At 40.0% G+C, this 576716-nt stretch overlaps 7 protein-coding genes and 1 long non-coding RNA gene across 46 annotated transcripts; 5 read left to right on the top strand and 3 right to left on the bottom strand.

Annotated features, from left to right (window-relative positions):
- Nucleotides 1-3889: 3889 nt before the first annotated feature.
- ATP6V1A (ATPase H+ transporting V1 subunit A) lies at nucleotides 3890-65020 on the bottom strand. Of its 5 annotated transcripts, none has more exons than XM_004761426.3 (16): nucleotides 64764-65020; nucleotides 64362-64409; nucleotides 37989-38083; nucleotides 35381-35509; nucleotides 31347-31561; nucleotides 30927-31064; nucleotides 28027-28178; nucleotides 24139-24301; nucleotides 23502-23610; nucleotides 17933-18055; nucleotides 17725-17839; nucleotides 16680-16743; nucleotides 14877-15080; nucleotides 11151-11245; nucleotides 9659-9830; nucleotides 3890-6246 (listed from the first exon to the last, which is right to left on the bottom strand). In XM_004761426.3, exons 3-16 carry the CDS (start codon nucleotides 38071-38073, stop codon nucleotides 6154-6156), a joined length of 1857 nt encoding a protein of 618 aa, XP_004761483.1. In that variant the 5' UTR covers nucleotides 38074-38083; nucleotides 64362-64409; nucleotides 64764-65020; the 3' UTR covers nucleotides 3890-6153. The 5 variants fall into 5 exon arrangements, with proteins under 5 accessions (XP_004761483.1, XP_012916370.1, XP_012916368.1 ...); XM_013060916.2 differs by lacking the exon at nucleotides 64362-64409 and adding an exon at nucleotides 40014-40143; XM_013060914.2 differs by lacking the exon at nucleotides 64362-64409 and having other exon boundaries at nucleotides 64764-65019.
- Nucleotides 65021-65604: 584 nt separating this feature from the next.
- NAA50 (N-alpha-acetyltransferase 50, NatE catalytic subunit) lies at nucleotides 65605-103209 on the top strand. 2 transcript variants are annotated; one of them, XM_004761428.3, is made up of 5 exons: nucleotides 65605-65927; nucleotides 97997-98130; nucleotides 98543-98662; nucleotides 99113-99179; nucleotides 100228-103209. In XM_004761428.3, exons 1-5 carry the CDS (start codon nucleotides 65920-65922, stop codon nucleotides 100403-100405), a joined length of 507 nt encoding a protein of 168 aa, XP_004761485.1. In that variant the 5' UTR covers nucleotides 65605-65919; the 3' UTR covers nucleotides 100406-103209. The 2 variants fall into 2 exon arrangements, with proteins under 2 accessions (XP_004761485.1, XP_004761484.1); XM_004761427.3 differs by having other exon boundaries at nucleotides 65606-65927; nucleotides 97994-98130.
- Nucleotides 103210-119601: 16392 nt separating this feature from the next.
- USF3 (upstream transcription factor family member 3) lies at nucleotides 119602-170212 on the top strand. Of its 4 annotated transcripts, none has more exons than XM_045088391.1 (7): nucleotides 119602-119899; nucleotides 146225-146340; nucleotides 147984-148048; nucleotides 149178-149206; nucleotides 150423-150505; nucleotides 155486-155582; nucleotides 158045-170212. In XM_045088391.1, exons 3-7 carry the CDS (start codon nucleotides 148002-148004, stop codon nucleotides 164515-164517), a joined length of 6729 nt encoding a protein of 2242 aa, XP_044944326.1. In that variant the 5' UTR covers nucleotides 119602-119899; nucleotides 146225-146340; nucleotides 147984-148001; the 3' UTR covers nucleotides 164518-170212. The 4 variants fall into 4 exon arrangements, with proteins under 4 accessions (XP_044944326.1, XP_044944325.1, XP_044944328.1 ...); XM_045088390.1 differs by having other exon boundaries at nucleotides 146225-146349; XM_045088392.1 differs by lacking the exon at nucleotides 119602-119899 and adding an exon at nucleotides 129039-130656 and having other exon boundaries at nucleotides 146225-146349.
- Nucleotides 170213-179347: 9135 nt separating this feature from the next.
- SIDT1 (SID1 transmembrane family member 1) lies at nucleotides 179348-277170 on the bottom strand. Of its 11 annotated transcripts, XM_045088398.1 has the most exons (27): nucleotides 276897-277156; nucleotides 276775-276811; nucleotides 276238-276569; nucleotides 245684-245805; nucleotides 244362-244532; nucleotides 233579-233624; nucleotides 230216-230317; nucleotides 228562-228645; nucleotides 226743-226848; nucleotides 225734-225805; nucleotides 225216-225309; nucleotides 215047-215090; nucleotides 203946-204017; nucleotides 202470-202615; nucleotides 201542-201615; nucleotides 200342-200408; nucleotides 199020-199093; nucleotides 197907-198030; nucleotides 197580-197697; nucleotides 195218-195354; nucleotides 194475-194583; nucleotides 190497-190573; nucleotides 187780-187826; nucleotides 184367-184472; nucleotides 184158-184268; nucleotides 183114-183227; nucleotides 179348-181248 (listed from the first exon to the last, which is right to left on the bottom strand). In XM_045088398.1, the coding sequence occupies exons 3-27, from the start codon at nucleotides 276445-276447 to the stop codon at nucleotides 181186-181188; spliced, it is 2490 nt and encodes an 829-aa protein (XP_044944333.1). In that variant the 5' UTR covers nucleotides 276448-276569; nucleotides 276775-276811; nucleotides 276897-277156; the 3' UTR covers nucleotides 179348-181185. The 11 variants fall into 11 exon arrangements, 10 of the variants coding, with proteins under 10 accessions (XP_044944333.1, XP_012916384.1, XP_044944331.1 ...); XM_013060930.2 differs by having other exon boundaries at nucleotides 276238-276811; XM_045088396.1 differs by having other exon boundaries at nucleotides 276238-276801.
- Nucleotides 265132-274509, top strand: LOC123394383. Its single transcript, XR_006609097.1, has 3 exons — nucleotides 265132-265312; nucleotides 270115-270283; nucleotides 274334-274509. It is a non-coding gene; the product is annotated as an uncharacterized LOC123394383 (long non-coding RNA).
- Nucleotides 275789-341086, top strand: SPICE1 (spindle and centriole associated protein 1). Of its 8 annotated transcripts, none has more exons than XM_045088395.1 (20): nucleotides 275789-276196; nucleotides 278260-278401; nucleotides 286921-287107; nucleotides 296374-296472; nucleotides 299410-299457; nucleotides 303437-303580; nucleotides 308427-308508; nucleotides 309313-309419; nucleotides 312610-312722; nucleotides 319296-319432; nucleotides 319626-319763; nucleotides 320123-320388; nucleotides 321841-321972; nucleotides 324448-324595; nucleotides 325488-325712; nucleotides 332480-332970; nucleotides 335054-335237; nucleotides 337811-337913; nucleotides 338890-338977; nucleotides 340355-341086. In XM_045088395.1, exons 3-20 carry the CDS (start codon nucleotides 287066-287068, stop codon nucleotides 340406-340408), a joined length of 2601 nt encoding a protein of 866 aa, XP_044944330.1. In that variant the 5' UTR covers nucleotides 275789-276196; nucleotides 278260-278401; nucleotides 286921-287065; the 3' UTR covers nucleotides 340409-341086. The 8 variants fall into 8 exon arrangements, 7 of the variants coding, with proteins under 7 accessions (XP_044944330.1, XP_044944329.1, XP_004761490.1 ...); XM_045088394.1 differs by having other exon boundaries at nucleotides 275790-276196; nucleotides 308406-308508; XR_006609095.1 differs by lacking the exons at nucleotides 338890-338977; nucleotides 340355-341086 and adding an exon at nucleotides 337537-337606 and having other exon boundaries at nucleotides 308406-308508; nucleotides 337811-337919.
- Nucleotides 341087-346789: 5703 nt separating this feature from the next.
- Nucleotides 346790-499284, top strand: CFAP44 (cilia and flagella associated protein 44). Of its 10 annotated transcripts, none has more exons than XM_045088385.1 (35): nucleotides 346790-346883; nucleotides 354457-354561; nucleotides 356592-356729; nucleotides 357255-357414; nucleotides 361459-361621; nucleotides 365927-366029; nucleotides 367188-367404; nucleotides 369338-369452; nucleotides 373155-373319; nucleotides 383020-383175; nucleotides 383556-383603; nucleotides 384358-384457; nucleotides 384996-385090; nucleotides 388319-388390; nucleotides 389023-389133; nucleotides 394268-394429; nucleotides 400092-400328; nucleotides 409549-409694; nucleotides 410402-410672; nucleotides 413127-413182; nucleotides 413341-413503; nucleotides 414917-415047; nucleotides 431089-431285; nucleotides 432848-433022; nucleotides 458620-458797; nucleotides 471304-471804; nucleotides 474562-474765; nucleotides 475709-475904; nucleotides 485470-485580; nucleotides 486834-486964; nucleotides 489375-489491; nucleotides 490506-490707; nucleotides 494758-494918; nucleotides 496059-496193; nucleotides 498774-499284. In XM_045088385.1, exons 2-35 carry the CDS (start codon nucleotides 354462-354464, stop codon nucleotides 498960-498962), a joined length of 5406 nt encoding a protein of 1801 aa, XP_044944320.1. In that variant the 5' UTR covers nucleotides 346790-346883; nucleotides 354457-354461; the 3' UTR covers nucleotides 498963-499284. The 10 variants fall into 10 exon arrangements, 7 of the variants coding, with proteins under 7 accessions (XP_044944320.1, XP_004761501.1, XP_004761502.1 ...); XM_004761444.3 differs by having other exon boundaries at nucleotides 388181-388390; XM_045088384.1 differs by lacking the exon at nucleotides 346790-346883 and adding an exon at nucleotides 346890-347030 and having other exon boundaries at nucleotides 388181-388390.
- A 3521-nt stretch (nucleotides 499285-502805) lies between these two features.
- BOC (BOC cell adhesion associated, oncogene regulated) lies at nucleotides 502806-570360 on the bottom strand. Of its 5 annotated transcripts, XM_045088388.1 has the most exons (22): nucleotides 569869-570360; nucleotides 565655-565746; nucleotides 564139-564184; nucleotides 563497-563573; nucleotides 536383-536558; nucleotides 535156-535434; nucleotides 521117-521263; nucleotides 519126-519269; nucleotides 517379-517672; nucleotides 516737-517009; nucleotides 514982-515289; nucleotides 511547-511709; nucleotides 511043-511153; nucleotides 510329-510535; nucleotides 509785-509966; nucleotides 509248-509353; nucleotides 508816-508938; nucleotides 506508-506729; nucleotides 505590-505825; nucleotides 505304-505380; nucleotides 504611-504804; nucleotides 502806-503562 (listed from the first exon to the last, which is right to left on the bottom strand). In XM_045088388.1, exons 5-22 carry the CDS (start codon nucleotides 536462-536464, stop codon nucleotides 503375-503377), a joined length of 3336 nt encoding a protein of 1111 aa, XP_044944323.1. In that variant the 5' UTR covers nucleotides 536465-536558; nucleotides 563497-563573; nucleotides 564139-564184; nucleotides 565655-565746; nucleotides 569869-570360; the 3' UTR covers nucleotides 502806-503374. The 5 variants fall into 5 exon arrangements, with proteins under 5 accessions (XP_044944323.1, XP_004761500.1, XP_012916381.1 ...); XM_004761443.3 differs by lacking the exon at nucleotides 563497-563573 and having other exon boundaries at nucleotides 564139-564211; XM_013060927.2 differs by lacking the exon at nucleotides 563497-563573.
- Between the last annotated feature and the right edge of the window lie 6356 nt (nucleotides 570361-576716).

Here is a 576716-nt window from a genome sequence, read left to right as displayed (position 1 = left end):
GGGCTCAAGCCCCACATTAGGGTCTCTGCTCAGCAGGGAGCCTGCTTCCCTTTCTCTCTGCCTGCCTTTCTGCCTACTTGTGATCTCTGTCTGTCAAATAAATAAAGTCTTAAAAACAAACAAACAAAAAATCAAACATTTTTATAGTCATCCATTGCTACTTGGAGGACTGCTATGTATTCATGGACATCTGAATATACACTTGTTTGTGACTGGCTCTAGCATGTCTGTGTGGTTTCATTAGCTTCACTGGTCTAAGAACAGACTATTTCCCAAATCCTGGTCACCTGTTTGACAAAGTAAATTATTTTGAGAAATTACTTTGAGAACTGTGAAGAAATTACTTTGGAACTGAGAGTTCCTGAATTGAAAAATTCAAATTTATCACTTCTAGAAAAGTGCAAGTTTAAAAATCAAACAAAAACATGATTTTATTATTAGGTAGAACTTAGAAGCATTTTAAAGCCACCACTAAACATTTCTTAGTGAAAAACTACTTATATATTTATTATTATTATTATTATTATTACTTTTTTAAAGTAAGCCCCCCTCCCCAAAGCTAATTTAAATAAATAGAAATCCTTCGGTGTAAGATTTTTTTCTCTTGGTAAACTTAAGTAGGACATATGTGCAGAAATGTGCTTGAAAAAAAAAATGTGCTTGAATCATGTGGGTGAATTCTTACAAAATGAACACACCCATGTAAGCAGGGCCTACAAGAATCAGAACATCAACACCCCAGAAATCCCCCATATGCTAGCCAATTGTTGTAATATCCCCTTACCCACCATGTGTGACCGCTATCCTGACTTCAAACACCATGTATTAGTGTTGTGGTTTTTGAATTCTGTATTAATGGAATCATACAGTGTGTATTCTCTTGTTTGGCTTCCTTAACCATTCTATTTGTGAGATTCATACATCATGTTGCGTTAACTCTCATTTCTATATATTATTTCATTATGTGAACAGGCAGTTTGCTTATCTATTCTTTCAAACTACCATTTAGATGGTTTTCAGTTTGGGGCTATTGCAAATAGCGCTGCTATGAACATTGTGGCGCATGTCTTTTGGTGAACATATATGTATTCATCTCTGTTGTAATACCTAATAACCTGGAATGGTATTCCTAGGAATTGGAATGGAATAACCTAGGAATTAGGTATTACTAATTCAACCTTGTAGACACTACCAGAATAGTTCTCCAAACTGATTGTACAAGTTTAATATTTATATTTGTATTCCCACATGTATGACAATTCTGGTTAGTCCACATCCTCACCAACACTGTTCTTCCCATTTTAGTCCTTCTAGTAGGTATGAAATGGTATCACATTGTAATTTTAATTCGCATTTCCCTGGTGACTAGAAGCTAAGAATCTTTTTCATATATTAATGGGCCATTTTGTGGGGTGCCTCTTCAAGTCTTTTACCCATTTATCTATTAAGATTTCTCTCCCTGTGTGTGTGTGAGAGAGAGAGAGAGAGAGAGAGAGAAACTTGTAGTTCTTTATGAATTCTGGCTGGATACAAGTCCTTTTAAGATATTTGTCATGAATTGTTTATGTTCTCATTCCTCTACATTTTGATGACTTGTAGTTTTGACAAAAAGTGTTATTTATTTCCAGACCCACCTCCCTAAACTGGCTCAAACTGGCTCCCAGCTACATTTTCCTTCTTTAAGTGAGTCATCACACTGTCTATGACCACCTTGTTCAGCCAGTCAGTCCGCCCTACTTTTCTTCTGGTTTATCTATCTTTGTATGTCACATTTATTCAAACCAACTTCCTGGTTGTAAGGAAAGTACATACATAAGGAAAAAGTATATGGTATGATTTACTACAGAGAGACACCAGAAATCAGGAGGGTTGAGTGCTGGTATTAAGTGGCAGTGTGACATAGGGCAAATCAGTTAACCTCTCTGGAGTTCAATTTCGTCTTCTGTGTTAATGAGGTTGGAATAAATAACCGAAATTCTCATTCATCTAAGAAACTGTTTTATTTCAGGAGTATTAAACCTCACATCTGCCTGTTGATAACCATAATAGGTGTTCTTTGTCTTTAAAGAACATCTTCCCTTTGAAAAAAATCTTTCCAGGCCTGCCTGGGTGGCTCAGTCAGTTAAGCAACTGCCCTCAGTTCAGGTCAAGATCCTCCAGTCATAGGATCAAGCCCTGCATCGGGCTCACTGTTCAGCAGGGAGCCTGCTTCAGCCACTCCCCCTATGTGTGTGTTCTCCCTCTCCCACTCTCTCTCTCTCAAATAAATGAACTAAAACCAACAACAACAAAAACCCAACAACAAACTCTTTCCAAATACAGAGGCAGGATGTAGTGTGGTGATTGAGAGTACACTCTTTGGCATCAGGCTGCCTGGGTTCCAAAGACTTTCCTTTCTTTTACAAGGTGGTTCCTTATTTTTAGAACAGCATAGAACAGTGGCTTTTTAGTTACTGATCAATTAATCTTTTTTTCCTGGGCTCTTAAGAAGTCTGAAGCAGTTGCTAGAGGAGTGTCCCACCTAAAGCTCCTGGGCCATGCCTACCATTTCGCTGCACAACAGCCCAATCTCCCAACTACCTGCACCCAAATCTCTTTGTGGGGTTTTCTGCAGCTACCAGTGCCCTATCTACCTGTGTGCAAGTGCTGGGCACTGAGTCCCCCAGTCTTTGTGGGAACAGTCTTCACTGGATGACTGACAGGAGCTGGCTGTCAATCAATGACTGACACAAGTATCCCACTTCTCTTGCACCACAGGTGGGATAACGGAGGTGCTTATTCTTCAGTTGTTCCCAGAACTCCGTAGCAGCATTGTGCTAAATAGTCCCAAGTGTTAACTTACTTGATAATGAATTTTTACTGGCTTCGTACAATTCTGTCTGAATTCTTTACTCCCCTACTGGTGTGTCCTGAGATCACATCCTGAATAAACCCCTGTACTCAACTACTTGTCTGAGTTCACTTCCAGGGTAACCCAAACTAAGAGGAGGCTCTTAGAACAACTTCAGTGGCATTTTATCACAGCCCACTTGAGAAAGTTACTTTCCTTCTCTGTGCTCTTATATTGTAGCAATACATTAAAAGAATAACCTAAAGATATTGGGATACTATTACCAAGTAGACTAAAAATTACCCAAACATTGTATAATGAATAAGCTTTCCTATGAATTTTTAAGCATTTCTCTATAAAAACATGGCACTTGATATTAATATACTAATATAGAGTGGTTCATTTCACACTCCTCTTTACTTCCTTGGAAGTTGTTAGAAATACATTTAAAAAAATAAAATGTGTCCTAAGTAACATGTTGTTACATTGGATCTTAAATGATTTGGCTTGTAAAATCATGAATTACAAGGTTTAGTTCATTTGTCAAAAATAGAAATGAGTACCACTGCTCTCCTTAATTCTTTTTTTTATTTTTTTTTTAAAGATTTGTATTTATTTATTTGACAGAGAGAGATCACAAGTAGGCAGAGAGGCAGGCAGAGAGAGAGAGGAGGAAGCAGGCTCCCTGCTGAGCAGAGAGCCCGATGCGGGACTTGATCCCAGGACCCTGAGATCATGACCCGAGCGGAGGGCAGCGGCTTAACCCACTGAGCCACCCAGGCGCCCCTTCTCCTTTAATTTTTAAGTGGACTTTTAGAAACCATTCACTTTTCAAATCTGAAGTAATGTTCAGGATGGCATGAGATTCTGTGTACTAACTACACTTCCAAATCATACGGGTATATGATTATAGGACTTTTTGCATTCTATCGCAAGGGCTCAGACTCAATTTCATGATCTTAATAATCCATAAAGAGAGGGAGGAACAAAAAATTTTAAAGGTCATACTGAAAACAAAATAGATGGCATGTTTTGTAGCAAACACACACACGCAAAATGTTAATTTAAATCCACTTTTTATTCTTTCATAGATTTTAACAATTATACACAACTTTGAACATAAAGATAGTGAAATCTCAAGGATAAGGAGGCAATATATATGGCCTCTTCTATTCGTTCTTCAAGATGGAAGGAAATTTCCAAAGGGTACAATGTGTGAGGTTTAACACTGGAAAAATACATATGAAACTTGTTTAACTGGCTCCACTCAGGACCAGGCATAGCACAATAAATATAGAACTGCATCATCTTTTTAAAAGATTGTTGTAATTTTAACACATTCTTACCAAAGAAATATGATCAGTGACCAATTTGAAATTCTACAACACAAAGGTGGAGGGACACTTACAAAGAATATCAGAGCATCTTCTCTAGCATCTTCACTCCCATACAACAACATTCTTAGAAGGGAGTAGGAATTACATCGTAAATTCAGAACGACAAAAAACAAACTTGGTCAAACTTTCTTCATCATACCATTCATTACTATCACAATCCTAGTTTGCTGGTAGGTTTAAGGTAGGAATAGAACATTTCTGAAATCCTTTTCATTTCCATTGGTCTTCGGGCCTCTGGGTAGGAGGCCACATTGGAAGCAAACTGATAAAGCAGCACCATTAAGTCTGCATCTCAACAAATCACCGCATAATTTTTATCTTCCAGTATTTGGAAAGGTTAAAAAAAAAAGAGAGAGAACTGCATGGAAGAATATCTATCCTGAAGAACAAGCCACTGTCAAAACATGCAATCCGCAAGGATTTCAACACACTATCGCTGAACTGTCTACTCACGGCATCTTTCCTTAACGGACCAAAAGAAACACGTTACCTAAAAATTAAATAATAATATGCTGAGGCATAAAATAAATACTTTATTTATGCTATTATGTTTGGGTATTTGAGATTGTTAGACATGTTCACATACCCTTTCCTCTCCCCAAAGAGGAAACAATGGTGCCAGCACTATTGGTCAGAAAGAGTTAATGAGAAACAGTTGCTCTCAGAGCTGTTCTGCAGTGTGCCTTACACAGACACAGAAATTATTTAAAAACATATACTGAAAAGACAGGATGAAATTATCTTTTTTTCACATGACCCAGATTCTGTCATCAGCAGATGTAAGAATTAATCTCATCCCTATTAAATAGAATGGAAACTGTTATGCTGCTATTGCTACAGATATTCTGGGAAAACTCTTGAGCCGGTAAACTGGTAAACTGGTTGTTCAAAAGTTCACGAAACAAACAAACATGCAAACACGTGACACATATCATTACCTTGTAAAAATGCAATGCCATTCTGGCCCCAAGCATCACTACAGTCCAGCTGGTCCTTAATGGTGCGAACAGCCTTTAACCACACTGAACCCCTTCTCGGTGGCATTTTACCCACCCCCCCATGAGATTCTCAGAAGCTCAGGCTTCTAAGACATTTGAGAAAAAGAAAAGGGTGTGATGTGATTCAAGTTCCCAGTGATTGTTTTAAATGTGATTTTAAGAAGAATTTCCCGGTAATGCAGTAGTATAGTCCTTGATACTGAACTTTTCACACTGAAATACAATATGCTTTAACAAGAGGATGTTTAAGTTTGACCACCTGGCTCCTTTACCACTTTTTTGGAGGGTACTGATTCATAAACTGTGCTGAGTCCCACAAACGCCTGTTTCAAAAACAGTAGAGTTTCCAACAGTTTCCTATAAACATTCCTGATTTATACTGGGGGAAGCAATGCATAATTGGAACATTAATCATTCACGTTTTAAAAAAAGCAGTTATATCCTGCAAAGCAGTTACTTAGCAAAACGCTAAGCTGCGAATAACCTTACCACACAGATATTGAGTCATTTCACAAAGTTACCTGTCAAAATGTATAGAAATCTGGCCTTCCATTCCAAATCTATTGCAAAGAGAGTACATGCAGTAGTCCTGTTTACAATTTAATGGCAATGAGGAAAGGGTAAACCTAGGACAAGGAGAGATGTCACCCTACAGACAAGTTTACAGTAGTGTAGCCATTATATATCATATTTACTACATTCACCACTTCGGAGAAAGGATCACGGAGGCCCTTCAAACACTGGAAGAAAGGAATGTTTGTTTTATATAAGACCTACCAGGTAAACAGGGAAACAAATGGTAACACACACAGGCACTAGCCTCGAAGCTGCACAATAAGGAAGCAAAGGGTTTGGCGATGAGAAATTTAGGAAAATGTACACATACGAGACGAGCTTGCTCAGGAAAAGAAGGAAAGAAATCACAGTTCTAATCTTCAAGGCTACGAAATGCGTTCTGCATATCTTCAAGAAGTTGTGCATAGTCGGCCTTGATCTTTGCCTCACCATCTTTCACTGGATCCTGAAAAAAGACAGGACAGAACTCAATTTGCCTTTGGAAAATAATTTTCAGGACAGGTAGTTAAGTTACTTATATTGAACATATTTTCAGTATTAGGTAAATGAGGTATACTGGCAAAACATAGGAAGGAGTCAAAATTATCCTTATTTTCCTTTAAAGTAAAAATGTATGGAAGGAGGAATACCCCAATCTGTCAGAAAGAAGACAAAATTTTGATTCCCCTGAAACTAATAATACACTATATGTTACCTAAATTGCATTTAAATACAAAACTTAAAAAAAAAAAAAAAGATAAAATTCTGCTTTTGTATATGGCTTGCTAACTGTATTCAGTGACCAATGGATTTATCCTCAACAATATGCAATGTAAGAGGGAATTATACAGTATCACATATTAGATTCATTCTACTGCATGTACATGATAGTTGGAATTAATTTAGCCAAAACATAATTTATTGTTCAAGGTCTTATAGTATTACATTGGCACAGGAAATAAAATTTCTAAAATAATCTTAAAAGGCAACACATTTTAAATCCCTATGGAAAACAACTTAATTGAGCAGTATGTGTAAAAGAAACTTTAAAATATTTAAACTCTCTGACTGAATCGGTCTCCTTCTGGGAACCTAATAATAGAAAAATACATAAAACCAACTATATAAATAAAGGGGTCCATAGCAACAACTGGAAATTTCTTAAATACTTAACAATAGGAAAATATCACTCTCCAGCCACAAATAATGCTACAGAATATTCAATGACAAAAAAAAAAAAAAGAGTGGCGCCTGGGTGACTCAGTCAGTTAAGCGGCCAACTCTTTATTTCTGCTCAAGTCATGATCTCAGGGTCCTGGGATTGAGTCCTGTCTGGCTCCGCACTTGGTAAGGAGTCTGCTTGAGTATTCTCTCTCCCTCTGCCCCTTCCTCACTTGCGCTCTTGCTCTCTCAAATAAAGAAAGAAATTTTTAAAAACAAAACAAGAGCTTAAAAAAAAAAAAAAACCAAGTTGTCAATCTGATATACTGTACATGTAAACAGGAAAAAGATTCCACCTCGAATCACACTACCAGAAATCATCACTACATTACTATTGAAAATATATATTATAGTATATATTATATATATTATTACTATTGTAATAGTAATAATACTATATTGTATACATAGTACATATTACTAGAATAATATATAATAATATACTATATATTATGCTATATTACTGTTGAATATATTTATATTATATAAATATATAAATATGATATATATTCATATAGTCAAATATTCATTCATGTATTCAATATACATTCAATATGTATTTATTTTAAAAGAGAGGTTTTCCCCTTAGTTCAGAAAAAGAGGAGGAGGTCCACTCTCACCACTTTTTAGAAATATTTATTTATTTGAGATAGAGAATGAGAGCAAGTGAGCATGAGCTGGGGACAGAGGGAGAGGAAGAAGCAGGTTACTCACTGAGCAGAGAGCCCGATGTGGGGCTCCATCCCAGGACCCTGGGATCAAGACCAGAGCCAAAGGCAGACACTTAACTGACTGAGCCACCCAGGCCCCCTGATTGCATATATTTTATATCATCTTCCTATGAATGTATAATTTTATTTTAGTATAATTAATATATAGTATTGCATTAGTTTGGGGTATATAATATAGAGATTTTTAAAATCTTTTTTAAAGATTTTATTTATTCATTTGTCAGAAAGAGAGAAAGAGCACAAGCAGCAGGAACAGTAGGCACAGAGAGAAGCAGGCTACCTGCTGCTCAAGGAGCCTAATGACCTGAGCCAAAAACAGATGCTTAACTGACTGGGCTGCCCAGGCGTCCCATAATAGTGTACCTCTTAATCCTTTTCACCTGTTTCACTCATTCCCTCAGCCATCTCCCCTCTGGCAACTACGAGATTGTTCTCTATATAAAAGAGTCTGTTTTTTGGTTTGTTTCTTTTTTCCCTTGTTTGTTTTGTTTCTTAAACTCTGTAGGAGTGAAATCATATGGTATTTGCCTTCCTCTAACCAACTTATCTCACTTAGTATTATACTCTCTAGATCTATCCATGTTGCAAGCGGCAAGATTCTACTCTTTTGTATGGTTGAGTAATATTCCACAGTATGTATGTGTGTATCATATTTTCTTTACCAATATGAATGTGTAATTTTTAAAAAATAAAATTTGGATCAAATTACAATACAGAATTTTTTGCAACCTGGTATTTTTCATTCATTATACCAGAAGCATTTCCCCATTACCTTTGGATTTTCTTTGAAAAAATATTAATGTCTTTATAATATTCTTGCTAGAATTGTACATGCCATAATTGACCCTGTTCACTTCTGAATGACATTTAAGAAGTTTCATGAACAATCTTTTATATATTCACATAAAAAATCTCTGATTATTGTGCGTCAACTGTACTTCCAACTAAAAAAAAAAAATCTGATTATTTCCTTGGGTTATATGTTCTGAATTAGAATGACCGGACTCAAAGAGTGTGAATATTTTCAAATTCCTGATACACTGAGTGTCTACTTGTACAGATTTATTTTCAACCTATAGTGCAAAACAAATACTATATATATAACACATGGTCAGAAAATCGTTCTCAATTTCTCAACAGGTCATTAGTAAATATTCTTGTATGTCATGACTTAGAAATAAGTAAATACAACCCAATTGATCAACTATTTTAAAAACAATCTTACACATTCAAACTTCTACTGATAATTTCATTTAAGTATTTATGTTGTATACTTAAAAAAAAAAAAGAACTCACCCAGAAGTTAAAAACAGTGTGTAATAGGGGGGAAAAATGATGTGTAATAGGATACTTAGAAGTAAACAGCATAAGTCATTTCAGATGAGCATGGAGATAAGATGGTAATTGGTACCTGAGGAAAAGTAATTGCTCTTCAGCCATGATTTTAGCTCTAAATTGGCTGGCAGTTCAGACAAAAGGGAAAATATGTCAGCATTTATTTTAGACATGACATACTATAATTTTTATCTCTAGAATTCTTATTTGAATGTAAATTTGCGGTCTCTTCTGATTTTACATAACCTGAGCCATGTGTGAAAATGATAAAGGCAAATCCCACACACCAGGTTTGTGAATAAATAGGTTGTCTGTAAAGAGTTAAAAAAATAAAAAGAGGGGCGCCTGGGTGGCTCAGTGGGTTAAGCCGCTGCCTTCGGCTCGGGTCATGATCTCAGGGTCCTGGGATCGAGTCCCGCATCGGGCTCTCTGCTCAGCAGGGAGCCTGCTTCCTCCTCTCTCTCTGCCTGCCTCTCTGCCTGCTTGTGATCTCTCTCTGTCAAATAAATAAATAAAATCTTTAAAAAAAAATAAAATAAAATAAAAAGAAACATTTCCTACTTAAAGAAGTTCAGTAGAAACAAAATATACCTTGAATTTCATGGAGGAAAGTTTATAGAGGATCTCTCCCATGTGCTCACGGATAATGGACCACGTGATTTTATTGTCACTCTGTGCAGTGGTCTCAACAGCTCTACGGGCCATATCATAAAATGCGATCATGTTGGACAGCATCCCGACCGTCTTGTAGAATGGGCAGAACCTAAGGTTTAAGTGAAAATCAAAGTAATTAATAAAAATAAAATCCAAAGTACGTTCATACTTCATCCATAAAATAATGGAGCACTAGCTTCTTTATTTAAATATGCAGACTACTTATATTTATCAGATGATAATAATGAATGAAAAAGAAAAGTGGAAAAGAATTACAATAACTTGAGCAGAGCTTTTGGGTAGAGATGGAAAATGGGGTGGATGGATAGATAGAGTATTTATTTAAAGAGAGAGGTTTATTTTTATCTATTAAAATAATCAAACAGGAAGAACAATCAAACAGTACTGCTATAATCGAACAACTCTCTGAAGGTTTGTTTTTATATAGTGCGGTTAAAAGAATAAGCCAGATGGTAAAATAACAATGTTGCAAAGACTCCTTGTGATAGTGGGGTTAAGGTTAGTAAGTAATAGAAAAGCAGAAAACTGAAATTTCCTAAAGTGAATAGTAGTTCCTTCTCCCATTAACGTATTCATTTTCAGTTACCCACACCTTTAATAATGAGGACACACAAGTTAATATTCAACTTGGATCACATGCATGCTTGTCAACTTTCTGACACATTTAAACACACTTGCATACAAATTTTATGCACATTCTATATTACACTTTCCGAACAATTTTCCTTTGGTTGAGTTATCTTTGTATGGATGGCTGGAGGTTCTTAAGTTACTGATACAGATTTTTGAGGCTTACTGATTATATTGCCATATTTTCTGCTTGTCCTACATTCTAGTAATTTTCCCATGTGTCAGTTCCCTCTTCAGTCCAAATAAGATCTGAGGGAGAAAAGCTAGCCTATGATGAAACGGCTTAATTTATCGAAGTTTAAAGAAACAGAGACTTTAAATAAGTCACAGGAGTAGCAGATGCAAGTGGGACATCTAACAGAGACTATGGCAGAAAGAAAGAGACTAGGACTATTGGGAAACAGAGTAGAAAAGTAGGACACAATTACTTAGGAAAAGAACAGAAGTGGCAGTTCTTACAACAGGCAGTTGTAAGAGGTAGTGAGAAAAGCACCTGAGGAAGGCAATAATCTACATACTACACCACAATCTAATCTAATTAAAGATGGCTGGATAATAAGTGAAAACACTGTCATAACTACACAAATGAATAAAATCAAAGATAAGGGGACATATTCAGTCATTAGATATTTGCTATGAAAACACAAAATAAACCTATATATTGAGTCAGAGTTGTGTCTGTATGAGGGAAAAAAAAGATTTTTAATGTGGAGGCAGCTCTTTCTTCAAAACTCAACAGAATATCCTCAAATAACAAAAGAGAATCAGGATAGGTTACCTGTCATAAGGAGTATATCCATTTTGTTGTAAGAAATCATCTTTGATAAGTTTTGCTACCTCCAGAGTGATTTTATCTGTTTCGGCTAGAGAAGCCTAAGGGGGAAAAAAAATTTTTAAAGAAATTTACTTCTATAATATGGAACTAGTGATTATAATCAATTAAGCAAGCAAAAACTGTATAATGAACACACAATCATCTATCATTAACAAATTCACTTCATAAATGCCTGTTGATTTTATTGTGGTAAAAACATGTAACAAGCTTTCATCTTAACCATTTTTAAGTGTAGTTCAATAGTGCTCAGTATATTTGCATTGCTGTGAAACAGATTTCTCGAACTGGTCATCTTGCAAAGTGGAAACTGTATACCCATTAAACAGAAATTCTCCTTTTCCTCCTCTCCTAGAACCTGGTAACTACCATCCCACTTTCTGTTCCTATGTGACTACTTTAGATGGAATCATACTGTATTTGTCTTTTTGTGACTGTTTTATATCACTTAACATAATGTCCTCAAGGTTCATCCATGTTGTAGCATGTGTTAGAAGTCTCCTTCCAGGGGCCCCTGGATGGCTCAGTGAGTGGGTTAAAGCCTCTGCCTTCAGCTCGGGTCCTGGGATCCCTGCATTGGGCTCTCTGCTCAGCGGGGAGTCTCCTTCCTCCTCTCTGCCTGCCTCTCTGCTTACTCTCTGTCAAATAAATAAAATCTAAATAAATAAATAAATAAATAAATAAGTCTCCTTCCTTTCTAAGGCTGGATAATATCCCATTACATATATACATACCACATTTTGTTTATCCATTCAGTAATCAAAAGATAGTTGGGTTGCTTCTATCTCTTAGCTATTGTGAATAAGTGCTGCTAGAAACATGGGAATACAAATAAATTAATCTTTTTTTGAAACACTTTGTTCACATCCTGTCTTGCTAGCCTAACTATTCAAATTCTGAGTCTTGAGTTTGTTTCAAAAACACCTTCACATTCCATAAACAGTTATTTTTTAATTTTTCTTAAAGATTTTATTTATTTATTTGACAAAGCAGAGACACAGTAAGAGAGGGAATACAAGCAGGGGGAGAAGCAGAGGGAGAAGGAGAATCAGGCTTCCCACTGAGCAGGGAGCCCGACACAGGGCTTGATCCCAGGATGCTGGGATCATGACCTGAGCCTAAGGCAGATGCCTAAAAGCTGAGCCACCCAGGTGGCCCTAAACTATTCCTATAAAAAAAACTACATGGTGTTTATAACTATGTAAATACATGGGGTGCCTGGCTGGATTAGTCAGTGGAATGTGCAACTCTTGATCTTGGGGTTTTGAGTTTGACCTCCACAGTGGGGGGAAAGATTACTTAAAAATAAAATCTTAAAAAAAAAAGAAACTATGTAAATGCAAAGTATAGTAAGCATGTACTCATCTATGCCTGAGTGTTGTTAGAGCTTCTTTAACTATCACTGCCTCAAAAGCTTTAACTTTGGCAATCATTCTAATCAGCCTAGCCAGTAAAGATTTGTTGGAAATGGTGGCAAAGGAACAAGCCGAGTAAGTGAACTGCAGTCTTTTGTCATCTATGTGCAACTAAGCTTCTTAGAGGTAAGGATCAGGTCTTTCTTTTCTTTCTCCTGTTTTTTTTTTTTTAATCCCTTTTATACATTATCCCCTCTTCAACCGTAAGTATTAAATTGTGTATCCTTTTATGTGCATAAATTCATTTTGTATTAGTATTTTAAATTATGTAGAGCAGTCACGTTTGTGTCTGACACTTTTTCAGAACCATCCATGTTGCCGTGTGCCACACAGTTTGCTTCTAGGTCTTTCAGACCTCATTCTCCATGGCATGCAATTTCCCTATTTTTTTTTTTCTTTTTTGAGAGACAGCATGTGAAGTGAGGGGGAGCAGAGGGAGAGAGACAATTCCAAGCAGGCTCCACACCTGGCGCAGAGCCCAGTGCAGGGCTTGATCCCATGACCCTGAGATCAGGACTCAAGTTGAAATCAAGAGTCAGATGGGCAATGGGTGGCTCAGTCGGTTAGGTGTCTGACTCTTGATTTTGGCTCGGGTCAGATCTCAAGGTTGTAGGATTGGGCCCTGTGTTGGGCTCTGCTCTGACAACGGAGCGTGCTTGGGATTTTCTCTTTCCTTCTCCCTCTGTCTCTCTCCCACTCGCTCTTGCTCTTTCTCTGTAAAAAAAAGTAAACAATTATAAATAAAAGTAATGAATTTCAAATACTTCTTCCACATTGGTTAAGATGTCCTTTTTCCATTACATTGGTAAGTTACAATAATCATATTTGCATTACTGAGATAAACTTTACTAGTTTATTTATTTATTTAGTTATTTACTAGTTACTTACTATTTTATTTAGTTTCAGTTTATTTATTTAATTATTTACTATTTACCAGTTGTTTATTTAGTTAGTTTTATTATTTATTTAGTTGAATCATATTTGCATTCCTGAGATAAACTTTACTAGTTGATTTATTTACTAGTTACTTACTATTTTATTTAGTTTTAGTTTATTTATTTAGTTATTTACTATTTATCAGTTATTTAGTTAGTTAGTTAGTTTTATTATTTATTTAGTTGAATCATATTTGCATTTCTGAGATAAACTTTACTTGCTCATACTGTATTATTTTACTCTTTTTAATACCCTGCAGAATCTAGGATTTTGATACCAACATTCATAAAGAAAATTAGCTTGAGCTGTTTTTGGTCTTATATTGTCTTTTCTGGTTCTGGAGGTCTTTGTTTCTACTTCCTCATACTTAGGGCCACAGTACTCATTTATAAATAATGAGTACTTAATATGTGCTAGCTATGTAATAATACTATCATTTGTAGAAAAAGAAATTAGGAGGTGGCTTTATAAATCCTTCTGATTCCTAGCCCTGGTGCTCCTGCAAAAATACAACAGATCCAAACCACACTACCTCTAATTTGGTTGGTGATGGGTACACTGTATTTTAAGAAATAAAAGTAAATCAAGTGTTTTTCTCATCTAAAGTATTAACGAGGACTATACCAAGTGCTACTAAGGATCAAAAAGAATACAAAGGCCTGAACAACTTAAGTTACCCCTCTTGATAGACAATTTTGAAGTACAAGCCCCTCTTCTTGAATCTGGGCAAGATCTGTGGCTATGACCAGAACATAAGACTGAAGTGATATACCAGTTTTGAGACCAAGGCTTAAGAGGCTATTGGATTCTACTTCCTCTCTTTTCAATCAACTCTCTCGGAGAGCCCTAAACTGTCATAAGGAGATACTACATAGAGAGAAAAATGCCCAGCCAACCCTTAGCTATTCCAGCCATCTCAGCCCAAGCACTACATATATGAGGGAACAACCTTTCACATGATCCCAGCCCTCAGTCACCATATGACTGTAACTGTATGAGGGGCCCAAGCAAGAATTCTAATGGTCCATCAACCCCAAAACTACAAGCAGTAAAACACTGTTCAGACTTCTAAGTATTAGGAGTGGTTTGTTACTCAGCAATAGATAACCAAAACAATAATCATTTTTCTGCCTTCCATAACACAAATAGGACCTGCAAATATTTGCCGGATAAAGGATAAGCCAAACTTCTATTAGTTCAAAAAATATTTAATAAGTACTCATTTTGCTAGGCAAGAAGCTGCATATCCAATGTTCTATCTATCCTTGCAACAGACCAGTATAACTCACAGACCTGTCCTCCATGGGACCTAACCACTCACCTTTCCCACAAGCTGTACAATTTCTGCCAGGTCTTCTTCCTCCTGCAGAATCTCCTTAGCTTTAGTCCTCAGAGGAACAAATTCTGTGAAGTGTTTGTCATAGTACTCGTCCAAGGCACGCATGTACTTGCTGTAGCTGATTAACCAGTTGACAGAGGGGAAATGCTTACGTTGAGCTAGTTTCTTATCTAAGCCCCAGAATACCTGATTTAAAAACAAAACAGACAAATACAGTGAAATTTCTTAAAAAATTTTATTCTAAAGTCAGAGTATACACCTTTGTCCAAAATATGCAATTCTATGATATTTTGGTCAAATCATCAATCTTTTTAGTATATCCCACATATAGTTGAAACAGAATACAACTTACAATTAAAAAAATATATTCCTTTTAGTTTCAGGATGGATATCATTTACAAATCAAACTCAAATTGTATCTTAATTTCCTTAGCAGTGTGGCAAATCTGATAGAAGAAAAATGAATGGACTCTATTGAAAACTCATTACGGTCCCATATAAACAGAGAAACCAGAAAGTTCTTACTGAGAGAATAGATTCTTCACTTTGATTAAACATCTTGAAACATTCTGGCTAAATTCAATTCCCCATTAAAGGCCAATCCAGGGCGCGTGGGTGGCTCAGTGGGTTAAGCCACTGCCTTCAGCTCAGGTCATGATCCCAGGGTCCTGGGATTGAGTCCCGCATGGGGCTCTCTGCTCAGCGGGGAGCCTGTTTCCCCCCCTCTCTCTCTGCCTGCCTCTCTGCCTGCTTGTGATCTCTCTCTCTGTCAAATAAGTAAATAAAATCTTTAATTAAAAAAAAAAAGGCCAATCCAGCAAGATCTAACAGTCATTTTTCTAAGGCCAAATGTTCACATATATTTTATGCATTCTTAACTTTGCTCGCCCTTTCCCTGAAATTGAAACTCAAAATGTTAGCAAAATGTTAGTAAACACCTTGAGAGTTATAAATACAGCCTCTGCCATTTCTTTTATCAGATACTGACAGAAACATAAGCAAATATTCTCTTTCCCCACTAACAATACACATACTTACAAATATATCAACATTTATTTTCTTTACAATAGCCCTGAATTGTATACATCTTTCATTTTGGCTTCTTTTGATAGCCAGGTTGACTAGCTATCCACAATTCATGCCTTGTCACTGGAAAAAGCTGCGCAGCAGAAACTATATTTTCCAGCTTGGCTTTTTCATCTGGGTGTGGCCAACTAGAAAGAGTGGGGTGACTGCCTCTGAGCCCAGAGTTCACAGTGTGGGTGTGCCTTCTCCACCGTTTCCCCCATGCCAACCCGATGCAGGAAGTTACCAGGCTGGGTGACAGTGAAGTCCCAAGCTGGAAGGAACCGTGCTCTCTGAATTACTAGTGAGTGGAAAAGAGCCACCCTGCCCTCTAATACAATCATCTGCTTTAGACCATACCATGAGAAAAAAGAAACTTCCACTGAGTTTTTGCCATTATGCATTTTTTAGGCCTATTTGTTTCTACAATTAGGGTTACTCTCACTTAAAGGCTAGTATTATTCTAACTCTAATAAAACTCTGCTATTCTGGATGTATTTTCCACTTAAAGAAATTTAGCTTGTTATAAATCTTGGGCAAAGAGCTAAGAAAGAATGGACAGTATCGAAAATTCTCAGTGACAAAATATTTCTAAAACAGACTTTCCTACTGCTTACTCTTCAGTGAGTAAATTAAATACTTCACGATGATTTAGATAATGACATTAGAGCAGAGTCAGAGTGTAAAACTTCAGAAGTTTACTATGCTAGCAAGACATACCTGAACAATACCAAGAGTAGCAGATGTAACTGGATCAGAAAAATCACCACCAGGCGGAGAAACCCTGTATTTAAAGGGGAAAAAAAGTCATTAGAGATGTTTAAGAAAAGTAACTGGCATATGAAAATAAAACCTGTTTGAAAGTCAGTATTAATGTAAATAACTTTAGAACTAACCTTTATTTTCTTTTTAAGATTTTATTTACTTATTAGAGAGAGAGAGCCACAGAGCACAAGTGGTCCCTGGTGGGGGATGGAGAGTGTGGGTGTAGAACAGCAGATCCCAGAACCTTGGCATCATGACCTGAGCTGAAGGCAGACACTAAACCAACTGAGACACCCAGGTAACCCTAGAACTAACCTTTAGAACTAAATTTTAGAATAAGAGAAACTTACATACAAACATTAATAGAAATCAGTACTAAGTTGCAAATAACAATGGTAACTACTGAACACCTTCCAGTACTAGAAATGAGAGAGATAATCAGTTTCATGATTCTAAACAAAAGATGAAACAGGAAGGAAGAAAAAATTCTAAAAACAAAGTATGGCTTTATGTAGTGATCATAATCTCCACTTTTTTATCCTGATGCAATGTTACCTTAACAGGTCTATAATTTTCTAAGTTATTAAGACATTGTGACTTAAATATGATAAATCAGTTAAGTTGAATAACCAGAACAGGCAGAGAGAACCTAAACATGTACATTGTAAAGAACTCTTTGGGTGACCCTGGAGTGCAATCTTGGTTAAGAACCACTACCCCCAGGGACACCTGGATGACTCAGTGGGTTAAAGCCTCTGCCTTTGGCTCAGGTCATGAGGGGGTCCTGGGATCAAGCCCCACATTGGGCTCTCTGCTCCACAGGGAGCCTGCTTCTCCCTCTCTCTGCCTGCCTCTCTGTCAAAAAAACAAAACAAAACAAAACAAAAAACCAAAAAACAAAAAAAACAACCACTACCCTCAAGAGGAAGCTGAACCTTTTCTCTTTAAAATAAATGAATTTTAATTTTTCTTCTGAAAAGTTAGTGATTGAGATGCTTACGCTCCTACAATGCTGACACTTCCTTCCCTTTCAGGATTTCCCAGACATTTCACCCTGCCGGCTCGCTCATAGAAAGAGGCCAGACGGGCACCAAGATATGCAGGATATCCACTATCTGAAAAATCAAAAAAGAAATTTAAGAGAGGTTCAAAGCCAATCCTAAAAATCCTATCAACCTTCTTACATGATAAGCAATACAAAGACTTACCTGCAGGCATTTCAGCTAAGCGGCCCGAGATTTCTCTAAGGGCCTCTGCCCATCTAGAGGTAGAGTCAGCCATCATACTGACGTGATAACCCATGTCACGGAAATATTCTGACAGCGTAATTCCTAAATTGGGAAGAATATTGCAAATTATAGTTTTACAACGTAGAATCCTGATTTTGTCACCCTTAAGAAAACTTTACAACAACAAGGACATGAGATAGATTGCTAGGTGTTCACCAAAATCTATTCCCCTCTTCTTTTGATTTTGTCACCCTTAAGAAAACTTAACAACAACAACAAGGACATGAGATAGATTGCTAGGTGTTCACCAAAATCTATTCCCCTCTTCTTTTATGCACACAGTTGAATTGTGTTTCCTGGCCTCCTTAATATTTAGATATGACCATGTAGGAGCACCTGGGTGGCTCAGTGGGTTAGAGCCTCTGCCTTCGGTTCAGGTCATGATCCCAGGGTCCTGGGATCCAGCCCCGCATCCGGCTCTCTGCTCGGCAGGAAGCCTGCTTCCTCCTCTCTCTGCCTGCCTCTCTGCCTACTTGTGATCTCTTTTCTGTCAAATAAATAAATAAAATCTATTAAAAAAAAAAAAAAGATATGACCATGTAACTGACCTCGAGCTAACAGAATGAAAGTCAAAGTAATGAGTTCCATCATCAAGCAAGCCACATATCCTTCCATGCTCTTTATTCCTTCTCACTTACTGATATAGAGAGGACTCCCAGGAGCCCTGGAAGTCGTGAGTTAAAAATGAAAGAGTACATTTCAGCCTAGGTCCCAGTCCAGAATGACAGTATGAAAGAAGAGTGAGTCCCCTGACCACTTGAAGAAAACATGTTTTATTGAGCAATGACAAGTTTGGGTTTATTTGTTACCATAACCTAATCTAATACAATACACATTTTAAAAAGTAGGAAAAGACTTTTTCCTTATTCCTTGTTGAGATAATTAAGCCTGAAATTAATTTCCAACCCCCCAAATAATTAGCTTGTTTGGTTATTTTTCAAAAGTTGAAAATGTTATTAACCTGAATAATATTTAATTATCCAGATCATTCTGCTGTGCATTATCAGGTTCCATTTTATTAAATTACTTATAGTAAACCATTTAGAAGAGCCTAACATACAGAAAGAAGTCCCAGGTTCTAGTTTTTGTTCTGTCATCAAATGAAGCTAGCTTCATTTCCCAGTATGGTTTCCTAATCTGTTAAAATGGAGTAGGGGCGCCTTGGTGGCTCAGTGGTTTGGGCTGCTGCCTTCGGCTCGGGTCATGATCTCAGGGTCCTGGGATCGAGCCCCGCATCGGGCTCTCTGCTCCGCGGGAAGCCTGCTTCCCTCTTTCTCTCTCTCTCTCTCTGCCTGCCTCTCTGCCTACTTGGGATCTCTGTCTGTCAAATAAATAAATAAAATCTTAAAAAAGAAAAAAATGGAGTAACTCTTGCTCTATCTGTATAAATCAGATGAGATGATACATATAAACATCCTCTGAAAAGTACAATATATTATACAATTAAGATACTAGAAAATTATAGTTGTTACTACACTGTAAGAGTCCCAAAATCTAATGCCCTGATTCATTTTATCAGTAAAGAAACAGAGGCATATATAAGTAAAACAAAATGCACTAAAAAAGTTCAGCACTTTACTATTTATCATATTATATCTTTCAGAATAAGAAATACTGATATCTAAGTCTTCTAAAAAGATGATTCCATGGTCAAAATCTTAAAAAAAAAAAAAAAACTTCTCATTATTGAGGCTTAAAAAAACCACATTGGGGCGCCTGGGTGGCTCAGTGGGTTAAGCCGCTGCCTTCGGCTCGGGTCATGATCCCAGAGTCCTGGGATCGAGTCCCGCATCGGGCTCTCTGCTCAGCAGGGAGCCTGCTTCCCTCTCTCTCTCTCTCTGCCTGCCTCTCTGTCTACTAGTAATCTCTGTCTGTCAAATAAACAAACAAAAAAAAAAACAACAAAAAAAAACCCCACATCTGTCATCAAATATTCCAATGTGATGATAGGATCAGGTCCTTTCTTACACCAGCATGGCTACATTTTCAGTCTCTGTGATGATGCTCATTAATGCTTGTATTAGAAAGACTTAATGGAAGAGACAGAGACCAATGAGTAAACTTCAAAGGAGTTTCACAGACCTAACGATATCAGTTCCTAACAGTTAAAAAAACAACACCTCAGACAAAATCAAAAGATGAACAAACTGGGAAAACACTGGCAACTCATGACAGATAAAACGCTAATTTCAAAGCTTTTATAAATCAGTAAGAAAAAGGAGTCCTATCCAAAAGGAACATGGACAGAAAACAGTTTTCAAATGGTTAATACAGAGAGGAAAAACGCTAGCTCAGGAAAGAAATACAGACTGAACAGGTACCTAATATAAAGCAGGGATAGTAAAATGCAAATTGACAAATCTAGGTACTGAGAAAATCAGCGTTCACTGCAATATTCCTTCAAATGTCTATGTGTCTGATAATTATTGGTAAAGATATGGAGAAACAGAACTCTTTTTTGCTGTTAACCCTTTTGAAGGGCTATCAAAATAAAAAATCTACATTAGCTGTTGTATGCTTGGCAATTTTACTTCTACAAATTTACCTTACAAAAATGGGCAAAGAAATGTGCATAAAACATGAAAAGAACTATAAAAAAACACACATAAAGATGTTTTAGTGATACAAGGTTTGTGATAGCAAAAAAAGATCAATAATCCAAGTGTCTACAGAAAGATGCTGGTTAAATCAGTTATGATGTAGCCATACAGCTGGGATACTGTGCAGCTATTTAAAAGAAGAACTCCTGTCTTAAGATAGATGAATCTGTCACTTTCTCCTTCTCACACAAGTTAATCACCAAACAAGGAGAACAAGAAATATAAATATAAAATTATTGGGCACTTAGGTGGCTCAGTGGGTTAAGCCTCTGCCTTCAGCTCAGGTCATGATCTCAGGGTCCTGGGATCAAGTCCCGCATCGAGCTCTTTGCTCGGCATGGAGCCTGCTTCCTCCTCTCTCTCTCTGCCTCTCTTTTTTTTTTTTTTTTAAAGATTTTATTTATTCATTTGAGAGAGAGACAGTGAGAGAGAGAGCATGAGCGAGGAGAAGGTCAGAGGAAGAAGCAGACTCCCCATGGAACTGGGAGCCCGATGCGGGACTCGATCCCAGGACTCCGGGATCATGACCTGAGCCGAAGGCAGTTGTCCAACCAACTGAGCCACCCAGGCATCCCTCTGCCTGCCTCTCTGCCTACTTGTAATCTCTCTGTGTCAAATAAATAAGTAAAATCTTAAAAAAACAAAAACAAAAAAAAACAAAACTCTATTACTAAAAACAAGGGGATACGTTTAGTCCCAAAACACAATCATGAGGAAAGCCACCTAAATGAGGTAAAACCCAAACAAGAATTCACAAGAAGCTGGACATCTCAGATTAAGTCTCTGCAAAACAGGGGCAAAACCAAGAATCCTTTGTCTGGAACACTGCACAAGGGATACAGATTCCTTGGATCCAGTCTGACATCAAGCAGCAGGGAGATGGTGACAAACAAAATACATGTAGGCACTCCTCTACAGTAAGGAAGAGTAGATGAGGCAGGGTAGAAGAAGGAATTCACTGTTAAGTGACTTTGCAGCCGTAGATTTCTGTGGTAGAAGAGAGGAGCAAAATCACTTACTTACACAACTCCATGCCATTACAAACTTCACAGATTCCCATGAAGGAATCCTGCCATGCCCTCCCATCTTTAAGGTAATAGTTAACAATACACATCAGCACAGGAACTACACAAAAATATAGAAGAAAAAAGACAGAAGAGCAAATGCAATGATGGTCAAAGAACCGATGATAGCTGTGGCCATGCTTAATTAATGAAAGAAAATATTAATAATGCATCCTACCACAAAATAAAATCTCAAGAAATATACAGTAAGCTCAGAAAAGAGGTTTCATGAGAAAGCAAAACTCAACAAAGAGCTGGAAGAAAAAATAAAGCCATTACAGAAATGAAGGTTTCATTAGAAGCAAAGCAAATAATAAACCCTGATTATCCTGTGAACAAAATGGACAAAAGGCTAAATAAAAAGGATCAGAGAGAAAAGATATGCGTGGAAAATAGACAAAGGAGACCAGTATGTCTAGATAACCATAAGAGAAGAGAAAAAATTTCAGAAACAATTCTTGAAATCTTCCCCCACTGCCAAAACAGACATATTCATTGGTTGAAAAGGTAAGTATGTTTCAGGGAAAATTCACCAAAACTATCAATACTAGCATATATCCTAATAAAGTTATAAAACTTAAAAGAGAAATTCCTTTGGGCAAAAGAAAAATCAGTAATAGAAAAAAAAAAAGTTCAGTTTCAAATCTTTACCTGGCATTTAAAAAAAAAAAAAAGATTTATTTATTTTGAGAGAGAGAGAGCTCACATGAGTGAGCACACCAGGAGAGGCAGAGGAAAAGGGAGAGAGAATCCCTAGCAGGCTCTGCACTGAGTGTGGAGCCTGATGTGGGGCTCAATCCCACAACCCTGAGAAATTAATCTGAGTCAAAACCAAGAATCCAAGGTCAACTGACTGTACCACCCAGATGCCCCCCTCTCCCTAGCTCTTAATGCTAGAATAAGAGGTCTCAAGGAAACAGATATTGATACAAAATACTTATACCCAGCCAAACTATTATTAAAATTTAAAGGCAGTGGAGAGGGATCTGACTGGCTCAGCTGGAAGAGTGTGCAAGTCTTGATCTTGGGGTCATTAGTTCAAGCCCCAAATTGGGTGTAGAGATTATTTAAAGAGAAAGGGAAAAAAGAAAGACAATTTAAAGGCAGTGGAAAAAAAAAACTTATGAAGAAAAAAGAATCTATGGAATATATTTTTCCTGAGCCTTTCTTGAAGGAACTTCGTAAAATCAGATTTTAGCCAACCATGAAACGAATGGAGAAACTATAGCCAAAGGACTGCTGTGGAAACTAACTCCATTTTATTCTAGGTTTAAGGCTAATACAAATATTGTATGTAGGGTTACACAACAGAATGTGAATACTATAAATCCTGAAAATGTAGAAATAAGAGTACCAAAATCTGGGACAGAAGTGGGAGCAAAAAGTAATACATAAACAAATGGATTTTCTTATCTTTTATATCCAGCCATCAAGATATAATTCAAAACTGATAATTCAAGTTATAGAGATTCAGATATATTTGGAGTTAGAGCAATGGTAAAACATGTAATAAAAAAAACAATAGTAGATGTGTCATTTATGGTCATGCTAGCTTTAAACTTATGAACAGATATAAACTGCCTTTTTTTTCTTTAAAGATTTACTTTAGAGAGAGAAACAAGAGGGTGAGTGAGTGGGGGGAGGGGCACAGAGAGGAGAAGAATCCCAAGCTGACTCCCCACCAAGCACAGAGCCCAGCATAAGGCTTGATCCTAGGACCTGAAATCATGACCTGAGCCAAAATCAAGAGCTAGACTCTTAACCAACTGTATCACCCAAGTGCTCCCAGATGTAAACTGCTTTTATTCCAATTCATATACTCACCAGTATAAATAGAAGCTTCTCTAGCAGCAACAGGCATATTGGAGGTATTGGCTACCAAAGCTGTCCTCTTCATAATTGATTCCACCTTACCATCAACTTCCATTGTGAGCTAGAGACAAACAATCTATTTTGATCCTCTAATTTCCAAATAGAATATTTTAGTCCCCCATTTTTTTTTTTTACAATTTACCCATACTTAATTCATTTTATAATCAGTTTTCCTGAAGTAATATTTCCCATCACTCCAACCCTTTCTCCCTACCTCACTGTGCTGTAAGAAGACAGACATTATTTCTATTTTATAAATGAAATCTATTATTTTATGGAAGAAGGAATATTAGTTTAGCAACCTAATAGATCATATAAAACTGATATAAAGTTCCCATCCATAAATACTTTGTCTATTTTCTCTCCACAACACCGTGAAAAGAAACTTTAAAGTATCTGACTGAAAAAGTCAAATTCCTTTCCTTGAATATAAAAATTGAATCACAAATATAATTAGAAAATTCCTTAAGAGATCCTTGACAAATGAGAGCCTTGCTCCAGATCCCACACAAAGCTTTATTAATTGCCACTGAAAGTTGATTAGTGGTATTTTCTCTAGAGTAACATTTGAAGCTTTATATATACAAACCTCTGGAAAGTCGCGGAGGACTTCAGACATCTCATTTCCTCGTTCACCACATCCTACATAGATGATCACATCACTGTTGGAATACTTGGATAGGGACTGTGATATCACTGTCTTCCCGCAGCCAAAAGCCCCCGGGATTGCAGTAGTTCCTCCCTGTACACATCTAAGCAAAGAAGACAAAGTGGATAACTTTACTTGGTAATAAATACTAACAAATAAAGTAGGTAAGTGACACAGAAATACAAGTTAAGGGAAAAAAAGCACTTTGAAATACTTTCATCTGTATCAATATCTATTTATAACTATATACACAAAGATAGATACACAGCTACAGATACAAAAATTGCTTCCCCAACTGATAGCTATAACTGCATTTTTTTTATTATCATTAACCATCTCTACCATCTTTAATAGTTAGAAAGTAAGAATATAAGCCAAAACGTACCTGGGGAAAAGGAATACAAAAATAAATAAAACAGTATTAATGATCTTTGGAATGCTTATATAAATAAGTTTATGAAAGTACAATATAGGAATTAAAGCTAAAAGACAAATTTAAACTAATTTACTAAGTAGTCTTCTGATGCAAAAAATAAGACCTAAGAAAATCATATCCTGCCGTAAAGGTTAATGAACAAGGACTTGTATTAAGGTGTCATTGTCAATCCCTCTTTATGCATTGCGTAACTATTTATGAAGTACTTCCCAGGCATTAAACTCTGCTTGGAGATACTGGAGAGACACCAGCAAATAAGATAGCCACGTTTCTGTCTGCACAAAGCCCACATTCCAGCAGGGTAAAATGAAGAGGCAGCTGGTGATTACAGTGCCATTTAGCAGCTACGTTCGAACTTTCCCTATGCAGTGGTACCAGAGAGTGAATCACCCTTAGGGGCAAAGGAAAGTACATGTTGTGGTGTGTATCTGTGTCTGTGTCCGTGTATGTGTGTGTCCGTGTGTGTGTATGCAGGTACAGCAGGAGGGTGTGGGAAAAAGAAATGAAATGTAATGCTAAGGAAAATGTCTTTGTAATATTGTGTTCTACTATAAAATTCACAGAAACACCATAGCCTTAATAATAATGATAGACTGGGACGCCTGGGTGGCTCAGTTGGTTAAGCAGCTGCCTTCGGCTCAGGTCATGATCCCAGCGTGCTGGGATCGAGTCCCACATCAGGCTCCTTGCTCGGCGGGGAGCCTGCTTCTCCCTCTGCCACTGCCTGTCATTCTGTCTGCCTGTGCTCGCTCTCTCCCCCTCTCTCTCTCTGATAAATAAATAAAATCTTTAAAAAAAAATAATAATGATAGACTTCTTCAATATAAAACTAATATGCATTAGAAAGTTTTTTCCCCTTCAAACTTTTCAATGACTTCAATCAACTGAGTCCATCTCTCAAATCACTTTTAACTTGGGCGGGGAGGCAGGGCTGGGTGTGACCCAGTTTGGAAATTCAACAATTCAGTGTGAAAAGTGCTAGCACAGAGAACATCCAAGGTGCTATGGGAGAACACAGCAAGGGATACAAAGTGCGACACTGGATTGGAGTGTGATTAGGAGATCCTTCCGACAGTAGCTAAGACCTGAAGGGAAACAGAAATTAGCCAGATGAAAAGAAATAATGTTCCAAGCAGAGGAAACAGCATATCCAAAGGCCCAAAGGCAAGAAGGAGCACTGCTTGAGGAACTAAAAGTCCCTCAGGATACCTGGCAGATGATATATATGGTGCTAGGGCAGTCAAGTGGCTGAGATACTGGAAAGTTAAGTGACAGCCAGATCACAGCTGGTTTTGTAAGGAGTTATGGAGTATTTGTTTGAAAAGCAGTGAAGTGCACTTAGAGGTTTCAAGCAAAACAGTGCAGGACCAGATATGTTTTAGATGGGTCATTACATAATATGGACAATACTTAGAAAGAAGGCAAGACTGAAGAGAAGTATGATTAAAATGTGATTATTGCAAGAATTAGGGTAGAATCCTTTATAAAAATCATGGAGTAGGGATGAAAGATATAGATTTTTAAATGTCCAGGTAATAGACTAAAAGCACTTTTCAATAATTAGGTGTGGGCAGGTAAGAATGATCATTGAGAGGAGTCACAGATTTCACATTTGGCATTTTACCAGATGGATGACAGTGACATTGGTTCCAAGAGACAACAAAAAAAGATGAGCAACTTTCAAAGAGTGGTGATTAAGATAATGATTTTAGCTATGAACATACTGACTCTGAGGCACCTCTAAGGCATTCAAAAAGAGAGGTATGAATAGAAGTGAATATTTGAGTGTGGAACTCAGGTGAGATCTGGGAGGAAGATACAGATTTGGAAGTCATCATGTTAATATTTAATATTTAATCATGAGTGTGAAAAAACTCTTAATATCAAAATTAAGGGAGAAGGGACCTGAAATAGAGAATAAGAACTTGTGGACAGAAGCTAATAGGAAAAACAAAGAAAGAGGATATTTCAAGGAGAAAGGAGTAGAAAGCAATATCTGAAGTTACAGGAATCAAGGAAATACTAAAGCTTATTTATTGAATTATCAGTACAGGAGTGAATGATATTAGGGAGAGTAGTTTCAACTAGGTGGGCAACATGAATTAGAGTGGGAAAAGTGGAGATGGCCAATTTATTTTTTCAAGAGGTCTCGCTATGAAGATGAGGAGACAAGCAGTGGAAGGTAGAAAGGAGTAAGGGGTGGAAGGTAGACATTTTTTTCATTAGATGGGAAATAAAGGGAAGATAAGCTTGAAGCTTATATAAAGGGAGATAGCCTAAAGTGAGGTCTCTGAGGAGACATGAGGTAGGATATACTCCAGAAAGAGGAAAGGAAGAAGGAATCAATGGAAGTGCACATTAACTGAAGGAGTTTCAAATGTGATGGCCTCTAAGTTCTCTGTGAAGGCTCTAGCATGATCACTTTTTGCCAAACAAAGAAGGAAGAATGGAGCTGAGGCTTTGACACAGGTGTAGAGGTCTGAAACAGCTGCCGAGTAGAGGAGGAGAATGGTAAAGAGGGAAATGCTGGACGTGACCCAGCAGTGATGTACTAACTTGCACTGGTTATCTGATTTTCTCAGCAGCCTGTGTGTAGACCTGAGGGAAGGGGATAGCTGGACGGATTCACAGCTGGGAAGCTGCCGGGAGGGATGTTGCTAGGTGTAACAAAAACAAAAGAACAAGAAAATTCAGTATCCCGGCAAATATGCAGAAAATTGACAGACTAGTAAGCTTAAGCTAGATACTGAAGGATATGGAAACAGGAGGTACTGACTAATAAGAAGCCACAGGATCGAAGATTTTAATGAGAAATAGCGAGAATAACTCAAAGTAGGTTTCAAGGGTCAGTGGGATGTATGCGGGTTAGTGATCAAGGTTAAAGGAGTTACTGTACAATGGCTTCAGTCATTCCTGGGGATTAAATGATAAAGTCATTTGTTGAAAGTAAAGCAGGGTATGGTGAAGCCTGAGAATTAAAAGAGATTTTTAAACAGTCGAAGAAAATGGCAAAGTGCAGACGTGAGCAGCATGTAGAGCTCGGTTGATTTTAGAAACCATTGACTTATAGTGAATGATACCAACCTACTCATTCTAGGATAACTTAATAAAGATAGTCATATCTTTGGGCACAGATTTTCTTCTGGAAATTTTATTTTTTCAGAAACTTTCAGGAAAAAAAAACCTTTCCTTTTGCAACTGTGAAACAATAAATCTTCAATGATTTGACTCTATAACAAGCACTGGCAATATATGAATATATTTAACTAGTTCACTATTATTTCTCTAGATACATTTATTAATGAATTAGCACAGGAAACCTTTCATCTATAAACCAGTGAAACAATAAACATATATAATCCTGAGGGAAAAAAAACACAGCTCACACTTACGGAAAAAGGGCATCAAGAACCCTTTGGCCAGTCAACAAGGGATGATTAGCTGGCAGCTTCTCAGTGACTGGCCGAACTTGACGTACAGGCCATACTTGTACCATGCTAAACTTTTCCTTTACGCCTTCAAATTCAAGCTCCAAGACAACATCCTATAAAAATAGGGCAGGATGTTAAGTACAGTCAAATATATGAACATTCCTTCCTCTAAAATCAAAGTAATTCCAGATTCCTCTTGGGGGTGGAGAGGTGGTATGTGGAAGTAGAGAAGGAGATCTGTATTTCTTAATGCTCATCGTTATATACAGAGTTCTCATTTTTTTAACCAGGTGCACTTATTACTGTTTCAAGAATTAAAAAACAGGAGTTTTGAGAAAGAGGTATTTCAAGTAACAGAGGAATAGTTAAATTATATGAATATGCACAGCGACAAGTCTTTAAAGATACAGATGACACTCTTGGGACTGGGGAGAAATGAAAACTTTCAGAATTTACTTTGTATGCTTTGTGTGCTTACTCTATTACAATGTTCTTATACTGATTTAATTAAAAATGCTTACCTATTAAGAACCCTAACATATTTAATAAAGTTAAATATTAAATATTTACAAAAGCAAAACGATGAGTAATACTCTAACATTTATGAACACTGGGATGGTTTCAACTATTCAAAAACAATCCCAACATCCAGACTTATAGGTATCAGTAATTCTGTTGATAAGTGAATTTGAATTATCTACCTCAGAGTATTTCATTCCGTGTAGGAGTGTATGAGTCTCAAAGCTAGTGAGTCAGGTTGGCTGATGGCCCAGATTCCCAATCATTACTTAACTCTTTTGTTCTAAATATTTTGTAGAGAACAGACTTATTCTCGTGGAATGATTAGAAAAATATTCTTTTATCACATTTTGTTGGGAACAGATTATTTGTTATAATGTTCTCCTTAATAAAGTTATCTTCATACCCATAAAGACTATTGTTTGTTTACTGTATTTGATATGATATGACTATCAATAACATTCAAGGACTAAGTTTTAAATAGCTCATCCAGAGTCAGAATTCATATAATCTGTCATACAGTTTACTGTATAAATATATACTGACAGTTAAAAGCAAAGTAAGTCTATTCTATATCTAAAAGATCAGGTTTTAAGTAATGTAGCATAAGTTAAGAAATGTTACACTACATATTGCTTTTCCTTAAAAAAAAAAAACAAAAAACCGGGGCGCCTGGGTGGTTCAGTGGGTTAAGCCACTGCCTTTGGCTCAGGTCATGACCTCAGGGTCCTGGGATCGAGTCCCACATGGGGCTCCTTCCTCAGCAGGGAGCTTGCTTCCCTCTCTCTCTCTGCCTGCCTCTCTGTCTACCTGTGATCTCTCTCTGTCAAATAAATAAATAAAATCTTAAAAAAAAAAAACAAACAAAAAACAAAACCACAAAACTAAGTATGTTCTGCTTTTTGTATTCCCAAGCCCAAGTTTAAAAATAAAATCATAAAAAAATCTTTAAAAATTATAGGAATTATTTACAGGGAACATCAGGTGTTGGCAAGGATGTAGAGAAAGGGGAGCCCTCTTGCCCTGTTAGTGGGTATGTAAATTTGTGGTGCAGCTATGCTGGAACCACATTTTGAGGAAAACAGGTTCCTCAAAAAGTTAAAAATATAACTACCCTACAACTCAGCAATTTCACTGTAGGTAATTACCCAAAAGATACAGAAATATGATTCAAAGGGATACATGCACCCCAATGTTTATGGCAGCATTATCAACAATAGTCAAACCATGAAAAGAGCCCAAATACCCATCCATTCATCAGTAGATGGATATTTGGGCTCTTTTGATATATATATATATATTTTTTATATATATACATGTATGTATGGAGGAATATTACTCAGCCATAGATAAAGAATGAAATCTTGCCATCTGCAACAATGTGGATGGACCTAGAGAGTATTATGCTAAAAGTGAAATAAGTCAGTCAAAGACAAATAGCACAGGATTTCACTTGTATGTGGAATTTAAGAAAAATAGATGAACACGGGGCGGGGAAGAGAGGCAACCATAAAACAGACTTTTAACTGTAGAGGCAAACTGAGAGTTACTGGGTTGGGGAGAGGGTTGGGCTAAATGGATGATGGGTATTAAAGAGGCCCCTTGCAGGGGCACCTGGGTGACTCAGTCCTTAAGGGTCTGCCTTTAGCTCAGGTCATGATCCCAGAGCCCTGGGACTGAGCCCCGTATCAGGCTCCCCACTCGGTGGGAAGCCTGCTTCTCCCTTTCTCACTCCCCCTGCTTGTGTTCCCTCCATTGCTGTCTCTCTTCTCTGTCAAATAAATAAATAAAATCTTAAAAAAAAAAAAAAAAAAAAAAAAGAGGCCACCTGTTGTGATGAGCACTGGATGTTATATGTAACTGATGAATCACTAAATTCTACACCTGCAACTACTATTATTACATTGTATGTTAACAGGAATTTGAATTAAAACTTGGAAAAAAAAATGAGTAAGTGAATCTAATATATAACATGATGACTGTAGTTCACTGTATTGTATTACATACTTAAAAGCTGCTAACAGAGTAGATCTTAAATGTTCTCACCACACCCACACACACACATTAAGCACCCAAAGTGCTCTGATGAAGTACTAACTAACCCTATTGTGGTAATCATTTTGCAATGATAAGGGTACCAAATCATCATGGTTAAAAAAAAAAAAAAAATATGGGAGCTATTTAAAACCTACACATTAAGTATACATTAAGTATCAATTCTATGACTATTTAGGACACTAAAATGGGACAATTATCAGGTAGCGCCACACTTTACATAATAAAGTTTAGATCAAGTTTACATAATAAAGATAAAGTTTATTTAAAGTTTACATAATACTTACTGAGGTATCGTAATTTCCAGGTGGAGCAATGTAAGTTACAGTTCCTCTGTTTCGTGGGGGTAACATGATTTTGTGTTTGATGAGTGAGTTCTCATTGACAATTCCATAAATATCTCCACCAGTGATGTGACTACCAACCTAGAGAGCAAGTACATTTGCTGTTTAATGTTCAAATAAACATCAAGCTGTTTAATGTTTAAATAAATGCCAAGTAGATTCATCCTTGCTGCCATTATTTAAATCATCTGCCTCACTTATCAATAAAACACATTAGTTCTATAATTCTTCTAGCAGATTTAAAGAAAAATTTAAACTATGCTTCTGTGGTCTATTTTTATTTGATAAAGTACAAAATAGTTCACTAAACATCTATTTCACATTCTTTCACCAACTTTAGAAATCTTGGTTAAAAAGACATACCCGTAGGTTTTTGCAAGGTGTAAAATCCCATTTGACATCTCTGCTGAGAGCAGACACATTTACTCCTCTGGGAATGTAGATACTTTGAGTCTGACTGCTGATATCTGACAAAGGTCTCTGAATACCATCAAAAATAGCTCCCATGATGCCAGGCCCAAGTTCTACTGAGAGGGGTTTACCAGTGCGGAGTACAGGATCTCCAACAGATACACCAGCTAGAAACAGTAGTTGAGGAAAACTCACTATGAAAGTTTAGAAACCCTATAAGAAGGAAATACCACAGTTGGAAGAGGAGATGATACTTAAGGAGCTAAAACAGAAATTCTCAAACTTCCTTAATTTGCAACATCCTCGGTGTTTCAGTAACTTTTTCACAGCAGCCTATGACAAAATATATATTTAATAATTCCATTTATTAAATAGTTCTATCCAACCAACTTAACAAATATGTATGTCCTAACAACTGAGTGTCACTTTAAGAGAAAAATATATAGAGATTGAAAGAAAAAAATGGCATTTTAATTTCATTTTTAAATAACATCACTTCTTCAAATGTACTGTAAAATTTTCAAACATTAGAATCAGACAAATACCTGTTCCACATTCATTTTTGTATGATACCTGCTTTTCAGCATAACAATCACCACTCAGTTTTGCAAAGATATGACATCATTGACAAGAATATAGTATAGTAGAATAATGAAAGTGTCTATTAACTGAAGTTACTGGTTCACATGATGTCTGACAGTATGTCTAATATTCTGATGTTAACCTCAAAAATTTTAAATATCCTGGCACGTCACCTGAGTTTGCAGCAGCTGCTCAGTGTGCCTTCTGCACAGTTTGGGAACCACAGAGCTAAGCACAGAAGCAATACATAGTGAATACATTGTTTCAACTATACTACTAAGGAATATCAGTCCCACAGAAAGGATATTAGTACCTGAGCAAAATCTTAAAATCTTAAAAATTAATAAGTGATTTTGAAAAGGAAAAGAATAAAACCTGCAAATAAGCACACCGAAACCATGTTGTTCACATACTTGTTGATTGATAGAGGAGTAAAATCAGTACAACTTTTACTGACAGCAACTCACCAAAATCTATCAAAATTTAAAACACATAACCTTGACCCAGGGGCACCTGGGTGTCTCAGTAGGTTAAGCCTCTGCCTTTGGCTCAGGTCATGATCTCGGGGTCGTGGGATCGAGCCCCGCATTGGGCTCTCTGCTCATCAAGGAGCCTGTTTCCACCCCCTTCCCTTCCACTGCCTGCCTCTGCCTACTTGTGATCTCTGTCAAAAAAAAAAAAACAAAACTTTAAAAAAAAAAAACAAACCTTGACCCAAGAATCAAACTCCCATGAATTTGTACTATAATTACACTATAACACTGTTTATAACATATGTAGACTAGACACAACCAAAATTTTTATCATTAAAGAGATTAATAAATAATGGTATATTCATATGATGGAACTCTATGTAGCTTTTAAAACAAAATAGAGGATTTTCAATTAATTGCTCTAGAAAGATCTCCAAAATGTATTTTTTTTTAAAGATTTTATTTATTTATTTGTCAGAGAGAGAGAAAGAGAGAGAGAGCGAGCGAGCACGAACAAGTGGGCAGAGTGGCAGGCAGAGGCGGAGAGAAGCAGGCTCCCTGCTGAGCAGGGAGCCCGATGCAGGACTTGATCCCAGGACCCTGGGATCATGACCTGAGCCGAAGGCAGTGGCTTAACTGACTGAGCCACCCAGGCATCCCTGCAAAATGTATTTTCATTTCCAGTATGAAACTTTTCCTTTTTTTTCTTTTTTAAAGATTTTATTTATTTATTTGAGAGAGAGTGAGAGTGGGAGAGAGAGCATGAGTGGGATGAAAGGCAGAGGGAAAAGCAGACTCCCTGCCAAGCAGGGAACCCAATGTGGGGCTCAATTCTGGAACTCTGGGATCATGACTTGAGCCAAAGGCAGAACCTCAACTGACTGAGCTACCCAGGCGCCCCCAATACGAAACTTTTCAAACCTAGAGCAAAGTTGAAAGAATTTTACAGTGAATTCTTTTATCTACCAGTTAGATCTTACCATTAACATTTTCCTATACTTTATCACATCCCTATCCATCTTCCATAATAGATGTATTTTTAAGTAAAAAAAGCAAAGTGTAGAACGGCATATGATATGTGGTCTTTTGGGGAAAAAAGGTTAGAAAAAAACACATTTATATTGGTTCATATATGCAATTAACAAACTAGAAGGATATACAATAAAAGGAATTGATAAAAATGGCTGCATGCGTGTATGGAAAACTGGTCAGATATAGGATGACAAAGGTGGAAAGGGCTGTCACTGTATACATGTTCATTTGTTTTTAAGTCTTCAAACCACATAAAAGATTGAAATATAAAGCTAACATTAGATTAAAAAAAACCTTTAAAAATTTCTTTTAATTAGTCATGATTTCATAGCTACAAAGACCTCTAATTTTATTTAAATTTTCAGATAATTTTATTTTGATTTAGCACCCCACCACTCACACAGCAAGAACAGCTACCTGAAAAAACGTATTTTAGTATGGCAAAAAAGTTCTATCAAGTAAAGCTTAATTAAATAGCCAAAGAACCAATGCCGCCCCTGTATTTATAGCAACATTATTTACAACAGCCAAGATAGGTAAGTATCCTAAGTGTCCACAGATAGATTAATGGATATAAATGATGTGTGTTTGTGTGTATAAAGAATATTATGGCATGTGTATACAGAGAGAATACAGAGATGTGGAGATGTGTATATAGAGAGAATATATTGTGTATTATGTTTCATTTTGTGTGTATGTATACACACACACACACACTCTATATTACACAATAAAATATTACTCAGCCACAAAAAAATAATGAAATCTTGCCATTTGCGACATGGGTGGACCTAGAAGGTCCATGAAGTTAAGTCAGAGAAAAATGAAGTAAGACAGAGAAAAATGAAGTAAAACATGAAGTAAGACAGAGAAAAATAGAGAAAAACAAATACAATATAATTTAACTTATGTGTGGAATCTAGAAAACAAAACAAATGAAAACACAGAAACAGAAACAGAGACAGATTCATTAAATACGGAGAACAACCTAGTGGTTGCCAGAGATGAGAAGGTTGGGTAGATGGGCAAAATAGGTGAAGGATATTAAGAGGTACAAACTTCCAGTTATAAAATAATCATGAGGATAAAAAGGTACAGCATGGGGAATATAGCCAATAATATTATAATAACTTTGTCCAGTAACAGATGAGAACTACACTTATCATGGTAAGCATTTCATAAAGAATGTTAACTGTCAAATCCCTATGTTATACACCTGAAACTAGTATTATATTGTATGCCAACTCTACTTCAATAAAAAAAAAAATTTCAAATAATAGTAATAAATAAGAATTAACGCTGATCCTGAAAATCAATTTAAGTAAAATATGTAAGTGAAGTTAAAAAAAAGCGGTTCCTCTTCACAAAGCCTAACACGTTATCTCTTTTTCATAGAAAACTAAAAATAAATACTTTGTTTAAAAGCCAAAAGTATGATAATCAAACAAGTAGTAAAAATTCCCTAGTGCTAAAGTTATAATGCAACATGTCATCCAGCATTTATTAGGATAAGATAGAGTAGTGACTTATTCATAAAATTTTCTATTTTAAACAGAAATCATGATCAGAGAATTTTAACCATAAAAATAGATGTTGTTATTGTTTATGCTTTCCTCTACAGTATGTTACTCTTAAGAAAAACTGTAATTGGTTTCCCGTAAAGTTTGTGAACTACCAAAATATAAAGGGCAATAAAAGTTCAGAAGACAATACTAACTGCTTAAAATAAGATCAGTAATTCCTAGTACCTTTCCTCAAATTCTTGTATAAATCAGGTTTCTTTACAACACCAAGATTTCATGCTTTTGATGTGACTGCTTGTTGCTGCTTCCACCTTTGCCATAAATCCTTAAATTCGGACTTGTAGAAAGTGACAAGAAATTGAACCAAAAAGGATACAAGTTTCTTCATACACCTGAATAGTAGCCATGTCACCCTCCAATCGGATAATCTCTCCAACCAGCTCACTGTGGCCCACTCTCACCAGCTCATACATGGCCGCACCTGCCATGTCACAGGCTGTGACCACTGAAAAGAACAAATGAGTATTTGGTAACTTAAGATTCTGTGAACAGTTACAGGTAACTGAAATATCTGATCAATCCAGTAACACACCTCTCTCACACATTAAGAAAAATAAAACACCTGCTATGAAACATACATACAGTTTCACAAAAATATGCATTTTTAGCAGATGATATACAGGTAAACAAAAGAAATCTGTTAGGCTAAAGCTTATTCATTTCATTTACATAATACACATGAAAATTATTTTCAAAAATTCTGAAGTTCTATATGGCAAACCCTTACCTAGCAGCACTGAGACAAAATTTTGACCAACTGAAGTTGCTATAAAGCAAGAAATGATGGATTTGGGAACAATAAAAAAATTTTTAAACCAAAGTTAGAACAAGAACTTTAGCAAGTAGCATGGTAAAATGCAACACAATTATCAGTTCGCTGTGTTGTCACCATTCCTTTGAGAAACAATATATAAAATAACATCTTTATTTTCATTTCTAACACTTCATATTACTGGTTCTTAAAACTCTTCTGGGACAAGGACACCTTTGATAAACTAATGACAGCTCTACCTAGAAAAACTCACATATGCATCAAAAAAATTTTTTTCAGGGGCACCGAGCTGGCTCAGTTGGCACAGCATGCAACTCCTGATGTCAGGATTGTGAGTTCAAGCCCCACAATGGGTGTAGAGATTATCTAAGATATAAAATCTTTAAAAAATAATAATATTTTTCATAGATCTTTCATCCCTTCAAAGGATGTTTATAATTAGTCATCACCAGTGGGTGAAGTTTCAATTAATAAGTATAACTGTATTTTTAGTATTTAGTCTTCTGATGCAATTAATTAGAACTATGTATTAGCTAATATTCAAGTGGAAAGCGTTAAAGTATTAATACTTAATTAACTTGGATTAGAACAATAAAGATTTGTTAATTTCATAATATTTAACTCTATACTACTGTGTAAGAATAATTAGGATGAACTGAAATGATAGAGACAATTAAAATGTTATTTTATTATTCGTTTAAGGAGGGAGGGGAGAGGAAGAGAGAGAATCTTAAGCAGGCTCCAGAACCAGCATGAAGCCCAACTCTGTGGGCTTGATCTCACAACCCTGAGATCGTGACCTCAGCCGAAATCAGAGTCTGACCCTTAACCAACTGAGCCACCCTGGTGCCCCTAAAATTTTAAATCGTATTTCATAAACCCCAAAGTATGCCATTTCTCTACCATTTTATTTAGTACTTAAGAATAATAAAGAGGTTCCAGGAGTAGTTTACTCTAAGTTTCAGAAAAGTATTTTGACCTAAACTCTTTTGTTGGTATTCTTTTTTCTCCCCTCACCCCAAGATTTTAGTATATTTGACAGAGAGAGAGAGAGAGAACACAAGCAGGGGGAGTGGGAGAGGGAGAAGCAGCCCGATGAGGGGCTCAATCTCAGGACCCTGAGATCATGACCTGATCCAAAGGTAGACACTTAACGACTGAGACACCCAGGCGCCCCTGATGGTGTTCTTTTTTTGTCTCTTCCCTAAAGGTTCTTGAGTGTTGCCTGACTTTCCCAAAGACCCTTCTGATCATGAAGAGGAAACCTGTTGGCAAGAGACTGAAGACAGTGAAAAGTATTTTTGCCGATGAGTTCACGCTCAAGACACCGTGTTCTAAGCTGTAGAAGCTTCATAGGAAGAAATAAACACTGTGACTGACTGACTTCATGTGCACAAAAACTAAAAAGGGGTCATCACCTCTACTGTGATTAAAACAAAAAAGCCTATAGCATGAGGTTTATAAAAAGACATAAGGAAAAATATTCATGGCACTAAGGACTATAAATCAATGAGTGGTTTACCTATGGAAAACCAGTGAATCATATTTTGTAGTTGAAGTAAAATGAATATTAGAATGAGATTTATCTTTTAAAATGCAGTACCCCAAGTTCTGGGAGAATAAACAAAGTTTTTAAACTGCTTTCTATTTTTTTCACATCATAAAACCTCTTTCCCACAGATAGCTAGTTATGCAATATCTGACATAAATGTTCAGAAGGATTCATATATGCAAGGAGCCAAGGATATTGTTGAGAAAAGCTCTGAAAAAAATTATTTAAGTTCAAACCACATAAACATATATTTACTGAATGCCTATTATCTGCAAGGTATTACATACTAAAAGCTATATAGACCACAGATTCAACAAAAAAACAGACATATCTAAAACTCTGAACTTCAATTATACACTTACATAATAAATAGGATATTACAAATTAGCATCCAAAAATTATCAAATTAAGATAGCGAATGCAAGAGAAGCTCTTATGATGGAGGCATTAACTCAGTCTTATAGCAACTATGAAATCTTTTAGGGACAAAAAGACATATGGGTGAACAGAAACCTATATATTTTACCTAATACACCTCAAAAAGACATTAATTGAAGTTAGGAATCTTCTTTACTATTGAGATTATGACATATTACTTACCAGGTCCTGAGACCCCGTGCACATAACCAAACGTGCTTTCTTTATCTTCATCAAGTATTTTGGGTAGCTTGGAGAAATCCATCATGTTAATTTACCTATGGTTAAAAAAAAAAAAAAAAGTTATAACCACAAACCCTAAAGCAAAAGAATTGACATAAGTAGTCAACTCTAAACTATTACCACTTCTTTAGAGTAAAATATAAAATTCTAAAATAGTTAAAAGTACCTCATTCCTGAATGGTCTACAGTTATTAAAATTCAAAATTACATATTCTTATGCAATGTATCCCATAGAAAATACCAAGGAACATAATAAACCATGTGAAGTCTTTCCAATGGTTTATCCAGCCCTACATCCTGTCCTCCCTACCATTACCATTCTAACCACCTCTCCAGCTATTCTTCTCCATAATCATTCTGCATACACATACTGAACTCTTTGTCAATTCTCAAAGACACGTTCATTCTGCCCCAGGATCTTTGTACTTGTCCCCATGCCTGGAGTACTCTTCTCCTAGATAGCCACCCCCATCTCTCTTTCATGTCTTTGCTTAATGTCCCCTTCTCTGAGGTGCTTCTCTGGCCATTTATATTGCAACACACCTCTCTTCTTTCCTGCTTTACTTTCACCATCTGACAAATTAAATCTTACCATGAATGTATTTTAATGTATTACCTGTCTTTATAACTTTTCTGACAAACTATATCTTACAATAAAAAATTTTTAATGTATTATCTTTATTTTTTTTCTGAAAGCAATTTCCCTTTTCCTTCCTCTTTTTTTTAAAAGCAGATCACAGAACAGTTTAAGAAATTCAGTTCAACTTCTTTACTTTGTAGGTGTGCAATCTCAAAAACCCAAAGAATGAACTGTTCAAGAACAAACAGAAAACTGATTGCAGATCCCAAAGCATAAAGTTTATTTTTGATTGCTGGTATAACTTAATAATTACTGTCAATTTAATAAGGGAGATAAAATACATGTACATATAAAAAGCTCATAATGCCCCAAACAACCATAAAGGGTAAAAGATCAATAAATATTTGAGTACCAAATAATACACACTTATTTACTAAAATTACAAAGATTAGAATGTTTAGGGAAGAATTCTTGAAGGTCAGACAGAATTAGCACAAACTAAGAAAAGGAGGACAGCAAAGGCATTCCAAGTGGGGTAAATAACAAGAACAAAACAACAGAAATAAATTTCTTTTAAGATTTTATTTATTTATTTGACAGAGATCACAAGTAGGCAGAGAGGCAGGTAGAGAGAGAGGAGGAAGCAGGCTCCCCGCTGAGCGGAGAGCCCAATGCAGGGCTCCATCCCAGGACCATGGGATCATGACCTGAGCTGAAGGCAAAGGCTTTAACCCAATGAGCCACCCAGGTGCCCCAAGAATGGAAATAAAATTTGCAGGAACAGTTAACAGACCAGTTTGACTGGAATAAAAGGTTTATATTACAGTAGAAGTGAAAAATAAGGATGCAAAGGTAGAGATTAATATGCGGGTCTTGAAATGAATGCCAAGTGGACTTTAGCCTATATACAATAGGAAACAACCAAGTGGGAACTGTTATGAGAAGGATGATGTTTAATTCAACTAACAGATTACAGTAGGGGAAGGAATGCAGGCAAGATGAGAAGCTGAAAAGCTCTGGAAAGTTATGGCTTGAGTGTCAATGGAATTCAATTTATTAAATGTTTATTGAGCTCCTATTTGAAAAGGCACGGTGTTAAACTTAGGGAATAAGGACTATGAATAAAAGGAGCTTTCATTGGCTTTAAACAAATGTACTATAAAGCAAAATGACTTTAGTGTTCAAAATCACAACACACTGGGCATTGGTAGTATAGTGGTGAGCACAGCTGCCTTCCAAAATGACCACACACTGGAAGCAGAGAAGAAATTGATTCAGATGTGGGAAATGTACAAACCAATATGGATGAGGTAAGGGGAACAGATAGGTGAAAATAAGTTTAGTCCAGATAGAAAAAATACAGAACAGAAAAAGCAAAAACAAACCTGAGATTGGGGATTAATTCAGGCAGGGTTGAGTAGTGTTTTGGTCTTTCTGGAGCCACTGAAGGATCACTAGGGAACCACATACTCCATGGGGCACAATTTGTAATCCATTAACCAAGATAGTGAAGAACTGGGGAGGAGAGTGTAACAATGAAGTCGTTAACAGTGGAGTTCTGGCTTGATACACTCTTCAGAAGGGAAATGCTGGATAAAGTTAATAAGGAAATGCTGGATAAAGTTAATAAAGAAGAACCAACTGATTAAAGAAACAAGTATGAGTGAAAACAAAGATGAAAACCACATGGAGAACCAGGAGACTGTTTCTCCATGTGGTTTCTCTAACAGTCAAGAAAAGTATCAAGAACTTAAAGATGACATTGGTGATAAGGTAGAGACTATCAAGGCTGGTTATTTATTGATAAACGGTAGGGTATACTTATGCCCACTGGAAATAATGGAATTGAATTAGAAAGAAAAAAATAAACCAGATAACCATAGTCCAAGTGTCACAATAAGAGAGATAAAGATTTTTGTGTTCTCAGTAGGAAAATTAAATTGGAAGAAGGGAGGGAGGAAGAGGAGGAAGGAAGTAAAGAAAAGGGGAATCTGGTTTACTAGGATTTTCCAGCTTCCTCAAGATGCAGAAGGGCCTATTAAGTTAGCAGCTAAGGAACTGCAAAAGACTGGAATACAAAAAGAACAAATTTTTCTGGAGACCACTTAGATAATAAGAAAAAAAACCAAAGTTTAAAGACAGACTTTTTTTTTTTTGAAGATTTTGAGAGAGAGAGATCACAAGTAGGCAGAGAGGCAGACAGAAAGAGAGGGAGAAGCAGGCTCCCTGCTGAGCAGAGGGCCTGATTTCAGCTGGATCCCAGGACCCTGAGATCATGACCTGAGCCAAAGGTAGAGGCTTATTAACCCGCTGAGCCACCCAGGTGCCCTAGAGACAGACTTGTATTTGGGAAATGTGCTAGACAAGTCTTCAAAGAAGTAGTGAACAAACAAATGAGGTCTAATTTTAATCTTCAGAAAAAAATTTTCAGAGTCAGAAGACAACGTGACAATCACAGTCTAACTTTTCCTCAAATACGGTATTTCCTACATAGCATGCATGATACATGGTCACCTGCCTATCAAGTGGAAAGAGCATGAAATTTTGAGTCAGCCTACTTTGGAGACCCTGGTTCTACCAGTGATATGCTGCAGGAGGATCTGGACAAATCAAAATCTCTTTGTACCTTCATTTGAAAAGTAGGAATAATGCTAATATCTATGCCACAGTTGTGGCTGAATTATAACTGTGAATGTTCCTTGTGAAATATAAAACGCTTTTAAGAATTTCATCAGTAATACCACTATTTAAGCAAGGCTTCAATGTTGAAAAAGCAATTCTTTTTTTTAAATCTCCTCTTAGTGCCTTATATCCCACAAAAATCTACTTCCCCATTGCTTCTACCCTCTGGCCCTATTTCTTCCAACTGCTATAGCCACAAAGAGGATGTCCATCTTCCAAGGAAATTCTCTGTAGTGCCTTTAACTTTCAAAAATTTTTTCAGATCTCTCCCAAGACTACTCTTTTCTGGAGGATTTCATAATATCAAAGTTTGTTTTATTTATTTATTTTTGAAGATTTTATTTATTTGAGAGAGACAGTACATGAATGTGGGGAAGGGGAGTGGTGAGTAGTAGGAGAGGGACAAGCAGACTGGGCATGGAGTCCAATCCCATGACCCAACCTGGAAGATCATAACATGAGCCAAAATCAAGAGTCAGAGGCTCAACCAACTGAGCTACCCAGGTGTCCCTCAATGTTTCTTCTAAAGGGGAGCAAATAAAATAAAAAACAGTATTCTAAACATTATACAAGTGAGAACTGATGAGTACCATTTCATTTGTCCTGTTCTTTTTATTGAAACAGAGACTAAGGCTTTGAGTCAGACAGAACTGAGTTGAATTTACAAATTATATCCTCAGGCAAATCAAATTCTTTCAAACTTTTGAACCTCAGTTTCATCTGTAAAATCTAATGAGGTTGTTGCATGGGACCAAAAGTAAGCCTAACAGAAAAGTAATAGTGATGACTACTAACTGTATTCTGTTATTACAAGCTAATCTTGGCTAGTATCTAAAAGGCACCTAGTATATTTCTACCTTCTTGCTACCTGAACCAATCTAGTCCCTTGGCTAGTTTTTTTCTTAGCTATTAAGTGTATTTAACCATAACTTTATCTGTTAAAACTAAACAGATTTTTAAGCATCAAGGATGTGCCAGGTGCTGTGTATTACAGAATGAAAATATAAAATATAAGGGAGTAGTAAGACACAATCTCTCCCCCATGGAATTCCTGGCGTGGTGGGATATAAAGGCAAATATGTAGTAACAACAAGTGACACATGTGCTCCTTTAGGAGCTGTCAGGCTGATTTGGAAGAGCATAAAGCAAAGGCATCAAACCTGGACTTGGGCAGGACAGGAATGACTTAGAAAAGAGTAAGCAGAATCTTGAAGGATGAACAAGAAGACATTTAGTAGAGCTTCCTCACAGATGATCAAATCTTCCTCACAGATGATTCAAATGAAGGTATTCATGAGGAGAAAGTTCATGAGGCAATACAGGTATCTGTTCTCATTTTTAAAAATAAGTATTTATATACATTCCCTTTAAAACAACAGTGAGAACCTCCAAATGTATGAGCAATGATTAGCGGAAATCAAAGGGCTTATTCATGATTCAGCTACCTTGTGGGTTTATCACGCAGCTGACTAATCCTAGCCACCATGGAAACTAATCATTCTGTAGTTTTTAACTGTATTATTTTTAGGCATGTATTATTTATGCCAAAGACAGCAGACATTAGAAATAGTGGTATCAAACTAGTAAGAGAATTAAGAGCCTAAATAATAATTCTATAAATTTAGATATGCATTCACCAGATCCACAAACTTGCATTCATCTGGTTAATATTCTTACACAGCAAATCAAGATGATTTTATTTTTTAAAGTCAATGTTAAGAGGAGAAATACCTGATAATGATTATGCATAACTTAAGCTTTTTCTATTCCACTGTATTACAGGCAGAGAAATGGTTGCAAATACATCCCCAAACCAGCTCTTAATCTATCTCTCAGGACAGAATAAGAAAGTCATGAAAACATGAGTTTTCAAAATATAAAATACAGGCATTCCCTGGACTTTTGTCCATTTCTGATACTTTAACACAGTTAAATTTTAATCTTGGCTCCAGCAACTCAGACGTTTCCGCTTGCTGTGCTCCTGCCTGGAAAGTGTTTCCTCACTCCCATGAATAATCCCCCTGGTCCCACTGTCATCCTCAATGCTCTTACCCTGCTTTTCTTCATACCACTTACAATTAACTACCTGAAAGAATATAATTTTTCTTTTTAACTCACTTTTTTATTACGTGGGTCACTCCCTACAGTGCAAGTTTCACGAGGGCAAAGAAAACAGTGCCTCGGCAAAGAAAATAAGCACTCAGTGAAGAGTTACTTAATAACTTCATACCCACTAATGCCATTGCTATTTTATAAATGAAAAGCCCAAGGAATGGAGACTTAAGTAACTTTGCCCAAGTTCACAAAATTGGCAAGCTTTACAGGTGGGATTTGAACCTCAGCAGTCTGACTCCAATGCCCAGGCTTATTAAGACCCTGCACTCTCTGCCTCAATTAACTAGGCTGATTTCTACAGTTTGCTTCTAAACAATCCTCTGTGGCAGGAAGGACAATAGTCTCTGCCTCCAGGCAACAGTGTTATCAAATGAGACAGGGAGATGAAGCATCCAGATTCCCCTTCAAGAAAGGACAGGGAGTGTCGCCAGTGGATAGCCAGTAGCTATCACTCCTTCAGGGTTGGCCTCAGATGCAGAGAGCTGCCTGGCCCACAATCACAGCCTTTGCTGGCCACCTGCACTTGGTGATCGAGCACACTGGAGGTATAAAAATCCAGCCATGTCAACCGGATGTGGAATACTCTCATAAGACTCACTCCAGATCTCGCCACAGGGTCAGCTAAGAACTTTTCCAGGCTTGAACGGCATTTCAACTTCTCTGCCCAATTCGGCATCTGCCCTCTTTGTTTCACATGTGTTGATCCCTAATGAACATCTTAAACAACTCTTTCTTGGTATCTGATTCCAGAGAACCCCAAGTGCTCAAATAATGAATAAAGTGAATAATTACTCCCTGTTAAACTAAAACTGAGACTCACACTTGAACCACAATGATCTTTGGCCTGTTTTCTTAGTTATCCTGTAACTAGTTATTCTGCAAAGGAGGAAAGAAATACAAAAGTGGCTTTAGAGGGGCACCTGGGTGGCTCAGTGAGTTAAAGCCTCTGCCTTCGACTCAGGTCATGATCTCAGGGTCCTGGGATGGAGTCCGGCATCGGGCTCTCTGCTCAGTGGGGAGCCTGCTTCCTCCTCTCTCTCTGTCTGCCTCCCTGCCTACTTGTGATCTCTGTCTGTCAAATAAATAAATAAACAAAATCTTTTTTTTTAAAAAAAAAAAGTGGCTTTAGAAAGTTAGGGCAATTAGGACAATACTTGGGCTAAGTCAAGCAACTGACATAGAGGTCAGGTCCCCATACAACCAAAGCCTTAGTTTCTTCCAGGAACTTGCTTTTGTCTTCAACATAAAACTCAGAACCCATCATCAGTAGCTCTAGGAACAGAGTCCCAATTAAGAGTTTATTTAACTCCTAAAGTACTTTCTCTGACAGAGTTGGAAAATAAGTTTTCCAGGTCTGAAAGTTTTTGGATCTAACTTATACACTTTGAGAAACTTCCATGAACTGGTCCAAGGTAATGAGCTTTTTTGAACATTAAATTTTCAATTCCCACAGCACTACGGGTTCCCATTGTACTTCTAAAGCTTTTTCACCAAAGCACCCCAATACGAGATAAACAAGTAAACAGTGAATAAATACCCCTCTATTTTCTCCCAATCTTCCTGACAGAGAACAGGATGTTATACCAGTCTACTGTAAGCTGGTAAATTTCTTTTTTTTTCTAGAAAGAGAGAGAATGCATGTGGTTGAGTGAGCAGGAGGCAGGGGAGGAGTGCAGAGAGAGGGAAAGAGAGAATCTTAAGCAGGCTCCATATTCAGCACTGAGCCCAATGCAGAGCTCTATCTTAAGACCCTGAGATCATGACCTGAACAAAATCAAGAGTTGGGCCCTTAACCAACTGAGACACCCAGGCAACCCCAGGAAAATTTCTTTGTATGCTCTTGTATATTCTCTTAATCTAAGCAAACTTTGTACTCCATTATATACAATATCTGTTTTATAAGATAAATCTGAACTTGCTTCCTTCCCACAGCAAACAAAATAAAAATTATTCATTAGATAGACTTATATTGACTTAATCACTGAATAGGGCTAAGCATTTGGCAGTTTGATATATATGGTCATACAACATAATATTTTGTATCCATTAATCACCCCTTTATTGTTATCTATGAAAATAGTGAAAATAAAAATAGTCCAAACTAAAATCTTTTGTTTCACTACTTAATGCTTTTTCACATAGAGGCATCCCACAACATCTTAACTTGAAATAAGCAAATTATATTGCAAGTTACAGTACACTGAAAATTAATCCTATCTCAAATTTCCATAATATCCAAGATAACATGATTTCATGCTACATTAGGTTTTGTATGTTATTTAATAACTCCTTCCTATTACAACATACACCTATTCTTGTTGCTTCCCATCATTTAAAAAAAAAAAGCACGATACCTACTTTAAAAACAATTGCTTACTTTAAAATAATGTGGCATATATAGTTGTACTCATAGAGAAATCAACTTAATGATTACATAAAAATTTTGCCTTTATGTGCTTGATTCCTACTTCGAGGATAAAAAGTAAATGTAACTTACAACCAAGATTCCTATAGTCATAGACTGTAGGGTTTTCCACCATATTTATAAAGAGTTAAAAACAAAACAAAATCCTGCTGTATAAGGGTAAAAACTCCAAGCATAGGCAACCATCTGATCTATGAGTCATCACTCCCTCCACCTTGCAGAACACTGCAGTGACAAATCACGACATCGGAGGCCCAGTTCTGTTTCTTTCATTTCACAAGGTCCTCTCTAAATTGCTACTGGTTAATACACTGTATAGTAATTTCGTCATTCCAGAAAGAAGAGGGTCTGCTGGGGGAAAGTATGAGGTGTTATGTAAGAGCTACATACCAAGATTCCAGGACAATATTATTTACATATAAAATCCTGGGGCACTTCATACTTCATTTTGTACACAGTTTACCTTCTTAGAAAAAGGTATCATAAATCTGTTTGACATTCTTATAGTTAGTCAAAAAGTTATAAAATACGTAGAATTCCAGCTAATAACATTACCTTGTATTCTAGTACAGTACCACATCATTTTGTGAAACACATTCCTATTCATTTTATTTAATCTACCCACCCAGCAACTCCATTAGAAAAGTTTATGTAGCAGATGACTATGCTTAGCTAGTTTCTATTTTTATCTTGCCAACAAAACCCTAAGTTGGCTCCAATTTTGGTAAGCCATCAAGGTAATTCTAGTTTCTTTGAGAATAACTGGTTTGGAAATGAGCATATAATGATGTTCTGACCAATAAAGGAAAGGCAAAGTCTGTTGGAAAGCCTGTGGAAATAATCTCCTTGCTTTTTAAAAAGATACAGGCCATGAGAAACACTTTTTTCCCCTTGGGATGTGTTCATCTGCATGGGATGTGAACCCAACTTGGGACCTCATGGGGAGCTAATCTAAGCAGACAGGCCACTTCGCATCTGGGTCCTTGTTGCTTTTACTGGTCTACTAAATTAACCAATCTAAGAAGAAAGGAAAGAGTTTCAAGAATAAACACTTTTAGGGCACCTGGGTGGCTCAGCCATTAAGCGGCTGCCCTCGGCTCAGGTCATGATCCCAGAGTCCTGGGATCAAGGCCCACATCGGGCTCCCCTGCTTGCGGGAAGCCTGCTTCTTCCTCCCCCATTCCCTCTGCTTGTGTTCTGTGTCTCTCTGTCAAATAAATAAATAAAATCTTAAAAAAAAAAAAAAAAAGAAATAGTAACTATAAAAGTTAGGTGAACGCTTAAGTGGGGAACGGAATTCAAACTATCAGCTACATATGCTTTAGATTTATTGACAGTCTTGCCCACAATTTTTACAGTATTTCTAGAAAAAAGCAATTAAGATTCCTTTTACTTCAAATTTTTATAAATAAAATCGTACTATAGTATGGAATAACCCAAAGTTTTAGCTAAGAACCCCAAATACTTGATTTACTGTGTAAGTTCTATGGTATATGAATTTATAGGCTAGAAGCCTATGATCAATGATAAACCATTATATGAATATACTTGTGTATCCCTGCTTTCAGGGAGCATGTTTATTATTTTCTGGCCCCTCCTCCCACACAGCACAGTGCCTTGCACAGCAGTAACTTGATAAAAATGTCTGAAAATGAAAATAGATAATATCAACTACTATTCATTACGCACATATTACACTTTAGGCATTATATTAAAAAATGGGCACATATCATTTAACACTTAACAGTCTTATGACATTGGTGGTGTTTGATTAGGTGACAGGTTTTGAGACTTAAGCCACCTTCTTGAGACAACAGAGCTATACAGTGGTGAAGCCCAGGTTTACTCTTGTTTTAACGCGTAGGCATTTTACCATAAATAATTCAAAACACCTTATTTCAGCCAACAGCTCTATTACTTTTTCTTTTTTAAAGTCAAGGGTGCCTGTTTTTCATTAGTAACTGAATCTATATTAAAATTACAAAGGTTGGGGCACCTTGGGTGGCTCAGGTCATGATCCCAGGGTCCTGGGATGGAGCCCTGCATCAGCCTCCTTGCTCGGTGGGAAGCCTGTTTCTCCCTCTCCCACTCCTCCTGCTTATTGTGTTCCCTCTCTCACTGTGTCTCTCCGTGTCAAATAAATAAACAAAATCTTTAAAAAAAAAATTACAAAGGTTAATATGCAGGTAAAGGGAGATGAAAAAAAGGTGAGAGATCATTCACAAACTAAAGAATAAGAACAACAACCAGGAATTGACTGCTCCTAAAATACCCATCTCCTAAAAAAATTGAGATTCTTAAAAAAAAAAAAAAAGAAAGAAAGAAAGAAAGACTTATCTATTTATCTGACGGACAGGGGGGCGGTTTAGGGAAGGGTGGAGGGAGAGAACTCCTCACAGAGCATAGCATGTAGCCGGACGCAGGGCTTGACCCCACCATCCTGAGACCACGACCTGAGCCAGAATCAACAGTTGGATGCTTAACCAAATGAGACACCCAAGTATCACCTAAAACTAAAATTCTCAAAGAACAGTGCAAATGCCATATTTTATTAGTGCCTAGCTTTATAATACAAACCTAACCAATTTATTATAATAGGAAGGAAGGAGGGAAAGAAAGAAGGAAGGAGGGAAGTAAGGAGAAAGGAAGGAAGGATGGACAGACAGTCAATGAAGTACAAAATGAATGGGCATATCTAAGTGGAAAATAAATATCTTTGGAGCAAATAAGAATATTAATGAAAACGGACCGAATTCTGTTACTGGTTTTGCTTCTGGTTTTTTGTTTTTTTTTTTAAGATTTTATTTATTTGAGAGAGAGAGAGAGAGCATGTAAGGGGTGAGGGGTGGAGGGAGAAGCCGGCTCCCTGATGAGCAGAGGGCCTGATGTGGGACTCGATCCTGGGACTCCAAGATCATGACCTGAGCCGAAGGCAGTTGCCACCCAGGTGCCCTCTGTTACTGTTAATAACAGGGAACAGTAGTGGAAACTTGCTGGTTAATAGACTGTCATAAATTTGGAACAATGAAGCTACATAAATAGTACCCAAGCGAGAAATTCCTCTTATTTTTCTTACTTCTTGGATAAAACTTAAACTGGAGTGTAAAAAAGTTCTAGTGAAGCTAATATTACTATCCCATTAGACTTTTTGTGACTTTTTAGAACATTTTCTCGATTTCAGGTTGAAAAAAATTGTATCCCTGAAGAAAGTCTCTTGATTAATTTCCTAACTTACCTATGATGTAAAAAGCCAAGAGAGCCAAATGATATAAATAATAAAGAAAAAAAGCATGTATTACATAATTTTTAAAGTTTATTTTCAAAAGCAATATGCTTACAATTTTAAAAATACTCAAAAGTCTCATCACTTAAATGTTGACCTATTTCCTCACAATTTTTGACATTCTTGTAATCAATACTGTAATATATTCTCACCTATTGTGAGAATTCTCACATGAGTATTATCTTAAACTGTGTAGTATTTGATTAAAGGAATGCCATAGCTTACCTAACAATTCTCCTTGCTGGGTAATGAGACAGCTTCCCACTTTTTGATTTTTATTTTTTACACTTTGCTAGTGTATTTTTATTTATTTTAACTTACTAACTAGGGGAGCCAAGGTAAGGCAACAAACTAAGGATCCATAAGGATACTCTTTATGCTGATGTCTCATAAGAGCAGTTCTTACAAACACACACACACACAAACACACCCCTACCTGGATGTAATACCGTATTTCATCTAATCTAAGATACCATCAACTGTAACATACTCTTCAATTATACTCCAGAAATTTTAGGACATTAATTTCACAGTTGTTAAAATGTCGGGGCGGGGGATGTATTTCTTAGAAATAATAATACACAGTATTAGAACTGAATACAGTATAATATTTATACAGAAGGTCAGACTTGTCAACTGTCATTAGAATCAAGACTAAGAAATAGAAAACAGATTTCTAAACTGCTTAAGATGACTGTCTTTATGTTTCTACAGTTTCAAGAGACCTTCGTATAATCTTGACTCAATTTATGCACATTAAAAAATATTACCTAATATTTTAGATCACTGCAGATTTAAAGTAACAAAATACTAAATTATTAGAGGGCTACACTCCAAGAATAAATAAAGTAGATAATGAAAGAGACTATATGAATTATAGGTAATTCATAAGAATTACCTATAACCATCAAGGAAACCGTTTGATTATAAATTGTACCTCTGGGAATCTATTTAACATGCAGATAAGGATTTATTTACATATGTGTTTAACAATACAAAAATTAAAAACTTGAAAGATCTTTAAGATCTAATAACAAAATGAAGTATTAATTTATTTGAAATCCTACAGTCTTCCCCTAACCCTCAGGGTATTTAATAATAATAATGAAATTTCTTGTGTTAAACAGCCTGCAAGTCCAAGTTCACAGTACCAAGCACTGTCCTCAGCAAATTCTCTTCTTAGAGGACCCTTAACCTTCATGGCCTCTGAGCACCGCAAAAGTTGTGTAGCTTTTGTACAGGTTGTTTCAGGTAAACTGCAGCTGAAGTGACCATGCCAATTAAAAAAAATGTCAGCGGTCATTATCCCCTTTAAAAGTAATCAACCTAGAAATTTTTCAACCACTGCTCAAAACACTAAGAAACTTCTCCTGAAAACTGCCCATGATTACTATGTCACTCTTTTCAACTGTTAATTAAGGAGAAACTTTCTGGAATGTTTTCCCAGTAAACATATCCCAAACAGCCAATCTGGCCAAATACAAGTAATACACATATCTGAGAACAATGTACATAGGAGAGTCAGCACCAACAGTGTTGCAGTGAAAATGCTATTACACTTGTATTATAAAGTGTTATTTATGTATTCAAATGATCTGTCTTGTCACTTATTTCATGGATGGAATAGAAGAGATAAAAGGTTTATAAAGTGTACAAAGACACATTAGCCTAATGTTAAAAGAAACATCACCATAAACAGGTTCTCCTTTAACTCAGGAATTCATCAAATCTCTGCAATGAAAATATGACCTAAAGGACAAAGTGTGCACAGAGGTGGGAAAGAATGGTGCCTAGTATAGGTGAGAAAACATTTCACAACATGGACTTAAAGGTATGACTTTAGTCAAAAGTTCACCAACATTTCCAATTCAGAGGGCAAGAAGTTGCATTTCTAATGGTTTGCCGAGTAGTCCATGATTAATAACAACCAGGGTTTATTTATTTAACTAAAGTAGCTGTGGGGAGAGAAGGATTTAATTACAGATAGAGGTTTTCAATAGTATGATGTGCTAAGGAATTTACTTCCAGTTCCTCTGGGTATGTGTTCAGTCTTCAATATTGCTCCTTTGTCATACTTGCTACTACTGTAAGTAAAAATCTGTGAACAGAGTTGTTCAATGTCTGTCTCCACTGCCAGACTGCAAATGTTAGGGAAACAGGGGCTAGACCTGTCTCATTCGCTGAGTACCCCAATTACATAGTAAAGCACCCTGACACACAGTAGACAATTACTAAATAGTGAATACTGGCAAAGGTTATGTGGGAAATAAGCATGCTCATTCACTGAGTGAAAACTGATACAACTCTGAAGTGCACTAAATACACATCTTGACCTAATGCCTAATGGCCAAGATAAAAATAAAAATAAAAATAAAAATAAAAATAAAAATAAAAAACAACAGTATTTAGGTGAGGCCAAAGGAAAACCAAATACCATCATCATAGAATGATCTTCTAATATAAAACCTTTTGTTAGAAACTGAAAATCCTGAAATCTTAATGGTTATTTTGCCTATTATGAATGTCAAAAAAACAAATCATTCTACAAAGAATACATAAAATATTGTTCTGCCTGGTATGATGATTTTAAATTCTACAAACATTTATATAGCTCAATATGGCTATATAAACAGATATAAGTGGACAACTGACTTGACAAAAGTGCAAAGGCAATTCAGTGGAGAAAGTCTTTTAATAAGTGGTAGAACAAGTCTATATGCAAATACAAAAAAAAGGTACTTCAATCCATACCCTATAGCATATACAAAAATAAACTAAAAATGAATGGTAGACCTAAATGTAAAACCTAAAAACCATAAACTTCCTTTGTGATCTTGGACTAGGTAGATTTATTAGATAAAATACTCAAAACACAATCCATAAAAGAACAACTGATATATTATACTTCATGAAAATCACAAGCTTTTGCTCTTCAAAATACTGTTAGAACAAAAAGCCAAGTTCCAGACTGGGCAAAAATATTTGCAAAGCGTAAATGTAATAAAGGACATATCTAGAATATACTTTAAAGTTCCCAAAACTGGGTATAAAAAAACACAGTTAATATGACAAGCAAAGTATTTGAAAAATATTTCAGGGGCGCCTGGGTGGCTTAGTGCGTTAAAGCCGCTGCCTTTGGCTCAGGTCAAGGTCTCAGGGTCCTGGGATCGAGTCCCACATCAGGCTCTCTGCTCGGCAGGCAGCCTGCTTCCCCTCTCTCTCTCTCTGCCTACCTGTGATCTCTGTCTGTCAAATAAATAAATAAAATCTTAAAAAAAAAAACTTAAAAAAAAAAAGAAAAATATTTCACTAAGGAAAATATATGGATGGTAAATAACTACATGAAAGATGCTTAACATCATTAAGAGGCACATTAAAAGCAAAATAAAATGCTACTCCATACCTAATAGAATAGCTAAAATTTAAAAAAAAATAGAAAATGTTGGTAAGGATATAGAACTAGAACTATCATAAACTGGTGGCAGGAATGTAAAATGATACAAGCATTTTAGAAAACAACTTGGCAGTTTCTGAAAAAGCTAAACATACACCTACATAGGATCCAGCCATACTCCTTGGTATTTATCCTTAAGAAATGAAAGCTTATGGGACACCTGGCTGGCTCAGTCGGTAAAGCATGACTTGTGATCTTGCGGTTTTTAGTTTGAGCCCCACACTGGGTATAGAGATTACTTAAAAATAAGATTAAAAAAAAAACAACAACAATTTAAAAAAGAAATGAAAGCTTATGTGCAAAGACGTTCATATGGATGTTTATAGCAGCTTTATTTATAACAGCCAAAAGGTGGAAAGACAACCCTAATATCTATCAATGGATAAACAGATAAACAAATCTTGGTATAGTTATACAATGAAATAATACTCAGCAATGAAAAAAATGAAACACTGAAATGCTTAACAACCTGGAAGGATTCCAAATAATTATGCTAACTAAAAGGCAGACACAGAAAAAGAAAAAAAAAGGTTCTATTTAATTAAATTCTAGAAAACGCTAACTAACCTACAATGACAGAAAAAAGATCAATGGTTGCTTAGAAATGCGTAGTGGGGAGATACAGAAGTAAGGGATTACAAGGAAGAATGAGAAAAAACCTTTTGGAGGTAATGACATGTTCACTATATTGCTTGCAGTGATGGTTTCACAGGTGTATACATGTATCAAAACATCAAACACTTTAAATATGTGCAAGTATGTCAATTATACCTCAGTAAAACTATTTTTTCCAAAAGCACAAAGCACTAGCAATATGACTTCTACAGGTTATAAACATTTACACAGTATATACTACATTCATTTTGTCAATTAATAGTTGTAAAAGAAAACGTGGCTTATGAAACTCAGAAGAGAATCTTAACCTCAGGAGCATCACAGGAGGAATTGGCAAAAACAGCCTAAAAGGTTTTTGTCTGTTTAGAATGAATTTATGTGGCTCCCGATAAGGCTGTATGAGTATACTTCAATATCCTCAAATTCAGCAAATCCTGGGAATACTTAACAGCTCAGGAGTACCAAACTCAGATATGCCTTTAAAGTACTTAATTATCTATGTTTTCAGAACAGGACTTAATGGCAATATCTTGGATGAGGATTTCGGAAAAATCTTAACCTTATCTCAAATGAATTTCTGAAATATGAGGTATAGAAAGGTTTGTCTTCCAAGTCACAGGCAAAGCTCTGATATTTTGGACATCAAAGTTGCTATGGTTCAATGACTCATTTAGAGGATAAAAGTAGAGGAAGAGTTATTGTCTATTGTTTTATACTGCTCTAGTTAGAAGTAGAAATAGTTCACAATAAAGAATTGATAGTCTGTTTATCTCTGCCTCATTACAGGTATTTCCCCCACCCTCCCTATCCAACAATATCTTCGGGTGAGGATGAGATCATATTTAAAACACACACCCATGGCAGAACAATAGCAAGTACTGTAAATCTGCATTCAAGTACTGTAGGCACATTTGAGCACTGTAGGTACACTAAGTTGGGACCTGAGCAGATTCTGTATTTTAAGTGTCTGTTTAGGATCACATTAAAGAATTTGGTGTCAATCAGCCTGCTTTTTTGAATTAAAGATAATTTTTTGCCTTTCTTGAAACAAATGAGACAGAGGACACTGAGCAGAAGTATATTTGAAACAATTTGCGGATGCTATTACTCAGCTGAATAAAACCCCCCACTGCCCAATTCTGTGCTACCTAAGACCAGGACTTACAGGTAATCGAAAACCCATTTTTCACAAGAAAATACATAATTATTTGTACATTTAGCTATGTACAAATGGTCTTATTAATTGGCAATCTGATTTCCTATTTATTTATTTGAAAGCACTTACATAATTGTTTTGGTACATACATTTCAATGCATAAATCACATAAGCAATACTTCAAATCATAATGAGAATACTTACCATTATTTGAAAGTACCAAAAAGTCCAAATGTTCTACTTTGTTCTTATACTGACATTGTTACACCAAGTAGATATGATAGCTAGCCTATGTGATCACAAGATGGTAGATCACTCATAATTCAGGGATGCTAGAAATGTTCAAGGCATTTCACTACTCAGGTTCCCAAAGACTCAAGCTAAATGATTTGGCAGATTTCAGCATGAGATTGAGGACAAATCTGTACTTTTGTGCATTGCTAAATTCTAGAGTGATTTAGCCATTTCCACCAAATGTCAAAAGGTACAGATCCTTTGATCCAGTTCTTCTATTTCCAGGAATTTCCTTAATGTGTACAAAATGTCCTGTTATCAAAATATAATAGTCTGTTTCTTATATCAAAAGTTTGAAAATGTCCATTACTATGGAGACTAGTTAAATAACTTGTCATAGTATAAGCAGCTGTAATACTCAGCAGTATTAAGATAAACTCTGCAAAGAGATGCCCTGGATTCAAATCCTGAGTTGTATTATGAGCTGTGTGACACTGCTGGACATTTAACCACCCCATGCCCAATTTGCTTCATTTATTAAATGGGGATAAATACAGCACCTATTTCATAAGGTGTCTGTGAGGCTTCCATGAATGAATACAACTAAAACATTACAAAAAAGTGCCTGGATCAGTAGTGAACACTCAATAAATGTTACATATGATGATGATGACACATTAGTACAACTGAATACTAGACTATTATTTAAAAGAATGATGTCGCCTCAACTGTACAAATGTAAAAGGATCTCCAAGATAACATTGCTAAGTGAAAAATGTAATGTCCAGAACAATGTGAAAAGGTACTACCTTTGAGGTGGGGGGGGGGGAAGGATTGGGAGAGGAGAAAACACACACCTATAAGTACATAATTTTTACTGTATTTGTACATGTATTATCCATTCAACCTGATTAAAAATATTACTGAATGATTCAGCAAGTGCTAAAACGATTAAGCCAAGTAATAAAATTACTGTATATACCTAACTGAACAAAGAGCATAGTAACTAAACAATAATGACAAATATTTATATAGATCTTATTATGTGTCAATAGATTTAATCACTTTCCTTATATAATTCATTTAATCCTCACAACACTTACTTTTACTATCTGTATTTTAAAGCTGAGAAAAATGCAGACAGATAAAAACAACTTCCTCCCAAGTCACATTGCTACGAAGTAGTAGAGCCAGGATGTGACCCAGTCGGTTGGTGCTCATACCCTTAACCTCCTTGCTATGTTGCCTCTCAACGCTACTTGAAAATTATTGGCTATTTACATATATCCCAATTGTTTTCAAAAAGAAATCTGTATGTGTTGCAATAAAGAACATATATACCATCAAGTTAGTAATACTGGTAATGAAAAGAGGAAAACAAAAAAGATGAACATGAGAAACAAATACAGATGTTTACAGATGTTTTAAACATGCAACAAATCCAACTCTAAAGCATCTGCCATTTTTTTTTTAAAGATTTGTGTGTGTGTGTGTGTGTGTGTGTGTGTGTGTCAGGAAGAGAGCACAAGCAAGGGGAACAGAAGAGGGAGAGGCTGAGGCAGATTCCCCACTGAGAAGGGAGCCTGATGTGGAGTTTGATCCCTGGACCCTGGGATCATGACCTGAGCTGAAGGCAGATGCTTAATCAACTGAGCCACCCAGGTACCCTGCCATTTTCTATTAGAGCCTTGAACGATGTATTAACTTCAGCCTCTTATAAGGACTGAAGTAAAGTATTAAATAATTGTCAATACTTTTAATTTTGCCTCTTTAAAGACATTCTTATTTGAGGGGCACCTGGCCTGGCTCAGTGGGTACAGCATTTAACTCTTAATCTCAGAGTTACGAGTTCAAGCCCACATTGGACATACAGCTTACTTAAAAAAAAGAAAGAAAGGAAAAAAGACATTCTTACTTAAAGCTTTCCTAAGGAGAGTTACTCATTGTATCTGTTTTTTTTTTAATTATTAACTAAAACCCAAATGTAGACTTTTCCTTATTCTGATTTTGTCATGTGATTAAGTCAGGGGATACACCCCATATTTGTGCAATATTCTCTATCTCCCAGGCATAAAGAGTTTCTGGAAAACTTAATATCGACACCAAAAATAAAAGGTACATTTGCAACCCAATCTGGTAATGCCTAGCATTTCCCTGCATGTTTTTTTTTTTTTTAAGATTTTATTTATTTATTTGACACAGAGAGAGAGATCACTAGTAAGCAGAGAAGCAGGCAGAGAGAGAGGGGGAAGCAGGCTCCCTGACGAGCAAAAAGCCCGATGTGGGTCTTGATCCTGGGACCCTGAGATCATGACCTGAGCTGAAGGCAGAGGCTTAACCCACTGAGCCACCCAGGTGCCCCTAAGTCCTATTTTTTAATAACTTCAAAAATATTCCAGGACATGCCTGTGCCATGATTTATATAATGGTACTCCTGACAGACATTCCCTGTGTTCCCAGGTTTTTGCTACTATAAAACATTGCTGCAATCAACATTCACATAAATGCTTGACTGTCTTTCTTTTTTCTTTTTTAAAAGATTGTATTTATTTGAGAGAGAGAGTGAGAGAGCACATGAGCAGGAGGAAGGGCAGAGGAAGAGGGAGAAGCAGGCTCCCCATTGAGCAGTGAGCCTGACAAAGGGCTCAACTCCAGGAACCCAAGATCATGACCTGAGCCCAAGGCTGACACTTAACTGACTGATCCATTCAGGCACCTGTCTTCATTTCTAAGAAAAAGTTGCCACGGAGTGGGACTGCTGGATGGAAGAATATATATTTTCAGTATTAACAGATACTAATTTTACTAAAAACACTGTTAACAATCCACATCTCCACTAGCATCCTGTGAGCAAGTCTTCTACCTCAGATCCCTACTAGCAGTAGGTTTACCACTTAATTTTGCCGGTCAGAAAAGACTATTTCATTGTCAGCATATCGATTGCTAGTGAAGTTTTATGTCTTTTTTTCACATTTGTTGAATAGATTTCTACCAAGTTCTGGTCACATGTTTATCTATGTTTCTATTGTATGGACTTTTACTTAATATGTAATAGTTCTTACAAATGTTAACTCTTTAACTGTTATACATACTTCAAACACTTTTTTTCGAATTTGCTTTTTGTTGTTTATCTTTGCCATTGAAAGTTACTACGTCTAGAATGTATGTACAATGAAAATTCAGGGGATTAATATTTTAAATATTTTATTGTTTACATTTAAGCTTTTAATCCCTCTGAAATTATTTTGTGCCTGTGCTGCAAAGCAACAGCTCCACTTTATTTTCCTCTAGGCAGACAAGTTGTGTCAGTTACTTTTACTATATATGTGCCATTTTCTCCCACTGGATTGAAACAGAGCTTTGTCATGTATTAAAATTCCCTTATATGCAGGAATTTACTTCGGCTTTTAAAATTTTGCTGTGCTTATATATGCCTAAAAATATATCTGCACTGATAAAATTAAGTAATTTATTTAGTTATCTGGATAAACTGAAACATTTTCACTTAAGATATTCAGATAATTAAGATGAAATCCTTATTTAAATGCCTTAATTCTCCATATCAAATTTTTAAAAAATTTGCTGCCCAAAGCAATGACTATTGATTGTAGAAATTCACATGCACAAAAGGAAGAGTAATAAATTCTAAATCTTTCTTTAATCTCCTAGTCTAGAGATAATAACTTATTTTGATGCATTTCCTTCCAATTTTCCAATCTGTATATATAATCACCACTACATAGTTTTTATCATGCTCTTCCTTCAATTTTACAAATATTTTCCAAATTAATTAGTCTTCTCCATTCTACTTTTAAATAAACACTCCTTTTTTAAAAACTAAAGAAATAACTAAAACAAAATATGAAGTCTGGTGGTTTTTCATTGCTCAAACACATCTAGAGCTCTTCTGTATCATACCAAGCATTATCCATTTTATTTTCAACAAAGTATGCTTAACTGCTTTTCAGAAAAGAAACAAAACATGACATGTTATAGGTATAATTTTAAAAAAGATTTATCACCAAAAGAACAAGTTTTTATAGAGAGCATTAAGAGTCGAAACTGAAAATTTTTTGATACCATAAAAGTAGCCAGGTTAATCTGAAAATACCTATGAATACCAATTTTTATTTTTTAATTTTTTAAATAAAATTTTAAAATAAATTTTATTTATTTATTTGACAGAGAGAGACAGAGAGAGAGGGAACATGAGCAGGGGAAGTGGAGAGAGAGAAGTAGGCTTCCTGCTGAGCAGGGAGCTCTATTTGGGGCTCAATCCCAGGACCCTGGGATCATGACCTAAGCCGAAGGCAGACAGATGCTTAACAACTGTGCAGCTCAGGTACCCTGAATACTAATTTTTAAGAAAGTCTAATTATGGTTATAAAATTTATTAAACAGAGCTAACAACAAACAAATATAAAGGGGAGTTTTAAATAAGTTAGTCATAGATAATTTTATCACAGTAGTTAGCTAATTTTAAAAGTAGCTTTGATAGTTTCAAGTAAAAAGAAGAACCTATACTGGGAATATATACACCCATTCCAGCTCTCTTTATAAACACATACTCAAAAAATGTATTTACTATATATACAATATGTATATACTATATGCATAAAAGAAAACACTTATAGGAACCAGAGTCACTTTCATTTCACAATAGGAAAAAAAAAAGAATTTTACAACTTTTAAAGTCTCTACAGAAGGAAATTAAAGAAATTAAATGGAAAACACTTACCACAATTTATTTCACCAAAATATAGAGATTAACATTAAATTCAATAATCTCTAGATAAAATTTTTCCTTAGAACAAATGAGTAATAAATTTTTCAGGATTAAGGTGAAACATAAACTCATGATAACTATTTTTCAATTATTATCTAATTTACTGGTATTTTTCCAGTATAAAACCATTAATCTTTGTGAATCATGAATTTAGAAGAATTTTTTTACTCTAGTTCATGTCCCTGTTATATTCTCTACATACCCCTACTTCATCTGAGGACAAAAATGAAATATAAAGACATGTAAAATAAAAGGTAAAATTTTTAAACATAAGCATAAATTCAAAAGTCCCTTCTCTATAGCGCTGTACAATTTTAATGTATTTCTATAATGCAGTGTAGAGATAAAAATTTAGGAAAAGAAGAAATACCTCCTTAAATTGATTCCACATATTAATAATCATGAGCTTTGGAAAATCTATATAAAAACATGAAGTCACTGAAGTTGCCAAAATAATGGGACTCATGTTGATATTTCTCAGTTTCTATTGATAAATCCGTTTTAGAATCTTTGCTGTAAATACATTTTTCTAGTCCTCTATTTTTTGGTAATAGCCTCATTTCAAATTATATTCATTTCTCTTCATCCCAAACTTGCTCAATTTTAAAGGATGCCTTAAGTGTCCTTTAAAAATTCAGTATATAGAAGGCGCCTGCGTAGCTCCATTGGTTAAGTGGCTGCCTTTAGCTCAGGTCATGATCCCAGGACACTGGGATGGAGCCCCACATTCCCCTCCCTGCTCAGCGAGGTGCCTGCTTTTGCCCCTCCTCCCTGCTCATGCCTGCTCATGTGCACGTACCGGCAGTGCTTTCTGTCTTAAATAAATAACATCTTAAAAAAAAAAAAGTTCAGTATATAAAACCAAACCAGGTAAGAGTACAGTTAACAAAAATTTACAAAGCATGTACTAGGCTCCCTGTATTCATGATCTAATTCAATAGCACCTATGGGATAAACTTAAATATGAGAAAATTTAAGCTTAGATTAAATAAATTGTCCAAGATCATACAGCCTAAATAAGTGGTAGGGCCAGAACCTGAACCCAGGTCGGTATGACTGGGAAGTCTACATTCATGAAGTCTACACTATCTTGCTTTACATTTAAATACCAGTTAGTTTTTGGGATGCCTGGGTGGCTCAGTCGTTGAGTACTTGCCTTCAGCTCAGGTCATGATCCCAGGGTCCTGGGATCCAGTCCCACATCAGGCTTCCTGCTCAGCAGGAAGCCTTCTTCTCCCCCTATTCCACTCCCCCTGTTTGTGTTCCCTCTCTGTCTCTCTCACTCTCTGTCAAATAAACAAATAAAATCTTAAAATAAAATAAATACCACTTAGTTTTTAAAATACTTTCATATAAAGGCAACCCTCCTACGCTGTTAGTGGGAATGCAAACTGGTGCAACCACTCTGGAAAACAGCATGGAGGTTCCTCAAAAAGTTGAAAATAGAGCTACCCTACGACCCAGCAATTGAGAATCTGGGTATTTACCCTAAAGATACAAACATAGTGATCCAAAGGGGCACGTGCACTTGAATGTTTATAGCAGCAATGTCCACAACAGCCAAACTATGGAAAGAACCTAGATGTCCATCAACAGATGAATGGATAAAGAGATGGTGTATATATACACAATGGAATACTATGCAGCAGAATATGAAATCTTGTCATTTGCAATGACGTGGATTGAACTAGATATGCTTAGCATATAGTATTATGTACTATAGTATTATGCTTAGTATTATGCTTAGCAAAATAAATCAATCAGAGAAAGACAACTATCATATGATATCCCTGATATGAGGAAGTGGAGATGTGACATAGGGGTTCTGGAGGGTAGGAAAAGAATAAATGAAACAAGATGGGATCGGGAGGGAGACAAACCATAAGAGATTCTTAAACTCACAAAACAAACTGAGGGTTGCTGGGGGAGGGGGTTAGGGAGAAGGTGGTGGGTTATGGACATTGGGGAGGGTATGTGCTATGGTGAGTGCTATGAAGTGTGTAAACCTGGTGATTCACAGACCTGTACCCCTGCGGCTAATAAGACATTATATATTTACAAAAAAATAAAAAAATATATTAAAAAAATACTGTCATATAGATTATGTAGGGTTTCTCTCACTTGAACTCACAATACCCTCAAGAGGAGGTATTAAATTAGTATCAAATCCTAAGCCTCCACTCTCAACTTTACTTTAAAAAGCATATAACTAAAGTGGGAAGGTTAAACGATCATCCCCTGATTTTCACTCTAGTGCTGTATCACTTGTAGCCTATACAGAGCCACATTTTTAAGGACAGCTCACTCTTCTTCCCTTCCATACATGGACAATAACCATACCTACTAGTAAACATATATGCTGTGAAAATACGTTGATCACAGCATTAATAAAATCTGTGTTTCTGTCTATTCTTCTGACCATGATTTGGATGGTTATTATTACCAAATTATATCTGAAAACTAATACTTAGTATACAACCATAGAAGGACCTATAATTTTTAAGAGATTTAAAACTAGCTTAACCTTCCTGTCAAACATTCATTCAGTAAATAAGTAAAATTTACTAAAGACTCATCAGGTACTTCAGCATCCTGGTTCTGAAGACACAATAGTAGAGTCACTATCCTTGAACTCCTAGGAGCTTTATGGTTTACTAAGGAACAGCCCAACCAACAGTAATCAAATACAATGTGCTAGAAGTGAAAACAGAAGAACAGAAAACAGTGTAAGTGCTGTAGGACTGAGGGGCTAGTTCTGCCAATAGGGGGACAAAGCATTCTTGGTGGTGCTGATAATCTACAAAGGCAGAGAAATATTAAGACCTCAGACACTGCCTACAAGCAATGTCAGGGATTTTAATACAAAAACTCCTGTGGATCATTTACTGTTGGGACGATAGCACAATTCCCTAATGAAGTTAAGGTTTCTCCTTGTAATACTCATAAAACTGGTAAAAAAGCTAGCTTCAGGGGTGACTGGATGGCTCAGGTGGTTAAGCACTGGACCCTTGATTTTGCCTGGGGTCATGATCTCAGGGTTGTGGTATCAAGCCCCAAGCCTCCCACCCTGCGCTCAAGGGTAGAGTCTGCTTAGCCCTCTCCCTCTGCTCCTACCCTAGCTCTCTCTAAAATAAATAAATGAAGTCTTAATTTAAAAAAAAAAAAAGAAAGTTAGTTTCAGAAATGGCTTCCTAGCTTCAAATCATTTGTTTGTGTATGAATTACACATAATGTTAAAGCTCTTTTTCACACTCAACTTTAATAGCAATTTAGTCACCAATTCCTGCAGCTAATCTCATTAGTGGTCTAAACTACTGCTTTCAGAGTTCCCTAAAATTGGGGAAATTATGAAGTAAAACTGCAGACTCATTCACAACCTCTTTCATACTGACATTTTCCCCTCTAGTACTTAATGCTCTTTAGCTGGTTTTTCTCTTTCCTGCTTTGGTCTCACCCAGACAGGACTGGTTTGGACTTCCAGAGCTTTTAAAAAAATGAGGCTTATTTGCTGGAATGTCACCTGGCCAATGAAGCAACACTGCTTATGTTTTTCTCTCCTCTAGAGATTAGAGAGCCTCACTCTGGAGCAAACTGATGGATGAAACTGTATTTATTTTTGGTAGCATACGTGGCTACCTAAACATACCAGTAGACAGGACAACAGCACAAAATGCTAAAACTGTAAATTCAGGATAGAGGTCTTGTTTATTACTGAGGGAAAGCAAGGCCATTTTTAAAGTTATGGTTTTTTGGCAAGGAGCATCAATCGGTGGGTTATTCTATTTTGAACTTACTATAAAAAATGTTTTGTTAAATTAATATCACACTAGCATTTTAACCTTTTGTTCCCCTTAACAGAATCAGTTTATTGTAGAGAATTTGGATGATACAGAAAACCAAAAACAAATCAATCACATCCACTACTCAAAGATAAAGAATTCCATCTTCCTCACTTCTCAGCCCACTAACGATTATTTTATTACATTGGCTAGGAAACTACAAGGTATAGCAGAGAACATGACTTTTCAAATTTTAAAAAAGTTTAATTTAAATTTTAAAAATCAAATTTGTAACTTCTGTAAGGCCTTTCAATTTAAAAGAAGCAGGGGACTTTCTGAGTTTGCAGTATAAATAAAAGAGTTTAACCCCAAACTGGAAAACACTCTTCCCTAAATTAAAGCACATTGTTTAGGGTCAAAACATTGGTTATACATTACATATGACGTGGGTACTGAGTACACTGGGTTGGGCAAGAACCTAAGCAAAATAATTTCTGTATTTTCACAAAACACTATTCACCAGAATCTGAAGTAGTCACTTGGAGTTACACAAATAGGGAAGGCTAAGAAGGAATTAAGTGTTACTTAATATAAATTTACCCACTGGTCAAGAAATTGATTGGGAAGCGCGATTAGGTAGGATTTCAGATAGAAAGGACGAAAGAGAATGTCAAAGGCAGAAAATATAAAGTAAGTGATATCTTGACTTAACCTTCTTACGTCTAAGTTTAAGGTCAAATACATTTGGTTTCATTATATTTCCAGCCCAATCAGTTTCTGAAGAATTACTTCCCTGTCGGGGAAACCCAGTCAGTTTTCCATAAGCTAGTCTGGGTCTCCTGCAGAGCACGAAACCGCAACACCATCATCTTTCAACGCCTCCCCATTCAATTGAGACTGGCGCATTACCAACACCTCTTGTTTTGAAGCTAGTACATCTTTATTCTTTCAAATGTTTTCTCCCTTCCTGCATCATAAAATCAGAGAAAGGTAAAAGGCCTGCTTTTACCCTTCCAAGGCCAACCAAATTATGTGAATACCCACAGAACGTCTCATACAGGGCTGTCAGATTAAAAACTCCGAATTATTGAGAAAGCACATTCGGAGCAAGCTTTACAGTGACTCCGCAGTGAGGCCACATCAGTGACATTCTCTCCCAAGCCCGTCTCACCGGAGACGCCTCTGCCTCCAGGGTTTTTCCTACCTCCCAGCTTCCCAGCTCAAGGCTGAAGATAAAGACGGAGCAGGGCCTCTGCAAAAGAATGGGTTTTGGGGAATAAGACCCGGAGACTACTGCGGACCCCGAGAAAGGGCTGAACCAAACCCATTATCCGAAGCCCCAAAGACTCCGAATAGGGAGCCATAATGGCCGCACTCACCCCCAACCCCGGGAAAGGTGGACGTCTCACCCCTAAGTGGCGGGGGCAACCACAGGGGGGGAAGCGAGGGTCAGGAAAACTGGAGAAAAGAGCTCTTAGCCAGTGCAGGATGACAGCGAGGAGAAAGCCCCGGACAACGGAGGCTGGCCGTTCACACTTGCTCTTCTCTTCCTCTTCCCACCCCTTCTCCTCTTCCCACCAGTCGCCGGTTACCGGTCGCCGCTCACCTGCCGGGGCGCGAGGTGCAGAAACAGTACCGATCACGGACCAGAGGCTCTGTCACTGCGGGCGGGGAAGTCTTCAGCTGCAGAGGGGGGCGGGCCCAGATATTCACGTGACCTCGAGCTCCGCCCTGCCGCCCCCAGGCGGGCGTGCTGCATTTCGGGGACCTGTATTTTTTGCGAATCGTTTGACCATTTATTTTCTTGCGATAAAACCAGAGAAAAAAACAAAAAATTTCCCAAAGACTGTGTCGTAAAGTGTAATGTAGAGGGCGTGCGTGAAATGGGTTAAAGTGCATTGCTAAGGAAGTGACGTTTACGCTATGATCTAGGGACCGGAAATGGCGACGGCATTCTGTACCACAGTGGCCCGCCGCTGAAATCCCAGGTTTAAACCCAGGCAATCACGTGACCTCAAAACTTGGCTCGTGCTGGACGGAAGCCAAGTTATCCGGCCGATTGTTAATTACGTTAGTCTTCAAAACATCTCATTTGTTTGGGTCTTCCACAGATTTCTTTTACATTTAGAAGAACCATTATAAAATCCTATTAGGAGACAGCGTTTGAAGGTCATTCCGGAGACTACCAACTGGAAGAACAGGACTGGGCCGGGGAAGATAGATCTTGCTAAAATTGGAGAAGAGAGGGAGGGGTGGAAAAATCCGGATTTTACCGCCAGGGCCTACCGGGCAAGCCCCACGAGTAATGTCGCAAGGGATGGGAGGAGAAAGATGACGCCAGAGGCCACAGCCCAGTAGGAAAATGGAGGTCCTGAAATGGAGGGGGAAGGGTGCGCGGAGGCCAGCAGTGCGGCTGCGCGCAAGGCGGCCGGCGCGCCGGCGCGCAGAGGGGGCGGGGTGAAAGGTCAGAGCGCGGCGGCGGGTCTGGCTGGCGGCGGCGGCGGGCGAGAGTGGATAGCCCGGTGTGCACGTGTGGAGAAGCGGCGGCACAGCGCGGCGGCGGGAGACACCCCCGCCCCCTCCGGAGACGCAGGACTGCGCTTGACTCTCGCGGCCTCCGTCACCCGCTCCGCTCCCTGCCCTAGGCGGGGAGGCCGGCTTGTGGGGGTTGAGTGGCCCGAGCTGAGGGCGCGGAGAGCTCAGGGCGGCGACGACAACGGCGTTGATATCGGTGGTAACAACGGCCTCAGCAGGCGGGGAAGATGAAAGGGTGAGGAAGGGCAGCCGGGCAGGGCCGGGCCGGCGGGGTAGAGGGGCTGCAAAGACGGGGAGAGATTCCGGGCGAAGACCCGACGGAGGGAGATTTCTGGGCTTCTCTCTGCTCAGCGGAGGGGGCGGATGCTTGGCGCGGGGCTGTTGGCGGGCTGAAGGGCCAGCAGAGGCAAGACCCCCGGAACCCAGGATTTCGGCCCGGAGGATGAGTGTGGGTTGAACGGAGACCATCAGCCGAGTAGGGCAACAGGGAAAAGCTCTTGTGAGGCGCCTTGGGCCTCCCACCCGGGGGCGGACGTAGGAGCCACCCCCGGCCCGCCACTCCAAGTGCAGTAGTGTAGTTGTCCTCTTCAGATCCAGGCTCAGCCTTGGGACCCGCGGTCTTTGACACCTTTCAGGCTTACTCACACTTGAGAGCTCTGCAGAACCTTCTGGAGGGAGAAGGAATTGGAATAAAGAGCATGGAGAGGAGTATTAAGAGCTAGTGACTCAACTGGATTTGGGTTGGGTCAGAGCGAGTGGAGGAGGGGGAGAGAGCGTGAGCTCTTGTATTCTTGGGGTGCCAAAATGTTTAAGGAAGTATTGCCGATCAGTAGGTGGAGCTATTGCTACAGTAGTTTGCTGTTGCCCCTATGCTGGGGGGGAGGGACGGTGAGGGGCAGTCCTTGGATACTGCAACGAAGCTTTTCTGAGGTGATTAGCAAAATTAATATCTTCCAGTTTTTCTTTTGAATAAAATTAGGGATTATTTTGGCTCAACTATTTCCATTTGGATATCACTTCACTATTAAATTACATACTATTAAAATATTAACGACATAACACGGTGTTTTAAAATATTTCCTAAATTAGCCGTTTTGGAGCTCTCCTTTTATCAATGTTAGAAGCTTTCTGAGATGCCTGGATTTTTTTTTTGTATTATAGCAAGTCAGTTAATATATGTTGAGTTAGTGAAGTCTTTCAAACTGTTCAGCCTTCTGAGGATGAAATAAAAGTCAGTCTTCGAAAAATCCCATGCTGCGTGAAACAAGGCATGTATATGTATCGGTGTGTATATGTGATTGGGGTCGAAGAGGTCCAAGAAGTCCAAGAAGGGGGTTAATTGACCTTGGGTCTGTACATGGTTCCTTACTCCGATATTGCTTTAAACAATGGAAATTAATTCTAATGTTGAATTGTTTTTCCATTAAACTTCAGAAATGATGAAATTTTCATAGTACCTTCATATTAAACATCAAGTTCTAAAGAGTTCCGATCAGAATACTAATTGGGTATGGAAACTATTTGCAGCGCTTGAATCATGATCTATGAAGTTTGGTTGTTTTATATATGATCCAGTATAATTTAGTGAGGTTTTTCTTCTTTTTTACCCCCTTTCTCTTACTCGTTTTTATTACCTTTTTTTTTTTTTTTTTTGTAACATTTTATTTATTTGACAGAGAGCAGGAGCAGGGGAAAGAGGGAGAAGCAGACTCCCTGTGAAGCAGGGAACCCTAGGGGGCTGAATCCCAGGAGGACCATGACCCCAGAGGAATGCGGACTCTTAACTGACTGAGCACTCTTCGTCTTTTATTCTTATCTTTTTTTCTCAGTACACAATACTTCTCATCTTGTTCTGTTAGAGTACTAAAAATGAGGCTGAATAGTTCCCACAGTTGAGACTGCATGGATTTATAAAGGAAGGTTTCCAAGAGAAGTTCTATTCTGGGTGTTTAGATCCAAAATCTTTGGTCTAGCTCAGTCTTGCTAGGGTGTAATGTTCTTTCTGATGCCTAACTTGGCAATAGAAATGGGGTCAAACAGTGGTATTATTCACAGTCTACCTTCAGTTACCTTGAGTGTTGAAGGCAATTTTTTTTTTTTTTTAACTTAAAAGGGTGATTTATGTATAATAACATGATGGTGGCAAATGCCCAGAAATGAGTAACTGGCCAAATTTAGAGGAAATTTATAGTTACTGAATTTGTACTGCCAGCCAGCAGCTAGCCCTCAAATGAAGAGTCTTTAAGTGTAGTTCCTATCACTATGATTGGAAACTTAAAGTTGTGTTCCTAATGGTAAACTTTTAAGATGATTTCACAGGAATAGTCCCTTTAACTTCCCAGGTGAATAACTACCACGTAAGATGGGACTTAAAAATTTTTTTCATTTCTAAATCTTGTATTTAAGACACAGAAAAAATGAAGACAATAGACATTTAAAAGATTCTAAGCTCCTTTAGTTCGAAGAATTGTATCACCATGCACAATGTAGTTAGTGTTATAGTCCTGACTCTTGGTTTGGAAAGGCCTGTGAAAATGAAACCATGGTCCTGATTATATATTTTTGTAGGAAATTTTATTTGCTAAGAGTTTTATTGTATATTGAGCTAACTGAACTGTAAGTTGAATAGAAATATCTAAAATTGGAAACATGAAGAACTTCTAACTCTAAATCAATCTACTATTTAAATATTTTATGTCATCTGTGTTGCCTATCATTTTCAAACTTTTAAGACTATTTTATCTGATTTTTCTTCATACTTACAGTTTGTTTTTATTAGTAGTAGCAGTAGGACATTCCATTGTATTGGCGTGTATTTTTGCCTTTTCTCCAAAGTAGATAAATTTTCAGTTTTTAATTATTGCATGTATTTATATACATGGTCTAGAAACTTGAGGGTATATTACAAGATGTTATTTCCTTTGTACTGAAGCTGCTTATTTTTATAGACCCAGGGATGTCGGTTGAATTTGTGGATGGCAGGCTGATAATTTTTATCTATTATTACTCTCTAGGGAAGATGATATTCGAGCAAGAAGTCACAGCCATGACTGAGATGGCAATATAACTAGTCAGTATAATAGAAAGTAAAATACTGTATTAGAATCCATTTACCTTTAAATTTTGGCAAAGAGGTATAAATTAGTTCTAATAAAAATGTGTTTGGGGCGCCTGGGTGGCTCAATCTGTTGAGCTTTTGGCTCTGGATCTCAGCTTGGGTCTTGATCTCCTGGTGGGGAGTTTGGCATCATATTGGGATCTACACACTGGGGAGGAGTTTACTTTAAAAAAAAAAAAAGGGACGCCTGGGTGGCTCAGTTGGTTAAGCAGCTACCTTCGGCTCAGGTCATGATCCCAGTGTCCTGGGATTGAGTCCCACATCGGGCTCCTTGCTCGGCAGGGAGCCTGCTTCTCCCTCTGCCTCTGCCTCGGCCTGCCATTCTGTCTGCCTATGCTCACTCTCCCCCTCTCTCTCTCTGATAAATAAATAAAACCTTAAAAAAAAAAAGTGTTTAACAAGGTATGAATACATGCAAAGTAAAGATGGGGAAGTAGGTAAGAATAGTATAATACAGTATATAGAACAGTGTAGTTCTCAAAGTAGCAGATTCTGCTGTCCAAAGAATCTATGTTGAAGTACAGTTAGTTACCTCTGACAGCATATGGACTGGGAAGAATAAAAGAGTTTTCTGAAGTGCTGGAAATATTCTCTATCTTTACTTTGGCTATTGATTGCATAGATACATATGTTAAGTCAATGAGCTGTGAACAAGATTTGTGCTCTTTACCATACAAATTCTATTCTTAAGTAAAACAGATTTGTTTGTTTTTTAAGGTTGTATTGCTGTTTTTTGTAGGGGGACAGGCAGTGAGGCTGAAGGAGAATTCAGGAACTTTTATAAACCTCCAGTTCATACTCTTGCTTCTTCTATGAATCCAATCATTTATGGGATGTGGATTGAGATACTGTATTTTAAAATACTTTGTAATATTCCCTTGCTTTGTCGAGATGAATTAACATAAAATATAACCTACCTGTGCCACAATTTCTTTATAATCAATATAATGGTGTAACCGATATAAGAGAGAAGTGAAAGTAAACTATAATGTTTTTATTTCAATATGTAAGTGATCAGGTACAACTATACCATAGATCATAAGATCTATGTTTGCATCTGTCTGTAAATAAAATCATATGATTTAGAAAGTAGATCTGCCAATACAGATGTGTGCATTGTTGACTAATGCTATGTTGCCATCAGTGTTTGGTGATTTTTTTCCAGTGATTGTGGACAACTGGTGGTAAAGTTTTGAACAAAGAATAATCATGAATTTCAGGGTTGAAAAAGGATTTTTAAAGGTTATCTATACAAAGCATTAGCTTTCAAAGCCAGTGCTTTGCCAGACCAAACTAATACCTATATTAAATTTCACTTTACTTACATTACCATTTTAGCCTGTGGAAATCCTTTTGAATTTTGATTTTCTCTTACACATATTAGGTATGACTTCCAGCTTTATGCCATATGAAAAGATAAATCTTTTCAATTATTTAAATAGTTGTCTTTATTTTTTTTTTTAAAGATTTTATTTATCAGAGAGAGAGAGAGGGAGAGCAAGTGAGCACAGGCAGACAGAATGGCAGGCAGAGGCAGAGGGAGAAGCAGGCTCCCTGCTGAGCAAGGAGCCTGATGTGGGACTCGATCCCCCAAGACCCTGAGACCATGACCTGAGCCGAAGGCAGCTGCTTAACCAACTGAGCCACCCAGATGTCCCGTCTTTATTTTTTTTAAGGACAGCCTACAGAAACCATTAAAGTACCAGTTGTAACCAATAGAAACTTCTTTTCATCACAGAAATGAAAATTGTATGTATTATAGTTTATAAAAACTATATATTTGTCTTATGGCAAATACTGCTTTTTCTTGATTTGATCTCTTCCATTGGTTCCTATATACATTCATTGCCTGACTTATTGGAAGAATGTTAGTCCTGTCCTGTGCAATACAGGAATGGCTAGCTACAGTAAGTAGGCTGTTAAACAGATGAAATGTGGCTTGTGTTATTGAGGAACTGAATTTTAATTACAATTTTATTTTTTATTTTTATTTTTTGAAAGATTTTATTTACTTATTTGACAGAGAGCACAAGCAGGGGGAGTGGGAGAGGGAGAAGCAGGCTCCCCACTGAGCAGGGAACCCTGTGCAGGACTCTGTCCCAGGACCCTGGGATCATGACCTGAGCAGAATGCAGACGCTTAACCAGCTAAACCACCTAGGCGCCATGAATTTAAATTAAAATTTTAGTTTTAAAAACTGATACTCAAAGTCAGTTGTTGGATAATTTTCAAGTATGTTTGGAACAACCTGGATTGGTGAATCTATAGTTTGTGAAATGTAAATATAGATCAAGTGTTTCCAAGGAAAATTAGCATCTGAATTGAGATTTGCTCTGTACTACACACTGGATTTTAAAAAGACTTGGTATGGGGGTGCCTAACTGACTCAGTCACATGTCTGGGTAACTCTTGATCTCGGGGTTGTGAGTTTAGGCCCCATGTTGGATTTAGAGATACCAAAAATAAGCAAATAAACTTTAAAGACTTAGTATGAAAAAAAAATTCTTAAAGAAGTGAAATTAATTTTTATTTTGATTGCATGTTGAAATGATTTCATCTGTTTCTTTTTGCCTTGTTAACGTAGATACTAGAAATTTTTAAATTACATATGTAACTCAAATTGTATTTGTTTTGGATAGTGCTGTGCTAGATCCAAAAAAAAAAAAAAAAATTCGTGTAAAACATGATCTCTTTTTTTAGCATCCAATTTTAGATGGTTGTTTTTTTTTTTTTTTGGTCAGAGAGAGAGCGAGCGAGAGCAAGCACAGGCAGACAGAGTGGAAGGCAGAGTCAGAGGGAGAAGCAGGCTCCCTGCGGAGCAAGGAGCCCAATGTGTGGGACTCGATCCCAGGACGCTGGGATCATGACCTGAGCCGAAGGCAGCTGCTTAACCAACTGAGCCACCCAGGCGTCCCTTACATGGTGTTTCTAAACAGTAAATGTGTAGCTTGTGGGTCAGCAGACAATACAGGGCTGGTCATATACCTCTGTGATGAAGGATTCTGAGGCCACCCTTGGTTTTAGACTAAAATATTATAATCCATTCACCTTGTCTACCATGATGGAGAAGGGGTAATAGGGAGTATGCATTTGCCTTTCCTGAGCTAAGGCCTCTATTCTGCCTGTATCATTGCTGAAGCTGTTCATGGAAAACCTTGTTTTTTAAGTCCAGAGGCTTCTCATAAGTCCTCGATAGTGCTGCAGTGAATGCTTGTTTATAAAAACTACTTGACACATATCCTTATTTCTTTTGGATAATTCCCTAGAAGTGAATTTTTTGGATCAGAAGATACTTGTGTTTTTAAAGCTCTGATATTTGTTGCCACTTGACCTCTAGAAAGATAGTAGCAATTTCATACTGCCACCAGTGTATGAGAGTGCCCTTTTCTTCTCCAAGGGCTATTGGGGGAACAGGAGGGGCACTTGGAAAGACCTTAAGGAAATGAAGGAAGACAATATGGCTGCCATTTCAGCCATTGGTGGTGTAAATTACCTTCTTCTGGGGTGAGTGCCATACATCAAGCATTTGTAAAATGATAGAAATAACAGTTTCTTTACAAGTTGGGTTGGAGGACATATTCACATAATAGCCTAACTCTAGTTTTACTTTGCTAATTAGATGATGAATGGTATTTCTCTCCCCACCTTATTTTGGTTATTGTTATTTTGATTACTTAGTAAATTTGGATATTTCCCACTTCTACTGGCCACTTGCATGTGTTTGGACTTACCTGTTACTTTTGTAACTTAACCAGTTTTTAATTTGGATATTGAATGTTTTGACTTCAAATTGCAAAACAACCAAAGATAATGTTCTTTAGAAAATGAGGTTGAGACTTTCAAATTAGTAAATATTGTCAGAGTGATGATGCCAGTTTAGGATCCAGCTCATGCGAAGCAATTTTTTACGGATGGAACTTGTTATAAACTAAGTTAAGAAAGGAGAATTGTACTTAGGAACATTTTATTTCTCTTTCCAAAAAACTACAGTATATTTAAAGTTATACTTGGATTACATAGTAATCCATATAGATTATTATTCATAGAATAATTCATCTTTTTAAAAAATATATCTTATATGTTTATTAGAGAGCATACACACAAGTTGGGAGAAGGACAGGGCGAGGGAAAGGGACAAGCAGACTCTGCTGAGCATGGAGCCCCACTCAGGGCTCAGTTTCAGGACCCTGAGATCATGGCCCCAACTGAAATCAAGAGTCGCACACTATTTAACAGACTGAGCCACCCAGACTCTCCAGCATAATTTATCTTCTTAAAGGAGACTTATTTTAACACAAAAAACATTGAACTAAAAGCAACCACACTTTGTAGTTCAGTGTGCCAGTAATGATTGTTCGCAGTCACTAATAGTTTTTTTTGATCTCTGGGTCTTGGTTTCTTTGTCCTTAGAAAGAATAGCTTAAATAAGAACAGCCAGAAGTTGAAAATCATGTGCCTGTTTTAATCTGTTGATAATATTTAATCAGTTGGTATTTAATCTGCTGATAGCTTTGATGAGTTCTTAGATTGCCAAACCAAAAAAAAAAGTGATGTCATTAATACCTACCATGACTGCTGTGGTGTGTGTGTTACATGTTTGCCATCCCTTGTTTCTTGTTAGCTTGCTCTTTTTATGATACCAAGAAACAAAACTTTGGAATATTTGAACTGTTCTCTTTCAAGCTGTTTTCTTCATTTTGCTTTTGTGTCTCCCTTTTGAGATTTCCTCTCCCATCCTTCCCCTCTCGTGGCCCTTTTATTTTTTATAGCTACCTACTATATCTCCAGGCAATAAATTCTCTATTAATCTTTACAATAGCTCTAAAAAAGCATCCATAATCTACTAATTTATCTATAGGTTTAGTATCTTTAGTCTTTTAATGAAGCAACATTATAGAGGTGAACCAAGAAGGAAAGAAAGTGATGGGTTTTGGAATTTATTAAGTTTTATATGGCCAAAGAGGTGGGAGAGAGAGAGGCTAGGCCAGTGGCCCCAGCTAGGTGATGAGGGCTTTATATGCAGTGCTATTCAAATTTCTTTTGGTTGGTTATGTGCAACATTAAGCATCAGAGGTAAAGTGATCAGATTTGTGTTTTTAAAAGATGATTCTGACTGCATCATGATGGCTTTGTCTCCTTGGTTCTAGTCTACCCCTTCATTAGGCTATTAGAATTTGTGTTGAAATGATTGTCTGCACAAGAGAAGGGGTATATGAGCAAGTTATGAAGATATTTGAGAAGCAGAATTAACAGATTAAAATGGGATGTAAGAGTACATATAAAACTAAATTTTTATATTGGATGGGTGATGGGACTATTTATTAAAGATTGAGAATAGGGTGTTTTAACTTACTGTGGAGGATGGTGAGTTCATTTTTCAATGTGTTGAATATGAGGTTCCTGTAGAGATAACTAGTAAGCAGTTAGAAAATATATGCTTGGATTCCGAGACTTGGAAGTAAAAGCAACATTTAGGTTGTAGTAAGGGAAAAGCCATAGCTGGGAAGGAGCTCTAATTGAAGATATTGATGACCATGGAACACTTTTTCCTAGAATTATTTTATTATCTTTAGGTTATAACCTTAAGTAGATTATATCTAGTGTGTGTTTAGCACTTCCTGTACCCAAGCAAATAATTGCTGAGATTTTTGCACACTTTATACTCGCACTCATGCATCTTGTAGAGCTAATCCACCCATCATCACTTTCTTAATACCTGCTAAACCTCTAGAACAGTGATAGTCAACCAGGGTTATATCTCCCATCCCTGGATAACTGGTAACGTGTGGAGGCATTTTGGGTTGTCACAGTGGGGTGGGGCATTTTGTGGGTAGAGGCTACAGATTATGCTAAATATCCTACAGTGCTCCAGAATCCCCTTCACAAAGAATTATCCAGCCCAGAATATCAGTAGTACTAGGACTGAGAAACCCTAAAATCTAGATGATATGAGAGAAAGCCCATCAGTTAAATTAAGGACCTAGAGATTCTTGGGCTTACTGGAAGTAGTTCATCAATTCCTTGAAATATTTGAGGTCCTGCTGTAAGTCTTGTAGCTCAGTAAAAGAGGTAAGGTATAAAAATAAATGCTCACAGCAGAGAGCTGCTGTGCCTTCAAAGGGTACAAACAGTGTAATATATAGTTCAGATGATGTGGAAATCTCAGCAGGATGACAGGTTAAGGCCTTATGAGCAATTAGTTTTTAAGCTGTGCTTTGATAAATTTTCAGTGGACTGACTTTTAAGTTAAAGGAATTTACACTTTAGAGGAAATCACTCTTTCGTGTAATGTACTTGAAGGCAAGAGTTTAGAACCAGATTACTGCTAGCTGAGAAAAAATTACCTACCCTAAGCCCCTTAAAATTTTGTATCAGAGAACCATAGGCATACATTGATCCTTACTAAAATACTTTAATCCCCTTTGTCATTAGTACACTTTACATGAATGTTCCTGGTTTGGTATTTTGCTCTCTCAGTAACCTTGAGTAAAGATGACTCTTTTGAAGGGGAGTCCTATGTATGGTTGATATTGCACTATAAAGGAAATTTGTAGGCATAGGCATGGTTCTAGCTTTGTTGATAAATGGCTATATAACCACAGGTACATCTCTCTGGGCTTCAGTTCCATCATCTGTGAAATGAAGAGGAATGGACCCATTGGCTTCAAAGGTCCCTTCCAGATCAAACACTGCACAAGAAGTGACCAAGTAGTTAAAATGGTTAGACTTTAAACCTTCTGTATACAGTCCTTCATTTTCTCTTTTTTTATAGTATAACTTCAGTCAGACTTCATGGAGAAAGACATATTGTGTGTAGTCACACCTCCATCTTGTGGCCCTTCAGAATATTGCTACTAAATTTTGTTTTTATAATTTTGGGCATAATTGACATCACCTTCAATAGCTAAAAACATTTGAGTGGTTATTATCTGATGTTGCTATGTTGAATACTTAACATGCATTACCATTGTAACACAGTGCTTGTTTTAAGCCATAGGTAAAGATTTTCTACCATATTCTAAGCATGAAGATGCTATGGGATTTGACTAACAGATTAATCTTGTGGTGCTGATATAAGTAAATAACTAATGGGCTCTATAAAGTAGGGGGCAGGTAACTTTTCAGGTCTAAGAACTTGGTATACATGGGTACTTCTGCTATATCAGTTTTCCCCATTTAGATTCTTATTCTAAAGTCTTTGGTGTGAAGAGACATGGGGGTTTGTTACAGATTTGAAAAACAAGGAAAAAATGACATGTCACATGAATTTGAGCCAAGAGAATAGTTTCTTAAATTACTACCGTATTCAGTTTTTACAGTTAGGGTTGTAAACTGGTGCCAACAGGAACCTGGGACCAGGCAAATAAGATAAATGAGTGAAAAAAAGACCAGAAATGTAGGCTTTATGTAAAAGCTTCTGATTTAAATATTTGCAGCCAACTTAAAAGCAAAAAAACTGTTGAGTCTAATAGATGTAGCAGATTTGACTTTTAGTCCAGGAATTTGGGGCTTATCTACAGAGTAGAGGTCCTAAGTTAATAAATTAAGATAGTTAATGTTGTTAAATTACACTGAAATGTGGGGTGCTGGGAAGGCTCAGTGGGTTAGGCATCCGTCTCTTGATTTTGGCTCAGGTCATGAATGACCTCAGGGTTGTGAGCTCAAGCCCCACTTAGGACTCCGCACTCGGAGGTGGAGTCTGCTTGGGATTCTTTATCTCCCCCTGCTTGTGCATGCACGCGCTCTCTCACTCCCTAAATAAATCTTTAAAAAAGAATAAGTTACATTGAAATCTTAATCTGAAGTAAGATAACAGTGTAGTAATTAATAACCAGGTTTTGAGATGCTGATTTGAATTTGAGACTCAATACTAGCTGTATCACAAACATTAAAGCTATAGCGTAATATACTTTGTTAACTTACATAGGGAAGATGATTTAACATTTTAAATGAAACCTACTTCTCTATGCCTGTTTTTAGCCTCTCTCCTTCACCAGAATTCTTGGATATGGAAGGTTACATCATATATACAGTGGGAGGTTTATTAATTTAGGTGGATCCTAAACTTGTGTGGTTAACATAAGAAGCCTTAATTATTAAAGATTCCACAGTGGGATATGAAAATTTGAGTTTTTAACTGGCAAGGTGATTCTGGTGTAGAGCTGGGTTTGGAATCCATTCTTGGATTTTGTGACACTGCTTCTCTAGACTTTTGCCCTTTGCTCTTTTGAAAATTGTTTCTCAAACTTCTTTATGATCTCCTGTTTGTTTACCCGTAAAATTGTTTCTTTTAGTAGTTGTGTTTTTAGATGTTCTATTTCACTATGATTTGGTAATATCATGATCTGTTCACATAATCAGAGGATATATACAATGCAGTATTTGTATTTCAGGAAATAACTGAAAGTGATGTGTTACAAAAGGGAATTCTTATGAGATAATGTAAAGACACTGAATGCTTTCCCCCTACTATCTAATTGTTTTTATCTACTTAATGCCAACATTGCTTCCCATAACATTAGGTAGCATTTAAATTACATTATATAAATAATTTTTAAAATGACTATTCTTACCTAAAACGTGTTTGACAGTAGTTTTAATGGGAAAAAAGTGTCAGTACGTGTGGCCATTTACACCAAAGGGAAAGACTGTGTAACAAGCTATCCTGAGATTGATGGATTTAGAAGAGGAGGTATATAACTGAATAGAAGGCCCATTCTTATCCAGCTCCTATTCAACATGTCTGCAAACTGGAGGCTTAGTACAGCTGGAAATTGAGGGATTGTGGTTTGTTAAAGGTTGAAATCCTTGCCTTTTACTGTTTTTCAAATGGTCAAGAGTAAGTCAGGCATCAAGTGCATTCTCCCATGAATTTTAGTATCAAAAGTAGCACATCTTTGTTCTTTCTTAGCCAAAGTTGATTTAAAACTTGTAAGTGCCCAGTGCTACAGCTTGTAGTCCCTTATGTAAATAAGTTTTGTTTTGTTTTGTTACGGAAATTTTCAAACACCTATAAAAGTAGTGCATTGAGCCCTCAGTACATTCAGTTCCAGTAGGTGGTATTAATTCTCATTTTGTCTTTGCCTGATCAGTACTTTCCCTTTTTCCTTTTTTGCTGAAGTACTTCAAAGGAAATTCTTTTTTTTTTTTTTTTTAAGATTGTATTTATTTGACAGAGATCACAAGAAGACAGAAAGGCAGGAGAGAGAGGAGGAAGCAGGCTCCCTGCCGAGCAGAGAGCCACATGCAGGCGCTATCCCAGGACCCTGAGATCATGACCCGAGCCGAGGGCAGAGGCATTAACCCACTGAGCCATCCAGGCACCCCCAAAGGAAATTCTTGATATACTATCCTATTCTGCCTGTAAATAATATAACATAGTATGCATCTTTATCATGGATGACTTAAAAAAAAAAACTGTAATACTGTAATACCTAATAATTATCTTACAATCTGATATCCAGTCTGTATTTGGTTTTTCTCATTTGTCTTACAAATGTCCTTTTCAAATCAAAATCCAGGAAGATCCACACATTTTAATTGGCTGAAATGTCTCATCACCTTTTAATCTGACAGTTTCTCCTCCTTTTTTAAAAAACAAACTTCATTTTTTTTTTTTTTTTAACATTTTATTTATTTGAGAGAAAGGGAGGGCGGGAAGGAGCAAGGGTGAGCACGAGTTGGGGGGGTGCAGAGGGAGAGGGATAAGCAGGCTCTCCATTGAACAGGGAGCCTGAGGCAGGACTCAATCCTGGACCAGGAATCATGACCTGAGGCCAAGGCAGACACTTAACCAAAACCAACCGACTAAGCCACCTAGGTGCCCCAACAAACTTACTTTAGAATAGTTTTATAGTTTTTAGATTTACATTTGTGAAGATGGTACAGAGGATTTTCAGTTTCTGCTCTTAGTAACAGTTTACATTAGTATGATACACTATTAGAATGAAAAGGCAAGCCAGAAATTGGGTGAAAATAGTTGCAAATTATATATCAGATAAGGAATTTGTATCCAGAATATATAAAGAACTCTTATGACTCAATAAAATAAGCAATCCAATATAAAAATGGAAATTCTTTATTAATATAAAAACCTAAGGTTTATTTTCAGGCCTAGAAAATCTTAAATAAAATGTTTCATCAAGGATGGACAAATGGCTAATAACCATGCAGAATGAAGCTCGACATTATTAGTCATTAGAGAAATGCATATGCAATGAGATTATCACTTTATACCACAAAAATGACTGTACATAAAAAGACAATAAAAAGTGTTGGTGAGGGGGTGCCTCGTGCCTCAGTCTGGTTAAGCATCCAACTCTTGGTTTTGGTTCAGGTCATGATCTCAGGGTTGTGGAACATTGGTCTCCTCGCTTAGTGGGGAGTCTGCTTGAGAGTCTCTCTCCCACTGCCCCTCTCCCTGCTCTCTCATACACATACTTTCTCAAATAAATAAATAAAACAGTTGATGAGGCTGTAGAGAAACTAGCACCCTAATGCATTTTTGGTAGGAATCAGATGGTACAGCCACTTTGGAAAACACATTAGGAATGTACTAGTTTTACATTACTGCTATAACAAATTACTACAAACTTAATTGCCTAAAAACAAATTATTACCTTAGTTCTTATGATGAAGAATCTGAAATGGGTTTTTAAAATCAAGATGTTGGTAGGTATAGTGATTTTAAATAGTACGCCTGCCTCCCGCAAGAAATATTCATGTCTACTTGGGACCTCAGCACATGACATAATTTAGAAATGGGGTCTTTTCGGGGCACCTGGGTGGCTCAGGCAATTAAGTGTCTGCCTTTGGCTCAGGTCATGATCCCAGGGCCCTGGGATTGAGCCCTGCATTGGGCTTCCTGCTTAATGGGGGGCCTGCTTCTCTCTCTCCCTCTGCCCCTCCTCTCTTTCTTCTCTCTCTCTCAAATGTTTTAAAAAGAAAGAAAAAAAAATAGGGTCTTTGCAGATGTAATTAAGATAGTCATGCTCCATTAGAGAGGGCTTTAAATCCAATGACTAGTGTCCTCATAGGAAGAGGAAAGGAGACACACATACAGAACACCCCCAAGTGAAGATAGAAGTAGACATTAGACTTGTTATTGCCTCAAGCCAGTAAATACCTGATACCACCAGGAGCTAGTAGTAGCAAGGAGGGATTCTACTCCAGATTCAGAGAGCATGGTCCTGCTGACCTGATTTTGAACTTCCGGTCTCCAGAGAATAAATTTCTGGTTTAAGCTACTCAGTGATAATTCCGTAAGACAGTAAGAAATGAATACAAAAACATTATGTTTCTTCTCGATATTATAGATGAGAATTGTTTTCCTTGCCTTTTCAGCTTCTATAAGGCCATGTGCATTCCTTGTTTTGTAGTCCTTCATCTTCAAAACTTAGTGTAGCAACTTGAAATCTCTTGTTTCTGCTGCTTTTGTCCGATTCTCTTCTCTGACTCTTAAGGCCTCTTTGATGCCATTGGGCCCACCCAGATAGTCCTGGTTAATTGTCCCATCTCAAGGTCTTAATCATGTTTTGCAGCGTGTATTTTCCATGTAAAATAACGTATTAAAGATTTTTGGGATTGGAACATGGACGTCCTTTGGGGCCATTGTTCTACCTACCACAGGTGGTTTCTTTAAAAAGTTAAGTATATTTGCCATACAACCCATCAATCCCACTTACAGGTATCTACCAGAGAAAAGCTAAAGCTGATGTCCACACCTAGACTTGTATGCAGTATTCATAACACCATTATTTATAATGGCCATGAATTTAATACTGTTAAAATGCCCATCAGATGGTGAATGGGTAAACAGAATGTGGTATATCCTTACAGTGGAATCTTGTTCAGCTGCTGACACATTACATCATGGATCAACCTCAGAAACATGCTGCATAAAAGAAGTATAGTAGTGCAGAAGATCACATTTATTTTATGATTCTATTTATATGAAATGTCCGGAAAAGTCAGATATATAGAAAGTAGATTTAGTGTTTGACTTTGGGTAGCAAAGGGGATTTACTTTAGATTTGCACAAGGAATTTGGGGGTGAATGTTCTAAAGCTGAATTGAGGTGATGGTGACACAACTCTAAATAGGCTAAAACTCATTGTACATTTAAAACACGAATTTTATGGTGTAGAAAGTATACCACATGGCTATTTAAGAGAAAAATAAATGTAAAAAGTGGGAAGGGGCCTAAGGTTATTTGCAGTATACTAGTATACAAAGGACGTGTATCCATAATACACTTAAAACCCAGTTAGAGGGACGCCTGGGTGGCTCAGTTGGTTGGACGACTGCCTTCGGCTCAGGTCATGATCCTGGAGTCCTGGGATCGAGTCCCACATCGGGCTCTCAGCTCCACGGAGAGTCTGCTTCTCTCTCTGACCTTCTCCTCCCTCATGTTCTCTCTCACTGTCTCTCTCTCAAATAAAAAACAAACAAACAAACAAACAAAAAAAACCCAGTTAGAGAACCTGGTTTATTTATTTTTATTTTTTTAAAGATTTAATTAATTTTTTAAAAAGATTTTATTTATTTGACAGAGCGCAAGCAGGGGGGTGCAGCAGGCAGAGGGGAGAGACAGAAGCAGGCTCTGTGCTAAGCAGGAAGCCTGACATGGGGCTCATTCCCTGGACCCTGGGATCATGTCCCTTGCCGCAGGGAGATGCTTAACCACCTGATCCACCCAGGGGCCCCTTTTCACTCATTTTAAGTTGAAATCACAAAGCTCATCAGTTAGATCCTCTAATTTGCCCAATTTTCTTAATGTTCCAAATACTTTATTTTTTTTATATTCTTTTTTTTCCCTCATGTAGCATATACCTTCCCCAGTGTCCATCACGCAGCTACCCCATCCCTTCCACTGCCCTCCCCTCCAGCACCCCTCAATTTGTTTCCTGAGATTAAGAGTCTCTGATGTTTTGTCTTCCTCTCTGGTTTCATCCTGTTTCATTTTTCCCTCCCTTCCCCTATGATTCTCTGTCTTATTTTCAAATTCCTCTTATCAGTGAGAACATATGATAATTGTCTTTCTCTGGTTGACTTATTTTGCTTAGCATAATGCCCTCTAGTTATCCACATTGTTGCAAATGGCAAGATTTCCTGGGTTGTTTTTGATGAGTGCATAGTATTCTAGTGTCTGTGTGTGTGTGTGTGTGTTTATACATGTATATATATATACACACACACACATCACATCTCTCTTTTCATCTGTCGATGGACATCTAGGCTCTTTCCATAGTTTGGCTATTGTGGACATTGCTGCTACAAACATTTGGGTGCACGTGCCCCTTCGGATCACTACATTTGTATCTTTAGGGTAAATTACCCAGTAGTGCAATTGCTGGGTTGTAGGGTAGCTCTATTTTCAACTTTTTGAGGAACCTCCATACTGTTTTCCAGAGCAGCTGCACCAGCTTGCATTTACACCAACAGTGTAGGAGGGTTCTCCTTTCTCCACATCCTCACTAACACCTGTCCTTTCCGAACTGGTTAATTTTAGCCATTCTGATTGAAGTACAGTGGTATCTCAGTGTGGTTTTGATTTGTATTTCCCTGATGCTGAGTGATATGGAGCACTTCTTCATGTGTCTGTTGGCCATTTGGATATCTTTGCTGAAATGTCTGTTCATGTCTTCTGCCCATTTCTTGATTGGGGTATTTGTTCTTTGGGTGTTGAGTTTGATAAGTTCTTTCTAGATTTTGGATACTAGCCCTTTATCTGATACATCCTTTGCAAATACCTTCTCATTCTGTCGGTTGTCTTTTGGTTTTGTTGACTTTTTGCCTTTTTGTGCAAAAGCTTTTTATCTTGATGAAGTCCCAGTAGTTCATTTTTGCCCTTGCCTCTCTTGCCTTTGGCAATGTTTCCAGGAAGAAGTTGCTACAACGGAGGTTGAAGAAGTTGCTGCCTGTGTTCTCAAGGATTTTGATGGATTGCTGTCTCACATTAAGGTCTTTCATCCATTTTGAGTCTATTTTTGTGTGTGGTGTGAGGAAATGGTCCAGTTTCATTCTTCTGCATGTGGATATCCAGTTTTCTTAACACCATTTTTTGTAGAGACTTTTTTCTTCCATTGGGCATTCTTTCCTGTTTTGTTAGATTAGTTGACCATAGAGTTGAGGGTCCATTTCTGGGCTTTTTGTTCTGTTCCATTGATCTCTGTGTCTGTTTTTGTGCCAGTACCATACTGTCTTGATGATTACAGCTTTTGGAGTAGAGCTTGAAATCTCAAATTGTGATGCCACCAACTTTGTCTTTCGTTTTCATCAATCCTCTGGGTATTCAAAGTCTTTTGTTGCATTTCTTTGAAAAAATTGATGGTATTTTCATAGGGATTGCATTAAAAGTATAGATTGCGCTAGGTAGCATAGACATTTTCACGGTATTTGTTCTTCCAGTTCATGAGTATGGAACGTTTTTCCATTTCTTTTTGTCTTCCTCAATTTCTTGCATGAGTTCTCTATATTTTCCGAGTACAGATTCTTTGCCTCTTTGGTTAGATTTATTCCCTAGGTATCTGTGGTTTTGGGTGCAATTGTAAATGGGATCGACACCTTAATTTCTCTTTCTTCTGTCTTACTGTTGGGTGTATAGAAATGCAACTGATTTTGGAGTGCCTGCATGGCTTAGTGGGTTAAAGCCTCTGCCTTTGGCTTAGGTCATGATCTCAGGGTCCTGGGATTGAGTCCTGCATCAGGCTCTCTGCTCAGTGGGGAGGCTGCTTTCCTTCTCTCTCTGCCTGCCTCTCTGCCTACCTGTGATCTCTGTCAAATAAATAAATAAAATCTTAAAAAAAGAAAAGAAAGAAATGCAACTGATTTCTGTGTGTTGATTTTATATCCTGACACTTTACTGAATTCCATTATGAAGTCTAACAGTTTTGGAGTGGAGTCTTCTGGGTTTTGCACGTAAAGTATATCATCTGCAAAGAGTGAGAGTTGGACTTCTTTGCCAATTCAGATGCCTTTTATATTTTTTGTTGTCTGATTGCTAAGGCTAGGACTTCTAGTACTCTGTTGAATAGCAGTGGTGATAGTGGACATCCCTGCCATGTTCCTGACCTTTGGGGAAAAGCTCTCAGTTTCTTCACGTTGAGAATGATATTTGCTGTGGGTTTTTCATAGATGGCTTTTATGATACTGAGATATGTACCCTCTAACCCTACACTGTGAAGAGTTTTGATCAGGAAAGGATGCTGTACTTCGTCAAATGCTTTTTCAGCATCTACTGAGAGTATCATATGGTTCTTGTTCTTTCTTTTATTAATGTATTGTATCACATTGATTGAGTTGCAGATGTTGAACCAACCTTGCAGTCCAGGAGTAAATCCCACTTGGTTATGGTAAATAATCTTTTTAATGTACTGTTGGATCCTATTGGCTAGTGTATTTTGGTGAAAATTTTTGCATCCATTTTCATCAGGGATATTGGTCTGTAATTCTCCTTTTTGATGGGGTCTTTGTCTGGTTTGGGGATCAAGGTAATGCTGGCCTCATAATATGAGTTTGGAAGTTTTCCTTTCATTTCTATTTTTTTGGAACTGTTTCAGGAGAATAGGTATTAATTCTTCTTTAAATGTTTGGTAGAATTCCCCTGGGAAGCCATCTGGCCCTGGGCTCTAGTTTTTGGGAGGTTTTTAATCACTGCTTCAATCTTTTTACTGGTTATGGGTCTGGTCAGGTTTTCTGTTTTTTCCTGGTTCAGTTTTGGTAGTTTATACCTCTCTAGGAATGCATCCATTGTTTCACATTGTCAAATTGGCTCTGGTGTGTGGTTGCCAATAATATGTTCTTGTAATTATTTGTATTTCTTTGGTGTTGGTTGTGATCTCTCTCTTTTCATACATGATTTTATTAATTTGGGTCCTTTCTCTTTTTTCTTTTGGATAAGTATGACCAGGGGTTTATCAATCTTATTAATTCTTTCAAAGAACCAGCTCCTGCTTTTGTTGATCTGTTCTATTGTTCTTTTGGTTTCTGTTTCATTGATTTCTACTCTGATCTTTATGATTTCTCTTCTCCTGCTGGGTTTAGGCTTTCTTTGCTGTTCTTTCTCCAGCTTCCTTAGGTGTTAGGGTTAGGTTGTATATTTGAGATGTTTCTTATTTCTCAAGGAAGCTTGTATTGTATACCTTCCTCTCAGGACCACCTTTGCTGCGTCCTAAAGATTTTGAGCAGTTTTTATTTTCATTTGTTTCCATGAATTTTTTAAATTCTTCTTTAATTTCCTGGTTGACCCATTCATTCTGTAGTAGGATGCTCTTTAGCCTCCATGTATTTGAGTTTTCTCCAACTTTCCTTTTGTGGTTGAGTTCAGTTTCAAAGCATTATGGCCTGAAAATATTCGGGGAATGATTCCAATCTTTTGGTACCAGCTGAGATCTGATTTGTGACCCAGTATGTGATCTCTTCTGGAGAATGTTCCATGTGCACTAGAGAAGAATGTGTATTCTCTTGCTTTGGGTTGGAATGTTCTGAATATATCTGTTAAGTACATCTGATCCAGTGTGTTATTTAAGGTCTTCATTTCCTTGCTGAATTTTTTTCTTAGAGGTTCTGTCCATTTTAGTGAGGGGGGTGTTTAAGTCCCCTACTATTACTATATTATTGTTGATGTGTTTCTTTGATTTTGTTACTAATTGGTTTAAATCGTTGGCTGCTCCAATGTTAGGGGCATAGATACTTAAATTTGTTAGATCTTGTTGGACAGACCCTTTGAGTATGATGTAGTGTCCTTCCTCATCTCTTACTATAGTCTTTGGCTTAAAATCTAATTTATCTGACATAAGGATTGCCACCCCAGCTTTCTTTTGATATCCATTAGCGTGGTAAATTGTTTTCCACCCCCTCACTTTAAATCTGGAGGTATCTTTGGGTCTAAAATTAGTTTCTTGCAGACGGCATATTGATGGGTCTTGTGTTGTTCTTTTTAAATCCATTCTGATTCCTTTTGTTTTTTGATTGGGGCATTTAGCCTACTTACATTCAGGGTAACTATTGAAAGATAGAATTTAGTGAATTTAGGTGACTGTTAATGTATATCGTCTCTGTTCCTTTCCGGTCTGTTACTTTCAGGCTCTGTCTTTGCTTAGACCCTTTTCAATATTTCCTGTAGGGCTGGTTTGGTGTTAGCAAATTCTTTAGTTTTTGTTTTTCCTGAAAGTTTTTTATCTCCTATTTTCAACAACAGTCTAGCTGGATATAGTATTTTTGGCTGCATATTTTTCTCGTTACGTGCTCTGTATATATCATGCCAGTCCTTTCTGGCCTGCCAGGTCTCTGTGGATAGGTCTGCTGCCAGTCTAATATTTCTAACATTGTAGGTTACAGAACTCTTGTCCCAAGCTGCTTTGAGGATTTTCTCTTTGTCACTGAGACTTGTAAGTTTTACTATTAGATGATGGGGTGTTGGCCTATTTTTATTGATTTTAGGGGAGTTCTCTGTGCCTCCTGGATTTCGATGCTTATTTCCTTCCCCAAATTAGGGAAGTTCTCTGCTATAATTTGCTCCAATATACCTTTTGCCCCTCTTTTTCTTTTTCTATTATCTCAGTTACTCTAATATTGTTTCATTTCATGAATTCTCCCCTCGTGGTCCAGTAGTTGTTTATCTCTGTTTTTCTCAGCTTCTTTATTCTCCATCATTTGATCTTCTGTATTACTAATTTTCTCTTTTGCCTCATTTATCATAGCAATTAAATCCTCCATTTTTTAATGTACCTCGTTAATAGCTTTTTAAATTTCAATTTGGTTAAATTTTAGATCTTTTATTTTTCCAGAAAGGGATTTTATTTCCTCACAAAGGGAATCTCTAGTATCTTCTGTGCTTTCTTTGAGTCTGGCTAGCATCTTTATAGTCATCATTCTGAATTCTAGTTCTGACATCCTACTAATGTCTGTACTTATTAGGTCCCCAGCAGTCAGTACTGCCTCTTTTTCTGTGTTTTGAGGTGAGTTTTAAACGTCTTGTCATTTTCTTCAGAGAATAGATGAATGAGAGAACAAAATGCTAAAAGGGTAACAACGACCCAAGGAAAATACACACTAACCAAATCAGAAGACATGTGAAACCCGGGGGAGAAGAAAGGGCAAAGAAATATGATTAGGCTGGTGAATAGAACGGAGCCACACACATGATTTTTGGGTGTATTTTGGTCTGTTAGAAAAAACTGCCTCCCAAAATTTTAAAGAAAGAAAAACATACAGGTAAGACGATGAAGGGATAGAGTATGACTGTAAAATGAAAATTAAAAAAGATTTTAAAAAAGGAATGATAAGAAGTTCGTTGAAAAAAGAAAAAAAAAGGAGAGCATGTAATCAGGCTGGAGACTAGAACAAAGCCAAAGCCATATCCCAGAGTTAGGGTATATTTTGGTCTATTAGCAGATAACTGTTTCCCAAAATTTTAAAGAAAGAAAAACTTGTATGTGTACAGAAAAAATAAGGTTAAACAATGAAGGGATAGAATATGACTATAAAAATTGAAATTAAGAAATTTTTTAAAAGGTATTGATGAAATAGTTAAAATAAGAAAGATTAAAAAATAGAAAAAGAAAAAAATAACAAATTTTAAAAATTTAAGTTTGAAAGACTAAAGAGTCATGGGAAAAAAGCCATGAATTCTATGTGCTGAATTCATCCAGCACTGGTGTTCTGCAGTTCTCTTTCATCAGTAAACCTGGTCTTGGCTGGATGTTGTTGCTGATCTTCCAGGTGAGGGGTCTCTTGGAGTGATTCTCAAATGTCTTTGCCCAGGGTTCAATTGCAGTGTCCTTGCCAGGGGCCAGGCTAAGGAGTCTGCTCAGTTTGCTCTCTGTAGCTTTTTTTCTCTTAAAGCTTTCTATACAGTTTGGAGGGCTATAGTAAAAATGGCAGCCTCCCAATCTCCAGAAGCTAGAGCTCGCCCCCAGTCCCCTTCAGTGAGCCCTCAGAGAAAAACAGTCGCTCCTGTCTCCTTGGTTTCTGGCCGTGCTCTGTGTTCTCCAGGTCTGTGACCAAGTATTTCTATCTCTGGCATATGGCCCCATTTGGAGTCTCCAAATCCAGCAGATTACTGCAGTGCCCTCCTGTGCTGCTCCTCCTAGTTGGGGGCGGGGAGTCTCCCTCCCGGATCTGCCACTTGTGGGGTCCCAGCTCAAAGAGTAGTGGCCTGACTCTGCCTCACATCATACTTTAAGGTAACCCAAACTGAGAGCCCCCTCCTCAGCTTCATCTCTGCAGCTGGCCTTCCCACTGTGATACGTGGGATCTCTGCTGCACTCAGGCACCTCTGGTCTTTCTGTGACCCCACAGGTCCTGAGACCACACTGTCCCAGCGAGGGCTCCACCCCTCCACTTAGCCTCTGGAGCATGTCCCTCTGCAGAGTAGACTTCTGAAAGTTCAATTTTGTGCTGCACTGCTCTACTGCTTGCTGGGAGCCGGCCCTTCCCCCTGTGGTCTGTCTTCTATATCATCTCAGACTCACTTCTCCACATGTCCTGCCTTCCAGAATGTGGCTGCTTTCCTGTTCATAGAATTGCTGCTCTTCTCTTTGATCTCCTGTTAAGTTTGTAGGTGTTCAGAATAGTTTGATAACTATCTAGCTGAATTCATGCAATCAGATGAAATTTCAGTCTCATACTCCTCCACCATCTTGCTACTCCTCAAGATTTTATTTATTTATTTGGCAGAGACACAGTGAGAGAGGGAACATAAGCAGGGGGAGTGGGAGAAAGAGAAGCAGGCTTCCTGCTGAACAGTGAGCCCAATGTGGGGCTCCATCCCAGGACCCTAGGATTATGACCTGAGCCAAAGGCAGATAGATGCTTAACGTCTGAACCACCCAGGTACCACCCACCCCGGCCAGTTTGTTTTAAATGGGCAAAAGAGTTAAATAAATAGCTCCTTTACCAAAGAAGTTATATGAATGACAGAGAAAAATATGCCCAACATCATTTGTTATTTAGGGACATGCAGATTAAAACCATAATGAACTGTGATTTTGAAATGAAATGAACTGTTAGAATGGCATACATTTTTAAAGGTTGACAGTGCCAAATGCTGAATGCAAAACAACCAGAACTCTCATACACTTATCACCCATTACCTCTTTTAATCAAGAGAAATTGTAAAAATAGAAGAACCTATAGAGAAATATGTATGTAGATTCAGATACCTTTCAGTAAAAGGAGAAACAGTGTTATATCCATACTGTGCAATACTACTCAGCAATAACAAGGAAGGAACTATTGATACAGCAGTGTGGTGAATCTCAAAGTCATTATGTTGAATGAAGGAAGCCAAGCAAATGGCGGTATATTCATGTGATTCCATTTATGTGACATTCTTTTTTTTTTTTTTTTTTAAGATTTTATTTGTTTATTTGACAGAGATCACAAGTAGACAGAGAGGCAGGCAGGGAGAGAGAGAGGGAAGCAGGCTCCCTGCTGAGCAGAGAGCCCGATGTGGGACTCGATCCCAGGACCCTGGGATCATGACCTGAGCCAAATGTAGCGGTTCAACCCACTGAGACACCCAGGCGCCCGTTTATATGACATTCTTAAAGAAGCTAAGATACAGGGAACAGAAAACAGATTAATGGTTGCCTGGGGGTGGTGTTACAGTTAAAACTCTACGGAGGGCCATGAGGGAGATTTTTGGGGTGATGAAGCCCTTTTGTATCTTGATAGTTGTTATTATACATGTTTGTCAAAACTCAGAACTATACACTAAGAAAAGTGAATTTAATTTTATGTAAACTTCAAACATTTTTTTTAAGCCAGCAATGAAAATTGATCCCTCAAATAGGACTTGAAAAATAAAGGAACTACTAAGAGTACATACCGAAAATTTGCAAGCTGGTGGACTTGAGTAGACTACATCAATAATTACATTAAGTATAGACAGACCAAATGCTTCAATTGTCAGTGCTTGCTTTGGCAGTATATATACTAAAATTGGAATGATCATGACTCATTGTGATGACATTTTCCACCTTTTTCTATCATGCTACTTTATTTTTATTCTTTTATTTTTCTTTTAAAGATTTCTTTTATTCATTCATTCATTCATTCACTCAAGATAGAGAGCCCATGTGCCTGCGGAAGGTCAGAAGGGAATGGGAGGGATAGGGATAAGGAGACTGGCACTGAGTGTGAAGCCAAACAGAGGACTCATCCCACAACTCTGAGAGCCTGACCTGAGCCAAAACCAAACCAAGAGTAGTTCACTCAACTGACTGAGCCACCCAGGCACCCCTCATGGTAGTTTAATACATAAAAGTAATACTTGAACATTGTATAATATTTAGAAAAAAGAACTGTGTAGTAAAAATATTCCCATTGTCAGATTAGAGGAACAAGACTTAAGTATGTGCTTTTTACAAAAGACACTTTAAATTACAAAGACATAGAAGAGTTGAAAGTAAAAGATGGTAAAAGATACATGACGCAGCATTGATTAGAAGAAAGTAGTATGTCTGTATTAATGAACAAAGTAGATTTTAAGACAGGGACTATTACAGCAAAAAGAAGGACATTTCAAAAGGATAACAGGACCATTTCATCAATTTATAACATCCCAAATATTCTCTTAAAATAACTTGGAAATACATGAAGCAAACATTGACAAAATTCAAGAGTAAGAAGGAACACTTCCAAACTTTGTTCAAGGCCAAACATAATCCTGATTGATAAGAACATGTATCCAGGAACAGTACAAAGAAAAACAGATTTCTCAGAATAAACTTCCTTGAGGTATCATTTAAATAAGGTAAGAGAGTAATCGGCAGTCAAAGATGGAGAGGCTATCAACAGAGAAAGCTGCAGGTGAAGCAGATTTGGGGGGTGGTCAAAGATCTAGGGATATATTTAATTTGAGGTGTCTGCTGTAGATGTTTTGGAGTTAGGAGTGATTTCTAAGGAAGAGACAGATTTGGAAGATGGCAGCATTAAAGCAGTAAGATGATGAGATTGAGGTCAAGCAAGAGAATAAAGTAGGTAGAGAAGATAGCCAAGTACCATCCTGATGTGCAAGCCCCTTATAAAATTGGTGGTTCTTCCTCTCCAATCCCAGCTTCCACGTTTACAGAAAGAACACCTTTTTTGTGGTTTTACGGTTTTATTAACACAAATGCAACTTGCATATAAGCTGCCTGCATTCATTTTCTTTGCTGCTCAGCCTGGCATTGGGACTGATACCTCTGATGGCCAGCTGGCTGCTCTTTCCACAATGGCTTTGTGGTTCTTGGAGGAGATGTTATGAATAGTCTCTGCACAGTAAGATTTATTGCATGTTAACAGCACTTCAAGCTCTTTGACCTTGTGGACTAGGGACTTCTGGAGGCCACTGGATAACATGGTTTTTTCTTGTTGCTCTTATAATCAGACTTGGGCATCAAGATCTGGCCCTTAAATCTTCTGTACACCCTATTATCAATGCCTCAGTTTCAGCCAGTTGCACTTAATTTTGACATATTGATCCGACTGATGCAGAATGAACTTCTTGGTTCACTTTTTTTTTTGTTTTGTTTTAAAGATTTTATTTATTTACTTGACAGACCGAGATCACAAGTAGGCAGAGAGGTAGGCAGAGATAGAGGAGGAAGCAGGCTCCCCGCTGAGCAGAGAGCCTGATGTGGGGCTCGATCCCAGGACCCTGGGATCATGACCTGAGCCGAAGGCAGAGGCTTTAACCACTGAGCCACCCAGGCGCCCCCTTGGTTCACTTTTTAACAGTCTTCACCAGAGGTCTGAGGATGGCTGTGGTACCAAGTTAAGAGTAGGAGATGGCTGCACCCTCAGCAGGTAGCCCAAAGGAAGAGAGCCACAGAGTACGTTTTGTTTCTCCAAATCAAACTGCCTATAATTTTAGGAACATATCACTGCTGTTTTGTTCATGTTCTACCTTTTTAGAATTCATTTCTTGGTGCACCTGGGTGGCTCAGTCAGTTAAGCGTCTCCCTTCAGCTCAGACCGTGATCCTGGAGTCCCACGTGGAGCCCCAGGTCAGGGCTACCTGCTTAGTGGGGAGTCCACTGCTTCCTCTCCCTGAGCCTCTCCCCTCCTTGTGTTCTGTCTTTCTCACTCTCAAATAAATCTTTTTTTTTTTTTTTTATTCATTTCTTGGGGTGCCTGAGTGGTTCAGTCTGTTAAGTGTCTGCCTTCCACTCAGGTCACTATCCCAGGGTCCTGGAATTGAGCCCCACATTAGGCTCCCTGTTCAGTGGAAGCCTGCTTCTCCCTCTCCCTCTGCTGCTCCCCTTGCTCATGCTCTCTCTCTCTAATAAATAAAATCTTTTTTAAAAATTTCATTTCTTGGCTTCCTGCAGAACACTCTTAGTCACCCTTCACATCTGATCCCAGGATTACTTCCATTCTAGTATTTTTGTACTTTGTGTGCATGTGTTACTACTAAGACATTATATTTTATATATATTATGTATGTGTATATATTATGTATGTGTATGTGTATCATATGTATACAGTTGTATGCGAATATGTGTAATATATATACTCAGACACTGTATTTTGCATTCAGGGGTTAGCAGATATTTATTGAAATACCTGATTTGTGCTTTGAATAGGTAACTATTATGTTCATAAGAACTTCAGAAAATTATAGATTCATAGAACTCTTTTTTTTTTTAAAGATTCTATTTATTTATTTGACATATAGATGACAAGCAGGCAGAGAGAGAGAGATGGGGAAGCAGACTCCTGCTGAGCAAAGAGCCCTCTGCGGGGCTGGATCCCAGGACTCTGGGATCATGACCTGAGCGGAAGGCAGAGGCTTTAACCCATTGAGCCACCCAGGCACCCCCACACATAGAACTCTTGGACACTCTCTTGAATTTTCTAATGGAGATTTTGGATTTCCTGGGGGGTTTTTTGAATTCCTTTTGACTTACTATAGAAATTCTTTGAGCTTCTAAAAGCTTGTTGATTGTTTATAATCATGGTTTCATTTTCTTGACATTTCTCTTTTTTTTTTTTTTTTAAGATTTTATTTATTTATTTAACAGAGAGAGAGAGAGAGACAGAGATCGATCACAAGTGGGCAGGGAGGCAGGCAGAGAGAGGAGGAAGCAGGCTCTCCGCAGAGCAGAGAGCCCAATGTGGGGCTGGATCCCAGGACTCTGGGATCATGACCTAAGCCAAAGGCAGAGGCTTTAACCCACTGAGCCACCCAGGTGCCCCTTGACATTTTTATATAGCACTATATACCTTTGATACAACATGTTCTTTGCTAAATTATATGTACAAGTTGCTGTTACTCTGATATATTTAGAATATCCACATCTTAAAATAATTCAGAGCTAAGTGATCAAGATTACAGAAGTATTCCATTTCAGTTAGGCATATCATGTTCGTGAAAGATAAACTGTATTTGAAAGTGAATTTTGCTGACAAAGTTATATTTAAGGTATTTCTTAAACAGCTACCAAACAATATGAACAGTATCTCAATTCTGTTTTGAAATATTTATGTGTGTGTATATATATATGTACATATATATATATGTACATATATATATGCATAGAAAAGTACAGGAAGACTGTTTGCATCAAACTTACTTCTGGTAATAGTCTTTCAGATATTTTCACTTCTTTTTTTTTTTTTTTTTTTTTTTTTTTTTTTTTTTTTTTTTTTTTAAAGATTTTATTTATTTATTTGACAGAGAGAGATCACAAGTAGACAGAGAGGCAGACAGAGAGAGGGAGAGAGAGAGAGGCAAGCAGGCTCCCTGCTGAGCAGAGAGCCCGATGCGGGACTCGATCCCAGGACGCTGAGATCATGACCTGAGCTGAAGGCAGCGGCTTAACCCACTGAGCCACCCAGGCGCCCCGATATTTTCACTTCTTAAGTCATTTCTATGGCAATGGACTTTTTTTTTTTAATTAAGACTTGCATGTTTTTTTAATTAGGCAGGAAAAGATTAAGCTGCCTATTCCCTAATGATTTAATACAGTGTTTTGTATAGGCTTGATCTGCCTACTCCAATTGAAACTTTTTTAGTAGTTAATTATTAGATTTCATCTAGCACATTGAACCATACCACCTTTTCCTTCTGTATGAAGTTAAGAAATACCTGGTTATTATCCTTTTAAAAATTATAGAGATACTTGAAGCCCGGCAACTACCCAGAAATCATTTATTTTCAAGTTTTTATATATATATTTTTTTTTAAAGATTTTATTTATTTATTTGACAGAGAGATCACAAGCAGGCAGAGAGGCAGGCAGAGAGAGAGGAGGAAGCAGGCTCCCCGCTGAGCAGAGAGCCTGATGCGGGCCTCGATCTCAGGACCCTGAGATCATGACCTGAGCCGAAGGCAGCGGCTTAACCCACTGAGCCACCCAGGCGCCCATCAAGTTTTTATATATTTTTAAGTAATCCCTGTACCCAGTGTGGGGCTCAAGCTCATGACCCCAAGATCAAGAGTTGCATGCTCTTCCAGCTGAGCCAGCCAGGCGCCCCACCTGGAAATCATTCTTAAACTTTTTTTTTTGAAGATTTTATTTATTTGATAGACAGAGATCACAAGCAGGCAGAAAGGCAGGCAGAGAGAGAGGAGGAAGCGGGTTCCCTGCTCGCTTCCTCCTCTCTCTCTGCCTGCCTCTCTGCCTACTTGTGATCTCTGTCTGTCAAATAAATAAATAAAATCTTTCAAAAACAAAAAAAAATCTGGAAGCTTGACTTCCTAGGTTAAATTTTTCTTTATTGTTTACAGTTAGACTTTATAATGTGGTTTTTCAATGACTTTTGAAATACAGAGTCTGACTCTTAATTGCAGTGGATAATTTTTTAAAACCGCACTCTGAATATAATAAATAAATGCTATATTATATTTAAAATATATTACTGTACCAAATTTGGGGTGCTATACTCAGTTAAAGAGTAGCATTATGCTCAGTGAAATAATTCAGAAAGACGAACACTCCATGGTATTACTTATATGTGAAATCTACAAATAAGCCAAACTCATAGAAACAGAGTAGGTAAGTGGTTGCCAGGGTGGGGGGAATAGGCAGAAATTGATAAAAAGGTACAAACTTGTAGCTGTAAAATGAATAAGTTTTGACAGTCTAATGCATATAATTGAAACTTGCTAAGAGAGTAGACCGTAAGTGTTCTTACCAAAAAATGCAAGGTGATAGATACATTAATTAATTAAATGATAGGAATCCTTTTGCTAAAGAAAAAAACACAGTGTAGGTGACATGTCATCCCTGTACTTTTTTTTTTTTTTAAGATTTGTTTATTTCAGAATGGGGGAGGGGCCAAGGGAAAGGGGGAGAGAGACTCCTAAATGGACTCTGCACTGAGCTTGGCGTCTAACGCAGGACTTGAGCTCATGACCCTGAAATACCCACCTCCCAAGCAGAAACCAAGAGTCAGAGGCTTAACTGACTCTGCCACCCAGGCACTCCCATGTTCTCTGTATTTTAAGGGGTCTGTATTTTACGTATAACTGTATCTGCTTATAAAAGGTCTGAGTAGTAGATGGTGGGTAAGTGAACCTAAGTAGATTTTAATCAGAAAAAGGGTTCAGTAAAATGTTATTTACTCAGTCTTAAAAGAAGAAAAAGCCAGGATCCTGCTTTAATGAAAAGGGGAGTTGTTTTATGAATGAGATATTCCCTAGTTAAAGAGGACCTGAATCTCACAAAAGGAATTCATTTTAGATGTGAAATACTTAGGAGAGGCCACATTTACTCATATTTACTTTATGTGTCTAGAAATTGGAAGAAAATATAACAAAGAGAACTCTGTTTTTTACTATGGTGTTTGCATCTTAAGAATTTATGTGGCTACTAAGAAACTGCTCAGATTTAACTGCTCAGAAAATATGCAAGATATACAAGGGTGATGGGTCATAGTAAGTAATTTTAAAAAAAAAGCATAAAAATGAAATAGTTGAGGCAAGAAGGCTAAAGTTCCAAATGGGTGTTATGGTCTGTATTCTCTGTTTTCTAATAATCTAAATTGTAACATTTCAGAGAATACTGTTTTTAAAATTACCCACCATTCTTTCATTATTATTATTAAGGATTGTATTTTTAAGTAATCTCTTCACCCAACATGGCCATGATTCCAACTTAAAACCGTGAGATCAAGAGCCTCATGTTCTACTGAACTGAGCCAACCAGGTGCCACCCAGGATTCTGATCACACACTTTTTGTATATTGTTTAAAGCATTTTTTTCTATATATTAACAAAGGTATTTTAGATATTTATATATTAAATATATTTAGAATGTGTTTGCCCCTGCGCCCCCCCCCAAAACAATGTATCACTGTTTCTCTGCTAATAATATTAATGTATCATGCATGCTTTATTTAACCAGTTCTCTATTGGGGACACTTAAGGTTTTTCTTTTTAACCATTATAAAAGTGTGATGATTAACATTTTCGTTCAGTCATTCCTCCAACAATTTTCAAAACCTGTATGCATAGGGTGCAAATGATTAATTAGGGTATATTGTTTGTATTTCCTGGCTTTTGACTAATGTCATTGTGATCTAGAACTAGCATCTAGTACCCAGTGAGTAGGACCCACATTTTCTAGCTACTTGGGTGGCATCAGATTGTTCTTTATTTTTCAGCTCGTTTTTATTTTGATTTGATCTTATTTAAAGAATTAAAAATCACTGTTGTTATTCTTAAGAAGGCCAATAATGTATGTAAGCCAACTCTACATAATGATAATGTTAGTGGTATTCAGGTTTATCTTTCATATTGATCAACTTTTTTTTTTTTTTTAAGATTTTATTTATTTATTTGACAGACAGAGATCACAAGTAGACAGAGAGAGGAGGAAGCAGGCTCCCTGCCCAGCAGAGAGCCCGATGTGGGGCTCCATCCTAGGCCCCTGGGATCATGACCTGAGCGGAACACAGAGGCTTTAACCCACTGAGCCACCCAGGCGCCCCTTGATCAACCTTTAGTTTACGATAGTGATACTTACTTGAGCTGTTAAAAAATCCTTTCGTTGATGGCCTAGAGCAGCATGGCTTTGTTACTGTGAGTCTGAATCTTTTTAGCCTTAACTCTTCCCTTGGAACCAGTTGTTTTGATTACATAGTTTTTTTTTAAGGAATACTTCTGTTGCATTTTTTTTTTTTTAAGATTTTATTTATTTATTTGACAGAGAGAGATCACAAGTAGGCAGAGAGGCAGGCAGAGAGAGAGAGAAGCAGACTCCCTGCTGAGCAGAGAGCCCGATGTGGGACTCGATCCCAGAACCCTGAGATCATGACCTGAGCCAAAGGCAGCGGCTTAATCCACTGAGCCATCCAGGCGCCCCCTTCTGTTGCATTCTTGATAAGTAAAGCACCCCCACCACCATGTGGATTCCTTTGTTTCATTTCCAGAGATTCTGCTTTTGAAAGTGGGGTGAAGTCCAGGAATCTGGATTTGGAAAACCACCCCAAATGACTGTTGTGGGTTGTTCCTAGCTCAGTTAGTAGAATATACATAACTTTTGCCTATTTGGATTATTTTTTCAGGATAAAAGTTTCTGGAGTAGGATTACTTCCATAAAGGAGATGTACCTCTCGGGCTTTTTTTTTTTTTTTTTTTAACTTTTTAAAGTTTTATTTTTTTGACAGAAGACACAGCAAGAAAGGGAACACAAGGGGGAGGGGGAGAAGCAGGCTTCCTGCTGAGCAGGGAGCCTGATACAGGGGGTTCAATCCCAGGACCCGGTGATCCGCCCTAGCCAAAGGCAGAGTCTTAATGACCGAGCCTCTCAGGCTTTTTGATGCATAGTACTAGAGTGTCTTCCAGAGATACTCTATCTGTTTACATTTTCGCCATTCCCATTTGCCACCCCCTTGCCAACTTTTGGTATCATCAGTCCTTTTGATCAGTAATAGATGTTTAAATTCTTCTGAACTGTAAACTACAAGGAAAATTTTAGCATTTATATAGAATATTTGTCTGCCCTTCTTAGTAATTGTTGTTTACTATATTTATCTCTAAATGTATACTGTTGTTTGAAAGCTACAAATTGAATTTGGATGGAATGGCTTGCATAATCATAAATAAATGGTAATCTTTCTAGGAGTATAAAGTCACTATGAAAGATTGGATTTATTGGCCATGTAAAAAATTTATAGTCTTCTAGGAATGTTCATCATAACAAATAAAGCTAATTATATTTTATTGAGTACATTTTGGTTTGTTCCAGTAGCCGGATCGAGCTGGGAGATGTGACACCACACAATATTAAACAGTTGAAGAGACTAAACCAGGTCATCTTTCCAGTCAGCTACAATGACAAGTTCTACAAGGATGTGCTGGAGGTTGGCGAGCTAGCAAAACTTGGTATAATATGTTTTTTTCCCCTCTTCATTTGTTTGTTGGTATTCTTGACCCTAGTTTTTAATATTAGAGCATAGTTAACTAATTTAATTTCCTTATTTTACAAGTCAGGAAATGGGGGTGATTCAGGTTCTGAGAAAAATCTCAAAGAAACCAAGACAATACTTGAATTTTAAACGGAAATGCTAAATGTCTTCTCTACTTTAGTGTGTGCCTTTGTTTTCACATATTTGTGTTTACTCTAGAAGAGACTGAAATCCCTAAAAAGTAGAAAATTTTGAGTTACTGCTATTCAGAATAGCTGATAAAATCTATGGCCAATAGCAATAATTTAGTTCTTATAGAAGGGGAGGAAGATTGAATAAAATATGTTATTCTGTCTTTGAACTTTATATTTTTATATTTTCCATGGCAGCCTATTTCAATGATATTGCAGTAGGTGCAGTATGCTGTAGGGTGGATCATTCACAGAATCAGAAGAGACTTTACATCATGACACTAGGATGTTTGGCACCATACCGAAGGCTAGGAATAGGTAATTTTAACTTGTGTTTTGTTTTTTTTGTTGTTGTTGTTGTTGTTTAGAGAAATGTAAATACGTGATTACTGTTTCTGACCCAGTGAGTGAAACCATTTCTTTTGGGAATATTGGGAAAGAATTACTGAATTATGTAAGGTAGAAAATAACTTTATTAACATATTTCAAGTGGAAGCCCTATATAGATTTGTTATCAGTGTCCCTTTTGCATTTTTCTGTTTTCCTTTTACATGGAAGGGCTTGTGCTTGTGTATGTAAAGGTTGCTTTTCTGCTGTGAGTTTTAAACATATGTAGATAATGTAGGGAAAGAAGAAAATTTTTTAAAAATCGGTTGTCTCGTGTTTACCTCAAGTTCTGTGAAGACCCAGTAAATGTTAAGATGGCAGTTAGATGTGTAAAGATTGATTTTTATGAAATTACTTACTTGTTGTTTGTCTTGTTAATAGGAACTAAAATGTTAAATCATGTCTTAAACATCTGTGAAAAAGATGGCACTTTTGACAACATCTATCTGTAAGTATAATGATATTTAATGTTCTTACCTAAAGAATTTAATAAACTGGAAATGGAAACCTTTACTAGAAACGTTAAAATCTGGTTACTTATTTCATTGTCTTTTGGAAAAACCATGGAAGTAGTTGTTATGAAGTTTTCTTTTGTTTCAATAATAGATAAGGAATCTGAGATAAGACGTTATCATTTTGCTTCATTCTTTGGGGTGGGAGCACCACAGTCACAGAGTAAACCAAGATTAAAACCCAGGTCTTCACAATTGAAGAATTAGTATCATTAATACTACTTTTCTCATCTAATCCATTCTCTAGGTTCTGTTTAAGGTTCTCATTGATATGTTCATTAGTAGTAGAGTTTAATAATCAAAATCAGAGAGTATCTAGCTGATACTATATTAATAAAATATCAATATTATAGAACTCAGATTAAGGGCCAAGGTTAGATCACAGCTATGGATTTGTTATAATAAGGGTATTAAGATTATTCTCATTTTAACTTTGACAGTGGGAGAGAGTAAATTATATAATGCTATTTTGAAGAGTAATTGAGAAAGCTCAAATTATTTATTTTCAAAATATAGCATATTTTTTATAAATCAGGGAGGATATATTCAGGCATTTGAGAGCCTAGTAATGTTATTTTTCTGTCTTTTTTTCTTTCTGCATATGTTAATACAGTCTTTGAATCATCCTTACAGTTATTTCCCCATTTTTAGTTACTGGAATCTTTTTTCCCCCTTGCAGTGAAAAATGTTATGCTAACTAGGGTACTTTGCCCTTTGTTGATTGTAAGAGTAAATACTATTTCTGAGACTCCTAACCTCAGCCAGCTATCTTGCAAATGTAATAGGTTAAAAGTGTCCATTTGTCATCAGGTTTTTCTGAGATGAATACCTAATCTTTGTTGATTACTAGTAATTATGATTAGACTCTAAGAGATGTGTGCAGTATTCTGGCTCTAACCAATTTGAAACTGTTTGTGGAGAATACACAAAAGCTGATGAAATCTTTTTTTTTTTCCGCCCCCCTGATACCCTCCTGTATCTTAGGCATGTCCAGATCAGCAATGAATCAGCAATTGACTTCTACAGGAAGTTTGGCTTTGAGATTATTGAGACAAAGAAGAACTACTATAAGAGGATAGAGCCCGCAGATGCTCATGTGTTGCAGAAAAACCTCAAAGTCCCTTCTGGCCAGAATGCAGATGTGCAAAAGACAGACAACTGAACAAATTAGAAATGAACTTTCTTGCACTTGCTTGTCGCCAAATAAAAGAGAGGCCCATTGATTCCCCCCCTCTTTCTTTCTCCCCCCCTTCTTGTTCTTGTTCGTCCTCCTTTCTTTCTTTTTCTTTCCTCTAAAAAATGTTTAATACTTCCAAGGACTTTCAAAATTAATCATGTTTGGATTGTTTTAGTTTTCTTATTTTTGTGAGGTGGTTTGATTGTAGGAAGGAGGAGGTATAGATCTGTTTGGTTTCACAGTTAAGATATATATGGTCCCAAAAATTGGGGTGTCAGTGTCAATTTTTTTTTTTCAATCTCCTGCTTTCACATTGAAGGGCAGAGCCTACAAAATGTTGTATATATCAAAAGACAAAAAGAAACAGCAGCAATATCTTGTTCTGTAATTCAAAGACAAGTTTAGTGTGTTTGTGGTACTTTGGGTTTTTCAAGACTGGGATACTAATCCCTAGACATTGCCTTCACTCCACCTTTTGTCCTTCTGAGTGTTGCCTCAGGAGTTGGACCATTGTTATCCTTGTAAGAAATACTAAGCTTACTATTTTTTTTAAGCAATTATTTCTTTCTTCCTCGCTGAGGGTAGGTGGGACAGTTTGGGTAGGTAGTGTTTTACTTTGGTCTCAGTATTTGAGTTAAACTGCTTTTTGCTAATGAGTGGACTGGTTGTTAGCAGGTATATTTTTCCTGCTGTTGATTGTTATTAGTGGCATTAACTTTTAGAGTGTGGCTGGTGAGATTAATTTTTTTTAATATCCCAGCTAGAGATATGGCCTTTAACTGACCTAAAAAGGTTTGTTGTGATTTACTTTTTTGTGTGTATCCTCTCTTTTTTCGTGTCTTCAGTAAACTCACAGTAGTTAGTCTAACTTTAAAAATGGGAGTTGATGTCCTTATAGGTCAGTACCCCTAAGATAAACCTGAAGCAGGTATTGTCTCTTGGACATATTTTAAAACACCTAAAAGGAAGCTTAGATGGACTCGTGGCACAATAAATGCATTTAATGCCAGCTAATGCGGACTATTAAAAACAAGGCCACAGAGCATTTGATTATATAGGGAAGAATATCTAGACAGTATTTTTGAGAATAACATAGCTGTGCTACTGCTTATCTGTTGGAGAACATCCCAGATTTGCTTATTTTCTGTGCCTATGATATTGAGCTTAAAAGGATTTGAGGGGGCAATTGTTAAACATATTGCTTCTATTCTTGGGAAAATAGAAGTTCAGAAGTGTTAATAACAGATGTCACTGTGACCTCCTTTACTGATGAGACTAGTTTATGCCAGATCATTTTCTGGCACATAAGGAGTGGCCTGAATGGCTTGGTAACTTTTTGTAAGATAGGAGACATCTGAAATTTCATGTTTTCCTCCATAGCCCCATTTCCAATATTTAAAATTTTCTAGATTGCCAATACTAGTGGCCCATGAAATGTTCTCATTAGACTTTAAAACAATGCACAGGGCTTGAATTTTCTTGTCATTTGACTTTAAAGGGAAGTTTGATTCATAATATTTATCCTTATGTACATTCTGATAAAAGCAATCTCATCTCTCCAAATATGTTAAATGACAGAATTACACAATGTTGATGCACATTTTATAATCTTTTTTGAGAATGTGAAAGTACAAAGTACAATAGACTTCAGCGTTCTTGAGTGCCAAGAGTAATACAGGAAAAGGGAGATAGTTGAATGAGTATATAGGATTTGAATCTTAAGATAGTAAAAATGTAGAAAGACCATGCTGGTTTCTTGGGTATCAGTTTCTTCAGCAGTCCGAGTATAAGCTTAGGAACAAAGTTAGCATTAAGCACCTTTACCTTCATGGATAAGCTTCAGCTTGCTCTTGCCAAGAGAAGAGTGCTTGAGTTACAGAAGGCATACTTAGTTTGAAGAATTCAGCCTTTTTGTAAACTTCCAGATATCAAAATAGATTTTGATATATAAATGAGTTTTCTGAGATGACACTGCCTCTATTTCTATAACCATTTCACCAGGACTATCTAATCAGTCCTATGAATGTATCTATCCCTAAATGTGGTTATTGAAAACTGAATAGCTGCCTCATGACAATTAAGTACATGTTATTTAAGGAGGGGGAAAAAATAAATTTTGAATTGAGTATGTAGGCTCCCTATTATTACAGTTTCTTTTTCCACACTAGACAATGACTTTACCTAAATGGTATATTTGAAAAGCTTAGTTGTCCTACATCAAACTTGTATTAAGTAATTCCATCCAGTTAAGGAAAAGGAGGATGTAGAAGCTGGGTACTAGTTCACATGCCTATGAGTCAGTAAAGACTCGAGTAATGTCCCATATTGAGTTGGCTATTTTGGAGCATAAAAATTGTTGAGGTAAAAAATTCTATTAACTGGAAGATCAGAGCATATATCCATCATATTTTTTAGGACAGATAGTTTTTACTATGGGGCGTATAGGTAAAGATTATCCTTATGGTAATTGCATTTAGGTTCTAAAGGAAAAAATCTGCAGAGAAATCTATGCAATAGATAATTTGTCCAGACTAGTTTTCATTTGGGGAAAGAAGTTCTAAAGTATCCCCAAAGCAGTTTATTCATCAATTGAAAGTCCTCCAAAAATAGAACTATTGGGAAACTGTGGTTTCTGGGGTGGAAGAGAAAAGCTCCCTCAGTTTTTTGGAGGGAATAACTTTAAATATACTTAAATGGCAAAGTTTACTTGGTGCAGTTAAAAATTAAACTTGTTGATTTTAACATTGCTGTTACATCTGAAATAAACTTATGTGATGTTCTGGTAGTAATCTATGATGTCTGGTAAGTGTCAAAACCCTGCACTGTGTTGAATACTGAGTATTCAGCATATGTACGATATAAAATATATAGCAGTTATATGTAGTCATTGTTTACTCTTGGCCATACAGTTTTATTTACTTTAACATTTCTTTAAGATCTAACTTAAAACATTAAAATCGGCCAAGTGCTATCCAGGCCTCCTAATTCAGACCTTTGGAACTTGCTAGGAGTACAGTTGGTTATCTGCAGTTCTATCCCAGTGTGAGAAAAAATTAAGATCCAAGGAGAGGTCTTACTGCTGGGAAGTTTTAAATGTAATTGTTGAAAACAACTGATATATTAAGCTATGATCTAATTAGTGTGCATTGACTACAGGTAATGTATATTGAAATTTTTTCTTTTTGTTAGCAGTGTGGAAGGAGTTTAGTAGCTGAGTGAGTTGGGAATGGCTTAAATCTTTTTCTGAATACCAAAGAAACATGAACTTAATATTTTGTTACTAACATAAATTAATTTGGTATCTTAAAAGTGTTGTGATTAGAATTTTGCTCCTTCAGGAAACAACAGGTGATCTTTGCCCAATGTATCTTAGTTACTGTGTGGCACATCATCCCAAAATTCAGCAGCTTAACCACAAACATGTTTGGTCACCCACAGTTTCTAGTGAGGAATCCAGGAGCATCTTAGCTGGGTGGTTCTGGTTTGAGGTATCATCAGGTTGCAGTGAAATTCAGCCAGGGCCACATCATTGAAGGCTTGACTAAGGCTGGAGGGGACTCAGATTTTCACCAGATGGGTGTCTCTCCAAGGCTACCTGGGTGAAATGTGGCTTCTGGCTTCCCCAAGAGGAAGTGATCCAAGAGAGTTACCAGAGAGCCGTATTCTTGTATGACCTATCATCATGCTACAGTGTGGAAAGGGGAGACATAAGGCTATACTTAGCAGGAGGTGTGGATCAATGTGGACCTCCTACAACATTATGCTTAGAGAAAATGTTGGGTTTTTTGACAACCAAGACAAGGTAGTTGGAAAGCTTCTGTTACCTGAAGGGTTTAGTTTCCTAAATGAGGGTTAGAAAACACTAATTTACCATTCAGAGCATGAAAGAAATAGGAAGTAGGTCTAAAAGTTCTATTCTAACGGTTAAGTTTTGTTGGCTAGGTGGCGATACGCAGTAATCTGTCTCCCAGATTGTGCTTTTCTGCCTGGGTTATTTGAACATTTCTGAGTTGGGTACAGCAATAATAAGGAGTGGTTAGCTTATAAGAATTTTCAGGGAATCATGGCAGAGGGTCCTGAATTAGATTTCCCTTATAAGGCTATACCATAGGAATTTAGTCCTAGTTTATGTTGTTACATAACTAACATAGTAACGGGGGAAAAAAGTTAAATACAACCAAGTAACAGACATGTGGAAAAAGGGCTTGAGTGAGATTTTTAAATGTAGGTGTAGTTAACTTGATAAAACATTGAGGAATGTGACATTAGAAATAATCAGTTACTGGGACAAATTCTCAGCCTTTCCAATTTTCTAAAATACTTGATTCCTTAGGTTAAAAAAAACAACTTACGTAGAATCAAAGTTTACTCCAGGAATAGTTGGGAACATAAAGTATTATGAAGCAGTCACTACTTAAACAGCATAGAATTTACTTTTTTTTTTTTTTTTTTAATAATTTTTACACTCAATGTGGGGCTTGAGTTTACAACCCTCAAGACCCAAGAGTTGCATGCCCTACCAAGTGAGCCAGCCTGGCACCCTAAGCATGGAATTTAAATCTCTAAGAATTAATGGCCTGTTTTATTACTAAGTGCTGATAAAATCTTAAATTCACCATTTGGGAAGCTACTGTATCAGGATGGAATATTTTGCAGTCTGTGAACTCTGATATTCCTGATTTATTGAAATTTACCACAAAGTTCTCCATAAGGATTTGAACCATCTTTTGAATCCTATTTGTCACTAGCAGTCTCCACTAAAGTGTACCAAAACTATTAGGTACAACATGCAGGTGAAATTTGAATATGCAAGTTGAAAAAAATTTGTATATAAAACAGTGAAATCCAGTTGGGTGTCAGTATCATAGCACCCTCAAAGCAGTTTTGTAACGTTCTTTGTTCTTACCGTCTTCCTGTGTGAGAAAGTTACCTGCTTTTTCCTGATATAGAAGTTAAAAATTGTTCCTACAAATTAATATTGAGCACCTAATATTGTAAGCTAGGCAGGTAAGAGGGCCTCAAAAAGGAAGCAAAATTCTAATTATTCAGAATTCATGTCAAAGTAAAGACTTGCCTCTACTAAAATGAGCAGAGCCTCCAAGGATGTTGACTTTACCTTAACTTTGGAAGGGACTCGGTTAAAATGAATATTCCCTACGTTGACTTGCTTTCTCATAACGTTGGTCTGAGTAAAAACAAGAAACTGAATTCCCATAGACCAAGACTAAAAGTAGGAGAGGGAGTGCAAAAGAGATTGGAAAATGCAACAGAAAACATTGAGCTTACTTTGTAGGGGTTCTACTTTTCCCCCCTGGACTCGGCCTATCCCAGTCTAAACTTCCTTGAGGAAGCTACAATTTAGAAACAGCAGACTAGCTCAAAACTGTCAGCCAAATTAGGAATGACTTTCTACACAATTTGACCTTATGCACCAGGATCCAGAGTGTAAACTCCTGCATCCCTGGGTCTCCCATCATTTCGGTTTTTGATCCCCTAACAGACCTCTTCCCCTGATGACAGATATTGGCTTGGTGGGTTAAGCCACTGCCTTAGGTCATGATCTCAGGGTCCTGGGATTGAGGCCTGCATTGGTTTCTCTGTTCAGCGGGGAGCCTGCTTACCCCTCTCACACTACCTGCCTCTCTGCCTACTTGTGATCTCTCTCAAATAAATAAAAATCTTTTAAAAAAGTATCCACCATTGGGGACCTTTTATTAATTTGATTATGATTAAAACACTGTTAACTCCTGCAGTTGTTAACTACCACCACTATCCCATACTTAACTGGCTTCCCCTTTTCTTTTTTTTTTTTTTTTAAGATTTTATTATTTGTCAGAGAGAGAGAGGGAGAGCGAGCGAGCACAGGCAGACAGAATGGCAGGCAGAGGCAGAGGGAGAAGCAGGCTCCCTGCCGAGCAAGGAGCCCGATGTGGGACTCGATCCCAGGACGCTGGGATCATGACCTGAGCCGAAGGCAGCTGCTTAACCAACTGAGCCACCCAGGCGTCCCGGCTTCCCCTTTTCTTGCCAAACCTTTCCACCTACAAAGAATTGTCTTGGATCTTTACTCTAAATCGAAATTCAGTTAATAATACATTATGACCTGGGGCAAATTTAGGGCATGGTTCCTGGATTGTTGTCAGTCCTCAAAATTAAAAAAAATAATAATAATAAAGTGCTCTTTATAACATAGGGCTAAGTTACACTGCCTTACATAAGATTTGGTCAGGGAGTGTACCGCAATGGGTCAGGCGCTAACAGAAATGAAAATGATGGTCCCCTACCCTCAACAGGGAACAAATATTTTAGATGCCATGAGGTAGTATGTTGGAGGTATACATTTTATAGCATTTTGAGGGAAGCACTTAAGACAGTTTGACTTTGGTTCTCAGTACAAAATGACTCTTGTTAATACTGCCTTTTTTACACAGGTTAAAAGATAATCACTGTAAATGCTATAAAGCTTTAGAATTGAAAAACCTAAGATATCTTAGCAACATTTTAATACAGAACCAACTATGTTTAATAAACGCTAGACACAGGGCACCTGGGTGGCACAGCTGGGTAAGCTCTGACTCTTGATCGCAACTTGGGTCATGATCTCAGGACTGAGTTTGAGTCTTGTGTTGGACTCCACACTCAGTGGGGAGTCCACTTGAAATTCTCTCACCCTCTCCCCTCCCCCCCTGCTCTAAAATAAAAAATTAAAAATAAATAAAAGCTAGACATAAGCATCAATAGCATTCTGTCAGCACTCGAAGCTGGAAAATGAAAACTCACAAAGGAGGAGTAAAGTAGTAAAAACTGAGTTTATATAAGACAAGAAATTCCTTTGGAACTTAATGAGAGAATTCATGGAAGAGAAGGTAATGCCACATTCATGGCTGTAAAAGTATAAAGTGCCTCAAAATGTCTGTAGAACACTGAAGTCCAACAGTATTCTGGCAGCTGTATCCTCTGAGGAAATTACAGAAATCACAAAGTTTTTAAAAATATGGTCAGATTTAACAGAATTACAAATACATGTAGTTAAAAAAAAAAAAAGTGGAAAATATTTAAGCCAACTTCATTTAAAGAGCTTGTATTTAACAAAAATATTAAGATCTTAATTTGCAGAGGAAACTCAAAAGAAGTACAATTAATGGGAAAGAGGAGTCTAATAAATGGGCAATTTATTAAAAAAAAAAAAAAAAAAAAGCAGGGACGCCTGGGTGGCTCAGTTGGATAAATAGCTGCCTTCAGCTCAAGTCATGATCCCAGCATCCTGGAATCAAGTCCCACATCGGGCTTCTTGCTTGGCAGGGAGCCTGCTTCTCTCCCTCTGCCTCTACCTGCCACTCTGTCTGCCTGTGCTCACTCTCGCTCCTCTCTCTCTGACAAATAAATAAAATCTTAAGCAACTATGGCTTTATTTTTGCCCTAATGTTGAGAATTTGAAAACATTTGTGCCCTGCCAGGCCTAACCCTGCTTCCTTGCAATGGATTCGTTCATTGCAATAACATTCAGAGTTTACCACATATCAGGCACTGATCAATCATCCATATAAGTATTTATAAATAATTAAATTTTAAATAATTACCTTATTTAATTCACACAGCAGTCTGGTGGTAGGAACTTTCACCAGCTTCATTTTATAGCTTCAAGAACAGGCTCAGAAAGTAACTTTCTCAAAGTCAACTAGTTAAGGGGCTAAGCTGGGATTAGTGTACTCACTACAGTTTGGAGAAATAAATCTTACTGATACAATTACCAAGTTAGGGGAAGCCACCTGTGTAATACTGTTCACAATGAATTAAATGGAAGCAGCCAAAATAATAAGGGACTCCTGGCTGGCTCAGTGGGTTAAGCATTTGCCTTTGGCTCAGATCATGATCCCAGAGTGCAACATCATGATCCCTGCTCAGCAGGGAGTCTGCTTCTCCCTCTCCTTCTGCCATTCTTCCTGCTCATTCTCTCAAATAAATAAAATCTTTTTTAAAAATGCTGAATAAGGGAAGGTTAAAATACAGTATGTCAATATTAACTAGCTCTAAAAGTAATATGATTAAAGTGGGAAACAGCAAGATACAAAATTGCACTCAACAAAGAATAGATGAGACATAGAAAACAAACCAATATGAAACTAAATCTAAGCACATCAGTCATGACATTGAATGTAAATAGTTTAAATGCCCATTGAAAGGCAAAGATTCTTTATACTGGATATTAAACAAACATACTGGGTATTTTAAAAACAAACAAAGCTCCCTTTAAGAAACTTACTTTTTAAGGGGCAGAGTCGGTTAAGTGTCTGACTCTTGGTTTCAGCTCGGGTAGTGATCTCAGGGTTCTGAGTTTGAGCCCCACCTCAGGCTCCATGCTCAGCATTGAGTCTGCTCAAGGTTCTACCCCTCCCATCCCTTACGCTTTCTCATGTTCTTTCTGTCTCGAATAAATAAATAGATCTTTAAATATAAGTGAACTAGTAGGTGCACTTTACTTTTTTTTTTTTTTTTAAGGCTTTTTTCTTTTGAGAGAGTGTGCCTGTACGCACAATGTAGGGGAGGGAGTGGGCAGGGGAAGAGAGAATCTTAAGCTGTCTGTGTGCCCATCGCAAAGCCCTGTGCTTGAGTTTGGTATTATAGCCCTGAGATTGTGACCTGACCTGAAGTCAAGAGTCGGAGGCTCAACCCACTGAGCCATCCAGGTGCCCCAGTAGGTTAACTTAAAAGAGGAAAGGATGGAAAAGATATACCATATAAACATCAATCAAAGGAAAGCTAGAATGGCTAAATTAATACCAAGGTAAATTCTAGAACAAAATTCATTTCCTGGGATAAAGATGGATATTTATTTATTTAAGATTTTATTTATTTATTTGACAGAGAAAGACACAGTGAGAGAGGGAACACAAGGAGAGGGAGTGGGAGAAGGAGAAGCAGGCTTCCCGCTGAGCAGGGAGCCTGACCAGCTGAGGACAGATGCTTAACAAATGAGTCAGTGAGGCGCCCCAAAGATGCATATTTATGATAATAGAATCAATTCATCAAGAAAATACAATCTTAAATGTATACGAACATAATAACAGCTTCAAAATACATGAAGCAAAAACTGACAGGTGAAATAGACAAATCCACAATTACAATTAGAGATTCCAAACTCCTGGTAAATAAGACAGGTAGAAAACATGTTTAAAAGATGTGAATAACAGGGGCGCCTGGGTGACTCAGTGGGTTAAGCCGCTGCCTTCAGCTCGGGTCATGATCTCAGGGTCCTGGGATCGAGTCCCACATCGGGCTCTCTGCTCAGCGGGGGACCTGCTTCCCTTCCTCTCTCTCTGTGATCTCTTCCCTTCCTCTCTCCTACTGTGATCTCTCTCTGTCAAATAAATAAATAAAATCTTAAAAAAAAAAAAAAGATGTGAATAACAGTTTTAACCAATGACCTATTAACATGTATAGAATATTTCACCATCAACATCAGAATATACATTCTTTACAAGTATATAAAGATTATTCTCCCAAATGGACCATATCTTGGGCCATAAAATATGTCACAATCTCTTTAAGAGAATTAATACCTTGCAAACCATGTTCTTTAACCACCCCAGACCAAATCAATAGCTAAATTAACAATAACAAATCTATCTGGAAAATCCCCCAAGTATTTGGAAATTAAACAACATGCTTCTGAATAACTCTTAAGAAAAAATTGCAGAGAAGTTAGAAAAAATTTGAACAGAAGAAAAATGAAAACAATTTATCAGAAATGTGGGATTTAATTAACAAAGTGCCTAAAGGATCATTTATAGTATTAAATGTATTAATTATTAAATATTATAAATATTAACTTACCAATGTATTAAAATATTAAAGATCTTAACTTAAGAAAATAAGCTTCCACCTTAAGAAACTAGAAAAAGAAGAGCCAGTTAAAGCTAACATGAGCTGAAGGAAGGACATAATAAAAAGTAGAAACTAATAAAATTGAAAACAACAAAAAAAAACCATTAAAAAAGTACGGGACACCTGGCTAGCTCAGTCAGTACAGCATGTGACCCTTGCTCTCTGGGTCATAAGTTCGAGCTCCACATTGGGCATATAGTTTACCTTTAGAAAATTAAAAAATAAAATCTTTAAAAAATAAAACCAAAAGTCACTTCTTTGAAAAAATATATAAACCTTTCTTCTAGCCATATTGACTAAAACTGCCCCCCAGACAGACACAGGGAAGAAACAAATTACCAACATTATGATTAAAGAGAGGGCACATCGGGGCGCCTGGGTGGCTCAGTGGGTTAAGCCGCTGCCTTCGGCTCAGGTCATGATCTCAGGGTCCTGGGACAGAGTCCCGCATCGGGCTCTCTGCTCAGCAGGGTCCTGGGACAGAGTCCCGCATCGGGCTCTCTGCTCAGCAGGGAGCCTGCTTTCCTCTCTCTCTGCCTGCCTCTCCATCTACTTGTGATTTCTCTCTGTCAAATAAATAAATAAATAAATAAATAGATAGATAGATAGATAGATAAATAAATAAAAAGAGAGGGCACATCACTAGAGAGCTCACTGACAATAAAAGGGTAATAAAGGAATATTGCAATCAACTTTATTCAATAAATTCAACAACTTAGATGAAATGGACAAAATTTTTGAAAGACACAAATCACTCAGGTCACTCAAGAAGTAGTTTTGCAGTTCTACAAAAGGTTAAAAGTTATCCTATGACTCAGCAATTCCAGTCCTACTATATACTTAAGAGAAATGAAAACATATTCACACAAAAACTTGAACATGAATGTTTACAGCAGTATTATTCATAGTAGCTAAGGAGTGGAAGCAACCCAAATGGCCACTAACTGATGAATTAATAAACAAAATGTTCCATATCCATACAATGGAATATTATTCAGCCACTGTGGGTAAATTGTATGGTATGTGAATTATAACTCAATAAGCTGCCATATATATATATTTTATATATATATAAAATATCATATTTACATATATGATATTTTTTTAATAAGTAACTTGAATAGCCTCATATGTCTGAAAGAAAGTGTAGCTTAAATCTTTCCCATGGGGGTGCCCCAGTGAATTAAGTGTCGGCCTTCTGAGCTCATCAGGGAGCCTGTGTCTCCCTCTGCCCTCCCCCCGCAAGTGTGTGCTCTCTCTCTGTGTCAAATAAATAAATAAAATCTTAAAAAAAAAATCCTTCCCACAAAGAATATTTCAGGCTAAGATGACTTGCCTTGTGAATTCTATCAAATATCTAAGGAGGAAATAATATACTTTGCACGAAAACGGTAGAGGAAAGAATGTTGCCTAACTCATTTTATGAGGGCAGCATTATACCAATTATTGGTACCAGTATACCATTACAAGAAACTTGTAAAACATTACAAGAAAACTATAGGCTAAGATTCCTCATGAAGACAGGAAAACCCTTTTTAAAAATTAACAAATTAAATACAGCAATTTATTAAAAGGTTATATCCTGATCAAATAGGATTAGACCCAGGATTAAAAGGTTAATTTAACAATTGAAAATCATTTTGGTGTAATTCATCATATTAGCAAATTTAAAGGAAAAATATGATTATCTCAATAAGGTGCAGAAAAAATTTTTGACAAAATTCAACACTCATTCATGATAAAAACTTCAAGAAGCCTACAGCTACTATCATACTTAATCCAGTAAAAAACTGGATTTTGTACCTTTGGGAAGAAAGCAGGATGACTGTTGTAACCCTTCTACAATAAGGCAGTGGAAGCTCTAGTCAGTCCAGTAAAACAAGAAAAAGAAATAACGAGTGTGCGAATTGGATACAAAGAAAGAAAATGGTCTTTATGTGCACATGACATGATGAAGTAGAAATGCTATAACTTTTTTTTTTTAAGCTATTAGAACAGGGGCACTAGAGTGGCTCAGTTAAGCATCTCGCTTCACTCAGGTCATGATTTCAGGGTCTTGGGATTGAGCCCTGCATCAGGCTCCCTAATTGGGGGGGTGGGGGCGGTGTGTCCTCTTCTCCCTCTCCATTTGCCCTTTTCCCCTGCTCATGCTCTCTCTCTCTCTCTCTCAAATAAATAAATATTTTTTTAAAAAACTACTAGAACTAATAAGTGAATACAACAAGGTCACAGGATACAAATACCAGTTGTATTTTTAACTATAACAATTAGAAATTGGAATTTAGAAGATAACATTAAGAAAATAAATATAAGGTAACATTTATAGTAGCATAAAATATGAGATATTTGGGGATAAATTTAACAAAATATAGGCAAGACCTGGATACAGAATGCTATATAAAACATTGCTGAAAAAATTGTAAAAGATCCAAATAAATGGAGAGAGAGAACATATGAATCCAAAGACTCAATATTAAGTTATAACTTCTTCCCAAATTGAATTATACATCACCCCCATCAAAGTTTTAGCAGGTTTTTTTTTTTTTAACTTGACAAACTTTAGTCTATATGGAAATGCAAAGGATCTAGGACAGTTAAAGCAATTTATTTATTATTATTTTTTAAAATTTAATTTAATTTTGTATGTGTGTGTGTGTGTTCCAAAATTCAAAAGGAACAAGAAAATTGGAGGACTTATACTATTTGACTTCAAGGCTTATAAAGTTTCAGTGATCAAATAGTGTGATATTGGTGTTAAGATTGACATATAGATTAGTGGAACAGAAAAGAGTCAAGGAAAAAAGTATACATATATCATCAATAGATTTTTGTCTAAGGTAGAATGACAACTCGAAAGAGGAATGATGGTCTTTATAATTGGTTCTAGAAAAACTGGATTTCCCAATGCAAAAACATAAACTTTGATCCATACTTTCACAGTATACAATTAATTTAAAATACACTCTGGATCTAAATATAAAACATAAAGCTATGGGCGCTTTGGTGGCTCAGTGGGTTAAAGCCGCTGCCTTCTGCTCAGGTCATGATATCGGGGTCCTGGGATCGAACCCCACATTGGGCTCTCTGCTCAGCGGGGAGCCTGCTTCCCTCTCTCTCTCTGCCTGCCTCTCTGTCTATTTGTGATCTCTCTCTCTGTCAAATAAATAAATAAAATCTTTTTAAAAATAAATAAATAAAAATAAAAAAGAAGAAAAGAATCACCATAGTAAGTGTTGCAAGGATATGGTACAATTCAAATTTCATACTCTCTTGGTGAGATGATAAAATGTCACTACTTTGGAAAAACAGTTTGGCAGTATGTCTGTATGTACGTATTATATTTTTAGATTTTTTTTTTAATTTATTTGAGAGAGAGAATGAGCCTGAGTAGGAGGGAGGAGCGGAGGGAGAAGGAGAAGCAGGCTCGCCACTGAGCAGGGAGCCCGATGTGGGTCTCTGGACTCTGGGATCACAACGTAAGCCAAAGGTAGCTGCTTAACAGACTAAGCCACACAGGCCTCCTGTTGTATTATTTTCAATTGAAGTATAGGTGACTTATAATATTACAATAATTTCCGGTGAACAACTTAGTGATTTGACATTTATATACATTAAGAAATGTTCACCACAATAAGTGTAATACGACCTGTCACCGTAAAGTTATTACTGTTCCATTGACTATATTCCCTATGTGGTACTTTTCATCTCTTTGACATTTATAACTGGAAATGTGTACTTTTTAATTTCCCTTCTCCAATTTTTTTTTTAAGATTTTATTTATTGGGACGCCTGGGTGGCTCAGTTGGTTAAGCAGCTGCCTTCGGCTCAGGTCATGATCCCAGCGTCCTGGGATCGAGTCCCACATCGGGCTCCTTGCTCCGCAGGGAGCCTGCTTCTCCCTCTGACTCTGCCTTCCAATCTGTCTGCCTGTGCTCGCTCTCGCTTGCTCTCTCTCTGACAAATAAATAAATAAAATCTTAAAAAAAAAAAAAAGATTTTATTTATTTATTTGACAGAGAGAGGTCACAAGTAGACAGAGAGGGGGGCTTGATGCCAGGACCCTGAGACCATGATCTGAGCCAAAGGCAGAGGCCCAACCCACTGAGCCTCCGAGGGGCCCCTAATCCCCTTCTCCTATTTCCCATTCACCCACCTACCTCTCCCTCTGACAACCACCAGTAGTTTGTTCATTTTATTTGTTTTTCAGATTCCACATGTGAGTGCAATCATGTGATATTTGTCTTTCTCTGTCTGACTTATTTTACTTAACATAATACCCTATAGGTCCACCCATGTTGTTGCAAATAGCAAGATCTCATTTTTTTTTTTTATGACTAATTTTGGCAGTTAAAAAAAAAAGATACACTTACCATATGTCTCAGCCATTCCACTGGATACTTACCCAAGTATTAACTAAGGAAAATGAAAGCAAATATCCCTAAAAAGATCTGTGCACAAATGTTCTAGCATCTTTATTAGTAATAGTCAAAAATTTCAAACAGTCCAACTCTTCTCCAACCTCATACAACTGAATACTACTTAGCAACAAAACCTAGTAAATTATTGATACACATAACAAAGTGGATGAATCTCAAAAAAATGATATGCTGAATGAAAGAAGATAGACAAAAGAGCATACAATGAATGATTCCATTTACATAAAATTTTAGAAAATGTAAACAAATTATAGCAACAAAAAGCAGTTTAATTGTTGCCTGAAGAGCAGGATGAGAACAAGAGGTAGGAATTAATATGGAGCATGAGAAAATTTGAGGACAGGATGGATATATTATTTTTGTTTGTGGAGATGGTTTAAAAGGTGTGTACAGGGCGCCTGGGTGGCTCAGTGGGTTAGGCCGCTGCCTTCGGCTCAGGTCATGATCTCAGGGTCCTGGGATCAAGTCCCGCATCGGGGTCTCTGCTCAGCAGGGAGCCCGCTTCCCTCTCTCTCTCTCTCTGCCTGCCTCTCCATCTACTTGTGATCTCTGTCTGTCAAATAAATAAATAAAAAATCTTAAAAAAAAAAATAAAAGGTGTGTACATATGTCAAACTTATAACTGTTGTACATTTTATTTATGTATTTGTGTATTTATTTTTATTGCAAGCTCTACACCCAACTCAGGACTTGAACACAGGATCCCAGATCAAGAGTTCCATGTTCTACAAACTGAGCCAAACAGGGGCCCCACCTTGAACATTTTGAGTATGTTCTATTTGTTGTTGGTCAGTCATACTTCAGTAAAGCTATTTTGTTTTTACTTTGTAAAGTCACAGATGGTTGAAGGTGTTTTGCACAACACGTATCAGAGAAAGGACTTTCATGCAGAACGCACAAAAAACTTTCACAAAAAACTTTCACAACTCAGTAAGACAAGCATCCTGATTTAAGAGTGGGCTAGATTTGAACACTTGGGGCGCCCAGGTGGCTCAGTTGGTTAAGCAACTGCCTTGTGCTCAGGTCATGATCTCAGGGTCTTGAGATGCAGCCCTGCACGGGGCTCCTTGCTCAGCTGGGAGTCTGCTTCTCCCTCTCCCTCAGCCCCTCCCCTTACTTGCACTCTTTCCAGCCCCTTTTATTTTATTTATTTATTTTTAAAGATTTTATTTATTCATTTGATAGAGATCACCAGTAGGCAGAGAGGCAGGCAGAGAGAGAGAGGAGGAAGCAGGCTCCCTGCCGAGCAGAGAGCCTGATGTGGGGCTGGATCCCAGGACCCTGAGATCGTGACCTGAGCCGAAGGCAGAGGCTTAACCCACTGAGCCACTCAGGCGCCCCTTTCCAACCCTTTTTAAAAATAAATAAATAAAATCTTTTTTTTTTTTTTTAGATTTTATTTATTTATTTGTCAGACAGAGATCACAAGTAGGCAGAGTCAGGCAGAAGGCGGAGGGGGAGGGGAAGCAGGCTCCATGCTGAGCAGAGAGCCAGATGCAGGGCTCGATCCCAGCACCCTGAGACCATGACCTGAAGTGAAGGCCGAGGCTTAACCCACTGAGCCACCCAGGCGCCCCAATAAATAAAATCTTAAAAAAAATTTTTTTTGAACACTTTACCAAAGATGCAACTGATAAACAGGCAAAAATATTCTCAACATCACTAATAATTAGAGAAATGCAAATTAAAATCACGAGGAACCATGTCATTCCCACTATAATGACTAGAATTTAAAAGACTGACAACAGGGGTTTCTAGGTGGCTCAGTGGTTCAGCGTCTGTCTTCAGATCAGGTCATGCTCCCAGGGTCCTGGGATCAAGCCCCACATAGGGCTACCTGCTCAGCAAGGAAGCCTGCTTCTCCCTCTTCCACCTCGCCCCCTCCCCCCTTCCTGTCCTCACTTGTGTTACCTCTTTCGCTATGTCTCTCTGCCAAATAAATAAATGAAATTTAAAAAAAAAAAAAAAAAAAAAGACTGACAACATCCAGGGTTGGTGATGATGTGGACTCTCTTGACGGAGCTGTTGAAAATGCGAAATCTTGCAATCACTCTGGAATACAATTGGTCAGTTTCCACAGGAAATAACGGAAATGGATTTCAAGAGACAACTATTCTCTTGCCTCTCTGCCATTTATTTCTGAAACCTGAAAAGAAAATGCCAGCGTCCAGATCAGCGTTTGGGGCTCGGAGCGTGACCCCACGAACCTGGTGGTAGGGGGCGCAGGGTGCCCAGAGGTCGCGGAGAAGAGGACAGCACTCGGCTGGTGTTAGGGCCCCACTGGGCCCCACCAGATCCCGCACTCCGGTTCCCACGAAGGAGGCACATTGCTCAGCCCCTGCTTCTGAGGACACGAAGCGGGTGGATAGAGCAAAGCTGAGAGCAGCCCTGCGGAGCCGCAACCCCCCGGAAACAGGGCCCCCCGCCTGCTGTCAGTGCCCCCTTTCCTAGCCGAACATCCCCAGCAATAGAGAAAGAGTTGTTAAGAAATGAAATCGAAGATGCAAGCAAGGGGCTTGTACCTCACGCTCTCTTTCAGAGCCACTGAAGGGTCTTAAGTATGTGAGTGAAAACCAGATTCAGCTGGACTGTGTGAAAGATGGACTTGGCCTGGAAGCAGGGAGACCAGTTTCACTCGGCCACCATATTTTATCACCACTCTATGCACTGCAAACACATGCCTGCTAGCAGGAAAACTGGACTGGTGTGATTACTTGATGTCATCCTCTCATATCTAGTGCAGTAAACCAATGCTGAATGCACAAAGCCAATAGGAAGATCTATGATGAGGATTTCCGCTTCAGTTAGGAATGCGGATAAACTAAAAAGCTAACATCTTATCCAGCAGAAATTCCTCTTATTTAACACTTCTAAGTTGTGTTAGAAAGGTGTTAATGTGTTTTTAACAGCAGTCCAAAGAAACTCTTAAATTCTGTTTTCTTGTACCGTCAAAACTCAAAACTGTGTTATTTTACTTTAGACTCGATAAACTATAGTTTAGAAAATCATACACACCCCAGATATATTTATTAAGCAGAATAGCTTTTTAAAAATTTATTTATTTATTAAGATTTTATTTATTTATTTGACAGACAGAGAGATCACAAGTAGGCAGAGAGGCAGGCAGAGAGGGAGGTGGAAGCAGGCTCCCTGCTGAGCAGAGAGTTCAATTTATTTGGGGGGGGGGGGATGATCCCAGGACCCTGAGATCAGGACCTGAGCCAAAGGTAGAGGCTTAACCCACTGAGCCACCCAGGTGCCCCTTAAGGTTTGTGTTTTTTTTTTTTTTTAAGATTTTATTTATTTATTTGATAGAGATCACCAGTAGGCAGAGAGGCAGGCAGAGAGAGAGGAGGAAGCAGGCTCCCTGCCGAGGAGAGAGCCCGATGTGGGGCTCAATCCCAGGGCCCTGGGATCATGACCTGAGCAGAGGCTTTAACCCGCTGAGCCACCCAGGCGCCCCAAGTTTTTTAAGAAAGACATTAATTCTATATAATTTCATGTAGGTGCTATTAGCATTACTATTACATTCTGAATTGTAAGGTCTTTCTAATCTGCAGCTTTGATTGGGTTGTGCTAAATCAATTCAGAGGCTAATTAGAACTACATATGCCGAGATGGATGAAAATGCTAAAGGAAAAAAGTGTAAAAGTTCCACAGTTTAGAAGCAATTTTAAAGGCTTTCTGGTTTATCATACCCTTTAAACTGCTGTACAAACATTAAGATGCAGTTACTTTAACTTTGCACTTTTCCCAGTACAAGGTCAGCATCTTCTGTACACAGGCTCAAGTAATTCCCATTGTGCCATGCCATGTGTGCACCTTCTGAAAGTTACCTCGTCTGGCCCCTGGATGTCTAATACCTGGGACATTCCCAAACCCGGTTGTGGAAGCGCTTGGAAATCTTTCACTACCACTAGGTGGAGGACACCTGTTTCAGGAGGGGAAGAGTTATGAAATAGGAAGCGAAACGAGGAAAAGGGAGTTATGACCACGTTTCCAGAGCTCCAATCCCAGTTGGGAGTTAGGGGACCTTTAGGTCTCCATTCATTACCGGCTGCTCTACACCTTTCAGATGTAGGTCTCTAGGAACACAAGACCGAGGTTCCAAACCCCATCCCCCAATGCCCCATACTGTTTCCCCCCAATTGGGTGGCTCCCAGGGCATTTCTGAACACGGTCATCTCCAGTTCAAAGGAATCTGTGCTTTGTTGCCAATGAAGGATGACAGATTACCACATCCCACAAATTCAAGCACCGTCAGGTCGGCAACGATCTTCCAAGGAAAAGAGCAGTCAGTAGGAGACGTCTGGATTCTCTTTTCTTGCCCACTTCTTGTGACGGAGGCATCATTCTCCTTCCTACCCTCTAAGCTATGAAGAGTTCTCTAATCGTTCCTAAAAGCCTCCCATGACCTCTTCCTTTTCAGTTTTTCCACTTTCAAACTTGGAAGAGGTGACAAGCAGCACAGAGAACAAGATACAAAGTAGTTTTATAAAGCACCTCCTTTTCTAGGTTCTCAAGGCGTCCCCTTTAATGAACCAGGCCCACCTCTCTCTCAGTCACCTACTGGCTTTCCTTGCTGCCCATCACTCTACCTTTAAGAATATTTCCTGTTCCTTCAACCCAACTTGCACACCTCCGCCCCCCGGCCCTCCTCATTGGGCCGCCCGAGGCCCGTTCACTCCTCGGTTTTCCCTCCGTCTCCTCCCGCCCTCCAGCCTAGCGCACCAGCGTCCCGGCTCTGATTGGCTACCTCGGCAGCCTCCCCGGGGCCCGATTGGTGGGCTGAGTGGCAGGGGCGGGAGCGCGGCGCACTCAGGGTAGGCTGTTCGCCTGCCGAGCGGCGGCCGCGGGAGGGGCGGGGAGGGGCGGGGGGAGGGGGGCTGGGAAAGTTGAGGCCGCGCTGCTGCCGGGTCTCCGGCCTTGAGGGCTCGGGCTCGCAGCGGCGGCGGTGGCCGCAAGAAGAGGCGGCGGGGGCGGGGGGAGAGGAGGGCCTGGGCCCGCGCTCCCCCAGCCCCAGAGGAGCAGGCGGCGGCCGCGGACGGAGAGATTCGCCCCGGCGGTCGGACACCCCTGCCATACCCGCCTGGGATCATGACCCAGGCGGGGGTCGCCGCCGCCGCTGCCGCCGCGGCCGAGACCGCGCAGCCCGCGGGTGAGTGACTGCGGGAGGGGGCCGCTGACAGCCGGGGCGGGGGGCGGGGGCCAGGGCTGCGGGGGCGGCTCCGGGGGGCGGCTCCGGGCTCTGCTCCACCCACCCCCTCCCGGTCCCGGAGACGAGGGCTCCGCAGAGTGTGTCTCCTTCCTGGGGACCCCTGAGTGCGGAGCCCCGTGGGGTGAGAGCGTGGGCGCTGCGCCTGCCCCTCTTCTCCCCGACCTCTGGCGCCCCGCGCCCCCTGGTGCCAGGCTGGTGGGGGACTCGCGCTGCGGCCCGGCCCCCAGGAACGTGCGGGGCGCGAGAGCTTCCACGCCGCCCTGGGTGCATAAAGACCCGGGCATCCTGGTTCACACCGGATGGCCTTTGCCTGCCTCCTTCACCTTTTCCTGTCTCCTTCATCCGCTTTTATTTCTTTGCTCTCTGAATTTTCCTCGGACCCGCTGGTCAGACTCCTGCGACTTGCTTTTTAAGTCTCACTCCTATAGTCAGAGAGTTAGGGTTGCCTTTTCTTTTAAGAAGCCTTTCTTTTTCCTTCTTAGTAGAATCAGTTCAAGAGAATAGCCAACTCTTGAAATCTGGCTCCATATTTCCTTTTCATGTTTTACATTTGGGTTTTCCTTTACTCACTGCCCTTTCCCCGCCCCCATGGTTACGTTGGGATATGGTCCTTCGAGTTTATTAACTTTACGTGGGAATAAGAGACTGCATAAACCGACCTATGTGTGTGCTATGGGCTTCCAACTTAAGTTCTCACACCATTTTACCATTAAGTACATACCGTGACCTAACACCACGGAAAATAAGATAGTTGTGGCTAACTTAATTTCGCATAAAGAAAACAGTTCCTGACCTATAAGCCAAGAATAGATTTCTTGAATAGACACTTTGGTGAGTAACATGCACCCTGAAGCATATTGGTATCTTTGCTTTTTCTTTGAATATAAGTGAGCAAACACACCACCCTGCTTTTTGAAGGATCAACAGGCTGTCATACTCTTTAATCATCTTGGTGATGTTTTCCTTCCACAAACGGTTGTTTAATGTAGCACAGAGTTGTTGTATAGGATACATTCTTTTGTTTCCCTTCATTTGTGAAGTATTCCGACAGTTATTTGTTACAAAATAAGCGAAGTACTTTGTAATCATTGCACATCTGAAACCAGGAATAGTATAATGTCTCCAGGTACTACTACAAGAATGAATACTTAGTATCTCACATTTTGCTCTGGCCTAAGTAGTACGCCTCTTTCTAAATTTAAAAGAGAAATTTTGTAAAATCCAAACATGGATGCAGCCTAGAACATTCCTTAATATGAAAGCACTTCACTGCAGGGGTATAAGGGCAACATAGGATTGAAATATTTATTTTCTAAGTTGTCTGTAGGACATCATGGAAATAACATTCTGTGTTTCAGACTGTGCAGTCAATGAACCTGTCATGTGAGAGAAATTGATGGGTTATTTTCTGATTTTCAGAGCTTAGCACTGTCAACAAGGGAAAAGAAACACTAAGAAAACAGAATGTTTAACTTAGGTTAGAAGATAATCTTCAACAGGCAGTCAGTTCAGAATTGTTACTTATAAACAGGGACTGAAATCAACCTTAGGTCTTAACCACATCTGTCGTGCCTTTTCTATCCCCAAGCCCAGTGGATTCTGACTCGACTGTAGAGTCGAGTCACCTTGTATACTTTTACATTTTAATGTCCTCACCACTCCCCTCAGAGATTCTCTTACTTTTGATATGAGGTGAGCCCTAGCCAGAGGTATAATTTTTTAAAGTTCTCCATGTTTCTATTTAGCAGTCATGGTTGACAGCTACTGAGTCTAGAGCAGCTGCTAGGCTTGTGTTCCAGGCTCTGCTAAATCAGGCCTTCATTCATGTGTCCAGTTTTTTTTTTTTTTTTTAAGATTTTATTTATTTATTTGACAGACACAGATCACAAGTAGGCAGAGAGGCAGGCAGAGAAAGAGGGAGAAGCAGGCTCCCTGCTGAGCAGAGAGTTTGATGTGGGGCTTGATCCCAGGACCCTGGGCCAAAGGCAGAGGCTTTAACCCACTGAGCCACCTAGGCGCCCCGTGTGTCCAGTTTTTACCCAGTTCTTCTAAACCTCTGGACCTCCTCATGGTCCCACAACTATGTAGTTCAGATCTCTGCTTTTGTTAATGACATTGGTCTTTCCCACCACGTAGACAGCCCTCCCCGTGCTCCTTTCCCCACCAATGGTAGTTCTAAATCCGCTTTTATGAAGGTTTTCCTAAGAGCCCTAGCTCTTAGTGACTGGCTTCCTTTGAACTTTTATGCCATCTGTTGTTTAAAAGACTCCCTTTATACTTATATCATAATTTCTTTTGTATATTTGTATTATTACTCTCAAGCTTAACAGCAAGGAGTATTTTACTTTTTGGCTCTTCTACAGTGGTTTTCTATGAGTTGGATTGGTTTGCTTTGGAATCCTTCTGACCCTGCTTGCAACCGAGTTTCAGGTTTGATTCTGTCTCAGGTGTTTCTGTTGTGGTAGCTTTCTCACACCTTGGCTTGCTTTGAACTCATGTATGGATGTCAACCTCATAACATCTTGTACTTATTTCTGGGTTAAGGCTAATCACATTGCCAAAGGTATGTGTTTATCCACCTTTTGTACCAGACTGCCACCAAGAGCCTCCACGTTGAGCAACTCCAGGCAGTATGTTTCACATTGTATTCTGTTTTTCTCTATTTTTTTAAAAGTAGACTCCACATCCATCACATTGTATTTTTAAATACCATTGCAGGACGGCAAAGATGCAACCCCCAATATGGGAACTGTGTTCTCTTCATCTTTGTAATTTTATTTATTTATTTTTTTAAAAAGATTTTATTTTTAAGTAATCTCTATACCCAACGTGGGTTTTGAACTTACAACCCTGAGATCAAGAGTTGCATGCTGTACTGATTGAGCCAGCCAGGTGCCCCTGTCTTTGTGATTATAGGACCTAACGTAACACTTGTCATTCATAGGGACTTAATACATGTTTGTTGAATGAGTAAATGACTACCATGTTATATATCGTGCAGAATTAACCCTATACATCTTTAGCATATGTTGATTTGACATTGATTGATTTGTTATTAAATATTTTTATGTCTTCTGTTATGAATTTGTTAAGGGTTAGTGGAATTTAGGTAGTTGTGGTTGTGGCAGACCCCTTAAACTTGTAATCTATTTCCAATATGCATGGGGATATATAGCTTGAGTCTTTTACTCTCAGCTCTAGAGGTTGACTCTTGTTATCTGTAAAATATTTGTGGAACTCTCACTAAGAGAAGAGCTCTCAACTGTCCAATTGGATAATTTTTCTTTTTCTCATTAAATTTTCCATAGAGTACAATTGTACTATTTCAGAAGGCCAGATTTTTTAATTAGATTATGGAGCATGATAAGTTGCTCCTATTAATGTGCTAATACTGTGTTTTAAATTCAGTTCTTCAAGTATGTATTGAGTGCTTACCATGTGCCTAATGCCCGTAGGTGCTAAAGAGTACAGAAATAGTAAACTCTTGGAACTCAGCTCTTAGAAGTCCTTAGACTTAGAGGAACGATTGGGGAACACTATATCAAATAATTAAGGAACTGAATACAGTATTCATTAGATGCTAATTTAAATATAAGTACCCCAAATCTCAGATACAGTGGTTAATACTATGGAAAATGAAGAACGACCAGATATTGGGATGCCTGGCTAGCTCTGTTGGTTAAATGTCTGCCTTCGGCTCAGGTCATGATCATAGGGTCCTGAGATTGAGTCCCTCATCGAGCTTCTTGCTCATTAGGACTTGTGCTTCTCCATCTGCCTGCCACTGTCCCTGTTTGTGTCCCCCCCCCCAACAAATAAATACATAAAATCTTAAAGAAAAAAGCCAGATATTCTTTAAATAGATATTTATTACTCACATATACTGAGTACTAATTGTTGAGGATACAAACAGAAAAGATGTTTCTATCATTTAGAAACTTTACAGGCTAGTGGGAAAACCCAGCAAGCATGTAGAGCTAAGACATTGTTAAGACACATGTTAAGACATTGTGGAGTATTAGGTCAGGATGTTTGGGACTAATCTCTAGGGACCAGAGAAAATTTCAAAGAGGATAGTGAGAAGTTTTCAGCTGGAATGTTGATAGTAACATCCCAGACAAACTAACAGGTACAAAGGCATGGAAGTGAGAGGGATCATTTCTTGATTAAGGAGCTGCAGGTAACTGATAGCAATAGAAAGCTATCAGTGAATGCTAAAGAGTGTGGACTTTGGAGTCAGACATACTTTTATTTCTGATTGCTTTGAGCCCTTGTAGGTCTTCCCTGTGTAGGGTAGCAGTATTCTACTGGTAACTTCACTGCTAGTGGTAATACAAAGAGGTACCCCAGGATTCCTCCAGTTTCCATCTATGCTCCCATACCTTCGCTTTTAACTATCGCCTGGCTGCATGTGGAGCCCCACATAGCCTCACCTCACAATTAATGAAGCCATTATTGGGTACCCTGGTGAAAGCATTGTCACCTTAGCTACTATAATTTCTTTTTTTTTTTTTTTTATCTTTTTTAAAAAATTTCTTTCCAGTGTTCCAGAATTCATTGTTTATGCACCACACCCAGTGCTCTATGCAAGCTACTATAATTTCTTAAACAACAGAAGCCACAGTAAAGGAGACAGGGAGAAGAAAGTTGTTGTGTAACCATTAGAGGTACCACTCTAACCTCTACTCTGATTTCTCATTGGTTATGAGCAATAGAAATTGCCTTCAGCTAACTTAAGCAGAAAAGTTATGGTTAGATTTATGGATAGATATTGGGTAAGCTCACAGAAGTGAAGGAAGCCAGAATAATCAAGCCTTGGGAAGGCCTGGGGACAGCAACTTCTAAGATCACATGGGCGCATGGGGCTAACTCAGCCCTAGCCACCTTTCTGCCTTGTGTGGTCCTTTGGTTCAGCCGTGTGCCCACCCCAGAGATAAGCCCCTCCCTTTTTTAAAGATTTTGTTTATTTATTTGACGGAGATCACAAGTAGGCAGAGAGGGAGGCAGAGAGAGAGAGAGGGGTTAGCAGGCTCCCCGCTGAGCAGAGAGCCCAATTCGGGGCTTGATCCCAGGACCTTGGGATCATGACCCAAGCCGAAGGCAGAGGCCTTAACCCATGAGCCACCCAGGTGCCCCAAGCCCATTTTTGATAGGCATATCAGACCTCAGAAGTCAGGCAGAGAAGTTCTTTAAAGGAAAAGTGAGGTATTGTTGCCATAACACCAAAGCAAGATATTTCCTACAGAGTTCATTGGATTTGATACTCTGGAATTCTTCTGCAAGCAATTTTATGAGTAAAAACCAGGTAATGGTGAGAAGAGTGGATGGGACTTGAGGAGAAGGGACAATGAGTATAAATTACTTGTTCAAGAAGTCTGATGGTTGGGAGGGAGAAAGAATGGGAACACATAGAAGGAGTTGCAAGGTCAGAAAAAAATTTTTTTTGCCATTTAAATCTTTTTTTTTTAAAGATTTTATTTATTTTTTTGACAGAGAGAGATCACAAGTAGACAGAGAGGCAGGCAGAGAGAGAGAGGGAAGCAGGCTCCCCGCTGAGCAGAGAGCCCGATGCAGGACTCGATTCCAGGACCCTGAGATCATGACCTGAGCCAAAGGCAGTGGCTTAACCCACTGAACCACCCAGGCGCCCTGCCTTTTAAAATTAAAAAAAAAAAAAAAATTGAATGAGGATACATTTTAATGGAAAAACACTAACAGAGAAGGAGAGATTAATAATATATGAGAGAGAAGAGATATTATGTAACAAGATTACTAAGAAGTGAGAATGATAGTATCCAGAACAAAGGTAGTGGGTTTAGAAATGTAATAGAATATAGAAATAATATAGAAATATTCTGGGAGGTTTTAGAGAGGAGGACAGACTTCAACCTCAAAGGGTTAATAGCAGGGACACCTGGGTGGCTCAGGTCTTGATCCCAGGATCCAGTCCCCCATGGGGCTTCTTGCTTGACAGGGAGCCTGCTTCTCCCCCTGCCACAGCTCCCCTTGCTTGCTCAGTCTCTCTCTCTGACAAATAAATAAAATCTTTAAAAAAAAAAAAGGGGGGGGGTTAATTGTATTTGAAAAAAAACAGCGTAGTGGAAAGGTCATTTCAGTGGGCAAGTAGCAAAGATTTAGCAAAAAATGAACAGCTGATAAGGAGCACAGGGAAGAACGTGTCTGGACTGGAGAGAAGGGAAGGGTAGATGGCATGATTAGCTTGATAGCTCTGCTCCTGTGTGTGGTGTAGTAAGTGTTTAAGTGGAGAGTGAGACTGGCCAGTGAAGAAGGTGGTGTTAGGTAGGATCATGAAAGCTAGGACCCAAGAGTTTGGATTTGATCCAGTAGATTGTGGAAAATAGTACTGTAGTTCTAGAGCAGGGAGGGACATGCTGAGTACTGTGAATTGAAAAGATTACTGAGACATTGGAATATGAAACCATTGAAGAATAAAGGAAAGATTGGGAGCCAAAAAGAATATTAGGAGCCAGACATGTGTAAAACAGGGCCTAATCTGAGGTGGTAGGAATAAACAGGAGGAGATGAACATTATGAAAAGAATTGATAGGATTTGGTGAGAAAATTTGCAGATTATATTTGGGTTTAGAGACAGGTTAAAGTTCTGGTGTCATTGGTAAAATGGAGAAATTGGAAGAAAGTCTCTGAAGAGGCAGGGCAATTCAACATGTTGCAAAGACTGTTAATTGGTTTTGAAATGAAATGTTCTGAACTGAACTTGTCTAACCGAAGATTTGGAACTTTATTATAAAAAGGTAATGCCTTTTACACAGAAATAGTTTGAAACTTTGTAGGAAAAAAGCTAATAGGAAAGCAAACAGCATTGAGCCTTGGAAATCAACGTGAGATACAAGCATTCATATGAGAGAAAGATGATGTGTAATTGGGGAGGGGGAAGACAATTTAGGAGAGGAAGTGTGGAGGAAGGGGAGACAGCAGCAGCCTCCAGACCTGCAGAGAGGAGAGGGAAGGCAGAAAAAGACTCTCCGCCTCTGATGTGGGGAACAATAGTTCCGACCTCTAAGAAAGCCATTTTGGTTGGCAGGAACAATCAGAAGACTGCCATGGATTAGGTGGGATTGGTCAGTGAAGGAAAGAGAAGTTTTAGAGGAGAAGTAGGCGAGGAATGGAGAGAGAGACAGGAAAGGCAGTGAATTCTTATTTAATAAGCTCCATATTTTGGAAGCAGAAGAGAAATGGTTAAGGAGAGAAAGGAATCAAGTATAGAGTTCCTCTTCATAGATGGATAAGTTAGCTTTAGGATGTTCTGGTAGGCTGAAAGGACAGATGCATGGGCAGAAGTCTGTTATGTTATATGTAGAATACAGTTAAGGAACTGGTACCGGGTGATCTCCGTCTTCCCAGTGAATTAGGGGGAAAATGGAAAAAAGCAACTTTTGTGTATTGAGTGCTTGCTTTGTACCAGACATTTTGCTTGATCCACTGAATCTATTATCATGTAAATCATAACAGTCCTCCGTGAGGATGGTGATAGTCTCTTGGTCTTAAATGTGAAGACATCAAGACTATAATGAATATTTATTTAATTATTTTATGGAGGAACTTTAAAAAAAGTTATGATTTTTTAAACTAATCTCTACACTCACCGTGGGGCTTGAACCTGTAACTCTGAGATCAAGAGTCGCATACTTCATGGACTGATCCAGCCAGGCACCCCAAGGAATACTTACTTTAAAACCAAATAGCTAGTGAATGCCAGCTTTAAGATTTGATTCTAGGTCTGTATCAAGACTATTTTTATTCACCTATACCATTCATTCATTAATTTGAGGTAGTGGATATGTGGGGTATTACTGATTATAGTGGCTATGCCTCAGAATTGCTTATGGAGCCTTAAAAAATTACTGTAACTTGCCCCATTCATTCCTTCACCAATATGCGTATTGATTATCTACTATTTTAGGGTTCTCCAGAGAAACAGAACCAATATGATATATACCACAAGATGAGCCCCGAGCATCAAATGGTGCCAAAAAGTAAGGAAGTACTAAAAAAATGGGGGTGGGAGAGAGGGGAGGACTTGTGAAAAGGACACGGGAGCCAGCCTGAAAGAATGCACAATGGCCAAAGCTTGAACAATTTCAACAATGAAATAACTGTAGCATTCTATTTTGACTGAAAGGATAAAATAAATATTTCCTTGAGTCCATACTGATATAAATAAATGATTGAATGCATAAATTGGAGTAGAAGAGACAAATATCCTTTGCAGAATAATTACAAAAATATATTTAGATACTCCCTTCTCAAAGAGATGGAGATTAGTTCCCCTCTCATTGAATGGGCTAGACTTAGTACCCACTTCCAGAGAATAGAATATGGAAAGGGAAAAATAGTAATATAGCAGTAATTACTTGAGTCATGTTAATAGGAAATTTCGGGAGGGAAAAATTGGTGTGAGAGACTACATCTTTTATAACTTAAATTCTTCAGTATGATCTGATTCATTTAATATAAGGTTATTTTATTTGTATAATAAAAAAATCTAGGGGTGCCTGGGTGCCAGGGTCGGTTGAATGACGACTCCTGGTTTCTGCTCAGGTCATGATCTCAGGGTCATGAGATTGAGCCCTGCGTCAGGCTCTGTGGTCATCACGGAATCTGCTTAAGACTCCGTCCTTTTCCCTCTGCCCCTCCCTTCCTCTAAAATAAGTAATCTTAACAAAAATCTAGGTAAGTAACAAAAAGATTTAAAAATAGGAAAATAAGGACACATCCTTATTACTGTTCAAAAGCTGGGCAGGGTGTTTAAAGATCAAAAAATGGAAGAATTTATGAAAAATGTTAAGTATGTGGGATCATGTTGATGGCAGAACCATACAGTGTGGAGAAATCTGCAACCCAATATAGACTTAAAGGTGAATAAGTAGGAAAGTAAGTCTTCCCACTGCAATTCTGGAAGATGCCAACACTCCGAGCCTTTGAAAAGTAGGAGGGGGTAGAGGTTGGTTATCCTAGTCCATTCAGGCTGCTATAACAAAATATCATAGATTGAGTGGCTTTTAAACAACAGATATTTATTTCTCACAGTTCTGGAGGCTGGGAGTCCAAATCATAGTGCCAGCATGGTTGGATTCTGGTGAAGGCCTTCTTCCAGGTTGTAGATTGTGTACTTCATGATGTACCCTCACATGGTGGAAGGGGCAAGCAAGCTCCCTGAGCTCTCTTTCATAAGGGTGCTAATCCCATTTATGAGGACTTTGCTCCCATGACCCAAACATTTCCCAAAGGCCCTACCTCATAATACCTTGAGTTTTAGGATTTCAGTGTACGAATTTTGAGGTGGGAAAGAAACATTCAGATCATAGCAGTGGTCAAAAGTAATGAATTAGCAGACTTCAGAACAATCATAGCAGGACCAATTAGGATACCTAATTACAATGTTTACTCACAGGGCTAAGCTACTAGAACATTTTTCTGTAAACTGAGGGTATTTCCATCATGGGCTTTAGGGCCAGAGGGAGAATCAGGGTTATACTTTAGAGAATTTCCACTTGTCACTGTGCATGTGGAGCTCCTTCCTTCGGAAGGCACCCATCTTATTGTTAACCTTCTTCACCAATGTGTGATAGTTTCGACAGCCAGAACTCTTACAGTCAGCATGTACATTCATGGCAGGGAGAAGAGTGATTTTTACATGTATTAAAGTATTGGTTCTTAGTGGTGGATGCACATTAAAATCAAGGAGAGAGCTTTCTTTAAAAAGATGATTTCTGTAGTGCATCCCAAATTAAGAATCACTGAGTTAGGAAACCAACTTCATCTGTCAATTCAGTTAACTGATTCTCACTAAATATTTAAGGAAAACCATTAGGATGAAAGAGTAACATCAAGCTGAACATAAAGAGGAATTGATCTTTGAGAAAACAAACTGAATGTAGTGGACAAAGATAACATTTTTGTCCAAAAATATCCTAAAAAATGTGAGAGCATGTAATTTCCATAAAACAGCAGTGGGTGCTATGAAAAAGAAATGAGAATAAGAAAATTTTGGGAAATTAGAAACATGTTTTCTGAAATAAAAACTTTAATAGCAGATCGAATAGCTTCATGGTTGCACTTGATGATTAAATTAAAGGACTAGATAATCAAACCAAAGAGTTCTTAAATAACATACAAAAGGACAAAGAAGAAGCTTATGAGCTGTTGGACATGCAAAATAGATCTTGGAGGAGAACTAACCATTCTAGAGCTAAAATTCTACATAGTTGCAATAAGTGCTTGGGATGGGAGATGGGCGGTGGGCAGTTGGTGGGTAACATAGAGTCTGTTAAAACTTTTGTGGTGGGAGCAGAGGAGACCATAGATACTGTTTTTAATAGGAAGAAAACAGACTTAAATTTTAATATTAAGATACTTTAGATTATTGATAAGCAATTCCTTTACTCTCTGTTTTATCCTCCCAGCTTTGCTTTTCTTTGTGTACACGTTCATCCTCAAACTGGCTTCTTTCTTTTGCAGGATGTCTGTATTTGAAATTTTATGCTTTCTCTTTAAATTGGAAAGGGAAAGAGCATAGCTGCCCACACCATCAAAGAAAAATCCTGAGGTTTCCTATGTGTGGACCAATCTGAGACCAGTTATTGTGGCCAGAAAAAAGAAATCACTTCCCAAGACCTGCCATAAACTATCAGTGAAACACAAGGGCTGATTTAGAGGTATATACCTAAGTGAAAACTGGGGAATTTCATGAAGTGGAGAGAAAATATCAAATGTCCACTGTAGTATGTTTCTTAAAATTGTTAGGGAAATTCATAAATCAAACAGGTAGAAAAGGAAAACAGGTATTGAGGAAAACAAACAAAAAATCAGGCAAGGAAAAGTAGAAAAGTCAGGGTGGGAGGAGAGAGAGAACAAACTATGAGCATATGTGACAATGTTTACAATAAATATGACTGGAATAAATTCTCTCTTTTTTCTTCTTTTTTAAAAAAAGGCCCTTAGATTGTATAAAACCAAATTTGGTTACTTCAGACAAATATAAAAGAAAATAATGCAGAAAGCTTAAAAATCAAATACACATATGCATACCCTGAGCAAATGTTAAGTAGAAGAAAATGAACAGTAATTTGTTATCAATGTTTATTTCAAAGAGCAAACATTAACTTTTAAAAATATTTACTATGACTTTATACCTAAGGAGCTAAAAATACACACTCTTCTCAAACACTCATATAACCGTTAACAAAAATATATCATGTAAGAGGCCTAAAGGAAAACCTCAAATTCTAAAAATCAGCTACTTTTTTAAAAAGTTTATTTGTTTAAGTAATCTCTACACCCAGTGTTGGGGTCAAACTCGTATCCTGGAGCTCAAGAGCCATACTCTCTACCAACTCTCTAGCCAGGCATCTCTAAAAATTAGATACTACTTATCGCCAATCATAATACAAGGAAACAGTTGATATATATGCATATAAATTAACAAAAGGGGAGCCAAAGCTACTTGGAAAACTCTTTATTTCAGCTCAGGTTGAAGAGGGTGTAAGAGTTGAAATTACAAGGAAGAAAAAGTCAAGATCATAAAAAGCAAATCACAGAAAAAATATAAATGATTCATACCATGTGAAAGGGTATTTAGCCTCACCAGTCATCAGTGAGATGCAAGTTAAGCAATAAGATAAATTTTGTTGACTTTTAGACTGAGAAAAGCTTAAAAGCTGTTGATTGCAGTCTTTTTTTTTCAGAATTGTTTTTAGTAGCAAAAATAATAAGAGGGGAAGAAGGAAAAAAATGAGTTTGGTCAATGGGGAACAGCTGAATAAATTATGGCTTTGTGTTTCATAGCACTGTGTAGGTATTAGAAAGAATAAGGTAAATTGATATGAACTTACCTGGAACGGTGTTTATATTTCTAAGGAAAAATAAAGCATGTTACAGAGTGACCTATAAAGCATGATTTCATTTGTATAAAAAGTTTATGTGCATGGGATAATAATACAAATATATAGATAACGCTGAAGAAAGATCAAGAAAATTGGTACCGAATTGATTCCCAACTGGGAGAGAGTAAAATGGAATAGGTGGTAGTGGGTTCTTTAATTCTCCTCCCCACAATAAAAGGATGTAGTTAGGAGTAATATTTACTTTTTTGTTTTTCAGTATAGTATTTAAAAAAAATTTTTTTTTAATTTAGCTGACTGAGCCACCCAGGCACCCCTTAATCTCCTTTTCTTGTAAGGACACCAGTCATGCTAGATTAGAGCCCACCCTAAGACCCATTTTAACTTAATTACCACTTTAAAGACCCTATTTCTGGGGCACCTGGGTGGCTCAGTTGTAAAGCATCTGCCTTCGGCTCAGATCATGATCCCAGGGTCCTGGGATTGAGCCTCACATCAGGTTCCTGCTCAGGGGGAAGCCTGCCTCACCCTCTCCCACTCCCCCTGTTTGTGTTCCCTCTCTTTCTGTCTCTCTGTCAAATAAATAAAATAAAATCTTAAAAAAAAAAAAAAAGGCCCTATTTCCAAATACAGTCACATTCCAGAGTACTAAGGTTTAGGACTTAAACAGTGAATTGAGGAAAACACAATACAGCCCATTTTGTAATTATAGATATATCTATATACACACATACATATATGTTATATACATACATTTGTATTAGACACATATATAAATGTATACATATATTTAGATTGAATATTTAGATACTATGATTCAGTCTGTTTTAGATTGAACCATCTGAAATTATAGTTTCTAGAAGCAGAAAATGTCAAATGTGGGCAATTTCAGATGATTCAAAATAATACTGTGACATATTTAGTCATTCTTTTAAGATATTTATTTATTGCATTATTTTTTTTTTTTTAAGATTTTATTTATTTATTTGACAGAGAGCTATCACAAGTAGACGGAGAGGCAGGCAGAGAGAGAGAGAGGGAAGCAGGCTCCCTGCTGAGCAGAGAGCCCGATGCGGGGCTCGATCCCAGGACCCTGAGATCATGACCCGAGCCAAAGGCAGCGGCTTAAGCCACTGAGCCACCCACGCCCCATTGCATTATTATTTTTAAAAAGATTTTATATATTTATTTGAGAGAGAGAAAGAGCATGTTGAGGGGAGGAGCAGAGGGAGAGAATCTCAAGCAGACTGTGCTCAGCAGAGCCCAGCGCAGGGGCTCGATCCCATGACCCTGAGATCATGACCCAAGCTGAAACCAAGAGTTGGACACTCAGTCAACTGAGCCAGCCATGCACCCCTATTTATTTATTTTAGAGTGGGGGAAGGGGTAGAGGGAGAGGGAGACAGAGTTCCAAGCAGACTCCCTGCTGAGCATGGAGCCCAGGACAGGCTTGATCTCAATACCCGGAGATTACACTATGAGCCAAAGCCAAGAGTCAGACACTTAACTGACTGTCACCCAAGTGCCCCAGTCATTCTCCTTTAAAAAAGAAAAAAATCATTCATTTGGTGAGCCTTTGGGGTGTTTCGTTGTCCTTTGCTACTTGAAACAATTTTGTAAAGAATATCCTTGAATAAATGTCCTTTTGCACGTATGTGAATATGACTTGTATGATAAATTTCTAATTGAGAGGTACGTGTTTCTGTGGACCAGACATGGGTCCACAGTATGTCAGGAGGAGCACTGGACACTCTGCCACAGGCCTCCCATCAGGGGCAGGGCTACCTCAGCAGAAATAAAGGAACTGGAAGCCTTAAGAACAGACAAAGACTAGGGGTAGGGGAGAGAATATAAGAGGCAGTATGGGGAGAGGCATTACCTGCATCAAAGGAACCATACTGAGATATTCTCAATGATTGTTGGTGACTAAAAATGAGTAGAGGATTTCTTTTGGATATTTGTTATCAGTAAAGTCATGGCATCCACCCTAAATTTTATCTAAGGAGCAGGATCATGCTACAGAGATTTGAACTGACCATGGAAGGTATTTTATAGTATTTGTATTTTATGTCCTGTTCTTTTAGTGTAGCAGTTACTAATATGTCCATAAGTAATTGCTTGGACTTATATAGGGAAAATGTCTGGAATTGATATCACCAGACTGTTAAAAGCAGAGGGGTCATTGGTACTTCATATACCTCTGTGCTGTTTAAAATTTTTGCAAAGAGCAGGGATTACTTATGCAATTGAATTTCTTTAAAGATTTATTTATTTATTTATTTATTTATTTATTTAGGGGAGAAGTAGGAGAGGAACAGAGGCAGAGGGAGAAAAAGAATCTCAAGCAGACTCTTCTGCTGAGTACGGAGACTTACATGGGGCTCTGTCCCACAACCCTGAGATCATGACCTGAGCCAAAATCAAGAGTTAGACACTTCACTGACTGAGCCACCCAAGCACCCCAAACTTTTAAAAACTTAATGTGTGGAATTTCATTATAATTTCTTAGCTAGGAGTGTTTGTAGTTTGTATGGACAGGAGCAAGAAAAGGGTCTAACAAATTCCAGACTGTTTACAGTGAGTATTCCTAGAAAGCATGATTGTAGAGCTGAGTAATTTTTCCATTTAACTTTATGTATTTCTTTCTTTCTTTTTTTTTTTTTTAAGATTTTTATTTATTTATTTCACAGACAGAAATCACAAGTAGGCAGAGAGGCAGGCAGAGAGAGAGAGGAGAAAGCAGGCTCCCTGCCAAGCAGAGAGCCCGATGCGGGGCTCGATCCCAGGACCCTGGAATCATGACCTGAGCAGAAGGCAGAGGCCTTAACCCACTGAGCCACCCAGGCGCCCCAACTTTATGTATTTCTGTACTCTTTGAAAATAATTTTTATATAGATTGGTTACCTGTGTAGTTTGTAAATAAACATTTAAAACCTTTGGCTTATTTCTTCTTCTTGAGGCACCATTTGACTCAACTTCACAGTGAAAGCTCTGTGGCGGGACTTTATTAATTTCTGTTTCTTATATATGTTATAGTATCTCCGGGTTGGCATTTAGGAAACACCCTGACTGAGAGCAGCAAGCTTGGTGGCGATGCAATTGACAGGAAGCAGCCAACAGATGTTGCTAAAGCATGTAACATTTCCGTAATGGCAAAAAAAAATGAGGACTTTATTTATTTAATTTAACTTAATTTTATTTTTTAGAAATGAGGACTTTAGATAGCAGTTACACAAAGCAGAACACAGCCCAGCATGCTCATAAATAAGTCCCCAAGTGCCCACCAAGATGGAAAGCAGCTGCTGAAACCAAACACATAGAGGAAGGATTCTTGGGGCTATGAAAAGCACCCCTGTGTTTTCCCGAAGTATGTAATACAGATGTGCCAGACTTCATGATTTAATGAGTTGAACAGGTAGACCAAGTAATAGGACATTATAGGTAGAGGATTATTAACCTAAAATATGCTGGAGATAATAAATACAAATAATAACTCATATAGCAAAATACAGAGGGCAAAGATGCCTAACGCATTAAATAAGATGATAGAGCATACACATTCATGATGTCAAACATACAAGCTATAATCACGATTTTGTATATTTAATGATGGAGAAATGCTCACCTTACATAAAATGCAGAATACAGAATTGCTTATGGTCTAACATTTGTTAAAACTCAGGTGTGTGCAGAAAAAAAAGTCCATAAGAAATCTGTAAGAATGTCAACAGTGATTTTTGTGAATTCTGGTCAAGAAATGATTGAGAGTAGTTTCATTTTTTTCTTTGTGTCTGGATTTCTAGGTATATATTTATTATTTTTTTTTAAAGATTTTATTTATTGATTTGACAGATAGAGATCGCAAGTAGGCAGAGAGGCAGGCAGAGAGAGAGGAGGAAGCAGGCTCCCCACTGAGCAGAGAGCCCGATGTGGGGCTTGATCCCAGAACCCTGGGATCATGACCTGAGCCGAAGGCAGAGGCTTTAACCCACTGAGCCACCTAGGAGCCCCTAGGTATATATTTCTAGGGATAAATTATTTTTGTTACAAGGAAAACCTGTTAAAAACTGTTAAATAAGCCATTAAGGAGGATAAAGTTGCATTTGTTATAATTATGCTAGGGATAAAAATGGCTATGACCTGGACCAGAGATTTAAGCTTAGTTGTGTTATCATTTCTGTGGATCCTCCTCTAGTTCAGTGGGTTAAGTCATTTTGATTGGAGAAAGCTAAGGATTTACTAGATATCTCAGATAAAGAAATAGAACACATTTAAAAACTGCCTATGTAGCTGTTCCATAAAACATTTTAAATAATTGTAAAATACTTAAGAATACATTAAGCAGCAGCAAAACAGAATTAAGTATTGGGTTGAAAAGATTTTCCACAAACCATGGACAAATTATGTTTAAGCAATGTACCATAAAGGGTTTTCAACTAAAATATTTTATTTATTTATTTATAAAGATTTTTTATTTATTATTTGTCAGAGAGACACAGAGTAGGAAGGAACAAGGGGAGCAGCAGGCAGAGGGAGAGGGAGAAGCAGGCTTCCCTCTGAGCAAGGAGCCTGATGATGCGGGTCTCCATCCCAGGACCTTGGGATCATGACCTGAGCCAAAGGTAGATGCTCAACTGACTGAGCCACCCAAGGGTCCCTCACGAAGACATTTTAATTCTAATTTGAAATTTTGATTGATAAGTGTTAGGTTTTCTCTTCATTGTATCTTTTTTGTTTGTTTGTTTTTAAGATTTTGTTTATTTATTTGACAGCGAGAGAGACACAAGCAGGGGGAGTGCGAGAGGGAGAAGCAGGCTTCCCACTGAGCAGGGAGCTAGATGCAGGCTCCATCCCAGGGACCCCTGGATCACGATCTGAGCGGAAGGCAGATACCTCACAATTAATCCACCCAGGTGCCCCTCTTCATTGTATCTAAAGATACAATTTAAATTAATCTTTATCACTAATTTGCTTCTTGGTGGAAAGAAAACACAATTTGCTCCTGAACAGTCAGACCTACTCTATTTATTTATTTATTAAAGATTTATTTATTTATTTGATAGAGATCACAAGTAGGCAGAGAGGAACGCAGAGAGAGGGAGAGAGAGAGAGAGAGAAAGAGGAACGGAAGCAGGCTCCCTGCGGAGCGGAGTGCCTGATGCAGGGCTCAATCCCAGGACCCTGGTATCACGACCTGAGCCAAAGACAGAGACTTTAACCCCTGAGCCATCCGGGTGCCCCTAGACCTACTTTAAAAAAAAAATGCTTGTACTTATTCTTGGTAGCTTCACATATTTTCTGTAATAGGAAAATTGAGGATGATTGGTAACCAAAAAAAAAAAAGAATTTTATGTTGAAAACAAACAGACATATAAACTGATGGAAAAGATGAATGGGTAGAGAATTTCAAATTACCCAAAGAGACTTCCATCAAATATTTCTTTCCTTTTTTTTTTTCCTTTAAACGGGGCAATTGCGATACAATTCATATACCGTAAAGGTTAAAGTGAAATTCAGTGGTTTTAGTATATTTGCAGAGTTGTGCAACTATCACCATAGTCTAATCTCAGAACATCTCATCACCCCTGAAAGAACAAATACCTCCCCTGCTTGCGCCCCCCCCCCCCCATGGCCATTAGCAGACATTCCTCATCTTCCTCACCCCTGGCAACTGCTAATTTACTTTCAGTCTCTCTAAATTTTCATGTTCCAGAATTTAAAGTAGATGGGAATCATACAATATGCTGTCTTCTGTGATTGGCTTCTCTCACACTGTATAATGTTTTCAAGTTTCATCCATCCTGTATCAGTATTTCATTCCTTTTCATTGCTGAGTTATATTCTGTTGTGTGAATATACCTCAATTAATTTATCCCTTCATCAGCTGGTATACATTTGGGTTCTTCCCCTTTTTGGATATTATAAATATTCCTGCTATGAACATTGACATACAAGTTTTTGTATGCGAACAGTTGTTTTTAGTTATCTTGAGTATATGTAGTAGAAATGCTTGGTCATATGATAACTCTATGTGTAACTTTTTTTTTTTTAAAGATTTTATTTATTTATCAGAGAGAGGGTGAGAGAGCAAGCACAGGCAGACAGAATGGCAGGCAGAGGCAGAGGGAGAAGCAGGCTCCCTGCCGAGCAAGGAGCCCGATGTGCGACTCCATCCCAGGACTCTGGGATCATGACCCGAGCCGAAGGCAGCTGCTTAACCAACTGAGCCACCCAGGCGTCCCTATATGTAACATTTTAAGGAACTGCCAAATTGTTCCAAAGGGATGGTACCATTTTTTAATCCCACCAGCAGTATATGAGAGCTCCAGTTTCTCCACCTCCTCACCAACACTTGTTATTGACTGTCATTTTTATTTTAGCCATCCTGACAGATATGAGGTCATGTCTCACATGGTTTATTTTTTATTTGAAAGATCTTATTTATTTGACAGAGTATGAGATAAAGTACAGGCAGGGGGATGTAAGAGTGGGAGAGGGAGAAGCAGATTCCCCGCTGAGCAGGAAGCTCAACGGGGGGCTCCATCCCAGAACCTTGGGATCATGACCTGAGCTGAAGGCAGACGCTTAACCCACTGAGCCACCCAGGCACCCCATTTTTTCTTTTTCTTGATGGTGCCCTCTGAGCACAAATATTTTTAATTTTGAAATTGAATATATTTTTATTTTGTCACTTGTGCTTTTGATTTCATATCTAAGAGTTTTAAAGTGTTAGCTATTATGTTGAGCTAGGATATGGTTCTTTCTGAGTTAATTTTTGTATGTGTTACAAGGTAGGGGTTTAACTTCATTCTCTTGAATGTTACTATCCCATTGCCTCAGCATCATTTGTTGGAAAAACTGTTCTTTCCCCCACTGAATGGTTTTGGCATCCTTGTTGAAAACCAGTTGGTCACAAATGTAAGGGTTTATTTCTGGCTCTTAGTTTGATTCCATTGATCTCCATGTCTGTCTTTATGCCAATACCACACTATCGTGGTTACTCTAGCTCTGTGGTAATTTTTTTAATTGTGAGCCCTCTTTTTTCTTTTGAGTCTTTCTAAACAATCCCTAGCAGTAGGATTCTACCTCAAACATTTAACACGTGTTTAAAGCAGATTATTTGAATATTTTGTTTTATGAGAAAACTATAAATCAAGTTTCTTTTTATTTGCATATGGCTTCTGATTGATGTTTTTGTCTTCTGTGAACAGCGGCCTTAGGAGAAAATAAGTTTTCTGGGCTAGATATTATCACCTACATATGTCCAGGACAATAAGATATAAATTGAAACAGAATTGTAGTTGAAGACATAGTTTTGCTAAAATGTACCATATATGGTACAAATGCACCATACTGTGTTTTCTTTTCTTCTTTCTTTCTTCCTTCCTTCCTTTCTTTCTTTCTTCTTTCTTTTTTTTCTGCAAGGGAGGGGGTGGTAGAAAAGCACTATATGAAAATAGTTAAGGACCTGGACTCTGGATTTTGATTATATTAAGTTAGAATCCTGCCTCACTACTTCTTAACTTTGTGACTATGGACAAATTACTAAATTATTTTAATACCAATTACTTTATAATTTAGTGAGTATTAGATGGGGCTATATGTATAAAATAGTTATATAATGTGTATAAATGGTTCTATAATTATTTTAAAATAATTTTTTAAAAAGTGTTTGCCAACAGAGCATTGATTAAATCTGCAGATGTCAAACATTTTACATTGATAGCATAATTTTTTGCTTTCCCTTTCATTTTTTATTTGTATTTTTTATTAAGATATAATTTATATGTCACAAAACACCCTTTTAAAGTGTTTAATTCATTGCTTTTTAGCATATTTACAAAGTTGTGCAATCATCTCCAAAATCTAATTCAAGAGCATCACCCCCCCAAAAACTCGTACCCATGAGCCATCACACTTCATTCCTTCTCCCCACTCCTGGCAACCACTGATCTACTTTCTGTCTCTATGGATTTGCTTCTTGACATTTCATATAAGTAGAATTGTACAATATGTGACCTTTTGGGTCAGGTTTCAAGGTTTTCAAGTGTTACCCAGGCTATGGCAGGTATTAGTACTTCATATCTTTGTATTGCTGAATAATATTCCCTTGTGTGGACAAGCTCATTTTACTTACCCATTCATCATTCACATGGACATTTGGCTTGTTTTGACTCACTGGCTATTATGAGTATTGCCGCAACAAACATCCATGTACATGTTTTTGTGTGAACATGTGTTTTCAGTTCTTTTGGGTATATACCTAGGTGGCATTGCTGGATCATGGAGGGACTCTGTGTTTTGACTATTTGAGGAGCTGCCAAACTGTTTTCCAAAGGGACTGTACAATTTTACATTCCCACCAGCAATATGTGAGGTAATAGCATAGTTTTCACTATCAACATGTATTTTATATATATACATAATATATAAAAACATTTAATATATAAAATATATATTAAATCTATATAAACGTATATTTTTCCAGCCTTATTGAGGTATGATTGATGAATAAATATTATATGTATTTATGGTATACAGTAAATTGTTTCAATATGTATACAATGTGAAATTATTACTGTGGCCAACCTAATGTACATATCCATCCCCTCACATAGTTACTTTTTGTGGCAAGAACAAAAGATTTTAAGATGTTCTCTCTTAGCAAATTGCAAGTATACAACAAATTATTATTAATTACAGTCATCATACTGTATATCAAGTCTCCAGAACTTTTTCATCTTAAAACTGAATGTCTGTACCCCTGATGAGCATGTCCCATTTCCCCTATCTCCTAGCCACTGGCGGCTACCTTTCTACACTCTATTATCATGAGTTCAACTTTTTTAGTTTCTACATGTAGGTGTGATTATACATTATTTGTCTTTCTGTATCTGGCTTATTCCACTTAACATAATGTTCTCCAGGTTGATTCATGTCACAAATATCAGGATTTCCTTCTTTTTTAAAGGCTGAATAATATTCCATTATGTACGTATATATGTGTATAAATATATACCTGTGTATATGTATGTATATGTAAATATATATATTTCATTGCATATATACGTATGTGTGTCACATTTTCCTTAACCATTCACCTGTTGACGAACACTTAGGTTGTTTGCATGTCTTGGCTGTTGTGAACACAGGATTGCAGATAGTGTTTTCATTTCCTTCAGATAAGTATCCAGAAGTGGGATTGTTGGATCCTTTGGTACTTCTCTTTTTATTTATTTATTTAAAAATTTATATTTTTAAAGATTTTATTTATTTGACAGAGAGAAACACAGTTAGAGAAGGAACACAAGTAGGGAAGCAGCAGAGGGAGAGGGAGAAGCAGGCTTCCTGCCAAGCAGGGAGCCGGATGTGGGGCTTGATCCTGGTACCCTGGGATCATGACCTGAGCCGAAGGCAGATGCTTAAGGACTGAGCCACACAGGCGCCCCCTCACTTCTCTTTTTAATTTTTGAGGAACCTCCATAATGTTTTCCATAATGGCTGTACCAATTTACATTCTCATTTATTGTGTACAAGGGTTCCTTTTTCTCTATATCTTTACTAACCCTCGTTATCTTTTGCCTTTTTGGTAATAGTTATTCTAATAGGTGTGAGGTGAGATCTCATTATGGGTTTGATTTGCATTTCCCTGATGATTAATGATGTTGAACACCTTTTTATGTACTTGTTGGTCATTTGTATGTCTTCCTTGGAAATGTATATTCTTCTTTGAATATATATTTTTGAAAGAAATTCCAAGGGATTAAGAGGCAGGGACCTTGAGAGAGCCTGTTGAGGTAATGTTCTATATCTTCATCTTAGTGGTGTCTACATGGGTGTATTCACATATATAAATTCATTGAGCAATGGACTTAAATTAATGACTTATTGTATGTAAGTGACGTGTCAATAAAAAAAAAAAATCCTTACTTCATTGTACCTTTCTTCATTTTACTATAGACCAGGGAGGCTCTTTTTCAGACCATCACTGATCTGACAACCACTGATCTTGAGATAAAAGCTAAATATACTTATTAGACACAGAAAATTCCGTTACAGTCTAGTCCAAGTTTCCTTTCTCTCTGCACCTCCTATACCTTCCCTTCCTCCCATATTTTGTTTATTCTTGGAGTTCTCAGACTCACAAAACTTTCTTTATGTATGTGGCATTTACCGATTTTTTAAATTTGTTTTTAAAAACTTTTTATTTTCAGGGGCGCCTGGGTGGCTCAGTGGGTTAAAGCCTCTGTCTTTGGCTTGAGTCATGAACCCAGGGTCCTGGGATAGCCCTGCATCGGGCTCTCTGCTTAGTGGGGAGCCTGCTTCCCTTCCTCTCTCTGCCTGCCTCTCTGCCTGCTTGTGATCTCTGTCAAATAAGTTAATTTAAAAAAAAAACTTCTTATTTTCAAATAATTATAGACTCAAGGAAAGTTACAAAAATACTATGTACTACTGAATCCATGTACTACTGATTACCTTCCCCTAGTAGTGACGTATAGCTGTAGGACAATATCAAAACTAGGAAGTTGATATTCATTAACTAATTTGTAAATTCATCTTTTTAAAAATTATTTTTAAAATTCCCTTTGCTGCCCAATATGTTAACCATTAGCCACATGTAACTATTTAATTTAAATTATTCAAAATTATGTAAAATTAAAAGTTAATTCTATGGTCTCACTAGCCACATTTCAAGCATTTAATACCCACATGTGATGACTGCACAAAATTCTTTAATAACCCTGTTCTAGACTGTGTTCTTGAGGAAAGACTTGCCTTTTTCATCTTTATATCTGTAATTCCTAGGCAGTGTGGGCACTCACTCCATACCTGAATGGTTGGGTCTGGTCCTACCCTCTTGTTTTACATGTGAAGAATTGTGGGCCCTAAGTTGTGATAAATAAAACAATACCTCACTTTTGAGTATCACATCTTGAATGAGAACTTATTTTCCTAATTCCAGGTTCACTGTTCTTCCCATGTGGACTCATTACTTTGTGAATTCATTGATTTGTCTCAGTTTTAGAGAAGCAATATCAAAATAATACACTTCTCAAACTTTACGGTGCAGAAAAATCAACTAGGAAGCTTGTTAGAACTTCATATTTCTGGACTGTCCAGAAAGTAGGTCTGGGGTGGGGTATAAGAATCTATATTTTAAACATATGCTTTATCAGTACTGTGTGGTAGTAGCATAAGGATACTTAAGAGAGAGCCTAGAAATGGAACTGCACTAATATGGACATTCGATTTTTAACAAAGGTACCATTTGAGGAAAGGAAATCTTTTCAACACATGATGTCGGAACAACTAACTATCAATACGGAAGAAAAAATGAACTTTAACCCCTATCTCCTGTCTTATGTAATATGGATCACTGATCTAAATATGACAGTATCATAATCCTTGTAGGAGCGATCATAAGAGAATATCTTGGGGATGAGTAAAGGTTTCTTGGACAGGCCATAAAAGGAATCATCATAAATTAAAAGTTGGTAAGTTTTTCTTCATCAAGACCTTTTGCTTACCAAAAGACACAATTAGGAAAATGCATAGGTAGACCACAGAATGAGAGAAAATATTGCAGAATACATTTCAGATTAAGGACAGGTATCCAGAAGATGTAAAAACTCAGAATATATGAAGATTTTCTGTAAGTCAACAATAAAAGGATAAATAATCCAATTAAAAAACTGGCAAAAAGTTATGAGCAGACAAAATAAGATCTACAAATGTCTAAACATGCATGCACAGGAAAAAGTACTCAATATTATCAGTCATCTAGGAAATGAAAATTAAACGAAAATGAGACTCCACTATATAAATACCAGAATGGTTGAAATGATTAAGTAAGCAAAACCCAATGTTGGAAGGATTTGGAGCAACCAGAACTCTTACATTTTGTGTGGGAGTGCAGAATGGTATTGTCACTCTGGGGAAAGTGTGACAAATGTTTTTATAGAAGTCTTTTTGTGGATATCCTTTTTTTTTTTTTTTTTTTTTTAAGATTTTATTTATTTACTTGAGAGAGAGACAGTGAGAGAGAGCATGAACGAGGAGAAGGTCAGAGAGAGAAGCAGACTCCCCATGGAGCTGGGAGTCCGATGCGGGACTCGATCCCGGGACTCCAGGATCATGACCTGAGCTGAAGGCAGTCGTCCAACCAACTGAGCCACCCAGGCGTCCCTGGATATCCTTTTATAGGTAGTGTATCTTGGGTGGATACTTAGGAGTAAAACTGCAGGGTGTATAAGAAGCATTTCTACTCCTAGATATTTACTCAGCAGAAAGAAAGATGATATCCACAAAAAATGTTACACAGAAATGTTCATGGACAGCAGCTTTATTCTTAGTAGCCAAAACACAGGAATAGGCCAGGTGTTCATCAACACAAAAATGAATAAATTGAACTATAAACTCCCACACAGTTACACAGTGGTACTCAGCAATAAAAAGGAACAAACTACTGGATGAATTTCAGAAGCGTTAAGCCGAGTGAAAGCTTGACACAACGGAATTCTCAGTTAAGGCATATAAAGCTCAATGGTGAAAAAAATGAGAACACCAGTTGCCTCTGTGGGAGTAGGGGGAGGTCTTGATTAGAAAAGATCATGAGAACTTTCTCTAGTCATAATCATGTTCTGCACCTTGCTACGGGTTGGGTCAAACTAGTGTGTGCCTTGGTCAGAGTACTTAAGATTTGTGCGTTTCACTCAATGTAAGTTTTGCTGTGAGGATCAAAAATAGTTTAAAAGTTGTGATTTTGGGGCACCTGGGTGGCTCAGTGGGTTAAGCCACTGCCTTCGGCTCAGGTCATGATCTCAGGGTCCTGGGATCGAGTCCCACATCGGGCTCTCTGCTCAGTGGGGAGCCTGCTTCCTCCTCTCTCTCTGCCTGCCTCTCTGCCTACTTGTGATCTCTTTCTTTGTCAAATAAATAAATTAAAAAAAAAAAGTTGTGATTTTGATGCAAGTGATCTCAAAACCGCACTTTAAGAACCATTGTATTTGATTAATTTCAGAAATAATTCTCTCTTACTATGAAAAATAATAATTCATGGGTTACTAATATAACATTTAGAAATTTTGCCTTAAAAATTCGTGGCACTTTAAATATTTTAAAAGGTATATTTTTAAAAGTAACATTTCCTTATTAGTAGGTTAATGAATTGGTGGACAAGGACTTAAGACAGTATTATATAGTTTATTTTTTTCAGTAAGTATTCTTTTCTAATGTGAGGGATGCAATTTTAATATCAGGAGTAGCATCTGGAAACAGTTATGCATTGATAAACATAGTTGAATTGGTTAAAATGTGGTTTGAGATGGATATTTATAGAGACATTTGGGAAAGCGGATGATAAACCTCTTTCAGTTAAACCCCTGCCTCTCACCCCCACCCCCATGCAATGAATATGTTTACTTATTTGATAGGCCTCTAGCATCATTTACTTTAAGATTCTAAATGTTTAGAAGATTGGAACTTTTACTTCATGTATCTTAATTGGAACATGAATCTGCAAACTTTCAGAAGTCTCCAGAGGAACAATGGGAACTCTGACACTAATGACCAAATGGTGACTCATGGATACAGGGGAAATCTGATCTTATGGGTTTGTAGGTGAAATTTTATGTTCAGTTGTCTTGCTGTATCCCAAATAATCTCTCTTATAATGGGTGATCAGTCAGATGCCTGAAATTCTACCAACTAAAGATACCTGCCTGCCTCTCTAAAATTTCCTGATAAGAATCCTCTGGGGGCATTATTAAATTTCAGGCTCCTCCCTTAAAGATTGGAATTCCTCCCTGAGAGACTGATTCAGTGGGTCAGAGATGGGCTGACAATTTTGTAGTTTTTAACTAGTACCTTGTTGAAAATACAAATTCCAACACTTCTTTGGGAAGAAGCCCCCAAATCGACATGTTTTAGAGCATATATGGTGAGAGGCCGTCTTCTCGTGTCACTGCCACACCCTGAGTCAGTTCTGTCACTGTCAAGAGAGAGGAGAGGAAAGTAGGAGACTGAGGGAAGATAATTTATGATTGAGGGCAGATCTTAGCGTAAGACCTAGGTGGAGGAAGGTAAGAACTTGAAGGACAGTGAGCTTGTCTGAGAGGAAGGAAAGAATCTCCTGGGAACCATCCAATGGCTGTAGTCCTTGCTACCATTTTTTGGTAGGGGAGGGCCGGGGGACATGGCAACCCACTGGAGAGTGACTTTTTAAAGCAACTACGTTCATTAGCTTTCAAGTGGTGGGGAGAATTCAGGGTAATTCTGTATGCCACTAAAAATTTGTCTACATGCCACGGGTTGCCAGTCATTTTACATGCTGTTAATGGAAACCCAGCAACTATAAACATACATTGATTTTTCTCTTGTGTAGTAAGAAGAAGACATAACCTATAGACCATCTTCTGGCAGAAGATGATAGATTTGGATCAGAAACGGGAGGCGTTGGAAGCCAGGAATCAAAAGTGAAGAAATTCTGCAAGCCCTTGGGTGAGAAAGGTGACAGGGATTTATTTATTTACTCACACACCTCACATTGTTGTTACGTGGCTATCTAATGTGAGTGTGTTGCTTTTAGGCTGATGTGTGCCATCAATGATATTAGGGAGAGGGTGGAATCAGCTGCTGGAAATGGGTCTTGAGTGCACATTTCTTCATAGGCTGCTTCGGCCAATACAAGGTCATGACCTTGTCAGCATTCACTTCTACTTATTTCCCTGGACCCTTCTTCCACCTTTCCAGGGCTAGAGTGGAACCTGAAATACCTTCATTATTATTCATGGCTAACATTGGTTGAATTATTTTTTGCTGCGCACCCTGCTGCTGTGCATTTTTTATTTCTTTCTCAAAATAAGGGTCTAGATGCTTTGATTATTGTCCATTTTGAAGACGAAGCACCTGAGGTTCCAAAAGGCTAATCTAGCTTGCCCAGGACCTTATGGCTAGGGAATGGTAGAACCAGATTTTAAACTCATGCTTGCTTGCTTTCTCTTCCTTCCCTCTCTCCCTCTTTACTTCCTTTCTTCCTTCTTCCCTACCTTCCTTCTCTTAGAGCACTTGCATGTACAGACATACACGGTAGGGGGGGAGGGAAGAGAGAGAGGGAGAGCGAGAATCCCAAGCAGGCTCCTTGCCTACCTTGGGGCCCACTCAGGCTCCATCTCACGACTCTGGGATCATAGCCTGAGCTAAAATCAAGAGTTGGACACTTTAACCACCCAGGTACTCCTGAACTCCTGCTTTCTGACTTCTAATTCCAAACTCAGAAAATGGGAAACTGCCCTTGCACCTCCTTCAGTGTGCAGGAACAAGTATCCCAGCTGGACAGACCGCTTTTGAAAGGCCGTCAGTCCCTGAGACTTAAAAGCATTAAGGTTTTCATTATGAAATTTTTGAAAATCAGAGAAGGGAGAGAAAACACCTATAATATGGCTGGCCTTACATAACTACAATTAACTAGTATCTTCATGTATTTGCTTTCAGGCTTTTTGGGGCATATGAATATATTTCCTTATAGTATGTATATTCTTTAGTATCTGATATTTTAAGTATAAGTAGAATTTCCATACTCCTAGATTTTCATGACTCGAGTGATAACGTAAGACTTCTAGCAGTTTGAGAGAAGGCTAGCAAATAAGTGAATGAGTTGATTCCGTGTATGGAATATTATGTGTCTGTGCACTTGTCGCTTTTGATTTTCTGTGTTCAGAGGGGAGGACTATTGTTTTAGTTTAAATTTTGTAGAACACTTTAAACAGTACCGTGAACAAATAACATACTCTCCCAAATCAAATACGTTTTACCTGTTGTTCTAGGTCTTGCTCAAATCCACACCACCATTAAGCCTTTCTAGATTTTCAAGCCCATGATGATCTTTCTCTATTCCAGTCTTCTCAAGCGCTTCCTGGCTGTGTCTCCCATTTGACATTCACCATGCCCTCCATTTGCTAGTCACGATGTTTTTTGTCCTGTTTTCTTATACCTTTCTCTATCCACGACAGCTAAGCTAGCGCTTTTTTCATGACATCACTTTTGTTTTTTTAGCATTTTGGTATTCAAACCAAATTGCTATTAATCAATTTCTCTGACATACTGACTTTAAACTTTCTGGTGTGTCTTTCTTTGCCTTGTAGTTTCCTATCACTGTAATCATGCCAGAAATGACAGAGAATGAGACTCCTACAAAAAAGCAGCACAGGTACGTAGCCCCGGTCCAAAAATAACATATAGTTTGGGCAGATAAAAAGCAGAATTAGTCCCTACTTTGCTAAAAAGGCAGTCCTCAGGGAACTTTCATTTGGGTGCCTGGAAAACCATTGCTCTTCAGAATATGTGTGGATAAATAAATACAGATGTACCAAAAGGAGTATAGAGTTAAAATTTACCTGTCCTCCTCATTTTATTAACACTGTAACAAGTAAGAATGGTAGGAAGTAATTAAAATTGTATAATACCAAATCTGTGTTAAATGTTTACCTTCTCCTGAAAATTTTACTTGCACACAGTATTATAGTCTTTATAAATCATAAATTCATTTAGACTGAAGTCAATTTAAATAGACGTTTTGTGACATTACAATTTTCTGACATTATAATTTTCTAACATTACAATATACACAGCAGTATATTACTTCTGGTTCTTTGTATAAGCCCCTTTCTGAATTTCCAGCATTTGGGGCAGTGTTTCTGCTTAGAATTGCATGCCTGGTGCTTTCATTAATATTAAAATCCCCATTCTCTTTCTTTACCAAATAGCTATTAGGGAATGCTAATGTTTGTACATAAAAGGGAAAATCAGTGGTTTTAGGAAATTAGCTTTTAGGTACACAAATGCAAAACATGGCTCAAATGCCAGTAATCTGTGCCTGGGTGCTGTTGGCTGCCTTTTTTCTCCCTGCGATTAGAAGTTTCCTCCTGTTCTTGTATCCCTTACACATTCACAGCACCCCTTCCCGGCCACCAGGGCAAACATCAGAGGTCACCTACTTGGGATATCTCTCTGAGAGTTGACTAGCTCTTTAATTACATTTTTCAAATAGTTAAGGTTTTTTCAGTGATTAATTTACTTCCCAACCAATGACTTCTGGGTATGGAAGAATAGAGAATTGTAGTTACTTCTAGAAATCGTGGATTCTAAATTTACATTGATGTACCTACAGTTAAATGTTTTCCATACCATAATATTTATTAAGAAAATGTTTCTTTGGGTGGTTTCCTGTTGATACAACAAATACAAATTCATAAAATTTATTCTTACAGTTCTCAAAATATAAAGTGTTAAAAATGTTTTCCCATTATTTTCATGTTCCTTTTATCTTTTTGTTTCAGAAAGAAAAACCGGGAGACACACAACGCAGGTAGAAACAACAATTTCAATTATATTTGTTAGCACTTTTTACATTCAAAATGAAATTATACTGTAGTTGATTTTAAGTTTTTGTGTTGTAAGCATAGCATCATTATTCATTATGTTTTGGGGAAATGTCCCTTACTTTTTTTTTTTTTTTTTTTTAAGATTTTATTTATTTCTTTGAGAGAAAAAGCATGAGTGAGGAGGAGGGTCAGAGGGAGAAGCAGACTCCCTTCTGAGCAGGGAGCCCTAAATGGGGCTCCATCCCAGGACCCCAAGATCATGCTGAAGGCAGATGCTCAGCTGATTAAACCACCCAGGTGCCCCTGTTCCTTACTTTTTTATTTCTTTATTGTTTAATTGACAAAAAGCCCCCAGGCTCACGAAGGTGGTTTGTTTATCTGCTGATTCATTGTCTATTTAAATAATTTAAGGATTAATATGTATCCCTGGAACTAGAGGTTTAAGTGGTTTCACTCACTGAGGAGGTCCAGCTCTACCTCTGCCAAATGGAATAAAGAGTATGTGTCTTTGCAGAAATTCTAGAGGGGGCTGGCTGCCTACAGGAGTAGGGGAGAGATGAGCAGCAGGCTGTAGACCTTAAAGGTCCTAGAAATGTGAAGAGTCTTAATGAAGTTATGGAGTCCTCAATTACAGAGAAATATAGAAAATACATATTTGATTTTATCTCAAAATATCAAAATTCTAGGCCAAAGCCAGATAAACATTTATAGAAGTAATTGTATGTACTTTTACAATTTGGTACATTTTATAACACTTTATTTTTCAGGGGCTACAGCCTTCTAGTCATCGTAAAAGGTGTTTTAAGGTTCTATAATCTAAGTAGGTCTCCTTTGCCCATATAAAAATGCAGCTGTTTAGTAACTTAGCTTGTTAGTAGGTTCTTAAATTTCAGTTATCACTAAAATCTCTAGTAATTACTTGAAACATAGTTAGCAACTTCTGTTTATAATTTGAATTTAATTATTATAGATCACATTTTAAAATGTTAATAGAAGTATTACTTTTATCAGTTCCTATAATACTAGACTTAAAATATGACATTCTTAGAAATCTAATTGTAGTTATTTGTCTCCAATAGATACTGTTTGATAAAATTTTGTTAGGGATTTCTTTACCTAAAATTTCTTTACCCAGGGAGAATAACAAACTTTGGCATTGGTACCATAAGGTTTGATAAATGGATTTTCCTCCCTGTCTAGTGGAGAGGCATAGAAAGAAGAAAATCAATGCCGGAATAAATAGGATAGGAGAGCTGATCCCGTGTTCCCCTGCCCTGAAGCAGGTAAGAAGTCCACTCATATTTTCATTCCTTACTTGTGAAGATATAATTCTCTAAGTTGTTTCTTTGCTCAGAATGATTATTTTTGTTTCCTGTTGTTTATGGTATATAGTTACTTGCCTCATTGTTTTTCATTTGCTTAATTTTCTATATACCTATCTTTAATTTCCCCATACTTATAGCAGTCTTATAGCAGAGCATTCTGCATAGTCAGATGGACCACATAATTTTTAGATCTTTAAGATCTTGAATTATTCAGTCCTATGATTACCTTTATTTATGTGCTATTGTATTTACCAGGCATTTCTTTTATTTTCTGTCAATCATATTTTTTGTCTTAAATTCTTACCTAGAATCTTCCAAAGATCTCTATTTTATTCTCTGTGCCCTATCAACATCCAGTGGTACATAAATCTCAGCTTTTAAACAGGACAATATTCCTTCATGAATAAAGCTTTTTGTTTCCTGTGAAATGTGCTTACTGAAAACAAAACAAAATAAAACAAAATGGAAACAATATGGAAGGCATAAAAAAGTTTGAAAAATAAATTGACATGCTACTTCCAAGTTATAGCTACTATTATGACTATTATATTATTATAACTATTGTTGTTATACATCTTACACATGCTGTTACACATTGCTTCATGATTTTATATATCTGTATCTATATCTAGACACCAAGTGCTGCTTTATAACCTGCCTTGTCATTTTCATTCACTGGTATATACTAGACTTTTAGTTACAGATACCCTTCCTCATATGATCTCCTTTCTTTTTCATGGTTATGTAGTGTTATATCATTGGTTATATATAACCATGTTATATCATTATAATGGGATTTCATAATTTGTCTTAGCCTTTTGGTTAGTTTTTAATTAAATTAATATATGTGAAAATTAATATATAAACATAACAAATAGCACTAAAAACCTTACAACAACAATATGAGCCTCTGGACTTCTTGCTTCCCAAGTCTAGTACAACAACTTAAAGGCATCCATTCTCAACTCTTTCTTCTGAAATAACCTTTATATTTTGAAATAATAAGCTTATATTACTATATCTTAATATTTCTATTTTAGATTTTATCTATTGTCTTCTTATTCTTTTCCTTTGGCTTCACCTTGTCTAATCCTCCCAATATAATTCTACTCAAACTTTTGGTTAAATTGGTATTCAGTTTTTTGTTTTTTAGACTGAAAATATGGTTAATTGTAGGAGGGAATACTATTACTATGTTTTGTCTTGTATGTAACTTTTGTGTTTTGGGGGGTTAATAATTGCCTCACTTTTCATTTGCTTACCTGTTTATATGCCAATCTTGATATTTATTTATTTAAATTTTTAAAATTATATTTTTTATTTTTAAGTAAGCTCTATACCCAATGTGGGGCTTGAACTCACAACCCTGAGATCAAGGGTCCCATGCTCTACTAACTGAGCCTCTTAGGCACCTCTCTCTATACCTCTCTTTAATTCTTTCCACACTTCCAACTGTCTCTTTAGGGTTACTGCATAGTCAAGTGTATCACATAATTTGTTTTCTCTTTTTCCTTTGAGACTTTACTTCTAGAACCTTCTGCCGCTCTTCAGTCTCAACTGGTCTTTTCCAACTCTTCTGTTTTTAAATTTCAGCTCTCATACTTTTAATTTTAATTTAATACTTTCAAGAGTCTTTTTCTTATTCTCTTTGTTTTTTTTTTTTTCATATTGTATGTTTGGTTCATGAATACAACATTATATCATCTCTGAGAATGTTATATAGGTTTTTAAAATTTTTTTCTTGTTTTTGTTTCTTCTAATGTTCTTTTTTTCCCCTTTGTTTCGTTGTTTTGTCTTTCATTTTGGGGACTTTGCTTAAATTTTAGGGATACTTAGCTGTTTTCTCATATTTGAGAATGAGGCATTAAAAAGCTGATTGAATAGGCTTGACTTTTGGTGCTCTTAACTGTGGAGTGATTAAGTGGTAAGCTAGTATTGTTTTTGTGGCACTAAAAAATATCAATATTGGTAGCTTGTTTACTTTTGGGACTAGCTATAACTTTTATTTTCCAGAGAAGAATCCTTCAGCACCCTATCTAGGAGGAGGAAGGGTGGGAAGAAGAGTATAAGGCTGGTTGCCACATTCTGGGAGCTGGTTGGGGAAAGGGTGCTGGAGAGTCTCATGCTTTAGGAGGCAGAATTTTACTTTACCCTCCTGTCTTCATTGAGTTGCCTCATCTTGTCCACTTCTGTGCCAACCATCCCTGAGGCCAGAATTCTCTAGTTCAGATTTTACAGAACTTGTCTCCTGCATTGGTACAGCTGCATAGGATGTGTGTGTGGGAGAGAGGGGGTTTTTATTACTGCATAAGAAGAGTCTTTCCACCACTCTCTTCAGTTTAACCCCATACGTCACCACAACTTTTGTGGTAGCTGGAGCTTCCCAGTCCATCCTGTACCTCCTCAGGCTTTCAGAGGGCCAGATCAATTTGCTTGCTTCTCAACACCATCTCCCTTGGCAAGGTCTTATACTTCACTTTCTTTTCATTCTCTTCTACAGGGTTGTACTTAGTCTTGCATACGTGTATTTTTTTATTTGTGTGTGTGTGTTTAATGTACTTTGAGCTTCCTTAACATGATAGCAAATTTAAGGGCAGGAACTGTCTTCTGATTGTTTTTCTTTCTCCACATGTCAATGTACAGGAGTTTCTCAGGAAATTTTGGTGTTTTCCCAGTAATATCTTATTTTCCTGCTCTTGGTTTTCATTCCTACAAGTTTCTCTGAAAGGAAACCATAGTCATTCAACTTCCTTGCTGTCCTAGAATGTGCAATGGAAGTCAGTATTTGGCTCCCAGAAGCCAAGTAGATTAAGATTTTCTTTACTGTTGCTACACGTCCTCAGCCCCGTCTTCAGTAGAGAGGCAAGTAGATGGGCATTATCATGTTCTGCCTTTGTCTCAACTCTTGCTTTAAGAAAGGATAATATCTATCTTTTCTCTCTAGAGTAAAATATTTCCTAGATTATATTGGATCTCTGTTGGGACTCAATCTAAGAAACCCAGAATTGTAACTTTGTGAACCAAAGCCCTGAATCACCGATTCCACCTGAAAAGAGCTATCTGAGAAAGTACTGGGGATATTTAATAATATACATACTGGAATAGAAATTAAACATTCACTGCAACATTTTTAATAGCTGAATAATAAAAAAACAAAATGCCTCTTATACAGATTAAATAGTTGTCAGTAATGGACTCAAAAATAAAATAAATTCAGCCTTTAGAAAGTATAACATAGATATCTAAACTCTACAATGAAATATCTCCAAGATATATTTTTATTTTTATTTTTATTTTTTAAAGATTTTATTTATTTATTTGACAGAGAAAGATCACAAGTAGGCAGAGAGGCAGGCAGAGAGAGAGAGAGGAGGAAGCAGACTCCCTGCTGAGCAGAGAGCCCGATGCGGGACTCGATCCCAGGACCCTGAGATCATGACCTGAGCCGAAGGCAGCGGCTTAACCCACTGAGCCACCCAGGCGCCCCTTATTTTTATTTTTAAATTTTATTTATTTATTTGACAGAGATCACAAGTAGGCAGAGAGGCAGGCAGAGAGAGAGGGGGAAGCAGGCTCCCCACTGAGCAGAGAGCCCGATGTGGGGCTCGATCCCAAGACCCTGGGATCATGACCTGAGCAGAGGCTTTAACCCACTGAGACACCCAGGTACCCCTCCAAGATATATTTTTAAATAAAAAAGAACAATGTAGCATACTGTTTATCTGTTCTGTGTTGTTGTTGGTTTTGTTTTGTTTTGTTTTTTTTGATAGATAAAAAATCCATGTATCAGCATAGAATGTTTCTGGAAGGATATATAAGTAACTTTATGGCAGTTGCCTCTGGAATAAGGTCTAGAGAACTAAAACCAAAAGGAATGTCATTTATTATGTTTTATTTTTAATAATTGTTCATAGAGTAAGGAAGTCTAAAATCTTCACATTTGAATGGCCTCTCTGGCCTCTTCCTCCTACCTCTCTTCCCCTATATACTTCACTCTAGTTCCTCTCACTTCACCATGATTCCTCCAGTGTGTGAACACAGCCCTGCTTTGGGGCCTTTGTCCTTGTTGATCCTAATACCTAGAGTCTTTTCCTCCAGGTATCCATGGGGCATACTTCCTGGTACTTCCTTCAGGTTTTTGCTTTGTCTTACAAGAGAGGCCTTCTCCGGCCTATCCATGCAAAATAGATTATAGTACAGTATCTTAGTTTGGGCTTTTATAAGAAAAATAACATAGCCTGGGTGGTTTACACAACAGAAATTTACTTCTCACAGTTCTGGAGGCTGTGAAGTGTAAGTATACATCAGTTCCTGGTGTACGCTCTTTTCCTGGCTATGTCCTCGCATGACAAAGAGTGCGATCACCTCTCTCATGTCTTTTCTTCTAAGGGCACTGATCTCATTCATGAGGGATCTACCCTCATGACCTAACTACCTCCCAAAGGCCCACCTGCAGATACCATCATATCAGGGATCAGGGTTTCAACATGAGTTACAGGGGGACATAAACATTCAATCCATAGGACAGAGTGACCTCTGCCATCTCTGGCCTCCTCTTTACCCTGCTTTATTTTTTCTTCATAGCACTTAGCACTACCTGATTTTATATAAATATACAGATATATAAAGATATAAATATATGTGTGTGTGTGTGTGTGTATAAATATATATATTAAACTTGTATATTCCTGCAGGTCAGGAATTTTGTCTGTTTTGTTTATTATATCCCCAGTGCTTAGAACAGAACCTGACACATAGTAGATGTGCAATAAATACTTAGTAAATGAAAAATGAACAGTAGAAGCATTTGAATATGGTGCCTGTTTAATTTTGAAAAGATGCATATCACATATATGTGATAAAACCAAAGCTCTAAGTTTCTTCTGGCAAGTTCTTACTCTTCAGTGAAACTTTTAAATGGTTAATTCTCTTTGGCAGAGCAAGAATATGATCCTGGACCAAGCCTTTAAATATATAACAGAATTGAAAAGGCAAAATGATGAACTCCTGCTTAATGGAGGAAACAATGAACAAGGTAAAGATTTGAAGATTCTTTTTGTTCAGTGTTCAGGTCTTTGTGTCATAGGGCAACTTATAGTGGATACAGAAGGCTTTTTTTGACCAGAAACATTGTTAAGATTGTATCTTCAGTGGGTCTGAGAGAATAGTGTTGTAAAATAAATTCATTGTAGTTTACCTACCCACCCGCTCCTTGAACAACTCTAATCTTTCAGCCATACAGAATTTTGATTTTGGACTCTTCTGTGTACTTTTTGTTTGCTTAACTCATGAGACAAATAATGGTGGATCTCTTTTATTCCGCTTGGATCTGACAGCTAGGGGATGTAGGGGAGAGTCCTGCTCAGTGTAACTTAAAAATAAAATAAAGATACGCTCGGGCCAAGACTTAGCTGTGAATTAACTCAAAAGGTCAAAACATTCCATTCATAATTGTTTATATTGCATGTAATGTGTGTTTCAGACTACCTGATCATTTAATGGAATTTGGTTTTTATTAGTCATTATTTTTTAGATAATCACATTGTTAAAAAATTTTCAGTTTTTTATAACAGCTGAAAAGAAAAATATCCCAAGCAAGTGTAAAGCTCAGAGCGGTAGGCAGTTTGAATTGTCCTTTATTTATGGCTCTGACTAGAGCAGAGAAAGAATTTCCTGTGACAATTCAGTAGGTCACCTTAAAAGGAGAGGAACAAAGGTAGAATTTGCTGAGGTGGGGGCAGCGTTGGGCTGTGTTCATTGTATATCCTGAAGGTCAGCCTTCTGAATTCTCATTGCTTACTTTAAGTTAGTTGTCCACTTACCCACCCCCACCCCACGTCAGCTGTCTTTTACAACTCAGGCCTTGTTTTATGATGCTGGTAGGTAGTTTCATAATACTCATTTGGTAACCGTTCTGAGGCACCCCACAGAAGGGTTGTCAAGGCCAGAATGCTGTGTGGACTTTTCTCAGGAGAGCTCCTTTGGTTTCACAGCCTAGAGGCTGAGGCTGTAAAGATAACTCAGGGAAAAGGGAGCCTGTTGGAAGAATACAAGTTGCCTGGGGCTCAGGAAACACTGAACAGGTTGGCCCTGGCTTGAGGCAGCTTAAGTCACCACCCTTTCTTTGGTTCTTTTTGGTGCCTCTGCTCTTTTCTCTTTTCTTCCCCCAGCAGCTTCCCCACATGCTCACTGCCCACATGACAGGCTGCGCAGTGGTCTGAGCTGCGGCCCTGGGCGTCAGGCCCACCTGGGCTGAGTCTCCTCTTCACTTACGCACTCAGTACCTGTGCTTATTACTTCGCCTCTCCCAGTCTCCGTTTCCTTTTCTTAAAATGAAGATAATCCTAGCATGTATGTGGTTGATTTTTAGACAAATTTATGTGATTACCCTGAGTCTGTTTCTCACATCTCAAAATATTGATGACAATAGGTCGTTCCCATCTCATGGTTGTTATGAGGATTAAAAGAGATAATGCAGGTATAGTACTTAGAGTCAAGCTGGCATATAGTAAATGTTACCCATTGCTGTGGTCATTGTTATTATTGTTATTAAACGAGACGATGAATGAAAAGTGCTTATAGTAAGTGTGTAGTAAGTGAGAACCGTCATCATTATTATTTGGTCCATCATAATTGTCCAGTTGTTTCTGATGTCCATGGCACACTGGCATCTTTCTTCTGTGTCTCTTAGTTTAAAAGTCTGAGAAGAATAATCTGCTAGTCGCAGCTTATCCTCATCATAATGGAACTTTTTATTTCAGGCCCCCTCAGAGGGCATTGGCTTTGAAGATTGGCCGCCCTTGGTGGAGGGAGAGTGGCAAGACAGGTGGAATGTGTGGGGTCACAGAGCAGAAACACCAGCAGCCAAGGTTGCCCCAGTCCTAGGATGTGGGGGAAGTTCTTCCCCCTTGGAAAGAGTGGGGTGTGACAGCAGTGTATGTATCTTAGCGCTCCCAAGGAAAATTCAAGTTCCATTATTGATGCTCTCGTTGGTACTCTACTACTTGACTTTGACGCGTTTCACTTGGGCTCTGTTGTTTCCGAGTGAAATAGGAGTCTAAAGCCATTTATAAAGGGGACTCCCCACTACTACCACAAATAATGTTTGCTGTTGCAGCCTATCATATTGATACTCAGTGCTATTTTCCTGGCACATTACCATGATAACAGTATATCTTTCCTCCTTTTGCCTTTGGAGCTGCCCTACTGGGAATTTTTGAATTGGGAATTTTGAGATTTCTACATTATGAGTAATTTTGGACCTTTGGGTCGTTGACCCTCAACGATACATTTTTTTAAAAAGGATAGAATGGAGGCTTGATATACCACTGTAAAAAGGAGAAAGAATTTGCTTTAGAAGAGAACTGAAGCTTCTCAGTTAAGCTATTTAGAAAGACTAGAATTAGAACTGAGTAGTTGGCACACAGCTTTTTCTTACGTTACCGTAAATACTGGCATTAACAGGTAATTGTTTCATTTTTATTTTTAATATTGTAGCTGAAGAAATTAAAAAGCTACGTAAACAACTGGAAGAAATTCAAAAAGAAAATGGCCGATATATCGAATTACTGAAAGCAAATGACATATGCCTATATGATGACCCCACAATCCACTGGAAAGGAAATCTTAAAAACTCAAAGGTCTCTGTTGTTATTCCCAGTGATCAGGTTCAAAAAAATATCATTGTTTATTCCAGTGGGAGTCAGCCTGGTGGAAATAGCCAGGGAACAGCTGTTCAGGGGATAACCTTTAATGTTGGTCATAATTTACAAAAGCAGACCGCCAATGTGGCGCCGGTACAGAGGGCTTGCAATCTGGTGACTCCTGTGTCTATTTCTGGAGTTTACCCTCCTGAAAACAAGCCATGGCATCAGACCACAGTTTCTGCATTGGCTGCCAACCAGCCTGTTCCTCTTTGTCTTCCTGCTACCATTTCTGCTCAAAACATTGTCGAGCTTTCCACCTCTGAAAGTGAATCGAGTGTGCTTGGTGCCACCAGTGGCTCACTGATTGCTGTTCCCATTGGGCCTGAAGCCCACCAACATCGTCCCTTGCACACATGTCTGAATGATCGGAATTCTCCTGAAAATAAGAATGGGCAAGAGAGCCCCAAATTAGTGAGGAAACCAGTCCCTTGTGCCACAAGCATCCCTACCACTTCCTCGGCGACTGCTGCGAAAGTGCACCATGGAAGCAAGTCCTGCCTGAGCATACAGGATTTCAGAAATGATTTTCAAACCACCTTCGTCGTTTCAGTTACCACCACAGTCTGCTCCCAGCCCCCCAGGTCTGCAGGTGATTCCTGTCCAGTGAGCATTAGCAAGGGCGCAGACTCTGCAGCTGTTACCGCGGTGGTGGCCCCCTCTGCCCCCGGAGGAGGGAAGACCGCCACTCCCGTAAGTACTCTCTCTGCAAGCCCTTTGGACAGTAGTTGGACACTTTCTTGTTCTTTGCCTTCTTCAAGTGTTAGCGCTTCAGATTTAAAAAACATGAATAGCCTTACTCGAATCTCCTCCGCTGGAAACACACAGACAACGTGGACTACTCTGCAACTGGCGGGAAACACTATTCAACCCTTGAGCCAGACACCGTCTTCTGCTGTGACTCCAGTAGTAAATGAGTCTGGTCCCAGCCCTACCACAGCGAACCACGGGAGACCCGTCGCTACAGGTGTTAACTTGAGTAATTCCTTTCCAGCAGATGGGCAGGCAATTGAGCAAGTGGTTGTAACATTGCCTTCTTGCCCATCTTTACCTATGCAGCCGCTGATTGCCCAACCACAAGTTAAATCTCAGCCTCCAAAAAATATCCTTCCTTTGAATTCAGCAATGCAGGTTATTCAGATGGCTCAGCCTGTTGGGTCGGCTGTTAACACAGCTCCAGGTAATCAAAACGTTATCATTCTCCAGCCTCCCAGCACGACCCCTTGCCCAGCGGTGATGAGAGCAGAGGTTCCCAACCAAACCGTGGGTCAACAGATAGTAATCATACAGGCAGCTAATCAGAACCCCTTGCCGCTCCTCTCGGCTCCACCTCCTGGTTCTGTTCGACTCCCTGTCAATGGAGCCAGTGCTCTAATAGGGTCTAATAATTCAGTGCAGAATGTTTCGACCCCACAGACTTTTGGAGGAAAGCATCTCGTCCATATTTTACCAAGACCTTCATCTTTAGCAACATCTAGTTCAACACAAACTTTTTCTGTTACCATGTCAAACCAACAGCAGCCTCAAACCATTTCTTTAAATGGACAGCTCTTTGCTTTGCAGCCTGTGATGTCCTCATCAGGAACTACAAATCAAACCCCTATGCAAATTATCCAACCCACCACCAGCGAAGATCCAAATACCAACGTTGCCCTGAATACGTTTGGAGCTTTGGCCAGCCTCAATCAAAGCATATCGCAGATGGCTGGGCAAAGCTGTGTACAGTTGTCTATTAGCCAGCCTGCCAATCCTCCGACCGCTGCAAATAGTCAGACCACCCCAGTTAACTGTGTTTCGTTAACAACAACTGTAGCATCTCCTGTGACAACTGATAATTCGGCCACACTACCCAGTGCTTACAGTCTAGTAACTACGCCCTCAGTGAACGCTGTAGCTTGTTTACCTAACATGAAGTCGAAAAGGTTAAATAAGAAGCCAGGTGCCAAGAAACACTTAGCAGCTAACAAGTCGGCGTGCCCCCTGAATCCAGTCAGAGACGCGGGCAAGTTTGACTGTGCCAGCACTGACGCCACAGCGGAACCATCATGTAATAATGACGGACTGCTGGAAAGCCTCCCTGTTGGGTTACCGTCTGTCGCCGGGTCCCAGGCAAACAGTGTAAGAGTTTCTGGTGCACATTCTGTGGACATTCTGAATTCCGAGTCAGTGATACCTGAATCTCTACCCAAATCTAAGTCAGCAGAAGAAACTAGTTCGCCCTCCCAAGAATCTGTACCGAGTGAACATTTTGTCATGACTCCAGCAAAATCCAAAGATTCTGCCCCCATTTTGCAACGAGAGACCCCTCAGGATAAGCCACCAACTAGTTTGGCATTGTCGGATGCTGCCAAATCCTGCGCTTCGGCTAATGTGTTGATTCCATCTACAAATGATCCCCACGTTTTGGTTTCTCAGGTTTCTAGTCTGTCATCTACCGCCAGCACTGCCGGTACGGACTGTGTTTCCGAGGTAGAGGTCACTGCGGAACCTTGCAGGGTAGAGCAAGATTCACCTGATACGTTGCAAGCGACGGGTCTCTTAAAAGGGCCTGGTTTGACTGCACTGCTTTGTGGTCTCGAGAAAGAGAAAGACCCTCAGAAACTCTCTCTCTCAGTCCAGGTGGACCATCCTGACTTTTCTTCAGAAAACTCTAAACTGGTTGATGCAGGTGTCGATTTACATCCCAAACAGGAGCTCTTACTGATGAGCAGTGACGATAGAGACCCGGGGCCGCCTCACTCGTGCGTCCCTGATCCGGAGGGCATCGGTGGCTCCTTGCTGGTCAGCAGACAGGCGGACTCTCCCATGTCAACCAGCTCTGGCAGCAGCCGTAGTTTCTCAGTAGCGTCCATGCTTCCTGAAACGACTAGAGAGGATGTCAGCAGCAGTACAACGACCAACACGTGTGACAGCTGTACCTTTGTAGAGCAAACTGACATCGTCGCTCTTGCGGCAAGAGCTATTTTTGACCAGGACAGCCTTGAGAAGGGAAGAGCTGGCAGTCAGGCTGACGTGAGGGACGTCACTTCGAAGCCTGCCGAAGCATCGCCTCTAGAGGGGGACCAGCCTTTCAAAACACAGGTATCTAAAGAGAGTGGTGCTGGACAGGCAGAAGCAACACCAAATGAATTTACTTCTCAGGATTCGATTGAAGCCACAGTGGATCAGCCTCTTGGGAAACCAAGTTGTTCTGTGGGAATGAAAACATCCAGTGCCTCTTTACAGGTTTCAACCTCTCAGCCACCAAGCATCACCAGTTTGAGTGTGAATAATCTTATCCACCAGAGCAGCAGCAGCCATCCTCTGGTCAGCTGTGCTGGTTTGTCCCAAACTTCAGAGCAAACAACTGTTCCTGCAACGGTTACTCTGACGGTGGCATCTAGCTCCTACACCAGTCAGCCTCCTGGACCAGCTCTGATGACCGAATATCCCCAGGAACAGCTCAGCACCATAACTGGCACCATACCAAATCCACAGATCCAAGAGCCCCTCTTAAAGACAAGCCAGGAAAGCCGCAAAGACTCTGCTAAGCGTGCTGTCCAAGATGACCTTTTATTGTCTTCGGCTAAACGTCAGAAGCATTGCCAGCCAGCCCCGCTGAGGCTTGAGGCAATGTCCCTGATGAGCCGAACTCCAGACAGCATTTCTGATCAGGCTCAGATGATGGTCAGTCAGCTCCCTCCCAACTCTGCGAACTCCGTGGTGCCCATCAGCAACCCAGCACACGGGGACGGCCTCACCCGACTGTTTCCACCTAGTAACAATTTTGTGGCTCCCGCATTGAGACAAACGGAAGTGCAGTGCAGCTCTCAGAACTCGGTCGCCGAGCAGCAGCAGACCCAGGCAAGTCAACATCTCCAGGCCCTGCAGCAGCATGTTCCGGCCCAGGGGGTGTCCCACCTGCACAGTAACCACCTCTACTTAAAGCAGCAGCAGCAGCAGCAACAGCAGCAGCAGCAGCAGCAGCAAGCGGTGCGAGAGAGGCATCACCTGTATCAGCTGCAGCATCACATACCTCATGCAGAGAGCTCTGTCCACTCTCAGCCCCATAACGTCCACCAACAGAGGACTCTACAGCAGGAAGTTCAGATGCAGAAAAAGCGGAATCTTGTTCAGGGCACTCAGGCCTCTCAGCTTGCCTTGCAACCAAAGCACCCTGGAACTGATCAGCCCCGGCCCAAGAGCGGTCAGCCACACCCCCACCATCAGCAGATGCAGCAACAGATGCAGCAGCACTTCGGAAGTTCGCAGCCAGAGAAGAGTTGTGAAAACCCTTCGGCCAGCCGGAACCACCATAGCCATCCCCAGAGCCATCTCAGTCAAGATCTTCTGCACCAGCAGCCGGATGTTGGGAGCAGGCAGCAAGGTTCAGGGGTTTCTTCGGAACACGTATCCGGGCATAACCCAATGCAGAGGCTTCTGACATCAAGAGGCATGGAGCAGCAAATGGTGTCCCAGCCAAGTATTGTGACGAGACCTTCAGACATGACCTGTGCTCCACACAGGCCAGAGAGAAATAGGGTTTCAAGTTATTCTGCTGAGGCACTCATTGGAAAGACGTCTTCTAATTCCGAGCAGAGAATGGGCATATCAATTCAGGGTTCCAGAGTTTCAGATCAGCTTGAAATGAGAAGCTATCTTGATGTTCCCAGGAATAAGAGCTTGGCCCTTCACAATATGCAGGGTCGCGTGGACCATCCTGTTGCCCCGGAGATCCGCCTTTCTGACTGTCAGACGTTTAAACCAAGTGGAGCCAGTCAACAGCCCCCGAGTAATTTTGAAGTACAGTCCTCAAGAAATAATGAAATAGGTAACCCTGTATCATCCCTGAGGACTATGCAGTCCCAGGCTTTTCGAATCAGTCAAAACCCTGGTCCACCACCAGTCGACCGCCAAAAGAGATTACCTTATCCACCAGTTCAGAGTATCCCAGCAGGAAATGCTATCCCACCAAGGGACAGTGAAAACACATGCCACCAGAGTTTCATGCAGAGCTTACTTGCCCCTCACCTTGGTGATCAGGTCCTTGGAACGCAGAGACCACTCTCGGAACATCAGAGGAACACACAGTGTGGTCCATCCTCTGCCATTGAATATAATTGTCCCCCAGCTCATGAAAGTGTACATATTAGAAGAGAGAGTGAGAGTCAGAACAGGGAAAGCTGTGACATGTCCCTAGGTGCAATTAACACCAGGAACAGCACCTTGAATATTCCTTTCTCCAGTTCTTCTTCTTCAGGAGATATTCAAGGTCGAAACACAAGTCCCAATGTTTCTGTGCAGAAGTCCAATCCCATGAGGATAACTGACAGTCATGGGACCAAGGGCCACATGAACCCTCCAGTCACAACCAACATGCATGGGGTTGCAAGGCCAGCTCTACCCCATCCGTCTGTGTCTCATGGAAATGCTGAGCAAGGGCCTCCTGTACGTCCAACTAACTCTTCAGTTCCCCAGCGATCAAGGCATCCCTTGCAAGACAGCAGTGGTTCCAAAATCCGTCAGCCTGAAAGGAATCGTTCTGGAAACCAAAGACACAGTAATGTCTTTGATCCGAGTCTTCCCCATCTTCCTCTCTCTACTAGTGGCAGTATGATTCTTGGACGCCAGCAGCCCACTACAGAGAAGAGAGGAAGTATTGTTCGTTTCATGCCCGATAGCCCACAAATACCTAACGATAATTCGGCACCTGACCAGCATACACTATCACAAAATTTCGGTTTTCCTTTTATTCCTGAGGGTGGCATGAATCCACCAATAAATGCTAATACTTCTTTCATTCCACAGGTAACTCAGCCTAGTGCCACTCGAACGCCAGCTCTCATCCCTGTAGACCCCCAGAATACTCTACCCTCCTTCTATCCCCCATACTCTCCTGCTCATCCTACACTGTCCAATGATATTTCCATCCCGTATTTTTCCAATCAGATGTTTTCAAATCCTAGCACTGAGAAAGTCAACAGTGGAAGCCTAAATAACCGATTTGGATCAATTCTGTCTCCTCCCAGACCTGTTGGTTTTGCTCAACCAAGTTTTCCTCTGCTCCCTGATATGCCGCCAATGCACATGACCAACTCTCACTTGTCCAACTTTAACATGACATCTTTGTTTCCAGAAATAGCTACAGCTCTTCCGGATGGCTCGGCAATGTCACCTTTGCTAACCATAGCGAACTCCTCTGCCTCCGACTCTTCCAAGCAGTCCTCAAACAGACCTGCCCACAACATAAGCCATATTTTAGGTCATGACTGCAGTTCAGCTGTCTGAATATTGATAGACTAAATGTACGTGTATCGGCTGAGACTACAGATGTGTTTGTGTGCGTGTGCACACTTAATACACATGGAGAGGGAGATCGTGTGTGTGTGTGTGTGTGTATCTGTGTTTGTATGATCAATTTCCCGTTACCTTCTGAATGTAGGGAAGTCACGTCAGAAATGATGCGAATCATGGGTTGTCAAAAACAAATTATCTTTTCATTTTTAACTGCACGGTGTGCTTTTTAAATTTTCTGAACGGAGTTAGATTTTCAAGTTTGATTTGGAATCTTATATTCCCTAAATGCTAATCAGCTGGAAGTTGGAGGAGATCCTCTTGGCATGTGCTGAGTAGTAGGAAAGAACCCAGATTTTAAACTTGATTGTTGATCAATTGTAAAATAGGTACTTGAGATAGTTGAATTGCTTTCCAAAAATCCAGACGCTTCGATGCAATGCAGTGGTACATCACCAAATGCTTGGCTGATATCCGCATCTAGAACAGTTTCTTACCCATGGCAGATGTTGAATTACTATGGAATGAATGTCCATGGTTAAAGTCAAGCAGTTAGCAGGTAAATGAGTTGTTTAATCAGCCTTTACTCCCAAGGTCTGGTTTAGGTAGAGGCTTCCTTCTTAATTATAACAATTCATCAGTTATCTGAATTTAATGTCTTTTCTTCACATTAGAGAGCCATTTTATCTTTTAATGTGCCAAGATCCTAGAACACAAAGGTCTTCCTTACTTAGCCTTAAAAATAGCAATCTAAAAAGCAAAGTACATAGACATTCTCCATTTTGCGCTTGCATTTTGCATCAGGTCATAACGGTAAAAGCAGTTGTATTGCGGAGTTTTGTTTGTGTTCAGTAAAAGATTGTTGTTTCATCAGTTAAATTTTGTTTCAGTATTCTCTATTCATTCTGTTCATTTGATCCTGAAGTAATTTCTTTTATATTTGTTTAATCATTGGGGGCTGCTCAGTAAATAGTGTTTGGAATCTACACGATTATTTGAGCCTTACTTTTTAAATATTTCTGAGCAGAGTCTTAAGCTCTGTCAGTATTTTCACTTACTGATATTTATATTTAAAATATGGCGTTGTATGTTACATTATTACCCTTCATAGTAGACTTATAATGAAAAGATGAATTTGTTCATTATTTTTCCTGATGGCAGATATGAAATGGTGCTTCAGAAAATTGTCTTTGTATATGTCCAGGTGTGTGTATGTATGTGCATGTGTGTGTGTGCGTGTGTGTGCACAGACATAGATTTTAAAGTATAAGCTGGTCCTTCAAAAATTGTCCTGCCATCTGGAAATGGAAATTGTGACCTAAGACTTGCTGAAGTATTGGAAAACTTGATGTCAGGGTTTTTAAAAGCCCCTTAGAAGTTAATTTTGTACACACATGTGCGTGTGCACACACACACACGCGCGCGCGCGCACACTAATATATTGAATTTAGAAAACTTAAAGCCTATGAAAACAACCATAAATACTCATATTCTCAAACCTATTATTTGTTGTTGTTGTTGTTATATTCTGCCAAATAGGGGATGGAGTGGGAGAGAGACGTATAAATGGTTCCGTCTGCTCTGTTAATAAAGGCAACCCAAGGACCAGCATTTTATTTTATTTTTTTCCTCCTTAAAAATGCCTCCTCAGGCTGGGTCAGAGCAGTTAACTCTGGCGAATACCTCTAGTGAAGACTCAGTAAAAGGGTCATGTGTGCCTCTTGAACTATATTTACCAAACCTTCCTCTCTCTTCCTGCTGCCCACTAAAGCAGCCTCCTGGGGGCAAAAAAAGAAAAAAAAAGAGTTGTAAACAAGAAAAGCTGTATTTTCACTTTTCACTTTCAAAATGGTCATGGTGAAGAATAGGAGTTACTTAAATAAGACAGCAGATAAACACAGTAGTTAGAACTTGTCATTGGGAAAAAAGTGAGATTCGTGGCTTGTTTTTAAACTAATTACCTTAACTGAGTTTTAAGTTATGACATTTGGGTTTTTCTCTGTACTTGAAAGGTCCAACCTGCCAATTTCAAGAAGGGTAGTGTTCACTCTGTCGGGCTCTTCCTCCTCCCTCCCTCCCCCTGTCACTCTCTCTGCCTTTCACAGACACATACACGTGCACACACGCACAGCATGGCGGCTGTTGAGTTCTGAAGAACTGGGCACTGTTCGATGTAATTAGAACAACAGTAACAGGCTAAGGAGAAGATCAATTTGAACTTCGCAGTAGAAAGGCCTGAAAGGCTGGTACTGTCAGCTGCCCTCTGTTGGATTGATTTTCTTTTTCCGCTCAGCCCAGTTCAGAGATAGCATTTCCGTTTTTCAGAGCTTTCATTCCAAGCACATAATACTTTGATCCCAAATCAGCCTCTGCCCTTCAGGAAAGCTTATTTGACCGTCCGAAGAAAGATGTGACCATCTGCAAATGGTTTGGCTTCTGCTTCCGTGTAGCTCTAGTTATCTTACAGATGTGCATGTGTATGTAAGAGATCATCGTATATCAATTCTGAAAGTGTTCAGAGCATAGTAATCTTATTTGATTGAAAATCATGAGTGTATGAGATTTACCAGCTGTATATTAAGTATTTGGTAATCAGAGCTACATGATTTTGGGGAGGAAATTCTTTATTTAATATCTAGCAGTCTCTGGATATAATTTTTGGCAAAAGTGTGACAGGAAAACAGTCCATTTTGGTTATAGTAAATTTATCGTTATTTTTGGCTTGGCTTGCTAATATAGAACTGGGTCTATAGAATGTAAAAACAATTTCCATAATTTTTGATTTCTTAAATACACAAACGTATAAATCAAAGTGAGAATCATTAATTAAATTATTTCTATCTTTTTTAGTGTTGTTGATCATATAAATCAATTAGAGAAAGTGATTTCTCTAAAGATTTAACATAGTAACTTCTAATGAGGTGAAAAATTTCAGATTTCTCATGTATAAATTTCTGATGTGTCAATTATGGATAAAAGCAAGTTTGATGTCTTTTTTTTTTTTTTTTTTTTGGTACATACCGGTTGTTTGGGGGATATTTTATACCATTTAAGGAAGTTTATTTTTGTTTATATTGGAAGTCCTTTCGGAGGGACCAGGGATGGTACCTTTTTTCTAAGTAAGGAGTGATATTCCATAGTGATCATGCTTTTTAAAATTTAACATAATAGAACTGTGGAAGGAGAAGAATGAGGAGGGAATATTCCTTTGCAGCAATTTCCAGTTACATATCAGGGTGAACTGCAATAAAGATCAATTTTTAAAAATCAGCCTTTTTTGGGGTTTGTTTTCCTAATCAGCCTTCTTAAAATATAAAATTATTTAAATGCTTTAAAGAAAATTTATTTGCCTTGCTCTTGCCTTCTAACATTATCCATGTCATGGAAAGGCTAAAATTTATATTCCAAAAAAAAAAAAATGTGTGAACACATTTTAATGGGAGTAAAGTTTTTAAAATTTGAGAAAAAGTAAAGACTTACTAACCAGCCTCTTCGTGGCTTTACCCTTCCTCTGATCTGTAGGTACCTATACTCCTTTTGTCTTCCATCTGCTCCGTGTCAGACAGATGGCAGGGAGCCTGTTTATTTCCTTAGGATGATTACTCCTCTGCCTTGAAAGGTTTATTGTGCCCATCCATCTCTTGGATCATTGTTTGATATAATGAGTCGTGCTCCTATACCTGATTCCCAATTCCTGGCTTCAGGAACCACTGTATCTCCTGTTCTATCAAGAGGCAACAAGAATTTCTTGAAACAAAATTAGAATTAATTTAAAATTTTGAATAAACCATACAGTTCTGTTCCTTGTTTTGATGAATTTCCTTTCTTCCCATGGAGGAGTTTCAGAAAGCGCAAAGTACCACCTTTGCACTTTCTGAAACTAAGATCAGATGGCATTGGATTGATATCTTTAGGAATCTGGAAGTCATAGTACTGTTGTCTGTATAAATTCTCCCTTTGTCCAGAGATCGTTGCTTATGGTTGTATACATCCAGAGGGCAATAATAATAGCCAAATAAACTAGTATGAAGTTAATCTGTGAGTGATGATTTTATGATACCTATATGCAAATTAAAGGCCAGAAATTCATTTCTTCTTGAAGTACATTTTGGGCTAAATGCTCCCAACAGAAAAAGGTCTCTCTCTCTCTCTCTCTCTCTTTTTTTTTTTTTGGCTTAACCGTATTCTCTCTGCATTCTACCCTTCCTATATGAGCCAGACAGTGTTTTTACCAGAGTCTGTGGGGGAGCACCGAGTTTAGAGGGAGGCAGTCCAGCATGAGGACCTTCTTGGACATGGAGCTTCTAGTTCTGCCCACATGCCTCTATCCTGGTACTGCACTTTACTTGAAACTGTGCCTCTGGTCCAAAGACCAGCCATTGGAACATACTACTCACCCACTCCTCTGCTACATAGCAAAGGACCATCCAGAATGGTACGTGCTGTGTAATCAAACACCCAGAAGACAAGAACAGCTGTTTCTCACTGTTGCCTTATCATTCTCTGAGCCATCTTTGATGCCGATCTTGTAAAAAATACACTATTTAGAAGCAAAACTCTTTTTAAAGTCTGAGCTTGTAGGTGGTGGTCATTCAACACCATTATTTCCATATCGGCACAAACCCTATCAACTGTATGGCTTGGGTGCAGGCATGCTTTCAGATGCTTCATAAACATGAGCCAACTTGGGTTGAAAGTATTGGATAAAATATTCAAATTGGTGTTATTTTGGATGATAGTCTGCATCATCTGTCACCGGAGATCTCATGAGACATAGAATATCTTGTAATTTAACACTTTTAAAAATGATGATCATAAGTTGTGGGGTTTTTGCTTTTGGGCTTTTTTTTTTTTTTTTTGGCTCAGTTGTGTGTACAGCTCTACACCATACTCTGTTACAGAAACTTAAGAGTTTCCTCCATCTCACTTCTTCCTCACTTCTCTGGATCTCTTTATCCCCATCCCTTAAGTCTTAAAACCATTCTCATTTGTGGGGTCATCGAGGCCACTGGACTTGACTATATTGGTAACCTTTAAGGGAGTTGAACTCTTGATCTTCCAAGAAGAAAGGGACCAGACAGTGTTGCTTAAAATGCTGCAGTTGTGTTACTGTGAAGAAAAGATTCACTTCCATGTTCAGCAGGCCATATACACACACCCACACACACATACATGCACACACACACATGCACACACATTTTGGTAAAATAGATGGAAAAATCTGAGAACATAATTACCTTCACAAATTATTTAAAGATACACTGGGTGAGAGGCTTACTGTAGGGCAGTCACCAGAAAAAAAAACCTAACTGTAGTTTTTCAATAGTGTAATATTTGTATCTATTCCCATGCCAGCAATGTCTGCTGTGTACTGTGTCCTATTACTGTAAATCACCTGGTTTATAATTCTAATGGGAACTAATTTGTTTTGTAATGGAATCCAGAGAAGATATGTATAATACGATCAGGATTGTCCTACAGTTGTAAATAAGAATAGGTCCTGTTTATTTTGACATCTTTTTACAAATGCATTGTATTAGGGTGTGAATATTCTGAACCATGCTCTTGTTTAAAGTTTTGAAATTTTTATTGGTAAATGTAACATTTTAATGGTTGTAATAATTATTTGTATAGATATGAATATAGTATTTTATTTAAGAAAATAAACTTTGCATTTTTGCATTGTGAATTCTGTCTTTTCTGACCATTGCATGTGCTGCATCAAACCTGGTATTAAAATGACTTGTCTTGCATACCAAAGTTTTCTACTAAAGTAATCTTCCAATTTTGCTGAAATGTCTGAAAATGATACCATGACACATTTCTCATGGGAACCGTATTCCTGATCAAAGAGTCAACCTCAAATAATAATTTATTTGTAAATTATTATTAATTATGACCAGCACCATACTGTTAGGGCAAACTATACATGTCTGTACCTACTGTTAAAAGTAAAACAGGACTTTCAGATCTGGAAGAGTACTGACAGATGATGAAGCTAAGCTCCTCCTCGTGTATTTATAGTGGAGGAAACTGAGGCACAGAACTTTGGAACAAAAAATGGGTCTTTCATTACAGCTACCCACATCAGCTTGGTTACATGTTTTTTTGAAGATTTTATTTATTAGAGAGAGAGCTCATGGGAGCAGGAGGAGGAAGAGAGGAGAAGGAGCAGGAGAGGGACAAGCAGACCTGCCTGCTTACAAGCCTGAAGTTTGAAGGGAAAAACTAGTTGCAGGGGAGTTTGAACAGCATAAAGTGACATAAGATTAAATGCCTATAAATCAAACAATTTATTGCTCAGGGATGCCTACAGATACGAGAAAAATCACAAATTAAGGAAATGATAAACCCAAAGTTCGGGATAATGGGTGTTTCTTACGAAAGGAGGGAGGGAGATTGTATCATGGAGGGGTACTTCAAGCACTGGTATGTTCCATTGAACTGAATAGTAGATACTCAGGTGTTTATCTCATACATGAAGTTTTGGTTTTACGAACGAATAAACTACATTCTAATATTAAAATGGGTAAAATGAGGAGGTTAGAGATCATTTGTTCTCATATCTCAATCAAGCTGTTGTTCTCTTAAAGGTCTTTCCAAAAAGATAAATAAATATCTTTCCACAAAGATAACTCAAAAGCTCAAGTAATTTTAGTGAAAAATTCTTCTAAGTGTTAAAGGAAGAAGTAACACTGATCTACCCAAACTCATGAAATAGAGTTAGAGGGATCACTTACAAACTTGTTTTAGGAAGTTAACGTAAATAACCTTGATACCAAACCTGTCACAACATTAGGATAAAAGAAAAGCATAGGTCAGTATTCTTATGAACATAGATGTGAAAATTCTAAAAAAGATGTCAGCAAATTGCATCTAGCGGTACAAGGAAAGAATTATGAATTATGACCTAACAGGGTTTATTTCAGGAATGTAGGGTTAACATTTAATTAATTAATTAATTTATTTATTATATATTTTTAAAGACTTTACTTATTTTATTTGACAGAGATCACAAGTAGGCAGAAAGGCAGGCAGAGAGAGAGGAGGAAGCAGTCTCCCTGCCAAGCTAAGAGGCCAATGCGGGGCTTGATCCCAGGATCCTGGGATCATGACCTGAGGGGAAGGCAGAGGCTTTAACCCACTGAGCCACCCAGGTGCTCAGTGGGTTAACATTTTAAAATCAATTTATGCACTCGTTGTCTCAGAATAAAGGAGGAAAAAAAACCCATGTACACTCAAACCGTTGATAAAATTCAGCATCCACTCATGGTAAAAACGCTAAACAAAATAGGAAGAGAAGGGAACATTCTAAGTGACGAATTGTATCTACAACCTGAACAAAACACCAAACACAGAACTACAGCTTATATTATACTTAGTGACTTCCCCCTGAAGTTAGGAACAAGACAAAGATGATCATTATTTACCAATATAGTCAACATTTTTTTGATGTTGCTGATCAGTGTGTTCCCAACGAATAAAGTTACTGACCCAAAGCTATACAACGTTGCTGGCAGAATAAAAGATACAAATATCAAATCAGTTTGTTGTACAACTGAAACTCATGTAATAGGTCAATTATATCTCAATAAACTTACTAAGCTCCAACACTTAAAACACTATTATATTGGCACAAGGAAAAAATAGTAGACCAATGGGAAGGAAAAGAAATCTCAGAAATAGATTACATGGTATAGTCACTTGATTGATGACAAAGGTGCCAGTTGGATTTCAGTGAGTAAAAGGTGGTATTTTCAGTAAATAGGGCTGTAGCAATTGGATATCCGTATGGAGGGGGAAAAAATCCTGGACATCTCTATTTCACACTATATGCAAAAATTGATTCAAGTTGGGTCACAGACCTAAATGTCAAAGGTAGAACACTACAACTTCTGGGGTAGTGATTCTTAAAACATAGCCCCAGGACCCTGGGGCTCTCTGAGCTTAGGGAATCTGTGAGATCAATGTTATTATTATTGTTTTTAAAGATTTTCTTTTCTTCTTTTTTTGTTTTAAGTTTCCATCTATTTGACGAGAGAGAGAGACGGCAAGAGAAGGAACAGAAGTAGGGGGAGTGAGAGAGGTAGAAGCAAGCTTCCTGTCGAGCAGGAAGCCCACCTCAGGGCTCGATCCCAGGACCCTGGGATCATGACCTGTACTGAAAGCAGACGCTGAATGACTGAGCCATCCAGGCACCCCTCATAGTCATTTTTATGATAGTGCTAAGGTGTGACATACCATAATTGCTTTGGTATTCGCACTGATGTTGCAGAAGTGATGGTGTGTGAAACTGTTGGGACTTTAGCACAAATCAAGGCAGTGGCACCACTACTGTGCTAATAGTCATTGCATTCCTTAAAAAAAATTTCTTTTTATTTGTGTATGGTTGACACATGATGTTACATTAGTTTCGGGGGTACAACATAATGATTCAACTTCTTTTTATATTATGCTATACTGGCTACAAGTGTAGCTACCATCTGTCACCATGCAATGTTATTACAATACCACTGACTATATTCCCTGTATTTTCCCTTTTGTCTTCGCGTTTATTCATTCCATAACTGGAAGCCTGTATCTTTCACTCCCCTTCCGCCATTTGCCCCTCCCCCTCCCCGCCGCCTCTCTGTAACCATCTGTTTGTTTCCTGTAGTTAGCTGATTCTGCTTTTGTTTGCTTTGTTTTAGATTCCACATGTGAATGAAATAATATATTTGTCTTTCTCTGTTTGACCTATTCCACTTAGCATAATGCCCTCTACGTCCATTTATGTTGTCACAAATGTCACAGCTTCCTCTATTTTACATGGATGAATCTCACAGACATATTGAATGACAGGAGCCAGATGAGAAGGAGCATATACTGCAGAATTCCACGTATACGAAGTTCAAGAACAGGCAACATTTGTCTATACAGAGAAAAACCAGAACAGTGGTTATCTCTGGGGCAGGGATTTGACTTGGATCAGGCACAAGGATGTGGGAAACCTTTTGAATCTCAGGGTGGGTGCTGGATACATTAGTGCATATGCATGCACACGTGTGCACCTACGTGTGTTACGTAATATAGTTTACGTGCATTACGTGATATAGTTTACACGTGCCTCAATAAAAATTTAAGAAAAAACTGTCTACGGAAATCTGAACTGATGTTGGTTTTCTCTTGGTCAGTTTCTGGAATCAGTAAAATCTAAAAGCTACTTTACTGTTGTTCTTTAGACAAAAAAGAGGCAATGGCATTATTTTGTATCTGGCTCCTGTTACCAGGCTGCGAGACTTTGGGCAAGAGGTCTTAGTTTATTAGTTGGAACATTATCTATCCTACCTCACATGGTTCATGTGAGGGATGAAAGAGGTTTGATATTTGAAAAAAGTTTTCACACAGTTGCAAAGGAATATTTTTTTTTTTAAGATTTTATTTATTTATTTGACAGAGAGAGATCACAAGTAGGCAGAGAGGCAGGCAGAGAGAGAGGAGGAAGCAGGCTCCCTGCTGAGCAGAGAGCCCGATGCGGGACTCGAGCCCAGGACCCTGAGATCATGACCCGAGCTGAAGGCAGCGGCTTAACCCACTGAGCCACCCAGGCGCCCCTGCAAAGGAATATTTGAATGTAAAGAGGTCAGTTATTTTCCAGGACCTTCCTCGCTTCTATCTTCCCTACTCAGGACACTGAAATGCAGGGAATACTAGACTACAGTGTGTTGGTCAATGTCAACAGCCCCTTTGACCTCTTCTTTCTGTGAGAAATTAAGGCCCGAATGCTAATTTACTGCCTACCTAAGTTGAGAAGTCTGGTAGGTTGGCTTACTGGTATCAATGTGCCACCCGTGTTCCCACGATCCAGTAAGTCCCATATTTTAGGGAAGATAATGAAAACCCAGCCTTTAACTAAGTTTGGGCTGAGCAGGTCGGGTTTTGTTTTTGTACACTGTCTTAATCATATTCAGATCTGTGGTTTGGAAAGAGGCTGAATCCAAATTGTGATGGTGGAGAACTTGCCGCTTCAGGGAGGTTTTCTGGGAACTCATGATTCGATTAGGTTAAATCCCATTTTTAAAAATGCTGCCGAGCGGCAAATGTGCAAATTCACATTAAATATAAATTATATATAAATTATGTGTGTGTGTATACACACACACACACACACACACACACACAAAAGCCCAACAGACAGCTTAGGATAGGAGAAGAACACTGGTTAGTATATCAGTGTCGCAAACCAAGTCATGTTATTTTTGCTCTTATTTCAGGACACATTTAAAAACATTTACCACTACTATCACTTATTTCCAGTGGAGAAGACTGATTCTCCAGTTCAACACAGCCTCCTTCCTCTGCCTCTGTTTGGAGAGATGAAACCACTCCCTTCTAGAAAGGGAGAGCTGGGCCCTGTCCCCACGTCGGAAGATGGTTCAGCTGTTGACAGGAGTGGTGAAATCTGCCTGATCTACCAGACCAGCATTGATCAGTCCGAGAGGCAGATTTGGAGGACTTTCTGACATGGCGCTGTTTTCAGTCTGTAAATGTTTTTTAGGAAACAGAAACCGACTGCATGCCTGTGCTTTGTCTCCAGTGTTAATTTTGTTTCTGACCCAGTAGGCTTCCAGTGGAGACCTGACACCTTACGAAAAACATGTATTTTAATTTAAAATGGATCTTTGAGCCTGTAGCCCTTTGCCAAGTACAATCTTTGCATTTATAAAATGGACTTTGGTTTTTAATGTTACAAGCTCAGAGGCTGAAGCAACAGCCCTCCCATGAACCCAGCTGTTCCAGTTTAATCGAGCCACAGTGATCCAAACCCGTGGTTTTATCCTTTGGCTTTCCTAAAGCATGGTAGGTTTCATTGTTATTCAGGTTTATATAACAGACACGCTTCTTCTGAATTTTGCTGCAACCTTCTCTTTTTGTTAAGGTGTTCAATAGTTACACAACTCTAGACTACATGGTTTACACGTATAGATACAAGCACACATGATAGTAGAGCTTTCCTTACAACACAGTCTGTCTTCCCTTTCTCTGGTGTCTGGACCCAAGCTACTCAATTCAGAGAACCCAGTTTTTGGCACCATTTGCTTCATTTAGTCAACAGGGACTGGAGTGTCAGTTTCTCCAGATGGCAAATGTAGTAACACTGCCTACTTTACAGGGAGGTGGGGTTCAGGATTAAAGACGGTAATGTACATAAAACCCTTGACACAATACCTGATGCCAAATGATCTGTTGTAATGATCAGTTCTGCAGACTCGAAGATTCTAGCATTAGAGGCAGGAAGGCAATGGTTTCCAACAGCAAGGCTCCCCTAAAAGGGCAGGTGGGAAAGCTCAATCTCCTGCTTGTCCTAGAGCAGTGAGGGATGGGTCATTGCAGTACCTCAGAATTAGGGAGTTGGAGCAGTTTTTGCTCCAACAAAATGGATTGAGAGGATCCCCACTCCAACTCTCTCTCTGGATCTCTGTTATTCACTAAGATCGAAATCGGGACTTTCATTTTCCTTATGAAAAACTGGAGGTGGTCAGTTCAAGCAGGAGAGAGGCTACATTGTATCAGTAGCAAGTTTAGGACTTCACATCTGGGGATAAAAATTGCTGGTGCTTATTTGGACTTTTTTTCGGGTTTGGATCTAATGATAAGATTCTCAGAAGGCCACTCTCTTGTTGGAGAGCTTGGTCCACTTAACTGACAGATTGTGAGGATGTACTTCATGTCCCTTTTGGACCCTGGATCCTATGACAGAAGAGATTGTGTGTTTGTCGATCGCTGCGACCACCTCCACACAGAGTCTGGCCTGTGTATTTCTGATTGACTCGTAGCCAAAGCAGTATATCAGACTCTATGTAAGTGGACAGAGAAAAGGTGAGGAAGGAGAGGTTAAAAGAGAAATGGATCCTCTGACAAGTAGGTTATTTTATCAGGTGTCCTATGTTGAGAGACAAGCAAAGTGAGCCCCAGTTCTGAATTTGTCCTCTTCCCCAAAGGGGCCTGCCTAAGACTGGGTACTGAGACTTATGAAAAGCTCAGATAGGCAACATAATAATATAGATCATAAATATATATTATGATCTTATATATGTATATATTATATATATTTTTATATAATAAAGATCATAAAATGCAAATCAACTTTTTTCTGTGAGGGCAATGTTATAGAGAGCTTTTGAATTATTTTGGATAACTTGATAGTCACTTAAAAATTTAGAGTCCTAATTCATAAAGAAGGTGGGGAGATAGGGCGGAGGAGGGCCCCAGGAGCAAACCATAGTGGGGTTGGTATCAGACTTCTCTTGCCCAGACTTGAAAATCTTTCACTGTTTGAATCTCTTATTTTCTAAATCAGAACTATAATGCCAAACAAGAGATAAAACACCTAGACTTTGTTTAGCTCTTGACTGAGAGGTGATACGACTTCAAGGCTATTCTATGTATAAAATATGGTGGTTAATTATTTTTCATCTCTAGCGAAATGTGTAAATCTGAGATGACAGAAACTTTCAGGTGATGAAAAGGACATAGGACAGAGCCAAACAAATTTTTTAAAATTTGAAGTTTAGGGAAAATGATACAATTTTTAAAAATTTGAAATTTAGGGAAGATGATAAAATCTATTCTAGGGATATTTAGGAAGAAGGTAGAGTCCATTTCCCTGAGGTTGGAAAGAACAAGGGGTAATTCTATGTGAACAATGGTAACCACCTAGTCTTCCTTGTGCATCAGTAAGAACAGCAAGACCACACTTGAGGGAAAACTATATAAAATCTGCCCTTGGAGCTCACAGGGTAGGGGTCTCTTCTCGCAGAGGATCCCGTCCAAGCAAAACTATTACTACGGCCCTGATGGAAACTCATGGGGAAGGCTGATCTGTGAGTTCCATGAAGCTTATTTGAATTCACGTGTTTAAGGACCAAGGTTTACCTCATTGGCAATAGTGAGGGGATAATATTGAGGGGACAATTTAATATTGAGGGGACAAAGAAACCTAGTCACACAATATATCCTGTCTCTACCAAACAGCGTTGACAACCACCACAAAGAAACCTGTCACAAACTGGGCAGAATCACGCTAACCAAGGCTTTTTACATTTCTTCAGGCAGGGCAGATCGCATCTTTACTTACAATGCTTTTCCTTAGTTTCACCAGCGATATTAGTCATTTCAAAACCTGGATGAGCTTCTCCTGCTTCTTTCTGGGGCCAGTTCTCTTTCCCAAAGGCCGAAGCCTCTCTTCATGCGGGATGACCCTCCAGGCTTTCCCTCCGGAGCATTTGTTGAGGGGGCGGGGAGGGTGAGGGGAACGTTTGCATAGGGCTTTCCCTGAAGGACAGTAGGAACAGCTACTCGGAAAAAGGAGCAAATCCAGGTTTTCTTTGAGATTCCCAGGGCAGAGATGGAGGTAATGAGGTGTGACCCACAGAGCTGGATTTTCCGCTTGGCCTAGCTTTGGGAGTGATTTTTCATTGGAGTCGGAGTAAGAGCATTAAGGGCCAGAGACAGGGACGTGCAGCACTAAAGGGCAAGGGGGCCCCGGGGCTGGGAGATTTGATAAATCTGGACCGGATCTCTGAAGGCAAAGAGGCCCCCAGAACGCCTTCAGGGCCTCCTGGAACTGAGGACAGGAAACGGAACAGCAGGTTTCAGTGAACAGCACCTAGAGGAGAGAGAGGCCATCTTGGTGGAGAGACTGCCCCCTGTGGGGTTTATGGGGGTAGGTGACACCCTCCTCTGTCCCTGCACTGCTCTCGGGGCTCTGCACATCTCCACTTCTGTCTCCTTCACGTAGCAGGCTTGATAGGAGACCATCAGAGAGTTCCAGCGACTTGCCCCAGGTCACAAAGTGAGCACGTGAACATATTTGGTCTAAAATCAGGCTCCAGAATCTTCCTCAGACTCCACTGTTCTTTCCATGAATAATGTTTATCTTTGTTTCTCCCTTTCTCCCAAGCTTTACAAAGAGACACTATCTCCTGGAAGGAGAACTATTTGAAGGTTGTCAGACCTGCTGACCCATGCATTTGGTGACCCCACAGAACATGCTGGTGGCTAGTCAGAACTCTCAAGGAAGCAGCTGCCACTTTCTCTTCCCTGGGGAGCTGGTTGGGTGAGCTCCTTCAGTCACCGAAAGTCCCTTCCCCAGATAGACTCTGGTTTTCCACCGGCTTCTCCCGCTGCTAAAATAAAACCGGGCTAATCCCTCAACCACGCAATGTCAACAGGTGGACTTGCCTCTCCAGCATTCGTCAGAGGTGTGAAGAGGTCCTTTTTTTTTCTGTGCACAGCTTTGCTCCTCTGGCCGCCACATGTCTGTCCTGATCCCGCTGACCTCCTCTGATTACTTCTGTGCCTGCTCTGCCAAAAGCCTCTTCACAGTGACTGTTTTCTCCGGTTACCTCCGGCTGATCTTGGCTTTCAGGGAGGATGAGTAAAACGAGTTCACCCCAAGAATTATTTCTTCACTTCTCTTTTAAAAAGCAACGTCCATGGGCACAGGCGCAAGCTGTGAACAGGGCTGTTTGGCCATGAAAAGCTCCGATTGCCCCCCCGCCGCTCCTCCCCGCCCATTCCTACCAACCCCACGGATGCTGTTGGATGACCTTCTCATGTCCTTCGGCCACAGTGTTGCCATTGTAGAAAGAATTAGCAAGTGCGTGAGGAATTGAGGACTCTAAGGGCAGACTTGGTCTGGGTTTTTAGTCCTGCTGCAGAGAAAAGAACTAACCACAGTGTGTGAGTTCACAGCACAATACAGACAGACACGATGGGAACACAGTCAAGCACATGGCAGCCCCACCTGGCACATTCCCCAAACAAGCAACTGCACAGGGAATGCATCTCACAATTTATTCACTTTGGGTCACAGGGCCACTCGAACAGACTACGTCCACATTTTCTTAGTGCATCTTTTTTTTTTTTTTTAAACCATCCATTAAAATAAAAGAATTAGGTCAAATACACCATAGTTAAACAGATTTGAGATTTGTTTCAGATGTTAGACTAACACCACCATTAAATAAGTGGTCTTCATATGGCCTCTGGAAGCCAACAGTTTTTAAGGAATAAAGAAAAGCAGAAAACAAATATGAATTTGGGGCTATTTTAGGAAAAGCAAATCACAGAAAGTTCCATCAAAAGCATCTTTGCATTGTTAAACTTTTCAAACTTCCAAAATGTGATTTTTGGCCTTTATGCAAATATTTTAGAGACAGAATAATTTTTTTTTTAAAGGACACCTAATCCATTTCTCTAATGAATGATCAAGAAAGCAGGGGGTATAGGTGACTTCAGTTTCACAGGCAAATATATATGGGGTACACATCTGTATGTCTATTTTCTGATTACATCTTACTACAGGTAATGAGGGTGCTTGGTCCAGATGGGACTCGTCAGGGGCAGAATTGCCGGACGGTGTGAGAGAAGTAGGTGGCTGAGCTCTGTCACATCTTGCTGGGAGAGAATGAAAATCAGGTGCAAACAAAAGGCAGTCCTCAATCAGCTTGCTCTTTGCAACTCAGGGAGGATGAGTAAAACGAGTTCACCCCAAGAATTATTTCTAGAGAACTCTGGGGAGAAAACCTGGAGCCCCTGATCTGCAGAAAGTGACAGGGAGTTTAGTTGGTGGTGGAGGACCCCCAGTGCAGTGCCCCTGGTTAGAGCAATGATTTATTCCCCACAGGAGAGGTGGGCCCAGAATTTAGCTGTCTGAATTGGAGGCACGAGAAAGCAATTTCGTCTTTGCTGCATTTGCCCCAGGAGCCCACGTCCTTAGGGTGAGGTCTATTTTCTTGATGCCGATGTCACCAGTCTCTCGGCCTGTCAATCCTCTCGTTCCTGCTGCTAGAAGAGTTTTTCCTGTTTCCCCTTCTGCCTTGGAGCTGATGGGGTAACAGAGCCTTCCCGAGAGAGAAGAGCCTGAGTTGTGGGGTCAACACACAGCAGTGAGATGAAGACACAGAAGTAGGTAAGCACCCAAGACTTGGGCCCAGAGACAGTCACCTGTGAGGACAACTGTGCGACAAAGTCCAATCCAGAGCCCTTCTAATGGGGTCAGGAGCCTGGGGGCACATACAGCATTCCTTCCAAGGAGGTGATTAGCTGGTCCTACTAAAAGAACTATCCCAGTTGGGTAGGGGGTTGGGTTCAGCCCTCCACCGGACTCTGAGGATTCCCTGTCATCCCTGGACCTCGGAGGAGCAAGCTGGGGCTCTGGGATGTGTAGAGCAACAGATGTGGAGGTGCAGAGGGGTCACCTCAAGTCTGAGCAGGAGACCCAAGCTGCTGGCCTCTCTGGGCTTGGAGGCAGCTGGATGAAGAGGGCAGTGTCGCTCCCCCTAGCTGGTAAATCTCGTGAGGGTGGGAGGGGTCCCAAGACAATGAGTTGACTCGGATGCAGCTTTTGTCCATGTCAGGGCTGTACACGACAGGGGATGGGAGTCCCTTGACTCTTCAGGGCTTGCCTTTGGCCGTACCCATGGCTTCTCCTCTGCTGCCCTGCTTGAAGGCTTGAGTCTCCCTCCAGCCCCTCACCTTCCTGGGGAAATGCGCACAGAACTGACTTGACAGAGGGGGAGTGGAGCATTTGGCAGTGGTGACTTGCTGCAGTCCCTGTATTTTCATGAAACAGCACCAAGATCGACTGCTCCCTCTCCCTCTCTTAAAGCTGGAGGCTCAGAAGACAGGGATCTGGTCTCTCCGGACCACATCTAGGTCATCATCCAAGGTTAACAAAACCTGGAACGAGAGGGTCAGAGGGATGACGGGGATGCACAGTCACAGCTGGGGTAAGCACCTACCCACACAGGCTGGCTGGAGCAATGCCCTCAAGCCTTACTTGCCTTTGTGTGCTCTACAGCTTTCTGCAATGCAGCGCTCTCTACAGGTGATTATTAAGATTACATAATTCATGTATTAATTCAAATGTTTATTGGGGGTCTATGATGTGCTATTCTAAATGCCACAAGGGACAAAACTCCCAGCCCTTCTGGAGCTTACATTTGAGAGACAGCTTGAGACGTGAAGCAAATACCTGAGTACAGTATAGCATGCTAATGAGGTGAGCTAAGTATGGTGTACTGGGTAATAATATGCAATAAAAACAGTAATGGAAATTAGACACAAGAACTATGGGGTGAGGAAAGGTAAAAAAGTGCTAATAGGGTGGCCAGGGAAGTTATCACTTAGGGACATTTGGCTTATGATCTAGAGGAAAGAAGTCTTATTGCATATAGAGTATTGCTATATAAGAAATGCACACCCCTCCTCCATTTTTAGTTCCCTCTGCCATCACTTCTTCACGTGGAAACTTTCACCCCACTTTTGTTTATCTCTTTTTCTAATGAATGTGTTCATCAGAGATAAAAGTCACGAGGAACGAGGTTTATGCGGATTGTTGAATTTCCCCAGATAACCACCAGGGGGCAGCCCCGCTCCACTCTCGAGACAGTGCGGCAGCAGCGTGCGCACCCCGGGGAGTGCCGGGGGCACAGGTCTCCTTCGTCCCGTTGTTTTGCTGGCTGAATCTGTGTCCAGGCACTGCGGAGTTTTAATTTGGAAAAATCTCTAAATGAGGATGAATCGATGCCAGGAGTGATCATCCAAGGTTGTTAGTATACGCACAGCTTCTGGAAAGGTGTTTTGGGCCGCAAAGAATGGAGGGATTACAGAAGAGGTCTGGGGAGACTGGTGAGAAGCAGCAGAGGCCTGGGCTGCTCTCCTGAGTACGCTAGGAATTTGTAAAATATCTGTAAGATATTCAGTGAGACTGGAAGAGGAGGAGGAGTGTGAGGGCAGCACAGGGAAGAATTATCTAATGTCACCCGAATGCGAGTGAATGCCAAGGTGATTCTTGGGGCGATTCATGCCATGGGAGTTCTTTTTTTTTTTTTTTTTTTTAATTTTATTTATTTGTCAGAGGGAGAGAAAGAGAGAGCGAGCGAGAGCACAGTTAGACAGAATGGCAGGCAGAGGCAGAGGGAGAAGCAGGCTCCCTGCAGAGCAAGGAGCCCAATGCGGGACTCGATCCGAGGACGCTGGGATCATGACCTGAGCCGAAGGCAGCTGCTCAACCAACTGAGCCACCCAGGCATCCCATATATATAGCCATGTGAGTTCTAACAACAAATTCAGTCCGGACCAGGGGCATTTATGAAAAATCATTTTGTCACTCTGTCTTAAAATATTGGGGAGTAAAAGGAAAAGAAAAATAAAGCTCTAACTGAAGGAGAAAAAAAAAATCGTCTGTATACTGAATTACAATGAGGAACTGGAAAGGGAAGTACCAGAGAAGTACAAAAGGGTAAGGAAGAGGGGGAAAAAGAAAAAACGTATGGGATGTGAAGAAAAAAGAAATTAACAAATTAGGGGTGCCTGGGTGGCTCAGTCAGTTAAATGTCTGCCTTCTGCTCAGGTCATGATCTCAGGATCCTGGGATCCAGTCCTGAGTGGGGCTCCCTGCTCAGCAGGGGGTCTGCTTCTCCCTCTTCCTCTGCCTCTCCCCCTCCTCCATTTTTCTCTCGCTCACTCTCTTTCTCCCAAATAAATGAGCAAACTCTTTTTTAAAAAGTATATTTCTTTTAAAAAAGTATTTATCAACTCACCAAGAATGAGAAGAACAGAGCAGTGGCAGAGAGGAAGTGCCAGATGTCATGGTCATCAAAGAAATCCAGCAGGATGCACTCTCGGTTCTTCTCCCTGGATTCAGCTGGGGTGCCCTGGAGGAAGGTGAGACAGGATGTGGGTGAGCCTTCCCACAGCTCAACTCTTTAGAGGGCCGAACGTCCAGAAAGCTACGGAGACACTACTGGATGCCTGGCTCCAAAAGCAAGCTTCCCAAAAAACAGGAGTCCACACAAACACGCGGACACCATATTCACCACGGCTGCATCTGCAAGAGCCCAAGAATGGGAACAATCCAAATGGCCGGTGACTGATGAGAGAGGAGGAGCACTGTCTCCACACAAGGGAGTGTTATTCAGCGATAAAAAGAGATGGCCACGGACACATGCGACCCCATGGATGAGTGCCTGCGCCAGACTCAAAGGCACATGCTGCATGATAAATGGGTAAGAAATATCCAGAAGAGGCAGAGCTAGAGAGAGAGATTAGCGGTTGCCTATGGCTAAGGCGTGAGGGAGAAATGGAGCGAGTGGCTACTAATGGGCCCAGGCTGGCTTTCTGGGGTGATGGAAATGTTCTAAAGTCGATTGTGGGGGCGGAGAGTGGAGGCCCCCTCTCTGTTACTGGGTACCATCCTGGGTTCCCAGGCTTCTGCTTTCCTCTCTGCGCCACGGATTTACAAAGGCCGCAGCTGAGAATCTGTTTGTGGATGCGGGTTAGGAGAAGAACACGCACCCAACAAGGTTTTTACACGCATTAAACATCACGGGGGGGTGGGGGTGGGATCGTCCCATGACATGTAATGAAGATCAGTTCTGCCGCGTCTCGAGGGCCACGTGAGGCGCGGTCGTGACAGCGAGGACCCCATGCCATTTAGGCGTGGATGGGAAACACGATCTCTCTCAGAAAAAGCTTCCGTTTCAAAGACAGACAACCACAAGCGCGTGGAGAGAGGGAGGTAGGAAGGCCCTGGGAGGCGAGACGGAGGGAGAACGTTTCCCTGGCCAAGAAAACCACCCTCTTACCTCCCAGCTGCTGAGATTCTGGAAGAAAAAGTACAGCGAGGCGGCCCACAGCAACGCTGTGGCCACGATGCAGAAGAGTGGGATCGGAAGGAGCTTCTCGGAGCTTCGAAGCTGTGGGTGGGAAGCAGATGCTGCCATGCTGGGGTCCTGCATGTGGGCGCGCCCCAGGGCTGCCGGGGTGGGGGCGGCCCCCCAGCGCCCACTCTTACCTTCATGATGATGTAAAAGGCCAGGTAGAGCAGCAGGTTACAGATGAAGATCCCCAGCATGTAGGAAGCGAAGTCCCTGGGCCGATAGACGAGTCCAAAGAGCGCGCTGGGTGTAAGGAGAATGACTTTGTAGGCATCAGGGCGGTTGCATAACTGTCTTGGCTTCTTCACTCCCCACTTGTATTTTGGGGAGGAGGGTGATTAAAAAAAAACTTGAACCTCCATAAATTATGACACCTCTTTCAGACCTGGCATTTTTGATGATTGTAAGAGTCCCATAAGTGGAGGTACCACAATCATCTTGAGGGCCTAGGCGTCCTGCAGCTTTTCATTATTCTAAAGAACACCTCAACAACTAACTGAATCCCTTCAACAGCGCGCTTTTCTTTCTTCTTTTTTCTTTTTTTTTTTGGATTTAAGATTAATTCATTAGACTAGATTACTGGAAGTAGAATTATCTCAAAAATTGCCTTGACACACATTATCAAATTCTTGCTCGCTGCCTATAGTTTTTATTTTTATTTTATTTTATTTTTATTTTTTAAAGATTTTATTTATTTGACAGAGAGAGATCACAAGTAGGGGAGAGGTAGGCAGAGAGAGAGAGAGAGGAAGCACACTCCCCGCTGAGCAGAGAGCCTGATGCAGGGCTGGATCCCAGGACCCTGGGTTCATGACCTGAGCCGAAGGCAGAGGCTTTAACCCACTGAGCCACCCAGGCGCCCTGCCTATGGCTTTTAAACCAGTACTGAAGTTTGTTTTGGCTGGGGTTTAGCATGAGCCTTTAGCATGTTCCACATTTCTATTCAGTTACACTAAAACTCTTTATTATAAGACCCTTCCTATGTCCTTGTTTTGAAAAGCTTGTTTTTATAAATATAGACACATACACAAACATAGTTGGATTTCTATCCTCTCCACGCTGCTTCACTAATTTGTTGCTAATTTCTAATTTTGGGTCACCATGTTATTATTTTAGAATATGTCAAATTATCTGATTAGGCTAGCTTGCACTACCCAGTACGGTGGCTACATGTGGCCATTTACATTTAATTAATGACAATTGGGGTGCCTGGGTGGCTCAGTGGGTTAAAGCCTCTGCCTTCGGCTCAGGTCATGATCCCAGAGTCCTGGGATCGAGCCCTGAATCAGGCTCTCTGCTCAGCGGGGAGCCTGCCTCCCCCTCTCTCTCTGCCTACCTGTGAACTCTGTCAAATAAATAAATAAAACCTTTAAAAAAATAAATTAATTAATGACAATTAAATAAAATAGAAAATTCAGTGCCTCAGTCACACCAGCCACATTTCAGGTGTTCAGTAACTATATTTGGCTGACAGCTACCTTATGGGGCAATGCCTTGTAGAACATTTATATCACTCCAGAAAGTTCTGTTGGATAAAACTGGACTAGTCACTATACTCCTCTGCCCTTTGTTCTGTTAATCTTTTGTGGAGACCTTCGGAAATTTTACGCTAAGTAGGCAAATAATTTCAGAATAAAATCTTATTAACTTAATTCTAATTTTAAGTTGAAATTTATGCATGCACTTGAGAAATAATATCTTTACAACAGCTGATCTTCTCACCTAGGGCGTGACATCTCTCTTCGTTCAATTAAGTTTTCCTTTATGTCTCCTAATAAGGTTAATTAAGTTTTCTGCAGAAAGGGTCCTCCTATCTCAAAGCTTATTCTGAAGTATTTGAAGTGTAAAGCTCTTCTTAATGGACTCTCTTTTGGTTCACTTTGTATTCCAACCAACTCTGTTCTATATAATATAGGGAATTTCCTCTTCCCGGAATTTGAATTCTTCAATATACCAAAAACTCTTGTATACTTTTTACTCAGATTCACCCATTATCAGCATTTGCCTCTCTCTCATTTAGTTTATCTCTCTCTCATTCTGTGTGTGTCTGGGGACTTACATATATATGTACATACATCTCTTTCTATGTACACACACACACACACACACCATCCTTCATGACTATATAAGAGTGATTACCTTTAAAATAACATTCATATTAAGTCCTACCATGACTTACAGGACACCATGTCCTGTAATGTCCACAAGAAACTGAGGACGGAGGAACAAAGAGCACGGTAACCCCCGACCAGGCTATCCTAGTGTTGGTGTGTCATCACACCTCATTCCTCCCTGCAGGCCTCGATGCCCAAAGAGTTCCTGTGTAAGAAAAGAGAGGCCATTCACCTTGTCTTGTGAGCAGATTATGTGTTTGGTTTTGGTTACAGAGAGGCAGGGACAAGCCAGCTGATTGTCAGTACTGGGGACATGGTTATCGGTTACTCATTATCAAGCAATTGGTCCCTTTCCTCCTACCAGCACCCGGCACCCTTTCTTGCAGTCATCAGGACTGTGCAGTCTGCCCCCAAAGAGTGGTCAGGAAGAGCACCAAGCTTCAAGAATCACCCACCTCAACGTATCTCTATGTAAAAGAGGTGTAGACCTTCTCTACACCTTCACAGGTGTAGACCTTACCTGGAGGTAATCCCTGGGTGACAACATTATGGGCAGATTTTTCCAGAAGCATTACCCCAAATAAGTTTTGAATTGTCATGACCAGATTCTGGCTTCCCCTGAAGAGGAATGCCTCTTCTTCCATTCCTTTCATGTCTTAAAAGGGGGCAGGGGTAGGGAGTCATCTTTCTATCAAAGGTTGCTGAACTTTCTAGCACATCAGCTAAGAACCACAAAGGAAAGCAATTAAATTTACTGAGTTTTTTTTTGAGGGATGAATAAAATCTCTCACTTATTCACATTTTAAAGTTGAGAACATGTTGTATAAAATAGAGATAGAAAATATGTGTCTGTTATACTGTTCTATTTTGAAGGCATTTGAAGACAAAAGGCCAAGGTGATAATGAAGGGAAAGAAGAAGGAGGAGGATATTGGTGTGGTAGAAAGATTGACACCTACAGGGAAAGAAAGAAATAGGAAAGAGACTTGTACACGCCCCCCCACCCCGGCTCCCACACACACACAGTAAGAAAGGGAAATGTCTGCGGGGTAGCATTTATGGAGAGTTCTACAAGAATTTAAAACTATGCTTCATTTTTACATCTACTCACTTAGTCTCTATCGTCTAACTATCTGCGTAGTCTATCCATGCAGATAACAAATTTGATGTTGGTCTTGTTGAGCAAATGAATTCAGTGCATCAGTGCATTAAACTCAACTCAGTGCCTGAAGAGAGGCCACTGTCAGTACACAAGGCTTCCTAGTGCCTTCTTTGCAGAAGAAAAAAGTACCTTTCTTTCAAGTCCCTGGGGCAAGCACAGTCTTACACTCACCTTAGTTTCATATTTCTTTATAAAAATGACAGCCAAGGAAAGCGAAACCACAGTTTTCTAGACATCAACGAAGAGAGAAGACTTGTCTTCCTAAGACTACTTACAAGGACCAGTTCACCAGATTCCCCACGATGAGCAACACCATTCTGTCCTGGTAAGAAAGCATCAAATGAGAGGCTGCACACATCGCTTTTCTTTTAACCTACCACCTGGGAAACATCTATTACAGCAAAACAATTGCCCGGTGGAAGAGTTTCCATGGTTCTTAAGAAAGCTGTGCAGATAGTCAGTTCCTAATCCGCCATGAGAACCAATGGCAAGTCCTGGGACTGAACAGACGAAACAGTGTCAAAGAAGATGTGGTCAGTAAACAGAACTCTTACTGATTCTCCACAGTGCTGAGGGTAGCTGGGCACCTGGGGCCCACTTCTCAGTGAGCAGTGTCTACAGCTGACTCTGTAGTTAAAAAGCATTAAGCCGCTGGTCTTCCCTGGCATTATGTTACTTCATGGGCCATGGGTGGCTTGTGGGACTCACCTGGGAGGCACTGGTTTCCTACCCATTACTCTGGCTCCGCGGAGGCCCTGAAGTTCCCAGGCTCCTGATCTCTAAACACATAGTTTCAACACTAAAGACACTAGTAGTGGGAAAAATTGGAAAGGTCCATCTCAGAGGAAAATGACTCGGGTAGGGATTCATTCACAATCTGGTCCTGCACCTCAGCGTACAACTTAAAACTTTTAGGTGGTTTCTGATTATGCTTTAATTTGCATGGCCTCATTGACTATTTAAAAGTGGCGATGCTCTGTCTTTGTGGGTGATCCGTCCAGTTTGGAGGAAATATCTTCATTTTAAAAAAATGAATCCATCTATTAGAAAGACTGAAACAGGGGTCCCCCCAAATGTTAGCCTGGATGTGGAACAATAGGAAGGCTCATTCACTGCTGCTGGGAATGCCCAATAGTACAGCCACTTTGGTAGACAGTTTGACAGTGTCTTAGAAAACCACATATAGTTTTGACATACGATCCAGAAACTGCCCTCCTAGGTACTTGTCCAAAAGAATTTAAAACACCCTAAAACATAGGACCATGCAAAAACCTGCACACATTTTTTTTTTTTTAATAGGCAGAGCCCAATGTGGGGCTTGAACTCACGACCGTGAGATCAAGACCAGAGCTAAGGCAAGAGTCAGATGTTCAGCTGACTGAGCCACCCAGGCACCTCTGAGCACCAATTGTTATAGCAGCTTTATTTGTAACTGCCGAATTACAAAGTGTCACCCGGCAAGTGAATGGATACACAAAGTGTAGTAATGCATCCAGACCATGGAGTGGTATTTGGTGCTGAAAAGTAATGAGCTACCAAGCCATGGAAAGACACGGAGATATCTCAAAGGCCTATTAATAAGTGAAAGAAGCTAATCTGAAAAAGCTAAAATCTGTATTATTCCAGCTATATGATGTTCAGGCAAAGGCAAGACTTTGGAGACAGTAGAAAGATCGGTGGTTTCCAGGCATCAGAGGGGAGGGGGAGTGGGAAGAACAGGTGGAGCCCAGGGGATTTTTAGGGCAGGGAAACGACTTTGTAGGATACTAAAATGGTGAATCCTGTCATTACAAATTTGTCAAAGCTCAAAGAATGTACACTATAGACTTGGAGTGATTATGACATGTTTGTGTGGGTTCATTGATTCTAACGAACGTACAGCTTTGGTTGGGGGTGTGGATAGTGGGGGCGGCTGTGCTTGTGGGGGGGAAGGGATCGATGGGAAATCTCTGTATTTTTGGCTCAATTTTTTGCGGATCCTAAAAAGCGGCTCTAAAAAAATAGTCTGTGGGTGGTGGTGGGGGGAGACCGCCTGTATCCCTTAATGTAAGCAAGCAAACAGACAAAATGTTCATTGTTCTTCCCGGCTCACAGCCAAAGCATGCTTAACTCCCCAAAGACTCACAGGTCCTACTGGATTTTTAAGTTTTCACATGAATAAAATCCTATAGGTTTGGTGCCTACAGCTCCTGCCCAAGCTCTAGATGCCTCAAATATTCTCATATTGCTCTATGTAAACATCCTGGGATCATATACTGTTAGCAAGTTCTTAGGAAACTCTGGTGTGCCAGGCCCCAACAGCAGCACCAGTTGCTTCTGTAAAGGTCCCCCTTGACTCAGGGGACATATATGGCCTTCCTAAGGTCCCTGGCCTGCCAGCCAAGATAGAGCTGGGACCAGGGCGCCCATCCCTCTGCTCCGTGGAGACATGTATAATATACTGAAAACAACGGTGAATGTTTAGGACTTGTGTTTCAGCCACTAATGAATAAGCACAATTTTGAAAGAATATTCTTGCCCACTGTAAAAAAGTCAAACAAGGTATAATGAAAGCAACTGGAGAGATAGGTGCCTGGGTTTGCTTGGGACAGGCCTGCTTCGTGCCTGCTGTCTGGGTACAATTATGGAGCAAGTGCCTCTTCCCTTTCCCCAAGTGAAATAATCATATTTCTTCGGGTGATTTTATACACGGATGCCCTGCCTTGATCCTTCCCCACAGCGATTGTCACTGTTTAGTAGTTTTCTATGTATACACATATGTTCTCTTTATACACTAGCAGCGTTTCATGTATAAAAATAGATCCATCCCAGCTTGCTTTCCCATGAGCGAGAAGAGAAAGTAACACGCTTCTTCCCCCTAACTGGACCTCTGCCACCCTGGGCCATCTGGCTCTCTCGACTTAGAGAACCTGAGCGTCTGCCCCGAGCCTGCCCCTCCTCCTGTTCCCGCGCTCTCTGGGAGAAGGCCAAGGCACACAGGATGCGCACGTACCATGTACAGCGGCCGGCTACACTGGTGGACAAAGTCCGTGTAGAACACCATCGCGGCCCGTCGGAAAATCCCCAAGTCTGCCGATGACACAATCGCATGGGAAGGCTGAGTCAGAGGTCATACAAGATACTCCCCAATGGCCCAGGCTTTGAGGGCCAAGATGATGTCGCCTTCGCTTTATGCTTTGCACACCGAATAGGTCAGCAATATATGTTGGCCTTAAAAAACAGTGCCTGCGGCCCCCAGGCTGTCCCGGGAGGCAAGCAAGATCCAGGCATCACCCTGCAGGGAGGCAAGTGAGGGGGACACAGTAACAAGCGCTCACCAGTAATGTGGGTGGCTGGCCAGCCCTTCCACCGGCCCCTGGGCTACGGTTCCCTTTGTTTACAGTTCACCCCAGTGCTGGTTCCTCCAGAGCAGAGATGTGATGGGACCCCTCAAGCTACCTTAAAACAACTGCTCTCTCTAGAGGATGGGGAATCTTCGCTCGCAAAAATTCGAATCTGTGTTTCTCCATGTGGTTCTAAGTCAGTAAGAACCGAACTTCCTGCCATTTAGGAAGCATGTTCGGAAAGCCTAAACTTGTCAGGAAGCTGGAATCAGAGGGTTGTAAGTTAAGAAGGCAAGAAACAGACAGGAAAGGAAGCCTTAAATACCGTCCTTCAAAAGCATAGGAGGAAACACAGCAAGTGTAGGTGTTATGATTGTCATAGGAACTGAGTGAGGGTCACAGGTAGAGCAGTCTTTCTGCGCGCCGTCTACCCCTCAGATGTCACAGGAAGGCTGGGGTCTGCTCAAAGCCAGCATGTCTGCGAGGGGGGACCCCAGCTCTGTTGTGAACGTTGTTCCCCTTCATGTCTACCCCTGGGGTCAGTGGAACCAGACTTCTCTAGACTGCCTGTACTGAGGGATGGAGGAGGGGGGGTGGGTCCATGCAATAGCCCAGAAGAGGCAGGGGGCAGGCTGGGTTGGAGTGCAGCCCTGACCCCTTCCCCCTCTTTCTCCCCTCCCCCCACTGATCGTGCTCAGCCTGGGAGGGGGTTCTGGGGAGCAGAGCTGGCAGGACAGCCCTGCCAGTCGCCTTGTTAAGAAAACAACCAAGAACCCTGGGAAGGGTGGCTGAACGTTACCTGTATCAGACCCGTCTGAATCAGTGGAAAGCAGAGAAGAAATGAGAGAAGAAAATGGTATAAGACGGTAGCCAAACAGGTAAACTACTGGTCATTTTATTTTTCCTCTCAAAGCGATGACTTTCATTTTATTTTCCAATTAAAAAAACAATGTTTTCTCATCGTAGAGAACACAGAATCTTTCTGCCTGGCTCAAACATTCCCAAGTCTACTATTCCTTAGAGGGAAGCAGACGTCTGTCTCGCCCCATCTCCTTCGGGCACTGCTTGCAATGTGCTGTCCGTCCTTTCTCATGAGCAAACCCCTGGCTCTGAAGCATAGTCAGGATCTGGGCAAGGAGTTCTCTGGTTTTCTGTCTCCTTAGGAATGCTCTGCCCCATCCCTGCTGCCTTTCCCGTGTCCACATTCATTTTCAGGTAGGGCCTGAGGGCCACAGAGAAGGGTGTAAGTCATTCTAGAAATCAGAGGCAGCTTATACAATGGGCAGTAAGGCTGGTGTTGGCTGAGCCACGGTCCACTAGCCCAACTGCCCGTCTTTGGACTAAATATAGTTGCGACCATTGTCACCATAGAATGGCACATTTTCCTTTAGACATGAAATCTGTGATCACTTGAGGAAGACTCCTTGAGTAGAGAAATTGAACATCTCAGTGATGCTATGCACTGGCTGTCCTCCAATGACCTTGGCCACACCTCTGTCCCACACCGTGCCCCCCGGGGAGGCTGACTGCAGACCCCATAAGTGGCTTTGCTCCCTCTCCATGGATTTGGATAGCGGGAAACCCCAGCAGGAGATTGGAGGGGCTCAGGGAAGAGAGTGAGTTCAGAGTGTATATCCACCTGGCACCTTCACTGGGAGGATGCCTCAGACTGGCCCATGTCTGTCATCTAAAGGTCACTGCTCCTTTCAGAGTGACTCCCTCTCCTTCCACATTTTGGCAACCACTCCCTCCCTGTCCTTTGGGCTTCCTTACTCCTGACTCCAGGTTGCCAGGCTACCCCATTCGCTCTCCTCTACCTCGACCTTGTCTAAGGAAGGGTCCCTTTGTGATCAAATCCTCCATCTTCATGTGTGACATCTTGTTCCTGTTGAGATGCTCCAGACGATCACATGGCCACAACATAATACATTAAATTTCTCCTTTTTAAGAAGGTAAACTATATAGTAAGGCAAAATTGCATAGGGCAAAAGTAATATAAATATACTAAAAGCTCTCTTATGTATTATTAATGAACCCTCCTGTCACATATATCTGAATTCAAATTTGTTTTTCCAGTTCTGGGAGAACCTAGGGGAAGCCAGATCAAGAGTGCTTCAAATTATTTTCCTTTTCAAAGTTGACTTTGCATGACTTCACTCACCTGTGAGTCTGGAGGTTGGGACATGACCAGAGCCCAAACCGAGTGCTCTCTACAACCACTTAGCGATGCTTCCACTGGGCAACTTGAAGATACATTGGCTATGTTAACGCCAAAGGCAAATCTACTGACTGAGCCCAAGGAGAAAACTACACTGCTGAAATTGTTTTATTCAGCTTTCTAATCATAAGCTACTTGTTTATGTGAATCTAAGACCTGGCCATATTTTAAAGGTCCTCGATCCCCAGTGAGTGAGGGGTCTGCTGGATGAAGGAGTTACTCCTTCTCCTTCTGGACCACATTCTGAATTCCAGAGCCCAGAGTTCTCTACCCAGATGGACTTGAGTTCACTCAGAGCCTGCATAGCTCCCTTCACCCGTCGATCTTCCTGAGGGCATTGGGTGCTGTTAGAGTGAGCACCTGTAGGGGCAAGGAGTGGCCAACTGGAATTTGGGCAGGAATGTCGATGTGCATACCTGTGAGACTGCTTAAGATGCAGGACAGAGCCAGAGTGGAAAGAAAAGATGGATAAGGGCCGGAGACCAGCTCTCCTAATCATCTGTGTTCTGGAGTGTTCTTGGGGAGCTGACAATTTTAAATTTGAGCCTGGACCTTCTAGGTTGTAATGAAGGCATATTATAGTCATCAGTTTGTTGGTCTCCCTCTCTCCCTTTCTACCTCTCTTTCTTCCTTCCTTCCTTTCATGTATTTAATAGGTTCTTCTTCTTCTTTTTTTTTTAGCCTGCTTTAGAACTTCAAAATTTTTACACACATGATTATGTGGACTTTTGGGCTCTGCAAATATTAGGGATGGACCTATGTTTATATGTAATTAGTTTTCTTGAAATAGATAAAAGAATATTTAAGTCTGACTTCCTGGCCCTTCAAAGGACTGGGGAAATGTAATTCTCTACAACGACTCAAATCTGTTCCCACATATAACGAGTGATGGCCCCAGATCAGAAACTGATTTCCATGGAGCAGTGAGTGCTCTACGGTGATACGTGTGCATTGTTGTGGGGGAGTTCAGCCGGTGTCCTGCTGTTAAGAATGGTAAGTCTCAAAATATTCGTTCCAGTCCCAGAATTTGAAAACAATATAGAATTCATTCTCGATAACCATTTAGCCTGCTCAGAGAAATGCTCCTTTTAAATGCTACAGACAGAAAAGGATTTCTCTAGGTGGAACAAGTGGCGAGGTGGGTGCACCATTCTTCAAACACACTTTCAGAGTTCCGTGAGTTATAAAGCACTGGGACTTGGAGCTGGAGGTCTGCCTCAGTCTGAGGTAGGGCAAGCTTAGTTCTCGGTTGAAAAGAGAACTAGTGGCAACAGCTCACGGTGACCCAATACAGGAGAAGTTACTAAACACAGAATTCAGAGACCGTATTCATGATGACCCCCAACACTTCCATTTAGGGTAAGCAAAGACAATGTTGTCTTGGGGTACGTTCATCAGTGTGTTCAGTATAGGGTAACAGGTGACTCACCTATCTTGAAACGACCCATGTAGTAGATCTGGGTGCTGAGGGCGAGGGACACCAGGATATGGATTGCAGAGAAGATGACCCAGAACCACAGGTCATTTTTTCCAAACACCTAGGAGTAAAGATGCAAGTTACTTTCATCGGGGCTGTTCCCCACAGAACTCATGAAAATCATCCTGTCATGTATGCACACGGAGACAGACCCCAGCCGTGCATGCATTGTGGTGTCTCTCCCCGCCCCTAACTTCTGTGAGCTCACAGGTACCTTACTGCGCCAAAACGAATGGCTACCTGTGACAATGGGAGAGGAAAGAAATGGGGGAGACACCGAACAGCAACAATGAAAGGGCAACAGGTGTAGAGTTGGGGGCCAGTACTCTTCAAATAACTGCACCCAACCCACACATGTCCCTGCACATTCCATGAGTGGCGTCCACTCAGTCTCTGTCCGATCAGCTTGTCCCTCTCTACACCGATCTCATGTGAGTCAAGGCCCAGCTTGACGGCGAAACTCTACAGGGCTAGCTTTACAGGTGCCTCTTACATTATTAGAGATAACTACCTTGCTACGTCAGTAAAATACCATGAATTGACCCCCGATGGCCGCCTATCAGGAACCAAGGATTGCGATTCATTCAAACCTGTTCTCCTGAGGTCAAGCAAGCAAACAATGGACAACCTCCCAAGGGAGCATCCCCTAGGAAAGCAGGGCTGAAGGTGCTGGGGGCAGGGAGGTGGGCACGCACCACTCCGAGGACAGTGAGCGTGATGACCGCCGCGAAGGAGGCGTAGGCGGCGTAGGCGCTGGCATTGATGTCTGGGTGGCGGGTCTGGTAGAGCTTCAGCATGCAGAGGCCGGCAATCATGTACATGAAGGAGGTGTCTGAGGGCACACAGGAGGAGTGGAAACAGTCAGGACCCAGTGGGCCGCAGACAGATCCTCTCTCTGGAGCCTGGGAACCCCCTGCTCTCAGGCCCTGGAGTATTTGTCGCCCTCAGACTATGTGGAGACCTCCAACGGGACAGCCTCTGCCCCCACGTTCTCTAGCCAGACCCCACACATCCCCTTTCTAAAGCCCTCCGAGGCTGTTCCTACTTCATGGAAGCAAAGCATCCGATGACACGGTAAATAACCGACTATCCCCACTTGTGGAGGAATTTGTGTTTAAATGTTGCTGTTTAGCAGTTGTAACAGGAGCCCATACTGGTGACAATTAGGGAGCGGAGACAATAAAAAGCATCCTAGGTGGACTGGTAGGTCCTTATCAGCACCCTGAAATAGAACCGTGTTGATCACTGCTCAAACCCAGCTTTACAGCCAAGGGATGGAAAACAGCTAGAAATGAAATGTGGCATAGCTGCATGAGAAGTATGGAAATACAAATTCAAACAACAAGGCAATGTCCCATATTACCTAAGAATGTAGCGAAACATTTAAATGTCGGACAATAACATGTTCATGCTGATGTAGGGGAATGGGAACTCTCAGGCAGCTGGTGGAAGCAGGAATTCATACTCTGCAGAAACTGAGTATTTTAGCAATGGAAGATGCATAAGTCAGGTGACTCCAAAATTCTATGTCTAAGTGTCCCAGGGAACCTCCCCCACGTGTCCCACAAAGAGAACTACGTAAGGGTATTCACTGGACACTGTGTGCAATGTTTGGATGGTGCCCCATAAATGCAGTGCTCATATTTTTATTACAGAAGATGACAGTCCTTAAAAATGAGTGAACTGGATGTCCTTGATTCAATATTGGTAAATCTTGAAAACATATCATTGGGTGAAAAAAAAAGTTACAGAACAGAGTGTGATAACTAAATATTAATTTACTACAAATGTAGTAGAATTATAAAAACAAACTGGACTGATAAATATCAAATTAGTCATAGCTGTTGCCTCTGGGGAAGGGTGGAATAAATTTGGAAAGCAGTTCAAGGAACCTCAAACTTTATCACGGCGTTTTATTTCTTAAAAAGTAGATTCAAGGCAAATATTTTTAAAATGTTGGCATTTGTTCTGAGTGGTGACTGATAGGGTTCTCTACAGTTTTTTTCTATTAAAAATGTTTCTAACTAAAGAAAATTAAATGTGACAGCATTTCTGTGGTGTTCTGGATTCACAGACAGAGGCTAGAACACAAACATAAAAATGACTACTTTTTTAAATCCCTATCCTTGAGTATGGGGGTCACTGTTAATTGCCTACTACTAGCGTCAGTTCTTCCCCGCCTCCTTTCTGACAGCATATCAGTACTAACTCAGATATCTTCCCCATTTTCAATTCAGAAATTCATGCCTTTCCTATTTGTTTCAGCAAAGCTAACTCCAACTCCTGGTTCTACCAATGGGTCTCTTGGTCTAAAGGTAGTGCCCTGCCGTTGCCACCATGATCAGTGTACTAACCCATGCTTGAGCTAACCGTGGGCTTGTGACTATTTAAACTACTGAGGTATGGAAGAATGTCATCTGGGGGTTTTTGGCAAAGAAATTTCCTTGCTTTTAAATGAAGGCTTCTGGAAACCAGCTTGCTGCATCCACCAAACATCATGAAGTAGAGATGTGAAGCCAGGACTTACGGTAGCTATTTTTGCCATCATGAGTTTCCTGAAAGCTTGAGGATAAAATCAGCCTACAGGCCAAGCTCAGCCCAAGGCCTTGCAGAGAACTGGAGCCACAGCCACCTGATGAATCCATCGCAAGCCTTTCCCACCTTTGCACTTGCAGAAGGTGAGCTGATAATTGTCCTTATTATTTAATCCAGTTGAATTGGGCTTTCTATTATTTTCAACCCAAAGCAGTCTAATTGCTAAGCTAAGCCAAATTATACTAAGGGAAAATTCCTGTTTGTTGGAGGAGTCTATCTGCCCATTGCTCATCTGCAGCTCTAACCATGGGATTATCATTGAATGTTGAGCCTTTTGTAGTCCGAAAGGTGGTCAGAGAGAAAAGATGGCATGACCCATGAAAACCATGTTCTGTGAGGAGGTGCCCTCAAATCACTTTAGCTCACATAAAATATCATTCAATTCTTGCTTACATTTGGGAAGGGTCCCAGGACAGCACTCCTATAACTCAAATCTGTGTGGTTGATGGAAATTCTAATTACCGAATTGGAAGTTGGAGTAATTAGGGCAGACGTGGTAACAAGCACTGAGCACTCCTTCCATCATCAATGCAATACCCATTGCATAGAAAACACCAAAGTGTTTAGGAATCCCATATTCCTGAAAGAGGAGAGAGCATGGTCAGTGGAAAGACACCAACTGGTGATATAGCCGTACAATCTGGAAACCCAAGCTTCTGGCCTCCTGTTATTCTTTTCCTGTAATCCAACACCACACAATCCAGCCATACGTCCCTCCCCTTTGTAGATACAGTTCAGAACCATGACCCTTCCTAGCTCCCACATCTGATTTGGCTGCCCTCTCCTCACCATGGCAAAGATGTCCTTGGCTTCCAGGGCTCTGCGATGGAGAATGTCCCTGCGCAAGACTATCAGCAAGAAGAGGAAGCCCAGGAGCACATGGCCCAGGTTACTGAGAATGTTGTTGAAGGCACTAAGGGATAAGAGGGAAACCATGAGAGAGTCCAGGCGATCCAAGAGATTTGGAGAATGAATGCACACATGAACGAGTGTGTGAGTCCTCTCAGCATCCCACGTTTTCTGCCCAGCCTTCTCATCAGATTTCACGACTGGCAAATCATCAGAGATCATCTTTAGCCTTACTCCTTTATTTTAGGATGCCTAGCCTGTGATAATGTGTCTGTCGGTTTCTGCCCTGGATGCCTGATTGGCTTCCCTGATACCCACTCAGTCCTCTCTTATCCCGAGGACTGGCATGGAATGAATCCTGGGAAACAGCTGCTTCAGGGATGGGCAGCTTGGCCGAGGGTCTCAGCTGCGCTCTGAGAGGGAATTCTCACAGCTGGACCCATGCTGTGTGTGTCAATATTCAGCTCTCTAATGGTGAAGTGTCAGCTGGTCATAGCCAGCTGCTTTATTTCAGGAAACTGAGGCTGGTTTAATTCTGGAACAAGAAGTCTGGCTCCCAGCTGCCAGACGAATGCTCTTTCCACTTCCCCATGTTCTGGAGGGCAGAGCATGGCCTTGGAGGCAGCAGGCCTGGGTTTGAGTCCTGACATCACTGACAGGTGAAGAACCTCCCACAAGGCCTTATCTTTCTAAGCCTTAGCATCTTCATCTGAAAGTGGAAGTAATGATAATCCTATGCAGTTTATGAGGTTGTTCAGTGGATTAATGTACGAGGAACTCATGTGCATGGATGAGTGTCGTTACATCTAGGACCTAATCTTTTCGAAACATCCCTGCCCTCTTCTTAGCTGGTTATTCTTAGGACTCTCTCCTGAGGCCCCTATACGGGAATGAGAGGAGCACATCTGGTCTCAAAACTTCTAGATTTCATCCCTCTTAACCTCAACTGGGGTAGTTTTCCATGGTTGTTTTTAGTATTTCAAAAAACTGACATTTCATCATCTAGAAAGGCATCTCTAAGTGCCTCACGCGCAACCAGAGGGCAGGGCTCACCTCAGGACGCCCAGGGGGTGAGCACAGAGGAAGTTGTAGTAGCAGATGTCCTGATTGCCAGTGACATTCGCCACCTGCAACATCAAGAGTGAGAAGAGGAGATGCAGCGTTTCTCCATCTGCTGAGCCCAGCCTGAGATCACAAAACGCGGGCCCTGCTCACAGTGATTTACCATGGAAGCAGTGTTCCTTCTCAGCAGGGGATGGGTCGTGGTTTGCCCTCCTCACACAGCACAGGGTTATTAGGACCGTCATGCTATGTTCTATTTTCTAGATGCGTGTTGGGAGGGTACAGAGCTGTCCCATCCTGTGCGCAGAAGTGATAAACCACAGGGCAAGGCGACGTGAGGGGGGATGTGTTCAGTTTTCTGTCTTTATCACCATCTCTAACGTTAAGAACCTTCCCAGACCATAGCACAGCTCTATCTTCAGATAGGGCCCTGGAGATTAGAAGCAGTGGTGCCCAAACCTCATAAGAGTCCTCACCCTTATTGCATTATTAGGTAGGGAATTGGCTAAATACTATTAGACCATTGGCTTTCAAACTTGGCTGTACACTAGACTCACTGGGGGTTTAATCAATACGGGTGCCTGTTCTATTCTCAGAGACTTGGATCTAATTTGGTATAGGGTAGAGCCTGGACATCAGGATTTAAAATCTCCCCAGGTGATTTTGATGCACAGCTGTTTGGGAGACACTGTATTAGAAACACTGTCAGCCTTATCCTTTCAAAGCAGGATTTCTGTGTGTAATAAACACTGGAGAAGGTCATTATGGGATCTGGATCCTAAGGTTCTATGAACTATGAGGAGGATTCTCAAGCTGCTTTAATTACTATCTTTGTTTATTTGTTTTTACTTAATTTTTGTTCTTATTTTATATTTTCTAAATTTGAATATCTTACTAGTTTTGTAAAGCTGTTTTTAGTTTTATAAGAGGGCGCAGGCTAAATTACACACCGGGTTTCTTTGTTTTGGTCTGGAACTTATTTACTCTATTCATTACCCCTTGACAATCAGAAGTTCAGCCTGGTAAATGACAGATATAGTTGCTAGATATTATGACTGAAAGAGCATCAAGGGATACCTTCGATTTGGGTGACAAAATAATACAAGAGGTCTCAAGCCCTTCTGTGATAAACAGTTGGGAACTAGATATAAAGGTCCATCAAAGATGAAGCAATGGACAGGTCCAGTTGGAACTGAAATGGGAAATTCACACTTGAACTGAGCTCAAGTGATAGATACCTTTCTCTGTAAGTCATAGCAAAGATCTCTCCCTGCGGTATGAAACTGGGATTCTGGGATCTGGGCAGCACTTACTGTCTGGTAGGTGATGACCAGCTGGATCACAGGCAGCGCATAAAACACAGCAATGGTGATGATGTTCCTAAACAGGCAGAAAGAACCGGAAATAGTTGTTTCCAAATTAACAATGAATCTTTGCCCAATTTTTTTTTAAAAAAGAATCCTTCCACCTCATAACTCCTTAGTTCACTTGTAAACGTAGTTAGAAACTGATTATAGAGCTCCTGTCTCTGCAGCATCCCGCTACTATAATCACTGGTAAAACTATAAATAACACTTGCTTCTGCTTTACCTAAATTATGGATGAGGGCCTTTTCCTTTAGAATGCTGTCTGATTAAAAGTGACCAGAGTGTAAGTAATGGGAGATGGAGTATATGAAGGGATATGGCTCTCTAAGATACCTTAGTTCCAAAATGATGGTCCCACTATGAAATTCCGCGGGGCCCCCACTGCCCCTGCTTCCCTGGGATATCTGTACCCAAGTAAAATGGCAGCCCTCCGGAGAAAAGTATGGAAGAACTGTCACAGCATCAGCTTGGGATTTCTGAGCAGGGGTCAGTGGTGCGAGGGTGTCACCTGCCAGGCAGCTCAGCCTCTCCGTTTGGAGAGAAGCTGCATCTAGGTGCTTGACCACCACAGGTCTGTTTATCACCTGCTGGGGTACCATCTCCCTTTCAGGCAGGGTGAGAAGACAGAATACATACTAAGAACATAAAGCCTCCAGTGTAGTGCCTCTCATGGAAGATAGTGACATGTTATTGTTATGTTGTCTTTCTAGAAATGGGAGTTGATGTGCTCCCTAAACAAAAGGGTTTCTACTACCATTCTCATTTTTCCTTTTATTTATTTTTTTTCAAGATTTTATTTTTGTCAGAGAGAGAGTGAGTGCACAAGCAGGTGGGGCGGGAGAGGGAGAAGCAGGCTTTCCGCTAAGCAGGGAGCCAGATGTGGGACTCAATCACAGGACCCTGAGACCGTGACCCAAGCTGAACTGACTGAGCCACCTAGGTGCCCCAACTTTGTATGTCTTTAATTTAGGACTGGTTGCCTTTTATTGTTATTTTTGTTTTTCTTATAGAATGTGGCATGAATTCTCAAAACATCTATACTTTTGCTTCATTAAATGGAAACTGGTACCATAAGTGATTGTGGCTTTTACTAAGAAAACTGCCATTTTACTCAGGGAACCATGGTCCCAATAGTCATCTACTCACCAAAAATAAATCTTATATTTTTTGCTGACAATTCTCCGGTCCTTCCTGGACAGATCTGACAGGTAAAGGAACATCTAGGGTATCAAATAAAAAGAGAGTGCACAACTGTACGTGGCAAAGATACATAGGAGAGCTTTACAAAATTTCAATCCAATCCCTCACTAGGGATTAAAATGATTTAATAAAACTTTTCTTTCAATTTTTCCCTCCACAGCACCTCAATAAAAATCCTAGCATTTTCTCTGAAATATTAAGAATTGGCTGATGTGGAAAATGTATTGGGAGTCTCAGATGCTTCATATATCTCAGGAATGGGTTTTCAGTTTTCAGAGATGTCCACTGTGTGATTCCTGAATGACAGGATTGAAATTAGACAACCTGCTTTCATCTCCTTTACTGGCTACAACCCAATATAATAAATATACGCCAGAAAGAAATGAGCTTTATTCCTGGAGGACGATATGTGCAAAACCAGGGAGTTTCCCCGGGTATACCCCTCAGTGAACCTCTACTTCCATCTGCTGGAACTCTTCTGCCCTTCTGGTCCTCAGTCAGCCACTTCAGACCCTGAGTGGTGTTGTTTAAAGTTTTATTTACTCAAGTAATCTCTACACCCAACGCGGGGCTTGAACTTACAACCCAGAGATCAAGAGTCCCATGCCCTTCCGACTGAGCCAGGCTGGTGCCCCCAGACCCTGAAGACTGGGAACAGATTGCAGTGTTCTAAATGCTCTCGCTTCCTTCTTCCAGAAAGAGATGCTAATTAGCCGAGTATTGCTTTTAGTCTGTATTTGTGTTTTATCTCAAAAGCCCTCATGGAAGTTTGGTTTTCCCTTGCAAGGAAAAGAGAGGAAACGGAGTTTTGCTGAAGGTGTGTTTGTTGAACTTTCTTTCCGCCTTCACCCAGAGTTTGGTCAGGCAGAGGTACCTTGGTCCGAATAACATTCTTGTCACTCTCAATGTCTGGCATGGTGTCGAAGTCACTCTCCTCCACAGAGCTGTCTGTGTCTGACTGGCACGTCTGCCCGCCATCGGAGGAGGACATCTGCCTGCCAGGACTGGAGCTTGACTCCTCTGAAACAGAGAAAACTCAGCTGCCTTCCAGAGTGAGTACCATGGAGCCCATTCCTCTCTGCAAAAAGGCACAGTGCTGACTCATTCTTGAAAATGTTGTGTTGAAAAATGAACTCCTTCCCCACAACACATGTTCTTTCTCTTAATTCCTTCTCAGTGGACTTCTAATTTTCCTCTTCTCCTATTTTTTTATATTTACATTGTCTATTTCTAGGGCCAAATACATATTAAGAACATAAAGGCATTTGCTCTGATAAGGTATTTGGATGCACAAAATAAGATGATGTTTATATGTCATGTTTCATATTTTAAAATAGGAACATAAATATATAAACATGTACATGCATGGTTCTATAGGGCATCTTCCACATGTCTGTGTAAGCACACACATATCCAGGGGCTATATATTGCTCATGGATAAAGTATGTGTACACCGAGACCCCCCACATGCTGCATCTATGATTACAGCATGAGAACACCACTCTCAGGAAGAAGAATCCTTGTGTTCTTGTGAATGTTTCCCAGAGCAGATGGGAATTTGTGCAGCTTGATGAGTCCATGAGCAGAGCCTACCTTCCACTTTATTTCTTTGGTTCAGAGAATTAAACACACACACACACACACACAAACACACACACACACACACACACACACACACACACTCCCCTGTTCTTGCAGAGCCAGAAATAAGTAGCCTGCACGAAACCCACATGCTTCTCCAAGCTTCAGCACACGGAACAGAGTAAAGACTCTCAGCCCCTTTGCCCTGACATTTTAAATGAATCATTCATAGACCCACAGGAATTCTGTCTCTTTCAGGCCATGCAATGAACACTGGGGGGTTGCGATGTGAATGACTAGGTTCAGTTATGAAGTTAGCCAGAAAGAGCAATTGTTTGCCTACGGCCATGTTCACCTGCAGCAGAGCCTTAGTCTTCTGATCGCCCCCACTCCACTGAAATCTGAGAATGAAACAGCTCGTCAATTGATGTCGGGCTCCCTGACTTGACTCTGACACACTGTTCATGCACTAAACTCAGGCTAGGTCTGAAAGCACCCCCACGGGGACCTTGGGGGTTGATGGCAGCAGCCACGGAAGGGAATTCTGCTCACGTGTGGCTGGCACAGAAGAACAGAACTGGAGAGAGTTAGAGCTGGAAGGAGCCTCCCAGATCACCCTTATAAAGGCACATCTTATAAAGAAAAGACAACCTTACAGGATGACCGCATCACGCACTCTCACAGTCAGTAGTGGCTGGAGGGCCCTTTATATCCTATTCTCTGGAGAATTAGGAAATACTTCAACGAATGAACTCATTGTAGGAAATACCTATGGCCCCATAATTGCTTCCTTCAGGGGTGCCGGCAGCAATGGGATGGGACGCCACCATGTTTTCAGAGCCTGTTGGAAAGAAACACAGAGAGGCCAACACTTAACGTCCAGTTGCCAAAACAAAACAACACAACTCTAAGTAGTCTGAATAATCAGATCACAACATTTTGAACTTGATTTTCTTTTTACTCGAATATAAGACTCACTGAACTTGACCTGTGGGCCAAATCTAGCCCACCACCTGTTTTTGCCTGCCTCTTTTTTTTTTAGACTTTTATTTGCTTTTTCAGTTTTTTTCTTATTTTTACCTCTTTTTGAATAATTTCCATTCTTTTATATGTATATATATACATACACATGTATGTATATATACTCACACATATATGTGTATGTATATGTATATGTATATAGATATAGTTTGATTTCTTTCGTTCTATTTTATTTTTATTTCTTTTTTTTTAAAGATTTTTTTTATTTATTTGACAGAGAGAAATCACAAGTAGTGGAGAGGCAGGCAGAGAGAGAGAGAGGGAAGCAGGCTCCCTGCTGAGCAGAGAGCCCGATGCGGGACTCGATCCCAGGACCCTGAGATCATGACCTGAGCCGAAGGAAGCGGCTTAACCCACTGAGCCACCCAGGCGCCCCTCTTTCTTTCTTTTTTTTTAAATTAACATATATTATTAGCCCCAGGGGTACAGGTCTTGTTTTTGTCTGCCTCTTGAAGTAGGAATGGTTTTAAAATTTTAATGGTTGGGGAATGAAATCAAAAGAAGAGTTCATGACAGGTAAAAATTATATGAAATTCAAATTCCAGTGTTCATATATGAAGTTCTATGGAAATAAAGCCACGGTCATTTGGGTTCGTCTATGGCTGCCTTTGGCTATAGTGGCAGAGTTGAGAAATGGCGAGAGAGACGTCTGACATGATTTGCTCTTTGACACTTTACAGGGAAAAAAAATCCCTCCTGGTTTCTGCCTGAAGGGACTGCAGGATCCCAAGAACAAAGGAGCATAGGTCTTGAAATTATTTTGAGGAAGGCCACCACTGAACAGAAACACGGAATTAAAGCACTGTAATTTGGATGTTTTTAAAATAGCATTTAGCAGTACCCTATCTGCAGGATGAGCCCAGATAGGGAGGAAATTACTCCACTCCTCAGAGCAACCAATGATGACAACTGAGCTGGGGATGAGGAAGAATGTGAGATATTTTGAGAGAGATTTCTGGATCTGCTGCCAAATGTCTGTTGGCAGGGAGAGAAAAATCGAATAAGATAACGTTCCTCAAATGTTTCCATTGAGGTTCTCCTGGTAGCAGCCCAGGGAGCGACCTCGTTCCTAAGTCTGGTGGTGTCCTCTGGAGCCAGGCCACCGCAAGCATCGGAGGAAAACATCTCCCGACGGTCTCCTTGGTTATGAGGCAAGATGCTCTTCAGTGAGTTTATCCACCTCTGAGGATTAGGCAGAGCTGAACAAGGAGAGGAGAAGCCACAAACAAGCAGCCTATCTAGGATGTTTCTCTAATGCTACAATGCTACAATGTTTCCAGGAGCCACCCTGGTCTGTGGAGATGCAGGAGAATATGTCTTCACTGCCTCCTGAGCTTTGTCCAAGATCTGGGATGTTATCAGGTTGGTGGGAATCACAATATTGTATCTTTCTTCTGAGGTGAGGTTGCTTGTATCACATTCCAGTCAAAAAAAAAAAAAAAAAAGAGTCTGTGGGTTAACTGGTCAGTCTGGTATACTGTTGCAGGGAAATACATTTTCAGTGAAGACACATAACTGAGGATAGTCTATAACAACCTCATTGTAAATATCTTTCCATTTCTTCATAGAAAATACACCTCCTTACAGCTTACGTTCCTGCCCTAATACATAATACGTGGAACCAAAAGCCTCCAACAGTTCATCTCTTGTCACAGCCAGCTCTCCTCACGCACCTCATACACTTCCTCCCACTGGTGGGTAATAAAAACATTACAAACAAGCCAACTTGTAGGCTATATCATGTTTTTAAACTCTTGGTGTGTCCATTCCTTTTCTTCATGAAGAAAAAGAATTAAATCCTGAGTTCCAAATATTTAGCCGGGTGATAAAAGATGGCCTGGGAGACTCCATTTCCTTCCTCCTTTTGGTAGCTTAGCCAAGAGTGGGCTCAGCTGGACAGCAAGGCCTTTGGCTAATACAGCAGTCCTGGTGGGCAAGGCTGTTTCCAGGCCCTCAGAATGCAGACTCCCTGGCACTGTCCCCAGGCCTGGGGATTCCTTGATCTGTGTCTTATGACTTCAAGAGAGTAGATGTTGCTTGGCCCTTCTTGGGCTCACCCGTAAATATGTAACATGGTGTCAACACCCTCTATGCTTTTCATCCAACTTCAAGGCAAAGAAGGAGGTTATTTGCAGATGCTTAAGTATGAAATACTAAATTTTTTGTGTGTGCAATAGCAGTGTCATGTGGAAACGTCGTGTACAATTTGATGGGCTCTTTGACCTAGGACAGATTTGGCCATAGTTAAGAGCACAGAGCTTTGCTGCTGCGACTGCTGACCGTAATGAGTCCCACTTACTATTCCCACATCCACTAGTACTGCTACTGTAACCCATGCTCCCGTTGCTGTTACTACTGCTGTGCTTGCTGCTGCTACTACTAACAACAACTACTACTACTACTGGCCAGTGTTTACTGATAACTTAGTGTATGTCAGACATTCTTTGAAGTTCTTTGCAAGAATTTACCCTTTTAATTTTTCAATAGCCCTATGAGGTGGGTAGTGTGACCACCATTTTAAAATAACATAAGGGAGACACTTGAGAAATCAAGGATTTGCCCAGAGTTCCTCGGACAGTGTATGGAAAGAGGTTCATTGCATTGGTTTCAGTTAAAACTTATCTTCTTCTTTTGGTGGGGTGGGGGGGGAGAGAGAGAGAGAGAGAGAGAGTGTGTGTGTGTGTGTGAGCAGGGGGAGGGTCAGAGGGAGAGGGGGAGGGAGAATCTTAAGCAGACTCCACGCCCAGCATGCAGCCTCACTTAGGGCTTGATCTCCTGACCCTGGGATCATGACCTGAGCTGAAACCAAGAGTCAGATGCTTAACCGACTGTGCCACCCAGGTGCCCAAAAACTTTTCTTCTTCTTCTTCTTCTTTTTTTTTTTTTAAAGATTGTATTTATTTATTTGAGAGAGAAAAGGAGGATATGAATGGGGGGGAGGGGAGCAGGGTAGAGGCAGAGAGAGAGAGGGAGGAGCAGACTCCCTACTGAGCAGAGAGCCTGACACGGGGCTCAATCCCAGGACCCTGGGATCATGATCTGAGCTGAAGGCCTGGTGCCCCCAAAATTATCTTCGTAACTGAAAAATAATACAGGGATTTTCCTTCAAGATATGAATATCAATTGTGTTACTTTCACAGAGTGCCCAAGAATATCTTTCAAAAGAGACAAGGAGGTTGAGACTTATTTGCATCTCCACTATAGCAAGCTGATACTTTAAAGACATATCTAAGCACAACCTTTGCTTTTTAGGTGGTCTGCTGCTGCTTGCCGATGATGCTCTACTGGGTCAGGCTAGTATCTTCTGTCTAGTTCACTGTGGGGGGTCTCACAGAAACCATGGTGATGGGCTCATCCCAGGTGATGTGGTCTTTTACATTTCCCTCAGTGTCTTTCACATTTTTCTCTTTCCGAGCTTAAACTCACTCTTTTTAAAACTTTCTATTCAAGTATAATTAACATACAGTGTTATACTAGTTCCAGGTGTACGACATGATTAGACAATTCTATACATAACGGGTGTTTATCATCAGTGTGCTCTGAATCCCCATCACCAGCTTCACCCAACCGCCCCCCCCCACCTCCCCCGGCGACCGCCAGTTTATTTTCTGTATTTAAAAATCTGGTTTTTTAATTCATCTTTTTTTTTCTTTGTTCGTTTGCTTTGTTTCTTAAATTCCACAAATGAGTGATATCATATGGTATTTGTCTTTCTCTGACTGACTAATTTCACTCAGCATTATACCCTCTAGATCCATCGATGCGAATCTTGCGAATGGCAAGATTTCATTCTTTTTTACGGCTGAGTAGTATTCTTTTTCTTTTTAAAGACTTATTTATTTATTTTAGAGAGAGAGTGTGCGAGGGGGAGAGACAGAAGGGGGAGAGAGAATCCTGAGGCAGACTCCCTGCTGAGCATGTAGCCCGATATGAGGCTCAGTCTTACCATCCTAAGATCATGACCTGAGCAGAAACCAAGAGTCAGTCACTTAAAGGACTGAGCCCCCCAGGCGTCCCTGAGTAATATTCTGTTACACACACAAACACACACACACACACACACACACCCCACAGCTTCTTCATCCATTCATCTACCTATAGACACTTGGGCTGTTTCCGTAATTTGGTCATTATAAATAATGCTGCAAGAAACATAGGGGTACATGTAACATTTTGAATTATTGTTTTCATTTTCTTTGGGTAAATGCCCAGTAGAAATTACTGGATATATGATAATTCTATTTTTCAATTTTTTGAGGAAATTTCCTACTGTTTTCCGCAATAGCTGCACCTGTGTGCATTCCCACCAACAGTGCATGAGGGTTCTTTTTCCTCCACATCATTACCAACACTTGCTGTTTCTTGTGTTTTTTATTTTAGCCATTCTGACAGTATGACAGGTATCTTATTGTGGTTTTCATTTGCATTTCCCTGATAATGACTGATGTTGAGTATCTTTTCATGTGTCTGTTGGCCATTGGATGTCTCCTTTTGGAGAAATGTCTGTTCATGTCTTCTACCCATTTTTTTTAAAAGATTTTATTTATTTATTTGTCAGAGAGAGAGAGAGAGAGCTCACAAGCAGGCAGAGTGGCAGGCAGAGGCGGAGAGAGAAGCAGGCTTCCTGATGAGCAAGGAGCCCAATGTGGAACTCGATTCCAGGATCCTGGGATCATGACCTGAGCCAAAGGCAGCAGCTTAACCGACTGAGCCACCCAGGTGTCCCTCTTCTACCCATTTTTAATTGGATTATTTGTCTGGGTTTTTTTTTTTTTCCCTTTGGTGTTGAGTCATATAGGTTCTTCATATATTTTGGATATAATCCCTTATTGGATAAATCATTTGCAAATATCTTCTCCCACTCAGTAGGTTGTCTTTTTGTTTTGTTGATGGTTTCCTTTGGTGTGCAGAAATTTTTATTTTGGTGTAGTCCTAAGAGTTTATTTTTGCCTTTGTTTCCCTTGCCTAAGGAGACATAGCTAATGTTGCTATGGCCAGTGTCAAAGAGATTACACTTTATGTTCTCTTCTAGAAGTTTTATGGATTTAGGTCTTTAATCTATTTAGAGCTTATTTTTTGTGTATGGTATGTAGGACAGTGGTCCAGTTTCATTCTGTTGTATATAGCTGTCCAGTTTTCCCAGCACCATTTGTTGAAGAGACTTTTTCCTTTTTTCACGTGTCATTTTTGCACCAGTACCAGATTGTTTTGATCACTACGGCTTTGTAGTATATCCTGAAATCTGGGATTGCGAAAGCTCCAGTTTGGGTCATCTTTTTCAAGACTGCTTTGGCTATTCAGGGCCTTCTGTCGTCTATACAAATTTTAGGATTATTTGTTCTAGTTCTGTGAAAAACGCTGTATTTTGATACGGGTCAACTCTGTGGCTTTAAGCTCCCTCTTTTTAACCATCAGCCTACATCCTTTAAAAAAGATGTAATTAAAAATATTAAATGTGTAAAGAATAGGTAGAGAATGACACTAAAATCGTAACACCCACAATTTGGGGCATTTTGATGTTACTGAGAAGCCCTCTGCTCTGAGAAGCAGAACTGTGCCTAGGAAAAGGCTTGAGTCTGGTGATGGTTTGTGGGAAGTAGTATTTTTGTGGGAGTGAACAAAGGAAGAAAATAACACAAAAGCTAAGATCAAAGCAAGCGAGCAAATAAAACGATCCCTGTTTTGTGAGGTGAAACTTCATTACAAAGCAAAAGCCAGCTGCGTGGGTCTGTTCAGACTCGGAGGTGGTACTGCCTTTGATACTCAGCTCTGGCTTGTAACTGAGCGGGCGGTGGTTCTGATACAGTCGCGGGCCGCAGTTTCCACTGGGAGGCGGCTGCAATGCCCCGTGTAGCTCTATGAGGGACAACAGCATCAGCATTTTCATGGTACTACAGTGGCCCGCACACAAAGATGTGTTAACTCAGTGGACATCTACAGGCTCAGCTTAAATATGAGATTGGCCAACATTGGATAACAGTATTCTATTAATTTTTCTAACATTTAAGGACTTCATGGAATGCAGAAAACCAAAGCGTTCTCTCCCAAACTTCAAATATACTTGATGCTCCGTAAGGGGAGTTATATACTTATATTTAACTCTCTATGGTATTCAGAAAGAATTAAACACAAAATATCAGTTTATAGGACAGACCAAGATGTTCTGGCTGGGAGTAAGTAAACATATAAAGTTGTGAATGAGCTCATCTTAATGAAGAAACTTGTTCTGGCATCTTTTTTTTTTTTTTTTTCCTGAGCACAAACCCTTTGCCATCTGTTTACTTTGTTAACATTGCATAAGATATGCTCACATGCTGGCTTTTTATGTTGAATGCTCAGTGTGAGGAGAAAAACCTCACTTTGAGCACGTTTGGATCTTTCAGAGGCTTCATATTTATAATTGTCCTGTGTTCTTCTGTCTCTGGACTCAGGAGGTCGGAAGCTGAAGAGGGAGTCAGAAATGACACGAACTCACTGCTGAGAAATTTCAGTTTTATGCCAACAGGCTACCTATCCCCAAAGTCTCAAAAGTTGGGGAGAGAGTTCCCGTCCAAGATGGCAACGTGGGAAGACACTGAACTTACCTCCTCCACGCACACACCAAATCTGCACCTATTTATAGAGCCATTCCTCCTGAAGAACCGAGGGCTGACTGAGCAGCTTCTGCACAGCTAAAGATAGAACAGCAGGAAAAACAAAGCCGCGCTAATGCGAACAACCGGCCCTGGAGGAACTGGGGCGGCAGGGATAGTTCTGAGGGACGGGGAGCAAATCCGTCTGCCTTGGGGGCATAGACAAAAGCCCTGGTTTAAAAGGGCAACTAGAATAGAAAAGATCCAGCCTTAGAACTCCTCCAATGATGGGAGCGCTCCTGGAACTCTCTCTGCGGGGAGGAGCTGGCATGGGCCTCGGTTCACGGTCCCCCCACCTGGAGAGCGCACAGGGGGCAGAGGCCTTGGGGCCTCAGAGCTGACCTGCCTCCTCAGTGCACATTAGTTTGAGAGCTTCTCTCTTCAGAAAGATACATAAACTTTAAATATAAACAGGGATTCCCCGAGTGGCTTAGTTGGTTAAGCATCTGCCTCCGGCTTGTGTCATGATCCTAAGGTCCTGGGATCGTATCACACATCAGGCTCCCTGCTCAGCCGGGAACCTGCTTCTCCCTCTCCCTCTGCTGCTCCCCTTGCTTGTGCTCTCTCTCTCTGACAAAATAAATCTTTACATATATATATATTTGTTAAATATATATATATATATATTTATCTTTAGTAACTTTATATATATATGTGTGTGTGTATATATGTATATATATATGAACAATACATGTGAAGCCTTTCTACTCTATTAAAATTTGCCACCAATATTAAGCTTATCTATAAAGAGAATATTTGTGAGGAAAAAAAAAAAAAAGACAGGCATCCTGAGTCCCCACTGACAATCTGGGTAAAATCTCCTGTTTTGGTCTTCCTTTTAACCTGTCAATAGTCCATAACCACACTCCCAGAGTTCAGCACGGAGAGGAAGATACACACGTCCTGCTCACCTGGTCACTTTGTCATTACCCCACTCCCCTGCCATCTTCCTCCCACCATCCTACTGGGCTGAGTGAAGTGGGCTGCTTCTCTCTTGTAAGAGTTTTCCCTGCCTCATCTTCTTCTTGTGGCAGCATTTGTCCTCTCCCTTTCAGACGTCTGGGTCCGCACTGATCTGGGTGGATCCCAAGTCTAATGGGATCCTCCTTCCCTTTCATATAGTACTCCTAGCTTTTGCGCTGGTTACCAGTGCCTCTGCTATTCCCTGTAGCTCTGATCTCCACTGATCTTCCTGTAGCCCCCACAGTTGCATGGATATGGGACCCCTGGGAGAGAAAGGCATTTCTGTATCCTCGTTCCTCGGCAAGGCAAAGCCCCCCAATATCTCACCTTAGCTTTCAGATAGATAGTGTCCCTCACTTGCTTCTGTCTCTTGCTCCAGGCTGGTTTCTCAATGCTCCCTTTGATGGGCTTTAAAGAGTTGCTAACTAGGGGCGCCTGGGTGGTTCAGTGGGTTAAGCCGCTGCCTTCGGCTCAGGTCATGATCTCAGGATCCTGGGATTGGGCTCTCTGCTCAGCAGGGAGCCTGCTTCCTTCTCTCTCTCTCTCTCTGCCTGTCTCTCAGTGTACTTGTAATTTCTCTCTGTCAAATAAATAAATAAAATCTTAAAAAAAAAAAAGAGTTGCTAACTAGTTTTTTCCTAGGGTAGACTGTGTCTTCTCTGCTCTTGTCTTCGGCATCTAGGTCTTGTTTCACTTGTGGTCATGGGCCATCTTTCCGAGATAGCCTGTCTGCATAAAAAAGGCTCCTGACCTTTCCCTATTTCAAAGCGCTTTGTGGTGAGCAATCCTATTCCCTACTTCCTAACTAAGCTGGGATTTTTGGTCAGGTATCCTCACCTGGCAGTCCGGGTGTTTAAGTCAGATATTCTCAATTGGGGCTGTAGAGGTGGGGAGGCCATTCTGTCCCCAAGATGACGTTTGGCAATGTCTGGAGACATTTTTAGTTGTCATGAGGATGGCGTGTACTACTGGTTTCTACTAGGTAGAGGTGAAGAATGCAGTTAAACATCCTAGAGGGCACAGGACAGTCTCTAACAACAAAGAATTACCTGGCCTGTAACATTAACAATGTAAGTTTGAGAAACAGGTCTTAGAGGAAGAAGATCTAGTTCTGTAAGTAGGCTTGATTGATCTGCAGGTAAATCTACTCCTTTGCAGTGACTGATTTAACAATAAGTCAATGATCCACTCTACACCAGTGAAATATGAGAAGTTCCCGGGTGCTCCTGAAAAAGTCCTTCCTTTCGGACATTTTCAGGCGAGGGTGTCAAACTAATTCACCTCACATCAGCACTGGAAGTAAAGCAGAGTCAAGGGAAGGCAGGGAAAGGGACCAGAGCCACCAGACTCAGTCAACCCTGAAGCCCACCCTTCTGCTCAACTTGCAAAGGGAGGAGCCTCTTTATTATTTAAGCATGTTTTGAGCTCTGTTTTGTTGTTATTTGCAACCATGTGAATCCTAACCGATGCATCTTTACTTTCTTTCTCCCTCTCCCCCTTCTTCCCTCCCTCTCTCTTTCTCCCTCCCTTCCTCTTTTTCTCTCTCTTTCTCTCCCTTCCTTTCCTCTCCTCTCCTCCTCTCCTTCCTGCCTTCTTTCTATCACTCACTCATGCATTCATTCATTTCTGCTTGTCACCTGAAGGGTGCCTGTAGCTTGTAGCTAATTTTCAGAGCCTTCTTGATCTTGGATAATGATCTGGCTGAGGACTCAGTTCTGCCCCCTTATATTGAACTGTTCAGGAAACTCTTCCAAACATGGAAATTCCTTATTATTATTACAATATTATCATTACAATAATTTGAATTACAATAATAAAATGTCTTCACTCATAAAATAAAAATAACAGACCCTTCTTTCACAGAGCACCAATGGCATCTGATTAGTAAGGCTTTCTAAGTTCAGTGGAGACCTAAACTAAGAGTAGAACTTGGAGAACACCAGAAGAAAAAGGATGAGATCCAGAGAGAAGACAGATTCACTTACACATTTTATGAATACAAGGGAAAGTAGGACTTCAAATTTTAAAGACACTAGAGCAGGTGTCCTTTCACAGTTGAAATGTTATCAAAACCAATTGCCTGGGTGGCTGGAAAAATAAACATGCTAACATTGAGGAAGACAAAAAATCAAAGGAAGGCAGGAGAAGCAGCCCTTCAGCAGAGTGAGAAATGTTTCTGCTGGGTGTGTAGGGGACGGGTTTGTGTCTTTCTAATATTCTGCGGGCTCATTTAAGTACAGAAAACACAGAACTAAATATCTGCTGTATGTGACTTAAAAATCAAGTTTCATTTCATCGTTCCTTTTCCAAATAAGCACTCTATGCCAAAGAACTTACAAACACTGAGTAACTCACACTGATTTAGACATTTACAAAAGATATAAACTTCCAGTTATAAGATAAATGAGTCCTGGGGATGTAAGATGCCGCTTGGTGACTGTAGTTCATGCTACTTATCATATATTTGAAAGTTCCTAAAAGAGTAGATCTTACAAGTTCTCATCACAAGAAAAAAAAAATTGTAACTCTCTGTGGTGATGGATGTTAACCAGACTCACGGTGCTGATTGTTTTGCAGTATATACAGATACCAAATCATTGAGTTCATACCTGAAACTTACACAGTATTACTGGTCAATTATTTCTCAATTAAAAAAATGAGGACAGTTAAAATTTTTAAAGACTTGATAAAAAGATAAGGTAATTGAATTCCTTTGTTCAATTATCAGACTGGAGGAAAGGGCATCTTACGATGGTCAAATAATCAAAGAGTTATTATACTCTTTATTATACTAATTAGTTTCAAACATTTCAGGTTTTTAGCTACGTGAACAAAAAAAAGCCTCTTTCTCAATTTGGGAAAAGTGAGCTCTGTATTAGAGTTGACACAATAAATTCTTACTTTTGTTCACAAGTCAGTTTGGGGACAACGATTTACATCCTAGAAAAGACTCAACTTTTAAAAAAAGATGAATGGCTGATAAATGGTATGGATAACTGCAAGGGACACTCTGAGCAAAGGTTTTTAGCATGAGCTCCACAGCTCAGTAATTACCAACTGTGAAAACTGCTTCTCACTAGCTCTGCTTTCTGTAGAAAGAGTGCAGATTAGATTACTCTGTGGGAGAGGACGAGAGAGAGTTTGGAAATTGGGCAAAGAGAGAAAAGTACCACCAAATGGGATGTTGCCACACACTCGATAATCATTTGAATTTGAAACCAGGGTTTTTCTTACCATCACTGGAACCAAAGCTTCCATCGATGGATTTTCTTTGAAACCTGTAAACAAACGCACACACATGCTTCTAAGATAGTGAAAACCTCGGCCTTTTACTTTTGTTCCCCATAGACTTTGTTGCCGAATTGTCTGCTAGAATCTCTTAAAAATGAGCCTTTGCATGTGGAGAAACTGGCACCCTGACACACTGCTGGCCGGACTGTAGAATGGTGTAGCCACTTTGGAAAACTCTTTGGCAGTTCCTCAGAAAGTTAAACATAGACTTATCATATGGCCAATTCCACTCCTAAGCATGTTTCTACGTGCATAAATTCATTAATTTATTCCCAGATTCCTTTATTTTCAGATAATTCACACACCATAAAGTTCACCCTTCAATGTGTACATTTCAATGAATTTTAATATGTTCACAAAACTGTGCAATTATGCAAATGAGTGGCTCGGTTAGTTAAGCGTCTGCCTTCAGCTCAGGTTATGATCCCAGGGTCCTGGGATCGAGTCCTGCATCAGGCTCCCTGCTCAGTGGGAAGCCACTTCTCCTTCTCCCTCTACCTGTGCTCTCTCTCCAACAAACAAACAACAAACAAATAAATAAATCTTTTAAAAACCCACAATACTGTGCCACTATCACTATTATCTAATTCCAGAAATTTCCATCACCCCCCAAATTAAAAACCTATTAGCAGTCACTCCCCAATACCCACTTATGTACATTTCAGACAACCACAAATCTACTTTCTGTCTCTATATATTTGCCTGTTCTGGAAGTTTCATGTGAACCATACTAAATGTCTTTTTTCGACTGGCTTCATTCATTAAGCATAATGCTTTCAGAGTTTATCTATATGTAGCATGAATCAATACATCAGTCTTTTATGATTGAATAATACTCCTTTGTATGGTACACCATGTTTCATTTATTTGTTTACACTCGGACATTTGGTTGTTTCCATGTTTTGGTTGTCAGGAATAGCACTGCTATGAACATTTGAGTACAAGTTTCTGTGTGGATATTGAATTTTCTTGGGTATACCTAGGTACGGAGGTGTTGGGTATTAGGTAACTGTATTTTTCTTTTTTTTCAAAACTTTCCACAGTAGTATTATAGCAGGAACTATTTTGTATTCCTACTAGCATTGTGTAAGGTATCAATTTCTCCACAACTTTACCAACTCTTGTTGTTTTCCATTAAAAAAATACTGTAGTCATCCTAGTGGATAAGGAGTGGTATCTCATTGCTGTTTTGATTTACATTTCCCTGATGGCTGATGATGTTGAGCATCTTTTCATATACTTGTGGGCCACTTGTTTATCTTCTTTGTAGAAATATCTATTCAAATCCTTTGCCCTTTTTATTTATTTTTCTTTGTATCATTGGCTTATAAGAATTCTTTATATAGTATGGATACTAGACTCTTAACAGATATGCGTCACAAACATTTTCTCCCATTTTGTGTTGTGTTTTCACTTCCTTTTTAAAAAAATTTTTTTAAAAGATTTTTCTTTATTCCACAGACAGAGATCACAAGTAGGCAGAGAGGCAGTCAGAGAGGAAGGGAAGCAGGCTCCTTATGGAGCAGAGAGCCCGTTGCAGGGGCTTGGTCCCAGGACCCTGAGATCATGACCTGAGCTGAAGGCAGAGGCTTAACCCACTGAGCCACTTCCTTGATAGGCCCTTTAAAGGTACAGAAGTTTTGGGGTTCCTGAGTGGCATAGCCGGTTAAGCACCTGACTCTTGGTTTCAGCTCAGGTCATGATGTCAGGATTGAGAGATGGAGCCCCATGTTCAGCTCTGCGCTCAGTGGGGAGCCTGCTTGAGATTCTTGTTCCCTCCCCCTCTGTCCCTCCAGCTCCCATTCTCTTTCTCTCTCTAAAATAAAATAAATAAATATTTAAAAAAAAGAAGAAGAAGAAGAAGAAGAAGAAGAAGAAGAAGAAGAAGCAGCAGCACAGAGGTCCCTGTGTGGCTCCGTTGGTTAAGCATCTGCATCAGTTCAACTTATCCCACATCAGGCTCTCTGCTCAGCAGGGAGTCTGCTTCTCTCTCTCCCTCTGCCTGTTGCTCCCTCTGCTTGTGTTCCCTCTCTCTGTCAAATAAATAAATAAAATCTTTAAAAAAATTTTTAAAAAGTACCAAAGTTTTAATTTTGATGAAGTCTAATTTATCTATATTTTTTCTTTTGTTACTTATGCTTCTGGTGCCCTAAGAAACTATTGCCTAATCCAAGGTTACAAAAGATTTACACCTATGTTTTCTTCTAAGAGTTTTATAGATTTAACTCTTATATTTAGATCTTTGATCTGAGTTCATTTTTAAAAAGATTTTATTTTATTTAAGTTTATATTTATTTTTTAAAGATTTTATTTATTTATTTGACAGAAAGAGAACAAGTGGGCTCAGTGGCAGGCAGAGGCAGAGGGAGGCTCTCTGCTAAGCGCCATGTGCGGCTCGATCCCAGGGCCCTGGTATCAAGACCTGAGCCGAAGGCAGCCACTTTAACTGACTGAGCCACCCAGCCACCCCCCAAATTTTTTTTCTTAAGTAATCCTTACACCCACTGTGGGCCTTGATCTCATGACCCAGAGATCAAGAGTCACGTGCTTTGCTGATTGAGCCATCCAAGCACCCCTTGAGTTAATTTTTTCCTATGGTATAAGGTAGGGGCAAAACTGTGTTCTTTTTCAGGTTGATACCCAGTTGTCTCAACATTTGTTGGAAAGAATATCCTTTCTCCATTGAATTATCTTGGTACCCTTATTAAAAATAGGATCATAGATGTAAGGAGTTTATTTCTAAACTCTCGATTCTATTCCATTGATTTATATGTCTTTCCATATATCAGCACCAAAGTTTTGATTATGCAGCTTTGTAGTAAGTTTTGATATCAAAAGGTGTAAGACCTCCCGTTTTGTTCTTGTTCTTTTTTTTTTTTTAAATGACTATTTTACCTATTCTGGGTCCCTTGCATTTCCCTATGAATTTTTAGATCAGTTTGTCAGTTTCTGTAAGAAAGTCAGCTGGGACTTTGATAGGGATTGTTTTGAATCTATAGATCAGTTTGGGGAGTATTGTCCCAATGTGTTTTAGTTTCTGTTGCTGCTGTAAAAAATTATCACAAACTTAATGGCTTAGAATGATATAAATTTATTATCTTACAGTTCTGGATGTCAGAATTCCAAAATGCATCTTATATGGCTAAAACCAAGGTAGCAAGCAGGGCTGTATTCCTTCCAGACTCTCCTGGGGGATTACACTTTTCCTTGCCCTGTCTAGCTCCTAGAGGCCACCTGCATTCCTTGACTCATAGCCCCTTCCTCTACCATCAAAGTGCACTGCTCCAACCTCTGCTTCCATTATCACATCTCCTTCTGCCCTTGACCCACTTGCCTCCCTCTTACAAGGACCCTTGTGATTAGATTGTACCCACATGGATACTCCAGAACAATGTCCATAATTTATCACATCTGTAAAATTTCTTTTTGCCATGTAAAGTAACATGTTTACAAGTTCTGGATGTTAGGATTTGGACATCTTTTGGGGGCCATGATTTTACTACACCATCTTAGTAATATTCAGTCTTCCAAACCATGAACATGGGTTATCGTTCCATTTATTTAGGTCCTCTTTAATTTGTTTCAAGGACGTTTGGTCATTTTCAGTGTACAAATCTTATATTTAATTTGTTAAATGTATTAAGTTTATTATTATTATTATTATTTTTAAAAGATTTTATTTATTTGTTTGACAGAGATCACAAGTAGGCAGAGAGGCAGGCAGAGAGAGGGGGAAGCAGGCTCCCTTCTGAGCAGAGACCCTGGATGTGGGGTTTGATCCCAGGACCCTAAGATCACGACCCGTGCTGAAGGCAGAGCCACCCAGGTGCCCCAGTTTCTTATTATTTTTAAAAACATTCATTTATTTTGGAGAGAGAGTGTGAGCAGAGGGAGGAGGAGAGGGAGAAAGAGAGAATCCTCAAGCAGACTCCCTGCTGAGTGTGCACCGGCACCCCCACCTCATGTGGGGCTCGATCCCAGGTCAGGACCTGAGCTAAAACCAAGAGTCAAACACTCAACCTAATGAGTCACCCACATGCCCTTAGTATTTTATTATTTTTGATACTATTGAAAATGGAATTGTTTTCTTAATTCCATGCTTGGATTGTTCATTGCTAGTGTATAGAAATACAACTGATTTTTGTATATCGATCTTATATCCTGTAATCTCGATGAAAGTTTCTTTTTGGAGGTGATGAAAATCAAATAGTGGTGACGGTTTTTGCAACTGTGAATATACTAAAAACCACTGAACCGTATCCTTTAAAAGGGTGAATTTTATGATCTGTGAATTATGTCTCAGTAAAGCTTTTACTAAAAAAGCCAGGTATATCATTTGGGAATGTCCGTGAAACACTAAGATGTGAATTACCATCATCTCACAAAAGGAGCGTCTCTTTTGGATGTGAGCTTAGAGTCAGGGAGGAGGAAAGTTAGGGGTTAGACATGCTTGCGCTTTGGTACGTGCTCTTGTTTACTTCCAGATGGCAACTCTAGAAGTTGCACATTCCTGATCCTAGTACGTTTGGTGGAAGAACTTCTCTTCATACCTCTTTTGTTCCTAGACTCATCCCTGCCTCAGGGCCTTTGCTATTGTTCTCTGTCTGGGCCACTCTCTCACCACATCCTCACACGGTTGGCTCCTTTTTGCTATTGAAGTCTCACTTCTGAGAGATCTTCCTTGTTGAACAAATCAAATCTAAAGTAGCTTTCCCAATCCATTCTCTATCACACTACAGTGTTTTTTTATTTTTTCTCCTCCTGTCACTAGCTGAAATTATTTGCTTTGTTAATTGCTTGCTTGTGTGTTTTTCCTTTGTACAATATAAGCTCTTTTGGAGCCGGAGCTAGACTCTCTTGTTCACCACTGCATCCTTAAGTTCTGGGACAGAGCCTGGCACATAGGAAATTACAACTAAACGTTTGTTGAATGAAAAAAAATATATTTTTAAAGAGAACAGCTACAATTTGGCTTAACTGTTTTAGCTGGCAAATGAAGCTCTGGCAAAGTCCCTTTTTAAAAAAAAATTAAATTTTAAATTTTAATTCCAGTACAGTTAACATACAGTGTTATATTAATTTCAGGTGTACAATATAGTCATTCAACACCTCTATACATTACCCAGTGCTCATCATGGTAAGTGCACTCTTGAATCCCCCTCACCTGTTTCACTGATCCCCGCCCCCCACTCTAGTAACCATCGGTTTGTTCTCTATAGTTAAGAGTCTGTTTCTTGCTTTGTCTTTCTTATTCCCCCACACCCCCTTTGCTCATTTGTTTTGTTTCTTAGATTCCACATGAGTGAAGTCAAATAGTCTTTGTCTCTCTAGAAGACTGACTTATTTCACTTAGCATAATACTCTTTAATTAATGCTCTTGTACTTTTTGGTAAATACCCAGTAATGCCATTACTGGGTCATGGGGTAGCTCTATTTTTAACTTTTTGAGGAAACTCCATACTGTTTTCCACAGTGGCTGCACCAGTTTGCATTCCCACCAACGGTCCACGAGGGTTCTTTTCCTTCACATCCTCACCGACACTTGTTGAAATCTCTTTTTAAAACAATCCTAGTGATATTAACTGGCAAGCAATTCTATGGACTCATAAAAGATGATGTGTTTGTACTAACAGCCTTTATCCACATTTGCCATAGGTTTCGGAGCTGACAGAATTCTTCAGTAGAGGGGTTAAATGATTTAGAAAGCTAGTCTGAGGCGGGCAGTATCCCAGGTGCAAAGAGAAAATAGGAGATGAGAACAGGGCCAGCTGATTACAAAACGGTGACACCTCCTCTTGCATTCAGCTCCTTACATCAAAAGGTGGAGTCTGTATCTTCACCTCTGGAATCAAGGCTGGCCGCAGGACTTGCGTTGACTACTGGAAGGGAGAAGTGATAGATGCCACTGCTGACCCTACGTCTTAAGCAGGCCTTGCGCTCTTCTGTCATCTCTCTCAGAGATACAGGAAGCCAGGGTCAGCCGGCTGGAACGGGAGAGATCAAGGGCTGCTGAGGCCGGTCCTGCAGGAGGCCACTCTCGAGGACTCCCCAGGTGATCTCACACTGTGACCACACCCAGCGGAGAGCTCTGAGTCCGGGTCTGGATTAGCGGCAGCATCTTGCTGACCTGGAGATTTTTTTTTTTTTTAAAGATTTTATTTATTTATCAGAGAGAGAGAGGGGGAGAGAGTGAGCACAGGCACACAGAATGGCAGGCAGAGGCAGAGGCAGAGGGAGAAGCAGGCTCCCTGCTGAGCAAGGAGCCCGATGTGGGACTCGATCCCAGGATACTGGGATCATGACCTGAGCCGAAGGCAGCTGCTTAACCAACTGAGCCACCCAGGCGTCCCTGACCTGGAGATTTTTAAGTAAACTTAACTACTTATTGCTGTATGCCATTGGAGTTTTTGTGGTTGATTGTTATGCAGCATTACTGTGGCCATCGATAACCGGTGGAAGAAGCAAGGGAAGGGTGAATGCTCCCAGGAGTGTGCGGTTTGAACTCAATGTCTGGCAGGATGGTTGGGAGAAATGAGTAAGAGAACATGTATCCAGTGTTTGCCCCAGGGTCGGCACATTTATTGTAGTGGCTCCTTGAATGCTTGTTGAATGGACTGTGGCTGGGAATGGCAGGGGAACGGGGGTTTAGGTTCAAGTCGGTACAGCTAGTACTTGGATTCTTAGCTTCCCGAGGGTGGGAGCCAAGTCTCTTATCCATGTTTCATTCTGACTTCATAGCATATACTGCAAATCCCACATACATTAATAATAAAGTACAGGGAGTACACCAAGCAAGTGGCCTTATGCTCCAGGACTGGCTTCATTTGGTTTTGTAGAAAACTTTGTTATTTCTGCTTAGTTCAATGAGGGAAGAGTTCCATTAACATTTTCCCTCAGTCTGTCCTCTTATTAAGAATGCCAGATGGGGGCACCTGGGTGGCTCAGTGGGTTAAAGCCTCTGCCTTCTGCTCGGGTCATGATCTCAGGGTCCTGGGATCAAGGCTTGCATCGGGTTCCCTGCTCATTGGGAGCCTGCTTCCTCCCCTCTCTCTCTCCCTGCCTACTTGTGATCTCTGTCTGTTAAATAAGTAAATAAAATCTTTAGAAAAAAAAAAAAGAATGCCAGATAGTTCTTATGTCTCTAGATTTCTATTTTCAGGTTCTCTATATTTGGAAAGAATCCATGCTTGTGCAGTCGACTGTAGCAAAATAATCCGGCAGCCAGAGGTTTCAACAGAGCCTTATACCACAACTTGCAAAAACTGTGCTTTCTTCTGTAGGCCGAATGACAACTTTAAGGAGACTGATATCCAGATCTTAACTTTTTGTCTGTTTGTATATTGATTACCCATGCTAGTTAACTAATGAGGTAAAAATCCTATCTTCTAAAATTTAAATCATCAGGCATAGAGATGGTCTTCCTAAGAGAGGCAGAAGAGATGAACTTCTTTTTGCATGAGCTTGGAGCTCATCTGAGTCAAAATGGAAAGCTTTTTGGGTCCTTTTCCAATCGCACCCATGTTGGGGGGCCTGACTTTTGTCTTGGCCTCCCTGATCAGGACTGCCCTCCCTCACATGCCCCAACCACTCCAGATCCATCTTGACCAGCCTGGCAGGCTCTGGACCCAGACTGCCTGCAAGTTCAGACAAATCCCAGCTCCCTCATTTATTGGCTATGAATTTTTGGTTCAACTGTTTCACCTCTCGAGGCCTCAATTTCCTTAACCTTCAAGTGGTGATAATACTAGTCCTTGTTGTAGGGTATTTGCTGAGATAATCAGCTAGCTTAGAGGGCCCAGCAGGGTACCTATTAAATGTCAGCCATTGTGATCTAGTAAATTAAGTAGGCTGGTAATCAGTTAATGTACATACTTTCCAGATATGTTTGCCTGTACATGGGGGTTTTTGTTTTTAACTTTTATTAGAAAATAACTTTGAATTTACAGAGAAGTGGTAAAAGTAAGAATAAAATACAGAACACCCATATAGCCTTTATTTAGATTCACTTACTGATAGCAAGATAGCCCATTTGCTTTATCATTCTGCACGATATATATATATATCATATATATATATGATATATATAACACACACAAAAATATATATAATTTTTTGAATCATGGGAAAGTAAGTTGCTTATGTCATGAACTGTTATTCCCAAGTATTTCCATTTTTTTTAAAGTAAGCCGCATACCGAACACGGGGCTCAAACTCATGACCCCGGGAGTCCCATGCTTTACTGACTGAGCCAGCCAGGCACCCTCAATACTTCCAAAGAATAAAGATATTCTGATATTCTCTTACTTAACCACAATACCATCAAATTCAGCAAATTTTACTTCAATATGTTACTCTTATCTAATCTGTCTGTAGTACGATTTTGTTAACTGATCCAATAATGTCCTTTATAGCATATTCTTCTTCTAGCAAAAGATCCAATCTGAGACCAGGTGTTGCCTTTAGCTGCCCGTATCTCTTGTCTCCTTCTATCTAGGCCATTTCTGCGGCCTGCCTTTGTCTTGGACGACACATTCTAATAGAGTGTTTGTCATTTTGAATTGGATCAATTTTCCCTCAGGATTTCATACAAAACATGCATTTCTGGCTGGACTGTTGCATCCATGGTGCTGTCTCCTCAGAGCATCCCATGTGGGGGCACACAACGTCCTCTTCCCCTTGCTCACATTAATTTTGATCACCCAGCCAATCCGAGTCTGCGTTTCCGTTGTTGAGTCACTATGTTTCTCTTACAACTAGGAAGCAAATCATGGGGATGCACTTTACGGCAGTGTAGTACCTGGATTCTCATCAGATTCCCCTCTTAGATTAGTATCCACCAATGATTGTTAATCTATGCAAAAGGATGATTTTCCAACTGCAGCATTCCCTCCATATTTTCAGTTCAGCTTTTGGCATTCTGATGTAGGCAAGAGTCCTCCCTTACACCGTCAGCATTTGCTAATGGCTCCCTTCCCTAATGTGTGCCTGTTTTAGTGACTTCAGATTTGTATCTGGAGGTATTTAGGCCTGCCCTTCCTCCCTTCCTTCCTTCTTTTCTTTATCAGTTTGGATTCATGGATTTCTATTTTTCTCAATGGTTTATAACCGTATTATTCTTAATGATTTTGATGGTCAAATTGTGCCAGATGTGGCCAGTGGTAGTCCCAGGGCTTTAAAATTCAGTTTCTCAATTGAAAGGTTCTATAAAGTTCCCTGAAGAGAGTTATTGTTTGAACCAGAAAGAGGCCTGGATCGCTGAGACAGCTCTGTGCTAGTAGTGGCCATGAAGGTTTTCTACTGATGCTGTGAACTTGCCCAGGAGTCTGAGAACACTGTGTTGAAAACCCATGCTTTGTTTTCTTTACATGTTCAAGATGGGAAAGAACATTTGTTTATTGTAGGCCTTCTGCCATTCCTTTGTAGTTGTTTCCCAGAGACCACAACAAAGTACAGAATTCACAGTGTTTGGGTCTGCACAGAGATGCAAGGAGAAACTGGGGCTCTTTTTATTATGGGCTCCAAACTCTTGGAAAGGGAAATTGTCTTGGTCAAATTACAGTGCAATCATCTCCTTTTATCTCTCCAGGGACATTTTACTGGAAAATTGATGCTGCAGTAGAAAGAAAGCAGCTGGTAATGCAGTAGCAGAGCACATCACCCCTGCTATTTATTATACCTCAAGAATTATTTCAGGCATTAATTTACTTGTTGATGGAATATTTAAAACTATTTATGGAATATCTAGTGTGTTTCTCCATATGAGGAAGAACTTATCATTTCCTACAGTCCATAGGATTTATAAGACTTTCTGGTCCAAAAAAATACCCACACTGTCTTTCCATTGAGTTTTATTAACTATGAAAAGAACTAACATTCTACCAGCACTTACTCTGTGTAGGACATTGACTTAAACACTGCAGTTTTACAATTCCAGGAGGGAAATGATGATCTCATTTTGATGAGTAGGAAACTGAAGCACAGAAATGTTTAGTAACTAGCCCAAGGTCACACAGTTGGTGGTTGAGGTAGAGTTGAATCTGGTCAATACGGCTCTAAAGCCCAATGCAGAAACAGGAGAAGGGGGTGAACATTTCTTGATATTCTTGACCTACCTGATATAATGAACAAATGCAATGAGCAGGCATCCCAGGTAGAAGGAGAAGAAGATGAGGGAACTGAGAAGGATGGATTTCACATAAACAGATCCTAAGGGAAGAGAAACAACTTTAGTCAGCAAGTCCCCAGGAGAAAAGAGGACCGTGTTTGGGATAGGACAGCTTCAAGGGCCCATCTCCATCACACCCATTTTGAAATCCTAATACATTTCCATTTGCCGCAAAGGCAACAAAGCTGCTGGAGTTCCCCCAGACTTATCCACAAATGCCGCCTTTCATAGTCATGAGTACCCAGTGGAAGCTAGGAAGGGACTTCCTGTATACAACTTCACAATTGAGCTCCCTCTCTTTCTGGAAGAGATTTAACAGAATGCTTTGACTGTCTCTTCTATCTCTAAGGTAAATATCAGTTTTCTTACGATGTTTCTCTGGAAGGATGACATGAGTAACGATGCATATGACTGACTTCCTGACATAGAAATTGTTCTCTATTGAATCCTAGAGCCAACACTGACCTTTAATGGAAGGAACAATGGTCACTTTAAGGTTCTTTGTTCGTTGTAGATTCCAGGTTTGGTTCTCCTTTCCTGGTAAAAAAAGAAGGAGGCACAGTAGATCAGATACTTGGTTCTTGGCCTTTCATCTGAACAGTTCAAAAACTGTCCACAATTAGCTCTGGTTGTTGAATTTCCTTGTAGCAAGAACTGGAGGAAAACCTAGCCTCCAAAGCTGCAGACCATCTGATACCCCCTTTGGGCCAAACTTTCAATGTGGCCTTTGCTTGGTGCATTTTGGTAGTATTGAAGCAATGAGACTGCAGCCCCCACTTCTTGAGTGAAGAAGGCTCGACCCTTCCTCTGCTATCCGAGTGGCTCAGTAGGCCAGAGACATCTGAAGGAAATAGCCACAAAAACAAAAGCTGTCTCATCTTTTGGTTTCCATTATTCCAGCCAGTGAAACTTTGTTTTTTGTTATATAGTCATAGAAGGACTTGTAGTTTACCAAAGATCAACAGACACTGGCAAAACTCTAGACTGCATAATTAAGAGATTAAAGAATGCAGAAGCTGAAATTTCACCTAATTGGCAAGGGAACCATGTTAAACTCAATAGTGGACACCCTCTGTGTTAATCACGTGTGGTTCATCAGCTGCTGGGGGTCTGGTTTTCAGTAAGCAGCCTGTGCCTTTCCCACAGTGGTTCCTGGGTAGTTACCCAGAACCATCTGTTCTGTGCCTAAGGGCTCACACAATCCCTGTCATGGGGAGAAACTGTCCCACTTTGATTTCTTACCATCTTGCCAGGTATAATTTTGGCAACTGAAACTGAGAACTCTGAATTTTCCTTGTACATCCTGTGGAAATGATAACTGCTGATAAATACAGTGGCTCCATTACCAAATTGATCTTAGAAAGTGGACCCTGATATGCTACGTAAAATCATTATTTCATAAAGCCAAATATCTGTTGAGTAAAAGGTCTACTGAGAGTATATACCTCACGTGGTCTGAGGGACTGTTTCTTACCCTGGATAAAGAAAGATCCTCCACAGGCGTAATCTTCAGGCTTTATCACAAATACCACGAAGAACTGCTCGCCTGGAAAATCCTTCTTCTGTGTGAGACATAACAACTAGTGAGAGTAAGAAAGGGTAGTAAAAGGGGAGAAAGTGCATGGTGGGGGTGGGGGAGGCAGGGAGAGAGGAAAGAGAAGAAAAGTGGAGTTCACCCCTGCCTTCTTATTTCTTAGAAAGAACCTTCAGATACCCATGATTTACTCCAGATTTTATCCACAATAAAATAATTGCTACACACAAAAATTTCAAGCAAATAGACACACTATTCTAATTTCACTCTATGTTGTGTCCACTTAGGTGCTTAGAACTGTAATAGGTCCCAGGTAAAAAAAAATATGTCAATAGCCTGTGTTTAATAATGAATACTTGTATATGCTGTTTTTAAAATAAGCATACTCTAGAGTGTTTTAGGTTCACTATATTAAGTCTTTATTATTTAAAAATCTAATGATAGGGGTGCCTGGGTGGCTCAGTGGGTTAAGCGTCTGCCTTCAGCTCAGGTCACGATCTCAGGGTCCTAGGATCGAGCCCACATCTGGTTCCCTGCTCAGCGCGAGTTTGCCTCTCCCTCTCTCTCTGCCCCTTTCCCCTGCTTGTGCGCTCTCTCTCTCTCTAATAAATAAATAAAATCTTTAAGAAATTAAAAAAAAATCTAATGATAAATGACTTTCCTGAAAGTCACACAGCCACAATTAAGTAATTTAAGTTAGGGATGTGAAGATTAAGTGAGGAGACCTGAGTTGTTAAGTCCTGGCTTTAACTTTCTCTAAGTGTGCTTCTCTGTGTCCCAGTCCCCCTACTCATGAGTGAACAAGAACAGCTATTTGGTGTATCAAAACTGAAGCACTAAGAAATTAAAGCTTAATAAAACTTTTGACATTTGATAGCTAAATTATAATTAACCTCTCTTCATTCCTTGTTATTCAGTAAACAGTATCACCTTACCCTGGAGAACAGACCAAGTTGTAAGTAACTTGGGTAAACACCACCCTAAAGGCAGGAACAGAATCTTTCTGAAAATCTACTGACATGATATATATTCATTTTTCTATAAAACTGCCATTGATATAACTTAATGACAAATGACAAAAGGGCGAACTGCTATACACATGTGGTCTATATTCCTTTGAACATATCCATTCTGTCCAGAATGGAAGTCCTCTTTTGGTTACTGTTATAGGTATATAGAGTATTAGAATTGGTTCAATTCCTTTAAATAGATCAAGCTTCACACTAAATTGGCAACCCCCAATGAGGAGATTGGCATCTCATCCTACCTCTCTAAGCACTCTGTCAGATATGTGTCCCACTGCATCATGGGTTCCCAGGACTTCGCAAGGGGAATGGGGCAAAGCCCATGGCCTGGGCTTTGATTTCAGAAGTAGCGATCTTTGCTTTATTTTATTTTATTTTTTAAAAATTTTATTTATTTGAGAGAGAGAGTGAGAGAGAGAGAGAGAGAGAGTACAAGTAGGGGTTAGAGAAGAGTATAGGGAGAGGGAGAAGGTGCAGACTCCCTGCTGAGCAGGGAGTCCAATGTGGGGCTCTATCCTAGGACCCCAAGATCATGACCTGAGCCAAAGGCGGAGGCTTTAACCCACTTAGCCACCCAGGTACCCAGCAATCTTTATTTTAAAACCTATCATAAAGGAAAGAGATCCAAGGCACACAGTGAATGATGATAACTTCTGGATGCTGGTCCAACAGGTAACCTGACCATAAACTGTGCATTGTAGTTGACAATAGTGGACACAGAAGTGATGTCTCACCTGCAGGGTGATGGCAGCTTTCTTGGTCATGGACTGATACACACCATTAAATTCCACATTGTGGTCGAGATCATACACTGGGCACTGTAATGCACATGAAGGATAAAAAAGAAAGCTTCACTAAGGCCATACTACACATACCACACATTCTGTCTGCATCACAGAGCAGACAGGAAACCTTTTCTCCAAGTAAAGTCATGAAACAGTCCTCCTAAAACTCGGTGCCTTGATTTCTAAAGTCCTCTCAAGTGTCCTCTAAAGGTTACTTTATATCAAAGAGACCTGAAAAGCTTGTCTTAAAGTGTATGATGCCTTTCCCATTTGTTACTAACACATTATGAGACAAAAAGGGGCTATGGTTACAATGAAATTTTTTAAAAAAAGATTTTATTTATTCATTTGACAGAGAGAGACACAGTGAGAGAGGGAACATAAGCAGGGGGAGTGGAAGAGGAAGAAGCAGGCTTCCCGCAGCTCTATCCCAAGAGTGTGGGATCATGACCTGAGCTGAAGGCAGATGCTTAACAACTAAGCCACCCAGGCACCCCTACAATAAAAATTTTAAAATCTAGGCTAAGCGGTAGGTTTCTATGTTTCTTGACCCACGGTTGGCCCACGGTTTGGTCTTCCATTTTCTTTTCTTTTCTTTTTTTTTAAGATTTTATTTATTTATTTGACACAGAGAGATCACAAGTAGGCAGAGAGGCAGGCAGAGAGAGAGAAAGAGGAGGAAACAGGCTCCCTGCTGAGCAGAGAGCAGCTTAACCCACTGAACCACCCAGGAGCCCTGGTCTTCCATATTCTTTGTCACAATCTGCCCTCCCTTCCTTCTTCCCTTTGTTTATTTTGGTGAGGGATTAAGTATTCTCTATCTACCCCAAATCAGTGTCTCCAAACAGATTATCCACTTGTGTGCACAAGATACTACTTTTATTATTTAGCAGTTTTGCAGGAGATACAGAGTAAGAGGATGACATGGTCCTCACCCTCCTCTTTCATTTGTCCTGGTGATGAAGTTCTAGAACCTAGGTGAGGTTCGGTGGGCTGAGGTCCGGAGCCGATGACCAAGAAAGAATTCTTGAGACATCTTTGGTGCAAAATGGTGGTTTATTAAAGCATGGGGACAGGACCCGTGGGCAGGAAGAGCTGCTGCCCCGGGTTGTGAGGGAGGGCAGGTTATGTACCCTGCTGTTGGGGGAAGGGGAGGGGAAGGGAGGTTTCAGTGGAGCTTTCATATGCTAAAGAGGGCCTACAAGGCGCCAGGATGTCTGAGGCCTACCAGAGGCCTTGCCCTTGCAGCTGGATCAATGTTGTCTCTAGACCAGCCATTAACATTAAGATAGTTGGGAGACTTTTTGGTGGGATGTCACAATCCTGCTATCAATCGTCTTTGTTAGTGAGATTTAGGGCATTTGTAAACCAAGGGAGACTCCTGTCCAGCAGTATTGTGAGCTCTGCAAGTTAACTATTTGCTTATTGTTCATGGCAGTCAGGGCTGCCCAGGGATGCTACACATAGGACTGAGGGGGAACAGATGGGGGGGGGCTGTGCAAGGTGGCAGCTTTTGCTTTGTCTTCAGCCAGCCTTGTGCTCCCTCATCACTGGGACAATATAATGCTCCATATTGAAAGGCTGACAAGTTATTAAGACTCACCATGATATTCTGGACTGAGACAACAGAACACGGATAAGCCATTTCGGACTGGACTTTAATGATAACCGAGTCCACATCATCAGGAAATTTGTATAGAAAATACTGAGAATCAGAAAAAGAAATTGATTTGTTAATATTCAAAAAAGTTTTACTGTTATGAACTCAAACTGGTTTTACATGAATAGGATTGTTTCTTCTCACATTAGACACAAAGTTCAGACATAAATCTCCATTAATTCAGTCAGCCATTCCTCTCACATATAGTGAGCAACAGCTGTGTGCAGGGCTCTGGGCTCTCTGCCAGATATTAGGCACACAGCAGTGAACAAAACAAGGTAGGCATTTTAGAAATGTTGTCATTTCATTTGCTAACATTTCTCTCTCAACTCAACCTTCCTGCACTTCATTCCAGTTTCTGCTTAAGATTCCTCCCAACCCTTTGAACTAGGGATAGTCAAGACATTTATTTCTAGGTGATCCTTTTTGAAATAGGAAGCAGATAAGCCTGTTCTTCAAGATTCTTAACAACCTTCCTTTAGGCAAGAATTACAGGAGACCTACCCCTGCCCCTAGACTTCTTGTTCAAGAATCTGTTTCCCGGCTGGAATGTAGTGAGATGGTATTTCTGTTCAAAGATCAAGCACTATTTCATACCCTGAATTATGTTTATATTTGAGCAGGCTGAGACACCTTTAAAACTATTTCTCAGGTATCAACAGAATCAGGAAGCATTTATAATAGAAAGAAGTTATACCATTTACCCAGATTAGATTATGAATCCACTGTTTATTAACACTGCGTTTTAAACATGTTGCTAATAAATGAAGAAAGGAGACTCCTATCCAATAATTATAAATGTGGTAACTGGCTGAGAAGCTTGACATAGAGATTTTGAGGACACCAACCAAAACAAGCCCAACATCCTAGGACTCTAATAAATCTATCAGTTTAAAGGAGAGACAAAACATGTTAAAAATTAATTTTGTATTCCAGCCTCCTCTTTACCAACCTTATACTGAGAACCAGAACAATAAAAATAGAATGTTGTCCAATAATCCAAAGCCTTCTGATGGGGAAAAAAAATAACCTCAAGATTAAGGAGTGTCATTAACGCTGCTGCTTGGAAGTCTGTTCATGCCTTTTAACAGATGGTAACACTCCCAGGAGCCCACTTCATTTTGACCTTTCATTTTGGAGCTTGATTCATATATATAACACAGGGCTCTTCCAAAGGTAAATGCTCTGGAATTCTCAAGGGGTATTTTTGGTTCTTAGGGAAGCCAAACTTCGTAACTCATGAGCATTACGGTGATCACCGTTAGCAATAGGGAGTATCGTGTATATTCCTATATATTAGAGGAGTTGGTTTTATGCAAAAATTAGATAGCTATTGAAGCTTTATCTATATGCCAAAATATTATCAATCTTCTTTATCTCTAAATTACCATCAACCCCAAATAAATATTTTTGACCCTTGCCTGGAAAATCTACTTTTATCAGAAAGGAGCTAATGACAAGGATCCAAAGCAATGGCTCAAATTCAGACCAGAAATCACCACCTTGAGTCCTCACTACTTACACAGTTTCTGTAACCTGCTTCTATCTGATAATAAAGGTTCTGTGAGAATGTGTAATAGTTTGGGTGAGTTTATATAAATAGAAAAATCTGTCCTACAACTGAAGAGGATATAAAATTTCGGCCAAAATGGGAACAGTTAATAGTAAGGTCAAAGTTGCATAGATATCAAAAAAGTTTTGTTTTTATTAGTTTGTTCTAAGGATGTTTTACTCCAGTTTGAGATTTATATGCAGACTACTTGGACTTTCATATTTACATACCTTTTTAAAAATAAGAGGAAGCCATCATATATAGTCATCACTGATTTTCTACAAACTGGAAGTATACTCTAGCATTCCGTTACCATATTTAGTATAGTGCTGTACAGCACTATTAGACTAGACTCTTTCTATAGTTGGGGTGTAAGTTTTCCCCCCTTCTTTAGATATCTCCCATTACACCTAGCCACTAGTGCTTTATATTTATTTTTTAAAAATTTAAAATCAATTAATTAACATATAATGTATTATCAGCTTCCCAGGTAGAGCGTAGTAATTCATCAGTTACTTGTATCACCCAGTGGTCTTTACATCACCCAGTTACCCCATCCCCCCCCGCCCTCCCCTCCAGCAACCCTCACTTTGTTTCCTAGAGTTAAGATTCTCTTACAGTTTATCTCCCTCTCTGATGTCAAATATTTCATGAATGAAGTGGCCAGGAAATGTTGAAGGTGAGAGATTATGGCCCTCTAATCATGGGAAGTTTAGCTCTGAAAAGATGTGTGGGAGTTGGCCCATACAGGTCTGGAGAGCTGATTGTGCCCATCTCTTCCCGACTCTGTATTCAAGGACATTATGCTGGCAGCTTGAGATTAGCCAGAATAGAGGTATTTTCACCACAGAAATGGGCAACTGCTACAGATCAGGAACTTCTCTCTGGAAACTGGTCGTTCAATATTTACCAGCACCTAAATGCTTGTCATAGAGTTACACCAGTATCCATAGATTATGTTACTCCCAGTTTTAGCACATTTGAAACAAAAAATTAAGTAGCCATGTATGACCTAAGCTATATCACAGCCTACAGAAGATTTACAAAAAATATCAGGACATTAAATGAATCTGTTATAAACTTGCTATTGCATAGACTTTACTCTTTTAGAAGTGGCGAAAGAGAAAAGGAGCTAGAATTGTCCATAGAAAAGCAATTTAAGTGGAAGTTTTCAAGTATTTATTCTGTTTATGATTATGGTTTAATGGAGAGCACAGCATAAATATCTAATTCTTCTCATGTCAGCATTCCTGGTCTCTCTTTACGACAGGAATAATTTATTCTACCTGTAACACTGTAGAAATTAAAGTCTGTCTTGTTTTCAGGGCATTTCCTGGTCAGTTAATTATTTGTGTACCTGTATTGTGTTTGGCCTTCCACTCCCTGGCCCCCCAGCGCCCATTTTGATTACAAGGTCCATGAGGGCAGAAGTTACATCTTTTTCTCTTTCACCTCATGTCCCCAGCACCTAGTACAGTTGAATACTGTCCTTGGTGCATAACAGGCACGCAGTTTGCTAAAAGTTGAGCCAAGGAACATCTGTCAACAGATGTCATGCCTCCCATTTCACACTGATTAAGGGGATAAGATTAAATGCTGTGTCTAAAATTCAAGTAATATGAACAACGTGCCAAAAATGCAAATATAGCTCAAGATGTGGAAAGTCTAAGGCAATACCCCATGCTGACTCTACCCTATTACTGTGGCTTTCTGGAGGGTATTGAATCATGATAACCTTGAAACCCTTCACTTACCTGAGGTTGAGAGGGGCTGGCAGTGAAGTGAAAGGCAACATTTGTCCTGAGAAATGTAAGTGGGAGAGGGGAAAGGGGAAAAAGTGAGAGAGAAGCTAAGTTAGCAAGCAAAAATGATTTATGTAAAAGAAAACCATCTTAAAGTCAATGCAAGGAAAGCATTTGCCATCAAACTGACAAAGTTAACTGCATGAAGATTTGCTTTCAACTCTCAAGAATGATCAAATTGGGGAGGGGATCAATTTTATGTCTTTGTATACCCATGACATCATACCTAGTAAAGTAATTACTTGTTTACTTTTGCAGACACTTTTGCCTTTCGATTCTCTTAAGGTTTTACAATCAAGCACAGGATTTAGGTGTCAGAAGTGGGCTGAAACAGAGAGGAAAAGAAGGCTTGAGGTCCTTTTGGATAATATAGGTCATGCTTCAAAATAATTGGATGTATCCATGGTAAAAGATCATTATTTTAAACATGGTAAATACATCATCACCATGGGACGGGCCCTGGGGCTAGAAGCATACTCCTGACCCCAAGCACTTCTCCAAATGCCTGCCACACCAGCTAAAATTCCCGTCTAAGACTATGTCCTCTTCAGGTTACACATTGCCTTCTAAGGCCATCCTCTAAAATGCAAATACCATCACAAGAATATAATGAAGCAGTTTTCTCTCCAGTTGGTAATTTACTGTGAACTATTTTTTAAAAAAATATTTGGCTTATTTATTTGACAGAGAGAACACAAGTAGGCAGAGAGGCAGGCAGAGGGAGAGGGAGAAGCAGGCTCCCCGCTGAGCAGGGAGCCAGATGTGGGGCTCAATCCCAGGACCCTGGAGCCACCCAGGCGCCCCTTACTGTGAACGATTTTATTAGCTATGTTTGTTCTTCTGTGAAAGACAGCAGCAGTCCAGCACTGAGGAAAGGAGAGTGTGAGGAACACGTGGGAAGCATAGCCTTGTAGCAGAGAGGGCTGGCTGGCGTGAACACACACGAAATGGATTAAGAAGCTGGAGCACACAAAGACAAATTGGCCTTCTCTATAGTTTTGTAAAGGGCTCTTTTTGGCCTTTTACACTTTCTGGCTCCTGCCTCGTCTTTAGCTGCGAAGCTCACTCACACAAGCCCACTGCATTCTCAGTGCTGGCCCCTGCGGGGGGACTAGCCTTTCCTCCCCAACCCCCCTGTCGGGCCTGTATTTCAGGAAACCCGAACCTGAACTTGTCTGAGGGCCCCTTCCCTTGGTGCTCTCTAAAGAGTCTTTCTCTCTACTACTAATTTTTCTTTAATAAAAGTTAGAAGTTTTAAAAACTTAACTGAAGATTCCTTTATAAAGGACATGCCAAAACATTTAACAAGGAGTTTATAATTGGAGGCGTTGTTTAGAAGTCATAGAACTTGAGCGCTATTTCTAAATTTAATGGCCAACAATTTTAGGCTGTTGGCAGACTGGGTGCAGAATTTAGCAGTGGCTGCAATTTTTTGTGAAGCTACTCCCGACAGAAATGATCAGTGTCAAGGACTGCTTCTGTTGAAGAACAGTTGAAAACTTGTGGCCTGAAGTCAGCTAAAGAAGGCAAAGTCAGTGTCAAACGCAGTTGTGTGTTGACTCCTGAGATTCCACCACCAGAGTCCTCGGGACCCCATGCTGTGTGTGGCCTCAGCTCTGTTCAGTTGCCAGGTCAGGGGAAAGAGAAAGACACTGATTTTCTTGGCTGGCTACACATAGCAGGAGATTTCCAGATGCAACCAGTTTCCTTTGGCCAGAGATTTCTTTTATATACTCCCCTATCATTTGAATTCCAGTTGTAACACTGAATATATAGGCATCAATATGATTTTTCCCCCTTTCTTTTTTATAGTTTCCTTACGGGTATAATACATACAACCTTCAAAGCCATTATTTTCTTGAAGACTATCTCATTTAAGTCCTCTAACAGTGTAAGCAAAAATAAACATTGTGTCTGTTGCTGCTGAAACATGTTGCTTCCTTCCCTGGGGCAGTCGGGGGTGGAGGTGGTGACCTGCCACAGGTTGGGGAAGGTTTATTTTCACCAAGAATTGCTAACCAACAGAACAAAGCTGAGGCTCCTGCACACCACGAGAGAAAGAAGTGTAACATGGTCAACCTGTTTGTTTAAACAAATTAAGCACAGGAAACAAATGTTTATTCAATAAATAAGAAAAACTCAAAAGCTGACTTTGTTCCCTTGTTTTGCTTAGTTTGAGGGAGAGGGAAGAGGAAAGGACCAGATGGTGTCCAGAGAGGGAAGTGTGCAGATAAGGGAGACAGGAGAAGAAGAGAGAGAGGAGAAACCCATACAGAAGAGAAATAAGACAGAAGAACACGGAAAGGGTGGTGGGAAGAAGAGAGGGAGGGTGGCAAGAGAGGCAGGGACTTGGGGTGAGTACCAGAGAAGACTGTGAGATTGCCGGCATCTTCTTCATGCTGTGAGAGCCAGCCCCTGGCACAGAGGCCATTGTATGTGTAAAACCCCCACTTTGTTTGCTGAAGGAAATTATGCCCTATTATTCACTTGGACTATGGACTTCAGAATACCAGTCCCTGTTATCGCCTTACTGCCATCTGTTATGAACTCCCCCTGCTCCCCCCAACCCTTCCAGCCACCCTCTGGTCATGCCTAAATTTCTACCTCATCGCTCTGGTCTGAGTATAAACTCCACATGCCTGGGCTACATCTCACCCTTTCTTGCCTTCTCTAGGACTCCGCTTCTACAAAATTCAGCGGTCCTGTAAATTTTATACACCCCTGGCTTATAAATATATACGAATATCAACCACTTTCAAAATAAATAACAAAAAACCCCTCCACCCCAACAAAATGCCCCCCCGTTCCTGTATTTCACTCCTTTGATGTCAATCTCTACCTGCCCTCTCCTTCACAAACCAACTTCTTAAAACCGTGTTCTGCTTTCATCCCTCATTCATCCTCTCCTCTCTCCCCTACTGTGAGCATTCTTTTCCCATCTCCCTGAAGTTGTCTTTGGTGAGGGTAATAGTCACCTCCTAACTCTAGTGACTTCAACCTTCACTTTACCTCTCTGGGACATGTGACTCTGACGACCACTCCCTCTGTCTGGAAACTCTTTCCTCCCTTGGGCTCTGTGACATCTGCTTTCCTGGGTTTTCTCCCACAAAACTGCTATGTCTGCTCTGCTGCTTCTGATTGCTTCTGTTTCTCAGACCATCCATCCCTTCCATAAGAATGTGACCTGCTGTTCTTGACCTTCTCATTTTCCATAGCCATGTACATTATATATATATATCTGATTGCCATAAAAATCACATACATATTCAATTGCCACAAAACTCACAAAAAATATCAGTGAATCTCAAGTCTCCATGTCTAGCCCAGGGCTATCCCCTGAGCTCCCGTCAAGGGAGTATGATCGCCTGCTGGGCTTCTGCGCTTGGTTGGCCCTCAAACACCTCAGATTCCACAGGATCAGAATGGAATGTGCTATCATTTTCCTGATCCTGACCCACTGTGGCTCTTGATGTCAGACTTCTGACATCATCGTTGGAATCATCATGGACTCCCTTTTTGTCAACTTCCCCTTTTAATTGATCGCCAAGTCTTATTGACTCTATTAGTATATAAGTAACCCGGATGTGCCTGACCCACCTGAAGTACCATCTTTGCCCAGTGTAGCATTTGGTAAGGAAAAAAATTGGAAAAGTAATGGAAATCATTATTGTAGCCTATCCCCGAACACCAGAGGGTGATTACATAGTATGACACATGGCAAAATGGTCTAAAAGCCTCTTCACTCTCCCATTTCCTCAAAAAAATCTACTGAGTGAGATGGTAGCTGCATCATCTCACTCAAGTTTCTCAAAACAAAGACTCAGATCCCTACTTAGAAGTCTGGAGGAGGGTCAGAGCCTGGAAGGACTCAGGTAGGACTGCATTTTTTTTACATATTTTTTGGCATTTGTGGATTATCCCTGTGTATATTACTTGACTCTTTCTCTCCCTTACAACTTCATTGCTTCTGTAATGAGTTCAGTTCCTAATCATTGTTTACTCTTCTCGATTCAAATAACTTTTCATTTGCTTATTTGTCTCTGCTCTCTCCTCTCTCCAACTCATCTTCCATGTGACTACTAAATTCATCTCTAAAAATCAGATTTGTTTTATTTTATCCTGTTGCTTAAAAGCTTTAGTGGCTCCCATAAACTAAAAGTTGGCATTTAAACTCCCTAGTGCAGGGACACCTGGGGGGACTCAGTCACCTAAAAGTCTGACTTGATTTGGCTCGGGTCATGATCTTGGGGTCATAAGAATGAGTGCCATGTGGGGCTCCATGCTCAGCGCAGAGTCTGCTTGGATTTTCTCTCTCTCTCTCTCTCTTCTCCCCCCACTCCCACTTTTGCATGCACACACTCTCTAAAATAAATAAATCTTAAAGCAACAACAACAACTCTCTAGCACAGCATATAAGATCTCAAAGATTGAGGATTGGGTGCTATTATCTGTTTCTCTGTGCTCTTTCCTGTTCTTCCACCTCAGGCACTGTGTGGGCCAGCCTCCCCGAAGCACTTAAACTCAGTCTGCTATCTGTAATCCAGACCTTTCTTCTGAGCATCATGCTAGTGTATAGCCGACCTTCTGCCCAACATCTGTACCTGAAGTTCAACATGTCCCAAAGTGAACTTATCATCTCTTCCTTCCTCAACCTTCTCATTTTCTTAGTGGCACCACCATCTACAAGGGAGGACGCCATATTTGATTCTCCCATCTCCCTCACTCCTCATATCCAATCAAGTTTTGTCAGTTTCATCTCTCATTTCTTCAGTTCATCTCATTATTATCTTGACCACTGCATTAAGCCTTCTAATTTCTCTGCCTCCAGTCTTGTCCCCTTCAAATCCTCCATACAACTATGACAACTTAGACAACTACCTAACTTTCTTCACACCCCTTCCAAGCTCCTCCCATCCCATGATGAGGTGTCAGCCTGCCCCTACAGCCTCTGGCTCTTCCCTCTCTGTGACTTCACACTCCACTTCACAGAATGCTGATCACTGGAATTTGGGAAAATGAGTGGTGGCAAAGCTCTGTGTGTGTGTGTGTGTGTGTGTGTGTGTGTGTGTGTAGGTGGGTGAGGGATAGTTAGATGGCAGGAAGTAATGCTTTAAGGCAGAATTTTATTTTTAAGACTTGATTGAAATAAATAAATGTTTCATGGAATTGAGAAACATATGTAGGGCAACATAAAAATTTGGAGGACAGTTTTTTTTTTTTTTAAAAGATTTTATTTATTTATTTGACAGACAGAGACCACAAGTAAGCAGAGAGGCAGGCAGAGAGAGAGGAGGAAGCAGGATCCCTGCTGAGCAGAAAGCCCGATGTGGGGCTCTATCCCAGGACGCTGGGATCATGACCTGAGCCGAAGGCAGAGGCTTTAACCCACTGAGCTACCCAGGCGCCCCTGGAGGACAGTTTTAAACATGAATTAGAAATAGCATATTATAGTGGGAAGAGCTCAGAACTGGGAGTTAGCTCTTTCTTAGCTGTGTGTTTAGTTAAGTCACTTAACCTCTCTGGGTATCAGTTTGCTCATCTGTAAAAATGAGGTGAGTGGATTCGATTTCCAAAATTCCTTTCATTCTTAAACTTTATGATTCTGGAAAAAAATCCTGAAACATGTTTCAGATACCTTCCCGGCTACCACTCAAAAACATACAACAGAAACTGCCATGTTAGGACTTTTGAGTTGATTTTTCAGTGTTTCTTTCATTATCCAGACTTTCATTATCCAGATCCATTACCACCATCCTCTGGTTTTCTGGGTTGCCAGCAAGATTGGTATGGGACAGTCCAGAGCCAAGGAACAAGAGACACAAATATATTTCTATTCCCAGTTACCATCTCTTCTCAGACTTACTTATTCTCATCAAAGCCCTAGTAATTGTGTGCATTTTGAAATGCTCTGAATGTTGCTGAGGTCAAGTCATGTTATAAGAAGTGGAAACAGAAAACAATGTGAGGGAATAGATTTGCAGTCCCACCAGCAAGCTTATCATTCATTAACGCTTGCACAGAGTTGTGACCTTATGATTTCAGTTTCACAGAATTCAGTACTCCAAAGGGTCTAATTAACCTCCCAGGAAAACCAGCTTGAGAATTCAAGTACACTGCCGCCAGGTGACAGCAACAGGTCAAAGACACAGAGACCAATCAGTAAATGTGAGGCTTCTCGGAAGTTCAAACTGCACTCTGTTCAAGGAATGGGCTGCCGTCTCCTTCCAATGTATCATCATGAATTCCCCTATTGTTTAATATCCTAAATAGATTTAAGTATTAAAATAATTAAATGTAAGCACCATATTTAGAAATTACTTAGAGGTAATGGTTCTCAACTCTGGCTACATGTTAGAATCACCTGGAAAACTTTAAAAATATATATTCTAATGCTCAAACCTCCCTCCTAGAAACTTTCACTTAATTAATCAGGGTGGATTTTATCTACCAGAGAAATTTTTCCACCTTTATTCCCCACCAGCGGTAGGAGTGAGGGGTTTTTTTGCTCTTGGAATTATTGTGTCACTTTTTTCTACACCCAAAATTAATGGAGGGACTTGGAAAAAATGTTGTGACTACTTCTCTATCCTAGCCATTCACTCTTCCATCTGTCCATTCATCTGTATGGGTATACATTGTCAAGAACTGCAGAGAAGTCAAAGATAAATATTTGATTCCTATTAGCAATTCCTCTGGCTATCGACTTCTTTATAAACTGCTTTAGAAAATTGAAGGTGAGCTTTAAAATAGAACAAAACATTCTGATCAGAAAAGTAAGCTGTAAAAGTAATGTACTATTTTTAAATATTCTGATTTTTTAAAAAAGATTTTATTTGTTTATTTGACAGACAGAGAGCACAGGTCGGCAGAGAGGCAGGCAGAGAGAGAAGAGGAAGCAGGCTCCCTGATGAGCAGAAAGCCCGATGCGGGGCTCGGTCCCAGGACCCTGGGATCATAACCTGAGTCAAAGGCAGAGGCTTTAATCCACTGAGCCACCCAGGCGCCCCAAATATTCTGATTTTTAAAACATTCATCTTTCTTTTGAAGTGTAACAAACATTTGGGAAAAAAGGGCAAGGCATAAGTATATATTGAATGAATTTACCAGGTAAACAACCATACATTTCCTCTTTCCTCTCCTTCTGTAACATTACAGAATAGTTTTGCCTGTCTTTATACTTTGTATAAATGGAACCAGTTATGTATTCCTTTGCATGGCTGCCTTTGTGTCACATTGTGTTTGTGAGATTTATCCATGTTGCCAGGTACAGCCATAGTTTGTTGCTTTTTATTGTGTCAATAAAATAGTGTGTCAATGAATAGGAAAATATATATCTAGGAGTTGGATTTATAATAAGTAGGAGGGAAATTGCATTGTCAGGCTTTTCAAATTATAGAAATTGGTAGGTTAGTGACATCCCATTATAGTCTTAATTTGTGTTTCTGATAGCTAATAGGATTGTGTTGGGGGGATCATTTTGGCTACTTTCTTTAGTAAAGTGTTCAAATCTCTTGCCTATTTTTTTTCCCCAATGGTCTTGCCTTATTTGTTTTTTGAAAAACAGGTATAAAAATAATACTGGTCATTTCAAATTAAAGAAAAAACACAAAACAAACGGTGGTAAAGCCATACAATGGAATATGACTAATCAATAAAAAGAAACGAACTTTGTGCAAAAAAATAAAAAACCAAAAACTAGTCATTTCAAATAACTGACTTGTGGTTTGGGTGATTTTGTCCATTGTTGATTTGTTCTCTACTTTATTGGTTTATGCTCTTATTTCATTACTTCCTTTCACTTTCTTTGGGGTTTACTTTCTAATTTTTATTTTTTTAAAAAAGATTTTATTTATTATTTATTTGACAGAGAGAGAGAGAGAGAGAGACAGTGAGAGAGGGAACACAAGCAGGTAAAGTGGGAGAGGGAGAAGCAGGCTTTCAGCAGAGCAAGGAGCCCGACGCGGGCCTCTATCCCAGGACTCTGGGATTGTGACCTGAACTGAAGGCAGCCGCTTAATGACTGAGCCACCCAGGTGCCCTCCTTTCTAACTTCTAGCAGTGGACACTTACCACATTGATTTTTAGCCAGTCTTCCTTTCTAACATACACTTGAAGCTATGCATTTACCTCTAAGCAGTACTTAGTTGCATTCTAGAAGTTTGGATATATCATATTTTCATTATCATTTGTTCAGAATGTTTTCTAATTTTCATGGTAATTAATTTTTGACTCAAAAAAGGGACACCTGGGTGGCTCAGTTGGTTAAGCCACTGCCTTTGGCTCGGGTTGTGATCCCAGGATCTTGGGATCGAGTCCCACATCGGGCTCCTTGATCAGCAGGCAGCCTGCTTCTCTCTCTGCCTCTGCCTGCTGCTCTGCCTGCCTGCGCTCTCTTTCTTCCTCTGACAAATAAATAAATAAATAAAATCTTAAAAAAAAAAAAAGGCTATTTAGAAGTAGACTACTTGATTTCCAAACATTTGGGGATTTTATAGATATTATTTTGTAGTTGATTTCTAACTCAATTCCATATACAGGGTTTTAGTTCTTTTAAATTTATCAAGATATGCATTAGAGCTTGGCAATTTTGGTAAATGTTGCGTGTGCACTTGAAAAGGTTAGGCGTTCTATCGTTGTGAGATACAGTTTCCTAGATACATTAATTAGTTCAAGCTTGTGATCATGTTCATCAGCTCTTTCTATCTTAAAGGGCCGGACAGTAAATATTTTAGGTTTATAGGCCATAATGTCTTCATACCAACTACTCACCTTTACCATTGTGGTATGAAAGCAGCCAAAGACAATACATAAATGAATGGGAAGGGCTGTGTTCCTATAAAACTCTAGTTACAGAATGCAGTGGCCAATCTGTGGGCCATCATTCATCAATGTCTGGTCTATCTAATTACTATGTAGTAGTATGTACTAGTATGTACATACTACCTATGTAGATAGTACTATGTACTATCTAATTACTATGTACTATATACGTAGTAATTAGAAACAGAGAGATTGTGAGTTAGTCCAATTCTTCTTTCATTCTGAAATTTTTGCTTTGTATGTTACGAAGTGATGTTACTAGGTGCATACAAATTTAGAATTTAAATTTGTTTTCCAGGTGAATGCTTCTTTTAGAAATATGAACTGTCCCTCTAGCTCTAATAATGCTTCTTGCATTAAGGCATATCTTGTATAATATTTTATATATATATATATATACACACACACACTACATCAACTTTCTTTTTGTTTGTATCAGTATAGTTCTTTTACTACCCTTTTATGTACATTTATATATTCTTTTATTTAGGGTTGTATTCTTTTAAGTAACACATACTTAGTTTCCTTTTTTTCTAAATCCCATTGACATTCTTAGTCTTTTTCTTGGCATATTTAAGTCTATTTATATGATTAAGACTTTTTTTCACTGGGTAAATATAAACATTGATTCTCTTTCTGAGACCCTACACACTGTTCCAAAGTTCTAGTGAGCAGTGTAGGTCATAGGATTGTTTTCTCAACTTTTGCTCCTGAGAGCTTCTCATTTTTCCTCAGAAAACTTATTTGTTCCAGTGAAGCTGAGTCTGGGTCTATGGGCATGCAGACTTGGGGACACAAACTTGTGCACACCTGGGGGCCAGTCTCCACTCTCAGCAGTACCTAGACTCACAAGCGCTGAGATTTTTGTCTATAAGAAGCCAGAGGCACAGAAGAGTGGGTGATAATGGGGCCAGCAGCCAAGAGTTTACCTGTTTTTTCTCATTGATTTGTAGGAGTCCCTTATATATTCTGCTATAAACCCTTTACAATTATGTGGGTTGTCTTTTAGTTTATGGCTTATCTTTTTGTTCTCTTAATGATTCATTATGATGAGTACAAATTCTAATTTTGATAAGCCAATTTAATGATAGTTTCTTTTAAATTTTCTTTAAAATTTATTTAAAACACTGAGAGAGGATGAAGTGGTCTGACCCCTTGAGAAGCCTCGATCTTAGAAGAGAACGGGGCAGAAAGTCCCTGAACTTTCTGGTCTTACTAAGGAATAGCTTTTCTGTTTACATTTTCACACACAGATTTGTGCAATACTTAACAAGGGTAACCTCTGGAAAAGAACAGATCCCTCAGAGACCATTCCCCCAACTGAATTTCTTATACGTATGTCTAATACAAACAATTTGAGATGGTGTATCCCAACTGATTTTGTTTCAAAGGATGGTAGTACACGGAGAAGGGGGAAATAGTCAATAGATACTGCACAAAAGACAAAGCCATGTGACAGTATTTTCTACCTGTATACATGCTTAACCTGGAAGGAGAAAACTGGACTAGCAATAAGGACAAGAAAAAATAGGTTAAGGTCTTCCTCAGAAGAAAAAGGAAAATTGCTTGAGGAGAGAGGCACTGACGCATAATACAAAAGCACCCAGTCACCAGGGCCCCTTGATCGGACTACAAGCGGGCAGGATCATCACACAGACCCTTGAGGACAGATATGCCTCTGAGGTCAGGCACTGATCCCCTCTGCACTAGTCCGTACCGCTTCCCTATAACAAAGGGTACAGTCCCGCTGCCCAGCTGTGAGCAGGATGGGTCAGAAGGTGCTAACACAACATGCCAAGTAGCTGATTTCCTCCTTGCGTGCAGACTTGGCAGAAGGGAGGCTGGATTGAGCACAACCAAGCATGGGAAGAGCAGACAAATGAACAGAGAAGGGCCACAAGACCGTCCTGCTTACTGTAGCTGGAAATGCTTGATCTTGGTGACCAGCAGTTTGTATTGAGCGCCCAGGGGAGCCATGGAGGCAACATCTACAAATACCAGTTGTTCCAGAGGTCCTGTTTCATTGGTTGCTTCTGAGGGACACAAAGTACGGCTGACTTCCTGGTAGTTGTAGGTCCTCTGGTATCTGCAGCAGCCGATGGAAGGAAAAGCAAGCACAAATGAGAGAGAGACTTGGTGAACCAGCAAGGAAGAAAAGCCGATCTTATTTCATTTCTCTCCAAATTTGTTTTCGACTGCTTATGTTATAAAATTTCAGAGTGGACCTACTGATAGTAACTTAGTCTGGGGCATAGGCTTCATAACAGGGACTCGAGGACTCTTCATGCTGACCATGACCACCCTTCGATGGTGTGTCTACATTATCTTACACCATCTCCCTCATTCAATGAAGGAAAAAATAACAAATTCTGAAGGGAAACTGTGCTGATAGAACAACCAGTTGATTTCATATTCCCACTCTTTGAGCTTTTGCAAAATGGAACATAAAAACAAACAAACAAACCCCACAGCCCAAGTCAAGGCTATGAGAGTTACTATTGTTTCAATTGTCAAATTACTCAGCCACTAAAATGAGTTAACACCATACTAGGTACCTATGTCTGAATGCCTTCTGTTTTTTTTCTTAGTAGTGCAAGAGTAACTTATACAGTTTCTCCTACAAAAGTATAAACTACACAAGGGCAGGGATTTTGTTTTCCAATCCCCCCACTACTGTATCCTTAGTTTCTAGCACTTAGTTGCACTTAACTGCTATAGAATGAAGGAGGCACACTCTTTGGGCATTTTGAAGATTGGAGGTGTTACTCACTTACCCTGATTTCGGAACCCAGCCCTGTTCTCAGTGAATGATCCACTAACCAAGAGCTACAGAATATTGTGGGTAGAATGAAAATGCTAAAGCTTCTTCTGGGTGCTACACATCTGCGTAGAGTGCTTGCTCATCTGAATTCAAAGAGTCAGAGTGCTTGGGTGGCTTGGTTGGTTGAGCATCTGACTCTTGATTTCAGCTCATGTCTTGATCTCAAGGTTGTGAGTTCAAGCCCCACATTGGGCTTGATGCCTGGTGTACTTAAAAGACAAAAACAGAAGATGGAAACTGAACAGACCTGGACAGCTCGGGTTATGTCTTATGACTATTATTTGCACTTAGGATGCATGTGATGTCAACATTCCAGAAGACTGAGTTCCCCTTTTACTAGGGAAAACACCAAGTAAGGTCTAGGTCATTGAAAGAAAACAGGTGTAGCAAAATTGTCCAGGAGAAGATCTACTTACAGTCCTTGGAAGAGCAGAGGAACCTGCCAGGATAGCACCCCTTTCTGCTGGCGAACCACGACGAGAACTGGGTAGTCGAGGTTCTCTGAGGAACTATTCACATAGACCCGTACAGCGTTCACCTGTGAGCCAGAGCAGAAAGAGGGGTAAGGCAAATCACACACACACACACACACACACACACACACACACACACACACACGGTGGCTGCCACCTGACATGATCTTCAGTGAAAACAGATTCTGGAGGCTTCAAATGGTAGGCTTCATTGGACAGTCAATACAAGGTTTTGAGAATAAGCCCAGAAGAGAGAAAGAAAGATATTGATGTCTCTTCTCATTTGAATATAAATGCTACAGATACAAATATCTTCAAAAAAATTAAAAAAGACCTACGAGCTCCTTAAATCATTCTGTGCTTCAAACCAAAATGTTATTGCCATGTTTTATTAAAGCCTAGCAGATGGTCTGGTGCTCCCCTAGCAACAGATACCACAGGGGCTGAGTATTTCTCTCTTTGCCCTGCTCCAAGGCATAAATCAGCCCCTGACACAAAATGCTTTTCTCCATCAGCAGCTTCACGGTTCCTTCTGAATACACAGATCAACCCCAGGGATTTAACACTATCATGGCTATTTTAAGGACAGAAAATTGAGCTATGGCCCTGGATCTAGATGGTTCTGGTGTTTCCCTTTATTTTGTGTAATACCATAGAATACATGGAAAGAACAAAATAGGAAAAAGACATGGTCAGAAAGAAAAAGTAGAACTTGATTTTTCACATGAGATTTCCCCTCCTGCTGTATTAAAACCTTAGTGTTCCCTTGAAAGCTTCTTTATTAGGGAGAAGAAATGAAACAAGAAAATCTTGCAGCTCTAAATGTTCAAAACAGAAACAGAGGAGACAGAACCACATGGGTATCATGTAACTAATATTTGGTTCTCTTACATCATTCTTCATTGAACAACTTTGCTTTTTTTTTTTAATGTTGAAACAATCCAAGAGTAATTTATTAATTTGGTAAGAAGCACTTGTTCATGAAGGAATATTTTCTTTTTTTTTTTCGTTTTTTTTTTTAATTTTTTTTTTTTTTTTAAGATTTTATTTATTTATTTGACAGAGAGAAATCACAAGTAGACAGGCAGGCAGAGAGAGAGAGGAGGAAGCAGGCTCCCTGCTGAGCAAAAGAGCCCAATGTGGGACTCCTTCCCAGGACCCTGAGATCATGTCCTGAGCCCAAGGCAGCAGCTTAACCCACTGAGCCACCCAGGTGCCCCGAAGGAACATTTTCTTGAGCCTAAGCTCTATATGTTTCCATGGAAATTAAGCTGCCCCGATAACTACCAACATCCTACCTCTAGTGCAGACCTTTTCCCTAAGTTCTGGATGTTCCATGAGCACCTCAAACTCTACCTGTCAGAAATGGAATCTATCACTCTCTTCACTCTCAACTTTAATTTCATCTGTATTTTCTTGCTTATTGAATGGCCTCACCAGGAAGCCATTTCATCTAATGAGAACCATTAGATGAGAGCCATCCTTGATTCCTACTTCGTTAGTCTTCTCAGTCAATAGGTTGTAGAATTCTACTGCTTCTGTGTCCTTCATACTGTCTGTATCCAGACCTTCCCCTCCACCCACAATGATGTTCCCACCGTTCTCATCATTCATCTCCTCATTGACAGGACCTGATCAAGTCTTCTTATTCCCAGGGCTATGCCCCTTCAGATGTCAGAGTCATCTAGGCATTGTCCTATATGGTTCTTTCCACAGTTTGGCGACCGTGGCCATTGCTGCTATAAACATTGGGGTACAGATGGCCCTTCTTTTCACGACATCTGAAAACTCGGGGGAGTTTTCAGATTTACCCTAATACCTAGACTTGCAATTGGCATTTTTTTTTTTTTTGCAATTGGCATCTTAAGTGGGAGGTGGGCAATCTTATGGGGCTGAGCCCTTAACCTACAAGATCTGATGCTAAAACCAGGTAGAGCTGAAATGAACTGCAGGGCACCCAGCTGGTATCACAGAATTACTTGATGTGTCGAAAACCCACACATCTGGTATCAGAAGTGTTGAGTGTGAGTAGAAGAAAATGGAAGTGAGTTTTTCCAGTAGACAACTGCCAAGCATTTTTTTTTTATGTAGTCCAATTTATTATTTTTTTTGTGGACAGTTCTTCTATCACTCTTTAAAACAAAGATACAGGGATGCCTTGGTGGCTTAGTTCATTAAGCATCTGTCTTTGGCTCAGGTCACGATCCCAGAGTCCTGGGATTGAGTCCAGCATTGGGTTCCTCCTTGCCTAGTGAGGGGCCTGCTTCTGCCTCTGCCTGCCATTCCCTCCGCTTGTGCATGTGCTCTCTCTCTCTCTCTGACAAATAAATAAATAAATAAACTCTTTAAAAAAATAAAATAGAGATGTAATTCACATGCTGCACAACTCCCTCTTAAAGAGTATAATTCAGTAGTTTTTAGTACATTCATAGAGCTGTACGACTAAAACCACTATCTAGTTCCAGAATATGTTCATCACTCTAAAAAGAAACCCTGTACCCATTAGCAGTCATTCCTCATTCTCTCCTTCCCTTAATCCCCGGTAACCAATAATCTAATTTTCGCCTCTTTGAATTTATCTATTCTCGACATTTCATACATATGAAATGTCCTTTTGTATTTGGCATATGTCCTTTTGTATTTGGCTTATTTCACTTAGCATAATGTATTCAAAATTCTTCCATTTTGTAGCATTTGTTTTTATTGCTAAATAATATTCCTTTGTATGCATGTATCACATTTTTTAGGTATCCTTCCATTTATGGACATTTTGGTTGTTGCCACTTTTGGGCTATTACAAACAATGCTGCTATGAACATTTATATACAAGTTTTGGTGTGAATATGTTTTCAATTCTTTTGAGTGTATACCTAGGAATAGAATTATTACAGGACATGGCAACTCTACGTTTAACTTTTTGAGGAGCTGCCAAAATATTTTCTAAAAGGATTCACCATTTTACATCCTAGCAATTTACATTACTGGTAATATATAGGGGCTTCAGTTTCCCCACATCCTTGTCAACACTTATTGCTATCTTCTTCTTCTTTTTTTTTTTAAAGATCTTATTTATTTATTTGACAGAGAGAGAGAGAGATCACAAGTAGGCAGAGAGGCAGGCAGAGAGAGGTGGGGGTCAGGGAAGCAGGCTCCCTGCTGAGCAGAGGGCCCGATGTGGGGCTCGATCCCAGGACCCTGAGATCATGACCTGAGCCGAAGGCAGAGACTTAACCCACTGAGCCACCCAGGTGCCCCCGTTGCTATCTTCTTGATCATTACTATCCTAGTGGGTGTGAAGTGATACCTTGTTGTGAATCATACAGTATTTTAACTGTTTACCTGCTTGGCTCTTTTAGGGGGCTGCAGACTTCATCTCTGGTGTTCCTAATGTTGACAAAATGCATGAGCTCAGAAGCAAGCTCACTTCTGCAGTTCATAATCCAAACACTCACCGGCATTATACAGCACATGGTTTTAGAGCACGCTCTTAGTCTGGCTGACATCCGTAGTAGTCAGAACTGAGGTAAAACCTAAGGAAAGCTGTAAACTAGGCAAGCTTCCTCTTTAGCTTGTCTGCCCTCTTTTTGTTACCTAGGAATGCAGCTTCCTCTTCTCTTCTTTTTTTTTTTTTTTTTAAAGATTTTATTTATTTATTTGACAGAGAGAGAGATCACAAGTAGTCAGAGAGGCAGTCAGAGAGAGAGAGAGAGAGGAGGAAGCAGGCTTCTCGCTGGGTAGAGAGCCCGATGCGGGGCTCGATCCCAGGACCCTGGGATCATGACCTGAGCTGAAGGCAGAGGCTTAACCCACTGAGCCACCCAGGCGCCCCTCCTCTTCTCTTCTTAAGGTACTCATGCCAGAGGGATTTCCCTCCACTTTCTCCCCGCATACTTTAAGACAGTGATTCTCAACTGTTTGCTTTTTGGCATTTGCATCCCTCAAGCCCACCCCTAGCATTTCCGATTCAGCAGATCAAGCAGAGAATCTAAAAATATGCATGCTTACCAAGCATGCCGCGGGGTGCTGAGGCAGATGGATTAGAGCCTACACTTTGGGAAGTACTGATCCCACAGATCCAGCTAGGGGATGACCCCCCGTTTGTCAGCAGCTTGCCAACTGCGCATTATTATGAAGTACACAACCATGACACCACCAAATGTCATGAGTACGTCTGGAAGCTGGTATCTAATGGGGCTGACACTGGGCTAGAAGAAGGAGATCTGTAAGGAGCACAACAGATACATCACAACGAGATTACCCCATTCCCTGCTCATTGCCACACCTAATTTTATTCCTTGTCTGGTTCTTATAATCCATTTACTTTTGTACTATATATTAATGGTCTTACTAATTATAATAAAAACACTCAGAGATACTGACATAATAAATTGCAGAAAAATATATTAGAGTAGGAGATAGAAGACACTGGGCAGCTTTTCGACACAAATAGATAATGCATTGCCCCTAGGAAAGGATAAAGAGTCCTGTTCAAATTTTGCTTTGCTTTTCCAGAGGCTAATGTGCAACTGAGAAAATTGGATTACATTTGCTAGAGTGAAGTAAGCCCTGTAGAAGCAAAACTAAATGAAGGACAGAGTACTGACCATGCATGATCATGATACCTTGTAACAGACCGTTCTTTTCTTTTTTTTTTAAAAGATTTTATTTATTTATTTGACAGAAAGAGACAGAGAGAGAGACATACACACACAGCAAGAGAGAGAACACAATCGGGGGAGTGGGGGAGGGAGAATCAAGCTTCATGCAGAGCAGGGAGCCTGATGCAGGACTCAATCCCAGGACCCTGGGATCATGACCTGAGCTGAAGGCAGATGCTTAACAACTGAGCCACCCAGGTGCCTCTGGAGACCATTCTTAAGAGCCAAGATTTTCCCTCCTGTGGCTTCTTCCTTTTGTCATGAGCATTTCATAGTCCCCCCACCCGTATCCATGGGGGAGTATGTTCCAAGACCGCCAGCAGTTGTCTGAAACTGCAGATAGTACCAAACCGTATATAGACACCATGTTTTTTTCCACACATACATACATAGATGAAGTTTAATTTATACATTAGGCACAGTAAGAGATTAATAACAATACCTAGAAATAAAATATAATAATATATTATAATAAAAGTTATTGAATGTGCTCACTCTCTCTATCTCAAAATATCATACTATACTCACCCTTTTTCTTGTGATGATGTGAAAGGTTAAAATGCCTACATGATGAGATGAAGCAAAATGAGAGACGTAGGCATTGCAACGTGGTATTAGGCTACTATTGACCTTTTGACATCTGTCAGAAGGAGGATCATCTGCTTCTGGACTGCGGTTGTCTATGGGTAACTGAAATTGTGCAAAGTGAAATCACGGATAAGGGGGGACTGCTGTACACATATCTACTTTCTTTCTATGTTCATTACAAGCAAGGAGTTGAGTTATAGCTAAGAGAGGAGAATTATTTAAGTACTTCCATTTCTGATATTATATAGGCCACAATTATAAAATGTCTTAAAGCTTCGAGACTCCCTTTTTAATCTTTTGGAATGTGTCAGCAGGGAAAAGTTCAAAATTCTCAGTAATATAATTCTGTTGTATAAAGAGGATGAGAATGAGTTTAATTTAAAATCTGGATTGGTTTTCCTTAATTAATGAGACTGTAGGCTCTATTAGTTGGAATATCAGATTCTAAATCAGAGATTACTGGCTTCCATTATTAAGTATAGCACTGTTTTCCGTGTGATCTTGAAAAACTGAGTCTCCCAGTAAAAGAGCAAAAATAGCATTTGCTTTTCCTAATGCACAGTTTTAGTAACTGTGTTACGTTCATTAGGTGTTCAGGTTATTCGGTCCTTCCTTCCTTCCTGCCCTCCCTCTTTCCACCCTTTCCTGCTGTCCTTCCATGCTCCCTCCATCACACAGCAAACATTAAGTGAATTAAGAACTATGAGGGATGCTGCGGGTACACTAAAGGCAGCCCTGCCCTTGAAGATCTCATGATCTAGTCGAAGAGACAAATGATGTTATTACCAACAGCATAATGTGATGATGTTGTGGTAGCAACATGAGCAAGTGCTGTGGGTACATAGAGGACAAAGTGGCTACCCATGTGGGGGAGTTAGAAAAACAGCACGGTAGCTGGTCAGTCAAACTATAGTTAAGATGGACTTGTCCACATAGGTCCTGTCATTGCCTTCCTGGTGCACATGACCTTGACTCATTACAGAAACTTGTATTTGGGAAGGTGCTCAAGAAGACCATCTAGTTCAAAGGTTCTATTTACAGACACAGAGGTGACATGACTTCCCCACTGACACTCAGCTATAGAAGAATTATGCCTGGAAACCAAGCTTCTGGTATCTCAGTCTGCACACAATGCTTGGTCAGATCATGCTATCACCATTATTTTGAATCCCTGACTCCACTAGACATTGATATGGATATAGGCTTCTCCTAATACTTCACTGTGAAATCAAGAAACGATATAAATACCATGAATGAAGGAGAGAGACAAGCCATAGAATAGGATATGTTACTTGTACAAAAAAAACCACAACAGACAAAATATCAATATCTTGAATATGAAAAGAGTCTTTAAATCTCATAGAAAAACACAACCCAAGAGAAAAATAGGTAACTGCAGAGATGACAAATGACCAAAGAACATGGGAAAAGATGCTCAGTTCTTTACACTCTTAAGAAAAGTAAAGCCTCAAAAGTGTGATAATCGCACATTTGCAAGGATGAGGAGAATCAAGAACTCTCGAATATCACTTATGAAAATGTTATTTAGTAGAACCACTTCGGAGGGCAAATTGGCCACCTCTACTAAAGCTGAAGATGAGTTCACATTACATCCCAGTGTTTCCACTAAGTTTATACACAAGAGGAACTCTCTTACATATGTACTGGGGATGATGGATAAGAATGAAAAGAATAAGCTACAATATGGATCGATACAGATTGCTCTGAAGATAAACTGAGGAAAATAGCAGGTGGCTGAAGGATACATACTGCATGATCTAGTTTACATAAACTTTGTGAACAAGCAAAACAAAACTATCCATCTATCTGTTATCCATCCCTAGTAAAAGATACATTTACATAAGTGATAAACACCAAAATGAAGATAATTGTTTTCCAAAGCTTTGAAGGATCTGAGACTTTACCCCAGTTGCCACAGTTTCACTGTTCGTATGGAGGACAGACTTCTGGGTTAGGGACTAAGGACCTTTATTTCTTTATTTCTTGTCACAGCAAGCAGCATGGCCATCAGCATGTTTGCATCACTCCCTCTTGCTGCCCAGTACCAAGAAGATGATGTGAATGCGCCCAGATGGCTGCTTTCATACATCAGTGGGTTGCAAGACAGAAGAGGAACCAAGAGCTTGGGAGCACGTATCTTTTATAATGGGCAGGAAATCTGCCTTACCTTTGTTCCAGAGAGGGACACTGTCCCTACCAGCTGTTTGCTATACAAATATCCTTGAAATGATAGTGTTAGGAAAAAATTCAGTCAGTGTCTTCCCATAAGATGTGCAGAAATCAAGAGACCCATGAAAAACTGTCTCCCCCAAATGGTTACTTTGGAGGATGGAGGACATCCCAGGACAGTCTAGATTCTAGCTACTTTAGGATGAACTTTTTTTCTTTCAAAAAATATTTGACTCCCTGTCCTGTGCCGGGTATTTTTCTGGCACAGGAGATATATTATTAAGCTATGTGGACATAGTCTGGCCCCACTGAGATCACAGGTTTGTACATGATATGCCAGTTAAATAAGGAATTGCATTAACATTCAAGTTCTTGTGGCCATGCATGGCTTAGGGTGGGGACAAATAGGGAATTCTAATTGCCTTTTGTTTCTTAAGCGGAGTTGTCAGTACATAGGTGTTTGTTATGTTATTTTCTATACTTGTTTATATATCTAAAATATTACATTATAATAATAAAAAAGAAGCCATGATGCACTGGCCTTTGTGTTTTGCCCATTTCTGCACGACAGCCCTCATTTTATGTAGTCTTTTTGTTGTTCAGGGGTGCGGCAAATGCTCAGTTTCCAAAACACTCTTATTGCTCTCCTGGTTTATTTCGCTATAGTCTATCCTTACTTTGGTGCTTGATCCGCTTATGCTAACTACATCAATTACCGTCCCCGGTCCCCCCCCGCCCCCCCCCCCGCTCTCTCAGCTAGCTGCAGAACCTTACATTGTCTTTGGTCTGATTAACATGACCCATGTCCCCACTGTTCTACCCTGGAAAAGAAATATGGTCAGGGACCCAGGTGGGGAGGTGCTAGCCCAGATTCTGCATTAGGTGTATTTGTTTCCTAGGGCTGCCCTAATAGAGTACCACAGACTGGGTGGCTTGAAACTACAGAAATGTACTCCCTCACAGTCCTGCAGACCAGAAGTCTGAAATCAAGATGTCACCCCGGCCACCCTCCCTCTGAAATTCTGGATAGAGTCCTTTCTTGCCTCATCTCAGTTTTTGGTGATAACCATCAGTGCTCAGTGCTCCTGGGCTTACCACTGCTTCGCTCTCATCTTTACTATTGTCACACGGTGTTCTCTGCTTGTCTCTGTTTCACATGCTGACCTCCCTTCTGTGCGTGTCTGTATGCAAACTTCCCTCTTCTTGTAAGGATTTGGGTCACACCGGGTTAGGACCGTCCTCAACGACCTCCTCTTAGCTTGGTTACAGCTGCAAAAACTCTATGTCCAAATAAGGCCACACCCATAGATTCCAGGGATTAGGACTTCAACATGTGTTTTGGGAGAACATAAATCAACCCAAACAATATAAGATTTGTAGGATTTTTAAGCAATAAAGTCATTCTCCAAGACTCTGAGCCTCTCCCAGACCATGAGCTTACCTACAGCTTGTACCTACCTGCCAAGACCCTTCATGCTGAATGAAGCAGGCTTGCTGGGAGGGGCTGTTCTGTGACTAGTAGGAAAAATGGCTGTTCCTGGGCAAAGGGGCCTTGCAGTTCTGAATCCCCTTCTTATTAGAGGCTAGAAAGTCCTAATAAATGGAGCATTCAGGGGCGCCTGGGTGGCTCAGTGGGTTAAAGCCTCTGCCTTTGGCTCGGGTCATGGTCTCAGGGTCCTGGGATCGAGGCTCATGTCGAGCCCCATGTCGGGCTCTCTGCTCAGCAGGGAGCCTGCTTCCACCGCACCCCCCCCCAACTTGTGCCATGCCTGACATTGGGGTTAGTGTTTGTCCCTGTGTGTGTGTAAGCAGGTGCTGCTGTTCTACTTCGGTACAGGAAGGAGTTCTAGCTCCAGTGAAGACTCCTAAAATGAAGAATTCCCCAAAGATACAGGAATGGAGCTCATATGTCAAATAAATAAATAAAATCTTTAAAAATAAATAAATAAATGGAGCATTCATCCCCAAATTTTTATAATTACCATAAGGAGTGGAGTTATTTCAATCAAAGGTTATACCTTTCTTTTTAAAGAGATAAACATTAAAATAATTCCTACAGTTATTGATGTGACTGTTTAAAATTCCCTCTGCCTGATTTGACCTTAAAAAACCATCTTCTGTAAATTTACACCATAACGAAGAAAAATATGTAGACCTAGATTTTATGTCTGGCACCAACGTTACACTATCTGGGTGACCTTGAACAAATCACTTAAATTCTCTGGACCTCAGTTTCCTCAACTGTAGAATGGAAACAGTAAACCGAGACTATCTACCTCCGGAGAGTATGGGCAACAGTACCCTGTGGCCCACAGAGCACCAGGCAGAGTGGAAGGCAGAGCTCTCCCACCTGCACTTGGGGTTAGGCAGTGCTTTTTCACTCCCACACATTCACCAATCAACCAGTTGTTGATGTGCGGAGACACACTTAGAAGCCCAAACACCACTGGCAAAGGAGAAGGTTATATGGTCCATCTCACATAGGATATTCATTTCCTTTCACAGTCTGGCTTACAGCTTTCCTGGAACAGCTCATTCATCTCATTGAAAAGAGCAGTTTACCCTTTGGGAGCTATTTATTCCCTCTACTTTTAGATACTCAGCATTTTGCTTTCCAAACTCTTTCCTAAGGAGCATGCTTTACATACCTCAACTTGCCCATTTCATTATACACCCAAATGCATCCATATAAACTTTCCTCTTTAGGTTTTTTGATGGAAGTTTTGTATTAAACATTTCAATTCCCATAAAAACATAGGAAAACATTAAAAAGAGGTATAATGACTGGCAGGCCCGGAGTATAAAACCAAACACAGGTTACATTCCAGCTACTTTGTGATGAACTTTGTTCATTCATTAAATATTTGACTTTCTGTCCCATGCCAGGCATTGTTCTGGCACAGGAGGGACATTACCAAGCTATGTGGATCTGGTCTGCCTTCACTGAGACCACAGGTCTCAGTGGAATGGAATGCCCATTAAACAAAGAATGACATTAATATCTAAGTTCCTGTGGTAGTGCATGACATAGATTTTCAGGGTGAGTATTTTCTTCAAGGATGAGTACAAGTTAACCAGAAAAATGCAGGGCAGAACAAGAGAAATGTCCTAACCAAAGGAACAGTGTAGTAGACATAGGGGAGGAGGGAGAGAGGGAGAGAAGGGGGAGAAATGAGAAAAAAGGCAAGAAGGAAGTTTGAAGAATTAAGAGAAAATCAGTTTGGCTGAAGTCGAAGGTGTGTGAAGGACCATGATAAGTCCTAGGGAGTCTTAAAGTCACATGAGAGGGGTTGGGCTTTACTCCAAGGGCAACAGAAAGCTTCTGGAGGGTTTTAAGTGCTGTTGCCCCATAGCCATGGCCATTGCTGGAAACCAGTGTGGCCTCTGTTTCCGTCAACAGCTGCTTCTCTACATCGCTGGCTCCCAAATCAAAGTCTGGGAAAGGCAGACATGATTGGTAGCACTGAGGCCACGTGCCATGCCTGAAATTGGGGTTAGTGTTTGTCCCTGTGTGTGTGTAAGCAGGTGCTGCTGTTCTGCTTCAGTACAGGAAGGAGTTCTAGCTCCAGTGAGACTCCTAAAATGAAGAATTCCCCAAAGATATAGGAATGGAACTCATATGTTAGGCAGTCAGACCATGGCCAAGCTCCACTACATTTGGAAAGCATTTTATGTGCAACCCCAAGACTGTCCTACAAAGTAATTGTTCCATAGTACGTCCTTTGGAAATGCTGTCCTACATATTTTGTTCACAAGAACAGGCGGCAAGTCACGTCTATCCCGAAGACCCTAACTTAACCTGATCCCACCGTTTAACACTCATAAGTCTTATGGACTGCACTACTCAATTTTATACTTAATTATATACTCTTTTCATGGTTTGTAATAGTTGGTCATTGTTCCATGCATTTGTTTCATCTCTCTCTCTGAGACTTGTATTTAGAATCCAGTATGTATCTGGCCCTTAGTATATACACTACAAATATTTACCATTATTATATGAATGGAAATAGTCTTCCTAAGCTTGTAACTTTCAACAAGTCCTGAGAAAGCACCCCCATGATGTTGGGGAAGTGGCTATTCTTAACTCTTCTACAAATATTTCTTTCTTCCCATTCGTTTTCTTCTTGTGGGCTCCCTATTATGTTGATATCATAACCAGGTCATCTGTCTCAATTTCTTAATTTTTCTGTTGATACCCCTACATCTCTTTAGGTATGTCCTCCAGTTCTCTAATGCGCTGTTCATTCTAATGTTCAACCCATTGCTGAGGTCTTCAGGTAAACAGTTTTATTTTCAACTCAGATTTCCAGTTGGCTCATCTGTATAACTGTGACCTACTTCATTTTAACGAAGCCTTATCCCTTTCACGATAGTCACTTCGCTTATTTTCAAATCTTATTCTTCCTGTTTATTAGTTGGACAACATCTGGTAAAGGCTGTCCAGGTTGATTTCTCTCGTGTAGCTTTGTTCTGCACATGTGTTATTTTCTCCTGTGAATTCAAACTTCTGAAAGTATCAGCTACCTGGGGTTGTACTGAGAACCCCAGCGGATCGGTGCTAAATGGGAGGATGGTCCAGGGTAGAAAGAGGGGCTGGAAGGAAAGCCCCCCCACCACAGTGTGGACAACCTCTGAGTTGACCACGCCCCTTTTCACACTCACACAGGGGTCCAGTCTGCCCCCATCTCATTTTACTTCTACCCCCCTTCTCTCCACCTGCACCCCGTTTTTGCTCCCATTATAATCTGCTGGCCTATGCCTTGTGAAGGGGGTGGTGGGGAAGGAGGGAATGCTCAGAGTCAGCAGCAGGTCAACAGTCACAGTGGTTATCCTATGTGCTCCAGCAGGCCCTCGCAGATGTGAGACCACGTTGCCCAGCCAGCCTTGGCCTGGTGCTGCGGGTTTTCTCCCTCATAAGGGCGATAAGGCAGAGCAGGTGGCAATCCATCTAGGCCAAACCCAAAGAGGCAAAGAAGCACAACAAAAAAGCTCTCTGAGCCAAAGTACCTGGGTGGCTCAGTGGGTTAAAGCCTCTCCCCTTCCCCCCTTTCTCTCTGCCTGCCTTTCTGCCTACTTGTGATCTCTGTCTTTCAAATAAATAAATAAAAATCTTAAAAAAAAAAAAAAAGCTCTTCTCCAACCTATTCCTCACCAGTGGCCTCTTAAAATTATGGGCTGCCATTTGTCTCTCACTTCAAGAGCTTAACCATCTTCTGTCTCACCAGTTCTCTCACAGTTTTTGCATTGGCTCCTCAATCCCATGACCTTCCCCGCTTTAGGCATGTCCAGGCTTGGTTCCTGGGAGACAACCAGCTGCCATGTTGGTTCCTCATCTTCTAGGTATTGGGGTCTGCTCATCTCCTGTGCCTGGTTCCTTTTCTCCATTACCTTTCCAGTCTTTTTCTCCCTATCTCTCACCTATACTCCCTGTCCTTACAATTCCTTTACTTTGGAGTACAAGTGGAGGGGCTCAAAGAGGGAAAAATAATTATTTTATGGTTTAAGCAGAATTCAAGGATCCACTCCTTAGATTTTATTTATATGCTGAATGATTGCACTGCAGGCAAGTTTCTTCGAGAGCTATTCTGAGGCCCACTTAATTAATGTTCTGAAGCTGGAAAGGCACTAGAAAATTATTGTTATGACTGTCAGAGTTATGGTGTGACACTTACCAGCAATTCTTTCTGTAGTGGTATTTATTAACATACCAGTATCATTTATAGTTTTAAATAAGTTTTGTCAGGATATAAGTATTACAGGAAACAGGAAACTGCTTTCTTTCTTTCTTTCTTTCTTTTTTTTTTAAAGATTTTATTTATTTATTTGACTGACAGATCACAAGTAGGCAGAGAAGCAGGCAGAGAGAAAGGGGGAAGCAGGCTCCCCGCTGAGCAGGGAGCCCAATGCAGGGCTCCATCCCAGGACCCTGAAATCATGACCTGGGCTGAAGGCAGAGGCTTTAATCCATTGAGCCACCCAGGCACCCCAGGAAGTTGCTTTCTAAATAAGACAAAGCTGATCGTCTGTAAACATCTTCCACCCTCAAAATAGCAGACATTAAGAGGAGGAAAGGAAAAGTGAATTGGTTCAAATCGGAGGGGGAGATGAACGGTGAGAGACTGTGGACTCTGAGAAACAAACTGAGGATTTTGGAGGGGAGGGTGGTGGGGGGAATGGGTTGACCTGGTGATGGTTATTAAGGGGGGCACATATAGCATGGAGCACTGGGTGTTGTACATAAACAATGAATCTTGGAACACTGCATTAAAAACTAATGATATATTTTATGGTGACTAGCATAATATAGTTAAAAAAAAATCCTAAAGGAAAATTTCTTGAGATGAACAGAAGAAGCCTCAGGGAAGGCCACATTCAAGAAATTAACTCTTTCCAGTCATGGAGTGAACATGGTGGCAGAGATGCTATGTACTACTCTAATTCTTCTCTGAAACTTGATTAGATGTTTCTCTTTAATGGACATAGATAGAAGGTTCAAGCACCCTTCTTCCTCCCTGCCACATCTTGGTCCCTGACGACCAATGTTGGGATCTATGTATCTGTCTTTGAACAAATGCCCTAGCTTGAGAAGACCCCATAAGGACTTTAGGTGGAATGGACTTGGAGGCTACGCAGCATTCAAATCCTTTACATGTTTTAAAGGGACTTCCTCCACTCCATTAAACCTGATGAGTTTTGTGGGAGGTGGCACATATGAGGGATGCCAAAAGAGTCATGTGACCTGTGCTCAGGTAGTTGGACACTTCCACCTGGTATTTTTCAGTGGTGATTACATGATCTAAAGATGGAGGGAGAGCTTAGAATTCACTGCAATGCTGATACCAGTAGGGATCATGGCAGCAGGTTTGGGGTAACCATATTTAACAGCAGAGGAGGTGGTGATTCCCAGGTGGGCATCTTGACAAAACCACTCTGTGTGGCATGACTGTTGCCATAATTTCCTGTAGCTTAGTTTCTCTTGGTCCTTCCCTGTGGTCTGAGCCTGGCAACTCAGGTTTGTGAGCAACCCAACATTCTTCTAATGACTTTTTTGCTTAAGTTAGCTAGTTGATCTATGTCACTTGCAGCTAAGAACTTTGCCTGATCCCACACCCTCTTTCTTTTTCTACCTTGCTCATAGCCCATTGCTACTTTGGAGCCTTACTAGCCATAGCCTCCCAAACCATCTCTGCATATACCGACTTCATTCTGTTTGCCTCTCTCCTTATCCCCCACTTCTTGTACTTTTAATACCAGATAAACATTGTCTTTGTCCTAGAAAGTTATAATTACTCTACTCTGGTGAAGATGGTATGGTGAGAGAGCAGGGACAAATACAGGATTTCTTTTTTGCAGATACTGGAAAGAACAAAAAAAAATTGAGTATTTTCATGTCATATTTTAATATATGCTTCCAGTTTAGATAATTAAAATAACTGAGTCAATTTGTCTACAACAGGGCAGTTAAATCTAGAGGAACAGAAACAGTTGGTTAATCCTGTTTGCTATGGCTTATCTTCACGGTTGTTTAATGGAGATCCAGAAATACCAGTTCTCAGGATAAATCTTGTCTTCTAGTGACGTATAGGCTAACTGCTTGGGTCTCCAAGCTGCCTCGTGTCTGTCACAAAGGAACCCAAGCATTGATGAAAATGGAGCATAAAAGAGATGAAGATTGGCCTTCTGGGTTCACAGGGGGTCCGAATAAGATCATGGTTGGTGGGTGGCTGCGGCTTTGGAAATATTGAACCAAATCTGCGAACTTCTCAGTTTTAGTTAGTGTCAACCCTGCTGGCCTGACTCACACAGACGAATGGATGCCTGGACAATTCCTGGGGGGAAAGACAAAGATGAAAACATGTGTAGATTTTCAGTAACTATAAGGGAACATGTAAGGGATCACATAGAGTGTGATCAAATGACCTGAAAGTGTGACTGTCATACTTCAGATTATTTTTTTATTGTTGTTGGTAAGTATATACAGATGTGCTCTTGTGGGAGGAAGAGTGGTTTAGTGGAAATATCCTGAGGAAATATCTTCAAAAAACCAGAGTTATGTTCCTAGCTTTGCTTCAAGCTAGTTACATGATTTGGGACAAATAATTTATTTCACTGGCTTTTAGTTTTCTCTCCTGTTAAGAGAAAAGACTGGGTGATTTAAAAGGTTGTTTTAGCTCTTAAGTTTAAAATACAAATACCGCTGGGATGGCTAGGTGAGTCAGTTAAATGTCTGGCTTCAGCTCAGGTCATAATCCCAGGGTCCTGGAATCAAGTCCTGCACTGGGCTCCTTGCTCAGCAGGGAGCCTTCTTCTCCTTCTGCCTGCTGCTCCTCCTGCTTTGTGCTTTCTCTTTCTCTCTCTGATATACAAATAAATAAAAACTTAAAAAAAAAATACAAATATCCCTTTCTATCCCAATGGTTTCCAGAAATATTTTATGTTTCTTTTAGGGATAGAAAAAAGAATAGAAAATGCAAGCCAATCGCACTTCTATAGCTAAAGAGACTTGACAAGAAAATCTTGTTGCCATGAATAAAGGAAATAATGGAACACGAAGTCAAAACAAATATAGCCTGACTTCCCAAATAGCATATGTTTTTCATCCTCCACTGTTGGTATTATTAAAATTCTATAGCATAACTTTAAAAATCTGGAGACCAACTCTCTAGCAACTGAGATTACCCTCATCATTACCCTGATTATCTGAATCAGGAAGTATGGGAAAAAACAAAACAAAACATGTTGTCTGAAATGAAGAACAAGGAATTTCTTCGCCAGTAGCAAAGCCAGAACATCAACCAGAGAGGAAGAAACATGATGGGCCAACAGTGTTCATAAAAGGTCTGAAAGATAAAAAGCATGAGATGAGCAGAGAGATACCAGATACACAGAAAAAACTAGCCACAAGGGAATGGTAGAGGTTATGGAAATAGTGAAAAGAACAATGAGCTCCACATACAAAGCTGCTTTCAGACTCTGTGGTCCAAGGAGGTCTATAAACTTGCCCACATATACATAACACTGTAATATTAAAAACACAGTGTGATCTTTTTTCAACAATTCATGCTGGAACAGTTAGACATTATATGCAGTAACACACACACACACACACACACACACACACACACACACAGACTTTATATCTTTCACAAAGTTTATCTACCAGGATCATAAACCTAAATGTAAAATTCAAAGCTATAAAATTTCAGAAAATAACCAAAATAACACAGGAAAAAATCTAGGTGAACTTTGACTTTATTTTAATTAATTGATGAATTTGAGAGAGAGAGCTGCATATTGGGGGAGGGAGCAGGAGGGGGAAGAGTCAGAGGGAGAGGGAGAGATAGAATCTCAAGCAGGCTCCATGCCCAGCGTGGAGTCCAACATATGGCTCCATCTCATGACCCTGAGATCATGACCCCCAAATCATAACCTGAGCAAAATCAAGAGTTAGATGCTTAACCAACTAAGCCACCCAGGAGCCCCTTTAAATACAACACCAAGGTGTGATTCAGGAAAAACAATTAGTAAGTGTACTTTCTTCAATTAACAATGTCTGCTCTGTTAAAGAAACACTATTACATGAATAAGAAGATAGGGCACAGACTAGGAGAAAATATTTGCAAAACTCATATCTGATAAAAGACTGGTATCCAGAATGTACAAAGAATTCTTAAAACTGATAACAAGGAAACAAACAGTCCGATTAAAAAATGAGCAAAAGATCAGAACAGATGCCACACCAAAGAAGATACACAGGTGGTAAATAAGCATATGAAAAGATGCTAATATGCTCTTAGGAAACTGCAAATTAAAACAATGAAAGACCACTCTACACCTAATAGAGTGGCAATTGAGGAGGTAGATCAACAAGGACTCTCATTGCTGGTGGGAGTACAAAATGGTGCAGTTGCTTTCGAAGGCAGTTTGACAGTTTCTAACAAAGCTAAACATGCCCTTACCATAGGATCCAGGAATTAAGCTCCTTGGTATTTACCCAAAGGAGTTGAAAACTTATGTCTGTATAAAAATCTGCACACAAATGTTTATAGCAGCTTTCTTTGTAATTGTCAAAAATTGGAAGCAACCAAGATAGCCTTCAATATGTAAACAGATAAATGAACTGTGGCATATCCAAACAAGAACATGCTATGCAACACTGAAAAGAAATAAGGTATGGAGCTATGAAAAATAACCATGAAGGAACTTTAAATGCATATTGATAAGTGAAAGAAGGAAGTCTGAAAAGGCTACATACTGTATGATTCCAAGTATATGACATTCTGGAAAAGGCAAAACTAGAGATACAGTAAAAAATATAAGCCATTTTCAGAATTTGAGGGTAGGAGGGAGAGGTGAATAGGTGAAGCATAGGAGATTTTTTACAGAGATGAAATAAATTATTCTGTACAATCCACTGTAATGGCAGATACATTACGCATTTCTCAAAACCTATGGAAGCATATAACACCAAGAGTGAACCATAAAGTAAAATGTGAACTTTAGCAAATAATAAAGGTCACTGCAACACCAATGCTGTATCAGTATTGGTCCATCAGTGTAGCACACTAATGTAAGATGTTAATAATTAATTATAAATAAAAAATAAATTAACGTTTAATTTTTTGTAAACCTAAAACTTCTCTGAAAAACAGTCTATTTAAAAAAATATATATAAAGGAAGAGTGAGGAAGCAGACAAAGCTGAAAAATTTTTGTGTCCCAGGATAGGCAGAGGGAAGGGCACACCTTTACACTCTTAATGGTCCAATCAACTGTAAGACTACAGGTAGTTAGAGGATGCTTTTACTCAGGGTTACATGCTACTTGGTGATAATAGATAAACTTAATTTTGCCATTATTTTCAGAAATAAGGTATTTTATTTAAATACTTAGGAGTTTAACCTAAACTGGTGATTTATACCTTTAAATAAACTAGTACTTTCATAATTACACATAGACACTGCTGGCCAGCCTTGGGCTCAACTGAAGAAGGCTGGGTCCCAAATTAACTTCCTTAAAATTATGGGCTGAGAGCTAGCTCTTGAAAACTTTTCAGTGGAACAGAGGGAAAATTTACCAGTTCTTGAGATCTATGACAGGAAAATGGATTCCTATAGCTGTGCTATCAGAAAGAAGGTTTATATTCAACTTTTTTTTGGGTGCATTTTTCAATATAAGATACTTTCAAACCAGATTCACTCTTCTTATCCAACCCCTTGAAACACTGCCTGTCTAATTTTGTACAAAATCAGCATATGCTTGTCCTTCTTCCTAAGAGCAAAATCAATTTATTTGCCTATTCTCACTTTAAATAAACTGAGGGGATGAGACAAGTGAGAATTTGGAAGTAATTAATTACTAGAGCAAATTATTTCAATTAATTTTATTATTAATAACACTTAATATATAACCTACATTTGCTATATGCCACTCAACTTTGTTTTTCTTTCTCCAGGAATGGAACACTATCTTTTGACCGGTAAATCAATTGCTTCTCCTGTATAAACAATTTTTACACATTTTTAGAAACTTATTACATATGAAAACCAAAGGATCTTAGACTGAGAACTTAAGTGTTAAGTCCAATAGTTATTCTCAGTGCTGACCTTAGCTTTTAAGCAGAATACAGGCCCTTAGGTTTTGTTTGGTTTTGGTTTGCATAGCAACTAATGTACTGAAAAAAACCTTCAAACTTTCCATTTTTTCACAATATCCAAGAAAAGAAAATAAACAATATTCAAAAATGTATTTTTTTTAGCAAAATGAAAAAGACTATGATTTTATTGCCTGGAGACACCATGGTATCTTTGGTATTTTTCTTAGTAAATAAGCAGAAAGAATGGTGAGGCCCCAATTCGAATAGCTCATTAGATGTATCTTTAAATCATCAACACACCATCTTGGTGTGTTGACATGAAACTTCAGTTAACTCCGGAGTTAAACAATGTAGGAAGAGCTGGCTAACAAACTCTGGGGGCTCCATGGCAACGTGTAATAATATCAACCCATTTGAAAGGAAGAAAGAAATACTGGCATCTTCTTGCAGCACAGAAGTTTCACAGTATTGCAAGTATCAAGTCCCTGGCCTTTTAGATTCAAGCCAACAGTGAGAAATGACATAGGAGATACTTCAGGTAATGTGCTGAAACTAGAGAGCAAAAGGAAGGAAGACTGAAAAATCCATGTGTATACATGTATATGTGTGTGTGTGTGTGTGTGTGTGTAAATTTTTTTTGCTTTTTTAAAAATTTAAGTTCAATTAGCCAACATATAGTACATCATTAGTTTCAGATGTAGAGTTCAGTGATTCATCCCTGCTCATCACAGCACTTGCCCTCCTTACTGCCCATCACCCATTACCCAATCTCCCCTCCCCCACCACCTTCCCTCTAGCAAATTTCAGTTTGTTCTCTACAGTTAAGAGTCTCTCAGGGTCTGTCTCCCTCTCTAATTTCTTCCATTCAGTTTTCTCTCCCTTCTCCTGTGATCCTCTGCATTGTTCCTTATATTCCATATGAGTGAAAATCCCTACATTCTGTATCAAATACTAAAAATACCCCCACAGAAGGGAGCATCACAGCAGTAAAATCAAAACAAAACAAAATAACAGCCACCAAAAAACTAAACCCAATACCAAAGCAAGCCTATTGCCATGACACTCAGGAAGAAACAAAAGGAATGTGCGAGAGAAACAAGGTGGCTGGAATACAGGCTCAGTGGGAACAAAGCAAGATGAAACAGAACAAAACCACTTCTAGACAGAGAAGAGCCCTATGGGAAGCGTCTCAAAAGAAACAACAAGACAAACAAAAAAGGAGTTTTTCAGAAACAATAAATTAAAGTTTTCATTCATTTGCTTTTATGAGACAAAGAGTTACAAATGATCTTGTTGGCAAGACATTTCTCCTACTTGTCTATAAAAAAGAAAAAGATTTGGGGCACCTGGGTGGCTCAGTTGGTAGAGTATGTGACTCTTGGCCTCGGGGCTGTGGGTTTAAGCTCCATACTGTGCATAGAGCTTACTTAAAATAAAAAAAATAGATGAAGTTGTATACAAGTATAGGATATTTTTTTAATTATATGTAAAAATTACAATCTTACACATGGTTAAAAAAAAAAAAGAGCACTGAACTTTTGCACTCCATTAGAGAGAAAAAATGTGGTCTTCTCTTATCTGCGGGGGACATAAAGCTCAAGGAGGGAATAGGATTTGCTGCAGGTACACAGGTTGTTAAAGAGATTAAAAACACACATCTTCTGGAGCCTCACCCCATGTTCTTCCTCCAAACTGCTCAGCCTCTTGGTGGTTGTCCTTGCCTTAGGAGAGTAAAACGTTTTCGTTGTTGTTGTTGTTGTTGTTTATTAAAGATTTTATTGATTTATTTGACAGACAGAGATCACAACTAGGCAGAGAGGCAGGCAGAGAGAGAGAGAGTGGGGGAAGCAGCCTCCCTGCTGAGCAGAGAGCCCGATGTGGGGCTCGATCCCAGGACCTTGGGATCATGACCTGAGCCAAAGGCAGAGGCTTTAACCCACTGAGCCACCCAGGTGCCCCAAAACATTTTTTATGAAATACTCAGAAAATACAGAAAAGAACAGAAAAGACCATTAAAACTCTATAATCTCACCACCCAGAGACAATGTAAAGTTCATCATATTTCAGAAAACAAAAACCTACATTAAAAAATATATATATACTGAGAACTCCACAGTCCAAGATTTGAAATGGATAAAATGGATAAAATGATGAACCTGAATTCCGACACTTGGATAGTCTAGCCTCAGTAATTGCTGATGTAATTTGTTTCACTCTTCTGGCTTTCAGTTTAGCATGAATCAAGAAAATAATGATATGCTTATCCATTTAACTGTAAATTCAAAACTGAGGATTACTATACTTATTAAGTGATCTAGAGGTAGAGCTGCCTCTCTAGATGATCTGGATAATGGGTCACAATAGATGCCCTAGATGATAACTGATGATGTCGTCTTCCCTTATGATTCCCTAAGAGCCTGGAAATATTATTTTGCTAGTCATGGGGAGGTACAATTCTGCACCCCCAGTTACAATATATGCTTTTCCCCACACCACCAAGAGATTCTCAGACATTAGCTGGGTGTTTCATAATTCAACTCAATTCTGACACTTTCTACTTGGAGATAGCATCAGATCCCACAGGTTAAGGGTTCAGTTCTGTAAGACTGCCACTTGCTTTCAGGTGCCAATCAAAGAATCTAGGTTGGGGGTACCCGACTGGCTCAGTCAGAAGAGCATGCAACTCTTGATCTTTGGGTTGCGAGTTCGAGTTCCAGGTTGGGCCTAGAGATTACCTAAATAAATAAATAAACAAATTTTTTAAAAAGTCCATGTTGTCACCTGACTGACCAGCTATAGATCAGAGGTTATAACAATGTTCTCTTTGGGTTTAATCAATTTACTAGAATAGAAAGAGGAAGACTCCATAATATGAGGGAGAGGACCTATGAAATTTCTTAGAAAGAATATCACATTTTGATCACTTCACAAAGATAAGAGAAGAAAGACAGGAAAGCTATCTAGGTCCATCTTTCCCTGCTAAAATAAGAAGAACTCACCTAATGTAAAGATGAGCAACACCTAAAGACTGCAATTGAATCCCACACAAAGTCACTGTAAGTAAAAGAAAGTAAGAGACAGAAAACACCATTTCAGATGGTGAATATATGTTGGAAAACTGTACCTATAAAACAGATGGAAAATATAGCATAATATTTCAAAATTAAGAATTATGAACACTTAAAAACTATGAAAAAAGCCATAAATCAGAATTTTAAAAATTCAGAAATGAGATTAGAAAAAATGAAGTTTTAAGAAAGAAAGGGCAGAACTCAGGAAAAAAATTAGAGTTAAAATTTAAAATCTTAACATAAATGAATATTTAATTTGGAGGAGCAGAGGGATATTTAAAAAAACCTCCATAATGCCATAAGGAAAACAGAAGGTAAAAAGGAGAAAAAATTTTCTAAAATCTGGGCAGGATATAAAAAAATAATTCTAGAAAAATGGGTAGGTAATAGGAAACAACAAAGAAGAGCCAACATAAGTATAAAGAGAATTCCTAAAGAAGATAATCAAGCATTGGAATAAATGAATGTTAAAAACACTAAGGAAAATTTCCTGAATTAAAGAAATAATCACTTAAGTTACATATTGCAAAATTACATCATGTACCTGGGAAAGACTAACCTATTAGATGGCGGTCTGGGAAAACTACTGGATTTCAAAGAAAAAGGAAAAGGAGTCTTTCAGGAATCCAGGCAGAAAAATGAAATTACTTGCAAGTGAAAGAATCCCTTTTATTACCACTTTTGCCAGAAACCAAAGGAATAGTATGCTTAAAACTCAAGGAAAAAGACTGTAAGTAAGGGGTTTATATTCGGCTAATCAGACTTGCAAGTACAAAGGCTGTGGACAAAGCGTTACAAACACGAAGGAATTGTAGAAGGCACCTCCTAGAGAATAAGCTTTAGACAATCAGATGACTGGAGAATATTAACATAAGTCTAGTTGTGAATATACAGGTACCTGCACAGCTAAGACTAAATGTTTGTTGTAAGGAGGGATAGTGTAGCTTGTAATGACTATATGCTTCAACAATCAGGTATGTACAACTAACCAAAAATGGGGCAAGAATGGGGAGAAAATATAAAAAGTAGAATAAGTTCATTAATTTCTTTATAGGCATAACTAGGGTTTAGATTTGGGAGTTGAAAAAAAGAGATGGAGAAGAAGATACCAGGGACGCCTGGGTGGCTCAGTTGGTTAAGCGGCTGCCTTGGGCTCAGGTCATGATCCCCGCGTCCTGGGATCAAGTCCCACATTGGGCTCCTTGCTCAGCGGGGAACCTGCTTCTCCCTCTGCCTCTGCCGTCACTCTGTCTGCCTGTGCTCACTCTCTCTGACAAATAAATAATAAAATCTTTTTAAAAAAAGAAGAAGAAGAAGTTACCATCTAATTTCAGTATTGCTCATCATAGAGAACTAAGAGACAAAACTAGAAGAGGCTAATGGCAACATATCAATATATTAGTAAAAAAGGAAACCATTGGAACAATAATAACAGCAAAAAAACTGCTTCATTTTACAGGCCATAATATGTGCATGTGCGTGTGCATCTACGCACATACCCATGAGGTGGTGGGGAGTGGCAGAGGGAGAGGGAGAGAGAATCTTTTTTTTTTAAATTTTTAAAATTTTTTATAAACATATAATGTATTATTAGCTCCAGGGGTACAGGTCTGTGAATCGCCAGGTTTACACACTTCACAGCACTCACCATAGCACATACCCTCCCCAATGTCCATAACCCCACCACCTTCTGGGAGAGATAATTTTAAGTAGGCTTCACGCTCAGTGAGGAACCTGCCTTGGGGCTACATCTCATGACCCTGAGATCATGACCTGAGCTGAAATCACATGTCCAATGCTTAACAGACTGCTAAGTTGATAACATAACTACACTGAAAGGATTTCATAACTGCACTGTTACCTTACTTTAAAACACAGTAATGTGACTCAACTTAATCAATCATGAAATATGCCCTAAGGTAAAAGGAACTGTAAACATATATCTTAAATTGGCGCCAGTTATCTTACTGGTGGTAATGTTAGTATCGTTATCTAAAACTGTTGTGTGTATGTTGTGGGTTAAAGCAAGTGAGTAAGTCCATATAGTTGAAAACCAGGGTTTTGGGCACAGAAGGAAATCTCTGTGTGAGTTGGATGAGGTTAAGTAAAAAGCCTATATTTCTGAATTTGAGTTGGAAGTGCTAGCATGAGCTCATGATACAATCTATCCTTAATTCTGTCCATTGAAAAGATATAGAAAAAAATTACCAATCCATTAGCAATAAAAGCCTCTAGGTTTCATATTGTGGTCTCTATTTGTTACTCAAAGGAACCTGATCTGTCTGATTCCATGTTGGAGACAAGAACTGAACCTGCTAAGCCTGTAATAACTTTTCATGCCAGAAAGCAAGGAAGATGTCAGAGACCACTTGGATTTTATCAAGAGAATTCAGGATCCAACTCAAACTGGCTTTCACTGGCCAATGAACAATTTGAACGTAAGTTTAGTAACAGCAATGGGTCAAAACATATCAGATATGTTTAAATTCATGAATTCATGCTTATGCTAAATGAAATGTCATGACCCTTATCATAGGCTGCTTGGGGACCAATTAATTATTTTGTGTAAATTGGTAAGTAAAAGTAAGGAAGGAAGACAAAACAGTAGCTTAAGATGCCCCAGGAGCTGATGAGAAGTTTCTTAGTATAGGAGTATTCCAATTCATGGATGAAAAAGTAAGGGATATAGTTAAAATATTATTACTTTATTGTTCTTAATGAAACTAGGCAATTATGATCCATGGTGGCTATCATCACAAAAAGAGACAACCAGACATTATGTGCCTCCTGGTAGAAATATATACTACCACTTCTGAGGTAGTATTGTCAAAAAAGAAATCAGATACATTTTTCCTTGTCTTAAAGGCCTTTCTCCTTTTCTTTGGCCTATCCAAGTTCTTTTTATCTCTTATGACCTTTCAAGCCTTATTTCCTCCAACAAAGCCATCTATGGGATGAATGACTTCTCTAAAGTCTTGGAAGACTTGGAGCAGTGCTGTCCATGGAAAATATATGACTCACAGGTATTTTTAAATTTTCTAGTAGTTAAAAAAATTTTTTTTCTAGTAGCTATATTAAAAAGTACAAACAAATGAAGTTAATTTTATTAATATATTTGATATAACTTAATATATCCAAAATATTATCACTTAAACATATAATAAAAATATTAATTACACATTTCATGTTCTTTTATACTGTCTTTGAAGTCTGGTGTGTATTCTACATTTATGGTACATTTCATTTTGTGACTGGCCACATTTCAAGTGTGCAAGAGCCACATGTGGACAGTGGCTACCATAATGGACAGCACATACTTACAGAATCTTTTTGATAACTTAGCACATGACTACCAGGTCTAGATAGATGAGAAGGCATCTCAGGCAGAATTGGACCATAAATGGTCCATTAAATTGGACCCACAACTGGAGTAATGTCAGCCCCTAAACATCCTTATGACACTTTGATATTTTGTTTTCAGAGCCTAGAGAAAAATGGTGGTAACTGCTGTGGACTAAATGTTTGTGTCCCCTTCTGCCCCCAAATTTGTATGTTGAAGTCTAATCCCCCATGTGACAGTATTGGAGATAAGGCCTTTGGAAGGTCATTAGATCAGGAGGTCAGAGCACTCATGATGAGATTAGTGCCCTTAGAAGAGACAGGAGAGAGCTTGCTTCTCTGTCTGCTCTCTGGGCCATGTGAAGACCCACACTATAAGGTACTGTCTACAAGCTAGAAGTCAGCCCACAGTAGGCACTTGGATCTTGGACTAACTAGTCTCCTAAAGTGTGAGAAGTGATGTCTGTTCTGTAAGCAATCCAGTCTATGGTATTCTGTTCCACCAGATAACATGCTAATGAGATGATTTCCTCCTCACAAACAAGCACCAGTCCTGTTCGGTAAGAGGAAGTGGGAGGCCAGCAAAGAAGGTTTCCCTGCCTCAGTACATAAAGAATACAGGGGGAGTCCATCCAAGACGGGGGGAACTGAGGCTAATCACATCAGAGGTTTTCATTCTTCTAAGTTACCACTAATGTATAGTTAGAAGTTACCACTGGAGTGTCCTGATCTATATTTCAATGTTTGTCGGAACTGGATAGATATTTTGAATTTGAATCCAAGAGGCAGTATAGCTCGTTCTAGATATACAACTACAGGTTGAGGTGAATAAAGTCAAGGATTGTTCCTTGGGCATTAAAAAAAAGCATATGTCATTAAAAGATAAATGTTTCCATTGAATAAACAAAAAGAATATATCCAGGGAAGCATTTCAAATTAAAAGATCTACAAAGAACAACGAAGTTTGTGACTGAAAGCTTCTGAGAAGACTTCTTGCCCGCTGGTAGGTACATTTTTTATTGAAAGCCTTCTTATCAGCATTTAGCTCAAGTATAAACATCTGATTATGGCCACCACCTGTCTCTACAGGAGTATTCTCATTTCTCAATAAACCTGCTTTCGTGCCCTCTGTCCTAGTCAAACATATGCCTGGTGACTTTCTCAACAAGGTGATTTCCTTCTAGTTTATTTCCAGCCCAGTAGTGGTAGAACACCCTGTTCGCCCGCAGTGAAACTCTACTCCCCTGAAAAGGAGTCTCCAGATACTTCCCCTTCAGGGAAGTGAAATGAACCATGATCTTGCTTAACCTGCACCTTCAATCCTTATTTTTACTATTCTTTAAAGCAGTCGCTCTATTCTTTCAGAGTTGTTTTTTTTTTTTTTAGTGGCAACTTCATATTTACATTACTCTGCCTAGAAGGCATGTGAGGCTTTTCCTGATATTGACCTCAGCTAATTAGCATGACACATGCCTGGCTAACTAGTTCTTTGGATCAGTGTTTGGTATGGGAGAGGCAGTGGCTGACAGGAAAGGTTAGGGGCCAAGGTTTCCACAGCAGCTTCCCCTTCTTACCAAAGCCTAAATTGGGAAAAGCCTTTCTCTTCCAAAGTGAAGAAAAAATAATGTCAAACATAACAATGGCTTGAAGAGTAAAGGGAAAAAGATGAAAACTCAAACGGCTATACTTTTTCCCCCCTAAACCCAATTCTTTGGTGCACTGAAGAGGGATGGGTGGGAAATGACCCCTGGCAGGGGAGGTGTCCCTGACCAACACTTGGGTCAGGTTAAAGGAAAAAGGTCCTGGCCAAACTATGGCTCTTGGGTTCATAGTGCTTTATTTAGCAGAGCCCTTCAGTGAGTTTGGGATCTGCAATGGAGACAAACTGCTTCTCATGAATTAACAAAAATTTAGAGAGTGGAAGAGGCCAGCATTTGGGGTAGGGAGTAGCCAAGAACATGGTGATAAACCAGGCCTAAAAGGTAGTGTCGCCATCTTGAAATTTCCCCTAGTGGGGAATAGCTAATAAGTAGTTATGACAGCATTGCCTAGATCTCCACTTTAATCTATCACCTACCCTGCTCTGCTCTGTAATTCCCTTATGTCAGTCCAAACCTTCAGGAAAATTCTGCTATATTCAAAGGCATGGTATTCATGGTATTGGAAGATGGGGCCGCTGGTATCCAATGTGGGGCAAATGGGACCAAGGAGAGAGGAGGCAATCAAGAGAAATAAGAGTAATGGTTTGGATAGATAGATGAGAAAAATGCCATCTCTGGAGAATACGAGGTATATCAGGAATACCAGGGGGAGTGAAAGGGAGCAATTTCCCCAAGTAAGAGGATTGAGGTTTTCACTGTTTTATTTGCATACTAAAAAGCCGTCTCTCGGGCACCTGGGTGGCTCGGTTGGTTGGGCAACTGCCTTTGGCTCAGGTCATGGTCCAGGAGTCCCGGGATCGAGTCCCGCATCAGGCTCCCAGCTTCATAGGGAGTCTGCTTCTCCCTCTGAGCTTCTCGCCTCTCACGCTCTCTCTCACTGTCTCTCTCTCAAATAAATAAATAAAATCTTTAGGAAAAAAAAAAGAATTAAAAAGCGGTCTCTCTAAAGCTGTAAGCGTTGAGGACATCTGGTTCATACCAGTGTTAAAATAATTAAAACACCTGAGTTATCTGCCAGCCCCATGGTTCCCAACTGTATTTCTCAGACTAGTGAAATTTTAGGGACTGCTGAGGTTGTCATCTTTTTATTGTATTATGCAAAGTATTTTAAAAATGAATTTTCAGGGGCACCTGGGTGGCTCAGTGGGTTAAAGCCTCTGCCTTCGGTTCAGGTCATGATCCTAGGGTCCTGGGATGGAGCCCTGCATCAGGCTCTCTGCTCAGCAGGGAGCCTGCTTCCTCCCTTCTCTGCGGGCTTCTCTGCCTACTTCTGATCTCTGTCTGTCAAATAAATAAATAAAATCTTTAAAAAAATGAGTTTTCACTCTTGTTTTATAAAACAAGAGCTATTTAAACATGTAGACAGGCAAAACGGAAAGGGCATAATTTCATAACAATTGTTAAAAATGTTGTTTTTATCTGGAATGATCTCACACTTTCAACCTACTAAAATATGTATATATATTTTTGTTTTTCTTTTTCTTAAAGGTTTAGTTATTTATTTTAGAGGAGGAGCAGGAAGGGAGCGAGGGAGAGAGAATCCTAAGTGGACTCCACGCTGAGTCAAAGAACCTGACACAAGGCTTGATCCCAGGGCCCTGAGATCATGTCTTCAGCCAAAATCAAGAGCTGGATGCTTAACTGGATGAGCCACCTAGGCGCCCCCTAAAGTATGTATTTTATTTTATTTACCTTTATTTAGTTTTGCAGTTTCCTTCAATCTTTCTTCACTTATTCACTTTTCAAAAACATTAGTAAATGAACATGACTCTGCCCCTGTCCTCAATATCTCAGGCTTTTCTAGGGAAGTCAAGCAGGTGACCCAGCTGCACACAGAGCACCTATGCTTGTGGCAGAGAAACTCACCAAATACTAAGGGCAGAAAGGCCAAGCAACAGTTTAAAAACAGCCCATCTATTTCTAAGCAGAAGTGTAAGAAATACTAAATAAAGGCTGATGTCAGGACTCACTTTGCACCTAACATCTGAATGCCCTTCCCAATGATTTAGGGGAAAACTGACAGTGTACCCCAGAGATCAGGGAGTTTTCCAGGCTATTCATTCTGAGCAAATGACAGGGCTAGGAACACAACTCACTGAGATGGCACCATCTCCGCAGGTCTGTACTGCACATTGGACAGGAAGAGATGAGTGACATGGAATTGGGAGGATTAAAAACTGTCCCTCCCACTTGTCCCCAGTAGAATGGCTCTGCACATGGGCACGCTGCTCACTTCAGGACATCCAACCTGAAGGTCAGCAGGCGACTGGCCAGGGTGAGGGCTGCGCTGCCTTGGCGACCTTTGGTGCCAGCCTGGAGATGGGGAAATTGCTCAGGGAGATGTCTGGGAGTGATGGTGGGCAAACTGGTCCATGCTACTCAATACTACTCCAGGCTACCAGGTTTCTGAGCTCTGGTTCTCACTGAGAGTTAGAGAGGAAGGCATATTGTGGTATCTAAGTCATCTGGTTCTGGAATCTCCCAAGGGAGTAGGGAACGCTGTCACAGTAAGAGATACACATACACATCCATATGGGAAGAAGACCCAGAGGCAGGCACAATGGCAAGTCTTCTCTTTTCTCTGTGACCCAAAGGGGACCATATCAAACGGAAAAATCTACCTATGCATTTTTTCTACATTATATAATCAGAGTATATGTGTCAAAGGGGTAGTTGCTGAAGCAGTCATTTCCTCCCCTTGTCTCACCTCGATTCTTGTCAGAAATAGGTCTAGAACTTTCCCACAATTATCCATCCTTATTTAACATCAAAACCTTCATAGATCAGCTGATGGCTGCAGTTGCAACATCTCTGGCCAGGTCTTGTGGCTTTTCTGAAGCCCAGACGTGTGACAGTAGTACAGAATCACAGGAAGTGACTATTGAACACACACACGCTCTGCAGCTTGCGTCCATTCTCACACATTCCTATTTTAGATTCTGAGCAGCTCTCCCTCCCCAGGAGCTATGAAATAGAAGGGTCTGGCAGAATCATCCAAATGAAATGAGGTTCCTTCTTCCCCAGGGATTAGGCACAGAAGTGCGGTCCTTTCCCTCCACCACCCCAGAAATCTTGAGTTTCCTAGAGAAAGGCCAAGCAGGGGGCCAGGAGCCACAGAAGGTGCAGGGAACCCGCCCCTCTGCAAAGCCCCGAAATGCCAGGGGACCAGGCCAGGGAAGGTGCGAGATGAACCAGAGTTGTCCCCGAGGCCGGTTTGCGAGAGGATGCCGCAGCCTCGGGCAGGATACTGATTGCATTGAAGGGGAAAGGGAACGAGGGTCCTCCGGTCCCTGAGGACTCCCGAGGTCAATTCCCAGGGGACCCAAAGCAGCGACGGGGCTCTGAGATCTGGTAAGTTCCTGGGAGTCGAGCGAGGAGAGCGAGTGTCTTACCTGGCCAGGCTGGCTGGTGTAGTTGAAGGAGTAGATGTTCTCGGTGCTGAGGCTCACCACCCCGCTGTAGACGCGATCAAAATCGGCGCCCCTGGCGGGGTCGTGGGGGTCGCGGCGTGGGAGGGGTTGCGCGGGTCGCGGGGGTGCCGCCGCCCGCAGGAGCCAGGGTAGCAGCGCGCAAAGCAGCGCGAGCCGCGGGCAGCTCCGCATGGTGGGCGCCGCGCCCCTGCTACCAAGCAGAGCCTCCCTGGCGAGCGAGCGAGCGCAGAGCGGGTCCTTGCAAAGCCCCCCGGCGGGCCTGGGCGCCGGCTTCAGCTCAGCGCGGGTGATGCCTGGCAAGCCCCGCCGGCGAGTGATGGCAATCAGCCGGCGAAGACCCGATCAAATATTGATGCAGCCGCCTGGGGTCTCCGCGGGAGGTCGTGGGCCAGGGGTAGCGGGGGCGGAGGGTACGGGGGCCTGGGGCTGCTGCTTAGCTCTCCCGCTTCCAAGTCCCTTTCCTCCCCCTTTTCTCATTTCTGATAATCCCCCACTTACCCAGCCAGAATTTCAACAGATTTAGTCCTTAATCAATCTCAAAAAAAAAATAATAAATAATAAATTTTAAAAGGCATTAGAGACATTAAGGAAAGAAATAGTTACTAGTCTTAAGAGTCAACCTGATAAGCCACGAAGCAGGAAATACAGTCTGTTTCAAGTAAATGTGCACCGACTGCAAGCGAAGAAAGAGAAAGCAACAGAGCCTGTCCCCAAAGAGGGTGCACGAGTTTGCTTTTCCTGTCTGCTACCTGCAGAGAACTCCCGCCCGTTTGAATGATGGTTATTAACTCTCACTTCTCCCTTCACTAACAGAACCCCTTCCCAGACACCTGTTTTATTTCTTTATCATCTTCTATTCTCAGGGAGAGCCTCACACTATCGCTTTCTCTCTCCCTCGCTGTTTGTGTACCTATTGCATATGTACAGTCATAAAGACAATGAAGAGATAGGGTAAAGAAGACAATTTCCAACACGCCTGAAATCTGGTCCCGGAAGTTGTCAAGGTCTCAGAGAAGCTGGGTTTCTGCATAGGGTTACTTTCCGTCTGAGCCAACTTCCTGCCTTCTTCACTTCTGCGAGGACTTCTTAGATCCTGGGAGAATCCCTGGGGTTCTGAATTCTTTTTCAAAAGAGAGAAACTAGGGGTCATTATAAGGAACTATTCTTCTGGCAGAACTTAGGGGATTTGATTTAAACAGCTGGAGAGACAGATAAAGGGTGAGGTGGGAAGAGGATCCCTGGGAAGTCCTTAGGGAACATCAAACAATCACTGTTCAGGTGCAGAAGAGAACTCACTGTCTTATTTCAGCTTCAAGTTATTTGTAAACTAGAAAGTAATAAAATTGCATTCGGTCTGAAGGAACATTTAAAGAGAAGCCAGAAGAAGAAAAGATCATGTTCAAAGAATTAAGTTACAGATTAAAATCCTAGCATTTACCATTCAAAGGGAGGGTTTGATTTGTTTAGTTATTTTAGAGAGAGAGAGAGCGCACACAAGAGGGAGGTAGGGCAGTGGGTGAGGGAGACAGAGAATCTCAAGCTGGCTCCACACCAAGCCCTGAGTTTCACTCGGGGACTGGATCTTATGCCCCTGAGATCATGACCTGAGCCAACACCAAGAGTTTGAGGCATAACGGAATGAACCACCCAGGCACCCCAAGTTGTTTTTGTTGTTTTTAACCTCACTGAATTCCTGTAATTTATTAAAATATCACAAATGAGTTCAATACATTTGGTATAATGTTTCATAACTGTGCAATTAGAAAATAATACTAAAGGAAGATTAAGTTAGAGAGTACTTATTAGGACAATTTTCACTTTTAAAAAAATGTTCTTGAAAATGTATGGGCATAAGGACAAAAATACAAATTCAAAGAGGAGTCTGGGGGTAAAGTTTAAAGTGCAACTCATTGTTTTGAGAAATATGATAATTTCATCCAGACATTGAACTGCTGTATTTAGAGTGTCTGTATCTCTTTTCAGAATTTAACAAAATTTAATAAACTTGACGTTCATCAAGTCCTTCAAGTTTAGCTGGCCTGGCCAGTTCAAGCACTCTCTACAGCTATAGGATCATGCAGTCCTACTCAGCACATAAGAGATGAGGAACTGGCTTTAGCACAAGGTAACTCCTTCTTTTGCGGGCAAATGTCTCATTACTAGAACGGTATTTCACATTCTAAATTGAAATCTGCCTCTCTTTCACTCACTGGCATGGGTTCTGCCCTCTGGAGCCATAGGAATAAACTTAATCCTTCTTCCACATGACAGCCTTGTGGGTATTTGAAGGAGCTATGACCCTAACTTTAAGCATTGAAATTAGAAGTGATTAGAACAGATCCTTTATCTTAGCAAAGAAGCCAAAACATTTATCTTAAAGCCATTATAGATGACATATATATAATTTGAATTATATATTACAAATTATACTATGATCTAATCCTCATTCCATTGAATGGCCTTGGGTAATTAACCTCTCAGGATCACAAGGTTGCTGTAAAGATGGGGGGAGGGTCAGAAGAATGTTTTTGAAATTATATTAGAAAGTTTACACGTTGTATGACTAAATATTATTATTGTATGACTCCTAGTTCAACAGCTAAAAAAGTTAAATACGGTTCAGCAATCAGACTTGTAGAATATCTACAATGCCAAGCTTCCACTGTGACAGGCTGAATATATGAACAGTCAATGACCAGACTATATATGATAATAGACCTCTGACCCCAAACTCTACAGCACCTGGTCTAGGAAGACAAACCACAATCTTTGCAGCAAATGGCCCAGAATGATCAGGACTTGGTCAGTGACTGCCGAGTTCCCCAATTTTTGCCTCTGCTCCCAACTCAAGATTCATCAGAGGAAGCCAAATATATTTTGTGAACCATAAAAATGCCCCACTTCTAGTTAGTCTGCTTGCAGCTTCTCTGTACCACCAAGATACAATCAGAGTATTCTGAAACCTTGCCTTTTCTTCATTATAAAGCATTCCCAGTCCCCTGCCTGTCTTTGAGTCTTGGTCAAGCAGAGGAGATGGTGGCTTGCTATAGCAAGCAACCTCTGCATGAGGAAATCTGTTGCCATTTGAATGGCTCCAGCCTTTACCCAGGTGCGATACTCACCAAGGGCCTCTGGGCCTTACAGCTCACTTGTTGGGTATGCGTTGACATGGTAAGTGAACACCATGTCTGAGCTTGGCTTTTTTTTTGCTTCTGAGTTCTTTGGCTATCTCATCTCAGTTTGATATCTGGGTTTTGTTGTTGGTTTCCATTTGTTTGGCATCTTTGGTGGAGTTCAGGTATTCCTTTTCAGCCATCTTTGCTCTCTTTCCTGCTTCTGTTTTGTGTTCTATTTTCCAAAAGTATTGGCTGTCATAGAGCAGAACACTGGACCAGCCTTCTTTTGGGCAAACTTTGCTTTGGATCACCTATAAAACTAGGCTATCCTTTGTTTCCATTGTTTTGTCCTTAGAGTTTGGCTTTGATTCCCAGAGAACATTCTCTCTGGTTTTCCACCTGCTCGCAGGTATAGGTTGTTGGGTCTACATTTGGAGGCAGCTCCCTTCAAGCTGGAGTCTCAAGACTCAAAGTACACAAGCATCACTTCCAGCTGCCAGCTCTTACAGTCTCGGCTAAGTTTAATTCTTTTTCTTTTCGAGAAGCTTCACTTCTTATATGTACACTCATTACAATTCTAATTTTTGCACCTTCTTATATGTACACTCATTACAATTCTAATTTTTGCACCTATATGTTTCAAATGACGAAATTTCACCAAGGATGACCTGGGCCTTAAATGACCATTGTGGAATATCGGCCTTGACCAAAATTGTTTATTTGACAGATGCTTTAAAAAACAAAAAGAATAAAGATTTCTCAGATCCAATGGACCCCATTTTTTGAGTGGTTTGCAGAGGACTTCAAATGAAATTATGTTAAAAATTCCTTTACTAAAATATTCTTTGGTCAAAACTAATGAGAAATTTGGCAAGCTTAACCTATAATCTAGATTCATTTAGATAGTAAGTCTTCCCCCTCCAAGTCCTTCAGTTACTTTCCTGTGGCCAGCTCTCTCCCTTCCTCCTTATTCTTCTGAAGTCCCTCCTTCTGCACCTCTTCCTTCCTTTTCCCCTGTTCAGATGCCCTATCTTTTCCCAGCAACTCTCTAAAGCCTCCAAATGCTAGTTGACTCCAATAGTCTATCCCTCCCATAAGCCAGGTATGCAGGTGTCTGTAGAATTTAAACTTTGAATCTGAGACGAATTAAGAGCTACAATGAATGATTTCCCTAAACCCAAGCAAGACTAGCGAAGACTCATAGAAGAATTTGTAATCCTTTGGATGCATATGACCCAGAGTTGCCTGACCTGTATCAACTTGCATGCATGTTGATCAGAACCTCAGATGCTAAATCCTGGATGACAAAAGCCGATTGGATCAACCTGGAAAGCGACCTGAGGATCTCTCTTTCCATGAAAAACCTTCGGGTCAGAAAAAGGCCAGAAAAAGAAGTCTAAGTCTCCTAAGAGTCAAACCCAAAACATTTCAAATAAAAGTTGATTGGATCATAATTTAATCATGCAAACAAATAAAAAGATGAAACTATAGGAGATTTGGGGACAAACAGAAAATATCTCCCAACAACACTAACTGTTCTACATTAAACCCTGCCATCTTTGTTCAATCTCTTCCTTGGTGTAAGCATAGAACAAAAGTGTAAGTATTTCAAACAACTCACAGATTTGTCCCTATCTCCCAGCACTGAGCTACAACTTTTGGATCCTTGATTGACATCTCTTCTTCCTCTGTGATACCGCATCTACAAATTTATTAGGGAGAGATCTACTTAGCAAATAGTGCTGAAATACTAAATGCACACCAGAGGGACTATTTCTTGAGGTTTCAGAGGATGTATCAATTCCTAATCAACTTGTGTCTGCTTCGTATAAAACTTTCCTTCTCCAGTATACTTGATGTATACTCCAGATACAGATCTTGACATTGTACTTGACTCTTTATGGGCTAAAATCCCCTTTGACATAGGAAAAATAATTGGAACAGCATATATTAAAGTTCATTTAGAGTTTATCAAGTTCTCAAACTTCCCCAAGGTTAGAAGCTAGAGCAAGAAAAGACTCAAATTTATAGTTGAGAGCCTTATATAAAGAGTCCTTTCTCATAAGGTACATGAGCCCTTGTAACATTCCTGTCCTGCCAGTAAAGAAACCAAGTGGACAAGTATATTGATTTGTTTAAGATCTCAGGACACCAATACAATTGTTATCTCTCCTTCTCCATTAATACCTACCCCAAATTCCATCCTGTCATCCATTCTCCCACAAACCACCTCCTTCCCTGTAGTGGATCATTGCTAGTGCCTTTTCTGGATGTATTCCTACACTTAAGAGTCAATATCCTTTTGCCTTCATCTGAGGGGGCAATGATAGACATGGATAGCTAGACCCTAAGGGTTCACTGAAACCCCTTCCTATTTTTCTTTGGCCTTTAATCAATGACCAAAAGATCCAAATTTCCCTTATGCTTCATTTCTGATGTAATATGTGGGTAATTTCCTACTTTGTTCATAGAAGCCTGTAGCTCTCAGCCTTAACAGAAAAAAGGCATAACATCTCAAAAGAGATAATTACAGTTTTGTCAAAACAAGGTACATTATTTAGGGCATGGGCTATTTGAAGGAGTGAAAGACATTCTCTCATAAAAGGATAAAGACTATCCAAAACTATCCTAGACCCCTCACAAAATTATAACTGAGATGACATCTAGGTCTAATATTTCAGACAAGGGGTGTAATTTTTTTCCGAGATTGTGACACCTCTTTATGAAATGACTAAGGTTTTAGTAAGATCCACTCTCTTCTGGGAGCCCAAGTATTACACAAGCCTTCTTTAATCTGAAGAAGGGTCCTCGACAGCCCACTTGCCTGGACATCCCTACAAACAACAGAAACGCTTTTGTCTATTTGTGCATGAGTGTTCTGGGGTTTAAAGCCTCGGGGCTTTAAGTCAACTTCATGGACACCGTAAAAGCCCCTCACTTACTGTAGCCTCACAACTACTCCAGTTGCAAAGGATAATACCCTCTGTGTTAGGGCAATAGTGCCACTGCAAAACTTCTGTGGAATTAGTTCTAGGTTCCTTGTTTGATTTTATGGTTCCACATGCAGTACTGACTTGACTACCGGTCAAGTCTCCTGGAGAACCCGCAACACCCTGAAGTCCATTGATTAATCTCTTATGGATTTACACCCCTTGTTGCCCTCTCCCTCTTACATTCCTAGCCACTGCTACAATACCCTGAATCCTACCACTCTTTTGCTTTGAAGAAGAGGAACTCCGTAATTGTCTTTCTTCAGTTATGGGACTTTCTGCAAATTGCCTAGCTTTACTGGAGACTCACACTGAGAATCTAGACGTACTATTTGTTCATGGGTGGTACTTCAGAATTGAAACTGGTTATTAGGCTATCTCTAATGGTATCACTTATCTAAACTTTCCTTTGTAGGATAGTCATCTACCTGAGGTAAAGTAAGTGCATATGGCAGAATTCATAATATTTTGCAGAGCTTGTCAATCAGACAAAGTCCTGAGAGTAAATAAACATGCATGCAGATAGCAAGCATGTTTCTGGAGTAGTGCATGATGTTTTAGAAACAAAAAGTTTTCCTTACTTCTGCTGGAACACCAGCAGAAGTGGACAAGTTAAGGAACTTTTAGATACACTTCTACCTTCCAGGGAGATGGCTATTTTTTTTAAAGATTTTATTTATTTATTTGACAGACAGAGATCACAAGTAAGCAGAGAGTCAGGCGGAGAGAGAGAAGGGGAAACAGGCTCTCCGCCGAGCAGAGAGCCTGATGTGGGGCTCGATCCAAGGACCCTGGGATCATGACCTGAGCTGAAGGCAGAGGATTTAACCCACTGAGCCACCCAGGTGCCCTGGGAGATGGCTATTGGGAGATGGCTATTGTAAAGACTGAGGCTGATGCTAACAGAGTTAAAGGAAATCCTCCAGCAGATCATTTTGCCAGATAAGCTGCTTTAACCAAGCTTGTGATACTAACTAAAACCCCAAAGGATAAATCTCTAGATTGCCTCAAAGAGGCCATCATTAAATACCCACATTAAACGACTGATTTGGAAATGGAAGAGTAGAAAGACGAAGAATATCCTTCACTGAGATCATCCTTGGCACACTCAGCATGGCCATTTGGTGGCACCAGATGATTTCAAATGATTATTAGCTGAATTTCTCCATGAAAAGGCTCATCACAGTAAAGACAAATTGCTTACTATTGGGGTGCCTGGGTGGCTCAGTCAGTTAAGCATCTGTCTTTGGCTCAAGTCATGATCCCAGTGTCCTGGAATCAAACCCCAAGTCAGGCTCCCTGCTCAGTGGGGAGTTTGCTTCTCCCTTCCTCTCTGCCGTTTCCACTGCTTGTGTGCTCTGGCTCTCTCTATCTCTCCCTGTCAAAAAAATAAATCAAATCTTTAAAAACTTGCTAACAATTTCAAATCAACATTAGTTGGGAAATTAAAAAAAAAAAAGACAGAATGCAACCTGTAAATATGAGGCATGGTGGGAGCCAAAGTCTCAAAGTCCCTTTAAACACCTTTGGATGAGTTTTATCCAGTTCCCACTCACCACAGCATGGGTTAAGCCATTTCCTTGCTGAAGATCTTTGCTGTAATTTTTTTCAGTCTCTGAAAAGCTGTTTGATTTTATGTTTCAAACCTGGGGTATATCAATTTTTATATCCAATGACCAAGACAGAATTTATATGAATCCTTTTAAAAGAAATTTGTGAATCATTACCCTTTCTCAAAAACTGTATTGTCCTAGCATCCACAAACTTCTGGGAAAAATCAAAAGAACAAATGGCATCCTTAAATTAAAATTAGCCAAACTTTCAGAAATCCTTGAGCTCCCTTGGCTAAATGTACTCCCACTAGTCTGTAAGGCCATATGACCCATTCCCTCAGAGATACATTGATTATGTCCCAATGAAATGTTAACAGGAAGGCCGCAACATTTAGAAATTTTATGCTTGATATTAGACTCTTCTCTGTAGCATGGAGATGTGGCAAAATATTGCAAGGGAAACATGTACCATACCCATGAGTAAGTAAGTTAAGGCCAGCTTCTCACAACACTTTTAAATAGGCTCTTTATGCGGCACTGGGTGGCGCAGTTCATTTAGCATCCGACTCTTGGTTTCAGCTCAAATCCTAATCTTCTGGGGCATGGGATGGAGCCTTGTGCTTGGCTCACTGCTTAGTGGGGAATCTGTTTGAAGACTCTCCCCCTTTATCTCTCGCCCAACTCAGGCATGTTCTCTCTCTCGCTCTGTCTCAAATAAATAACCTTAAATAGGCTCTTGATGATCATCAACCAGGCAATTTCATCTATTGGAAGAGACATTGGATAAAACATGCTCTTGAACCTAACTGAAAGGGATCTTATCAGGTATTAACAAATCTTGCCAATATTAAAAAAAATCAATGTCATTAAAAAATCTAAGCAGTTGTAGAAACAAAGTCTATTGACATGAGAGTAAACAGACTGTTTATTCAGAACTTGATATAGGAAAGATTTCAGCCACCATCACCTGCATTAGGCAGAGACTCAAAGATAGGAGAGGAGTAAAAAGACTTATAGTGTAATAAAGGGAAAACTTCAGAAACACTGATTGGAAGTTGGAATGTGGAAGCTGGAATTAGGCTAAGTAGAAGCAGGGCATCTTACGGTTTGGGGAGCTCACCCAGCTTATATTTGGACCACGCAAATAAATCTATATAAACAGCTTTCTTGAGTATAACTGATGTTAAACTTCACATATTTAACGTGCACATATCACTTGTGTTATATACATACATATCCATGAAACCATTATCTATATATCCATTACCCTCTAAAGTTTCCTTCCTCCTTTATGTCTCTCTCTTGTTTCCTCCCTGTAACAGATATAGAGCAATTCAGGTTATCTATTTTTTTCTTGAGAAAGCCTTGGTAATTTATGTCTTTCAGGAAAGTTGTCCATTTATCTGTTTTATTAGATTTATTACCATAAGGTTGTTCAAAATACATTCTTTTAGAGTTTGTAGAATATTTCACTGCTCTCACTTCTGATATTGGTCATTTATAGGTCATTTTCCTGATTAATTTATTTAGAGGTTAAGCAATTTAATTAATCTTCTCAAAGATCCAACCATCACTGTCATTATTTTTCTTTTATTTTGCCTTTCTCTTTTATTGATTCAGTTTTGATCTTTATATTTTATTTCTTCTTATTACTTTGGATTTAACTTGTTTTTATTTATTTATCTAATTTCTGAAGGTAAAAGCTGAGGCCACTGATTTGAGACTTTCTTTTCTATATAGGCGTTTAGTCTCATGTATTTCTCTTGAAGTACTATTTCTGTTACATTTCACAAATTTTGATATCCTGTATTTTCATTTTCATTTAGTGCAAAATACATTCTGCTTTGATTTCTTGTTTGACTAATGGCTTTTTAAGAGGTGTATTATTTTTTCCCCAAATTTTGAAGGATTTGACAAGAATCATTATGTTACTGATTTCTAATTTGATTGCATTGTAGTCAGAGAACATTCCTAGTATGACTTGAATCTTTCTGATTATAATTGTGGACTTTTAATTTTACATTGCAGTTCCATCAGTTTTTGCTTCATTTATTTTGAAGCTCTCTTATTAAGTGAATAAGTGTTTAGGATTTTTATATTTTTGATTTAATATCCTCTTTGTTATCATGAAATGATTTTTTTTCTTTTTTACCCCTGGAAATATTCTTTTCTCTGAAAACTAGTTCATCTAATACTGATGAAGCCATTTCAACTTCATTTGACCAGTGTTAGCATGACATATCTTTTTATCTTTTACTTTAAACTTCAGTTTTTTTAAAAAAAGATTTTATTTATTTGATAGACAGAGAGTAGAAGTAGGAAGAGAGGCAGGCAGAGAGAGGAGGAAGAAGGCTCCCCACTGAGCAGAGAGCCCGATGTGGGGCTCGATCCCAGGACCCTGGGATCATGACCTGAGCCGAAAGTAGAGGCTTTAACACACTAAGCCACCCAAGTGCCCCTTTAAACTTCACTTTTTATATTTAATGTAGTTTCTTCTAATAGGAAGCAATTAAAAAAACCTATACTGATAATCTCTGCCTTTTAACAGGGGTATTTAGACCATTTATATTTAATGTAATGATTGACATGAATCTATCATCTTGCTATTTGTTTTCTATTTCTCCCACCTGGTCTTTGTTTCATTTTTTGTACTTTTTCTGCTTACTTTTAGGCTAGTTAAGTAATTTTTAGTATTTTTAGTATTTAGTATTTTAGTGATGGCTTTAGGGTTTATGATATACATATTTAACTTATTATAGTCTACCGGCAAGTAATATTATACACATAAGGAATAATATAAGAATCTTACAGTAATAAACTTCCATTTTTGTCCTCTGGCCTTTATGTAATTGTTGCCATGCATTTACTTTTACATATATTTTAAATATATGTTTCTGAACAATTTAATGTGTAATTTGTTATGTACACTTATGTACATTACTGATGTAATGTTCTTCATCTTTCTTGTGTTTCGGTTTTGTTAAGATTCTGGAAGGCAAGTTTGTGGGTAAAGATGTGATATAAGGACTGAATTAGCAATATGGACTTACGGAAATTCTCTTCAGATTGCTTCAGTGTCCAATGAATTAGGAAGCAAGACTACTGCCTGAAACTGAGGATAGAGGAAGATATGTTGGATGTGAGAGACGGTATAAAGTTGTCATGTAGAAGGGTAAGAGAAATCAGTGGAGGGGGAAGTTTAATATGGTTTTGGGGCATCTTTAAGGGCACCTGAGTAGCTCAGTGGGTTAGGCCTTGGCCTTTGGCTCAGGTCATGATCTCAGGGTCCTGTGGTCCAGCCTTACACTGGACTCTGCTCAGCGGGGAGCCTGCTTCCACCTCCTTCTCTGTCTCTCTGCCTACTTGTGTGCTCTCTCTCTCTCTGTCAAACAAAAAAATAAATGTGCTAAAAAAAATAAAACTAGTGATTATGAATTGAAAGTCAACATGGTTGGGTGTTTTTCTTCTTTCAGTTTCAGTTGCAAAGGTGTAGGCACTTAGTATGTAGTTTTGCTAAGGCCAGAGTTGTGGTTTTGCCCAGTATTACAGTAATTCAGAGAAGGGCAGGGAGCTGAGGATGTATGTAGGGAATGATTATATTGATTGATCATCAAATATATCTACATCAACTTCCCCAGTCATAGTGGAAACTATTAGAAGGCAGTTCTTAGCATCTAGAAGGTGCTGAATGTATTTGCTGGTCCCTGTATGGATATGTCCTAACAATAGAAAACCAAGGACTAAAGGAAGTTGTCATATTGGAGCAAATTAGGTCTATTTTCAAATAAAATGCTTGTAAAGTCCTTAACGTGGCCCACACAGCTCTTCCTGTCCTGGCTCTAGCCTTATTAAACCAGCTTTCCTTACACTAAGCTCCCACTGCTCTCTCATCTTCAGATATACTGAACTTCTTCCAGTTCTTTGCACTTGCCACACAGCTTCGCATATATGCCTCCCTCTGCAGGGTTGTTTTATTCTTCCCTGGTAGCTGACTCATCTACTTTTCAGATTTCGAGTAATTCCTACAAATACTCCTATAAATTTAGTATCTAGTATCTTCTAGTACTTGTCACAGTTCTAATTTTACATTGGTGTTGTTGATAGCTGTTTACTACCATGCAGTAAGCTTACTGACCACAGAGATCTTGAGTGTTTCTAGATTCCGGAGGGCCTACTATAGTCAGTCTATGGCACATTGGTAGGCAGTATAAACATTCTTGGAAAAAATAAATAAATAAAGGTGAAAGCAAGTAAATGTTGTATGTGAAGCCTGGTGTGGAGAGAGTTCACGAGAAACCGGCTAGTGCCACACGCCTACCCTCCAACGCCTTGCCCTGAATCCTACACAGAGCACAGTTAAGAAAGACGCACAAAAGCCTTTTCCCACAATATCTGCCAGCCTGTGGGAGGCGCCTGCGCACTGGCCTCACCGGATATACGCCAGGGAGTGGGGGCGGGGCTCGGGTAGCCTAGGCAACATCCCGGAAGTTGTCGGCTGCGTTATCCTGTGGCGGGCCGGGCAGTTCTGGAGCCTGAAGTTTTAGTGGAGGTGGAGGAGGCCATCGGGAAACGGAAAGGCAGGTTGCGACGAGGTGGCGGGGACCTGCAGCCTGTAGCCCCAGCGCGTCTTAGGGACCGGCCTGCAGGAGGGGAAAACGGTGGTGGCGTCTCCCTTGCGTTCCCTGGGGCTTTAGGCGCCTGGTGGAGGATCCTTAGTGCGGAAAGCGCACCGCGACTCTGTGTTTTGCGACTGTCTGTGTGTGTCAGGATGAGTGGGTGTGTTAGTGTCTAGCGCGCTCCCCTTAGGTGCACCCTTAGTGTGCGCAGCGCTTTCGGGGACAGAGCTGAAGTTGGGGGGTACCCTATTGTAGCCATCAAGGAATTTGCAGTGTAGCGGGAGGCAGAATACCCAGGGTACCGGGGGACAGGGAGTGTCATTTCAGTCGACTGGACGGTCAGGAAAGAGTTTATCAGGAGGAGCCGCCGGAATGAGTTTTGAGGAGTGAGTGGAGGTAAGCGCGTGGAGAAGGGAGCGAAAGTCTGATGGGGTTCTCCGCAGAGCAGAAAGGATGGGTGGAGCAACTTGTGACGGCGAGAGTTAGATGTGTGGGAGGTTGAGAGGAGCAAAGACTGGAAGGGCAGGTCAGCCCTGCCACAAGGAGGGCAGAGGCTCCTAGTGCGTAGCTGAGTTGGAGTCCTCTCTGCAGGGACGAGCTATTAAAATCTTTTGGGGAAGAAAGTAAAGGGCTGAGAGTTATACTCTGTCCTGATATAGGGACGAAGGATTGATTGCAGGGACAGTTTTTGGAAGGAGGTCCTGTTTCCCTTTGGTCAGTTTTCCACCAGCCAGAGTGGATTTGCTAAATCTCATCATAACTCTCCTTCCCTAAAATCCTCGAGTGGCTTCTGTGGCTTCTTTAGGATAGTGTTCAAATTGCTGTAGCTTAGAAGGCCATGATACGTCCTCTGCCTTTCTCTTTTAACCTCTTTCTAGCCTCTCACCTTTTCAAATTTGCTGGTCAAACTGAACTTCTCAAACCCTTTGTAAATGCTTTTTCTCCCACCAGGAACATTCTTTCCCCCATTTCTAGCTTTATTCATACTTTAACTCTCAGCTTAAACATTTTGGGAGCAATTACAGGGATGTAGTGGTCTTTTTGTACTGAGTAGAGTAAGTTAGGTATTCACTTGACACTGAATTTACTTTTTATTGAGATTACTCATTTTAATTGTGGTCTTCCGATAAACCCCAAGCTCTGTGAGGGTGCAGACTATTTTACTTTATTGTATTTTGTGCCTGGCTCTTGGCAGATGTTTTCAAAATATTTGTTGAAATAATGGATAACGAAGTAGCATATGAGTGAAGGAGTTCAGTTAGGAGAAAGAGCTTGGACGAAGACATTCCTAGTAGAGATGAAGAGGGGACAGATGAGAGAATGAATAAATTCCGGTATCTGATTGGCTAAGAGACAGGAAGGAGTAGCAGATGATGCTAATAACTAAGATTTTAAACTGGAGCAACCAGGAGGATGGTAATTCTGTAAGTTCAGTTGAGTTCAGACATTTACTGAGCATGCCAGTTGTATATCAAGAACTAGAGGTTGGTGGGGAGGGGCATGGATGATAAGCTATATTTTGACTATATTGTATGTGAGATATTTGGGAGATACACACAGAAGGCAGCTGGAAATGAGCATTTGGTATATTGAGGAATAATGTGGATCCTTGATTTGGGGCTCATTTTAACAGTGTGTTTATGTGTTTATGTGCCCAGTGCACTTGTAGCTTTGTTCAAGGGTATGAGTAAGGTCACTGAGGAAAGATGTGAACACCTTTCTTACTTTTTAGTAAGAAAGTGAAAGTAAGAAAGCTCTCCATGAGAGCTTGTACCATATTAGAACTGTTTACTGCTTTATCTCCAATGCCAGTCAGTGTCTGGCATATGATAGCTTATAAAAAACAATTATTGGATGAAGAGAGAGGGTGTCCAGTGTAAAGATAAGAGGGTTGAGGTAGAACTGCGTGAAGTTTTTGATTATGTGGTATCTGAGCCTGCAAAAAAAAGGGGAGATGAATAGGAGAGAAACTGAGAGAAAAAGTGTCATGGAAACCAAGGGAGGGGAGGGCTTCCAGCAGTGGGAGTCTTTAGTGTTGGAAAAGGCTTGAGAAGAGGTAAGAAGGCACCAACAATTTACAGTTAAGAAAGTATTAATATTTTAGATTTTCTCCAAACAGGCCTAGATTTTCTGGGCTATGCTGATTTTGTACTCCTTAGTACTAAAAATCATCAGAATATCTCTATAGTCTTGCATTTCAGCATATGAACTACAGCTCCCCTACAATATCTGATATCTGTAAATGACTCAAAATCCCTTTTTTAGACCACAAAGTCTGATCCTGGGTTAAGAAAAATATGCCCACTTGTATTGCTGATGTTAAAGAGAACACTTTTCAGTGCAAGGGTTGTTCCTACATTACAGCTTAGTTCTCCCTTTGTGATCTTAGCACACACAGGCTGGAATTGAGAGTTGGCTAACATATTAGTCTCCTATACTGTATAACAAATTATCACAAACCTAGTGACTTAAAACAATACTCATTATCTCACAGTTTCTGTGAGGCAGGAATTTGGGCATGGTTTAGCTTGGTAGAGTGCTTAGGGTCTCACAAAGTTAGGATTAATGTGTTGGTGGTCTGCGTTCTCATCTAGAACCCAGCTTGGGAAAAGTCTGCTTCCAGGCTCACCTCACTTAGGTTATTGGCAGAATTTATTTTCCTGTGGCTGTATGCCATAGGAGTCTTTTTATTGACTTCTCTGCTCGGGGCTGTCCACAGTTGTCAGAGATCTCTGCCATATGGCAGTCACAAGTGGCAGTTGGCTTCTTTAGAGCCAGCAGGAGAGACTCTCTTGCTCTACTTTCGTAAGACAGAGACTTGTGTAATCACAGGAATGACATCTCCTCACATTTGCCTTGTTTTATTGGATAAAACAAATCACAGTGGGAAAAAACCCCGAGTAAGTCATAGATTCTGTCCAGACTCAAGAGTAAGAAGGGATCATATGATGGCATTATTCATTGCAGGTCGTCTTAAGAGTAACCACAGCCAGCTTTGCTAGCCTAAATTGAAGTTAAAAAAAAAAAAAAAAAAAAAAAAAAAGAAAATGAGAACAGTAGTAGACTCTTATAGTCCATTCAGACTTCCATAACAAAATACTGGAGACTAGGTAGCTTATAAATGAGAAAGTTTTTTCTCACGGTTCTGGAGGCTGTGAAGTCCAGGATCAAGTCTCCAAAATGTTCATGTTCTAGTAAGGGCCCTCTTCCTGGTTCATAGCCACCACCTTCTTGCTGTGTCCTCACATGGTGAATGGGGTTAGGGATCTGTGGAGCCCCTTTTATGACAGCACTAGACCTATTCATGAGGGCTCTGCCTCCCAAGGCCCCATTTCCCAAAGGCCCTACCTCCTAATGCCATCACTTTTGGGGCTTGGGATTCAACATGAATTTTGGGGGAACACATTCAGACCATAGCATCTACCTTCATTTCATTGCAGTTTTTGTCAGTGAATATGGTTTTTTTGGGGGATGTTACATTTTCTTGTGCTAAAATTGAGACCTGTTCACATTGCCACAAGTAATACTCAGGCATTTGTTCAGTTGTTTGTATTAAATTTCCACATCTCTTTGCTCAAGAAAAGTTCTGTTTGGATAATTATATTTATCATGAGAAGTCACCATTAGTGTACAAATGGCTATGATTAAAAAAAAATGCTTTTCCTAAATTTCTGATACTGTTATATTGAGGGCCTCACCAATGAAAGAAGTATATGGGCCTTTTTTGACTGCTCATAAGCTTTTGCATCTGTCAGACTCATGGTTGGTTTTTCAGAATTGAGGCTGGTAGAATTTAAGCTTCTGAATAAGTATAGTATTTTAAATAATATAACTTGAAATGAATTATTTTAAGAGTAAAATGGATTCATTGTAGAAAATCTGGAAAATCTAGAACAAGCCAGAGATAACTCAGTATTAGTGCCATTTTCTAGGAAGTACATTACATTTAGTGAGACCTGTGTTTTTGTTTTTTTCCCAAAAAAGGTGGGTTTATTAAAGCATGGGGACAGAACTCGTGGGCAAAAAAGCTGCTGCCGAGTCAGACCTGATTTTGAATGTCACCTCCCACCTGCCCATTATTATTTGTGTGACTTTGAGCAATATATGTGCTTAATCTTTCTAAGTCCCATTTTTCTCATTTGGGAAAGGACTAATAGTTGACACCATTAACACCAGTTAATGACACCATCGTCATTAATCCTAATTAGAACTTAGTATATTCTAGGTAGGGGTTTTCAGCAACTTTTCTATTTAATTAGTTCCATTTTACAATTTCTGGCAAAGTTGGGATGTGAGCCCAGACAGTCTGGTTTCAGTCTGTATTCTTAACCACTGTGCTGTATTGTCTCTCGAGACAAAATGTACCTCATAGGGTTGTGGGATTAAATGTGAAATGCTTAGCATAAATAAATGCTTATTAATAGTGTATGTATCTTAACATCATTGAGAATATACTATACTTGAAGTTCTATATTCTACTTTTTACACTTAATTTTATGTTTTGTTGTATCATTAAACTTTTTTCTTAATACAATTTTAATGGGTATATAATTCATCCAACAGATTTAGTGACATTTTATTATTCTCTTTTGTTTCTGCAGAGTAAACTGAAGAGTAGGTTAGAGAGTGAAATACATTAGAAACTATTTCTGAACAACTGGTATATTTTTCCATATCTTTTTAATAACAGCTTTATTAGGATATAACTTATATACCATGAAATTTACCCCTTAGAAGTCTGTAGTTCAGAGCTTTTAAATAAATTTACAGAGTTGTGCATTGATTGACTACTCTTTAGAACATTTTCATCACCTCCAAAAGAAACCCCGTACCCATTAGCAGTTAATCTCCATTCCCTCCTCCTTTCAGACCCTGCCGACTGCTTGTCTCTTTTTTGTCTCTCTGGATTTGCCTATCCTGGACATTTTGTGTAAATAGAATCATATATATACAATATATGGCCTTTGGTGTCTGGCTTCTTAACCATAATATTCTCAAGGTTCCTATGCCATGTTATAGCGTATATCAGTACTTCATTCCTTATATTGCTAAGTAATATTCCATTGTATGGATGCACCGTATTTTATTTATCCATTCAGCAGCTGGTAGACATTTGGGATTTTCCCGCTTTTTGTCTATTAAGAATATAATGTTGCTATGAACATTCATGTGCAAGTTTTGTATTGGCATAAGTTTTGAATTCTTGGACATATACCTAGGACTAGAATTGTGGTAAGTGTGGTAACTTTTTCCAGAAGCTACTGAACTGTTTTCCAAAGTGGCCATGCTATTTTGCATTCCCACTAACAATACAAGAGTATTCGTTTCTCTGCATTCTCACCAACTCTTGTTATTTCCACCCTTTTGTTTATAATCATTCTAGTGGGTTTGCGGTGGTATGTCATTGTGGTTTTGATTTGCATTTCTCTAATGACTAATGATGCTGATCATTTTTTCATGTGCTTATTGCCCAATTTTAGTACCTTCTTTGGAGAAATGTTTATTCTGCTCCCTTAGCCATTTAAAAATTGGAATATTTGTGTTTTTCTTGGTGAGTTTTAAGTTTCTTTTATATATCCTGGATCCAAGCTTTTTATCAGATGGGACTTGCAAATATTTTCTCCCATTCTGTTGGTTGTCATGTCACTTTCTTGATGGTATTTTTTAAAGCACAAAAGTTTTAAATTTTGATGGAGTCTGTTTTTTCCTTTGGTTTCTTGCGCTTTTAGTGTTATATCTAAGAAACCACTGCTTCATGAAGATTTATGCTTCTGTTTTCTATTATGAGTTTTATGCTTTTAGCTCTTAAAATGAAATTAGTGATTTATTTTTAGTTAATTTTTATGTATATTGTGAGGTAAAGGTCTTAATTCATTCTTTTTCATATGGATCTCCTGTTGTCCCAGCACCATTTATTGAAAAGACTATCCTTTTCCTATTGAATTGTTTCTTGGCACCTCTGCTGAAAATAAACTGACCATACATGTGATGAGCACTGGGTGTTATACACAACTGATAAATTATTGAACACTACATCTGAAACTAATGATGTATTATGTATTGGCTAATTGAATTTAAATAAAGAATTTAAAAAAAAACGAGAAACTGACCATAAACGTAAGGGTTTGTGTTGGATTTTTAGTTCTATCCTATTCTGTATCTTTTATTTATTTATTTGTTTATTTTAAAAATTATTTAGTTTATGTATTTGAGAGAGAGAGTACATGCAGGGGAAAGGGACAGTAGGAGAGGGAGAAGCAGACTCCCCACTGAGCACCCTGACAGGGTCCTTGATCCTAGGACCCTGAGATCATGACCGAAGCTGAAGGAAGATGGTTAACTGACGGAGCCACCCAGGTGCTCTGTTTGTTTGTTAAAAAAAAAAAACAACATATTCCTATTTATTTGAGAGTGCACACATATGAGTGGGGGGAGGGGCAGAAGATGAGAATCTTCAAGAAGACTCCCCGCTGAGAGTGTGGCATCTTAACACAAGGCTCCACCTCTTGACCTGAGATCCTGATCTGAGTGGGAAACCAAGATTTGGTTGCCCAGCCCAACTGAGCCCCAGGCTCTCCCTCTATTCCCTATCTTTTAAAATGGTATTTATGGTTCTGCCACTTCCTGTGTGACCTTCACGGTTAGTTAAATTCTTTGTCCCTTAGCTTTCTCATCTGTAAAATGAGTAATAAATAGTAAATACTTAATGGGCTTATCGTTAAGATTAAAGGAAATACTGTGTGGAAGAATTTACTAAGAACAGTACCTTAATTCTGTTAGCTAATGCAGTCATTACCACCTCCACTGTCCTCATTACCATCACCATAAGACAATTGTTATTCTCCAACTCAAATGTGACTTACTGCTTTTGCTGGATTGTAAACCCTGAAAATAGAGAACATGTTTGAAGAGTCAATGTGATTGATAAGACAAAGCAAAGAGGACTAAGGAGAACCTCTTGAAAATCCTTGAATTTGGATTTTTTTTTAATTACTTAATCATTTTTTAAAAGTGTGCTTAAGGAAGATCCTACTGTCCTTATTTTAGGATAATTTGGAAAAAGGGGGTCCGCTGGAAAGTTCTGTAACTAGGTGTGTAATGAAATTTTGGAATGGGACTCATATGTATGTGTTGCTTGTTAAAAGTCACATCCATGTTTTGTAAAATCCTAGTGTACAGGAACTATGAGTCTTATTCTAATTTTGGGTAATATTTAGTCCAGTGTCCTTAGCATTGCTATTTTAAGAGTGCCAAGCAAATGTTAGCAATTTTCACATGCCAGTTTAGTATCGGCAGTCACCCTCCCTTAGTACTGTGTGGGAATATACTAGAATGATATAACTCATTTGTCTCTAAAATATAGCCCCTTTTATTTTAGGTAAACACATATATATCTATGGTAGTAATTTTCAGTAATAGGATGCTCAACAAAGAACTCCAACTCTTGGCCTTTTTCCTTTTGCTTTCAGACTGTTAGCCTGTGACTGACATTTTCTCTGTTAATTGTGAGGTTTGTAACTGATGACAAGCTTACACCTCCTGTCCTAGCTCTGATCTTTATCATAATTTGTATTCCTGGAGTTCTTTATTAAGCAAATAAATATAAGCTATTGAAACCTGTTTTATCATGGTTATCAGTATAGCTTTCTAATTGTGAAGTAAAAGAACCAAATATTTTGGAAGACTGTTCCTTTCATTATGCTTAAAATTTTCTTCTGACACTTTAAAGTTTATTTTCCTAGATGTCTTTGTCCCCATCCAGAGATACTTAATTACCACTTTTTCTTGTATTTTAAAAATTTGATATGATTATTACTTCTAGATGTCACTTGTCAGAGTGAACCGTTACGGTCCTCGGGGAGGAGGAAGGAAAGTGCTGAAGGTGAAGAAGAAGAAAGCGTCTGTGAAGCAAGAATGGGATGTAAGTCTAGATGGGTTAATAAACCTGTAAGATTGCTCTGGGGGAATAGATGTGATGACATGGCCCTGGTCACTCGAGACAGTGCTCTGAACGTGATAGGGTGGAATGGATTTCTGGGTGAGTCATATCCCAGGTCTTGGAAGGACACAAGTCAAGGTCATACATAACCTATACCTCTTTTGTAGAGGGAATCTTAAGAAGGTGGGGAGTATGTTTTTAAGAAGTCCCACTTTTTAAACGTTGAGAACTTACTGCTTTAAGGCAACTGGAGCTACTCTGTGAAATCTGAATTTTAAGATTTGCCCATAGCAACCAGTGATATCATACTCATATGAGTGGCATTTGGGGTTGAGAAAGCGGGTGGTTCTTGCTCTCTTACTCCTTGAATTGTTTGTTTTTTACCTCCAGAAACTGGTCAGTTTCAGTACAAAGGTTTTCTTAAGATACAGGACAGGACAAGTCTCAAGTACCTGGGACATATGACTCCCAGCTCCCACTCTGATTACTGTTCAGTATTATCAAGGGCATCTTTATTTTTCACAGCATGGTACTTTAGTTTGAACTGTGACACTTCAGGTACCTTTTCTTTCTGTTGTGGAAAGCAGCTAGTCAGGGACTACTTGGGATCTCAGGGATTCTTTTGGACTTGGAAACTTCTGGGAAAACTGACAGCTTTTTTGAAGGGGCTCAGGGGGACTTACTTATGTTTATATTGCTTTGTTGTCCTCTGGCTATAAAATATTATAAGGGTGTGATTCTAAAACAATGAAACTGATTAAAAGGAAAATAATGCATTTGATAACTTAGAAGTTATCCACTTCAGAGTGGTTACTGTGGGAGTTTAGTATTTATTCTGATTTGCTGCTATTGCTCAAAACATAATTGAAACCCACCATTTGAAATTGCATTTTCCTCATTTGCTTTTCATTATCGCCAGTGCTGGAAAAGTCTGTTTTTTGTAGACAAACTTGGAAGTAGTTTTAAGTCATTTGGAGTAAATGGTAAATGAAGGAGGAGAGATAAAACTGAATAATACTGTTTTGATAAAAATAGTGAGATGGTTTTTGAAATAGCATGTAAATTATATTTAAAGGCGATTTCAGAAGAAAATCATTTTAAGCAGTAGTACTATTAATGACATTATTTTTCTCCCATGAGAACTAAGTCCAGGCATATCCCCAATATGCTTGAATTTTATTTTGATTATTAAAAATCTCAAGATCTTATGGTTATATCTTGTGCTTTTCTAAATTAATATGAAAGGAGTAACAGTTTTAGTATAGAAAACTCTTGAGCTAAATATAAACTATGGCCAAAAAGTTAAGTCTTTGAATATATCAGAAGCTATTTCACCAGATCCAATTCTCTTATATCTGTTGGATGTAGAACTAACTTGTTTTATTTCCAGCCTTACCGAATCTCTGTAACAAAATGACTGAAGTCACTTTTGAGAGGCCAAATTGTAGGGCAGTTACTTCAAGCTGTGTAGGCTGTGCATTACACAATCCCAGTGGTAGCTCCTGGAGTTGTGGGGTGTGGTAGACCTGCCCTATTGGTTTAGTGCCTTTTTACATAAGTGACTGTTCTCACATTTTATGAAATTATACAGTGCCCTCAAACTTTATCTCTTATTATGTATGATACATTCTATGCTCAAGTTGTTTGCATGCACACAAATTTAACCTCTCTATAGTGATCACAGTTTATCTTTTATGAATCTTTAGAGGTACCTCATTCCTTGGAATGCAGTTTGAAAACTAGTTTAAACTTACTCATTTTGGATTACATAACTACCCTGTTTTATTCATTGTTTTAATATAATATATACTTGGTAAATTTAGTGCTTATTTTCTGTAAGATACCTAAAAATAGCCTGTTATGTTTTAATAAGATAACTAAAAAGAATCCATATTAATATTTAAATTGAGAATACTGGTTCCTGGACAGGAAGTCGTTTTCATCCCAGGACTTTTGAATCTGTTTCAACCTTTAAAATCTAGGATGTACTCATACCTAACCACATATAAATGAACAATGTAAGTTCATAGGTGTGACATAACTCTCTAAAGAATGGGAACAAATATGGTAAGAATTTTGAATAATAAAACTAACATTTTATTTTAATTTAAATAAACACATTTGTTTTATATATTATGTAAAAATAGAAATATTTCAATTTTAAATAGCAATATTATCTTGCTAGAATGTGATGATCAGACAAATCCCTTAACTCTTCAAAGAAAGGTTTCTTGGAGGTTAGCATGCTTAGTTAAGTCCATAATCTTTTATTATTTATTTATTTATTTATTTAAAGATTTTATTTATTTATTTGACACAGAGAGAGATCACAAGTAGGCAGAAAGTCAGGCAGAGAGAGAGAGAGAGAGAGAGAGAAGCAGGGTCCCTGCTGAGCAGAGAGCCTGATGCGGGCTCAATCCCAGGACACTGAGATCATGTCCTGAGCCGACGGCAGTGGCTCAATCCACTGAGCCTCCCAGGTGCCCCAAGTCCATAATCTTTTAACTGAGGCCCATTTGGCATGAGGGAGAAGAAAGGTACACCAGGCTTAAACTAATAAAAAAAGGCCTTTGAGGGGTATCTGGCTGGCTGAGTCAGTAGACCATGCAACTCTTGATCTCAGAGTCATGAGTTTGAGCCACATGTTGGTATAGAGATTACTTAAAAAAAAAAAAAAAACTTTAAAAAATTTTAAAAAGAAGGCTTCTAAAAATAAAAAGGAAATAGAATGTAAAATAAATTAAAATTGATTTTAAATGTTTTTTAACCTAGTTTAAAGAAAACTTTTCCTGTAAGAAAATTACCCAAAGTGAACAAACACTGAAATCCTATTTTTAAAAAATCCAGTATATACTAATATTTTGTAAAAAAAAAATTTTTTTTTTTTTTAAAAGAAAGTTCTTTTCTTTTTTATCGCAGAATACTGTGAATGATCTAACAGTTCATCGGGCAACTCCTGAAGATCTGGTAAGTTTAATATAAAAAGTTAAGATTTGCTCAATGTTTTATTTGATACTTGGTTTCTGACTTCAGAATAGAAATCAGAGGTACTTCCTGAAAGTTGTTTAGTTATATTTAATCTTGTTTATGTCTATATGAAATTGAAAAGCTTATCATCTGGACTTCCTGATGTTATGTAGGAATGTCACTTAGTATATATTAAAATTTTATTAGATAGGTTTGGTTTCAAATCACTGTTCAAATCTCTCTGGTCCAGTATTGCCCTGTAGTATCTCTTGTCTTCTATCTGTACATATCTCTAGCCTTATTTACTATTACTTCTGTATGCAAGCATACCAGTCTAGTGAATGTGCTAATTTATTCCTTGAATATTGCATGCATATTTCCACATTTGAGTCTCAATTAAATGATTTTTTTTTTAGTTGGAACAGTTTCTCTACCTTCTCTAACTTCTTGACTACCTATCCAATTCTCAATTTGCTTCCTTATCCTAGTTCAAGTATTACTTTTGAAAAAGGTTTCTGCTGTAGATAAAAAAAAAAACAGCTTTATTGAAATACAATTCACATACCATAAAATCCACCCTTTTAATGTGTATGATCCATTGGTTTTCAATATATTCATATTCATATTTTCTGATTTAGAACATTTTCATCACTCCCTGAGAGAAACCCTGTATCCTTTTTTTTTAAAAGATTTTATTTATTTATTTGTCAGACAGCACAAGTAGGCAGAGAGGCAGGCAGAGAGAGAGAGAGAAAAGAGGAAGCAGGCTCCCTGCTGAGCAGGCAGTGTGATGTGGGACTTGATCCCAGGACTCGGATCATGATCTGAGCTGAAGGCGGACACTTAACCAACTGAGCCACCCAGGCGCTCATATTCTGGTCATTTCATGTAAATGGAAGACAATGTGTGTCCTTTAGTGTCTAACAGAATGTCTTCAAGGCTTGTCCATGTTGTAGCATGTGTCATTACTTCATCCCTATTATTGCTGATACTGTTACATTGCATGGATATATCGATCTAGATATTTGGATTGTTTTCACATTTTGACTATTATGAATAAGCATGCTCCAAATGTTGGTGTACAAGTTTTGTGTGAACATATGTTCTCAGTTCTCTTGTTGTATACCTGGGAGTAGAATTGCTGGATCATATGGTATCTCTGCAGTTAGCTTTCTGAAGAGCTGCTGAACTGTTTTTCAAAGTGGCTGCACTATTTACATTCTTACCAGCAGGCAATAGGGTTCCAATTTTTCCATATCCATTGCCAACACATGTTATTCTGGTTTTAGTTCTCCTAAATGGGTGTAAAGTGGAATCTCATTTTGTTTTTGATTTGCCCTAGGGACTAATGATGTTAAACATCCTTTTGTGTACTTATTGGCCATTTGTATTATCTTCTTTGGAGAAATGTCTATGCAGATTCCTTAGCCAGTTTAGAATTGGATTACTTGTGTTTTTATTGTTAAGTTGTAAGTGTTCTTCACACATTCTGGATCCAAGTGTAAGTATTATCCATTCTATTGGTTGTCTTTTCATTTTCTTGATGATATGTATTCTTTGAAGCACCAAAATTTTTAATTTTGATAAACTCCAGTTTATCTGTTTTTTCTGTCTGTGCTTTTTGTTTCATCTAAGAAACCATTGTCTAACCCAAGATTCACTACAATTTCTTCTGTGTTTCTTTCTAAGAGTTTTACAGTTTTGGCACTTATGTTTAGGTCTTTGATCCATTTTGAATTAATTTTTGTATATAGTGAGATAAGGGTCCAGCTTCATTCTTCTCTAAATGGATAGCCTGTTCTTCATGTACCATTTGTTAAAATGACTGTCCTTTCTCCATTGAATTACCTTGATACCCTTGCTGAAAATAAATTTTCTGTAAACATAAGGGTTTAGTTTGGACTGTCAGTTTTATTCCACTGATCTATATGTCTATCCTATGCCACACAACATTGTCTTGATTATTATAGTTTTGTACTAATTTTGAAGTTTTTTGAAGCTGCCCAACAATTGGTATCCCCTCTAAACTGTTCTCATATTTACTGTGTATATGAAGCCTTGTGTATGTGCTGTCTAATGTATTTCATTTATCTTTATATGTATAGTTGGTGCATTATGTACATTAAACAATGTGGGGGTTAAGGGTGCCACCTCCTGCACAGTCAGAAATTTCTTATATAAGTTTTGACTACCCTGAAACTTAACTAATAGCCTACTGTTGACAGGAAGCCTTACCAATAACATAAGTAGCTGTTTAATATGTTTTGTATTTTATATATACATATAACATATAAAAAAGTAAGCTAGAGGAAAGAAAATGTTATTAAGATCATAAGGAAGAGAAATTACATTTATAGTACTATACTATATTTATTGAAAAAAGCTCATGTATATGTGGATTCAAGCAGTTCAAACCCATGTCATTAAAGGGTCAACTATATGTGCTCAGTCTCCCGGGGCAGATTGTTAATGCTTTTGAGGGATAAGGGCTGTATCTTGTATATCTTTGTGGACCTAGAAATCTTAATGTTAGTAAATAGGATAATGATGTCCTACTGACTTAAAAAATTTTTTATGAAAAATTTCAAATTTACATGAAAATGGAGATGAAAATATGAAGATCTTCCATGTACTATTTATCCAGATGTAATAGTTATTAAAATTTTGCCATAGTTTCTTCATTTCATACCCTTTCCTTCCTTCACTATAGCGTTTTGAAGCAAATTCCAGAGAACATGTCATTTTGTGCCAACATATTCTGTTTACATTTTTAAAGAATATAGGTATTTTTTCTATAACTACAATGCCATTATCACACCTAGCAAAAGTAACAATAATTATTTATTGTTTCCAAGTCCATATTCGTATCACCCCAGTTATCTCAAAAATAGCATCTTCATTTGTTTTTTGTGTTCATGATCCTTACACAGTATTTGGTTGTTGGTCTCTTAATGGACTGATTTCTTATTTACATGGTGAAAACAAAGCAGTACATTTTATTCATTTTCATGGTTCTGAATACTAGAGTGCTTATAAAGCCAATATCTGTTCCTATTCCTTAGCCACTTCAGTGAACTCCTCTCCTGCAACTCTTAAGCTGTGGCTTGTATCTCTGCTTCAAGAATTCCATTTTTCTGGAGTTCTGCATTTCCAGTGACCCACTTCCAAATTGCAGCCATTGCAGGGCTATAAAAATACTACATTGTTAGTTTTTGGTAGTGACGTGAGTATTATGAAATGGGTGTGTCTTTGCCAAAGATGAGTCAGTGGACTTTGTGCCTTTTACGTTGTACTCTGTGTGTGTGTATGTGTGTGTATAATTGTACAAGTACACATATATGTAACTGAAAAGTTTAACAGAACAATTCTTAACTTTCTTTTTTTTTTAAAGGATTTTATTTATTGATTTGACAGAGATCGCAAGTTGACAGAGAGGCAGGCAGAGAGAAAGGAAGGGAAGCAGGCTCCCTGCTGAGTAGAGAACCCAATGTGGGGCTGCATCCCAGGACCCTGGGATCATGACCCGAGCCGAAGGCAGAGGCTTTAACCCACTGAGCCACCCAGGCACCCAATTCTTTCTTTTGTGTGATTTAGTCTTAATATTTTCTATTTTGTATTCTGTTTTATTTAAAAAAAATGTTGATTTGACCCATTAATTGATTTTACCACCTGCTAAATGAATCCTGACCCGTAGTTTGGAAAATAACATTTTATTGGATAGTTCTGGCCAATGGAAGTAGAAATTAGTATTTTTTTCATTTTGTCTTTTTGCTAGGTCTCCTAGTTCTAGATATATTTTTTTAAAATCACGTTTGAAGATTTAGAAGACTGAAAATTTTGGTTGTGAATATGTATAAATACACACATGTTGGACCAGAAAAAGTTTTTAAAAGTTGAATTAGATTAGGTGGTTCCACCATCTGAATAGGCAACTTCTTTGTTCCTGAAGCATTCTTTTATATTTTTTTCTTTTGTACAGATACGTCGTCATGAAATACACAAATCAAAGAACAGAGCATTAGTACACTGGGAACTCCAAGAAAAAGCTTTGAAGAGAAAATGGAAGAAGCAGAAACCAGAAATTTCTAATCTTGAGAGAAGGAGATTGTCTATAATGAAGGAGGTAATGCTAAACTGCATTATCTTTAGAGTTAGAGAAGAAAATGATCAATAGGTTTCTCTCTTTCCTTTCAAATTTGATTCACATTGGAAGGACTTCAGTAAATAACTGTGTCCTTATATAATGATTTACACATGGACTCTGAAAAAAGCAGTGGAGTGATGATTAGCATCTAGTTTGGAGGTTTGAATTCCTGCATGGAAAGTTACTGTTTATGTGACTTGCCTGATTGTAATGTTATGAGATTTCAGCGGTATATGCTAACAAACTGACTAGTACATTCCTCGGCACATAATTTGTTCCTTATATACATATATAAACTGCTATAATTATTTTTCTCAGTTCACACACAGTGCTATTAGATTAATTACTTTGCAAAAAAAAAAAATGTGTGCTTGTCCAACAAATTAGTTAGTAAGCCACTTGTCCTTGGCTAAATCTTTTACAAAATGTAGGGTATTTGGATAAGTAATCAGATGTGTAGGAATAAATAATATGGCAAATAAGAGGAAGCTACAGCAAAAAACCCTTTGATTTGGGATGAAATCATTGAAAAAGAAATATACTTTGTAGTGTCGCTTCTTGTTCATTGTTGAAGCTTATGGCACTTGGCTGTTCTGGGTGACCTTTCACTGTAGCTTTAAATGGCTCTGTCTTTCGAAGAATTCATTAGGCTTGTTAGTGAAAGGTAAAAGTTTCAGTCTTAATGTATCATCAGGAAGAATTCCATCTCCCAAATAAATGTTTATATGGACTTGTAAAAACAGTAGATTGAGAGAATATGGTTCTTTACAGATAAGTATCCTTTGATAATCTTGGACAAAGTATGTGGTTCACAGTGACCAGGAGAAAAGGCAGCCCTTTTGAGGCGACTCTGGGCTTTTGTGTCCCATCTCTAGTGGCTCCTGCTCTTGTCCTGAACTGCTCATGTCCTGAAGGAGTAGATACGGTAGAAGGAGGGACTGAAGGAAGAGTGGTAGGAGAGGATGAGTGAAGTCTCTCATATGTCCCTCCAGTCCCATGCCTCAGGCCCTTGTGTCATGGTTCTCAATGCTGACTGCACATTAGATCAGTCAGTGTTGAGATCTTTTATGAAAAAAATCATAGTATCTGGACTCAGATATATCCGTATTCAGCTAATCTGATTTAGTGGACCTATAATGTGGCCCTACTTAGGTATTTTGGACTCAGATATATCCATATTCAGCTAATCTGATTTAGTGGACCTATAATGTGGCCCTACTTAGGTATTTTTTTAGACAGTTGTTATGTAATTTTAATTCATTGCCAGGGTTGAGAACCTCTGCAGTTAGTGAGATCAAGTATTTCCATCTAACAGTATATTTTGGAGATTATCCCATGTCAGTATTTAGAAATCTACCTTTTCTTTTTAATGGCCAGGTAATATATAGATGTACCACAATTTATTTATCCAGTACCTTATTTGTGAAAACTTAGGAAGTGTATTGGACTATAGTTTATTTATTTTTTTTAAAGATTATTTATTTATTTGACAGACAGAGATCACAAATAGGCAGAGAGGCAGGCAGAAAGAGGAAGGGAAGCAGGCTCCCTGCTGAGCAGAGAGCCTGATGCGGGGCTCAATCCCAGGACCTGGGATCATGACTTGAGCCTAAGGCAGAGGCCTTAACCCACTGAGCCACCTACGTGCCTCATGGACTATAGTTTAGACCTCTGGTTAAGAAGATACAGTGGTTTAAACAAAATAGAAATCTGTTTCTCTCTATGAAACAGTTCAGAAGTAACCAGTAGTTGGTAGGGTCTCTGTGGTCCTTTATTCCAGGGCTTCCATCACTGAGTAGAGAATGGCTGTTCCAGCTGCCTTTAGCTGTATTCTAGCCAGCATGAAAAGGGAAAGAGAATGCATGCTACTCCTTTAAATATCATCCAGAAATTCTGGCTTCTATCCCACTGTCCAGAAATTCATCATATGACCATTCTCACTTAGAATGACGGTTAGGAGATGTCGGTGTATACTTGGCTAAAACTTGGGAATTCTGTTAAAAGGAAAATGAAAAGACAGGAAATTGGTGGGTAAGTAGCAGGTCTGTCACCCACAGATTGTTACCTCATTTGTCACTGGAAATAATACAATGAATACCCTTGAATGTGGTTTTAAGTACATGTAAAACTATATTTGTAGAACAAAATTTTTTTTAAAGATTTTATTTATTTATTTGTTTGAGAGAGAGGGAGAGAACAGAGGGAGAGTGAGAAGGAGAAGCATACTTCCCGCTGAGCAGAGAGCCCGATGTGGGACTCGTCCCCAGGACCCTGAGATCATGACCTGAGCAGAAGGCAGGTGCTTAACCGGTTGAGCCACCTAGACACCCATGTAGGATAAATTCGTAAGAGTGGAACTGCTGAGTCAAAGATATGTGCATCTATTATTTCAGTGTTGCTAAATTTGTAGTGTCTCTGTTAAGGGATGTGATGGGACCAAATGAAGAAGCCTCCTTGGGCATACTCACCTAGGCAGTATCAACATGTATTAGATCTACCAGTCCATCCCCCAGAAATGGACTCCTACCTAGATTAGCAAAGTTAAGAGAAAAGCTCTTTGGCTAGCATAATCATTCGCTGTATGATGCACTCATGTCATGGGAATCAAGCAAATGAGGGTCCAAATTCGATCAGAGAAAGGGAAACTTCAATAAAGATTTTATAAATTTTAGAAGTCTAATAACTTCCCAGGTCTCTCTGTAATTTGCTATTTCTGTCTGGTTTTTATTATCAGAGAACAAAAGTGCTAGAATTAAAAGTTTTTGTTAGTATTTTTGAAGGGATCTTGGATGATCTTTGTGAATCCAAGATGTGTACCACTATTCATAAGTTTGACTTTGTGCTCTATGAACCCATCTGGGGAAGTAATGTAATGTATACAGATGGGCTTGCAAAGATTGGTTTACTTATCAAGAGGATGGTTTTTTTTTTTTTTTTTTTTTTTTTAAGTAAAGGTTTTTATTTATTTATTTGACAGAGAGAGAGAGTGCAAAAGTAGGTAGAGAGGTAGGCAGAGAGAGAGAGGGGAAGCAGGCACTCTGCTGCACAGAGATCCCAATGCGGGGCTCGATCCTGGGACTTTGAGACCATGACCTGAGCCGAAGGCAGAGGCTTAACCCACTGAGCCACCCAGGCTCCCTAAGAAGATGGGTGTTATCAGAGAGGAGTGATGAATAAATCTAGAGAGAGCAAAAGAAAGCCAGTACCCTGATCTGTGGCCTCTCAACCCATCTGCCCCAAGAAGGCTGGGCAGAGACTGGCAAAATGCAACAGTGTAATCTCTTTCCTGGAGACCTCATTATAATTGATAATCAGGTCTTGGTATGATAAAATTATTCCTCTACTATCTGCTTTTTTCAATTATATCTCTTTATTTTGATGGAAGGTCAGTAATTTTTTTTTTGATAGTAAACTCAAAACTGCCATTAGGAAATATTCTGTGTGTAATTTTTCTAGTTTAAGTGATAGATTATAATGCTTCATTTACTCTCTTGCCTAAGCTCTAATTGGGTGTACTTGCAAGATCGCTAACCAGGGATAGAAATTTGGTTCATGGGATAATATAATTTAAGTTGTAGCAACATTCCAAATATCTCTAGAATGGTACAGGTGTTCAGTGTGTCCACATTCTTACAACAGCCCTTTGGGGTAGGGGAAGGTGGCGGTATCTTCATTTACATATTAGGAACCTAAGCTTAAAGAGGGTTGGATTTTGCTTAGTATCCCTTGGCTGGATCCTAGTCTTCTGGCTCTGAATGTGCTCTTTGCCTTATATCATTCCAAAACTTACTCTGTGGAAAGAACAAATTAAAGACTTGATTCTCACCCACTGAGCTATCCAATCTGATTGGCCACAGCAGGAGAAGAAAGGGAAAAAGTCGGAATGTGACTTTTGTTATTTCTTTTAATGTCTTAAAACAATAACTGAAATCATATTATATACTTGTTTCCATGGGCTAGAGAGATTCTGGTAAGAGGATTTTTTGCCAGAAGCTCTGCTTCATTGTTTTGAATCAGTGTTGGAAACCAGGCAGTTTTGTTTTATGACTCCTCTCAGTTTAAGAATGCCACCTGGTGGTGGTGGGTAGAGTTGACTTGCCTGTGCTCCTTGCTTATAATTAAGAAAGTTCCTGAGTTGAAAGTGCCTAATCAGAGGCGCTACTGTAATCGTATTTTTTGAGTTCTCATCCCTCTAGGATAAAAGTCCACCTTGTTTGTAAATACAGAACTGTCACTTTTTTGTTTGATGCCCCAAAACTCATATCTTACCTCATAGTCTCTTAAGTTGTTGATCATGATCTATTAGTGGAATATGAAATCACTTTAAAGGTTGAAACCCTCTGAATATATGGCTCAGAGTTTTATATCTTTAATCAGTGTTTTTCAAACTGTGGATCACAACTTGTTAGTGGATTGCTTAATTTAGTGTGTTGTAGCTATTATTTTAAAAAATAGAATAGAAACTAAAAGAAAATATTATAATGGTTCTCAAAAAGTAAGGTTAAGTAAGACTTTTATCTTGTTATGCATTTACATTTGCGTGTATATTAGGTCACGCCAAGTAAGGCCAAGTAAGAAATAATGTATTTCTTAACTTGGATTGTAGCCAAGCATCTGAAATCTAATTATTGTAATAGCGCCATCTCCTGGTACTTACAGATATTGCCATTGAAGGATTTTGGGAGGATGGTGGCTTACAGTTGTTTTTATTCTCTGAACCTTTGCATGGACTTTTCCTTTGTGATTTCATAGTATATATAGATTTTTTTCTGAATAATAATATTTATCATTAACACATGTCTAGATTCTTTCTGATCAATACCAGATGCAGGAGGTATTAGAAAAATCTGATCATTTGATGGCTGAAGCAAAAGATCTGTTTGTTGATTTTCCCCGTAGGCGCACAGGTAATGTATTTCGTTCAAACAAAAGCTTCTTTTTCTTATTAATCATAGCCTACAATGGCTGTTTGGAAGAACTTGAAAACTTTTTTCGGGCATCACATTATTTATAGTACAAGTAGTCTAGAGTTGTTAGGCATAGATTCAGTATAATTTGTGTTTGCTTTTCACTAAGAATATTCACTATTACAAATTATGGAGCTAAATAGAGGTAAGTCATCATTTACTAGTATATCTCATGGTGCAGTTTACAAGATTTTGTTATAAATATGACTTAGTTTCCAGTTTATTAATGTTCGGTTACCGTATAAAGTGTCTGTATTTTTGTATGTAACTTGAGTAAAGCTAAATTTTGAAGCCTAAAGCTACTTCAGTCTCTCTCTGACAGAGACTTTTGCCTTTTGTCAGATATATAGCATTATTCACTTTAATGTGTATATAATCCATTGTTTACTTTAATCCCTAAAAAAACAGATCATTAGTTTTTAGTTTAAGATCTGAATCCTGGCTTAACCATTTATTATTGTGACTTTGGGCCATTTGCCTCATGTCTCTGAGTTTCAATTTGCTGATCTATAAAATAATAATAGTAACAACCTCATCAGATTTTGTGAGGGTAAAGTGATTTAATATATGTAAAAGCATTTAGAAAAGTGCCTGGCATATAGTAAGTATTATATAAGTGTGAGCTGCTATTATTATCATTTAAGATTTTTATTTGATAATACAAACCTGTGGCAGTGTATAGTGCTTGTAAAGTCAGTTTAATTAAATGAAGTAAAATCATCATGACTTCTTTTCCTTCTGCAGGGTTTCCAAATGTAACTATGGCTCCTGATTCCTCTCAGGGTCCTATTGTGGTAAATCAAGACCCTGACACGCAGGCTGTTCTTAGTGAATCCATCATGGAGCCTCAGGTAATATGCTGTCCTTATAGCCATCATGCTTATGTTGAAATTAAATTTATGCAGGCATAGAGGTAAACTTTTCAAAAGCTTAAATATCAACAAATACCAAGTTTGGTTGCTAGAATTGTTCTTCCTCAAGCATATTACACTTTGGGTGAGTTATATTTGTACCAAACAAGACAGGATTGGATAATAATAGCTAACCATTTATTGAGTACTTACTTATGATGTAGGTACTAGCATTACCTCCAGTTAGCAGGTGAAAAAACTGAGCTTCAGAAAAATTAAGTGCCTTGTCCAAGATCACATAGCATCAGAGATGGCATTTGCTCCGTCTGCCATTATAGAAACAGTGGGGAGTCTCTTAACTTCCACTTTAGAGTCAGGTGGATCTGTGTTTACATTCTGTTAGTACTAGCTGTTGGATCTTGGGTTGATTTCTTGAGGTATCTGAGATGACTCAGAGTATTTTTGGTTTTGTTGTTGTTGTTATTGTTAAATGGGAGTAGAATATACTTACTATGATTGTTGTGAGGATCAGCTGAGATAAGTTATGTGTCTATCATGATTCCAGATACTAGTTCTTCATTAAATGTTAATAGTCTCTTTTAATGGGTGTGTTTAGAAAACAGGTGTGTTTATTCCTGTTACCCAGGAAACTTGGAATTTATTGACCAGTTACATGGGAAAATTATATTATAGTAGTAAAATGTTAATTAAAATGTATCCCAACCTAACTGAAACTCTTAATTAATCAAAATGCTTAGAATTTTGAAATGGGAAACATTTTTTAAAGCTCACGAAGAATTTAATATTAAAATAAAACAAATTTTTAGGATTGACGAGGACTCAATACCTGTTTAGTGCAATTTCCTAGGTTATTTATATGTCCTATGAAAAAAGGAGAGTCATCAGTTAGAGGGATGATCCTAGGGAATTACAAGGTCCAGAATCATTAAAAACAAACAAACAAACAAAAATCATTAATCAAAAAATCATTAATCAAAATCAAAATCATTAATCAAAAAATCAGAATCATTAAAAAAAAAACAAACAAAAAACAACTTAAGTCTACTGTTTTCTGCTTACAAAGGCAATTAAGTAGAATGTTACATGTTTTAAATAGCCAAAAGCCATTATGTTTTGGCACTTACTAAAAATGTTAGCTTTGAGGGGAATCCTCCTACATTACTGGTGGGAATGCAAGCTGGTGCAACCACGTTGAAAAATGTTGAGATTCCTCAAAAAGTTGAAAATAGAGCTACCCTATGACCCAGCAATAGCACTACTGGGTATTTACCCCAAAGATACGAATGTAGTGATCTGAAGGGGCATGTGCACCCCAGTGTTTATAGCTCAATACCCAAACTATGGAAAGTGCCTAGATGTTCATCAACAGATCAATGGATAAAGAAGATGTGGTATGGCATGGAATGGAATGGAATGGAATATTATGGGATATTATGCAGCCATCAAAAAACCTGAAAGCTTGCCATTTGCAATGACATGGATGGAACTACAGAGTATTATGCTAAGCGAGATTAAGTCAATCAGAGAGGTACAATTATATGACCTCACTGATTTGAGGAATTTGAGAAATAAAACAGAGAGAAAGGGAGGGAAAGATGAAACAAAACAAAACCAGTGAGGAAGACAAACCTTAAGAGACTCTTGGTCTCAGGAGACAAACTGAGGGTTGCTGGAGTGGAGAGGGGTGGGAGGGATGAGGTGGCTGGGTGATGGACCTTGGGGAGGGTATGTTCTGTGGTGAGTGCTGTGAATTGTGTAAGACTGAAGAATCACAGACCTGTACCCCTGAAACAAATAATGTATGTTAATAAAAAAAATGTTAGCTTTCAGATAATTATGGTCTCTGTTATGGGGAAGGGGAAATGGCAAGAGCTGGGGCTAGAGAGATAAGGAGGAGGTAGGTAATGAAGGGCTAAAGAACCAGAAAGTGAGAGGAGAGCCACCAAAGAATTTTAGGAAGAATAGAGTCATGATTAAATCAATTGTAGAGTGGAAGAAGGGTTTGGGAAGGACAAGACTGGTGAGAGGATCTGGTTAGAAGACTTAGGTTAGAATTTTAGTGAGAAGTGGTGAGGGCCTAACCTAAGCAATGGCAGTAAAAGAAGGAGGTAGTGGGGAAGAGAGATGGGTTTGAGAGATTAAAAAAGGATAGAATTGACAGCATTTGGTAGCTGATTGGATGTGATGGATGAGAAAAAAGGGCAACTCCCAGTTTGCTGGTTTGAGCATCTCAGTAGATGGCAATACTCTCATGGTCTTAGGTAATATGTCAGGAATAAGGCTTCTGAAAGAATGATAGGAGAGGCTTAGGAAGATGACTAGTTTTGGACACATTAAATTTATGTGTGTAGGATGTCTACTAGGAATATCTTAGGCAGTTGAACATAATTGTCTAGGACTCCTGAGAAATCTGGGTGAAGAAAGAAATTCGAGAATTCACAGCATTTGAATTGTAATTGCAACTTTGGAACTAGATACAATCTTTCAGAAAGGGAGTCAAAATGAGAAGATAAAAGGTCCAAAGGGAGGATCTTGAGTATTAAGAAAGGGCAGAAAGAAAAGAATCAATGAAGGAGATGGGAAGGAAGAGCCAAAAGAATAGAATAAAAACTAGGGAAATATGGTATCTTGGAAGTTAAAAGGAAGAATGTATCAAGAAGATCTTGAAAGAAAGAAAGGAATGGTCATTAATGTCCAATCAATTAGAAAAGAAAGGGAAGGCAGAGACTTAAAAATATCTATTTGATTTAGGAACAAATAAAAAAAAAGATATTGACCTTGTAGACAGCAGTTTGAGTGGAATGGTAGGGCAGAAGCAAGGTTGTAGGGCATAGGTGGTTGAGAAGCCGTGTGGGGTGGGGGTGGAGGGGTGGGTAAGATTCTTTCAAGTTTGGTGGTGAAAGAGAAAAGATATGGTGAGAGAAAAGAGAAAAGATACTCACATTTAAATGCGGTTGAGCTAAAGCCAGTGCAGAGAGGTTGAAGTTGCCCGAGAGGGATGGGGCACTTGATGGAGTGGAAGGAGGTGAGAGGGTTTAGGTCCTAGAGCACTTGTGGAGATGTTAGCAGTAGAAGGAGGGACCTCTCTATTGTAATGACAAAAAGAAACAAAGGATGAGTGTACATATAACCAACTTGTATTTGTATTTTTATTGTTATGTTGAGAAAGGCTCTTAACGAAGTAGATGATGAAGGAGAAGGAACTGTTAACAGCCAGTCTGAAGAAAGTGGGAATGAGTTGGATAACTCTATAAACTCTCAGTCAAAAACTAACGTAGATCGGTAGGTATATATATGGATAAATATTTACAGGGCTTCCCTTTTCTCCAAGGCCATTTCCTTTGTTTCCCAGCTTTATTGAGATATTATTAACATAATATTGTGTAAGTTTAAGGTATACAATGTGTTTATAATATTTCTACTTGTGGAACTTAATGATGTTTTCTTTGTGGCCTAATATATGATTAAATTTTTGTAAATGTTCCATTTGTGTGCTTGAGAAGAAGGTATATTCTATATTACCAGTGTATAAAGGTCTATATGTATATCCTTAAGATCTGCTTCATTGATGATGTTATTTACTTCTTCTGTGTCTGTACTTAATTTTGTCACTATCTTATATTGAGAGTAGTGTATTAAAGTCTCTGTTAGTGTGTTTCTATTTTTCTTTGCATATGATGTTTAAGTATATTTAATTCTGTTTAAAGTTAAATACCTGATTGGTGTGTTTTTTGGTACATGGATATCCATAAGTATTGTATTTTCATTGTGAATTATGGCTTTTAGCATTGTAAAGTGTCCTTTGTCATATTTAATGCCTTTTGGCTTCAGTCCTATTTTGTTTGGTATCAGGAATGAAACCTCTGCCTTCTTGTTTCTGATTGCCTAGTTCATCCTTGCTCATTCTTTTATTTTAGCTTTTCTGAATTATTGTGTACTAGGTGTATCTTTTGTATTTAGCATAGAGTTGGGTCTTGCATTTTAGCCAGTTTAAAAGTCTTTTTCTTTTTTTAAATTGGTGAAGTAAGCTTGTAATATTTATTGATATAGTAGATGTGTTTGATGTCAACTTATTTTATAGTACTATGTATATTATACTATAATTATAGTTTTCTTTATGTAATGTTTTTTGTGTTCTCTTAAAAATTTCTTTTGATATTTAGGAAGTTTGTAATTTTGTTCTGGCTGGTTGTCTTTATATCTGCCTTTTATAGAGCCCTTTAGTCCCCTATATTTTTCAACCTTTTGCTCAGGTGTATTAGTTTTAAATGGCGTGCTTTGACTTCCACCTATGACCTATGCAACAAATAATTTATTCTATATTCTCATTCTTTCTCTTTTTCTCTCAGTCCTTCTCTTCTTTTAGCTGCATTTTTTTTTTTTTTTTTTGCTTTGACAGGACATAAAACATTTACAGATTATTCTTCCTTATTATTGCCATTTTTTAAAAAGAGATTTTACTTATTTATTTGACAGAGATCACAAGTAGGCAGAGAGGCAGGCAGAGAGAGAGGAGGAAGCAGGCTCCCTGCTGAGCAGAGAGCCCCACGCGGGGCTTGATTGCAGAATCATGGGATCATGACCTGAGCCGAAGGCAGAGGCTTTAACCCACTGAGCCACCAAAATATGGCAAATATTATTGCCATAAATATGGCAAAAATATTATTGCCATTTTTGTTTTAGTCTTGGATCTATAGTTAAATGTATTAAGTGCTCATCATCAGTTCTTTTATGATGTTTTCCTAGTTAACTTTTGGTTGGATCATTCATTTAGACAAAGCTCATGGTGTAGGGTTTATGAGTTCTATTCTTTGAGTTCTTGAAAGCTTAAAAGTTTTCCTGTAGCTTTGATATTTGAAGGATAGCTTGGCTGGATATAAAATCTTTAATATTTTGTTTCCTTAATTTTTTTGAAAATGTTCCTCCATTCTTGGCTTACTTTGAATGCTGTTTTGACTGGTCTGATGCTAGAATAATTTTCTTGCCCTTATAAATAATTAGGCATTTTTATGTATTGATGTCCTTTATATTTAAAATTTATTCTTTTATCTTTAAAATTTAAATATTGCTAAGCTGTGTTTTGAGTTTACCTTTTCAGGTCAGTTTTTCCAACACAAGTTGGCTTTTTTGTAGATTTGGTTCTTTTCTTTCTTTTTTTTTTTTTCTGGAAGTAAGTTTCCTTAGGTTATAGTTTCAGATATTAGTTTGATATCATTGTTTTTTTTCTTTTTTCTTTTTCAGAGACTCCTTTTACCTACATAAAAGTGATGTCTCTTGTTTTCTATTTCAAATACTTTCTCTCTAACCTTTTATTCTTTATTTTTTGTTGTTGTTTTCCTGTAATCTTCAATCTTCCTTATTAAATGTTTATTTAATGATTATCCATTGGACACATTGTAATTTAATCTTTATTTTTGAGTTTTTCTTTTTCTTTATATTCTTTCTTGAGTTCAGTCAATTCTTATTTTGTTCCTGGTTTTTGTCTATCTCTGTTCTTAGTTTTAGAACTTATGATTCAAGATCTATATCTCCAAATGCTTGTTTAAATATACTGAATTCCATTTAAAGAGTTTTGTTACAATTTTCTTCTGTTCTTGGTAGGGGAAACATTTTTATTGGCTAGAATATTTCAATTAAATTTTCTATTATTTTGTCTTGTATGATGCAGACTGTTTTAGTTTGTACATTTTATGGACAGGGTTGTGAGTTTGGGGTAGGTCTCTCAATTATAGTGAAGTACAGTTATTTTCATGGGTGCTTTTTTTTTTTTTTTTTTAAAGTATCAGCAGGTGAAAGTTGGTTTGTACTCTAATACTGTTCTTTTTTGTCTTGAACTGTTCTCCCTTGTTAAACATGTTAAGGTAATATACTTTTTGTGTGTGAGTCTTTAGCACTCAGCCTCCTAAGAACTCTTCTTTCTTCCTGTTGACATCAAGAAGTGGTGTCTTTCCAAGACCTACCACCTTGAGTTCTATGCACTTTTTAGTAGTATTTTGACTGCCCAGGTTTGGGGTGTGTGTGTGTGTGTGTGTGTGTGTGTGTGATATTCCTTTTTGAGTATTTGCTATTTAGAGTGGACTTCTTTCTGGAGGTGATTTTGTCACCAGTAGACTCTTAGCTCTCTTCTTCGTTTGGTCATTTTCTTTTTCTTTTCCCTTTTTTTTAAATGACCCGTTTAGTCATTTTCAGCTGCCCTCACTTCCTGCTAGGGCTTCTGACAGGAGCTCAGGAAATATCTTTGCTGGAGTTTAGTGTGTATTTTTCTACTTATAGGTAATTTGAAGTTAGTAGTATTATCTGTTTTCCGTCATGTAGAAGGTATGGGTTATGAGCTATTTTTGCTCCTCTTGTTGCCCCGTCTCTTGGGTTTTGGAGGATGTATATAGAGTGATTCAAATTTAGCTGGTTGCTGTTTCCTTAAGGACACTTGGAAACATGTATCATCTTTTAAGATGAGCTTCTTTCAGAACCCAAATATAACTAATCTTGTGCAATATTGCTTTTATTCTTTACATTTGAATCAAGTTACTGTTTTTTATTTGGTTGGGTTTTATCTCATTTAGTTGTGTGAGTAGGTGGTTTCCAGTTTCGAGTACCTAATGTCTCAAAATGTTACTTGTTAACTATTAAACATGAGGTATCAGGAGATGCATTAGATTTGGGATCTGGAGACTAAGTGCCTTTTGATTTGAAAATTTCTATGAATACATGTTCTTGTGTGACCTAAAACAACAGAAATTTATTCTCTCATAATTCTGGAGGAATCTGAAATCGATTTCATTGGACCAAAATCAAGGGTTTGGGAGGGCTACCCTTCTTCCAGAGGTTCTAGAGGAGAATCTGTTCTTTGCCTTCTTTGCCCCTTCCAGGTTTTGATGACTGTTGGTCTTCCTTGGCTTGTGACAGCTGCATCATTCTAATTTCTGCCTCTGAGTTCATATCACCTTAACCTCTGTGTGTATGTTCAAGTCTTCCTTTGCCTCTCTTTTATAAAAATATACATGATACCATTTAGGGCCCCCCCCGCCCAGGATAACCTCACATCCCAAGATTCTTAACTTAATCATATCAGCCTGTTTGCTGATTGTAGAATTTTGGGAGTCTGACTCTTCCTTCATTTTATCCTATCTCTGTCTCTTTCAGTCCAAGCTGCCGTATTTCTGCTGGTGTAACATTCTCAAAGGACCTTGTGTGTTTCCTTTGGATGGCATTAGACAAAGAGGCCCTCCAGAGATCTTCCCTGGATAATTCCATCTCTGTTGCTGTCTGCTGAGATCATTAAGGGGATCTGTGAGTCAGATGCCTAATCTCTTCAGATTAGCAAAACATTGTGTAGCCATACTCTTGTCCTTCTTTCCAGGGCGTGCTTTCCTAACAGTGTGGTATCTCCTAATTTGACCATCTTTTGCGTTCTGGGCAGGCTGAAAATTTCCCAGATCACCAAGTTCTGGTTCCTTTTGGCTAACAGTTCTTCCTGCAGTGTATCTCTTTCCTCCTACATTTCACTCTAAGCAGCAGTAAGAAAGCAGGCTGTACCTTCAACACTTTGGTTGGAAATCTCCACAGCTAAGTATCCAAGTTCATTGTTTACAAGTTCTGCTTTCCACACAACTCGGTTATGTTTTCTGGTACTTTATAATAAGGATTGTCTTTCTTCCAGTTTCCAATCACATGTTCCTCATTTCCTTGTGAGCCTTCACCAGAAGCTCCCTTAATGCTCATATTGCTACCAGTATTCCATTCATGATGATAGATTCTTTCTCTGCCGTGCTCCTCATTTCCTCCTGGGTCCACAGTGGAAGGGTCTGTAACATCCATATTTCTATGAATAGCCTGTGTAAGGCAACCTAGGATTTTTGTAATATTTACCTGAAAATTCTTCCATCCTCACCCATTCTCATTTCAGAGCTTTTTTTTGGTAAACATTTTTTGATATTTTGTTACACTAGCACCTTGTATCCAGGTGCCAGAGTCTACATTAGTTTTCTATGGCTGCTATAACAAATTACCATAAACTTGATGACTTAAAACAACAGAAATGTATTCTCTCACAGTTCTGGAGGCCAGAAATCTGAAATCAGTTTCACTAGGCTGAAATCAAGGTGTTGGAGGGCCACTCACATTCCCTCTGGGTACTCTAGGGGAAAATCCATTCCTTGTCTCTTCCAGCTTCTTGTGGCTCTGGCCTTCCTTGGCCTTGAGTCAGTATAACTCCCGTCTCTGCCTCCATCATCACAGCACCCTCTATGTCTTTGTGTGTCAGAGTCTCCTTGTGTCTCTCCCTCTTATAAGGATGTACTTGATTGCATTTAGGGCCCATCCAGATAATCCAAGGTCATCTATCTCAATATCCTTCCTAACTTAATCACATCCGCAAAGTCCCTTTTTAGTCAGATAAGGTGACATTCACAGATTCTAGGGATTCAATTATAAGTATCTTTAGGGAGGCCATTCTTAACCCTGTCATAGGTAGTATTATATTACTTTCCTTGTTGTTGTCACATAACCTGACTCTTAAAAAAGTATAAACATTAGAGACAGTAATGTGAGTTCAGACTGTTTTGGATTTTCCTAACTTGTACAGAAATCCCGTTACAACACTTTTCTTAAGATTTAGCCGGAAGGTTGGACTTTGAACTAACACTTACAAAGGAGTCTTTCTGATGCTTTGATAACTAAGCCCCCTTTGAATGGATTGCATTATAGGCCTTTTGCTAAATAGATTTTGTAGCAGCAGCTAATGTGCAATGTACTATCCATAATTTGCATGAAAGCAACTCTCTTAGGTTGAGATTTGTGGAGCCACTAAATAATATTTGCCCATTCCTCTTTTTTTGGGGGGTAACAGCTTTATTGATTTATTGTCCACATACCATACAGTCCATCCACTTAAAGTATAACATTCAATGATTTCTAGTATATGCAGAGTTATGCAATCTATAGTCAGTTTTAGAACATTTTCAGTACCAGAAGAAACCCCATATTCTTTAATAGTCAAATCCTATTTCCTCCCAAGCCCTTCAGCCCTATCGAATCTATTGGATTAATCTATTCTCTATCTCTGTAGATTTGCTTATTCTGGACATTTCATATGTGTAGAATCATTCCGTATGTGGTCTTTTGTGTCTGGTGTCTTTCACTTGGCATGTTCTCAAGATTCATCCATGTTGTAGCATGTATCTCCACTTCATTCTTTTTTATGGTTGTGTGGGTGCAGTACATTTTACTTCTCCACCCATCACTTGCTGGGCATCTGGGTTGTTCCTGCTTTTTTGTCACCTACCCCTTTTAAGTCTCAGTCCAACTGAGAAATAGATAAAGGAATCAGATGGTTGGAGAATAAAGAATAAGCCTTACCAATGCTAAAGATGATTATAGCAAAAGGCTTAGTTCTCTAACTCCCTATACTACAGCTCTTCTTCTCACTCCTTCTCCCTGCTCCCAGGGACTCAGGGCAGAGTCTGCTCTAGTCATTTTACTTCAGGGATGAGCATAGACTGTGTTCTGAGGATAGCCTCCTTCACAGAGAGAAACCAGAAAGGACCAAGCCATGTACTTTCTCTGGGAGAAAGAGAGGAGAACGGGGCCCATACCACAAAAATTCAGAAAGGACAGATTTTTCCTCCAAGCAGGAGCCAAGGTGGGTGAGAAACTGGGAGGAAGATGGAATGATTCCTTTTAACACTAAGAAGACTGGCATTTTAGCTACCTGTCTTAACAGTTAAAGCAAAATGTATTTTTTTTCTTTGATTTTGAATTATTAAAAGTGCTGTCAATCAAACATTTAAGCAGTTGAGCAGTTTAAATGATAGCATTTATTAATTTTGATATAGCTTGTTGCCCCATATTTTATAGGTTTCTCCACCAACTGAAGGAAGATAATTCTGAGTTAATTAATAAACTGTGGGCTGATATTCAGCAGAAAATAACAACACAGTCCCAAAACCCTCCGGGAACTCCATCACCTGCCCCTCCATCAGGAGAACAAAAAGGTTTGTTCCCCCATTGTATTATTTCTCACAGAACAGTAACTTGTTTTATTATGTTCTTCCTTAAACATAGTAATGTTTAAAGGAATATTATTTGGGTTTTGACTGGCTTTACCTAATTGATCTGTTAATTGGAATGCTTAAAACTTTTTTTCCTGTTCACTTGAGATTCTTTTGAAAATATTTTTTCCTTTAGCTGCTCTGAATGCTACCAGCGCTGTCAAGAGAATCCAGACCAGGCTTCAATCTGAAGAATCTACTGAGACTCTAGACTCAAGCTATGTTGTGGGACAAGTGCTGAACTCAAGGAAGCAAAAACAGTTGTTAAAGAAAGGTTCAATCCCTCAATTTACAAAGATGAATTGTTAAACGCATAACTTGATACAGCTTCCTATATCTCTTAGTAAAGTTTTTTCCTTTAAACCCATCCAGTTGGAGCCAGCTGATTAGACTTTTCTAAATGGTAGCTAAGAAATGCCTCCAAATATAACAATGTAACTCTGTAGAAAGGTGGTTCTAGTACATTCATTATAGATAGTGTAAACCTGATTTAGACTATAGTTTTTATGAGAAATGGTGATAACTTCTATAAAAACCTTTTGTAAACTGTGAATAACAGTCAGTGGTTTTTCTAGTAGCTTGCTGGTATAGCTTTTCCTGGTCTTCTAATAGGGTGACTTCTGTCATTATCAGTGAAAGGAAAACTGGATTCCAGTGCTCCTTCCAAGCAGAAGAAGAATGTGTTAACAGCTAGCACAGCCTCCACAGACTTACCAAACAGCAATAATTCCAGCCTAGATGTCCTCAAACACATGATCAATGAAGTGGAACATGAAATGGAAGAATACGAACGGTGGACGGGACGCGAGGTCAAAGGACTGCAGAGTAGTCAGGGGCTTACAGGCTTTACTCTGTCACTGGTGGGTTCCCTCTGTCGCCTGGTTCGGTACCTTAAAGAGGTAAGAACAAGAGGTTATTCTCCTCTACAGAGTGCTGGTGGAAACATTGGGGTTTTTTTTTCCTCTACACTTAATTTATTGCAAATTCCAAATGAAGAATAGTAAAATTTGAATAGCTTTGTTTAAAATATCTCAGTTTTAGATTATCTGCAGTAAGGTTTTACCTTTTAATTTCCCTCTATATGCCAATTTATGTATCCTATAGTATAAGTGATGTTGATTTTAATACAAGCTGTTCTAAATTGTAATTAGTAAGGTAAATCTACTATAAATAAAATCATGTCTTATGCTGACATTGAATATATTGTTTGGCAGTATTAAATTCAGTAGAACTACTAAATGTGTCCTTGTTCTATTGCTTTTCTCTGTGTTCCTACTCCTACTTTAGTTTGGAGAGTGGCATGCCTGTAATCTGTAGACACAGATGAGGAAAATTCTTCACGTTATCTGTGTGACTACTTGGGCTTTGTCTGAAGTAGATCTTTTGTTGTTCTGAAAATAATTTGTAAGAGAAGCAAGAATTATTTTGTAATTAATTTTTGAATAACCAGTCTTCAGAATGCTGAGGAATTAGAGCTAGCTCTACATTTCATCTTTCAAAAAACCCATTTAAGCTGTTCTTATGTTTTATACATTTAAATTTGTTAAACAAATACAACAGAAAATGTTCAAGGACATTTTATTATTAAAATAGTTGGTTCATCACTCTAATTCTGATGTTTCAATTTCTCTGGAGCTGTCTTCCTAAAATTACTTTTTAGTGAAATATTTATTGTACTGTCAGACTTATGAAAGTCTTATCATTCTTCTATCCTTAAATTAGGGTTCTCCAGGAATGTACTTTTGGCTCTCTGAAAGCATTACAGGTTTAGTAGCTTCCACTTTTTAGCTAATCACTTGCTTTACAAAGTTAAAACCATTGAAGCCTGTTGTTATTTTTATTTTATTTGAACAAACTTAGTTGTTGAATTGGTGATCATAATCACATGGCATGAAATTAAAAGAAACAGAAGGTTATAGATAAAAATTCTCATTCCCACCCTTAACTTCCATTTAACTAGTTTGCTTCCCTGTGGCCAGCAGTCATTGCCAGATACAGGTGTATCCTTCTAGAGATGATCTGTGTATATTCAAGCAATATGTATATGTCCTTCCCTCCACTTTATTCGGCAAAAATTTGTACTTATTTAAGCCTGTATACCATTCTGTTTATTATGTTCTATATAAAGAAGGGAAAAGGACACAGCATTTCATTTTAATGCAATATAAGCCTTTTTATAAAAATATGTCATTCTCATTTTTGTCACATATACTTTGTATCATTTTCTTTGACAGTTTTGAATAGAAACTCTTAGTTTTCAGTATTTGATGCTTTTAATGGGAGTTTATTTTTGGATGGGGATTTTATCTTATTATTGATGGAGGTTGATTTTTTTTTTTTTTTTAATGTAGAGCGAGGTCCAACTGCGTAAAGAAGTAGAGACGAGGCAGCACCTGGAACAAACGTTAGGTGATCATCGAGAGCTCATTGATGCTCTTACAGCTGAAATTCTTCTCCTTAGAGAAGAAAATACTGCTACCCAGGTACTTAGATGAGATCCCAACTTTTCTGCGTTTAGTAAAATAAGGTATCTTTAAGAGTATGTAAGATTTTCTTTTAGTTGCCTTTGGTTTAGTTGTGTGGCTGTGATTATTTATCACTTCTTTATTATCATCAACATTCATTATATTGGAGGTACTATAGTAGAAACTCGAAGTACAAATAACATACAGAAAAGTCTGCTGTCTTTAAAAAACATACTATTTTTTGGAAAGACAGAATCTACATTTAAATGGTAACTACCAATATTATAGCAGTTTATCCAAACTGTGAAGTAAATGTTGTGATAGCTACTTCTAATTTCAAAACAGCAGAGGATACAATTTAGAAAGCTTCCTGTAATCATATGCCATTTAAAGTTGTTTGCAGTATCTTCATATTTATTAGATAAGTCCTTTTTGTCACTTGTTTAGCTAATTGCTCCTTTTATTATTTTTTTAAAGACACAGTATTTCTTCTAGAAACCAATTAATACTGCCTCAATGGTGCATTAAACATTCTTAATTTGTGCTCTTTCTGTTCTCTCTGGGTATTGCTCTCACTGCATTTACCAAACTGTGTTACACATGCATGTATACCTGTCATCAAGACTGAGCTGCTTGAGGGATGCCTGGGTGGCTCAATCAATTAGGCATCTGCCTTTGGCTCAGATCATGATCTGAGGGTCTTGGGATCAAGTCTGGCATCAGCCTCCTTGCTCAGCAGGAGGCCTGCTTCTCCCTGTGTCGCTCCCCCTGCTTGTGCTTGCGCTTTGTCTCTCTGACAAATGAATAAATAAAATCTTAAAAAAAAAAAAAAAAAGACTGAGCTGCTTGAGCAGAGATGGTTTTATTCATCTCTTTGTTCTCCAGTGATGGTTGTTATTACTTTTATTTGTTAGCCAAAAGAGACTGGAAAAGCCATAGTTAGTAGGCAAGTTATGTTGTATCAATGGACATTAGATATAAGACATGCAATTTTTTATTGATCTATCCATTTCACATACCATTTAATTATCTTATAAAAGTATACAATTCAGTGGTTTTTAGTATATTCACAGAGTTGTACACCAGCACCATTATCTAATTTCAGAATGTTTTCCTCACCCCAAGGAGAAACCCCAAGCTTGTTAGCAGTCACTCTTATAGCTTATAGCTCCTGGCAATTATAAATCCACTTTGTGTTTCTAAAGATATTCAAATGTGGTTATTTCATATAAATGGAATTGTGCAATATGTAATCTTTTGTATCTGATCTCTTTCACTTAGCATAATGTTTTCAGGTCTTAACTATGTTGTAGCATGTGTCAGTACTTCATTCCTTTTTATTGTCCACTAATATTCCATTATAAGGATAGACCGCATTTTGTTTATCCATTCATCAGTTGATGGACATTTTTAGTTGTTTCTACCTTTTCGTGTACTATGAGTGAATAATGCTGCTATGAACATTCATGTACAAGTATTTGTGTGAACTTAGGTTATCAATTCTCTTGGGAAGATGAGCAGTTTTAAAATGTACTAATTGAAAAAAAAAATAAATAAAATGTACTAGTTGGATCAACAAATTGTATTGATTTGGGCCGGGCACTGTTCTTGGTGCAGGAGGAACAGTCATGAACACAGAAGCAATCTTTAGGTGAAGTTGTGAAAAGTGACCATATTATTAATCTATTTTGAAGGCAAACAGTAGGATTTTTCCGATGGGTTGGATTTGGATATGGGATAAAGGAAAGGATGTGAGAGGAGTCAAGGGTGATTCCAAAGTTAGGGGCTGAGCATTTAGAAGGATGCAGTTGCTGTTGATGAGTTGGGAATGTTCAGGGGGAGTTTGGTTTTGTACATGTTGAGTTTGAGAAGCATGTATGAGTTCTAGATGGAGATGCTGAATAGGTCATTAGAGATGATTGTGGAATTTGGGGAAAATTTGAGCTGGTATGAAATTGTTTAGTATATTTTATTCAGTAATCCCACTAACAGTTCTGACCATCTGTGATTTTTATAAAATTTCTATACATTTTGGATACATATACATATATATTTATATGTGTATAATACCTCTTATCTCGGTGTATATATTTTTTCTTAACCTTATTTTATATACATTACGTAACTTCCTACTGGGTCATGTTTATCAGTGTAAATGCCTGTGTAATATTCTGTTAAATTAGCTTGAGTCAGTTGATACCATTTATATAAAGAGGTTTTATAGATCAAAAGCACTGTAAAAAGGTTAATTCTTATTGTTGTATGGTAGTGTATTTATTAATTAATAATATTCTGTGATACATTTAACCATTCCTCTGTTGTGGGACTTTTAAAACATTTATGATTATGTGTTCTTACAAATACATGACTTTAGTATTTGAACGAAAGTCTGAAGTTCCTAGAGTAGTTAAAGTGGTGATACAGTTCTGCATGTCTAGGTGATGATCTGAGGTCTGATATTGCAATGATATTGTTTCATTCTTTCTTCTCCAGGCAAGACTTCAGCAGTACATGGTCACAACAGATGAGCAACTTATATCACTGACACATGCCATGAAGAACTGTCCTGTGATAAAAAGCAACAAAGAGTATCAGGCATCCGAAAGGGGATCCACAAGCAGGAAAATGATAGACAATCTGGGTGAGTATGTATGGTCTTATCATCCCAGGTTGGTATTAAACAGAGTAAACAAAACTGTAAACTTACATGTGATTGGTCATGTACACATAGATAGCATTGTAACGGTGACAGTTGCCATCGCTATTTCCAGTTAATATTTGTTGGGCACTTGCACTATGCCAGGCACTTTTTAAGTGTTTTTTTGTGTATTATCTCATTTAATCCTCGTGATAATCTGATGAGGTATTATTGTTATCCCTACTTTCAGGATGAGAAAACTAAGGCTTCGAGAGAGTTGGTAGCTTAGCAAGATCATACAACTAGGAAGTAGCAGAATTTGCTTCCTAGACCACTGGGGCTTTAGTGCCATCACTTTTCATCACTGTGCACCAGGTTCAGGAGGAGAGGAGATGGTCTTGGAAAGAAAAAGAAATACTGAGTTTTAGAAATTTGTAACTTTTTTTCATTTGTGGTGATACTTGGAAAGCCTTTCTTCACTTCCTGTGCCATCCTATGTCAGAGTCTGAATAGGACAGTTAGGCTTTTTCATGTTTTTTGCTTCTAAAAAAACAAATACTTCGATGAGTATCTGTGTGTGGTATTTTATGTATTTAGGAATGTTTTCTCATGAGGGATTCTGAGAAGTGGCTGACTAAAATTTAACTTGCATGAGATAAACTCAATGGCTGAGGCAGGTCTCAAGGACTAAGTGCTTTTCTCAAAAGCAGCCCCTTCTTCCCAGTGCTGGCCCCTTGGGAGCCTTGCCTGTGAGTTACAGCTAAAGGACGACATGGCCTAGAAAGTGAAGACTCTAGAGTCCATGTGATTTTGCTTTCTGTGGAAATGTATGTAAGTATAAATACCTGCAGTGTATCTGTAGTTACAAGTGCTGACAGCCTCTCATCTTCTTCAGAGGGCCCTGTTGTAAATGCTAATGTCTCCATGCCATTGGCATTCAGAGGGGAGGAAGCGGCTGAATTCACACAGGAAGACTTGCCTGTTAAGCTGTCTCAGGTGCCAACTCCCCCGGATAGTGTGAATCTGACTAACAGTTTTCCCGCACATATATTTGAGCCGGCTGTGTTGTTGACACCACCCAGGCAGAAGAGCAACTCAGGATTCTCTCCCTTGCAGGACGGTAAGCAGGCTTCTTCTAAAGCTGCCTGACGGTTGTTTTTTTATGCTTTATATATGCAACATACTGTGTCCATTGTTACCCAGTAAAGGGAATTCTGAAAGATATTGATTGCCACACATAACCTTTAAGCTAAAGGAGGATTTTTCAGGGTTGTGTATATCATGTGTGTTACACCTGTGGTGAAATGTCACCTTAAATTTCGTTATGTATCTGTTCTATTAGACATTGTAAATATTATATCAGATCAAAGGATTAGAGTCCTCAGCATTAAAATGTAGAGTAAGGGAAATCCTCCTTTCCCTGTGGGCCAGGAGCATAGGAAAGGGTAAGAAACAAGAGATTATACTCCAGAGAGAGAGTAATGAAAGTTTAGCCAAGGAAAGGTAAGAACTGCGACTATAAGGATTTTGTAAGTCAGATTTGGTTATTAACCTATTTCTCATTGAAATTTCTTTAGCTTAGTCAGTTGAGGTAGTTTTATAGTGAAAGTTGATCAACAATTAAAAATAGCTTTCAGGTCACTTTTTGCAGGACATATATAGAGTTTAGAATAAAAATTTTAAAAGTTATTGTTTTTTTTTTTAAAGATTTTATTTATTTATTTGACAGACAGAAATCACAAATAGGCAGAGAGGCAGATAGAGAGAGAGGGAGAAGCAGGCTCCCCACTGAGCAGAGAGTCCGATGAGGGCCTCGATCCCAGGACCCTGAGATCATGACCTGAGCTGAAGGCAGAGGCTTTAACCCACTGAGCCACCCAGTAGCCCTAAAAATTATTGTTTATCCTTAGCTCAGAGATTCTTAACTTGGGGGCTCATGGATGGTCTTCAGAAGTACCATGGAGTGTTTCATTGTTTGGAAAATTATGTTTATTTGTCCACCTGTGCATTTATTCTGGAGCTTTAGAACCTTTTTTAAAAATAATTCTTCAGTTAAAAAACTACCTTAGATTTGCCTCCAGTGTTTTTAGAAAAATGTTATTCAGCCCTGATTTGCATACATTTTTTTATTTCTTTGAGTGTTTACATTCTTCCACAGGGGAACAGAATAATAACTTTTATTGTCATTGTAACTTAGAAATTTGGTCAGATTTTCTGTACCTTCTTTTCAATAAAGGACCTGAAGAGGCCATAAGAGTTAAAGAAAATAACAAGTTCTTGCCATGATAAGATTTGTTTTGGCATTTATTATGTGACTGTAAAGTCTGTCAAGTCTTTCTGGTATAGGGAGACAATGCTAGGCTGAGGGTCAGAAGTGCTAGAATCTTGGCCCATCTGGTGACTAGCTGGGAGGCATGGAGCTAAGACACTTACCCTCTCTACATTCATTTTTCTGGCTTCAGAATGAGAGATTTTTCTTTTATCTTTAATGTTCATCTGGCTCTCTAGTTCTGTGAGATACCATTTCAGAGCCTAGAGAGAATTGTTAACTTTAGAGCCTAGAGAGAATTGTTAACTCTGAATTGGAGATATGATTTCAGTTCTGATTTCTGTTCAGGTTAGATTTTCATTCTCAAAGTAAGCTTTCAAATGTTTACATGGTATTAATATGCTCATCTAATGATCTCTTGAGATATTATAAAGTATTTCCCACTGGTGATAGGAAGATAGCTTGAAGTTTTTGTTGTTGTTCTTTTTTTTTTTTAGAGTAGGCTCCCCCCTAGTGTGGAGTCTAACATGGGCTTGAACTCACAATCCTGAGGTCAAGACCTGAGCTGAGATCGAGTTGAATGCCTAGGGAACTCAGCCACTCAGGCACCCCAAATTCTTTTAAAGAAACAATTACCAAAAGTATTTTTACTCTGATTACAAATATACTAAATGTCCACTAAAGCCAATTATTTGGGGGCTGTGATAGACCCCTCTTTGTTAGCAGGTTTGCCTTGAAAATAATGCCACACGTTTCTTTTACAGTGTACAGATGGAATAACCTTTGAACATGTATTCTTAGTTGGTGAAGTTTTGTCATCATATTTTTTCAGACTTTTATTTAGAATGCCCACATATAAAAAATTGTTCGGATAAAGGTGGGAGGTACATAGATCCCTTTGTCAGCCTTTAGTTATACTCTGGAATAGCTCTGTCTAATAGAACTTTCTGTGATGATGAAAATGTTCTGTGTCTGCTCCATTCATATTGGTAGGTGCTAGCATCAGTGGGCACTTGGAATGTGGCTAATGTGACTGAAGAACTGAATTATTAATTTTATTTAATCTTAATTAATTTGAATTTGAATTTTGAATAACTGCGTATGTCCAGACACTCTTGTAATGGACAGCATTGCCCTAGAATTTCCCATCGTAGATCATTTCCGTTAGCTACTGATTGACTTCTACTTTCTTTTACAGTCACACCTTTTGAAAGAGTAGTATATATATGCTGTTTTCATTTTCTTATCTCCCATTCATTCTTCATTTTCAAGTGTCAATTCTAATTTTTATTTTGATGTGGTAAAAAAAGGCACATACAAAGGTCTTTTCCTCTTTCATCTTTAGGCCTGCCCTAAGAGGGAAGCATTTTTTCCCAATTTGATTTCTGCTTATCTTGTGGTAGTCTCCATAATTAACATAAGATATTTTTATATATTTTCTCTTAAATTTTAACTTTACACAATAATTATAGACTGTCTTTTATTAAAGAAGAGGGTTTAATTAACATTAACTCCTACTTTCCTTCTCTATCTAATTTGGATGATTATATTTTAATTTTTAATTCTTCTATTGCTTAACTTTTGTGACTTCAAATACTTTCTCTCTCTTCTTTGTTAACGCTATGCAGTAGCTCTTGGCGTTCCACTATGAAAGACAGGGATACTAGCTCTGCTTCCCTTCTGGCTCTCCTGTGCTTCCACTTCACACCTTCACTCAGTCTATATTTCCTTTTACTGCGTGGAGTTTGGTGACATTTCCTTTGTTCCATTACTACAATTATGTCTTCTGTGTCTTGTCTATAGATGGTTACTGAAAGTTGAAAACAAGTGACTGTTTTTTTGTTTCTCGATCTATTGTTACTATCAGTCTTTGTGCCACAGGAAGGAAAAAGTTCTTAGTATGAAGATCAAAGTGAATTTATTTCACTTAATCAGTTGTTCAGAATATTTAAGTTTGCTCTATATTTATACTAACTATATTTATACTAACTTTTGTTTTGCCTGGAGTTTTGAATTGCTTTTACCCATTATTTACCCAAGAATAATGTGCTTTATTTACTCTCTTGTTTACACATGAATAATAGCTTCTGGTCCTTTAGTTATACTATGTGTGGTGTGGAATCTGCTTTCATTCCAGAGATAATTCCCAGAGCTCTTCCACCCCGTTCCAGTCTGCACTGATTGCTCACTCGGCCTGCCACACACCTCTTATCCTGGGACTTGCTAAGGTCACACTCCTAGGGTTATATCTACTATTTCCTGGATTCCATTTATTCCTCTTTGGTTTTCTCCCTCAGGTTTCTGAAAGAAATCATTAGAATGGGTGTATAGAAGGTAAATCCTAAGTTCTTAAAAATCTGAGAACATTTTTCCTTTTTCTGTTATACTTGGTTGATAATTTGCCTAGATATAGAATTCTAGGTCCATAATCCTTTACCCTGAGAAATTTGAGGCATTGTTCTATTGATTTTTACTATCTGGTGTTGCAGTTCAGATGTATGATGTAATATCTAACTTTTATTTCTTTGTATTTGACCTACTTTTTCTTTGTGGAAGCTTTAGAATTCCTTTATTTTTATTCTGACCTTGCATAAGGTGTGTCTAAATGTGTGGGTTTTTTTTTTTTTTTTTCTTTTTTTCTTTTTCCCTCTCTCATTGCACTATGAGGCACCAGTGGGACCTTTGGGACATGAAGACACATGACTTTCTGCAGTTTTCTTTCTTTTTTTTTTTTTTTTAAGATTTTATTTATTTGACAGAGAGAGATCACAAGTAGACAGAGAGGCAGGCAGAGAGAGAGAGGGAAGCAGGCTCCCTGCTGAGCAGAGAACCCGATGAGGGACTCGATCCCAGGACTTTGGGATCATGACCTGAGCCGAAGGCAGTGGCCTAACCCACTGAGCCACCCAGGCGCCCCTGGACCATTTTCTTATGTATTTAGCCTTATATCTTCCTTCTTATATTCTGGAAGATTTTTTTTTCACTTTATATTCAACTTTGTCTTTTATTTTTTTAAAAATGTCACCAAGTTATATTTTTAATTTCTAAGCAACAGCCCTTTCTTAGTGTTTGATTGTCCTTTTTTCTTTGATGCTTATTACAAATGCATTATCTTGGGGCACCTGGGTGCCTCAGTTGGTTAAACGGCTTCCTTTAGCTCAGGTCATGATTTCAGGGCCCTGGGATCGATTCTGGAGCCAGGCTCCTTGCCCAGCAGGGACTCTACTCTCTCTCTAATAAATAAATAAAAATTAAAAACAACAACAACAACAACAAACAGCACAACAAAACAAAACAAATGCATTATCTTCCAGAAACACTCTTCTGAGTATACCCTTTAGAATTTTATTACATTATCTTTTGTATCTGAATTTTCCTTCTCTTCTGAGTATACCCTTTAGAATTTTATTATATTATATTTTGTATCTGAATTTTCCTTCTTTTCTGAGTATACCCTTTAGAATTTTATTACATTATCTTTTGTATCTGAATTTTCCCTTCTCTTCTTCTGTCTTTTGTTCTGTTTTCCTATCCTGGTTTTTCTATTTTGTGCTGTTGATTTTCCTTATATGTCTGGTGATCCTTCACTACCTAACATAGTTAAGAATAAAGGACTGGAGCGAATGTTATAGGTAGTTGGCATAGGTTTTCTCTTCTGGGGTGTAGGTTGGTCTAGGTCTTTTTTCCCAATAGACTTTCCCTTCAGCAGTTGCTTTGATATATGGACACGCCTCATTAACTGCAGACTTGCTTTTAGGGTATGTAAGTAGGATCCAGCTGTTTCACTGGGGCTACCACAGTTGCCCTCCCCAATGCTATTTTTTCACTTTTGAGGATGACTGGGGCAAGTAGTGAGCAGAGCTTGACCAACATAACTATGAAGTAGATTAACTTTCAAGTTATTCTCCAATTTTCAGCCTACTTCTCACTTTCTCCTTCTGCACAGTCAGCTTTGAACTAGTGGCCTTTTTCCGGTTCTCTCAGAAAGACTGGCTTTTACCTGTCACTTTCTTATAACATATACATGTTCTAAACTGTGGCTTCTGCTCAATTCATTCTTTCATACACTTCCCATCCACTTTTAGTCTTTCAGAAATGTGTCAAAATAATCTCATTTGCTAATGACTCTCTTCCTAGATCATAATCTTCACTGATATGAGTTTATTAATTTTTTTATTTCCTTGTTGTCAGTGAAAGAAGGTGAGTCTCTAGTCTTGAACTAGGAGCATCTGTCTCTCTCTCTATTAGGTCATTTCCCCTAAACTACTCCTGCTATGGACTTCAGTGGCCTCTAGGTTAATAACTCCAGTGTACTTTTCTTCTTTGTGTTTCTAGGTCTTACAGTAGTATTGTATGTGGTTAACCACTCCCTTTTGGTTTCCTTCATACCACGTTCTTGTAATATTTCTCTAACCATTCTGGCTGCCCCACTTCAGTCTGCTTTGCTAACTTCTCCTCTTTATGCCGCTCTGCATGTTGATTTTCTCATGTGTCGGTATTGGTTTCTTTTCTCGTTCAATTTTTTTTTCTCGAAATAATCTCAGCCATTCTCATTGCTCCCAATACTGTCTATATGCCAGTGACTTTCAGTTTTGTATCTTCACCTAGATGAGTCTTAAGTTTCTGACCCATGAGCCCATTTGCCTGAGGGAATATTTGGATAAATCATCAGGTACTTAAACTTATCCTGTTCAAAGTGAAATTCTTGATAGCTTCCCTTCCCCCAAATCTGTTCTTATCTTCTCCATCTCTGTAAATCGTATCACTGCCCACTCAGTTGCACATGCCATCTTGATCTATGTATTTCCCTTACTCCCCACTTCCAGTTCATCACTCTTAGTTCTTTTACCAAAATATTTCTCAAGTATACCTACTTCTCTCCATCTCTATAGCCAACATACCCTCGTTGGAGCTATCATCATCTTTCTCCTAAACTACCACAATGGCTTACTGGTCTCCCTACTTCCATTCTTGGATCTTCCAATTAACACAGCATTTAAGAAATATAAATTGAGTCATTGTCAAACCTTCTCCATATTTCATTGATCTTGTATTAAACTACAAAATTCCAAACATGGCTTGAGTGAGAAATATTTCTGTACACCTCTCCAAACTCATATTTTTCCCGTTCTCCCTTGTTACTGTATTACACTAAATTGGCCTCATTTCTTTGCTCTTTCCTATTTTGGGGCATTCACATATGTTGTTCTCTCTGCCTGTACTGTTCTTTGCTCTGCTTTCTGCCACATATGTAATCATTTTTAAATTTTACTTCTTCAGAGACGCCTTTCCTATCTTCAGTTTACAGTAGGTATTTATACTCCCTACACCCCCAGTATTCCCTGATACGAGTTAATACATGTATTAAAATGTGAACTTGGCAGACTTTTTTTTTTTACAAGGATACTGATAGAGCCTTAAGGAATATAAAAGTCTCTGTATTTGATTGTTTGAGGTGGCATTGGTGGTATATTCCCTGCTAAAATAATTTAGGCATTCAGAAACCAGACCCTTCTCTTGAAATACATTTCTAACTACCATGATGAGTAATGAGATGATTGTAGAGCCAGTCTGTGGCTAAATGATGCATGTTTATTCTGTTTTAATTTTATCTACAGTATTGAGGAGGACTGTTCAAACTCGTCCTGCTCCACGAATTCCTCCAACTGTGGAAATAATTGAGAAGGAACAAAATTGGGAAAAGACGGCCTTCCCTACTGACACAGACAATCAGAATTCAAGTGAAGAGAGTCGTCTCTTCACTCAGAGATGGAGGGTATCTCACATGGGGGAAGATCTGGAGAACAAAGCCCAGGCTCCTTTTGTTAACCTCTCACAGCCCTTCTGTAGCTCCCATTCAAACACTCAGCAGGCCAGAATCCTCGAGTTCTCAGAAGAGACCCCAGTACTGGGAGATGGGCAGCAGCTTAGAACAAATGAAGCATTAATACAAAGAAAAGACATCATAGAACGAATTGCTGAGTTGACCCTGCAGAATTCAGCTATCAAGGCACATCTGAATAATATTATTGGGCCAGGAGGAGAGCAAGGGGATGGAGTTCGGGAATTAAACAAACAAGAGACAAGTCATGTGAGCAACATGACGGCAGTGAGTACCAGTTATTTAAGTACTTTGCTGGAACAAAGCATTCCTGGATATCTTTAAGGCTGCTATTAGAAGGCTTATGCTTTGTCATGTCCTCATCACAAGAAAAAGAAAAGTTATTTAACAGTTTATTTAACACATACAGTAAAAGAGAACAGCATAAAATAGAAAATGATGAAAATGAATGAGGAAAATAAGACAAAGGTAAAATGTGTAGAAAAGCTGAAATTAAGCTGCAAATGAAGTTATAAATATAAAATGCAAAATTAGTTTGAGTTTGAAAGCCTGCTATACAGCTACATTTTAATTGAAAGCATTTTTACTCTCATAGGGCTCATACAAGAGAATTATGTGTAGCTGGGCCTTAATTCATGAGGAGTTAATTTTTTAGGACACACAAATGCATTTTCCTGTAGAAATGATGTTTTAAAGGATTATTAAAGTGAGACTTTAATGTATATATGAATCATCTGGAGATCTTGATAAAATGCAGTTTCTGATTGAGCAGTTCTGAGATAGTACTTGTGCATTTTTGACAAGTTCTCAGATGGTACTGGCCTGAGGATTATGCTTTGAATAGAAAAGTCTGCCTATTACAGTGAAGAAATTTTATGGGCTAACCAGGTAACTTAAATCTTCATTTTCTTGTTCATGGGGAGAAAAGGGATTCTAAATTCCAGCTAGAGACTGTTTATAACATGATCTTAGGCTGGTCCCAGTGACGGGAGACACTTCCTTTTACCACTTTGTGAGCCACAGTGGCTCCTGTCAGGGTTCTGATAGCAGATGGAACAGTCTTTTAGCAGTGGGAAGGAGCTGGGCAGCTTTATGGATTAAGGATTCCAGAGGTGATTGTTTCTATAAAGGCCTTTACCAGTGATAGATTGAGGGCTTCCATGAGGAAGTTTAGGAGGGGATGGGGTGGGGTTAAGGGCCACCTCTGTCAGCACAGAGTCACGGGAAATAAGGGCAGTATGAGTGTGGAGTCACAGAGTAATAGTCAGAGGGGACTGGCAATCTTTTACCAGGGAGAAGTATTAGGAGCGGGTAGCTGCTCTCGGTCTAGATGTGTATAAGTACAGATTGCCTTAATTTTGAGTCATTGGAGGTATTTCTGCATTTGCAGAATTTTGACAATTATTTGAAGCAGGTAACTAGCTCTTGGTTTTAAAAAGGCAACAGAGTTGAAAATTGAGCCTGCCTGCTTTTCTAATTAGTATACAGATCAGGCTAGTGAGGATAATCTGTTATTGTCTTCACCACTCTCTTTGTCATAATCCGAATTTCAGAGTGATCTTTAATTTCAAATGTTTTGTTTATCTCTCTTTTTTAAAATTAACGAGTGTATGTTACAAATTAGTGATTTCTATTAGGAATTTTTTTTTTCCTCAAAGAGATGCATTTAACTAAATGAAATAATCAAGAATGACACATGTATTCATTTCAGGAATTTTCATATTAAATTTACGTTATATTCCTTGGGTGGCTTTTTTACTCTACCTTTCATATTCTTTTCTAGTCACCACATTTCTCAAATTAGATATCTGAGGCCAAACATGGCTTGGGGTGGCTGACCCCTGGTCAAGAAGAGTGATAAGATTCCTAGAAATCTTGGCCAAATAACTTGGTACATGTATGACGATTGGGATGGTAGAAGCATCTCTCGAGGATAACAGATCCTCTTTTCTATACTGAGATTCCCACCACAGATCTATAATTAGTAGACCTGTTACTTAGAAGTCAGGTCACTAGCAGGACTGTCTTTGCTCATGGGACCTTTTGTGTACCTCAACAAACATGAAGAGATGAAGGGAAGCTTTGTTCCACAGACGTTCTCCATGGACAGTGGGACTAGAGGGATTATGTGGTGCCAGTATCAGAAGGATTGGTATCCCTTTCCTTTAGCCCTAATCTTTCAATTAAATGACTTTTATTCTTTGCCTACTATTCAAGTTTACATATAGTGAGGGCCGTGAATACTAACTAGCTGGTTCTTAGTGGAAGAGCTCAGTTTTACAAAAAGTTAAAATTGTTTGGATTGTTTTTAATGTGGAATTTGTGCCTTTTTTTTTTTTTTTTTTTAAAGACCTTTCCAGCAACACAACCTCTAACATCAAGTAGCATGGAGGAGCGGATTGCAGAATTGAATCGGCAGAGTATGGAGGCTCGTGGAAAACTCTTGCAGTTAATAGAGCAGCAGAAACTTATTGGTCTGAATCTTTCCTCTCCACCAGTATCACCCATTCCATCAACTCTCGGAGCATGGACTGGTTGGTCACAAATTCATGATTTAAAAGCCAGACACATGAGAGTTTTTACTTTCTTGATTTTGCAAGTATATATTGAGCTGAAAGAAATCTCAAAGCATATATTTCAATGTCTTCAATTTCACATTGAAAGAAACAGACCTAAGTCTCAGAATAAGTGACAGAAATAAGACTAGAAGGCCACTCTCGTAGAAAGCTGTACCATGGTACCTGCAGTTAATCTTTGGTGTCTAAATTCTTAAGTTGCCTGATGTGTAAATGGGATTCATTATAGTGTATGATTCACTTAGGACCTATGCAGTGGCTAAGTATAAAACATTAGCATCAAAATGATAATTTAGAATTTAAACAAATTACAAGTTATTTTATTAAAACCAATTAAAACATTTTTATTTGTAAATTAAACTTCCCATTCTGTTATTTTATTTAGGAGTGTGATAAACTAGAGAGGCTTCTGAATAATAGGCTAGTGACTGAAAAATTAGTTGTCATAATATTTACAAACAAAAAAGTATGGATGAAATGAAGTAGATCTTAAGTTGTTCTTTGGCAAAAATTGAATTACTAAGACACTCAAGGGATAGATCTGTATGAAGGCTATAGAGAGACTAATTTTGGCCCCGTATAAAAGAAGGTTCTAATTGTGAGGGATAGAAAATAATTATATCCTAAGTAGTATGTTCTCTGAGGTGTTTTAGAGGGATTCATCTGTCCGGAGGCTGGTTGAAGTAGGCTATCTTTAAGGTATCTGCCAATAAGACTTAAATTTTTTTTAATTCCAGTATAGTTAACATAGAGTGTTATATTAGTTTCAGGTGTATGATACAGTGATCCAACAATTCTGTACGTTACTCAGTGATTACTTAGTGTGCTCTTAATCGCCTTTACCGGTTTTACCCATCCTCCCCACTCACCTCCCTTATAAGACTTTTTCTCTCAGCTACAAATCATTTCTTTTTTGAAACTCCAGACCTAGAAAGCAGACTCTTGAAAATTACTGGAAAATGACAGATAATGCATTTCCCCAGGGTCTTTTCTCTTTGCTTATTCTAGCTTCTTCATAGTTGTTCTTCATAGTCATGAAGTGTAGAGGCAACTTCTGATTAAATCACTTGATACGTTTGAACATCTACTACCTGCCACCCTGCTCTGGGCCTTTGGAAAACTGCTTCAAACAGGACAAATCCCTGCCCAGCATTACGAGATAATGTCTTTGCGCTAAGTGCAATGAAGAAGAATAAGCCAAATTACTCTTAAGAATAATTTTGTAATACATTAGACATCTTCTGTTTCAATTGTTCTTTAAGTTTAAAAGTACTTTGTTTCTATTATCTTAATTAGTTCTCAACACACCCTGAAAATATACAGAGCTGGTCTTAAAGCTTTTTGATACATAAAAAAACTGAGGGAAAAGAAGTGATTTGTCTGAAGTTCTAAAGCAAATTGGTAAATTTGCAAACTGCATTCTTTTTTTTTTTTTTTTAAAGATTTTATTTATTTATTTATTTGACAGAGAGAGAGATTACAAGTAGGCAGTGAGGCAGGCAGAGAGAGAGGGGGAAGCAGGCTCCCAGCTGAGCAGAGAGCCCGATTCGGGGCTTGATCCCAGGATCCTGAGATCATGAGCTGAGTCAGAGACAGAGGCTTAACCCACTGAGCCACCCAGGTGCCCCTAAATGGAGTTCTTTTCATTCCAGTGGTTATATCTCCAAAATACTCTTTTTGGAGTATTCCTTTTTAAAAGTAAAATATTCCTTTTTAAAAGTAAAGATACTCCTTTTCAAATATATTCCTTTTTAAAAGTAAAATTTTTGGTTTCATGGGTATCTTTATGCACTGTGATGATAAAGATATAAATAATCATATGCCATGCAAAACCTCTTTTGTTTTCTAGGGTAATGGAGGAATATGTCGTACAATTAAATATGATTTCATTACCCAATAAAGCTCTTAAGTACTGATTCCTAGGAACCTCTGTGAAACTGCCCAGGATAGACATTAAGTCTTTCATTAGTAGATAGTAAATATTTGTTAAGTGATAATCTACTTGTGAAATATTGAAGATGAATACAATTATACTTGCCATTGGCTATATGAGCTCTTCAGCCAACTTTCCCCTCCTAAGCCAATGCCTTCAGGAATCTAATAATGTAATAGATTTAGAGGATTTAAAGTTTTATTGAATGACTTCAGAAATTTTCCTTTTTCTTTTTAATTTTTTTGAAAATTTTAGATAAGTTCTTTGTGACAAAAATCTTAAGATTTTTAGGGCTAGCTCTTAATTTCTGTTTTTCACTTCCAGATCTGACATGATACCACTTGTCTGAAGATTCTGGCTTTCTATGAACTGGCATGCTACTGAATTGACACTAGTAACTAAAGTTTCTTGTCTCACAGTTCATTTTGAGAAACAAACAAACAAAAAATCCTTCAAAGGTGTCTGTGGGCCATAATGAAAATATAGAAAGAACCTCCAAATTTGTAATGTGCAATTTGCAGTAAGATAGAAATCAAGTTAAATTTTTATTTTATTTTAATGAAAGATAATGAAACTAATATTTATTTTTATATTTTAGAAGGAGGAAAGAGGACAATTGAAGTATCTATTCCAGGAGCTGAAGCCCCAGAAAGCTCAAAATGCAGTACTGTCTCTCCTACCAGTGGGATAAATCCCAGAAGGTAGGGTTATAATATGAACAGTTACTTTAAAAAATGAAAAAATGTGGTTTTTCATTCTATGTGTGAAAAAAGAAAGTGCATAGTATCTAACTTAGGTTCAGACAGACTCACTTGTGTAGAGAAAATAAAGCAATTAGAGAGAAGAATTTCTGGGGAAAAGAAGAGGAGTGAGGAATAGGCCTTAAGTAGAACAGTGTGGGTTGTCTGTTGAGAACAAAAATAGGATAATAGCACATATATAGAGCACTTTATAGGTTATAAAATTAGGAGATAACCTCTGACAGACAGGGTGGGTAAAGTGACCAGTAGCATTTTTCTCCTTTATAATAAACTGAAGCTCATTGAGCTACTTGAGTGTTTTGCTTAGATGGGTCACATGGTTGGTAAAAGGTGGCACTGAGGGTGGACCTGGCTCTTCTGTCTCCACTCTCTGTGCTTACCGCGACACTGTGCTGCTGTTCCAGGGCTCCTTACTCTTCCAGCCTTACCCTGCCCTTGCACATGCATCTTTCCCCTTTAATGTTCAGAATGTTACAGCATGATACTTGATGGTGGAAATTGTCCTTATATACTCGTCAAAACCCATAGAATGTATAACAAAAGGGTGAGCCCTGATGCAAGCCATGGATTTAATGAATACTGTATCAATATTATCTCATCAGTTGTGATAAATGTAGTAACCTGATGCAAAATGTTAATAATAGGGGAAACTGGGGGGGAAATGAGAGCTATATTGGAGCTCTCTGTACTTTACATTCGGTCCTTTTGTAAACCTAAAACTGCCCTAAAAATGGAAGTCTATTAATTAAAAGCAAACAAACAAACAACTTAGGGTGATTAAAATATGTTAGAAATAATTACCTCATTTAGACTTAACTCAGCCATTGCCAGTACTGAGATTTGTCAGTCTTATATAATTTGTGAAGGTTAATGATGATAGATCACACTCTCACTCTCTTTTATTTCGCATAAATAGATCTTCAGGGGCTACTAGTAATTCTTGTTCTCCATTAAATGCCACCTCAGGAAGTGGGCGATTCACACCTGTTAATCCAAGAACAAAGGTATGTGATAAAATGTAATTGTGAAATTTGTGTAGGGGTCAGGGAAGGTGGCTGATTTAGTGATTTCCATTTTTTTTTTTTAAAGATTTTATTTATTTATTTGACAGAGAGAGACCAAGCAGGCAGAGAGGCAGTCAGAGAGAGAGAGAGGAGGAAGCAGGCTTCCTGCCAAGCAGAGAGCCTGATGTGGGGCTCTATCCCAGGACCCTGAGATCATGACCTGAGCCAAAGGCAGAGGCTTAACCCACTGAGCCACCCAGGCGCCCCTAGTGATTTCCATTCTTAATTGGTCTTGCTATCCTACAGGTGACATAAAATTCTGAGAAGAAAAGAATTCCTAATTCACCTTTACTAGAAAAAAACCATTAAGCCATATAGTTTCTTTTGTATTCTAGGGTAGCTAAGGAATAAGGTAAAATTCAATAGGATTTCAACATACACTGGAAATCACTGGTTTCAGACAAAGCATTCCAGTAATGTGACAGGACATACAGGCGTGCCTTGAAGTCCCTTGGTGCTTGCTTTGGCTGTGTGGGATTGGGATATTCTGGGCCCTGGGGTCACTTTTCTTGTCACTTTACCCTAGTGTGCTGTATTTGAGTGTGCCACTGGTTAGAGAATTTGTGGTTAATCAGTGTCATACATCTTCTGATTTGCTGTAGATTGGATTAAGTAGTGAGTGCTTCAGTAAATATTGAGTATTTATAAACCAGATTGTTATTCTCAAATATCCCAATTGTCTAGCACTACAAGATTTATTCTTTGCTGTTTCTTATATCCTAAAAAAGTTTTTAAAATAAAGATTTACTTATTTATTTAAAAGAGAGAGAGCACATGTGTGTGCACACATAAGAGAGGTAGAGGCAGAGGGAGAGGAGAGAGAACTTCAGGCAGATTCTCTGCTGAGTGTGGAGCCCAGCATGGGGCTCCATCCCACAACCCTGAGATCATGACCTGAACCAAAATCAAGACTCGGACCCTTAACCAACTGAGCCACCCAGGTGCCCCTAAAAAAGTTTTAAAGTAGACTGTTTTATATAATTTGCCCTTAATCTCTGGAATTTAGTAACAAATTTAATTCATTAAGATCAAATAACTTTGCTATTTTAAAAATTTGTACCTATAGTTTGTATAAGATACATTCATCTTTTATTTAAAACTTAGGTTTCCTCAATCAATCAGGGGATCTGTTGACCAGCGGAATCAGTTATTTGGGAGTGGCTCTGTTAGGAAATAAAAATTGCTAGTAGCAGTTTAATTTTCAGTATCCTGTGATGATCCTTCAATTCTATGTACTTGGTCTAAATAATTATAAACCTTGACTGGGCTCATGTTTCTGATTACTTTCTAAATCCATCTTGCATCTTTGTTCAACAGACGGAAAAACAGAATGAAGAAGGCTGGTTTGCTCTTTCTACCCACGTGTCATAAGTGAAGTTCGTTGTATAGAATTTGTTTTCAGCAGTATATTCTTGAACTCCCACTCCCTTTCTTTCCCTGTTTCTGCATTCAGCTTTTCTTGTCCTTTTAGGTAAAACCTACAAAGATCTTGTAACTTAGTACTTACGGAACAAAGAATAAAGCAATTATTTAAATCTTGGATCTTTTCAAATAGATTTCCAACAACTAACTAATGTACAACCTTCTGTGAATTAAATTTTGATTATAGGGAAATTGAAGTTTTATATTCTCATAATTTCATAAGTATTATAAGGTTTTGCTGAGTAATGCATTTTGCCTTATCATCTTTATTCAGGTTTTCTTTTTTTGTCTAGTATATCTTAAGTGATGTATTTCTTTTATTTTTTCCTAAAGAGCTAAGTTGCTTTGTATATAACTTATAATAAAATGGCTCTGGGTGATTAAAGTCTGACTTTCAGAAAAATTAAGCCCTCCCTTTGATTTCTTTTTGGGTACGAAGTTACTGTTGTCCATGGCTTTTTCTGTCAAGTGGAATGTACAGCTTTAAAAAGTAGGTGTGGGGCATTTATTCACATTTGTTTATGCAGCTAAGAGTGGATGTATATATTATAAAATTCTTGGATAGGCTTTGAATGTGAAAATGTCATCAATAATTGTAATGTACATCAAATAAATAATGATCATAGAGCTTGTGTCTAAATGCAGTGACATTGATTTATTGGTATATTTAGTGTTTGAAACAGAAATGAGTACAAAAGTTTGCTATCAACTTTCCCAGCCCTGAATCTACAACACATTCAAGATTGTTTTCTCCAAAGCACCTGTTTGGCTCTCAGACACTGCCTTTTATTTTAAACTTCCTTTAAAAATTACCTCTGTTCTTTCACTGTGGGATGGGAATTCTCAACCTGGTGTAGTGGGAGTAGGGCACTGGAAACACTTTGAAACTACTTGGGGAACTTTCTCAGACAACACTGTCCCTCCTGAGTTATTCGTATTCTTTGAAGTGTCAAATACAACTTTCATTTGGGCCTCTTCATTGTGGTGGCAAAAATATAATTCTTCCCTGTGTATCATTGATGTTATTTACATGAAGTCATCTGTATTCATTTGCATTATTGCAGGTTCTTCCATCTGTAATGTACTTTTTAAAAACTTGGTGTTTAATAAATACTAGCCCTGCCCGGAATATAAAGCCATTTAATACCATTCCTAATATTGAAATGTCAAGTTTTCTTCTTGGTCTGTGAATGCATTGTTTTTTGTTTTTTGTTTTTTTAATTTTTGAAGTTTTTATTTAAATTCCAGTTAGTTAACATGCAATGTAGTATAAGTTTCAGGTGTACAATATAGTGATTCAACACTTCCATACATTACCTGGTGCTCATCACAAGTGCCCTCCCCAATCCCCATCACCCATTTCACCCATTCCCCCTACCCACCTCCCGCTGGTAACCATCAGTTTGTTCACTATAGTTAATGGTCTGTTTCTTGGTGTGCCTCTCTGTCTCTTTTTCTTTTTCCCCTTTGCTCATTTGTTTCTTAAATTACACATATAAGTGAGATCATAAGGTATTTGTCTTTCTCTGACCGACTGACTTCTCTTAGCACACTGTTCTCTAGTTCTATCCACATTGTTGCAAATGGCAAGATTTCATGTGAATGTATTCTTTTTTTTTTTATGTGAATATATTCTTTGGACTTAATTTCTCTTAATGTTCCTCAACTGGTTGGCTGTTTACTTTTCCCCCTTTTATTCCTTTAAACTTCAAAAGCCATGGATCTCGACTTTGGGAGCATGGAAAAAAGACCAAACCAGCTACCTGGGAAGTGAGCCGTTGGCATGACATTTATCTATCTGTCTATCTGTCCACCTGAGAGCGCATGTGTGAGAGCACAAGCAGGGGAAGCAGCACGCAGGGGGAGAAGCAGGCTCCCCATTGAGCAGGGAGCTGGACACAGGACTCAGTCCCAGGACCCTGGGATCATTACCTGGGCTGAAGCAAGACGCTTACCCAGCTGACCCACTTAGATATCCCTTGACATGACATTTTTTAATAAAGCTGCTTAAGGTGATTTAATGTGTAGCCAAAGTTGAGAACTAGTGCTCATTGGGAATCTGTGGAACTGACATTTAAGTATCCATCCTGCTAATAATTGTTTTAATTGATAAACTTCAAAAGTAGGTTTAAAAAAATTCCCAAGAATAATAGATAACAGGGAAAAGAGCTTGCTCTCTTGGGCTTTCTAAAGCAGTGCTTCTCAGCTTTGGTTGCCATTAGGGTCATATAGGGACCTTCTAAAATTCCCAATGGCCAAGTCTCACTCCAGACTAGTTAACTTAGACCTCGGAGTAGGACAGAAACAACATTTTAAGAAACCTCCTCAGATGATTCCAGTGTATAGCCAAGCTTGGGAAACATTATGAAGATATTTATTACCCCCAAATCATAAATTGGTGCATATTTGGTTTTAAGTAACACTACTTTGGGCCCTCTATCAGCTCTCAGAGCTGGCTGCACCAGTGGGTTTCAAAGTATGGCCCTGCAGTGTCAGGATCACCCGGGTACTTGTTAGAAGTGAAAATTCATGGGCCATGCCCTAGACCCATTGATCAGAAAATGTCTGTTTTAATAGGCCCCTCATGTGATTCTGATGCATGCTTCAGTTTGGGAACCATTGATCTTAGCATCACAGAGGGGTGAACTCTGCTATATTTGATGATGTACTACATTTGTATTCACTTTGTAGTCCAAACCCAGATCACTTCTATTTCTTGTGTTAGGACTCAAGTTTTTGGCTAACATAGGACTTCTCCAAAATGCCCCAGGGGTGCCTGGGTGGCTCAGTCCATTCTGCTTTGGCTCAGGTCATGATCCCACGGTCCTGAGATGAAGGCCCAGGCTCCCTGCTCAGCAGGAGCCTGCTTCTCCCTGTCCCTTTGCCCCACTCTGCTTGTAAGCACACTCTCTCTCAAATAAATAAAATATTAAAAAAAAAAAAAAAGCCCCAGAAAGCTGCTATATCACTTGCTAAACTTTAATAAGATTTGCAGTTTTCCATATTACAGCTTGGGAGAGAAACAAGATAATCAAATCCATAGTTAATGATACAATCATTCCTATGCTGAATAGTGAGATCATTTTAAGTCAGCAGAATTTAATAATAATTCATTGTTTCATAAGTGCCAGGCGCTGTTTTAGCCACTTTTCATGATTTTAAGATACCTTTATGAGGTAGATACTATTACTCCTTTTGCAGATAAAGAAACTGAAGTACCAGGAGGGGTAAGTACCCTCTCAAAGTCACACAACTTAGGCGTGGGGGCCCTGGGATGGGACATAAGAAGTCTTTGTACAAAGCCTACACTATGCTGCCATCTTACAGTGACTATGGTCTGCAAGTACAAAATCATAACAACAATAATAATTATACTATCTTTATTGAGCCATAACTATGGCTATCTCATTAAAATCTCCAGTAAAACTGAGTTAGACATGTTTGAATGCCACCCACCTCCCCTTTACAGATGAGAAAATTAAGCCCTGGAGATGAAGTAAGTACGTTGTCTAATGCCAGGGTGTATGAGGTAAAGCCAGGGCTTGAAACTCTTATATTTTTAGATAGTGAACACTAATCAGGGGAGAGGGTCTCAAGGGAGAAGGAGAGAGAGAATCTTAATCAGGCTCCATGTCAGCACAGAGCCCAATGCAGGGCTCAATCCCACAACCCTGAGATCATGACTTGAGCCAAAATCAAGAGTCAGAAGCTAAACTGAGTCACCCAGGCACCACCCCCCCTTTAAAAAAAAAAAAAGATTTTATTTAACAGAGAGAGAGGCAGGCAGAGACAGAGGGGGAAGCAGGCTCCCTGCTGAGCAGAGAGCCCACTGCAGGGCTCCATCCCAGGACCCTGAGATCATGACCTGAGCTGGAGGCAGAGGCTTATCCATTGAGCCACCCAGGTGCCCTGGCACTCCTCTTTTTAAAATACAATCATTGGACTCCTCCTAACTTACAAGAAAGAGTTAATCCAGCACAGCGGCTAAGTCTGCAAGTATTGCCATCACAAAGCTTGGATGCAAATGCCAACTCTGCCACTTGGGCTGTGTCCCTGAGTACATTATCTTATTTTTCCATTTGATAGTCAGACATGATATATCTTATAGGGTTGTGAGGAGTAAGAGAGGTGAGTATATGTAAATATGTTAAGGACGGGACCTGACTCATAATAAGCATTCCGTAATGATGATTGCCAGTTTTTTGGTGCATAAATAAATACACTATTTCCTTGTGTTTCCAGATTTTTATTTTATTTATTTATTTTTTTTTTTAAAGATTTTATTTATTAATTTGACAGAGAGAAATCACAAGTAGACAGAGAGAGAGAGAGAGGGAAGCAGGCTCTCTGCTGAGCAGAGAGCCCGATGCGGGACTCGATCCCAGAACTCTGAGATCATGACCTGAGCCGAAGGCAGCGGCTTAACCCACTGAGCCACCCAGGCGCCCCTGTTTCCAGATTTTTAAAGATACTATGTAGTGAATTCTTTGTGGTTTTCTCAAATTAACATTGGACTCAGTGCTTTACATTTAGAGATACTTCACCTGAAGATGTTTGGAGGTTGAAAGAAAACATGTTGAGAATATTATTTGAAAATGTAACTAACATGCTGTTTAAAAGTAAGTTTATCCTACGTTTTCTGACTTTTCAGACACCCTGGATATACCATTTGATAATTAACAGTAAAGATAATCGTTTAAATCAGGAGACTTTAGAAGTCAAGAATACTTGACTGAAGAGAACATTTCAGTACTACCAACAAATGCATGGAATAAAGTTTTTGGAAAATTGTGTAACATGGAAACCAATAAATACAAAATAGAACACAGCCTTTTGAAAATCAACTTTATTGAGAAATAATGTATATATAATTAACTGTAAAAGATAATGTATATATAATTAACTGTAAAAGAATAATTAATTGACTTTTGGCAGCTGAAACTACCACTACAAGACACATTTCGGTCATCTCCAAAAGATTCGTCCCGTCCCTTCAGTGCATCCCTCCCTTTACTCTAGCCCTGGGCAAAAACTGATGTGCTTTTTGTCATCATAGATTTGTTTATCTAAAAGGAATCATACAATTTTGTGTCTGGCTCTTTCACTCACTATAACTGAGATTCATTCATGTTGTGTGTGTCAGTTTCCTCCTTGTTTACTTCTGAGTAGTAGTCCATTGTATGGGCATTTATCCATTTCCCTGTCAATGACCGATGCACTTCTTTCCAGTTTCTGGTTATCAAGCATAGCTGCTGTCAACGTTCATGGACCAGGCCTTGTATAGGCAGAAGTTTTTGTTTTTCTTGGATAAATACCTCGGACAAGGAATGGCCTGGTATAAGTTTAACTTTTAAAGAAACTGCCAAATGGTTTTCCAAAGTCGTTCCATTAGATTCCAACCAGCAGTCAGAGTTCCAGCTGCTGCATATCTTCCACATTGGGTTCTGGCAGTTTTAAAAATTGTACCCATTATGGCGGGTGAGGTGTATGTGCACTGTGGTGTGCATTTTGCAAAGGACTACTGTGTTTGCTGGCCACTCAGACCTCTGATAAGGTGAAGTAGTCAAAGCCCTTTGCCCATTTGAAAAATTAGGTTCTAAGTTTTTTTATTTTTGTTTTTGTTTTTTTTTCCTTATTCAGTTGTAAGAATCCACTATGCATTCTGATACAAAGTGCTTTGTCACTTACTGCAACACTGTACCCAGTGTTTTTTAAGTTCTTATTTCAAGTCCAGTTAGTTAACATACAGGACAGTGATTAGTTTCCTGTGTACCAGGTAGCCATTTTAAACCAATGTTTGGTCACCAGTGACTACTGCACCACAGAGCCGCCAAGGAGCAAACTGCGGAACCTAGAAATTCTGGGTAGGCCTCTACTTTGCGCACCCCGCAGCAGGAGACCAAAGATCCCACAACATAAGATCATTTCCGTGTAGAAGCCAACGGAGATAACAGAGGCACATAAACAGCTCAATAAAAAAGCCTCAGATGTATCTTTGCGGTGGTAGTGTGCCATCGGGGCCCCTAGGGGCCATTTTTTAAATTGCCGGGCAGGTGTCTTAAGTATTCAAAAGTCATTTCGTTTATTGATATAACATTCTTGGGATAATTATAATAGTATAAACTGGATATAAAACTAAAACGGGATAATAACCTGATAAAATGCTGCGCTTTTCTGTTCGGCTCGAACCCGAGTCACGTGCCTGGAAGAGCCAGAACCAAAGCCCAAAGCGACTGAGAGTCCCAGGGCCAACGCGGGGGATTCCCCCCTCCCCGCGCAGCCGCCTTCGGGCGGCGCATGCGCCTCACCGCCCATCCGGTTCCGCCCACCGGGAGGAGGGGCGGCGTTGCCTGGCGACCGCCGTAAACGGAGACCTGGGGCTGGCGCCGGGACCAGGAACGCGCGGCCGCGCTCGGTGCTTCGGGTAAGTTTGGAGGCCCGCAGCAGGGAAGTTGCCACAACTTCCCCCTCAGATCTGTTGGCGAGTCAAGGAGCAGTGAGCCCCACTTGGACTTCTCTCAGGCTGAGCCAGCGTTCTCCAGGCTTGCTGGGACCTAGTCCTTCATCCTTGGTACGAGTCGGTTTAACAAGCGCTGAAGTGACCGGCATTGACGGCATAGAGCTAGACGTCGTGCTTACAAAGTTGGACACGGTTCCTGCCTGCCAGGAGCTCCTAATCCGACTGGAGCGGAAGACAGCAGACCCCAGGAGTGCCAGTTAGGCGGGTCTAAGCCAGAAGCAGGGAGTCTGGTGGGAAAGTGCCTGGGTTCTGGGGTCAAGTAAACCAGATGGCCCCACACTTAGCCGTGTGACGCTTGTCAAGTTGACCCCTCTGCATTTCAGTTTCCTAATATCTAAAAAGAAAGATGATAATGCTTACTTCATGGGGTTCTTGTTACTAATTAGGATATTGCAGGTAAAGTCAGTGCAGAGTAAATGCTTGTTGCATGCAAGCAGATATAGGAGCATACAGGTACTCGGTGTGTCCCGCGCATGGTGAGTTGTCCCTCGTGGCTGCTAGGACATTGCAGGAGGAGAAGAGACTAAGGAAGGACAAGGAAGGGGGAAAGTGCAGATGAGGGACCTCTGTGCCATGCCAAGGAACCAGAGTTCTTATTCTGTGGCATGAGGAGCCGTTATAGGTTTCAAACAGGAAAAGTAGCACATGAAAGCTGTGTTTTGTAACTACAAGAGGCAGGGTAGAAATGGGCTATAGAAGCGAGAGACAAGGTGTGAGGCTGTGGTAATGGTTCAGGTGAGATGACATAACCAGATGAGGGTGGTGACACTGGGAGTAGAAGGGAGAGGATGAATTCAAAAGGCTCAATGACTGTTCACTTGGCAACGGGACATAGAAACCAACTGCATGGGTGCGCGAGAGGGAAGGGTTCAGAGTAACTGCTCTGTGTTCTCATCTGGAAATTGCGTGTAACTCATTGAGTTGTTTGGAGAAACATGTGAAACAGTATGTGCAGAATCCTTAGAACTGTGTTTGACACGTGGTAAGCATTCAAAATACATGGAGTATTACTATTCTTCGCACAGTGGTGTTTCACATTGTTAAGTAGAAACTGAGCATCTGTTTTATGTGACAGTCCCTGAGTCTTAACATGGTCAGCTCTGGCACACTGCGGAGATGGAGTGTCTGAGTTTGTGAGACTGAGGACCCTGGAATCTGGGGAATGAATCTAACTAATGTTGCATTCAGGACCATTCTGTCTGGTTTCCAGGCAACCTCCTTCTAGCAACACATGCCTTTGCACCACTATGTACTATGATTTTTTTTTTTTCCTTTATACGTCCTCAGGGTTGACTCAAAACTTGATAGTCTCCTCAGTGAGTTGGTTAACGGAATTAGCCATAGGGTGGATCAGTGGAGTTCAATCTAATAAAAGGACATTTAAGAGAGTTCACAAATAGCCTCCCAAACCTAGCTTGTTCAGTTGTATGAGATGGGGCGTGGTTGCGAACACACAAAGTGTGCCGTAGTCGTTCTGGCTGGTTACAAACTGATTATGTTGAGTCAGCATATGATAAGCCTACCACACCACCCCCAGAAGATAATGTAATATTAGGCTGCCTTAAAGCAATACACTGTTTGCAACAAGTAGAGTAACAGTTCATCTCTTTTGGAGAATTTCTGGATCCCTCAAAGAAGATACAAAATTGGGAGGGATATTCAATGCATTGGGAAGGAACTTCTTGAGCTATCAGGATGCCGAAAAGAGTTGAAACCAGGTTGGTGAGGAGTAATTGAAAGACTTGAGAGGCTATAGCTGGAAAAGAGAGGATCTAGGGAGAAAAGTAAAGTAGCTACAATTACTTGAATGGTTATAGTGCACAGGAAAACTTGTATATGTCCCCAGAAGAACAAAGGCCAAATGGATCTAAGTTGCAGGGAAGCAGATTTCAGCTTAGTATAAAATAACTAAGAACTAGAGCTGAGCATTAACAGAATGTGCTTACTCACTAACCTGAAATGTTTGAATCGAAGCCACCTGATCATCTCTTGAAGTGTTCCTTCATTTGTTCATTTACTCAAGAATGAATAAATTTATCCCTTCAATCATTTTATATACTGACTTTCTATGTGTCAGGCACTGCTCTTAAAACTCTACTGTATTGGGCGCCTGGGTGGCTCAGTGGGTTAAGCCGCTGCCTTCAGCTCAGGTCATGATCTCAGGGTCCTGGGATCGAGTCCCGCATCTGGCTCTCTGCTCAGCAGGGAGCCTGCTTCCCTCTCTCTCTCTCTGCCTGCCTCTCCGACTACTTGTGATTTCTCTCTGCCAAATAAATAAATAAAATCTTTAAAACAAAACAAAAAAAAACTCTACTGTATTAACTCAGTGAGATCTCAGAACAGCTTTATGAAGTAGGTACTTTACCTTATGAAGTAGGTACTTTACAGATGAGAAAACCAAGGCACAGAGGGGCTAAACACCTGTTTAACACCTCACAGGAGGTGTAAGAAGGAGAGCCAGGCTGTAAGCACAGTACCAGGCTGACTGTAGCCAGTTCTCAGCCTGACCAACACACTAGACTGCTTTTCTAACAGTGCTGAGCTTAATGTTGCAGATGTTTGACTTTCACTGGGTGGGAGGTTGGACTAGATAAGACCTCTTTCAACTGTCTGAAGATTCCATGGTCACATTTATTGAGCTCTGGCTGTATTAGAGACAATTTGTAGTAATTATGGTAAAAACAACTACTATTTTTGTGTACCTACTGGTACTCAAACCCCTGGTTTACTCAGTAAACCCCTGGTCCTTAAGCCCAGCTTCTTATCTTTGATTGCACAAAAGAATTACTTAGGGAGTGAGAGCCTGAGAATGGTAGGCTATGAAAGTCTTCCAAGTGATTCGGAAGCACAGCGGGTGTTGAGAACTAAGAGTATAAAAGATCTCATTTAATACGTACAATGACTCTGCCAGACAATCTTATTTATCACCCTCATTTTACATATAAATGGACTAAGAGTTAAGGGATGCTAACGACTTGGCCCTTGCCCAAGTTAACCTTTCTCCTCCGCCAAACTAGGATGTGAACCCAAGCCATTCTGGCTCCAGAGCCTCAGCAATTTACAGTACAACCTCCCAGTTCCTTGATTCGAAACAACCCCAACCTAACCAGCCAACCACATGAATAAAAAATCACCTTATTCCATCTCACCAATTACACTGCCAATCTCTAGATCAGGTGCCCCTTGGTTCTGCAGCCCCCCTTTCTAAACCAGAAGAGCTGAGAAAAGATCTCAGTATTTTTGTACAGTAGTGCTAGTTCAGAACACTGGGAAAATTCTTTCGGTTCCAGTATTTTATTCCATACTGCCCACAACCTGATAGTAACTGTGTTTGTGATATTAAAATTTATTGCATGGTCATATTAGCCACTTGAGGAATATATTGCTTATAATAGTGTGGGATAAAGAGTACACTTTTTTTTTTTCATTTCTTTTCGGCGTAACAGTATTCATTGTTTTTGCACCAAACCCAGTGTTCCATGCAATACGTGCCCTCCCCAATACCCACCACCTGGTTACACTTTTGTCTTGACACCAGTTTACCTTTGGTTGTGGCTTAAACTCTTTGTTTACAAACCGGCATTACCATAATGGTTACCATATTTGTTACCATAATTGTTTACTGTAACTGTTTCTTATTCACTTTCAGTAGATTTATTAGGTCTTACAAGCTCTTTATTAGAATATATGTATCCTGTTAATGATCAGTTACAGTATGTTAAAAGTAAATGTATCTGGAAAAGAGAAGAGTAAAGGACAGAAAATGATCTCATGAAATTTTTAGTGGTAGGAAGCAGAAAAGAAAACTATGAGATTGAAACCACTGAGAGGTACTTGACCTACCATTGCTGCCTTTGAAGGGGGCCATGAGCCACCCGGCCTCTGGAAACAGAACAACTTCTGGCCTACAGTCAACAAGAAAACAGGGGCTTTGGTCCTACAACCACATGGAACTGAATTCTGCCAATAATCTAAATAAGCCTAGAAATAGATTTTTCCCCAGAGCCAGCAGAAATGAAAGTAGCTCTGCCAACACGTTGTTTTGACCTTGTGAAACTCAAGAGAACCCACAGAGTGTACCTGGATTTCTGACCCAAAAAAGTGTGAGAGAAGAGATGGGTATTATCTTAGGTTGTGAAATTTGTATGCTGGCAATAGAAAATAAAGCAATACATGTTTATAGACGGAGGTGTTACTGAAATTTACAGATGGAACAGTTATCTCTCAGTTCTTAACTGATCAACAGCCACAAGATATCCATTTACTTTGGTTGGCAAACCCAGAGCCCGCTCTGCTCTGCTTATTTAGGGTCTGCGACATGGCAACTGAGAGAATAGTTTATTTTTTTTCCAATAGTTTACATGTTGATTTTTATCAAGGAAACCCTTAGCTATAGTTGCTCTCCAGTCAGGACTTTCAGACCATCCTTGTTCTGGTCAGCCCCGTATCTGGATCAGTGGTTTAGAAGAGCTTATTCTGAGACTATATTCCAAGAGAACTGTCAATTTCTTCTTCCTAGATTGTAAACTATTTAAGGTTAAGGGTTCACTGTTGCTCTTTTTTGTGTCTTCGGCAATGACCAGTGTAATACCATTTGGTATAAGTGGGCTCAGTAGTTTTAAGAATTGAGTTAGTAAATATACATTATAAAGAACCTTTACAGGCATTTAGGTATGTTTGTAGCTCCCTAAAGACCGTTACCCACAGGGTGGGATAATGTGCAACCACGCTGCAGTAACGGATATTAGCTTGCAATATTGATCTTTAAAAATTATTTTATTGTTACAATTATTTAATTATTTTCAAATCCATGACTTGTATAAATGTAGAAAACAAGTCTGTATATCCAAACCGGAAGGAAAAGGAAATGTCCTAGATGATAGAATTTGATTTTAAAGGATCTTGCTACTTAAGATTTTTCCATCATTTGATTCCTACACACTTCCCAATCCTAGTGGGCATATATTTTACAATCAGGTGAGAGGAAGGAAGGAAGGAAGGAAGGAAGGAAGAGAGTGAGGAAGAAAGAAGAAAGGGAGAACATTAAGGGAAAACACACACACACACACACACACGTACACTTTTTAAATGGTAAAACATCATTTTGGTAACCCAGAAAAATGGCCTCAAAGTGCTAAACAAAATTTAGTAACATAAGTGTCATTTTAGGACCTATGTTTCCTGTTAATAGCTTTTAAGAAAAACATTTGGACCCTGCACTATTGTCCCCCAAATCAAGGCAGGGCATCATCATGATGTCGCTGCAAGAAAGCAGATGGAATGACCCCCAAGATACAGATGAAAGGAGGTGGTGTTCACACTGCCCTCTCCACAAACCATGTAGTGTGTATCCCATCTGCTTTCGGCATACTAGCCTTTCTTCACAGACCAGGAAAGAAAAATAATGCACTAGTTCAATTGATTCTCATAGCAGTCTTGTAAGTTGTTTTTACTTCACTCCTGTTTATAATTGAATTCATGGAAAGCTTATGTGGCAAAACTGAGGTTCAAACCTGAATCGAACCACAGATCTGAGTCAAATAGAACTGTGTTCTAGGGGCGCCTGGGTGGCTCAGTGGGTTAAGCCGCTGTCTTCGGCTAGGGTCATGATCTCAGGGTCCTGGGATCGAGTCCCGCATCGGGCTCTCTGCTCGGCAGGGAGCCTGCTTCCTCCTCTCTCTCTCTCTGCCTGCCTCTCTGCCTACTTGTGATCTCTCTCTGTCAAATAAATAAATAAAATCTTAAAAAAAAAAAAAAGAACTGTGTTCTATTCTGCTTGCCAGTCCTGCAGTAGAAGGAGGTGGAGGATATGTGGTGTTTAGCATAGAGAAGCCAAGACTTTTTTTTTTTTAATTGTGTAACTGGTGTGTATTTTTTGAGAATAATAGTTACTACATTATAACATCTCAAACTCTCCTGTTTTTTAAAAATTATTTTTATTAACATATAATGTATTATTTCCCCAGGGGTACAGGTCTGTGAACCATCAGTCTTACACAATTCAGCACTCACCATAGCACATACCTTCCCCAGTGTCCATAACCCAGCCACGCTATCCTTCACCCCACCCTATCCTTCACCCCACCCCTAGCAACCCTTGGTTTGTTTCATGAGATTAAGAGTCTCTTATGGTTTGTCTCCATCCCGATCCCATCTTGTTTCATTTTTTCCTTCCCTTCCCACCACAAACCCCTACCATGCCTCTTAAATTCTTCATATCAGAGAGATCATATGATAATTGTCTTTCTCTGATTGACTTATTTCGCTCAGCATAATACCCTCTAGTTCCATCCATGTCATTGCAAATGGCAAGATTTCATTTCTTTTCATGGCTGCATAGTATTCCATTGTTTATATATACCACCTCTTCTAAATTCATTCATCTATTGATGGACATCTAGGTTCTTTCCATAGTTTGGCTATTGTGGACTTTGCTGCCATAAATATTCAGGTGTACAGACCCCTTTGGATCACTACATTTGTATATTTAGGGTAAATACCCAGTAATGTGATTGGTGGAGAAGCCAAGACTTATAAGGAAGATATAGCAGGTGCTTTTAAAGATGAAGAGCTTCAATAGAGGGAGGACAGGGAAAATCTGCTGTGTCACTTCCCTCCTTAAAACCTTTCAGTGGCTTTCAGTTGCCATAGAAATAAGTTGTAAACTCTCTAGCAAAAGCTTAGAGATGGTTCTATCATCTGCTACCAGCCTCCTCTTCACTGCCTGTTTCACAACAAACTGCTTTCAGCCCTTCACAGACATAGCACTCACTCTCAAGTTCCCTCTGCCTAATACATTCTGTCTATTCTAGGCCTGGCCAACCTCCACTCATCACCCTTGTCTCCAATACTTCTTCCTGAACTTGAGGATATGGGTTAGTCATCTTGCTAGACATGCCTACAGGACCCTATTCTTTCCTCTTATAGCACTTATTATATTTTAATTGATCATTTAATATCTATCTGAACAAACTCCACAAAGTTAGGAGTCACATTTCTAGTTCAGTACCATAATTTAGTGTCTACCATAAGACTTGATAACATAGCAAGTACCCTGAACAAATATTTAAAAATTGAAATTAATTAGTAACACCAGAGGAGTTAAATGATGGAGTGATGAGAAGAGGAAATGGAGGGGATGAACCAAAGTAAGGATGAGAGGGGATTAACTTTAATGATGGAATATTTGAGAAAAGATGGACTGGAATGGCATTTCACTGCAGACTTCTGGAAAATCAGAGGGCATCACAGTAAGTTGGCCTAGAAAAAGGGACTGTCTGACTATATTCTGCCATTCTGCAGAGGTCTCTGCTGGTGGCTATACCTCCTGCCCATTAAGTCACTTGGATACTATGCAAACATACAATTATTAACACACATGGTGTTTGGTGCTTGTAGAATTCGTTAGGGGAAAGATATCTGTAAATGATTTTTTTTCACAGCTGTTCCCTTTCTCATCTCAATTTTGTGCTTCCAGAGGAAATGAAGGAACCAGGGGATCAGGATACTGATGGGAGGAGATTAGATAAATCAAAGAGTGATGGGAAGCGGTCTCTCAGCTCCTTGAAGTCTGCATCAAAATGTAAGTAAAGGTTATAATATACACTTAGATTTTTATTATTAAATTTAGGAAAAATCACTTTTGAAGAGCATTTAAGTTTGTGCAGCAGAGCTGGTTTACTTGTTTAACTCTGTTACTAAATTCTAAGTTTGTTAAGAGCAGGGACTGTGTTTTAACCATTAGATCTCCAGTTCCTGGCCCATAGACGTTACTGTCATCTCTCTGTTGATAATGACCTCTTTGCAAATCTGGTCTTGCTCTCTCTTGTGAAGTCTGCAGTCTTTAATGAACTTTTCTAATTTAGTATAGTAGAAAGAATTGGGCTCTAGGTTTGAGGCCTGGGTCTACCACTTAGAGATGTTTGATCTGGGGTAGATTATTTCACCTCTTTGAGCCTCAATTTACTCACCCGTTAAGAAGATAATTGTGAGTTGTTTGAGGATTAAATTGGATAACATGTGGAAGAATATACTGCAAATAGAGCAGAAATATCCTGATACCAAAACCAGACAGATGCTACAAAAAAAGAAAACTACAGGCCAATATCCCTGATGAACATAAATGCAAAAATCCTTAACAACATGTTTACAAAACACAGTCAATAATGGTGAAAGGATCATTCACCAATGATCAAGTGGGATTTATTCTCAGGATATGAGGATGGTTCACTATTTGCAAATCAATCAATGTTATTTGATTTATTTAACAAAACAAAGGATAAAAATAATAAGAATATGTTAATAGATGCAGAAAAAGAATTTGACATCTAAAATCCAACATCCATTTACAATAAAAACTCTGAACACAGTATGTTTAGAGAGAATATACCTCGACATAATATGGGCCATATATGAAAAATCCATGGCTTAAAAACAGAAAAACAGAACTTTTTCCTCTAAGATCAGGAACAGGATGAGGATGTCCACTCTTGCCATTTTTGTTCAACATAGCACTGGAAGTCCTAGCCACAGCAATCAGACGAGAAAAAGCAATAAAAGGCGTCCATATTGTTAAGAAAAAAATCAAACTGTCACTATTCACAGGTAACATGATGCTATACATAGAAAACCCTAAGGACTCCACAAAAAAATATTAGAAGTAAAAAATGAATTCAGTAAAATTGCAGGATGCACAATTAATACCCAGAAATCAGTTGTTTTTTTTCTACATTGTTAACAAAGTAGCATAAAATGAAATTAAGAAAATAATCCCATATATAATTACACCAAAAAGAATAAAATACCTAGGAATAAACTTATCTAAGAAGGTGAAAGACCTGTGCTCTGAAAACTATAGAACATTGATGAAAGAAATTGAAGAAAATACAAACAGATGGAAAATTTCTAATGAATTCCATTTCTTTAATAAACAGAAAGTTGTTTATTTCTTCTTTTGTAAGTTTTGTAACTTTGTATGTTTCATAGAATTTGTACATTTATTTTAAATTATAAAATTTGTTGGTATAACTCTAGGATGTATTTTCATTCCTGATGTTGGAGATTTGTATTGTCTTTCTCTTTGTTCTTGATTGGTCTAGCTGGGAGTTTCTCCATTTGGCCAATCTTGTCAAAGAATAGGATTTTGGTTTTGCTCATTTTCTCTATTGTTTATTTGCCTTTTATTTAACTGGCCCTTGCTTTCATTTTTGTTATTTCTATTATTTCTTTATTTTCTTTTTGCTTTTTCTAGATTCTTGAGGTAGAGCTTTAGGTGTTTGAGTTTTGACTTTTCTTCTTCTAAGTGTACAAAACTAGAAATTTCCCTCTAAGCATTGCCTTAGTTGCATCCCACAAATTTTGAATGTTATATTTTAATTATCCATTAGTTTGAAATATTTCTAAGTTTCCTTGTTGATTTCTCCTTGACCCATACATTATTTTTAAATGTTCTTTGATTTCCAAATATATGTAGGTTTTCCAGATATCTTACCATAGTTTTTTTTTTTTTAAATTTACTTCTGTTGTGATAAAAAAAAAATATTAGCTACTTTGGAAATAAGGAAATGTTTAATTCAAAATGTAGGAATTATTAAAACAAATTACTTTTAATAGTTGCTGTGAGAGAGGATGCCACAGATGAAACATTTGTTGAAGGGGGAGAATCATATTTAGAGGATGATGATTATGATACGGAACGTTTGGAGGGAAGTTCAGGTTCATTTCACTATGACTATGTGGATAACATTGGAGGTAAGTAAGTACTGTTAGTTTTCTCACAGTAATAATAACTGTTTTAAAGACAGATTGCCCAAACCGAACAGTTAAAAATTCACAGAAATAAAAACTTGCAGGGTGTGTCGGGTGATAAAAGGAAAAGCATGGAACATGCTTTAGCAGGGTGATTTAGAGACTTTGGAGCTGTATATTACATTTCTGAGGATCACATACCAAACTCTCATACTTGGTTTCCTGGGAACTAGATGGACTAAGGACTATTCTACCCCAGTTTAGTGAATTCTCACTCTGACTTGAACTGATTAGGAGTTGCTCTTTGAGACTACAGAAACCATGACCAGAGCTCTGCGTTCACCCTGATGCACACAGGCATGTCGGCTCTTCCTCCCATGCTCACTAGTGGGTGGCATCCCACATTCAGGCCACTGGTGGTACTTACTGCTGGAGTATTATGGGCTAGGTACCTGCTGCCTGTCTTTGTGAAATGCAATTTTAGGATTCATCGGACGCTCTTCTTAGTAAAATCTTTTAATTTTTTAGACTCTCAGTATGTGGAAGACCTTGCTCCAGCCTCCGAAGAGGTGGAGGAAGAAGTTAAGAAGAAAATCTCAGAGAACTTCTTCTACGACTATACGGAACTTATTTCGATGCCTTTTGTGACTCCAGATTCGAACATACCACTGGATCTTCTCACACTTGTGTATCCACTCCAGTTACACGTGTATAGTTTTTGGATTTCAGCTTCTTAGGTCAGGGGTCGGCAAACTAACCCACGGACCAAATGTGGCCTCTGGTCTGTTTTCGTGAATAAAGTTTTATTGGAACACAGAAATTCTCATTCATTTACATTTTGTCTGTGGCTGCCATTGCACTTCAAGTGCAGAATTAAGTAGTTAAAACAGAGGCCACCTGGCTCAAAAAGCCTAGAATGTTTACTGTCTGGCCCTTTCCAGAAAAAGTTTGCCAATCCCTGTCTTAGGTGATTCTAAGAAGCTTGGCCCTTAGAGAAGTTGAGATAGAAATACATGATCTTAATTTAATCAAGCTTTTGTTGATGCCAAATAACCATAAAGAGAAATGATGCTTTTCTGCTTGTTCTTTCATGCGACATGATGTGCAGGAGACCAGAAGGCCTCTTATCCTGGTTTCCCACCTCTACCAGCCTGGCATCCCTTTCTCAATGCCTAGCAAGTTAAACTCATCGATTTCTTAAAACTGATGCTAATGGCAGGCAGGGGCACTGACACACTATTTATCAGATGAATATCAGAGAAGACAACCCTGAGGAAGAAGGGTCCAAAATAATAAGTTTTAATTGGTCTGCAGAGTAAGAGTCCATGAAAAAATTTAAAGGTGGGGATAATCAACAAGAGGATTTAAGGTTGCTGTCACTGTACAACATTAGGTTTGTCAGGTGGGGTTGGGAGATTTCCGTTCATGCTCTTGCTGGCAGTTTAGCATGCTTACCCTTAGATGGGTGCTGGACGGGACCACATGGCTTAGACCACTGACTGGCCTCTTAGACAAGGTGTGCTTAAAGAGGAGGGCTGTGTACTTCATAACTCAGTGTTTTGCTTTTTACATAAAGATAGAACGTATTATTATCACTTTCTATTTCAATCCCAGGTGTAACTAAAACTAATTCACCCTGAATCTTATTAACTTGGGAGTTTTCTTTCCTGAGGACTTTTTTATGTATGTGGTCTTTGGACAAGTTGCTGATAAAAGTTATGCTGTTGCCTTTCTTTTAGCCTATTTTTTTCAAATGAGGTGGTTTATCAGTGTCACCTGGAAGCTTTTCCTGAAATACACATGGTCTGAGACCTTTCTTGGACCTACTGCATTATTATCTGTGGGGAGAGGGACTTGGGCACTTGTAGTCTGAAAAACCTTCCCAGGTACATTTTTTTTTTGTTTTAAGGTTTTATTTATTTGTTTATCAGAGAGAGAGAGAGATTGAGCACAAGCAGGGGGGGAGGCAGGCAGAACAGGCCGAGTAGGCAGAGGGAGAAGCAGGCTCCTGGCCAAGCCAGGAGCCCAATGTGGGACTCGATCTCAGGACTCTAGGATCATAACCTGAGTCAAAGGCAGTGGATTAACCAACTGAGCCACCCAGGCATCCCTTCCCAGGGATGGTCTTGTTCTCTCCCAGCCCCCAGTACTGGGGACTTGCTGCTCCAGGATACAGGGATCTCTGTATTAAAGAGATATGCCTAGATTCCAAATAATAAGAGTCAGAGTGACCTTGATGTTTGCCTTGAGGTGTGAATTCCTTCTCTTCATGATGGATGAGTGGCTCTATAAGCTATAGACTTTTTGTGAACACTTTCAATACCAGGGAAGTCACAAAGTAGCTTGTCCCATTTTTGGAAAGATTACATTATTAGTTGTTCCAGACCTTGAGTCAAAAGCTGACCCTCTGGACTATCCCGCATTAGACAGTTGTACTCTCCAAGAATGAGAAGCTCCAAGAAGTCAGCTGTCATGTATCCCCTACATACTCTTTTTTGTACTTTAGTAATTGTGTTGAGTCTACTTCAATTTTAAACTTTGTGTTTTATAAATCAATCAAGAAATATGTCATTTATTAAATAGCACCTAAACAATAGTATAATTTATATAAGATGTAATTAAATGCAATGTTGTTTTATTTTTTAAAGATTGTATTTTTTTGTCAGAGAGAGCGAGCACAAGACGGGGGAGCAGTAGGCAGAGGGAGAAGCAGGCTCCCCGCTGAGCAAGGAGCCTGATGCAGGACTCAGTCCCAGTCCTAGGACCCTGGGATGATGACCTGAGCCAAAGGCGGCCGCTTAATTGACTAAACTACCCGGGAGTCCCTTAAATGTAATTTTAAACTGAGGGTCCTAGATGCCCATGAACATTGAAGGCCCTGGGTCTCTGATAGGAAGTTAAGAAGGCGCAAGCCAGAGGTGAGGATGGGACAAAACGGGAAGGAGTTGAAGCTATAGCAGAACACAATTGAACATCTTCAAAGCTCTGGTTAGTGGCTGCCCCTGTCTTCCGGGGTTAAAAGAGAAGGATTGGACTCTAGTTAGACATTAATTAACTATTTCACCCAACGGAATATTTACTGAATATTTACTGAATACCTGAGGCTCAGGACACTGCACTCAGCAGTCTGGGAAATAGAGATGACCTGTGAGAAGAAGCAGGTTGTGATTTGAAAGGGGAGAGTTTGGGAACTAACAACCTTACCCATTCTGCATTGGAGAGCAGCAGCAAGTAAAAGGGAGTCTCCCCCCGACCCCGAAATTAGGGATGATAATATCAGATAAATGATCACATGTCTGATTCCCAGCTGCCATCCATGTCAGTGAAGAGATGGTAGCCTACTTCTACTCATGGCTGTAGACATAGCTTTAAGCCCTCCAAAGTGTTATACTGGTACCTGGGAACAGAGAAAGGAGAGAAGGAAGGAAAGGAGAAAATAGCAGTTTGGGGAAAGGAAAAAGGTGTGTGGCTGAAGTCTCCTGCCCCATACCAGGCTCTATGAAGATAAAGAGCCTGTGGTTCCCACTCTTATTTGTAAGGAGGCCTCAGATAGTTTCCCTGAGGACTGAATAGCTTCAACAAGATCTTTGGATCACACATTCATTTGCTCTTTATAGAAGATTCAATTTTAGGTGTTTATGTCTTTATTAAATTGATAAAATTCAGTTTTCTTGAACAGATCAAAAGCTCTGAAATGTTCTCTTTTTCAATTTAATTCTTAGGCAATGAGCTAGGTATAGTTATATATAGTTTGTTGTAATTTGTATATACTTCACAATTCAAATTGCATTAAGATTTTCTCTTTCTTATAATTATAGATATTCTTGTTAAAAATTCTGCATAGTTTCTTTCCCTAAAAATATTCACTTACAAATAAGGGTAATCCCCTAAAATCAGAATTTGTTTTTTAAAGAAGGGCTCAAAAAATAAAGATTTCTCCAATGATCCTTTAGCTTCTGTGTTCACCAGTGAGTTCTTAGAAAATATGAATCCATCTACATAAGATACACTATGTATTATATTTCTTTTGCAAACTACATTTTTATAGATTAATCTCATTTACTTAATACATTTATATCTTGGGTTCTATTAATTTGAACTTGAATGTAGTAACAATGTACATTTAAAAGATGTTTTATAAAAACAGATTATTTTAACCTCTATTTTGGATTAGTTCAGATTTACTCTATAGGATAAATGTGTACACACACACACACACTTATCTACATACCTATACATACTAATGAGCTCAGGAAATGTTAGCATATTGATTATACATACTTATATACTAAATATTATTTAGTTTATTTTCATAATTTGCTCATGTGAATTAAATTTCAGTTACATATATGTGGATTTATTATATTAGTCACATTATCACTGGTTTTTCAGAACTTTGAAACATTCTGTCAGAATTTTAAACATCTCACCTTTCAAATTCAGGGAAGAGGCCTATATAATACTTTTCTTTTATAAAATGAATCTGCTTTCAGAATCTCCCTACGAAAATTAAAATACAGACTAAGTCAGAGTATAAGAATTTTCACTTCATTGAAAAATAAAGTTGCATTGGTAATAAATAAAAACTGAGTTCCAAAGTATAATTCACCTACTTCAACACCGACCCTTTGCCTAATGGCATAGCTTTTAAAAATACATTTATTTCATTACGTTTCCTGTCTCTAGGATGCTTACTTTATTACACTCCTTTTCCTTAACAACTTTCCCTCAGTCATTCCTTTGGTTACGACTGCAGAAAGCGGGCCAACCTACAACTTCTGGACAGCAATACTGTGATCTACATAGCTGGGAACCAGCTGATCTTTCTGAATTTGAAAACCAAGGAACAGATGTACCTGCGAAGTAGCAGTGGTAGAGGAATTGGTGTCATTGGGGTATGCTGTTGGTGACTTTGGAAAAAAAAAATCTATATTTTTGTATCTGTTTCATCTTGGACCAACCCAGCTCTTAGGTGCCAATACCATAGGTAGTATTGCGGGATTTAGGCATTTTCAATTCGACTATTACAGCCATTCCATTCACTGACATGGTCTCTGTGCAGTACTACAATATTATGTTAATGATACGATCATCTCATTTTGCAGATAAGGAAACTGGAGCTGATAGAGGTTAAGTGGCTTCCAACTGTCCTGCACCTTTTTCATAATGAACACTTTGTTCCATTCTGCAAAAATACTCAGATGAGTAGCACAAATGATCATTCAAATCATAGGGAGAAGTGCCAGATAAGATGTAGGTATAAAATCGAACATTAGGAGATCAAGTATACATTGTACATTCAGTAATTTTTTTTTTTTAAAGATTTATTCATTCGACAGAGAGAAATCACAAGTAGACAGAGAGGCAGCCAGAGAGAGAGAGAGAGGGAAGCAGGCTCCCTGCTGAGCAGAGAGCCGGATGCGGGACTCGATCCCAGGACCCTGAGATCATGACCCGAGCCGAAGGCAGCGGCTTAATCCACTGAGCCACCCAGGCGCCCCCATTCAGTAATTTTTGAGCAGTTGACAAAAAGATTTGCATGTGATTTGGAGGCTGTGTCTTCCTTCCTCCTCAGGTGGCTGTCTCCGTTAGTCACCTTCTTTTTTATATCTTTGGCCTCTCCTTTTCATCCTCAGCATAAAAGCACACTAAACCAACTGGTCTTCATAAAACCAACTTATGTCTTCATAAAAGCACTTCTAAACCAACCATGCCTTCTCTTTACTTGCTGGCTTTTCCCTTCATAGCCAGGTTTGTCTTTTCTCCTCCCACCTCACTGAAATTGCCTTTACTAAAGTGACCAGTGGCCCGCTGAGTAGCCAAATCCAAAGAAAACCTTTTTAGCTGTCTCTTACTTGAGCTCTCTATAGCACTTGGCCCCATACCTGAAGTTTTCCCCTTGACTGTTTTTCTACTCTGTGATCCTTAAGAGTAGGTGTCCTTAGATCTGCTCTCACCAATAACAACTCGAGACAACACCTCTTGGTGCCTTTAGAGCCACGAGAGGGGCCCCTGTTCAGAGTAGGCTGTGTGAGACAGGGAAAGGAGGAGAAACACACAGGATTTGGGGCACATACAAGCAGCACTTCCATAGTAGATGCTCAAAGAGTTTTTTAGAAGGATCATGGTCTAAATAGAAGTCTGCCCTGCTCTCACCCTGCCTGTCAGGTGTGAGCAGCCCAGACAGAACTGGCAGGTGCAGGGCCCACATCACCGTGCCCTGCAGAGGTGGAGGGCTTCCCACAGAAAGCCTGGTGCAGATCCAGCTGAGAGACTGGGCCAAGCTAGCAGGGGGTAGTGGGAAATAACTTTTGATTAAATTAGATGGGACCTGGTAGGGTATTTAGAAAGGGAGGTGAGTGGAGAGGTTTTGAAGATTCTTGCTCTGAGAAGTGAAGCAGGGACATGAATGGGAAGGCAGAAGGTAAAGAAAATCCGAGATCCACAAATAGAGCGGCTATCGAAATAGGACCTGGTGAGAGGGAAGAGTGAGGAGAGTCTCTTGATCATTGATCTGTACGTAGCATGTGTGCATGGTAAAGTCCCTGCCCCCAGCAAGAATTAATGCACTAATTAGGATTATTGTTTTAAGGTTTTAATGATTTGAGAGAGAGAGGGAGAGAGAACAGAAGTGGGGGAGGAAGGTGGCGGGGGTGGGGAGAGGGACACTGGGTGTGGAGTCTGATGTGGGGCTCAATCCCAGAACCCCAGAGCCCTGAGATCATGACCTGAGCCAAAGTCAGGTGCTCAACCGACTGAACCACCCAGGTACCCCAAGAAGAATTTATTATCTTACATTGTGTGTCCAACAGTACTCAGAATATGCAGGTATTTAAATGACAAAAGTTTCATGACCTCTCTGAATTCAAAGAGTTTAAAATCCATCTAAAGAGACAAGACTCATATTAAAAAGCAAAAAACCAAAAATCTAGATCCATGCAAGTACGTGATACCATGGCACCAGCTATGTGCCACTATTCACAGGCCCAACTTGAGGGTCCTGAGTTCTGTGGAGGGAAGTCAGTTAGGGGCCACCCTGAGGTGTCATGTACCCTGAGGTCCACATCACTTGCAGAGTGCTAAGAAACAGGAAACTAGCACTTCTTTTTTTCTCCCATTATGTAGTTTTGAAATTTCTATTCTGTTGTATAATAATTTGGTCTGAGGTCAGTAGGCGAGGTGTTCTGTGGTCAAGAATGGCAGCCCTTATCATCCTCCTGGACTCTGGGCAGTTGGATGTCCATGTGTGCTGGGGCTGTCAGAGCCTGGCTAGTGGCAGGGGCCTTTCCTCAGCTGTCCTCATCACTTCATTTCCCCCTAAAACAGTTTACCATTTGTGGATGAGAAGTGTTCGTGCAAAGCAGTGAGAAACCTGTGAGAAGTGGTTCTGGGGACATATCAACTATCTTTCAGAAAAGATAGGGTGAATCTGTATGTTGAATAAAAAGTAAATAACTCATTAATTCCACGTCTCCACTAAAAATAAAACACCAAGCCCAACCCCAGAGAGTTTCTGATCTGAGGGCTGCAATTTTTTCACTTACTATAGACCAGACCTGGAGGGGCAAAAGATTTGCCTGAATTCCCTTTCAGATTTCTGTGACCACATAGCTCACCCAATATTGTTCTGTAAATGGGCATCTAGAAAGATGTAGTTGTAATCTGCTTCCCCCTAAGTCCTTCGTAACTCCAATTTTTTAGTTCCACTTTCTTCCTGGCTTCCAACACCTGGCTTGAATTCTACCTCTGACATTTGCCAGCTGTATGACTTCAAGTCACTTAGCTTCGCTGTGCCTATTTCCTCATGAAAACAGTGAGAATGATATTGGTAGCCAAATTCACAAGGTTGCTGTAAAATTTAAGGGAATTAATTCACATAAAAAACACACAGTGTCTGGGACACATAATAAGCACACAATAAGTGTTCTGCTCTCACTGAGTGTGTCAGCAGGAAGACCTTATTATAGGTCTTACGGCGCCATGGGTGGGGAGAAGAAAAAGCAACAGTGTTATCTTGGGTACCAAAATCTACAGTGCAACCTATATCCTCTGAGGAAAGCTCCTCTTCCACAGGTTTAAAATCAGGAGTTGCAAAATGGTAACTGAAAATAGAATTTTATAAAGCACAATATGTATCTTAAATAGTTGATTTTTATAAGAGCCTATTTTTATTTTTAAAATATCCATGGACTCTTCCTGCACATTGGCTTACCAATGAACAAAAATACCAGGAATAAACATATAATTCTGTAAGATTTATACTGCTGTCATTTGAAATGCTGACACAAATAGTTTAGCTGGGGCATATTTACTCTATTTTCCTCTGCGTCTGGCTTGGAAATATATCTTTCTCACTTCTAGTAAGTTTATAGACATTTACAGTGAATTTGTCCAAGGTGCATTTTTAAAAACTGAGCTGTAACCTACTCTAGAAACATGGATTTTTCTGTACAAAAAGCTAGTCTGATTTATATATGGAGGGTAAACAATTCATCTAACTTAGTTGTTCTCAAAGAGTGGTACCAGGGCTGGCAGCAGCAACATCACCTGGAACTTGTTAGTGATAGAAGTGCAAATTTTGGGGGCCCAGCCCTGATAAACTGAATCAGAAACTCTGGTGGTAGGGCTTGCCTTCTGCGCCTTAATAAGCCCTCCTGTGGTTCTGATGTGTGCTAATGATTGAGAACCATTGTTCTAGCTCTTCTGATGGCAATTAAAAAAACTGTAGGGGTGGAAATGGCTCTGTTAACAAAAGTAAAACTTAAAATGAGCGTTCCCTTAGGTTTCGTTTTATTTATTTTTTCTATTTTTAAAGATTTTATCTATTTACTTGACAGAGATCACAAGTAGGCAGAGAGGCAGGCAGAGAGAGAGAGAGAGAGGGGTTGGGAAAGCAGGCTCCCTGCTGAGCAGAGATTTTTTTTTTTCCCCCTCAATGGATGTGGGGCTTGATCTCAGGACCCTGGGATCATGACCTGAGCCGAACGAAGGCAAAGGCTTTAACCGACTGAACCACCCAGGCACCCTAGGTTTCATTTTAAATCACATCCATCACCACGTACTTATCAGGTACCCATTTTTAAGTTTTTTATTGAAGGGGATCCTAATAAATTATAAAATCACATATGCTAAATACTACATTAATAGGACTATAAGAAAATTCTCCTTTTATTATTTAAGTGAGATTTTACTCTCTATAGGTACATCCTGATAAAACTTACTTCACAGTAGCTGAAAAAGGAGTTTTCCCAAAGATTATCATCTATGAGTATCCTTCTTTGAAGCCCTACAGAATCCTTCAAGGTGAGCTCAGTACATCCTCTAAAATATTCCATGTTCAAGGTTAACAATATTCAGGGTTTTCCAGAGACACTTTATTTAAAGGAATTGTCTTTTGCACTTGTGGGGGCTAGCAGGTCTGAAGGTTGTAGGGCAGGCTGGTGGGCTGGACAATCTTTATTTTTTTTTTTAAAGGTTTTATTTGTTTATTTCACATAGAGAGAAAGAAAGATAGAAAGAGTGAACAGAAGCAGGGGGAGCAGGAGGGGAGAAGCAGGCTTCCTGCCAAGCAGGGAGCCCGATGTGGGGCTTGATCCCTGGACTTTGGGATGAATGATCTGAGCTCAAGGCAGCTGTTTAACTGACGGCCACTCAGGCACGCCTAGGCTGGACATTCTTGGGCTGGGTTGATGCTACATGTTCAGGTAGAATTTCATCTTCCTCAGGGAGATCTCAGTTTTGCTTTGAAGGACTTTCATCTGATTGAATAAGGTCCACCTGGATTAAAACAACCACAAATGAAATTAATCACCACAGTTCTCTTATAAATTTTGTTCTCCATATAATTACTTCTAGTAGTTAGTTTTTTAAATGGACTACTTTTCAGAGCAGTTTAAGATTTGCAATAACATTGAGAGGATGGTTCAGAGATATCCCATAGCCCTCTTCCCCCACATATACATAACATTCCCCATTATTAACATCACTTACCAGGTACATTTTTACTGGGGACTAATCTCTGTTAGTGCATTATAGTCACCCAGAGTCCACAGTGTCCCCTGGGGTTTACTCTTGTGTTGTATTCTATGGGTGTAGACAAATGTCTAATGATGTATATTCATCCTTATCGTCTCCTACAGTGTATTTTCACTGTCCTAAGAATCCTCTATGCCCTGCCTATTCATGACTGCCCCCACTTCATAAAAGGGAGTGTGTTCTCATGCAAAATGTGACTAGGATTTCTTCACTTTCCCGCCTCCTGTTATGTAACTCAGTCCAAAGCCAAGGGTGATGCATGGTTTTTGGATCCTTTCTTTGGGAATCCTTGGTGTTCTTTCATCAATACTTATCACCAAGGGTGCTCGCTTGCTCTCTTTCCCTCCTTTTTTCTTTTAAGTAATATACTTTTGAAAATGAAATAAATGTTGCCTTTGTTCATTAGACTCTCATTCATTCTTTCAGATGGGACTGAGCTGGGCTATGCTTATGTGGATTTTGACAACAGTGGTACCTTGCTAGCCTCTGTTGGCAGCAGCCCTGATTACACACTGACCATCTGGAATTGGAAAGAAGAACAGCCCATACTGAGGACAAAAGCTTTTTCCCAGGAGGTTTTTAAGGTTACTTTCAATCCCGAAGATGATGAGCAGCTTACTACATCGGGATCAGGCCACATCAAGTAGGTTGTGTGACTGGTACAGGTGCTGGTAGATTATCATTAAGGATATTGTCTGAGAGGATTAGCCAGCTGGAGACATTTGTGCTGATGTTAACATTAGGATAATTTTTAAATGTGTTCTCTTCAAAACTAACTGTAGTACTGCTTTTCTAGTTGGCTATGGGGCTTTTATGACTGAAGCCAGTATAGCTAAAAAGAATTTAGTCTGCTGCCTTCTTACAGGCTTTACCACCTAAAAGAGTACTTACTCTTACTTACTAACATGGCATATTGAGTTTTCAGATCCACTTTACTTTTCTTTTATTTATTTATTTATTTATTTATTTATTTATTTCAGCGTAACAGTATTCCTTGTTTTTGTACCACACCCAGTGCTCCATGCAATCTGATCCACTTTAAATCTGTGGGAGCAATATTGTTTTTTTTCTTTTTTTAAATTTTATTTATTTGACAGAGAGAGAGATCACAAGTAGACAGAAAGGCAGGCAGAGAGAGAGGGGGAAGCAGGCTCCTAGCTGAGTAGAAAGCCCGATGCAGGGACGCTGAGATCATGACCTGAACTGAAGGTGGAGGCTTAACCCACTGAGCCACCCAGGTGCCCCTGTGATAGCAATATTGTATGATAGCTAAGTCATTTTGACATCCTAACACAGGACCCTCGGTACTAAATTTTAATGGAGCCTACTCTTGATCTCAGGGCTCTGGCTCTAAACTCCATGTCCTTTTCACTCTTTCACACTCTGCTCTCTTTTCCAGGATGAAATGATTTTGTCTTTTTCTGTCGTCATTTTACCCTGTCTTATGCATTTATTTAACAGCCATCTCCGGGCTGCTCATAACTAGATTTCCAGTGTCCTCTTCGAGAAAGACATTTTTATCCTAAGCTGCTCTTATTCCAATTTAAACCTGGCTCTCTTCTTATTTATTCATTAGAGATATAGGTTAATTGAACAGATTTTAAGATGGAAATTTGGGGGAATTCTCAAGTAATTTGCTAGCTATAGGCTAAAAATTCTCTTTACATTTTTCCATCATTTAGTAGAATGCATATTTTCTTTGCATTGTATCTTTGGGGAGAGAAATCAAGTAATTTCATGTGTGAAGTGCTATATGGAAATGTATGATCAGGGGTCCTGTCATAGCCATGGAAAGGATGTTGGTTATTTAAGCTTTTGGCTTCATATTATTGGCTTGTTGATACCATCCATTATCTATTTTATATCTAGTTGGCAGGCCAGATTCTTTTTCTATATGTTCTTCATCATCTGTTCACTTGCTTAGACTATTAATACAAAATGTTAGTAATAACCAACATTTATTCATTGCTTTTATGTATAAGCCACTGTTCTAAGAGTTTTTCAACAAGTTTATGAGGTAGGTGCTATTAGTAGTCTCATTTTATACATGAGAGCATGAGAGCACAGTGTTATTAAGAAATGACTCTTAACTACACAAGTAAGTGAGAAATTTTTTGAAAACTTTTGCATCTTCTAAAATGGTATTATTCAATAGAACAACTTTCTGCCAAGATGAAAATGTTCTATATTGTCCAATCTAATAGACATTGGCTACATTTTTGCTATACGTACTTGAAACTGGCTAGTCTGACTGAAACACGGAGGTTTAAATTTGGTTTAGTGTTAATTACGTTAAATCTGAATTAAAATAGTCAAAGTTGGCTAGGGTCAGCTGTATAGAACAGTAGGACTCTAAGATAAAATATCCGCAAAGGCAGGGAATTTGTCTATTTTGCTCAATTCTGAATTTATATTGCCTAGAACTTTGTCTGACAGGTAGTTGATGCTTCATACATATTAGTTAATGAATAAGCAAATGAAATAATATATATGACTCTGAAACATGTAAATGCTTGGGGAGAATAAACATAGATAAAGCCTCTTTGAGGTACATTCAGTCTCTTTCTTGTTTGTAGGTTCTGGGAAATGGCTCTAACATTCACTGGTCTCAAGCTTCAGGGCTCATTGGGTCGATTTGGCAAAACAGCCACTACTGATATAGAAGGTTACATGCAGCTCCCAGATGGGAAGGTGAGTACAGCCACTATTCCACAATAATAAAATCATGTTTTCAAAATGAAAATATATGAAAGCCCATTAGACATTCTAAAAAGCCCTGCCAATGTTATTAATGATGGACACTATCATTGTAAAGACAATGAACGTTTAATTTTGGCTCTTCAGAGTATCAGTTTTAATTAATATAGTTCTAGGGAATTGTCATAATCCATATGAAAATATCCTTTTTGGTTTTGTTTACTAAATATTATACATGCATATATAAAGTATGCAGGTATTTTAATATATTAACATAGTGATACATTGTTATTCATCATCATGGAGTTGCAGTGTTTATAATGTTTATCTGTCCCTCCTCTTTATCATGATGCTCCAAGAGGACTTACTGGCTCAAAGGTGGTATACAGTCTTGTGGATTTTTCTTTCATTGTCAGATTATTATTTAGGAATATTGAGCCACTTCACAGTGGCACCTAGAGATACATGGCAACTTTAATCTGGTAGTTTATTTTATAACATTGTTAGTTTATTTTTTCTCTTCCTTTTGTAAAAATTTGTGGGCATATTGCTATAGGTTCAATTCTCCATTAATATTGTATTTGGCTTCCTATTAGGATGAGTTATATAGTATTATTTGTGAACATCTCTGTTAAAAGTAATTGCTAGCATACAAATATTACTTTGAGGAACCAAAGGGACTGGTCATCTACCTAGTAGATATTCTCAATTTGGAATCATGTTGTAGGGGAGGAAATCAAAAGCCTTGGATGCTAGTTAAATAAATAAATGTATATCCAAAGCTATAAAATGATCACAAATAATTTTAGTTTCAAATTTTGAATAATGCAGGACATTAAAGTAAGAGAGAGATTGTTAAAAACAGGCCACAAGGGGGTGCCTGGGTGGTTCAGTCAGTTAAACATCTGACTCTTGGTTTTTGCTCATGGCATGATCTCAGGAGCCTGGGATCCAGCCTCAGGTAGGGCCCCATGCTCAGGGGGTGTCTGCTGGAGATTATCTCCCTCTCCCTCTGCTCCTGCCCTGCTCTCTCTCTCTCTCTCTCTCAAATAGAGGAGGAAAGAAGCCATTTAAAATGAGAGACACAAAAGGAAATATTTAGAGTTAGGAATAGTATCCTATATTTGGAAGGCTACTCAGGAAAGAGCATTCATGTTGGCAAAGAGTGGGAATTAGGTTGAGAGGTATAGTTGGGTCCTATGTATAAGTAGGTTCATAGCCAGGCAGAACTATCATACATTGGAAGAGTAGAGTTGCAAATGAAGTTCTATATCAATCTGGCCACAACATGCCAAATGAATTGAGGGAAGGGAAATGTAGAGTCAAGCGGAATGAGCCAACATGGAAGATGTCACTTTCATTTCATTTCTCAGGACAAATGGAAAAAGAAAGCTAAGCATGGATGACCTTTCAGAAGGGAATGCCGGCCAGGCATGGGTGGTTTCTGGTGGTTTTGTTACTGGGCAGAAGAAAGCAAGTCTAAATAATGACTGTTGAAAGTGAGCTGAGGTTTGGTGATAAGTCAAACAAGCAGAATGGATAAGATGAGTGGACTGGGGAGGTAGAAAAGACTGAATAAATTAGTGAGAGGGAACTGGGGCGCCGATGAGGAGGAGACAGGCAAGAACTAAATCTGAGCTTCCCAAGGCGTTTCATGGAACATTAGTCTACACAGAAGCTCTGTGAAAATAAGACTTTCTTGGTCAGATTCCTTTGTATCTAGAAATTCCTCTCCATGATTTCTAGGGAACACTTCTATGTTAAAGTCTCCAGAGAGTCCTAGAGAAAAGAAACTTGTTTGATTTTGTTTATCCAAGCATATGTCTTTGGAAGTAGTGTTAGGACAGGAACTTTCTTTCTTTCTTTCTTTTTTTTTTAAAGATTTTATTTATTTATTTGACAGACAGAAATCACAACTAGGCAGAGGGGCAGGCACAGAGAAAGGGGGAGGCAGGCTCCCTGCTGAGCAGAGATTCCCAATGTGGGGCTCGATCCCAGAACCCTGGGATCATGACCTGAGCCAAAGGCAGAGGCTTTAACCCACTGAGCCACCCAGGTGCCCCAGGACAGGAACTTTTGAGTGAAGTTTCCTGGTTTAAAATCCTGACTGCTTTGGGTATTTTGTCCAAGCCACTTAACTGTTCTGTTCAGTTTTCTCCTTTGTAAAATGGGAATAGTAATTTTTAGGGCTTCTGTTGACTTGACTTTTCTGGGAAAATAAATAATCAACCTGCATAACTGTATGTGGTACCCTCAATAAATGTACCAGGTTCATATGGGTTTTTAGGATTAAATAACTTTATATAAAATGCTCAAACAGCACTTGGCACAGAGTCAATACTTAATTAGTATGACTTATTATCTAATACAAGTTAAATGTCCTAAGAACTAGTGTTTGGTGGTACACACTTGGGGAAGTGCTGGATAAAATGGATAAATAGGAGCTGGTTTCAAATGATTATTATTGTTTGAAATTGGATATTATTATGCTATAATCTGAGTTTAGTAATGGCCTCACGATTTTTGAAACACCTTATAACAATTAGTATTATCACTCTTAAAAACTAGAATTGAAAGGATGAATACCCTCCATTTGCATCGACATGGATGGAACTGGAGGGTATTATGCTAAGTGAAATACATCAAGGAGAGAAAGATATTTACTATATGGTTTCACTCATATGTGGAACATAAGGAATAGTGCAAAGGACCACAGGGCAAGGGAGAGAAAACTGAATGGGGGGAAATCAGAGAGGGAGACAAACCATGAGAGACTCTGGGAAACAAGCTGAGGATTACAGAAGGGAGTGGGGCGGGGGGATAGGGTAACTGGGTGATGGGTACTAAGGAGGACATGTGTGATGAGCACTGGGTGTTACATGCAGCTAATGAATTGTTGAACACTACATCGAAAACTAATGATGTATTATATGCTGGCTAATTGAACATAATAAAAAAAATAGAAGGGAGTTGGGGGAAATTGGAGGGGGGAAATGAACCATGAGAGACTATGGACTCTGAAAAACAATCTGAGGGTTTTGGAGGGGTGGGGGGTGGGAAGTTGGGGGAGCCTGGTGGTGGATATTATGGAGGACACATATTGCATGGAGCACTGGGTGTGGTGCATAATCAATGAATTCTGGCACACTGAAAAGAAATTAAAAAAATAAAAAACAAAATAGAAGAAAAAAAAATAGAATCTTGTCTATCAAGAGTTTAAACACATCTCTCATTTTTGACCCAATAATTCTACTCCTGGATTATGCCCTTAAGAGATGTACAAAGAAAGCTATTATAGATATATTTGAGAAATTACTAGCAATGCACAGCCTAATTACAATGATGTAAAACTACCCATAATGCTAGGAAGAAGTACATCCAAATGTGATTAGTTGTTGTTTCCAAAGTGGTGAATTTTTATATTTATAGTTTCCTATTTTTCTATACTCTTTTTTTAACTTTCGTAATCAAGAGGGATAAGCTATAAAAATAATTCTCACCTGTCTTTTGAGAGCTAAATATCCATGTATGTATTTTTTTAAAAAAAATATTTATTTATTTATTTTTCAGCATAACAGTATTCATTGTTTTTGTACCACACCCAGTGCTTCATGCATCCGTGTCCTCTCTAATACCCACCACCTGGTTGTATGTATGTTTTTAATGCACATTCCTTTCTTTCCGCATACCTGCCAGGTGCTCTCAGGATCAGAGTGGGGCAACATGCTGTTGTGGGAAGGCGGCCTCATCAAGGTTGAGCTCTGTCGAGCTGCAAGGAAGTCTTGTCATCAGGGCCCCATTAACCAGATAATGCTGGATGAGGGCGAAGTTATCACCATTGGGGCAGATGGATGTATTAGGGTAAGTTTTCTTGACACTAGGTCAGTAGCACCCACATCAAAGCCTTCCAGATCAGCCTGTTTGATGAGATTCTTCTTTCTCACAAAGGTCACTTGATGAAAAAGATCAGTGGTCATTGATTCCCAGGGCCAATGTATTTTAGATAATGTTTTCCTTGTGGTAAATATTTAAATTCTAGTCAAAGTTAATTTACAGCATCTTTGGCGTGCATTTTATGAGGGTATCTTTTGTTATTTTGATTCTGTCGTTGACATAGTAGTTTCAGAAAATGAAAACCTATTTTAGCAGAACGTAGTGGATACTGATGTCCTTTCAAAACACACAGTATGAATGGGCCATTTTCTAGGGACAAAAATACCAAACACTTCTTATTTTTGAGTGAGGTTACCAATTAGAAATACACTGAAAAGTGAGCTGATGAGGTTTGCCTATGGCAGCTCCCCTCTCCTTGCTCCTTACACTGGTGAACTCACTTGTCCTCACCTGTAGACACTATCCTGTCTATAGTGTGGGCTAGGCTGGAACATGGCTCCAGCATCTAAGTGCTCCTGATTGTTGTCCTACCTCTTCTCCCACCCACTCATGTGTATATACCCAGTTGTTGCTGGCAAAGCTGGAGGCTGCTGATTTGCCTTGTGGCCCTCTTGGTACATATCCCTACTGGTGCCTTTCATAAGAGAGTGGTAGTATTCTCAGGGTGTTCTTTAGGAAGCATTATTATGAGAAGTAAGACTATATTTTTGAAAATAGTCTGGTTATTCTATGATACCTATTGTGCTTATTATGTTTAATACACTGTTTAATACACTGTTTAAGCCTATCCCACTCTTATCTTCTTGCCATTGGTCTTTGAACCCAAGTATACATTTTTACATTTACCATATTAAATTTAATTTTGTTAGATTTTACTCATTGTTCTGGGAAATTTTTATGTCCTTTTGTTTGTCATATAGTATATTCACTATGCTTCTGAGATATATGTTACCCCAACATGTCAAAATACCAACTGGAAAGAAACCTCAAGAGAAAAGAAGTCAAATAATTAACACAGGGTCCCTTCATGAACACCACCAATTTCTAAACTGGCTTCTTTTAAAAATTTCACCCTAATTTCTTTAGTCTTTTACACAGTAAATCTCTACATCTAATCCTTTAGGAAAAACCTACCCCATTTCCAGGAGTTAGTTCTAACCTATGACTTGGGCCTCTCCCCAACAAGGCTAGCCTAGGAGACAACACCAAATCTCTTTGAAAGATACTTTCCCAAAGGCTGAGTTATTGAGTCTAGGTTAAAAGGGTGGGGTGTGTCAATAGATTCATCCAGGGTAGCTTTGGTACTTCACAGAGAAGTCTTTCTCAATCTATCTGTCTCCTGAGGTGAATCTGTGTTCCTTCGTGCTTTGCATAGCATTCTGTTCTCCTGTCCCAGGACAATAATCTTTACCTGAATGGTATAGTCTAAATCAATAATGAGAGCCATTTTCTGTGAAGACATCATCTACATCCATTTTCTCCTCTTATAATGAAGATTGTGCTTGAATCATTAAGAAGGCCTATTTCCCCTTTCCAGGGGATCACTGGTAAAATCAAAACCTGGCTCATTATTGTGTTTCGCTGAATAATGGAACCATTTACTCCTTAGGGCCACTTTATATCCAGAAAAACCTGACAAATACCTTGACATAAAGTTTACATTGGGCAAATTAGAGTTCTTATTCAGGCTGTATTTTCTCACTAATCTCCATATATACAGAGGAAACTATTACAACTTATTATTTTATCACATTTTGGCTGGTGTTCCCATTACACCTACTTGCTAATTTGCATGAAGAAGAAGAAATGACTTTTGGAAAAACAAAATCAGGATCTTTTCTTTCTTTTTTCTTAATTTTTAAAATTTTTAATTCAATTCAACCAACATATAATGTATTATTAATTTCAGAGGTAGAGAACAGTGATTCACAAGTTTTATACCCAGTGTTCAATACATCACATCAATGTCCATTACCCAGCTCCCCCATCCTCTGACCTCCCCTCTAGCAACCCTAAAGTTGTTTCCTATAATTAAGAGTCTCTTATGGCTTATCTCTCTCTCTGATTTTGTCTTGTTTTATTTTTTTACTTCTTTTCCCCTATAATCCTCTGTTTTGTTTCTTAAATTCCACATATGAGTGAGATCATAAGATAATTGTCTTTCTCTGATTGACTTATTTTGCTAGTACCCTCTAGTTCCAACCACATTGTTGTAAATGGCAAGATCTCATTTTTTGATGGCTGAGTAGTTCTATTTTGTGTATGTGTGTGTGTGTGTGTGTGGTATGTGTGTATACACCATATCTTCTTTATCCATTCATCTGTCAATGGACATCTGGGCTCCTTCCATACTTTGAACGTTGATGTGGACATTGTAGACATTGATGCTATAAACATTGGGGTGCAGATGGCCCTTTGGATCACTGCGTTTGTATTTTGGGGGCAAATACCCTGTAGGGCAATTGCTGGGTTGTAGGGTAGCTCTATTTTCAACTTTTTGAGGAACTTCCATGCTGTTTTCGAGAGTGGCTGCACCAGCTTGCCTTCCTACCAACACTTTAAGAGGGTTCCCCTTTCTCAGCATCTTTGCCAATGTCTGTTCTTTTCTGACTTGTTAATTTTAGCCATTCTGACTGGTGTGAGGTGGTATCTCATTATGGAAATACCCTAGTGCTGAGTGGTGTTGAGCATTTTCTCATGTGTCTATTGGCCATTTGTAGGTATTTGGAGAAATGTCTGTTCATGCCTTCTGTGCATTTCTTGATTCGATTTGTTCTTTGGGTGTTGAGTTTGATAAGTTCCTTATAAATCTTGGATACTAGCCCTTTATCTGATAAGGCATTTGTAAATATATTTTCCCATTTTGTCAGTTGTCTTTTGGTTTTGTTGACTGTTTCCTTTGCTGTGCAAAAGCTTTTGGTCTTGATGAAGTCTCAATAGTTCATTTATGCCTTTGTTTTCCTTGCCTTTGGTGATGTTTCTAGCAAGAAGTTGTTATGGCCAAAGTCAAAGAGGTTGCTCCCTGTGTTATCCCCAGAGATTTTGAAGGATTTCTATCTCACATTTAGGTCTTTCATCCATTTTGAGTCTGGTTTTGTGTATGGTGTAAGGAAACGATCCAGTTTCATTCTTCTGCATGTGGCTGTCTAATTTTCTCAACATCATTTGTTGAAAAGATTGTTTTTTTCCCACTGGATGTTCTTTCCTGCTTTATGGAAGATTAGTTGGCTGTAGAGTTGAGGGTTCATTTCTGGGTTCTCTAGTCTGTTCCACTGATTTATGTGTCTGTTTTTGTTCCAGTACCATACTGTTTTATTATTACAGTTTTGTGATAGAGTTTTAAGTCTGGAATTGTGATACCACTGGCTTTGGCTTTTTCTTTTTTCAACTTTACTTTGGCTATTTGGGGTCTTTTCTGGTTTCATACAAAGCTCAGGATTATTTGTCCTACTGCTGTGAAAAACGTTGATGGTATTTTGATAGGAATTGCACTGAATGTAGATTGCTCTAGGTAGCATAGACATTTGACAGTATTTGTTCTTCCAATCCATGAGCCTGGAATGTTTTTCCATTTCTTTGTGTTTTCTTCAATTTTTTTCATGAGTGTTCTATAGCTTTTTGAGTACAGATTCTTTGTCTCTTTGGTTAGATTTATTGATAGGTATCTTATGGTTTTTGGTGCAATTGTAAATGGAATTGACTCCTTACTTTCTCTTTCTTCTGTCTCATTGTTAGTGTATAGAAATGCAACTGCTTTCTGTACATTGATTATATCCTGCCACTTTGCTGAATTTCTGTATGAGTTCTAGCAATTTTGAGGTGGAGTCTTTTGGGTTTTCTACATAGAATATCATGTCATCTGCAAAGAATGAAAATTTGACAACTTCTTTGCCCATTGTGTGGCTTTTTATTACTTTTTATTGTCTGATTGCTGAGGTTTGGACTCCTAGTACTGTTTTTAACAGCAGTAGTGATAGTGGACATCTCTGCCATGTTCCTGACCTTAGGGGAAAAGCTCTAAGTTTTTCCCCATTGTGAATGATATCTGCTATAGGCTTTTTATATATAGCATTTATGATATTGAGGTATGTTCCCTCTATGACACACTGAAGAGTTTTAAGAAAAGATACTGTAGGGACACCTGGGTAGCTTAGTCAGTTAAGCATCTGTCTTTTGGTCAGCTCATGATCTCAGGGTCTTGGGATCAATGCCTGCATTGGGCTCCTTGCTTAGCATGGAGACTGCTCTCCCTCTACCCCTCTTCTGCTTGTGCTCTGACAAATAAATAAAACCTTTAAAAGGAAAAAGAAAGTATACTTTGTCAAAATGCTTCTTCTGTACCTACTGAGGGCATCATACAGTTCTTGTTCTTCTCTTATCAATGTCATATATCACATTGATTGCTTTATGGATATTGAACCACCCTTGCAGCCCAGGTATAAATCCCACTTAGTTGTGGTGAATAATCCTTTTAATGTACTTCTGGATTCTATTAGCTAGTATTTTGGTGAGAATTTTGACATCCATCTTCATCAGGGATAGTGGTCTGTAATTCTCTTTTGGTGGGGTCTTTATCTGGTTTTGTGATTAAGGTAATGGTGGCCTCATCAAATGAGTTTGGAAGTTTTCCTTCTCTCTCTTTCTTTTTTCCTTCCTTCCTTTTTTTCTTTCTTTTTCAAACAGCTTCAGAAAAATAGATATTAATTTTTCTTTAAATATTTGATAAAATTCTCCTGGGAAGCCATCTGACCCTGGGCTCTTGTTTGTTGGGAGATTTTTGATTACTGCTTCAATTTCCTTTCTGGTTGTGGGTCTGTTCAGGTTTTCTATTTCTTCCTGTTTCGGTTTTGATAGTCTCGAGGAATGTATCCATTTCTTCCAGATTACCTAATTTGTTGGCATATGATTGCTCATAATATGTTCTTATAATTGTTTGTATTTCTTCAGTGTTGGTCATGATCTTTCCTTTTTCATTCATGATTTTATTTATTTTGGTCCTTTCCTTTTAATTTTTGGTAGGTCTGACCAGGGGTTTATAAGTTTTATTAATTCTTTCAGAGAACCAGCTCTTAGTTTTGTTGATCTGTTCTGTTGTTCTTTTGGTTTATATTTAATTGATTTCTGCTCTAATCTTCATTAATTCTCTTTTGCTGGGTTTAGGCTTTATCTGCTGTTCTTCCTCTAGCTCCTTTATATGTAAGGTTAGGTTTTATATTTGAGAACTTAATTCTTGAGAAAGGTTTGTTTTGCTGTATTGCTGCCCTCTAAGGACTGCCTTTGCTGCATCCTAATGGTTTTGAAGAGTTGTATTTTCATTTTCATTTGTTTCCATGAATTTTTAAAATTCCTTTTCTTTTAGATTTTTATTTTATTTGAGATGAAGAGAGAGAAAGAGGGAGAGAGACACTGAGAGAGAGAGAGAGAGAGAGAGAGATACTGAGAGAGAGAGATACCGAGAGAGAGAGAAGTAGTGAGAGAGAGAGAGAGAGAGAGAGAAGTAGTGAGAGAGAGAGAGAGAGAGAGAGAGAAGTAGTGAGAGAGAGAGAGAGAGAGAGAGAAGTAGTGAGAGAGAGAAGTAGTGGGAGAAGAGTGAGAAGCAGGTTCCCTGCTGAGCAGGGTACCCAATGTGGGGCTTGATTCCAGGATCCTGGGATCATGACCTGAGCTGAAGGCAGATGCCTAACTGACTGAGCTACCCAGGTGCCCCTAAATTCTTCTTTCATTTCCTGGTTGACCCATTCATTTTTTAGTAGGATGCTCTTTAGCATCTATGTATATGAGGGTTTTTTTTTTTTTTTTTGAAAATTTCCTCTTATGATTGAGTTCCAGTTTAAAAGCATGTGGTCCACAAATATGCAGGGAATGATCCCAATCTTTTGGTACTAGTTGAGAACTGATTTATGACCCAGTATGTGATCTGTTCTGGAGAATGTTCCATGTGTACTTGAGAAGAAGGTGTATTCTCTTGCTTTAGGATGGAATGCTCTGAATATACCTGTGAAGTCCATCTGGTCCAGTGTGTCATCAAAGCCCTTGTTTTCTTATTGATCTTCCACTTAGATGATTTGTCCATTGCAGTGAGTGGGGTGTAACATCCCCTACTATTATTGTATTATTATTGATGTGTTTCTTTGATTTTGTTAGTAATTTGCTTATATCATTGGCGGTACCCATGTTAAGGGCATAAATATTTACAATTGTTAAATATTCTTGCTGGATAGACCCTTTAATTATGATATAATATCCTTCCTCATCTCTTTTTACGGTCTTTGATTTAAAATCTAATTTGTCTGATATAAGGATTGCCATACCAGGTTTCTTTTGATGCCCATTAGCATGAAAAATGGTTTTCTGCCCCTTCACTTTAAGTCTGGAGGTGTTTTTGGATCCAAAGTGAGTCTTCAGGATGGCTTATCAATGGGGCTTGCTTTTTAATCCAATCTGTGTCTTTTGACTGGGTGGCAATTAGTGCATTTACATTCAGAGCTATTGAAAGATAGGATTTTAGTGCTATTGTATTACCTGTAAAGTCACTGTTTCTGTATGTTGTCTCTGTTCCTTTCTGAACTGTATTACTTTTTGGCTCTCTCTTCACTTAATGGATCACTTTTAATATTTCTTTTTTTTTTTTAATTTAAGGTTTTTATTTATTTGACAGATCACAAGTAGGCAGAGAGGCAGGCAGAGAGGGGGGGGGGGGAGCAGGCTCCCTGCTGAGCAGTGAGTCCAATGTGGGGCTCGATCCCAGGACCCTGGGATCATGACCTGAGCCGAAGGCAGAGGCTTTAACCCATTGAGTCACCCAGGCGCCCCAACTTTTAACATTTCTTGAAGGGCTGGTTTAGCGATCACAAATTCTTTTAGTTTTTGTTTGTCCTAGAAGATTTTTATCTCTCCTATTTTGATTGACATTCTAGCTGGATAAAATATTCTTAGCTGCATATTTTTCTCATTTAGCACCCTGAATATATCATGCCAGTCCTTTCTGGCCTGCCAGGGCTCTATGGATAGGTCTGCTGCCTGTCCAATATTTCTACCCTTGTAGGTTATGGATCTCTTGTCTCAAGCTGCTTTTAGAATTTTCTTTTTATTTCTGAGATTTGCAAATTTTACTATTATATGTTGAGGTGTTGACCTATTTTTTTTTTAAAGATTTTATTTATTTGACAGAGAGATGGCAAGAGAGGGAATACAAGCAGGGGGAATGGGAAAGGGAGAAGGAGGCCTCCCACTGAGCAGGGAATCTAGTGCAGGGCTTGATTCCAGGACCCTGGGATCATGACCCGAGTTGAGGGCAGATGCTTAATGTCTGACACACCCAGGCACCCCAGTGCTATTTTTATTGGATTTTTTTTTTTTTTTTTTTTTGAGCAGGGGTCTTTGAGCCTCCTGGACTTGAACACCTGGTTCCTTCCCCAGATTAGGGAAGTTCTCCATTATAATTTGATCCAATATACCTTCTGCTTCTCTCTTTCCTCTTCTTCTGGGAGCCCAACTATTTTAATATTGTTTCACTTTATGTTATCGCTTGTCTCTTAAATTCTTCCCTCATGATCCAGTAGCTGTTGATCTTTTTCTTAGCTTCTTTATTCTCCATCATTTTGATATTCTATGTCACTAACTCTCTCTTCTGCCTTATTTTTCCTCATAGTTAGAGCCTCCATTTTTGATTAAATCTCATTAAAAGCCTTTTTTATTTAAACTTGATTAGATTTTAGTTCTTTTATTTCACCAGAAAGGGATTCTCTAGTGTCTTCTATGCCCTTTTTTTTTTTCAGGCCCAGTCAGTATCTTTATAATAATTATTCCAACATCTTACTAATGTCCATATTAATTAGGTCCCTGGCAGTCAGTAGTGCCTCTTGCTCTCTTTTTTGAGGTGAGTTTTTCCCTCTTGTCATTTTGTCCATAGAAGAATAGATGAACAAGAGAACAAAATACTTAAAGGGCAACAGTGACCCCAGAGAAATGCACACTTAACAAATCAGAAGAGACCTGAACTGGGAAGTGGGGGGGGGGGGTGTTGGTCAGGGTGGGGGTGGAGAGAGAATATGATCAGGCTGGTGAATAGAACAGAGTCATACACCAGAATTTGGGTATGTTTTGGTATATTAGAAGAACCTAGATTTCAAAATTGTAAAGAAAGAAAATATATATAATACATTGAAAGGTTGGAATGTAACTATAAAGTTGAAAATTAAAAATGACTAACAAAAAGAAAAAAGATTAAAAAAAGAAGAAAAAATAATATGATCAGACAGGTGAAGAGAATAGAACTATACACTAGATTCAGGGTGTATTTTAGTTGGTTAGAAGAAACTGCATCCCAAAATGTAATTTCTTTACATTTTATGTATACATAAAATTTTATGTATACAAAAATAAAATTAAATACAATGAAAAGATAGAATGTTACTATAAAAATGAAAATTAAAAAGATTTTTTAAAAAGAGTTGATAAAATAAGAAATTGGTTGAAAAGGGAAAGAGAAAAAAATTAAAAGACTAAAGAATCATGGGGAAAACCCCCATGAATTCTATAGACTATTTTCCCCTAGCACTGGAATTTTGCAGTTCCCTACAATCAGTGAACTTGTTCTTAACTGGATGTTTTTGCTGATCTTCTGGGGAAAGAGCCCGTTTTGCTGATTTTCAGGTATCTTTGCCCCAGGCTCAATTTCACTGTCTGTGGCAAGGGGCCAGGCTAAGTAAACATCTCCTGAGGATTGCTCTATGTGGCTTTTGTTCCTGAAGACTTTCCATACAGCTTTAGAGGATGAGAATGAACATGGTGGCCTCCCAATCTCTAGCCCCAGAGCCTAGAGCTTGGGGCCCCACTCCTCAGTGAGCCCTCAGAGAAAAGCAGTCCATCACTCCCATCTCCTTGGTCTCCATCCACACTCTGTGCTCACTTAGCCTGTGATCGAGCATTCCAACCTCAGGCGTGCAACCCTGTTTTGAGTCTCTAAACCCTGCAACCTCTCTGGCACACCCCCCATGCCACTCTTCCTTGCAGAGGAAGAGGAGTCTCCCCGGTTCTGCCACTTGTTGGGCTCCTACTCAGAGAGCAGTAGAATGACTGTGCCACAGTTCATGGTTTATGTCAACCCTGAGCTGAGAGCCCTCTCCTGGGCTCACTGATAGGAACTGGCTTCCTCACTCCAATGCCTAGGAACTCTGCAGCCTTCATGCACCACAGGTCTTCCTGTGACCTTGGGGATTCTGAGACCATACTGTCCCAGCTAAGATTCTGCCTGTTTTACCACCTGATCACCTTTCAGGCAGGACAACCCTCACAGGAGCAGACTTCTAAAAGTTCTGATTTTGTGCTGTGCTGCTATATCACTTTCTGGTAGCTGGCTTATGGAAGATTCCTCCCCTAACCCCATGGCCTATCCTCCCATATATCGCCTTGGATTCACTTCTCTGCACCTTCTACCTTGCGGGAAATGGTCACTGTTCTATTTGTAGAGTTGCAGCTATTCTTTTTTTATATCTCCAGTTGAGTTCACAGATGTTCAGAGTGATTTGATAGCTACCTAGCTGAATTCCTGGGACCAGATGAAACTAAGGTCTCCTACTTCTCTGCCATCAATCAGGGCCCCTTCTTATAGAAAATATAAATTCAGAAACTGCTCATTGATTAAAGTATTTTCTTATTTTATAAGATCTGGGATTTTGAGACAGTAGACACTGCTGATTCTATTGATGATACTGGATTGTTAGAGATCGAGCCCATTAATGAACTTCAAGTAGGCAAGAATGTTAAACTCTTCTCTATGATAAAAATGAACGAGATTGGAAGTAATTTTTGGTTGGCTCAGGTAAGTTGTGTTCTTTTCTCTTGGCTCTTTAAAGTTAACTAGACAAAATCATAACATAATTTATTGTCACTATAAGTCCATTTTACTATTAAGACTACTATTGATAAGTCAATGAAGACTACCTGAATTTTGGTATTTAGTTAATCTGTATTTTATACACAAAAAACCAATTAGCATTCTCATTATATTAAACTGACTATATATGTATTATGAAAATGTTTCCTTTATTGTGTGTTCTGAGATATATAGCAATTGCTTTTGTTAAATTTCAGTCACACTTTAAAACATATGTAAGGTTGTGATATTATTGTTTGTTCTTTAACTAGAAGAAAATTCTTTTCATTTGATAAGAGTTAAAAATGATGAACTTAATTTTTTAGGATGCCAATGGAGCCATATGGAAGCTTGACCTTAGTTTTTCAAATATTGTAAGTTGTCTCTTTTTTCCCCCTAATTCTTATAACAAAAGTCTGTTATTCTTCTTTAAAAAATATTTTGTCTTTCTCTATATTTGATTATTGTTCCCATCAAAAACTTGTCCAATGTGTCCTAGTCCTGAGAATTTATTCTCTCTCTGATTTTATTTAAAAAATGAACCATCTCAGCAAACTTTACTAGAAAAGTGGTAATGATAATGCCTCATGTTATCCAGTGCTTTACAGTTGTCATAAACTTATGGTATTTTCATTTATATTCTCTTCTGCATCCCTCATAGCTACCCTGATGAATGGGTGGACAGTTGCCATCACCTCATTTTACTGGTGAGGAAATGGAAAGCCTTCAAGTGTAAAGCCAGTACTGTTTCTCCTAACTCCAAGTCCAGAACTCTTTCTAGCCTTTTATGCTTTTGTTTTTTAAAAAGATTTACTTATTATTTTAGAGATGGGAGGGACAAGGGGAGAGGGAGAGAGAGAATCTCAAGTAGATTCCCTGCTGAGCATGGAGCCTGACGTGGGACTTGATCTCCCCACCCTGAGATCATGACCTGAGCAGAAACTAAGGGTCAGATGCTTAACTGACTGAGACACCCAGGCACCCCACCCTATTATGCTTTTAAAAATTTCTATTCAGATAAAATCACACATGTGTTATAGGGTTTTATTTATATATTTTTTAAAAACTTGACCTTAATTTGATGTTAACTTTTCTTTAAGATCTAATGGGATTTCTTTTTATTATCAGACTCAAGATCCAGACTGCCTCTTCTCCTTCCATTCTGGAGCTGTTGAAGCCTTGGCAGTCTCTCCCCTCACTTACCTCATGGCCACTACTGCCTTGGATTGTGAGTAGGAACTCCAAATGAAAATACATCTGGTCTTTTTTGTTTTGTTTTCCGCCCCAAATTTTATATGTGTTTGATGAAAAGCATTTGAGAACTTTTCCAAAAGGTAAGCCTCTTGATGCAAGTGAAGTGAGTTTTTGTGGAGGAGAGAGGAACTAAAGTACATCAGCCTTGGTTATTGTGAAAGATTAAGGATATGGTAAGTTACAAAAATGCCATTCATTTTGGTATTATCCACATTTATGCCTTTCCTATTTTTTTTCACCTTCCTCCTTCCTTGATGCATGGTGAATCTTTGTGGGTTATGCAAAGTGAAATTAATCCATCAGTCAATCATCAGTTGTTTGCTTTATTATCCATGATTACAAATTACCTGGTTGAGGGTATTCATGTAAATTTTTGACTAAAGAAAACATATTAGATTATTAGTTTATGTATGAAATTTCTTATTATAATGCTTAACATGTTAAGTGAGCCAAGGTTATTTTAAAAGATGACATATATATGATTTGTTTCTTTTAAAACTGTCTTTCTGTAGGCTCTGTTCGAATCTATGATTTTGCTAGCAAAACTCCTTTGGCTCAGATGAAATTCAAACAGGGAGGTACTGCCCTTGCTTGGGTACCCCAACTGGTGAGTTAATAACAAACTTCTGCTGGAATGTATTGGTAAATATGGTATACAGTGCTATTTCTTAGCAATCTATTTTATGACTCTGGATTTTGGAGAAGAATAAAACTTTTAACTTAGTTTATTCACTCATTCAGAATTTGATAAAATCATATGACCTTGCTTTTGTGATTTTTGTCCTGTTTTAATAAAAATCTATTTTTATGCCACTTGCAAGTTAGTAATCATTTCATGTTATAGAATAATTACTCAACAGAATTTTGTGTATCTATCATCTAGCTGACTGTGATTTCATTTCTTCTGTTTATATTCCCAGCCTGCCTGCAATGTGCTGGGTCTTGGTCTAGCTTCTGGGAATATAGCAATGAACAGAAACAAAAATACTTGCACACATGAATCTTACACTTTAGTGGGAGAGAGGAGGCAGAAATGGACAATAAAGAAAAATAAGTAACATATGTGATAGTTAGATAATAAGGCCTATGGAAAAAAATTTAGGCAGATAAGGAGTTGTCCTAGTTATCTATTGCTGTGTACTGAACTATTGCAAAATGTAGTGGCACAAAACAGCAATCTTTTTATTTTGCTCATATACTGTCTGGATTGGGAAATCAGACAGGTGACAACAGCAGTGGATTATCTCTGCTTCGTTGTGTCTGAGGCCTGGAATCATGTAAAGCCTTCTTTATCATCAGTCTGGCACCTGGGCTGAAGACTGGCTAAGCTGGGCTGTCAATAGGAGTGCCTACCTAATAGCTTCTTCATGGGGCTTCTGCTTCATCACAGCGTGGTGGCCTCAGGGTAGGCACATACTTCTTAAATGGCAGCTCAGGACTCTAAGATCTAGTGTTCCAATAAACAGGCAGATGCGCTGGGCCTTTTAGAACGAGACTTGGAAGTCATATAATGTCAGTTGTACCGACTCACCTGAGTGAAGCAGTCACAAGGCCCACCCAGATTCAAGGAGGGAGGGACCTAAATGGCATCTCTTTATGGGGGATATGCCAAAGAATTCGCAGCCAAGTTTTTAAAATATCATGGGAGTATTTGAGGAATGTTTTATCCTTATTGTTTTGGGTTGAAATCAAAGAGAAATTGTTCTAGGACCAAGATAAATGTGGAAATGGATCGAGTCAAGGCCAGAGAGTAGAACTCAGGCCTGGGATTAGAGGCAGAACAATGGAAAGGTTAGAATAAGGAGAAACACACAGAGTGTTTGTCTTACCAAACCAGGCTGACTCTTTATCCTGCTTCATTTACACTCTTACCTGAAGTATTTCAATTATAGCCATATAATTAAATCATTTATACAGATGGCTGTGCAATGTCCATAGAATGTTTCGTTTTTTAGCCTCCTATCCAAGTGGTCCTATCCATGATCATTGGATATCATGCTAGAATTAAATGCCTCATCTTTAGACCCTTTTGCTTCTCTAGAAAACTCCGTATCTTTATGAATCAGCTCAGGTCAGACATCCTCTCTGCATAGCCCTCTGCGACCCTACCTTCCTTCAGGTAGAGCTAGGCACTCCTTCCTCTGTGATTTTTTTTTTAAAGGACTATGTATATACTAATTTTATGAACCTTTACACAATGCGCTAAGATGAATTGCTTTATTGTCTCTTTCCCACCAGACTGTTCTTCATGGGTGACAATTACACTCTATTCTACTTTGAACCTCTAGTGCCTCTAGAGTACATTTAGACACATAGCAAATATTTACTGAATGAACAACATTCAACTGGAGTTGGATGGAATACAGTTTTTTCTTATTACCAAGACGCTCATAACTGCCTGGTCTTAGTGATGATCACTCTGCTTTAAAGAATATCAGGGCTCTTGCCTTTATCCTGAATGCCTCCCAAGACAGCAGATTTAGTATATTGGGATACTGCTAGATTTTTTTCTTTATCCCAGACTTCTCTGAGTTGCAGGCTATGTGCTTTCCTCATTTTGAGATCTCCAGGGGACCTCAAACCCAACATGTCCAAGACGAGATTGATGATACTCTGCTGGCCTCCAAAAACAATAATAGCAGCAACAAACCACACAGACACTTGGCTCCCTTCCACGGTTTCCTATCTCAGTAAATGTCTCAGTCATTCTTGACACCTCCCTCTGCCCTTCTCTCATGTATTCAGTGATCACCAAATAGGGTCATAATAACTTTCTCTAAATGATGCCCATGTCCTTCCTCTCCATGACACCATCTTAGACCAAGTGACCACAATCACTCTCTTGGAGTAAGGCAGCCATTGCTTTAAAGGTCTTGCCAAAGGTCTCCCTACATCCTATCTAGGCCATCTCAGTTCTGTTTTGTACAATGAAGCTAAGATGGCTTTTCCAAAATAGCAAATCTGATCATGTCACCCTCTATACACACACACATGCACACAGACACACACATGCATACACATATCCAAACCCCCAACTAAAAACCTTTCAATGGCTTTTCACTGCTCTTGGGATGAAGACTATCCTTAATGTGACATGTAAGCCACTTTGTGACCTGGGCCTTGCTTATCTCTCTCTTTAGCTTCTTTTCTGCCACATGACCTTTCCACAAGCTATATTCTCTCCCAGGCATACTTCTCCCATCTCCCTGAACTTAATTTCTGGGCATTTTTCTGGTCTCAGCTCCACCATCTCTTTCTTGGTCTAGGTAAGCTTTCTTTGTTATATGCCCTCAGATATTGTGTCTTTCCTTTAGCATTTATTTCTGTTCATAAATTTATACTCATCTGCATGATTGATGTCTGTCCTCCCCCTAGACCATAAATTCTGTGAAACTGGGGACAAACTGTTTATGCTCACCCTTGAGTTGCTGGTGATAGGTGCCTGGCACATGATAGACAAGCTACTACACCAGCATTTGCTTCTTCTGTGTTTGAATTGCCATTGTCTACCCATCTCATCAGCAGCAGTAATAAAGAACTAGAATAGAGGGAGGTTACCAGAAAGTTGTATAAGGACTTACCAATGAGTTTTCAATGTTAAATTACTTGGCTAAATAAAATACAGAGTTATCTGTTACATAGTACAACTTTCTTAATCAACTAATTTCATATATGTTGCATTTAATTTTTATCCAAGGTAAGCTACACTGGAGCACAGATTATTGCAGGATTCGAAGATGGGGTGGTTCGAATTCTTGAACTTTACGATCCAAAAGGACTCACAATTTTTGCAGGACGGAAGAAAATTTCTGATGCAGATATTATTTTGAAACAGGTTTTCAAACCCCATACTGCTCGTGTTACTGCCTTAGCTTATGAACGTGATGGAGAAATTCTAGCTACAGGGGTAAATGGTAGATTTCTTTTTGTTTCCTATTGAGCTTTCATGGTTAAATTTATTTTATTTGTCTTTCTACTTGATGATAACTTATTTGCTGATGTACATTTTAGAGAAAAACCCATAGTTTGTTTCTTTATGTTCATATTCTTTTAGTATAGTCTGTGCATGACATCTCAAAATTTTCTTATAAATTGAGTTCTAATGCTTATTTTAAATGAATAGAAGTTTTCAACTGGGAGTTATGATCCTGTGTTATGTATAACCAATATTTTATCACATAGGTATGTTCTTAAACAGAATTGCCATAAGTGATGAGAATAAACTTGTACATTTTTAATGCATTAGTAAGTGAGCATATGCTTTGTGGAATTTTTTGAGTTAACCTATGTATAGGTAAGGTATAGTGATCATTCTTTCAGAAACACATCCTGGAACACTTGGTTTGTCAAATGTTCTCATGGGGGAAATGAAGCAAATATTTGAAATAAGAATTTTCCCAGAATAATCTGGGAAATATGATTATTGTGGGTATAGTTATATAGAGGATATACTAGAGCTAGTAAGTGCTACTCTGTACTCTATGGAATACATTTTTTTAAAAAAACCCCATATTTCTTGGGTATTTCTCTTTTTCTTAGAGTAAAGATCAAACCGTCTTCTTCTTTGAGGTAGAAAAGGATTATAAGCCAATAGGGTATATTACTACTCCTGGACCTGTTCGCCAGTTAGTATGGTCTTCGAACTCCCATGTAAGTAATTAGTATTTGTCTTCATGTTTAAATCTCAATTACAGCATAATGAAGTGATCTGGAAGATAGAGAAGAACAGGTGGAATTGTTAGCCACATTCCTGGGTCCTGCAGTGAGGGGCCAGGGATGCTCTTAGCTTGGCTAGTAGAACATTACTGAGGAGATCCACATCATACTCATTACCTCTTCTCTCTTCTCTCTTCCATTCTCTAAATTGTTGGTCATGATTCCCCTCCCAAAACTTTGGGTTCTATCAAGCTTTGCTTTAACACTGGTAACTTTATTGAGATGCACAGGTCAGAATGTGCTGACTTGGGTCTATCAGTCCTTTTGACATTCAAAAGTTCAGTTCCAAGGTCTGAATGTCCTTGCCCTCATCTTTCTCTCTTTGCTTCTGCCCCGTTCCACCTCTATTTTCTCTTTGAATCTTCCACGGACTCTTTTCCTAACAACAGTTGGTGATTCAGGATTGGTTACTGATCTTATTTAATGCCTCTCATTTCCCTAAGTTTGAGCATTAGATAATTTCGTCATCTAAATGTTGATTTAATTTCTAAACCAGGTGCTGTCCTGGGTTCTAGGATAATAATACCGATTGAACTGTATGGAGGTGTCAGAATTATTGACATCTGTTTTTTTTTTTTTTAAAGATTTTATTTATTTATTTGACAGACAGAGATCACAAGTAGGCAGAGGCAGGCAGAGAGAGAGGAGGAAGCAGGCTCCCTGCTGAGCAGAGAGCCCGATGCGGGACTCGATCCCAGGTCCCTGAGATCATGACCTGAGCTGAAGGCAGCAGCTCAACCCACTGAGCCACACAGGCACCCCTGAAGTAACATCTGTTAATCTACCTTGAACTTGTCTAAAGGAAAGGGCTACAACAGTATAGTATCTAGAAAAAGCTTTTTAAAAAAAATATTCATTATTTTCCTCTTTGCTAGGCACTGACGATGGAGTCAATAAGCAGTACAAAGCAATCTCTTCGAAAGAGGAAAAAAATGTACCTATTTTAGAAGTTAAATATCACTGAACAATACAAGGTTTCACAAGAGAAATGGTGACTAAAATATCAGTGATATAGACAATGTGTGCTATGAATATAGAGTAGGGAAATACAAAGAAGGGGATAAGTCAACATAAGTTGTTATTTTGTATTATTCTACCTTAACCTTGAGGAAATGGTGGGATATGTGTAGTTGGAGAGAAGGTGGGTGCTGGTGATTTAGGAGAAGGAAACGAAAGCTGCAAAGCGACCTGGGTTTTAAAGCATGAACACAACATGTGATATTATGTGCATCCTTTAATAATTTCTTTAGATCAAAGTCAAAAACCCAAAACGGTTAGAAATGGTGGGTGGGAAGAAGGTGGGCATGACTACAAAGGGACATATTGAAGATCCTAATGGTAATGAGGTAGTTTTGCATCTTGATTACTGTGAATGGTTCCATGAATCTACAGATGTGATAAAATGACATAGAATTATACACATGTTCTGTATTAATGTCAATTTCCTGGTTTTGATATTGTTGCATAAGAGGTAACCAATGGGAGAAACTGGTTGAAGGGTACATGATTCCTTCCTATACTATCTTGGTAACTTCCTGTGATTCACTAATTATTTTGAAATAAGAAGCAAAAATTTTTTTTTTGAAGCTAAATTTTTTTAAATAGGCATAAGAGACCAAAACCCCCAACATAATTCTAAAGTTATTTCAGGCTGTGCTGCTGATTAGTGCTTGTATTTCTTGTATTTGGGAATTACTAATGTCAAAGCAAATTACCCTCATTTCACAATGTATACATGTATCAAACCATCACATAGTACACTTAAAACTTATACAGTGTTATATTTCAGTTATGGTTCAATAAAGATGGAGAAAAAAGGTAAATTACCATGTGTAACTGATACGCTGCATGCTGCAGTTATCCAGTTAGCCATAGCTGTTAGCTTCTACCAGTTCTCAACGGTCAGACCTCCTGCCTTCCTGAATGCATTAAACTTCTGTCCGCTATTTATAATTTGTGTTTCCAATAAGGGTGTACCACATGTACACACAGACTCATTCTGACTGCTGTGGTCACTACCATGATCACTCTGGGCAGAAGTGAGGTATGGGGGAAGCAGATGAGAGGTGGATGGATCTACTGGGGAGCTATGTTCCAGACACTTGACCAGTGTATGAAAGACTGCGGACAAGAGCTATGTAGGAGGTAGAATTAACAGAGTTTCTGGGGCAGAATTTTGAATTTCTGGGGATAACGTTGAGCTGTTTGAATGAAACACATGAGCTTCTCTAAGACATGTTCTTTTGCCTGCATTATTCTGGGATCACTGTCCTCTCTGTTGCTATAACCAGAAAATCTCAAAAATCCCAGCCTTTTCCCTACCTCTAACCACCCTGCCCTTCATTGATTACCAAACTTCTTTGATTTGCATTCCCTGCTTCCTCTTTGATATCCTAGATGAAAGCATAATACTATACATAAGAGTAAATAGCATTCAAATAGATAAAGTGAAAACTAATGGAACATTTGAAGGAAATGAACAAACTCTGTTCCCAGACAGTTTAGAGTCACGTAAATGCTTTAAGGCAAAGGCCCAGCAGAACGTCAGGTTCACTTTTCTGTATTCCCCTTTCTCTGGGATCATGTCCCCTCAAGTCCCAATTGTTTTTGTAACTTTGAACTTCAACTTTTGTCTCCTCTTCTCTTCAAGAATGTCTAAAGCTCTAGAACACAGCATTCTGTTTGACTTCTTGGTCTCACGCAAACTGTTGGCAACTTGTCGTTAGGAGGAAAAGTTGCAGAAGAATCCCTCACCTTCCCACTACCCAACATAACAATCCTGTTACCTGTGCATCCACCTGCTTTCTTCCCTTTTTTATTTTATTTTTTTAATGTTATTTTTATTTTTTTATTTTTTAAAAAAGATTTTATTTATTTATTTAACAGAGAGAAATCACAAGTAGTCAGAGAGGCAGGCAGAGAGAGAGAGGAGGAAGCAGGCTCCCTGCTGAGCAGAGAGCCCCATGCGGGACTCTATCCCAGGACTCCGAGATCATGACCTGAGCCGAAGGCAGCGGCTTAACCCACTGAGCCACCCAGGCGCCCATTCCCTTTTTAATAATAGAGATGTCCTCTCCATTCCATTTGAGGGCAGTTCTGCCGCCTCCTTTGGATTATTCTGTTTTCCATCTTTTTCAAGATTTCATACTACTTATTTTCTCTTGTCATAAATTTAACCTCACCTGCTTATTGGATCATTTCCATTGGTATTTAAATGTGTTTGAGTATCTTCCATGAACAAAAAATCAATTCTTCAACTTTCCATTCTCCTCTAGTTACTGCCCCATCTTTCTCCTCCTGACTTTTCCAAGAGGATTGATCATTCCTGTAGCCTCTTGACTAGTATCTAGTCTCATCCATTCCACCAAGTCTGCTCCTGTAAAGAAACCAGTGATGTCCACTTAACATTTTCAGTTCTCATCTTTCTTGACCTCTTACTTCCTTTGATTCTGTTGACCTTACATTCTCTGAATTACCATTTCCCTTTAACTTTTGTGACCTTATTCTCTCCTGGTTCCCAATTCTACATCTTGCCCTTCCTTTTCAGCCTTCCTCACCCAATTACTGAGTATTCTTTCCCTATAGCTCTGTTCCAATCTCTCTTTTCATTCTGTTTTCTTGACCTGGGTCTTACCATCCAAGTCCATAACTTCCTTGTAAGCCCAAACGTGCCACTGGATATTTGCACAAGGTATTTGCTTTGTAAAACATACTCCCTCAAACCTTCCCCTAACTTATTGTGTAATTCTATTCCCCCTTCACCTTGAAGTTTAGATACCACCTTCTCAGGAAGCCTTGCACAGCTTCCTTTGCTCTTGTGGCACCTCTGCAACACTTGTCACAATTATAATTTACATTTATTTATATGATTTGTTAAATGACAAGCTCTCTTGTTGGAGGTAAGCTCCATAGTGCCAGATGCTGTATTTTTCTTTTATAGTTTTACCCTTAGCATCCCACAAAATGCCAAATACATAGTAGACACATAATAATTATAGAATGAAATGACTGAGTGAAGAAACATTTTGAATAATGTGTCTATAGAATATCGAGATGGGGACTTTGCAGTCATGGTTAAATATATGATTTTGGGAGATCAAGAGAATGGTCTGGGGGCGCCTGGGTGGCTCAGTGGGTTAAGACCTCTTCCTTTGGCTCAGGTCATGATCCAGGGTCCTGGGATCAAACTCCACTTCGGGCTCTCTGCTCAGCAGGGAGTGTGCTTCCCCCTCCCCCAACCTGCCTGTCTGCCTATTTGTGATCTCTGTCAAATAAATAAATACAATCTTAAAAAAAGAGAGAATGGTCTGGCCTAGAGAGATGAATTAATTTGGAATCTAATGGTGTGTGAGTGGTAATGAAGACTTATGTTAGTTATAAGATTTCCCAGGGAATGCTTATGGAGTGAGAGAAGAGGGAAGAGGACAAACACCTTGGGAACATCCACATTTAATGAACTGGGGCAGCTAGAGAACGATCCACCAAAGGCTGCTCAGACTGGATATGCCATCCACACACTGCAGGTTTTCCTTCTCCTTTTATTCTGAAGGATAACCTGATTTTAATATTCTGCTTTTTGTACTACTACTTCACAGCTGCATTTTTGGCTCAGAAAATGTATTATGACATCTGTAAGGGAAACAAATCTAAATCTAATGTTAACACTTAGCTTATTAATGATTATGTATAGTGATTAATAAGATGACTTATTATTGCAGTGAGGGATTAAGGATTTAAAAAATGGTTAGTATAGGGGCACCTGGGTCGCTCAGTTGGTTAAGTGTCTGCCTTCTGCTCAGGTCATGATCCCAGGGTCCTGGGATTGAGCCCTGCATTGGGCTTTCTGCTCAGCAGAGACCCTGCTTCTTCTTCTCCCTCTGCCTGCAGCTCCCCCTGCTTGTGGGCTCTCTCGCGCTGTCAAATAAATAAATGAAAATCTTAAAAAATTTTTTTAAAAAAATGGTTAGTATACATAGCAATTAAATTTCTTCCTGATTTGTGATCTTTTTGAGCTATGCTTCTAAAAATTCACCTAAATGTGAATGATATGTTAATCTTCCTTTTTCAGCCTGACAGTACTTTACTGATTATCTGTGAGAATGGCTATGTTCTTGAAACGCCACTTCCAACCATAAAGGAGGAAGAGGAAAATCGTGATGTAGTTTCCTATGAAATCAAAGACATGGACATAAAATATTTTCATTTCTCAAGTGTCAAGTCTAAGATTCTGGTATGAGATATCCTTGAAGCATTATCTTCTAATGTGTTTTTTTCTTAAAAAAATTTTAAAATTATTTGTATTAACATATAATGTATTATTTGCCCAAGGGGTACAGGTCTGTGGATTATCAGGCTTACACATTTCTCAGCACTCACCATAGCATGTACCCTCCCCAATGTTTTTCTTAGAATTTAAAGTATCCTTTTTTTCCTTGAAGTTTTTATTTAAATTCCAGTTAACATACAGTGTAATATTAGTTTCAGGTATACAGTATAGTGATTCAATACTTTCATACATCACCTGGTGCTCATCACAAGTACCTCCTTAGTCCCTATTTTCTACCTAACCCATCCCCCATCTTTCCTCTGGTAACCATCAGTTTGTTCTCTGTAGTTAAGAGGTTAAGAGTCTGTTTCTTGGGGGGTGCCCCGGTGGCTCAGTCAGTTAAGCATTCTTAATTTAGCTCAGGTCATGATCTCAGGGTTGTGAGATCAAGCCGTGTGCCAGGCTCCATGCTGGGTGTGGAGCATGCTTAAGATTCCCTCTCTCCCTGGGGGTGGGGTTATGGACATTGGGGAGGGTATGTGCTTTGGTGAGTGCTGATTCATAGACCTGTACCCCTGGGGATAAAAATACATGTTTATAAAAAATAAAAAATTAAAAAAAAAAAAGATTCCCTCTCTCCCTATCCCTCTGCCCTGCATGCCTCTCTGGAAAAAAAACAAAAAATGTCTGTTTCTTGGTTTGCCTCTCACTTCCCCACATGATCATATGTTTTGTTTCCAAGCCCTACATATGAATAAAGTCATATATATTTATCTTTCTCTAACTGACTTTACTTAGTATAATATTCTCTACCTCCATCCACATCATTGCAAATGGCAAGATTTCATTCTTTTTAATGGCTGAGTAATATTCCATTGCATAAAAGTGCTGATGAAATATGAAGAAGAATAAGACATTTACCCTGACTTTATGAGCTTATAAGCTGGTAGAAAGCAGCTGACTATATTAGAAGGCAGTAGTGAATGGATATTAAAATCACAGTGCAAAGAAAATAATTTTAGGAGTGTGGAGTGAAACAAATTTGAGTTTGCTGGTGGGGGCGTAAGGGGGGATCAAAGATGACTAGATAGAGGGAACATTTAGTATTTAAAAAAATGAGAAGAGGGGTGCCTGGGTGGCTCAGTGGGTTAAGCCTCTGCCTTCGGCTCAGGTCATGATCCTGGTATCCTGGGATCGAGTCCCGCGTTGGGCTCTCTGCTCAGCCGGAGGCCTGCTTCTCCCACACACCCCGCCTTCTTCTCTGCCTACTTGTAATCTCTGTGTCTGTCAAATAAATAAATAAATCTTTAAAAAATGAGAGAAGAATTTTTAGAGGATGAAAAAGGAGAGGAAGGCAATAAGAGCTGGAATAACATCCTGAGGGAAAGCAGAGTTGTAAGAATTTCTGGTGTTTTAGAAAAATGAAGACTGGAATGTTGAGACCCAGGGATGCAGTATGTTAGAGGGAAGTGGCAGAAATCTATGACCAACACTTGGGCTCCTTAAATACCAGCCAAGATATTTCAATTTAATTCAAGACCATTGAGATCCATTATGAGTTTTTTTCCTCTTTTCTTCCCTCCCACCCCCATTTGTTCTTTGAAGAAATTCAATAACACACAATGTTATATCAGTTTCAGGTACGCAACATAGTGGTACAACAAAACTGTACATTATGCTGTGTTCACCACAAGTGAAGCTACTACCTGTCACCATACAACACTATTACAGTACCATTGACTATATTCCCTATGCTGTACTTTTTATATTTTATGTATATGTCATCATATTTTACATCTTTTAATTATAATTTTCTTCTAATTATGGCTTTCTTTTTCCTACTTAAAGAAATCCCTTTCACATTTTTTGTAAGGCCAGTTTAGTGATGATAAACTCCTTTAATTTTTCTTTGGTTGGGAAATTCTTTCTCCTTTTATTCTGAATGATAAACTTGCCAGGTATAGTATTCTTGGTTGTAGGTTTTTTCCTTTCAATACTTTGAATATATAATGCCACTCCCTCTGGCCTTCAAAGCTTCTGCTGAAAAACTGACTGATAGCCTTATAGGGTTTCCCTTGTATGTAGCTTCTTGCTACTTTCTTACTACTTCTACAAATCTCTTTATCTTTAACCTTTGACATTTTAATAATTGTGTTTCATGGGTTCATCTTGTTTTTAACTACCATGCTTCCTAAACCTGGATGTCTGTTTCTTTTCCCAGATTAGTGAAGTTTTGAAGCTAGTATGTCTTCAAATGAATTTTCTGCACCTTTCTTTTCTCCTTCTGGTACCCCTATAATGTGAATATTTGTTTGATGTTGTCCAGAGATCTCCTAACTTATCCTGATTTTTTTTTTCTGTTGTTCATTTTGGGTGCTTTCCATTACCCTATGTTCCAGATCACTGATCCATTCTTCTGCATCGATAATCTGTTGATTCCCTCTAGTGGTTTTTCCCCCCACTTCACTTCAGTTATTGTATTCTTCATTGCTGATTTTTAAAAATATTTTTTTCTTTGTTGAAGGCCTACTGTGTTCTTTTACTCTTTTCTCAAGCAAGCTGAACATCTTTATGATCATTGGTTAAACTCTTTTTGAAGCATATGGCATATCTCCTTTTTATTTAGTTCTTTTTTTGGAGATTTTGTCCTGTTCTTTCTTTTGGAATGTATTCCTCTGCCTCCCATTTTTCTTGACTTTCATGTTTGTTCCTATGAATTAGGTAAGACAGCTACTTCTCCTAAATTTGGAGAAATGATCTTGTATATGGTCTCCCATATATATAGTTGACAATTTCCTCTGGCTGGCTGGAGCTTCAGATGGTGTAGGTTGAGGGTTTCAGGGCATTCCATGCTGTGTCTGACCTGGTGAGATGACTGGAGCTGAAGTGGGTGTAAGTGGGGAAGTCCCAGGGCTTTTCATGCAGTGGACATCCTGGCAGGACAGCTAAAATGGAACTGGGTGCTGATTTGGAGGATCTGGGGGTCCCTGGGTATGCTGCACAGGGGCTGCCCTTGTGGAGTAATAGGATCCAGGGCTGGGGGATGCCTGTGCTACCTACAGGGGACTTTCTGGTGGGACAGCTGGTGCCAAAGCAGGCATCAGCCAGGAGGTCCCAGAGCACTCTATACTGGGGTTGTTCTAGCAAGCTGTCTGAAGCAAATGTGGTGTGGATCTGGAGTTTTCAGGGATCCTTCGCACCTGTGTCACTGTGATGCAACAGGTGGAGCTGTGGGGAGTGCTATCCATGGTGTCCTGGTGTATACCTCCCTGGATCCTCCTTGGTGAGATTGCTAGAGCTAGTGGGGGCTAGGTGCCTTGGGCTCACTGATGTGGTAGGCTGGTTAGGGTGCCCAGATCTTGCTCCCCTCATTCACACTGTCATGGTGGAGGGGTAGCATAAACTGTGGTTCTTGCCAGCCCTTCTGTCCTGCAGAGATTTTCAGCATCTCCCTGCAGTTTGGCAGGGTTCTAAGGCTGGTTGTTTTATATACTAGTTGCTCTTTTATTTATTTATAAATAATAAATAGTTGCTCTATTTTACTTATTTTTTTTTAAGATTTTATTTATTTATTAGACAGAGATCACAAGTAGGCAGAGAGGCAGGCAGAGAGAGAGAGAGTGGAGGAAGCAGCCTCCCCTTTCCTTGCAGAGAGTCCGATGCGGGGCTTGATCCCAGGACCCTGAGATCATGACCTGAGCTGAAGGCAGAGGCTTTAACCCACTGAGCCACCCAGGTGCCCCTTTTACTTATTTTTTATTTAAATTCAATGAACATATAATGTATTATTTGTTTCAGAGGTACAGGTCTGTGATTCATCAGTCTTATATTATCCCCAGTACTCATTATAACACATAGCCTCCCCAGTGCTCATCACCTAGTTACCCCATATCCCCATCCTCATTACCCCTAGCAACCTTCAGTTTGTTTCCTATGATTAAGGGTCTCTTATGGTTTGCCTCCCTCTCCGGTTTCATCTTATTTAATTTTTTCCTCTCTTCCCCTATGATCCTCTGTTTTGTTTCTTAAATTCCACATATCAGTGAGATCATATGACCATTGTCTTTCTCTGACTGACTTATTTTGCTTAGCATGATACCCTCTAGTTCCATCCATGTTGTTGCAAATGGCAAGACTTCATTTTTTGATGGCTGAGTAATATTCCATTATAAAGATACATACCACATCTTTATCTATTCACCTGTCAAGAAAGATATCTGGGCTCCTTCCACAGTTTGGCCATTGTAGACATTGCTGCTATAAACTTTGGGGTGCAGATGCCCCTTTGGACCACTACATTTGTATCTTTAGGGTAAATACCTAGTAGTTCTGTGTTGTAGGATAGCTCTATTTTAACTTTCTGAGGACCCTCCATACTGTTTTCCAGAGTGGCTGCTCCAGCTTACTTTCCCACCAGCAGTGTAGGAGGGATCCACTTTTTCTGTATCATCAACATCTGTCATTTCCTGACTTGTTAATTTTAGCCATTCTGACTGGTGTGAGGTGTATTTCATTGTGGGTTTCATTTGTATTTCCCTGATGCCAAGTGATGTTGAGCATTTTTTCATGCTTCTGTTGGCCATTTGGATGTCTTCGTTGGAGAAATGTCTGTTCATGTCTTCTGCCCATTTCTTGATTGGATTTGCTCTTTGGGTGTTGAGTTTGATAAGTTCTTTATAGATTTTGGATATATTCTGGTTTCTCTTCAGATCATACAAATCTTTCACCTTTTACTAGTTTCTCTTTTCCTTGCCTTTTATTTTTTTTTATTTTATTTATTTGACAGAGAGCACAAGTAGGCGGAGAGACAGGCAGAGAGAGAGGCAGAAGCAGGCTCCCTGCGGAGTAGAGAGCCTGATGTGGGACTTGATCCCAGGATCCTGGGATCATGACCTGAGCCAGAGGCAGAGGCTTTAAACCACTGAGCTACCCAGGCGTCCCTAAACCTTGTCTTTTTTTCCCCCCTGTGTCCCAAGGCAGACAAATCTGTTCCTGCTCTCTCAGTACTATCCATTCCCACTGCAGTTCAGAGCATTTGGGGATAGAGGTTTCTATCATTACTGTGTCTCCATTCTTTTGTCGGGAAGAGGCTGTTCAGTCATCCCTCCCACCGTGTGATTTTGAGGAGGGGATTGATGTGATGAGATCATATAACTTGGATAATTATGAGGGATAAAAAAGAAATAAAGAGGGAAAAGATGGGAGGTAGGGATGCCAGTGTTAGGTGGCTTTTGAAAGGTCTGAAAGGTGCAAGGGGTCTAAGAGTATTACTAAAAATAGGAACAACTTTTCTCAGGGCTTATTTTGATCTACCTAATTCATGGGTTGATGGTGATAGACTGGAAGAAACTGCATTTAGCTCTTCTGTTAGGAAAAAAAAAAAAAGAAAATAATTTCTGTAAACTTAAGATTGAAGGGGTTAATACAGAAATGATTTAAAAATGTTAATGATGAAATATATCCCCAAATTGATAATTTTTTTTTTGATAATTATTTTAAAATGACATTATTTTACATCAGAGCCGTGAGTTTTTCTAGAACCCTAATCTGTTTTTCATTTTGTCATCCCCTTACTATAAATGAATGATTTACAGTTGTTTTTCTATCTTAATGTCTCTTGCAAAAGCGATTAATAGAAATAGAAAAGAGAAAGGCATTAAGGGATTTGAAGAAGAAGGAGAAGGAAGAAAGGAGGAAGCAGCTAGCAGCAGAGATGGGAGAAGATGGAGAAAAGGAACTCCAAGTAGAGGAGGAGGAGGAGGAAGAGGAAGAGGAGCCATTACCTGAAATCTTTATTCCATCAACTCCCTGTCACATCCTCTGTGGATTTTACTCTGAGCCAGGGAAGTTCTGGGTTTCTTTGGTGAGTAACAATGTAATACATAAATTTTATCTCAGCTCTAATCAAATATAGTTCATGATCATGATTTTCCAGCACACTGTTACTTTCTAACTTATGGTAAGGCCATTTATTAACTACCATTAAAGGTGTGAATTCTGGTGAATAAATGTGAGTTACAGTTTTTATAACATCTTGATATCTCTTTTATGTCTGCTTATTATGCTATCATCTATAACAATCATACGTGTTCCAGGAGGTCAAAGGGGAGAATAATTAAAGATAGAAGGGCAAAGCGCTAAGGATTCTTCCAGTTGATTCTACGGCCTTTTAAATTGTGCAACTAAGTGACATTTTGAAAATAATGGGCACACTATCCTGTAAACTTTTGCTTGCATTTTGTTATTTGCAGCTGTGCTGTGTGGCCACATGGAAGTCTGGGAAGATGGCTGTTTTTAGGTGGTCACATTGCCACTCTGAACAAAATTGGGATTGGGCTAGTAAAGAAAAAGAGAAAAATGGATATCAGGGAGATAGACACCATGAATTGTCACAATATCATGACAACTATATCCTCTAATTATACATTTTCTACTCCTATCATAAGATATTGATCAATTGCAAAGCAAGATTTACTTCATTATAAATTTGTCACAAATTTCATCTCCATTCACCAAAAAAAGTAATAATTGACAAAAAAGTATACAGGCATACCCTATTTTATTGCACTTCACAGATACTTTGATTGTCACCAATTGGTTTGTGGCAATCCTCTGTTGAGGAAGTTTATTGGTATCATTTTCCCCAAAACATTGGCTCACATCATGTTTCTGTGTCACATTTTATAATTCTTGCAGTATTTCAAACTTTCTCATTATTATTCTTTGTTGTTATGATCTGTGGTCATTGATCTTTGTTGCTATTGTAGTTGTTGGGGGGAGTCCTGAGCCACATCCATATTAGACCACAAATTTAATGATAAATATGGTGTGTGTTTTGACTGCTCCACTAACCAGCCATTCCCCTGCCTCTCTCACTCTTCTTGGGCTTTCCTATTCTCTGAGATATAATAATATTGAAATCAGGCCAGTTAACAACCTTACAATGGCTTCTAATTGTTCAAGTGAAAGCAAGAATCACACGCTTCTCACTTTAAATCAAAAGCTAGAATGATTAAGCTCAGTGAGGAAGGCAGGTCAAAAGCCAAGATAGGCCAAAAACTAGACCTCTTGTGCTAAACAGTTGGCCAACTTGTGAATGCAAACAAAAAGTTCTTGAAGGAAATTAAAAGTACTAGTCCAGTGAACACATGAATACTAAGAAAGAAAAACAGACTTATTGCCAATGTGGAGAAATTCTCAGTGGTCTGGATAGAAGATCAAACCAGCCATAACATTCCCTTAAGCCAAAGCCTAATCTAGAGCCGGGCCCTAAATCTCTAATTCTCTGAAGGCTGAGAGAGGTGAGGAAGCTATAGAAGAAAAGTTGGAATTTAGCAGAGTTTGGTTCATGATGTTTCAGAAAAGAAGGAAAGAAGCCTTCTCCATAACACAGAAGTGTAAGGCAAAGTAGCAAGTGCTAATGTAGAAGCTGTAGCAAGTTCTCCAGAAGATCTGGCTAAGGTAATTCATAAAGATATCTACACTGAACAAGGGACTTAAAAAAATTTTTTTTTAATTTATATACTTGAGAGATAGAGAGTGAGAAAATGAGCAGGGAGAGTAGCAGAGGGAGAGGGAGAAGCAGACTTCCCACTGAGCAGGGAGCCTGACATGAGGCTCAATCCCAGGACCCTGAGATCACAAGCTGAACCTAAGGTAGACACTTAATCGACTCAGCCACCCAGGGGCCCTGAGAAAGGATTTTCAGTGTAGATGAACCAGTCTCATTGTGGAAGAAAATGCCATCTAGGACTTTCAGAGAGAAGTCAATGCCTGGCTTCAAAGAATAGGTTGTTTTTCTTGTCAGAGGCTAATGCAGCTGGTGACTTAAGTTGAAGCCAGTGCTCATTTACCATTCTGAAAATCCTGGACCTTGGGAATTACATTAAGTCTGTGTTGCCAGTGCTCTATAAATGGAACAACAAAGCTAGATGACAGCGCATCTGTTTACAACATGGTTACTGGATATTTTAAGCTCACTGTTGAGACCTACTCCTCAGAAAAAAAGATTCTTTCAAAATATTACTGCTCATTGACAATGCATCTGGTCACCCAAGAACTCTGATGGAGACATACAGTGAGATTAATGTTGTTTTTATGCCTGATAGTGCAACATCCATTTTGCAGCCTGTGCATCAGGGAGTAATTTAAACTTTCAAGTCTTATTATCTAAGAAATACACTTTGTAAGGCTATGGGTGCGATAGATTGCAATTCCTCTAACGGATCTGGGCAAAGTCAATGGAAAAACTTCTGGAAAGGATTCACCATTCTAGATTCATGGGAAGAGGTCAAAATATCAACATTAACAGGATTTCTTGGAAGAAGTTGATTCCAACTCTCACAGATGACTCTGAGGGGTTCGGGACTTGAGTGGAGGGAGAAATTGCAGTTATGGTATAAATAGCAAGAGAACTAGATTTACAGGAACGCCTGGGTGGCTCAGTGGTTAAGCCGCTGCCTTCGGCTCAGGTCATGATCTCAGGGTCCTGGAATCGAGCCCCGCATCAGGCTCTCTGCTCAGCAGGGAGCCTGCTTCCTCCTCTCTCTCTGCCTGCCTCTCTGCCTGCTTGTGATCTCTCTCTGTCAAATAAATAAATAAAATATTTTAAAAAAAAGAGAGAGAACTAGAATTACAAATGGACCCTGAAGATGGGACTGGATTGGCTGCAATCCCATGATAAAAATGGTAACAGATGAGGAGTTGCTTCTTATGGATGGGTAAAAAAAAATGGTTTCTTGAGATGTCATCTACTCCTTGTGAAGATGCCATGAAGATGGTTGAAATGGCAACCAAAGGATTTAGAATATCACATAAACCTATTTGATAAGCTGCAGCAAGGTTTGAGAGGATTGACTCCAATTTTGAAAGAAGTTCTACCCTGAGTAAAATGTTAACTAACAACATTGCATGCAACGAAGAAATTCATGAAAGGAAAAGTCAATTGATGCAGCAAACTTCATTATTGCCTTATTTTAAGAAATATGGCTGTGGCCACCCAGCCTTCAGCAACCACCACCCTGATCAGTCAGCAGCCATCAATGTTGAGGTGAGACCCTCCATCAGCAAGAAGATTAAGACCTGCCCAATGCTCAGATTACGGTTAGAAGTTTGGGGCAATAAAGTATTTTTAAATTAAGGTATGTACATTTTTTCTTAGACATAATGCTATTACATACTTAATAGACTATGGTATATTGTAAACATAACTTTCATATGCACTGGGAAACAAAAAATCATTTGACTCACTTTATTGCAATAGTAGCTTTCTTGAGGTGGTCTGGAATTGAACCTCTCTTATCTCTGAGGTATATCTGTAAGTGAGAGATTACCATTTATGCACAACCTATCCCAGTCTTTGGCCAGGCCAGAACACTGAGTAGCCAAGGATTGTTACTACAAGGAGTAATGAGCATTAACTTCTCCCTGTGTTCAGTTTTTCCTAGACATATATCTTTGTTAGCAACTTCTAGGGAGGCAAGCAGCAAAAAGGATAGAAAGTAGTGATGCTTTGTTCATCTTTATGAAACAATGGTTGATGACTACTATTGTGTGGGGTTCAAGGGCATAGGGATAAATAAGGCATGTTTCCTGCCCTCAGGAAATTCCTTCATCTCAGGAGGAGAGAGGCACAGAAACAACTGTAATACAATGTAATAGCATTCTAGTATCCTTGAAACACATGCAAAAATTATTATATAACAAACACATTCACTGCTTATTCTTAGGATTGCCCAATAAATATTATATGAGACATTCTTGCCCTAGGTGTGTTTGTTACCTGAAACTCATATTTCACTGGGTATCTGGTATTTTTATTTGTGGAATACGGAAACCTATTTATTCTGTACAGAGCACCCTTCTAAGTGATTTACTAACCACCCTATAAAATAAATCCTCTTATAATTTGCATGTTGCATAAGAAGAAACCAAGGCAGGGAGAGGTTATGTCACTTATCCAAGGTCATATAACTAACAAGAGGTGGAACCAGGGTCTGGACTCAGGCAGTTTGGGCCTAGAGTCCATGCTTTTAACCATTAAGCTCCACCAGCATGCAAGATTAAGGTACAGTTGACAGAGGTAGCGCCGCTGATTCTGCTTGATGCAAATATTTGCCAGCTCCATTCCTGCAACCATATAGACTGTGTAGAAGACCAGTCTCCCTGTGAGGTTGTGACTGCAGTTCTCAAGTCCATGCTCATGCTGCAGGCCCATTCTCCCACCGAGCCCTGTTGGCTCTGCCACTTGGCTGAATTACTGGTATAATTCTTCCTCCCCTCAGACATGCTACACCCTCCCTTGCCTTCTAAGATAACCTTCTCTCACGTTTCACTGAGAAAATCAAATTTTCCTTGACTATTTTTTTTAAAGATTTTATTTATTTTGACAGACAGAAATCACAGGTAGGCAGAGAGGCAGGGAGAGAGAGAGAGAGAGGAAAGGAAGCAGGCTCCCTGCTGAGCAGAGAGCTCGTTGCGGGGCTCAATCCCAGGACCCGGGGATCATGACCTGAGCTGAAGGCAGAGGCTTTAACCCACTGAGCCACCCAGGTGCCCCTTCCTTGACTTGTCTTAAATAGATCTGACACGCTATGAGGATCCATACAAGTTTTGTCTGCCCTGCCTGTTTTGCCTGTTGTTCCAGTTGATGATGGTCTGCTGCAACTGTCCAAGGACGCTCTTCCTCAAGCCTTTTGATCCCACCCCTCTCCCTTCCTCCAATAGTTTATTCCTGGAGTAAGCCACCCAGTCTCCTGTGTTATCCACTTCCTTCTGTTCACTAAATTCTTATCTTATAAACATGCTCTAGTACTTAAAATTTTTCCTTAACCTCTCTTTCCTTCCCTTCCAGTCCTCCTTTTAGAGGTGATCCTGAAGATAATATGCACCTTTAAATTCATATAATTTGATATAAATTTATTTTTCTAATTTCAGAGAAAAAAGATCTGAGAGCACTTTAATGCCATGTATCCTCTCCCTCCCCATTGTCCTATATTTTCTCTCTCTCTCTCTTTATATATATTTGTATCCCCAAAAGGTATTTTACTATTATATTGTTGATATTACTTTGGTTTATCCGTTTTCTTGCTGTTAATTCCTTTCTATATATTTGTAATTGCATCTTCTGCTTTAAATATATAATACATATTATATATTTAATGTAGGTCTGCTAGTGACAAATTCTCTGTTTTGGGGGTTTTGGAGGGTTCTTAAAGTGTCCTCATTTTGCCTTTTTTTTAAAATTTATTTTTTATTTTCAGCATAACAGTATTCATTATTTTTTCACCACACCCAGTGCTCCATGCAATCTGTGCCCTTTATAATACCCACCACCTGGTACCCCAACCTCCCACCCCCCGCCGCTTCAAACCCCTCAGACTGTTTTTCAGAGTCCATAGTCTCTCGTTCACCTCCCCTTCCAATTTCCCCCAACTCCCTTCTCTCTATCTCCCCATGTCCTCCATGCTATTTGTTATGCTCCACAAATAAGTGAAACCATATGATAATTGACTCTCTCTGCTTGACTTATTTCACTCAGCATAATCTCTTCCAGTCCCATCCATGTTGATACAAAAGTTGAGTATTTGTCCTTTCTGATGGAGGCATAATACTCCATAGTGTATATGGACCACATCTTCCTTATCCATTCGTCTGTTGAAGGGCATCTTGGTTCTTTCCACAGTTTGGTGACCGTGGCCATTGCTGCTATAAACCTTGGGATACAGATGACCCTTCTTTTCACTACATCTGTATCTTTGGGGTAAATACCCAGGAGTGCAATGGCAGGGTCATAGAGAAGTTCTATTTTTAATTTTTTGAGGAATCTCCACACTGTTCTCCAAAGAGGCTGTACCAACTTGCATTCCCACCAACAGTGGAAGAGGGTTCCCCTTTCTCCACATCCCCTCCAACACATGTTGTTTCCTGTCTTGCTAATTTTGGCCATTTTAAGTGGTGTAAAGTGGTATCTCAGTGTAGTTTTAATTTGAATCTCCCTGATGGCTAGTGATAATGAACATTTTTTCATGTGTCTGTTAGCCATTTGTATGTCTTCATTGGAGAAGTGTCTGTTCATATCTTCTGCCCATTTTTTTTATATGATTGTCTGTTTTGTGTGTGTTGAGTTTGAGGAGTTCTTTATAGATCCAGGATATCAACCTTTTGTCTGTACTGTCATTTGCAAATATCTTCTCCCATTCTGTGGGTTGCCTCTTTGTTTTCTTGACTGTTTCCTTTGCTGTGCAGAAGCTTTTGATTTTGATGAAGTCCCAAAAGTTCATTTTCACTTTTGTTTCCTTTGCCTTTGGAGACATATTTTGAAAGAAGTTGGAGACATATTTTGAAAGAAGTTGCTGATATCGAAGAGATTACTGCCTATGTTCTCCTCTGAGATTCTGATGGATTCCTGTCTCACATTGAGGTCTTTTATCCATTTTGCCTTTTTAAAAAATTTATATTTTTGTTGGAAATTTTGTTTTCAAACTTTGATATCTTTTAATCCTCTTTTGTCTTCCATTCTACCAGCTGCATTATTTATTTATTAGATTTTTTTTCAGTGTACTAGAATTCATTGTTTATGTACCACACCCAGTGTTCCATGCAATACATGTCCTCCATAATACCCACCACCAGGCTCACGCAAACTCCCACCCCCCACCACTTCAAAACCCTCAGATTGTTTTTCAGAGTCCATAGTCTCTCATGGTTCATTTCCCCCTCCAATTTCCCTCAACTCCCTTCTCCTCTCCATCTTCCCTATGTCCTCCATGTTATTTCTTATGCTCCACAAATAAGTGAAACCATATGATAATTGACTCTCTCTGCTTATTTCACTCAGCATAATCTCTTTTTATTGTTTCTTTGACACCTAGTATGTCTTTTTCTCTTCGCTTTTAAAATTTTGTGTTAAAGCATGTCGTTTCTTCATATTTATCTTGCTGGTGGTCATAGCATTTCTTGAATCCCTACATAGTTTTATTCAGTTTTAGAAAACTCACAGCCGTTATCTACCGTAATATTGGTCTGGCCTATCTTTTTACTTGTTTCTGCTGGGATTTCAGTTTTCTGTATATTAACCCTTATTACTATGTCCTGTACGTACTTTACACACACACTGGCCTTTTTTGGTGGATTATTTTCCATTTTTTTTTCTTTCTCCTGCCTTGGCCTGACTACTTTATCTGATCTCTGTTCCAGTTTTCTAAGTCTGCTGTGTCTAGTTGCTTTCAAGCCCATCTACTGATTGTAATTTGTCATTTTATTGGTTCTAGAATTTTATTTTTTCCATTTAGTTTTTTTTTTTTTTATAGATTCCAGATGGCTTTTTAAATTTTCCATTTGGCTTCAGAGTCTTTAAATATACTATTCTTGGTTATTTAAAGTCCATTTTGTAAATATCTCAATATCTCATAACTTTGATTTGTCTTTTTAAAATCTGTTTAAATTCAATTTTGTTAACATATAGTGTATTATTAGTTTCAGGGGTAGAACTGAGTGATTCCTCAGTTGCATATAACACCCAGTGCTCTTTACATGCCCATCACCCAGTTATACCATCCCCCCACCTCCCCTCCAGCAGCTGTCAATTTGTTTCCTCTAGTCAAGAGTCTTAAGGTTTGCCTCATTTTCTGTTTTCATCTTATTTTACTTTTCCTTCCCTTTCCCTATGTTCATCTGTTTTGTTTCTTAAATTCCACATATGAGTGAAATCATATGGTATTTGTCTTTCTCTGATTGACTTATTTCACTTAGCATTATATTCTCTAGTTCCATCCATATCATTGCAAATAGCAAGATTTCATTTTTTAAAAAAATATTTTATTTATTTATTTGACAGAGAGAGAGAGAGATCACAAGTAGGCAGAGAGTCAGGCAGAGAGAGAAGGGGAAGCAGGCTCCCCGCTGAGCAGAGAGCCCGATGCAGGGCTCGATCCCAGGACCCTGAGATCATGACCTGAGCCGAAGGCAGCGGCTCAATCCACTGAGCCACCCAGGCACCCTGCAAGATTTCATTTTTTAAATGGCTGGGTAGTATTCCATTATGTGTATATATACTACATCTTCTTTATCCATTCATCTGTTCATGGACATCTGGGCTCTTTTCCATATTTTGGCTATTGTGAACCTTGTTGCTATAAACATTGGAGTGCATGTTTCCCTTCAAATCACTATGTTTGTATCCTTTGGATAAATACCTGTAGTGCAACTTCTGGGCTGTAGAGTAGTTCAATTTTTAACTTTTTGAGGAACCCCCATATCGGCTTTAGGGTGTCTGCACCAGTCTATATTCTCACCATAATCTTGTTTGTCCTTTGATTTAAGATAGGCAAGTCTAATCTTAGCTAGTATGCCTAGTTGATTTTTTTTTAATTGAATAATTGACCGTGTATGTGAAAAACTGTAGCATTTGTTGAGATATGTTGGCATTGTCTCCTGGAAATTTATTTTTGGTCCTGGAAAGCAGCTAGAAATCCTAGATCACTTTCATCTATTCAGTGATTGAGACTCATACATGTAGTGTGTAGTGCTCCAGGGTTGCAATGGAAAACCCACTGTAAGGTGTGTTTACTGTGTCTCCTTCTCCTTGGAGGATCCTGTGATTTCTTTCCTTCTTCCTAAGCCCATGAGGCAACAGATTGCTCTGCTGAGCTTCTAAGCCTCTCAGCTGCCACTTCCAGAACTGCCCATTGCCTCTGGGAGAAGAGCAATGCACTAGACTCAAAACTAGCTCTGAACACCATGTCCTACACAACTCTATTACTGAATACTAAATTCAAAATAATACCTGAAATAAAATGGAATTCAGTAGGTAATCAGAAGTGGTATCTCTCTTATAATAGCTTCTAAGTGGAAAGCAAATTACTGTAAGGTGTTTTATTATTGTATAATGTTATAGTTGCATATAAATAGACAGTGGAGATACTTTATAAAACCTTATCTATAATCATAGAAATAATATCAAAATAGATGTTTTAAGACCTCTATTTTAGGTTTTAAAATTTGAAATAATATAAAAATCCTCATGTGGTCATATGTATCTTATATTTAAATACTACTTTCCATGTTATTTTTCTCTTTTCCAGGGTGGCTATGATGCTGGTTTTCTATATCACTGTGAGTTCCCCTTGTATGACCAGAGTACTGCTATCACAAAAAAGAAAGATGAACCTTTTGATTTTCGTCTTCTTGAAGATACAGAGGATAATCCCATCCAAACTATCACTTTCAGGTGAACTGAATTTCAGAAAGCCTTAAAAAAACCGATCCCATTTATGCCTGTGTTGTTGCCCATCATAAATATTGTTCATTTTAGAAGATCTGTCCAATTGGAGAAGTATGCGAACACTTTCTAGTTAAATAAATGGAATAAATGAATAGAATGAAAGCTAATTCCAAAACTGTATTTCAAGTCCCTTTGTCAAATATTCTGTCAGAATTTGTTTTTCACACAATAGGTTTGTAGGGATTTACTCAGGGGTATGCTACTGCTTGGTCAAATAATGAAGGTTCAGTGTTGCTATGATTCTGGGGAAATCACAAATTGAGATTTTTAAATGGTTGATAATTACATTTGTGATTTATTTGTGATATTATTATCATAATGTGATTTATTTGTGATATATTATCAATAATAAATCACAAATATTATTTGTGATAAATAGTCACAGATTGAGATTTAATAATTAAGAAGCATATATGCCAGTCATTCTTTTGAAGATCAAATATAATGGCTCCAAATTTCAAATTGGCTTTTCTTCTCCTTTTACTCTTTTGTACAGTTTTCTAGGGCTGCCATAGTTCCCTAAGTCTTCAAAATATGAATGGGGGGGCACAATGTAGTCTATAACATTTTTGTTAATAAAATTTAGCCATTTGTCAATTAATTTAAAATTAAACATTTTCAGATTAATATGAAGAACAATTTATGTTTCCTAGCATTCACCAAGATATGATGTTTTGTGGAATGCAAAATGGAGCAATTCGAGTCTATATCCTAAGTCAAAATAAGCCTTCATTGATTAATACAGAGTACTACTGGCACTTCAATATCCATGACAATAATTATGGATGTATTAAAGGCATCTGTACTAGTTTTGATGACCGTTTCTTGGTGACTACTGGAGCAGATAGTAATATCTTTGTTTTCACCATTTTTTCTGAATTTGAGCTAAAGAAAGACATCAAAGCCGAAGTGCCATCTCCTAGGGTATGTAACTAATAACAATGATAAAGAAATAATAAAGAAATTAATTTTAAAGTAGTGATGTCTAAATTACTTTCTTTAAAAATTGAAAACTCATTTACCTTATAGTCTATTCTTGTTAGAATTTTGACTTTCTGGTGCCTCTGTTATTAAAGTCACTGAATTCCCCTATAACACTAAAGGTATAGAATTTCCCAATTTAAAAAGACTGAGTAATTTTTTCTGTATCAATCGCTTTCTGGGTTAAATATCTTTGTTTTCAAAATGTACAACTTTTTCAGATATATATTTTGCTTTTTATTTATTCACTTAATGAACGGGCATATTTGGGAAGTATACCATAATTTGTGTGTTTGAAAGGAGTTGTAAAAGTGGTAGTTTTTAGTATTAGAATATGACAGTATGGATAAGGACCAAAGATTCAGTTAAATTATTCTATTCTTAAGCAGAGTGTATCGTTGTATTTGTAATGAAGATTGATCCCCAAATTATATCCATTTGCCCTACCACATGACAAAGTAGTTCCTTTGGGAAAAAAATCACTAATAACCATTTTAATTGCTCCTCAAGAAGAGGAATTGTATTAAAAAGACCATAGTTAAAATTCCTGTGAATACACCAGCATTCCATTGAATAGGTAACCAACTTTAAAAGAAGATACAAAAAAAGTAGGGCAGATTTGAGCAGGTAAATTTTCATTTCTATTAATAGAAGCAAAATTAGGAGAATGGACTATTGTCCAAAGAGCTCCCGCTCAGAAAGAAGAATTACAGAAGGGGAAAGTGTAAGAACAAGAGAATCTTTTTATTTCTACCTAGTGCTAGCTCTTTCTATGGAAATCTATATTGGACAGAAAAAACCCATTTCACATTTGTATAATAGCATCCTTTTATATATGAATTTAATCAGTATTTTTTATGTCCTTGATGTGACTCTGCTTTTAGGAAGACAGAATCAGAAAAAAACTGAATAAATAGAGTACTAAGCTCTGCATAGGTCTAAGGATCTTACTTTAGAATCTGCTGGGAAGTCCTTAAAAGTACAGATTCCTGAGCCCCAGCCAGGAGCAATTAAATCAGAATATCTGAAAGTGAGGGCCAGGTATTAGTACTTTATAAAATATCTAGCCTTCTTCCTGGGTCTCAGCCCCCATGACTCCAGTGTGCAGCTGGGATTGAGAACAATTGGCCTGTATTTTTGGCACAGTTGGTAGCAACTCTGTTTAACTTAAATTTATTATAAACAGCTGAGGCCAAGAGAAGGTTGGTTGGGTATCCTGGAGATCACACTGCTAATGGAAAACCAAGGGGCTTGGCTCTGGAAAACAAAACAATAGAAAAATTCAATCAAGTTATGTCATAAGTGATTAACAGTAATTACAATGTATTAGCCATCAATGTCTCTTCTACTGGTCATGTCTTATGACTTCACTTTTACTAAAGTTCTAAATTTTGGGGTACCTGGATGGTTCAGTCAGTCAGTAGAGTATGTAACTCTTCATCCCTGGATTGTGAGTTTGAGCCCCACATTGGGTATAGAGATTACTTGAAAAAAATAAAGTTCTGAAACTTATCCTACACAAAAATATGTAGATTTACATTTCATATGTTTAAAAACTAGAACTGTAATAATACAACTTCTTCAAAAAATAGTCCATATTTCTTCATAAGGAATGGCAACAAACCAGAGACCTATCTGTTATGAAAAAGAATAGAGAATAAACAAGTTCAATTTTACTTAGGAACTGATTAGCTAACAATCTCAGACTTCATTTTGTTTACTGGATTATAATTCTCCCTCCTTAAATTTTATAACATAGCACCCAAATAAGCAAAGTAATTTTAAGTGATTTACTTCATAGTTCCCTTAAACTAATTTGCTTACTAAAAGGAGATTCATATTTCTGATTTCATCTTTCTTTTTCAAGGAGGGGAACTGTATTATTCCTGCATATGTCACTGTATGTCTTTTTTTTTTTTTTTTTAGTAAGCTCAAGTGAAATGCTTAAAGTTTAAAAAATATTGTTTATCAATGATACTAAAAAAATTTATTTCAAAAAATATATATTTTAAAATCTTCCTGTATATATATAAGATATTTAGGGAGACTTATGCATATATAAAGGGGCATAAGCTAAAAAACAGAATTTTAAAACAAACGACTTAGAAAATTTGTGTGTATTCTTTCTTAATAACTCATGATATTAGCAATTCAAATTTTGGAGCAGAATTATAGTATATTAATATTTTGCATATTCATTAGTTTTCAGGACTTTTTTCTACCTACCTCTTTAAATAAAGCAGTTTTCCTCATAATTTTCTCTTGTTATTTCTTGCAAAAGTACTTTGCAGGCCTATAATAGAAATTGGTAGAGGAAAAAACTCAGTTTACTTCATATTAGATATTTTAAGAGAAATATGCAATTTAAAAGATTAACCATTTCTCCCCTTTCTACAGTTTGGAATTGAAACAGAGCCAATTCCAAAAGATATTGAAGATCCCAAAGCCTATAGGTATGGCAATTTTTGATAAACACTAATTAGCCCTGAGCTGTTGCAAAATGGCATTTTATAGAATTTGACCAAGCCAAAAAAATTTCCAAATTATTGAGTCTTCATTTCCTCTTTTGCTGTTTCTGTATCTCATTATCCTTTTCAATTTCTGTTTTCAGTATTGAGAATGCTAGAAGAAAAAGACAACATGACAAGTTAATGAAAGAAGTGGAAGAAATAAAGGCTGGGAAGAGAGAAAAACTCAAAGCTTTGAGGAATGAATTTTGGAAACTTCTAGAAATGAATCAAGGATTACCAAAGCATATGCAGTTTAAGCGAACAGTAAGCCTAAAATAAATTTGACTTTAGTTTTTAACATACAATTTTTTTTGGATCAAGACTATTCTGCTGATAAAGTAGGGACTCCTTAAAATCATCTTTAAGCTTCCCCTTATCAGGTCAGCATGTTGGCAGCAGCTGAAATATAGAATTTGATACCCAACTTGGTTTGGATACAGAAGAGCCTCCTTACATAACACAAAGTTTACTTCCAGATTTAGCTACCTCACTTTTTGGGGGCGGGGTGGTAACAAGGTAAGATAAAAATACAGATTTGAATCTGGTTATCAACCCATACTGTACCTAGGCAAAATATCCAACCACTGTAAAGGTACACATAAATTTTAATTCTCTGTGATTCTATTTCTATAATCACCTGATCTGTTGTAAAAGATAGTAACTGATAGGTCCACAGAATTTTTAAAAGATGACTTAGTATAGTTGTAGCTATGGGGAGAATTAACAAATTGTTCAGGCTAATTTTGTATTTTTTTTTCTTTTCTGACTTATTACAAATCCCCATCTGCCTGCTAGTTTTTTTCTTTTCATTGTATATTTCTTCCTAAGTAGAATTGGTGTCAAGAACCTAATCAAATAAAAAGCCAGAATTTACATCCTGACTATACCTATAATTTTCGAGTCACCTAGCCAATTCCATGTGAAAAATGCTTTGGTGAAATAATAATGGATAATTCATACTGATTAAAAGGCCAACCCGTAATGGTTAAAAGATATTTATCTATTTTACTATGAAGAAAATTGACATTTATTAGAATATGGGTAAAACAATTCAAAATAAAGAACACATGAGGTGAGTTCTGTGGCTAAACATTTTATATATATCATTACTTAAAACAGAAACACCCCTGGAAAGATTAATTAGTACTTACAATTTAGTCTGAATGTGTGCCCTGATGTTTTCTCAAGAGTAAAGTATCCTTATGGGAGAAATGGCCCCCTTGGTGAAGGACATCCAGCTAAAATTTGGCAACCTCAAAAAGACACCAAAGACTTAGCTGTCTTTCCTGGGTGGGGTCATATGGGAAGACATGCCATGAATGTCTATCCTGTGCCTAGCTGACTATGTGCCAGTAGTTGCTTTGGGGTGGTGGAATTACTATTATTTTTTCTTAACTCTGTACACTCTCCAAATATTCTGTTATTCATTGTTTTTATTGTGGGAAAATCTTTTAATATATAGCCTTATTTGTGGTATTAGTTCTGAGAACTTTTCTCCATATTTTGTGGAAATAAAATTTTTTTTTTCTAGAACAGAGAGTTTGTGATATCTGGGAGAGAATTGTAATGCAACATGAAATTGAGTACAAAACTTAATCTGTAACTGTGTATGAAATAAGATTGATAATACACATGGATAAAAGTACCCATTTTGATGAACAAATCTACTTTTTGCAGGATTTTGATATAGATTCCAAAATTCGTGCTGAGATTGGCAGGAAAACAGCTTTTAAAATTCAACAAGTAGAAAAAGAATTAGCTTGGGAAAAAGAGAAACATCAGATTGGCCTCATGAAACTACAGAATAGGTAGGATTCTATTTACTGCAAGTTAAGATGTTTGAGAACACATATTTGAATGGAGTTGTTCACTTAATCGAAGTGGTCAGGTAAGAGGTGTTCTAGTGTAACTATTAACTCTTGAAATCTCAAGGAATACTTTTGTCACTGCTACTGATATCTTCTTGAGCTTTCTGAGAAATTGAAATCTGGGGAATTTAACAGTTAGATTTTTCAGAGCACCAGGGTGGCTCAGTCAGTTAAGCATCTGACTCTTGATTTCAGCTGAGGTCGTGGTCATGAGATTGAGCCCTGTGTCGGGCTCCATGCATGGACGCTGCTTGAGATTCTCTCTCTCTGCTCCTCCTCACCTGCTTGCCCTCTCTCTCTCTCACTCTAAAAAAATAATAAATAAATAAATAAGATTTTTCAATGAAACACTGAAAAACTGATTTAAAAATGAGAGTACATGAACAGACATTTCTCCAAAGAAGATGTCCAGATGGCCAACAGACAGATGAAAAGATGCTCAACATCTCCCATCATCAGGGAAATTCAAATAAAAAATGTGATGGGATATCACCTCATACCTGTCAGAATGGCTAAAATAAAAAACACAAGAACAACAAGTATTGGCAGTGATGTGGAGAAAAAGAAACTTTGTGAACTGTTAGGAATGCAAATTGGTGCAGCTACTATGGAAAGTAGTATGGAGGTTCCTCAAAAAGTTAAAGCTAGAGCTACCTAATGATCCAGTAATCACACTCCTGGGTATTTACCCAAGAAATAAAAAAAGAAAAAAAACCCACTAATTCAGAGGGCTACATACACCCCTATGTTTATGGAAGCAGCCCAAGTCCATAGATAGATAAATGGGTAAAGAAGATGTGGTAGATGTATACAATGGAATATTCAGCCATAAAAAAAGAATGAAAATCTTGCCATTTGAAATGACATGGATGGACTAGAGAGTAATGCTAAGCAAAATAAGCAGTCAGAGGAAGACATATACCATGATTTCACTTGTGGAATTTAAAAAACAAATGAGCAAAGGGTAATAGACTCAACTATAGGGAGTGAACTGATGGGTACTAGAGAAGAGGTGGAAGGAGGGATGTGTTGAGATAGGTGATGGCGATTACAGAGGGCACTTGTTATGATGAACACCAGGTGATGTATGGAAGTATTGAAATCACTTGTATTGTACACCTGTAGCTGTATTAACTATGCTGGCATTAAAAAATAGTATAAAAATTTTAAAAATAAAAATGATTTTTTATAAACCAAATTAATAAAAATTTATTATCTGATTTTGGCAAGATATTTATTTTATATCTAGTTAACACATGAGCAGGTACATCTTTTTCTAAAAAATATTTTATTTATTTATTTGACACAGAGAGAGAGAGAGAGAGACGGTGAGAGAGGGAACACAAGCAAGGGGAGTGGGAGAGGGAGAAGCAGTCTTCCTGCTGAGCTGGGAGCCAATGATGGGGGCTCGATCCCAGGACTCTGGAATCATGACCTGAGTTGAACGCAGACACTAAACGATCGAGCTACCCAGGCACACTTGAGCATGTACATCTTTAAAAAATAAAAAATAAGCTAGAATCAAAAGACTTATAATGAAAGACAACTTTCTGTCCAATCTCTCTCATCTACCAATAGGACTCCCCATGAGGAAATTGTCTTTTTTTTTTTTGTCTTTTTGAGATGTCATTTACATTCAGTAAAGTGCATAAATTTTAACTGAACAACTTGATAAATTTTTATAATTATATATCACCACTACCCAGATTAAGAACATATATAGCACTCCAAAAAGTTTCCTTGTGGCCCCCTTCCAGTAAGTATCAACTCTCCAGAGATGAATGTTTATCACAATTTTGTCCGTGAACTTCATCATACAAATTGAGTGTTGTAGTATGAACTTTTTAATATTTGTCTTCTTTTACTTAGCATAGTAAAAGTAATAGTTGATAGATATTTCAGTTGTTTCTATTTTTTGGCTATAGTAGTGCTGCTATAATCATTCTTGTGCATGTTTTTTGGTGGGCATAAGAACTTATTTGTTTGTTTTATAATCAGGAGTGGAAATGCTGGGTCATAGATTATATGCATGTTTGAGTTTACTAGACACTGCCAAACGGTTTTCCAAAAATGGTTCAACCAATTTATATTATGAACATCAGCATATGAGAATTCCAATTGATCCCCATTGTATTAGCTTTCCAGGGCTTCCATAACAAAGTAAAATACATGATTGACTTAAAATAACAGACAAAGCTTCTGGAGGCTCGAAGTACAAAATCAAAGTATTGGTTGAGTTGGGGTGGGTTTTTTTGTGTTTGTGACTTTTTTTTGAGGCAAGATATGTTTTTATTTATTTATATTGAAGTATAATTGACATATGATGTATTAGTTTCAGGTGTACAACCTACTGATTCAACAATTCTGTGCATTACTTAGTACTCACCACAATAAGTATAGTTACAATACACTATTACCATGTTATTGACTATATTCTCTGTGCTGTACTATTCATCTCCATGACTTATTTATTTTGTAATTGAAAGTTTGGTTGCTTCCATATCTTGGCTATTGTAAATAATACAGTAATAAGCATTGGGGTGCATAGATCTTCAAATTAGTGTTTTTGTTTTCTTTGGATAAATAGCCAGTATTGGAATTACTGGGTTGTATGGTATTTCTATTGTTCATTTTTTGATGAACCTCCATACTGTTTTCCACAGTAGTTGCACCAATTTACATTCCCACCAACAGGGTATGAATATCCCTTTTTCCTCCCACATCCTCACCAACACTTGTTATTTATTTTGATGCTAGCCATTCTGACAGATGTGGGGTGATATTTCATTGTGGTTTTGACTTGTATTTCCCTGGTGATTAGTGATGTTGAGCATCTTTTCATGTGTCTATTGGCCATCTGTATGTCTTCTTTGAGAAAATGTCTGTTCAGGTCCTCTGTCCATTTAAAAAATTTTTTTTTGTGTGTAAGCTCTATGCCCAATTTAGGTCTTGAACTGATGACCCTGAGATCAAGAGTCACATGCTTTACCAACTGAGTGAGCCAGGTCTTCCATCCTTTGCCCATTTAAAAATTGAATTGTTTGGGGTTTTTTGGTGTTGTATAAGTTTCCTATATATTTTAGATGTTAACTCCATGGATATATTATGTGCAGATGTCTTCTCTCATTCATTGGGTTGCCTTTATGTTTTGTTGATGGTTTCCTTCACTGTGCAAAAGCTTTTTATTTTGGTGTAGTCTGAACAATTTACTTTTACTTTCGTTTCCCTTGCCTGAAGAGACTTATCCACATATATGTTGTTAATGGTGGATATCCAAGAGATTACTGCCTATATTTTCTTTCAGGAGTTTTATGGTTTTAGGTCTCACATTTAGGTCCGTAATCCATTTCGAGTTTATTTTTGTGTATGATGTTAAAAAAAAGTTTCATTTTCATTCTTTTACATGTAGCTGTCCAGTTTTCCCAGCACCATTTGTTGAACAGACTGTCCTTCCCATGTGTATTCTTATTTCCTTTGTTGTAGATTAATTGGCCATATAAGCATGGATTTATTTCTCGGCTTACCATTCTGTTCTGTTGATCTATGTGTTTACTTTTGTGCCAGGACCATATTGTTTTAATTACCATAGTTTTGTACCATATCACAAAATCTGGGATTGTTCTACATCCAGCTCTGTTGTTTTTTTTCTCAACAAATGTCTTTGTGGTTTCCTATAAGTTTTAGGATTTCTTGCTCAAATTCCATGAAAAATGCTATTTAATAGTTTCCTCAGAGACCTGGGAGGGAGAATCTGCTCTATGCCTCTCTGAGATTCTAGTGTTCTGCCAGCAATCTTTAGTTTTCCTTCCATAGATGAATTATTCTAAATCTTCTACCTTCAAGTGGTGGTCTCTCTGTGTTTTTTCACATAATCTTCTCTCTGAGCATGTCCAAGTTCCCATTTTTTATAAACACACCAGTAATGTTGGATTGGGACTGTTTTAATCTCATTTTACCTTGATTACTCTGTCAAGACCCTATTTTCATGTAAGGTCACACTTTGAGATACTGGGAGATTTCAAAATCTCTTTCTGGGTGGATAAAATTCAACCCATAACACTCATGCTTGTAATTTGATATTGTCATTTCTTTGAATTTTAGCCATTCTATAGTAGTATCTCAGTGTGATTTAAGTTGGTATTTCACTGATGAGTGGTGATTTTAGATCATTTTCTTGTATTTATTTGTTATTTGTGTATTCTCTTTTCTAGGGGTTCAAGTTTTTTGTTTGTTTTAAAAAATGGGTTGTAAGAATTATTCATATCCTCTAGATAGGAATTCTAGATGGGAATATCTTCTAGATAGGAATCTTTTCTCCTCCTCCTCCTCTTCCTTTTCCATTCATTTATTCTTTTTAAAATTAACATATAATGTATTATTTCCTTAGGGGTATAGGTCTGTGAATCATCAGTCTTACACAATTCACAGCACTCACCATAGCACATACCCTTCTCAAGGTCCACAAACCAGACACCCCATCCCTCCCCTCTGGCCCAGGAGCCCTCAGTTTGTTTCCTGAGATTAAGAATCTCTTATGGTTTGTCTCCCTCCCTGGTCCCATCTTGTTTCATTTTTCCCTCCATTCCCCCTATGAATCCCTGACCTATTCTCAAATTCCTCATATCAGAGAGATCATATGATAATTGTCTTTCTCTGACTGACTTATTTTGCTAAGCATAATACCCTCTAGTTCTATGTTGTTGTAAATGGCAAGATTGCATTCATTTTGATGGCTGCATAGTATTACATTGTATATGTATGCCACCACTTCTTTATCCATTCATCTGTTGATGGACATCTAGGTTCTTTCCACAGTTTGGCTATTGTAGACATTTCAGCTATAAACACTAGGGTGCATGTGCCCCTTTGGATCACTATGTTTGTATCTTTAGGGTAAACACCAAAGAGTGCAACTGCTGGGTTGTAGGATAGCTCTATTCTCAACTTTTTGAGGAACCTCCATACTGTTTTCCAGAGTAGCTGTACCAGCTTACACTGTCACCAACAGTGTAGGAGAGTTCACCTTTCTCTGCATCCAAGCCAACACCTGTCATTTCCTGACTGTTTAATTTTAGCCATTCTGACGGGTGTGAGGTGGTATCTCATTGTGGTTTTGATTTGTAATTCCCTGATGTCCAGAGAGGTTGAACAATTTTTCATGTGTCTGTTGGCCATTTGGATGTCTTCTTTTCAGAAATGTCTGTTCATGTCTTCTGCCCATTTCTTTTTTTTTTTTTTAATTTCTTTTCAGTGTAACAGTATTCATTATTTTTTCACCATACCCAGTGCTCCATGCAATCCGTGCCCTCTCTAATACCCACCACCTGGAACCCCAACCTCCCACCCCCCCGCCACTTCAAACCCTCAGGTTGTTTTTCAGAGTCCATAGTCTCTCATGGTTCACCTCCCCTTCCAATTTCCCTCAACTTCCTTCTCCTCTCCATTTTACCATGTCCTCCATGTTATTTGTTATGCTCCACAAATAAGCGAAACCATATGATAATTGACTCTCTCTGCTTGACTTATTTCACTCAGCATAGTCTCTTCCAGTCCCATCCATGTTGCTACAAAACTTGGGCATTCATCCTTTCTGATGGAGCATATATACTCCATATATGGACCACATCTTCCTTATCCATTCGTCCGTTGAAGGGCATCTTGGTTCTTTCCACAGTTTGGCGACCGTGGCCATTGCTGCTATAAACATTGGGGTACAGATGGCCCTTCTTTTCACTATATCTGTATCTTTGTGGTAAATACCCAGTAATGCAATTGCGTGGTCATAGGGATGCTCTACTTTTAATTTCTTGAGAAATCTCCACCCTGTTCTCCAAAGTGGCTGCACCAACTTGCATTCCCACCAGCAGTGTAAGAGGGTTCCCCTTTCTCCACATCCTCTCCAACACACATTGTTTCCAGTTTTGCTAATTTTTCTGCCCATTTCTTGATTGGGTTTTTTGTTCTTCGGGTTTTGAATTGCTAAGTTCCTTATAGATTTTGGATACTAGCTCTTTATCTGATATGTCATTTGCAGATATCTTTTCCCATTCTGTCAGTTGTCTTTTGGTTTTGTTTACTGTGTGCTTTGCTGTGCAAAAGCTTTTGATCTTGATGAAGTCCCAATAGTTCATTTTTGCCCTTGCTTCTCTTGCCTCTGATGATATTTCTTTGATGATGATGAAGTTGTTGTAGCTGAGGTCGAAGAGGTTGCTGCCTGTGTTCTCCTCAAGGATTTGATGGATTCCTATCTTACATTGAGGCCTTTCATCCATTTGGAGTCTATTTTTGTGTGTGGTGTAAGGAAATGGTCCAGTTTCATTCTTCTGCATGTGGCTGTCCAATTTTCCCAACACCATTTGTTGAAGACACTATCTGTTTTCCATTGAACATTCTTTCCTGCTTTGTTGAAGATTAGTTAGCCGTAAGAGTTGAGGGTCCATTCTGGGCTCTCTATTCTGTTCCATTGGTCTATGTGTCTGTTTTTGTGTCAGTACCATACTTTCTTGATGATGAAAGCTTTGTAATAGAGCTTGAACTCTGGAATTGTGATGCTGCCAACTTTGTTTTTCTTTTCCAACATTCCTCTGGCTATTTGGGGTCTTTTCTGGTTCCATATAAATTTTAGGATTATTTGCTCCATTTCTTTGAAAAATGTTGATGGTATTTTGATAGGGATTGCATTAAAAGTGTAGATTGCTCTAGGTAGCATAGTCATTTTCACAATATTTCTTCTTCCAGTCCATGAGCACGGAATGTTTTTCCATTTCTTTATGTCTTCCTCCATTTGTTTCATGAGTATTTTATAGTTTTCTGAGTACATATTCTTTGCCTCTTTGGTTAGGTTTATTCCTAGGTATCCTATGGTTCTGGGTGCAATTGTAAATGGGATCGACTCCTTAATTTTTCTTTCTTCTCTCTTGCTGTTGGTGTGTGGAAATGCAACTAATTTCTGTGCACTGATTTTATATTCTGACACTTTACTGAATTCCTGTATGAGTTCTAGCAGTTTTGTAGTGGAGTCTTCTGGGTTTTCCACATAAAGTATCATGTCATTGGCAAAGAGTGAGACTTTGACTTCTTTGATGATTTGGAGGTGTTTTATTTCTTTTTGTTGTCTGATTGCTGAGGCTAGGATTTCTAGTACTATTGAATAGCAGTGGTGATAGCGGACAGCTCTGCCCTGTTCCTGACTTTAGAGGAAATGCTCTCAGGTTTTACTCATTGAGAATGATATTCGCTGTGGGTTTTTCATAGACGGCTCTGATGATATTGAGGTATGTGCCCTCTATCCCTACACTGTGAAGAGTTTTGATCAAGAAAGGATGCAGTACTTTGTCAAATGCTTTTTCAGCATCTATTGAGAGTATCATATAGTTCTTGTTCTTTCTTTTATTAATGTACTGTATCACATTGATTTGCAGATGTTGAACCAATCTTGCAGTCCAGGAATAAATCCAACTTGGTTGTGGTGAATAATCTTTTTAATGTACTGTTGGGTCCTATTGGCTAGTATTTTGTTGAGAATTTTTGCATCTGTGTTCATCAGGTATATTGGTCGGTCATTCTCTTTGATGGGTCTTTGATTTTGGGATCAAGGTAATGCTGGCCTCATCAAATGAATTTGGAAGTTTTCCTTCCATTTATATTTTTTGGAACAGTTTCAGGAGAATAGGTACTCATACTTCTTTAAATGTTTGGTAGAATTCCCCTGGGAAACCATCTGGAACTGGGCTTCTTGTTTGTTGGGGGATTTTTTATGACTGCTTCAATTTCCTTACTGGCTATGCATATGTTCAGGTTTTTTTTTTTCTTCCTAGTCCAGTTTTGGTAGCTTATATGTCTCTAGGAATGCATCCATTTCTTCCAGACTGTTAAGTTTGCTGGTGTATAGCTGCTCACAATGTGTTCTTTATAATTGTTTGTATTTCTTTGGTGTTGGTTGTGATCTCTCCTCTTTCATTCATGATTTTATTAATTTGGGTCCTTTCTCTTTTATTTTGATAAGTCTGGCCAGGGGTTTATCAATCTTATTAATTCTTTCAAAGAACCAGCTCCTACTTTCACTGATGTGTTCTACTGTTCTTTTGGTTTCTATTTCATTGATTTCTGCCTTGATCTTTATTATTTCTGTTCTCCTGTGGGGTTTAGGCTTTCTTTGCTGTTTTTTCCCCAGGTCCTTTAGGTGTAGGATTACATTGTGTATTTGAGACCTTTCTTGTTTCTTGAGGTAGGCTTGTATTCCTATATATGTTCCTCTCAGCACCGCCTTTGCTGTGTCCCAAAAACAGTTGTGTTTTCGTTTTCCTTTGTTTCCATGATTTTTTTCAATTCTTCTTTAATTTCCTGGTTGACCCATTCATTCTGTAGTAGGATGCTCTTTAACCTCCATATATTTGAGTTCTTTCCAACTTTCCTCTTATGATTCAGTTCTAGTTTCAGAACACTGTGGTCTGAAAATATGTAGGGAAAGTTCCCAATCTTTTGGTACCAGTTGAGACCTGATTTGTGACCCAGGATGTGATCTATTCTGGAGAATGTTCCATGTGCACCAGAGAAGAATGTGTATTTTGTTGTTTTTGGATGGAATGTTCTGAATATATCTGTGATTGTCCATCTGGTCCATTGTGTCATTTAAAGCCTTTATTTCCTTGTTGATCTTTGGCTTGGATGATCTGTCCATTTCAGTGATGGTTGGGGGGTGGTAAAGTTCCCTATTATTGTATTATTGTCAATGTGTTTCTTTGATTTTGTTATTAATTGGTTTATATAATTGGCTGCTCCTAGGTTAGGGGCAGAGATATTTAAAATTGTTAGATCTTGTTGGATAGACCCTTTAACTATGACATAGTGTTCTTCCTCATCTCTTATTACAGTCTTTGGCTTAAAATCTAATTTGTCTGATATAAGGATTGCCACCCCAGTTTCTTTTGATGTCCATTAGCATGGTAAATTGTTTACCACTTCTTCACTTTAAATCTGGAGGTGTTTTGGAGTCTAAAATGATTTTCTTCATTCATTTATTTCTTCATTCAATTGACAGCATATCGATGGGTCTTGTATTTTTATCCATTCTGACACCCTGTGTCTTTTGATTGGGTCATTTCGCACATTTACATTCAGAGTAATGATTGAAAGGTATGAATTTAGTGCCATTGTATTGTCTGTAAGGTGATTGTGACTGTATATTGTCTCTGATTCTTTCTGGTCTGTTACTTTTAACAAAGGACCCCTTTGTTTAGAGGACCCCTTTAAAAATTTCCTGTAGGGCTGGTTTGGTGTTTGCAAATTCTTTCAGTTTTTGTTTGTCTTGGAAGGTTTTTATTTCTCCTTCTATTTTCAATGACAGCCTAGCTGGGTATAGTATTCTTGGCTGCATATTTTTCTCATTTAGTGCTCTGAATATATTGTGCCAATCCTTCCTGGCCTTCCAGTTCTTTGTGGATAGGTCTATTGCCAATCTAATATTTCTGCTGTTCTATGTTACAGACCTCTTGTTCAGATCTGCTTTCAGGATTTTCTCTTTGTCACTGAGACTTCTAAGCTTACTATTAGATGATGGGATGTTTACCTATTTTATTGATTTTGAGGGGGTATCTCTGTGCCTCCTGGATTTTGATGCTTGTTCCCTTCCCCAAATTAGGGAAATTCTCTGCTATAATTTGCTCCAATATACCTTCTGCCCTTCTTTCTCTTTCTTCTTCTGGGATCCCAATTATCTAATATTGTTTCATCTTATGGTATCATTTATCTCTCAAATTCTCCCCTCATGGTCCAGTAGTTGTTTATCTCTCTTTTTCTTAGCTTCCTTATTCTCCATCATTTGGTCTTCTATATCATAATTCTCTCTTCTGCCTCATTTATCCTATCAGTAAGAGCCTCCATTTCTGATTGCATGTCATTAATAGCTTTTTTGATTTCAACTTGTTTAGATTTTAGATCTTTAATTTCTCCAGAAAGGGCTTTTATTTCTCCAGAAATGGATTCTCTAGTATCTTCTATGCTTTTTTCAAGCCCAGCTAACATCTTGATAGTCTTTATTCTGAACTCTGATTCTGACATCTTACTAATGTCTGTATTGATTAAGTCCTTAGCTGTTAGTACTGCCTCTTGTTCTTTTTTTTGAGGTTAGTTTTCCATCTTGTCATTTTATCCAGATAAGAGTTAGATGAATGAAAGAACAAATTGCTAAAAGATAGCAATGACCCCAGAAAAATAGACACTAACCAAATCAGAAAAGACCCAAAACCAGGGGAGGAAGAAAGAAGAAAGGAAAAAAAAAATATATATATATAATATTTTTATTTACATATAATATACATATATAAAATATATATAATATATAGTACAATATAAAGAATTATATATAAATATACATATATAAAATTACTATATATACCATAAATATATATACATACATATATATGTATATATATACGATTAGAACAGAGCTACACACTTGATTTAGGTATATTTTGGTGTGTTAGAAGAAACTGCCTCCCCAAATTTTAAAGCAAGAAGAATACACACACACACACGTACACACAAAAATAAGAGTAAACATGATAAAGGGATGGAATATGACTGTACAGGAGAAAATTTTAAAATGATTCTATAAAAGGAATTGATAAGAAGTTGGTTGAAAAAAGACAAAAAGAAAAAATAGAAAAGAGGAGAGAATCTGATCAGGCTGGAGACTAGAACAAAGCCTTAGACTAGATTTAGGGTACATTTTGATCTGTTAGATGAAATTGTATCCAAAAATTTTAAGGATAGAAAAACTTATATGTATACAAAAAATAAGATTAAATACAATGAAGGGATAGAATGTGACAATAACAATAAAAATTTTAAAAAGATTTTTAAAAAGGTATGGATAAGATAAAATAGTTAAGAAGGTTAAAATGGGAAAGAGGAAAAATTTTAAAAATAGAATAAGGAAAAAATAAAATTTAAAAAGTTTAACTTTGAAAGACCAAAGAATCATGGGAAAAAGCCATGAATTCTACATGCTACATTCCCCATCTCTGGAGTCCCATGATTCTCATTGATTTGTGAAGTTCTTCTTGGCTGGATGTTCTTGCTGGTCTTCTGGGAGAGGGGCCCGTTGCAGTGATTCTCAAATGTCTTTGCCCAGGCAGAATTATACCGCCCTTGCCAGGGGCCAGGCTAAATTATCTGCTCAGGTTCACTTTCAGGTGATTTTGTTCCCTGAATGCTTTCCATATAGCTTTGGAGGATGGGAATGAAAATGGCGGCCTCACAATCTCCTCCCATAGGAGCTGAGAGCTTGGCCTCTTCAGTGCACCCTCAGAGAAAAGCAGTCAATCCCTCCTGTCTCCCTGGTGTCTGGCTGTACTCCATACTCACCGGTCTGTGACCAATCATTTCTTTTTTTTTTTTTTTTTTTTTAAAGATTTTATTTATTCTTCAGAGAGAGAGGGAAAGAGAGCGAGCACAGGCAGACAGAATGGCAGGCAGAGGCTGAGGGAGAAGCAGGCTCCCTGCCGAGCAAGGAGCCCGATGTGGGACTCGATCCCAGGACGCTGGGATCATGACCTGAGCCGAAGGCAGCTGCTTAACCAACTGAGCCACCCAGGCGTCCCGTGTGACCAATCATTTCTATCTCTGGCATCCAGCTCTGTTCAGAGTCTCCAAACCCAGTAGATTCCTATGTGCACTCCCACGCCATCCCTCCCTGAGGAAGAAGGTGAGTCTCTATGGATCTGCCACTTGTTGGGTCTCTGCCATAAGAGTAGTGGCCTGACTGTGCCTTGGCTCATGGTTTAAGGTAACCCCAAGCTGAGAGCCCATTCCTCAGCTCCGTCTCTGCAGCTGTTCTCCCCTCCCCGATACCTGGGACTCTGATGCACTTAGGCACCCTCCCATCTTTCTGTGACCCTGAGGGACCTGAGACCACACTGTTCCCATGAGGGCTCCACCCCCACTTAGCTTCTGGATCAATGTTCCTCAGTGGAGCAGATTTCTCAAAGTTCCAATTTTGTGCTCCACTGCTCTACAGCTTGCAGGGAGCCGGCCCCTCCCACTGCAGTCTATCTTCCCGTATATCATCTCGGATTCACTTCTCTGCAAGTCCTACCTTCCAGAAAGTGGTCGCTTTTCTGTTCCTAGAATTGCTGCTATTCTTTTCTTTGATCTCCTGTTGAGTTTGTGGTGTTTGGAATGGTTTGATAACTATCTAGCTGAATTCTTGGGACCAAAATTTAAGTCTCCTACTCCTCTGCCATCTTGCCTCTCCTCTAGATAGGAATTTTTTGTAGATATATGAAAGATCTATTTGTGATACAGGTATATATATGATGCATGTGTGTGTTTGTATTCATGTAAAATATCTTGCTCTAATCTGTGGCTTTGTTTTCATTCTCTTGATGGTGTCTTTTTTTGAGTAGAAGTTTTTAACTTTGTTAAAGTTAAAATATCAATATTTTTCTATTATAGTTCATGCTTTTATGTTGTAGTTAAGGAATCTGTGCCTAATCTCAGTGCATGAAATAGTTCTTCTATGTTTTGTTCAAAAGCTATTTTTTAAAAATATTTTATTTATTTGACAGAGAGTAAGTGAGCAAAAGCAGGGGTCATTATCTGTATTGATTTTTGGGGGGTGGTGTAAGATGGAGATGTCATTTGTTTCTGAATGGATATTCAATTGACAGTGTCATTTGTTGAAAAGACCATCCTTTCCTCATTAGATTATAGTGATGGTTTTGTCATAAATGAAGTAACTATATATTTACACATGTATATATATGTTTATGTACATATGTATGTTTGTGTATATGTATGATTGTTATATACATAATATATATGTTATATACATACATATGTATATAAAATATTTTATATTTTAATATTTATACATATATGTGTATATGTATATATAAATATTTTATATACATGTAAATATGCTATATATTTATATATATTTGTTTCCAAACTCTTCATACTATTCCATTGGCCTGTCTTTGTGCTAGTATAACACTGTTTTTAATTGGTCTTAACATCTGATATTGTAAATCCTCTTTGTTCTTCATCTTCAGTATTACATAGGTCCTTTGTAACTTGTCAATTTTCATCAAAATAACTGCTAAGATTTTGACTGGAATTACACTGACTCTGTAGATCAACTTTGATATAATAGATTTTAAAAATAAATATTGACTATTTAATCCATAAATATGATAGATCTTAAAGAGAATCCACTTTTAATCTCTTCTAATGGTTATAACTAAACAATGTATTTATATGAATTTATTAATCATTATTTATTGATTTCCTAGTGTCATAAATAAGGATTTTGTTCACTTTAATGTGCTCATGCTTTTCTCTATTTTCTGAAAATATAAAATATAATAACTGCATTAATGCGCTTGTCTGCTAGTTTTATCATCTGTGTTTTATGGGTCTATTTCTGTTAGTTGAAAATTTTTTCTTTATTTTGGGTTATATTTTTCTGCTTCTTTGCTTTCCTGAAAAATTTTGACTGGATGTCGGACATGAATGTCACAGTGTGGGTGCTGGGTATTTTTTGTCACTTTTAAATATTCTTGAGTCTTATTTTGGGATTCAGTTAAGTTTTGTGGAAATAATCTTAGTTTTTGAGTCTTGTTTTTAATCTGTGTTAGGCAGATTAAGTCTAGGCAGACTTATTTTTCCTCACTGCTAAGATAAAATCCTTTTGAATACTGTATCCTATGTTCTATGTATCATGGGGCTTGTGAGAATACAAGCTATTCCAACCTGTGTGAGGCCTGGGGATTATTCTGCCTGTTCTCTTTTGGTGATTCTTTCCCCAGCTTCAGGTGGACTCATCACATGTATACAGTGATGAATAATCATGTGAAGCCTGGAAGAGGATTTTCAGAGATCTTTTCCTATACAGCAGTTTCCTCTCTGGTACTCTGCTCTGTGATTCATGGCACTTGTTACTTCATATTAATACCTGAATGTTTGAATCTTTGAATTTATATCTAGATGACTGCCAAGAGATGAAAGTAGCTAAGAAGTTTTCAGGAAGAACCTTCAACATAATATATCCTATTTTTGGTTTTATCAAATATTCATACTATATTAGTGAAATATATATATATATATATATGGCAAATATGAATCTTAAATTGGTGAGGCTCATTGTCCCAGCTTGCCTTTTGCTTTCATTTGTTTGAGTCTATGGTTCTTGTACTATGCTGGAGCAGGTAGTTTTTGGTAAGGCCAGGAGCCTCTGTTCCCAGGATCAAACACACATGTGGTCATTATTTTTCAGATCTTATATCACCCCAGAAGCTGTCAGAAGCAGGGAATATGTACCCACAACTCTAGGACTCAATTTGTGCATAACCCCCTTGTCAGGTGGAATCTCTTTCCCAATCTTCTTGCCTTCAAGTACATGCTTCCTTAATTCTCTGCTTTCCCGCCCTGTCCAGGATGTACTGTTCTCAGTTTTGTGTCTTCATTAAACATATGGAAGGAAATAAGTTGCCTCACTATCTGATTGGAATGGGGGAGAGAATAAAGTTGTACCACTGGGTAACACTGGATACTACCAGTGTTTTCATCTCCACCATCCTAATAAACCAAATGAGATAACTCTTGCTTAAAGAATAATTTTTTTTTCTGATTATTGGTGAAGTTAACCACTTCTTTTCATATGTTTGTAGTTCATTGATATTCTTCTGAGAATTACTCTTTGGAGTATTTCTTTTTGTACATTTATAGTGCATTTATATTTAATCTTCTGAGAAAGATTCCTTTTTCATTTTTCCCTTGAGTTCTATTTTCTCCCTTAGTTTTATTTATTATTTCTGTAAGCACTTTTTAATTATACATATTGGAAATGCTTTCTTGTACTCTACCATTTGCCTTAAATTTTGCTCACATTTTTTCTAACTATGCAGAAGTTTTAAATTTTGATGGGACCAAAACTATCCATATTTTCCTTCATGTTTTCTGTGTTTTATGGGAAGAGTAAAATTTAGAGTGAAACTCCAGCAGGTAGGAGATAAAAAGAATACGTTTTATAGTGATGAGAAAGATACTATGTGGGGCACCTGGGTGGCTCAGTGGGTTCAGCCTCTGCCTTCGGCTCAGGTCATGATCTCGGGGTCCTGGGATTGAGTCCCGCATCGGGCTCTCTGCTCGGCAGGGAGCCTGCTTCCCTCTCTCTCTCTCTCTCTGCCTGCCTTTCTGTCTACTTGTTATCTCTGTCTGTCAAATAAACAATAAAATCTTTTAAAAAAAGAAAGATACTATGCTATAAGAGAAAAGGGAAAATTAGAAATAACCATTTTAAAAGAAGAAATAGAATTCAAAGAATTGGATTTAAAAAGTAAGAAAGGCAGATAAACTAGGAATAATTGCTATATACACAAGTAAGTTAAATTCTAAAATTAAAGAATGGGGAATAATTATGAACGAGTCCCCCACCCCCAAAAAACAACAATTAACCATTAATTGATAAAGAACAAATTCCTGTGGGCTATAAAATAAAAGTGAACTAATAATATAAATTCCTGAGTTTAATATTTTTTGTAGAGGCAAAAGGGTAACATATCACACACACACACACACACACACACACACACACACATGAGATATCTCATATGACATAATAGATAGGTAGAATACTTTTTGTTAGAATTTGATATGACCCACTTACCATTAAATTACAGACTACCTGAAAGTTTTTCATTTTTCTATACATTAGCAAAACAGTGGCATCATACTGATTAATAATAGTTTGTTAAATGTTTCCATTAGAAAGAAAACTCTACTTGCTCTTTAACTGAGTCCTATGCAATTTCTGTCACATCGTATTGGTTAATGCATTGTCAAATTTTGGATCTAGTACAATATAATATTTATAAGCATAGTGCATTGTGGTCTTATTTTATTAATCATGCAGAACTATTAAAATGGTATAATTGATTTAGATGGTGACTATTGCAAATACTTGTTATATTTTTTCAGATTTCGTGAGTCATTGGAAAGTGATACTATTGTGGTTCATGCCATACAAAGTGATCACAAGATATCCTCCTATAGGCTTGTGAAGCCATCTAAGTATTGCAAGTCCAAGCGAACAAGTCTGTCAGACAGAAGAACAAGCAAACTGGAGAGGTTGGAAAAAGAAGGAGCTGGAAGGAAAGATAGCCAGAAAGATACAGGTATCCTAAATAACAAGAAGGCTTTTAAATCCTTACTTATTAAGTTTTCAAAACTGAATTTGTCTTTTTGTAGGCAGAACCTTTGAACCCTTTTTGATGGCTTGAGCTTCATCTGTTGTCTCCCTTTTTTTATTCCTTTGGAATAATAATCAAGAGTGATAGGGGTGTGTGGTATGGCTCAGAATGGGAGGCCATGTTCCTCCAGCAAATGTTCCACACCAGCTCTTTAATGCAGATTGCTAAGGAAAACCCACCCTGGATATGTGACTGAGTGGGTTAGAGTACTTGATGCTGCTAATTTCTTACTTCCAACATCTACCTATTCTTAAATCTAGGCTTTCTCTAGTTGCTATTTTCTAGGTAGTGTTTCTTTGCTGATTCTTGGACCCCACCCCAGGGTGTGGGGATAGGAGATGACATTTCCATCTATTTTCTAAGAGCATATACTTTAAACAGAATGATGAGCTGAGAATTCAGGTGTGAAGAGAGTACCCCTTAATTGCTGCAACCTGCTCTTGTAACTGCCCACAAGGTGACTACAGATGACTAGGAGGAATGCAAGAATTCTGGGAATGACTCAGAGAGTCCAATAAAAAATAAAGGACAGCACAGCTAGTGCCCATGATACACTACTGACATTAATGTTGCTTTATCCTCTTCATTGAGAAAACTTGAATGGCTCCTTTCAGATAAATTCTGAAGTCATTTTCCTGGTATTTAATCTTTTCCACAGTATATCCCTATTGTTTCCTATTAATGGTGCATTTTCATACTGTTCTGCTGGTATTTTTAGCCTGTCATCTTGCTCACTGTTCCCTAATTACACCTGATACTTTTATACCCAGGCTTCTCCTAAAGTGACCAATTCATTCCTCTCCTCTCTGAATTCTACAAGTTCTTAGAGATTCCAGGCTGAATTATACCAAGCGATGTTAAACTCCTGCTTTTCCATATTCCCATATATTTGAAATATGAAAGTTGAAATTATGAGTTATAATTATATGACCATCCCATATTTATTTAACTTTTTTCCAGAATATATATCTAAAGTTTATCTCTCTTGTAGCTTGAACATAAAGTAAGAAATTGCCTCAGTAGATGTGTAATTCTTAAATCATAGGTTTGATTGTGTGTTTCTGACCAATTTTTCAAATGGCCACAGACCAGTGCAGTCAGTACATGCCACCCCAAATTAGATATGTCAGATAGGACCTGCTTGTTTTTCCCTTCTCCCACCATATCGCAAGTATTCCCACCCAACTTCTCGGTTTGTCTGTCAGTGGCGTCTCATTATTTGTCTTGTTTTCTAATAATTTGTTATGTCTCGTCTTGCCAACTTTTCAATAAGGTCCTTTAGAGCAAATGCTGTGACTTAGATTTCTTTCTTTTATTATTCTAAAATACTTATTATGGGGTTTAATTCATGGTAGTTGTTAGAAAATTGTGATTTATAGATTCATTACATTCTGTTTTTTAGAATATGGCAGGTTTAAAAAAATTTGAGAATTTCATTTTGATGTTTCAAGAAGATTGGAAAAAAAAAATGTTGACTCTCTGTACAGGTGGGAACATTAGTGTGCCAGAAGAATCAATTATAGAGAAAGGGAAGAAATTTCGGCCTAAAACCCTGAGTGAAATTATGGTGGAAAATCAAATTGAGAAAACAAGGAAACTTATATTAAAAGCTGAAAGGGCCCAACTGAAGATTCAGCAACGAAAAAAAGAATGGGAGGAACTGTGAGTGCATTTTTGTTTCCTTCTTTCTTTCTTCCCTCCCTCCCTTCCTTTCTCCCCCTTTCCTTTCCTTTTCTTTCTTTACCTAAACTTTTCATTTTAATGTGCGTTTCAAAGTATCTTTGAAACTGAAACAGAGATGGAGTATTGAAGACAGATCCTCTGGATCTTTTAAAGTAGTGATACCTTAGTGGAACTTCCATGATACTTAGGGTTTTGGGCCCAGGAATTCCATTTTGTGAATAGACTTAGTGATTTTTAAGGATAAGAAATTCCTATCTATTCTAACATCAGGTTATTTTTCGTAATGTTCTATTATCTTACAGTGTTGGCTTTCGCCTTCAGGTCTCTCATCATTTAAAGTTGGCTTTTAAAAACTGTGGTAGGAGGTACTTTTATTTAAAAGCCCATTTTTGCTTGTTTTATTTGCCACCTACATAAGCTTGGTGAAGTGTCTCTTCACGTCTTTTTCCCATGTTCAAATAAGATTGTTATTTTGCCATTAAGTTCTGAGAGTTCTTTATATGTTTTAGATACTAGTTCTTTGTTGGTTATGTGGTTTTCAAATATTTTCTCCCAGGCTGTATCTTGTCTTTTTATTCCCTTAATAGGGTCTTTTGCAGAGTGAAAGGTTTAATTTTGTTAAACCCAATTTATAAATTTTTCCTTCTATCAATCTTATTTTTGCTGTCAAGTCTAAGAACCTCTGCCTAGCCCTATTCCCCAATGATTTTCTCCTATTTTTTTCCTAAAAGTTTTACAGTTTTACCTTTTACATTTAAGTCTATTATCCATTTGGTGTTAACTTTTGTATAAGGTGTGAGAGTTAGGTTTTTTTTTTTTTTTTAAAGATTTTATTTATTTATTTGACAGACAGAGATCACAAGTAGGCAGAGAGAGAGAGAGAGAGAGGAGGAAGCAGGCTCCCTGCTGAGCAGAGAGCCCGATGCGGGGCTCGATCCCAGGACCCTGAGATCATGACCCGAGCCGAAGGCAGAGGCTTAACCCACTGAGCCACCCCGGTGCCCCTGTTTTTGTTTTTTTGCCTGTGGATTTTCAATTGCTCCAGCACATTTATTGAAAAGGCTCTCTCTCCTTTTTTGCAATTGGCTTTCAATTTTCACCTTTGTCAAAAATCATCTGGGCATTTTGTGTGTGTCTATTCTAAGTTCATGTTCTGCTCCACTGATCTTTGTGTCTGTTCCTTTGCTGAAAGCACATTGCCTTGATTACTGTAGCTGTGTAATAGATCTTGAAATTGCTTCTCTCATTATATTTTCTTTATCCCTAAATTGTTTAACCATTCCAGTTGCCTTGCCTTTCTATCTAAATTTTAGAATACTTTTGTCTGTATTTATGAATAAAATCTTGACATATTTATTATGTTGAGCCTCTAATCTGTGGACATGGTATGATTCTCCATTTATTTAGATCTTCTTTGATTTCTTTCATCAGTGTTTTGTTCTTAGTGTAAAAGTCCTACACCTATTTTGTTCGAATCAGACATAAAAATTTCACTTTTTTGGCAATATACATGATATTGGGCTTTTAATTTGGTATCTTATGTGTTCATGTTTATTGTTAGTATAGAATTACAATTGATTTCTTTGTATGTTTATCTGTTATCCTGTGGCCTTGCTGAACTGTTTTATTATGAGTTTTTTGGTAGGTTCCTTAGAATTTTCTGTGTAGACAATCTTATCATCTGTAAATAGGGATAGTTTAACTTTTTGTCCCATTTGTTTGCCTTTTATTTCTCTTATTTTCTTGTCAGGCTGGCTAGTATTTCTAGTATAATGTTGAAATACAATAGGACATCTACAACTTGCTCCTGATCTTAAATAGAAAGAATTCAGTATTCAAATGATATATTGGTTTTCATTCTTTTACTTTAACCTGCCTATATTATTGTTTGAAATTTGTCTTTTATTACCAGTATATAGTAGGGTTATATATATATTTTTAAAGATTTTATTTATTTACTTGACAGACCGAGATCACAAGTAGGCAGAGAGGCAGGCAGAGAGAGAGGAAGAAGCAGGTTCCCCGCCGAGCAGAGAGCCCGATGCAGGGCTCGATCCCAGGACCCTGGGATCATGACCTGAGCGAAAGGCAGAGGCTTTAACCCACTGAGCCACCCAGGCGCCCCTAGGGTTATGTTTTTTAATCCACTCTATTAATCTCAGTTCTTCAGTTTTTAGATTTAAACCATTTATACTTATGTAATTTACACATGGATTTATTTATATGTGTACACAAGTAATTATTGATATTTCAGGCTTATATCTGCTATTTTTTATTTTGTCTTCTGTTCTCCATATTTTTTATAGTTTCAGAGGTGTAATTTATTGATTCAACAGTTACATATAAGACCCAGTATACATTTCTTCATGTGCTCTCCTTAGGGCCTTTCCCCAATTATCCCTTCCCTCCAACAACCTTCCCTCCAGCAACCCTCAGTTAGTTTCCAGGAGTTCAGCGTCTCTTATGGTTTTCTTCCTTCTCAATTTCCATCTTACTTTATTTTTCCTTCCCTTTCCCTATATTCATCTGTTTTGTTTCTTAAATTCCACATGAGTGAAATCATATATGGTATTTTTCTTTCTCTGACTTATTTTGCTTGGTATAATACCCTCTAGTTCCATTCAGCATTGTTGCAAAATATGGAAAGAGACCAGATGTCAGTCCACAGATGAATGAATAAAGATGTGGTATATATATATAAAATGGAATATTACTCGGCCATCAAAGAGAATGTTCTCTGTGGGTTTTTATTTTATTTTTCCATAATTTCCTGTGGTTTACTTAAATATTTAAGAGTTCCAACATGATTATAATGGTTTTGAGAGTATAACTCTGTACAGCATTTTTTAAGCATTTTCCCTGGATATTATTACATTATGTATACACAACTTACCCAGTCTACTGGTGTTGACATTTTATCAGCTTGAATGAAATGTAAAAAACTTACCTGCTCTCAAGTCCCTTTACACCCCCCACATCCTCTTGTTTCCATCGTATATAGTATAATTGTATTAATATTTTCTCTAGACATGTTTTAGAACTATATCAGACAAGGTTGTAGTTTTTTTAATCATCAAAACATAGCTTAGACCATAGAAGTAAAATGTATTTGCCAATATTTTTACTATTAAAATTTTAATCTCTTCCTTCTTAATGTTCCAAAGTTCCTTCTTCTATCATTTCATTTCTGCTTAGAAAACTTCCTTCAGCCATTCTTTTAGGGTTGGTATGCTGGTGACAAATTCTTAGCTTTCCTTCATCTAAGAATGACTTGATCTCTCTTTCATTCTGGAAGGATATTCTTGCTAGACATAAAATTCTGTGCCAACATTTCTCCTTTTCAACATGTGAAACGTATTGTGCTTCTTTCTGCTGGACTCCATAGTTTCTTATGATCAATCTTCTGCTGTTCAAATTGCTTCCCTCCCCTATATATAAAGTGTTATTTTTGTCTTGATGCTTTCAATATTTTTTTTTCTCCTTAGTTTTCAGAAGTTTGACTATAATGTATCTTGGTACATCTTTGAATTTATCCTTTTTGGGATTCATAAAACTTCTTGAGTCGGTATGTATATCTCTTGCTGAAATTTGGGATGTCTCCAGCTATTATTTCTTATAGCTTTTTTGAAGCCCTGTCCTCTTTTACCTTTCCTTTTGGATTCCAATGACACAAATGTGAGATCTCTGAGGCTCTGTGTGGGATTAAAAAATATATATATATATAATATATATATATATATATATATATATGTAGTTTGTTTGTAGTGTCTTTTTTGTTATTCAGATTGGATAATTTCTATTGTTCTATCTTCAAATTAATTTTTCTTTTCTCTTTTTCCTCCATTCTGGTGTTGAGCCCATCCATTAAGTGTTCTTTTGGTTACTGTACTTTACAGCTCTAAAATTTCCATTTAGTTCTTTTTTGTATTTTCCATTTCTTTCTGAACTCTATTTTTCCATTTGTTTTAAGCACCTTTCTAATTGTTGAAGCACTCTACAAATGGCTGCTTTAAAATTGTCATATTATTCTAACATCTCTATCATCTTGGATTTGGAAACTGGTAATCATTCTTTTCTTTTTTTCTTTTTCTTTTTTTTAAAGATTTTATTTATTTATCTGACAGACAGAGATCACAAGTAGGCAGAGAGGCAGGCAGAGAGAGAGAGAGGGAAGCAGGCTTCCCACGGAGCAGGGAGCCCGATGCGGGGCTCGATCCCAGGACCCTGAGATCATGACCCGAGCCGAAGGCAGCAGCCCAAACCACTGAGCCACCCAGGCGCCCCAATCATTCTTTTCTTATTCAAGTTGAGGTCATCCTGATTCTTGGTATGACAAATGATTTTTTATTGAAATCTGGACATTGGAGTATTATGAGACTCTGAATCTTCTATATATATATATATATTCAGTTTTAGCTGGCTTTTTCTGACTTGAACAGGATAAGGGGGAATGCCATCTCATGGGTATAGAAGTCCAGGTTACCCATTTTTTCCACAGTTGACACCTGAGGAAGGAAGGGGCACTTGCTGGTCAGCAGTTGGAGTTCTAGATCCCTACTAGGGCTGTCTCTAATAACTTTGCTCTCTAGTTGTCTTCTACTGATATTGTGGAAGATGGTTAAAAAGTCTTCATGTTCCACTAGTCTTCCTCAGACACCACCTCAACAAGGAGTGGTGGATCGCCTTGTTACTACTGGGTAATGGTAGAAGTCCAGGTTCCCTATGGTGTCTCTACTGCAACTGTGATAGGTAGGCTTGTTATCACACCCTGGAGATGAGGTTATGGTCACCAGGACTCACCTCCTTTAACACCATACCTATAAGGGTTGTGTCACCTTGTTAAAGTCTGCTGGTGATAAAAGTATAGATTCCCCACTTGACCTTTACTGGCTGGGTGGAGGTTGGGTCACGTGTGTGCGTGCAGTATGACTAGAATAGAACGTTTATTATCTTAAAAGTTTTCTGTCTTACTAAGATCAAGAATAGAAAGAGCAAGATTTAGTTGGGCTTTTTTTGTCTAAATCTTTTGTATTTGTAGTGGCCATTTTCTTTAGATCCACATGTGAGATATATGAGGCAATAAGAAAGTCTAGAGATTTTACCGCCATATACTTCCTTGGGTCCCAAGGTTCTTTGTGGTTTGTGGTCTTCTTTTTACATTTCAGAATCTTCTCATGTTTTATATATAATGTTTAGGGGTTTTATTTGCATTTATCAGGGAAGATAGGGATATATAAGTCTATTCCCTCTTCTTAGAAGTGGGAACTCTTTCCACTGATTTTATTATATTTATCTTTAACACGGTGATCTTTTTAAAAAATATTTTATTTATTTGAGAGAAAGAGAGAGAGAGTTTGTGTGTGTGTGCACAAGCAAGGAAAATGTGAGAAAGAAGCAGGCTCCTTGCTGAGTGTGCAGCTTGATCCTAGGATCCTGGGATCATCCCTTGAGCTGAAAGCAGACACAACCAGGCTGAGCCACCCAGACACCCCTTATTCCAGTGATCTTGCTAAGCTCACTTACTAGCTCAAGTAGAACATTTTTCTTTTTTATGAATATGGTCATGTTTCACGTGAGAAAGAAGATTCTTACTTTCCAATCTCTGTCTTCTCTTTCTTGACTCATTGTACTGTCTAGGAGAGAGTGAACATCCATATCTTATTGCTAATCTGAGGAGAAGCATTCAGTCTTTCATTATCAAATGTGACATCAGACCTTTAGAAGCACTTTATTAGGCTGATGAAATTCCATTAAGTTCTTAGTTTATTAAAAAAATTAATAGTTTTTTTTCGAGAAGGATAGGTACTTTTTATCAAATGATTTTTATATGCATATTGAGATGACCGTATGGTTTTTATATGTTATTTTTTAATATTGTGGGTCACAGTTATTGTTAAATCAGGAGTCCTAGGATAAATTTCACTTGATCATGGTGTATTCTCCTTTTAAAAAATTGCTAAGAGTTTTTTTTTCTTCTTTTGTAGTATTCTTGTCTGATTTTGGTATCAGGTTAATGCTGGCCTCATAAAACAATCTGTAAATTTTCCCTCTTCTGTTATTTTTTGGAAGAGTTTGAGCAGAATTTGTATTAATTCTTTAAATATTTGATATAACTCACCAGTGAAACAATCTGATCCTAGACTTTTGTTTATTGGGAGGTTTTTGATTACTAATTCAATCTCCTTACTAGTAATTTGATGTGTTCTATTTCTTCATGATTTGGACTTCATAGGTTGTACATTTTTAGGAACTTACTCATTTCTTCTAGGTAGTCCAATTTGGTGGCATATAATTATTCATAGTAGTCTCTCAGGATGATTTGTGTTTCAGTTATAGTATCTCCTCCTTGATTTCTGACTTTATTTGAATCCTTTCATTTTCTTTCTTTTTTTAAAAAATAAGGTTTTATTTATTTGAGAGTGAGAGAGAGAGATAGAGAGAGAGAGCATGAGCAGGGAGAAGGAACAGAGACAGAGGAAGAAGAGGCTCCTTACTGAGCAGGGAGCCCCATGTGAGACTCAATCCTAGGACCCTGGGATCATGACCTGAGCTGAAGGGAGATGCTTAACCAACTGAGCCACTCAGGCACCCAGTCCTCTCTATTTTCTTTATGAGTCTAGTTAAAAGTTTATCAATTTTGTTTTTATTTTTTCAAAAAAAAATTCCCATGTCTTACTTTCATTGATCTTTTCTATTGTCTTTTAAGTCTCAATTTCCTTTATTCCTACTTTGATTTTTTGTTATTTCCTTCCTTCCACTAGGTTGTGCTTTGTGCTTTTTGCTTTTTTTCCCTAGTTCATTGAGGTATAAGGTTAAGTTGGTTCAAGATTTTTTTTTTGTTTCCTGATATAAGTATTTATCACTATAAACTTTCCTATTAAAACTGCTCTCTTGCATCCTATAAGTTTTAGGTATGTTGTATTTCTTTTTTACTTGTTTCAAGGTATTTTTTATTTCAGTTTTGATTTTTCCTTTATTCATTATTCAAAGTGTGTTTTTTAATCTCCAGATATTCATGAATTTTACAGTTTCCTTCTTTTTTTTTTTTTACAGTTTCCTTCTTATAATTGATCTCTAGTTTTATACCTTTGAAGTTAGAAAAGATACTTGATATAATTTCAAGCTTTTTAAGTTACTTAAGACTTGATTTGTAGCCTAATGTGCTTTATCCTGAAGAATGTTCCATGTGCATTTAAAAATGTATATCCTGCTACTATTATGGAATGTCTATAAGTATTTGTTAAGTCCAACTGTTCTAATTTGTTATTTAAGTCCAAGATTTCCTTATTGATTTTTTTTTTTTTTTTGGTCTGGATAACCTAGTTTTGTTGTATGTTTGGATTCTTTCTCTTTGTTTTTTTTGTATCTATTATAGGTTTTTGCTTTGTGGTTACTATGAGACTTACATAAAATATATCAGTCTATTTTAACCTGGTAATAACTTTGAACACATGCTAAAGCTGTATCTTTAACTCCTCCAACACTTTGTTTTTGATGTCACAATTTACATCTTTTTACCTTATATATCCATTAAAAATCATTGCGGGGGCGCCTGGGTGGCTCAGTGGGTTAAGCCGCTGCCTTCGGCTCAGGTCATGATCTCAGGGTCCTGGGATCGAGTCCCACATCGGGCTCTCTGCTCGGCAGGGAGCCTGTTTCCTCCTCCTCTCTCTCTCGGCCTGCCTTTCTACCTACTTGTGATCTCTCTCTGTCAAATAAATAAATAAAATCTTTAAAAAAAATAAAAAAAAATCATTGCAGTTATTTTTAATACTTTTGCCTTTTGGCCTTTATGCTAAATTTATAAATGATTTACCCACTACCATTAATATTAGAGTATTCCGAATTTAACTATATATTTGTCTTTATTGATGAAATTTATACTTATATATGTTTTCCTATTACTAGTTAGTGTCCTTCCACTTCAGCTTGAAGAAGTGATTTCAGCATTTCTTGAAAGGCTGGGCTAATGGTAACGAACTCTTTCAGCTTTTTTTTGGTCTGGAAAACCTTATTTCACCAATGCTGAAGGACAGCTTTTCTGGGTAGGTTATTTTGGGTTGGCAGACTTTTTCTTTTAGCACTTGAATTTATTATGCCACTCTTTGCTGGCCTGCAAAGTTTCTGCTAAAAAAAAAAAATCTGCTGATATTCTTATTTCTCTTACATATATATCTAGATAGATATTTAGAAATCTAGATATATATCAAGTTGTATTTCTCTTGATATATATCTATAATAGATATATATCAAGCTGTATTTCTCTTGCTGTTTTAAAGATCTCTTTGTCTTTAATGTTGGACAATTTATTACACTGTGGCTTGGTCTGGGTCTTTTCAGATTTGTTTTAAACTTTCTGGGCATCCTGGATCTGGATGTCTATTTCTTTTCAGCCATTATTTGAATAAGACTTCTGACCACGTTTCTTCATTTGGGACCCCTGTAATGTGAATATTAATTTGCTTGTTGATATATTTGAAGTCCCTTAAGCTATGTTCACTCTTTCTAATTCCCTTTTCTTTTGCTCTTCTGATTGGATGAATTCTACTGACCTGTTTTTGAGTTTATCAATCCTTTCTTCTGTTTGATCTAGCTTAGTGTTGAACCCTATTATTTAACATATCCATTCAATTATCATATTCTTCACTTATGTGTTTTTTATTTGGTGCTTTCTTATGTTTTCTATCTCTGCTGAAATACTCACTTTCTTCATACATTGTTTTCCTGACCTTGGTGAGCATCTCTATGAACATTATATTAAACTCTTTACCAGGTAAATCACTTATCTTCATTTCATTAAGGTCTTTTTCTGGAATTTTATCTTGTTCTTTCATTTAGAATGTATTTTTCTTCTTCTTCATTTTCCGTGGCTCTGTGTGTTTGTTTCTGCATATTAGAGAAAATAGTCACCTTTCCCAATCTTTCTGGTGTGTTCTCATGTAGATGTTCACCCTGGCCTGGACTTAGTCTCTCTCTCTATTTTGTTTTATGTTGAGGTGGGTTTATTGACAGGGAAAGATGTTTATAATATATGATTAATGAAAAAGCACATAGGGCAACAGTATAATTTGGGACAGTATCAATAAAATGCGACAGTGGTTTTCTCTAGGTGATAGGATTATGGACCTTACAGGATTTTTTCTTTCTTTTTTCTTATTTGTATTTCTTAACTTTTACAGCAAATTTATGGAGACATAATTTGCATATCATAGAATTCATTTATTTAATGTCTAATTTGATTCGTTTTCCTGTATATTCTGTGGTGTGCAACCATTACCACTATCTTCTAAAATCATTACCCCCCCTCCAAAATGCCACTCATTAGCAGTCACTCTTCATTTACCCAAACTCCCATTCTTAGCCCTAAGTAACCACTTTTTTTTTTTTTTTTTTTTTTAAAGAATGAGCATGAGTGGGATTAGGAGGGAGAGGAGCAAAGGAAGAGGGAGAGAGAATCTTAAACAGGCTCGATGCACAGTGTGGACCCTGATGGGGGGCTTGATCTCATGACAGTTAGACCACAACCTGAGCCAAAATCAATAGTTGGATACTTAACTGACTGAGCCCTCCAGGTTCTCCTTAACCCTAAGCAACCATTTGTTTGTCTCTAATTTGTCTGTTCAGGACATCTTATATACATGGATTCTGTGGCCTTTGTGGATGGCTTTTTTTGCTTCATAGACTTTAATTTCATCCATGTTGTAGCATGTATCAGTACTTCATTTCTTTCTATGACCAAACAATCCATATCATATTTATCAGTTCATCAGTTGAAATACATTTAGGTTATTTCCATTTTTTCATCATTATGAATAATGTTGCTGTTAACATTAGTGTAATTTTTGTATGGACATATGTTTTCATTTTTCTTGCATAGATACCTAGGAGTGGAATTGCTGGGTCTAATACACTAACTGTTCAAACTTTATTTTTTAATTGAAGTATGGTTGATACACAATGTTAATTTCAGGTGTACAACATAGTACATTTGACAACTCTACACATTACGCAGTACTCGTAAGTGTAGCTACCATTTGTCCCCATACAATGCTCTTACAATACCATTGACTATATTTCTTATGCGTTACCTTTCACCCTGATAGCTTATACATTCCATAACTGGAAGCCTTTACCTGCCAGTACCCTTCACCCATTTTACCTGTTCCCCAATCCCTCTCTGATCTGGTAATTATAGTTTGTTTTCTGTGCTTATGGGTCTAATTTTGCTTTTTGTTTCTTTGTTTGTACATTTTATTTTTAGATTCCACATAGAAGTGAAATATTGTCATGTTTGTCTTTGTCTTTCTGACTTATTTCATTTGGCATGATACCTTCTTGGTCCATCCAAGACCAAGAAATGGTCTTTGGAAATGGCAAGATCTCATTTGTTGTTGGAAATGGCAAGATCTCATTCTTTTTTATGGCTGAGTAATATTATATATATGCCACATCTTCTTAACCCATCATCTATGGATGGACACTTCAGTTGCTGAAGTGTCATATATATATACATACACACACACACATATACAAAATATAAATATATATATTTATATTTTGGTAAATAATGCAGTAAACACAGGGGTGCATATATCTTTTTGAATCAGTGTTTTATTTGGGTAAATATCCAGTAATGGAATTACTGAATTGCAAGGTATTTTCATTTTTAATTTTTTGAGAAACCTCCAATCTGTTTTCTATGGTGGTTGCATACATGCCTTTATTATGATAAGGTTCCCTCTACACCCACTGTGTTGAGAGTTTTTTTATCATGAGTGGATAATGGATTTTGTCAAATGTTTTCTGTACTTATTGAAATTATCATATGATTTTCAGCCTTTACTTTGTCAATGTGGTGAATTATGTGGATTGATTTGTGAATATAGAACCAACCCTGCATCCCTAAAATAAATCCTAATTACTCTTGAGGAATATCTTATTAGTGTATTGTTGAATTCAGTTGGCTAATATTTAGTTGAGGATTTTTTATATCCATGTTCATCAGGGATATTAGCCTATAGTGTTTTTTTTTTCCAAATTTTTATTTAAATTCCAGCTAGTTGGCATACACTATAATATTGGTTTCAGGTGTAGGATTTAGTGATTTAGGATTTAGTGATTCAACACTTAAATTCAACACTTGGGGTCAATCACAAGTGCCGTCCTTAAATCCCCATTACCTATTTAACCCATCCCCCCTACTCACATCTCCTCCAGTAACCATCAGTTTGTTCTCTGTAGTTAAGTGTCTGTTTCTTGGTTTTCTTCTCCTTCTCCCACACCCCACCCCCACAGGTTTGTTTGTTTTGTTTCTTAAATTCCTAACCACAGCAATCAGACAAAGAAATAAAAGGCATCCAAATTAGCAAGGAAGAAGTTAAACTTTTACTATTTGCAGATAATGACCTAATACTCTGTATAGAAAACTCAAAAGACTTCACCAAAAAATTGCTAGAACTGATACATGAATTTAGTAAAGTTGCAGGATACAAAATCAACCTACAGAAATCTGTTGTATTCCATAATGAAGCAGCAGAAAGAGAAATTAAAGAATTGATTCCTTTTACAATCTCACCAAAAAAAAAAAAAAAAAAAGCCATAACATACCTAGAAGTAAACCTAATCAAAGGAGTAAAAGATCTGTATTCCAAAAACTCTAAGACATAGATGAAAGAACTTGAAGCTAAAGAAATGGAGAAACAGTCCATCCTCATGGATTGGAAGAATGAATATTGTTAAAATGTCTATGTTACCCAAAGGAATCTACACATTTGATGCAGTCCCAAAGTACCACCAGTATTTTTTCACAGAGCTAGAACAAATAATCCTAAAATTTGTATGGGACTACCAACGACCCTGAATAGCCAAAGCAATCTTGAAAACAGAAAAGCAAAGCTGGAGGCGTCACAATTCCAGACTTCAAGTTATATTACAAAGTTTTAGTGATCAAGACAGTATGGTACTGGCACAAAAACAGATCAAAAGAACAGAGTAGAAAACCCAGAAATGAACCCACAAATACACGGTCAATTAATCTTCAACAAAGCAGGAAAGAATATTCAAAGGAAAAAGTCTCTTTAACAAATGGTGTTGGGAAAACTAGACAGCACCGTGCAAAAGAACGAAACTAGGCCACTTCCTTACACCATACACAAAAATAAATTCCAATAGATGAAAGACCTAAATGTAAGACAGAAAACCATTAAAATTCTAGAGGAGAAGACAGGCAATAATCTCTTTAACATCAGCTGTAGCAGTTTTTTTCTAGATAGGTCAGGTGAGGCAAGGGGAACAAAAGTGAAAATAAACTATTGGGACTTCACCAAATAAAAAGCTTCTGCACAATGAACAGAACAATCAACAAAACTAAAAGGCAATCAATGGAATGGGAGAAGATACTTGCAAATGACCTAACTGATAAAGGGTTAGTATCCAAAATGTATAAAGAACTTAGACAACTGAACACCCAAAAAATAAATAATCCAGTTAAAAAATAGTCAGAAGACATGAATAGACACGTCTCCTTATCCAGTAGGAGAATAGATCTCTCCTTCTCCAAAGGAGACCTACAGATGGCTAATAGACACATGAAAAGGTGTTTCATGTCACTCCTCATCAGGGAAATACAAATCAAAACTATGATGAGATACCACCTCTTACCTGTCAGAATGACTAAAATTAATAACTTAACAACATGTTGGTGAGGATGCAGAGAAAGGGGAACTTTTTTACATTGTGGTTAAGAATGCAAACTGGTGCAGCCACTCCAGAAAACAGCTTGGAGCTTCCTCAGAAAGTTAAAAAAAAGAACTACCTACAACCCAGCAATTACACCACTAAGTATTTATCCAAAGGACACAAAAATGTTGATTTGAAGCAGTACATGCACTCTAATGTTTATATCTACACTATTAACAATAGCCAAATTATGGAGAAAGAGCCCAAATGTCCACTGACTGATGAATGGAGAAAGAAGTGATTATCTATCTATCATCTATCTAACTATCCACCTCCCTATCTATCATCTATCTCTCTATTAACCTATCACCTACCTACCTATCATCTATTTCTCTGATATTACTTAGCCATCAAAAAGAATGCAATCTTGCCATTTGCAATGACATGGATGGAGCTAGAGAGTATTATGCTAAGTGAAAGAAGTCAGAGAAAGAAAAATACCATACAGTTTTTAAAAGATTTTATTTATTTGTCAGAGAGAAAAAGAGTGCACAAGCAGGGGGGGCAGCAGGCAGAGGAAGAAGCAGGCTCCCCCGCAAGAAGCAAGAACCCCAAGCAAGAAGCCCAGGGCAGGACTCAATCCTAGGACCCTATGGTCATGACCTGAGTCAAAGGCAGACTCTTAACCCATGGAGCCCCCAGGTGTTCCATATAATTTTGTTTTTATGAAAGGTCTTTGTCTTTGGTATCAGGGTAATGCTGGCCTTGTATAAGGTACCTCTATATTCTTCCAGAATGGCATCAGTTTGCATCCCCCCAACAGTGTAAAAGGGATCTCCTTTCTCTGTATGCTTGCCAACATCCGTTGTTTCCTGAGTTGTTAATTTTAGCCATTCTGATGGGTATGAGGTGATATCTCATGGGTTTAATTTCTGTTTCCCTGATGATGAGTGATATGGAGCATCTTTTCATGTGTCTGTTGGCCATTCATATGTCTTCTTTGGTGAAATGTCTATTCATGTCTTCTGCTCTTTTCTTAATTGGGTTATTTACTTTTTGGGTGTTGATTTTGATGAGTTCTTTATAGATTCTGGATACTAGCCCTATGCAAGTATCTTCTCCCATTCCATCGGTTGCCTTTTAGTTTTACTGATTGTTTCCTTCACTGTGTCCTTTATCTTGATGAGGTCCCAACAGTTCATTATTTCTTTTGTTTCCCTTGACTCTGGAGATGTGTCTAGTAAAAAGTTGCTGCAGCCAAGGTTAAAGAGGTTGCTGCCTGTTTTCTCCTCTAGCATTTTAATGGTTTCCTGTCTTACATTTAGGTCTTTCATCTATTGGAATTTATTTTTGTATATGTTGTAAGGAAGTGGTCTGATTTCATTCTTATGCATGGTGCTGTCCAGCTTTCCCAAAACCATTTGTTAAAGAGACTTTATTCCTTTGGATATTCTTTCCTGCTTTGTTAAAGATAAATTGACCATGTAGTTGTGGGTTTTCTTCTCATTCTTTTCTTCTGGGTTTTCTACTCAGAAGATCTATGTATCTGTTTTTGTGCCAGTACCATACTGTCTTGATCACTAAAGCTTTGTAATATAACTTGAAGTCTGGAATTGTGATGCCTCCAGATTTGCTTTTCTGTTTTCAAGATTGCTTTGGCTCTTTTTAAAATATTAAATTAAATTTTATTTTTTTGGATTTCAAAAAAATTAAATTCAATTAATTAACATATAATGTATTATTTGTTTCAGAGGTACAGGTCTGTGATTAGGTCTTATGTAATACCCAGTTCTTGTTATAACACATACCCTCCCCAATGTCGATCACTCAGTTACCCTGTTCTTCCACAACCCTCCAGCAACCCTCAGTTTGTTTCCTGAGATTAAGAGTCCCTTATGGTTGCCTCCCTCTCTGGTTTCATCTTGTTTCATTTTTCCTCTTTTCCCCTGTGATCCTCTGCCTTGTTTCTTAAATTCTACATGTCAGTAAGATCATAGGATAATTATCTTTCTCTAATTGACTTATTTTGCTTAACATAATAGCTTCTAGTTCCATCTACATTGTTGCAAATGGCAAGATTTCATTTTTGATGACTGTGTAGTATTTCACCATTCACACACATTTGTGCATGTGTGTGCATGAGCATACACACACACACATACACATACATCTTCTTTATCCATTTGTCTGATGGACATCTGGGTTCTTTCCATAGTTTGGCTATTGTGGACATTGTTGCTATAAATATTTGGGTGGAGGTGTCCCTTCAGGTCACTGTATTTGTATCTTTGGGATAAATACCCAGTAGTGAAATTGCTTGTAGGGTAGCTCCTTTAGATATAAGGTTAGGTTTTGTATCTTAGACTTTTCTTCTTGAGGAAGGCCTGTATTGTTAATACTTCCCTCTCATGACTGCCTTTGCTGCATCCTGAAGGTTTTGGATGGTTGTGTTTTCATTTTCATTTGCTTCCATGTATTTTTAAAAATACATGCTTTCCATGTATTTTTTCCAAGTATTTAAAAAATTTCTTCTTTAATTTCCTATTTAACCCATTCATTCTTTAGTAGGATGTTGTTTAACTTTCATGCATTTGTGGTCTTTCCAATTTTTTTCCTGTGGTTGATTTCATGTTTCATAGCGTTGTAGTCTGAAAAAATGCATGGTGGGATCTCAGTCATTTTGTACCAATAAAAGCCTGATTTGTGGCCCACTATGTGATCTCTTCTGGAGAATGTTCTATGTGTACTTCAAAAGAATGTATATTCTGATGTTTTAGGATGAAATGTCTGAATATATCTGTTAAGTCCATCTGGTCCAGTGTGTTATTCAAAGCCATCATTTCCTTGTTGATCTTCTGTTTAGATGAATTGTCCATTGTTGTGAATAGGGTTTAAAGCCCCCTATTATTATTGGGTGATTATTAATGAGTTTCTTTGGCTGCTCCCAAGTTGGGGACATAAATAGTTAAAATTGTTAGATGTTCTTGTTTATTATGATATGGTGCCCTTGTTCATCTCTTGTTACAGACTTTGGTTTAAAATCTAGTTTGTCTAATATAAATATGGCTATTCCAGCTTTCTTTTGATGTCTACTAGCATGATAAATTATTCTCCACCCTCTCACTTTCAATCTGGAGGTGTATTAGGTCTAAAATTTGTCTCTTGTAAGCAGCATATCCATGGGTCTTTTTTTTTTAATCCATTCTGATTCCATATGTGTTTTGATTGGAGCATTTAGTCCATTTACATTCAGTAATTATTGATAGATATAAATATAGTGCCATTCTATTACTGGTAAAGTCATTATTCCTATAGACTGCCTCTGTTTCTTTCTAGTCTTTGTTGCTTTTGGTCTCTTTCCCATTCAAGGGGTTCCTTTTAACATTTCTTGCAGAGCTGATTTAGTGTTCATGAACTCCTTTAGTTTTCATTTGTCTCTTTATCTCTGCTTCTATTCTGAATGACAGCTTTACTGGTTAAAGTATGCTTGACTGACTGCATATTTTTCCCATTTAGCATGTTGAATATACCATGCCAGTCCTTTCTGGCCTTCCAGGTTTCTGTAAACAGGTCTGCTGCTAACTTTCTGTGTTTACTATTGTAGGTTGGGAATCTTTTGTCCCTAGCTCCTTTCAGAATTCTCTTTTTCTTTGCATTTTGCAAATTTCACTATGATATGTCTAGCTGTTAACCTGTTTTTGTTGGTTTTGAGAGAAGTTCTTTATGCCCCTTAGATTTGAATGCCTGTTTCTTTCCCCCAGATTAAGGAAGTTCTCAGCTATAATTTGCTCAAATAAACCTTCTGCCCCCTTTTCCAACTCTACTCTTCTTCTTCTGGAATTCCTATGCTACAGATATTGTTGCACTTTCTGGAATCACAGAGTTCCCTAAATCTACCTTCATGATCTAATAGCCCCCCCCCTTATTTTCAGGCTCATTATTTTTCACAAGTTTGTCCACTATATCACATATCCATTCCTCTGCTTCTTCCATCCTCACTGTGATCACATCCGGTGTAATCTATGCTTCTTTCAAGCCCGCCTGCATTCTTATGACTGTTGCTCGAAGTTCTTGTTCAGATGTATTGCTTATATCTCTTCTGAGAAAATCCCTGGCTGTGATTTCTTATTCATCTTTCTTTTGGGGAGAGTTCCTCTGTCTTATCATTTTTTGTGTTCCTGAGAGTAATGCTACCGTGAGAAGGGCTCATAAACTGTCCAGGGCCCGATACTTTGGTAAGTGTTTCTGGTATATGCTGTGTGTACTCTGCTGTTGTGTTTTGGCTGCTCTTTCCCACAGGCCAGTCCTATGCAGAGTTCCTCCTTGCTTATAGTGCGGAATATTTGGACCTTTAACTAGATGTGCTTTGATTTGTTTCTTAAGTAAGCCTGGTTATGAAAAACAAAAACAAAAAACAAAACCCTGATCTAAAAAAGAAAAAAAGAAAAGGAAGAGCAATAACAAAAAAAAAAAACCCAAACAGACAAACATGAAACTCTAAGCCTGATTCCAAAGAAAAAGAAAATGTGGGGGAGAAATACCTGATCCCAAAAAAGAGAAAAGGTATTAAAACAAACAAGCCAAAAAAACAAGAAATAGACAAAAAAAACTATAAGTCTGATTCCAAAGAGAAAAAGAAATATAATAAAGGCTGGTTCTATTTTCACCAGAACTGAAGCTAACACTTTGGACCACTCTCTCATAAGTAGGCTTGGTGCATGTGGGGTACCAGTGTTGGTCTTCTGGGGGAGCACCTGCTGTTCTCCCTCATAGTCAGACCTGCCTAGTAACCAGGCACTTGCAGGACTTAGTGGGTGGGTGGGGGTTGTTGTAGTGGCTCCCACCTCCACTGAGGGAGAAAATGGTACCACCTCACTCTTTCCTCCTAGGATAGGGGATCTTGTACCTACTATTGTCTAAGAAGTCCTCACAAAAGAGTAAACAATCTCCCTTCTTGTGTCCTAGGCTTTTGTCAGATCCCTGCCCTTGCCTCATTTGTGCCTAGGGCTGTTGGTGTGCCTGGCACCACAGCTCTCCCGCCTTTTATCTCTGGAGTGCAGCTGGGGTTCAAAACTCCAAATGCTAAATGATCTGGCATGGTATAGACTTGCTCCCCTCTTCCATCAGAGAGCCTTGCTGTGTCTGGTCCTGTTTCCTCCCAGAAAAACAGTCATATACCTGCACAGGTGCCCAGAATCTGTGGTGAAGCACAGTGAAAAGCTGCAGTCAGGCTTTATGTCCTTTGTGTGCATCTCTTTCCCCTGCAGATGACAGGCTGCTTGATGGCACCTGCAGGGGCTTTAGTCCTTGGAGAGGCAATATACCCTTTTCCAAATGTACACCTGGAAGGGGAATGTTTTCTCCCAGTGTGACCCAGAGGATCCTTATACCATGCTTTCCACTCCCAGGCCTGAGGTGTCCTTTTTTTTTTTTTTTTTTTTTTTTTTTAGAATCACCCACCATGTCTCGACTCCAATGAAAGTCAATCAGTTTCAAAACCTCAGAATTTGAGCTCCACACACTGCTTGCAGAAATTTGCAATACTTAGTTCCTTTCAACTCCCCACTCACTGGTTTTGGAGAGGTGTTTTTCTTTTTTTTTTTTCTTAAAGATTTTATTTATTTATTTGATAGACAGAAATCACAAGTAGGCAGGGAGGCAGGCTGAGAGAGAGGAGGAAGCAGGCTCCCTGCTGTGAGCAGAGAGCCCGATGCGGGCTCCATCCCAGGACCCTGGGATCATGACCTGAGCTGAAGGCAGAGGCTTTAACCCATTGAGCCACCCAGGTGCCTCTGGAGAGGTGTTTTTCTATGCAAACCTGATGCATACTCTCTCTCTCCCTCTCTTTCTTTCTCTATTCTCTCTGCAGAAAGGGCTCCCTCTCCACTGCAGTACCATGGCTTTTCTCTCCCCAGTTCAAGTCTATGTGCTTCATACTTGCCATGTTCTCTCCCTCTGACCATGCAGATCATTCTCCCAATCTTCAGATTCATTTCCTAGATGTTCCAAATGATTTGATGTTAATCCAGCTGTGTTCAAATGATGAGGCAATCCCAGGATGATCCTACTACTCTTCCACTTTAACTCCTCTCTCCAAATGCCCTTTTAAACTGTGGCTTTAAACTAATGTGCTCATGATCCCTCAGACCTATGCTTCTCAGTGTAGTTCACAGCATCAGGCATGGTGGTTCCTTTTGTTACTGTGTCTTCATCTCTCTTGCTGTTCTCTGTGTGGTCCATCTTTTGAAGCTGTTAAGTCAGCCCTTAGTTATTCTTTGAAAAAAAGTTGCTTTATAAATAGGTATAGATTTAGTTTGTGGAAGAGAGGAGTTCAGGGTCTTCCTATGTTGCCATCATAACCATATCAGCTTGGCCTGAACTCAGTTGTCTTTCAGGTCTTTGTGATTGTGCAAGCTATTAAAAATCACATGATCACTCAAGAGGAAAAACATTTGACAGAATTCAAAATCTACTCATGATAAAAATTCTCACCAAAGTGGATATAGTAGGAATATACCTCAGCATAATAAAGGTCACATATGATAAACTGACAGCTAACATCATTCTCAATGTTCATGAAAGGCTAAAAACTTTCCCTCTGAAATCAGGGAACAAGGATGTTCACTCTTGTTACTTTTCAACATAGTATTAGAAACAGTTAGGCAAGAAAAAAAAAAAAAAGAATCCAAATTGGGAAGGAAGTACATCTGTTTTTAGATGACATATTATATGGAGAAAATCCCAAAGACTCTGCCAAAGTAATATTAGAAGTAATAAACAAATTCAGTAAAGTGGCAAGATACAATAAATATACAAGAATCAGTTGTTTTCATATATTAATAATGAACTATCAGAGAAATTAGGAAAGCAATCCCCTTGTAATTGCACCAAAAAGAAAAAGTACTTAGGAGTAAATTAACCTAGGATGTGAAGTATCTGTACAGTGAAAACAACAAGACATTGACAATGGAAATTGAAGACATAAATAGAAAGTTTATGCACAGAAGACTTAATATTGTTAAAATGTCTGTACTGTCCAGAGGCACCTGGGTGGCTCAGTGGGTTAAAGCCTCTGCCTTCAGCTCAGGTCATGATCCTAGGGTCTTGGGATTGAGACCCACATAGGGCTCTCTGCTCACAGCGGGGAGCCTGCTTCCTCCTCTCTCTCAGCCTGCCTCCCTGCCTACTTGTGATCTCTGTCTGTCAAATAAATAAATAAAATCTTAAAAAAAAAAAGAAATGTCTGTACTACCCAAAGGAATCTATAGACTCAGTGCGGTCCCTGTTAAAATTCCACAGAAATAGTAAAAGCAATCCTAAAAATTGCATGGAACCATAAAAGACCCTGAATAGCCAAAGCCATCTTGAGAAGGAAAAATAAAGTTAGAGATATACTTCCTGACTTCAAACTATATTACAAAGCTGTAGCAATGAAAACAATATGGCTTCAACATAAAAACAGAGACCCAATTAATGAAATAGAATAGACCAGAAATAAATGGTCCATGCATATATGGTCAATTTATGACAAAGGAACCAAGAATATATAATGGGGAAAGAACAGTCTCTCCAATAAATGACACTGGGAATACTGAAGTGCCACATACAAAAGAATGACACTGGACAAGTATCTCACAGCATATGTGAAAATTACTGCAAAATGAATTAAAGACTTGAATGTAGGACCTGAACCCATAAAACTCCTAGAAGAAAACGTAGGTGGTAAGTCCCACAACATTGGCCTTGGCAATGATTTTTTAGGTTTGACACCAAAAGCAAAGGCAATAAAAACAAAAATAAACAAGTGGAACTATAGCAAACTAAAAAGCTTCTGTACAGTAATGGCAACTATCAAAAAGATGAAAGGGCAGCTTAAGGAATGTATTCACAATCATATAGCTTTGATAGGGGTTAATATCTAAAATATATAAAGAACTTTTACAACTTAATAGCAAAAAAACCCAAACAGATTTAAAACTGGACAGAGGATGCATATAGACATTTTTCAAAGGAGACCTACAGAAGACCATTAAGTATATGAAAAGGTGCTGAACTTCACTAGTCATTCAGGGAAATGCAAATAAGAACTACAGTGAGATCAACTCACACCTATTAGAATACCTACCATCAAAAGGACAGGAGATAACAAGTATTGACAAAAATGTAGAAAAAAAGGGAACTTTGTGCATTATTGATGGGAACACAAATTGGTGCAGTCACTATGGAGATTCCTCAAAGAAATTAAAAATAAGATTACCATATGGTCCAGCAATCCCACTTCTGGGTATATAGCTGAAGAAAACGAAAATAGTCTTTGAAGAGATGTCTACACTCCTGTGTTTATCACACCATTAATAACATAACAGTAGTTGAGACATGGAAACAACCTAAGTCTCCATTAATGGTTGAATGGTTAAAGATGCTTTGGTACCTATATACACTGGAATGTTTTTCAGCCTTAAAAAGAGAGAAATGCTGCCATTTGCAACAATACCAGTGGACTTGGAGGGCGTTATACTAGGTAAAAGAAGTCAGAGAAAAACAAATACCATATAACTTTCCTTATATTTGGGATCTAAAAAATCTGAAATCATTGAAACAGAATATTCCGGTGATTGCTAGAGTTGGGGAGTTGGGGGGAAGGTGGTCAAATGGTACAAACTTCTATTTATAATATAAATAAGTTCTGGAGAGGCAATATACAATATGATGACTAGTTAACGATACTATATTACGTATTTGAAAGTTGCTAAGAGGATAGCTCTTGAAAATTCTCATCACAAGAAAAAATTATAACTATGTAAATGGGTGTTAACTAAACTTATTATGGCAAATATTTTGCAATAGGTACATGTAGGAAGTCATTATATTGTACCCCCTAAACTGATAAAATGTTACATGCATTCATATCTACATAAACTGGTAAAATATGTTTTTTACATTTTCCAAAAGTATATATGTCTGGATTTGATTTGCTGGCATTTTGTTATGGACTTTTCTTTTTAAATAAAAACTGGTTTCTAGTTTTATTGTTATGTAATATCTTTTCTGGTTTGTTATCAGGGTAAGACTAGTTGCATAAAATGAAATGAGACGTTTTCCTTTCTCTTCTATTTTGTGAAGGATTGTGTAGGCTTCATACTATTTATTTCTTAAATATTTGATAGAATTTATCAATGAGCCCATAGGACATAGGATATTATTTGAGAGGTTATAAATACAAATTCCAATTGTTCGTAGTTATAGTGTTATTCAGATTCTATATTTCCTCTTGGATCAGTTTTGGTAATTTGTATCTTTCAAGGAATTTGTACATTTTATCTAGATTATCCAATTTATTGGTATAAAATAGTTCATACTATAGTCTTATTACTTTAGTTTCTATAGTATATGTTGCATTGTCCCTTGTTTTATTATTGATATCCTTAATTTGTATCTTCTTTCTTTTTCTTGATCATTCCAGCAAAAGACTTGTGAATTTTATTTATCTTTTTAAGGAACTAACTTTTGGTCATAGATTTTTAGAAATATTGCTTGTCAGCTTTCTATGTCATTGATTTTTTTGTTCTATATCATTTCCTTTATTTTAATTAGTTTGAGTTTAGTTAATTTTCCTGTTGCCTAAGTTTTAAGTTTCAGCTGTAAGCTTTGATTTTATACTTCCTGTTTTAATTATAAGCATTTAAAGTATAAATTGAAGTATAAATTTAAAGTACAAATGAAACACTGAGCTTCGCTTCACAAGTTCTGATATGTTTTCAGCATCATTTTGTCCAAAATATTTTTTAAAAATTTTATTTATCTATTTAAGAGAGAGAAAAAGAGAGAGAAAGAGAGAAGAAGAAGAGTGAGTGCACAAGCCACAGGGAGAGGGAGAGCAGGTTTCCTGCTGAGCAGGTAGCCTGATGCGGGGCTTGATGCAGGACTCTGGGATTATGACCTGAGCCAAAGGCAGATGCTTGATCAGCTCTGCCACTCAGGAGCCCCTGTCCAAAATATTTTCTAATAATTCTTGTGATTTCTTATTGATTATGATTTTTTTTTTAAGATTTTATTTATCTTAGAGAGAGGGAAAGAGAGAATCTCAAGCAGACTTAGTGCTGAGTGCGGAGCTAGATGCAGGGCTTGATAACACAACCCTGAGATCATGACCTGAGCCAAAATCAAGTCTGAAGCTTAACCAACTGAACCACGTAGGTGCCCCATAGTTTAAGTATGCCATTTAATTTAATTTAATAAATTTAATTAAGTATGCCATTTAATTTCCCAATAGTTTGCATGGTTTAAATTCTTATAAACTTATTGGGAGTTGTATGGGCCTGCACATAGTATCATGAAAATCCATTGTGTTCTTGAAAAAAAACATATTTTCTTGTGTTCTTTGGTGTAGTTTTCTATAAATGTTGGTGAGGACTGAAATGACTGAAATCCAGATCTTTTGTTTTTTCTACTTTGAAAGCATGACTCTTTTTAAGGGTCTCTACTGATTGTTCCCTACCTTTAGCAAGGTCTTTCCAGCAGATGAATTCATGAGTGATTTCCAGCCATGTGTAAACTATAAGAATTCCTTGTTTACAGCTTCCCACTGATTGTATTTTCTCCGGATGTTCTTTACTTATCTTCATGATGTTTCACATTACACATGCACAGGTTAATACTTGGCCCCAAAACGCAAGAGAGCTTTATGTGAATTTCTGAAGTCATTGTTTTATATGTAGTTCTGATATTTTTGTTCACAAAATTCTAACCAATCTGGCTTCTCTGAACTCTCAACTTTGTAACCTTAGTCATGGAAATTACTGGGCTAATATTTTGGATCTCAACACTCTTTCACAGTCTGGTACTTCCCTCCATGTAGAAATAGAGATAGTAAGGATTAGTTATTTTGTTTCAGTTCTCACGTGCTATATAGTTCTGTGCTGCCCATTATTCAATGTCTGAACATAGTTGTTTCATATTTTTTGCTCAGTTTTCTAGTTATTTATAACATGATGATAATTATGGGCCTTATTTCCCTCATATGGCCAGAGCCGAAGTATCTGCTTGCTCTTTCTTTTCATTCCTTCTTTCCTTTCTTTCTCTCTTTCTGTCTTCCCTCCCTCCCTCCCTTTATTCTTTCCATTCATTCTTCCTACTTTCCTCCCTTCTCCAATTCCTTTTTCTTTCTTTCCTTCACTTCCTTTCCTTTTAAAGTTATTAGTCCATCCTTTTAGTGCTATTTTACACAAAGGAACAATTGTCAATTAATGCATTAGATAACATAGGTTTCCTCTTCTATTGTGCTGTTTGTTTTCCTAAAAGGCTGACTGCAAGCTATGTGTACATGTTCATGTTGATTGACAGGCTTCACTTTAAAGAATTAGGTAGGTTAGGTCTTTTGATGTCTGTGCTTGGAGTCTCCCTAGAACCTCTACTGATAAGATCACATCCAATCTTTTTTTATAGCCTTCCCCTAGGGATATTCTGGGCCACAGTTTTCTCTGGTCTCATTATCCTTTAAAATTGTTATCACTGGTTTGCTCATAGTTTTCTATCTTGTTCTCAGCCTTCCTGAATTATTCCCTTTAATACCTCCACACCGTCATTTCCGTGGCATTTGGGGAGAGAGTGGGAGGCAAATATACATGCTCATTGTATCATTCTTAGCTAGGTGCCTTTTTTTTTTTTTGAAAATTTTATGATAAACATGTTATTTAATAAAAGGTAAATTAAATTTTTACTGATTAAAATACATCCACTCTGCAGCAGTCGGTTAGCTCAGTTGGTTAGAGTGTGGTGCTAATAAAATACATCCAGTCTGTTCCTATGGCTTAATGTCTGTTGAAGGAATAAGTAACCATCTTGATATAAATCACTTGGAAGTGAATGGAAGCCTAAAAATGATTCAGATTATTTCATACCATCTGGTTATTGGTTTTTATTTATTTCATTTTGACTTTGCATGGGGTGCTATAAAAATACAGGTGGTTCCCAACTCAAGATGGTTTGATAATAATGTGAAAGTAATATGCATTCAGTAAAAATTGTACTTTGAATTTTGATCTTTTCCCAGGCTAGTGATATATGCAGTATGATACCTACTCATGATATTGGGGAGAAGCAGTGAAGCACAGCTCCAAGACAGCTACACAGTGTTGGGGATAAACTGTCAATACACTTATAACCATTCTGTTTTTGTTTTTGTTTTTTACTTTCAGTACAGTAGTCAATCTATTTTACCCATCCCTCCACCATACCTTTGGCAACCAGCAATTCTCTGTATTTAAGAATCTGGTATTTTTATTTGTTTCTCTTTGTTCTGTTTCTTTAATTCCACAGGATTTCACCCTTTTTTGTGAAATGGAGTTTGTACTAATTTTTTCCAACTATACGTTAACATAAGTGTTCTGAGTATGTTTAAGGTGGGATAGGCTAAACTATAATGTTAGGTAAGTTAGGTGTTTTGAATGCTTGTGATTTATACTATTTTCAGCTATAGGTTTATTGGTACATAACCCCATTGTAAGTTGAGGAAGGTCTGTAGTCATTAACTTAAAAAAAAGATGGCTGGGCTCTACAGATAAAAGTAGTTCCACAGAGAAGCTCCTGGGTGGCTCAGTGGGTTGAGTCTGTGCCTTTGGCTCAGGTCCTGATCTCAGGGTCTCGGGATTGAACCCCACAGTGGGCTTTCTGCTCAGTGGGGAGCCTGCTTCCCACCTCTCTCTGTCTGCCTCTCTGCCTACTGGTTATCTCTCCCTCTCTGTCAAATAAATAAATAAAATCTATTTTTTAAAAAAGTAGTACCACATATTTAGAATTATACTTTTGCTTTTTGACTGAATTTGACTATACATGTATATGGTAGACAAACTAAAGTTTATTGTTATATTTGTGGCTGGATTGCCCATTTTTCTGATAGGTACAAGAGTAAGCCTCAGGATGACTTTGAAGATCCCAGAGATGTTCAAGCCATCAAGGAGGCTCAGTTGTATATGGGAGACTTCAATCTGAAGACAGCCGCAGACTATAAGATACCCGAGCACATGAGAATAAATGCTGCCAAGAAGGAAGAGGAACTGGGACACCTAGACACCCTGGTACTTACCCACAGCTTTCATGACAATGAGAGGCACCCTGAGGTTTTAGTGGAATTCTTCTGAAATCACCCATTTCACTAGATGGTCCATAAGGATTTATAGGCATAAAAAATTAAAATGGAAAAGATCTTCATAATTATTTAGAATGCCTCCTTTTTACAAATGAGGAAACTGAGGCCCATAGAGGACAAGAGATTTATTTGTGATTATTAGCTAATATGGCAGAAACAGCCTTCAAGTTAATTACTTGGCTCAATATGTTTCACAGTGAAAGTACTATATTTTGGAGACTTTGAATTTCTGATATTCAAACATGTCTTTGTTGGATATAGATTTTGGTTGCTGTGGATTGCCAAAGACTTAGGAAAAAGGCTGGCTATTGTTTAGCCTTTTTCTTTTTTTAGGACTTACAAAGTTTGTAGGTGTCTGATAATAACCAATTAACATATTCCTTTTTAAAAATTTTATCTGCATTCTGAAATTTTGGATGACTGGCAAATTGTAGTTAAAAAAATTTCCTCTATAATGATGGATGGAATATGATAAATGAAACAAGAATTACCTTACATGAACAGAGATGATGGACAGGTATGATATCTTGAACTATATTACACTGAAATCCATCTTATTAAAATAACAGCATAAAATAATGTAGAGCACACTATTCTACAAGTCAGATCAGAATTCTGTTCCCATCTCTGCCACTTAATAGCCATGTAAACTTTGTGGTCATGTAAATCTCCCTAAGCCTTGGTTACATTATCTGTAAAAGGTGTATTAATACCAATTAACAACAAGACCTATTTAGTATGTCTCATAATGTTAATGTGAAGGTCAGAGTCAATAATAAATGGTCATTATGTCATTGGCTAAATTAAAAAACACTAAAGTATCAAGTTGTGGGTTTTTTTTGAAATAGCATATTATTTATTCCCCTTCCCTTTGGCCAGTGTTTAGGTATGTGTGGTATTTGGAAAATGAAAAAGAAAGTGTCAGTGTGTCAAGAGGGTTCTTCAAAGGGTGAGCCTTATAGTCATCAGGTTGCCGTAGATTTGTTTTTAAGATTAATTCTCAGTCCTCTACGTGCTTCAAAGAGGTCCTCCATTCACACAGGTGCTGGATTTTGAGTTTACATCTTTTTAAAAAAAATTTTATTTATTTTAAAATTTCTTTCCGGTGTTCCAGAATTCATTGTTTATGTACCACACCCAGTTCTCCATGCAATATGTGCCCTCCATAATACCCACCACCATAATACTCACCCAACCTCCCACCCCCCTGCCCCTCTAAAACCCTCAGTTTGTTTCTCAGAGTCCACAGTTTCTCATGGTTCATCTCCCCCTCCAATTTCCCCAAATCCCTTCTCCTCTGCATCTCCCCATGTCCTCTGTGTTATTCCTTATGCTCCAAAAATAAGCGTAACCATATGATAATTGACTCTCTCTGCTTGACTTACTTCACTTAGCATAATCTCTTCCAGTCCCATCCATGTTGATATAGAGGTTGGGTATCATCCTTTCTGATGGAGGCATAATACTCCATAGTATGTAATACTCCATAAGGAGGACTGCATCTTCCTTATCCATTCATTTGTTGAAGGGCATTTTGGTTCTTTCCAGTTTGGCGACCGTGGCCATTGCTACTATGAACATTGGTATACAGATGCCCCTTCTTTTCACTATATCTGTATCTTTGGGGTAAATACCCATGAGTGCAATTGCAGGGTCATAAGGAAGCTCTTTTTTTAATTTCTTAAGGAATCTTCACCCTGTTCTCCAAAGTGACTGCACCAACTTGCATTCCCACCAACAGTGTAAGAGGGTTCCCCTTTCTCTACATCTTCTCTAACACACATTGTTTCCTGTTTTGTTAATTTTGGCCATTCTAACTGGTGTAAGGTGGTATCTCAATGTGGTTTTGATTTGAATCTCCCTGATGGCTAGTGATGATGAACATTTTTTCATGTGTCTGTTAGCCATTTGTATGTCTTCATTGGAGAAGTGTCTGTTCATGTCTTCTGCCCATTTTTTGATGTGATTATCTGTTTTCAGTTTACATCTTAATGCTTTAAATGTTTATTCTTAAGTGTGTAAAACATCTCTATTTTGTTACAGTGTTCTTGCTTCATAGGTAATAATCATACAGGTAAGTTTTGTAAGACTGCCTGGAAAAGTGTATTTTTTTGAAGTATAATATTCAGTTGTTATGTTAGTTTCAGGTATATAGTATAATGACCCAACATATCTATACATTACTCTGTGGTCAACACAGTGAGTATTGTTATCATCTATTACTAAACAACATTACTACTATCTTACTGATTATATTCCCAATGCTGTACTTTTCATCTCTGTGACTTATTTGTTTTCCAACTAGAGTTCTGAACTTCTCAATACCAATGTATTTCACCCTTTCTCCAACCCTATCTCTAGCAACCAGCAGTTCTCTGTATTTAAGAGTCTGGTTTTTTAATTGTTTCTCTTTGTTTTGTTTCTTAAATTCCACAGGACCGAAGTCATATGGTATTTGTCTTTCTCTGAGTTATTTCACTCAGCATAATATACTCTAGGATCATCCATGTTGTCACAAATGGCAGATCTTACCTTTTTAAAAAATTAACATATAATATATTACTTGCTTCTGGGCTACAGGTCTGTAAATCATCAGTCTTACACAATTCACATCACTTACCATAGCACATACCCTTCACAATGTCCATAATCCAGCCACCCTATCCCTCCCTCCCAACCTCCCAAAACCCTCAGTTTGTTTCCTGAGATTAAGAGTCTCTTAGAGTTGTCTCTGTCCCTGGTCCCATCTGTTTCATTTTTTCACTCCCTACCCCCCACAACCCCTGCCCTGCCTCTCAAATTCCTCATATCAGAGAGATCATATGATAATTGCCTTTCTCTGATTGACTTATCTCAATTAGCACAACACCCTCTAGTTCCATCCACATCATTGCAAATGTCAAGAGGTTGTTTTTTTTGATGGCTGCATAATATACATATACAGTAGTATATGTATACCATCTCTTCTTTATCCATTCATCGGTTGATGGACATCTAGGTTCTTTCCACAGTTTGACTATTGTGGACATTGCTGCTATAAACATTCGGGTGCATGTGACCCTTTGGATCACTACATTTGTATCTTTAGGGTAAACACCAAATAGTGTGATTGGGTCGTTAGGGTACTTCTTTTTTCAACTTTTTGAGGAAGCTTCATGCTGTTTTCCAAAGTGGCTGAACCAGCTTGCATTCCCACCACCAGTGCAGGAGGGTTCCCCTTTCTCTGCATCCTTGCCAACACCTGTCATTTCCTGACTAGTTAATTTTAGCCATTCTGACTGGAGTGAGGTGGTATCTCATTGTGGCTTTAATTTGTAATTCCCTGATTCCGGTGATGTTGAACACATTTTCATGTGTCTGTTGGCCTTTTGGATGTCCGCTTTGCAGAAATGTCGGTTCATGCCTTCTGCCCATTTCTTGACTGGGTTTTTTGTTCTTTGGGTGTTGAGTTTGCTAAGTTCTTTGTAGATTTTGGACACTAGCCCTTTATCTGATATGTCATTTGCAGATATCTTTTCCCATTCTGTCGGGTATCTTTTGGTTTTGTTGACTGTGTGCTTTGCTGTGCAAAAGCTTTTGATCTTGATGAAATCCCAATAGTTCATTTTTGCCCTTGCTTCGCTTGCCTTTGATGATGTTTCTAGGAAGACGTTGTTGCAGCTGAGGTCGAAGAGGTTGCTGCCTGTGTTCTCCTCAAGGATTTGATGGATTCCTATCTCACATTGAGGCCTTTCATCCATTTGGAGTCTATTTTTGTGTGTGGTGTAAGGAAATGGTCCAGTTTCATTCTTCTGCATGTGGCTGTCCAATTTTCCCAATACCATTTGTTGAAGACACTATCTGTTTTCCACTGGACATTTCTTTCCTGCTTTGTTAAAGATTAGTTAGCCGTAAGAGTTGAGGGTCCATTCTGGGCTCTCTATTCTGTTCCATTGGTCTATGTGTCTGTTTTTGTGCCAGTACCATACTTTCTTGATGATGACAGCTTTGTAATAGATCTTGAACTCTGGAATTGCGATGCTGCCAATTTTGGTTTTCTTTTCCAACATTCCTCTGGCTATTTGGGGTCTTTTCTGGTTCCATATAAATTTTAGGATTATTTGCTCCATTTCTTTGAAAAATGTTGATGGTATTTTGATAGGGATTGCATTAAAAGTGTAGATTGCTCTAGGTAGCATAGTCATTTTCACAATATTTCTTCTTCCAGTCCATGAGCATGGAATGTTTTTCCATTTCTTTATGTCTTCCTCCATTTCTTTCATGAGTACTTTATAGTTTTCTGAGTACATATTCTTTGCCTCTTTGGTTAGGTTTATTCCTAGGTATCCTATGGTTCTGGGTGCATTTGTAAATGGGATTAACTCCTTAGTTTCTTTTTCTTCTGTCTTTATGTTGGTGTATAGAAATGCAACTGATTTCTGTGCATTGATTTTATATCCTGACACTACTGAATTCCTGTATGAGTTCTAGCGGTTTTGTAGTGGAGTCTTCTGGGTTTTCTACATAACATATTATATCACCTTCAAAGAATGAGAGTTTGACTGCTTCCTTGCTGATTCAGATGGCTTTCATTTCTTTTTGTTGTCTGATTGCTGAGGCTAGGACTTTTAGTACTATTTTGAATAGCAGTGGAGATAGTGGACAGCCCTGCTGTGTTCCTGACCTTAGGGGAAAAGCTCTCAGATTTTCCCCACTGAGGATGATATTCACTGTGGGTTTTTCATAGATGGCTTTGATGATATTGAGGTATGTACCTCCTATCTATACACTGTGAAGAGTTTTGATCAAGAAAGGATGCAGTCCGAATGTTTATAGCAGCAATGTCCACAATAGCCAAACTATGGAAAGAACCTAGATGTCCATCAACAGATGAATGGATCAAGAAGATGTGGTATATATACACAATGGAATACTATGCAGCCATCAAAAGAAATGAAATCTTGCCATTTGCGACAACATGGATGGAACTAGAGCGTATCATGCTTAGCGAAATAAGTCAAGCAGAGAAAGACAACTATCATATGATCTCCCTGATATGAGGAAGTGGTGATGCAACATGGGGGCTTAAGTGGGTAGGAGAAGAATAAATGAAACAAGATGGGATTGAGAGGGAGACAAACCATAAGTGACTCTTAATCTCACAAAACAAACTGAGGGTTGCTGGGGGGAGGGGGTTTGGGAGACGGGGGTGGGATTATGGACATTGGGGAGGGTATGTGCTTTGGTGAGTGCTGTGAAGTGTGTAAACCTGGTGATTCACAGACCTGGGGATAAAAATATATGTTTATAAAAAATAAAAAATTAAAAAAAAAAAAAAAGAAAGGATGCAGTACTTTGTCAAATGCTTTTTCAGCATCTATTGAGATGGTTCTTTCTATTATTAATGTTCTTGTTCTTTCTATTATTAATGTATTGTATCACATTGATTGGTTTGTGGATGTTGAACCAACCTTGCAGCCCAAGAATAAATCCCACTTGGTTGTGGTGAGTAATCCTTTTAATGTAGTGTTGGATCCTATTGGCTAGTATTTGGGTGAGAATTTTTGCATCCATGTTCATCAAGGATATTGGTCTGTAATTCTTCTTTTTGATGGGGTCTTTGTCTGGTTTGGGGATCAAGGTAATGCTGATCTCATAAAATGAGTCTGGAAGTTTTCCTTCCATTTCTATTTTTTGGAACAGTTTCATGAAAATAGGAATTAATTCTTTAAATGTTTGGTAGAATTCCCCTAGGAAGCCATCTGGCCCTGGGCTCTTGCTTATTAGGAGATTTTTTGATGACCGCTTCAATTTCCTTCCTGATTATGCATCTGTTCAGGTCTTTTTTTCTCCCCAGTCCAGTTTTGGTAGTTTATATGTCTATAGGAATGCATCTATTTCTTCCAGATTGTTAAATTTGCTGGTGCATAGCTGCTCACAATGTGTTCTTTATAATTGTTTGTATTTCTTTGGTATTGGTTGTGATATTTCCTCTTTCATTCATGATTTTATTAATTTGGGTCCTTTCTCTTTTCTTTTGGATAAGTCTGGCCAGGGGTTTATCAATCTTATTAATTCTTTCAAAGAACCAGCTCCTACTTTCACTGATCTGTTCTACTGTTCTTTTGGTTTCTATTTCATTGATTTCTGCTCTGAACTTTAGTATTTCTCTTCTGTGGGGTTTAGGCTTTCTTTGCAGTTCTTTCCCCAGCTCCTTTAGGTGTAGGGTTAGGTTGTGTATTTGAGACCTTTCTTGTTTCTTGAAGTAGGCTTGTATTCCAATATACTTTCCTCTCAGGACTGACTTTGTTGTGTCCAAAAGAACAGTTGTGTTTTCATTTTCATGATTTTTTTTTCAATTTTTCTTTAATTTCCTGGTTGGACCCATTCATTCTGTAGTAGGATGCTCTTTAACCTCCATATATTTGAGTTCTTTCCAACTTTCCTCTTGTGGTTGAGTTCTAGCTTCAGAGCATTGTGGTCTGAAAATATGCAGGGAATGATCCCAATCTTTTGGTACCAGTTGAGACCTGATTTGTGACCCAAGATATAATCTATTCTGGAGAATATTCCATGTGCACCAGAGAAGAATGTGTATTCTGTTGTTTTTGGGTGGAATGTTCTGAATATATCTGTGATGTCCATCTGGTCCAGTGTGTCATTTAAAGGCTTTATTTTTTTGTTGATCTTTTGCTTGGTTGATCTGTCCATTTCAGTGGTGGTGGGGTGGTGTTAAAGTTCCCTACTACTGTATTATTGTCAATGTGTTTCTTTGATTTTGTTACTAATTGGTTTATATAATTGGCTGCTCCTAAGTTAGGGGCAGAGATATTTAAAATTGTTAGATCTTCTTTTTGGACATACCATTTAAGTATGACGTAGTGTCCTTCCTCATCTCTTATTATAGTCTTTGGCTTAAAATCTAATTTGTCTGATATAAGGATTGCCATCCCAGTTTCTTTTGATGCCCATTGGCATGGTAAATTGTTTACCACTTCTTCACTGTAAATCTGGAGTTGTTTTGGGGTCTAAAATGAATTTCTTGCAGACAGCCTTTTAAAAATATCCATTCTGATACACTGTGTCTTTTGATTGGGGCATTTAGTTCATTTACATTCAAAGTAACTACTGAAAAATATGAATTTAGTGCCATTGTATTGTCTGTAAGGTGGTAGAGACTGTATATTGTCTCTGTTCCTTTCTGGCCTGTTACTTTTAGTCTCTCTCTTTGCTTAGAGGACCCCTTTAAAAATTTCCTATAGGCTGGTTTGGTGTTTGCAAATTCTTTTAGTTTTTGTTTGTCCTGGAAACTTTTATCTTTATCCTTTTTTTTCCTTTTTATCTCTCCTTCTATTTTCAATATCAGCCTAGCTGGATATAATATTCCTGGCTGCATCTTTTTCTCATTTAATGCTCTGAATATTTCATGCCAGGTCTCTGTGGTTAGGTCTGCTGCTGATCTAATATATCTACTCTTGTATGTTACAAACCTCTTGTCTCAAGTCACTTTCAGGATTTTCTCTTTGTCACTGAGACTTGTAAGTTTTACTATGAGGTAATAGGTTGTTGACGTATTTTTATTGATTTTGAGGGGTTATCTCTGTGCCTCCTGGATTTTGATACTTGTTCCCTTCCCCAAATTAGGGAAATTCTCTGCTATAATTAGCTCCAATATACCTTCTGCCCTTCTCTCTCTTCCTTCTTCTGGGATTCCAATTATTCTAATATTGTTTCATCTTATGGTATCATTTATCCCTTGAATTCTCCCCTCAAGGTCCATTTGTTTATCTCTCTTTTTCTATGTAGATAAACTCCTGGGACCCAATGATATTAGTTCTCCTACTCCTCTGTCATCTTGCTCCTTTCTCAGATCTTATCCTTTTTATAGATGTATATTTCATTGTATGTATATACCACCTCTTCTTTATCCATTCATCTATGGATGGACATTAGGGTTGCTTCCATATTTTCGCTATTGTAAATAATGCTGTAGTAAATATGGGGGTGTATTTATCTTTTCAAATTAGTGTTTTTGTTTCCTTCAGATAAATACCCATAAGTAGTATTGTTGGATCATGTGATAGTTCTGTTTTTAATTTTTTGTGGAGCCTCCATGCCATTTTCCACAGTGGTGGTACCAATCTACATTCCCACCTGTGATGCATGAGGATTTCTTTTTCTCCACATCCTTGCCAATACTTGTTATTTGTCTTTTTGATACTAGCCATTTGACAGATGTAAGGTGATATCTCATTGTAGTTTTGATTTGCATTTCCCTGATGATTAGTGATATTGAGCACCTTTTCATGTATCTGTTGACCATTTGTATGTCTTCTTTGGAAATGTCTATTCAGGCCCTCTGCCCATTTTTTAATTGGATTGGTTTTTTGTTTGTTTTTTTGTTTGTTTTTGGTGTTGAGTTGCATAATTCATCATGTATTTTGGATGTTAACTCCATATTGGATATATAATTTACAAATATCTTCTCCCATTACTGGGTTGTCTCTTGATTTTGTTGACTGTTTCCTTTGTTCTACAAATCTTTTTATTTTGGTGTACTCCCAACAGTTTAGTGTTGATTTTGTTTCCCTTCTCTTAGGAGACCTATCTACAAAGATATTTCTTTGGTTGATGTCAAAGAAATTATTGCCTATGCTTTCTTTTAGGAATTTTATGGTTTTAGGTCTCACATTTAGGTCTATAATCAATTTCAAGTTCATTTTTGTGTATGGTATAAGAAAGTGGTCTAGTTTCATTCCTTTGCATGTAGCTGTCCAATTTTTCCAGCCTCATTTGTTGAAGAGACTGTATTTCTCCCATTGTATGTTCCTGCCTTTTTTGTTGTTGTTGTAGATTAATTGACCATATGAGCATGGGTTTATTTCTGGGTTTTCAATTCTGTCCATTGATCTACATGTCTATTTTTGTACCAGTATCATACTGTTTTGATTACTATAGCCTTGTGGTATATCATGAAATCTGGGATTTTGATACCTCCAGTTTTGTTCTTTTTTCTTTTTTTTTTTTTAAAGATTTTATTTATTTATTTGACAGAGAGAGATCACAAGTAGGCAGAGAGGCAAAGAGAGAGAGAGAGGAGGAAGCAGGCTCCCTGCTGAACAGAGAGCCCGATGCGGGACTCAATCCCAGGACCCTGAGATCATGACCCGAGCCAAAGGCAGCGGCTTTACCCACTGAGCCACCCAGGCGACCCTGTTCTTTTTTCTTAAGATTGCTTTGGCTACTTGGGATCTTTTGTGGTTCCATACAATTTTTACAATTATTTGTTGTAGTTCTGTGAAAAATGCTGTTGGTATTTTGATAGGCATTGCATTAGATTTGTAGATTGCTCTGGGTCGTATAGATATTTTTGAAAATATTAATCCTTCCAATTCATGAGCACGGAGGAGTGTCTTTCCATTTATTTGTGTTTTCCACAATTTGTTCCATCAGTATTTTATAGCTTTCAGAGTACAGATCTTTCACTTCCTTGGCTAAGTTTATTCCTGGGTATTTTATTCTTGTTGGTGCAATTATAAATTGATTTATTGGGCACCTGGGTGGCTCAGTTGGTTCAGCAACTGCCTTTGGCTCAGGTCATGATCCTGGAGTCCCAGGATTAAGTCCCACATCAGGCCCTCTGCTCATCAGGGAGCCGGCTTCTCCCTCTGCCCCTCGCCCCTTTCATGCTCTCTCTCTCTCTCTCTCAAATAAATAAAGTCTTTAAAAAAAATAAATTGATTTCCTAATTTCTCTATCAGCTACTTTGTTACTAGTGTATAGAAATGCAACAAATTCCTCTATATTAATTTTGTCTCGTGTAACTATGCAGAATTACTTTACCAGTTCTAGTAGATTTTTGATGGTCTCCTTATGATTTTTCCTATATATAGTATCATGTCATCTACAAGTAGTGACAGTTTTACTTCTTCCTTGGATGGAAGTTAATATGGATGCCTTTTATTTCTTTTTCTTGTCTGATTGCTGTGGCTGGGACTTCTAGTACTATGTTGAATGAAAGTGGTGAAAGTGGGCCTCTCTGTCTTGTTACTGATCTCAGGAAAAGCTGTCAGTTTTTCACCATTTAGTAATGATATTAGCTGTGGGTTTTTCATATAAGGCCTTTATTATGTTGAGGCATGTTCTCTCTAAATCTACTTTGTTGGGAGCTTTTTTTTTTTTTTTCATGAATAGATGTTGAATTTTGTCAAATGTTTTCTCTGGATCTATTAGGATGATCATATAGTTTTCATTCTTTCTCTGGTTAATGGTATATATGACATTGATTGATATGTGAATATTGAACCACACTTGCACCCCTGGAATAAATCCTACCTGATTGTGGTAAATAATTTTTTCAATGTATTGTTGATTTTGGTTTGCTAGTATCTTACTGATTTTTGCATCTATGTTCATCAGACAAGTTGGCCTATAGTGGCTTTGTCGGTTTCAATACCAGGGTAATGCTGGCTAGAATGTACTTGGAATCTTTCCTTCCTATTATATTTTTTGGAAGAGTTTGAAAAGAATAGGTATTAATTCTTTAAATGTTTGGTAAAATTCACCTGTGAGTCCACTTGGTCTTGGACTTTCGTTTTTTTGGGAAATTTTTTGATTACTGATTCAATCTCATTGCTAATAATTCATCTGTTCAGATTTTCTATTCCTTATTCAACTTTATTAGTTTATATGCTTCTAGGAATTTTATTACTTTCTTCTAGTTTGTCCAATTTGTTGACATATAATTTTCCACAATATTTTCTTATAATTTTTTTGTATTTCTGTGGAGTCAGTTGTCATTTCTCCTTCATTTCTGATTACATTTATTGAGTCTTCTCCTTTTTTCTTGACGAGTCTAGCTAAAAGTGTATTAATTTTATTTTTTAAGAAACAGCTCCTTGTTTCATTGATCTTTTATTTTTTGTTGTTATTGTTTGTTTATTTCTATTTCATTTATTTCTGCTCTAAGCTTAATTATTTCATTCATTCTACTAGCTTTGGGCTTTCTTTGGTTCTTTTTCTAGCTCTTTTAGGTGTAAAATTAGGTTGTTTATTTGAGCTTTTTCTTATTTCCTGAGTAGGCCTGTATACTATAAAATTCCTTCTTAGAACTGCTTTTACTGCATTCCAAAGATTTTGGACTGTTTTTTCCTTTCCTTTCCTTTCCTTTTCTTTTCTTTCTCTTTTTCTTTTTCTCTTCTTTCTTTCTTTCTTTCTTTCTTTCTTTCTTTCTTTCTTTCTTTCTTTCTTTTTCCTGCCTCTTTGGGGTCTCACTCAACCCATTCATTGTTGAGTAGCATGTTTTTAACCTCCATGTGTTTGTGTTCTTTCCTCACAATTGGTTTTTACTTTTCTACCATTGTGGTCCAAACAGATGCATGATATGATTTCCATCTTTTTGAATTATTGAGACTTGTTTTGTGGCCTAACATGTGATCCATCCTGGAGAATATTGCATGTGAACTTGAAAAGAATGTATATTCCATTTTTGGATGGAATATTTTATATATATCTGTTAGGTCCATCTGGTCCTAATGTGTCATTCAAAGCCACTGTCTCCTTGTTAATTTTTTATCTGGGTGATGTATGCACTGTTGTAAGTGGGATGTCAAAATCCATTATGACTATACTATACTATACCTACTACTGTAGCACTACTGTCAGTTTGGAGAAGTGCCTTTAATCCTTTTTTGTAAACCTGTATATTTATGCAAAGTAACTCTTAATAGCCTTTGGACTACCTTGTTGCCTAATTGTACACAGGCTTAGGATTGCTTTTACCTATAGGCTCTGGGAAGAGCGTTTTGGAAACAGCTGTTAATGAGGAAACAGTGGGCCACTATGGCTCCTGTGGCTTGAGGCAGGGGGCATAGTTTGGCTTAGATAAATGGAAAAGGAACTGAGAAAGTGTCCTGTAATCTGTTGGTATGCATGATATAGAAATTCAAGATCATGATAGTCCCTGCACAAGAAGTAACAGGAAGAATATGGGCAAAATGCAGAATAAAAATAGGCTAAACTTTAGTTTGGCCCTAAGTGGGCAACCCTAAATGTGTCTAAGCCAGTTGAACTGGAGTCTCCATCAGGGATAGGCAGTTACATATATATGTTCCTCACTAAAGAATGACCTTCCCCTCTCTAGGCTCTGGCTGAGTACAAAACTTCAGGAAGGACTTCCCCTCATTGGTCAGAAGAAGAGAACAGAACTGCACCCTGTGAGCCAGCTGAGGGATACCAGAGGTCACAATCATACTATCCTCTTCTTTTGGAGAAGATCAATGGGAAACAGCCTAAAAGCTAGAGAAAAGAGTAACTTAGTAGTGAATAGAAATGATCAGATAAATTTTTTTTTCTTGGATTTTTGCTAGGCATACATACCAGTTAAAGGACAAAAATATTTCAAACCATCCTTTGTGAATGGGTTCTCATTTTGTTTTCTTCTATTCTTTTTATCAGGCCCACTCAAAGAAAAAGAACATGAACAAATGTATCCTCTCTCTTCGAGACCTTAAAGTGGCTGTCATTGAGGAAATACAGTGCCTGGTTCAGGAACTGAAGAGCATCCAGTCAACTCTTCATGTGTCTAAGCACATTCCTATTCCCGAAGTCCCCCAGATACTCCCGGAAGAAGTTCCAGAAAAGAGATTTCAGTATGATGAGGAAACTCTCCTAAATTTTAAGCGACAGCAGATCAAGATTCAGGATGAAACGTCCTCCCAGCTGGAAAAGGGAGAGTCTGCTATCTCAGGTGGAGGATTCCTCAGACTCTCTTCTATAAAGGACAGTGATTTGACGACAAGAGATTCATTGTCTAGATCATCAAAGGCATCATCATTCAGTGTAGATACTGTGAAGTTTTTGGAATTTGAAAAAGCAGATCCAATTGATATAGAGCTGGAAGTTATGAAAAGGGATGAGATTAAACATTTGTACATGCAACAGTATTTAACTAACAGGGTAAGAGTGACACTGCCTTTTTAAAGCTGAAAGAGGGGAGAGCAGGGAAGAACTAGATATACTTTCTTATTTATTGGTCTAAATTTTCTCTACAATAAACTTTCCCAAGCCCCGACTGGCCCATAACTCACTGAAGGTTTAGCTTCCTCCCCATCCCTGGCCTTCTGTTAATTATTGTGCTCTGCCCAAAACCTTTAGAGCTTTTAAATGTTGTGCTTTGGCAAAGCTAGGAATTAAGGGCAAATCCATGTTATTTGGCATCTAACTGAAGTCTCAGTAAAGGGGAAATGATGGAGCAGCTTTCAGATGATGGATGGCACATAATTTAAAAATCTTCTGGAGAAAATGGGGCACCCTCTGTTTTTTCACATCCTCCTCTTTCCCTAAGGTGTGATTTGCCTCATCAGTGGGGGTGTTCATGGTGATGACCAGCTTCAAAACTGTTCTGGAGCTGGAATGGCCCCTATTTTTATTTCTAGGAAACCAGACCAGGTTGGGGCCAGTTGTACAGGAGGTGCTCTGAATCCAGAAGGAAAAGGATCTTTGCTGGATAAGATGGCTCCTTGCTGCCAGCCGTGTAGACTTCCCTTCCTCAGTGTCTGTCCTGCTCCACCCTAAGAAGGCACCTCATAAAACTCCCCAGATGGGGGCGCCTGGGTGGCTCAGTGGGTTAAAGCCTCTGCCTTTGGCTCAGGTCATGATCCCAGGGTCCTGGGATCAAGCCCCGCATTGGGCTCTCTGCTCCGCAGGGAGCCTGCTTCCACCACCCTCTCTCTCTCTCTCTGCCTGCCTCTCTGCCTACTTGTGGTTTCTCTCTCTGTGTTAAATAAATAAAAATCTTAAAAAAAACAAAAAACAAAAAACAAAAACTCCCCAAACGTATTCTTCACTCATTGTCTCTACTTTGTCCAGCCCTGCTTTCTCTCTCTTCCTGCTTCTCCACACTTCCCCACTCCCATTCCCCACCCCCATTCTGAATTTTGTATTTGCTTTTTCCTTTGTTATTTCCTCCCACCTGCAATGATTTGCTTTCAGTTGTGAGTCATCATGTGAAACTCAACCCAGTTCCAGAACTTCTCCAGAATCTTCTGTCCACATTACATATTCTTCTTTGGTCTGAACTCCAATTCCACCTAGCAGCAACTCATTTTCCACTTCTCTTTCTTGCTGTTTTATGTTTACTGGTTTTTTAAATTGAAGAATAACTAAATGTAGTGTTATATTAGTTTCTGGTGTACAATATAATGATTCAGCAATTCTTACATCACTCAGGGCTCATATGTGTTAGTTTTGTCTTGAAAATTAGATTACACAGTTCTTGAGAGAAGGGCCACATATAATCATCTTTGGTTTTCCTGCAGTGTCTGGAAAATGCCAGACACATAGTAGATATTAGTAAAAATTTTGATTGATTTAATTGTAGCTAATTTCTTAATGGTATGAACTTAACACATTTATTGGACATTCTTTGTGCAGGAGCAGTGCTAGTTAGGTAGCAGGGATATAATAATACTCAGGCCAAACATATTCTCTATCCTCATAAAGTTTATAGACTATCAGGTGAGTGAGAGGAAAACAAGTGTGAGCCTTGCCAACTTAAACACCTGTGTGGTACAGTTTCAGGATGGTATTACACAGAAAAAATATAGTCTTGCCTTGAAAGAAATTTAAAAATAATTCAGACCAGGGGCGCCTGGGTGGCTCAGTGGGTTAAGCCGCTGCCTTCGGCTCAGGTCATGATCCCAGGGTCCTCTGCTCAGCAGGGAGCCTGCTTCCTCCTCTCTTTCTGCCTGCCTCTCTGCCTGCTTGTGATCTCTCTCTGTCAAATAAATAAATAAAATCTTTAAAAAAAAATAATTCAGACTTGTGAATAAACATTAAATAGGAGCCCACTTAGTCTATAACCATCCATAAGTAAAAGTTCAATTTTTTTCCTCCTTTTTTTTTTTAAACTCTCAAATTCTCTGGCAGTAGTTTCACTGTCCCAAACCCACAGATCTCTTTCTTTTCCTCATCTACAGGCTAGGCCCTCCCTCATTACAGGTTTCTGACTGTTGAGACTCCCCATCATGCACAGCCTAATGAGAAACATGGAATGGTTTGTCTTTTACCTAATAGGTTTTCTCAGGAGAACCAGTCCTTGGTACTCTCTCTGGATCTCTTCATTGCCTTTGGGAGAGGGTGAGAGAGAAGCTGTGCCAAAATCAGAGCAGAACTGAGCCTTTAAAATCATTGGGATGTCTGTGGAAGAAGGTCTAGACCGGGTCTTGGGATATTTCATTCTTATCCCAGCTCTGTCGCAAATTAAATCACCTTTTGAAATGTTTGAAAATTTTTAAAATAAGTTTAGGAGAATATGTAGTGCTTCCTGTACGAAAGGAAATGTAGAGATTCTATGAGGTGAAGTGGAGGCAGATAGAAATCCTATGCGCAAGGAACTCCTAGTCTCTGATTTAAACCATACAGTACAGCTAGAAGAGCATTCTTGATTGATGGCTTAATCATGGCCAAGAAATAGCTGGAAGGACTATAGTTACAGAATCCCTACTGCTTAATAAATTTATATAAATTTTGTAATATTGATAAATTGATTTCTAGGACTACACATACACATGAGCCCATATAATTCCTTCTCCATGATAACAGAATAATGAGAAAATGCCTTTACTTAAACAAATTAGGATTGTTAGATAGTTTTAAAAGTACAGTTACTTGTTCTTAACTTTTAACATACAGTCAAATCTTTTTCCACCTCAGATAAAAGAACTGATAGTCACTTTTGATGCGGAGCTCCATCTTCTGAGACATCAGAAACTGAAACTAGATACTCAGATGAAATTATCTGACCTTCACCATGTCACATTATTTCAAGAAATGCTTCTCCTCAAGAATTTTGAAAAACAGGAGAACATACTTCAAGAGCGTGTTAATTCATTAGACAAAGAAGAACAGGATATGCAGGTATGAATGGGCAGGAGAATGCTTGCTGGCTATATCCTTTAGGTACAGAGGGGACCTGTACCCTGTTTCTTTGTTTCCTTCTTCATCTTCTCAACTTAATTTCTCCTGTTGTTCTAGTCCTCCTCTCTTTTATCCCTCCTCCTCTCTGACCCCTCTGCCCCTCTTACTCCTGCCTGCTCGGCTTTTGGTATTCTTGGTCAGAGAGAAGTGAATCAGACTTTACAATGAATTTGATCTGATGTTTTGTATGGTAGGAAAATAAGTTTTCAAAAGTGAGACTTCTATTTAGTTTACACATTTCAAAGTCTATTTTTATGGTCACTAGCTAACATGTAAAGTTGAGTTTTGATTATATGTTATCCTTATGAACATACTTGGAAAAGAAGTTGACTAGTTTCTCAAATATGATAACTCGTTTCATGGTAATATATAATTGAGTATCATAGAAAGTAAGTGTCTTTGTTTGTTATGTATATGTTAAATTTAAAGAGATAAATGATACCATCCAACTTTTGTCTTAAAGGAAGAAAGATTACATCAAATAGATATTACATACTGAATAGTAACATCATTTTGAAGGTAAAACTGCTGCACTAAGAGATGAGATGTCTTTTTGTTTCAGTTATCACATATTCATATGAAAAACATCTTTTGTTTTTGAGACCACACAGGCAAAAATAATAGCCGACATTAAAAATTTCACTTAATTTAGATTTTTTGAGGAAGCTAAACACTAGGAAAATGATCTTATCTGATTTTTACGAGAGAATTATAAAAATTTAACCAAATAAATGGATGGCTCTGCAAACATCAGAAATGTAAACTTCTGTGGAAAAGATTTAAAAAAATGTTTGTGAACTATAACCTTACATTGCAATATACAGTGTTCTCTGAACCTGGTTTATCAGAAATACTTTGACTTATTCTTGGTTTTGTCCCTTAGTGGAAAATAAATGAAACTCTTAAAGAGATGGAAGAGAAAAAGAATGAAATTGCCAAGCTCCAGGACCAAGAAAAAGCACTCTATGCTGGCTTCCAAGCAGCCATTGGAGAAAACAATAAATTTGCTAATTTCCTAACGAAGGTCCTAAAGAAGAGGATTAAGCGGGTGAAGAAAAAGGAGGTTGAAGGAGATGCCGGTTTGAATTTCTTTTTAACATATGATCCTATTTTTTCTCATTAACATGAAATAGAGAAATAACTAAGGACATGTTTGACACCTTTTCTTCCTACAACACAGACAATTAGAGGTTCTGTGGGCTTGAAAGGGAGAGGATATAAATCTGTAGGTCTCTAACCCTATGGAATTAATTTGTGTGTGTGTATCTGCTTTGAGACAGCTTAAGGTAGTTTCATATAACAAGGACATCTTCTCTTGTGTTTATTTGCCAAATGAATGTCATCTTTGGTAAAATATCGCTTCATATCTTTTAGCCATGTTTGAATAGGAGTTTTTGCTTTTGTCCTCTTGAAGTTTAAGCATCCTTTGTATAGTCTAGGCCCTAGTCCTATATCAGATAGGTGCTTTGCAAATATTTTCTTCCATAGTGTAGCTTGTTTTTTTTATTCCCTCAACATGGTCTTTCACAGAGCAAAAGGTTTGATTTTTGTTGAGGTCCAATTTATCAGGTGTGTTTTTGTTTTTGTTTTAGATCTTGCTTTGGCGTCAAAAGTTTAAGAACTCTTTGCCTAGCCCTAGGATCTAAAGATTTTCTCCTATTTATTTCTAAAAGTTTTATAGTTTTACATTAAATTCTGTAATCCATTTGGGCTTAATTTTAAATAAGGTGTGAGACTTAGGTCAAGATTTTTTCCCCTCCTATGAATTTCTAATTGCTCTAGCATCATTTGTTTCAAAAGTTGTCTTTCTCCCATTGAATTGCTTATGATCTTGGGTCAAAAACCAGTTGAGCATATTTGTGTGGATCTGTTTCTGGGTGTTCTGTTCTGCTGATCTGTTTGTCTAGCTCCCCATCAAAACTATAGTCTTGATTATGGAAACCATTGAGTTCTAAAGTCAGGTCAACTAATTCCTCCCATTTTACTCTTCTTTTTCAGAATTGTTTCAGCTAATCTATTTCCTTTATCTTTCTATATTTTAGAATAATTTTTGTATCTACAAAAAAGCTTGTTGAAATTTTGATAGCAATTGTGTTTAACTTTTGTGTCATTGTGAGGAGAATCTGCATTTTTATTGAGTTCCTATGAGTGAACACAGTGTGCATTTAGAGCTTTGGTTTCTTTTATCAGCATTGTGTCATTTTTAACATTTTCATGTTTTGTTCAATTTATACCCACTTGGGTATAAATATCTCCCTTTTTTAAGTGACTTTATTTTTATTTATTTATTTTTTTTCTGACAAAGAGTGAGCAAGTTAGTGGGGAGGGACAGAAGAAGAGGGAGGGAGATATTGTCAAGCAGACTCACTGCTGAGCACTGAGCTTGATGTTGGCGCTTGATCTCACCACCGTGAGTTCAAGACCTGAACTGAGGGGTGCCTGGGTAGCTTAGTGGTTAAGCCTCTGCCTTCGGCTCAGGTCATGATCTCAGGGTCCTGGGATCGAGTCCTACATCGGGCTCTCTGCTCAGTGGGGAGCCTGCTTCCTCCTCTCTCTCTCTGCCTGCTTCTCTGCCTACTTGGGATCGCTGTCAAATAAATTTAAAAAATCTTAAAAAAAACAAAAAAAAGACCTGAGCTGAAATCAAGAATCGGACACTTAACCAACAGATCCACCCAGGTGCCCCTTAAGTGACTTTTAATGCTTTTTTTTTTTTTTTTGGTAGTAGAAATATTTTATTAAAATATCACACAAAGGGCACCTGGGTGGCTCAGTCAGTTTAGTGTCTGCCTTCAGCTTAGGTTGTGATCTCAGGATCCTGGGATCAAGTACCATGTTGGGCCTTGCTCAGTGGGGAGTCTGCTTCTCACTCCCCTTCTCTCTCTCACTCTCACTCAATTAAATAAATAAATAAAATCTTTTAAAAAATCTCACACAAAATCCTAGAAAATGAAATAAGTGGCATACTAATAGTATACATTAGTACAATTTTATGGTGTTTTTTAAAATCTTGGTGTCACATGTTCACACCAGCATATAGAAATATAATTGCTTTTTAGATGTTGATCTCCTATCTTGTGACCTCACTTATTAGGTTTAGAAGTTTTTGATAGATTCCTTGGGAATTTCTATGTAGACAATAATTTTATCTGCAGATAGGTTCAGTTTTATTTCTTTTTTTCTGATCTTTATGCCAGTTTCCTCTTAATGCCTTATTGCACTGTTTAGAACATCCAGTACTACATGGAAATAGAGTGCTGAGAGCTGATGGCCTTGCCTTCCTCATAGTCTTAGGCAGAAAGCATTTAATAGTTCACCATTAAGTATGCTATCTGTAGGTATTTTGTAGACACTCCCTCAAGTTGAAGAAGTTCCCCTCTGTTCCTAGTTTTCAAAGTTTTTGTCATGAATGGGTATTGAATTTTGTCAGATGTTTTTCTGCATCAATTCATGATTATGTGATTTTCTTTTCTTTAGCCTATTAATATGGTGGGTTACACTGGCTGATTACTGATTATTGAATCAGACTTACACCCTTGAAATACCACCCTCCAAGAGTGTATAATTCTTTTTATATATTGCTGAATTCTATTTGCAAATATTTTTATTAAGAAATTTTGTGCCTAGGGGCGCCTGGCTGGCTCAATTGATAGAACATGCAGCTCTTGCTCCTGGGGTTGTGAGTTCAGACCCCATGTTGGGTATAGAGCTTACTAAAAAAGAAAAGAAAAGAAAAGAAATTTTGTGTCCATATATTCACGAAGATCGTTTGTCTTTAGCTTGCTTTTTCTCTTTTTTGTACGATCTTTGTCTGTTTTTAGTATCAGGATAATACTAGATTCACAATATGAATTAGGAGGTCTTCTCTTTGATTTTCTGGAAAATAATGTGTATGGTAGTATCCTTTTGTTCTCCAGTAGTAACCATTTGGACATGTGAATTTCTTCAGGAGAATTTTAAAATTATAAACTTAAAGGTTTTGAATATAGATATAGAACTATTTAGATTATTTCATATTGGGTGACTAGTTGCAATTTGTACTTTTGTGTGTGAAATTGGTCTATTTCATCTGAGTTGCCACATTTATGTGTGTGAGGATATTCATTGTATTTCCCTATTATCTTTTGAATATCTGCAAGGGCTATTGTAATATCACCTGTTGCATTCTTGATATTGGTAACTTTTTTATTTCCCCATTTTTGTTTTGTTTTTTTAGACTTACTGGAGATTTGTCAATTTGATCATTTTGAGAACAAACTGGATAAGTGTGGATAACTTTGGATAGGTTATTTTTTTAAAGATTATTTTTCTCCTTTTTATTTTATTGATTTCTGCCCTTATCTTTACTACAGCCTTTTCCTGCTAGGTTTGGATTTATTCTGCACTTCTGTTTTTATGTTTTGAGGTGAGTGTGAATTATTGATTTGAGACTTTTCCTCTTTTCTAATCTAGTGCTATAATTTCCATCTTAACACTGCCCACTGAGCCACCCAGGTGCCCTTCTTGGGGTCTTTCTGTTACTGATTCCTAGTTTGATTTCACTGGGGTCAGAGACCACATTCTGTGTGATTTCAGTTCTTTTATGGTTGTTGAAATTTGTTTAATGGTTGTTTTTTTTTTTTAAGATTTTATTTATTTATTTGACAGACAGAGATCACAAGTAGGCAGAAAGGCAGACAGAGAGAGAGAAAGAGAGGAAAGCAGGCTTCTTGCTGAGCAGAGAGCCTGATGCGCGGGGCTTGTTCCCAGGACCCTGGGATCATGACCTGAGCCGAAGGCAGAGGCTTTAACCCACTGAGCCACCCAGGTGCCCCTGTTTAATGGTTTAATGGTTGAGCATATGGTCTTAGTGTATGTTCTTTGGGTACTTGCAAAGAATGTATATTCTGCTGTTTCAGGTTAAGCCTTCTATTACTGTCCATTGAATCCTATTGGTTAATGATGCTATGCAGGTCTTCTAAGGTAGTCTTGCTGATTTTTTGTGTAGTTCCAATCAAATGTTGAGAGAGGGGATGTTAAAGTCTCCAAATATAATCATGGATTTATCTATTTCTCCTTTCATTTCTGTTAGTTTCTGCTTCCATATTTCACAGCTTTGTTTTATGAATACACATTCAGGACTACTATGTCCTCTTGACAGATGGACATTTTTACCATTACATAAAGTCTTTCTCTGTCCAGAGTAATTTTCTTTGCTCTGAAGTCTACTTTATCTGATGTTAATATAGCCACTCCTGTCTGGCTCTGATTAATGTTTACATGATATTTCTTCCACTCCCTTTACTTTCAATTTAGCTATGTTATATGAGAAGTGAATTTCTAGTAGACAGCACACTGTTAATGTTTTTTATCTATTCTTTGTCTTTTAATTGGTGTACTTAAACCATTTACATTTAATATATTTGGGCTTAAGTCTGCCATTTATTTATTTATTTTTTTATTCTCTCTGCTTTCTATCTTCTACATTTTCCTATGTTCCTGTGTGTTACTTGGACATTTTTTAGAATTCCATTTTAGTTTTTTCTAGTCTTTTTTTTTTTAAACTTTATTTATTTGACAGACAGAGATCACAAGTAGGCAGAGAGGCAGGCAGAGAGAGGGAGGGGGAGGCAGGCTCCCTGCTGAGCAGAGAGCCCAATGCAGGGCTTGATCCCAGGATCCTGAGATCATGACCTGAGCCGAAGGCAGGGGCTTAACCCACTCAGCCACCCAGATGCCCCAGTTTTTTCTAGTCTTTTGAGTGTATCTCTTTGCATAACTTTTTTAGTGGTTACTTTATAAATTACATTATATGTACATAATTTATTCTAGACCTCCAGTGTTATCATTTTACCAGTTTAAGTCAAGTATAGAATCCTCATCTGCCTTTATATTCCTTTATCACCTCCATTTGTAATATAACTGTCTTGAACAGTTCCTCTACATACATCTAGAACCACATCAGACAATGTTATAACTTTTGCTTCAATCACAAAACATAATTTAAACATTCAAAAGGAGGTATTTTCTTACATATCTATCTATCTATATTTATATTAACCTATATTTTTGCTTACCTTGCTAGTTTTTCCTTGATGAAGTTCCAGACTTCCTTTTTTAAAAAATTATTTCCCTTCTGTTTAGAGAATTTCCTTTGTCCATTCTTTTAGGGCAGGTATACTAGTGGCAAGTTTTTTTTATTTTCCCTTAATCTGAAAATGTCTTGAATTCCTATTTCAGAAAGACATTTTCATTGGGTATAGGATACTAGGTTGACTATTTCTTTCTTTCAGCATTTAAAAAATATTGTGCTACTTCCATCTGGCCTCTATGGATTCTGATAAGAAATCCTCTGATATTCAAACTATTCACCTCCCAAAGTGCCATATCACTTCTCTCACAACTGTTAAGTCTTTTTGTCTTTAGTTTCCAGACATTTTACTATGATGTGTCTTGGAGTAGATTCTTGGGATTCATACCAATGAAGGTTCACTCCTTTAATCTGTCAGCTTATGTCTTTTGCCAAATTTGAGAAGTTTTCAGTCATTATTTCTTCTAGTGCTTTTTTTCTTTTTAAGATTTATTTATTATTTATTTGACAGACAGAGATAATAAGTAGGCAGAGAGGCAGGCAGAGAGGAAGGGAAGCAGACTCCCTGCTCAGCAGAGAGCCCGATGTGGGGCTTGATCCCAGGACTCTGGGGTCATGACCTGAACTGAAGGCAGAGGCTTTAACCCACTGAGCCATCCATGTGCCCCTTCAGGTGCTTTTAAGAAACTTCTCTTCCATCAGTCCTTTTGGGACTCACATTACAAATGTTTGACCTTTCATTATAGTCCCATAGGTCCCTGAGGCTCTGAGGTTTGGGGTTTGTTTTTCAGTTTTTTTTCCCTCCTTTTCTAAACTGGATACTTTTATTGTTCTGTCCTCATGTTTACAGGTGCTTTCCTCTATTCCCCTCTGTTCTGTTGTTGAGCCCATCTATTGAGTTTCTTATCTAGTTATTGTATTTTCAGTTCTAACATTTCTGTTTAGTTCTTCTTTGTATCCTTTTTTCTGATATTTTTATTTCTTTGAACAGACTTTGTATTTTTAATTTGCTTAAAGTGTGTTCATAATTGGTTATTGAGACATTTTAATCCTAGCCACTTCTTTCTTGGCCATTTGGCTAGAGAGGGTAGGCTATGGTTAGGTTGTTTTATGTCCATATCTGCTGGTGTTTTCAGGTTGTTGACTTACTCATTTCTGAGTCTGAGATCTAGGAGGCAAAAAGAAGGTCCAAAAAATTCACCACAGTGTTGTTCCTCAGCTTCTGAGTTTCATATTTAGTCTGCTTTCTCTCCATTTTTCCGACTCTTATGTTCGTTCAACATATAATATGCAGGTTTTAGCTACATTTTGCAGGCCAGATAAGAACAAAATAGATCTAATTTGTCTTCCCCAAAGCAGAAATCTATGTAGGAATTTTAAAGTCTAATTTTAGACTTTGGAGATTTATTTCATAAGGTAGTACAGACCACTCAAAGTAATTTTAATAGAGATCTTAAATTTAAGAAATTTTCTAAACAGTATAAGGTTTATCTCTTATTTCTAATTTAATGTTCTATAAAATAGAAATTGCCAGTTGGTGATTTATGGTTCACAGATGGCTTCAATGTGTTTTAAAAGAAAGTGGGGTAGAGCTGTGTGGAAGAGGTCTGTAATCCCTTATGTGGAATTCTTGGGGGCAGATATGTTTTAGTATTTTTTATATTTCTTATATTTTATAAAAGATATTATATAGGACACTGTTGGTTTTTTTTTTTTAAAGATTTTATTTATTTATGTGACAGAGAGAGATCACAAGTAGGCAGAGAGGCAGGCAGAGAGACAGAGGAGGAAGCAGGCTCCCTGCTGAGCAGAGAGGCTGATGCAGGACTCAATCCCAGGACCCTGAGATCATGACCTGAGCTGAAGGCAGCGGCTTAACCCACTGAGCCACCCAGGTGCCCTATATATGACACTGTTAAAGAAAAAAAAAACATTCATGGACCTGTTAAAGAACAATAAGGCAGACTTTATTCAGAGGCACCACTACAACGAGATTTTATAATAGGGTAGAGAGATCAGCTCAACTCTGAATACAACAAGGACAAGTAGAGATTTATATCCAAGTAGAGATTTATATGCACTACTTCTATCCACTGGGAGTCAGTGGATAGAAAATTACTAAGAGGCTGGATAATTCTTTGCTAACAGAATTTTTACTGAAGATCAGAGTGAAAAGATAGTGAGAGTAAGGATTAAGGAAGAATCTGATCAGGTATTAAGGGGTGACTAATAAACTGACTCAGCAGGATTCTTCTAAAATTGGACTAAATGGGTCAAGGACTGAGCTCATGGTCCACTATGGACTCAGAGGAGCCTGACTCAAGGTTGGTCAAAGGATAGAGTCTTTGTCAACTAACACCCCCAGCAACACTTAGTGCACGATCTCTAAATTAAACACCTTAATATTTTTGCTGTACAAATATTCACACTAAGTCGACTAAATAAAGCTAGTAAATAGCATTACTTCAGATAAGTTATGAAAGTCTTTTTCTTTCATAGTACCCAAGGTACTATGATTTAGGAATTGTGGGCCTATGAAACCAGGTGTGTGTTAGGTGGGTCACAGCAGAAGCAGCTTGGCAGTTTGGTCTCAGTCCTCTTTGATTCAGTGCATTGAAATTAATTGAACAACCTTCCTCAGGCATTTGTGTTTGGGTCCTGGGTCCCCAACCATTTATTTATTTGTTTCTTTTTACTTGGTTATTTTATTTTGTGGAATTTTATTATTATTTTAAAATAATTTTTTGATTGAAGTATAGTTGACACATAATGTTATATCAGTTCCAAGTGTACAGCATAGTGACTCCACCACTCTATATGTTATACTGTGCTCAACACAAGTGCATCTGTCCTCATGTAACACTAATATAATACTATTGATTATATTCCCTATGCTGTACCTTTCATCTCATGACTTATTCATTCTGTAACTGGAAAGTCTGTGCCTTCCACTCCACTTCACCCATTTTGCCCATCCCTCTGACCCCCTTCCCTTCTGGAAACTATCCATTTGTTTTCTGTATTTATGATTCTGTTTCTGCTTGGCTTTTTGTTTGTTTGTTTTGTTTTGTTTTGTTATTGTCGTTCTTTTATTTGTTTTTTTAGATTCCCTGTGTAAGTGAAATCATATGGTCTTTGTCTTTCTCTGACTTATTTCACTTAGCATTGTACCCTCTAAGTCCATCCACATTGTTGCAAGTAGCAGGATCTCATTTCTTTTTTGGGAGCTGAGTAATAATCCTTACCTTGGTCATTGCAGATAATGCTGCAGTAAACGTAAGAATGCATATATCTTTTTGAAGTAGTGTTTTCATTTTCTTTGGGTAAATACCCAGCAGTGGAATTACTGGAGCATGTGGTAGTTCTATTTTTAATTTTTTGAGGAACCTCCATACTGTTTTTCATAGTGGTTGCACTACTTTACATTCCCACTAACTGTGTGTGAGGGTTCCTTTTTCTCCATGTCCTTGCCAACATTTGTCATTTCTTGTCTTTTTGAATCTAACCATTCTGACAAATATAAGGTGATATCTCATTGTGGTTTTTATTTGTATTTCCCTGATGATGAGTAATGTTAAGCATCTTTTCCATGTCTGTTGGCCATCTGTTGGAGAAATGTCTATTCAGGTTCTCTGTCCATTTCTTATTCAGATTATTTGTGGGGTTTTTGTTGTTGTTGTTGTTTTGTTTTGGTTTGGTTTTGGGTGTTGTGTAAGTTCTTTATATATTTTGGATGTTAACCCATTATTGCATCTATCATTGCAGATATTGTCTCCTATTCATTGGGTTCATTTTTTGGTTTGTTGATGATTTTCCTTCACTCTGTAAAAGCTTTTTATTTTGGTGTAGTTCCAACAGTTATTTTTGCTTTTATTTCTCTTTCCGTAGGAGGCATATCTAGAAAGATGTTTCTATGGCTGATGTCAAAGAAATTACTGCCAACTTTCTTCTGGGAGTTTTATGGTCTCACATTTAGGTCTCTAATCCATTTTGAGTTCATTTTTATGTATGGTATAAAAAAAGTGGCCCAGTTTCATTCTTTTAGCTGTCCAGTTTTCCCAGTACCACTTGTAAACAGACTGTGTTTTCCCCATTGTGTATTCTTCCCTCCTTTGTCATAGAGCGACCATTTTAAGTGTGGGGTTATTTCTGGGCTCTCTGTTTTGTTCTCTTGATCTATGTGTCTATTTTTGTGCCAGTACCATACTGTTTTAATTATTATAGTATAGTAGTATATGTTGAAATCTGGGATTGTGATACCTTAAGTTTCGTTCTTTTAAGATTGCTTCGGCTTCAGGGTCTTTTGTGGGTCCATATAAATTTTAGGATTATTCATTCTTGTTCTGTGAAAAATACTATTTGTGTTTTGATAGGATTGCCTTGAACTTGTAGATTTCTTTAGGTAATATATTTTTTGGCATCTTAAACTCTTCTAAAACTTTCACTAATTGCCTGCCTTAGCCGTTATCTTCCCATTGACTCACTGAAAAGAAAACCTTTATTTTTTGAAATCTGAGATTTAGCTTAACACAGGGACTTCTCTGCATGTTAATAATGCCTTCTTCTCTACTTAGATGAAGATGAAGAAAGTGATGAATCAAGTGAAGAAGAATCTAGCTTAGAGAGTGATGAAGATGAGTCTGGATCTGATGATGAAGTTTTTGATGATTCTATTTGCCCAACAAGTAAGTTGGATAAAACCATTTGTTCTCTGTGAAGTGTGAACATGGATTGATAATACCAAGGAGATCCTTTTTTGGATTCTCAGTTGTCTCATAAAATTTGAGGGAAGCGTGGTTGAAATTGTATGAAGTAATCTAATGAATACTTGTATTTGGCTCTCTGGATGATTAATTTCTTTTCCCTTAGGCAGCCATTTATGAATGATGAATAATTTGCAGATAAATTATGGTTGATTCAAAGTCAAATTATGCAGAGATAACAGATTGTAGTGTGTGTGCATGTGCACTTTTTTTTTTTTTTTTACAAAGCTTTATCTTTTTGACAAACCCATTCAGATTTTTATATTTAAAATCCATTTTGTAAGGGCACTTTGTGCCAGTTTCCTGGAGATGTTTAGCAATTTATATTCTCAGTTTTCACTGATAAAATCAGTCTGAAGTAGCCAGACCAATATTCTTCCAGTCTCAATAGATGACTAGTCCAGTAAAGAAAAGACAACTTCTTTTTGGTATGAAATTTATTTTTGTAGCCACTTTATATGGATTTAAATTAAATTTTAAAGCTTAATTTCAAATAAAGTTTAAATCTTATTTTAATATTGTAAGATTCTTCCTAAAATCGTATGTATGAGTAAAATAGAGCTCAAAAGATTATAATACAACATGTTAACAGCAGGATCCTTGTAAACAATCCTTGTTTACAGTAGGATTAAATGGCCTGAAAAAAGTCTCACAGCTAGTTTGGAGGGGGAACTAGGGCTAGAACTCAGGTTTCCAAATTCCACTATAGTACTCTTACTTTCACATTCTTTATCAATTGCCTGGTGGACTGTAGTGTGATATAGTGGAAATTAACACAGAGATACTGTACCTGAGTTGCATTGGTTCACATTATGAGCTACATGACCTCTCTGAGACTTCAGGTCCTCACCTATAAAATGGAAACAACAGTTTCTACCTCGCAAAGGCCTAGGAGACTTGAGAGAGAGAGAGAGAATGTAAATGAAATGCCTAAACAGAAAGCCTGACTCATGGTACTGCTTAGAATGTCAGTGCTGGTATCAGAATTACTATCAGGATTACTTATGTCCTTAATAATTTCACCTGGAACGGTGGAGCCTGAAGTGAAATGAAAGTATGCTAGAGTGGACCCACAGATGGTCATTATTAATTCTGAAGCTCCAAAATCCCTACTTCTAATATCAGTACGTTCCATAACCAGTAAGGGTTTCTTTTAATTTTGACTGTCTTTTCAGATTGCGATGTGGGTCTTTTTGAATTGGCCCTTCAACTTCGAGAGAAAAGGCTGGACATTGAGGAGGCCTTAGTGGAAGAAAAGAAAATTATCGATAACCTCAGAAAGGAACATGATACACTATCCAAAAAAGTATGCTGAGATACTTACTTACTTCTCCTTTCCGAGTGTGCTAGCCACCCTCCCAGCTACTGTACTGCTGTTTCATAGAAATGACATGAGTTAGGCTTTCTCCCCAGAGAAGAAACATTTTATTTATTCATTTTTTAAAAGATGTCATTTATTTGTCAGAGAGAGAGAGAGAGAGCACAAATAGGGGGAGTGGCAGGCAGAGGGAGAAGCCAACTCCCTGCTGAGCAGAGAGCCCAACATGGAGCTGGATCCCAGCACCCTGGGATCATGACCTGAGCTGAAGGCAGACACTTAACTGACTGAGCTACCCAGGTGTCCCTAAACATTTTAAGTGTTATATTTTAAGGTTTTCCTCTTCAAACACAGTTGTGATGGGGGCCATTGGTTCTTTTGAAGATTGGCCTTTCTTTATCTAAATCATTGATTTCCAAACTTTTTATTATATACTTCTATAAGTAAAAAAAAAAATTATATACAATACATGTATATTTATTTACAAATAATATCCATGAATTATTCTACTAATATATTTTATATATTAGGAAACAGTCACAAAAACAGAAATGAAAAAGAATAAATTAAAAATAAATAGAAACTGATCTTTCCTTTCTGTGCCCTAAAAGATCACTTTATTTACCCTCTGGGGGATGGGCATCTCATGTTGGAGACCATAAAGCTAAACTTCTGGTATAATTATGTTGATGGATTTGATTTCTGCCTTATTTGCTAATTTTCTCTTTTAGATACTCTTTCCTAGGGCAACATTGCTTAATTCATAGTCCTAAATATATATATATTTGTGTGTGTGTTTGAGTAAAGCAATAGAAGTTTATTAAGTGAAGATACAGAAAAAGCTCTCAGGAGTTGAGAGGGGTCCTGACAGGGTGGCTACTGAGGGCCTTTAGGGTTAGTCTTTTTATTTATTTATTTTTAAAGATTTTATTTATTTATTTGACAGAGAGAGAGAGAGATCACAAGTAGGCATAGAGGCAGGCCGGGGAGGGTGGGGGCGGGGAAGTGGGTGGAAGTAGGCTCCCTGCTGAGCAGGGTTGGGTTCCTCACATGCTGGGCCTCCATCCCAGGACCCTGAGATCAGGACCTGAGCTGAAGGCAGAGGCTTAACCCACTGAGTCACCCAGGGGCCCCTAGGGTTGGTCTTTTTTAGAAAGCTAACCAGGGAACTTAAGTCCTTTTAACATCTCTATTGATATCACCACTGAGCAAATACTAGTGGTAACACCTTCAGGGGCTTACTTCCTTTTTAGGGTCTGGTTATTCTTTGTTAGTCACTGGTGATTATCATAAAAAAGACACCCAACCCCTCCACACCTAGGACAGGGTGGTCCAATTTGTCCCCTTTTCTCTGGTTTCCCCACACCTCTACATTTCTGTGAGACTAATCACATGTATCTCTCCCTATTTAGCCCTGCCTGTCCCTTACTCATTCCTCTGCCTGGAAGAGCAACCCTAATCCTAACCCCAGAGAATGGGACAATGATCTCTCTGGCTGTTTCCTGCTGATACGGGGTGGCAGGCTGTGTGGCAGTTAGACTCTATCTGGGGGTTGGTCCAGAAGCCTGTGGTATGATTCCAGGGGGTCATCATGGGCAGCAAACGGTACATGCATCAGCACATGCAAAAGGAGGAACATGAAACAAGTATTAGATCCAAAATTATGACCACATCCCTTAGATAAGATTCCCAATTACCAATTTTATCAAAGAGATCAGTGGATATCTTGAGCTTATTTAATTGATCACAGATGCCCCCCATTAATTGGGACACCTGGCAGGAGTTCACTGTAATATTAAATAAAACAACACATGTGAGGACATTTTTCACACCCCAGATGGTGTAGCAATAGTAGACAGTCAATAATGGTGTGTTTCTGAGAATTCCTTTCTGACTTCATCCTTTGGCTGAGTGCATTGTGGCTGGAAAGTATCATTAAGACTTCATACTCACAAATATTTTTGGCAGATTGCTTCTTGTAAGTAGAAAATGATTTGGAAAATTCAAATTTTTTAGATGAAAAACATGCTTCATGAGTACCGTAGTTAGTAGTTTTGTTCCTTTAAAGGGCTTTTTCCTTTTGTTTATTGAGGTCATTGATGGCCTAGTGAGATTCCCACCATCCTGACAAAGACATTCCATGCTGAGAGCTGCTTTTCATGCAGAAAATAAAAGGGAGATGAGGACATGCCTTCTGAACTCTTAGTCACAAGACCTTTACTACTCTGGAGACATAGGATTGATTGAGAAAGCAGTGTGGATCGTGACTTAGCAGGAAGAAAATCATACACATTCCTGGGCTACAAACATTCATTTAATTGTAGCCCAACAGAGCAGGTCCTGCTCATCTCCCAATCTATCCCCATTTACCACATTTCACACCTGGGGCTTTCCGCAGGTAAAAGTTGTGGCCGCTAACCTGAATGTAGCAGAGGAGGCCCTGGAGGCTTACCAACGGGAGAAGCAGCAGCGGCTGAACGAACTGCTCGTGGTGATTCCACTCAAGCTCCACCAGGTGATGGGTCTGGAGACTGTGCGCCACCCTGTCCGAGCAGAAGAGCCAGCACACCCAGGCTTTCCCAGAAAAGAATCTTGGGCCACTCGTGGGAAGAAGTGCAACCCTTTGCTGAGGATTCTACCTGAATAATGACACCTCAACTTTTCTTATCCATTCTCAGATTATTGTGAGAGAGTCATAGCCAAACATACATATTTCCTGATGGCCCATTATCACTTCCAAAGTCCAGTTAAGTTTCAGGTCTGAGGAAATGAGCCTAGGACTTAATTTTTTTGAATTTATTTTTTTAGTTTATTTTTATTTTTTTTAGGAGTATCTACTCCCAATGTGAAGCTCAAACTCATGACCCCAAGGTTGAGTCACATGCTCTTCTGACCGAGTCAGCCAGGTGCCCCAGGGAGCTTATGACTTAAGAATGGAATAGCTGGGAAGTTAAAATCTTGGATCTTGTGCACACATCCCTTTGCACACCATCTTCAAATAGAGATGAACTAATCATGCAAGAATTGTCATAATCTCTGCTTGTTAATGAGGGAGGGCAAGACGAAAGGAAAATATCCTTTCTCTTTCTGCCCTCTTTGTTCATTTCCACACTCATTAGCATTACAGCTTATATTAAGGTGCAGAGATGCATTTCGTACCCCATTTTGTCAAGTGAAGAGAGAAAGCTGTATTTTAGAAGGAAAAGTTTGGATCGGCCTCACATATATTTTGTGTAACCTGACCCAGACTGGTTTGACTTTATGTAGCGATTTGCATAGTACACCCACCGTGAAATGGTGGTTTGTTCCGTGGTGATGCAGCAGATATTAGGCATAGTCTGGGGGAAGATTTGCTGTCTATACAGGGACATGATGTGGCTTATGATCTGAAGGCCACTCCAGCTTTTACCTTACTCAGTGATGGGAATGACAGAGGTCCGAAGGCAATGACCTAAACAAGGACAGAAAAGGAAGTGCTTTCTATGATCTTACATTTAGTTCGATCTTGGTTTTGTTTTGCTTTTGATAGGTAGAGCATGTAGTATTTGGAGAAATTCCTAATGATCTTTCTGGAACCTTGGTCTTTTCTAACCATTCCTTGGGACGCCTGCAAGAACGAATCATACAGCTCCATGAGGAAAATTCCAAGCAGCAAAAACTTAACAAGGAATGTCGGGAGAGGCGCAAACAGCTTATCCGAGAAAAGAGAGAGATGGCAAAAACTATAAGCAGTAAGTAACTCAGTCCTTGCATTATCTAGTACTATCTTGATAAGAGAGGGAATTAACTCTGAAAACAGTAAGTAATCACAGAATCAGAACCACTGAGAGCAAGGAAACACTCTCTTGTCTTAGCTACCATTTCTCCTAAGACCACTGAATTGTCACCCTCTTGTTTTCAAAGACTAAATCCTTTATCGTGGAAACTATTTCTCTTAAGTTTAAAAGGCTTAACACACGATGAAATATAGAGTAACGTAATCTAGGTACTAGCCACCAAGTTTAAGAATTCAAAACAGGGAAGATGCAACTGAACACCCCTTTTTCTGATAGTGTTCCGCAGGACCCTTCCCAGGGTCGGCTGGCAGGTGAGCACACGTGCAGATGTGAGTATCCACACACAACATATAGAATGATTTTGCTTGTTTTTAACTGTAATGTTATTCATATCATTTTGCAGTTCACTTCATTAAACGGATTTTTGATAGGTATCCGTACTACTGTAATTTATTCACTTTATTTTTTTAAAATTTTAACTGCCATGACAATATTCCATTGTAGGACTCTGAGTTGGGTCTTTTTTTTTTTCTCAATCTTCTGTTGATGGGTATTTTGGCTATTTCTAATTTTTCGTGATGAAAGAGCTATAGTGAACCTTCTTGTACACATCTCCCTGTGCGTGGGAGAAGGTGAATCCCCAGGACTGGGTGTCTGGGTTGTAGAGGGGTGTTATGCATTTCTGGCAGGCACTCCTGTATATTGCCAAGCTGCCCTCCAACGGGGTTTTACCATTTTATCTCAACCCTCCCCTCAACCACCTGCCACTTCCCTGTCAGTGAGGATGGCCCAGGCTCCATATTCTCAGGAACATTTGATGCTGTCAGACTTCAATATATTTGCCAGCCTGGTGGATGTTAAATTGTATTTCACTGTGGTTTTTATTCATGTGTCCTGGATTCTGGTGAGGTTAAACATCTTCACATACATTTCTTTGCCATTTATTTGTGTTTCCCTTTCTGTAACTTGCCTGTTATAAACCTTACCATTTTTTTACTTCTACTTCTTGCTTTCTTATTGATTTTAGGGAGTTCTTACTATAATCTTTTTTTTTTTTTTAAGATTTTATTTATTTATTTGAGAAAGAGAAGAGAGCACAAGAAAGAGCACACATGAGCAGGGGGAAGGGTAGAGGAAGCAGAATCCCCGCTGAACAGGGAACCTGATGTGGGACTTGATTCCGGGGTCCTGTGGTCATGACCTGAGCTGAAGTTGGACACCCAACCAACTGAGCCACCCAGGCGCCTTATATTCTGCCTTTTAAGGCACTTCAGATTCCTTCTAGTTTGTGACTTGCCTTTTTACTTTGGGGTATAAACATTTAAAATCTTAATATAGTTAATTTTACCAATGTTTATGGCTTGTGCATTGTGTCTGTATATGTCTTGTTTAAGAAATCCTTTCCTGTTTTGAGATCATAAAGATATTTTATCCATAGTTTCCCTATTAGTAGTCTTCTTCATATTAGCATTTTTAATCTATCTGGATTTGTGGTGGATATTATAAGATGCACAGTATAAAGATTACTACCCTTTAAAATACATTTTGAATATTTGGTATTTAGAACAGAAAGTGTACGTTGTGAAGTTTCCAACTTTAAAAACAACAATATTGCCAATACCTTAGTATCTACTTTAATGCCACAGAACTGTACAATTAAAAATGTTTAAAATGATACATTTTATGTTATGTATTTTACCACAATTGAATAAAAAATACATATATTTTAATTTGTAAAAGAAAAAAAATGGGAAGCCTATAGTGGTCAACTAGTCAACCAGTCTAGGTTGCTTGAATTTGTAGAGGCCAGTTTCCAATGAGTATTGATGGTTCTGCCTTCATGGGTGGCTGGAGTATAAAATTAAAAAAAAAATACACATTAACACTGCATGTTTAAATAACACTGATTGGAGACACACAGTTTTGTCAGGTGTAATCCTTGAGGTTCTAGTGCTTCTCACGTACTTCTCATTCCTCTGGCTTCGATAGACCATGAATGTTGTTTATATCTGAAAGTACTGTTCATTAAATCAAGGAATAAACTAGTGTGAAAACAGAAAGAAGCTTGTTTCAGTTTGGGTAAATTCTAAGTTTGGGAAAATGTGTGAAGATGAAATGAAATATGCAAATTTTTAGAGTGTTAATGGAAATAAAAGGGAATAATTCCATGTGGTATAAGTTTTATTCAGCAACTTTCAGTTCTTTTCCCCACCTGCCCTCAACCCATTTTCTGAAAAGCAAGTTGTGAATCTGGTTGAAGTTCTCCTGATTCTGAAAGTAGAACTAGGAGTAGGTTCCTTTTCTGTAGGCCAGAGAACAAAGGCTTAGCAGTGATGAGAAACACCACAGTTGGCTTTTTGTTGCCTTCCTCCCTTGACAGACTCAGTAAATAAAAAGGAGAGTCTAGAACATGGTGGTGAGAAGTGGTAAGTTTACTTCATTTCAAGGAGAACACAGCTCTTGGCCACGGAGAAGGCATGTGGTAAAAATATTCCAGAAGGCTTTATGTCCCCTGTAAACTCTAGTTGGCCTCATTAAATCAGGAGAAGGGCATGAGGCTGGCTCCACAGGGGGAATGGCAAGGACCAGCGTCCACATCCTAGTACATGAGGCTGTCATGGCAGAGGGCACTAGCTGGAGAGAGTCTCAAGGTTCTTACTGAGGCCAAGCAGGCAGCCACAGGCTAGTACACATGTGCAAGTAATCTAAGCATCATGTGGTTTTTGCATCACTGATTATCACAGCTGCTACATTACACAAGTCCATGGGTTCTGTGTTCATATCAAATACACATGAACAGCCCCTCCTGGATCACGCACAACGGCAGTCATGTCAGTTGTATCATTATATTCAACCATAACCAGATACAAACCTGCACACCATTGCGGAACTCTATCATCTTCTGATACCTTAGGGCCTTCAAGACTTCACTTAGGGGGCAGTCCAGTGATCAAGAAAGTCTTGTTACAAGCTTATATTTTCTTGGGGAGTCAGACTCCACATACGGAATAATCCCCAGAAGTTCCACTGTTCTCATGTTGAGGAAAGACAGTGAACAAAAGTAAGATATATTGTAATGCATGTTAGATGGAGATCATTGCTAAGAAGAAAAATCAAGAAGGGAGGGAAAGGAGAGCGCTCAGGTCTGTAGGAGCCACGAACAGCTCCCTGGAGAGGTGGCTTACTGGTAAAGTGTGGTTTTCCCTGGTTAGAGGACGATGACCTGCTCTTGGTTACCCCTTCAGAACTGAGTGTATTGGAAATGATTCTTATAACTTGGTTTTAGAAAATGGGCGGGGGTGCCAGGGTGGCTCAGCCGGTTAGGTGTCTGACTTCAGGTCAGGTCATGATTCCAGGGTCCTGGGATGGAGCCCCACATTGGGCTCCCTCCTCAGTGGGGAGCCTCCTTCTCCCTCCCCTCAACCATTCCCCCTGTTTATGCACTCTCTCTCTTTCTCCATCAAATAAATAGAATCTTAAAAAATAGAAGAAGGTGGGTGAGAGGGAGCCATGTGGCTATTTGGGGAAGAACATTGTAGTCCATGGGAACTGAGATGAGAGTGAGCCTGGATTGTTTGAGACTCAGACTTTAGTTTTTACTTGGAGTATGATGGAAACTTCCTCTAAGTGCCTGCTTGTTCTTGACACTAGATGCTTAGAGATCAGTCGTTTAAAAAAAAAAAAACAAAACCTGAAGAGTTCCTTGTCCAGCTGGGGCCCTTGACAGTGTGAGGAGGGCCACAGCAGAGGGTGGAAACAGCTGGGGGAAAACGGAGTCTGCTTTATGCAGGATTTTCAAGTAGACGAAAAGACAGCACAGGATTGGGCATTTTAAGTGAGGAAAGGAGCAGTGAAGAGTCATAGAGGAAAAGCCAACTGGTAACATAAAATCTTTTACCATCCTCTTGCAAAAGCTGTTCTTCGGAAAGTTGTTGCTACCAGTATTGTTCATTTAATAACAGTGGGGACCATTGAACACACTAAGACAGTGATGTCTTCTTTTAGAAATGGAAGAAACAGTCCATCAACTAATGATCAGCAAGTTTGGCCGTGTGATAGACCTAGAAGCCCTTCAGACACTTTCTGTGAACACAACGCTTGAAGAGCTAAAGATCAAAAAACTTCGAAAGGAGCTAACAAATGCAAAGGAAATGAAGATGTGGGAGGTACGGCCGAGAGGACAGGTGACCCACCTTGGCTGAATGTGGGTCAAGGCAAGAAATGCTATCAGTGGTTCTTGAGTAGCATCTGAGTAGCCAGAGACAAGTCTGTGGGCCCCCCTCGGCTCCCCCATGATCTTAAGCCTGTCTCTGCATCCTGACCATTCACTTGGTTGGAAGGACTTGCCTGTCGTGGGGTGAAAGCAGCAGCATAGGTTTTGGGGTCCTGGGTACATGGAAATATGACAAAATGGAATGGACGATGACCAAGATTCCATTTTGAGGTTTCCATTAGTGTGAGATAAATGCTCTGACATTGCTAGAGATGGAGCCGCTGTGCTTTGAGGATCCCAGTTGTAGTTCTCCCTATAGCTGTTACATGCCCTTTGGATCTGGAAATTAGAAAACATCTCTAAGTAATAGATTCTATAACCAGTTTGGACTATTTAGCTGGTGGGGTCTTAGAAGATGTTACTGCCTACATTGTTCCATGAGCTGTGAGAGGAGGCAGTGCCCCAACTGTAGCTAGATTCAAAGACAGGAGCTTGTATAAAGATTTTATAAGCCCCCCAAGTCCTTATGACTTCTCCAGTTTCCTATCTTAGCTCATCAGTAGACAGGGCAGGAAAAGAGGTTCCTAATGTCATCTTGTCTTGTCTTTGCTTATCCAAGATTTTCAGGGGAATTTTGGAGATAATATGTGCAATCTAAAATAATTTTTGGAACAGTAAAAAACAAAGGAAAGCCATTTAGGAGATGTATGGCCATGCAAGCTGGCTACTTGAGGATCTTGGGCCAAGACTAGGGAAAGAAAAATATATGAAAGTCTGCTGCTTAAATTAATACTCTTCCTTTTAGTAATGAATAGCGCACTCAGTATGCATACTGATCTTATTCTTCAATAGTGAAGTGATACCCATGTCTATCTTTTTTACCTCCTTGTATCTTTGAGCATGCCCACATTCTTCTTTTCTCTAATTGAGCCAGGGCCAATGCAGCTGGCTCTGGTTGCATTTTCGTAGCGATTTCCGATTGTATTTTTTTCATATGCATATTTGCTGAATGGTTTTGATCAAATCTGAGCATGTATTTTTCTGTTTCCTCTCTTACTCACTTAACCCATTTTATATCCTCCCACCCTGGCAGGAAAAGATTGCTCAGGTGCGATGGGAGTTGATGATGAAGACAAAAGAACACACCAAAAAGCTTCATCAGATGAACGATTTATGTATTGAAAAGAAGAAACTTGATTCTCGGTTGAATACACTACAGAACCAGCAGGTATGTTCCTTTCCTTCAGACCCTTTATCAGAGTTGGGGAAGCTCTGTGAAAGTAGTTATTCATAAGAATGTCAAGTGCTGGCATTTACACAAACCTTGATCTTAGACCATTTCCAGTCCACCTGGGTCCCTGAGGGTCTTAAAGGTGAGCCTGAGGGATTAGCTTTACTGTATGTCTTTTGAGTGCCATGAGTTTACATATGTACTAATCTATGGGGTTTGCCTTAGTCCCAGTGAGGTAAGGTTATTAGGTACAAATGACACCAAAATAATCTCTAAATTTATAACAAATACCCATTTCCAATATGTGTTTATTTCATTTAAGGTGGGTATCTTTTTAATTGTGGGATCTCATATTACTTTATTAAAACACTTGTTATTTTTATGGCTTTCAACTTGTTCTTATATAAGGTTTATTGAGCCTGACATAATACTTAGTACGTAGTATATGGTGGACAATGTATTTCATACAGGTTCACCTGATTCAAGGTTCACCTAGGTGAGTGTCCTCTAGGAACCTCTAGGAACCTAACACATATGTGACATGTTTTAAAATACAGTAGTATCTGCAAAAATGCCCATTGTTTCCCTTGGTTTTCTTTAAGCATCCTGGAAATGGTCTAAGCCAGGGGTTCTCAAAGTGTGGTCCCCTGAAAAACAGCATCAGCATCACCTGGAGAATTTATTAGAAATGCAAATTATCAGGCACCACCCACAGATCTACTGAATCAGCAGCTCTGGGAGAGGGGCCCAGCCAGGTACTCTAACAGGCCTTCCAGAAGATTCTGAGGCATGCTAGAGTTCAAGAATCACCTAAGCACAGAAAGAATGAATAAGAGGAATTGGGAAGTTTATCATTGGAAATTCCATATGAAAGGATAGTAGAAATCTGAGTATCAAGGGCCCTTTATCCACTGAAGAATTTTTGAGTGATGAGTCAGGATAGTGTCCAGGAGGTTAATGCCTAAACACGATTTTCATATAATCAGTTATAAACCCTTGTTGACTTTATGTGCTTTGATAAGTCCAGATATATTGGAGAAAAGAGTCTGAAGAGTTTGAGTAGATCAGTTGAATGGGGAAGAAAATTAATAGTGTATGTCTCTTTACATAGCAGATCTTTCCATGCCTATCTTTACATAGGTAATTTTTATGGTATTAAAGTAATATATTTTCATGTATAGTCTCTTTACATGGAATATCTCATACTACAATTCTCAAAACAGTACTTTCCAAAGCTCAGAGTAGTTAAGTAACTACCACAGAGGTCATGCATGGTGCTGAGTTTTTAAACCAGGGTCTGTCCACCTCCAAAGCTGACTCCATTGCTATTATTCTTCCAGCAATCTAGGCATGCATTGGGATATAGGTGGCAAGAACAAAAAGGGATCAGACATTTCAAAGTAAGAATAGCCAAACTTTGGGTATGGTAAGGAAAATGAGGGCAAGTTATGGTGACTTCGAAGTGAGCAGCTGGAGTGATGCCATGAGCTGAGGCCTGGGCTTAGCTACAAGTAGCCAAAAGCCTTGTGGAGAGGAGCTTAAACAAACAAAGGTCATTTTCCTCACTTAACAAGAGGTCTGGAGGTGATGACTGAGGGTTTCAAACTGAGTGGGCCTGTGATGCCAGGGCCAATAGTTCTCTGATTGTCTCAGTGATTCTTTGAAGTTTCCTTCAAAGTCACATGACAACTGCCTGACCTCTAAGCACAGAATGGATACTACATAAGTGTCACCTTCTTCCCTTTAATGTGCTTTCAAAGCTTATTGAGCTTATACTTAAGAACCATGCTCTAGGATGGGTGCTACGGAGGGTGGTGAGATGTTCCTGAGATCTAGCTCTTAAAGGCCCCAGATCTTGCAAGAAAGATCTCACATAGGCAGCTAGGTTGAACCGTATGAAATGGCCACTTTTTCAACCTAAAAAATCAGATATAAATTTTAATGGTTCAATGTTCTGGAAGAACACAAAGCAGGAAATCCTAATCTAGTCCATGGACAAAGGCCTTAAAAATAATTTCTGGAGGCGCCTGGGTGGCTCAGTTGTTAAGTGTCTGCCTTTAGCTCAGGTCATGGTCCAAGGCTCCAGGGATTGCATCCCACATGCGGCTCCCTGGTCAGTAGGAAGCCTGCTTCTCCCTCTCCCACTCCTCTTGTGTTCTCTCTCTCACTGTCACTGTCAAATAAATAAAATTAAAACAACAACAACGTAATGTCTGAAGCATAGCAGAATTTGACTGGACAAGGGAAGGAGTCAGGTGAGGAAATAGAGATTTCCTTTTTGGGAAACAAAATATGGGCTGTATAGAGAAAGGGGGGTGGGTACCCCATCCTTTATGGCTTCACTGCTGAGCTCTCTACAGTAGGAATGACAGAGTGCTCACTTAATGGGATTTTCATTTTAAGAGTTAGGCCAGGGGGGCACATTTCTAATGGTGGGATTTCAGTGGAAGAATTGAAGGCCCCTTAAAATAAGGAGCAATGGGTATTTAAACTGACAGATTAGCACTAACATAAAAATGGGGAATTTTTTCACATTCCATGTGATGCTTAAAGCAGGGAGGTATTTTCTTTCAACAGGGCAATGCCTTCCAGGGCCCTCGGAAAGCAGACATTGTGGCAAGACAGAAGGTCACCGAATTGATCCAGCTGCAGGCAGAAAGGATTTCCGCCTTAAAGGAAGAGATTGCTCTCTTGCGTAAGAAAGGTGGCCTTATCCTCCCACCCATTCAGCCTCCGCAAGGGGAGATGAAGCCCATGGGCCTTTAAGTTTGCTTTTTTCCTCAAATCCATCCAAGATTTCCGACATACGACTTACCAGAAGTCTGTTTCCATGCTGGCTGCAATAGTCCTATTATTTTAAAGTGAATTTGTTTAAAAGTCTAAGACCAGATCTAGTCATATAGTATTAATAACTCTTCTCTAATGTGGTTATCTTAGAATGGACTCTAGCCCCCAACATCTATTTCCCTTTGAACTGAACCATTTTAGATCTGTTTGGAACCCAATGGACTGAATATGGAGCCTCAGAAGGCTGTATGTATCGCAAAACTTCAAGAAAGCACCGGCAATATATCTTGTAGGAAATTTGTCTCTTGCTTATCTGAATTTTTAGCCGTTGGCAGGAAAAACTAGCAAGCTGTGAGAAAACTTGCTTCTTTCCTTCCTTGGAAAATAAACTGATATTCAGTGTTTTCTGAGAGAACAAAAAAACAAAAGCATGAGCTATTCTGCCAGCAGTATCTTCGAATGAGATGCAAATCAGAATTCTGACATTGTGGACTTCACAGAGCAGTTATTTGAGGGCTCAGGCTGCAGGAAATGCAGACAGAGTGGTTAGCTTGGGACTGGCAGAAAGCAGACTACCAGCTTCCTGCTCAGCCCTGGCTGCGCAAAGTCCTCAGCTCTGAATGGAGCAGGAGTGTGTTTTGCAAAATGGTCAACAAGGCGGCTTTTCTCTGAAGGTGTTTGCAGCTCTACCGGTGTTCTAAGTATTCCCACAGTTTTTCATGCCCTCTGCATTTTCTTTTGGGTTCTAGTGGAGTCACTTGCTGTTTTTGATGTAGATCCCTAAGTCTTGATAGGTTATATCACTCTGAGAGACTGTCTCTAATCATCACTTTTGATTGTGCCTAACATTTTAAACTAACTTGATTGTCCTTTTTGTTTGGGGGTAAGCAGTGACGGGAAGTCATGGCTGATGGCTGTGCCCATTTGGGAATGATCTCCCTGCTATTTGGATCCCTGTTAGTAACAGAGCTCAGCACGTTAGGTTCAGAGCTCTATGGGTCCATATATATGAATGAGCTTCTCTACTGAGCTGTCCCAGAGTAGAAGTCCGTCATGGAGAAGGAAAGGTGAGGAAGGCAATGTTACTTCAACGTAGAACATGACCCAGCAGCATCATCTTCCTAACCTGTGACTAGCCTGATGACCTGTCTCTCCACAGGAGATAGGACTTGCTTCCTTTCAAAGATGTTTTCCTGTTCCTATTTAAGAGAACTGAATAATTTGTGCCCATTAGTTTAAATACTCTGGTGAAGTAGCTTCTCTGCTGGAGACACCTGCTATCACTTTCTTGTATGCCCTAAACTTGTGTGCCCTTCAAGGTTTTTGTGCTAGTTGTAGCTCTGAGAGTTTTACTTATTGCTACACGAAGGTCCCCCAAACATTGCTTAACACAGCAGGCCTTTATCTCACCCAGGTTCCTGAGAGCAGCTGAGCTGGCTGCTTTGGGCTCAGAGTCTCTCACAAGGTTATGGTCAAGCTGGGAGTTGGGGCCACAGCCCTATGAGGCTTGGCTGGAGGAGCTGGAAGGGCAACTTTCAGACGCACTCACTTAGCTGTTTGGCAGGAGGCTTCCGTTCCTCGCTGGCTGCCTATCACATTGAGCAACTGCCAGGAGAAAGGGGTTGGTCTCCAGGGAGACACCATTCCCTAGATGGTGGTGAGAGCCAGGGGAAGTTACGTAATCTTCCTGGGCTTCATTTTATTATCTGACAAATGAAGGTTTTGGATAAGCTCTCTTTCTCATTCTGAAATTCTGTGATTCTAACTATAGCAGGAATGACTTTAGAGTCTATGGAAGAGCCATGGCAAAGATACCCTGAGTTTTTCAACTCTGTAACCGATCAGGGTTATTTTTTTTCTCCCCAAATTGAACTAAATCACCACTCACATCCACAATAAATAGGCCTTCATCCTCTAGGTCTGATAATCTAGTTAATACTCAGTTTTTTATTTTGAATTGGACAAGACCTAGAACTAGCTTTAGTTTCATTTCTACTTGATTCCAGACTTAGTCTTAATCTGTCCTTAAGTATAGTCTCAGAGTCTTTGGGAAGTTCAGCTTTAGACAGAAGGAGACCACTAGGGCTCGGCTTTGGCAGGGGATAACTTTCCATTCACCCCTACTTCCCTGATCAGACTATTCTCTGCCTCTGGCTGTGTCTCAGAGAAAGCCGCCTTACTTCCGAGAGTGAGGCCAAAATCCATCCACACGTTACCTCTGGGTCAACTGCTAACGTAATGTGGCTATTTTGAACCCTTTCCCACAGTATCCTCAAAACCCAACACTAGAAGAAAAAGCAGCTGCTAAGTGAAGCCCCTGTGTCACAGTTGCTCACTGTTGCCAAATCCGGCTGTCCTGTCCTGGAGAACTGCTGCCTAGAGAGGGCTCTGGGCCTGAGCTGGGCTCTGCACCCTCTGTAGCGCCTGCGCAGTAGGTCTTACTAAGTCCTTGCCGGCTGAAATCAGTCTTTTAAAAAGGACTATAATAATTACTCGGAATCTAAAGAAATAGAAAATACAATGAAATTGAGTATCTAAGCTGCTTAATTTTCTAGGCTAAAATTTAGAGGCCTGATAACTTTTGTCATTTCCCACAATTGACTAAAGTAAATATGCGTATTTATCTCATTTAGTGTGCCTTAGAAGTGATTTTTTCTTTCCTAGTTTTTTTTTTCTTTTTCTTTTTCTGAGAGCAAAAACCACTCAATATTGTTATGGCTCCAGGGCTGTGCAGAAAGCAATTTTACATATCACGTCCTTAAAAGTTCACCAAAATTGACTTTGACAACTGCCTGGGGTCATCAAGGAGCAAGAAAAACTAATAAAATTTAAAGCCAGTGGGCTAGAGGTGAGTTACAGCCCGGCTCTGAGAGGCCCCGGATTAGCTGAGTGAAGACTGAGAGTATTGGCCCGGTCCTACTCTTGGAAGTGACTTTCAGGCCCACAGTGCAGGGTCGTGGCTCAAGTCACAACTTATTTCTTCTATCATTTCCATGTTCCTTAAAGTCTTTCATTTTATTTCTTAAGATGTTTTTTAAATACAACTTTTCTGAAGATCATGTCACTTCTCGCTGAGAATGCTTTTTCCAGTTTAGCTGTTGGACAGAAAAACATGGGACCAAGGTAAGCCCAGGCCCGGTGTCCCTTCCGGCCAGTAGAGGGCGCACTTGTCCGAGAGGCTGGTTTCTCCCCGGTGTGACTAGGGTGGGCAAGTCTGGCCCCAGGACTCCTACCCAGATGGACAGCCTTAGGCGCCCTGCATCTGTCACTCACCTTTGCTGAAGCCCAGCACACAGATTTCCCTCCTGAGAACGGCTGAGCATTAGGGCTTTCCGTGCAAGGCTTCAGCCTCCAGCTAGTGCCAGTTGCACGCATGAAGGTTGATCCTGTGGCTGTATGGACGTAAGTAAGTGTTGATTTTAAACAACTAATGATTCAACTCCTCTGGCAATGTCGGTCTATCTTTGGAAAGAAGGAAAGTTGAGTTTTATCAGGCACCACAGGTGCAGCCTAGCACTTAACTAAATGGCATTCTGGAGAAAATACTCCATCATCCACACCTATCTGGGTGACCAAAGCTTTGCCTCGAGTCCATTCAGTTAGAGACCTGCAATTCTGCTGCTTTAACTGCTTCACACTGTCTCCCTCTCGGACTAAACAGTTACTAACACAATACTTAAAAAGACAAAGAATTAGACATCTGCTACCTTTCCCAGCTCTCAAACTCTTGCCAGAGCTGAGATGTCACAAGTGGAGATTTTCTTCAAATACTTGAACTGAATCCTAACATCTAAAGAGGATGCTGACTCATCCGTGACTAAGTTGAAGGTTACAGGGAGGACTAAACATTTATTTAGAAGTTAGTTACAGTGTTTGTTTTTACAGAGATAGGTTGCCACAGATTATTGATTCTGGAAGGCTTGTTAATGCTTATAGAACAATACACATCTTAGTCTGTGCTCATCAGCATCTTCTGAAAAGGTCTCCTGCAGTACCTGGTCCAGCCGTCTTCACGAGCAGCTCCAGCCTGTGACACTGGGGCCCTTGCTTTGCCCTCATCGTTGTTGCAGACCATGTGCCTAAGACTCTTCCTCTCAGCAGCTTCTCTGGGGGCCTCGTGAGGCCTCCTGGGCAGCGGCAGAGGTGTCCGGTGAAGGGCTGCCTCCGTAGTCTGTGTTACTCTTGCCAGGTGGAATCCTGTTATCAGGGCATCTTTGATTTCCCCCTCATACCTCAATGGGTAGGATTCTCTGTGTCTCTCCAGAATTATAAAAACACATATACATTTATTTACAAGTGCATAAATATATAAATATGGCTATTATAGAAAAATAAATACCAATTTTTTCTCTTTTTAAAAACAATAGTCTTTCTGGGATATTGGTTTCTGCCTATATTGTAGGAGGTGGTGTTTCAAAAGCTACATGCACCGGTGGGCTGGGGGAGAGCCGCATCCCAAGTTCCTGCCCGATGTAGGCCCCGGCGGGGTGCTGGGAACACCAGTCTCCTCCACCCACTTGGCAGGAGTTAGGACTGTCCACCTCTTCAACTGGTACAAGGCCCAAGCAGCACGGGGGCCCTGAAGGGAGAGAAAAATGGGAAACATGAAAATCCAGACTGACCAGGAACCGTTGCTCAGTGGTACTGGGTCAGTCTCTGTGATGGGAGTTGGTTACATTGGCCCTAAAAGAGAGGCAGAAACACATTAACTATGGCAAGGGCATTTCTGATTTAAGGTCTCAGAGACCTGCGGGGGCCACTTGTTTACCCATGTCTCACCTACACATTTCAGCGATGGAATCCCAGAGACTCTTAAGCACTAAGCCTATACCCTGGGGCAAATGAAGTCAGCTGAGCCCATGAAATGTGGAAGAAAGCACTGTTCTTCCCAGATATAAGCTGCTAGTCTACCCCTCTGGTACGATTTCTCTGGGCATAACCATCCCAGCCCAGATGGAGTTCAGTTTTGATGATGCTCTGGTCTGGCTCTAGGAGGTCCCTGTCTTAGAATTTTATCTCCCAGAGACAGAGTCTAGGATCTGCATGAGAATGGACAATTCATGCCATGGAATCTAAGAAGCATTAGCCAGTTGTCTGTAACAGTCTGTGCCCCAAGTAAGCGTCCGCTGATTTCCAAGAGCCGGGCACGAAAGAGGACTATGGGGTGGGCAGCGTGCACTGAGGCCCCTGGAGCTAAGGTTCTGTGGGAGCAGAGTTAGGATGATGATGTGAGACTCGGCTGCTTAATGACTGATATCATCCCACCCCTTAATTAAGAGACAAGACCCAACAAAGCAAGGTATTTGGGATGATCAGACAATGCCTCTTGGTGTGATGAGAAGTGGCCAGAATTTGTGAATGGTTTTAAAATGCCAAGACCAAAAGGGCTTCTTTCTCTGAAATGGGGATTTGTCCTCTTAGTCTTTGAGGACACAGCTTGCCCTGTAGAGCCGGCCTCACCTGGTTCACCACAACAGGCTCACTCCCTGTCCCTCCCCTAGAAGAGCTGTTGGATGGCTCTTAACACCACCTTTGAAGACTGTTCTCTAGGCCTATGCGGGGCTGTGGACACCTAGCTCATGTCATCCCCAGCCTGTGCAATTTCCCACTCTGCCCCTCGCACCAACCTCGGTGAAAAAGAGGGTCCCAGGCTGCTTCCAGCCCAGGACCCTGGGTTACGTTCCTCATGCCTGACTGGCCTGTGGCAGTAGGCTGCTCCTGGAGACGGCGGCAGTCTTGGTGGGGCTGGAGCAGCTGGTGAGTTGAGTCATCAGGCAGCGTATATAAGAAAGAGCCCTCATCTGGGCTAGACTGGGGACCCCTGCAGGCACGAGACCAGATGGAAAAGTGAGGTGGAGGCAGAGTGTGCCTGTATCCCCACTGCCCTGGCTGCTTCCATGTCTGAGGGCATCAGAGCTGGTCAGGGCTCAGACGGGGCAGGGACAGCTCCCCTTTGAACACTGAGAGTTCACCACTTCTGTGGGTAATTCTAGTCTATTTCCATTTTATGCCATGTAAATGCTGAGTGCATGAAAGGATATGCAGTCAGGTGTCTAGGGGCCTGTGGACAGAGCCAGTTGTATGTGGCTGCTATGGCCAGCCAAGTGAGGGAAGGACTTCTGACAGGCCAACCCATGCCCCAAAGCGGGAAGGGCATTGTAACTGCAAACACAACACCTCCTCAGGAGACGAGTCTGGTGGAGCAGGTTGTCAGACATGCCCCCCTCCCTGACTCCCCTTAGTGACTGAGATTGGGTCTGAGGAGCTAATGAGAAAGCAAGTTCTGAAGCAGAAGCTGTGGATGGGAGAGGCCCGGTTACCTGGGACTTTGGTGACTGGGGGGGTCATATCCAGTGCCAAGAATGGTTGGCTTCAGCAGGCTGCTGGTGTCCTCTTGCTGCTCAAAGGAGAGAGTAACAAAAAGGTCACATCAGAGTCCATGTAACTTTCCTGTTTGGTGTTCAAGAGAATGAACTGTTCCTGACGAAAGAGGGCCAGACCCAGTAGCCCGGGATTAGAGGCGAGAAGGGAAAACGCCCCAGGAGGCAGCCCGACTCCCCTGTGCTAGCCGACACCCATGTGCTCACGTTCCCCGGGTGACGTTACCTGCTGAGGCACCCCTGGGCAGTGCTGTTGAGGTTTCACACCTGGGTAGCCTGTGGCAGCTGCAGGGCAGCCCCTGTTCACATGGATCCCACTGGCACAGGCCCGTCTACTGGGGCCACTGAGACAGGGCTGCCCATTGGCCTGGTGGCCTGGGAGTCCTCCTAGTGGTACCATGGTGTACTGGCAGGAGGAGGACAGAAAGGCACTTCGAGGAAAACCCAGGTCTGTGGTATGTTCTGCAAGGACAGAAGGACAGAGGTATGCTTAGGCCAAGGAGGCCCAGGGCAGCTTCAATACCATAGAAATCGCAGAAAACTTCTGACTGCACAGGTACGCAGGGAGCGGACACTGCCCCAGGGATGAGAACACTCGCTCAGAATATTCCTGCAGTCACCCACTTCTAACATCTGGACTCATCTACAGTGGGGAGAAGGGGGAGGAGATACAGCAGCACAGGTCTGGGGGGAAGAAGTTGTGAGCCCGCAGAAGAAGCAATGTTTAAATGAGACAAGTTGCCCAGATGTGTTGCCATTTGAAGCAGAAATAGGTGGTAATAGGCGAAGAGGGGGAGCTCAAGGCATCTGCAAACCAAAGAATCAGTTGGTTGGGCGGGGGGTTCACGTTCAACATGAACTTGTGGTCAGAGCAGCAGCTTCAGACATGAAAAAGAGTTGAAACCAGATAAGTACTGAGTTCCAGAGACGCAGAGAGGACAGGCCCTTTCCACTGCATACTTTCTATCTGCCAAGGTCAGGTACTGAGAGGAAAGGGCCCAGGCTTGGCATATTTTTATCTCTCTGAGCCCTGTGGGACACCAGGAGCTCACACTTTTCTGAATGTGAAGGGAGCCTCCTCCCTTCCCGAGGCTCCTTCCCTGAGGTGCTGGGGCAGGGGGTGGGGAGGTGGTTACTCACTCACTTTGCTTAGACCAGGCCCTCCACAAACAGAAGGGGATGAAGGCGACAATGATGAGGACGATGGAGCCTAGGACGACCCCAACAATCAGGTAGGGCAGGTCGCTGGAGCGCGCCACCATGGCCCCAGTGCCCATGGGCCGCTCTGCAGTTTCTGGGGGTGGCAGCTGAGGTGGGGCCAGAGTTAGGGGTGGGAGCCGACCGGGCTGACCAGAAGACTTCCGAGCTGTAATTGTGGACAAAACTCACTTCACCATCATTTGATATTTCCCTCACAACAAAAAACAGCACCAGCAATAAACCGGATTCCATGGGAGTAGGAAATGGGGCCAAACTCACAAGGCCGTGCCTCAGAACTCTGTATCAGATGAATGTGGTGTCCAAGCTCAGCATGAAACTGGCCTCTGATGGGAGATTTGGTATTGCTGAAGAGAATGCGGCCTTCTATTTCAATATACAACCTGAGCTATTTGTGGGCCAAGCACTAGTGTCAGACTGGGTCTTCTGGGCAGGAGAGGTGTAGGGTTTTTCTCAAGAGAAGAGCCAGTGAGCTTCGGGAAGAAAATCTTGGGAATGGCCGAATTTACCCATGGATTTGCTATTCCCGGGCAGATAAGGGATGCAAAATCCTGGTCTCAGTCTGGCTGCAGAGCAGGGAGATGGAGGCAGGGGGACTCTCTAGGACGGACAGTAACTGGGAAACACCAAGTCTCTGACAAGATGGCAACTTGTCCTCTGGATCATGTGGTAGCAGGCTGGGTCTGACTCGTGAACTCCCCCTCACAGCGTCCTCCTCTCGACTCTGACAGCACACCTGGTGATTTCTACTACCTCTCTGCGGGCTGTTGCTTGTGTTTTTCTGTTTTTTCCTCAGAACTGGAAGCCCTCCTTGTCCCTCTCAGGCCACACTCTCCATACTCTGTCCTGTGTCCTGATGGCTGCCAAGTCCCTGTGCCCGGGGCCCTCCCCAACCAGGGGATCTGCTTCTCTCTCAGAGGCTCAGAAGAACCAGCCCCAGGAAGTCTCCGAGTGGCTTCCCCTTGTCCCTTCTTTGTGCCGGGCTCTGCTTCTCTTCTGGCTTCCCCATTTCAATAAACGGCAACGTTATCCACGCACACTGTGCTAGACACGTCATGGTTCATTTCACTTTGAACTCCCCTTAGTCCCCCCTGGCCCCAAAGTGCGAGTGGTCCCTGGTCCTACCCACATGACCTCAGGACAGACTCTAACTCAATCCTCTCTTCGCCTGTACTTTACAGCGCCGCACTCTCCCCCACAGCAGCCCACACCTGCAGGGATGCCCGTTAGCTCTCTCGACCTCACAGAGTCCTCCATGATCCAATGCCCCGGATCACCTGGGCCCTTCCCTGAGCACTCCCTCTCTCGTCCTCCTCCTAGATGCCATACCCTCTCGTCACCTGGCAGTATGCAGGCTGGCCCTGCCCCTCAGACTAGTCCCGCTCTGTCCAGCCTGAGGATTCAAGCCTCCCGGCCCAGTGTGAAGCCTCTGCTCTTTGCCCCGGGGCACTCCCTGTGTCACTGGCTGCAGGACTTGTGGCCACACAGTATCTGCCCTCTCCCTTCACTGCACAGGCTGGAAGCCAGCAGGGAGTGCACACAGGAGGCACTGGGCATTTGTTGAATAGGGGAAGGAAAGCAGTGCAAAGCTAGAGGACAATGTTGCCAATGTTGGGAAAATGGATTCTTTTCTTGTCTCCATTCCTACTCCTTTGTGATCCTCTTCTGATTCCGTTTTTTGCAATATCCCTGCGTTATATATTTTCTGTATTTGCAAAATTGAGACGGTGGTATCTCTCCACTCGACCAATGTGCAAATATTAACAAATTATTATGTGGAGATATTTAACATGTTTCAGTGCAGAGAAAGAATCCTCGCCTGTAGTTAGATGAACTTGGCCCAAGGTGAGCTCCACCCCTAACTGGCTAAGTGAACTTGTTCAGTTTCTTTCCTAGCTAATGGCGTTGTAGTTAAATTTAGTAAACCAACAACATAAGTACCAAATGTTATAGGACTATAGTGTTTATAGAACGTTCTGACCTTAAGGGTGGGTATTGAGCTCCTCTTGTATGAGTTAATTCCCCAGTTCCTTGAAGCCATCAGGATGGCAGCCCTATTCATACTTGAGGCCCAGGCAAATGAACAGAAGGGTTAAAAGTGATAACATTTAGGAGTACTTAGAAAATAAGGAGTCTTCATGAGGAAGAGCTACCAGCCTGTCACATGCAACAGAGACTTGGTCCTAGCTGGCTAGAAATAGCAAGAGGGGAGCAGAGCGCCTAAAGAGAATCACCTTTGGTTTCACAGATCATCACATTGCTGAACTCACTCTCCCCACCCTCGTTGAAGCACTGCATCTTGATGTCGTAGGAGGTCTCGGGCTGCAGGTGGCTGATGGAGTGCCAGTATCGGTCCCCTGGAAAAGACGGCCAGAAAGTCACATGTAGTGCTGGGCATCTGGTCTGCCTGGAACCAGTCACGGTCAGACTCAGACAGGGGTGTGTGTCTGGGCTGGTGCTGTGAAGGCAGCAGGGCACCCTGGGGCAGAGGAGCTCCGGAGGAAAGGAAGCACGTGGGCTGATGATCTCGATGACCCCAGGTGTGGCACGGGTCCATGATATGTGCACAGATGCTCTGTGTCCCACCAGCCCAGGTTTTATACTTGCAGCAGCACAGAAGCCCCCCTGCCACCAGAGAAAACCGTCTCACCCAAAGTGCTTCTTACCTTCCACCATATCCTTCTTGTAGTCACTATCATTGTCACTGTCTGTGGGTCGATAATAGATATAAAAGCCATGGATTGGGGTGTTGTTGTTACTTGCTGGAATATACTACAGGGAATAGAGAAAAAACGAGCTGACCAGGGATCAGAGACCTCATGTGAATAGAAATTTTAGTCCAGCCTAGAGTTTAAAAATTCACCGAGGGAGCCTGGAAAATACTTCTGCTGATATCTCCAAGGCTTTCTGGGGGAAGGCTGTAAGATCACCTGTTATTTAGCCTAAAGGTCCCCCAGCTCTTGGACACCAGAAACAGCCACTTCTCCAAAGACGTAAGTCCCCTCTGAACCTGCCTGAGTACTATAAGGATGAGGCTCTCAGGCTAAATTCCCAGCTGTGGGGGACTTGGGGGGTGGCCATCTAAAGGGAAGGATTTTAGAAGAAGGACAGAAGATTCCTTCCTGCTCCTGCTGCAAAGCCAGCTCCTGTCATCATGAAACTCAACCCTGTCTCCCCGCTGCACTCTGTGTGAGGCTACTTACCATCCACTTGAGCATGATAGTGGTCTCATTGACAGCATCCGTGAAGGTGATGTAAGGGCCTGCCACAGGCCTTTCGTACACACGGCCACTATAGCTTGACACCACATATGGCCGGGAGGGGGCGCTGGGCTCACTCTCCCCCAGCATGTTCAGAGCCCTGACCCGGAACTTGTAGGAGGTGCCTGGTAAGAGAGACTCACTTGAACCCAGGAGCTAGAGAACACTTGTGACCCACTCCCACCCAGAACACCCAGAGCCTAGAGGGATCTTTTGGGTAGCCCTTCCCCAAATGCAAGTGTCCCAAAGACACAAGAACTCCCATCTTCTTCAGAAAGGAGCCACAGAGGGGCTACCTATGGACCTCTTGCAGAAGAGGAGGAGGATAAGGAAGGGTTTGTAGGATGGAGGGGACACTACTAAGGGCATCCACATAAGCAAGATGGCAGATGGCAGACCAGCAGAAAGAAGAGCCTCCAAAGTTCCAACTGTCCTCCGAGGGGTCGGGGACGGCTGGGAGACCAGGTGATAGTGGCCAGACCCCTACCTTTCTCTAGGCCAGTGATCTCCACCGAGAGCCGGGAAGGAGGGATGGCACTGGTGGCCAGAATCCAGTCCCCCACCTTCTTTAGCTTCTTGTACTCCACACGGAAGGACTGGATTGGGAAGCCACCATTCCCACGGGGAATCCAGGTCACATACACTGATGTCTCAGAGGCCATGGAGATAGTGGGCCTGTCAGGAGCTTCTGGGGCTGGAGAAACCAAGATGTGAGGGATGAAGGAAGCAGAAGGGATACGGTAAGCTGGTTGCATTGCAACTGAACTTGGCCTGTTCCTGACTGGGGCCTATTCTTCCCCCATTCCTCTCCCTCTGGTTGTCATATCCGGTCTTCCAGAACCACCTGGGTCACCTTCTCCCAGAAGAAGCCCTTAAGCCAGGGTCCCTAGAACCATGCTTCTGCAGTGTCAGACTGCGGAGGGCCCAGAGTCTGTGGCTGTCTCCTCTGTGCTGCCTGGACCCACAAGGTTAGCATTTCCCCCACCCACATGTCAAACTACCATGTTTTATTTGAAAAACTCCAATCTATGTTTTCTTAATAGGGTTGGCTGGGGAGATGCCAGGAAAATATCGTAAGGCTTCCCAGACCCACAGAACAAGACCCCATTCCACCTGCAGCCATGAGCCTTCTAAGGCAGTGGACCTGGTTCCAGTTCTGACTCCTGCTCCCTCCCGCCCCTCTGAGCTGCTGGGGGCTTACGAGAGAGGCGGCCATGGTCTGGCTGGCTGCTGCTCTGGGGGCTGGCTCCAGGATCATCTCTCTGGATCTGTTGCTCCTTGCTGGCCATGATTTCAGGTTTGGGCCGCCGTCCTGGATGGAGATGGATTGAAACCAGCAGGTGGGGGAGGATATATTGGGTCTCCCTTTCCAGAGAGTTCTTTCAGCTGGGGGGGCAGCAGGGGAAGGCAGGGTGTCTAACCATCCTGGTACTACATTTGGCCCCTGTGTGTGTGTGTGTGTGTGTGTACATGTGTGTTCTGGCTGGGGAGGGTGGGCAGTGGTCAGAGAGACCAGCTGGCAGGTCTTCTGATGAGACACAGGACCTCAACCTGGGCTCATAAACCATAGGGAAGCAACAGCTGAAAGGAAGGTAAAGTTCAAGGTGAATAACTGGGTCAAGGTGAGCGGGACTTCCATCCTGGGCCTCACAAGATTTGCTCAGGCCCACAAAACCCCAAGCTGGGGGCAATGTTTGCTCCTTACCAGTTCGGAAGGTGACCATGGCTGTCTGGCCTTCGCCTGCACAGTTGTAAGCTGCCATCTCCACTTCGTACAAGCTCCCAGGGTCGAGTCTGGTGAGGGTCAGGCGGTGCTGGCTGGCCGCTATGCTGGAGACAGTCCAGTTGTTGGAGGAGTTTGTGACCTGCTGGAGAAGGTAGCTGGTATCAGAACCGGCATCTCAGCCCAGAGCTGCTGGTGGCTGAGGTTTGCGGAAAAAGCAGAATGGAGTCCAACAGGGGGCAGGAGGAAAAGAAAGACAGTGGGCCTGGTTTGGGGAGGGTAGTGCTGCCAAGAGCAGACAGGTCCTGCCGGCCCTGGGACTTCCCTCCTCACTGGGACAGTGAAATAGGCTCCATGATCCTTCATCTAACCATCCTGTCAAAGAAAATTCTGTGCAGAGGGTTGAAAGGCCTCCTGCTGCTGAAAATTTCTCCAAAGACGACCTCTCTATATTTCTAAAAACCTACACATTTAACTTTTTTTCTCCTCGCTCTACTTAAACCAAATAAACACAGTCCCTTCAGTTTATATTCTGGGGGGATGATTAGGAGGATAAAAGCAGCAGCACCAGTAGAAGGACTCTCAGTTGCTGAGTGCTTACTGTGTGCTCAGCATGGAAGCAAGGACTTCACAGCCCCTATGAAGAGCTTTCGTGACAAAAGCCCAAGAGACAGGTGCTAGTTTTGTTCCTGCTTCACAAATGCTAAGGCTTGGAGAGAGGAGTAATTTGCCTAGAACTACATTGCTAGTGAGCGCAAAAATCATGACTTGACTACAGAGGAAACGTTCATAACTATATGTAACTCATCCTAGAAAGAAAGTCTGGGAGACAGAAAATCTTGGGTTTAAATTCTGATTGTATCTCTAAATTCAACTGTGTAACCCTGAGCCAGTTTCCTAACCTCTCTCATCCTTAAGGTTTTTATTTCTAAAAGGAGTCAAATAAAAGCTCTCGGCTTCCTCTGAAGATTAAACAAGATGATGTACATAAAGTGTCAGGCACTGAACCTGGCACACAATAGGTTCCCGGCGAGGCCTGACCCCTTCTCCAGACTCACCCCACATCCTCCGCTTGGTGGGCTGCAGCCATTTGGATCCTCCTCTTTCTGCTCCTGCCCTCACACCTTATGTTGTGCTTAAAGACTGCAGATGAATTGTAACTATTATGAATTAATCTTTAATGGCCCCAAATTTCTAGCCCTTTAAAGAAAAAAGTCCAGGCTTTCTCCCTGACAAGCGATGCCGAGAGGCTGCTTCATCTCCCTATCCCACCTTCCAGGACAAAAGGCTTAACTGTCAACAGTGCAGAACTCACACAGTCTGCTGGGACCTGAAGCTGTGGTTTGCTCAAGAATTAAACAGCTGGTAGGAAATTCTGCTTATCCTTAAGCAGAATATTCCGAACTAGAACAAAACCTACTATTCAAGGGACAGGGATGGTCTGGCTTCATTTATGTCAGACTTCCAAGATTTGTTCCAAGGGGAGAAGTTTTTACAAACTGAGAACCCTCAGTGGTACTGGAAACCCAGACACAGTAGCCTGGGCTCTGCAGATGCGGCAGGAAGTAAAACTGGCTTCATGAAAAGTGAAAATGAGCTGAGTGATTCCCAGTTTCCTGCAAGAGAATGGGCTGTAAACACAACCCAAACACTGGTTTTTCATTTCAAAATCCTTTCTTGTGTGACGATCCGTAGACCTGCAAGTCCCTTGAGAAACGCATGGCTTGCAAGACATAATGTCTCTCTTGGCTGTGTCTACTGAGCAGCCCCCAGTGCCCCACAGGCCGGAGTCTAACTGAAGCCAGACCCAGCGGGGGCACGGACCTCTCACAGTCCTGGACCCCTTTCTCCCTCGGCCCTCCCAGTGCTGGCCTCACACTGCTACTGGGCTCAAAACAAAACTAAGAAACAGCACGGTCATTAGTCACTGTCACACGCACATGGGGTGAATGCAGCCTTGGCCTGGCATTTCCGGATCACCACGCGTGGCCTTTGCCAGCCTGCCTCTTGGTGAAGCCATTTCATGGCCACCTATTGGCCTGAAAAATAGGATTCTTGTTCTCATTGCTGGTTCTTGTCTCCTGAGGATCGTGAGCATTTGGCCTGCCCTGATCTCTTTGTACAGTTCTGAGATGGAGGTGTCTAGTTACAGGGGAAACAAGGATTAGGGCCAGCCCTGCCCCATAACCTGAGCAGAACAATGCAGCTTTTTGTAAAAAATACATTCATGCCCTTTGCTGGCTGGCTGTGAAGAGGCCCACAGGCGAGTGTCAGTGAGAAAATGGGCCCCCAACCCCCACCTAGGAGGCAGTTTTGCCTCGGTATCTTTCCACCAAGCCAGAGTCAGTGTGTCTTTGGACGTGTCCTGAGCTGAGGTCATAGAGGGAAAGAACAGAAGGTGAGGGGCTGGCGGGATCCAGAACAGGGGAAAACCCCACTGCATAGCCAACATACCCCACCACACAGGGCCGGGTTCATTTTTTGGTTTTGGTGGGGAAGAACAGTTGATAAATACTTTTAGTATATAAGATATGGTGCCTATATCAAATAACATTTAAAAAATCCATTTAAGAACAATAATTTTTACTGTCTAATGGTCTTAGAAAAAGCCGCACACATCTGGGATGAACTGAAATGCTCATCTAGGACATTTCTTAAAGGAAATCTCATGTCCTTCTGCCCTGTGGGGTAACATCAGGTGAGCCCATAGCCCCGTCCCATCTCACAGGACACTGTGTCAAAGAAGGTGGCCTAGCCAGCTGTCCCCACACCCTGCCAGAGCCAGGAGTCCCCTCCCTGCTAGCTCCCAAAACACCCAGCTGGATAGGCCTCTGTCTGTCAAGGAGAAACAGCTGAGGTCTGAGCAACATCATGGCTTGAGCTCCGACGCCGGCTTGTCAAAGCCGAGCCATGAGGAATCCTGAAACTGAGAGGCTATTTTAGAGCCCGCAGAGAAAACGCTTGCTCACAAATATTTGTTTTCCTGGCCCTAGAGCAAGCTTGCCATGTGGAGTTCCTGCAGGGATGTGCCCAATGGAGCTTCCTTTGGTTAAAAAAAAAAACAAAAACATCATCAACGACAAATGACAGAGGGAAGGGGGAGGGCAGGTGATGGTGAACAGGGAGACTGTTAACTCTCGCCCAGGAGGAGAAGCTGGTGGTGGTAACTTCTGGGAAACCAGCGCACAGAGAACCTGAAGGAGCATGCATGACTTTTCCTGGGCCTCTTAGGGTCCCACATGCCTCAGCTCACAAGTGCCTTCCTGGGGGGTGGTAGGAAAGTGCAGTGACGGAAGACAGAAGGTCAAGATCAGCAGCGGGGACTGCCGGTCCAGGCCGCAGGAACTCAAGGGAGATGGCCAGCAGGCAGAAGGCCCTGCCCAGTCTGAGAGGTCTGCATAATGCCAGGCATCATACCTTGCGGTGCTTCACCACGTAGTAAAGGATCGGCGCCCGGCCGCCACCCTCATGCCGTGGCCGCCACACCAGCTCGTATGAGTCCGTCTTGGAGGTCCGGGGTGAGCTGAGGATGATGGGTGCCTCGGCAGGAGCCACCTGCCCCTTCTCCCCAGGGCATGGTGGGGAAGCTGGCTGCTCTGAGGTAGGGGGCTTTGGGTGCCCTGGGTGCCCCCTTAGCATCTGGTCAGGGCTTCCGGGTCTGGAGGGTAACATGGAAGGGGTGGCACTGTCCAGTTTAGCATCCCGCCATGGCCTCAGGGTTGTACCTGGAGGACCAAGAAGGAAAGAGAAGAGAAGAAAGGGGATGTTGGTTTCCCCGGTCGTGGGCTGAACTGTTGTACCCAGGGAGAAGTCAGAAGTGAGTGAGAAAACCTGCAGGGCCAGGAAGAGCCCCCAGCTCAGAGCCTGAGGTGACCATCAGCCCACTCCACACACAGTTGGGTTCTGTGGGAAGAGTGGGGACTGTATCACCGCCCAGCCAAGAGAGATGGGCTGCCTGGTGCCCTGGCCCAGGCTTCTTGCCATGACCTGGGGCAGCCCTGCCGGCTCCTGTGGGATGCTGTGCCCCCCTCCTTACACCTACGCTGGGGTGGGGGGACATGAGCCTTCCCTGTGGGGACTTAGCACCATGCAGCCTTTCCCTACTCCACCGCAGCAGCCTGGCATGTGAAGTGGGAAGCCGACTGTAACCCCCCTCTGAGAATCCAAGAGGCCAGGAGAGCAACACCTCCTTTAGGAGGCAGCTGCAGAATCTGTGAGTTTGCCCTTTACCCGACCTCCTGAACCACAGAAGGTGGCATCTGATCGTGTGGATTCAGCATTGTTTGTGATCATATTTTTCTCAAATAATAATTTGAGAAAATAATAATAATATTTCCTTAGTGAATTTGGTCTCCTCCACGAAGAAGCTGTATATTTGTTATGTTCCTCTGCATCCCCCACCTCCAATGTTTAGTCCAGTGCTGAGCGCATAAGGAACCGCTCAGGCAGCACAGGTGCCTATTGAAATCAATCAAGCTGAAAAGGACAGATTTGCTTTTCTTTACTCTAGATCCCTGGTTGTTAAACTGGATGTCATAGAACGCTAGGGACCCACAGACTCCACAAAATAAAAAGCATTTAAAAAATTATAACAGTAGGGGTGCTTGGGTGGCTCAGTGGGTTAAGCCTCCACCTTCGGCTCAGGTCATGATTTCAAGAGTCCTGGGATCAGCAGGGAGCCTGCTTCCCCCCCCCCCGCCTACTTGTGATCTCTGTCAAATAAATAAAATCTAAAAAAAAAAAAAATAATAACAGTAAAGGGACACATGGGTGGCTCAGCTGGTTGAGTGTCCGACTCTTGGTTTTGGCTCAGGTCATGATCTTGGGGCCCTGGGATCGAGCCCCGAGTTGGGCTCTGTGCTCAATGAGGAGCCTGCTTGGGATGATTTCCCTCTTCCTCCCCCTCTGCCCCTCCCTTGCTCATGTGTGGTCACTCTCCCTTTCTCTCAAACAAATAAAAAAAAAAAAACTTTAAAAAAATAACAATGGTAAAATTAATCACTTTCACAAGTGAAAATGTACACTTCTGACTTTAAAGTTAATGTAAATTTGAACTTACAACTAAAAGCCACTTTTATCTATTTTATATACTGGAGTTCTAAGTTGGACTTCAGTTGAGGGAAGAGCTCTGTGAATGTAACTGAGATCTCCAGCCTTCTGGGCTGCACTCACCTGGCCTGGCAGTCCTCAGCTGGACCACGGCATGGGCGCTCCCAACTTCATTCTCAGCCATGCACTGGTAGACGCCTTCATCCTCGGGCCCTACGCTGACCACTCGCAGGGCCCTGCGGGACAGTCGGAGGCGCTGGCTGGAGGCGAGGGGCACGGCATTCCTCAGCCACAGAACAGAGGGCGGGGGGTTCCCACGCACCTCACAGGTGAGCTTGGCACTCTGGCCCCACGGGATCACAAGCTGGGACAGCTCCATGGTGACCTCAGGGGGTTCTGCCAGGAAACCAGAGCAGGGGTAAGAAAGGCTGAGGTCTTCCCATCTGGGACCGGATAGGCTGGGGAGGGATCCGTAGTCAGGAATGGGTCCCTCCTTCCCCGTGACTGTCGGTAGAGGGAAGGAAAGTCTCCCGTGTCTCTTCTGTCAGTCACGACAGGAAAGAACTAGAGAGGGATGCCAAGCCTGTAGCCTAATCCCTGGGGTCCAAGCATCCCCAACTCCCTCTGTCCTCCTCCACTACTCACTGGGCATGGGATCTCTCACAAGCCCTGACCCTGTCTGAGCCTTGGGGTTGGGAGAACCTAGAAAGACCACACCAACCATAGCGAAGGCCAAAGAGAAGAAAGTCTGCAGGAGACACTCACCGAATACCTGGACATTATAGAGGATGACTGCCGCACCAGGCTCCCCAACCCCGTTGTCGGCCATGCAGCGGTAAGTCCCCGAGTCCTCCTCACTGGTGGCATCGATGAGAAGGTTGCTTAGCAGGAAGCGTGTCTTGTTGTAGGCAGCGACACTAGAACCATCCTTGGCCCAGGTGACCCGTGGGGGTGGGATCCCACTGGCCACACACTCCAGGATCAGACTCTGGCCCTTGGTGACGATGATGGTCTGGGCCTCGGGGGGGTAAATAATGCGAGCAGCCTCGGCAGTGGAGCCTGGAGGGGCCGAGAGGTGAAGGGCAGCCTGTGGGACCAAGACTCAGTGCAGAGGACCACCCCCCTGCCCCGCCTCAGGTGGCCAGGCCCCAGAAGGCAGACCCAGACAGCATGCACTTGGAATCAAAGAACTCTTCAGGGGCTTATGACCTACATCAAGAGAAGCCACTGACGGCGTTCCCCTGCTCCTTGGTTCCTTTATCAAAAACAAGGCCCTCCTTCTGCAGAGAGCTATTGTGAGAGATGAGCTAATAGACTGGAAGAGCAGCACTGACACAATGTGTGTATGAATAACCATGCATGTTGGCACAGAAAAAGATGAGGGGGTGGGCAGAGAGTGCAAGTGACTTTTTCTGCTTGCACTCAGCAAGTGCACCCCAAGTCGGAGGGTGAGCTAGAAGACAAGGAGCCACAGTACCCCCCACATCCTCAGAGGTCTCGGTGCTCATCATCTCTCACTGTGTGAGCACCTCACCGAGCTGAACGGGACCTACTGTTTAAAGACACCATTTCTGTCCTTAGCTGTACAGTGTTCCAAGTCCCCACGGCACATCAACTACCGGCTCGGCCGCTCAGCTAAGGGAAGAGTGATCCTTTGCCAGCCCTGGGGGAGAAGCGGCACTTGCCCTCCAGTGGCCCCTACCCCACGTTGGTCTGTGTGATTCTGCTTTAGGTGTCAAGCAGGGGCAGATCCGGGTTTTATAAGACCCGAGACTTACAGAGCTTGGGGGGCCCTTTAGGAACCAGAATGCCCAATTACACAGACAAAATCTCATGATGGAGGGACTGCTGAGGTTTGAGTTCATTACCTACACAGTACATCTGCCTCTGGTGTTGCCTCTAAAACCAGACTCCATGAAGACATCCCTCCGCTAAATCAGCAGGAAGCCCAGAAAAGTGCCTGCCCCCAGGAAATGCTCGGCAAAGGCAGATGCTGTTTTCATACAACTGGGGAAACGTGTGGGCCTCCGTGGACTGTCACCAGAGGGAGGTGATGGGCACACTTCAGGGGTGCAGGCAGTGAAGGCTCAGCCTGGCCTTGCACCAGACAGGCCCTGTGGCCTCACACGGGCACAGGCGCATCATCGTCTTTCCTATGCATGCGCTGTAAGCTGCTGACAACCGGGCTGTCTGGCCCCAGCCGCCACGACCCGGCAGATCCCCACTCTGGAAGTCTCATGGTGAAGAGCTCCTAGTTGGCGGGAGAAAGGGACCAGCAAGCACAGCTACCTCCGGAGCTAGGCAGGGGACATGTGCCGCTAGAGGGGAGAGGACGCTCACTGTATCTGAGTTCTGGATGCCCCACTGGCCCGAGCCTCACAGCTCCAACCGCCACCTCACAGAACACAGATTTTGAGCATGGCCTGTGCCCGGCTCCCCGAATCCCCTCCCGTCTCAGCCTGACCAGCCCCTCAGCCCCTTCCATCAGTGAGACAACCCCCCTGCCCCTTACGGCGCACGCGGAGCCTGTCACTGGAGCCTGAGGTTTTCACTTCCTGGGTCACTGGGTTGTAGGCGGCACACTTGTACATTCCCTCATCCTCCTGGCTCGCATTCACAATCTGGAGGTTTCCCGACGGCATGATCAGGTAGTTATCTGAGAAAAGGGCAAGGTGAAGGGGACATGGGGTGAGTTAGGACTAGAATACTGCAGCCAGTAGTTTCCAGTGGGCAGGCAGGGCAAGAACCATAAGCCGTACACCTGAATTCCAATAAGCCCAAACTGAAGATACTATTCACCCCTGTAAAACCTCCGATCAAGGGGGACAGAAATGCCAGAGAATGAAACTAGCCAATCAGCCGAAAAACTGGCTCGTTAACGTCTCCCGAGTTGTACCTAGGTCTATGAAAGAACATTTTATACTTTCAAGGGAGTAAGGTGGAAAAGAAGCAAGATTTGGGGTCTGCCACAGCTGGGCTTAAGCTTTGGATCTGTCATGCACAGTGTGATTTTGGACAAGCTGATTAACCTCTCAAACCCTGTCTCCTCATATGTAAAATGGTGTAGTATGTGTCGCCTCCGAGCCACCGTAAGGATTGAGGGGCCCCTGCTGTACACCTGGGAGAGGAGATGATCACTCCTGCAAGCCATGAAGAAGGAGGGAAATAAATTTAGAATTTCCCATGAGTCTCCGTCAGGGTCACGTCATTGAGCCACCTTGCCACTGCATTTCTGTAACCAGGGAGGAGTATTCTAACTCCCAAGCACCACTACCTCCATGAAGGTCACTGAAACCCTTCTGCATCACTGGTTTGCTAGACTTTGTCTGCTTCGGGACCAGGGGTGCCATGGGGACAGGGCCCCGCAGATGTGTTCTGCTTCTTTTAACAGGAGCAGATTCATGGCTTCTGGATACCTCAGCGACTGGGATGGTGTTCAGCTTCCTGGTAGGCAAAGCACCAGCCATCAGTGCAGAGCCTTCTGGTGGCCTGGCCTGCCCTGGGGGTCCTAGTGTCTCTGAAATCTAGGTTCACTGAGCCTGGTGCCTGCCCAGCACTGGGCCACCCCAGGTATGCACAGCTCAGTTAATGCCTGAAGAGTGGGAAAAACCCGACCCTTGTGGGGTGGAAGCTGTGTATAGCCAACCTCCTGCTGGGGATGTTGGAGATTAATACTCTATTTCTCTCAGTCTCTGGTTATCTCTGAGTGGCAGATTAGGGGTTTTACCCTTTCAAAAATATTACTTTCTGTATTTTTTATAGTGAACATATATATTCCTCACAGGAATACAGGGACATATATTCCTTTCTAAATCAGAAAAACTTAGTGAATGGAAATATTGAAGTGTCTAGAGGATATTCTAAAAGGAATACATTTTGAACTGTGGGTTCAGTTAAGCAGGGTCTACTTGGCCTTGAGTGAAGGATCAACTATGGGAAGAAGCTGTCTTCATCTTGAGAGACATCCCCTCTCCTCACTGTCATTCTGTGGACCACAGCTTGGCCTCTCCTAGCCCAGCTGTCACGTACCCTGTGGCCTGAGCAGGAAGATAGGGCAGCTAGGAAGATGGGGAGGGAAAAACCCCAAGTCCCACCAGAAAGCTTCCTCTGCTGTGTGGGAAAGGACTCCATCTCCCACTGGGGCAACACTGCAGCCCCATGGATGGCTGGGTTCGTGAGGCCACCTCGCTGTGTGTGCCTGGTGGCAGGGAGCACACACACGAAGAACTCTGTGCTGACAGCCTTGGTCAAATGGTGACAGCTCAGTGACATCTTCCAGAGCCTCAAAGGATGAAGAAATTCCTCTCAACAGGGCAGAAGACCTCCATTATGGAAACCACTCCCTTTAGGAGCCTACAGGGCTAACCAACAAGGCAGAAGACAGCTGACCAGCATGAGGAGAGGCCTGAGGGCATGTTGATGGGAGTTGGGGAAGCAGTAACCAGAGGTGGTCAGATTCCCCACACCCAGCCTCTGCCTCTGGGCTCCTCCTTGCTCACTTACCTCTTGATGCCTCTAGCCACTCCTGCTTGACGCTGTACCGGACCTGGGCTTTCGGGTGGCTCTCAGGAAGGTGGCAGGCAATGACTGCTGTGTTCCCCTCATCCACTTCAATCACGTGCTGCACGTCCAACTTGAAGTCCTGGAGGTCTGTGGAGAGAAGGGAAGGTGCCAACTGGGCCTCGATGGAGGGGAGAGACAAAGCACTGTTTCAGGGTGGGTGGATGCCTTGGTGTCTTCAGTCACAATAAGCAGCTACAGGAGCCTCACCCCCGGGGGCTTTCCAGGAGTGTCCAAGTCCTTCCTCTAGCCTTCTGTTGTCTCTAAGAGTTTACAGGATGGAATGTGTGGCCTCCATCATTGCATGAGAGTTCGACTTGGTTTATACACATAAGCTGGACAGTGGGTACATGGGTGGAGAGATCCTTCAGGAGATGCCCATGACACAGACTGGTTCTTCTCTTACACTGAGACACAGCGACAAGTTGGCCAGGCCCATTGGCCCTACCGAACGTGGCAGGAGATGGGTCAAGGATCAAATCCTAAATGCCCGGGCACAGCTCAGCCAATGAAGACTAAAGGGAATGATGGAAGAATCTCTTCTTTCCAGTGCAGTCAAGTTCCCTGGTTCTTCTTTAACATCCTTGGTAACAGTGACAGATCTGAGATGCTGCTCAATTGCTAACCATGGTTATAAAGGAAGGCTGGGCTTCCCAGGAGCTGTACTCTCAGTCATGGCTAATCTTTTCTTGGGGCTGGGGGTGGGGGATCTGGGGATGGTCTGAGGGCTTTCTAAGGCAAAGATGGATCTCCGCAGTGTAGCTAATGGCAGTGGGCTATGGGAGGGCTGAGAGTCCTAACACTAGGCTGTGGTGTCGGACAGTAGAGTGGCCATCCCTTCCGACTTGGTGTGGTGGCAAAACGGGGATCTAAGCAGGTAGAGGATGGCGATCCATCTGTTTTCCCAAATAATCCAACAGTTCAAACAACAAAACTCTCATTGTATGAGCCAAATCACTGACATTGCTGAACAAAATGGGACACCTGTGCAAAAAAAGTCCCCAACTTGTTTGTCAGGACTGTGGTTGAATTCAAGAGAAGAAATAAAATGAAACGGGGATAAAATAAGAAAGATGAGAATTTTTACCCAGATACTCCCTCATAAAGGTATTTAGAAAGTCCTCGAGGCACCCTCTCTGAATGTTGACCATACCACATTCTGCTCAGCTCCTGAGAACGGATGCCGTCAGAGCTTTTACTGCAATTGTGCTGCAAGACTCCACCTGCCTGTGTTGTTTCCCGGGAGACCCAGAGAGGGCAAGAAGGCGACAGGAGCAGGCAGGAGTCAGGTTTCTCATAGAAGGTAGGAGGTGATTACCAAAAAAAACCCGGCAGTGACCATAGGAGAGCCCAGGGATCAAGGCACACAGTGAGGTCAGAAGGTTTCCTACTTAATGGAACTTTCCAGCTTTTAGACAAACCATGCCAGGATAGGAAAGTCCTTTTGTTTCTTTGGAAGGATCACTGTCCCTCTGATTATAGTATTTGAGTGTGAACTTATTAGGGGCAGGCACCGTCTTGTTTGTATATGTGTCCTCTGAGCCTAACCCAGGGCCTGGTCTAAGCACATGCTCAGTCAATGCTGAACAACCGAATGAAGGACTATCCTGAAAGCTGGGACTCTCAAATCAGGTACAAGATGCCCCTTTATGTTGCCTATGAACTCAAATTTCCTGGTTGTGTTTCATCTACACTGCAGGCTCAAGGACAGAGGTCTAGCACAACATATTTTCTACGAAACTTTTATCTAAGCATGGTTATTATGAAAATCGACTGCTGCTTGAGAGGTTACCTCTGGAGTCACAGAGAGATGTGAATTAGCTGTGATGAAGGTAGAGTCGGAAATACATGCTGTTCACGATTGGCCCGGCAAAAACAGACAGATTGCCCCATTCGTTTCTATCTCCTTCTTTTACTTTTGCTTTCTGAGCTGAGCAAGTGATATGTAGGGGCCCAGGGGAGATCTCCCTTATGGATTCCTTCCTTTGGGTGGGTATAGAATCTTCCGGGCTTTTAAAGAGTTATCTCGTCATTGTTTAACTTTGTATGTGGGATCATCTGACTCCAGCTGAATTGTGAATTCCTAGGGGGCAGCCTATTCCACGCCCCAACCCCAAGGCCCACTGCACAGTATTCAGGATGCAGTATATGCTCTGTAAATCTCTGCCGAATGAATGCACAACTGGGAAGTTTGAGCCCAAGGCCAGCTTCCTGGGAGTGCACTCTGTGCAGCGTGGAAGGGGCCAGTGCTCACGTCAATGCTCTGCTATCACACCTCTTCAAATCCTTCGCGTCTGAGCAAAAGACTCCACATTTTCAATTTGAATTAGACCCCCCAAATTATGGCATCTGGTCCTGACTGTGCTTCTCAGCCAAGACAGCGGATGTGTTTCTCCTCAGAGAGGAAGGAGATGCGGACTATGGGAGAGGGTGGACGGCCTGCGCAGTGTGTTCTGGCTAAATATTGCTAACTGCCTTTCAAAAGCAATGCACTTAAACGATGCAAAGGCCTGAATTCTCCTCTGCTCAGTGTGTGCCGTACCTGCCAAGTCAGGAGGCTCCCCACAAAGCGAGCCGTGAGAGATTGTCCTCTCAGGGGCATCTGGAAAATTCCCGTCACCGAGAAGTACTCTCATCCACGGTCCTATAAATCTGAAACTACTCCACCAAGATTTTCTGAGGTTGGGGTTTTGTTTTTTTGTTTTTGTTTTTTCCCTCCTCTGCTTTATTTCAGTCCAAGGAAATTTGCCTCAAGCAAAGATACACTTAAACCTAACAGATCATTTAACAAGAAAGAAAGGAGTTTGGCACCAGAAAGCCATCTCCATGTTAATGGCCCAGGCTCTTGCCCCACTGTAATTGAGAGCTTACCCAGGCACAAGGCACATACTCCTCCGTGCACCCACCTCACCGACCCCCCACCACAAAACACAGCCGCCCCCCCTCGCTCCTCTTGGCTCCTTCTGCACCCTCTGACAACTGCTAAGTTGGAGACAGAAAGCTGTGCAGTGGGAGAGGCACAAAGTTGGGCACCGGTCAACCATGTGGCCAGACGGCCCCTCTGTTCTGATGCCAACATGTGCACAACAGCCCGTGTGCGCAGGACCGAGGACACCCCAGCTGGGCATCCTCCTGGCAGGCCTGCCTTCCTGGCTTCAAAACAAATAAGCAGTACTTGGGTCCTTGGCCCTGTCCCCTCCCTGTTCCTCCTGAGCTTCAGCTTTAGCTGGTGCTTCACTGGAAAAACACATCCAGTTTGGCTGCTGGAGCAGAAGTGGAGTCTCACTAAGGGACCAAAGGCAGAGGAACAAAGTGATGATGGATCTGAAAATCAGAGCACCCCCTCTCTAGTGTTTTTAGGCAGACTGGGGAGGGGGTGGGCTGGAGATATGTGATCACTCATGGCCTAATCAGCCACCAGATGAGGCAGATGCAGAGCTCTAGCGGGCTGCCAGTGAAGGAAACCAGCCAGTTCCCAGGCCCCTTTGTCTGCCAAGCCGGGTTCCTGACCAGTCCCCAGGCTGCTCTGGGCTCCACACTGGGCCTAGAGGGCAGGCCCTTCAATTCCAAATGGGGTTAACAGGCCGCCCTGCAGAATGATGGATAGGGTTTCAGGGGGAAGTGGTTTGACAGGACACCTGCCCTTGCCTGTGGGCTGGTGTGTTTGAGAAGTCCATTAGAGGAATGTTTTTGCTGCTTTAATCCTCTTGCCTTCCCCCCAGAGCCCTCTCGTGCATCCTCTCTGTGAATTCTTCCAGCTATTTTATTAACATGTCTGCACTAATCAAGTGTTACTAGGCCCACTCTTGTCTCACAGCTCTCAACAGGCCAGACACCCTGGTTTTGGGGGCCATCTCCCGGTTTAGAGGGTCTCTGTTTGCTTTCTAACAAAGTTCAAATAGTTTGGGCTGCATACACAACCCTGCCCAGTTCCTTCCTTCTAAGTCCTCCATTTCTTAACGTAAGATGTATCCTGATACGCGATTTCCACAGAACCCTTGGATACACCGATGGCAGGGATTCGTTCAGACACAAATTGTGTGATGGGCTCCGGGTTTCCCCTTCACATTTAGAGGGTACGGCAGGCGCCTGCCTTCCGGGCCAAGGGAAAACGGGGAGGAAAACAAGAATTGGGAGAAGCCTGTGGGTGTGGCTGCCACCACCAGGGTCCCATGACAGACTACAAATAGGCAAGTTTAACAGCAAGCCCCTTTGAATTTCTTCTCATCTTGTAGCTCAGATCCTTCCTTCAGCTCAGCAGAGCTATGAATTCAATGACAGTATTTGGTATATGTTCTAGAATTCCCATGACACAAAACTGTCAATCTTAATTGCAGTCTCCTCCCCCCAACTGTTCTAGAATTTACACATCCAGTTACGGGGTGCCTCGCACCATAGCAGAACGTCCCCCGGGGTAATCCAGAGGCAGATGCAGAGCTCTAGCGGGCTGCCAGTGAAGGAAACCAGCCTGTTCCCAGGCCCCTTTGTCTGCCAAGCCGGGTTCCTGACCAGTCCCCAGGCTGCTCTGGGCTCCACACTGGGCCTAGAGGGCAGTGTGGAGCGTTCAGTAGATTTGTGTAGATTTCAAAGTGTTTCCTCATTGGCCCTCCCCTCCCTGAGACCTCTCTTGGGCTGCAAGTCAAAGTTCCATTAAGTAAGAAGTCAGGTAAGATGGTGCCTTTTGGCTGGAGGCCGCATGGCATCACCCACATCCCCATTTCCATGAACTCAGCTGAACACTTAAAAAAAAAGTCATATTCTACCCACCAGGCATTTCTTAAGTAGTCAGGCCCATCCCACCCTCTTGCCTGAAGACAAGCCTGTACTCATCTGCTGAGGTCTGGGTAGGTTCCACCAGATTGTGGGGGCACCGCATGGGGCTCTCTTGGCAATGTTGTCAGCATGGCTCAGTAGCCTTTGGGCCGCTGGCAAGTTTCTGGACAGATCATTCTACTCCCGAACTCTCATGGCCTCCAGGCCTCAAATGTCCTTGTGGTGGCTTGCTGCGTCTATGGCGAACGTCACAAATCACAGAAAGACTTCACCCTAATGTAGTCCTCCTCAGTGACATGGCTGACCCTGTGGCCCTTCCCTCACCCTTGAAGACACTAGAAGATGGCAAAGGTTCAAGGGAAGTAAAATGGAGAGGTGTGTCTGGCGGAGCCCGCAGCTCACTGCTCTCCAGGATGGACTTGGAGGTGGAGTTTGAGAGGGTGATGGGTCCCAAGCATTGCCTCCCTGTGTGGGCTTCACTGATGCGCACTCACAACACTATTCTCGACCTCCAAGTTACCTGAGGACCTATGTCTTGACAGGATCCCAAAGGTCAGTCCTCTGAAATAAAGGGCTCTACAAGGGGCAAACCACGGCAATCAGCTCAGAAGCAGATGAGGCCAGAAAGCCTGGCACCCAGTAGGGATGGGGTTCACTGTGGCATGGGCAGGTATCTCGGAAGCCACGCATTCTGGGTAGTGATTAAGCATTTTGCAAGTCTGTAGCCGTATTACACAGACCACTGAAACCAAACTGAACTGCAGCCCACAAGGCTGAGCAAAATGGGTCTACCCCGTAGTAGATATCTGGCACATAATCATCCTACCAGACATCACTGACTCACTCATTCAGCCAGGAGCTACAGAACCGTCTAGTTTGTCAGGCACTGCAGAAGAGATCATGAATACAAAAATACAGTTTCTAACCTCAGGGATGGTTACTCTGATAGAGGAGACAGGTACAAACAACACACAAGGCAGCATATGATAATTTGCAAGAGGTAGTACCTGCAAGCTTAGTCCCTACCATCTCTACAACAGCATTCCAGCCTAAATCAGGTCCCCTTGAGCTCTGGAGCAACCCAGAAAGGGCAGAGGGGTTGGCAGAGGCAGTTTTCATCTTCCCTCTGCAGTCCAGGAGAGTGGATAAATATGTTTGTTTTTGTTAGGAGTTTTTTCTTGCCTGTCCAATTGCACAAATAATTTTGGCTCCAAAACTCTCTCCTGAGAGCCATGGAAATATGGCATGAAATTTTTCAAACACACTTTCCAATGAAAGCAAGGCATGCTGTCTCTTATTTAAGTAAAAACAGTTTCCATGGGGGTAAAAAAAAAAAAACAAAAAAAAAACGCTTGCAGATGCCAAATACATTAGTTGTTTCATCTTGTGTTTCTTTCTTTCCCCTTGAGTTGAGGTGGGGTCTGTACTCAGATTTGAGCCGTGGGAGGAAGCCGAGGATGCAGGAGAGACGGAAGAACTAGGAGGATGAGGGCAGAAGATCAAAGCCAAGACCAGAGGTGGGCAGGAGAGGAGAAAGGGCATATAGGGAGGAACATGATAGGAACAAGGGAAAATAAAAAGAACCCAGTTTGCAATGTCATTAAATGATGTGCAATAAACTGGCCTAAGGCTTCAGGAATTTCTTGGCTTAAATCATTAAAAATATTTTTTTTTTAAATAAGAGAACAAGAAATGTGATTAATCCTTGAAGACAAGGATGGAAGCCACGTCTCCATGGAGTCTGGCAGCCAGATGAACAGAGATGTCTGCAGGCCATCTCATCTATCTGACTTCAGTGCTGCGATGAGGTAGGCCTGGTTAGCAGAACTTGGGAGTTTCTTTTGGACTCAATGAAGGAATGAAATGGTTTGAAAAATACACTTAAGAGAAGGAAAAAAAAAGAAGATTTACTTGCCAGCAACCCACATCATACATATTTCTCTGATCAACCAAATATAAACTACAAACTTAGTAATGGGAAAATTAATGTGAATCCTGGTGGTCTAGGATCCTGAGAGCCCGAGTTAGATCCTGGCAGAGTCTTTGGCAGGCTGGTGGCCTGTACGGGAAGAGGGAGGGGAAAGAAAACGGAGGCCAACACACTCAGCAGGATGGAGAGGAGAGCCCCAGCATGGTTCTTACATGCAGAACCCTGGGTGGGAGGCACGGGCACTGTCCAAAGGCCAGCGGGGCCCAAAGTGGCTCCACTTTTTCTGCCCACTTTTTCTGCCCACTTTTTCTCCTGGGAATACCTGGGAACTACATATTCCCACAAGCAGTGGTGGCTACTGATGCAAGCTGCCCAGCACCTCTGAGAGCATCCCATGAAGTGTCTGATAGAATGCCGAGCCTCATCCGCTGGCATCTCCCTTTGAAGTTTCCAGTTTCCCCCAAACATCTCAATTCCTTTTAAACAGCCCTTGAGGCTTTGACATCCATCAATTTTTCTGAACCCTCCCCGAATCTCTTTGTATCTTCAACCGGTTTATATCCTAAGTCCTTGCTTCATCCTTTTTAATTCCCTTAAGCCTCTTCATAGATCAGGGTTTGGAGAAGAAAACTCTGCTTGCCTTTTGCATGCCCCTTTTGACCTTCTAGACTTCAGACACATTTTATCTGGGAGTCTTCCTCTTTCTAGACATTCACTGAAGGCCTACTGCACGCCAGGTCCTGTGGGAAGCTGTGTGGTCCCAGAGATGAATGGCAGCAGTCCCTGTACTCCAGGCAAATGAGAGGGCTAGAGAAGGAAACACAGGAAGGCTGAGGAAGCTGGGAAGAGGAGACCCCACTCCAGATGTTGAGGGCATCGAGAAAAGACTCCCGGAGAAGATATTCAAGTCTTAAAAACGGAGAAGGAATTGTTATCCGAAGGGATACAGGCATGTCTAGCAAAGGGAATGCAAAAGATGGTGCTGCAGGCGGGGGGAGGCACCATTCCCCAAACAAGGGGAATCTGCAAGATGAGATGAGAAAGTGGCAGAGTTTGGTGGGTCTAGAGTGGGAGGTGAGGCTGAGGGAGGGGCTTAAGTGCCACGCCGCAGCCTGAGTCCTGTTCTGTGATCCCTAAAGTCTTCATGCGTTTGTAGGTAAAGGAGCACAGTCACTCAACATTAAACATCATTTTCCCTCAGGAAAAAAAAATGCTGTTTTTGCCCCAGCAAACGTTTTTCCCCCTTTGCTGACATTTTTGCTCACTATTGAGGGACTGTCTTTATCTTAGATGTGAACACGGACCCACCTGCAGGACAGACTCGCTGTTCTATTGTTCTTGGGGTTATTACCAGGCTCCAGGAAGGGTTGAAAGTCTATGAACAAGGTCAAGGTGGAAATCCCTAAGCTTTTCCACACATAGAAAAGGGGGAGCCAAAGGACTCATCTGCTCTCCTGACTTTTTTATTTTAAAGGAACCATCTTGCATCATGTTCCTTAGAGGGCGCCAGTGATTTCAAGTAAGCTAATTAATGCGTCCCTCACCTTCCTGAGCAAAGTCTGCTCTGGCTCATTGAATTTATAGGTGGTACCTGCTTAACACACTATGAGGTCCTCCCTTCACTCTTAGATTAGAAGATGGACCTAAGATTTTTACTTTTACTTAAGCATGTGGCTGTGTGTGCAAAGAACATGCTGAGGAGAGAAGGGTAGGAATTGTAAATGTGTCTTTAGTAGAAGATGCACCGTGGACCTGAGGTCTTCTTTTGGTAAACTATGACCATCACTCAATAGAGAACTGGAACCCTGGCTGTTTGGGGCAGACAGCTGCTGCGCTGCCATGATGCTCTGACCTGAGCTCACACTACAGCTTTGTCTGGGCACTTGCACCAGGCCTGATGGGGTTAGTGTTGAAGATTTCACCAGAATATCAGGGGAAATTTTTGTGAGGCATGAATTTCTGCCTGTATCCAGTAGAAAGCAGCACTTTGGTTAAGAGGACTTGGTTTAATACTATAAGGTATTCTTTAGTTATTTCCCATTTAGATATTCAAGTTGCTTAGCTCCTTTTGGGTGTAAATGGTCACTAATTTCCTTGTCCAATTGGCAAAGTAAAATAAAACTTACAGTATAAAGCAGCTACACCTCAACATTGAGCTCATTCTCCCTTTCCGACCGTGTCCACCGCCCTATAGAGCTGACTCGATCTCCCCAGACTGGCAGAATCACCAGCCCAGCCTCCGGCTGTGGGCTCCTTTCCTGTCCTGGGCAAGCTCGGACGCCACCTGTGTTTCCTTTCCTTCCCCAACTCTTCTTCCTGCCACCACCCACTTGTTGCAAAGCAAAGGGCCTGCACAGGATTCCCTCAGAAGCCTAAGCTAACAACAAATGTTTTCCCAACTTGGAGCGAATGGTTCCTTCTTGTTTAGTCAAGGAGTCACTGGTTGGCTGAAGCAGACTGGCAGAGAGGAGTGGCCCTGGAGAAAACACTCTGTTTCCTTTATTAATCACAGAACATACATTCCCAAAGGGAAAAGAGAAACAAACAGTGAGAAATGGGGGAGAGTTAAGGCAGAATCCGATGGGGTAGCAAGAGAGAGACGATCATCTAGTGGCTTCATTCAGGCTGTCCCTGAACTTACCATGGAATTACCTCACTGTGGAAATCGAGCTCCCTGTGGTTGCATCTGCACCGTTCCAGAAACTGCAATGGACTTAAATCTAAGGTACACAATGCTAAGAGCAAAATTTAGTTGTTGAAGGTCCTAGAAAGGTATGAGAGAACTCAAGGAATGAGAGAGAAAGATTGTTCCCCACACACTGTTTTAAAGGCTCAACTCCCAAATCTTCCTCCAACCCCTGAAACTGAAATGAATCACTGTCAGCCTGAGCTCCCAAGCAAATCTGTTTCTGTATCTGTTGGGGACTGACTGGCTTTAGGGCTAACACGTTATGGCAGTCAGCCTTTTCCGTTAGATTAAGAGCTCCTTAAAGGCAAGGGTTAGGTCTTCCTGTGCTCTGCTGGAAACTCGGAACACACCCCCAACTCTCAGGACACCAATCTCCAGAACATCCAAACACTAAACCCAGTGCTGGAGAACAGGTGCTCTGCAGTTTGCTGGGGGGACTCCCAGATCTCCAGCCTGCTGGCTCGCTCGATGAATTCCGGACTCATCAGCCTCCACAATCCTGTCAACCAGTTCTTTAAAATAAATCTATTTCTGCCTTTGTTTCCTTCTCCTTCACACACACACACACACACACACACACACACACAAAATATGTATAAATATATTTATAATATATGTAAATATATATAATATGATAAAATTTTATACTTTTTTTTCTTTTTTTAGCGAATTGAAGGTTTGTGGCAATCCTGCATCAAACACGTGTATTAGTGCCATTTTCCCAACAGCATGTGCTCATTTTCTGTGTCACATTTTATTAATGCTCATAATATCTCAAATCTTTTCATCATTATTATATTTGTTATGGTGATCTGTGATCAGTGATTACATCTTGCTGTAGGCTCAGTTGATGGTTAGACTTTTTTGAGCAATAAAATATTTTTTAAGTAAGGAACAAACTTTTTTTTAGTCATAATGCTATCGCACACTTAATAGACTGCATGATAGTATAAACGTAACTTTTATATGCACCAGGATACCAAAAAATTCATTTGACTCACGCTCTTGTGAGTCATCTGGAACCAAACTCACGACATCTCCAAGGTGTGCCTGTATGTATAAGCCATTCTGCTTCTACTGAAGACCAGAAGCCAATGTCCAGACAGGGGTGAAGTCCAAGCATAACCCCAGCCCCCAGCATCTAAGTCAAAGAGGTCTGGACTAGGAATGTTCTTGTTAGAGGTCTCCTCCATACCCCTGAATCCTCAAGCCAGATCCAAGCCCCCATCATCAAAAGGCTCCAGTGATCTAGGAGTTCATGAAGACATAGGAGGCAGCACCTTGTTAGGTAGGCCAAACAGTGAGTGCTTTGTCTGAGGATGAACATCTGAATGCACACGAAAGAGGCCAGAGGAAAAGGAAGCCTTAAGTGCTGAGTGTGGGCGGGTGTGTGTGTGCGCGCGTCCGCATGCCACTGCCCAGCCTTGCCTCTAAATGCAGACCATGCCTTGGTAATCCCTTCACCACTCAGCCTCCCTCCATCAGCCAACCAGCAAAACACAGCCCCCATTCTGCTCAGGAATGTGCTTTCAGAAACTTAATCTAACTGCTGAGTCTGGGCCAAATCCCCCATGGCATTAGCCCAAAGACAGCACCCCATTCTGCCTCTGCTTCCGCCTTCCCCCTGCCTCCTCCGGGCTGGGCAGGCTGCAGTTCTACTCCGTGGCCACAGCTCCTCAGAGCCTGCTCTCATTTCCAGCACTTCTCCGTCCCTCCAGTCAGCTCCAAACATTTCACTTCTGATTCATGTCTCCACGACAAGCCAACAGTTCTTGGCTTTCAAGCAAGATTCACTGGGCTTCCGCACAACCCACTTCTTCTCTCCCTGGGCCTTCTGGGATGCAACCAAACCCTCCCCTTTGTCCTCACTGTCAACTGCAGATCCCTTTAAGTGCCACAGAAAGAAGTGGCCAGGAATTTTTTTAAAAATAAAGGTGAAAAATGGTTTCTCCTCATACAGATACACCTTAAAGTAGAAGGAGGGCTCTAACATAAATCTTGTACTCTCCAACTATCCCTTTCTCCAAATAAAACGTTCAGTCTGGCTCCTAATGAGGCCAAATAAATGGTTGTGGAGTTTCCTGAGCCTTCACAGACACATGCTGACCATCTGCAGATGAGCAACGCTATCCTTTAAAGGCACGAACGCTACTAAAAGGCACATCTTACTTGTAATAATGAACCATTAGAAGTGACCTAATGGCCCACAATCAGTACATATGGTAGATCCACTCAAGGCATGTTCGAGGGCCATTGGTAACTCTGATTCTGCTCTGCTGCAGGCTGTGGGGGACAGATGACTAGGTAAGGGGAAGGGGGGACCCACTAAAGAGATGGTTACTTGGGGTGGACATAAGAAAAATGCATCAGTTGTTGACTTATTAGTGCACTTTGTGTACTTTACTTGATGCATTTATACTCAACTCTAGAACTCTAGAAAAAGAAAAGTAAATATAGTCATATGGCTAAGGGAAGGTGCTTACCACACAATGCTGAGGGGGAGAGAATATGGACAGAAGCTGTATATTCAGTAGGTCGCTATGACAGTGTGAAAGTATGGGCATACCCTCAGGCTCAGTGACATGAGTCAGAGAAAGACAGGTACGCCATGATTTCACTTACAGGTAGAATCTAAAAGACAAAACAAAATAAAACCCAGACTCACGGACACAGAATAGAGTCCTGGTTGTCAGAGAGGAAGGGCTGGGGGGGGGGGATTAGTGAAGGAGATCAAATGGTCCAAGCTTCCAGTCATAAAATAAGCCATGGGGATATAATGTACAGCACAGGGAATACAATCAGTAAAGGTGACTGTGTGTGGCGACAGATGGTACGTAGGCTTATTGTGGTGACCATGTCACAAGGCACCCAAATATCAAACCATTATCTTGTACACCTGAAACTGATACTGTGTGTCAATTAGATACTTCGATAAAAAAAGAAAGTATGGGTATGGATCAAGATTGGAAAGTATCCTTCAAAATGGCAAATGGTGGCTGTGTGACGATGGTGGGCTGAGGGGAAATGTTATTATATATAATATATATAAATTCTGTACTTTTTGTAATGTGATTTTCATTACAATTGGAAAATATAAAAGAGGAATATGATCGTAGGAGTGCAGACCTCAGCCCTTCTTATACGACGAGATGACCCTTCCCAATCCTCAGCCCTCCTCACCTAAGTCTGCCCGTACCCTCCTCCTCACACCCACAAGCACAGGTGGAGGGGAGGGCCCAGCTGGTGGCCCAGGGCCTGCCTCCCTCTGACCATGCACAGCCTACCTCCCAGAGGCCCGGGGCTCAGATTCATGTGCTCGTGCTGCCACCAAGGAAAATGGTTCCCACTGTGTGAGGAGGCAGCAAGAGGCAGCCCAGGCTCAGCCTAGTCCATTGGGGGGTCAGCTGAGGACCCACCCTGCTTTCTCCCTTCTCCGAGAAAAGGGCAGAGCTGCTTGACTACTTCCCAAGAAAACAGCAACAGGGCCGGCAGCCTCTGCCCTGCTCTTCCATAGAGGGATGTCCCTCCAGGGACCTGACAACGGGAGGGCAGAGAGGGGTCTTTTCACCCCTGCTGGTCTACTTCCTCATCCCCTAATACTTTCCTGCAGGACTCATGCCTTGCACACCCCAGGGACCCCAGCCACACTTTAAGGAGCAATGCAGAAGTTTGAGGCTTTAGGCATGACCCATAACACACATCCCTCAGGAGGGTGATTAGGACAGTGACATCAAAGTCCGAAGCAAGTAGTCAGGGGTAAGGGGACCCTGCTAGGTCACAAGGGAACAAGGTCCAAGGAATAAGAGGTCATTCTTAATATTTCCTGGTTGTAGACTCAGCATTTAAGAATGGATATTGGGGCTGCCCCGCAGCCTTCAGGTGTCTATTCCTTAAATCTTGCCTCCTGTATGTACAATGGGTAGACAATGAGGCAATGTGTGTTTTGCACTGGGGTACCATAATACACTCAAGTGATAATTAAAAATTGAGAGTACTATCAAGTCTTCACCTGGCATCCTCCTTGGACCAAACCGTACCCCAATCTCATCCTCTTTTCTGTTCGTTTTACTCTTGGTCACACTTTCCTTCTCATTGTGCTCTACTATTTATATATCTGGCATATGGAATACACTTGCCCCTCAAGCAGACAGGAGGCCACATGTGGGATGGGCAGCTCTGCTCAGACTATACATGGCCCTGTAAATGCTCTGACCATAATTGCCCGGAGGACGGGGGGATGGAGGACTGGGTGGGGGACAGGGAGCAGCTGGCTCAGTCACACCCATAGCCAGAGGGAAAGCAGAAAGCTGTGGCCTGTAAACAGTTCAACCACGTGGAGTTCCCCTCCTTCTAGACACTTACTCCACAGCAGGCCCCTACTTAGAGAGCAGCTTCGCAGGGGCCCAAAGGTCGTCCACCCCTGGGGACTGCTGGGCACCTACTGCTCTCTGGTTTGAAATGTCAAATTGTAAGGCCCCCTTTCACATGAAGACTACTGACAAGGGGTTATGGACGGCCTGGGGGAGAAAGAGAATGGGAGAGAGGAGGAGAGAGGAGCCCCAGGGATGAGGAGCAAGGAGCAGCACTCACTGGCTAGTGTCACAGTGGCCGGCACGCTGGCCACAGCTCCCGCAGGCATCCGGGCCACACACTGGTACCGTCCCACGGTGCGGTTGCTGAGGGCGGTAACGACGAGGGTCCCACGGCTGATGAGGATGCCCAGAGCATCATCTGAGCCATTCAGCTCCTTCCCATTCAGGCGCCAGGTGGTGTTCATCCATGGGGGTTCCACAACACAGCCGAGGATCACGGTTCCTCCGAGCTTCTGGACCGTGGAAGAAGGTTGGACAGTGACCTGAGGGACCTGGTCTGGAGGGAGAATAGGGACAAAGCCATGAATGAACATCCCCATGAAGCCAGTAACATGATCTTTTCAGAAGCACAGTACCCAGGTGGCCTTTCCAAGCTGAGCAACCTCGGGGAGTCCATCTTCCCCTGAAGAACTCCCGGGTGCTTGGGTCCATTCCCCAACCTGTACATGTTCTCAGAAGGCAACTGGAGGGGTGCCTGGGTGGCTCAGTGGGTTAAGCCTCTGCCTTTGGCTCAGGTCATGATCTCAGGGTCCTGGATGGAGCCCTGCATCAGGCTCTCTGCTCAGCGGGGAGCCTGCTTCCCTCTCTCTCTCTGCCTGCCTCTCTGCCTACTTGTGATCTCTCTCTCTCTCTCTGCCAAAACAATAAATAAAATCTTAAAAAAAAAGAAGATGAAGAAGATGAAGAAGAAAGAAGAAGAAGAAAGAAGGAAGGAGAAAGAAGAAAAAAAAGAAGAGGAAAGAAGAAAGCAGAAGGCGACCACGACGACAGCAGACTGGAGTGGCCGCTTCAGCTTTGGGGTTGGACAGACCTGGGCCCAAACCCCAGTGCCACAGCTTCTGAGCCAGGTCACTAGCCTTTCTGTATCTCAGTTTCTTACCTACAGCATGGGGCTAGGAACACCTGGCTCCCGGGACAATGCATGTCAACTGCCTGCCATAATCTCCCACAGTAAATGCTCAGTTAAGGGCAGTTACTATTACTTCTCCTCCGCTCGTATATATTTAAAACGATTAAAATACTTAAATGCAACAATATGAGGCAGCCAAGATGATGTCTCATCTTGTATTACTAAGTGTACCCCCCAAAGGCCAGTGGCAATGAAGCGTTCGTTGAAATCCAGGAAAAGAAAGGCCTTGTTAAAGGGTCACTGCTGAATGAGACATGAAGGGGCAAAGTGTTCTTGTAAGAGGGGCAGGCTGAGAAAGGGAAGGAAAGCACTCACCCAAGTCAGCAAAGCAGCCTGTTGTGGCCAAGAGGAGACAAGCGAGGGTGACCTCGGGCCTTTTTTCTCTCTGAGTTGTCATCGTCCCATGCAGCACGGTGTCACAAAGGGTTCGAGCCAACGTCCCATAAGCCAGAGGACTCACTCCAAGAGGTACTACGATCCCCCACACTGCTCTGTTGTGAGAAAGAGAGAGGTGGCCCTGGTGAGTGAGGCTGCCTGCCACAGGGCCTGGCTCTGTCCCCTTGCCCCCTGCCTCTAGCGCACATGCTGGCCATATTCAAGATGTTGATCTGAACAGCTGCTGGAAGACCAAAGAACACTCTCCTGTCATTTCTTATCTAAAAGAAGCTTCTTTTAAGTGGCTCCCTTGAGCCAGAAGGGGATTTAACTGTGGCACGAGTGCTACAGGCTTGCCCCGTGTACGGGCAGCAAGGAGGGCAAGGGAGCCCAGCATGAGAGGGGCTGGGACCCCCAGCCATGGCCAGGGTCTGGGCTGTGAGCATCTCTCACACCTGTTGGGAACCATGTGTTTGCAGGAGGTCCGATATCCACAGCCACACGGCAGTCCATGCCGCCACTACCAGACTATCGTGGACAGTACCATCATATGCACAATGCATGCTGAACTCCTTGTTTAGGGGGTGTCTCTGATGAATCCTAGGGTCTCAGAGATGCCAAGAAAATCTTTTCAAATTTTTGTACTTTAAACACAATAAGGACCTTTTCACATTTTTTTTTTTTTTTCTATCAGTGCTCTGCACCCAGTGGGGAGCTTAACAGATTTGGAGTAAGGGAGATGTAGAACAGTGAGGCATTTTAACAGTGAGTCCTAGAGGAAAACTCCATTAACAGATTTTGAAACTAATACCGAAAAGCAAGTTTTGGTTTCTTCTCAATTTTCCAGATACTTGCTTTAATTCTCTACTATTCCCCAATGAAATAACCTATTTATCGAGAACTCTGAATGAATTACCAGTGAAAGGATTTTAGGAACTTGATCATGACATGCTCCTGTTTGCCCAACTCCCTGAGAAAATTGCTGGCACCTGTTCTGTCCATGTCTCAAGAAAGGAAGGAGCGGAAAAGAAGGAAGGAGGAGGCATGGAGGCAGGAAATGAACATGAATTTTAAAAAAAGGGCAAAAAGATGACAAGCAGACAAAGAGGACAGGAGGGCTGTTTTTTATCTGAGCACAGGGTGGCTGCAGAGGTGTTTGCGTTGTAAAGTCCACGAAGGTTTTACTGAGGAAATTCAGCCCAGACCCCCTCCTGCTTAACGAGGACCAGCCAAACAATTACTGTTACTTCTGCACCCTTGGTAATTTATAGGAATCAAAATGGAAACAGGCCCCACTTTTGCTACCAACCACCAACCCACTTTTATAAGCAACCAGGAGAAAAGAATGCATCTGGGGAAGGAAAGGGAGTAAGAGGAAACAGGTATGTAAAGAGGGAGAAAGGAGTTAACTCATTAAGCCCCATGACAGAGTTGTAAACAGAGACCATTTAATGACCTCAAAGCAGGTCACCCGGAGGCTCATTCACAAAATGCGGAACTATGACAAAAATAGGGAGGAAGGGGCATCAGTGTAGCTAGAATGCATCTTATTTCGCAGCCAGGAAAACAGAGTTGTTTCCTGGACCGAGTTACCTAGTGAGCTTGGTCTAGAAAGATAATCCCAAAGATTTGTATCTTCTGAGAATTCTGTTGTAATCTAAAAATAAAAGACAACTAAGGCTGAATTGCAATTCCTACATGCATGAAATGAACACGGTACAATTTCGAAGTTGGGTAAAGGCAACAGTAAGGCCTGTTACTTTTCTTGGCAATGCCAAGTATGTCTAGATCCTTCTTATTTTCTATGGATTTTCTCAGAAAAAGAGGAGAGATGAAGAAAAAAAAAAAAGCAGAGGAGAGAATAAATTTCCGACATGAATTCCTCATTGAGGCCTAGGTACTTGCTATTTTGAAGGGTTATTTGGACACGGAAAAGAGAAAGAAAATGTGTCTGAGAAATGAAACTGCTGACATACATGCTCCCACTGAAATAATCTCCAGCAAACAGACATTTTCAAAACTTTCCAAAAACAACAACAACAGAATACACTTTCTGGGGTTGAGACCAACGAGAAATTATAGCCTTGGAGTATTTATTTTGTGAGAAAATTACAAACAACTGCGAATCCATCAGGAACAAGAGGCAGCCAGCTCCACCTTCTCCCAAGAGGAGAGGCTTGAGCACAGGCGAGACCAGGGCACAGGAGCCCACACCCCCTCCCTGGTCGCTCAGGACACTGCAGCTGTCTTAGAAAAAGAGGGAAGCCTTCGTGGTCTTAAACACACAGCACACCCTTTGGATAGCCTCTGGCCAATAACCATGATGAGTGAAACAGAAGAACATGTGATCTAGCAGATACCATAGGGAGAATGGTTTCTAAAAAAACATCCTTTCAGTGACAAGAATAAGATCTGACAAAGTTTTTTGTTCCATTGGTTGAGGGCGGCTAGCCACATGAAAAAAGAATTTTTTTTTTTTTTTTTTTTTTAAAGATTTTATTTATTTATTTGACAGAGAGAGACACAGCGAGAGAGGGAACACAAGCAGGGGAGTGAGAGAGGCAGAAGCAGGCCTCCACCGAGCAGGGAGCCCAATTCAGGGCTCAATCCCAGGACCCCGGGATCACGACCCCAGCGGAAGGCAGATGCCCAACGACTGAGCCACCCAGACACCCCAAAAAGAAATATTTCTGATCCCAAATTACTTCTTTTGCTTGTTTTTTTTGCAAGTTCCCCATTCTATAGAGTAAGATTCACTTTTCCCAAACGTCTTTGAAGGCAGGGAGAAGTTTTGCTCCTACGAGGTGATGCCAAGTGGCTGTGGGAAGGCAGCAGGTGGCGGTGAGTGCTGCCCTCAAGAAAGAGGGCGGAGCTCCTGCTCAGAGGAATGGCATTGGGGGAGATCCCTGGGAAGCAAACGAATTTAGTTCCCGAAGGGCTGAATACATGAGTTTAAATAGATTTAGAAGAGTTTAAGAAAGGTCACTTTTACTTAAAAAGTTGTACTTTTACCCACAGACCTAATTAAAAAGAAAGATTTTAAATTAGGAGGGACCTCAGAGAAAATAAAATAATAGCTTGGAATAACACCTCTGGATATTAAATGTTATAAATGAGAAAAGCAAGGAGCAGAGAGACTAAGTGATTTGCAGAAGGGCTCCCAGCTAATTAAGAGAGATTTAGGGCTTCAAGTCAGGTCCCCTGACTCCTAGCCCCAGGCTATCTCTACTATCCCAATTCTGCCTCCCACCAAACAGCTTCTGAGATATTTACTAACTGCTTAGGACTACTTTAAGAACGAATCTACTTTCTTACGCAGAAAAGTAACGTTACCTGAATCGTTATCTGTAAGAGTAGCTTTCACTGGGGGGCCTGGGTGTGGCACAGTTGGGTAAGCGCCTGAGTCTTGGTTTCTGCTCAGGGCATGATCTCAGGATCCTGAGAGGGAGTCCCATGTCAGGCTCTGCTCAGCGGGGAGCCTGCATGTCTCCCCTCTCTCTGCTCCTCCACTTCTTGCGCATGCCCACATGCACCTTTTCGCTCTCTCAAATAAATACATCTTTTTTAAAAACAGAAAAAGAGTAATTTTCTCTGTGGTTGTTTTCATTCTTCTACCATGTACACCCAAATCTAGAACAATCTTGTACTATTCTTCACATAGTCCCCTTCAATAGAACTTTCTGCAAAGGTGAAAATGTCCTTCATTTGCACTATCAGTACTAGTCACTAGCCATGTGTGGCTATCAAACACTTTAAGTGTGGCTACTGGGATGAGGAACTGAGTTTTTAATGGAACCACACCGGGCAGTGCAGTTCTAGACTAATACCTAGAACATCTACCCAGACCACTCTGATGTCAAACAGGCAAGAGTAACAAAATGTTGATGTTCTTAAGTATAAGCCATGCTCTAGCCGGCCTCTAAATATATTCCTAGCTTATTCCTTTTTCTTTTTTAAAGACTTTATGTATGTATTTGTGATAGAGCGAGAGCTAGAATGAGAGAGAGTGAAAGAGCGCAGGGTGTGGATGGGGGCATTGCAGCGAGAGAAGCCGACTCTCCGCTGAGCAGGAGCCGGACGTGATTCGATTTAACTGACTGAGCGACCCAGGCACCCTCTAGCTTATTCCTTAATCATATTTTGACTGAGTGTCTAGTAAAAAGTATGATACTATGATTTCACTATTACCAGGTATAAAAAATGTTACTGATCTCCCATAGAGGACAGTACGCAAGTCACTGTACTACAGGATGGATCTCTGACGAACGACAGCTCAGGACTTTAAGTCAGCTAGTGTTCAGCAAATCTCCAGAAGCTCCTCACTACCCAGCGTCCTCTGCAGAAGGTTTAGAGCCATGTGACTAGTGCTGGCCAAGCAAGTGTGAGCAAATAGGTCATGTGTCCCTTCCAGGCTATGGCTGTTAAGAGCTAGAGAACCAGGGTCCACCTTCCATTTCTCCCCTCTCCAGTCCTGGGGACACATGCCCTGTGTTTCTAGCTCCAAGGTGGAAGAAGTCAAGGCAATCCAGGACAGAAGAAATAAACCACCGTTGCACAAAACCACTGAAGCTTAGGGGATTCCGCTCATGTAACAACTTTAGCATCCTTTATTTTAAAACCTTAACTGATCACCAATTCAGTCACAAATGAGAAGGGGCAAGTGAGAGCATAGGAGGGGAGCATTTTCAATATTGGGTCTTCAGGAAAGGTTCCCTGGATAAAGGGTTTAGAAGGCCCCTTGGGATGTGTGTGTATATATAAAGAGCTGAGGGCACTGCTGGTGGGAAAGATCTGTCTGGGAGCTGGTACATCAAGCAGTTTGGCTGTTACAGGTTTATCTAGATCAGTGGTCTCCCAACTTTTCTGATCTTGTTTTCTTAGGAGTAAAATATTCTGGGCAAATATGCCTAACCCATTAATATTTATCCATAAATTAAATGCATGGGCTGCCCAACTAAAATTTAAAAAGAGTAGGCAAAAGTGAAACCCTGTTTTAATAACATGTTAATCATGATTGTTTATAATGTTGTTTATAATGCAATTAAAGCTAATACCTTAAAACAGAAAGCCTCTTTAGGATTAGGTACATTGGTAATGATATGGCTATAACCTCTCTCAAATAGTCTGCTTGAACATTAATTACTTTGCTGACTTCTCATCACATGGGATTCCATTAGCACTGTTTTTACTTCCTGATGTGGCTTGAAGAGGGTCAACCCTGCTGCTCTCTTCCTGTTAGCGTGTGCTTGGATTAGCTGCCTACTCTTCAGCCCCAGTTTCTTTGCAGCAATCTCTTTAAGCCACTTGTCGTTTTGTGACGATTAATTTAGTCAAAAGTAAATTATATAATCTGTAAATCCACTTAACAGAGAACAGGAAAACTGGGAAGTGAATAAGCCAGTGATGTCTCCACTGTCAACCAGAGGAGATCTTTTACTATTGTCATGCATCACCCTGTGATATACAGGCTAAAGGTACCACTGCCAACCCTGGTATTAAATATCAGGAAAGCTGAATTTCTTTCCCTCCACATTTTTTAGACAGAAATAAACATTAAGGGGTGCCTGGGTGGCTCAGTGGGTTAAAGCCTCTGCCTTTAGCTCAGGTCATGATCCCAGCGTCCTGGGATCAAGCCCTGCATCAGGCTCTCTGCTCAGCAGGGAGCCTGCTTCCCCCTCTCTCACTCTCTGCCTCTCTGCCTACCTGTGATCTCTCTGTCAAATAAATAAATAAATAAATAAATTCTAAAACAAAAACAAAAACAGATTAAAAAAAGTTAAAAAAAAAAATAAACCTTAAGAGCATCTCCAATATCTTCTTCCAGTACTGTAGTGGAATTTCTTTTATTTCCTCTGTAGAGTTTGTACCCTATTATGGGGACTTTCAGAAGAATGGGAAGAGGCAAGGTAAGAAACTGAGATTGGGTTATGCTGTGGAAGATTAGGGAAAAGAGTTTGAGATGAGCATCACAGACAGAGGACTCACTGGTGGTTTTTGAGAAGGCAATAAATAACCAAAGTGGCATTTGCCTAATCTGGGCTCCTCATTCACTGAACTCAAAATTTTTAACAAGTTGTACCAACACAGACAGAACCTATTTCCACTGAGGTAGGTGAACCTCTTCACCATCTATGAAAGGGGAAAGAAGGAATTTAGACATACCATCTTGGTTCTGGGGAGGAACCCCGGGAGAAGCCACCTCTGCCTTCCGAGTAAAGAGAAGATGTGGTCTCTTGTTTTTCCCACTGGACAGATCTAATTCTCTCCCACCTCAATCACTTGAGGAAAAAGTTACGAGGGAGTCACATTTCTTTGTCACACATATCCCTTCCTTAAATTTCTCTTTAAGGAAATTAAAAAATCTAGCCATAAAGGGTGGTGGGGGGCCCACAAACCTTAAGAGAAAAGAAAACCCACTTCCTTTCTTCTACACTCTCTTCTCAATTCCCCCACCCTATTCCATATAAATTCAATTTGACAACCCTGCTAATTGGATAAACGCAGCTCCTACACTCCTAGAAAGCCATTGCTTTTTTTTTTTTTTGGTTTTGTTTTGTTTTGTTTTTGGAGGGCTCAAAACAGGGTGATTGTGGCATTCTTTAACATGAATTCCATCTGCTTTATTTCTCTCTCCATTCACCACTCCTCTTGAATATTTATGAGGCTTTTCCCTCCTTGCCTATCCCCTCTCCACCCCACCTCCACCCACCTTCCTCCCTCAACCTCCCTCAACCCACCCAGCCTCCAGTCTCCTTTCCCTTCTCTCTGAGACAGACAAAAACCTTTCCAAATGCCCCCCCCCTTCCTTGCTTTAGATAAACACAGGCAGTGTCAAGTGTGAGGAGTAGGGGGAGGTGGGGGGGGCTCAACTGCCAGTCAAGCCCCCCCAGCCTTCAATGAGGCCCAGGGGCCTAGCCTAATCGGCTGCATGCTTGCCATATGGGGGCTGTGTTGCCCTGGGAAACACTAACAGGCAGAACGGAGCTTAATAGAGTCCATATTCATTGTAATGCAGTGAGATAGCTCAAGGCACCACTGCCCCTTCGGTCCAATTTCATTCTTCTGCTTTCCTCTTTCTTTCTGGTTTTCCTCCCTTTTTCTTTCTTTCTTCCTTTCAATAGGAAACGGTCCCCAGAGAGCTCTAACCTGGAGAGGCCTGGGCTGGCAGAAAGGCTGGGCTTTGGAGTTAGGAATGACAGTGCTGGGGTGGAGGCTGCAGTTGGTGGGGAGAGGTGAGAAGTGGGGGCTTCCAGGGGGACCAAGTGGGGAGAGGGGTACAGCACCTGCAAGGGGATATATTGTATGTGTGCAGGTGTGTGCAGGCTTGAATCTGTGCACATGCAGAAGGGAGAGTGTGGTGGGTAAGCACAGCCCGGCACGGCCTTGGAGCACAGAGACGTTCGTATTTATGCGGCTGTCTATGCCTAGGTATCCCAACACCACCCCCAATGCTAGTCGCTTCGCCAGGGACACCTAACTGCCTCAGGTGTCAGGCCTTTGGCTAATTCCCAGCTCTTCATAGTTGCCTTGAAAAGTCACAGGTAGTGCAGTGGGATGAAACTACTTCAAAAGTTAATCTCTGTAGGGGCAGAAGACCTACTGGCCTGCCACCCTGGGGCCGAGTTCCTCCTCTGGCTGACTGACATGGAGGAAGAGGTGAGAGCTATAGTCTGCCACAGCCCAACCAGGGCACATAGGGCCCCCCCGCACTGAGGGAGTGGGCTGTCTAGCAGATGAAGTCTTGTCACATGTCTGCTGGGAGGGAAACTTGGGGCTCCCAGAGATCAGAGGGGATCTTTCTCCAAGGCCCAAAAGAAGGGCAGAGTGCGGAGGAGGGGTAAAGAGTACATTTCTCCCACTTTTCAGAAAAAATTAAACTGGTACCCAGAATACAAGAAGTCCTCTAAAAGTAAAAGTCCTCTAATAGTAAAGAATCTGTTTCCTAAGTTGTGAAACAAGGCTATTTGTTCTGTGACCGTAAAAGTCACAAATTTAAAGTTGTGATAGAAAACGAAAGCAAAGGAAAGCTATTAAAACTTTCATATACTTTCCTCAGAGAACAGTTAACCCCATGGTGTCTGGCCTGTTGGAAAGAGATCAGCAAATGGTTGCTAAGTGAATGAAACATATACATGCTGTTATAGTTTAACCACTGCTGACCAAGAACATGAAACCCTTGTCCCACCTGAGGAGTGCAGTCAGGGCTCAGACGGGGGGGCAGTACGTTAGAAGGAGAATGCTCCTGGCAAAGGTACAGCAATGCCCCTGCCATAGCGATGCCAGGGTCTATCACCAGGCCTTTCTGTTATCTGCATCAAACAATGCTGAAGTCAGGCAGGCTAACTCAGATAAAACTTCTCCAAGCAAGGCAGATAATAGTGCTTGTTGTGCTTTACTTTTTGCCCTCCAGACTAAGTATCTTCCACTTGCCTTGTTCTTACCCCACTAAGATGCATCCAAAATCTGTGGTCTCCTGAGCTCAACCAACGAGAGACCAACTGTAGAAAAGTATATAAAAGCTCTTACAAATTTTCTTTGCTTCTAAACTTTACCTTGATTTTAAGGCTCTATAACCTAAGAACCCTAGAGGGGTTCTACAGGAAATGGTACAATGGATATTTTAAGAGCTAGGTACAATTTCAATTCCCGGCTGGAAAACCGAAATAGGATTTGGTTATCTGAAATGCTACCCGGAAGCCAGCCTCAGCATCAAATCCATAAAGGTGAGAACACTGCTTCTCTGACTCTAAACCAGAGAAGGTGAGGACACACAGCGGAGCAGGGCTGTACTGGACTCAGAGCACTTATCCCCCTTCCAGAAGCAGCCTATCCCTCCACCATCATTGTCTGTGTGGTCTTTTTCCCAGTTGTGTGATCCCCACACACTGCATGTGTGACAGAGAAGCACGCCACAAAAGAGCAAGCGGGACGCCCAGTGCTTCTCTGCCAGCTGGGCCTGAAGCGCCCTGCAAGCTCAGCAGAGAAGTCACACTTGTTCCCTGCAACGAGTGCTTTGGTCAAAAATCTAACCACTGCTGCGTGTGACTTGCTTAAGAGCCAGGATGGCCAACTCAAGGCAAGTGGGGATAGCTTCTCTGGTCTAGAACAAATGCCTATCTTTCATTTCACTGCTCAGGGGACACCCACTAATGATCTACTTATATAAACACACACTCAGATGTACCTACGCCTCCTGTCTTTCCTGTATGGGATCAGTCATAGGGACTCAAAGCAGCCAGAGAAACTCAATACAAGCCCCATAATGTCCTTTACAGTTTTCTAGTAGCCACATTTTAAAAGCAAGTGAAAATAATTTTAACATCTTTTAACACAGTATATCCAAAATAACATGGTAATGTATACTTAGTATAAAAATTATTAACAAGGTGTTTTATATTCTGTTCCATACTAAGTCTTCTCAACCTAGTGTGTGCTCTATGTTTACTACACATCCCAAATAACAAGGACCACATTTCAGATACTCAACAGTCGCATGGACTCGTGGTGACTACTGCTGGCCTCTGTGGGTCTACCGCTCTCAGACTGGCTCCCTGAGCTCTCCCCCCACATCAAACCCCCCCCCCATCGACACCTACCTTCCTTCTAGAACATCAAGCTCAGCCAATCAGTAAAGATGATAAGTGGGCAGCCACCACTCATTGAATAAGTGCCAGGCCATAATTCATAATTCATCTAATTTGATATAATCTTTCACAATGGCCCGGCAAGGTAGGTTTATGATCAACACACTTTATAAATGAATTAAACCTCGGAGTGATTAAATATTTTGTCTAGGATTACACAGATGGTAAATCACAGTTGGGATTTGAACAGCTTCCAGCTTTAAAACCTTTCTGGTTCTTTTCACTCTACTGCTTTAAATAAATTATAGCATAATAACTGATGGATTATTATGCAGACATTAAAATGGTAATTATAAAGATCAGGTAGAAACATGAAAAATATGTAAAAGAGGTTAAGTAAAAAAACATAGATCTCATTTTGTAAAAAGCATGTAAGCAGCTGGCTGAGGCCTAGAAAGGAAACAAAAGCAGCTGACTTGAAAATGTGAAGGAAGGAAGGAGTGATATTTTTCCCCCCTTTTGAGGTTGGTTAAAAACAAACAAGCTAAGGAGCTAATTGACCCACCCTCCACAGCTCCCCAACTGAGTATGATTAAGTAAGGTCCAAACTCCTTCGCACAACCTTCCAGGTCCTTTATAACTGGGCTGCCGTCAACCTTTCCCAGATCTTCCTCCCACAAGCCCTAAAATCCAGGCAAGCTGCATTTTCACACCCTCGCTTCTGCCAGAACCATCTCCCCCTCTCTTTTCATTCCACCAGAGGAACTCTTAAGTACCCTTCAAAGCTTACCTCACGTGACACCGTATGATGCCTCCAGGGACTATTCCTCCTCCCGGTTTCCACAGTGCTCCGCATATCTATTATAACATTTCCACAATAATTTGTGTGTTTGATCACGAGTGTGTCTGTGGTGGGCCTCGGAACTCTATCCTCTGATCCCAGACTGTAAAGTTTCTGAAGCCTAGCTTCTTAACTTCATCTTGGTGACCCTAGCATCTTAAAAAGCCTCGGCACATCACAGGGGCTCAGCTGAGGTTTGCCAAACTGAAGGGTTTTTCAGATAAGAAATAGGAGACGGAGGACTGTTAATCTGGCCCTGGATCTATAAGAGGGATGCACAGAGAAAGATGCAGTTATCAGTGGTGGAACCACAGGGCTTTTCTAGGGGCAAAGGACTTTTAGAACCAAGGCCTTTATTTTTCAAAACCAGATGGTCCTTAGATCAGTGTGGACAGCCCTGGAGGGGAGGGCCAAGTCCCAGGACAGAAGTCAGTACCTCTGTAGAGGCTCCTATGGTTTGGAGCTTCATTCAAGGACCTACTTTGTTTTCTTTCTTATCCCTCTTTCCAAAACAAACACCCTACTATGCTTGAGGCTTCTGGCTTCCTGCAGCCACTGATCGGCAAGGAATCTAATCTAGGAGGATACTGTGGGTAAGTATTAACTGGCCAACATCAATATGACCCTAAGCTTGAGGCCAGCGAGGAAGGAGACAGGCAGCGAGGCACAAGAGAAGGAGAAATAAGAAAGCTGTTGCATCAGAAAGAGAAGGATGGGTTGAGGCCTGAAGAGAAAGCATGAGGAGGGGAGGAAGGAGGAGGGCAGAGAGGCAGGAAAGGCAGCTAAATCTGTTGAACTCTTACTCTTGGCCAAGCCCAGTGCTGAGGGCTTCATGCGCCCAGTCATTTTTAATCTTCACAACCCAGGGAATGTTACTGTCCACATTTTACAGATGGAGAGAGAGGTTATCAAAACTCTTCTCATTGCTTTATCATATGAGGATTTCAGGGGGCAACTCAAATTTTTATTATAGACGTGCTTTTCTGCTAAGTGACAAAGTTGAAACCCAGCGGGATCTGGTACTGAAAAGCCATGAGCCTTGGGTTTAGATAGGAGCTCTGCCACTTCTACCCCTGGTAGAAGGCAGCTTTGGGTACATAACAATCTCTGAGTCTCAGTTTATGCCCTGTGAAAAGGAAAATGGTAATACCTCCTTTGCTGAGCTGCTACAAAGAATTAAAGAGACTGAGTGTGAAAGCAGCCAGGCATACAGCGATCACGAAACAATTTGAGGGGACAGATATCATGGAAGCCATTCCCTGGAGGTCTAATTTCATATAGTGGCACTGCCACCGAGTGGGCTTTTAGATTAATGTAGTTTAAGACTTTGAGATGCTGCATTTTAAGAACTCCGGACATAAGTGATACCATCGTTTTGCTTATTCTTTCTGTGCTATAAAAAACTGAGCAGATTTGTTGTACTACATACACACATGCCTCAGGAGTTCGAGAAATATTATTTGTTGAAAAAAAAAAAAAAGCAGTAATACCTACCTTCTACACAGTGTTTTACAGAACTTCACAATAGCCCTATGGGATAAGAGATTCACAGAGAATGCTACAGTGTTCCCAAGTTTCCAGCAAGATTTGCTTTCTAGCCTCTTATTCTCTACCCAACTGGAGTCCACATTTATATCACTTAAGCTAATAACTGCTCCCCACCACCTCTCCCTCACCCTGTTTATGCCCTCTCTCTGCACTCTCTTGATGATGATAATGACGATAATGGTCATAATTTCTCCATAATGTCTCTACATGTTCAGAGAGAAAGGGGAAAAGATCCCCATCAGACAATAGGTCCTTTGGGACGAGAAGTTATGGAAAAGTGTTTATAGAGAGGAAAGCAATCCCCTGATCCCTTGGACCCCCACTTCCAATCCAGCTCCAGAAAGGAGCTCACCTTGTCAGTGAATGCACAAAGCTACAACAAAGCCACCTGCTCCTATCTACCTACCTGTTTCTAATTACAGCCCAGGGCCAGGGCTATATCCGTACAAGTAAATAATGAAGTAAAATGGTAACATAGTGACTAGAGAGGAAACAGAAGCATCCACTCTCAAAACCTTCTCATGCTCACGGTTGACAAGAGCCCACGTAAAAGGAATTCATTAAAGTCTGGGTAGACAGCACAAACAGGGTATATAAACAACCCTGTCCTAGGGCCTGAACAGCACTTACAGTAGATTTTAACAGCTTAATGTCCTATCTCCTAAGACAAAGGGAAAATCATCCTGTTTAAGTGATCAGTGGGTAAACACAAGCCTTACTACCTGTCCTAAGCAGGCTCAGGGAAGGCTGGGACTTGGTTCTATCTGAAAGTAGCCACTGAAAGCAATGGAGGCCTGAGAAGATAGGAAATACAGCAGGAGTACACTGGAGAGCAAGCTCTGCTCAGTCTGCAGCGTATACAGAACCACAGAAATAGCTTCTTCCCCAGTCCTCTGGAAAGAGAACAGGATCTGTCTCAGATGCACAGTAAGACAAAAGAGGTCTCTCTGCTTAGTTTTCATGCTGACAAGAGCAGGGAATATAGCTGGCAACCCCAAGTTCAGGATGAGAAGTCCAGGTTCCTGGGGCAGGCTTGGGGAAAAGTCAGGTCAGTTCAGCAAACCCACACTGGGTACCCACTAGGTGCCACACATTGACGGAGCGTACAAGCAGCCTCCCATCCTTAAACAACTTGGAACCTAGTTGACTTTTAGCTTTGACAATATCTTTCTACTATACCAAAATTAAAATGCATCATGGCCTTAGGCAAAGATCAATGATAAACCACTGATTTTACTAAGTACAGGCAAGGAACCAGACCCACGAACAAAGGCATTAGGGACTGAGAAAAGAAATGTGTCACACACTTAAGTGTGCACATGCACACACACACACACTCAGGCCCTGCTCAGCACAGAAGATCAGTCCTCCAATGTAGTGCCTGTCATGAGTCCTAAAAGAGTTCCCCTTTCTATTGTCCAAGTTCATTCCCAACATAGTTCTAGAATATTAAAGTAAGATCAATTAAAATAGGAAAGATCAATTAAGGTAGGAAAGAGGCTTGAAGCTAATAAGGAGGCCAATGAGTATCTCTTAAGCCTCAGCTTTGTCACTGTCACATCTCACACTATATCATAACTTGTTTACAAGTCTCTCTTCTGGACATATAGTAGGTACTCAATGAATCTTTGCTAAGCTGTAAAGACCTACTTCAAGATCATTTCCAAGGTCTTTTCCTCTTTGGTCCTTGGAGTTTGGCTCTGATGAATCCCCAAGGGTGCTCTCGCTGCGAAGTTGAGCTTGCTTGAATTGAGGAAGGTTGTGCTTGAGTGTCTGATACCCCTGTTCCTATCCCCCACCAGGATGTGGTTCTTATTCAGTGGGGAAGGCAGGCCAGACAAGCACGAGGTGAGTAGGAGTGGGCTTGCCAAAGAGGAGGTGGAGAAGAAAATGTGAGGAGAAGTAGCACACGAGGAAACTCTCTTCTGTTCAAGGCATGTCCCTGGCACCTGCTGTGTATCAGGCAGTGGTTGGGAATCCAGCTCTTGTTCCCCTAGAGTCCCGCACTTCCCCTATGCAAGTACCAACACACTACTTTCCATCTGCCTGGCTACTGGATGGAGGCTTCAGGGATCAGGAATGGTAAAGAAATTCACAAGGGCATCATCAGCATCCAAAATAGTTCTAGGTATTCAGCAAAGTGCTGAGTGACCCAATGGCAACCTGAGACACAAAAGGTGAAAATGGCAGAGATAAGAAAGAACTGTTGTCATCTAGTCAAGGAGGGAGCTCTTCCTTAGAACCTGGGCATTTAGGAAGCTCTAGGGGTTGAAAAGACTTTGATTTACTTTGTTAGGTGACATAATCACCACCAACTCCAATTAAGTGTCACCTGCAATCATTTTCTGTGCCTCTTCCTCCTGATGATTAAGCAGACAATGGCACCAGGCCCACATCCACACCCTCCACAGGACTGGCAGCCAGTCAGGTTCTGTGACCCAGAATGAATAACAATCAGGTGGCTGCTTCACGGTTGATCTAGTTTTAGGGCTGATTCAAGCAAATGCTAGGCAAAATCAACCCCAATCACCAGACACCAACACACCCCACCCCTAACACACACACCCCTAACATGCATGCTGGCAGAAAATCTGGAAGTGTGCACATGAAAAACTAAGCCTTGGGATCAAGCTGCTGAAGTCAGGTCCAAGACCAGCAATCAGAAGCTAGCACTCTTTGGTTGACTGCACTTTGACAAGAACAAGGTCTACTCCCAGACCTTCCTGCAAGCCAGAAAGACTTACCCTGAACTTCGAAGGAACCACTTTGATGTAGGACAATAAAATATCACACACAGGGATGTTGAAGAAAAAACAAATTACCTTAGTAAACCATCTAGCATAATGACCTGTACAAAGTAGTTGCTTAATACATGATAGCAACTTATGAAATTTGAATAATTCCCTTTAGGGTTACTTTTGGGAATACTTCCACTACTCTGATCTTTGTTGCAGATTTATCCCTAGTATTTCAACAAAAGAGGGCTAAGAGTAGGTAGTATCTCAGGCGCCGGACACCCCCACCTGCGCTCTCCACGCACATGCTCTCACAGCCTCTCGGATGGAACCGCACTCACACACGTGTGTGTACACATGGTCCTCACACAGCAAACACCGCCAGCTCCAGATGGTAAGGACTATGACAGTTTACTTTCTTTCCCATCTGACCTCATACAAACCCACTTTCTTAACCACCTCCCTGACCCCCAAATATACACATTTAGTCCGCAGCCCACCCCCACTCTTTCTCGATTACAAAGCTCTTTTAAGCCACCTAAAACTTAAAATAAATACCAATTTGAAGAACTGAAGCATGCCCCAGTCCATCTGTCTGTCAGTCCCTGCCTTCTGCTGGAAGCCACCGACCCCATCTCCCATCAGTTCTCCCAACTTGTAAAGCATAGTGGCCTTGGTGCAGGTCTGGCACACACAGAGAAAATAAACACATGGAGTCTTGCCAGCTGGGTCAGGCATCACTATTTATAGCAGGAGCAAGCATGGGGAATTGGAGAAGCCTTGTGAAGGGTCAGGGGCAGCGGGGGTGGGGATAATTCTAGCCTGCTGTTCAAGGCTCCACCAGCTGCAGAGAGGATCCCTTGCTGAAGCTCTGCCATTCCCAGGTGCAAGCCATCCTGATGTGACTAATGCCATCACAGCACAGGAGGGAAAGCCAACGTCTCTGAAGGCAGAGAGCTTGCTAGCTTGTTCACTCCTGTATCCCCACCAGTGATCACAGTGCTTAGCACACGGTAGGAGCACAGGAAGGATTTGCTGATTAAATGAAGGGAGGAGCTCTTTTCTTCCCGCCTACCCCACAAGATTACGCCACAAGATTACAGATGGCAGAGAGAAATAGGTGGAGGAGAGGTTAGAGAAGAGTGCCTAAAATGGCCTTCGAAAAATCTACTGGATGTAAATATGTGATGGCAAAAATAATGTAGGGAAATGCTTAAGAAAAACTAATTAGGTTTTTGTTTTGTTTTGTTTTTACTGCAGGCCTTTTCAGAGCCTTTAATATGCTGTTATGCACCTTGAATCACCAAGAGGTGGAAAGAGTATGCACTGAAGTCTGAACTTAACCACAGACCTGGACTTATGTAGCCACAGGACTGAACTTATTTGACCACACTACTCTTTTTTCTCAGAGTACCATTAGTGAGGAAAATTTCATCAAATACACTTTGGGAAATGGTGGCCTAAGAGGTTCCTGGAGAATATCCCAAAAGCAACTTGTAAAACAGCATGATTCCATTTTTGTGATTTAAAAAATTGCATATGATATGTGCCATATAGTTATTCAGAGGTCATGAGACACTTAAGTGTTAACTTTTATCTCTGAAGATTAGGGGATTTGTACTTTTTACATTAAATGCTTTAGAAATATTCAAAGTGGTTAGCTATGTAATTATAATTTTTGTTATTAAAAAGACAAATTTGGAAAAAAAAAAAAAGCTACCTCCAAATAGTGTTTCATCACTGTTATTTTGTCTTCCCATAGACCTGAGGACTTCATTTCCCAACAACCCACTGGGCCATTACAAGGCTGCTCTTTGCTCCGTTATCATATCCGAAGAGGTATCTGTGTCCATTCTCTAACATTCAACAACTCTGGCTTATAAGGAACACCTTCCCTAATTCCAGGATCTGCTGCTTCCATACAATATGAACAAATGTTATCGAAAAAAATGTAAACCCATTTAATATTCTGTTAACCTTTACAAGTCTGAAATTACTTTGTCTAGTAAATTGTAATAAAATATCCATCAAGAAGTTAGTTTGCTGAAATTATCATGTTGGGCATATTAACATTTAAAGACTGCCTTTTTCCTCCTCAAGTACAAATTTCCTAATGTAACTGATTTGTAAATGTAATTAAAAGTCATCAAGACTTAATAAATATAACATACCAGGTTTTGTTGCAATATGTGATTAAGGCATATCTTTGGAATTAGAAGAAAAATCATCAATCTTAGAATAAATCAAAGAAAAGTATTTGACCTTATGTTGAGTTACTGTGTGTGAGACAATGTACATGCACTATCTTGTCTAACCTCTAAGCAACTCTATGAAGTAGGTGGTACTGTCATCCCCGTTTTACAGATGCAGCAGTTGAGGCTCAGAGAGATTAAGCATCTTGCTTAAGAATAAAGCATTTTCTTAAAGCTTCTCTCACATTTCCTCAGATATTCTCTGGACTTTCAGATTCAGTTTTCTCCTGTTCACACAGAAATAAAGATCCAAGGGGGGGGGCACCACTGCATAGAATGCCTACTCTGGGGGCCACGATGGCCTCCACCACAGAAAAGGAGATTCAAACAGTTCTTCCAGCCACAGTAACCCTTGCCAGACTGGGGCCATCATCACTACTTCTGGGGACTGGGAGGTGACCAGAAGACAAGTTCTTCGAGCACATGCACATCTTAGTGTTTGCAGATCAACACATGAGTCCCTTAACAAAGGCAGAGCAGTCTGTCTAGCAGCTCACAGACCCCCTGGAAGGGGGACAGGTGTTGACCGGCAAGACTCCCACAGCCACTTGACACCATACTGGACCAGAGGGCTTCGGCTCCACAGGAACTGTCTCTTCCATGTCCCGAAGGGTTAATAGCTTAGCCTCTGGCTTCCAGCCTCCCCCAAAGCAGTCCTATTTCAGTTTGGTCCTTACCCCGGGGAGGAGACAGCTCCCCACCCCTTAGAAATTCCGTCCCCACCCCAACCCCTCCCCCTCCACGGCCCGCCCACTCCAGGAATGAAGCTGCTGCTGCCCAACATATACCCAGACTGGTTTCATCTCCTTCCAAATCCATTTTGTGTCTTAACTTCTGCCAAGAATAAAAATTAAAACACTAACACACACATCATGCTTGTATGGGAGGGGAGGACAGGGCTGGAAGTTTAAACTGAAAAAGATCAGGAAGGGAGTGGGCGGGGCAGGTCGCTGATGAAAGTCAGGGCTTGGAGACTTTGGCTGGGGTCTCTTGTGGGCCTTGGCCCACCCTGCCTGAGGCCCCTGCTGGCTACACCCAGGGTTGGACCTGAGGGGGAAGTGTTTGCAGCATCTGCCCTCATGCTCCTCCAACACCCCATTTCATATCCTTTAACATCCCCAGCCCTGCCCAGAGGGGCACAGAGAGGCGGAGCTGCTCAGCACTGCAAAGGCTGGAAGTGGACTCCCCTCCCCACACTTGAAGGAGCCCTGTTCCTTGCCAACGCCACAATGAATAAAATAGCACTTGGAATGACACGCAGGCCTGGTGGTGCAGGCAGCTTGTGGGCTGTCTGTGGCCACCCAGAGGAATGGGTCTGGGGCTGGAGCCTCATTCTCAAAGCCTGCTCTGCCACACCCACAGCCTGCAGGCTCCAGAATCTGGGGGCCAGGCAGCGCTGCTACAATCCTTTTCCTCTCTTTCTAGGCAGAAGCAGGAGCCCCTTCACTCTAGAATGATGAAGGCTAACCCTTTACACAATCAGGGTCCCCCAGGGTTCAAATAATCACCCCCTACCCAACTCTGAATCCCACCATCTTCCTACTTTGGGTGAACTGCTCCCCAAATGGTGAACTACGCGCTCACATGACTTGCATCTATCCAGATGGAACCCACCGTCTCATGGAATCACTTGCCTTATAAGTCAATCAATGCTTACTGAACACCTACTCAATACTAAGTCTTCAGAATCCAAAGACAAAGTTCAAGCTTTCTCTAAGAGCTCAGCATCTGGGGGGTAACACAGAAACATCTCGAGTGGGAATCAAACTCGAGTGCCCCAGGCTGGTGTTCTTTCCTTTCTATGCCACTGTGAGAAGGGCAGGGAGATAGGATCACACACGTCTTTTGGAAAGAGCAACCTTGTGGCATCCACCCTTGCCCCATCTGGCACACAGATAGTAATGAAAACAAACCAATATTAAAAAACAAAACAAAACAAAAAAACACTTTGTCCTGATAACTGTTAAATCTGGGTGATGCGTAGATGGCATTCATGATACTATTCTTTCTGCTTCTCTGTGTTAGAGATTTTAAACAAACAAATAATAAAACTTTTTTTTTCAAAGGACAACTGGAACATCTCAAACCTTCCCAATACCACACTAACTCCCAGGAAACCCCCTACTGCCACCCACCCACCTACTCAATGTCTTCTCAGTTCAGCAGGTTTCAGTGAGTACCCAGGTTTTGGTGGGGAAGGGGCTGTTTGACCTTGAAAAGCTCCCCGTTATTGGGCCAGAGAGGCAGTTCCATCTCTGAAAGGGGACTGCTGGCCACAACCAGAGAAGACCTAGAGAGCCTATCTTGTGCAAGGACCCAGAGCAAGTGGGCTATACCCATAACCTCTGTTTCCTTTCTGGGGTTTCTCGGTCTAGGATGGGCCTTCCCCAGGACCCTGAGCATATCTCACCAACAATGTGCTCCCAGCTTCACTGGCCAGCTTTCCTCTACTACAGAATCAACCAAGTGCAGACCTTGAGGCCCAGCTCAAAGACCATTAAGAAAACTGGCTTGGACTTCCAAATCTATCCCTTTTCTCTTGGCCTCCATGTCTCTACTGTAAAATTCCCGACAACACCATAACTGACAAAACTCTTTTTAAATAGCCAAATGCTCCAAGAAGACTGTCTTAGGAAAGAATTCTAAGTCAGCAGTTTATCTCAAGTCAGAGCAATAATGATGACAACGGTGATAATGGTGAGTGTCTAGCACCTTCTCAGACCGAGCACTTCTTTAATGAGAGAATGTAGATGAGGCCATTCAGTGTGAAACAACCTCTGGTCTGGATTTCAGAGATATTCACAATCCATGCCAGAAGTGTCTTCTGGGCAGCAGGCACAGTGCTGAATGATCTGTTGGCTGATGAACGGAAAGGCCACTATTTGATGGTCTGGGACATGTTTAGGGGCCTATGCCTGATGGAGCACGAACAGCACTGCTCTCAAGCAAGGCTCACTGCTGGCTATTTGGAAAGAAATCGTAAGTGACTCAAGAGAGGCAGTCTGCGAGCATCATGAGTCTCAAAGGGTGGCATTCTTCACACTAGGAAGACAGGTCAGAACCACCATCCTTGGGCAGGGAAAGATACCCCATCTTGGCTGAGATGTAAAGAAACAAGGTCTCTCTGCCTTTCCCCCCATGCAGACCAAGGGTGTTAGTATGGGCATTTTTGTTAATTTCCTGTATGTGTGTGGGGGGGGGGGGTAAAGGGAGTGGGGAAGATGGGGTGAGGGGGGTGGAATTCTGCCTGCCTAGGATTCCATCTTAATTGAGTATGCTGTTCCTTTTTACTTTCTGACTTTGAAAGCACATAGACCTTAGCTAATAAGGAGTTTCCTTGTTCTGCTACCATGGAAGCTAGCTTTTTCTAAAGAGGGGAATAGAGTGGCAGTGGGTGAAATTTGGACCCTGCCTTGATTACTGCATTCTGTTCTGAAAAGTACTAGAGTATACCCAGACTGCACCCAAAGACTTCCTTCCACCAACACTCGCTGAAGCTCCCAAATCAAGCAAGGCCTGTGCTGTGCCTCCCAGAGCATACCGTAGTAATAGGCAACCATATCTTGGGAGGTCCTGGCATGATCCCCAACAGAATGCCACTCTTTATGTTAAAGTTGATTTAAAAAAAAATACATTGCATTTATAAATTTATATTTTAGTAAATATAAAGGCTATTTACAAAATTTTAGTAAATATAAAGGCTATTTACAAAATCACTCTTTCTGAGATTTCTTCTGCACATTGACCAGTAGGGGGAAAGAAAACACCCAAAAGCTTTGCCAGATGTGTAGGTACACTCTACCTGGCATATACCTACAGGAGCTGGTCTGGGATTCTCTCTCAGGACTCTCACTGTACCTCCTGTGGGGACAGAATGTGAGGAGGGAGACAGGGGTGCAGGCTGGATTTGGTAAGGAACATGGAGCCCACATTCACATGATTCAGCAGTTTTCTGTTGTTTGCCTCTTTGGGCAAACTGCAGCAAGGGCCCAGGCTTCCCCTGTGTTGAGGGTCAGTAATCATTGTCACAGCCTCCTAGGCTCTAAAACTAGAGTCAGGATGACAGGGGACCAGGAGGCTACACCGATTCCATACCTAACCACAAAGTCAAGGACAACTTGCCTGGAGAGAATGTCCTCTGAAGAGCTTGAAGAAGTGCTCACAATCTTAGTGACAAACCTGGGACAGGTACTATTCGTCTCCACTTGCAGTGGGGATAACTAGCCAGAGCCAATGTATGGGGTCCTTTAAAGAGTCACTGAACAGGATACAGCTTGGATTGTGGACTGGGTGAGGAAAGAAAACTGGAGGAGGAGGGGGTAGGGACTTGAACCATCAGCATGGAATTTCCACAGTCCAAAAGCTGACTTCCCAAGGGGGCCAAAGGGTCTTCGTCCTCCTTCACACTAAATTCTGACACACCTGCCAGCGTCCTTCAGGGTGCAAAGGTACCAGCTGGCCTCAGCTCTGTGTTTATTCCAAACAGGAAGCAATGGAACCTGGGATCTGAATTTCAGTTCCTGTTCCTCAGGATTGCAGCTCTCTGCACCTTGTACACCCCTCTTCCTCAGCCGCTAGAACTTCTCAGCCTGGTTCAACCAGATGACCCACAGGACCCTATTGGCCAGCACCTCCCTTCCCCTAGCTGGGGCCTGGGTTTGAGAAGCTCCCTCCTCCAGCTTCCCTTAGAACCTCCTTACTCCCTCAGAGTACCTCCCTGTTCAGAGTGATTGGTGAGTGCCCTGAACACTGAGGTTCCTACCTCCGGCTCCCAAGAAATCCTGGCTTACAAGGCTAACTCAGGAAAGAAGCCCCTCTGGGCAAGGAAAATGTTCTCCGTCTTTCTGGCCCCTATTGGTCTTCCTCCCAAATGACCACAAAACAAGCCTCAGTGCTCACTCTCAGGTCTCAGCACAGACGCCACTGGGACCTGGACGGAGCTAACAGCAAGGATGGTAGAGGCCAGGGCCACGTGGCTGGCCAGCGGATGTGGGTGTGAAGGAGTGCTGCCTGCCTGGGGGAAGCTCACGTCCCCACCCTCCTCCCTAGTTCCAAAGCAAGTAAAACAAACTACTGAGGAGGAAGACAAACAGCTCCATGTGCTCCTCCTGTCTCTAGTTAAGAATGGGATGGGAAGGTCTACACAGCTGGTACTTCCAGATGTGGAACCAAAACACAGGCAGCTCCTGACAGTTTACCAGCCTGGGCTAAACTCCAGTAGCACCAGGGCCAGGCATGTTCACTAGGAGACGATGAAGGCAGAGGACCGGTGGGCTCTGGTCAAGTGCGTTTCAGCACAGGGCTTTTACTCCAGATGGATGTGGGCATGTGGGGGAGGGGAAGGGGTGGGGACAGAAGGCCATATTTAAAACTGGAGAGGACGGCCAAGTAAAAGAAGCCGACCCAGAAACACTATATACTGTGTGATTCCAACTATAGGACAGTCTGGAAAAGACAAAACCATGAAGACAGTAAAAAAAGAGCACTGGTTGCTAGGAATTGGGGGAGGGGAAGAGAGAGGGCCTAATAAGTGGAGCACAGGGGATGTTTAGGCAGTGAAACTATTATTCCGTATGACACTGCAATGGTGAATAGTTGTTATTATGCATTTGTCAAAACCCGTAGAGTGTGTAATACAAATAGTCAACATTAACCATGCACTCTAGTTAATAACAATGTATCTATATTGGCTTAACAACTGTACAATTGTAACAAATGTACTGCACCAACATCTGGATAATATGGGGAGAAGAGGCCTGAGGTCAAGGGTAATACAGTGGCAACACTATATTTTTTACTTAACTTTTTTCTGTAAACTTCAATCTGCAAGAAAAAAAAAAACTATTCATTTTTAAGAGTTAAAACAAACAAAAAGACTGAAGGAGTAAAGCTCAGGCCTTCAGCTCCCTGAGATGCTATAGAGGTTGGGTCTGGGGATCTCGGTAGTTTAATTTCTCAGGCACATTTGTTGTCAGCACAAGACCTCCTGGGATCTTTATCCCTATTTTTATTCTTCCTCAGCTTCTAAATCTAGAAGCAAGTCAGAAGTGACTGAGATTGCAATATGAAGTCAGATCTGTCCCCCACTGGGCAGATATCCAATCATGCTGTCCCTTGCACACAGCTGTCAGCTCTCCAGCAGCAGAGAGCATCTCTGTGGCCTGCGTGCCTAGCATGGGGCCTGACCCCCTGGCTCCCAAGGCCCTCATGTATGTGGGGAACTGAACTATTCTTGAATGCATCACGTTCCTCATGTCCCCGGCCTGTGGTTCCAAACTCAATTCAACAGAGCTCCAATTCAGCTCAGGCCCCTGTGATACTGGAAGGGACAGCAAAATGGACTGTCCAGGCACACTCGGGAAATCCCAGGTGAGCATTTAGTCTGTGGAACTCGGTGGAATGAGAGAAGGTGCTGGGCTTCTCTTCTTCTCCTAGCTGGGCTTAGCTCAGTGCCGGACATAAAGTACACGCTCCACAAATTCCTCTGAAGTGAATGATGAGGAAGGGCTAGAGGGGGCATCCGTTCTTATGCTCCCCTTACAGGTGGAACACCGGGCGCACCGATGGACCATTCTGAATACAGTCACCTTGAGAAAGAAAGAAGACCTGGGCTATTTCTGTCGTGGCCTAGCACACAGCTCCCTGGCATTTCTGAAACAGACACTCAAATATTATTAGAATTCTCCACACCAGTCTCTCATGTACATCCAAATACATATGCCCAGAACGCATTTTTCTTCTATAAATCCGTATGTAATTATTTGATTTTTGTTTAAAACTTAATATTATTATATCTCTTTCAAAATTCAGACAAGCCCTGCAGACTACTGGGGTGGGCGGGGGGGGAATGAACAGCAGTTACATATCAGAATCTAATCCAGGTACGGGAAAGTCGGGGAGGAAAAAAAAAAAAAAATCCCTGGTCTCATGGATCTTCCATTCTGGAGGAGAAGCAGGCAGGAAGCAAATAGACAAACAGATGGATACCTGCCAGCAGGTGAGAACTTTGAGGGAAAATAAATTGGGCTGAAGGGAGAGAGAATGATGAATTAATAAAGGGCAGCTAGGTCCAGGTTAGAGGCAGAAGGCAAAGAAGTTGCTCATCGAGTGGGAGGAGCAGTAAGGAGGCCAGGGTGGCGGTGGGGGGTGGGGGGGAGGTGAGGGGAGAGCTTCAAGGGGTGGGGCTGAGCACACGGAAGGCTTTAGAATTGTCTCTGAATTCAACAGGACCCCCTGGAGAGTTCTGAGCAGAGAAGTGACCTACTCTGGCTTCTCTGTTGGAAGTTGAAACTGACTTCTCTGTGTGGCCAGATTTAGGGGCAGGGAAGTCAGGGGAGTGGGGGTGGAAGCAGGTAGAACCTTGAGAAAGCTACTGTGCTAGTCCCGTAGTTTGACAGTCTGGGTAAGAAGGGGTAAAAGACCTGGGTGGCAAGAAGTTGCAGGATTCTGGATACATTTTAAAGGTAAAGCCACTATTTGTCAATTTAAAGTGGACTGTGAGAGAACATGCAAAGTTAAAGAGGATAGCAAGTTTTCGGCCTCGCAGGTAAAATGGAATGGTGTACTGGAAAGAAGCAGAGGAGGAGGCTGGGTGGGAATTCTCTTCCTAGTGAACAGGTCTGAGGACACCTTGTGGGCACCTAAGGGTACACTGGGCAGGGTTTTATCCCACTGTGGGATCTTCTCTGTCCCCATCTGCTCACTCCTTTATCCCTGTAGAGCCTTGAGCAGGGGTTCCCGTGGCACAGTCTTCCCCCCAGCCCTCCTTCCAGCTGCTCAATCCATCAGTAATCCTCACTTCCCACTGCTCCTCTTTCCTCTCCTTTCCTCCCGAAAGCTGCCTTCCACTGGCGCTCATGATGTGCTTCATAAATGCATTATATGCCATTTCTTGCTTCTCTTTACAACAACCTTAAGAAATTGGGGTTTCAGAGTCTAGGAAACTAGCCCATGGTCATAAACATAGCAATTGGCAAGGCCAGGATGCAAGTCCAGGCCTTTCCGGTTCCAAAGCCCACACTTAACCAGTATGCCACACAATCTCCAACCTGGACGTGGCCCTAGAAATACTGCTTCCTCCTGAACAACCTTCTAATAAGAGTCATTCCAGATTCTGTCTTCTCAGAGGGGTCACTCCAGACACTCCCCTACACACCTCTGTTCTTCCTCCCTCAGGAAGAATGTTAGCCAGGATCCCCTTGCCATAAGATCTTTTCCTCTCCCGACTCCCGCCAGACCCTGAGACCCTCCCTCCCCCACTGCCTCTTTTCTCAACGGGGAGAAAGACAGCTTGTCTGGAGCTTGGGAAGGGTTTCTGGTGATAGGATGAGCTGCCTCTAGTCCAGGCCCCTGCCCTCAGAAAACACAGATACAACGCAGGAAGCAGGTGCAGCGCATATGGCCATGCTCTGACCTCTAGCCAGTTCTCTAGCAGGTCTTACTTCCTAACTCATCCTAGCAGGCAAGATGCCAGAGAACTTGGGTTTCTGATGAGAGCAGACATTCTGAATCAAAAGCGTTCTCTTATGCGATCTTTCTGCATCCTAACAGTGCTCTGAAAGGCAGCTTTGTGGGGATGGGGAAACAAAGGCTCAGAGTTTCTGTGACTCCTCTCAGTTACCCAGCTGGTTGGTCACATAACTGTTGCTTAAACCCAAATGTCCTGTGTGATTCGCTGCCAAAAAGCAGAACCCCCTGGCTTCAGGCTGTCCATGTCTGTTAAAGGAAAAACAAGGAATTCAGGGCAGCTATGCATCCTCCATAGCCAAGTCTTCACCCCTGCCCTCAGCCGGGAGGTAGAAGGTTGTTGTGCAGAATCCTTCCTGCCAACTGTCCTGTGAGTATCTGCCTGCAAGGTACTGTCTCCTGTCAGTTACCTGCCTGTCAAAGCTCCTACCTCCTTCCCCGGGCTATCTTTCTGTACAAGCTGCCACTTCTCCTAACCAGGAAAAGAATCTGCTGGGCCAAGCACCTTCTCCCCCTCTCCCCGCTGAGGGCACAGAGGACCTGCTTGATCAGACTTGCAGAAACTTGAGGAGCAAGTGGATTCAGCTGGCATCTACAGTGGACGCAAAGACTCAGACAGCCAATGCAGATAATGGGGGAGGGGGGATGGCAGAGGCAGGAGACATGTTCTGAGATAAGACCCACGTGGAGGCTGTTCTCACAACTGTCTATGAAGTCCAGTACAAGCATGTCACAAAGCTTGGCTTCCCTTGTGCTGCTGCTGCACTGGACGAAATCTTCCAGCTATGGTCCCAGTTTTTTAGTTCATGTCTCTTCAGGCAAGCTTCCTAAAGGCCCCCACCAGCCCCTTACACTTGTTAGTTGCAAAAGAATAGCAGGAGAGATTGTCTGGACATTTTTTTCCTGCAAAGCCTGAGTTTTGGAGTCAGCAGTCTTTCGATGAAATCTTGGCTCCACCACTTAGTGGTTGTGAACACAGAACAAGTCACTACAATTCTTTAAGCCCTGGCCCCTCATCTGCAGAACCGGATCATACTGCCCGTCTCCACAGGACTGTGGAGGGGTGCGTGGGGAGTGCAGGGGTAGTACCTATAAGCTTAGCAGAGGGCCCGGCACACGGTCGGTGCTCATTAAGTGACAGGTAACATTCTGCATGTCACCGTAAGGACAGAAGAGGCTGGAGGAACTGCCTCGTTGGCACCAGGAATGGGGTGAGAAGAGTAATTCTCCCTTCCCATGGAAAAGGGTGTCTGCCTTTCCTGTGCCTCACCCTCCTGAGGGAGCCTCACCACATAAACACAAGGCTCTGTCTATAAAATCAGAGGAACAAAAATGAACCCCTTCACAATACTGCCCTCAGCAACCTGTTCCATTTTTTTTTCACCAGCACTCAAGACCCTTGTGGTGTTTCAGTGACAGGGGATTGGCTGCCAACCTTCTTGTTCCCCTTTGGGTAGGAGAGCTGAGTTACCCCACCCCTCCTCTCTCCCATTGTCAAAGACCACCCAGTGAAACTTGCTGGCAAGCTGCCACAGTCCAGACGGGCGAGAGCCAGGCCTAAACACCCAGTCTCGAACTCTGCAACACAAGGCTATAGAACGAGGAGCACCTGACCATGGGGCTTTCACCTGGAGCAGACGCAGCCTTCAAGACGGCAGACCACCAGTGGCGTCAAGGAAGGGTTGCAGGTGATTACTCGGAAGGCCTGTACATTGGAAGAGTTATTAGACTCTAACTCTTGGCTGTAACACAGTAGGTTTTTATGTAACTTGTTCACTACAAAACATCCATTCATAATGAGAGGTAAACAGTCATGAATTTCCATTGCTTTCTGTGGTCTCCCTGTGCTGACTGGCTGCGTTTTGAAATCACCCTCACGTGGACACAGGTACATAAAAAGGAAGAACAAGCAGAACATCACTGAGGGATGATAGTCATTAAAGGCAGAAAGAGAGTCAAGGGGCAGGGATGATCTGTGAAATAATTAAGAGCAGTCTCTGCTTTCATAGAAAAGTAATAAAGCCAGAACCCCCCAATTTTCCCCTCCAATTAACTGTGACCCATACCTAATAAAGCTGCTGTGATTGTAATGTTAGGTAAACTCAGACTAGTAAAGGCACCTGGCTAGGACTACCCTGGAAAAATACTGGCAGGGCCGGGGAGGTGGGGGAGCATCCTACTCCAGAATCCATTTCCAGCCCTACCTGGGGGTGGGGGTTGGGGGGCTTATCTCCTAGGTCAGCCAGCTCTGCAGGCCCTCTTACTCTTACCTGTAGCTCCCATAATGTGCGACAGGATGTTCCCTCACTGGCTACTCTGGAAAGGATTTCAGAGTTAGCAAACCTGGTGCAAACAGTAGAACAAAGGGCAAATGAAACTGAAAGGTAAAAAGCTGAATTCAGGCATGCTGTTTCTAAACTTCTCAGCTGAAATCTGACATGGATGAGAAAGAAAAAAAAAAAAAAATCACACATCCCCCACCCACTGGCCTCCCAATGACAGCTATTGAGTTACTGGTTTTAGAATCATAAGTAAGACTCAAATTTCTGAGGTTCTGTATTCAATGCAGAACTTTCACTTTTTAAAATTAACAAAAGTACTCTGAACTTGCAATCTCCTATCTCAAGAACACTTGAGCCTATCATCTGCTGAAGAAAAGTAAGTTTTCAGGGAGAAAATCATGAACATGTACAGGCAGAAGCCAAAGAACAGTTGAGTCCTGCCAGTCCTATCTCTGCCTTTAAGACTTAGTCTGCGATACTGACTCTCCTCCCTCAAGAAGCCTTTCTTAATTGACCCTGTCCAAGTGCTTTAACACTACAGTTTGTTACTGCAGTGTTCCCCTCACTTCAATAATGCAATTCTGGATGGTGTGGGCTCTGGTATTGATCCCAGGCACACAGCAGGTGCCCAATAAAAACTTATTGAAAGGATGAAGGTGCCAGCCTACACATACATCATCAGCCTCATCTTGTCCAATGCGGTCCAAACTCATTTTAGGGAAGAATAAACATTCCTTTGCCATACCTTCTGCTGCTCAGCTCTTATGGAGTTTTTTTTGTTTGTTTTTTTTTTTTTTTTAGTCAACCCTACTCACCCTGGCCATGTTATGTACTTTGTTACTTACCAGGAGAACTAGTTGAGACTTTCCTCAACATTTTCTCTGGCAACCAAGTGAGGCTGACTGTATTATTGGCTCTGATCTCTCGCCTATGATTTCCTCTTACTGCCCAATAATCCTATCCCAAACATCAAAGGCCTTCTTTGAAGATAAGGCCAAATTCACCATTAGGAAAGGAGAAATTATTTCCTAACTTTATTTCAAAAGTTGGGATGACACAGAATCCCTCTGGGTTTTGTGAGATAAACACTGCCCAGTATAGCAAATCACAAGGCATTCGCTGTAATACCACTGACAGAGACATAAACACAGGGCTTTCCTCGCCCAAACCTAAGCAGGATTTTTCTACAGCAGCCTCAGTCTCCAAACTCCATGGTAAATGGTGTGTATCCAACATGTTCAACATGTTGAACAGATCTGCCTCAAGGAAAGGAAGGTTCAAACAGCCAGCCCAGGGGAAGGACGTCACCACTGGCTTTGACTGAAAGAGTGTCTGACCTGAACTAGAATCAATCTCTTTGGCCTAGATCCCACTCAGAGCCAGACCCTTCTAATGCTAAAGGATGAGAAACACTCTCTCCTCAAGAGGCAAGACAAAACATGAAGGGGCGGGGGTAACTGATCCAATAGGGCACTGGTATTAGACTGTGGGCAGAAAACCTCACCTGCTTCTTCTACTTCATTGCTGCTACCCTCAGATGGTGTGAGTGTTGACAAGACTTCATGGGTCATGGGTTCCAGGAAGTTTGTGCTGGGACTGGGAAAAAAGAGAAGTGTCTTATCTTTTGAACAACAAAATAAACAGTTCAGAAGTACTGGCTTTTTATAAAGTGCATTGTTATAAATCATAGTAATTCCTTATTAATCCATTTTATAAATAAGAAAACAGAAAAAGCAGTTTTTCTAAGATCCTAGGCTTCCTTAAATCTCCAGTTACCTGGTCCCTTGTAGAAATGAAATGAGCCAAGGATTAAGGAAAATGATTACACTGAAAAAAGTCTGATCTTATAAACCATTACCTTTGCAACCAACAGCCCATTTTCATCAATATTCACCAAATATCTCTCAAGAAGACATTATTAGCAGGCCTCATACAAAGTAAGGTGGGCTTACAGGAAAGGGGTTTGGAGTGTTAAGGTAGCAAGCAAGGAATGAACCAGGCAAAAATCAAGGGTCAGCTACTAGTTAGGTTTGGGCTGGAGCAGAAGGTTCCTACTAAAGTAGTATTATCACAAGGTAGGACAGAGCCACATGTGAGAGGACTACGGAATTCGGGTTGTAAACTTAGACTGTTTGAAGCTGGGTGGTGACTTGTTTATGGGACTGATGGAGGATGGGTGGTGTGGTGATAGGTAGCCAGTAGGGATTCTAGCCATGCATCAACAGAAGTTGTCAAGGGCATGAAGAAGCCTGGTGGTAGCAGCCATGGAAAAGATGGTATAGATGGAGGAAGGATAAAAGGAAGGGCAGGAATGATGGGGCAAGCTTGGAGAGGGAGGCTAACACAGTGGCAGTGGAGATGCAAGGATCGAGGAGTTTGTCCAGTGGTTTGAGTCAGTGTGAACGGAGCCCTTAGAAGGACTAGGGCTTCAACCTAAGTTCCCAAAACCCCGCCTCAGTGCCCTTTGAGATGGAGCCTCTAAACATTACCTCCAGACTTCTTCCTCCCCTTCTCCACCCATACCAATGCTGACGGCTCCAAGGAAGAAAAGAGCCCTATTTAGGAAGGCTTTTTGTAACCATGGATTTCTAGATTAAAAACACCCACTTCCATTCCCACCCCAAATATTTGATTCGGTCTCATAAACGAGGAAAAATATTACACGTGAAGGTTCCATGTGGGAGCACTCTAAGGATTTATGTTGTTCCCACCAACAGGGAAGTAGGTTGGACCATCTGTTCTTTGTGAGTCTTTGGACAAAAATCTCTAGATGCTTCACTGTTGACTACAAAAACATCACACTTTTATGACAACTATGTGAAAAGCATGTATACACAGGGATGAAGAAAACCAACTTGTGTTACAGTATGGGAATATGGGCCATTTAAAAGAACATTTTAAAATTATTAATAGATGTTTATGCAATGAGTAAAAATTGGGAAAAAAAATTGTGGGGGGGGGGTTTACTTTGGAAAATCACCCTTTAACTAAGAAAGCTTATTCTTCCGGGGCAAGAAAGCTCTCAGTCCAGGGTCTGATGTACTAGAAATGTTTGCTGAACTTTTTTAGACATAAAGTTCTAAATGATAAGGTAAATAGATTTTTTTAATGTAACAAATCACTTTTATTTCCTCTGCCTCTCCAGTTTCCACTCTCTTCCCATTTCTCTTATTTCACCGCCCCCCCCCCCAAGAAAGCAGATTACAAATATATACTATCTTTTGGTGCCAGGTTAATACTTCCTTACTCAAGAGGCCAGAAAGTACTGGTGCATCTGGGTCTTCTTCAGCTTCCTCCCACTTGTTTGAAAAACAGAGAGAAAGCCTGTTATTCGTTAACCCCACTAGTGACTTTGTTGAAATCTGAACCCAGACCCCCTAGGGTCTCATGGAATACTGTGACCACCAGACTCACTTCAAGCTCTTCTTGCTGAAGTCCTGGGGGTCCCTGGGGAGGTCAACTGTGTTATTTAAGGAGTAAAATTCCCTACTCCTTCTTGGAGAATGGAAATCACAGGTAAGTTGCAGAAGAGAGCTGGGAGCCCAAACACTTGAAAGAACATTTCAAAGAATGGAAAATCTCCAAATCCATTTGGAAGATGGAAAAGAACACCCTCTTATCACTAGTAGGCCAACCAATTCACAGTTAAGCAGGGTCCTCTGTCCCCCACCCCTTGCTGTGGTCATGGAACCAGCGATCATGGCCTCTAGCAATCTGTCCGGAGTAAAGCCAATATCTATCTGTGACTTGGGCAATTTCTCCTGAGGAAATGTCTCTCGTAATGTTACTCCTCTCAGATCTCTTGAAAGAGGATGAAAGGGCCAGTGTCTGACATCTCAATCCTCAGATTTCACAGGAATAGACAGCCTCCTGTCTCCTGAAGAGCTAAATTGAGAAATAAAGGGGGCTGGGGGGGGGGGTTGGGTAATGTCCGCAAAGTGGCACAATGTGGCAACTCTTAACTTCTTTCATTTCTACCTCTCACATAAACTCCCTCTAAAACTCATCTGGCAGGAAAATCACAACTCAACTGCTATTTCCACCCTGCCTGTCCCACTGACCCCAAGGTGCTTCAAGATTACCATGGGAACCTTCTGGGTTTCAATTATGAGACCATTAAAAAGTGCCAATTATAAGACCTCAGAAATGTTCCTGGGAAACCTGTTACACACCTCAAAACAGCCAAGCTCTTGCCTCAGATTCACTTAAGTGAAGTTCAGAAAATAGGTCACCCAGATGTAGAGGGGCCCCAGCCCCCACCTCAGTCCAACAAGACCGGGTTATAATATTGTCCATGCTGACCAGGAAGAAATGGAAATTGATTTATTGGCGGTAACCAGAGGGATGAAAAAACCATCACGGAGCTGCGCCGTGCAGGGCCCAGTTGTGGAGTAAATCAAAAACACTTGGGCACTCAAGAATTTTGGAAAATTACATTTATTTAATATCCAACGTTTGCAAAGATCTGAACAACAAAGAACTAGGTGACAAAGGTGACTCCCGCACAGGGTATTTAAAGCCGTTACAAGGGTCTGAAACCAAAGCGTACTTTTCACTCAGTCCACGCAAAGAGGTAACTCTGAGTCAAAAACTTCTTTGAACCCACGGCAACTTGCTAAGAAGGGATGGGGGCGAGGCAGAACACCCCACCACACCCACAGAGTTTAGGATTGCTGGCGTGTGGTTTGGGTATTCTTAGCTCTACTGCCACATCTCTGGAATAACACAACAACCTTTCAAGTCACCCTGTCACTGCCACCCCCATCCCCCCCCAAACAAAACTAAATGGATCCCCAGGGCTCCCTGAAGTCCTCCAAGTCCGCGGCCGCCCTACCTCCCCAAATCCTCCAATCACCCGGAAGAGCTAACTAACCTTTGGTAACCTGCAAGTGAAGCAAGGCCTTTGAAGATCCAGCAGAAAATTCTGCCTGGGCTCCTTGCCCCTCCCTAGGCCCCTTCCCACCTGTTCCAGAGGCTCATTTCCCCCCCTCTCCCAGTTACACAAACAAAAACCTGAAGAACACAACTCCAGGGGGATGCTTCGCGCGGGAACCAACACTCACACACTCCCCCTTGCTGCCGCCCCAACCCCACAAACACCTCTGAACACCCCACTTCAGCCTCGCCCCTTGATCCCCCCCGCCCCCACCCCCACCCCGGGATGTTCTTCAGGGGCTGTTTCGATCCCGGTCGGTTCGGTCCCTCACTTCGGGGCTTTCCCTTTGAGACGCAGGGCGGTAAGTGCCCCCCTTCCCCCGAGAAGCCGGCGGGTGCGGGGCAGCCCCGGGTTCCGCCGACCGCCTGCGGGCTTCCCCGCGCGCCCGGCGCACGGAGCCGGAGCACCGGTGTCAGGCTCCCGGGCAAGTTTCGGAGGCGGTCGGGGCCCTGCTTCCACCAAGCTTCCGGGAACGGCCGGCCAGGCTGCGCCGCAGGGAACCAGACGCGGCGGCCCCGGCCCGGCCGCGGCTCTCCCGCGGCGGATACCCCGGCACCCCGAAGCCCGCCTCGCCCGACTTCTCGTCCCGCGCGCCGCGCGCCTGCCTCGGCCTCAGCCCGCGCCGGAGCCCACGGGCCGAGCGCCCGGACCCGCTCCCGCCGTCCGCTCTCCCGCGGCTTCGCCCGGCCTGCGACCGCCTCCCGCCCTCCCCCTCTCCCCAAAACCAACAGAGAAACACAACTTTTTGTGAAAAGAAAACAAACTTCAGCGACGTGACTCACCTCTGGTGCAGCGGCTCCTGGGCAGGGCTAGCGGGGCCCGAGGGCCGACGCGGTGGGCGCGGAGGGAGCCACACAGCACCGCGCCGCACGGACACGCAACCCGCACCGTGACACTCAGGGACTCACCAAACCGGAGAGCGGCCGGCGCGGGAGCAACAAAGGAGCCCCGGCCCGAGAAGTTGCCGGCCGAGGAGGGAGGGCGCGTGCGGGCGCGTGCGGCTGTGGCGGGCGTGAGTGTGTGTCTGTGCGTGTGCGTGAGCGTGTGTGTGTGTGAGGGTGAGTGTGCGTGCGTGCGCGCCGCGGCTGACACCGGCGGGCCGGGGTTCAGGGTCTCTGCGGCAGGAAGCGGGGGTCGCGGCGGCGGCAGCAGGACAAGGCAGGGCACGCCGCGCGCAGCGCACCCGGTCCCTCCATATGGAAGAAGCTTTTTTGGATGACTGAACTCGCAAACAATTCCTTCTTTTGCTTCTCCTGCTTAGGAGCCTCCCATTACCGCGCGGGGAGGAGGGGGAAGCAGAGGAGGCGGGGAGGAGGGGGAGGAGCAAGATGGAGCAGAGAAAAAGTCTTGGAAAGGAAAGGAAGCTTGGGGGGGAACCCCCCCAAAAACAGTCCCTCAGACTCAGTTTTTCTCCTAATGCCCATTTTCTTTCTATTGCACTCCAGTCCCGCGCTCTTTCCCTAACTTCTCTTTTCCCATACCAAGAGCAATGTCCTCTGCCTTTCTCCCACACCCCTGAACCCTCATTTTCTCTTTAGCTTCACCTCAGACCCTTGCTCTCCAACGTTATCCTTCTCTCTCAGTCACTTCTCCGGGAAACTTTTTCCGACACCCCTCTCTCAATAGTTTTCTTGTTATTCTGCAAACTATTGGCTAAGGCATTAAAACCAAAACTTTGTTATTAAACGTCCCCCCTCCCCAAAGTGGGGCAGCAGTTGTCAAGAAAATGATGAGGAAACCAGTGTCGGGGAAGTCCCAACACCACCTACCCCGACCCACCCGGCGGGTTTGGGAGGGAGGGTTTGCGCGTCTTGCATTGACAGCGCCCTGCCCTGACCTCCATTTATCATCCTGAGATGAGGAAGCAGGAAAAGGATGAGAGGGGGCAGGGACAGGGAGGTAGGATGGCCATAGAGAAGAGTTAGTTACCTCCGGGTGTGCGTGTGTGTTAGAACCTCCCTTTAGTGTTGGGCAGAAAACAATTCAGAGCAGCCGTTCTCACACCTGAGCGGCATCAGAACCTCCTGGAGCCTTACTAAAAACAGAATGCTCGCCTCCACCCCCAATTTTCTGATTAATAAGGTCTGGGGTGGGCCCGATAATTTGCATTTCTAATAAGTTCTTCGGTGATGATGATGCTGACCTAGGGCCAAACTGTAAAAACACTTTCCTAGGGCATTAAGGAGTTAAACATATACTGAGTTGCCGGCAAACTGGGTCCCCTTCTTATTCTTCAGGGATGAAAACAAAGATTGTGAAGGGTCATTCAAGTCCACATCCTAATATTGCAGCTGAGGAAACCAAGACCCAGAAAGGTTAAGGCATTTGTTCAAAGTGAGCCTCAGATTTGTGCCAAAGTAGGAAGGAAACTGCCTCAGAATTGGCCAGGAAGACCAAGAGTGGGGGAATGAAGGGGCTGCCTCCCCTCTGTGGCAGGACAACTGCCCTGGGAGTCAGGAAGCCACTGTGTGACCTTGAGAAAGGCACATAAACTTAACCTCTCTGTGCCTCAATTGTTTTCTTGAGTTTCTCATCCATAAAAAGGACATACTATACACTGAGTATATGATTTTAATCCTATCAGAATCTAAAGATGTTTAAAGGGGCAGCATCAACATTGTATTCAATATATTCTTCTTCTTTTTTCCTTTATTTAGTAATTTGGACAGCCAGTTGTTTATTGATTTATCTGGTACTTTCAACAATGTGTGTCTGGACGCCTGGGCCTATCCTTGGGGCGAAATGAAAAAAGAGATGATCCCTCTCCAACAGGTGAAAAGGCAATGAACTTCCTCTTTGAACTGTGCACCCGTACTCTTTCCTCTTCTCTAATTCCCTCCATCCGCACTCTCCTCTTGTACTCTCTCACATTCTCCCCCAACGTTCTTCAAGACCCACTTTCCTCCCCATCCAATGGCCTTGTTAGATTCCACCTTCTTACTATCCTCCTCCCAAGGCACAATTCAGGACTACAAGGCCTGGAGTTCACCCAGGATACAGAATTCTTAATTCCCCAAGGGAATAGAGCAGCAGCCTTACACTGCAGTGAAACACTCCCTCTCTACAAACCCCAATCAGGGTATTCTCAGCTGTCTGTTTTTCATAGGTGACTCCTAGTAGTACCATGCCCCCTGGCAATGTGGAATTCCATTGCAAAAAACATGCATGAAATTCTTAGATCGATTCTTTTATATTTTTATACGTACTTTTCATTGCTCAACATCTCAAAGATGTCCCTTATCCCTTCACATTTTCTTCTTCCTCAGACTTTGTCCTAGGACTCTCCATTCCCTCCATTCTTGTCTTTGGGTCTTGCCCTGGGCTCTGAGTCAACAAGTCACAGCACAGCAGGAAACAGAGATCATAGTCCCTACCAACACTGTGTAGCCAGGATAAAGACCCATGGCCTTATACACCACCCCCCACCCCAGCCTGTTCACGAGGCTTTTCCTCTTTCCCACAGAGTTTAGACAGACGTACATCACAACTTAATTGAGAGGGTTTAATTCTGTAGCAGCATCAAGCACATTGTTGGCACCTCAGAAGTGTTTATTGTTTTTATGGCTCTTTGTATTAACATAATTGTGTTTATTATTATTACTGAGTAAGTACATTGTATCTCTGAACTCTCCCCCTTTGCCTCCAGCAGTCCTTATCTAATTCTCCTCTCCCCTCTCTGTTAGTTTCCCTATCCTAACCCTCTCCACCCAACACTAGCTCCCAGCCATCTCAAAACAGTTATATAAGAGTCTGGGCTTGTGGTAAGGTGCTTTCTGCTACTCTGCCCTCTGTTCATGGTGATTTCCCTTTGGCATCTTGCTTTCTTGGGGACTTTCTGGCCTCCATCAAGAAAGCAGCTTTTAGTATGAAAGTGATCATCACATTTATTATGTCAGGGAGGAGAAGGTAGGGACTGTATATATGTCTACATAAGTCACTATATGGCTAAGGTTTTGCAGAGCAAACTGGAAGGAGTCCCAGTGAGTGAAGTGACATCAAGAGACAGGTGTTCCTCCTCAGTGTGCTGCAAGCCACCACCCATTGTAGTATAAACAGACAACTCCTTCGTCGTGAAGCGTATCTGGAGAGGATTGTACTCAGAAAAATTACTAAGACGTAGACAAAGAGAAATAGGGAGTTAATAATTTTCCTTCTTTTAATATAAATCTGTCTTCCTGAGTATAAACTTATGTTCACTGAAGAAAATTTAGAAAATACAGAAAAGTGCAAAGAAGGGAAAAATCATTTTAAGCCCACTACCCAAGAATAACACTGTAAATAGAGGCATTTTTTTCTAGTCATTTTACTCCTTTTTTTCCCCCTCATCAATACAACTCATACTTTTTCTACACTGAGTATATGATTCTAATTGGTCAGAATTTGAAGATATAAAAGGACAAGATAAACAGATAATTTTATTCAATATTTTGTACTTTTTTCTTATGAGTTTGGTTATTTAAGCAGGAACCAGTTCTGTCATTGATTTATCTCTACTTTCATATATTTTAAAATTGTGTTTATTGTGTATAGAAGTTATCCTATTTTTTAGATTTAACATTCTAATGTGATTAAATCTTCTCCAAAGTTTGACTTTAACAGCTGTGTACTATTCCATCAAACAGAGACACTGTTATTTATTCAACCATTCCCCTATTGTCATATATTTAGATTGTCCACGTTTATTATGATAATGCATCCCAGTTAACTAAACATCTTGTCATAAATCTTTATTTACAATTCTTATTATTTCCTAAGGATGAATTCCTATGAGTAGGAGCTTTGGATCAACAGATATAACATTTTTAAAGGCTTTTGGCTGGTATTGCAAAATTGTCCTCTAGTGACTCCAATGTACATTTTCATCTCTCAGATCTCCACAATGAGATCATCAAACACAAGGCCCCAAGTGGAGACTTGACTGAATTATCCAGTTTGGATGACTGCACTAACCAGATAAAGAAAACAACTGCCAAAAATATCCACTACACTGGAGACAACGCTCAATTGGGAAAAGCTGAACAATAACTGCTTACTATACGAGCTCAGTTATATTTATGATCCTATATAACCTGTCCAACAACCCTTGAGAAATAAGGTAACATCCACTGAACATCTACCCCTCACAGCATCTCTGCTTGGTTCTGTGTGTCCATTTGGTCTTGAATGCCCACAATAATCCTTTACTATAGGTTTGATTCACTCCATTTACAGATATGAAAAAGTAAGCAACTTGCCTGAGATCCCCAACAACTAAGTGGTGGTACTCATGCCTAAAACTGAGGTTTGTCTAGTGCAACATTTCCTTTAACTGTTTCATGAGCTATAGGCTACCTAGTGGGGTAAGAAAAGCATAGTTAGAAGATGCTTGAATTCCATCAAGCCTTTAAAGAATCTTTTCTGGGCTTCTGAATGGCTGATTATTTTTCTTAAGGGCATCCAACTTCATTCAAAGGACTGGGGTAACTCACAAACCATAATTGACAGAAAAGTCCAAGGATTGTATACCTTAGTAGAATGGAGCTCTGGTGTAGGAGTTAAGATTAAAGACTAGATACTAAAATTCATAGTATTAATAGTAATTAGTAAATTGGCTTTTGTATACATTCCTATTCTCAAAGCTAATGTTTGGATAAACATTTTTATCTTGATCAGAGGTGTTAGAAATAAAATACTGAACCCTACTTCCTAGTTTCAAATACTAGCTACTGAATGTATCAAGCTTTTATTTATTAAGGAAATATCCCAAGACATTTTCAAAATAAACACAAAAATCTCTAATCTGTTACTAGGAAAATTAGCTCGCATTTGCTTGTTCCTGGGCCATTTACTAGGGATGAGTTGGCCTCTCTCTCCATGCCAAGGGCTGCCGGAGAAGTGTGCACAATTCCTCCAAAATATTTGATGACTGAATGATGAATGAAAGTATAAGATTGACCTCTGCAACAATTAGTAAACAATGCAAGAAAGCATGTAATTAAACCCTAAATTGCATGGTTCAGGCAGAATTACAGGTGAGCCTGGTACAATGCCATCTACTCCCCATACGAGTTGAGCTGGCTGGGACTGACTTCTCTAGTCCAGTGCTGCCAACTCAGACATTCTTACTTGCCCTGTGTTCTGCTGACTTTAAGGGATCAGTCTTCAGATCCCCCTGAGGCTGCCTACAGATAAGGGATCTGGGGGGAGGATGACATTAAAAAAAAAAAAAAAGGTGAAATCGTACAAGCAAAACAAATCTGGGTTTGGATACAGTCTTTAACTTTAAGCAAGCTTGTGAGCTTAGACATTCTGAACCCCAGCTCCTTCATCTGTGGAAATTAGAAATATATATGAAGTATCTCTCCCGGTATATGATTGTTAGTGGGTTATCTGATACAGTTATACCTGCTGTTTATGGCTAGCCCCTGTTCTGCTAGGTCATGCATTTTTAAGACTGTAACCTTTAGTAGGCACTTCATAAATGGCAGTTATATTAGTAAAAGTTTGAGTCAGAGGTAAAGCTAGAACAGAGAAATGGAAAACAGGGTAATCCAAGGCCTTTTTGTGTGTGTGTGACCAATGCCACATACTTGATTTTGCACACTCCTTAAGTCCCAGACAAATAGAATTTGTTGACAATGAGTTCTCAGAGACTCCACTTTTTCCAAAATATCAGATTCCCTGAAGTAAGCACAGGCCCCATTTAGTCCCACATGAAACATCTACCTTCTACAACTCAATCCGTCTGCTCTCCTCCCCATCCCCATCCCCCTCACGTGTTAGGCTGAGAAACTTGGATCCTGGAGCTGCCCAGATTCCAGCTGTTTGATATTGTGCAGCTGAAGGCAGCCTAGGGCAGGGGGCGAGAGATTCCAGATGAAAGCAAAAACTCAAAGAGAACTGCACCTCAGAGCTTTGATACCAAACTCAGTAGGTAACAGCCTCCGTTAAATCTGTTCAGTCAGCCATTTAAGAGGGAAGGAGTTCCTCACACATCCTGTAAGTGTTTTTAGTGATGGGATGCTTCCACGGAGGGGGAATCAATGTTCTGGGGACTGAGCAGGACAGAATCAAATGCCAGAGCTACTCTTGCAAGCTCAGAGGTTGGTAATGTGCTGCCTTGCTTTGCTCCCACTGTATTATTTTCTTTCTCCTTCATTGCACCAGGGATTCACTGGGACTTTTGGCCACAGCAACAGAAAACCAGCTATGTCCCAGCCTCCTTCACCCCACCCCACTTCTTTAGGTTCTGGGGAGGAGCCCTTACGGTAGAAGCCATAAGGAAGGAAGAAGAGTTAGGAGGAAGACTGAGATACTGGATCTCCCTACTTACTACCAGTCCCTTTCATATTCAGATAGCAGGTTCAACTTCTTTACCTTCTGTTGGTTCATGAACTAAAAAATGGAATCATTCGAGGCTCAGTGGACCCAATTTGACAAGTGACTTACCTATGAACCTCTGCCTGGGATAAGGAAGGACTAAAAAAATTAATCATAGTCCACCCCAATAATTTCTTCATTCCTTTAAAAGAAACAACAACAACAGCAGCAGCAACAACAAAACACCAAACCAAACAAAACCCCCATAAGACTTGTCTTTATTTAGCCAGGACAGATGAGGTCAGGAGCAATCATATCACTCACTACCCTA

Source organism: Mustela putorius, unplaced genomic scaffold, assembly GCF_011764305.1.
Source record: "Mustela putorius furo isolate JIRA1106 unplaced genomic scaffold, ASM1176430v1.1 tig00003834_pilon_pilon_pilon, whole genome shotgun sequence".
In the NCBI taxonomy this organism is placed as follows: Eukaryota; Metazoa; Chordata; class Mammalia; order Carnivora; family Mustelidae; genus Mustela; species Mustela putorius.
The sequence above is the reverse complement of the archived record's forward strand: the minus strand, read 5'-3'. Positions and strand labels throughout refer to the sequence as shown.

What these genes read in the sequence shown, in the direction of transcription:
- ATP6V1A (XM_004761426.3), bottom strand. Translation starts at nt 38,073, where the DNA reads ATGATGGATTTCTCCAAGCTACCCAAAATACTTGATGAAGATAAAGAA. An exon ending in TCAGGTGTATGAAGAAACTT is followed by an intron (nt 31,562 to 35,380) that starts GTATCCTTTTTG and finishes TACTGTTTCTAG; the next exon opens with CTGGTGTATCTGTTGGAGAT. An exon ending in CTTAGCTGAAATGCCTGCAG is followed by an intron (nt 17,840 to 17,932) that starts GTAAGTCTTTGT and finishes TTGATTTTTCAG; the next exon opens with ATAGTGGATATCCTGCATAT.
- NAA50 (XM_004761427.3), top strand. An exon ending in TGGCGAGCTAGCAAAACTTG is followed by an intron (nt 98,131 to 98,542) that starts GTATAATATGTT and finishes TTTCCATGGCAG; the next exon opens with CCTATTTCAATGATATTGCA. An exon ending in ACTTTTGACAACATCTATCT is followed by an intron (nt 99,180 to 100,227) that starts GTAAGTATAATG and finishes CCTGTATCTTAG; the next exon opens with GCATGTCCAGATCAGCAATG.
- USF3 (XM_045088393.1), top strand. Translation starts at nt 148,002, where the DNA reads ATGCCAGAAATGACAGAGAATGAGACTCCTACAAAAAAGCAGCACAG. An exon ending in CCGGGAGACACACAACGCAG is followed by an intron (nt 149,207 to 150,422) that starts GTAGAAACAACA and finishes CTCCCTGTCTAG; the next exon opens with TGGAGAGGCATAGAAAGAAG. An exon ending in GTTCCCCTGCCCTGAAGCAG is followed by an intron (nt 150,506 to 155,485) that starts GTAAGAAGTCCA and finishes TCTCTTTGGCAG; the next exon opens with AGCAAGAATATGATCCTGGA.
- SIDT1 (XM_013060930.2), bottom strand. Translation starts at nt 276,447, where the DNA reads ATGCGGAGCTGCCCGCGGCTCGCGCTGCTTTGCGCGCTGCTACCCTGG. An exon ending in AAGCTGCCATCACCCTGCAG is followed by an intron (nt 226,849 to 228,561) that starts GTGAGACATCAC and finishes TACTCTCACTAG; the next exon opens with TTGTTATGTCTCACACAGAA. An exon ending in TGGTCATCACCTACCAGACA is followed by an intron (nt 199,094 to 200,341) that starts GTAAGTGCTGCC and finishes TTGATGTTGCAG; the next exon opens with GTGGCGAATGTCACTGGCAA.
- SPICE1 (XM_045088394.1), top strand. Translation starts at nt 287,066, where the DNA reads ATGTTGGATGTGAGAGACGGTATAAAGTTGTCATGTAGAAGG. An exon ending in CTGTGAAGCAAGAATGGGAT is followed by an intron (nt 296,473 to 299,409) that starts GTAAGTCTAGAT and finishes TTTTTATCGCAG; the next exon opens with AATACTGTGAATGATCTAAC. An exon ending in CTGTTAATCCAAGAACAAAG is followed by an intron (nt 338,978 to 340,354) that starts GTATGTGATAAA and finishes TTTGTTCAACAG; the next exon opens with ACGGAAAAACAGAATGAAGA.
- CFAP44 (XM_004761444.3), top strand. Translation starts at nt 354,462, where the DNA reads ATGAAGGAACCAGGGGATCAGGATACTGATGGGAGGAGATTAGATAAA. An exon ending in CTTGAAGTCTGCATCAAAAT is followed by an intron (nt 354,562 to 356,591) that starts GTAAGTAAAGGT and finishes TACTTTTAATAG; the next exon opens with TTGCTGTGAGAGAGGATGCC. An exon ending in GGAAGTTCTGGGTTTCTTTG is followed by an intron (nt 400,329 to 409,548) that starts GTGAGTAACAAT and finishes TCTCTTTTCCAG; the next exon opens with GGTGGCTATGATGCTGGTTT.
- BOC (XM_004761443.3), bottom strand. Translation starts at nt 536,464, where the DNA reads ATGACAACTCAGAGAGAAAAAAGGCCCGAGGTCACCCTCGCTTGTCTC. An exon ending in GATGATCTGTGAAACCAAAG is followed by an intron (nt 506,730 to 508,815) that starts GTGATTCTCTTT and finishes CCACAATTACAG; the next exon opens with CTCGGAAGTCTTCTGGTCAG. An exon ending in GGACCCTCTTTTTCACCGAG is followed by an intron (nt 503,563 to 504,610) that starts GTTGGTGCGAGG and finishes CTCTCCCTTCAG; the next exon opens with GGCCCCCGTGCTGCTTGGGC.